This window comes from Syngnathoides biaculeatus, chromosome 13 (assembly GCF_019802595.1).
Source record: "Syngnathoides biaculeatus isolate LvHL_M chromosome 13, ASM1980259v1, whole genome shotgun sequence".
In the NCBI taxonomy this organism is placed as follows: domain Eukaryota; kingdom Metazoa; phylum Chordata; class Actinopteri; order Syngnathiformes; family Syngnathidae; genus Syngnathoides; species Syngnathoides biaculeatus.
In genome coordinates this window covers 16,782,178-17,358,893 of record NC_084652.1, presented here as the reverse complement: position 1 = coordinate 17,358,893, position 576,716 = coordinate 16,782,178, and the positions used below count along the sequence as shown (strand labels likewise).

General features: G+C 41.3%; 12 protein-coding genes, 2 long non-coding RNA genes and 1 pseudogene across 36 annotated transcripts; 8 read left to right on the top strand and 7 right to left on the bottom strand.

Moving 5' to 3' along the window:
* The first annotated feature begins 55,287 nt into the window (after nt 1-55,287).
* LOC133511615 (5S ribosomal RNA) lies at nt 55,288-55,406 on the top strand (annotated as a pseudogene).
* Nucleotides 55,407-80,911: 25,505 nt separating this feature from the next.
* Nucleotides 80,912-91,379, top strand: LOC133511255 (Krueppel-like factor 6). Its single transcript, XM_061840018.1, has 4 exons — nt 80,912-81,163; nt 83,922-84,498; nt 88,653-88,776; nt 89,569-91,379. Exons 1-4 carry the CDS (start codon nt 81,011-81,013, stop codon nt 89,618-89,620), a joined length of 906 nt encoding a protein of 301 aa, XP_061696002.1. The 5' UTR covers nt 80,912-81,010; the 3' UTR covers nt 89,621-91,379.
* A 65,202-nt stretch (nt 91,380-156,581) lies between these two features.
* LOC133511237 (uncharacterized) lies at nt 156,582-163,748 on the bottom strand. The gene is made up of 4 exons (XM_061839975.1): nt 163,343-163,748; nt 160,788-161,366; nt 160,318-160,505; nt 156,582-159,687 (listed from the first exon to the last, which is right to left on the bottom strand). Exons 1-4 carry the CDS (start codon nt 163,688-163,690, stop codon nt 158,988-158,990), a joined length of 1,815 nt encoding a protein of 604 aa, XP_061695959.1. The 5' UTR covers nt 163,691-163,748; the 3' UTR covers nt 156,582-158,987.
* A 367-nt stretch (nt 163,749-164,115) lies between these two features.
* Nucleotides 164,116-186,591, top strand: pitrm1 (pitrilysin metallopeptidase 1). Its single transcript, XM_061839944.1, has 26 exons — nt 164,116-164,438; nt 164,961-165,069; nt 167,660-167,766; nt 167,847-167,998; nt 169,211-169,325; nt 169,384-169,480; nt 169,550-169,710; nt 171,899-172,025; nt 172,099-172,187; nt 172,870-172,998; nt 173,085-173,198; nt 173,320-173,416; nt 173,506-173,640; nt 173,825-173,963; nt 174,065-174,181; nt 174,451-174,580; nt 179,253-179,373; nt 179,448-179,690; nt 180,248-180,348; nt 180,471-180,591; nt 181,594-181,644; nt 182,126-182,238; nt 182,320-182,445; nt 183,211-183,356; nt 183,725-183,827; nt 186,400-186,591. The coding sequence occupies exons 1-26, from the start codon at nt 164,392-164,394 to the stop codon at nt 186,491-186,493; spliced, it is 3,084 nt and encodes a 1,027-aa protein (XP_061695928.1). The 5' UTR covers nt 164,116-164,391; the 3' UTR covers nt 186,494-186,591.
* Nucleotides 186,592-187,340: 749 nt separating this feature from the next.
* Nucleotides 187,341-188,638, top strand: LOC133511260 (52 kDa repressor of the inhibitor of the protein kinase-like). Its single transcript, XM_061840033.1, has 3 exons — nt 187,341-187,675; nt 187,917-188,150; nt 188,263-188,638. Exons 1-3 carry the CDS (start codon nt 187,444-187,446, stop codon nt 188,379-188,381), a joined length of 585 nt encoding a protein of 194 aa, XP_061696017.1. The 5' UTR covers nt 187,341-187,443; the 3' UTR covers nt 188,382-188,638.
* Nucleotides 188,639-194,462: 5,824 nt separating this feature from the next.
* On the top strand, nt 194,463-203,936 carry LOC133511269 (uncharacterized). 2 transcript variants are annotated; one of them, XR_009797847.1, is made up of 4 exons: nt 194,463-195,080; nt 200,523-200,657; nt 200,895-201,093; nt 203,759-203,936. It is a non-coding gene; the product is annotated as an uncharacterized LOC133511269 (long non-coding RNA). The 2 variants fall into 2 exon arrangements; XR_009797848.1 differs by lacking the exon at nt 203,759-203,936 and adding an exon at nt 203,487-203,756.
* Nucleotides 197,628-206,841, bottom strand: LOC133511250 (cyclin-Y-like). 7 transcript variants are annotated; one of them, XM_061840004.1, is made up of 11 exons: nt 206,679-206,817; nt 203,920-203,969; nt 203,772-203,846; nt 201,918-201,952; nt 201,721-201,818; nt 201,252-201,287; nt 201,128-201,185; nt 200,940-201,062; nt 200,497-200,663; nt 200,071-200,233; nt 197,878-198,410 (listed from the first exon to the last, which is right to left on the bottom strand). In XM_061840004.1, exons 3-11 carry the CDS (start codon nt 203,833-203,835, stop codon nt 198,276-198,278), a joined length of 879 nt encoding a protein of 292 aa, XP_061695988.1. In that variant the 5' UTR covers nt 203,836-203,846; nt 203,920-203,969; nt 206,679-206,817; the 3' UTR covers nt 197,878-198,275. The 7 variants fall into 7 exon arrangements, with proteins under 7 accessions (XP_061695986.1, XP_061695988.1, XP_061695991.1 ...); XM_061840007.1 differs by having other exon boundaries at nt 206,674-206,795; XM_061840002.1 differs by lacking the exons at nt 197,878-198,410; nt 203,920-203,969 and adding an exon at nt 197,628-197,848 and having other exon boundaries at nt 206,679-206,841.
* A 1,771-nt stretch (nt 206,842-208,612) lies between these two features.
* On the top strand, nt 208,613-225,080 carry LOC133511039 (zinc finger protein 605-like). Its single transcript, XM_061839625.1, has 4 exons — nt 208,613-209,087; nt 209,692-210,782; nt 212,703-212,841; nt 220,363-225,080. The coding sequence occupies exons 1-4, from the start codon at nt 208,970-208,972 to the stop codon at nt 221,481-221,483; spliced, it is 2,469 nt and encodes an 822-aa protein (XP_061695609.1). The 5' UTR covers nt 208,613-208,969; the 3' UTR covers nt 221,484-225,080.
* A 1,606-nt stretch (nt 225,081-226,686) lies between these two features.
* LOC133511241 (gastrula zinc finger protein XlCGF57.1-like) lies at nt 226,687-232,902 on the top strand. The gene is made up of 2 exons (XM_061839980.1): nt 226,687-227,258; nt 230,286-232,902. Exons 1-2 carry the CDS (start codon nt 227,132-227,134, stop codon nt 231,767-231,769), a joined length of 1,611 nt encoding a protein of 536 aa, XP_061695964.1. The 5' UTR covers nt 226,687-227,131; the 3' UTR covers nt 231,770-232,902.
* A 4,547-nt stretch (nt 232,903-237,449) lies between these two features.
* Nucleotides 237,450-240,753, bottom strand: LOC133511259 (oocyte zinc finger protein XlCOF6-like). 6 transcript variants are annotated; one of them, XM_061840028.1, is made up of 3 exons: nt 240,412-240,752; nt 239,884-240,096; nt 237,450-239,201 (listed from the first exon to the last, which is right to left on the bottom strand). In XM_061840028.1, the coding sequence occupies exon 3, from the start codon at nt 238,762-238,764 to the stop codon at nt 238,126-238,128; it is 639 nt and encodes a 212-aa protein (XP_061696012.1). In that variant the 5' UTR covers nt 238,765-239,201; nt 239,884-240,096; nt 240,412-240,752; the 3' UTR covers nt 237,450-238,125. The 6 variants fall into 6 exon arrangements, with proteins under 6 accessions (XP_061696012.1, XP_061696013.1, XP_061696011.1 ...); XM_061840029.1 differs by having other exon boundaries at nt 240,568-240,752; XM_061840031.1 differs by having other exon boundaries at nt 238,777-239,201; nt 240,412-240,753.
* A 1,993-nt stretch (nt 240,754-242,746) lies between these two features.
* Nucleotides 242,747-266,032, bottom strand: LOC133511038 (zinc finger protein 271-like). Its single transcript, XM_061839624.1, is given in 5 exon segments — nt 242,747-244,120; nt 248,592-248,698; nt 249,057-249,245; nt 258,254-259,604; nt 265,585-266,032. Coding segments are annotated over 5 exon segments (2,928 nt in total). The 5' UTR covers nt 265,685-266,032; the 3' UTR covers nt 242,747-242,939.
* A 4,597-nt stretch (nt 266,033-270,629) lies between these two features.
* LOC133511037 (uncharacterized) lies at nt 270,630-301,148 on the bottom strand. Its single transcript, XM_061839623.1, is given in 10 exon segments — nt 270,630-271,936; nt 277,577-277,719; nt 287,238-287,323; nt 287,418-287,726; nt 287,943-288,061; nt 288,427-288,592; nt 288,983-289,317; nt 289,397-289,924; nt 297,378-298,652; nt 300,675-301,148. Coding segments are annotated over 10 exon segments (4,386 nt in total). The 5' UTR covers nt 300,793-301,148.
* Nucleotides 301,149-305,234: 4,086 nt separating this feature from the next.
* Nucleotides 305,235-318,271, bottom strand: LOC133511258 (cAMP-responsive element modulator-like). Of its 3 annotated transcripts, none has more exons than XM_061840024.1 (8): nt 318,146-318,271; nt 316,481-316,561; nt 316,302-316,370; nt 314,799-314,869; nt 314,606-314,733; nt 312,305-312,388; nt 307,000-307,162; nt 305,235-306,918 (listed from the first exon to the last, which is right to left on the bottom strand). In XM_061840024.1, exons 2-8 carry the CDS (start codon nt 316,547-316,549, stop codon nt 306,774-306,776), a joined length of 729 nt encoding a protein of 242 aa, XP_061696008.1. In that variant the 5' UTR covers nt 316,550-316,561; nt 318,146-318,271; the 3' UTR covers nt 305,235-306,773. The 3 variants fall into 3 exon arrangements, with proteins under 3 accessions (XP_061696008.1, XP_061696009.1, XP_061696010.1); XM_061840025.1 differs by having other exon boundaries at nt 316,481-316,558; nt 318,146-318,206; XM_061840026.1 differs by lacking the exons at nt 312,305-312,388; nt 314,606-314,733; nt 314,799-314,869; ... (1 more) ...; nt 316,481-316,561; nt 318,146-318,271 and adding an exon at nt 309,517-309,810.
* Nucleotides 318,272-322,999: 4,728 nt separating this feature from the next.
* Nucleotides 323,000-520,822, top strand: LOC133511217 (partitioning defective 3 homolog). 8 transcript variants are annotated; one of them, XM_061839936.1, is made up of 25 exons: nt 323,000-323,456; nt 363,317-363,418; nt 391,925-392,111; nt 396,297-396,490; nt 396,564-396,707; nt 412,419-412,516; nt 416,311-416,394; nt 420,401-420,526; nt 426,432-426,820; nt 429,440-429,579; nt 429,998-430,126; nt 431,749-431,790; nt 438,145-438,330; nt 439,433-439,603; nt 450,443-450,596; nt 457,078-457,306; nt 458,197-458,351; nt 459,205-459,249; nt 468,344-468,574; nt 470,839-471,100; nt 471,192-471,308; nt 473,194-473,502; nt 506,286-506,409; nt 510,711-510,844; nt 515,627-520,822. In XM_061839936.1, exons 1-25 carry the CDS (start codon nt 323,337-323,339, stop codon nt 515,991-515,993), a joined length of 4,239 nt encoding a protein of 1,412 aa, XP_061695920.1. In that variant the 5' UTR covers nt 323,000-323,336; the 3' UTR covers nt 515,994-520,822. The 8 variants fall into 8 exon arrangements, with proteins under 8 accessions (XP_061695920.1, XP_061695918.1, XP_061695919.1 ...); XM_061839934.1 differs by having other exon boundaries at nt 438,142-438,330; XM_061839935.1 differs by having other exon boundaries at nt 431,746-431,790.
* On the bottom strand, nt 396,339-412,917 carry LOC133511267 (uncharacterized). Of its 2 annotated transcripts, none has more exons than XR_009797845.1 (4): nt 412,729-412,917; nt 400,570-400,661; nt 396,585-396,721; nt 396,339-396,478 (listed from the first exon to the last, which is right to left on the bottom strand). It is a non-coding gene; the product is annotated as an uncharacterized LOC133511267 (long non-coding RNA). The 2 variants fall into 2 exon arrangements; XR_009797844.1 differs by lacking the exon at nt 412,729-412,917 and adding an exon at nt 405,064-405,229.
* Nucleotides 520,823-576,716: the final 55,894 nt, after the last annotated feature.

Below are 576,716 nucleotides of genomic sequence, written 5' to 3'. Positions count from 1 at the left end.
GGTGACGAAACGCCTCCCCTCTGTTATATGATGCTTATGGCGTAGAAAACGTATAGACGTCATTATGCCGGCCATCAAATCAGCACCGACATGCTGATTTTTCACGAGGAAAAGTTTTATGCCAACTTTGTGGGTGTTTACCTCCCCGACGGAAGGAAAAAATGCTGTTAAATCACATGGGATGTTTGACGATGCTTTCAGTGTAGACAAGATGGATGGACACTGTGGCGATGATGGATGTCCATTGTAAAAATGTGTGATGTTCACTGTAGCTAACTTGAGGATCTGGATGAGGATGAAGATAACCCTAACCCTTGAGGATCTATTACAGGTGGACAGCCACTATATAAGCGTGGAAGAGAAGGGTGGAAGGGAGGGAGACGAGATAGCGAGGGTGGATTACTTCAAATACTTGGGGTCAACAATCCAGAGCAATGGTGAGTGTGGTAAGGAAGTGAAGAAACGGGTACAAGCAGGCTGGAACAGCTGGTAGAAGATGTCTGGAGAGTTACATGACAGAAGACTCTCTGCTAGGATTAATGACAAAGTTTATAAAACAGTGGTGAGGCCAGCCATGATGTACGGATTAGAGACGGTGGCACTGAAGAAACAACAGGAAGCAGAACTGTAGGTGGCAGAAATGGAGATGTTGAGGGTCTCGTTCAGAGTGAGCAGGTTGGATGGGATTAGAAATGAGCTCATTAGAGGGACAGCCAAAGTTAGATGTTTGGGAGACAAGATTCGACAGAGCAGACTTCGATGGGTTGGACATGTTCAGAGACAAAAGAGTGAGTGTATTGGTAGAAGTGTGCTTTCGATGGAGCTGCCAGGCAAAAGAGCAAGAGGAAGTCCAAAGAGAAGGATGATGGATGTTGTGAGGGAAGACATAAGGGAAGTTGGTGTTCGAGAGAAATATGCACGAGATAGGCTTACATGGAAAAAGATGACAGGCCATGGGGACCCCTAACGGGACAAGCCGAAAGGAAAAGAAAAACAAGATTAATCTGAACGACATGCTTTTTCTTGAAACATTTCTGCACTTCACTTAAAAATCCCCAAAATTTGTTAGACCACTATATTTAAAACCACTGCTGCCCGAAAATAACATAAAAAAAAAAAACTTCTGAATCGTTCTCAAGACATATCTCGACTGATGAGGTGAAAGGTGTGTCCCCCAATACATCTAGTGTAAATCTAGCATAGCATTTCAGGTAAAGAACATCATCCCAACAATTAAACAGGTTGGTGCCAGTGTGTTGGTTTGGGCCTACTTGGCATCTTATGGACTTGGAAGACTTGCTGTGGTGAAGGGACCCATGAATTCTGTTCCGTAACAGAAAATCTTGAAGGAGAATATGTTCAGCCATCAGTTTGTGACCTCAAGATTGAGCACACTTGGGTTCTGCAGGAGGATAACAAGCCGTAACACTCAAGCAAATCAACCTTTGAAGAGCTTGAAAAAATTAAGGTTATGAAGTGGCCTAGTTAAAGTCCAGACTTGAATCTGAAATAAATGCACTGGCATGACCTTAGAAAATACATTTATTCTAAAAAAAATCCTCAATTTTTGCTGAAGTCAAACAATTCTGCAAGAAACAGTGGCGCAAAATATCTCCACAGAGATGTGAAAGATTCATTGACAGTTATAGAAAATGCTTAATTTCAGTTGTTGCCGGTGAAAAGAGCCAAAGTAGTTATTAGGTTTAGGAGACCATTACTTTTCACACAGGGTCAGATAACTGAAATGTTTTTTTCCCCTGAATAAATGAAAATACCATTTAAAAACAGCATTTTAAGTTTACTAAGGTTACAATAGTCTGTTATTCAGATTTGCTCAATAGTCTTCAACTTTAAAGTGGGGAAGTTATCCCAAAAAATAAGAATTTGAGGAGGTTACCCTGTAACAAAAATGAGATGTCCACCTTCTGCCCTTTTGCTGTGACCTCCTGTGTGTTGTCTATATATTGAGCGTACATAACAATGTCTGTAACAATATGAAGTTAATAACCTTTACAATAAGAGAAAGTCAATGGGGAATACAAAGCAGTGTTTTTAATAATAACACTGGATTGTCTTCGATTACTTAATCCGACATGTCTGTCCTTTCACTGTTTGTACAGCCAGGCAGGGAAAATGTTGTCATAGCAATACACACACACGTGCACACACATACGCACACGCGCACGCACACACACACATTTTCACACACACTTGGCCTGACACTGACTGACAAATTTGCTTATAGGAATCTCCTGAATGTGGGAGTGGGCCAACTTGCAGATGTTGGAAGAATGTTCCCTCCCATCAGCTCCCAACACACACACAAACACACAGACACACACACACGCATACACACGCGCACACAAACAACTCCTGACCCGCACCTCACCCAGTCCCAGGTGAGTCCACCCTCCCTGAGTCCCTCCCAGAACCCTAGCTTGAGCGTCAACTGTTCAAAGACACACAAAAACTATTGTGGGAGTTGATGTTGTTGTGAGAATGTTTAACTGTAAGACACACACACACACACACAAATACACACACGCATAAATGCACGTGATTTTTCACACACACACCTAAGCACGTACAGACACAAACACGGAAACACAAGTACACACACATGCACCCACACATCACTATGTGGCTACATACACATACACACAGGCACCCAGACACAGTATGCACCACAAGCATACAAAAAAACACACATTTACACATACACACTAAAAACCATGCGCACAACTGTGGTGTTTTATAGTCGCATTTGTATGTACGTTTGCTTGTAACACACACACACACCTGCACAGACACAAAGAGCAACGAGAGCAATGACCTGTTGACAGTACTGATGCAAAACAAATGAAAAGGGGGTGGGGGGTGGCGGCATCCAATTGCAACCCAAATGAAATGCAAATGAGACTGACTTTTGGGCTAAAACATGAGGAGGAGAGCCTGCGAGACAGAAGTAATCAAAATTCGAGCATCTCTCATCATCAAGCTTGGATGCTAAAATGAAAACTGAACTTCACACAAGTCATAATTCACCACTGAGGAAGATTTACAAAAACAAAAATGTAATTAAAAGGAGCATTTTTGACAAGTAACTCCTTTTAGACAATTTACACAGAGACTCTGGATGTCTGTTTACATTACAGTGGAGAGCTATATTTTCTCCGGTGGTATGTTTCACTTCCCTGTATATCAGAATCAGAATCACCTTTATTTGCCAAGTATGTCAAAAAACAGACAAGGAATTTGTCTCTGGTAGTTGGAGCCAATGCAATAAAAAGGTTACCAGTAATGTGGTAATGTTGGAAGAACATCGGACTGTTTCGATAACCACTGTGTTGAACTGCCTCAACAGCTCCTGTGGCAGGCTGTTCTTCCTCAGAAGTTGCAGGAAGTACATCCTCTACTGGGCTTCTTTGAGAATGGAGTTGATGTTGAGAGTGCAATTTCCAGGATCTTGAGGGTATCAATGGTTGACACGGGGAAGGTGGACAGCGTGAGGCACAGCTTTGGCAAAAAATGCCTCCTGAAGTCCACAATTATCTCTACAGTCTTGAGCGTGTTTAGCTTCAGGTTGTGTTGGCTGCTCAACAGCTCCAGCCTCTCCGCTTCCTGTTGGTGTCATGAGCCAGGCTGGACCATGGCCAAGAGGGGCTTGGCCACTGCTCTGGGTGGTGAAACCTGTCACCGCTCACAGCTGTTTCACATTGGGACTGTAATTAGACTGTGTATTTGAGTTGGAGTTTTGGTCACTTTGGCCAGTTCATTGTGCGTTGTGCCCTGAGTTAATGAGTTGCACTGTGTTACCGTGTGCGGAAACTCCTCCTGCAATAAAACCCACTGGACATAATGCCGTTGTCTCGGAGTCATGCATTTGGGTCCTCCCCTGCACCTATGTCACATGACAGAACGAACTGGCCAATGCAGGAGACAAAAACTCAAACTCAAATACGCAGTCTAATTACAGTCCCAATGTGAAACAGCCGTGAGCGGTGACAGGTGCCACCGCCCAGAGCCGTGGCCACGCCCGTCTTGGTCGTGGTCCAGCCTGGCTCGTGACAGATGGTAGGCAGACTCTTCACCAACATTGATGAGGCCAATGACTGTGGTCTCATCTGCAAGCTTCAGATGTTTGACAGCCAAATGTGTTCAAGTGCAGTCACTCATGTAGAGAGAGAAGAGCAGTGGAGGGAGGACACAAACTTGGAGCTCCCCGGTGCCAGTGCTGCATGTGGATGAGGTGATCTCCTCCAGCAGCACCTGCTGTCTCCTGCCCATCAGGAAGCCATAAATCCACTGGTAGACGGCAGTTGAGACACTGAGCTGGCCAAGCTCGAAGGAGATGGGATGGATTCAGGGATGCTGGTGTTGAACACAGAGTCCCCGAACCAGATCCTCCTGGCACTGTCGAAGTATTTGTACTATGTGGTCTACGTCATTTGCAGACCTGTTTGCTCATTAGTCAAAGTGCAGGTCAAGAGGAGGACCTGTGATGCTCTTGAGGTGGTCCAGCACAAGGTGTTCAAGTTTAAATATGTAGTAGAAGGTGTATACATTGTTGCCTAGTCTTTTATTGTTCTAAATTTGGAATGTTGGTCGCTTATAATTGGTAAGCACCAGAATCATTAGCAGTGGACTGTTTTTCTATCTTTACCGCATAATTCTGAGTCCTAATGTTAATTTCTTTGGCCCCGTAGCTCAGTGGTTAGAGCACTGGTTTGGTTAACCAGGGATTGTGGGTTCGTATCCCACTGGGGCCTCCACTCCCTGGGAAGGGTTGCGTCAGGAAGGGCATCCGGCGTAAAAATTGTGCCAAACATATATATGCGTTCATTTGAGATGATACGCTGTGGCGACCCCGAAAGGGACAAGCCGAAAAAGAAGAAAAGAATGTTAATTTCTTTGGTCAGCTGGTCTCTAGCGCAATTATACAGAGGTCTATTCCCACTTAAATATGCATTGTCTTGAGCATAGCGATGTTGCTTAAGTTTGGTTGTGAACCACAACTTGTTGTTATTGAATGTGCAAATTGACTTTGTTGGTACACCCAGTTCTTCATAGAAACTGATATAGAATGTAACATAGTCCATATATTCATCCAGACTTCCTCCTGAATTTGAAAAGATGCTCCAGTCTGTGCAGTCTAAACAGCTCTGAAGTTCTATCTTTGCTTTGTTGGTCAACCTTCTCACTGTTTTCACCATAGTCTTTGGACATTTAAGTTCTTGCCTCTATGGGGGTATTAAGTGAATTCAGCAGTAGTCAGAGGAGCCCAGAGGTACAGTACATGACATAGGTACGGTATACGATATTAATGTCGTGTAGCAGTGGTCTAAAACGTTACTTCCCCTGGTGCAACAGTCCATGTGCTGCTTGTATTAAGGGAGTTTGTGGTTGACTTTAGCTTCATTAAAGTCCCGAAGAATAATGAGGACTGTCACGTCCCATCGGAAACGAGAGTAGGACCCAAATGCAGGAACTCGGAAGACGCAAGGTAGTTCAAGAAGAGACACGTCTATTGTATGCCGAGGTCGGGGATCGAGCAGGCTGTCCGGTGCAGCAGCGGTAGTTCGAATGTCGGGCGAAGAGAGCAGATGAGCGGACAGGCAGGAGTCGGTACACGGGAGAACAATCAACGCAGGCAGAAGTATCGAAGGAGTCAGGCTTACGGGGTTGGTCGGAGAACGGACGAAGGTCGGTACACACAGGTTCAGTCAGGGATACGAGAGTGCTGGAACGGGACATGAAGCTCAACGATCTGGCGGAGGACCAGTCGTCACCGGGTCCTATATATACGGGGGATGATCAGCCCGCATGAGGCGCAGGTCTGTGCCTCCCAATTAGCGCAGCCGCGCGGCACCTGCGCAGCTCGTGCTGAAGCGGCAGGATCATGACAAGGACTGAGTCTGGGTGTTTTTTTTTTCAATTGTGTTTACATTTTCAGCAAGGGTTAGCAGTGCCGCATTAGTGCTAGCTTGAGGAGGAAGGAAAGTGACGAATAAAGATGCAAACTCACGCAGCGATAGGCTTGTTTGCCTTGGACTCTGCGCTCCACTCTTTGACCTGAGTCAGTCAATCTCAGATCTCTACTGGGTTTGTATTCCATTAGCATGTTTTCATGTATTCGGGACATAAACCATTTAGTGATTTATAAACCAGTAGCAGAATTTTAAAATATATTCTAAAACTGACTGGAAGTCAATCCAAGGACTTTAGAATTGGAGTTATAGGCTCTGACCTCTTTGTTCTGGTCAGAGCACGAGCTGCAGCATTCTGAATGAGCTGCAGTTGGTTCATGCTCTTTTTGGGAAGTCCAGTCAGAAGACCATTACAGTAGTCAAGTCTACTTGCTATGAAAGCATGGATGAGCTTTTCCTGGTCTGTTTTAGACATCAGGCATGTAACTGAGGAGACCACATGGTTAGGTGCCATCTTGACTAGCTATCTATTGTAAAATCCATTAAAAGAATAAATCACTGACAAAAAGGTGAAAAAAGACATTTCTACCCCACTCTTCATTTACATTAGGGTTAGACAAATTCATCAAAGTGAGAATATGACAGAGTTTGTGGAACATCTTTGATTCATTACATCATCATAAATCATCCACTGGCTGTACATGGATTTATTTATTTATTTTTAAATTCATTTTGTTATTTCTCAGTCTTGGCACAGTTTTATCATTTATCAAGCAAAATGTTTTATATGCGCACCATGATATTGTCAACTCATAGACACCAGCGTGACTCCTTTTGCGACACATGCAAACACTCGCACGTACACAGTAATGAATACCCAGCTTGAGGCAAATATTGGAACTCGATGCTTGTACAACATGACAGCTATGCACAACTTACATGAAATTAAAGACATATGGAATTTTCTTCATCGCTATAATGGCTCATTAATAAATGTGTCCATACAATCTCTGCGTCTGGATATGCGAGCGCCACAGCACCTGCGATATTCACTGTCGTCATGGCGATGGGGTCATGAGGTGCGGTTGTGGGGGGGTTGTTGGGCTTGGGCGTAACGAGGTCGCGTCACATACTGCAATTAGTGGCTAGCTCATTAGTAAATATTTATAAAGCAGTAGCAGCGCGTTCCGGCCAACGGCACAAAGTCGGGTCCAACTAAATCGCGTATGTGCGTGTGTGTGTCGTCTGTGTATGTGTGTGTATTGGGATGCACTATGGAGGAAATGTGATCCCCTCTGGTGGTGTCAGGGGATGAAGTGGAGGTTGATGTTAGTCATATTGGGATGGATTTCATTTAGCTTCCCTTATGAGTCCGGGAGGAGCTGGCGTGCGTGCGGGTCAGAGGGGAAGAGAGAGGAAGACGAGGGAGTTCACCCATCGGCTGATGTATGACAAATGTCCGTCGCAATCGCAGCCGGACGGGAATTGGATTGTTCCCGGGAATTACTCGGGATCGCCTTCCTCCCTTTGGGCCGTGCACTTGCACGCATGTGTGTGAAGAATCACGCTGGCCGTGATGACACCTGCGCTCAGATCACATGACAGCATCAGCAGATTGTCGTGATCGCATCTTGTTGTCATACTTGAGGAGAACATGGTCGTACACGACTACAAATTATCCATTATGTCAAAAATCCACAACACATTTGGTCACGCATCGGCAGATAATCAACGGCGAGTGTTTTAATTAATGCTATCGCCGGTCCATGTCAACCACCCTTCCACAAAACAACACACCAAATGGAAATAAGTCCAAAAAATATATAACAATTCTGTTCAAGGGCACGTGTGCGCGTTTGTCAGGCAAAAGGAGTACGACAGAGTAAACGGGCCAGAAAGGACCTTCTAAAACCAATCCATCATGTTATTTACGAGCCTGCTGCCCAAATTCGATTAGCACACCTCCATCGCGGCCGCCCTAATTCAAAGTGCACAAGGTCGATGAGGGCGCGGTCCGGTCCCGCCCCGGCCCCCGCAGTCAGCCCGTGCCCTTTGACCTCCCGACAAAACATCTGGTCGCAGTCCGCCCCCCCGTCGAGACAGCTGGAAGGCCAGAGGGAGGTGGCGCGGCGTATAACTCATGCCACCACGCAGCAATGTGCGCATTAAAGATTCAATGAAGCACTCACTACCTTCAATGCAAGTGGATATAAAAAGTTCAAATGCAAATTTTTGTGCAATCGAAAAAATGACAAGAAGAATCATTTCAACTCTTTCCACCATGAATGTGACATAAAAGTCATATAACTCAATGCAAATAAGTAAATACTGGGTTGTACTGAGCTGTCTTCAGATTTTATCAATCACATTCCAGGTTACAAAAAATGCATATGTACCTGGCATTGGATGGGTGTGCAGACTTTTTATTGCCATTAAATAAATAAGTAATTTAATCACTTATTTATTTGCACGGTTGACGACTGTTCAGCACATCTGCCTCACAATTCTGAGGACTGGGGTTCAAATCCCAACCTTGCCTGTGTGGTGTCTGCATGTTCTCCCCATGCCTGCGAGGGTTTTCTCTGGGCACTCCAGTTTTCTCCCACATCCCAAAAACGTGCATGGTAGGTTAATCAAAGACTAATTTTCCAATAGGTGTGAATGGTTGTTGTTGTTGATTGGCTGGCAACCAGTTTAGGGTGTACCCCGCCCAGATAGCTCGGATGGGCTCTAACACACCCACAATTCTAGTGAGGAGAAGCAGTGCTGAAAATGCAAGGATGGATGTACAGTATTGGCAATTTGTATTTTATTGGTATTTTGAAATTATTTAATGACATTTTGATTTTATTGGATTTCTAATGACTAATAGTATATTTGCCTTAATTATGGGCTACTTGTTTATGTTATTTCTACTTTGTTTTTAATTTCTTTTCCAATTTCATTCCTATTTTTATTACTCTACCTTATATACACTGTTGTGTGTCATCCATCCATTTTCTTCATCGCTTATCCTCACAAGTGTCGCAGGGAGTGCTGGAGCCTACCCCAGGTGTCAACGGGCAGGAGGCGGGGTACACCCTCAACTAGTTGCCAGCCAATCGCTGAGCACATTGAGACAAACAGGCGCACTCACAATCACACCTAGGGGCAATTTAGAGTGTCCAATTCATGTTGCATGTTTGTGGAATGTGGGAGGAAACCGAGTGCCCAGAGGAAACCCACACAGGGACGGAGAGAACATGCAAACTCCACACAGGTCGGTCTGGAATTGAACCAGGGACCTCAGAACAGTGAGGCCAATGCTTACCAGCTGAGCCACCGTGCCGTGCTGCGTGTGTGTCATTTTAATGGTATTTTACATGATTATTTCATGACATGCTAATTTATTTCTAATCATTGACTAGGGTTTTGGGAATACTGGATTTTTGAAACATTATTTGATGGTACTTTTAAACAATATTTAATAACTTAATTCTTTCATCCATCCATCCTTTTTCCGATACAACTTTCCTGATTAGCATCGCGGGGCTGCTAATCCTGGTTGAGAGGTCGGATACACCCTGAACTAGTCACAAGTTAGAATATGGAAGGATTATGGAAGGAAAGTGGGGTACCCTGGAGAAAATCCACACAAGTACAGTGAGAACATGCCAACTCCTTTGAACCCAGGACGTCAGAACGCTGAAACACATGTGCTTACCAGTAGCCCACCGTTCAACTAGTCCAGGAATACCATCCAATTTATTTTTAATCACACTTTTCATACATTAAAATTAAGCACAAAGTGCTTCACAGAATATAAGCAAGGAAAACAAACAAACCGTTACAGGAACTTCCCTAAGAATCCTTTTATCTTCAATTCTTCCGGTGTCCCCACCGAAAAACACTACCAGGGTACAGAAGGTTCCCCGTGGATTATTTTGTTTTTTCCTGACAGGTCTTCTGAGAGCAACCAGGACATCTTTTAGGAGGCAGGGTGCGCTGATAAATGCTCATTGGTTGACAGACCTCTGTAGATGTTTACTTTTTCATTCACAGAGGCAGCATTATGCGCTCAATAATGTAAAAGGTCAATAAAAAACATGTGAGCAAAGCTGGAGAACTGACATGAAGAAAAATGTCTTTGCCTGAATGCCAAGACATTGAAAAAAACATTTTTAAATAAATAAAAATATAAATAAATTTAGACGCCTGCAGAGGACTATCAAGTGATTTACTGTTTTCAAATTTGTTGCTGAACCGTGTAAGTCATGTCCCTGGACCATTTTCCAACTGATAAGTCTCATCTATAATCATCTGCAAGCTATTTAGCGATGTCATCTCAATTAAAATGGAATAAATGTACTCTAGCCGCATGTTGGAGACTGGTTAGCACTTGAGTCTCACAGTTCTGAGGATCTGGGTTCAAATCTGGCCTGCCCTGTGTGGAGTTTGCATGGTCTGCCGGTGTCTGTGTCGGTTTTCTCTGGATACTCCGGTTTCCTCCCACACCCCAAAAACATGCATGATAGATTCATTGAATATGGTAAATTGTGTATGGATATGAATGTGAGGTAGTCGATTGTTTCTATGTCCCCTACGATTGGGTGGCAGTCACTTCAGGGTGTACCCCCCCTCCTGCCTGAAGATCACTGGGATTGGCTCCAGCACTTTTCTGACCCTTGTGAGGAGAAGGATGGATGGATGGATGGATGGATGGCTGGATCAACTGTACCTGAATGTAATAAAACTCCCTGTCTGCATCCAGGTTGGCATTACAAATGTGAAGCAGTTCTCAATTTGCCTCACCTGGATAAAGACTCACGTTTTAAAGCCATAGGTAACATTTCAAATTAAGCTATGTCATTAATGTTATACATTGGAAAATATTTAAAAGTGAGATATAACATCCATCCATTTTCTTTTGCCACATATCCTCATGAGGGTCGCAAGGAGTGCTGGAGCCTATCCCAGCTGTCAATGGGTAGGCCGCGGGGTACATCCTGAACCGGTTGCCAGCCAGTCGCAGGGCACATAGAGACAAACAGCCGCACTCACAACCACACTTAGGGGCAATTTAGAGTGTCCAATTAATCCTGCATTATTTTGGGATGAGGGAGGAAACCGGAGTGCCCGGAGGAAACCCACACAGGCACAGGGAAAAAAAATGCAAACTCCACACAGGTGGGGCTAGGATCGAACCAGGGACCTCAGAACTGTGAGGCCTACAGTTAACCAGAAAAACCAGCATGCCGCCAGATATAAAATTGAAAGCTTGAAATAATGGACCAGCATTTGTTTGGATCCAGTGGGTGTCAGTAATGAGCAACATCACCCTCATTTTATTAAGAGACACCCTGAACTAATATGTACAATGGAAACAAACCACATGAGCCACTGAAACCTTTTGCGACCAGGAACTCGAAGTTCCTGGGGTGGTTAGTGGAAAAGCCGCTTTACATACAGGAATTCCCCTCACATAGTCTTCTCTCTCATATAATACAGGATGTAAGAGCACTGACAGAACTGTTATTAAAGAAAAAAATAAATAAATAATTGTATATATCCAGTAAGAATGAGTTTTATTAATTGATTGCAATTTTATTTTGATTGTAATTTTATTTACTCATTGTTATTTACATTTTTTCATGATTACAAAAATAATTTGTAAATACATATTTTTATTAATATAATTTGTGATTTTTAATTACATTATTTAATGTCTTTGTGAATATTTAAATAAGATTTATTTACTGGTATTCTGTGACTCATTAATTTTGTTGTCCTTTTTATTCATTGATAACTTATATTATTCAATAGTATTTGTTTTATCATTTAATGACTCATGTCAGAGGTTTTAGTCATTTAATAGAGATTTTATTTCACATTTACTTTGACATTTGTTGTGAATGTAATTGTTATTCATTTATTCTGATAGAGGTTAAGTTTAATAATTTGTTTTAAGTTAAATTATATATTGTTTGGTTGCATTTGATGGTGAGGATAAGCAGCTTGGAAAATGGATCACGGATATTTACAAAACATTTAACGTTATTGTTCTGTTCTCATTTTATTGATTTTATATTAAAAATTTTAAATAGATATTGGTATGTTTTATTTTATGTCCTACTTACAGTATTTATTCAATAGCATATTCAGGGAGGATTCTGCACATGGAGCATTTGCATAAATGACATAAAACATCATAAAATACAATCTTACCACACTAGGAAAAAGTTGTGATTCATTAAGTTCATGTGTTTGTAAACTAAATAAAGCTAAATTAGTAAGAGATAGCATTTTGGCTAACTCCTTTAATGTCTTTTTCAACATTCAAAAATAATTTTCGAATGACCTGTGATGGATTACTTTTTTTTTTTAATTAAGTAATCCAGTATTTAATTTTTTTACTGAACTGGTGCTGCAGTTGAAAGCAATTGCAGTTTTCCGGCATGATTGAAACAAATAAAAATGTGGATTTTCCACAACCGTTTAATTATTTTTTTTTGTCAATCAATATGGGGCAGCATAGCTTCAAGAAGGTGATGTATGCTCTCCGATAGGAGCGGAATAATGAGGAAATGCTAACTTCATTAGGATTATCCTGTGTCATCTAGACTGTCCGGAATCGCAGCTTGTTGGCTAGCGAGTGTGTCATCTTTTCTACTATTATATTATGCCGTATGAGGAGGTATTTGTTTGATGCCTATTTGGGTCCTGAGGCCAGGAAGCGCGATCATCGTCATGATGGACGTCTGATGGTCTCTCCTCCGACTGAGTGCCACATCGTTAGCGTGCGCTAAGATTGCTCGTTTGTTGTGCGATAAAAGCGTCGTGAGCGTACTAAAACCAGATTGATGGCCCACAGAGCAACTGCAGACATAAGATAATATCTTACAGTGGAAATGTTTTGAAAGAAATGAATGGACCACTTGCTAAAGGTCTTTTAAACATACTTTTTTTTTTTTTAGTACAAATTAAATCAGCAAAAATAAAAAAAAATCAAGGAGAGATCATGACTCAAACTTGGGTTTCAAAACAAGATAGGGGTTCAAGGCAAGCTTTTCAGAGAGGTTAGAGGGTCAAAAATTGGATTTTAAGACAGGAGTGGGGATCAAATTTGGGTTACAAGACAGTTTAGGGCACAGGTGTCAAACTCCAGGCCCGTGGACCAGATCCGGCCCGCCCCACGATTTTATGTGGCCCGCAAAGGCAAATCATTGTCCAGCAACATGATTTTTGTGATAATCTGTAACATCCATCCATTCATCCGTTTTCTGCTGCGGGACGCAGGGGAAGTAGATTCAGCAGCAATACCCAGACTTCCTTTTCCCCAGCCACTTCTTCCAGCTCTTCTGGAGGGATCCCGAGGCGTTCCCAAGCCAGCCAAGAGACATATACTCTCCAGTGTGTCCTGGGTCGTCCACGGGGTCTCTTTCTGGTGGGACAAGCCCGGAACACCTCTCCAGGGACACGTCCGGGAGGCATCTGAATCAGATGCCCCAGCCACCTCACCTGCCTGCTCTCAACGTGGAGGAGCAGAAGCTCGACACTGAGCCCCTCCCGGATGACTGAGCTTCTCACCTTATCTCTACGGGAGAGCCCAGACACCCTGCAGAGCAAATTCATAGAGGGGGCACTCTCCAGCACTCCCTCTAAGGACTCCAAAAAGGGTGGATACTCTGAGCTGCTGTTTGGTGCATAATCACCAACAACAGTCAGGAAACCATCCCCATACCTGCAGGTGGAGGGAGGCTACCCTCTCATCCACCGGGGTAAACCCCAACATACAGGCCCCTACCTGGGGTGCAAAAAGTATACCCACACCTGCTCGGCGTCTATCCCCATAGGCAACTCCAGAGTGGAACAGAGTCCAACTCATCTCAAGAGGAGTGGTACCAGAGCCCAAGCGGTGCGTAAAGGCGAGTCCAATTATCTAATCGGAACTTCTTGACCTCACGCAGCAACTCGGGCTCCATCCCTGCCAAAGAGGTGATGTTCCATGTCCCGAGAGGAATCTGTAAAAAATGTTTTGAAATGTCCTATCATAAATTATAAAATTAAGATATCGCGTGCATTTTTGTATTACCAAAAATATACAATAGTTGAAAAAAAAACATTACGCTTGATTTTTGATTCCCATTAAAGGTCATGTGTAAATATGATGAGGTGAAAGATTTTCACGACTTCACAATCATAACGGCCCTCTGAGGGAAACCATAACTACAATGTGGTCTGTGACAAAAATGAGTTTGACACCCCAGTTTTGAGACGGACTAGGGATTCAAATCAGGGCTTCAATAGTCGTCGGATGTTTGCATTAGTTTTAAATTAGGTTAGGAGTTGAAAATGGGGTTTTAAGACGGGTTATGGTTTAAAGTTGACTTTCAAAACACAATTATGGTTCAAAGTAGGGTTTCAAAACAGGTGAGGTGTTCAAACCTGAGTTTGAAGACAAGACAGGGTTGCGCTTTCAAAATAGGATTAAAGTTTCAAGATTTGGCATTTGGGTTTCAAATTAGGACCAAGTTTTCAAGCCTTTGCTTGAAAGATCAGTGTGAGTGCTACACTTTCAGTCAGTTTTTTTCCAAGTAGGGTTTCGTGGTATGTCTTTGTATAAAACGCTGATGGTGTAATTGATTGTAAATTGTGTTTTATCTCTGAATTTATTTGTTTTCTGTGTTGTGTGTGAGCATTGCAGTCCTAAGGAACGTCGACGTATGTGAAAATTGGCATTGCTCCATGCTCAGATGATGTGCTTGTAATCCAAAGACAACACATGCTTTTCATTGAGGTCCATGCTGGGGACGTGACCCTTGCCTCCCGGGTCCCTTCTTCACCTCACCTTGGGAACGGACTCCCGTTCATGCACTGTGACGGCTTTCATAGATTCTGGGTAGGAAGCAAACCTGATAAATCCCCGCGTGGTCGAAGAGCTGGGGGCAGCAACCTTCCCCACGCAACGGTTTCGTCACGCCTATGCCGCCAACGGCAAGTTCCTTTGTCGGGTTACACATCGCACTCAGACGCTACGTATGAGCTTTCCGGATGCTCACTCGGAGCGTACTAGCTTCCATGTCTTCAACGCACGTAGTAGCGACATCATCTTGGGCAGCCCATGGCTCAAAGAACATAATCCGCACATAGATTGGACCACGGGTCAGATCAAGACTTGGGGAGAGGACTGTCTCAGTCGCTGTTTCGCTGTCCGGAGAGACAGGGGTATTCAAGTCGCGCCGGTTCGGCTAACAGAACCTAGTACCGCCCCGGACCTGACCGCGGTGCCCTCCTGCTACCATGACCTACGGGAGGTCTTTTCTGAATCTAAGGCAAAGTCTTTGCCGCCACATCGGTCATACGACTGCGCGATTGAACTCCTGCCAGGCACCTCTCCTCCCAGAGGGAAACTGTTCTCGTTAACAGGACCAGAGCATCAAGCCATGAGGGACTACATCGAGGACTCGCTGGCAGTCGGACTCATTCGCCCCTCATCCTCACCAGCCGGTGCGGGGTTTTTTTTTGTCAAGAAGAAGGACTCCACGCTGCGACCCTGCGTCGACTACCGAGGACTGAACGACATCACAGTCAAGAACTTGTACCCTTTGCCGCTGATCGCTACAGCATTCGAACTCCTTCAGAGAGCCCGGATCTTCACCAAGCTCGACTTGCGCAGCGCTTACCATCTGGTGCGGATTCAGGAAGGGGATGAGTGGAAGACGGCGTTCAACACCCCCACAGGGCACTATGAGTATCTTGCGATGCCTTTTGGACTGACAAACGCCCCGGCCGTCTTTCAAAACTTCATTAACGACGTGCTTCGGGAGTTTCTGAATAGATCTGTCTTCGTATACCTGGATGACATTCTCATTTTTTCAGCAGACCTAACCTCTCACATTCAACAAGTCAGAGAGGTGCTCCGGCGTCTGCAGCAGCACCAATTGTACGTGAATATGGATAAGTGTGAGTTCCATCGGGCATCCGTGTCCTTCCCGGGCTTCGTCCTGGCTGAGGGAGAGATACGGATGGACCCCGGGAAGGTCGACGCAGTGCTGCGGTGGCCTACCCCCACCAACAGGAGGGACGTGCAGAGGTTTTTGGGATTTGCCAATTTCTATAGGAAATTCATAAGGAACTTCAGTTCCGCGGCCGCTCCTCTGCATTCGCTCACCTCGCCACATACCACCTTCGAGTGGTCCGGGACCTGCCAGGAGGCCTTCAGCAGGCTAAAGGCAAGTTTCACTACTGCGCCCGTTCTCATTGTTCCGGACCCAGATAACCAGTTTGTGGTGGAGGTGGATGCATCGAATTCAGGAATCGGAGCAGTCTTGTCGCAGAGGAGTCCCAGGGATGGGAGGATCCACCTGTGCGCCTTCCTGTCTAGGAAGTTGACCCCGGCAGAGAGGAACTACGACGTGGGAGATCGGGAACTGCTGGCGGTCAAGAGCGCGTTGGAGGAGTGGCGGCACTGGCTGGAGGGCTCGCAAGTACCGTTCGTTGTCTTCACGGACCATAAGAACCTTGAATACCTGAAGTCTGAGAAGAGGTTGAACGCCCGTCAGGCCAGGTGGGCCCTATTTTTCACCCGCTTCCGCTTTAAGGTGTCCTTCCGCCCAGGCTCCTAAAATAGTATCACCCGGAGTCGAATGGCCAGACTGAGAGGATAAATCAGGAGCTGGAGACCGATCTTCGATGCCTGGCCTCCAGGGACCAGAGCACGTGGAGCCAGCATATCAAGTGGGTGGAGTATGCCCACAATTCTCTACCCTCCGCCTCAACAGGTATGGCTCCACTCCATGTTGTGCACGGTTATCCTCCGTCCCTGTTTCCTCGACTGGCCACAGACTCCGGGGTCCCGTCGGCCCTGGCCGTGGTGCGACGCTGCAAACGGACCTGGGAAGCAGCGCGGAGGACATTGCTGCGCACGAGCAGCGCTTACAAGGCCGCAGCGGACCGCAAGAGGAGGCCAGCACCAAAGTTCAGAGTGGGACAGCGAGTGTGGCTCTCCACCAAGGATCTCCCGCTGCGGACGGAATCCCGCAAACTGGCTCCCAGGTTCGTTGGCCCGTTTCCGATTTCCAAGGTTATTAACCCGGTTGCCGTCTCACTGAAACTGCCCAGGTCGATGAGGGTGCACCCGACGTTCCACGTCAGCAGACTTCGCCCGAATCGCACGTCGTCGCTGGCTCCCCCGCTCAAGTCCCCCCCCCCCCCCCCCCGCATGGTCGACAGTGGGTTGGTGTATACGGTGCGCCGGTTGCTGTCTTCCCGCCGCAGAGGAAGGGGGGTCCAGTACCTGGTGGACTGGGAGCGATATGGCCCGGAGGAGCGCTCCTTGATCCCCTCCTGCTTCGTCGTGGACCGCTCCCTCATCAGGGACTTTCACGCGGCTCACCCTGATGCTCCTGGGCCATCCAGAGCCAGCCATTGAGGGGGGGGTACTGTCATGCTCCTGGATTCCAGCCCGGGCGTGGCCAGCTAATCAGAAGGCGCACACCTGCGCCTCATGACCACTGATTAGACCCAGTACATATAGGACCCGGGGGACAACAAATACTCCGCTAGATCGTTGTTCTTAATGCCTCGTTCCCGCACTCCTGTTTTCCTGACTTCTGCTCTCCGTGCACCGACCCACGCCTGTCCACTGACCACCATCCGTACTGGTACTTCGGATTGTTTGGACTGTCTACCTGATCTCAGACCTCGGACCGAATAAAGGTTTCCTCTGTACTGTCTGCTGTCTCTGGAGTCGTGCATTTGGGTCCACCCTTGAGCCCCGTATCGTGACAGAAGTAGCATTTCAAGTCAGAGTTAGAAGTTTGTAAGCAGATTTTCCATTCAGGGTTTGGGTTTACAAATATGGTTTCGGTTAAAGTTTTATAGAAGGGTTTCATGCCAGGGTTAAAGTTCAAAGTTGGGTTTTATACTGTATTGTGGTTTCAAGCCTTGGTTGTGGAGTCGGAGAATTCTACAATCAGGTTTTAAGTCAGGTCTGGGGTTTCAGGGCCGCGTTTCAGTTTAGAAGTAGAAATTCATAGTACTACTTCAAGATGAGATGTCTCTCGGGAGAGTTTCCATTCAAAGTTAAAGTGGGCGTGACATCCCTATAAACATTCTAAAATAGAAATTGTAATGAAAAATACATATAACAGTATTCACTTCAATGTCTATATGAAAAAAAAAAGTGAGTGGAGAGCGCGTCATCCATGCACAAAGTTGTGCAATTGAGTGTCCCTCAACATCCAAGTGGTCGCCATATTAGTCGCGTCATCTGTCCTTGATGTCATCGTCACTTCCGCCGTTGAAAACGCGCAGTGCCTGCTACTATGGAAGCCGAACAACAGAGATATTCGGATTTTTCCAACGCCCCTTCTGACACGGAAGCTCTTTTCGAAAAGGACAACAGCACACAACCGAGTGAAGTTACCGGGGCAATATTACACTATTGTTTCGTGCCCTCAGGGCAATATTACACTATTGTTTCGAGCCATATTCAGATGATATGCCATCACGGCCAAACCGCATTCCGTCCGATCCACTTACTCAGCGGAGATGAGCCATCGCGGCTCATCGCAGCCGGCCAGTGTGGCTTATGACGGAGCCGAATGGTGCTGCTTTGTGTTCACAGTTGAGCCGGCGCGCTTCATACTCGCACGTGACTGAGTAACGCATTCTCGGCTGGGTTCTTCAGAGCCGCCCCGGTCGCAAAGCCTGACGCGCAGCCTTTGCGGAAGATTGTGACCGCCGAAAGCGGCGCCTCAGCCAGTGTGGCTGAGTTTCGGCCCGTTGTGCTATATAAGGAGGGGGTGGAGCGAAGCTATGTTGCAGGCTGAGTGAGACATTGTTGGCTGGGCGACACACACATCGACACATTTCATACGCGGATCTTTTGTTACATTATGAGAGAGACCGATTACGTGGTCCGCTCCAAACTATTATTTTTTTTGGTAGCTGTATGCGCACATCAACACATTTCATACGCGGATCTTTTGCTACGTTATGAGAGAGACCGATTACGTGGTCCGCCCCAAACTATTTTTTTTTTTAGTAGCTTTATACACACATACCTGTTATTTGGAACCCACGAAGCTCTCATCCTCTGCACCCGTGCAATGCATTTTTCACAACGAACTGGGTCTCTTTCAAACTTATGAAGGGTAATTCCATTCTCCCGAGTGTTCAAGCAATGTCCAGCAATGCAATGAGCCGGCATTTTGGCTAACACGAAGGAACAACGAGCTACCTTCGCTGAGGTAAAACCAATGGAAACAAACGAGTCCTGTCCTTTACGTCACTTCCTGCTTCTTCTCGACAACAAATTCCTGAGAGTATTTTCATGGCGGGAGTTACAAAAAGCTGTATACGTCAAAATCTTTTTGTGGTGAAAAAACACATGGGACCATATTGGCTGTGGGTTTTTCATTAATAATATACCAAAAGTCATCCGTTTGACGACACTTGAGCTTTAAGTTTCTAAGAAGTTATACTTAGAGTTTATAATCTATGATCTTAAACTATGGTTTGCGTTTTAAGCCAGCGTTAAGGTTTTGAGGACGGTTCCAAGCACAGCCTGCCATGCGAACTGTTGAGACAGTTCGACACAGCGGCCATCGAATCAGTACTGTGCACCTCAATAACAGGCTGGTTTGGTGCTGCCACAAAAAAGGACAAACTTTCAAGACTGGTATTTGATTTAAAAAAGGTTTAAAGATGAATTTCGGGTTTGATATAGGGTTTTAGGACAGGGTTAGTGTTTCAAGCCAATGTTAGTGTTTTAAATTACACTTTGAAGATAGTGTTAACATTCTGAAAATGGATTTCATGCCAGCATTAAGGTTCTTAATAGGGTTTGAAGCCTTGGTTAGAGTTTCAAGTTATGGTCTCAAGCCTCAATTGGGGAGTCAAAATAGGGTTTTAAGCCGGAATTAGGGTTTTAGAATTGGGTTTCAGAATAGGGTTTGGGTATCAAGCCTGGGCTGGTGTATTTAAGATATGTTCAAGGTTTAAAATGTGGTTTCTTGGAAAGTTTAGGGTTTCTAGCACAAGCTAGAGTTTCAAAGTAGGGTTTTAAGGCGCAATTAGGGTTTTAGAATTGGGTTTCAGAATAGGGTTTGGGTATCAAGCCTGGGCTGGTGTATTTAAGATATGTTCAAGGTTTAAAATCTGGTTTCTTGGAAAGTTTAGGGTTTCTAGCACAAGCTAGAGTTTCAAAGTAGGGTTTTGAGACAGAGTTAGAGGTTTCGAAGCAGATTCCCAAGTTGTCCCAAGATGTTTACAATGTTTATCTTTAAAACACAGCAAGATGGGAAACCCATTCGTGTTTCCCCTTCACGGCTGCCCTGATTCCACTCCACCATATAGGTCATATTTCTATATACATACATGTATGCAGTGAGGTTCTATGAGTGAAACCTCGAGGTGAAATGTCTGAATGGGGGTCGGGTGATGCCTCTGCCCTGGGGGGCATGTCACCAGCGCTCCACCAGCAAAGTGGCATTTCTCCACTCACCAGGCCTAATTTGCATCTGGACATGTTTTACATCATTAATGTTACACAGACATATATTACATATCCAGTATTACAACAACAATAATAATGTCTTTATGGCATCTTGCCCGATTCCACCGGAAGAAATGACAGAAACACATTGAACACTTACTTCAGTTGTGCCCACTGGAAAGTAAAAAAAAATAAAAAAAATCTGCCCTAAAAACCAGCTTCAGCAACCAACACCATATTTGGTGGGGATATGTAATGTAACAGGACGCACAAAAAAGTCCAAACGACTCACGGCTGAAACGGAACTGAAAGTTAGCCATTTTGATTTGACACAGCCATTTTAGGTTGAATTTCAAAGGTCCAAAGTTAGAAAAAAATGTTAGCTTTGACACAAAATTGGCTGGATGAGTCAATCACAATAGGACCCATAAAAAAACCATTAAGGAACCACGCCCACAATTGAACAGGAAGTCCACAATTTTAATCTAAAGCTTCGCTCTCAGTCATGCCCCCGAGACCAATTTCACTGATCAACATGAACTTGGGTGGACATGCTCATCAGTGTAAGATGCATGAAAAAGTCAAAGACCAACGAATGACATGGAACAGGAAGTGATGGATTTTTGGTTTGAGTAATCCAAACAAAGATAGCCTTTCTACTAATACTAGTATACACAAAATGAAGCTGAATATCAGTTTATTTGGACTAATGTGATAAGTCTGGATTGTTAGCAACGTGAACCCTTGATAAATGCTACCATACATTGTAATGTATGACATGAGTTTTTTTCCAATAATCAAAGGTGTTGTCATGACTATTGACAAAGCGTGACGCGATCATCAAAAGCTGCTATTACAGACCATCATTAGCGTGTCGTGTTTCGGCAGTCCAGCAATGAGACAAATGACAACCACAGAAGAAGAAAATCCATGCGGCCATTAAGTCTGCGGGGAGGAGCGGGGGCGGCTACGGAGGAGTTGGCCAGATGCAGCGGTCGGTCGTCTGCATGAAGATGCCGTACCTTGACAAAAGTCAATGCCTTGGCTGTTTCGCGTGCGATTAAATTAAAAACCTCATGAGAATGATCCACATAAACCACAAAATCTCACCCCTGTATGCTTTTTTCCTCTTTGTTTTAAATGTTTTATTTCTTACGACCAGTTCAGGGTGCAGTCAGCCTTTCGCCTGAAGTTCCAACACTCCCTCGACCCTTGTAAGGATAAGTGGCTTGTAAAGTTAATGGATGGATAATCATGTAAAGCACAAAGTATGAAATGCGCCATAAAAACTTTGCTTTGCTTTGCTCAATTGACATTGGGAAAAGACTAACTTGTATACATTGAAAAAGTACATTTTAGGCATTTCTAAAAAAAATTTCATCCAAGCCCGATAACAGAACAATATCAAAATGAAATGCAAAAGATTAATGCAAGCGGACCTTAGTGTGAGTTTACGCTACCAGGAGATTATTGGCTATGAAAAGCAGCTCTGTGCTGTGGAAGGGAAGACTTCACCCGCAATTACTGTTCCCTCAGAGGATGCGTTAACCGGCCAGCTTTTCGCATTTTTGGTGTCCTGTCAGCAGGTCACAAAAAGAAGAAAGAATACGAGGTGGGTCTGGATCACCTGTGGTGAAAGTAGCTCATCGTGAGGCCACTCAATCAATAGACAGAACAAATTTACCAAGAACCTTCAACGCCTCATCCTACCCAATGTGTGACCTGACGTTTTTGTGTGTGTGTGTGTGTGTGTGTGTGTGTGCATCTGTGTGTGAGAGGTGGGCTCCAAACTCCTCTTTTCTTCTTAACACCTTCAGCAAAGTGGTTCTATTCTATTCTTATATTCTGTTCTATGTTCTATTTTTATAAATCAGAGCCTGATATCAGGGAATAAATTGAATTTTATTAGAAAAATGTGATTGCATGAAAAAATTAATAATTGCGGCACGGCGGGGCAACTGGTCGAAGTGTTGGTGTCACAGTTTTGAGGTCCCGGGTTCAATCCCGGACCCGCCTGAGTGGTTTTTTTCCGGGCACTCAGGTTTCCTCCCACATCCCAAAAACATGCATCATTAATTGGCCACTCGAAATTGCCCCTTGGTGTGTTTGTGAGTGCGGCTGTTTGTCTCGATGTGCCCTGCGATTGGCTGGCAACCAGTTCAGGGTGTACCCTGAGCTCCTGCCCATTGACAACTGGGATAGGCTCCAGCACTCCCCGCGACCCCTGTGAGGATGAGATGTTTTGAGAAAATGTGTAATTTGAGGGAGGGAATCAAGTTTGTGAGTAAAAGAACTCATTGCAATTTAATTTTTTTTTACAATTTTATGAGAAGAAAATCAGAATTGGTAGTGAAGAAAATACATTTTGTGAGGAAAAAGGGCAATTTAATGCAAAAGCAAGATTTTTTTGCAATTTTAAAAGGGAAACTAATAAATAAAGTTTGTATACTATATGTACTTTTAAATCAATTTAGGAGGAAAAAAAGATGAAGAAAAAAAGAAATTTAATAAGATTACCATAATACTGTAAGTGAAGAAAATACATTTTGTGAGGACAAAAACAAAAATGATTATGATGTGTTGTAGTAGTATGCGTGAAAAAATATTTTCAGGAACAAAAATGAGAAAATATGTCATTCCTATTAAGGAGCAAAACATGAGGAGAACATGTAGTTAAATGACAAAAAAAAAATCACCAAAAAATATGAAATACGATATTTATTTTTGGGTGTGTGTGGTTCTTTTCCTCTCTTTACAAATTAGAAATCATGCTGAGGAAACCAAAGAAAATAAAAACTCTTGACAAAAAAAAGAAATGTAGCAATAACAATGTGGATAATACAAACTACTGGGTGAAACTAAAACATAAGGGCATACAGTACCTATGTATTATGAATTGTTTAGTCAGTACAACATACGTTCAATAGTGTGCAAAAATAAACGCGTTCTCTTTAAAGCATGCAGACGTCGTGGGGTGTGAGCTTTTGAATGAAAGACTTGATCGCTAAACTTGGCTAAGTTGTGACCTCAGAGGTCCTTTGTGATGTTTATGACAAGGACCCTCTACGAGTCCCCTGACAGTGGCTTTGGAAGTGGCCAAACAGCTCAGCACAGGGGAAAAAAAGTGTTAGAAATGAGAAAAAAACTCATTGATTCAGCCATCCATTTTTTGAGCCGCTTATCCTCACAAGGGTCACAGAACCCCAGTCTTCAGAACTGTGGGGCAGATGTGCTAACCAATTGTTCACCATGCCGCCAAGACTTAATACTGTATGCCATCCATCGATCCATCTAACCATTTTCTTAGCTGCTTATCCTCACAAGGATCTTAGGGAGTGCTGGAGCCTATCTCAGCAGTCAACGGGCAGGAGGCAAAATACAAAAAACTGGTTGCCAGCTAGTCACAGGGCACATGGTGATGGCCAACACTCGCACTCACAATCACACTTAGGGGCAATTGAGAGTGTCCAATTATTGCTACATGTTTTTGGGATGTGTGAGGAACCGGAGTGCCCGGAGAAAACCCACGCAGGCACGGGAAGAACATGCAAACTCCACACAGGCGGGGCCGGGATCGAACCCTTGACCTCAGAACTGTGAGGCTAACGCTTTATAGCTGATCCACCATGCCGCCCAATAATTTCAGGGGGAATTTAGATATATTAAACATATTTAGTTGAATAAAGTAAAGTTTTGTGAAGAAAAAACTCCAAATAATCTGGGAAAAAACTATTAATGAAATATATAAGGAAATAAAATGATAATTTTAGGAGCAAATGCGCAGAATGAATTTTAATTTTGTTCGGAATCTGTGAGGAGACACAGGTCTGCCACTAACTGTTGTTCGACTACATGAAGTGTAGTGTACTAATGAAGTGTCCAGTTAGCGTACTGCACGTTCCCTAACAAATACGTATCAAATAGTGCAGACATTTTGTTCTAAACGTGCACAAGCTGTGGTCTGAAATCAAAGGGGAGATTACTAAACTAAGATGCGCCCTCAGAGGCCGCCGCCGCCGCCACGATGTATATTGCTCGACCGTATACGAGTCCCCCGACGGCCGCCGTGAAAGTGGAAAGGCCGAGGTGAGCAAACGCCTCAAACGTCGCCTCGTATATTACGCACATAAAAAGTCATTAGCCTCAGCGGAAATCGATAGCCGACGCGGTGGAGATGAAGAGACCCCTGCGCGCTTTTCTGGGTCAGTTTACAAAAGGGGCGCGAGCCGCAAATGATATCATTTTTTTTCAACGCCGAGGCCGCCGGGTCGATGGCCCACCATGTTTAAAGCTGAGCTATGGCGTTACTTGTAATGTCTCGGCGTGGACCTCGCCGATGTTGATTGAATGGGACTGCCCAGCCCCCCCGGCTCCATGGGTGGGGTGGGGGAGGGGGGAGCTATTTCAACTGGAAGAATGAAACTGAAAACTATATTTTTAATGCAATTTTATTAAAATACTAATGACATTAAAAAAAATCATCTCATTAGTTTTGCTTTTAACTCATTCTAAATATATATATATATATATATATATTTATATATATCCATTAGGGGGTAAAATGGACATATTATCAGATTATTTTCTTACTTTTGTGAAAAAAGAATAAAGACTAAGTGATATGAACTATCTGAGAAAAAACTCAGTTGAGTTTAGTAAAACAAAAAGGACAAAGACATTTTTAAAATGAACAATGAAAAAGTAATGGGAAGATTATAGTATGAGAAAAAAATGGTTATTTTACAAGAGGAGAAAAAAAATCTTGTTGTATAATGAAGTAGGGCGGCATGGTAGAGCAACTGGTTTGGGTGTTGGCTTCACAGTTCTGAGGACTGGGGTTCAAATCCCAGCCCTGCCTGTGTGGAGTTTGCATGTTCTACCCGTGCCTGTGTGGGTTTTCTCCGGGCACTCCGGTTTCCTCTCACATCCTCAAAATATGGAACATTAATTGGACACTCTAAATTGCCCCTAAGTGCGATTGTGAGTCCGACTGTTGTCTATCATGTGCCCTGCGACTGGCTAGCAACCAGTTCAGGCTGCTCACCCCATTCCTCCTGCTCGGTGATAGCTGGCATAGGTTCCAGCACTTCTGCGACCCTTGTCAGGATAAGCGGCTCAAAACTTTTATTATGAGGGAAAACATTCCCTGTATGAGAAATATGGTTATTTTGTGAGGAAAAAAATGCAACCGTGTGAAATAAATTTCATTGCACACTTCACATTCTTCACTCATTACCACGTAGCAGTATGGCTAACATTGTGTACTTTGCCTGGTTAGACTGTATTGGGGAACCTAATGAGGTGTCCAGTGAATAGATATTCAAATACATGTGCACATATTGTCCTGAAACATGCGTACAATGCGGATCTCACGGTCTCAAATGAAGGTCGAGATGGCTAATGAGAATTGATGTGGCCGGCCGGCCACGCTACCGTTTCCATGGCACCGCTGCAATACCGTCCGCTGTTTGTGGAGCTTATGAGAAGATTGTGTTGCTGATTCCTCGCCATCTGGACGCAACCAGGATCCGATTTGTTGCATCTTCATTGAGATGCGTGGGGATCTGGGCCTCGTTCCCCGAGGAAATTTGCCCATTAAGCCGAGCGCAAACAATTGCTTACACTTTTACTGGTTGCTGTTGTTGGGTATTCTACTTTAACAGCCTGAGCAAGTGGTGAAATCACCTCCTCAGCCATGTTGAGGGTTTTACAGGTGGTTTCATTCTGGTGAAAATTTTGGTAGCATCTACTGGGACTCTAGCAGCCCCTACATTTTGGGAAGACTCAGTCCCTTATTTTCGCAACCCAAAGTTTATTTGGCATGACTATGATGAGTAGACCCTCAAAAAGTACAAGTTACAAGGTTGCTGCTATTTCTGGTTGAATGAACAGTTTGATCATGAGTGGCATGTCTGAGATTTGAATCTAAAAAATAATTAAATCAACTCTTGAAACCAATTTCAGTGAGAAACTTGAAATTTGATAGACATGCATGCCATGGGTAGACCCACAAAAAAAAAAAAATCTCAGGAAACCATGTCCCAAAACACAGGAAGTCTGGTGTTTTAATTTGAAGCATGGTAGCAAAGTCACCTGCAAATCTGATTAACTTTTGGGGGAGAATGGACCTTTCTGACCTGTCAATCACTCGTACAATAATAGCCAATTAGTTAGCCGCATTGTCTTAACCCCTGGCTTGACCCGACCCTCTTGTCGTCATGTCCCACAAGCAATGCTGGTTGTCAGTAGTGTGCGCTTGGAAAAGTTAATGTTACGAAGAAAATGGTCCTCAGGTGCCATTGGGCAACATCCAATTCTTATGAAAGATATCCGGCTAGGTTACAAGGGACCCGGTTGATTCATTTTCTAAAGCCTAAAACACAGTTGACGAAGTGCCTACAATGGATTAAGGCTCGCGGAAGAGCGCGAATACAACTAAATGTGAACAATATCAACAAACACAAGGCTGTATGTTCAAAGGTAAGTGAGGGAGAAGTATCTTCTCTGCGTTTGATTTCATTATTATCAGTGCTTCATACATTGCAGGAGAACAACTTTCACTTTGTTAGTGTATCACTGACCTACTGAATGAAGTGTGTAATGTTTTATGCCGAAGAGTCGGGTTAGTGATACGTAAATGCGCCATGTCATGCAAGAGAAATGTCTATTTGCCCATTTGTTTCACATCAGACTTTTAAGACAGAGCACTGGGTTCCATTACAAGCCAAGTCAAATGAATACACCCACTCACTTATAAAGACTACAAAGATATTACTTGCGATCTTTCCAAGTAATAAGTACTCACCCTAAATTACATGCGCAGTATGATTCCACAATTTTATCCTGTTGGATTTCAATATGAAGTTTGTGAGGCGTCAAACTTTTTTGTACCGATCGCCAACATTTCGTTGTAACTCTGACATTGCGTCCTGCTCCGTCCAAAATCTTAATTCCGTGTACACATCCTTGTGTGAAATATCTGAGACCTCTCTATAGAACTCTCTTGGACAAGTGTGATGCATTTGACAAAAAAACATACCCCAATATTATCTGGAATTTGCGATAGAGGATCCAGTTCAAACCTGCTATGTTCAGTCGCCATTTCAGAAGATCGTGGGGCATAGCAACTGTAGCTAAGGGGGGCGTAACTGAAGATCCCCAGTCGGAAAGGTCCATTGAGGCCTCCCAGTGATTTTCACTTACCAATAGGAAATTTGCTCGATACTGTGGAAAAAAATGACCATTTTGGTTTGCAAGCGAATTTCAATCCTTCTTTGCACAATTTCCAGAATTCAAAAAACAAAAATGCATCCACTGAAGCTGGTTTTATTTTGCAATATGTAATTTGGAAGGCATCTATCATGGCTAGACCCAGAAAAAAGTCTTACGAAGACATACAAAAAAGACAGGAAATCTGCCATTTTTCAAAACATGATGGCAAACTTTAAATGCGCCATTGAAACCTTTTTTTTTTTTTTTTTTTTTTCAAATTCAGCCCCGGAAGACTGAGAAACTCGACCTTTGATAGACATGTCTATCATGGGTAGACCCACAAAAAATGTCTCCAAAAGCCACATGGCAATTAACAGAGGAACACTGCCATTTTGGTTCAAAGCGATTTTCTGGTTGACAGTTTATGACTAAAACAGTCCGTTTGGGAATTTCAGGGAGAAAACAACAAGAGGCACTCACTCCCCTCCCAAACACACACACACACACACACACACACACACACACACGGACAAGCCTGTGGCTGGTGCATGAGCTGACAGTAGAGGCCACATATCCGGCCTGATTCCCAACACAATGCCTGCATTGCTCTGGTGAAGTCATTCAGAAGAGCCTCGGAGGGTGACTGGGGGGGGGGGGGGGATTTGGGGCATGTAGTACCCCGACATTATGCACCCATCATCACACAGTTCCTGCTGAGTGCGTAGAAAGCATCCAATCAGGAGAGCTTGTGGTGGGTGACAGGAAGTGAGGCTCACTGGAGGTCTTCGAGACTTTTTAATGCTTTTTGGGCCTTGAGTATGATGTCATCAAGAATCTAAGTTTGATAAAAGTTGTGGCTTGGCCAACTCAACAACTTGGGGGGCGGGGGGACTTGGAGCTTTTGGAGACCTGGGGAGTATCTTCTGAATTTCGTTGTCGGCGCATTTGTCAGGGCCAAAAGAAGACCCTGCTAGTTTTGAGAGGTGTCGGAATATTTGGGTTGAGTTGTAGAGTTTCAGGGAATCCAATCACCAAGGAGGAGGGAAAAGTTATTGAAACTTTGTGCCAGAAATGTAACAAATAACTTCAGCAATAAGTAAAAAGTTGCAGGAGCTTCCCTGAATTGCTCAGTGATTCACAAGCAAGGATGGGGCAAGGTTTGCCTCTTTGTGAACGAATGCATGAGAAAATAATCAAATAGTTTATGGGCAATGTTCCTCAAGGTACAACTGCAGGGAACTTAGATCCATAAAGAATTTTGGTCCATATTATCATCAAAAGATTCAGAGAATCTGGAGATCTCACTGCATGTAAGCGGCAAGGTGGAAAACCAACAATGAATGCATGTAACCTTTGATCCCTCAGGTGGCACTCCTTCAAAAACTGACATCAGTTTGGAAAGTATATCGTCACATCGGCTCAGGAACATTTCTAAAAAACAATGTCAATTAATAAAGTTTGGCCCTTCATCCATAAGTACAATTTAAAACTCCAATATGCAAAGAAAACGTCATTTGTCAAAAACCACCAGCTTCTCTGAGCCCAAGCTCATCTAAGGTGAACTGATGCAATGTGGAAAAGTGTTCTATGATCTGAAGAGTCCACATTTCAAATAGTTTTTGGAAATTGTGGACGTTGTGTCCTCCGATCAAAATTGGAAGAGAACCATCCTGACTGTTATGAACGCATATTTCAAAAGCTAGATCTGAGATGGTATGGGGCTGTATTATTGCCCATTGGATAAGTAACTTATCACACATCTGTGAAGGCACCATTAATGTTGAAAGTTACATACAGTCCAGACTTGTCTCCCATTGAAAGTGTGTGGCACATCATGAAGTATAAAATACAACAATGGAGACCCCAGACTGTTGAACGGCTTAAGCTGTACATGGAGCAAGAATGGGAACGAATCCCTCATGCAAAGCTTCAATAAGTAGTGTCCTCAGTTCCCAAACGTTTAGTGAATGTTAAAAGAAGTGATGTAACACAGCAGTAAACACGACCCGGTCCCAGCTCTTTTGGAACGTGTTGGAGGTACAATGTTCTAAGTTGATGATTATTTACTGAATAAATAAAGTTTATCAGTTTGAACAGGAAATATTTTGTCTTTGTTGTGTATTCTGTCAAATATAGGTGTTGAACATAATTTGCAATTCACTGAATTCTGTTTTTGTTTAACACATCTGAACTTCATTGGAATTGGGTTTGTATATTATTTGATTTCTTCCACTTCCTCTCCTTTATTGCACATCACATCCTTTATTTTACAATGCATATTATATCCCCCATTGCATCATTTTGTATACTTAGCATCCTCACACCCTATATTCTACATTACACCCTTTTCACCATGGAAAATGTAATTTATTCCACATTTCTTTATTATACATTGCATTATTTTGTTCACATAGCTCAATTTATTTAACTTTTCATCATTTATTCTGCATCGGCTATTTTATTCATTATTGCATCAACATTACATATTTTTCATTCCATTTTCTCCTATATTTGACATTACACTTTTCCCCACATTCCAGTCTTTATTCCGCATTACATCCCTTAATACTTTCTTATTTTGCAACATTGCATTATTTCACATTTCACACACACACACACACACGCAGACACACACATTCGCACACACATTTCGTATTTTATTCTCTATTGTAACTTTAATTTCAAATTGCATATTTTATTTCTCATTGCATCTTCTAAATGCATTTTCTCCTATACTGTTTATGACACTATTTTCGCCTCATGGAATCCATCTATCCATCCATTTTCTGACTCGCTTATCCTCACAAGCATCGTGGGAGTGCCGGAGTCCATTTCAGCTATCTTCGGGCATTGAACTGGCCAATTGCTGGGCCCACCCTTATATCATATTTCCATATTCCACGTTACCAACCTTTGATGTATAATACTTTACATCATTCCATCATATATTCCATATTACATCACGTTGTCCACAAACACTAAATTACCAAAAATATTAACTCACCAACAAAGGCATGCTGATTTGATTCAAGAGATTTTAGACAGTCAGACAGTTTGGGGAATACATCTTCCTGTTCCAACATGTCTGTGCACCAGTGCACAAAGCAAGACCCATAAATGTATGGAGCAGAGAATTTGGTAAGGCTTACACAGAGTCGTGCCCTCAAACCAATTGAACACCTTTGGGTGGATTTCAAATGGACGTTCTTTTATATGATGTCCTTATTCCACACTGAATCTTTTAGTCCACATTACATTCAATACTAGAAATTACACTTACTGTCTTCTTCTTCTTCTTTTCCTTTCGGCTTGTTCCGTTAGAGGTCGCCACTCCGTGTCATTTCCCCATATTGTGTGATTTTGTCCACATACTTTGTTTCAACATTGTGTTATCTTTTATTCCGTATTCTATTCTTCAACACCCTTCAGTGCATAGTTTTCTAGAAAATTGTAACATAATTCCATATTTTACAACCTCACAAATGACTTGAGAGGTACTTCATATACTAAGGCGTGCTCACATACACGCATGCACACACAAAAACACACAGCATCGTTGCACTACAAAGCCTCCATTTAATCACTCACTGCGTGAGTCTGTGTGTGTGTGTGTCTCTATCACACACACACACAGACAGTGTTGTGTGTGTGTGTGTGTGTGTGTGTGTGTGTGTGTGTGTGTGTGTGTGTCATGTAGTTCAGAGGCAGCATTCTTGCAAGACGACACAGGGAGGCTTCTTCTGAGGGGGTGCCCCCTTTTCCTCCTCTTGACTTTTCTCACACCATCACAGAGCATCGGACCCTGCAACCCGAAACTCTTTTGCGCCCATACAGCAGCAACTCACCACTGCACAGAAGAAGAGGAATAAAAAAGTGCTTTATGCCCACGCGGGGAACACAACTGGTACAGTGCGGTGGGTCCTTAGAGGATGGAGTTGAACCGAGACCGACCTGATGCCTTTCAACCACTGAGGCGCCGTGTCACTGTGCGCTCAGGTCCAAACTTTTAGACCACTTGTAGAGGCTTTCCAGCCTTTATTCCGTTTTAAATAATTCTCCAAACAGTGCACTGCGTCCTTTATTCCACAGTGCATCATTTTGTCTCATTTACATTCTTTATTCCATCTGCCAATCTTTGGATTACATTTTTATTCCATATTACAGAAACTTTTACATGTATTATTTAACATTAGCGCCTTTTACATATTACATTCCACTTCAAATGCCATCTCTCATTTTACATCCTTTATCCCACATTACAACCTTCTTCAGACTGTGCATTATTTGGAATAGTTTTATTCCCGATCACTTCCTTTTTGCATCCTGTATGTTACTGCCTTCATTCCCAATCCCATTCTTTTGTATGCTGTGCATCGCATTCTTTATTACACATTATCTATTTTATTCCACACCAGGTCTTTTTGTACTTTCTATCTTTATTCCTCAAATATATTGTTCACTGCATCCAACCTTTTTAATGCTTTAGTAACATCACATCCCTGTGTGTGCTTTGCATTGCATCATTTATTCCATATTATATTTTTTGTATCCTGTACATGACATTGTTTATTCTGTATTGTATATTTCACTGTGTCAGTTATTTTACAATATTTATTCCAAGTCACATGATTTTGTATACTGTACATTACATCTTAACTTCGCATTAAAATCTTTATTTACATCACATCTTTTTGTATATTTCATCCTTCAGCCTTGTTTGGATTTAACATACAACGTTTGGTCATTTTGTCACTTTTTACATTGTATGCATCATTTTTTCAACATCGCATTCTTTTACATGCTGTTAACTACATACTATGTACATTCTTTTGACAACAGTACTTTACATCCTTTGTTCCCCATGACAACTTGTATTCCACAATACAGCCTTATTATTACACTGTATTCTTTTTCCATCTTTCCTTTCCTTTTTAAAGTCTTTTTTTCACCATTTGTCTTTTATGAATGCTACATGACACAAGACCCATTTTCCCACAATGTACTCTGTACATCCTTGAAGAAACATGACCTGTTTTTGTGTGCATGGCACTGTTTCTGTAGATTCCATCCTTTGAACCACATTGTGTACTTTATTCCACATTTGAGTCTTGGTCCTGCCCGAGCATCCTTTAATTGAACTTCATATCCTTTATTTTCCATGACAGCTTTTGTCACTTTTTAATTATCACACATGATGGATTTGTGTCCATATTGCATTTTATATTCCATGTTATTCCCAACGCCACAGTGGACCACTGGTTAGCACATCTGCCTCACAGTTCTTAGGACTGGGGTCCAAATCCCAGCCTCGCCCATGTAAAGTTTGCATGTTCTCTCCGTGCCTACGTGGGTTTTCTCCAGGCACTCCCTTATCCTCCCACATCCCAAAATCATGTGGCAGGTTGATAGAAGACTCTAAAATGCCTGTAGGTGTAAATGTGATTGTCAATAGTTGTTTGTTTGTATGTGCCCTGCGATTGGATGGTGACCATTTCAGGGTGTACCCCGCTTCTCGTCCAAAGATAGCTGGGATAGGATCCAGCATGCCTATGATCCTTGTGAGGATAAACAGTACAAAAAATGGATGGATGGACATTCCACTCTTTACTCAAAATTACGTCCTTTAAAACTGATGGGTTTTTTGTACATCAGTCCACATCAACAATTCTTTCTTCCACTAATCTCATTGCATCCTTTATTCCATCATTCCATCATTTTGTCTGCATTACATCCTGTACACCACCTTACATCCTTCAATCCACATTCCATAATTTTCTCTGCATTGCATCTTTTATTTTGCCTTGTATCAAAATAATTTTTTCCCATGTTTTGTCCACATAAAATGCCTCGTTGCACATTCCTCCTTGAATGTGCATCCTTTATTCCACAGTTGAAGGAACATTTTATTCCACATCCCCGTACATTCTTGTGTCATGGCTCATGTTCCACTCTATGAGACAAGCCAGGAGTTTCACAATGGCCCTGAATGAAAGCATTCTTAACTTTTTGCTGGATGACTACACGGGGGCAAGAGATAAAGAAAGAGCTCCAGATGCCCCCCACATAAAACCCCAAAGACCCCCCCCCTCTCCAGCTCTGTTGTGAGCGCTAACAATCCGAACATTGAAAAAGCAAAGAGACTGGTTTCCACTCAGTGTCAAAACGTTCCATTTCTTCCGCTCATCTTTGACATTTTACACTCTCGTGCGGGACATTTAATAGAGGCAGTCTAAAAATATAGCGTATAAAAGTACAGATACTATATATTGCTGCCATGAAGCTCATTTTGTGTGTGTGTTTGTCTCATCTTGTTGAATTGGACCGCTGTGGAAGTCACAAGATGATGTTTGCAAAGCCCGCAGCTGACTGTGCAAAAGAAAGAAAGATTCATTTTCTTGTATATGAATTAAAGACCCGGTAAAAGATGTTCAGGAGCAGCACAATATCCATTGAATATAAGACAAGAAAATGTGTCAAAATGTGTTAATATTTTATTGAGCTATGTTATTACTCTATGTTTTATGAAGTGAAATAATATAATTGTTGTATATGTTATTTTTGCAGCACCGTGCCACATATTCTTTACGTGGTATTACTTTTTTGCTTTCATTACATGCTCGTGTTCCACATCAAATCCATTTGCTCATTTTACCTGTTATTCCAAATGAAATCCTTTCCTCCAAATCACATATTATTGCCTACTCTAGCGCTTGTTATCCACGTGACTTAATTTTCTTCATTCTAATCCATTCAGTGTTATATCCTTGATCTGCTTATTTACATACCTTTGTCCATTCAATATCTGTTATTCCACAAAATTCTTCTGTATCACTTTCCTTAAACACTTGAGGCTCCTTTTATCGAAACTAAGTCTTTTTGTCTATGTAGCGTCCAATATGCCAGATGATGTCATCCTTTATTAGTAATGGAACGGTCCTTAAATGGTTTAGGTCCTACCTGGAGAAAAGGAGCTACTTTGTTACCATTGGAGGTGCTCGGTCTCAGCGAATGGCAATGACTTATAGGGTCCCTCAAGGGTCAGTTGTTGGACCTCTCCTGTTCAGCCGCTATATTCTACCCTTGGGTCAAGTTCTTCAAAACTCTAATTTTGACTACTATAGCTAAGAAGATGACACACAGTTATATTTAGCAGTGTCTCCAGATGACTACACTTCAATTGAGGTATTGTGTCACTGTCTAAATCAGATAAATAACTGGATGACCCAAACCTTTCTTCAACTAAATCACAACAAAACCGAGACAATTGTTTTTGGCAATAAAGAAAAGAGAATTGCTGTTAGTAAACACCTGGGCTCTCTGTCTTTATAAACCAAAGACCAAGTCCGAAACTTTGGCGTTCTGATTGATTTCGACCTGACTTCAATCACAAAACCTGCCTTCTACCATCTGAAAAATATATCTAGAGTGAAGTCTTGTATGTGTCAAGCAGACCAGGTGTCATGGTCCTGCCGTTCCAGCTCTGGCTGGGCGTGTCCCAGCAGACCGACGATGATTAGGAGGTGCACACCTGCGCCTCATGTCCGCTGATTAACCCTGGTACTTATAGGACCCAGGGGACAACTGGTCTTCGCCAGATCGTCGCCTTGCATGCCTCGTTCCCACACTTCCAAACTCCTGACTCCAACCTCCCGTATACCAACCAACGCTTGTCTCCCGACCTACCCTGTAAGCCTGTTGCTACTGATCCTGCTGCTTGTGTGGACTGACTCCCCAGTTACCGACTCTGGAACAAATAAAGACTTTCTCCTTACTGCTTGCCTGTCATCAGAGTCGTGCATTTGGGTCCGCCCTCGAGCCTCGTTCGTGACACCAGGAAAAACTCATCCATGCGTTTATCTCAAGTAGACTTGACTACTGTAGTGGTCTTCTAACTGGACTCCCCAAAAAGAGGATTAAACAGCTGCAGCTCGTTCAGAATGCTGCAGCTCGCGTTCTGACCAAAGCAACATGGTCAGAGCATATAACGCCAATCCTAAAGTCCTTGCACTGACATCCAGTCAGCTTTAGAATAGATTTTAAAGTTCTGATACTGGTCTATAAATCACTAAATGATTTAGTTCCTGAATACATAAAAGAAATGCTTACGGAATAAAAACCAAGTAGAGCTCTGAGATCAACTGACTCGGGTCAAATAGTGGAGCGCAGAGTCAAAGCAAACACAGTGAAGCAGCATTTAATGAAATGCTCTATACAAATACATTTGCCTTGCTTTGCTAATGTCTACATCCTTTTGTCGACATGAAATTCTTTATCGTATCACATTTACATTCCATTCATCCACCCATCCATTTTTAACACGGCTTATCCTGGTTAGTATCCTATGAGCTCATCCAAGCTGACATCGGACGAAAGGCGGACTACAACCTGAACTGGTCGCCAGTCTGTCGCAGGGCACATATAGACACGGACAACCATTCCCACTCAAATTCAATCCGACTCTGAGTGGGAAGGGAACCCACGAAAATCAGGTGAGTGTTCCACTATATCATTTTACATATTATTCACATATATGCCATCCGTATTCTGCATTAAATCCTTTTGCCCTTTTCCAACCGTATAATAATCTATTTTTAACTACATTGCACTTTTTGGTCCACCGTACTTTCTTTGTTCAGTTAAATACTGTATAACACATTTTCACTGTACAGTATACAGTAGATATGTCTACGTTGCTAACACATAATCACTGGGGGCTTTTTGTGTTCGCAAGAGCGGCTGATAATATAACATTGCCGGGATGTTGTTATAGTGAGTGTGGTAGCGCTGGTGCGGCTCTCCACTGCAATTTGACAGAGCCACTTAGGCGCTTTGTCGTTTTCACACTCGTTTTCACTCGTCTCCCCCGGAGTGGATTTAGAGTGTGACATCATCCCCTCTACTTCAGCGTGTGTGTGTGTGTGTGTGTGTGTGTGTGTGTGTGTGTGTGTGTGTTCATGCTCGTGGGTGTATGCGTGTGTGTGTGTTAAAATATGATTTTTATAGAGCTGCGCGTGTGTAAATTCTGCGGGCTACTTCATGACATCATGGCAGCCGAGTTAATCATATCAAAATTTCATAGGATGAGTCACTTAAGTGCAGGATTCCCACTCGGAACATGTCAGATTCCAAAAATGATCGTCTGACTGCTATACGCATTACAAACAAAGTAGAATATTCCTTTGAACACAATAACTGGAATATTTGGCGTGTTGTGAATGTAAGGAGGAAGAATTTAGTGATCAAGTAGAAAATATTTATTACTCTTATTGAGTCTTTTTTTGTGTTGAGGAGCTACCGTATATTGATGAATTTATTTGACAACAAAATAAGTAATGCTAAAACTTTTATTATTATACAAAACATTGTTTTGCATGCTATACTTTAGATCTTATATTTTATGTTAGATACTTTTATTCAGGTGACACGGTGGATCAGCTGGTAAATGTGTTGGCCTCACACTTCTGAGGTCCCGGGTTTGATCCCAGACCCGCCTGTGTGGAGTTTACATGTTCTCCCCGTGCCTGCGTGGGTTTCCTCCAGGCACTCCAGGCAACCAGTTCAGGGTGTACCCCGCCTCCTGCCCATTGACAGCTAAGATACTACTTTATTACACATTCATATTGATCAATATTAATTAATTCATATTAAATCATTTATCTTACATTACTTTTTCCATTCTACATTGGGCTTTCTTTTGACTATAATGTTTTGTTCACAAATATTTTGTCTACTTTCCAAGCCTTATTTCACTTGTACAATTCTGTAAACTGTGCGTCCATCCATCCATCCATCCATCCATCCATCCATTTTCTGAGCCGCTTCTACTCACGAGGGTTGCGGGATTGCTGGAGCCAATCCCAGTTGTCATCAAGTAGGAGGCGGGGCTCGGAACCTGAACTGATTTCCAGCCAATTGCAGGTCACACGGAGACAGACAACAGTCTCACTCACTTTTTCCATTTTCCATCCTTTATTCCAGTTTACCTCTTTTATTGTACTTTATAACATTTTGTAAACTTTACACAGTTTTATAAAATGTTGCACTTTTTATCTGTTATGCCACATTCGAGACTTCATTCCACATTTTGTCAGTTTTACATCTTGTAGTCCACTTTACCCCCACTTTTTTTTAACATTGAGTCCATATTACAGAAGTTTGTTGAAATGACATTTTTTTTCTACATTACATTGTATGTATTACACAATACAATATATGTCTTCACGTTATCCTCCATTACACATTGCACTGTTACATCATTTATTCATCCGGAGTTTTCACTAAGCATCGGCTACTTGGGCCTCGCTAACTACAGCTAGCTTTAGTGAAGGACTGCTAACCAATTCGACCCACTGAGACATCTCATTTCAAATTGTATTTTACAGCTATTGTCTCTCGATGTACAAATGTATAAGACCCCCAAAAAGTATTTTTTTTTCACACGACGTGTAACGTTGCTGTCAGAGGGGCCGTTGGTCTCCAAACATATTAGTTTATGCGAGCGCCTGGAGACCAATTGGGCCTTTAATTGGAAAGTGGACTTATTGCGCTGCATTACATCATATAACCACGCTGGGGTTATATTGCTCAAGTGTGCAAACATAATTGCACCGGGCTGCGGTCTATACGTACGCCGTGTTTGGTGTAAAGAAGATGTACGTTGTTCATTTCCAGCACGGCGGATTTTACAGGACTCCGCTGCATGATTCGGGGATTTAAAGTAAAATACTTACTTACCTCGTCGTCAGCCTTTTACGGCACCTCTTAAATGTTTTCCTTTGAGAACAACAGCGTCGACATTTTAACTTTGATCCAAAAATATGTGTTCAATTTTGTGTAATTAGGATATATGCATTGTCAGTGTGGTGCTGAAGATGTCGCATCAGTACCCCATCATCAAATATCAATATTGTCACTTTCCAATGTCCAAGTAAATTTATATATTTTTTGAGAACTGCAATAATAGAAGTCCTGTATGCATTTTTACTAAATTGCATTAATTCAAAAAGAAAACACCACAAAGCGTCCATTATTGATATGTATGACTATATTGCAGATGTTTGTTTTTAATCAATTGATTTGCGTATTGTTCTTTTATTGTGATATGATTGTTTTCATTGGGAAAACATCATAATATAGTTGCACAAGTTACTTTTGATTTCAAACTCTTAGTTATTCTCATAACTTCGGTTACAATATTGTCAATTTTCACTGGCATGTTCAACACTAATGTATTAATGATCACATAAAGCTTCAATTGAGATATTATAGCGACATCATCACACTCTACTGTAGTTTTCATACCTTGGATTAAAATTGAAAATAAGTACTTGTTCCGATATGCATTTTCTGCATTTCTATCATAAAAGGCCACATTTTGGGCATTCGTAACATTAATATTGTAATACATTGTCAATCTTTATCTTAATATTGGGTCATTATTGTTGCCAAATTATAGCAATAATATTGCAATGCACGTTACTCTATCCTGCATAATTATTAGCATAAATGTGTCAATCTGATTTAGTACGCATTTTTCTGTTTGTAGCGACTAAAAATCTATTTCCCTAAACCGTCCCACTTTTCAGAACCTTTTTCAGAGCGCTATCTAAAATCAATTGTTGATTAATGAATTGGAATTTTTCATTTACGACTGAAGTTGAGCCAGTGTATTGGTTGGTTGGGTTAAAATTGTTCAGGCACCTGTTCTTATCCATTATCCATTTTTTCTGTAGTTCCATTGTAAAGGGGCCCAAAATATCCGTCCAAGCAATCAATACAATCCCGTACTTATTTTTGGATTACGAATTTTCAAGCATTTCCATATATGAATAAAATATATTTTAAACATGCAAGCAAAACAAAACCATTTAGAAAGGTCCTCAGGCCTTTATTCCGAAGGTTCTTTTTGCTGTCAAGTTTGACAAAGTCACAGAGGGACATCTCTGAGTTACTGGAAACAATAGCAGCGTGACATCAGCACTTCCTGATCCGCTAAAGGCTGAGTAGCGGCAGCCGGTAGGTGGGAGGGGGATCGAAACGGAGAAGCGGGCTGAGAGTGTTTCCTGGATGCCGGATGACGGATACGCTGAGTGACTCAGCGATGCCGGCTGTAAAAAAATTGAGAGACGATGCTTTTGACCTGCCGCTCTGTCAAACATCATCGCAAATGATAGCTCACTTTAACAGGGAGACAGTAAGTGAGGACAGGCAATAGATTCACAGAAATTTGTCAACCTTGCGTATCATTGTCGCCACTAAATTAACTCGACTTTTATACGCAGTATGTACTACTTGGTGTGCTTGTGGTAATTATTGATCTTGCGACAGATGATTCGACTTGTTGGGGATCTATACTTGAAAACCCACAGATGTTTAAAAACGGATGTGTACATCCTGGTCAGAATGTATGCATGTTAGGGATCACAAACACAACACTCCAAAGCTCACTAAGTACCGCCCCCTGGAATGTTCGAAAAAAATATGCGCCTGACGGCAGTCTCCCGGATGAATATGAAACTGGCTGGGCACGTCCATTATATCAGAACGTACAAAAGAATGACCCCCACCCCCAACCCCAGTCTGGTGGCCATCCAGGCCACCAAACGCAAGGCATCCGGGTGGACAGGTCAGGAGGACGACCCGGACGCCAAGTACTAGGATCCCCACGGGACGATTCAGGTGGACGGCCTCGGTGAAGAACCCAATGGCGAAGCAGGAACCATAACAAGGCATGCAAAGCTCAGAACGAAGGCCTCCCCAGACGCGGCCGCGGGCCAGTCGCCGACGAAGCAGGAGGGTGGGGCGACCGCAGACCGGTCGCTGACGAAGCAGCAGTGTGGGGCGACCGTCGGCTGGACAGGAACGTGAGGATGTCGATGAGCCGTCGCCATCCTCTGTTGCCGTCGAGACAGGGGCGTGGAACGACCACGTGTCACTCTGTGTCGAAGCAGGAACGGGGGGCGACCGTGTGCCAGTCGCCGACAAAGCAGGAACGGGGGGGCAGCTGTGGACCCATCGAAGCAGGGGCGTGAGGCAACCTCGAACTGGTCACCGTCAAAGCAGGAGCGTGAGGTGGCCTCGGGCCGGTCACCGACGAAGCAGCAGCGTTGAACAGCCTCGGACCGGTCGCCACCGGTGCTCCTGGACACGGACGAGAGGCGGCTGGGGAACCCTCGCCACCATCTGCTGGACGGGAATGTGAGGCGGTTGGGGGACCCTCGCCGCCGTCTGCTGGACAGGAACGTTAGGCGGCTGGGGACCCTTGAAACCGTCTGCTGGACGGGAACGTGAGGCGGCTCCTGAACCCGGTGCGTTGTTGCTCCCTTGGTGTTCGCCTTGGCACTACTGCATCATTGGGAACAGCCTGGAGCAACGGAGATGATAAGGTCCTCCCCCTCTTACTTGGAGGAAAATAGCTCGCTTCATCTTTATCTGAATTCCCTCCATCCTCGGAACTCAAGCCCTCTACACTACGTTTCTGAATTCTGTTCTTTGGGAAAACACACGTTGCGGACGCTCTGGGAGGACCATCTTCGATAGCAAATTCCATCCTTCTCCTTCGACCCGTGTGTGTGACGCGGTAGTGAATCTGCTGCCAGCCGCGACTTGGGCTCGGCTGGGGAAGGAGTCGATGGATGCCGTGACATGAGAATCGGTCAGCAGCGCGTCTGTCAAAACCGCGACATGAGCATGGCAAGGTGGCGGATCTGTTTGAGCTTGCAGTGAATTTGTTGATACAGAAACGTGGGAATGGCGCGGCGGTGGATCTGTTGCCACAGCAACGTGGGAATGGCGAGGTGGCGGATCTGTTCCCACTGCAACGTACACTTGGCTTGGTAGCGGATCAGTTTCCACTGCCGTGTGAGCATAAGTCAGTAACGAGTCCTTCAAAACTGCAATGTGGGCGTGTCTCGGCAGCAGATCTGTTGCGGCAGTGACATGAGCCTTGCCTGGTAGCGGATCCGTAGCCACTGCAGCTTGAACCTGAGTCAGCAGCGAGTCAGTAGCAGTCAGCGTAGTTCAGCTGGTTCTCTAATCCTTGCCAGACCTGGGCCCTGAGGACCGCCAGTTCGGCGCTCTGCTGCTCTATCTCCACCCGCATTTCCCTGTAGAACACCTTGTGATTTGGTGGCCCCTCCTCCCTCTGGGCTGGAAGCTTCGCCACCAGCTGCGGGTCTGCCGGTTTAACCGTTGCCGGTGAGGAGTGGGTGGACGAGGACGGCGTCTTTGTTGCCGCGCAACGGGAGGCACAAGAGAGCGCCCGGCCTAGGCGTCTCCTCTGGCCGCCAGGCTGAGGTCCCGGGTAGATGGCTAAGTGGGTTCCCACAAACGGATTGGTGAACTTGGACTGACTGGGATTAATGATCGGGCGAAGAGATTCATAGTTGAAATAATCTGAGTCTTAGTCGGGCATATAAACCATGGTCCTCCTCGTAGTCCGAAAAATCAGAGTCCAAAAGAATGTGAGGTGCTGGACGGGTTGTGGTCGGGACGTATTCATAGCTTGCCGGCGGAGCTTGTGACACGGAAGCGGAGAACGTCGTGGAGCGTACCCGGATCTGACAGGCTTGGTCCTCCGGCAGTCGGTGTACCTTGCGTCAGTCCGGGCGACGCTGGGTCTTTCCTGCTGGGTCCTGTTTCGGCCAGATCGTTCTGTCACGACCATACCATTGAGACGGAGGTAGGACCCAAATGCAGGAGTCGGAAGACACAGATGTAATTCGGGAAAAACGTTTATTATTCCAAGGTCGGGGATAGGGCAGGCAGTCAGGTGCAGCAGCGGTAGTCAGGACGTCGGGCGTAGAGAGCAGGTTAGCGGACAGGCAGGAGTCGGTACACGGGAGAACGATCAAAGCAGGCAGGAGTATCAAGGGGGTCAGGCTTACGGGGTCGGTCGGAGAACAGGCGGAGGTCGGTACACACGGGAATACGATCAGAGATACGGGAGTGCTGGAACGGGGGATGATTTGCCACGATCTGGCGCCGGACCAGTCGTCCCCATGGTCCTATATACACCGGGGCCAATCAGCCAGCATGAGGCGCAGGTGTGCGCCTCCCAATCAGCGCGACCGCGCGGGCACCCACGCAGCCAGGGCTGGACCAGCAGGACCATGACAGTGACGTTCTGAAAGCATTACATCCTCCCCTCAACTATTGTTTTTTAGTAGCTCTTTCGACACCTACCCATTTTTAACCCACGAAGCTCTCATCCTTTGCACCTGTGCTATCCATTTTTCACAATGAACCAGGTCTGTTGGAAATTTATGAAGGGTAAATCCATCCTACTGACTGTTCGAGCAATATCCAACAGCGCAACGAGCCAGCATTTTGGCTAACATGAAGGAACAACGAGTTATCTTCCAGCAGGTAAAACTAGTTTAAACATACGAGAACGCTTGAGTGCGCTACTGCCCTTAATGTCACTTCCTACTTCTTGTCGAAAACAAATCCCTCGATAGGGTTTTCATGGCATGAGTTACAAAAAGCCATATACGTCAAAATCATGTTTTGTGGTTAAAAAAAACCGATGGGTCCATACCGGCTGCCATTTTTTAATTATTAACATACTAAAAATCATCCATTGCATTACAGTGGCACTTTAAAGTACCAGTGCTCCACACGGAAACATAAGTCAGTAATGTGGGTTTGAAGTTGCCATTTTGGACAAAGTCAGACCCCTCGGAAAAAAGAAAAGAAAAGAAAAAAAATCAGCCGCCAACATAATTTTCAATAATTGACATGAAATTGGGTGAACATGTTGGTCATAACAGGACACAAAATAAATGGCTCTAGGACCTTTGCCTGTTTCTGAACGGGAAGGCAGCCATTTTGGTGTGAAACTGCTATTTCAGACTCATTTACACTCCTGGAAATTTAGAGTAATTAGATATTGAAAACTTGCCCATGAGACCAGTTTCACCAGTGAACACACAATCGGGTTTTCATAACAGGATGGAAAAAAAACAAGGACAAGGACTCATGGCAAAAGCGGACTTGCATTCACAACTCAGGACTTCATCCAAAGGAGCCTCAACCAGAAGCAGATAAGTCAAAATCATCTTTGGGTAAAGATCAAAATTTTTATTTTTATCTTTTCAGTTCTGCCAAAAATGGGAATACTTTTCCGAAAACTGACGTTTCTCTCTTTTCATTGGTTGTTTGGCTCCACTCAGTTTCATAGACCATTCATTTCTCATCTCAATCACCTCATCATCATATCATATTCATCATAAACATCCTGCCGACAAACAAATAGATGATCTCTATTGTGTGAAAGTGAATTGAAAGAGAATCGGGAAAATCTCATTTCGGTACAGCGGGAAGCGCCATGGATGCGTGATGGAACTTCTCATTCATCCTATGATTGGTCACCTGCAAGGCAAAGTCGACGTGACTCTCCTGCGGTGAGCATTTTGCACAGTAATGCGCCCCCACGCCCTCGCCACTTGCCACCCCCACCAGTTTGATTTCTACTTGTCTCAACGTGAACGTCTTACTCAAAAAGATATGGAAACTCTGCTACTGATGCCGTCAGCGGGGGTTGAGTTTTGGGTAATAAGGGTGTCAGATTGTGACGAGAAGCAGCTTGTAGTAAATCGATACTGGTCCCACCCCAAATTACTTTAAACACAGTGAGCAAAGCCCAGATGAGAAAGACCCAACAATACAGCAAACTTTGCAACGTTCTTTTGTCATGTAAGGCTATGCACCGGTAATTAAAAAGAAATTCCTGTTGTGATGAAAATTTTAGCACTTCCATGCCAAAAGTTTCAATGAAATTTTGAAAAGTTTGAAAATTACACACATAAAATGGCCCTCAGTTTCAATTAAAAAGTGAAAATTCAAAGATTCATAAAATGACTTGAGAATTTACAAAATACAAATTTGCATATAAAAAAATTGAGAGAATGATTACAGATTCAAAACATAACTTAAAAACTACAAGCGGACACAAAAATTATTTTTATATTTCATTTGGAGTAAAATTCAAATTACAGATGTTAACAAATTCTTATGAAATAGTATATAATGTAGATACGCAAAATATCTTTTTTTATGGAAAATGTAATATTAATTTAGGTTAAAGGAGAACTAAACCCTTTTTTGAGCAAGAATACATTGTACGTGTCAGCACAAATCAAAATTTTTTCAGAATTAAACAGGATATTTCATAAACATAATGTTTGGTGAAATCACCATCAGCTTCAGACCAGTAGTGACAATGAAGTACCAGTAAATGTTTTTTACCTGGTAGCGCAGAGCTCAAATGGACCGTAGCAGGCAGTGTCTCACACAATTGAAAGTTGAGATTTTTTTTAAACAGCAATGGGTGAAAGTGGCTATGTTAGATATATTTGAGTTAATCTGGCTTATTAAAAATAGATCGCTGCAACATTTTGGTGTGTCAGGCGGTCAGCATCATTGACATGTCCTGACTCATTTTCACCTATTTAGCTGTTTTACAAGTTGTCCACCGGATGTTACTGCACTCACCAAATGGCCATTGCAAAGGTGAGAGGCCGGCTAACAAGCAGCTAGTCGCTATCCACTAAACACTAATGCCAGCGATTGATGCCATATTGTGCAGTTTTCATCATTGACAGTACAGTTAATTAAAATCATTTCAGGATGCTGTTGTTTTGATGTTGATGGTAACACTATACGATGGCAATATAAATTGTGAAATCAACTTCAACGATGTGAGAACAGCTAATAAACATTACAAGTCAGCCTGGATTCCACGTGACAACAATGATGTGTAGCTTGTCATTGCAGCATATTTGCTAACTAGGTGTGGTTCTTCATGGTAGACGATATGCACATTTAAAATATATCAGAAAGTTCCAACATTTTGGTTTAGTTCTCCTTTAAAATCCATTACTGCATCTTGAAACCCAAAAGAGTGGATTACTGGTGGTTCCACTGCAACCATAAACCAAACTGAACTTCATCACGAGCATTGTACCTCATCGGTTGTCATGTCACACGACTCCAGAGTCAAGATGGCTGCGACCATTCCCCGAAGCGTTGCGGTGGTCCCCGAGGGCGGTAGACGCGTGTAATTAGCTATAAAATACCACTGTGCGAGTGTCTCTGGGGGACGAAGGGAATGCCCGGGCCGGCCGGCATACACACACAATTAAGTCCAAATGAAAAATTGATTTCCACTCATCCTGAATGGATGTTAAAACAAAGCAGGCTGTAAACAGAGTGGACGCCGACAGGCATGAGCACCGCTCCTGCCGCTGTGTACCTCGGGCGCTTGTTAGCCCAGTTCGCCGGCATATCGATCGGTCACCGCTGTCACTGCCGTCGCCAACGTGGCTCACAAGAAATATAATTCAATAAACACGTCAGGAGGGAACAAGGGGGTAGAATGGGTCGTGGATTGCACGCCAGTATGTTCCTGGTGTTTAGCTTGTCGCTAGCTATTGTAAGATTAATAGCGATGACATCTGGCTGCCAACTGAATAGTTGAAAGCATAACCCGGGCTGGAAACCCTACCTTGAAACCCAAATCCAGACTTGAACACCTACGGTACTTTGACACCCTAGCGTGGCCTTGAAATTTCAGCACAACTTTGAAAACCCATTTTTAAACCTTCATTTGAGATGCTAACCCTGGTTAAAACAACCTTTAAACTCTAACACTGCCTTGACGCCATAATTAACGAACTAATCCTCAACATTCTGACCCTCTTAAAACCAACTTCCAATCGCCAAACTTGCCTGTAAACAATTTCCTACCCTTTGAATATATTACCAGGCTTGAGGTTTGAAACTCTAACTTGAAACCCGAGCTTGAAACTTGAAGCAAGCTTAACACCCTACGATGAAATTAAAACCCTACTTTAAAACACTAACCTTGCCTTTAAACCCTAAGAAAGGGGTTCAAAACATTGTTTCAAACATAACACTGGGTTCAAACATTACTTGGAAAACATAATACCATCTTGAAATCATTATTTGAAACTGCGACTCCTTTCTTCACCCTAAATCTGTCTTGAAACCCTACTTTGAAAGCCTTACCCAGGCTTTGAAACACTCATTTAAAATCTTACCCCTTGTATGAAACCATAACTTGAAAGTCTAACACTAATGTAAACTCTAAAGACAAACACATTATTGTATAATTAAATACAATTCCAATTACCCAAAGAAGTTAATTGATTTTCCGATGCTCTGTAAATTCCCATCATGCTGATGAATGGTACACTCCACTCAAAGTTAGCCTGCCAGCTCACAAACCGAAGCCGCAAAACGCAGCAGTCCAGCCGGCCTCGGCGGAGGTCAGCGCTGCGACCGTGATGTTTTCTGGCATTTGTGATCCAGGGCGACAAGATGGCACCGCGGGGGCCCGACGGGAGAAATGTGTCCTGTCAGCCCGCTGAGGGAAAAGCCAATTAGCTGAGCTGCTCTTATTAACCTGTTTTGTCAGTTTTGACACTTCATTAAGCCGCCGTTAATAATTAAAGCGCTGTACATTTGGGCTTATTGAAGTCCCACCGTCACTGTCACCGCTGCTGCTGGCGACCAAGGCGATCGGTGTCATTGCGAGCTCGGGGCGCTAATGTGCAGACCAGGAGGACTTCAACTCTGACCCAACTGACCAATTGGAGTACTATCTTGAAAAAATATTTTTATTACACTACTACACTAGATTATGGCCTTATATGTTGGGATACTTGTATTCAAATTAAGGCAGGTATCGGAGATGGACTTCCTATTGCCAGATGTAGAAAATGAAGTGATTTTGACTCCGATCTGAAAAAAAAATGTGATTTTGCCATGCCTAGTAATTATACAAGATTGTAGACCGTGACTGTTCTCCATATTTTACCCCTTGTCAGGTGGATGGTCCCTGAATCGAAACAAGTCATAAGATAGTCATCAGACACAATAAAATCGTAACAAATGGGAAGAATTAAAGTGGATTGTGAGATGCCTTAAAATGTAATGTGAGATGACAGCAGATGAAGATGAAAGCAGTTTATTCAGGGTTCTGGCAATAGTTTCGATTATTCACTAACCAGTTCTTCAGGTGTTTCAAAAGGGAGCTGAGGATTGGGAGTTGAGAAAAGCAGCGGGTATTACATTCCATGAACGCACTGGTCGACAGAGGAAACAGTCTGTCCAAAGGTAATCTCTCTTTTATGATCCAGAATGAAAAGCAAGCATCACCGAGGGGGAGGGCCAAGAATACGGCAATACACGAGTTTGGAGTTCAAAGATAAGACACAACAACTACAACATCTAACTTCATCCTTCACAATAAAGGCCACAAAAACAGGTAAGCTAACTAAGGAGCAGCTTGATCAGAAATATACTAGGGTTCATGTCAATATTGTTTTATTGATAATGCGATAAAATATGATAAAATAGGGGGACAAAAACAATGAAACAACTAAAGCAAAAGTCAACAAAAATGCAGATTACAAATTTGACTTACTAAGAAATGATTGTGATTGTGAACATATTAGAACAGCAAGCACACATGTAAATAATGACACTATAGCCTAATCAAGGATAGGATGAGCAAAAATATTCTGGTTGTCCAGTAAAACAGTATGGCAAGTACACCTACAGAGAAAATAGTTTTTTTTTTCTAAATAAAAATGAGATAGAATAAAACAGTACAAGTACTTGTTTCTTATTGGCTACTTCTCTGTTCTCCTTCGCTTTGTGAACTGATGTCAAGAGTGGAAACAAACTGATGTTAGCCATGCTAGTTAGCTCATTATGTGCCTCAAGTAGTGAATCTGTAGTATTCAGTTCACTAATTGTTGACATGCTAACTATTGTAGCAGGTGCCAAACGTGCATTGTAAATCAGCGTTTTTGCAATACATTCAAGCCTTATGTTGAATTTATTAAAGTGTGATGAGTGGCGCTCCCGTAAATGTGATATCGTACTGGAAGTAGCAAGCAAATCTTTGTTTGCATGTTTTGCATATACCTCCTCTACCAAGCTCCAGTAGCCCAAAAATTCACAAAAGAAACAACTTTTTCGATGAGGGGAAAATAACAACCACCTGCAATTTGCTTGCAAAGAAAAAGCACACATATGGATGGAACGTTTTATCAGCTTTGCGTGACTCTTCAAAACTGCTGTATTCATTGAAAGTAATTGACCAAGGCCTAACGCTAATACTAAGTGCAATGTGGATAAGTGCAAATATCTGTTGTGACAGAGCAAGAATGTATAACTTATGACTTGTGTCACCAAGTAATAAAATGACTCGACTTGCTTTATTTTTACCACTATAAATTTTGTAAACGACTTGTTTGAAAGTTTACACTAATGAATCGAGACTGATTCTAACATGCAGATGTGACTCACCTTGCACCTGTGCTAATGAGAGCAGGGTTGCTTGTAACATGGAGCTTTTCCCGCTCGTCACAACGGCGGGGAAATGCCGGGCGGGAGCGATGGGGTGGTGGAAAACATCAAAGCCGAGAGAGTCACTCGGTGATTGCTGCATGTGCGTATGCAGCGACGTGGGAAAATGTCCCTGCTGTTTGCCAGGATAATGGTGGCACGTTAGGGGCGGAGATGAGGTGTGTTACAACTTGTCATCATCTCATTTGGGACTTGCATTATCTCATGTTAAATTCCCGCACGTTGTAATTTTTCTTTGGTAACTTTCAAGGACAAACAACAATGGCCATTTAGAAATGGGATTAATGGACATTTGAAGTGAAGCTGATGAAATATTGGCACATATTTTTCTGCGGCACAATGAAGCTCCATTACAATTCATCAAGTTAAAATAAACAAAAAGCCTAAAACTATAATTATCATTGTTATGATAAGATTTATCTGTTATGTTAAAAATTAAGTATATGATGCTAAAATTAAATTTGGAAATGTTGGATTACATAATTTAATGATATGTAAGCCAATTTATAGTCTCTAATTACATCAAAAATGTAGATGTATGCATGTTTTAATTAATTAATGAGAAGTAATTATCATCTCGGGCAAACCTTTACCTCCATGCTTGTCATTGATTTTGCCGCTTTTGTATCATATTCAATACTTATTTCCTCATGTAAATCTTTTGTGCTAATGTGAAAACAAACGCGAGCATGGGATTGACCCCAACGCCTCACGGAGAAGTTGCAACTCGGGAAATCAATTCAACTTCTAAAGATGTAGATACATCTAAATAATGTATTCTGTTAATGTGCATAAGATGATATGGTGCAGTATGCGTTTGTGGTTGCATCACCATTTCCAGCGGTTGCATCGGAGTCATGAAAGTGTTCATTTTTGTCATCAGACTCACTAATGTGCCACACTCTATCTTTTGCTCTCTCGCTGTGGTTTAAATCGCAGTCAGGCATCACGTCTCAGGTATTATTAGGAGCCTGAGCATTTACCCCTCATGCATCACGCCACATCTCAATCCCGTCGTGAAGCTTTTGTCAGGGAATTATAATGCGGGAATCTTTGATCTCATCTCATGTTTTTTAATATTATTCCATATGGAATGCCGGATCTATTTGGATTTTTTGGTGTGGAACACTGAGTGCAATCCAGATGTATGTATCAAGTCCCACATGAACATAATCGGAAAGTGGCAGGAAGTGGAATTGCCTCTGTAAACAAGCACAGTGCAGCTCAGTCTGTGGTGAGTTGACCTTGTGGTAATTGTGATGTGCTTCGGGTAGGCCATCAGTCCGCATTTGAATCGACATTGGTGCAGCACGAAGATGTATGTAAGTGGTTTTGACAGCATTTTCAAACTATTGTGGTTGCACTTGTCTGTGTCCTTCATTTTTTCCAAAATAAGAAAAGCTTAAATCTTAAATCAGTCATCAGATGGACAGATGGACTAATAGACAGGCATATTAATCCTGTGAAGCAGGGGTGCCCAGACTTTTTTACCCCAAGATCTACTTTTCAGGCAGCCAGCCTCTCGCGAGCTTATAAAGATATATGTATATTTAAAATACAGAATTAGCTTTTTGTGCACTGTATTTTCTGTGCTTTCATCCTGGATCAGGCTGTGCCAAGGTGGAATTTTAAAATTACACACCATCTCATCCTGCACTTTCTACTTTGGCTTCAGACCAGACCTTTCCTACTTGAAAAGAGAAACTCTCGTCCAATTTAACCACTTTTTCTTCGATTACTCACATACTCCAAAAGTCATTGCATCTTAAAACAACAGCATTTCTTTTTTAACTTTCTCCAATTATATCGACAGTAAACATGAGCAGCATGTCTGGCTCTTCATTGCTCAACATTGACCAGACTGTGTTGCGAACTAAAGCAGCAATGGTGGACGCTGTCATTATGAAAAACATTGATGGGCTGCATAAGTACTGTAACATTTGTAATTATGAGTGTACATCTTTAAGAGCGGGGACTGGGGGCGGGTGTAAGGTACACTAGGAAAAAGAAAGTGTGGCGGAGCAGCTGTCTTTGTTAGACAAAGTTCCGTGTGCTGCCTAAAAGAAACTAGTGGCTTCTCTTCTTTTCATTTTTTACAGTACATATCTGAATTGTGCCATTGGATGAAACAACCAGTCCTCCCTCACTCATTGAATCACTTTGCAAAATGCCACAAACTGAATAGCTGTATGTTATACTTTTAATTTGCATTGGATTTTTTTTTTTTTTTTGCGTGCAATGCAGAATATCTGATTGCGCACACGCGCAGTTTTGAGGGATCATAGGCTGACGTTTTTTCGCGATCGACGCATTGAGCACCCCTACTGTGAAGGAATTTAAATTACTCTGCTGACCATTTGTGTATATTCCTTAACAAAACCACTCTGTTATTCTACTATTTTTCGGGGGTTTCGACTGCTCTGTTTAAATGGAGTGTGGAAGTTCAGCTACTCTGGATAGAAGATGAAGGAGACGTGGAGAGAAGGTTCTTAGCCAGAAGTAGAATATGAAAGCACAGAGCCTAGAAGTGAATGTGGGAACTTTGAATGTTGCAGCTATGAAATTAAAAGATGGGAAGATGTTTTCCCCGAAGAAAGCAGGTGGAAAACCATTAACACAAGAATCTTATGGGCAAGGTTGAAATTATTTTAACAAGGTGTAGATGCAAGAGAAGTTGAGGGTGTTATTTTAAAGGAATAGTTAACTAAGAATGTTTTGGAGTTGTCAGATTGAGTGATGAGGCTGAAAGTTGAACTTGAGTGTAGGCAATGTAATTAATGGTAAGTTATGAACAACAGGTAAGTGAGACATTCTGCAAGGAGAGGAAACAAGCATACATCCAGGTGGGACTTAAGACAAAGGTAGAGTTGGCAAAGGACAAATGAGAGGAATTTGATCATATGTATGCCAGGTTGGACATGAAAGAGGGAGAAAAGGATCTCTACAGGCTGGGCTGACAGAGGGAAAGAGATGAGAAGGATGTGCAGCAGGTTAGAGTGATTAAGGATGGAGATGGAAATTTATTGACTCGTCCCAGAAGTGTGTTTGATAGACGGAAAGAATAATTTGAGGAGTTGATGAATGAGGGAAATTAGACAGAAAGAAGAGTAGAAGAGGCACATGTGGTAGACCAGAAGATAGCGGAGATTAGCAATGGGGATTAGCAAATTACAAAGGCACTTAAAGGGGATGCAAAATGGAAAGGAAACTCGTTCTGATGTTGTTCCTGTGGAGGTTATGTACGCATCTAAGAGAGGGGGCGGTGGAGTTTTTGACCAGCTTGTTCAAGGGAATTCTGGCAGGTGAGAAGATGCCTGAGGAATGGAGGAAAAATGTCCTGGTGCCCATTTTTAAGAACAAAGGTGGTATGCAGAGCTGTGGGAACTATAGAGGAATAAAGTTGATGAGACACACAATTAAGTTATGGGAAAAAGTAGTGGAGGCTGGACTCAGGACAGGAGTATTTACAAGCAACAGTATGGCTTAATGCCTAGGAAGAATACCGCAGATGCATTGTTTCTCATAAGAGTGTTGATGCCTTGTTATCAGCTCCTTGGTCATAAAGTAAATGGAATGGAAAACCTGAAACCTTTTATATTGTGCAATAATCAATGCTGACTAAAAAAATTCACATTGCAAAGAGAAACTATGCAGCAAAGCAAGAAAAACAATTTAGTTGCTAATGATTATAAATCATTCTGGCATACATTGCAATCGCTAACCGACTTCAAGCGACGATCCCCCGAAGTTCAGAAAAATCGTAGACTACCCAACAACCTAAACAGCTTCTACTACTGATTTGAAAAGGGTACTTTCACACAATACACCCTCCCAGCCATACCACCGACCATAATCTCATCTCTGACTTCTGCGTTGACCATCCACGAACAGAATGTGAGATGCATCTTCAAACAACAAAAGCAGGCCCAGAGCTTGTGTCCTCACCCATCCTTCCTGAAAATCTGCGCAAAGCAACTCACAACAGTCTTCACACAGATGTTCAATAGATAAACTGTGCGAAGAACCATGCTGTTTCAAGCACTCCACCATCATCCCAGTCTCCAATGCCATGCAATCTCAGATCTGAATGGCTACAGGCCTGTCCCCTTGACATCCGTGGTCATGAAGTCCTTTGAAGACCTCATGTGGGTTAGGGTTAGAATGGCAGATGGATGATGCAGTCAACATGGGACTGCACTTCATCCGAGAACACCTCAACAACACGGGGTCCTACGCGAGGATCCTGTTTGTGGACTTCGGATCTGCATTCAAAACCAACTCCTCTTCTCCAAGTTTCTCCAGCTCAACGTTTCCCCACCCACCTGTTAGTGGATTCACAGCTTCCTGATGGGCAGAATAGAGCAGGTGAGGCTGGGGGGGAACTACCTCATCTCCATGCACCATCAGCACCAAGGTCCTCCAAGGTGCTCCAAGGTTGCATGCTCTCTCCGCTGCTGTCAAACACATTAGTTTGCAGGCAACACCAATCAAGATTGAATGACACAGTTGTAAAATAAGGCATGTCATGCTCAACTTTTGAATGAAAATAAATTTTTCAATCCAAAGGTTATTAGTAAGTAATAAGGAAAATTTAAGAAAAAAAAATTGATTTGTTTCCTATTGTCATATACACTATATCGATATTGACCCAAATGACCCAACTGTTATGATAGCACTTTTGTTGAGGATTGTACACAGTCATACCGATAAATGCAATTTTACTAAAAAAAAAATATTATCTATTTCTTTCTTTTTTACAGTTTTTGGCCTCATGTAGTATCCCATTAGCTGGTGCACCTAATGAAGTGTCCAGCGAGGTGCATGGTGAAACCTGCACTCCAATACAGTAGCAGCGCTGAGAGAAAGTCAATACGCTGAACCAAACCAAACAGAACATTATCACCTCGTAAAGCAGAGCTTGGGAAAGCAGCACACCCTCACACACACTCGCCCGTGCACGCATGCGAATGTGCGCGCGATGCCGAGACGCGATGAGCGCGCCATCTGAATGGCCTGCGGCATTTTGAGCGAGAATTAACGTGTGTACGCTTGTTCGCTCCACACGCCCGAGGAGACAATGTGATCTTTTTTTACCATCCAAATGACCTGTTTTATTTTTACACACACACTCTAGCTCACACAAACATTTGGAGGTCATAAAGCGACAAGTGCGGACACGCTTTGGCTCGTTAGAGAAAGCTTTACATCAACCATGACGATGACTTAATGACCTCATTTGGGTTATTATGTTCACATCAGAAAAAAATGCCATCCACAATAGAAATTATTGCTACATTAAACTACATTTAGAGCAACAGGTAGCACAAAACCCAAACTGATTTAGGAGCCAATCAGAACATTGAAGAAAGGTCACCATTGGAAAAGACACTGGTGTTTCTGCCTTGAAGTCCTGCATTTGGGTCCGCCTCCGCACCGTTGGTTCGTGACAGAGTGAAAGTGTGACTCAAATATGGGATTATGTGTGAAATTGAAATGACTAGAAAATGAAATTTCAGGTAAAAGTATGATGGTACATTTTGAGAAAATCTGCACAAAAAAAATCTACGTTGCGATTATTTAAAAAACAAACGTACAATGGATATAATCTGAAATGCAATAGCGATGCATTGCAATCAAATTGGAATTTGTGAAAATTTGTATCGTATCTAGGATGAGTTGTACTGGAATTGCAGTGAATTCTATTGTAATTGGAGCTGATCATATCCCATTTCATCGCCATTAGAGTTAACTTTCTTGTAATTGGAGTTAACTACATCATAATGGGACTATCGTAATAAAAGTGAATCATATCAAACCGGATTGAATTATGCATTTATGTGAAAAAAGCATTGTAATTTCCATGAATAGTGTTTATTTGTAAAGTTCCAGCCATCCATCTAGTTTTTAGCCGCTTATCCTCACAAGGGTCGCGTGGAATGCTGGAGCCAATCCCAGGTGGCACCGGGCAGGAGGCCGGGTCCACCCTGAACTGGTTGCCAGCCAATCGCAGGTGACACCAAGACAAACAGCCCCACTCACAATCACACCTAGCGGCAATTTAGAGTGTCAAATTAATGTTGCATGTTTTGGGGATGTGGGAGGAAAATTGAGTGCCCAGACAAAACCCACACAGGCACCTGGATGACATGCAGACGCCACACAGGCGGCTCCGGGATTGAACCCAGGACCTCAGAACTGTGAGGCCAACGATTTCCAGCTGAGTCAACGTTCTGCCCTGTAAATTTGCTAATTAGAACAAATTTGTAAATGGCTTACAGCCATGCTACCCTGAGAACGCCTGATCTCGTTAGCTCTCGGAAGCTAAGCGGGTTTGTCTCTGGGTAGTATTTGGATGGGAGATCGCCTGGGAATACCAGGTGCTGTAAACTTCTCTCCCCGGCTAAAATCCACAGGGGTTGCATCAGGAGGGGCATCCAGTGTAAAACTGTGCCAACAAATATGAGCGTTCATCCGAGATGACATGCTGTGGCGACCCCTAACAGGACAAGGCGAAAGGAGAAGAAGAAGAAGGAAAGTAAATTTGTAAATGGATTGAATCTTATTGTAATTTCGATTGACAGATAGGATAGAGTGAAATATTGCTGGTTTCTTATGAATACCAATTACATATATAGTACTTCAACAGCAAAATCTCATTGTTAGATCATAACAGAACTGACTTTTTTTTTCATTATTTAACCTAAACTACAACACCTGAAACAATGATCATGTTCGGATCTTACTAAATTCAAATGGGCCAAAAGGATAATGTCTTCAGCAAGACCAAGCATCTGATTGGCCAAGACAAATTTTAAGTTGCCGAAGCTGCAACGGCTTTCCCCACACTGATTTTTTTTCTTTTGATTTGAGCCTGAAGGATGATGTTCCTGGCGGCAATAGCTGGGCTCGTTATATCAGTTGGAAGCCCTCCATGGAAAAAAAATAAAAAGTGCAACATTTTGTCTTGTAACATCACCTCTGCCACACCCACCAGGTGACTGGGGAATGTTGCCATAAAGACATGCTGTCTGGATTATTCCAGGATTTACCTGCAATACTGCAAAAGTATGACGGGCTCATGGAAATCTTCGTCTCGCAAACAAGAGGAAGAAAAAAAATATTTAAGTAAAGCAATGTCATTCAAGGTTTTCAAAACACACACTAAACAATGTTTATACATTGAACATATTATTAGTATTAAAAGTAGATTTGATCAATTTGTGTTTTAGTGTTTGGCATGCATCAAAAAAGTAATGTTGAAAAATTACTGCAAAATGATATGAAACCAATATCACTGTGCCAACTGGTCATATTTAATGGCTGGGGGGTCTTAAAAGTTGATTGAAGCAGCTTTAAAAAAAAAGTCTTAAAAAAATTTCATTCCTTCACCTATTAGGGTGTGCTTTCATACTTTCATGGAACATTAGATTGCATTCATACTTTTTATTGCATAATTTTAATACCTTTTTAGCATTTTATTTTATTTACTTTAATTCAGTAACTAAAATTATATTGGTCTTATTATGGTTTCATTATCACCATGACAACTGTTCATATTTAATGGATAGGAGGTTTTAAAATTTGAATGAGGTGGCTTTAAAAATTTTGGATTCCTTCAATCTGGAGATTTCATGCAAGAATTATGAAAATGCATTTCTTTAAATATTTCTATATTTTTTATTTTATATAGTTTTTTATTTAATTTCTCACTTAAATTCAAGAATTAAAAGTGAGAGAAAATTTGTTGAACTGACTTGCAAATTGTTTTTCCTTGCTTGGTTAAACATCAAGAATGTTTTCTTGATGCTGGTTCATCAAATAACTTTTCATATTCTAACACTTGTATTGCCTGACTTGTAAACAACAGTGTGCTGCAAACGTTTTTTGTTTTTTTTTAATTTATCTGTGGAAAACCAAACTGCATCCGTACTTCAGATTGAAGCTTCTCGGGACATTCCTCTAGTTTAAATTTTGCACTCTGTTCTGGTTCCATCCTCTTTTCCTGTACTCCACATTTGCTTCTCAGTCCGGCCCAGTCAATAGTATCCCAAAAATACTGCACTGTTGAATATGCCCATGATCCCCTGTGACCTCACAAACAGGAAAATGTAATGAGTAATTGAATGTCTATAATATTGATTGAATGTCTATATCATTGAAAAAAAGGTTTAAAAAAACATGCACATGCATCCATATAAAGTCAGCTTTGCTTAAATCCAATGCCTGATTTCCTAGTTTTGATACAATGGATTGAAACAATTTTACATCAATTTATGGTATCGAATTCCAGGGCAATTTCCTGAGTACAGATCGATGCATTTAGAGCCTAATGATATAAATCGATACATTGATGCCACACAATACGCAGTCAAAAGTGGATATTTACTGGTTTATTTACCCATGTCCATTTTCCGAGCCATTTATCCTCACAAGGGTCATGGGAGTGGCGTAGGCTATACCAGCTAACATTGGGTGAAAGGTGGAGTACAGCCTGAACAGGTCGCCAGTCAGTCGCAGCGCACAGGTTAATTTTGCATTTTCTGAAATTGTAGATGTACAATACGAAAAATATTTTTTCCATAATTTGTCATCATTTACATTTAGTTAATTGCTTTGATTTATTTCTCCGTCCATTTCTTTTTTATTGCATGGTCCATCTATATGCGCTTTGAATGTAGTTTGAAAAAAGACACAAAGAATAAAGTATGTCCCAAAGTTGAGCCCAAAATGAGACGCAAAGCAGGAGTTAACTTTATGCTCTTTGATGTGTCATAAATAGCAAAACTAAAGTCCTTTTGTCTGTGAAAGCAGAATTCCCGGTGCAAGGTACTAAACCTTATCCACAATGCGCCACATGTAGGTTCGCTTCCAGACAGGATTTCCCGCTGAAAGACGCAATTTGCTGAGCGTCTCTGCAGCCACTGACTGAGTGACTGATGTGCCATCGGGTGCCCGACCTGAGAGTTGTCAATCAAAGTGACGAGCTGTCTCGCCGACGGGTGCGACACTTGATTAGATTGAAATGACGAAAGCTGCTTTGTGCTAACGTTTCGACCGTGTCATCATTCCTCTGCAATGCCATCAGGGAAGCTATGTGACTGCAGAGAACCAGGAAGTAGTGTCGTGTTGCTTACTAGCTAGCATGCTAATTGTATATAGATTAATGGAATGTCAATGTCATATTACACTTCATGGCTTATGGCATGTTTGCAGATTTTGTCTTTTTTTTTACTGTGAGTTTACGAAACACAGTGAAGCCCCCGTTTGTTACAGGGTTTATTACATTATAGCCCCACTGTAATTGAGAGATCAGGTTTTTAAAAACAACAAACATAATGGAAAAAAATGACACAAAGAATTAAACATTATACATTTAAACAGAAATGTTCACCCAAATAATATATTAACAAGCGTCTGCCAGTTTAATGCTAACATAATATGAAATCCTACAGACAGGAATTGAGCAATAAATCTTCAAAAGTACATACTTCAACACACATGGAGTAATATCACATACAATAGCAAAAAAGATATTAAACATTGCATATATAAAACTCCAAACTGTTCAAACAATTCATATGTTACTGGAACTTTGCTAGCTAAATGCTAACATACGATCTGAAATGCCATAGATGGCCTAACTGAATTTAGTCTATGTTTCAATACTTAAAAACCTTTGAATAGTTACTACTCTAACACACATGGAGAAGGATCACATAAAATACAAAAATAATTTAGATTTAAACACCAAATATTAAAGCTACACCATACATTAACAACCTGCTCGCTTAATGCTAACATACGGAAAAATGCACCGAAGTTCAACGTTGGTAATACAGTAATTGTAATTCATCCGATGATAAACGTGTAAGTGTTCCTGTCATCCAATCAGGTATGTTTCTGCTCCACAGGTGTCGCCTCTCACCGTTATGATCCGGACCTCGCAGATGGAGCAACTTCCATGCCAGAATCCAGACGGAGTCAAAAAAAAAAAACGAAAAAAACCACTAAGATGACATTTACGAGGTGGGAGGAAGCAAAATCGGGAGATTTGGTCTTATTTGGTCACTGCTGAAGGATCTTGGTGATTCCCCCCCCTCAATTTTATTTTTCTGAGTAACAGCTGAAACCGAGTGTGACGGCTACTGGTTCCAAGCCCGTGTGGTCGTCTGTATTTTATTTAGGAATCTACGTCATTTTATTATTTCTGCTGAATTAAGCATGTTGTTGTCCAATTGGAAATCTTTATGAGCCAATAATCATAGCCCTGCTCGAATGCGAAGATTTATTGGTGATCCTTTCGCTTATGATAGGAAAACTGCAGTCAATAGCTGTCTTGTTAAAAAAATAAATTAATAAATAAATAAAAAGGTCAACATAATCTTATTAAACAGTCATAGTCTTATTGATTTGGGGGTGATGGCACTTTCTCAAAATATGTAAATACTTCTCCGCCCAAAAAATTCTTTTTCTTCCAATTTTCACCACACAGAAGTGTCCCAATACTTTTGTCTCAATTGTGATTGGACAATAATTGGAGTCAACCAGTTCATTTAATAGCACAAAAAAAAATATCAGCGATGAAGCAACCACACAGAGTTAACCCTTTGAACAAACTCTTCCTAAATTTGAAAAAAAAAAAACTTTGTGACATCATGTGTGACATTTTGTGCTAATTTTATCAAAAAATGTCAAAATAATTGGCTTTGAAGTGTGAAACTGAGGCTGAAAAAAACCCCTCCCCCTGCCTTGTTAGGTAGACCAACTTGGTGTTTTGACGTCATGCATGAAAGCTGCTTGATGTTTTGTGCGAATTAGCCTCATGACACCACACACACACACAAAAATGTTCTCACTTCATTGCGCAGTACTGAATTAAAAGTAGCAAATGGTTCTTGTGAGTCCCGACCAAGTTATGTAACACGAGTGCATGTCGGAGATTTAGCAGGATGGAACAAGGAAAGCGGCAGCACAATTTGCAACAACAAGAAAGAAGAAGAAGAAAAAAAGAAGCACAAAGTCAAGCCAGAGCGAGCGCAAACATGTTGCCAAAGTTGTTACGTAACTTTTCCGTCCTCTGCCAAAATCTCAACTCGAGCCCGCTTGCAGACGTTTTCTCAGGCGGGAGTGCAGAACATCCAAGAACAAGCGCTTGAGCGTACATGAACATCAAATGAACTTTTTTATTTTATATAACTACTCATTGCCGCTTCTAAGATCAATACTTGCTAGACAACAACAATGTGCAACAATGTTGGACATATAACACTATATGATGCATATAAACAGAACCTGTGCAAACGCTGGTTTCTAATGATCCATAGTTATACGTCACTTACATGTCATTATTTGATCTAGATTCCTTTCCTTCTGTCCTGCCTTCTTCTTCCCTATCTCCATTCTGTTTTCCCATTTTCTTTTCTTCCTTCCTTCCTACTTATTTCCCTTCATTCCCTCGTTCCTTCTTACTGGCCTACAGTACCTTTCCTGCTGCTTTCCTCCTCTATTCTTCCAACCCATGCATTGTAATTTCCTTCCTTCCTTCCTTCCTTCCTTACTTACTTACTTCCTTCCTTCTCACCTGCTTTTACTCTTTTCCTTCCTTCCCTATTTTCCTCCCTCCTTTCCTTACCACCCTACCTGCCTTCCCCACCCTCTCTCACTCAGTTCCTCCCTTCTGTCCTCCCTCGCTTCCTCCCTTGTGTCCTACCATGTACCTTCCTTCCTTCCTTCCTTCCTTCCTTCCTTCCTTCCTTACTTCCTTCCCTCTCCCTCTCTTGTCCATTTTCCTTCCTTCTCACCTACTTTTACTTCTTTCCTTCCTTCCCTATTTTCCTCCCTCCTTTCCTTACCACCCTACCTGCCTTCCCCCACCCTCTCTCACTCAGTTCCTCCCTTCTGTCCTCCCTCGCTTCCTCCCTTGTGTCCTACCATGTACTCCTTCCTTCCTTCCTTCCTTCCTTCCTTCCTTCCTTCCTTCCTTACTTCCTTCCCTCTCCCTCTCTTGTCCATTTTCCTTCCTTCTCACCTACTTTTACTTCTTTCCTTCCTTCCCTATTTTCCTCCCTCCTTTCCTTACCACCCTACCTGCTTTCCCCCACCCTCTCTCACTCAGTTCCTCCCTTCTGTCCTCCCTCGCTTCCTCCCCTGTGTCCTACCATGTACCTTCCTTCCTTCCTTCCTTCCTTCCTTCCTTCCTTACTTCCTTCCCTCTCCCTCTCTTGTCCATTTTCCTTCCTTCTCACCTACTTTTACTTCTTTCCTTCCTTCCCTATTTTCCTCCCTCCTTTCCTTACCACCCTACCTGCCTTCCCCCACCCTCTCTCACTCAGTTCCTCCCTTCTGTCCTCCCTCGCTTCCTCCCTTGTGTCCTACCATGTACCTTCCTTCCTTCCTTCCTTCCTTCCTTCCTTCCTTACTTCCTTCCCCTCCCTCTCTTGTCCATTTTTCTTCCTTCTCACCTACTTTTACTTCTTTCCTTCCTTCCCTATTTTCCTCCCTCCTTTCCTTACCACCCTACCTGCCTTCCCCCACCCTCTCTCACTCAGTTCCTCCCTTCTGTCCTCCCTCGCTTCCTCCCTTGTGTCCTACCATGTACCTTCCTTCCTTCCTTCTTCCTTCCTTCCTTCCTTACTTCCTTCCCTCTCCCTCTCTTGTCCATTTTCCTTCCTTCTCACCTACTTTTACTTCTTTCCTTCCTTCCCTATTTTCCTCCCTCCTTTCCTTACCACCCTACCTGCCTTCCCCCACCCTCTCTCACTCAGTTCCTCCTTCTGTCCTCCCTCGCTCCCTCCCTTGTGTCCTTCTTTCCAACCTACCGTGCTTCCCTAATACCTTCTTTCCCTTGCATCTCTCCCACATTCCATTTCTTCCTTTTTTTCTTCCCTCCTTCACTCCTTACTTTCCTCCCTCGTTTCCATATTCCTTCCTTAATACCTCCCTGCCGAACCACCGACCCTTCTTCCTTTCTTTGTACCTTCTCTTCTTTCCTTCCTACATTCATTCCCTCTTAACATTCTTCCTATCTTCCTTCGTTCCTTCCTTCCTTCCCATTCACGCTTGGTTGAATGTGTTCAGCCTAGAGGTGATAGCGCCGAAGTTCTTCTGAGATCTTTGGTGCTGGTACGCAATTGGCTGTTGGCCACGCTGGACGCTGGAATGTTCTTTCTTGTTGCTTCTGATTTACAATCTCAGCTTCAGTTGTGAGAGTCTCACTGAAACAACATTTCAATCCAAGCCATTCAGCACATGCATCCAATAAAAAGTGACTTATTTTTCTTCTTTTTACATAGATCTCATCTGGCTGCATTGTTTGTTTGTGTGTGTGTGTGTGTGTGTGTGTGTGTGTGTGTGTGTGTGTGGTGTGGGGTGTGTGTGTGTGTGTGTGGTGTGTGTGTGTGTGTGTGTGTGTGTGTGTGTGTGTGTGTGTACGAACGTGCGTTTGTGCGTACTTGGCCAAGTGTCAGGCCGTGACTTCATGAGAACCAGGCGTGCACAACAAACCCTCAGACGTGCTTCAGCTGGCCCAACAGAGGAGCTCGTCGTGTCCTGTTTTGACCTGCCTGATGAACGGGCAGACAGCGTAGCTTAAAACTCCACTGAGCCGTCATCGTCGTTCTTGATCGTATCCAGACATGTTGGATGTGTGACTGCAGTTTTATGGGAGGACTTAGATCAATGCCATCATCTTGCACAAAGTCTTCCCAGAAGAGTGGAAGCATGTGCACTGAAAAAAAAGTACTTAGTTTGTACATAAAGTACATCTGTTGCACATGATTAAAATGTCGCAAACTAATGTAATTTTCTCCTCTCCTTTCCAAAAATATAATAAAATCATGTTAGTTTGACACTTTTGGATGTGCAACCAATGTGAATGTTCTAATTACTTAAAGTCAAGATTCCATATTTTCTTTTTCACTTTTTCCTTTGTGGAGGCATCTCAATACTTTTGTCCATATTCTTCATTTTCCCTACTTCTGTAACTGCATCCAATTACATTTGTCTTGTAGGTGCGCCAATATAGTTGAAGAACATATCCTGAGTGAAGTCTTGCATGTGTCAAGCAAACCAGCAGAAGCTCATCTTTGCTTTTATCTCAGGTAGACTTGACTACTGTAATGGTCTTCTGACTGGACTTCCCCAGAAGAGATTTAAACAGCTGCACCTCATTTAAACATCTGCAGCTCAGCTTCTGACAAAAACACGGAGGGCGCAACACTCCATTCAAAACTCTCTACCCGGTCAGCTTCAGAATAGATTTTGAAGTTCTGATACTGGGTTAAGGTGAAGGCACATTGAATTGACATTTGTAGGAAATGCACTATATAAATACATTTGGTTTGCCTTGTACATGCGGAATACTGAAGTCCAAATTCTGCATCTTTGTCACTTTTTAATTCATGCAGGTGTCTCAAATTCCCCAAACTCCACATACATTTCTTATCGAAGCTTTCATTAGCCTCGCTCACTGTATTGAGAAAGGGTGTTTTGCCTTTTACCTTTCCCGCATCCATTTAACAGAGAATTGGGCTCACGAGGATCTTTTAATTTTATGAGTGAGTGAGTGAGTGCTTTTGAGCTCAAGTGTGTGTGCGTGTGTGTGTCATCGTCAAGCAGGTGTGAGGACAGTTTGTCTTTCACACATTTTGATTGGATGCTGGCCCGTTTTGTAATTGTAAATCATGAGTTTTATTGGAATCTTTGGTTTTCAGCGGCCGTCACACGACAGACGAACACGGTGGTACTGAGCAGTCGCTCTTTTGAAGCGCGCCACCTCGTGCGAGTGACAGACGGGGACCCAGTCAGCCCCTGGCACCATCCTCCCACCGCATTGCAAGGAAGCAAAACGGTGGGAGTCGGAAAATGAATTTTCCGTCATGGGCGTGTGGTTGGGATGCTAAATAATGCTCAGTAAGGCTGGTGAGGTACAAATGTTTGATTGGATCTTGACTAAAGCTGGGTAAAATGACTTTAAACATTTTTTTTTAATATAAATGTGATTTTCAAATGTCAATTGATTTTTTAAACCGTTTTCGTAAATGAAAGCAACTGTTTTCTTTAGATGTCAAGTTTTGAAAGAAGGTATTTTTGCAGCATTAACTTTTAAGAGTTTATATAAGCTTTCCTTCTCACCACCCACAATGTCATCTTTCCCTTTTAAAATGAATGGAAATGCCATTTACGCATTCCTTTCTCCCAACCGTCAAGGACGTGATCAAACAGGGTGTTGAAACTTAAATGTTTTTGTTGCACTATTTGTGTTAAGGTAACTGCACATTTTCCTACTCTTTCTGATCTGAATGCCTTGGCAGCCTGGTGCCACAATAATACAAACATACAAATCTAGAGTACAGAGGGACTCCTCACTCCTCAATGAGCCTTGCCTATAATTAGTCCCTCTTTGCAGAGGATAAAGAAAATATGCCTGTGAATGTTGTTAGAATATCTGTTAACTACTGCAACATCGATGCCAGTTTCATTAACCCGTCACTGCCGTTTTGGAGTGTTTGATAGCATTAAGCCGTAGAGGGCAAAGTTATAGTAATTGATTATTTTAATTTTAGTGTGTAATATTCTTTCTTTCTTGGTTAGACCCTAAACTTTAACTTAGAGAGTCAATAAATAGCTTGAAGAATATTTATCTGCCAAATTTGCCATATCTGCCAAATTGCTGTCAGTTGTGAAGTGAGCTGAGTTCACTGCTACTATACAATATGCGCATCTCGAGTTTTTGCTCAGAATTCAAAGCATTAAAATGGCGATGCAACAGCTCATATCTCAAGGCACCACGATATTTCCATTGTTGAATTTATGCAAGTTAATGTTGTGGGAAATAGTGTTTTGTATCATGAGAAATAAAGCAAATCGCAGAAGGGGAAAAAGACTGTTAGTGACTGAAGTTATTTTGAATAATGTAATTGCACAGCGGTTGCTTTTTCTATAATGGAAGGGGTAAAAGTTGTTAAAACTGGTATTTTTGTGTGGTCAAACCTGCATGTAACAGTTTTTTAATCACTCTCGTGATTTTGAAAACTATCCTGGGCCAAAACGTTTTTTACTGAAATGAATTGCTTCACGTGTAGCCACGAAAGAAAACCAATAACCCCACATAAGGATAAAGTCGATTGTCTCCTGTACATTTGCATCAAACAATGACACAAACACGTGCGAGCAAAATGTACAATCACAGACATTTGCGAATTTAGAACTCTTGGAACGCTACAGTAAACGCCCCAGTTGTGATTCATAAAGGACACAAAACAAGATGACCAAAAGTTTGCGGTGTGGCGTGGCTAATGCTACGTTGACGACGACCGTGACTCATAAACGCCAAAGCACGTGTGCTTTGCTACTGTTGTCGGCCTGCTAACGCACGCCACACCAGGTTGTCGCCAGGCGAAGGTCATCCTGTAATTTGTGCTTGGTGATTGATGACAGTGGCAGGGACGTTGCTCACTCTTGATGCTGTTTCTTAATACAATGTCAGCCACATATCAGAAAGTTGACATGGCATTGTAGCATTTAGCCTGAAAGGTCCAAGCAAGTATACATATTGTGCGATGTCTTGTTCATCTTTGAAAGACACCTGGAAATGACCAAAATGAGACTAAAATACCTGCTTCAAACCATGAGATGTTACCATGATAGGCTTCCTTTGTCTTTATGGGCAAAGCTACTTGACACATTTTTGTAGGTCTATCCATAATAGACATTTCTTCCAGGTTTCATTGAAATTTCAGTGAAACTGGCCTCGGAGGCTAAATTTGCAAAAAGAAAATCCAGGTGGCAAGGATCCTTGGAAATTACCCATACAGTGTCAAACCAAACCAAACCAAAACGGCTGAAGTTCTGGGTCCTTTCGAGAAAAAAATCTTGAAATATTTTATGTCGGTCTACACATGATGGAGCTGGGAAATTTACTGTTGCTAACTAAAACTGGTTTTGGGGCTGGATTTTCAAAACGAACATACAGGAGGAAAGGATCCCTGCAAAGTACTGTACATCTAAAAAGCCCACTATGAACTAAAATGGCTGATGTCCTGTGTTCTTTCCTGGATGGCCTCTTTTTTGTGGGTCTGCTCTTGATTTCAAATTGTTCAAAGTAGCTTCAGAGTCTGAATTTTCAAAAATAAAATCCAGAGAGCAAGCATCCTTGGAGATTAACACAAACATTTCTGAACAAAATGGCTGTTGTTCTGTCCATTGTGGCAGAGCTTGTTGAGAATTTTTCATTGGTCTATTCATGACAGAAGTATACCAGATTTTATGTTGCTAAGTGAAACTGGCTTCAGAAGCTTGACTTTTCAAAAACAAAATCCAGGAGGAAAACATCCTTGGAAATGACCCCAAAAATGTCCACTTCAAACCAAAATCGCTAACAAGCAGCATCCTTCCCGACAGAGCTTCTCGAGACTTTTTTGTTGGTCAATTAATTAAAGACTTAAATACCAGTGTCAAACCAAACCAAACCAAAACGGCTGAAGTTCTGGGTCCTTTCGAGAAAAAAATCTTGAAATGTTTTATGTTGGTCTACACATGATGTAGCTGGTAAATTTACTGTCGCTAAATGAAACTGGCTTTGTTAGCTGAATGTTCAAAAAGATAATCCAGTTGGCAATGATCACTCCTAAAATGTCCACTTGTAAAAAACATCAAGGACTTCTTATTTCTTTCCCAGTATGGCTTCCTACAACCTTTTTCGTCTCATCATGAAAAACATCCATCTATCTATTTCCAAGCTTCTTATCCTCACAAGGATCAGAGTAGTGCCCGGAGCCGATCCCAGCTAATTTGGGCAGAAGGCAGACAACAACTTGAACTGGTTACAAGTCAGTCACAGGGCACATATCAACACCATCACTGAGCGGGAATCGAATACACGTTTCCCGTACCAAAGTCAGACGTGTGTACCAGTACACAATTTGTGACCCATCATGACAGATATTTACAGTACACCAAATGTTATGTTTCTGTGTGAGGCTGTGTTTTCAAGGCTAAGGATCCCTGGGAATTATCCCTAAAATCTCCACTTTAAACAAAAATTTCCAATTGTGGGTTCTTGGAGGGTTTCTTGAGACCTTCTTGTGCATCTACAGTACTTATGATAGCCCTTTCCACTAAATTTCATGTTGCTAAGTGAAAATGGCTGCAGGGAATGAATAGTAATAATTACAAAAAAAAGAAGCCATTCGCATTATGATTGATGACTTAATGCTTGATTTTGAACGTTGATTCATTTAGAATCTTCTCCTGTGCAACTGAGATTTCCTCAGCAGGCAGTCACGAGTCATTAGTGTCAAAGACAAAGATGACACAGCTAAATAGGGCTCCTTGCTTTCACTTCCTGTTGTCCTCGTAACCACATCTACCAAGCCACAGTGTGTTTTCCCTTCCGAACCGTGTTCTGCATGTGTTACCCTCCAGCTCTGGACGTTCTTTGAGCTTGTCCTGTTTTTTAGTGTTGATGATGAACAGTCACATTGACTGCATGAGTTTGCCACTGGCCTCTGTATTAATCAGCTACTTTGTTGGTTGGGGGTTGTCTTGAGTTGTTGGTTTAATGTTTGGCTTAGTTTATTGGTTGCTATGTTGAGTGAGCACAGTGGTTGCTAAGTTAGTTTAGTTTCTAAGTTGCTTGGTTTAGCTTCTTGCTTGGTTGGTTTTGTGTGCTTGTTTGTTTGCTTTTGTTGATTGGTTGGTTTCCTGATTTGGTTAGTTGGTTAGTTTGTTTATTGGTTGGTTGGTTGTTTTGAATTGTATTTTTTTTGTCTGTTTTTTTCTTTGTTTAGTTTATTTTTTTTGGTGGCTGGGTTGGTGGTGTTTGGTTAGTTTAGTTCGTTGAATGGTTTAGCTTGTTGATTTGATCTAGTTGCTGGGACGGTGTACTCCCATTTCCCAGAAACATGCGTTTTACATTAATTAAGACACTACAATGCTCATAGGTGTGAATGTGAGTGTGAAAGGTTGTTGTGCCCTGCAACTAGGTGGTGACCAGTTCAGGGTGTACCCCACGTATTATGTGCAGAAAGCTGTGATAGACTCCAGCCTGCGACCCCAGTAAAGATAAACAGTTTCAGTAAAAGGATGGCGGGAATTGAGGCCATTTGGTTGGTTTAGTGTTGGTGGGTTGATTCGATTAGTTTGTTGATTAGATGTTTGCTTTTCAGTGGTTGATAGGTGTCTTTATTTTGGGGAGGATTGATTTACTTTGTTGTATTATAGATTGGTTTGTTTAGTCGTTTGATGTTTTGGCTCAGTTTTTCCCATCTTAGTTTAGTCACTAGTTATGTTTGATGGGTTCTAGGTTGGTGTATATTGTTGGTTGGTTGATTATGTTTAGTTTCTTGGTTGCTTTAACTTTACCTTTGAGCTTATTACATTTTGTTCCTTTGGATGTAGAAATAGATTTTGATGCTAATGAAAATGAAATAGACCTTGGCAGAGGTCTTTAGTAATACTGGAGTTTCTCAAAATAACCTTTCTGCATTGTAACTATGAGACCTCTTGAGAAAGCTGCTAATGTTTTGCATACGAGTCGGCCTAACAGGATGTGGAATGCCGCTGGTGGGGTGGAGGATTCCCCTCGGAATGAGACGAAAGAAGGAAAAAGAGGCGGTATATCGGGGGCCCCATTGTGGGTGGGGCAGTTTACAGTGGGAAGGAAGGGGTCACGTTCCTGTTTGTTGGCGTTATGGCAGTGAAGCCAGGGTGGGGATTTGGTCGAGGGTTCTCTGGGGTCTTTGGCTCCTCTCATCGCATTCACAGCTGCTGCCGGGATTGGGCTGCGTGGGAGCGCAGGAGAACTCCCATGATGCCCTTCTCCAGGCATGCATGCACTTGGCTGGACCTCCTTCATAAAACTTGACCACACAAAAAAAAAAAGTCAAAGTTACTTAACAAAACATGAGATGATCCACTGAGCACATAAAGTAAACATCACAGGCACACACCGAACGGTTGACATTAACAAGTTAAAAAATAAATTTGGGTAACAAGTGAGGGGGCAAATGGTGACTGATTCAAATGTGAATCACTTCCTGTGTACATTCTTGTTCTGAACTTTTTTTTACTGGGCCTTTGAGAAAAGGTGTTGTTGAACTAAGCTATTGTGAGGTGGGCTTATGCAAAATTGGTCAATATTTCATTGAAACCTTCTCAAAGGTGGCTTATTAGTGAGTTGGCTCATTTGTCGGACAGTTGGTTGATCATTGTCAATAATCTGATCATTAATTTCTCTGAAATGTCATTTCATTCAAGTTTTTTGCTAATTCTCTTTTTCAGGTTGGGTGGCTTGGTTGTTGCTTGTTCCCTTGTTGGTTGGTCACTTTGGTTCAGTTTAATTTATTGATTGGTCGTTTCCTTGGTTGGTTTAGTTGGTTTGTTGATTTAGGTTGTCTCAGTTTGTTGGTTGGCCACTCCTTTTTTGGTTGGTTGTTTATTTTGGTGTTTAATTTGTTGGTCTTCTGTGCGCCAGACAATAGCAAGTAAATATTATTTTCCGTGTATTGTTTATCAAGAGAGAGAATTTAATTCCTTTGTCAAGTTGAAGCACAGGTAGATGACAATGGGTGCAGCACATGAGACACTAGACTTGACATTTAATATGGGTACAACAACACGTGGCCAGTTAATGCTCCCAAGTAGTTTTGACATGCTCCTGCCTCTCGTTGCTATTAATAAGCCGGTTGCATTTCCCATTGGAGGGGATGCGGACGCTTCCTGTCCTCACGTCAACAACAGGATGTGGGCTACTCCGCTAGGATGTTATTTGCTACACCTACAAATGCTCTCCAGAGCGCTCCAGAGACGCAGACTCAACATTTTTACAGTCTTGTAGTGAAAAACTATTCAAAGAACAGACATTACGCCAAAATTACATCACAGATTTACACGAATATGAGGTCAACTTGAATGTTCGATGGTCTGTCATTTAGAAAGTTAGGAAGCTGGATTACACAAAAATTAGTTAAGTGAAGCCTGGTCAAATGCAGTTTATCGGTTGGTGAATCGACCGGTCAACTGGTAGGGATTACATTAAAAAATTAGGGCATCTGTTGGGTCTGTCACTTCGTCAGGCACTCATTTACAATACAGGTTCACACAAACATTCTATTTCCGTGACTCCTTTTGGAAGACAAATTGATCTTTACATATTAAGATAGTTTGTGGGCTAGTTGGTTGAGATAGTCAGTTTAAAAAGTAAACAATTTAAATTTGCTCAGTTTGTCAACTACAGGAGATGAAAGCAACCTTATATTTATTTCGTTGATTGGTTGGTTGGTCATAACGATCACACAACAAATTTGATTTTCTATTTCCACAAACTCTTGCTGAAAGTTAGGCGGTTGGATGGATTAATTTGTTTGTTGGTTGGTTGGTCGGACTCTCAATCAGTTGGTCGCGTGGTTTGGTAAACGAAAATTCTCAAAAATGGAAACAATTTCGATACATTTCCATCAAAGCTAGTTGAAGGCAAATTAGTCTTCGTGAATCGATATCTCTCCAACAAGATATTTGGTGCATACAAAACATTTCTAAGTCGTTCATTTTATTTTCTTAAAACTTGTTGGAAATCGTTGTGTTCGTTACATCACACCACCACAGTCATTGGCCTCACCCACAATCATCAGTGACAAGTTTGCTTATCGACAGAAAGTAGAGTGGCTGGAGCTGTGGTGGAGCTGACAGAACATGGAGCTGAACACGCTCAAGGCAGTAGAGATGGTCGTGGACTTCAGGAGCCCTCCTTCACCACAGCTGCCCCCCACACTGTCCAATTGCCTCATTTCAGCCGTCAAGACCTTCAAGTTACTGAGAATTGGTATCTTAGTGCCTGAAGTGGGAGATCAACATCAATTCCATCCTCAAAAAGCTCAGCAGAGGATGTACTTACTGCTGCTTCTGAGGAAGCACTGCCTGGCACAGGAGCTGTTGAGGCAGGTCTACACAGCAGTCATCGAATCAGTCCTGTGTTAATCCATCTCGGTCTGGTTCGGGGCTCCCACAAAAAAGAACAAACACCAAGCGAGACGTCAAAAAAACATAATGTGAAAGTCATGCCGCTTAATTACTTCTATTTACGTTGGAATTACTCCAATACCAAATATGATTTAAAAATGTAAAAATCAATACATCATATTTTTTAACAATGACTTGCTCATGATAACTGAATAGTTATCTGTTATCTGATGTCTTATCAATGTTTCCTATGTGGTTTTGGAATGAAGGAGGAAGTCAGTGAAACGATAAGAAGAAGAAGACGAAGAATAATGGGACAGCATGGTGGTTCAGCTGGAAAGCGTTGGCCTCAAGATTCTGAGGTCCCGGGTTTAATCCCAGCCCCGCATATGTGGAGTTTGCATGTTCTCCCCGTGCCTGTGTGGGTTTTCTCTGGGCACACTGGTTTCCTCCCACATCCCAAAAACATCCAACATTAATTGGACACTCTAAATTACCCCTAGGTGTGATTGTGAGTCCGGCTGTCTGTCTCCATGTACCCTGCGATCGGGTGGCAACCAGTTCAAGGTGTACCTGCCTTCTGCCCCTTGACAGCTGGGATAGGCTCCAGCACTCCCGTGACCCTCGTGATGATAAGCAGCTTAGAAAATGGATGGATGGATAATAATAATACAAACTACACAAGACAAATGATTTCTTGAGAGAGATGTATACCGAACCATTACCATAAAGTCGAGATATGAACCAAATCCCCAAATTTTGTGAACCGTTCTTCCGCTAGTACACATGCATGCATCTTATCTGGGCCTCCCATTCATTTCCTCTCGGCCTACGTTGTCACTCTCCCGGGACGCTAGGTCCCACAATGCAATGCTGCACAGCGTGCAGGGCGCACGAAGGCGTCCGTGATCTCTGCACCGCACTGATGATCAGTGATGTCTCCTCTGCGTTGAGAGTTTACTTGACAGAAGCTGGTGATGAATGATATCATGTATGTGACTGTGATGGTGACTCATCTGATGTAAACGTGTATATGTGTTGTATATATGACATACTGCATGTGTACTATGTCCTCTGGATGACCGAACAAGATGACGCTGCACTTTGAATCGAATCATCTGATCAAATAACTAACCATGTTAGGGTGGCTTTGTTATTTTTAGTCCATTACAGTACATTTTTTTCAGTGGAGTTGAGTTCTATTTCATACCTTCTCTGCCATGTACATAAATATTCAACAACTGGAATCCAACCATTTACTGCCACTGACGATTGTATTCGTCAAGTACGTGTGTGTGTGTGTGTGTGTGTGTTGGGGGGGGGGGTTATGGGTATGGATTTGGTCAGGAACCAGTATTTTTGTTTAAGCCAAATCCTGTTCTACTGGTCATTACTGAAGGATGGAAAAAGTTAGAAAAAAATTTTCTCGTGAAAAAAAAAATTGAACAAATTTTCTAGTTAGGTTCGTTTTGTATGATCACAGAACATAACATTCTGTAAGGCTTAAAGGTGCCATATTTTGCAAAACCAACTTTACCTTGTATTTGGGATGTAATATTTTCTCGATGGTAACTCAGTCAACACGTGAAATACAAAATAAAATCGCCCATTCATTCTTGATTTCAAGACGCTATTCCGCAGAGAGACTTGAAATCAGGTCAGTTCATCTCAAGATATACGCTATCACCATAACAAATACGTGTGCCGTCACAAGCCGGTCTGTTGCGCGGAGCCAACCAATCAGAGGAGAAGGGTTGCTTTGAGTCAAATAGGGGCAAAGTAGATTCAAAAGATGGGTCAAACAGAAATAGCTATCGGGTGTTTTCTCTGCACTTGTATGACAAAACCATGTTGTTGTTGTTTTATTAATGAAATTGACACTTTTATGATAGATCCAGGCGGCATGGTGGTGCTGCTGGAAAGCGTTGTACTCACAGTTCTGAGGACCCGGGTTGAATCCCGGCCCTCCCTGTGTGCCGTTTGCATGTTCTCCCCTTGCCTGCATGGGTTTTTCCAGGCACTCCGGTTTCCTCTCACATCCCCAAAACATGCAACATTAATTGGAGACTCTAAATTGCCCCTAGGTGTGATTGTGACTGCGACTGTTGTCTGTCTCCATGTGCCCTGCGATTGGCTGGCAGCCAGGTCAGTGTGTAGCCTGCCTCCTGCCCGTTGACTGCTGGGATAGGCTCCAGCACTCCCCGAAACCCCTGTGAGTATAAGCGGCAAAGATAATGGATGGACGGATAATAAATCCATGTTAGCGAATCACTCTATGGAGGTCTAAATAGCCCAAACACAGGACCTTTAAAGTATCTGTCAAAATGCTTTAAAATCACGGGCAATATGGGCAACGGCTTTAAAACTAGCTGGCATTCAGTAAGTTAACTTTTAAGTCATAAAATATTTTCAATTTATTTCTGTACTATTTTAGTTTCACAAAAATAATTTGTGTAATTTTTGCCTTATCGTGCTGAGTTGGTAAAATAAAATTAATATGATTCTGGGAAAGAAAATGGCTGTTCTATTTATTATTATTAATCTGCTATTAATAGAATATTTCAACATATTTATGATTTTTTTTTTACTAGTCTGGGTTAACAATCTGCTGTTGTACAGTCTTCTTCTTGGACAGTGAATATGTGATGGTTACTGTGGCAACCGCAGGCTGCAACAATTGAATGAATGTCAAAGACAATCACTTTGAACGTGGACGCAGCTTATTTCATGTCGTCTGAAATCACTTTATTCCTTCATGTGTGTGTGTGCGTGTGTGTTTGTGTGTGTGTGTGAGATGATGAGTCATCTTGATCTCATGATGCACAAACAGCGGCCGCCTGTTACCTTGACCGAAACACTGTGAAGCGTATCAATGCGCAAATGTCCTCGGCGCAACATGAACACACAAATACAAAGGCATGAATATGAGAAGACAAATATGAAAGAGAGCGAGCCCTGTTATGTTGTCCCGTCACACATAAACGTGCTGGACACATCATTAGAAACACCTGCATGAAACGGGCTGAGATAATCATGCTCAGTTTGAACAATATGTTTAATATAATTGGAGTGCACAGCCCAAGTATCATCTCTATAAACATTTTAAAATAGATATTGTAATAAAAAATACATACAACATTATTCACTCCAACGTCTATACGAAAAAATAAATAAGACCGGAGAGCGCATCATCCATGTGCAAAGTTGCGGAAGTGTCGACATCCAAGTGGTCGCCATATTGGCTGCATCTACTGCTCGTGACGTCACCCCAGACATTCGCCATTGAAAACACGCTGTGGACCCTACTTTGGGAGTCGAACATGCCCCTACTGACACGGAAGCTCTTTTCAAAAAAGAGATCGCCTCACAACTGAGTGAGGTGAATATTACCCTATCGTTTCGAGCCATATTTAAATGATATGCGAATCACGGCCAAACCACCTCCCCATCCAATTCACCTCCGCGCGGCGGTGATAAAGACAACGCCGTCCGCCTATGAGCGACAACGACGCCGCGGGCAAACCGTCTCCCCGTCCGATCCCCTTCTGCGGCGGAGATGAGCCACCCCGGCCGAAGCCGTGTCGACAAGGCTGGCAGCCGGCTCGGCCTTGTCGACAAGACCAGCGGCGATTGGTAAGACCAGCAGAGGCCCTCCTTCAGTGGTTGCTACACGGAAGCCTTCCGATGCGCACATCGACACATTTAGCACCCCTACTTACGGATTACGCCCCCCCGCCCCAACTATTATTTTTTTTTTGGTAGCTGTATACACACCTACCTATCATTTGAAACCCACGAAGCTCTTGTCCTTTGCAACTGTGCAATCCATTTTTCACGACGAACCGGATATTTTGAAAAAGTATGAAAAGCGAATGCATCCTCCCGAGTGTTCGAGCAGTATCCAGCAGTACAACGAGCCGGTATTGTGGCTAACACGAAGGAACAATGAGCTACCTTCGCGTAGGTGAAACTAGTATAAACATACGAGACCGCTTGAGTGTGCTACTGCCGCGTACGTTACTTCCTGCTTCTTCTTGAAAACAAATCCCTCGAGAGGATTTTCATGGCGGGAGTTACAAAAAGCCTTATACTGTACGTCAAAATCATGTTTTGTGGTAAAAAGAAATGGCTGGGCTACCGTTTTTTTTCATCAATGACATACAAAAAATGCATTTCATGACAGTGGTCCTTAAGTACAGCTGTTTGTATTACTGGTTGCCTCATTTTCACATCACAGGTATGATTTTTACAACTTTAACATATTAAAGTGTCATTTAGTACCTTAAAATTGTGCTGTCTTTGTAGAAGTTATGGTAGTAGTAGTAGTAGTATGGTCCTTAGTCTACTGCAACCAGTCAATACTTTTTAACAAGTTTCATTTCCCCAAAAGTGATTACAACTGATTAATTACATTAATGTTTTCCCCTCTGGTTCTTCATAATACAATTAACAGTTGAAAACTATGAACTTTAAATCTGAAAGCAAATATGATTTATTGGGGAATTCCCTCGTTTGAGTCCATTCAAGTATGAGCCTGGAAATTTTACAGCAAAATGTCTGCTTCAAACCAAACTGGCTGACTTCTTGTTCAAGTTCAGTCACGGGTCCTTAAGTCTTTATTGTGCATCCTGTTATGATAAATATGTCCGCCCAATTTCATGTCGATTGGTGAAGCTGGTGTTCGGGGCTGAATCTCAAACCATTATGGGTGACTCCCTTTTCAATTTCAGTCACAGGTCCTTGAGACTTTTCGTGTACACTTTTGTGATATAAAGCACCGTTAAACTTTGTGCTAATCAATGAGCAAACTGGTATGAAAGGCATTTTCTTTTTCAAACTTTTCATAGGAACTGGCGAAGCCTGAAATCCTGCTTCAAACCAAAAGAGTCAATTTCAGTCCCTGGCACTTTTCTGTGTATTCTGTTTTTATAGCGATAGCCACCCAATTCATGTGACTCGATGAGACTGGTGTTGGGTCCAATTTTTTTTTTTTTTTTTTGTATTTCAATTCCATTGTTTTGAGTTTCTAATGCTGTCCTGTAACAAAATGAAAATGTGAAAATAGTGATTGTAATAGATTTGAGTAGGCTTATTTTGGTCAAATCAATCACTGAAATGCTTCGTCACAGATAGCCGTGAGGTAAGTGCTTACAGATTTATTTCTGCCTCAAATGCAGTTCCATCAGCTCAATCTTGTAACAACTGCATCACTCCTGATTCTGGACCATTGAAAAATCTTTTGGATGCATGATGTGACTCAGTTGTTTGCTTTTAAAGGCTTTTTGTACAATGATGGCATCGTTTGAGTTCAGCAGACTGACGGCCACAACTGGCTGCCACCATGTTTGTATCACTTTCATCAGTGAGATCGTAATAAATTACCAATTGAAGATCATTTTGGGGTTCTGTTGTCTTCATGTGAGATGGTAACAGTATATGAAAGATGTACTCTACAGGGTTTAATAACAACTTCCTAAGAACAAAACACTTGGAACAACAAAGCCGTGTTTAGAAAGTGAAGCGAAGTGTCATTTTTTTCTCCCGCTTTAGTGAAAAGTTGTCATTTTAGAGAGGAGCGAGATAAACACAAAGAATCTTGAATATCTGAGCACTTTTATCCTTGAACGAAAATGACATCTTTCCATAACATCCTTGTGGAAACTGCTCTGCGCCCAATTGTCCAGGGGCATGTAATCGAATTGTTTGTCCCGAAAGAGGTCTTGTGATGACTTGGACTCAATGTCCACAATAACAAGAACTCGGCGTCATGTGATGTTGTGAAGAAACAGCATTAACTGTGCGCTTATTGTCGGACATAATTGTGCTTTTGCATGGCGATTACTATCAAGTGACAGTGAATAAGTCACTGAAAAGTTTTACTTTGAGGACGTTTTATTAACAGGAACCCTTTTGGCATTGCATGTAAATGCAAGATTTCATTGTAAAATATTATCGCATTGAATCTTATCGTCATTTGTTGTGATGCAATAGCAAATGTTAATTTTATTTTCTCTAACGAAAATACTGTTTTTCCACATTTTGATTTACTTTTATATTTAAAATCTATTTTCTTTGTTTCAGATTCTTTTAATCGCCATATTTTGTCAGATGAAAATCCAATATGACAAATTCTCTTTTGTTTCGTTTTTTTGTTGTTTTTTTGCTTTGTTTTTTACGAGCAAGGAAAAAAAGATGCTGACAAAACAATATGCAAATACAATATTTTGTTACTATAACCTTATGTCCTTACCAACATGGATTAAAATAAAAAACATTTTTTGGGGGGTGTTGTTGTTTCTGTGACTATGCGAAGAATGTGGTGAGTAACAAGCAAGAGGCGGCAAACTTTGACAGCTGAAAGAAAACGCACATATAAACATGCATGCACACAATTTATTTCCACTAATGTTTCTTGGGGTGGGTGGTGAAGAAAAATGTATATAGTTGCAAAAAACACAAATGAAAAAGTTGTGCTTTTCCAATGTGCGTTAGCTTGTGCCACCGTGTGACAGTGCTAGTGTGAATTGGTGACTGTCAAGTGTCCAAGGGATTAAAAAACCATTGTGGATAAAGATTGATGTCCCTACTGGCAAAATGCTATGGTGATAGCCAATGGGAGAGCAGCTCTATCACGCCACACAAGCTAAAATACAGGAAATGCATCATGGGTAAAGATTGACGCCCCTCCTAGCCAATGGGATGCCAGGAAAATGCCCCGGTGATAGCCAGTGGGAGAGCAGCTGTATCGCGCCACACAAACTAAGATCCTGGATGTTAATCTTCGGTGAAATGTGGCGAGGCGGAACAGTGACGCAGCTGTAAAGCGTTGGCCTCACTGCTCTGTGCCCCGGGTTCAATCCCGGCCCCGCCTGTGTGGAGTTTGCATGTTCTCCCCGTGCCTGTGTGGGTTTCGTCCGGGCACTCCAGTTTCCTCCCACATCCCAAAAACACGCAACATTAATCGGACACTCCAAATTGCCCCTAGGTGTGATTGTGAATCCGGCTGTTTGTCTTCACGTGCCCTGCGATTGGCTGGCAACCAGTTCAGGGTGTACCCCGCCTCCTGCCCGTTTACAGCTGGGATAGGCTTCAGATTTCCCACGACCCTAGTGAAGAAAAGCGGCTAAGAAAATGAATTGATGGATGGAATTTGGAGAACCCAGCGCCTATTTTTTCTTTTCATATCCTGAATTTCCTTTGTAACTAGAGTCAATATTTTTCCGAGGAGGGGTTTCGTAACCTGAATTTTTCATTACTAAAGACGATCGTAAGTAGCAGTACCACTGTGCTTGTTTATTGTTGAGGTTATTGTGGAATTTATTTGTTTTTTAAGAAAAATATCAAAATGCAAACAAAGTATTTTTTAAATGAAAGAAGAAATTTGGGTCTTTTTTGTGAGGAAAATAACCCAACTAAAATTTGGAGCCATGTGCCTTTTTTGACAGCACTTATATTGAAACGTAAACATGTTTTATGACCATTTATTTTGCTACGTGTTTGTGTGTAATTCTGAGCTGTGCAATGCGCACTAAACTTAATGTGCTCTTAATTACTTCGAGACAATAAAGTGTCGTAAACTTTACAGTGGAAAAACTCACACATTTTACTACTTTTGTCATAAAATGTACATCTGCATCAATATTGCAACTGGTCTGCTGCAAAGTGAGGTTATAAATCACCGGTGTGTGTATGAGAGTGTGTGGCACATGCACACCAGCATGTTTGCCAACTGGCGATAACACGGTCACCATGGTGACGTTTCGTCACACATGCGTCGCCCGCTACAAATGAAATCGCTGCTCTTTTTCCCAAATGTGACCATCCAATATGGATAGAACTCCTGTTTTGGTCGCTTTACCAAGGTTTGCGAGGCCTGGAAAAGCATTTCAAATTGAGTCAATGTCACAGACAGTTAATACAAGCAAGGATTATGCAACCAAATATTAAATTTAATTCACTTTAAGTTAAGTTGATCCTGTCTGTTCTGATACTTTTGCTCACTTGAAAAATGGGTGGCTTCCAGCAGAAGGTGCTCAGAGTTGTGCAATCCATCCAGCGGTAACTACCATGAAATGAAAGCTGGAATTCTGAACTTTTGTCTCACATTCATCTTTTGGTCTGAAACACAAATGTCTTCAGTTAACAAAAACAAAAGAATTCACTTTGTCATAATACTTTTGGAGGGGACTGTATGAGTGAGAAAGAGAGAGGGCTGAGGAGAATTTGTTTATAAGAATGTATGGAGATGAAATAAAATATATTTTGGAATGTTTTTCAAATAAATGTTTTGGAATATTTGTGAAGTTGTAATTTCATATATCAGTCACATTTTTAAAGATATTATTTTTTCACAAAAAAATGTTTAATGTTTTTTTTTATTAACCTTTTTAGCTCCATTAAAATCTCATATTTTCCAAGATAAATTGTTGTAATGCGACTACAAAGTTAAAAAAAAAAAAAGGAACATTTTGGAGCAGGAAACTTTGATTTTTAAGTTAAAAAGTACAAACAATCCTTTAATATTATTTGGATTTTTCTTTTAATTCATTCTTCAAATATCTGAGGGCATCAAACACCTTTCAATAGGGTTTCAGGTTGCTGTAAGGTTAATTCTCTTGGTTGTTTTTTTTTTTGTTTTTTTTTTGTTACTTAGTTGGCTTGGTTGGATGGTATAAAATAGAAAATGGGGAGGAAAAGTAAGCATGTCACCCTCAAATGGAATGTGACATTTCCCCAAAAGTACCTTTGACGTTCACATCCTAATGAGACACAAATCAAGAACATAAATATTCACAATAAGGAACCGTGACACCTCTGATTATTATTCATGAGGGGATGTTAGCTGGTGGACTAGGAAAGGGAGGTGGGGTTGCCTGATCTTTTTGATCTGGAATCTTTGATTTTAAAGTCAGCTGGAAACAAGCATGAGAGTAAAAACACAGCTGATTGGAAATCCATCCATCCAAAAAATCTGGGAAATCTGGAGCCTATCCCACCTGTCAACGGGCAGGAGGCGGGGTACACCCTGAACTGGTTGTCAGCCAATCACAGGCCACACAGAGACAGACAACAGTCACACTCACAATCACACGTAGAGGCAGTTTAGATTGTCCAATTAGTGTTGCATCTTTTGGAATGTGGATGGAAACCCACGCAGGCACGGGGAGAACATGTAAACTCCACACAGGCGGGTCCAGGATTGAACCCAGGACCTCAGAACTGTGAGGCCAAAGCATTACCAGCTGACACACTGTACCGCCCACACATTTTTTATTCAAAAAAAAATATATACTATTTAATTTGGAATGGTTTTATTTTGCAAACTAAAACGTTCCTCAAAAAACTACATTTTGAATTTTTTTCCTGACCAAAATTTTTTCTTAATTTTCTTTCTTTCTGAGATTACGATGATTTCCCCCGCCAAAAAAAAGAACAATACTGTATAATCATAAGATAAAACTTTTTCTTGCGAAACTTTTTTTCTGGTAAGATTACTACATTATTATTTATTCTTATTATTGGAGTTAAAAGTAAATTAATTGATCAGATGTCACATTTGTGGTGGTCGTTTTTGTGACCCCCAACCTCTGAGGGACTCAGCGGTACGTCCCCGTCCTACAAAGGCGGAGAGGAGCGTCCGTCCCCGGCTGCGCTCGTTGTGCTTGCGCCGCTGCTTCTCCTAAGAATCGCCAGCGCCAAGCCACACGCTCTCTGCGCGCTCCACTCCGGCTTCACTTCCTACTTCTGTGCGATTATATAGCGGTCTAAAAATAGTTCCTGCCCGGCCCAATGAGCAAGGGGAGGCACTCGGGCTCGGGAGCCAACCAGGCCGGCGGAGAGGCACCGGGAGGCGGGTCGAACGGTCCTCGGAGTTCATTGGCTGGGATGCTTTGAAGCGTCACGGCGTCACGTGACGCATGTTCGTGTGTAAGTTGTAACCGCGACTGGAGGAGGAGGAAGAGAGTTTCGAGGGAGTTGGCAGTCGAGTGCAGACTTCAGTCAGTGTGCGCTGCTCTCCGGAACCAGCGCGACGTACATGCGCACGCTCGGACGGACGCACGTACCACGACCAAGGCAGCCGGCTGAGATGGACGTCATCCCCATGTGCAGCATCTTCCAGGAGCTTCAGATTGTGCACGACACCGGATACTTTTCCGCCTTACCGTCCCTGGAGGAGTACTGGCAGCAGGTAAGCAAGCGCACAAGAGAGAAAGAAAAGGCGCCACTTAATAAACAAAACATAAAAATAATAACAATAAGAGCAAATTGATGCGTACATTTGTGGCCACCTTGTTGATCTCACTTTTCGTCTAGCTTGCAACAGCCGTGCGTGCGTGCGTGCGTGTGCAAACTTTGCAACCTCAACCGTCGCGAGTGCGCGAAGCTGTCATACGTGCATGCGCGCCGACTGACAGCTACCCAGCTGGCTTTTTATGATTATTGATTTTCTTTTTAAATTATTATTATTATTTTCATCAAATATACTTGAGTGTATTGGAATTCCTCTGGCGCTCCTCCAAGGCAGGCAGTCGGGCTCCAGGGGAACCAAATTCCCGAGGTCGACATGCGCGTGCGGGGAACTGTCAGGCGTGCACGCGCATAGACTGACAATTCAAGTGAGTACAAGCAAGAGAGGGGAAACTGCCAACCTCCAAAGCCCAGGCAGTACTCCAATGCAGACAAATTTCAGCGAGGCCCTCACATTTTCGACGGCAGTGCGGAATTTCAACCATGACAATGTTTCTTGCCTTCAGAAAAGTCAATAAGCGATATGAAATAATTATGTGCCGTGTGAAGCCCTTTAACGTGAAGTATTTCTATTATCTCTTAAGTTGTTCTTTTTTTTACATGAAAGAGAAGTTACAATCACGAAAAACTAATTTTGCTTTTCGGGAATGCATTTTGACATCCATGTCAAGAATTACTAACATGCTGCCGTGAAGTGCTTTAAAGCGGACGCTCTCAATTTTAGTGACCTCTGCAAATTTCTCCATTTTTAAAACGAAGAAGAACAATTAGACCACAAAACTGTATTTCCTTTCAGAAATGTCTGTTTTGAACAGAGATTAGCAAATTCAATTGTTGCTGTCCGGGATTGCAAATTTGACATCGAATCCAGAAATACTAAAGTGGCATCGTGATATGCTTTGATTCGGACTCTATCGATTTCAGTCAGCTCCTTACACCTGATTGTTTTGACAGGAACAAATTGAATTTTGACCTCTAAAACAAATAGCAACAAATAGGCAACTGAAATTTCACATCTTCAAGAAAAAATAAAGTTCTTTGACACGAACTCTTTCTACTCCAGTGAGCGTCGGTGAACCTTTTTTTTATTCCCACTTTGTTGTTAAAAGTAAAAAAAAAAAAAAAAAAATCCTTGGCTTGTAGTGGAATGGCTTCAGTCAGACCTCCCCCAAAGCAGACCCAGAGCTGCATTCCGTGAGTTGCATGCTCTGGTTTCCACAATTTCAACTCAGTAGTGGGATGTGCCTCCGACCCCCGGGTCCACATTCCCCTCCTCGACACATTTTGTCTGGCAATGCCGCTGCAGATTCCCTTAATGAGTCATCTTCCAGTTATCTGCTAGCGTTGGAATTTGGCCCACGCCGGACCCACAACAGCGGCTCGCTTCCACCACCACCCCCCCACCATACATTCCCAAAGTGGATCTTGCAGTATTCATGGTGGAGCTTTTTATGGACCCCCCCAACTCACTTACACACATACAAATACACACACCACCATTCCGTGACACCGACCCCCCCAACCAACATCCTCCTCTCAGGTCCCTGGCGTGCGGTGTTATTTCTAGCGTTCCTCCAAATGCATTATTAAATCCACATTATGCTGAATAATTGATGGTGCTAAAAGATCTACAAGCACTTGGACCACAGACACCGCTTGGGAATGTTACATCGGGAATGTTAGTCTTATGTAGATTACATAAAAGACTTGGGCTTCCTGGTTCTGGGTATTCCACCAGCTAGTCTTTGTAAAACTGCATTCTGAGGCCAAGGTCACAATAAAGTGCATTACGATACTTGTTACAGTGTAAAAGAAATCGATAAGGTAATAAAGAGAGTGGCCAGCATTATGCGTTGCTTTAATGCAGACTTTGTGATTGACTATTTACCAATAGAATGTGAATTAATGGAATTCGACATCAAGAAATAATATGTAATCCTGAAATGCTTTAATGCTGACTGTTTTAATTTCAGTGAGTGCTTCACATTGGAATTTTTTGAACAAGAACCAGCATTTTCAAGCATTCAGTAATAATTTCAGCAATTATTTTATATTCCGAAATCCTTTTGGATTTTGATATCTTTCGGTTTTTAGTGATTTCTTCACGTTCGAGCAACTGCAACCCGTTAAACCGTTTTGTTTGAGTGCCATTTGACATCTTCATCAGGACTTCGTGCTGTGCCAACTCAAAATCTTTTAATCCAGACTCTTCCAACTTCGAGGGCTCCACATAATGTACAAGCATTTGCAACAGGAACAAAGTGAACTTCAAAATATTAAAACTCAATAGTACGTTTGGGAACATAAATATAAAATTACATCATCTGGGAATAATCACTTTTTTGTGGAAGGTGCGGGGGGACACACACAAAAATTCATGGATAAGAATTAGTTCATTATCCATTTTAAGAAGTGTGTCTTTCACTTCTATGAATAAATGGCCAAAAAAAAGCAAAGCAAATATATTTGTATAGCGCATTTCATATACAAGGTAACTCAATGAGGTTTGCGTGACTATAAGCATTTGAAGACAAAGAAATAAAACATTTAAAATAGAAAAAATTAAAGTAACAGACGTAGAATGTTTTTTTTAAACGTGTGGTACAGTTTCATGGCAAATGCAAGGATGCTATGTATCTCTTTCAGCATGTACTTCTCTTTCCTGATATTGATGTTTGTCTCTTTTTGTTCTTGTTCAGACATGCTTGGAGCTGGAGCGCTACCTCCAGGCCGAGCCGTACGTGTCGGCATCCGAGCTGAAGTTTGAAGGCCAAGAGGACCTTTGGAGCAAACTGATGCTGGCGTGCGGCGACAAGGCGGCCGACCCCAAGCTGGCCAAGGAGGATGAGGACCCTCCGGAGACCCGGGACAGTGCCAACTGCTGCTTCCACTCGGACGCCAGCAGCGAGGCGTCGGACAGCTCCGAGGAACTGTCGCCGGCCCTCGACTTCCCCGCCGGCTCGCTGGCGGATCTACTTGGGGATGGCCCCGAGGACCTGAGCGCCGCCTGCGCCGCCGCCGTCATCATCGGGACACCGCCCTCTTCACCCGAGCTGGGCAAGGAGAGCCCAGCGGGGGCGCAGGCGTGGGGAGGCGGACACCCGGTGGGGAAAGGCAGGACGGGCGGCAACATCGGAGCGGAGAGGGTGGCGGGTCTCGCCAGCGGGGAAGCATCCCCCGACAGCAGGAGGCGAGTGCACAGGTGTCTCTTCAATGGCTGCAGGAAGGTGTACACAAAGAGCTCGCATCTCAAGGCGCACCAGCGCACCCACACAGGTACGCGCCCCGGGGGACACTTGGGTGGGACTCTTAAAACCAATAAACTCACAATCCCGAAATCAATACTGTAGTGTCTTGAGATACGAGCAACCTGTATAATGAGTTTTCCGAGATACATTCAGATGTTTTGGTTTTTTTTTGCCTGGATTTGCAAGTGAAAACACGAGGTACGCGCGCTGTATTGCGGCAGCGAATGCATCTCACTTCTCGGCAAGCAGCGGTTTACCAGATCATGAACAAGCTTAAAGCTCTCATTGCCGCTCCCAGTTGAAGGTTACTGTCAAAGTAATCATAACAAATAAAACATGTGTCAATGCTAATACATAGTGGGAAAATGTCATAGACAGGCTAACAAATCGTATCTATGTGACAAGGTTAAAATCTTTAAGCAACAGATATTTGAACACAAATGTGCAAAAACACAAGTAGACTGACTATACAATAATATTCACAGGCACACCTTCTTTATCTTCTGCAAAAATGACTCATTTTACTGCGGCCCATGAGAGGTTGTGACTGTATACAATCACAAGTGTCGAAGTCAAGGGCCAAATTGTAGTTGTGGTTTCCCTCATTGGGCTGTTATGAGTGAAACAATATAAATGTTAAGTGGCTCATGTTATTACATATACAACAGAATGATGGATAACTGGCTTTGAAATCAGAAGTCAAGGAAGTTGTTCAAATAAAATGTCAAATCTTGACTAAAAGCTTTATAATATTTATTCCGAATTTTGGTGTAGATTTTAGAAACAAACAAACAAAAAATGTAATTGGGTTTTTGAAGACCGCATTTACTCATGCGTGCCCCCCCCTCACAAAAAAAGCAGTCATAACAAAGTCCTTGGTTAGTTATTTTTACATGATAGTTATTCATTTCGTGTAAGAATGTGTAATTATTGTAGCAGATGGCATTACACAACTCACGCACCCCTTGAAGTGCACGGACGGGCGCATCCCCATTTGTGTCAAACCACATTTCAGCGCAGCCCCGTTTGTGTAATACTGTCCTCTTGCCAGTGCAAATCTTTGCAAAGATGGCACCGCATTGCTGGAATTGTTTGCTATTGTGACCTACTTCACACCCGGAATGTGACATCATGCCAGAGGGAGCGGTCGGAGACGGGCTGCGCCCAGAACGTGCAATGTGGGAATCCTGACCAACAACATACATTTACATACCTTAAACCACTTTTCCCACACTTAGATACTATTAACATCACAACAGCCCCCAGCAACCCCCGTCCCCTCCCTCCTCCCTCACACATGCACACACATAAACCTACTCATACGTTCCCCAAAAATAGCAAAAGAGAAAAAAATTAGTGCGGGTCATGAAACATTCCTGGAAGATGCTGGCGCACCTCCAAGGGGGCCTTTGTGTTCATCTCCACAGGGGGGCGGAGGGGGCCCTGGCCCTGGGGATCCACGCCTTTCAATATCCTGACGAGAGCTGGCCAATTGCCTTTCCTGCAAAAAAAACAAAAAAAACTGACAGGCCTGCAGGTCCACTTAAGTTTATGTGACTTTTGAGTTTGTATACCAGACCCTGTTACACATCTCTTGCCATCACCACCACAACCGCCCACCTCCCCCTTTAGGGCATATGCGCCCACCAGAGTTTAATACATCTGTGATCACGCTTGTGACTCAAACACTCATATCTCAAATTATCTCTCCCCATTGACTGTCATGAATCCATTCCATCCCACCCCCTTGCCCCACCCATTACCAAAAAACAAAAGAACTACTAGTACTGACATAATTGAATAGAATGTAAAGAATCAATTTCTGTCACATCACTGATGGTGGAGTGGTACACACGTCTGACTTTGGTGCAGCCAGTGTGGGTTCAATTCCCATTTAATGGTGGCATTGACATGTGCCCTGCGGCTGATTGGCGACCAGTTCAGGGTGTAGTCTGCATTTTCCCCAAAATTAGCTGGGATTAGGCTCCAGCATTCATGTTACCCTTGTGAGGATAAGTGGCTTGGAAACACTTTTTGCCATAATTCAATGTACAAAGTGCTGCTCCTTCTGGTGTGCACGCCTTGGCCACTTGTCGGCAAGATAATGCAGTTATACATCGAGTAATACATCGAGACGTTCAGTCCTCAGTCAGCTGCACTACTATTAGTTATTTTTCAGGGAGAATAAATTGTAAACTGTGTACCTTTTGAGTATTGCTATAGTAACTGTTTACATGTTGCTTCACTGTTTGTGTTCAAATATTCTTTCTTCAAATTTCCTTTATATTTAATTTGACAGTAAACTTCAAACTGAGTTGAAATTCAAATAATTGCGAGTTTCATATGTTCCAAGATGATGCGCTGAACATTTGTACCACAAATCATCTTTATCTACTAAAATGAATGGAAGTGCAATTATTGTAATCTATTCAGGATCCTCCAAAACACATGAACAAAACAATGAACAAGAAAAATTACGCTCGACAGTTATTGGAGTGTATTATAACACAGTCACAACATTTACTGTCCAAATAACGTGCAAACAAAAAAAAGGCAATAAGAAAACACAGTCGTACCTATTGGAGCATCTGTTCTCATCATTCTGTGGAGTTAATTGGCGGTTGCCAAACCGTTGGCGCTACCAACTAATTTTGTCCTTTCACTGCAAGGAAACCGATGGAAATTTATGGTGGTTGGATGCTGTGAAGATTGCTGCCACTATTTCATTGGCAGCATAAACCTTACTTGTATCTAAAACATTTGCTCATATCTCAAGACAAAAAGATCAGCCAAGCGACGGCTCATATTTTGGAAAACTACTGTGTTTTAATCCTAAAAAAAAAAGAAGTTTGGGCTAAGAGAAAGTGAGGAGACCAAATGGATGTCCAAAATAAGAGAAAGAAAGGGGAAATGCTGCTAATGCTAAATGCTAACCTCACGTGTCATGTTGAATGACATCAGGGTTTATTTTGGGCTAAACGGTCTGTTTTTGCATTCAACATTTTGAAAGAGGAAAATGTCCTTTGATGTTGTCAAACAGGGTATGTTTATCATGTCAACATGTCTCACATTTCGCCCTGGGGAACAAAACCAAGATGGGTTTTCTGCCAGTTGCCTTCTCTTTGGCGAGTGTGGCACTGCTCTGCCGTCATATGTGAGCCTCGTCAACTTTGACCCGCGAGCAAGCTGTTTACAGCTGGAGTGCCGCCCATTAGCGGAGGAAGTCGCATTCCTCGCATCCTTGCCCGACCATGTGTGCGCCTCCCGCCCCTCTCCGTCCAACATTAATGCCACCATTACACACACACACACACACACACACATTATATAAGACACAAACCACAGCACGCCAACTTGTTTCTCTGCTCAACTCGTGCTCGGCGGCGCAGTGTTGTCTGCAGCCAAGAAAACTACAGTATTATATTAAGAAATCATCTATTATAAATGAGCAATTGATGTAACATAGATACCAGAGGTGGAACCAAGTCATTGCTTTGCAAGTCACATTTAAGTCTCAAGTCTTTGCCCTCAAGTCCCGAGTGAAGTCAAGGCCTCCATTTAAGTTTTGAGTCCTTTCGAGTCGTTTTTCCACATCTGTTTTAGTGTATATATATATATATATATATATATATTCTTATGTATGTATTTTTTTTTTTTATTGAATTCATATTACATACTGGCAGCATGGTGGATCAGCTTGAAAGAATTGGCCTCACAGTTTTGAGGTCCCAGGTTCAATCCCGGACCTGCCTGCGTGGAGTTTGCATGTTCTCCTCGTGCCTGCGTGGGTTTCCTCCGGAACACTCCAGTTTCCTCCCACATCCCAAAAACATGCAACATTAATTGGACACTCTAAATTTCCCCTATGTGTGATTGTGAGTGTGACTGTTGTCTGTCTCTATGTGGCCTGTGATTGGCTGGCAATCAGTTCACGGTGTACCCCGCCTCCTGGCCGTTGACAGCGAGGATAGGCTCCAGCACTCCCCGCAACTCTTGTGAGGATAAGCGGCTAAGAAAATGGATGGATGGATGGATGGATGGGTGGAAGAAAACTGTCATACATTAGGGTTAGGGTTAGTTTAGGGTTAGGGTTACATATTTTTCGCGGCTTCAAAGCCGTTGTCGTGTTGTTTTGTGCACTGGCTGACGGGGTTTGTGTGTCGCCATGGTTTTGTGTGGCAGGCGAGAAGCCGTACAGATGCTCTTGGGAAGGCTGCGAGTGGCGATTCGCGCGGAGCGACGAGCTGACGCGTCACTTCAGGAAGCACACGGGGGCCAAGCCATTCAAGTGCAGTCACTGTGACAGGTACAAAATGCATTTAATCCATTTGAAGAAGAAAAAAAAGTCTTAACGAGAAGTTATTCATTTTAAGCTTGCCAGAAGAAATTTTATTTTAAAAAATGTAAAACAAAATGTAGCTTTTATCTCATAAAGTTCCACTTTTTTCCTCTTTGTCATAGTTTTCTGATTTTTTTTTCCTTAGAAAAAAAATACTTTACTCTTGTAAAAGCTTGATATTTATCTCAAGAAAATATGTCCTTTGTCTTGAAAAGAAAATGTTATTCTAAAAGTCCAATTTTAATCTTGTAGCATCACAAGTTCTTATTTTTGGAGAAATGTCACTAAAGTTTTGCAATATTTCAAGTTCTTGTAAAAAGAACTTGGAAAAAAAATTATAATATAATTTAAAGAAATTATGATATAATTTTGATAAAGTAATAGTGTAATATTTAAAGTTTAATATTGTAGTTTGTCTAAAACAAATCTAACTTATTATTTTACTAAAAAGAGAAAATTATTACTTTCGTCGTAAAACCAAGGCTATTCTTGGGAAAACACGACATTTGTCTTGGAAAAATGCATCAAACGTCAATCTCGAAATATAAATATATTTTCTCAAACAACTCTTGCTTCAATCTTGCATTACTCTATTACTTTTTATTTCTCAACATTGATTCAATCTCATAATTTGCTCTGATGATATTGCCTAATTTTTCTTTCATTTGGTAAATTTACGACTCCTAACTTTGTGCTCCGTGCTAAAGGCAGATGCTAAATGCTAACTGACGTCAAACCTCAAATCAAATCCCCCCCTAGGTGTTTCTCTCGCTCGGACCACCTGGCTCTGCACATGAAGCGGCACATGTAAGGCGGGGCAGGCGTCTGCGGCGCCAAAGGCCCCGCGGGATGAATCCGGCGGACGTTTCCTGACCCGTGTGGCATCAGCAAGGCCGGTTCAGCGTATCGACAGCGGACCGCGCTGGCAGGCGGCAGTCGGGTCAGCGGAAAAAAAGCAGGAAGTAAACGCAGAGCTCTCATTTTGCACCGTACTCAGTGCCTCCGATACCTTGCTGTGAGGAAGCAGGAACATTCCGGAAAGGACGGGAACTCGTGTATGGTGTTTGATGGTTTTTGTTTTTTTGTTAACGGCCCTGCCTGGAGAATCTTGGGACTTCGCAGGTGGCGGCGGTGTGTCCGGACTGCGGACGCCCCGCCCGCACCGGTTAGCTGAAGTCGTACGGCGTGCATGGTGGACAAATTCCGTCTTTTGGTCTCTGAGTGAATGAAAAGAAAATGGAAAGCAGAGGAGGGCTTCTTTGTTTGTTTGTGCGCCCTCCAGAGGCCTGGAGGGAAATTTACAGCTCCTTGCTTATTTTTAGAAAACAGAAAAAAGGATAGGGGAGGGGTGACGTTTTTTTTTTTTTTTTTTGGTGCAGCTAATAAATGTGCAATGTATGACGTAACCTGTCTAAAAACATACACATGAGAGTTTGGTCATTTTGTTGTCTGGTAAGCAAGAGAGATGGGGGACACTTGGAGGTGGCGAAGAGAGTGGAAGGGACACGCTGGAAAGAAAAAAAAGATACATATTTCATCTCCTAAATTCAATGCGGCAATTTTCTCCTTCGCTTTTTCGACAAAATCCGACATTTGCCTTGAACAAAAAAATATGACTTTATGGTCCCTAAAAAAATATCTGACTTTAATTGTGTAACATAGAACTTTTTGTCTCCCAAAAAATTGATATAATCTTGTGAGAACTGAACTTCTTTCTCATCGTCTTTTGACCTGAATGAATGAAAAAAAATCATTCTTGTAATATTACCACTTTATTCTAAAAGAAATCAAGGACATAAATCTTCTCAGATGACAATTTTTTCAAGAAATCTAACTTTAATGTATTTTTATGACATTTCTTGAAAAAAATAACTTTAGACTTATCTTGACTTTTATCTTTATTCTTATAATTGAATGCACTTTTCTCGACTTGTTTTTATTTTTGTTTGGAAAAAATACTTTACGTTAAAAAAATATTTACAATAATCTTGAAAATGACTTACTCCAAAAGTTTGACTTCAAGCTTCCAATATGCCGACTTTTTTTCCAGAAAAAACTATTCTTAACTTTAATTGTATAGTTTCTGACTTTTTGATCGACTTTATACTTATTTTATGTTTTTTTTTTTTTCACAAAAATATGACTTAAATCTCAGAATATTAATTTTGGAGAAACAAAGAAGAAGAAAACTTTATAGCTTGACAAATTTGATAACTATTTCCAGATTGGTTTTTCTCTGGCATGACTTTTTCTTAAAAAAAAAAAAAAAAGAAAATAGTACTAAAATGTTTGGTTCAAATTGTAGTTTTTTTCCTTTCCAGGGTTTCCATGGGCCCATTTTTCGCAACATGTTCTTTGAAGCGAATACATTTGTCACGGTTTGGTCCGTTTTGTTTACGTGAAAACACATACTCCTGCTTAATGCTCCTCATAAAATACACATCGCCAACTAGTGTCATGGAGTGCACATTGCAGTGTGTTCACTGGTTTTTGCTCACGCATATCCAAAATGCGAATGTGGAGGTCATATAAAAAAATGTGTGTATGGTGGGGGGGGTGCATGAGTGTAGGAGCGAGGGTGGGGTGGGGGGGTTTGCATTTGTCGTGTTTGAAAGGATGAAGTCGTTTGAGAGCAGCTACCTTCGTATTGCTATTGTAGAAAAACATCAAACATCGGCTTTCTTGTTTTTATTTTTCCTTGGGAATACCATTAATAATTGTGCTTTGAAGGCAAATCGCCTTCACTTTTTCTTCGACTCGTATGTGTAAAAACAAGAGAGGGAGATAAAAGTGCACTGTTGACCTTCCTGATGCCTTATGTAAGTGGCCTTGTCCTCCTCAATACACACACGCACACACACACACGCATATGAATGCAGTTATTGAAAAAGCTTTACAGACGCTCATTTCCTCTCCACAATAAAACAACTGTGTCCACTCTGGAAAGACAAGACAAGACAGGAGATTTTCATATTTTAGTTTTTTTTTTTTTTTTTACGTTTTTATCAACCTTGGTCAACGGGAATGTCTCGCACTTGTGCTTTACTACTGTGTAGTAAACCTTCTGCTTAAAAAATGGAGTACTTTCTAAATGCCAAGGTTCAAATTACAAATGAGCAATTTTCTGTTGTTTTAACTTCCAGCTCGTAATGTTGCAAATGTTTTTTCTCAAAAAAAAAACAAAACAAAACAGGACTTTCATCTTGGAATTTTACAATGTCATCTCTATATCATATTTTAGAACGTGTTTTTCTTGAAGAGAAAAAAAAGACTGACCCGTAATATTACAACCTTTTCATCATCAAATTCCGTTTTAATGTTATAGTTTATGACCTTTTTCCTCCCAAAAAAGAAAAAAAAATCCATTTGATTTTAGATCATTAATTATTGATTCAATAATAATAATAATGTAATATTACATAATAATAATGTGTTTTCCTCCCAAAACATTTTGATCATTTATTACTTTTAAAGAAACAATATGACCTATACACCAACACAACATCAATCTAGTTATATTATTTAAAAAAAATGATGGTTTAATTACTGTTGTACAACTTTATTTCCTGAAAAATTACATTTTACTTCATTCAATATTTACAGTAAGATTATTTTCTACCCAAAAACTATCCACTTAATCTCACGAAAGCGCAATGTTTCTCTGCTATGAAAAAATAATGACGATTTTTTTTTTACTAATTACAACTTGATTCGTGCAATATTTAAATTTTTGTGTCTCCCCCAAAATACAAATTTAATCTCATCAAATTGCAACTTTTCTCTGCTATGAAAACATCTGACATTCATCTCATTTATTTGTTGCTCAGCATATAAAAAAAACAATCTGACTTTTTTTTGTTAGTGGGGGACTCGACCGAAACCTGCTCAACGGGTTTGTTCGAATGATGACTGACGACGCCGTTTAACTCTTGAGTGAATTTTAGACTACACAAACTTTCATTTTGTCATTTTCAGACTTTGCTTCTTGAAAAGAAAAACAATTTTAATTTTATAACCACAATTTTTTATAGAAAACTGACAACTTCAATGTAGTGACATATTACATTTTGTAATGTAATTTTGAAATTGACATTTAAAAAAAAACAACTATAATCTCCTAACTCAACTTTTATGATTTTCCACTTTTTTTATATTACAACCTTGTTCAGCGGGAAAACTCTACCTTTGATCTTGTAACGTTCCATTTTTTTCTCTAAAAATAAATACATAAATCTCATAATATTGTGACTATTTCTTTCCATAAAGATCCAACTTAAATCCTCTGACTTTTTTCTAGAAAAAAACATAACTCAAATCTTGCAGTATTATGGCTTTAAAAAAAAAAAAAGAAATTCAACTTCATAACTTCTGCAATTTTCTGTATTCTTGAAAAATATTGCTTTTTCGGGGAACACACTTATCTAATAATTTAAATTTTTTTCTTGAGGATAAAAATAACTTGACTCTTGCAGCTACTTTTCCTCCTCGACCAATATTACATTCATCCTGTAAGCTTCTGCTTTTTTGGGTCAAAAAGTACAGCTTCAAATATTCCAATTTCTTCCTGGAAAAAAATAATATGGCTTGCATCTTGCCATGTAACCCCCTGCAAAAAAATTAAAAATAAAAAATCCATCTTGAATGAGGAGTTGACTGCAGATTGGCGAAGACATTTAGCTCATACAGTGACAAAGACGTGACTTGTTGCAAGCCAACAAGCGTATGCCTCATCCTTAACAACACGAGGGCGGCCATTGTTCTTTGTTTTCTTGTTTTTTCACACTCGGGAGAGGTTGACAAAGCAAAAAATATATATTTTTTTTGTTGCAGGCCCTTATTTCAACTGGGGACCAAATAAAACCATGTGAGTGTTGTTTTGAAAAAAGAAAAAAAAAACTAAAAATGGTGACATAAATTGTTCAAATGTTTTTTGTTTTTTTTTGCAAATAAGTATTATCTGAGTTTATTTTTTTATTTGCCACGTGACTTGTTTGGATGCTCAAATGTGATGCTTTGTTTTTATTTTGTTTTGTAAAATGCTCAACGTGTATGAATGTATTTTTTATGGGAAAGTGGATAAAAATGAACTTTTATTGGAACTGTGTCTTGTTTTATTTTTGTTGTGTGGTCGTGGCGGAGGCGGAAGATGCTAACTTGAAGTTAATATTTAGCTCTAAAATGCAATTGCCATTAAGTGGCTGTCAACACATTTATTTATTTTTGCAAAAAAAAATGCAACTTTAATACCATGCAAAAATGTAAGACTTTTATCTTAAAATATGTGGAAAGCCAAACAACAGTATTATTTTTTAAGTCTGAATATTATGAGAGTAAGGTTGTTTTATAACAACATTTAAGCCCATGTTACTCTAAAAAATAGGGGAGGCAAAAATATGAGATTAAAGTAATTTTTATTTCCATGTTCTTGAGTTTTATGAAGTTAAAGTTTGATGCCTTTCTTAAACAGAAACAATGGATATTATTATATTAAGGTCACGTTTTTGTTTAGAAAAAGCTGGACAACTTTGATATCAAAGTTTCATTGTTCTTTAAGATTGAATTTTTGTCTTAATACTTACTATGAGATCTAAATTTTATATATTCATATAAGAACTGTAAATAATGAGATTAAAAGTTGTTGATTTGATTGATTACAAAAAATGTAAATAGTATAAAGTACATTTTATTGTAGTTTGAATTAGTTAAAATCCTATTTCAAGAGGAGAAAAGTCACAAATAAAAAGACTTTTTTTCTTGAAGTTTGTTCTTCAAAAAAATGAATAATATATTTAGAAAACAGTTCACCCCTAACACACACAGTCAGACAATTAAAAGTGAAATAAAAGAAAAGCATCTTCAGCAGACTAGTGTATGATGACAACAAACACACACACGCATGCATGCACTGTTTGTTGTTGTTCTGCTGGTTGTTCCACTCAGGGATCCATCTACATCTTGGCCACCTGCGGGGTGCTAAACACTGAATGGAGCAAACACACGCATCCGCTGTGAAGAGATTTGCGGGAAAGTACTGGAACAGGTACTGGAAATGAAAAGGGCAACAAAACGGGTATCTTGGGCAAATGAGTTGGCCGAAAGTATTGAGACACCTCCATGAACTACAAAGTAACTACAGTTTAGGACAAAAGTATTTGGACATGTGCAGAAAATTAAGGTGAAAAACAAATCCTCATACATGGCAGCTGGTGGCGTAGAGTCAGGACCTTCAAGGCTTTCCAGCATTTCAACTGATATGAAATTCTTTTCATTTGTTCTCAACAGTCCATCCATCCATCCATTTTCTTTGCCGCTTAACCTCACAAGGGAGCCAATCCCAGCTGTCAACGGGCAGGAGGCGGGGTACACCCTGAACTGGTTGCCAGCCAATCGCAGGGCACCGAGATACAAACAGCCACACTCACAATCACACCTAGGGCCAATTTAGAGTGTCCAATTAATGTTGCATGTTTTTGGGATGTGGGAGGAAACCGGAGTGCCCGGAGAAAACCCACGTAGGCACAGGGAGAACATGCAGACTCCACACAGGGGGGGCTGGGATCGAACCCGGGTCCTCAGAACTGTGAGGCCAACACTTTACAAGCTGAGTCACTGTACCGCCCTTCCCAACAGTCTATGAGATTTTGTTTTTCTTCGTCCAATCGGATTTCAGCTTCTACCTGTTGCCATGTTATTGTAATCTACCCAGGGCCTCCGGTGTCTTAAGTGCAATAATATTAATAATGACTGTTTGTTTCTTATTTCACTCATCAACTTTCTGTTTGTAGTTTCAGTGACTTCTGCATTTTTCCATCCTCTGATTGGTTAAGCTGGCCTACAGAGGAGGCCCATTGTCCCAACATTATTTAAAAACAAATTCTTCAAAGTGAACTTTTCAAGAAAAAGTTGACATTTTGAAGTCAACCAACAACAGCGTTACAGGAGTTATTCGTCACTTTGCGAGCGGCACGTAAAATAAACATATCTGGTGAGAAGGATGTTCAAGTTTGAATGTGTTTTTCATGCTATTACATTAATACTGATTGGAAGCTGCTCCAAATGATATTGTAGTGCAGAGCTTATGAGGTTATATTTTACATTTTTGTATATTATTTTGTAAAAACGCGACATGATAGCAGAAGTGTGAAGGGGTGAACTAGGTCACTTCCCTCCCCACTGTAGGCCCAAATCGCAAATGCACGACTTGCCACTGACGGCAGCCATTAATTTTTATCTGTGCTGTACTGTTACGAAACATGGGCGAGGTGCAGCTGCACACCTGAACTCTGGAATCTTCCGGCTCTCTCTCAGAATGCTTTTGAAAGACGACATTCATTAGCACAGAGACTGTCAACAGTCTACAATGGTAAATAACAGTGACGCTATTGTTCAAAAACAGTCACGTTGTCGCAGACAGTAGTTAACTAAAAAAATCATATTTCCACTAAACATGATGCAAAAAAAACAATTATATAATTATTGTACATTTAGTAAAGGGCCTGCTGTTGCTCATGCTAACATACTACAATGTTAGTACTCACCATGTTAAAGTCAGGGGCTCCTCAAGGTCAAACAAAATGTTGCGTGGGGGATGGAGGGGTCCCGGACCCTACAATGGTTGAAAGCCACTGATGTACACTATTACCGTCAACCTTGTTGACACTAAGAGCTACTTCTTGTTCAGTGATGAATGTGCAAGCCTACGCCCACGCTCACACACACGTACTGTACAAACACACGCGTACACAAATGCCACTGTATCTTTATCATGTGTTCTACGTATCGGGTGGTCATGTGTTGCATTTATTAACAATTTTAGTGTTTTGTTTAGAAGAAGAAGAACAAAAAGAAGAAAAATGTAGTCGTGTGTGTTGCACAAAACAAAAGAACATAAAGTCAGCCACCTCTGCCTGCTATTTAGTCAATCAAACACACACACGCACACGCACGCACGCACACACACACACACACACACACACACACACGCAATCAACTGACAGTGGCCACCAGCTTGTGTGTGTGCTGCTGCTGCGCTAATAACATGCTATCATGGGCTTGTAGCACAAATGCTGCGCTCAGGGCTGTCATCGTGTTGGCACTTGTCACGCACACACACACACACAGACACACACTCAGAGAGTGTCATTGTTGGTCTGAGATCCATCAGTTAAGACTTAATTGCATTTGGTGTGTGTGTCTGTGTGTGTGTGCGTGAGTGAGTGAAACGTGTGTGCTTGCACAAAACATCAAAATGCAATTTAGCCCATTGTTACCATTTTATGATGGGTGTGAACACCCAAAATAATTGGCTCGACATCACTCGTCTGGCTCTTCTGAAAATTCATCCCCTTGAAGACAGATCCCTACCACTATTATCTGCTGACCCACAAAAAAAAAGGTGTCTCAAGAATCCATGCCTCATAAGAATCAGCAACTCTGCCATTTGTGTAATTTTGTACATTTTTGAGGGTGGTTTTCCAAGATGAACTTGTATGACTGATATCTTTTTTTTTTTTTGTCAAATTGACCCCACTAAGCTCGTCTATCATTGGCACACCCGCAAACACTCTCAAGAGCACGTGCTTAAAAAATTCCTCCATTTTAGTATTTTGGTGTGAAGTGGAATAATATGTGATTTTTTTTTTTTTTTTTTACCCGCAAGAGTGGAGATGTTTTGACTTTGTGGTTCCACACGTGCGAGCGCTCAGTGCGCCGTGTAAAACGAGAAGGTGCGTGCGTGAGATAACGGACGCGGGCGCTCGGCATGACGCTGCCGTCTGATTCCCCGAAGCGAGGCCCCACCGGAATTCTCCGCTCCCTGTCCTTCCGAGCGAAGGTGCGCGAAGGCGAGCGCTCTGATTGTGCACGTCGAAATGAAAAGAAGAGAGAATGTCTTATCAAAAAGCGGCGAGGAGCCAGCGTGCGTCGCTTTAAGGGAAGAGCGTTCATTTCGAGGCCGAGGAGAAATAGTTCAAGATGGTGGGAAAAGTGGAACAAAAATGTCAGCCTACTTTTGTCTTCCACGTGGAAAAGTTTCACTCTTTTTCCGAGAAGAGAAAAAAATATTTGAAAAATTCAATTTTCAAGCAGGATGCTTCTGACAAGGGTGAAGTGTAGGGTTTCAAACCAGGGTTAGGTTTTCAAGAGGTTTGGGATTTCAATTGAGAGTTTCAAACAGGGATTTGGACTCCAAACCGACCTTGGGGTTAACCTTTCAAGGAAGGGTTATTGGTGTCAAGTTAAGGTTTTAATCAAGCATTTGTGGGTCGGGGTATCTAGGTAGGGTTTTAAATCTGAGTAGGGCTTCAAATCAGGGTTATGTATTCAGATGAAGATTGGGTGTTCATATTAGGATTTTAAAACATTATTAAGGTTGTGAACAAGGGTTACGTACTCAAGTTAGTTTTTGAAAGTCAACCATTAGGTTTAAAACAATCTCTGGAATTCCAATCGGGGGTTTTGTCTTATTTAAGGTTAAAAATGGAAGTTAGGGTTTCAAGAATGAGATTCAAGTCAGCGTTGGGGATTCAAACAAGGCTACTTCTCTTCCCCACAGTCAAAAGTACCACCGGGGCTCGCCAATGCTCGACGATCCCGCAGCTCACGTATGCGGCGGACGCTCGGATCGCTCCCGTAATGACGGGCAGACGCTGACAGCAAAATCTCCCGCCACAGCTGCTTCAGTAAAAATGGCCGTCAGCTGATGCGTTCGGGTGTCGCGCCCGTCGCATCGTCTGTGGCATAAATCGAGAAGATGATGACAGAAGTGACGCTCATCCAGAGCTGCTTCAAACCGTTTTGTCTTTGTACTGCTGCATTACTGCATTTCTGCATACTTTACCATCCTACGAGTGCCGTGATCAATCGGTCAATCAATCAATGTCAAGAACAGAATGCAACAACACTGTTTCGATGGTGTGAGTGTTCCAGTGAATGAAAAGGTTTTCTTTAATTCATTTATTTTTGTTCCTATTTTTACATTTATTATATTGTTTATTTAGTTATTAGTAGTTGGTAGTATAGGTAATGTGATTGTAGGAATTATTATCAAATTATGTATTTACCTATACTGTCGCTGTTGGGCAGAATCCTCGCATCTTCAACATGACAACTTTTCAGGAGATTTAATAATTTGGTTGCTTTCCTAAACACATCATCATCATCATCATTATCATCATCATCAACAGCATTATTTTTCTTCACGTGTTGTTGCGCGTGTACTTTATTTGTGTGTGGCCGATCAATAATGAATGATGCTCTAATTATCAGCACATCGCCTTGACGAACAATTTGAGTCGAGCGAGCACGTTCGTCTCCGCCAGCGTTTAGCCGGCGTCGTTCATCTTCATCGTCCTCTTCCTCTTCCCGCTGTTGCTAATGCACTTTTGTCATTGCTCAATGGTCGGCCTTCCATCACCGACATCCTGTTTCTTCTTCATATGAAAGCGCGTCGTGCATTAGACTAATGACCGCTTTTAATGTGTGTGTGTGTGTATGTGTTTGTGTGTGAGTTGTCAAGTGACATCCTGATGAGCAATTAAACTGATTGGCTTGCAGAGCCAAAAAGGCCTTGGTCCAGTCGAGCAACACAAGTTTGTCAACTTGAAATCCTAATTTGAAACACTAACCCAGGTTGGAAACCCATATTTGAAACCTAAACCTAATTCTGACTTGAAATCCTAATTTGAAACTGCCCGGGGTTTGAAAACTCAATTTTAAACACTAACCCAAGTTTGCAACCTTAACCTGTCTTTAAATCTCAACTGAATACCCAACCATGACTTAAAACCCTATAATGTGCATACGGTACATGAAACACCCATAAACTTGATGACCCAACATCCAAATGAAGACATGAAACCTGTTCTGTCCTCAGGTTTCCATCTCGCCATATTGCCGGTCAAAAAGAGCTGCTCGACAATGTGGAGGACATTGAACCGGAGCAGAATATTCATAATGGCCGAGACTTGTTGTGCTGTTAGTTGTTACAACAGACGAGACAGGTATTCAAAGAGATCATTCTATGGACTACCACCTGAAAAGACCAGAAAAGATCGATGGATTTTGGCAATTAAACGTGATGGATGATGCCCAACCAAATACACACGACAGTGTAGCAATTCATTTCAGGTAGGAATTACTCTACTCAAACTCAAATTCCCAAGAAGTATTTAAAATGCCAAGTTGGCTCATTTGAGAACAATGCTTTAAAAAAAAAAAAAAAAAAAAAAAAAACAGGGAGTTGACTCCAACATACACGGAAGTATGTTGCAGCCACATGTTAAACTTTGGTAAACCTCTCCCTGACAGATTTTTTTTTTTTAAATATGCATTGTTCTCAAATGTTTCCAATGTGTATTTAAGAAAAGAAAAGAAATCGTCGGTAACAGTGATGTTTCCGTGTACGAGTGCTGAAGCCTATCCCAGGGGTTTATTTTCTTTTTGTAAAAACGGATTGGACTCATTTGAGAACAATGCATATTTAAAAAAAACATCTGTCATGGAGAGATTTACCGAAGTTTAACGTGTGGCCGCAACACGCTTCTATGTATGTTGGAGACGACTCCCTGTCCTTTTTTTCCCTTATCATAGTTAATTAATGCGACTTGGTGTAAAACCAGGGGTCATTTTTTTAAATATTGGTATTTGTATTGAAAAATTCTGAGTGGCTCAATCACTATATGGGATTTATTCTTGATTGAGAGCAGATCCTGCAAGGAAGTATTTGTATGCGTCCAGACTTTTATACGCTTTCAAACTCTTCTGTGGAAATCTCAACGACTTACTCAACATATCCATGTGTAGATCCAGTTGTCCAAGACAAGCGGAAGCAGGTTAACAGTCCACTGTCGGAAACATCGACTTTGGCATTAAGTAAGGGTCCTCTTTGCCAAGTGACTCTCGTTTTTCCACGTACCTTAATTTATTATCACCTTCTAAATGGTTAACGTATCGGACAAAACTCTGGGGGTCGTGCTTTAACACATATTTTCGTGCCGTCTCCAACCGACTTAGCATTGAACAATGCTTTACAAGACCATTAATATGGCCAGTCATGTGACTTGGGTGACGTAGGCGCATGAGCTCTATATGCTAGCCTACCAAATGTTAGCATGTTCGCACAAAGTTAGCAGCTGACTCAGAGGCATGAAGTAAAGTTTTTCTATCTGTACCTTTGAAAGGTTCTAAATCAAAGGAAGAAAGGAGATCTGGTTTGCGGTCTTATGCAAAACAATTAAGCGTGTTCTCATCCTCTCTCCATCTTCTTCTCCGTCCTGCTGCTGTCCATCGTCCTGCAAGGAAGATCAATCTGTCCCTCTTAAATGACTTCATAAATCAGCATCCGGTCAGCTACCGAAAGCTCCACAAAGACGTTGATTACCTTACATTAGTTTTTATCTTCACATCTTTGTACAGTTACATTTGTTTCATTTGTCGTCATTTTCATTCTTATTGTTTATTATTAATATTGTTATGATTAGTTCATCAACTTTTGGGGGAGATAGATAGATAGATAGATAGATAGATAGATAGATAGATAGATAGATAGATAGATAGATAGATAGATAGATAGATAGATAGATAGATAGATAGATAGATAGATAGATAGATAGATAGATAGATAGATAGATAGATAGATAGATAGATAGATAGATAGATAGATAGATAGATAGATAGATAGATAGATAGATAGATAGATAGATAGATAGGATAGTGTGATTGCATTACACAGGAACAATTTTTATGAGGCCCAACCTCAAATGTTTTTTCTAAAGTATTTTTTTCCCTCTCCATTTGGGCGTGTACCACAATTTGGACCGCTGAAGCTTACTAACCTGTTCAAACACTGCTGTACGTGTAAATGTGCACACACTGTCTTACACCTGCACACACACACACACACACACACACACACACCCCGCAGTGTGTTTCGACATGTCAGAAAAATAACTTCAAATATCTTTTTTCACTGAACCTTTACGAAAAAAAATGTTCTTCTGAGTAGACTTCAACACCTCTCCTGTGAAGATAAGCAGCTCAGATCATGAAGGGATGGATAAACTATTTTCTTGAATGTAACTGTATTCAAAGCTAAATATTTATTTATTTATTTATTTATTTATTTATTTACGGGGTTTCTTTTTTTCTCCGTGGAAAAATGTGAATTTATTGTGGGGAAAAAAATTGACTGTATTCACAGGAAGTTACTCCTTCAATGACCAAAATATAAAATTTTACTCTCAAAATGTATTATATTTTATTACAAATAGTACTCTTACTGTTGGAAAAACAAAATAAAAAACATGACATAAAAAACTCATTTTAATTAAATTTTATTTTCAGTTTTTTTCTTGAAAGAAATACCTCCTTTTCTCAGGAAAACTATATGTTCTATACATTATAAAACCTATTCCAATACATTTGTTTATTGTCACATAATTTAATAAAACTAAAAAAAAAGTAGAACTCTTCTCATATACTGTAACTCTAATCTGACTGAATTGTGGCACACTAGAGAAGCTTACATTAAATACTCATAGATAGTACAGACGTCTGGAGATAGATCACAATTGTACTAAACATTTTTTTCTACTCACAATTTGTCTGCTTTTCTTTTTTTTCAATGCGAGAGAATATCGACCGGAAATCCAAACAAAGAAACTGACGATGATGACTCATCAACAACAAAATCAATATCCATCCATTTTCTAAACTGCTTATCCTCACGAGGGTCGCAGGAGTGCTGGAGCCAATCCCAGCTGTCATCGAGCAGGGGGCAGCGTACACCCTGAACTGGTTGCCAGCCAATTGCAGGGTAAATGGAGACAAACAACAGTCACACTCACAAACACACCTTGGATTCAATTGAGAGTCTCGAATGAATGCATATTTCAAACATATTTTACTTTACTATTTCTGTCAAAAGAAGTATCCAGAAGAAGTCATCACTTCCATATGAATCACCAAGTTGTGCATTCCCCAAACTTTAATAAATCAATCTCAAACAAAATGACAAAAACGAAGATAGGCCACTCTTGCTCTCAGTGTCTCAATTGTACCTTTGGAATGTTGCGTCATGGCGAGCTGCTCGAGTGTTGGATTGCTGCTCACGAGCTGGGTATAAATCAGCATTTTAATAACGCGCCGCTACCGGGCTACGAAGTGACGAGCGTCAAAGCGAAGGAGCTGCTGATTGCGTGGACGGGAGCCAACAAACTCAAGCCTTTCGCTCTCAGTGACGGACGCCATGGTGCTGGCGGTTCATCGCAATTAAATGGATTGGCACAACTTCACAGTCTCTCTTCAAGTCTGCTTGCCAATGATTTCTCTTTTTTTTTTTCTTAATTGAGGGCTGAAATGCTTCTAACGGGCGGCACAGTGGAGCAATTGGTCAGAGTATTGGCCTCACAGTTCTGAGGACTGGGGTGCAGATCCCGGCATTGCCTGTGTTGAGCTTGCATGTTCTCCCCGTGCCTGAGTGCATTTTCTCCGAGCACTCCAGTTTCCTCCCACATCCCAAAAACATGCAGCATTAATTGGACACTCTAAATTGCACCTAGGTGTGATTGTGAGTGTGAATGTTGTCTGTTTCTATGTACTCTGCATTTGGCTGGCAACCAGTTCAGGGTGGAGCCTGCCCCACTTCAGTGACTCTCGTGAGGTTCAGGGGCTCAGAAAATGGATGGATGGATGGATGGATGGATGGATGGATGGATGGATGGATGGATGGATGGATGGATGGATGGATGGATGGATGGATGGATGCTTCCAACATCATTCTTCTCAGGCATTGTGGAAATGTGCTCAACATAAACTTCAACACTAACATGAATCCCATCCTGGTCTTGGCAATGCATATAAATACATACTCTTGAGATTATTTTTTTCTCCATCCATCCATCCATCCATCCATCCATCCAACCTAACCCTAACCACTCCAGGCCTCGGCTGCGCCTTGAGATTCTGTTCATAAAAGTTGTGAACAAAATTGGTGACAATGGGCAGCCTTGGCAGAGTCCAACTCTCACCAGAAATGAGTCCAACTTACTGCTGGCAATGCGGATCAAACTTTGACACAGGTCATAAGAGAACCAAAGAGCCTGTATCAGGTGGTTTGGTATCCCATACTCCTGAAGATCCCCCAACAGAACACATGTAGATTGGTTGGGCGAACTTCCATACACCCTTGAGGATCCTGCCAAGGGTGTACAGCTGGTCCACTATTCCACCGCCAGGACGAAAACGACATTCTCCTCTTGAATCTGAGATTCAACTTACTGACGCACCCTCCTCTCCAGCACACCTGAATAGACTGAAGAGTGTGGTCCCACTTCTTAAAAAGGGGGAGTGTCACCGATGTCAACACAATGTTGCAGAGGCATGCCAGCCACCAGTGTCATCCACCCCAGGGCCCTGCCACCTCAGCGACATCAACACCAGAGGGGTTTCTCCACACACCAAAAAAATCCCAACTGAATTTTCATCAGAAAATTTGAGTATTTATCTCCCTTGAAAAAAAAGATTTTAAAAAGGTTGTCTTTATAGTTATTTTTTTAACGTACTTTGTATTAAATTGCATTTGTATTTTTATTTTTTTTTGTTATATTAAAAATGTGAGTTTTGTTTCAACAACTTATTTGTCATTGTAATGGATTTTTATTTTTCCCTTTATTTCTAGAAAACATTTTTTTTAATTCTCCTTTTTAAAAAAAACCAAATGTTTTTTCTTCCAAAAATAATGACTTGATTTAATTCAACTTCATTCATATTTCATTTGTTTTTGTTTCTGATTTACATTTTACCCCAAACTGACTATATTTCTGGGAAAATAACAACTTTGTTTTCAAAACATAATTAATAAAGAATTTTTTTGTCCTTTTATCTTTTTAAACTATAGATTTCAACTTTTTTTTCAAAGAAAAAACAGGACTTTATTCTCACAAGATTTTTTCTCTTTATTCTACCAAAACGGACAACTGTTCTTTAAGATTCAGAATTTTTTTGTAAATTTTTGGAAAAAAAATATTAGCTATATCTCAAACTAGTGCAAATTTTTTCCCTTGAAATATTTTTTTTCTACAAACGAACTGAACTTTATTCCTGTAAGAGTTGTTAGTTATCTGAGTTTCGACTTCTTTAATTCAGTAAGATTCTGACTTTGGGTTTTGTTTTGACTGTGTTTGTAGGCGAGGTCTTGTCGTCCTCGTGATGACGACTGCTGTACATAAATCAATATTTGTGCCACTGATGCAAAAATCTGTTGACATTTGGAGAGCACATGAAAGACTGCCAATGCAAATGTAGAAGTGCGCCAAGCGTCCCTTTGAGGCCTGCAGCGTCAACGTCACTTGACATCTTTTGTCTCCTGTTGACATGTTATGGAAAAAATGAGCCTCCAGCCTTTTTCAACCACGTAAATATGTAACTTGATTTTATATGTTCATCACTTAATTCTACAAAAAAAAACAAAAATGTATCCTTGGAAAAAAATATTTTCTTCTGAATTTGTAAGTTTTCATAACCTTTTTCAGAAATCCAAATTTATTCTCTTACGATTGATACTATTTTCTTAAAAGAAAAAACAAAGACTTTACTTTCAAAACAAACTGTTTCTTGTCTGGAAGTAAAAGAAATATTTAATGAAGATTCTGACTTTTTCATTTAAAAAAATACATTAAAGTACTTTCGTCAAAATATGATTGGGAAACAAGGTCATTCCAGACTCATGAGCTCATTAATTTTTTGTGTTTTTTGGGGGGGAAAACTTTATTTTTTAAAGATTTTTTTATTAAATCTATTCCAAAAACAAAATGACTTCCAGGGAAATATAATAATATTCCATACAATATTTTTTTTGTCAAAAAATATTTTTTCCTCTATGTGATTTGTTGGGGTGGGAACTAACTTTTGTCCAAAGAAATGAATTGTTTTCTTGATTTAAAAAAATGGCTAGGATTACTCATTTTTAACGTCAACATTTATCATCACTCTTTTTTTTTCTCAGAACATAAATACTTTTTTATTAAAAAAAAAATTCTTTCATTTTTTTTAAATCAAACTTTTGAAATGACGATGACGACATTCTTTTTTTCTTGAAAAAAAATCTGACTGGTCTAAAAATTACGACAATTTCCTACTGAAAGGCATCTTTTTCCCTCACTAAAATTTATCTTAGTTATTATTTGATTGATTGATTGATTGATTCATTCATTCATTCATTCATTGTGACATTTTCTCCCTCCAAATTAAAAAAAATCTTATAATGTGGTAAGATTCTGACTTGCTTTTGTTTTGTGGTGAACTAAATGAGGGCGTGTCATCATAAGAATGGCGACTACTGAACATAAATCAATATTTTTGTTACTGATGCAAAATCTATTGATAGTAGGAGAGCACATCAAAGACTGCTGATTTAGATTGTTTTTTTTTTTAAGTGTATGGGCGGCACAGTGGAGCAGCTGGAAACCTTGGCCTCACAGTTCTGAGGACCCGGGTTCAATCCCGGCCCCGCCTGTGTGGAATTTGCATGTTCTCCCCGTGCCTGCGTGGGTTTTCTCTGGGCACTCCGATTTCCTCCCACATCCCAAAAACATGCAACATTAATTGGACACTCTAAATTACCCCTAGGTGTGATCATTCGTGTGGCTGTTTGTCCCTATGTGCCCTGCAATTGACTAGCAACCAATTCAGGGTGTACCCTGCCTCCTGCCCGATGACAGCTGGGATAGGCTCCAGCACTCCCGTGACCCTTGTGAGGATAAGCAGCTCAAAAAATGGATGAACAGGTGGATAAAAGTGTGTGTTCCTTTCCTCATTCCTCTCTGGCTGTCTTACGTGAAAGCTGAGCATCCTCAAGCCTTCAATCATGAGGTGAGGACAGGGTGCGTTTGTCTCCTCGAAGCCTGTCGCAAAAGGGCTCTTATCAGTCCGTCGGCCTCTGCTGACAAATCCATCTTTTTGTTTCTTGTTATCTCCTAGAAGAATTCTACCAATAAGCCATAAATCAGCGCTAACGCTTGGCGACTTGTATCAGGCGGTGGCGGTGGTGGCGGCGACGATGAGAACGAGCCTCTGCGTTTAGTTTAGACACGTGTGTGCATCCGGGCCCGTGTTCAGCTAATGACGCGTGAAAAAGCTCGGACGGAGCCCGATGTGGGAAAAACACAGGAGTTTGGCTAAGAACCTCATTTGGCTTTCTGCAAATGACTAGAGCCCCAATATTGACCTGTCCCATTCAACTTCTTAATTAGTTCGATTTTGTTCTCATAACATTGACTTCTTACAACAAATTAAGTAAAGGTAATTTTTTTCCACAATAAATTCATTTCTACGAGAGACTTTAATCTAGATATTTTTGGGGGAAGAAGAAGAAATGTTTTAAAAATCTTGTCAGATTTTGATCAAAAGTGACTTTTTTTCATGAATAAATAAAATATTTTTTTTCTTTTAGAAATGGAATTTTATTCTTGAAAACAAATTGTCTGTTTTGCATAATTAAAATGTCTTTCTTGTGTTTAAAAATGAAAAATAAAATGAAAAATGATCTTAAAAATGTGATTTTATTCTTGACAAAATCTGACCTTATTCTTAAGGGCAGTTTTTGCTTGTTTTTTTTTCTTTTGTAAATCATCACGTTTTCATGAAATATGATATTTTCTTAAATAAAGATTTTGTCTGCTGATTGTCCAAAAATGTCCAATCAACGTGCTCACATTTTGTTTGTTACGTAAACGTAAGCAGTGCGGCTCGTGCACCTGACGGCTCCAACAGAACCACATCATCTGCAATCCTTCTGGCTGAGGTGTGACCGTAACACGTCCGTCATGTCTGGCAGAGCCGTAAGTGGGAGCGAGCGTCCGTCCATCACTCTGCTTGACGGTGCAAATGCGAGCGATGGCGAGCAGCCAGTGCCGATCGTTACGTAAACGTTTGGCCGCATGTCTTCTACAATTAGTCACACGGAGCTCGTACGTCATGTCGACATTTGGACAAAAGTACCGAGACGCTCATAGGAAGTGCCAAAAAGAGAAGAGAGTGTGAACAGAAGTATTGGCACAGCTAGAGGAAGGGAAAAAGTGACAAAAATGCCGAAAAAAGCAGAGGGACACCTACGCAAAGAGAAAATGTGGATTGTAGACCAAAATATTGGAAAAGTTCCCTTGGTTAACACATTAGCATTGTGTGGCTAGTTTGTTACTGAGTGACATACAGTTATGAGCATCCATTTATTTCAAATAACAATAAATCAAATGAGAGAATAAAAGAAAACAAATTACTGCATACCGGTAGTACAGTGTGTGTACAAATGTGTGTGTGTTGATGGATGGGTGTGTGTGCGTGTGTGCTTGTGTGCTATAAGGAGGTCAGTAAACTCAATGAAGTCGAACAAAACTCTCTATCAATGTCTGTTTCCGAGACTTGATAACCTGAAGCATGACCACACATGACGGCGGTCTATGCATGCATGTGTGTGTGTGTGTGGGGGGGGAGGGGGTGCTGATCCAATTGTGCTTACAGTTGATTTGACTTCCTTTACTCTCTTGGAGAAAGACTGCTGGAGGGATTTTATTTACACTGAGGGGATGAAGAGACAAACAGATTATGTTATTAGTCATAGAGGGGAAGACAATATGGGGGGGTGGGAGCATTGGGTAACTTACAAGGTGTAAGAAAGTGGACTTTTGTTCACAACAGGCAAAAAAAAAAGTGAAGAAAATGTGTTTGGACAAATGGAGTGGAAGATGTGAAAAGTTAAAAAAAATGTTGGCCTTTTGGATACGGTGGCTGTTCTAGACCAATTTTATGGGGGGGGGGTTGGATGAAAGTTGAGGACAAGACAGGAAAGGAAGTACAAAAATCAGAGAAAAGAAATTAAAAGAGAAGGACAAACGTTTTGGGACAGTTGTGGTTGTTTTTAAAAGGATAGCCAGCAAAAGATGAGATGACCTTTGTTGTGACATTTTTGCACCTCATGCCAACAGCAACTTTCCAATATTGTGCTCATTTTCTTTATCTTCTCAAGTGGCTTGAAACATTATAAACAAGCGACATTGTCTTTTGCCTAGTCAATGAATTGCTCAGACCAACACTTGCAGTGACCACTAACATAGGTTAGTAGCCTCATATATTTCCAAAACGTCTCGTGTATATGAACATAACAGCAGGGGCATCAATTTTCCTTCGAACTTGTGACAACCACGCGAGCAAGATGGCACCAGCAACCCCCAACCTCCGATAGTGCCACATTGTTATATTCTGACCCACTGAGCCTGACTGCCATCAGGACTTTCAACTAATAAACAAGTCCCCAAGAAACCTGGGCTTCCAGTCATCAAAGACCCCCTCAGTGCGCAGAACCAAGATACCGACTAAAAGTTGGGAAAACCCGTCTTTCAAAGTCAGTCCAAATCACGTTCACGGAACCATTTGCTCCTTTGAAATGGATGCGAGGCCCTCTGGGAGATTTGATGGAAAACAAGCGGCACCAGCTGGCGGTGGAGAATTACTGCCGCACATTTTAGTGAATTTGAATGACTGCTTTTTTACGAACTCTGCATGAATGCTCACAAGTGTAACTGAAGACTGTTTCCACAGGTCTGATGTCGAATCTGTTGGTCAACCGAGTCAGATGAGCCTTTTCCCTTCACGCAACCCAAACGTCACATCATAAATACTGAGCGCTCTCAGTCACAGTCATTTTTGTATTTGAACCAGGGTGTGAATGATGATGCAGGTTCTGGGAATGAAATAATTCACCTTTTATTTCCAGCTGTTTGAAACGAGAAATAATCTTAGGATAAAATTTAATACAAAGAAAGGCACAATCTGTCTCTATTTTGTTCTCTGGGCCAGCCCCTCCCTCTCTGCTGTGCATAAAAAGCCGAAGCGCCTCTCTTCTGAACTTTTGTTTTTTTCCAGGCTCGCTCTTGCTTTTCCAACCTGTCACAGAACCTGGTGCACAACCAGGGAACTCTGCCTCGACCGCATCGCCGCTCGACCTTCGCGGAGAGCAGAAAAACTCTGCCGTGCCCTGAAAGCAGGCTATGGTGCCTGTGGGGGAGCTTGCAGATCAAAGACCCGTCCAGAAGGGAGAGTGACACAAGTCTTCTTCGATTCTATGACAAACACTGTGAGCCATTTTTTCTGCTTTTGCCTTCCTTTATTGTCAAATACACCTTTTCGGCAACGCGGCCAAGCCGACTGGAAGACCAACAAGCCTGTCTAAATTCTGTTCAAATTCAACCTGCTTTAAAAATGTTTATTTGCATTGTTTCCCTGTAGTTTTCCCTTCCAGATTTTGTGAATTGTCCAAAAAAATTCCACTTCCAGTTGTGTCTTTGTGTCTTTAGGAGTTAGGAGTTTAAGAAAAAAATCGTTGAAATCGAGGACTCATATTTCATTCCTGTTGCAAAATTCAGACGATGACACAAAGTGGTTTTCCGTAACTTCATCGAAAATTCACAAATTCAAAGAGACATGAGTCCCCTTTGTGAGGCAAAGAGTTGGAAACCGGAAGTAATGGAGTAACTTAAATTCCGGCCGTATTTTTGTCCAAAACAACATATGTGTGTCTTGTACATTGACCAACGTTTTTATGCCGTGATCTTGTTGGGCCTTGACCCAACACCCCCCAATTCCCTCCCCCCATGCACTATATCTCCTGTGACACTAACCCTCCTCCCCCTCACCGCCTCAGCCGCCCTCTCCCCCCTGCCTCCAACCCTTCTTAAGCCAAGTAACCATATATGGGAACTTGAGGCGAAATGGATGCCAAACACTGAACAGTATATTCAAATTACAATAAAGATAGATACAAAAACAATTGTCTATGTTTGTAAGAATTGAACGCATGTGTGTCATTTTGTAGAGTAAGGTTAGGTAGATTCTTCATTGATGAAGAAAATACCTTTTGACTTTTCTTTTGATTACTGTTATGTGGACAATTTTAATGACCAAGATTTAAATATTTGTTTGTAAATCATTTGGGGATTTTTTTTTTTTTTTGTAGATTTTGAAAAACATTTGGGGTGTTTTTGTTTTTAGATCATTTGGACATATTTTTTTTTTGTTTTATTTTAGTATCGTATTTAGATGTTTAAGGGAAAAGAAGAAGAATATTTAGAACTTTAAGTCTAACCCAGTTGTCTTTGTTTTTTGAATATTCTAAAATAAACTTGGAGATTGTTTTTGTTCATGTAGAAATGTTGTAAAATGTAAATATTTGAATACTACACATTTTAGAAATTTAATTGTACATTTTTCATTATTTGACCTAGATTTCTTTAAAAAAAATATTCTAGCTCTGATAATTTTAGGATATTTCTAAACATTAAATTGTAGATTAAAAAATATTTTCTCTGAATTATTTTTCGCAATTTTACGGTGAATATATTGAAGGTAAGGTTAGGTAATTTGTATGTATTTTTAGTTTTGATTGTGTTAAACGTGAAATATGTTTTGGACATTTTGTAGTTAATAATATTTAATTTTCTTTTATAATTTTTAGATGTTTAAAAATACAGTATTTATTTGGGGGAATTTTTAAAAATAGTTTTTACTTTATTTTTAATTACTTTTAAATATTTTTGAGCAGTAATTTGTAGCTTTTTAAAAACAAATATTTAGTTTTTAATGATTGTAGCAGAGTTTTAGAGTCAATATTTCGGGATAATTAATTTTGTTGATACTTCAGTAATTGCATTTTCTGATATACATTGACTCATAATGTTTAAACTATTTTTAAAAAATAATTTCAATAACTTAGTAGCAAACATTTTTGAAAAACAAGAAAAAAACAAGTTCAACTAAGCCAAAAAAAAAAACAAAAACAAGAAGCACTACATTTAGCTAGGAAATTGCAACTGTTTTGCTGATATTGTGACAATGATTGTGAAAATAATTTCAAAATACCTATATTGTTTTTTTTTCCTTTGGTTGCAAAATGTTATCTAACATTTTTATATGTATTTAGCCCCCACGGACTTCATTCCCTCCCACATAGACTCATAAGCCCCTAGGGCAGCCAGTTGCGCTATTTTGGGCCGCCAATGTTTGACATACTAATTATATAATGACAGCGACGCTAGCTGACTTTTGCTGCTCCATTTCTTTTCTGTGCCATACAGTTTACACTACACACAAAGTAATGCACGCAAACACATTTGCGCACGTACATAGTCTAGATGTAAATATTAAAATTTGAGACATCATTAATGTGTGTAAACATGCAGGAGAGAGTGTAAACTGTTTAGTACAACGCAACACTTTGTGTAATAGAATTGATGCAATGTACCCTGAAGCAGAAAAAAAAGTATCCATTTACTGTATGGGACAAGAAACCAACCATATTTGGTCATTTCAGACAAACACCTGATCTGGCAGCAGAATCATGTGATGTTTCTCTGCCAATTAGTGAAGACAAGTAATGTACAATGAACAAGATACAATAAAATGCAAAAAAATAAAAAGTACAGGTATAGTATGTCATAAAGTAGTATGTTTTAAAAATAGATCAATTTTTGTTCCATTTTCTGAGCTGCTTAGCCTCCCGAGGGTTGCGGGAGTGCTGGAGCATATCCCACCTATCTAATCACGGGAGGCCAGCCAATCACAGAGCACATTTAAACGTTTTTTCAACATTTTTTTTTTGGTCGTTTATTCACTTTGTTTGCAGATTAACTAAAACCTGATTTGTGTTTGCTTAATAACTAAGAGGATTTTTTTTCTCTGATAGGATAAAGGTAAAATTTTATGACACAGCTGAAGCCAACCAAAAATTAAAAATAAAAATGGATGTAAAAACTATATACATATGTACAAAGAAAAAAAACTTATTTCAGCACCAGTGATCCATGTTCGCCTACAGGCACTGAGCACAAAACATTTCCAATAGTCTATCCAGATTATTGGTAACTGTATCAAAAGCATCCTCCATCCTTAAATTGGCTGCCACCAACCCTCCCAGACAGCAAAGCAGATCAGTCCATCCAGCCCAACCGTCTTATTATTCCTACATGTCCATGTGGCTGGCCCATTTTGCACTAGCAGACGTAAAATTCATTAACACCACAGTGTTCTTCCTTTTTCTGGGATAAGATGGTCCAAAGATAAATAGCGGAAAAGAGAAAACCCCTTCTACACCCCCCATGCATTCCTTTAGTAATTTAAAAAGACTAGTCAAACGGGGACATAAACGCACTAAGTGTCTCCCTGTAAACAAAATGGACAACCTTCCCAAGTACCAGGGTCGTAGTGACCTCCATATCGGTTCATAGTTATTATTTCATGTATTATCCTTCGTTGGGTGTCACCCGTGTTTCTCGACAAGAGGCTTAAACAGGGCCCACCAGCTGCCTTTTGGGGGAAATTCTGTACACTTCTGTCCACCTCGACTCTCTGACTCCACACTCAATGTTCAGCACATTTACACAACTCCCATACAACTGCCTTCCACTCCAGGAGCGTAAGTTCCCAATTTGTGGAGTTTATGGCACAGTAAGATTCCACTCTGTGCTTTCCATTCACCACAACAGGACTCACGCTTAGAAGAGGAAAAATGTGCTCAGTCCCCTCATTCCACTGGTCAGCAAAATCACTGTTCCATATAAAGTCCTGGTCTTTTGCTGACAGCAACTGCCACACCTCCTTGACCAAACAATGTAGAACTCGGTTGGAGTGGATACCAGTCTGCTCTGGCAGTGTCTCTGGGGATGTCCTCATTAGATGTCTCAACTCCACAATCCCTGTCTCCCTGGAAGCGCTTCTTATATTGTCAGACAAAAAAAGCTCTCTCAGGTAGAAAAGCATTATTGAATAGTGGCTCTTCAAACAACCCTCTCCAGAAGCTTGAGGAAAGTTCAAAGTCTGCCAAGCATCAAAAACAGGACTGTAAAAAGGTGACAGACTGTAGGCAGAGGACAAGAGGAACAGATGTTCGTCATAATCCAGCCATCGGGCCCTCCAAAGTAGAAAATGAGTGACTGCCAACCAGCAGAGAAAGTCTTTGTACGTACAATAGTCACTCTGCTGCTTGTAAATGAAAATCGTCCATCCTGGAGGCAATGTCTGTATGGACCTGCCACACCCCCCTTTCCCACCCCTTCTTCAATCATCAACCCACTATTTCCCCAAGTAAGGCCACCAGGAAGACCATACACGGTCCTCTGTTTATATTACCAACCTGTCTCACTTTTTTTCCAGATTTACCTTACCTGAAGAGGCGTTTGACTTTCTCTCAGTGCCTCTTTGTACCCTTGTCCCTGGACCTTTGCATTAATGTCATCAGCATAAGTGACTTGGGGGAGGGGGATGCGGGGCTATAAGTCATCTCTGGTAAAAACAGACTTTTCAGTTATTTTCCCAAATCTAGAAAGAAGAGGATCAATAGCAAAACTGTACACTGGACCAGAGATAGAGCAACCTTGCCCAATTCCTCTTCTGTCCATTACTGGTCTGCTCACTCCTCTGTCATAATAATAATCATACCTACACAATGTGCATTCTTGTACAGCAATTTCACCCATGATAGAAAAAGATCTCCAACTTCAAATGCTCACATTGTGGAAAATAAACAATTATCCGCACAATGAAAAGATTCTTCTTGATCAATGGAAATGATACCTACTTCAACAGTCAAAAATGTCTCTCGATAAGAATAAATTGTCCAACAAGGATTTTGGTGCCGCAGCTGTAGCGCGTTGGCCTCACAGTTGTGAGGACCAGGGTTCAAATCCTCGCCACCCCCTGTGTGGAGTTTGCATGTTCTCCCCGTGCCTGCGTGGATTTTCTCTGGCCACTCCTGTTTCCTCCCACATCCCAAAAACATGCATTAATTGGAGACACCTAAATTTCCCCTAGGTGTGATTGTGAGTGTGACTATTATCTGTCTATATGTGCCCTGCAATTGGCTGGCAACCTAGCCAGGGTGTTCCCTCCCACCTGCCCAATGGCAGCTGGAATTGGCTCCAAGTCTCTCGCGACCCTCGTGAGGAAAATCAACTCTGAAAATGGATGGATTTCCAAGAGAGAGGCACAGTGGAGAACTGGTTAGAGCAGGGGTGTCAAACATTTTTTGGCACATCCCATGTTGTAGTTATGAGAGAATCTTTCATCACCTTATCATATTTACACATCAAATCATTAACTAGTTTGGAATTAGAAATTATTATAAAATATTGTTGATGTTTGGGAACACAAAAAGGCTTGCAATATCTCAATGTTGTCATTTATGATATATGATCATTTGAAATTTTTGTCCAGATTTTATCATGAAAGCTGACACACATGATTTGCCTTCGCGGGCCACATAAATCGCATTCAGCCCCTTGGCCATGAGTTTGATGCCTGTGGGGTAGAGCACCCAGTTCACAGTTCTGAGAACCAAGATTAGAATCCCAACCCTGCCTATGTGGAGTTTGCTTTAGTGGGGTGAGGAGCTCTCGTCCTATTTCAAATCTGAGATCTAATTTTGTAATAACCTGGAACAGTGACAATTGTGCAATTAGTCCAGATAGTTCTCAAGTACGAGCTGTCAGTATTGGTCAACACCAGATGTGCAAATAGCGCAGTGTGACAAATCGACAGTGAGTGTATGAATAATGCAGAAGTCTCCCGACAGAGATGTGACAACAATCTGAAGACAAAATTTGCAGCATATTACATTGGAATCATAAGTGAACTGTTTAAGACATTAATGGCAAGAGGGAATAAGCTGTTGTAATGTCTGCTTGTTTTTGTTTACATTGATCGATATCACCCACCTGAAGGAAGCAGCTGGAAGATGGATGTGGAGGGTCCAAAAGGACTTTGCATGATCTTGTTTTAGTTCTGGAAGCATGCAAGTCCTGTAGGGTAGGTAGATGTGTACAGACAATATGTTTTCTGCAGTCTTGACTGTCTGTTCCAGTATGAGTTTGCCCTTTTTTGGAACTGTACCAAACCACAATGTGCTGAATGAACACAGGACTGATTTAAATGACTGCTGTGTGGAAGTGTCTCAACAACTAATGTGGGAGACTGTGCTTCCTTAGAGGTACACCCTCTGCTCGGTCTTTAAGGATGGAGTTAATGTAGGTGTCCCACTTCAGGTCCTGAGGGATTGTAATTCCCAGCAAATTGAAGGTCTTGACGGTTGACACAGGATGGGTGGATAGCATGCGGGGCAGTTGGGGTGAAGGAAGCCTCCTGAAGCCCATGACCATCTCTGCAGTCCTAAATGTGTTGAGCTCCTGATTATGTTGGCCAGACCAGAACTCCAAACGCTTCATCTCCAGTTGATACGCAGGCTCATCACTATTTTAGAAGAGGCCGATGACCGATGTCGTGTCGTCTGCAAACCTCAAGAGTTTGACAGTTGGGTGTGCAGAGATGCAGTCATTTATGTAGAGAGAGAAGGGCAGGGGAGAGAAGACAGATCCTTGGGATTTGTGGATTGAGTTGCTGTCCCCAGCCTCATCCTGGTGTCTCCTGCCCGTCAGAAGCTGGAAATCCACTTGCAGATGGCAGGCCAGACGCTGAGCTGCAGATAGATAGATAGATAGATAGATAGATAGATAGATAGATAGATAGATAGATAGATAGATAGATAGATAGATAGATAGATAGATAGATAGATAGATAGATAGATAGATAGATAGATAGATAGATAGATAGATAGATAGATAGATAGATAGATAGATAGATAGATAGATAGATAGATAGATAGATAGATAGATAGATAGATAGATAGGTTTCAAATCAAACCAATTTTAAGATCACTCAGAGACAACCCAAGAAAATACAAAATGCAGTTTGCAAATGATAATTCAATTTATTCAGGCACAAAAAATTCCAAACTTTTCTGACCCTCTGTGATAAAGTAAATGCCCCACCTCCCCTCATGTCCAAATTCCCTGTGACTAACTACAAATTTGGAAAACGTGAGTTCAAATTTACAAGCCACACCCAAACCTGATTACCATCATATTTGTTGAATCAAGAAATCACTTCAGTAGAATCAGTCAGAGAAGTGAAGTAGGCTACAGGTTCTCAAGAACCAAAGCATCATGCCACAATCTAAAGAAATGACAAAAAAAAAAGATTGAAATCCATCAGTCTGGAAAAGGTTACAAAGGCATCTTCAAGGCTTTGGGACTCAGCGAACTACTGTCAGAGCCGTTATCCACAAATGGAGAAAACTGGGAACAGTGGCAAATCTTCCCAGGAGTGGATGACCAACTAAAATCACTCCAAGAGTGCGACGACGACTCATCCAGGTCACACAAGAACCTCGAGCAACATCTAAAGACCTGCAGACCTTGCTGGGCTCAGTTTAGGTCAGTGTTCATGACTGTAACATAAAAAAGACAGTGGCTCAAAATTGCATCCATGGGAGAGTTCCCAGACAAAAACCTCTGCTGTCAGCAAAGAATACCAAGGCTCATTTCAGTCTCCCCCCCCCCCCCCAAAAAAAAAAACAAAACAAAACATGATTATCCTCAAGACTTTTTGAGAAACATTCTGTGGACTAAAGAGTCAAAAATTTAACTTTTTGGAAGGTGTGCCAGCAGTTACATGTAGTGTAAAAATGGCACAGCATTTGATAAAAGGAACATTTTACCAAGAGTGAAGCACGTTGGTGGCAGTCTGATGATCCGGGGGTGCTTTGTTTCCTTGGCTCAAAAGAGAACAAAATTAAGGTTTTGGAGTGGCAAAGTCAAAGTTCAGACTTAAATCCATTTGAGACGCTTTGGTGTGACCTTAAATATACAGTTCATACTAGGAAACCCTCCAATATGACTGAGTTGAAGAAATTCTGCAAAGAAGTGTAGGATAAACTTCCTCTACAACATTGTAAAACACCCATCACCAAATATGGCAATTGCTTGATTTCAGTTATTGTTACCAACAAACAGTTATTAGGTTCGGTGGCAATTGCTTTTTCACAGTGGGTCAGAAAGGTTTGGATTTTTGTTTTTTTGTGCCTTAATAAATTGAATTGTCATATGAAAACAGCATTTTGTAATTCTTTGGGTTGTCTCTGAGTGATATTGAAATTGGTTAGAATATTTGAAACCTTTGTGTGGGATAGATATGAAACTGATAAAAAACAGAACTCAAGGAAGGGGCGAATACTTTTTCACAGCACTGTATTACATGCATACATAGATACATAGATGCAATTGTTTGGCCTTCTTTAAAGATGAGAGCCTCTTTTTGTCTTTGGGGGGGCCGTCTTTATTAACTACTCTAAAAATATTTAATTCGACACACTGATTAATGGGTAAATTTTGCAGCATTTAGTCCACTGACTCCCAAGTTCTATAAAACAGATTTCACACATTTTGCTGCACATTTCTAATCACGTTCCCTTTCTTTTTCTTCTTTTTTTTGTTCCTTTTTGGCGTTTTAATCCCTGCAAAACTCCATAATCCTTTCTTGGGGAGGGAAGCGTCTCCACCAGAAGGATTAATGGGTTTTGTATTTAAGCACCACCTCTGTTCATGACACCTCTTTTTCTTTTCTTCACTGCTTGTGTGTGCAGCACAGATAATTTACATTTGTGTCTTTTACGCCGCTCTCGAATGCCTGTCACGCTACATACTACGCTCACATGTATTTTATCATTAATTTGTGTGTGCAGGAGTCTGTGGGTGTGTGTTCATAGCAATAACAACAAAAAAAAGCACCATTTGTAAGGTAAGTAACCATTTTTCTGGTAAAGTATAAAATAAACTGCTATGTTAAAAATATAATAAGAAAAAGTCAAGCAAAGCAAAGGTTTTTATATAGCATAATTCATTAATTCATACACAAGATAAAGTGTTTTGCATGATTAAAAGCATTTAAACAAAGGGAAAAAAAGCTTTATATAAATAAATGCACCAGCATTACCAGATTACCAGCAACCTTTTACTGCTCAGAGATGTATTTATGTCTTAAAAGTATTCTCTGCCAATTGACTGTTGTTGATTAAAGCGGGTCCAACTACAGGACACAGAGTTGTTGTGTATTTTTTAAATACTTGGCGAAATGAAAATTATTCTGTTTCTGATTCTGGTACTGAGTCAAGACAGCTCTCTGATGGTTACAGCTGCTGAATCCTTTCCTCTTTTTTTATTTCGCCAACTGTATCAAATTCTGACATGGAAATTTTTCCTGGGTGGCTTCAGATATTGTATCACTTTATGTTTTTGCTGTTCCCAGAACTCTGAGGCAGACGCTCTGACCTGTCATCCACCATGCTGTGATATTGTAAGTACAAGCAATTGAAGCCTATAGCGTATGTATTTATGACTTAATTAACACCATATCACATGCATGTTAGTTAACTGGTCAATGAGGTTACTGTGCCAGCAGAATGAGCAAGGGCAGGTCCACCCCCCTCTACCCACAAGAGGTGCCCCAGCCAGCACCCCCATCCTGTGAGGGAACAAGTCAGGGAGACGCCACCCACTCCCAAGGGCCCAGGGATGTCCCCTAGGGATGGGCATGGAGACAGGACAACCACCCCACATGCTCATTCCCCCACCCCTCACCCAGTTTGCCCCACTGCTGCCACCTCTGCCACTACCCCTAAAGAGCATGGGGGCCCCAACAACCAACAGGGCCCAACGCAGGAATCAGTTATCACCCATAAGGCCACAGCCCGCAGGAACATGGTGGATGATGCATAAAAACAGGAGGACTGGCCGAGCAGAGAAGGGGAGCAACCGGACCGGAAGCTGACACAGATGCAACAGGACCATCTCAGCGCCGCATCGTCATGCCTCGTACCTGCGATATTTTGAAAATAAGCACTTTCAGGTTTATATCATTTGTCAATTTTCTTTAGTTCAGTAGATTTTTTTTAACATGGTCTTATTAGTGTGTGCTTGTGTGTGTGTGTGTGTGTGTGTGGTGTGTGTGTGTGTGTGTGGTGTGTGTGTGTGTGTGTGTGTGTGTGTGTGTGTGTGTGTTGTGTGTGTGTGTGCATGCACCCATGTTTGTGTATGTCAGCTCAAAGGAAAGCTATTTTAAATCATCTATTTTTATTGCAAACTTGACATTTAGCTGCAGGATTTATCTGCGTCCTTTCTTCCAAAAAGATTACCAGTGGGAAGGATTGGACCTTTGCAGGTGTTTTTATTGTCGCTCTTGCTATTAATCAAACGTTTAAGGTGGATTGATGCCAGCCGCTCAGCCCTCCTTCCTCCTCCGCCCATCTCATATGCTCAAACGGAACCTGGTTGATGAGCTAAAATGCCTCCAATCGACATTGGGATGTTTCCAAAGAAAAATACTCTTAAAAGTCATGGGAAAGCTTTTAAAATACTGCAAGTCCACTTCGATGACTACACCAACTGCTCGAAAATCAAAAATATTGTTTGCTCAAAAATAATGCTATGCAGTTCATAATCCCATCACCAAAAGCTTCCAATTAGTAGAAAACACTGCAGCAAGACTGTTGATGAGGAGGAGAAACTTAGGTAATTATTACTACGACACTAGTCGGGTGACTTTGGCTTCTGGTCCACTATCTCGTTGATTTATTGTTACCTATGTTCTGATCCAAAACCTACCCTCACAAAATGTTCATCTTTTGGTAACTCAGAGAATTTAAAAGAAGTCAACATAGCGTTTCCTATTCATGCTCCATTACGATGGAATGCCGTACCTGCGGACATTAGAGCTCCTATCTCAGTATAAATGTTTAAATTCTGACTCAAGGCTTATTTTTACACTTTGATATTTAGATAACTTGCACGTATCACTATAAATATCCATCCATCAATTTTTTGCCGCTTATCCTCACAAGGGTCGCGGGGAGTGGTGGACCTATCCCAGCTGTCAACGGGCAGGAGGCGGGGTACACCCTGAACTGGTTGGCAGCCAATCGCAGGGCACATTGAGACAAACAGCCGCATTCACAATCATGCCTAGGGGCAATTTAGAGTGTCCAATTATGTTGCATGTTTTTGGGATGTCGGAGGAAACCAGAGTGCCCGCAGGAATCTCACGCAGGCACAAGGAGAACATGCAAACTCCGGGATTGAATCCGGGACCTCAGAACTGTGAGGACAATTCTTTACCATCTGATCCACCGTGCCGCCCACGATAAATATAAAAATATTATTTTGGCTTTTTCATTATTTTTGAGGGGAGGAGGGGTTACAATCAATACACATAAAAGTTATTTTTTTTCTAACAAAATTTACCATGCTTTTAAAAAAAAATTCTTTCAACACATTTTCCTTTGGGGAAAAAAAAAGCAATTGTGTGTGTGTGTGTGTGTGTGTGTGTGTGTGTGTGTTGTGTGTGTGTGTGCGATGGAAATAATGGAGGCGTTGAGGTGCCTCGTCAAGGTTGAGGGGGAATCATCTTCCTCCTCTGCCGTGTGTTTGTGTGTGTGTGTGGGTGGGTGCGTGCGTGTGTGTGGGGGGGCGGGGGGTGCGTGTGTGTGTGTGTGTGTGTGTGTGTGTGTGTGTGTGTGTGTGTGTGTGTGTGTGTGTGTGTGTGTGTGTGTGTATGTGTGAATGAAAGCATGCGAGGAAACCTGTTTCTTTTGTGAATAAGTGAAAATTGATGGATTGTTACCTCTGCCAAACAAGGACACATCACATGTGAGTGTGTGCGTAACCATGTTTTCATCAATATGTCACATACAAATGCCGTTCTTTCTCTGAAATACCTGAATAATCTCTGAAAATAATCAATGGAGCAACAAGGAAGAAAAACCCTGCATTAAATACTGTACTCTTTTTTTTTTTTTTTTTTGGTAAAAAAAAAAGGCAACAGATAAACTATTTTACTGAAGTTGCAATTTTACCAGAAAAAAAACGAGGTAACTCATAATGGCATCTCTTTTTACAAGAATATGGGGAAAATAAAGAAAATAATGGAAGAATTGGGGAACAGCTGTTAAGCGTTGGCCCCATAATTCTGAGGACCGGGGTTCAAATCCTGCATCCACCTGTGTGGAGTTTGTTGTACGTGTGCCTGCATGACTTATGACTGTTTTCTTTATCCATTCATTTTCTGAGCCACTTATCCTCACAAAGGTCGTAGGAGTGCTGGAGCCTATCCCAGCTATCTTCAGGCATGAGGCAGGTTACACCCTGAACTGGTTGCTAGCCAATCGCAGGGCACCTAGAGACAAACAGCCGCACTCACAATCACACCTCGGGGCAATTTAGAGTATCCAATTAATGTTGCATGTTTTGGGGATGTGGGAGGAAACCAGAGTGCCGGGAGAGCAGGTTCTCCTCACTAGGGTCGCCGGAGTACTGGAGCAAATCCCAGTCAATGGGCAGGAGGCAGGGTACACCCTGCACTGTTTGCCAGCCATTCACACGGCAATTATTGTACAAAAGTGTTTTTTTAATACATCTTTTTTATGAACAAAGTATAAGTGAGTATAGGTGAGATGGGAAGAAAAAAATCCATTGTTTTTAAACATTGTCACATTTATTTGTAAATTGGGGGGAGAAATGTCACATACTGTATTTTACATTTTATTTTAGAATAAATTTGTATTTTTTAAGTAATTCCCAATAAAGTGATCAATTCCCAAGAGCATTAACTTGAACTCGAGATTAAAATTGTATTCTTTCACGCACACTTTTCAAGACTAGTTGTAATCTATAAAGAATAAAGTCTAAAGGTTGACAAAAAATTCAAGTAAAAATTTTATAAGATTAGTCATATTTAGGTTGAACAGTGGATCAGTTGGTAAAGCGTAAAGCTGAGGTCCCGGGTTCAAATCCTCCCCACCCCCTGTGTGGAGTTTGCATGTTCTCCCCATGCCTGTGTGGGTTTCATCCGGGCACTCCGGTTTCCTCCCACATTCCAAAAACATGTAACATTAATTGGACACTCTAAAATGCCCCAAGGCATGATTGTGAATGCGGCTGTTTGTCTCAATGTGCCCCGCAATTGGCTGCCAACCAGTTCTGGGAGTACCCCGCCTCCTGCCTGTTGAGAGCTGGGATAGGTCCACCACTCCCCGCGACCCTTGTGAGGATAAGCGATGAAGAAAATCGATGGATGGATATTCGTATTTACTGATATTTGGCCAAAAAAAAAAAATTTTAACAAAAAGCCATACAAATAAAAGCCATTTCTCAGCACACAAGTATTTTTTTTTTATCAGTCAGTTTTCAAGGGGGGGAGTGGCTGGGGTTCTACTGGTTGGGTCCCCCACTGGACAGCTTTGCAAGTTTGCATACCCCCAGGACCTCCACCCAGGTTGTGAAGGGGATTGTGGTCACCCTTCCTCAATATGCCGGCTCAGCAACACTAGTTGACTAACATGCATGTGCTATGGTGTTAATTCACTCATAACCTCAACAGATGCCAGAGGCTTTAATTATTTTTGTTGAGACCACTAATAACAACACAAGTTAGACTAACACATCAACTCATGAGTTCTTACATGAGTTCGACAGTGTAAACCAAAATCACATTCCAGTTGAACTGTTCCAGCACAAAGGCATCCAAATCCACCACCGTTCTCCAAAAAAAATAATTGTTATATTTTTGTATCTATTTATGTAAATATATTTATATAAAATATGTCAATTCATGAATTGTCATATTTTTACACAGAAAGGCTTTTTTCAAAAGTCATTCTTTCACCTAAAATGAAAAATGTCTTTTTTTACAATTTATATTTTTGCATGTTTTTGTTTACAAAATCAATAGGGTTCTTGTTCTGCTCCCATTTTTCAGTGTGACCTGTAGAGAACTGATGAGAAGAAGCTCCCTATATGTTTTGACAACTGCTGCCGCAAGTGTCACATAGTTTTTGAAATCAGTAGTGCCCTGACTTAAATATGCCTATAAGTTAGGGGAGAGGAAATATTTGGAAAATCAAAAAAAATCACTTTTTACACGAACTAATGTTAACCTTTGCTCACATGCAGCTTTAAATCAATAGGATTCTTGCCCTTGCATGCAGCATAAATAGACCCTAGTAAGTGCATGCACAACACATATTGATTTTTTTATTCTCTCTCTGCTGCCATCTTGTGTCAGACAATGCTTAAAAAAAACTGGATTCTTCTGACCATGCTGCCAGAAATACTTTTAGAGAAATTACAGATGGATTTATTTGTTTATAAATAAAGCACTAAGGGAAGGTTGATTGCAGAAGGTTACTGCTATGTTAAAAGCTAATAATAGCATCAAAACAAACAGATTGCTTTCAAGATAACAGGTACATGACATTTATTGGACTTGGGGGGTTTATACTTACTTCAAATTGAAACAGACATGGTCTGATTTCTTGAGGCAATGCTGACAAAATGTAAAAATACAATTTTTATTTTATTTTCATGATGTAGCATTTTTTTTGAACAATTAATCCTTGCAATATTGTTACCACGACCTTTGGCATTATTTTTACCAACAATGTAAGGATAATTATTGGTAACATAGCGAGCACCGCTGGTAGTATCATTGTTGACAATGATGTTAGTGTTTTTTTAACATTGTTATAACAATCATTAGTAATTTCATAAGCATCATTTTGGCAGCATTGCCACCACTGTTGGCATCACATGAGCACCACAATTTTTTTTAGAAACATTGTTAGCATCATTGTTGGATATTTTTTTAGCATAATTTTAGCAATGCAAGCACTTTTGCTGGAATAATTGTTAGCAAGGTAGCGAACACTGAAACATCTAGCATAATTGTGGTTAGCACTGTTGTTGGCATAATTTTCAACATTATGAGCAAATTTCAACAGTATAATGGTTATTACCATTGTTAATATTCTCAGCAATCATGTCAGCCCAAATTAGTCCCACTTTTGGTATTTTTTAAAGCAATATTGTTGGTATATTGCAACGAGTTAAGTGAGCATTACTTATAGCAATGCTGTTCACACCAATGGCGGCATCATTTTGAAATTGATGTTGTTAGTTGTTAGTGTAAATGGCAGCAATTTTGTTAATTTCTAGCAACTGTAGTACCACCGTTAGCAATATAGACAGCTCCACTATGAGCATTGTTTTTGGCTATTTTGTTAGCACTGCTGTTGGCAGAATTTTTATCAATACTTTTAGCAATTTTGGGTACCTTCAGAAATTCACTCTAAGCACACTCGGTACACTCTACCGGCCGCTCTGTCTCCTTGGTCAGAGCAGCAGGAGTCCGCTCTGGTTCTCTCAGAGTATGGCGCTCTGGTCTGAACAACTGAACGGCAAACGCCAACAACACTCGGAGTTTCCAAACATTGCTTAGTGTAGAGACCACGCTTGGAGTAAATTTAATTCATTATGCTTTGAGAGCATAGCATAATTCTTAACAATTTTGTAAGCATAGCTCTGTTAGTATAACTGTTAGCATTGATTCTACCAATGGGGCTACCACAGCTGTTACAAAGTATTCAACATTATTACTTGTAAAGCTGGCTGGCTTTTTATGGACTAAAGACTGAGTAAGTATCGTCTTGGGAGCTAGGAATAGAGGGGAGAACAGGGATCGTGTCAGGGGTTTCCGAGTGAGCCAGTGGATGAATGACTGAGTATGTTGGGGGGGGCTCAAGATGATGTTTGCACTGACCTGAGGCCTTGTTGCAATATATACGACGAGGCCTTTATATCTCCATCCCATGTCCACGCCAAGCGACCTTGCATTTACGAGGCCATCGCCGCTGCCGCCGCACAATTGGCTTGATTCATGTGACATGTGGGCCAAACAGAGGCTTGTAACCCCCCACACCTGTCCCCCCACTCCTACCCAACTCTCGTCGTGGGCCATATATCTGCCTGCCGCATCGGATCGTCTTCCAGGGCGTTTGACAGGTGGATTTAGTTACCTGCAAGGATCAATACGCTGATGCTAGCTGACATTCTGCAAAATGACGTTATGGATTTTGCCATTTGGGTTTTTCCATATGTTTAACGGCTATCATATGAACAACATCCATCAACGTTCATTTTCTATTGCCCTTCCACTCATTAGGTTGGCAGGTTGTCGGTAGGGTTAGTTGAAGTCTTTCCAAACTGACTTTGGGTGGGAGAAATGAGGCATAGCCTGGACTGGTCGCCAGCCAATGTCAAGGCATACAGGTAAAAAAAAAAAAAATTTAAACAGTGACTGGCCGCAAGCCATTTGCAAAACAAATGAAGATAAGCAACGAATTTCATTTATATGTTGCCTCACATTGAGTGGTGACTACATTAAATGAAATGAAAATGAAAATTAATTTATAAAACATTGCATGGTCACAAGTGTACTGCATGTTCCTAGGTTTTCTTTAATGGTCAGAGTTCAAGAGTTTCTCATCTATTTCATTTCATCTTTGAACAGTCTCAAACACACACACACACACACAAACATATTTCTCATTCCATCATGTTCCACTAGCATCCTCTTCATTATCTTCATTCTTATAGATTTTCCTCTCCCACTGCCCGATCGCAGCCTGATGATCTTTCTCAACGTCAACACAGACAAACACTCAGCAAACACACAATCAAGACAAAACTGCACAATTAATCCCCCCTGCTTTGTACACAACACCCCTCGGTGTTTTGTAACCCCCCCCCACACACACACACACATATACTCACACACACCACTCAGATGACGCACAGCACAGGTCACAGCTGCATCGATGAAGCCTGAGTGCCTCCCCGCTGTCACCATGGCAACCCCATGAAGCCAATGTATGTGGGATATATATATATATTCTATATATATGTGTGTGTCGGTGTGTGGCAATTTCATATACACAAAGAAAATGACAGCATCGCAAAGACGTATCATCGAGCATGAATAATTCTCTTTATTTGATGAGGAACCTCCATATCAAGAACTTTGATCAAAAAGCCGTCACGGCGCCGCACCTGCGCCGGCGTGTGAAAAGGCGGGTGAAAAAAAAGAGGTTGAAGTAACTCTTAGGAGAATGGAAGTTATTCCTTCGCTAAATGCGGAGGAGGAAAATAAAACACTCAAGTTAAAAGTTTCATTGCCAACATTACACAAATAATGAAAAATCTCAACTCAACCAGATAAAAGGACCCAGGGATAAACCTATGCAGCCTTCAAAATTAATCCGGATCAACATAGGATCAGCCTAAACCTATGCATGTCATGGAAATGTAGAAATTAAAAATAAAAATCCCACCAATAAAAATTAAACTGCATAAATATATAAAAATAATAAATGCAGGTTGTGGATGAAGCCAGCCTTCAAAATTAATCCAGATAAAAATAGGTTTTGGATGAAGCTATGTGGTCGTCAAAATGAACCCAGACAAATTCATAAAGCTATACAGTTAACAAAATAAATCCAAATCAAATTCACGTTCTGGATAAAAGATGTGCAACAATCAAAATAAAAATTCAGGCTTTGTAAAAAACCATGCCAGCCATCAAAACTAATTTAGATAAATAGTGGCTCTGGAGGCAACACCGTACCGGCATGGCACACCCAAAACTGGTCTCCAGCCACTCGCAGGGTACGTGCGGTATAAACAACAAACCACTCACACCTACAGGCAATTTCGAGTCTTCAATTAACCTACCATCTATGTTATTGAGATGGGGGAGGATACCGGAGTGCCCGGAGAAAACCCACGCAGCCACGGGAAGAAAATGCAGAGTCCACACAGGCGGCGCTGGGATTTGAACCCCGGTCCTCAGAACTGTGAGGCTGATGTAATAACCAGCTGTGCACCATGCAAGCAATGCAATCATCAAACTTCAAACAAAATTACATTATTGGTGTGTGAAATAATGTGAAATAATCTACAAGCAACTCATTTTGTCCTTAACGAGTGCACCGAGCGCATTAGCGATGAGCTCCTTAGCAATGTGCACCCGCTAATAAGAATTTATTGGAGGCTAACAGGCGCTAGCGGGGCTCGTCAAAGACTGCCGTTAGCACATAATTGCTCATTAATTAGCTTTGCAGGCTGCCTCAATTAGGGAAGAAGAAACGAGATATGAGGAGGCCATTCAAGCTTGTTAGCATCAACTATGCAAATGGGTCAAGTGTCATCTTGTGGCGAGTACATCTAGACTCCAAATTCCAGTGGTTTTGGTCCAAAACCTATTCTGTGAGGGGGGTTTGTTCATTGTAAATGCAAAAATCCTGGTGATTTTAGAGGGTACCGGGGACAGTTATTAACTATAGAACAAGTAAATGGGAATGGATCATTTTGGTTTTCTTTCAATTCAAAAGAAGACATTTGTACACTGACACAAGAACTGTTTTGATTTTAAATCCTAGACAGCTGAAGATGGCTGAGAACAATTAATGACTGTCAATGGATGGCATTGATTGACTTCTAATTCTGAGCAACATTCAATTCAAAGTGATGCTCAAAAATGCTTGCGGTATTTGTCATCAGAACTCAGCAGTCAAAACTGCTCATTCCCACTTTTATGACTTAAGCAATAAGTCTATTGATTTTGTGTTAAACGGCAAACAGGGAAGTTTTGTTTAGTGTGGCGAAATAAGCTATAAAGTCGTCCACAGCTCTCAAACGCCACCTGGCCAAGGTTGCTGCTGTTCATCCGCCACGCTCGTCACTCGTTTTTTTCCCAATTCCGGAACTTTCAATCAAAGTGATCCGCAGGTCCGTATTGAGGTGTTAAAAAAAACAGAAGGTCAGCGGAATGGAGTATAAAAGCTAAAAATGTCTCAAGGCTAACCAACGCTTTGTGTTTATGTATTTATTTTACGACAGCCATTCCCATTTACTTGTTCTTTCTGGCAACGTTTTGAGCTGTTTGACACAGAGTGACAGGAAAAAGCCACACGGGTGCTAAAAGTGAAACACTACATGTTGTAACCCTAACCCTAAGCTTTAGACAACATTATCACTCAAAAGAAATCATCTTTTTTGTTACTAAGTCATTCTATGATTGTATATAGACAGGTTTTGAAAGCCATCATTAAGACCTGTATTTTAAATATTTGATGCATGTTTGTGGCAATTTCAATTTTGAGTGACAGAGGTTTATTTTGCAATGTGGATTATTTCTAGTTGGTTTGTTTGGAGTATTTTAGTACGCACTGCTGGTTATCATTTATAAGTGCCACGGAATGAGTGCATGACAAATTTTAACACACACTTACACTGCACAAAAAAGTACGAGAGGGCCGTGGATTATTTTATTTTACTTTGTGTATTATATATACGGCGACGAGTCTGCATATCGACAGGAAGTGGTGAGACTGGAGCTTTGGTGTTGTCAACACAACCTGCCATTGAACACTCTAAAGACTGGAGAGATCATTGTGTACTTCAGGAGGCATCCTTCACCACAGCTGCCCCTGACGCGAGACCTTCAAGTTCTTGGGAATTACAGTGTCAAAGGATCTGAGGTGGGAGACGAACATCAACTCCATTCTCAAAAAAGCTCAGCTAAGAATGTACTTCTTGCGGCTTCTGAGGAAGCAGGGTCTCTCACGCGAGCTGCTGAGTCAGTTCTACACAGCGGTCATCCAATCAGTGCTGTGTACCTCCAGCAGAGTCTGGTTTGAGGCTGCCCCCAAAAAAAGGACAAACTCCGACTGCAGCGGACATTCAAAACAGATGAACGGATTATCGGCACCACGCTACCCACTATACAGTACTTACACGCAACGCGAACTAGGTCCAGAGCAGGCAGGATTCTTTCGGGTCATCCGCATCCTGGCCACCAGCTCTTCCAGCTCCTTCCATTGGGAAAGCGCTACAGATCAAAGCGAATCAAAACTAGCAGGCATTCGAACAGTTTTTTCCCTCTGGAAAATAAGTCATTACATTCTTAATCAGCAAATTTACTATTTTCTGCATTGTGCCATTGTTGGGACACTCACATTCTGCTGGTCCAATCAATAACAGTATCGACTATCGCACGATTAGTCACTTTAACCTTCTCCCTTTACACAACTGTCATTGTACTGGTCTATTACAAGAACCACGAACAGGTAAAGGGACTGTTTAAGCTTTACACAATGTGGGACGTTGACATATTATCGTATATATCTCGTACGAAATGAAAATTTTACATCTTGCACAACTTTTATAAGGAATAGTTACTATAAATATAAATGTCTCTTGTTCTTTGTTCTTGCTGCTTTGTTGTTCTTTGTTCTGTATGTCGTACCAGGGCAGAACCGTCTGCCGGAGAAAAATTCCCTGGGTATTTTTTTTACACACATGGCCAAACAAAGCTGATTCTGATTCTGATTTTGAGTCGTTCCTTTCCAGTCTTTATTTCTATTGTGCAAAGTCGCAGTTATCTTACATAACAAGTAACAGTTGTATGATGCGTCAAGATTATGCACAAACTTGTGACCCAGTGTGTGGTGTACATCATTTAACTTTGGGGATTATTTCTTGTAGTTGTGTTTATTTCTATTCTACAGTGAACTGTAGCACAGTATCAATTGAAGCAGATGCATTGAATTGTTTACATGTGTGCCTGTGTGGGACAAGAGTGACAAAAACTTTCTTTACTTTGCGGTTTATTTGGAGTCGTTCATTTGGCAGTTATTTCTAATCCGTTATCATGAAGAACTGGCAAGGAACAGTCGCATGAGCGTAAGTGTTTCAATTGTCTACATTATTCACAAGCTTGTGACAGAACGTGCAGAGGACATTATTTTACTTTGTGGATTATTTCTATGTAGTCATTTTGTTTATTTTAATTTTGCAAATTTATTTCTTTTATTGTATAAAATAATAAATAAAAATAAAACAGTCACGCAGTATTAGTTAAAGTCGTTCCTTGTTTACATACGTGGCCAAGTCTGCCGAGTACTCTTTTCATTTGCATCTTCCCAATGGGCCATGATTGACCGAACATAGACTTTCTGAATTATTTTAAGTGGTTGAATCTTATTTGTTTAATGTGCGAATTGAAGTTTAACATGTAACTGGAAGTTAAAGTGCATTGTCCCTTCAAAGCATTACAAGAACAACAAGGCTCTGCGGGAAAATCTTCCAGGGAGGGCATTGGAGTGTTTTCCCTTTATTTCCCTTTTTTTCGCTGCTTTTTTTTATCTTCCTGTCGTTGTCTTTGCAGAGGAGGCAGGCAAAAGAATTTATGCGTTTAATTAGGAAGGGAGCTCGGCCTTGGAGGGACGTTACTCCTTTTACTCGGCCCGTTGCTGCGAGTCAGCGGGGTCGTCTGGGCAGCGGTCGGGGACATACTTGCTGCTTTAGTGCTTTATTAGAAAAGAGGAGAGGAGAGGGCCACGCGTCGTAAAAATGCATCAGGAGCTTGATGATCATCATCACGTCATCAAGACGACCAATGTCCTCCTCGTGCATTACCCTATCATTTCTTTCAATAATTTTTTGGAGGAAAAAAAATTGTGTACACTGCCTCCTTCGCGAAGGTAGCTGGGTTGGCTCTAGCACTCCCGCGACCCTTGTGAGCATAAGCGGAACAGCAGATGAATGATGAATGAAAATTCCCAACACTTTCGATTTGGAACTGGTGTCTAACGTCGCTGTTTTTCATCAGAGTTCTTTTAAGCATGTTATTGTTTGTCCCCACAGTTCTGTTGTTGCAGCTTGGGTAATGCTTTGTGTCTCTTTCTCTCAATCTCTCTCTCCTCATCACCACCTTAGCCGAGGACCTGTTGCCAATCAGCACTCTACACCGCCTGCATTTAAACCTGCCAGATCTTTGAAATCAGCACCAGAGTATTAACATTCACCCGTGGTACACCAACTCTCTCTCTGCAAGTAAGGTACGAAACTCCCCAAAATTGCGCTTATCTATGCATTCCTCTTCGTCCTAAGTACTGCTTCCGTGCTCTCTGCCTCACTGTCCTCTCCAACCATGCCGCCAAGCTCTTCCACCTTCTCACACCACTGCTTCCTGTACGTTCCTTGTCCCGACATTCCAGTCCACCCTTATACAATTATATTGTGTCAAAGCAAGCAAAAAGGATTAACACCTAATTGAACACAACTAGAGATAATCCATGACGAAAACAACAACAACAAAAAATCCACGGAGGCTTGAGCTCATTTGCGCACAAGATTGACGTGCTCTGCAAATACTGCAATGTGACGTTCCTTCCCAGTTAGTCATGGTAACTGCCACCTTGCACAATAGAAATCCACAAAATAACTCTGCACAAATAATCCATAAAAATTGGGAAAAAAACAGTCCTTGGTACATATATAAACAAGTCATACAACTATTGCAATACTGTGTTTCTGAAATGGTAATAGGTATTACAAAATTAATAAATAAATCTTCAAGAAATAATTCACATTGTTAAATAAAATCCACTTCACACTCAGGTGCATGCTTGCAAAGTATAGAGGTGTCATAAAATTACGATAATAAGAGCATTTGTTGACCGTTATTCATGATAATCGCCAACTTCCGCAAACGAAATCTACAGAATGAGTCGAAGCAATCCATTCAGTTGCGTCAGAGAAATAAACACAACTACAAGAAATAATCCACAAAGTCAAATAATGTCCAGTGCATGCTCCATCACATACTTGGGCATTGTGTAGACATGTCATCCAAATACTGTAAAGTGGCACTTCCTTGACAATTTTTCATTTTGACTGTTACGTTGCAAAAAAAAAAAAAAAAGAAAGAAACAATAATGACAAACAATCGAAATAAATGCTGAACAACAACTAAATAATTCCCAAAGAAAATAAAATTAATAATAATCCACTGATGAAATCAAAGCCAAACACATGGAATTCACTCAATACCAGTTATTCACATTTGAAAAATGTACGGGTGTGGTCAGTTATGCTTGCAGATATAAAGTTGGGGTGTGATTAGGGATGGAATCTCAAGACCTTAAAATATCTTACTGAATTATTACACCCAAGTATGTTGTTGTTACCTAATACCATAACCATAATTTATTTACACTGCAATGACTGAGACAGACATTTTTAAAGAGGTCAATAGACATTCAATTCCAAAACTAAATATTCATCTAATCAAATCATTTTATTTCATCATGATGTATTTTTATAATCTCACATAATTTACAACGCTATCTATAGTCAATCCATTGATGAAAGATAGCAGTAGATGATCTATATCTTCCTAAAGCATGGAGAGGGGAAAAGTTTCAGCTTCAAAGAGAACGCGTACCACGAGGAAAATGACCATTCGGATTTAGATATATGGACAGACTAGTCTAGTCTAATGTTAGAATTTAGATCAAGTCAAAGTAAATCACAATCTCATACTTATTAGACTTAGATACTGAAACATTGCCTGTGTTATATCCCATAAATGTTTTCAATGTAACTCAGGGGTGCCCAGATTGCCCCTAAAATCTACTTTTCAAGCAGCCAGCCTCTCGCGATTGACTGGCGGGGTGGGGCGGGGTGGTGTGCACGTGCACATCGCCGGCTAGGCTAATAGGTTTGCTAGAACGCGCCTTTATGTGCGTGTGCTCGACGTATTGGCTACACCTGAATCAAGCGCCGAGGTGGATGATGGTCTAACGTATTTTTTTTTTTTTTGGGCACGCCGTCACATATCAACCAAAACTGCCTCACGGTCGACGTATTGACCACCCCTGGAGTAACTGAATTTCCTTTGACATTGCTCATTAAGTTTATTACTTTCGATCTGAATGCGCCCGCAGTACGTGAAGCAGCTCGGAACATGTGCTTTGGGATAACTTCCGAACATGCTCAGTACGGTTAACTTGCATTTCTTGTTTCCGGGTGAATACTGATTGTTTAGGAGCAGGCTTGTTTTGTTAAGAAGGTTTATGAAATAAACACGTAAAATAATGTCAAAACTACACATCATAAATAAAAAGTAATAACTTTCAACATCTATTTTTTCTTCTTGTAACGAATTTTACGTACATGATTTTTCATGCTCAACTGTGCAGATTTGTGAGTGCGATGGCGGGGAACACACTCGTCAAATGTGAGTGCTACTGATACTGTGAGTGGTACAATACTGTACGTTGTTTTTGCTTTGGCCTTGGTCCTTGTCCAAGTACAAAGATCAAACTCCAAGGTCAAATGTCTCAAACACAAAATCCCTCCATTCTTCAACAATTTTCATCGAATTTTCTCCTAACTCGGTGCTGCCATAGTAGGTAATCAGCGTCATAGCTGATTTGTTTTGAATGGTGATTGACTTTGACCCGAAGGAGATTACCAAGGCCAAAGTTCACCAGTGACAAGGTCTAAAATGTAATTGTAACAAACTATATTGAGTCATATGTCAAGTTAAAGCCCTTGGTGGCATATTTCTAGATCTGTAAGTATTTTGTCCATGGGACTTCATGTGATGATGTAGTAGACATTTGAATGATCAGTATAGTATCAGCAAAGGAAGAAGCTGTTGGTTTCTTTTCCTTTCGCTTGAACAAACTGAGCTCGTTGATCTGATTTGCTATTAGATTTGCGCACGTTCAATGGAGTGAAAAGACGGCAGACACATGACAGCGCTCACGACTTCCATTTAAGAAACAACAGCAACATTAAGTCACTCTAGTGGAAGTTTCATTTGTTTAAGAGGCTGACAGCTCAGAAGCAAGCTGTTACTTTAATTTCTGTGCCCTCGTTCGTTTGACATTTGAAGACAAAGAAAAAGTTTCCAAGCTTCATTTATCATTGATAATGATGACATCAGATGTGTTGGTGTTTGAGAAGAAATGTGTTATGAAATAACTACAGAAAAAATGTAAATATTTATAAATATATATTAAATATTAATATAAAATCTGTTCAACAATGGCAATGGACGTGGTGATGATCTCATCCGCAATGTCATTGTTTTGTCTGTGTGTGGGGGGGGGTGTCCCGAGGGAGTGGGGTGCTTTCTGTACACCCCCTTCCCCCAACATTTCCAGGGATGATGCTCCGCTTCAAAAGAAATACTATGACTGTGCTTGTATGCGTGCGTGTGTGTGTGTGTGTGTGTGTGTGTGTGTGTGTGTGGTGTGTGTGTGTGTGTGTGTGTGTGTGGTGTGTGTGTGTGTGTGTGTGTGTGTGTGTGTGTGTGTGTGTGTGTGTGTGTGTGTGAGACGGGGGAGTACACTGATGTTTGTTTAAGAAGAACGATGAAAAACATTGCGGAACAATTCAAACAGTTTTTTTGTGTGTTTTTATGTTTTTTCAGGTAGTACAGTCCTAAAGTGGTTTGCATGTTTGTCTTCCAGTGCCGTGGTTCTGTGTTCAAATCTTGCGAGCTGGTTATATATTTTCCGCTTAGCATCACTGAAGACACTAAATTGTTCATATGTGTGATGTGTGAGTGTGAATGTTATTTGTCTATTACCTACCCTGGCTTTGATTGCCGTCCAGTCCATTTTAATTTAAATACACCCTAAGCATGTTTTTATTATATCTTTTATGGCACTTGTGCTTTTTAAAGGTCATTAAACACACATTTAAAACAATTCAAATGCATTTTTAACACAACATATTGATAGAAGAAAAAAATTGCACAAAGTAAAAAAAAATAGATAAGCAACTGTAATAACACTTACAAAATCTAAATGTAATATGGAGAGACAGCTGGGGATTGCTGTATGTGCCCTTACATTGACTTGCAACCAGCCCATTGTTTGTTCATACCAGTCCATACTGTGCATGCCCCCACGATGACTGCCTGACTGTTTGTAATCCATCCATCCATTTTCTTTGCCGCTTATCCTCATGAGGGTCACGGGGAGTGCTGGACACAGCAGGGCACATAGAGACAAACAACAGTCACACTCACAATCACACCTAGGGGCCATTTAGAGTGTCCAATTAATGTTGCATGTTTTTGGGATGTGGGAGGAAACCGGAGTGCCTGGAGAAAACCCACGCAGTCACGAGGAGAACATGCAAACTCCACACAGGCGGGGCCGGGATCGAACCCGGGTCCTCAGAACTGTGAGCCCAACGCTTCACCATTTGTCTCTTATTTGTCTCGCAAATGTAAAGACAACATTTTTCCATTGGATGCCACGACAAGCCGTACCTAATGAAGTGAACAGTGTCCACGATGTGTTGTTACGCGTAATTGATATCCTATATGTTGATGATAAGCTGTACAGAAAATGGATGGATTGGATGGATGGACGCTGATTAGCCTATTTATCTGTAGACTTATTGGTAGTAACTAAATGAAAGATTCGCTGGTGTGCCTAATGTTACGGTATCTATTTGCTATTCCGACTGAAGTAGGTATCAGAGACGTGAGGCAGCTTTCATCCCGAGGAGTTTCTCCGCAATGTTTGACAGGCCAAAGTCAAATAAATGTCAGACTTAAAACTCGCTGGTTTAAAGTATGCATGTGTGTGTGTGGGTGGTGTGCGTGTGTGGGTGTGTGCATACTCTTAAAGGGACCCCTCATTTCCCTGGTTAAGGTGTACTGGCAGCTAATGTGTTGACGTAAGGGATGCGATCAAAGCAAAGATATTTGCACTTTGAACGAAAGTTTCATACTTACCGCCAAGCATGTGGTCTGTATGAGATTTTTACTTTTTTTACACTTGAGCTTTTCTATACACATTATCTTTATTACTATTTTGTGCACTTTGTCCACAATTCTCAATGGATTGTAACCGTTCGAACTTCAATATATTCCAATTTCCCACCACCCACGGTGAAGTATTTTTCTCATTCCAAACATTCCCACACACATAGAAATTCCCCATTCATTCCCGATAACAAATTCAAGAAATTATTCCCTTTCTAAGTTCAAAATGTTCAGCTCAATCAGTAATTTTTAAAAACGCATTCCACAAAAAAAGTCCTGCATTACTCATCTTCCAGTTTTCATTACACAATTCTACATTTTTCCACATCAAGATGTATTCTACATTATTCCCACCTCCTTCAACATTGCTTGATTGATTCAAACCATTCCAAACATTTCCAAATTCCAAACATTTTCAAACGAGCATGGGTCATTTATAGCTTCATGTTTAATGGTTTTATTGGGTTTTGTATTGTTGTTTTTTTTTTTTGGGGTGACAGTAGACTCTTAGAAATGTAATTCCAGCCTCATGTTTCATATAGATTGAGGACTGAACAAAACTATTCCATTTTCAACATGATCAGATCATTCCCATTCCCCCAGAAAACAATTTTTCAGAATAAAAGCCCATATTCTGACATTATTTATTGACCCCCACTTTCCAGTTTTTGACTGATTCAAACCATCCAACCTCAACCTCTTTTGCTCATTCCTATTCCAAAAAAAAAAAGAAAACATAATTAAAAATCACTATATCTAACCCTATAAATTTCATTGGCCATGTTTTTTTTAGATCATAAAAAGGTTTTGCAATGTTGTTCTTATATTAACTTTGAAAACATCACAACCGAGTCGAAGCAAAACCATAAATTTCTCTGGTAGGACCTTTGAAAATATCGCCGAGCCGAACAGGCTTCATCTCTTATCTGATGAAGCGATGCTAACATGAAAGCAATCTTACTTTTGATCAATGCTAAGTGTTACTTATAAAACAGTTCTGTCTTATTACATCAAGCCCGTAGCCAATCTTCTGCTCATATATGGTCATTCGGGGCAGATGTTTGCAGTCAAATGAGTCATAAATATGTCACCATTATCTTCCTTCTTTGATCTAACATGTTTCTGAGTCACATATCATTCAAAATGAATACGCTTCTTGTTTAGATGTGCTCACGTCAACATTGAAAGAAGAAAAAGGCAACAAAGACAATGCTATGAATAGAACTGGATGGACATTTTTAAGGGGGAGTGATCTGAAAGTCTTACAAATGCAATAATGCGGAACGGCAGAATGTCTGCCTCACAGTTCCGAGGACCGGGTTTAAAATCAGGCCTCGCCTTTGTGGAGTTAGCATGTTCTCACCCTGTCTGCGTGGGTTTTCTCCGGGCACACCGGTTTCCTCCCGCATCCCAAAAGCATGCATGATAGGTTAATAGAAGACTTTAATTGCCCGTAAGTGTGAATGTGAATGGGGATGGCAGTTTATTAATATGCGCCCTGAGATTGGCTGGCAACAAATTCAGGTTGTACCCCGCCTGTCACCCAGAGTCAGCTGAGATGTGCTCCAGCACACTTGCAACCCTAGTGAGGATAAGCGGTATGGGAAATGAATGAATGAATGATGCTGACTGTGAATTATTGAAATACAATACAGAGTAACCTCATTGGAAGGCGTGAGTAAACTTGTGCTCATTCATAAATGTGGGAAAGAATAAATTAAGATGTGTATTTAATATTTTATTAGTTATTTATGATAATTTATTATAAATAGTTTCTTTTATTTATTATTAATACTATTTTCATTATAATAAATATGCCAAATAATAAACATAAATACAAAATCATAAAATGAATTTATAAAATGTTTCCATTTATGAATATTTGTGTTATGCTCTATGAATTGGTTCGCGTTTTGTTTCATGTTTTCTTGTTCCGTGTTTTTCATGTCTTCCGTTCTGTGGGTTGTGTCCACCTGTTGTCGTTAACCCCCTACCTTGTGTCGTTCCCTCCAACCACTCACGTCTTGCCTAGGTGTTCCTCATTGTCGCATCAGCTTAGCTCTCTGGTTGCATTCAGTTCTTGTCAGTCCATTGTTGCTACAGTATCTGTCTCTCAGTGTTTGTGCCACTGTCCTTTTCCAACACCTAGGGGTCCAAGCTCTTCTTCGAGTCTTCTTCTTCTTCTTCTTTTTCTTCCGGCTTGTCCCATTAGGGGTTGCCACAGTGTGTCGTCTTTTTCCATTTAAGCCTTTCTTGTGCATCTTCCTCTCTAACACCCACTGTCCTCATGTCTTCCCTCACAATATCCATCAACCTTTTCTTTGGTCAACTTGGGCACCCATTTGGCCATCTATCCATGACCACCATGCAGTGGAGGCACCCAAGTAAAGGTCGAATTTCCTCCTCCTGTTTATCCCCCCCCCCATTCTCAAGTCCCTTAGTTTTTCTCCAGTTCCCGGACTGTTTTTGATGCTTAAATCATGTCAAAACATACCAGTCCCAAGTCACCTTGTTCCATGCTATTTTTATCTCCTCATTCTGTAACCACCAGTTTTACCTAGTTCGCCTTCCCAAGTCCCTGTGCACTCTGCCCCTCTCTGTCCCACTTTTCCGACCCCCATTTCCACCTCCCTGCTCCTTGGCAGCTGCGCCAGACTTCCTTTCCAGCACCGCAGCAGCTGCAGCAAGCTCCCATTCAGCCACCCCAGCAGCTGCAGCAGGCTCCAGTTCAGGCACCCCTCCAGATGTGACACGTTCAGGTACCCTGGCAGCTCTGGTAGACTCTTGTTACGGCTCACCGGGATCTGTATCCTGCTCCGGCAGCACCCGTCCAGCGGCCATTACCTGACCCTGGTCTGGTAGCGCCAGACCAGGGTCAGGGTTAGGGCTTGTTGTTAAGGGTGGTTGCCACCACCCATACTTGGTGTGGCAACGCCCAACCAGCAGCAGCCACCCGACCCTATTGCCTAGCCCCTGCTTTGTCATTGGGTTACGTATCATGGACGTCCACCTCAATGGCCTTGTTGTGACTCTGGTGCTTGGAATCGTGAACTGCCCAACTGAGCACCTCAGCTTGGGTTTCCTGGAGGACTACCAGACTCACCCTGATGGGCGACTCTGACATTGTGATCTGCATTGAAAGCAGGAACCAAGTGGAAAAATAGAGGTAGAGGCACGCACTGGAAAGAAGAGGAATGAAGATTACCCTGTAGCCAAATTAAGAGAGAATATGTGCATAAATGAGAGGGTTGGAGGGGTGAGAGTGAGGCTCCAGGGAGAAGAGAGAGTGCATGTGCAGGACTTTAAATCCTTGGGAAGGATACTAAGGAAGGGAAAAAAAATAATTCAAGCATGTTGGAACAAATGGAGGAAACTGTTAGGTGTATGTATGTAACAGAGGAGTCCTTGCTAGGATAAAAATAAAGTAAATAAAACAGTGACGAGGTCACATCCGATATACAGATTAGAAACAGTGGCACTGAAGATACTCATACAGCAGGAAGCAGAGCTGGAGGTGGCAGAAATGGAAATGTTGAGGTTATCGCTAGGAGAAAACAGGTTGGATAGGAAGAAATACATTAGCTCATCAAAGGAATAGCCAATCAGAATCAGCTTTATTGGCTAAGTATGTCAACAACACACAAGACCAAGGGCATCTGGTGTAAAAACTGTGCCAAACAAATGTGTGCTCATTTGAGATGACACGGTGGCGACCCCTAACGGAAAAAAATGAAAGGAAAAGAAGAAGAAGAAGAAGTTGGAGCTAGTGGCACAGTGCATTGGCCTCACGTTCTGAGAACTGGGTTTCAGATCCCGGCCCTTCCAGCATGGAGTTTAGTCTGTGCCTCTGTGATTTTTCTCTGGGCACTCCAGTTCCTCCCACACCCAAAGCATGCTTTAATTGAAGACTCCAAATTTTCTCTACGTGTGATTGTGAGTGCGACTGTTCCCTGTCCACAGGTGCCCTGCGATTGGCTGGCAAAATGTGCCAGTTTTTATGGTGAAGTGCAGCTGCCGATCGAAAAAGACAGAGCCCTACCTGTCTACTAATTGTTCCAGCAGGATGTGACAACAAACTTAAGGCAAAAACTTGGCACCATGTCCCAGCGGAATTCTAAGCTAACTGTTCTATAATTGAATTGCAAGAGGAAAGATGCTGTTGGAATGCCTGATAGTTTTGATTTGCATTGTTAGTTAGTAGCTATTCGAGGGAAGGAGCTGGAAGAGCTGGTGGCCAGGATGTGGAGAGTCCAATAGGATCCTGCCCCCTCTTCTCCTAGTTTGGGTGATCTGCAAGTCCTCAAGGGTGTGTGAAGAGACAAAGGCAAACACATTATCATGCAATAATATATTTTTTAACACTCTCTCACCTGTACCTGGCTGACGTCTTAAAAAAAAATGCATACATTTGCAAACAGTGTGAAGTAACTAACAAACTAGCATTTAAAAAGAAGTAGCACATCTAGTTACAGCAAGGAAGTGGCCTGATACTGGCAGGTTTTTTTGTTTTATTTTGTGTTTTATACTGAAAATAAACACCCATACTCCAAAATCAGACTCATCAGCTTATTATTCAATTTTCATTTCTTTCATGTTTTACTTGAAATAAGTTGAAAAAAAATTTGGCAGGGGATTACATTTTTTGTTCAACTACCCTACTATTACACTGACCTTATTTTAAGTGATGCATCTAATTTTATTTAGATTTGACGAGATAAAAATATTCTTGTCAAGATTTTGAGTTATTGCAGGGGATGTCAAATTCTCTCACAATAATGAAAAAAAAACATGAATGCCCTATCTTGCCATAAGATACTGATACCGATACTGTATAGTGTATCAGATACACTGAGCAAAACCTCTGCTATTTATTTAGCAAGGGACAGCGTCAACTTCATAATTATATTATTGGCTAATAGCTACACAGTACGGACTACTACAACCAATACAGCGCCGGCAGATAACACTGAGGAATTATTATTTATTTTTTTTTTTTCCTGTCTGGCTCTTCGGTCAAGCACAATGTAGGATGTGTATCTTTTTTATGGTGGAACAGTTTTACTGTGCTTTGAAATTTCATAGTATTAAAATTGAAATTTATTGAGAAACAGAATCAATCAGTCGTGTAGAACAAAGTTTCAAGAGGGGGGGAGAATTCGATCAAGCAGAATGGAGAATCAAACAACGAGAACAAAGACAAAGCGCTAATTGACCCCTCCGTGTATATTGCGCAATCCGCGTCACTGACCAATCAGAGGCCAGAGATCTGCATAGACCACGCCCCTTTTTGCTCCCGCCATTTTCTCAGACAACATTGCATGGTCCAGTATAGGTTTTGTTACCGTTTTATCGCATATTTGGGTTATTTAACAAAAAATATGGTTAAGAGGTGTAGTCACGGACTTTGTAATAGTGACAACAGGTATCCTTATAGGCTAGTTGGTGGAGTTCGATTCGTACCCTTTCCAAAACTGAAGAATGCCTTCGATGGATCAAACTTTGTGGAAGACCGCATCATCAACTAAATCCATCTAATACCAAGCGGAACAGATATGTTTACACGAAAGTATGCCTTATATTTGTTTTTCAATACATGTCTCGTATAAATGAATTCGAAGTTCTTCGCTAGCATAACATTGCTACGTGTGAACGATTGACACAGTTATTCTTTGTTGAGAGATATTTAGCGATGATCCGACTGCACAAACGTGTCGCTTTGTTGCCGGCTCGCGGCCGAAGCTTAACCAGACTGTGTTTGCACGAAGATATGCCCTATATTTGATTTTCAATACACGTCTCATATAAATGAATGAGACGTTCTTCGCTAGCATAACATTGCTACGTGTGAACGATTGACACACTTACTCTTTGTTGAGCGATATTTAGCGATGATCGGACTGCACAAACGTGTCACTTTCTTGCCGGCTCGCGGCCGAAGCTTAACCAGACTGTGTTTGCACGAAGATATGCCCTATATTTGATTTTTCATACACGTCTCGTATAAATGAATGAGATGTTCTTCGCTAGCATAACATTGCTACGTGTGAATGATTGAATGAAATCAGAAGCATGGCGTCTCTCTCAGTTAAGAATGTATTGTATTTAGAATCTATAATATATCTTTGATTTGAATGAAATCAGAAGCATGGCGTCTGTCTCAGTTAAGAATGTATTGTATTGTATTTGCCATTTTTACTAATTGCTTGTCTTACGTTAGCGTATGTGGCGTGACGTCACTTCAGGAGGCGTGGTTAAGTGCCCTGTACGGAGGGGTCAATTGTAAACAAGGTGAGAAAAATAAACCGTTACATATCTACAGCAAGAAAACAAATATGGATATTGCAGGACGTGACAGGACAGAAGAAGGACAAGGGTCATGAACTAGGCTGTACAACTGAAGTGTTTTGTGACTGACTAAGTGAATTATAAAAGTCGAGAGAACAAGAGTCTAAGTGGGGCATACACAAGCAATTTACGTATACTTGAGCAATAAGTGAGTGATCCCACACCCAATGTAAGAATCCCAGGGGTGTGTGCCTCCGGACACATGCCAGTCAATGGGTACAGTTTTACATGCACATAGACTAACAGAAATGTCCTATAATTGCTGTGCCTGCACCGTGGAGGATAAAGACACCACCCAATCGATCGAGGACAAGACCCGCCAGCCCAGGGTTCCACCCGAGACCAACCTGGTGGATAGAGGGTTCTGTCCTGGCAACTGGCCACATGACTGGAGCCACATGGACCCAATACCAAAAAAAAAAAAAATGGGGAATGAGTGCGTATGGTGCATATGGTGTATGGCAGAGCCGAGGCGCAACAGCAAATGGCCACACGGCAGGGACCGCGGGGACCCAATACCACCCCCCCACCCCCACCAGCCAAACACCTCACTGTCCCACGTGCCCTGCCACCCACCACCACATAGAGTAATTTAAGAGGAGGCATTGAAGCTTCACCATATGCTTAACTATCATTTTATAGATTGTGTCAGAGTTGTAAATTAAGCATTACCTGGTCATTATTGTTATCACAGCTAGAAATGTGTTTAAGGGTTGTGACAATAGATATGAATAGTATACCGTACACATCACAGCCTGGGTAACCAACATGCCTTTGCGGCAATCATGTTGGGAATGTTGAGGCATTGCATCATCATAATGTGTTCATTTCTAAAACCGTCAAACATATTTACAGTATGTTTTTAAATTAAACTGAGGATGAATTTATAGAGTGGGCTAAGAGAAGTTTTGAGTTGGGTTAATTCCACCAAAATAGGGCTGGCCTCGCCACCAGTGTCAAGTGGACTCAAGCACTGAAATGTCATCCGTATGAACATTTGACATCGACTTGACATGGCATAGTATTTTTCGATATCAAATTCATATTACACATTTCCTATCTACTGTCGCTCTGTCTCTTCTCTTTTTTAATGTTCTTCATCTTCGTGCTCCCATCATATTCACCCCCACCACATCTTGCTGCTTTCATTCCAGCTTGTCTCCCTGTTCCCGGATCTTCTCATCTCCACATCACGGCCATTGTCACTTCCTGCGTGTCGGTCCACAATCAAACCATATATGGACACAAAGCCTCTCTGTCTTTCTTTTTGTCTATCTTTTTTTTTTTCCACGCACACACGCAGACCCACAGAATTGGACAAGCGTACATGTCTGAATTAGCCTACAATAGCCGGCTGCGACTTTCATCTTAATAAGTGGATTGCTTATGCACCTATAAGCCAAATGCTGCTGGATTGCTCATTATTGCTGAGTAGGGAGGGAAGAGTCCCCCGGGACTATACACACACTTGCATGCATGTATCCACATACACACACACGATTATGTCCACCATGGTAACATCTGTCTAGGTTTTTAGAGTTCATGGGGAAGCAACGGGAATATGTTGCGTGATTTCCAGAGGTGGGTAGTAACGCGTTGCATTTACTCCATTACATTTATTCAAATAGCATTTTGGAAAAAAATTTTTGTTTCACTCATTTTAATACTGCATAATTTTTACTGGCGGCCCAGTGATGCAACTGGTTAGAGCGTGGCTTCACAGTTCTGAGGTCCCAGGTTCAATCCCAGACCCACCTATATGAGTTTGCATGATCTCTCCATGCCTGCGTGGGTTTTCTCTGGGCACTCGGGTTTCCTCCCACATCCCAAAGACATGCAATATTAATTGGACACTCTAAATTGCTCCGGGGTGTGATTGTGAGTGCAACTGTTGTTAGCCTCTATGTGCCTTGTGATTGCCTGGCAAACAGTTTAGGGTGTACCCTGCCTTCAGGCCATGACAGCCGGGATTGGCTCCAGCACTCTCACAATCCTCATGAGGATAAGCAGCTCAGAAAATGGATGGATTGTGTGTACTTGTAATGGATACTGAAGTTCGGTACACATCTGCATCTACGCACCTATGTCTTGTGCTACATGTCACTATTGTCCAAATATCCTTGAGCTTTTTCTAAGGTGCTTTAAAAAGTTATTATAATTATTCAATATGATGTTATATGATTTTGGTGATTGTGCCTCTCGCCATTAAGCACATAAGAAATAAACAGAACGACTAGAAATAATCCACAGCCAATGTCCCTGACAGTTAGTACAATTTGTCTTGAAGCATTGCCTGCACAGCTAATAAAGGCTTTATGATGGCCACAGTTTGAACTGTCAACAGATTAGTTCTATTTACATGGATCCCTATAAGGATTTATTTATTTTTTTTGTCAATCTGAATCATTGGGCCGATTGTGTTAGACTTGACAACTTTTATCCTCATACGTACGTGTGTGTGTGTGTGTGTGTGTGTGTCTGTGTCTGTGTCTGTGTCTGTGTGTGCGTGCATTTGTGCGTTTGTGTGTGTGGGTGGGTAAGATGGGTGTGTGACAGTCAGAATAGAGGGAAAAGCTGAAAGAAGAAGGATGCGTGTACTGTATGTAGAAATATTCCACAAACATGCCTCCGGTTAATATTAGCTCCCCTTGTTTTTTTTTTTGCATTCCCCTGAGGCAGAATTTGACTGGGGTTAATTGAGTGTGTGGGTGTGTGTGGGTGTGCGTGTTTATGTGTGCGTGTTTGCGTGTGTGTGTGTGTGTGTGTGTGTGTGTGTGGGTGTGTGTGTGTGTGGTGTGTGTGTGTGTCTTAGTTCTGGTTTTACTGGTCAAATAAAATCTCTTTCTAAGTGCTGAAATGTCACCCGAGTCAGTTGCATCTGCTGGATGGGATGGGGTGTGTGTGAGTGTTTGTATGTGTTTGTGTGTTTGTGTGGCAGGGGTTGATCAAATACATCTTTGTTCATTTGTTCCATCAAAAGCTCATCAATTTCCTTTTTTTATTCTTGGCAAGTGTCACCTTCACACTCACACACAAACATGCAAATACACACACGTAAGCACGCACGCTCACACAAACACACACACAAACAGACATCGTTCAGTCTCATGATATGAGCACATATGTTCAAACAAGTGCAGACAATCAGATAAATACAAATATGCCAGGAGATATTTGTGCACACACACTCACATACACGCACATATACATCATGTGATTCACACACATAAATAAAATACGTATACGCAAATACATACCCACAGAGTGAATATGAATACACATCATGTGCATGCCTAGCGACACAGATTCACATACTGAACATAAATACACACATGTGCAAGTGTGGGTGTGTGTGTGTGTGTGTGTGTGTGTGTGTGTGTGTGTGTGTGTGTGTGTGTGTGTGTGTGTGTGTGTGTGTGTGTGTTTTGAGGGCTGCCAGCTTGTTTCCATGGTGATGTGAGGTGAGAAAAAGGTATGAATGAAAACTTTTTACTGACTACTTCTAAGCACATCAACTTTTTAATGTAAAAAAGATTTAAGGATCAACTGTTAAAAAAATAATAAAATTAGAATTAAATTTCTGCCTTTAAAAAAAATTGTGGAAAATAATTGTGAAATTATGATCTCAAAAAATAAACACATAATATCTGAAATAAGAGTTTTTTAAATATTTTTACAAAATCTGCATTTACAGACAATCTGCACTATTGATTGACACTATCAGTTATGTATTAATGTTTATTATTGTTGTAAGCAGTGTTGCCACGGCTACCTTGAAAAAGTAACAGTTACTTTCCTGATTACTCATTTTCAGAAGTAACTAAGTTAGAGTTCTAGTAACATTTTATTTACTTGCACCAGGAGCAAAGTGGCAGGAATAACACATATCCAGAGTACAAAAAAAAGCAAGATATTGCCCTTACAAATTACTTGGTAATGTGCCCCAACAAGTTACAGAATGTGTCATCAACATGAGTACTGTGACTGAAATATTAGTGTATTTGAAGCCACATTAAATGAGCTGCTTATTGCAGACTTGACATGTCGAATATAACCTCCACACCATTCTCCGTACACTTCTCTAAAGACTCTTAGATAGATACGCTTTCACAACGCTTTCAATTGTGTGGTGGTCCAGGTAGACAACTGTGTGCGCATGTGCATGGATAGTAATTGCTTGTTAAGAATTATTGTTGACTCTATAGTATAATAACTATTTTTTTCCATCTGACTACTTCTCTGGGAAATGTAATGTGTGATATTGCTTGTTACTTAAAGAGACATTAATTTTGCTTACTTTGTAATACATTACCAGCATCTAGTTCTAATTTTATGAGCATGGTAAGGAAGTGAAATAACGGGTCCAAGGGGGTGGAACAGTTGGCGGAAGGTGTCTGGTGTTCTATGTGACAGAAGAGTCTCCCCAGAGCAAAGTCTATAAAACAGTGGTGAGGCCGCCAATGATGTACGGATTATAGACGATGGTCCTGAAGAAACCACAGGAAGCAGAACTCGAGGTAGCAGAAATGTTGAGGTTCTCGCTTGGTGTGAGCAGGTTGAATAGGATTAGAAACGAGCTCATTAGAGGGACAGCCAAAGTTGGATGCTTTGGAGACAAGGTGAGAGAGAGCAGACTTTGATGGTTTGGACATGTTCAGAGGCAAGAGAGTGAGTGTATTGGTAGAAGGGTGCTGAGAATGGAGCTGATGGGCAAAAGAACAACAGGAAGACCAAAGAAAAGTTTGATGGATGTTGTAAGGGAGGACACGAGGACAGTGGGTGTTGGAGAGGAGGATGCACGAGAGAGGGTTAGTTGGAAAAAGATGACACGCTGTGCCGACCCCTAATCTAGACAATCCGGAAGGAAAAGAAGAAGAAAAAGAAGAATTTAATGAGCACCAATATGAAGTGGTCCAATAGGGGAAAAACAGATGGAATACTCTGAGTGAACCATAAACAAGAAAGCTCTGAATCCTGTATCCATTCATTACATACACACACGCACACACACGCACGAAGACACACACACACATCTCATACACATTCACAGTTCCATGGGGTCTCCTCAACGTTCTGTGTTAATTATGCGTGCTGCACATTACATGGTAGACCCGCTCAGAGCTGACATGCTTAATTTCCCAGACCGGCCAGCAGCCCACGGTTGGAGTGGGTATGAGTGTGTGTGCGTTCGTGTAAGTGTGTGCTTTTCTGGGGGCGGGGAATAAGATCATGTGCTAAGCGCCTAACAAAACTCAATCGGCCAATTGGTCGGTCAGTCTGTCAATCAGTCACTAAGTTAGTTAGTTAGTTAGTTAGTTAGTTAGTTAGTTAGTTAGTTAGTTAGTTAGTTAGTTAGTTAGTTAGTTAGTTAGTTAGTTAGTTAGTTAGTTAGTTACATTTTGTCACTGGTTTATAAAATAAAATGTTTACAGAGTGTTGACATTAAGTGTCCTTTTGGAGCAAGGTCCGTCCTTGGTTGCACAAATGAGGCCAAAGTGTGCTCATATACTGCCAGCTTCACTTGATTCAGTGTGACATAAATATGCTGTATGTGCTGTACTGTATAAATACATAGAAATATGCAACCTGTTGACTGAAGCGGGGCCCTGAATCATGTATGAGCCTCTGTATACACACACACACCGCCTGTTTCTGCACTATTATAGAGTATTTGTCCATCCATCCATCCATCCATCCATTTTCTGAGTCACTTATCCTCACAAGGGTCACGGGAGTGCTGGATCCTATCCCAGCTGTCAACAGGCAGGAGGCAGGGTACACCCTGAACCGGTTGCCAGACAATCACAGTCACAATCACACCTAGGGGCAATTTAGAGTATCTAATTAATGTTTCATGGTTTGGGGATGCGGGAGGATACAGGAGTACCCATAGAAATCCCATTCAGGCAGCGGGAGAACATGCAAAATAGACACAGGCGGGGCTGGGATTTGAACCCCTGGTCCACAGAACTTTGAAGCCAACGCTCTCACCAGTTGCTCCCCGTGACGCAATTTTTTTAGTCAATTTGTCCATAATTTTGTGAGTCAGTCAGTCAGTCATCAATCATTTAGTCAGTGAGTTGCGTCGTCATTGAATTAGTCAGTGATATAATTAGTTACTCAGCCTGCCACGCGGTTATGTTCTTAGTTGGTCAGTCAATTAGTTGCTTCGTTAGTCAATTAGTTACTTAGTGACTGATGATTAATATTGGAGCGAGAAAAAGAAGTGGCAAACACGATAGTGAGAAACTCAAAGAAAAATAAGAAAAAAAATATCAAATTCTTCATATGACATTAAAACAAATGAAAGTAGGATCTTGTGAACACGACACAATCATGCGTGATAACTCGTGCAATTGTTACTGTGGTACCTCCCTCCTCCTCATCCTCCTCCTCATCGTCATCATCATCATCATTGTCAAAGCATACAATCATCTTCTTGTCTATTAAAACCACAGTGAATAATTGAACGGGAGCGAGACGAAGCTGCCAGACACACTGACGTCGCCGCTGCCGCGGCCGCTTTGATGAGCCGTGCATCCTTAATTGACTTGGTTGTGCACCCGTGTTGATGCAAAAACAATAAAAGAAAAAAGAAGGCGCCGGAGCATTCCCTCCTCTTCCCCTTCCTCCTCCACCTCCTCCGCCTCATCCTCGGCTTTGTGGAAGTCGACGTAGAAACATGTGGGTCGTATGAAATATGCAACAAGGTTACGTTCAGGATGCAGCAGGTGCGAAGGCGTCGCGGCAAATGCACAATTTAGCCGGGGGAGGGAGGAAGCTTCAGTTCAGGCACACAAGAACACCACTGAGCATTCAGAACCACTTCTTCCTCAGGACGCTGTTGTTTTGCAAACAATTTTTTAATAGGTTTTTTTTTTAACCCATTCAGGAGCAGGGTGGAAATATTTTATTTATTTATTGAGATAAAAGTCTCCTAACAGACGACAATCTAGGAAATAACACTTCTTTTTCATTTAACGCATTAAACAAAGGGCAAAAAAAGATGTACCCTCTCACGGGCGGTGTCCCAAAACTGGGACGGGTATGTTCTCAGTTCTGTGAAGTGGTACATACTAGAGATATGTTTATTAAATATTTCTTATTCTAGGACAACACGTACGCATTAATAATAGTGATGGATTAGCATTTTGAAGAAAAACGTGGTTGCATACTGACCTTCCTCTCTTTCTTTTCTTGGAAAACGCTCCATGTGTACTTGAGGCAGACATGTTGGGTCAGGAAGGAAAGTAGAAATAACTCCGTGCGAACTTGGACCGATGAGTTATCCTTTCCTAATACCAAATTATGTCTTCAGATTAAAACACTTAAATGTTTTGATATATTGAAGGATGTAATGCGTGAAAATCATGATGTCCCAAAAAATTAATTATGGGTTAATAATGGGTTAATTCCATCCTCCATTTAAGCAATTTGAGGTATTCCATGTTTTGTTTATCAGGTTTTGTGCTGACTTTTTCTTGGGTCCTGTCTGTGGGTAAAATTATTGATTCATCAATCCAATGCGATTCAATTTCGATTCAAAAAATGCTCTGAATCGATTCACCTCCTGGCCAGTGAGGCACGCTTCACATATGATTCACAAACACACTCGACCGAACCTTGACAAAATGGTGATTGAGGCAAGCAGCAGCGGCTGTAGCACGAAGCCAACAACCACTTTTAAATCAGATTTTGTCCTCATTTTGGTTTCTTCTGTAAATCCGGAGCACAAGAATTGAATGGAAGACACTCAAACACACGTCGGAACTCAGAAGTCTCCGTCCCAAAGCTGTACACGAAGCTAAGACAACAGTTTTGGAGTTGAAAAGTCTGGAAAGAGAACAACTGGCCTTTACATACGCAACTGTCTTCTCTTTTCAATTCTAACGAGAGGGAATTAATGTCAAATGTTCTACAGACTGCAGCCCCCAACACAGAAGCCACACAGGGAGCAATAAAGCAAACTGGTTGAAAGGAAATGAATGAAGAGGGTTTGATGAAGAAAGCACCGCCGGCAATTGTCACAAACAGGCTACTTAATTAGGTAACCCTGACCCTAATAAATCAAGCAATATTGTTTATGTATACAATACTTTACCTTTTGCAATATAGAGCCATCATCGTGTGTTTACTTTTGCACTCCATATGCAAACTATATATATATTTTCTCCTTTCTTTTTTTTTACTTTTGTACTCTATAAGCACAAATAAATGACATGTACATTTTCATTTTCAAATGTTCTATTAGTACTTTAACGACATGATGTGACATACAACATATTTTTACATAGCAATCAAAACAACTTTCTTTTTTTGCCAAATAAAAAATTCTGAATTGTCAGAATTTACACTTATTTGTCTGTTTCTACTCCTGACTGAATGGCTATCGGAGCATTTTAATCAATATTACATTTGAATTGAATCGCAACCTAAAGATTTGGCATCAAACCTCATTGTAAGGTTGGTTAATGTTAAGGTCTTTTTACGCTGGGATTCTTCATTGTTAGTTAGTTAGTTAGTTAGTTAGTTAGTTAGTTAGTTAGTTAGTTAGTTAGTTAGTTAGTTAGTTAGTTAGTTAGTTAGTTAGTTAGTTAACAGATTTAATGATCATCCAGTCAATTATTGGTCATTTGTTCATTAACATTTTGAAGGAAACCAACAATGCATATGTACATCCTTGCAAAAAGGAAAAAAAAAAGGAAAGAGGAAAACACTCAGAGTGAATCATTAGATGTTTGATGAAATTTGAAATTGAGGTTGAACAAGTAGCTGTACATGCACGGAGTACGTGCGTTTACATGTATTTATGTGAACCAGCCGTTTAACAACAACAACAGAAAACAACAAAACCTGTGGGATCAAGATGAAAAACTCCAAGTTCCAAATCCAGACGCCCTTCCGATACAAACCGGCTCTCCAAATTAACGGCCAGCTTGTGAAGTAAACACACTTTGCCACCACGCTTCGTTTAGCTCCTACGCCCTAATTGGCCCCACGGGTGTGGGGGGGAGGGTGAAGGCAGATGGGATGCCGCTGGCCCAAATTTCCATGCAGAATGTGTTCTAATGAAAAGAATGCAGAGAAAAGAAATTCCAAATGAGCTAATAGCCGTGCTAATAGGCGATATAAGGGCCTACTGGGACTTGAGCCCTCCAAGCAAATGAATATTTCATATCATCATAAGGTATTAATTGGACTCTTAATTACACATTTTAGCATGAAATGTATCCAAACAGCACTTTCACATTCATCATCATGATTATTATTATTGTCCCTAGTAATATAATATTATGCCACCATAACTGTGTCGATCTCATGGAGTCACGTTATAACGCAAGGGCCTCCCTTAAGCCCCAAGTCCCTGAATCAATCCCCCGCCACGCACTAAAATGTTGAGATTTCACATTCACAAATATTTACGTTCACTCAATGAGGAGTAGGAGGAGGGAGGGAAAATGCCATCATGGGCCGCCAAACGGCAAGAGTACGTTGATTCCCTTTTATCGCATTCCCAAACTTTGTTTGCCAATTGTGTGCATGTTGATTAAAAAAGTGCACACTTGATAAACCTCAGCAATGCCTCATGTGACATTTGCATATATACCGTGTTTCATGTATGCACCATATGGGATTTTCATATACCTTGTGTCGTGTATACAGCATGTGACATTTGCAGACACTTTGACAACTGCATATCCCATGTGGCCTTGTGCATATACCATATGACAGTTACAGTACATGCAGTATACCATGTGACATGGGTATATACCATGTGATATGTATACACCATGTGACCTGCCACATAACATATTTCCACCAAATGACAACCCCATACACCTTGTGAGCTGTGTATGAACCGTGTTGTATGTGTATACACTAACTGCAATGTGTGTCTATCATGTGATAAGTCAAGCTATATGTGTAATCACCTGTGAGGATATCGTGTGATGTACATATACCATGAGAACTGTAAGAGATTATGTGACATGGGAACTCCATGTCAACTGCCATCTAAAATGTGTATACGCCACCTGCCAAGTAAAATGTGAATACACCATGTAACGGGTTTGTACATCAAGTACATACACCATGTGACATGTGTATATACCATGTGATGTTTGTATACCATTTGACCTCCCATATTAGATTTTGTACATCATATGATGTGTTTGAACCATTTTACATGGCCATCCACTAATTGATGTGTGTGTACCATGGGATGGGATAGAATGAGCCTTGTGATATGAATATATGTGACATGGATATATACATGCAATTGGCCAAAAAGCACAAACGCCAATTCCAATGAAGTTGGGATGTTGTATAAAACCTAAATAAGAGCACAACGCATCCATCCATCTCTCCCACTTATCCTCACAAGGGGCACGTGGGTGCTGGAGCCTATCCCAGCTATCTTCGGGCAAGAGGGTAGCTATACCCGGAGCTGGTTGCCAGCCAATCACAGAGCACATACAACTATAAAACAAACAATCATTCACACCTGCGAGCAATTTAGACAATTCAATTAATGCATGTTTTGGATAAATGGGAGGAAACCAGAGTACTAGAACAAAACCCACAGAGGGGCGGGGAGAACATGCAAACTTCACACAGGAGGGTACAGGATCCAAACGCAAGTCCTCAGAACTGTAAGGCAGATGTCCTATCCAGTCGTCCACCGTTGTCATGCTCCTGGCATCCTGCCCAGGCTGGGTGTGGCCAGCCAATTAGTCGGCACACACCTCCACCTTGTTTCGGCTGATTACGCCCGGTACTTATAGGACCCGGTGACGACTGGTCCTCCGCCAGATCGTTGAGGTTCATGCCCCGTTCCAGCACTCTCGTATCCCTGATCGTCATCCCGTGTGTACCGACCAACCATTGAATAGTAAACGTTTTTTCCTGAATTACCTCTGCGTCTCCTGTGTCCTCATGCATTTGGGTCCTACCTCCGTTCCGATGGGTCGTGACAACCGTCCCACCAAGCACAATCTAATGATTTGCAAATCCTTTCCAACCGATCAACTACAAAGACAATGATATGTGAAACTTCAAACTGATGACCTCTACGGTATTTGTTTTGCAATTATGCACTCATTTTTAACTTGTTGCCTGAAACATGTTCCAAAAAACCTGGCACAGGGATATGTTTCCCGCTGTGTTACGTCACCATTACTTTTAACAATACTCAATCATCATTGGCAAACCAAGGTTAATAATTGTCACAGCTTTTCTGAAAGGTATTGCAGGCCTCATGTTCAAAATTACAGAATATTTGCAAAAAAAATCATAACAATGTTTACCAGTTTGAACAATAAATATATTGTCTTTGTAGTGTAGTCAAGTGAATAGAGTTGCAAAAGATTTTTCCACAAGGTCCCAACTTCATTGGAATTGGGTGTTGTGGGTCTATGTATGAGATGTGCATATACCATATGACACACAGACACTATTATAACCCTTGTATACACCATGTGATGTGACATGGATAGTATACAATGTGACTTGTACATACACCATCTGACATACTGTATGCATAAATCACGTGATCTGCCATGTGACCTTCGATTGGCTATGCCTTCTTCCCCCTCATGCCTCGAGCAAATCATTGTACTGTACTTGCCTTCCCTTATCTTGGCTCGTCTGTGTCTTATCTCATTAACTCTGCTTGTATTCCTCTCTGTGCTTTCATTGATTTTTCCCTAAAATCTTTTGTTCAGATGGCATTTTAAGTGCCTCCAGCCTCCGGAAACTGTGTTTTCCAAAGCTTTTTTCCACCAGGTCGGCTGCTATCATCCATAGTATCTCAGCATGAAATAGGCGAGTGGTGGTTTCAGTGGTGGGGGAGGGCGGCGGGGAAGGAGGGGGAACGTCAGAGCCCAGCCAACTGTCACTCACCACCTAAAAAAAAATAAAAAATAACAGTAGCAAAGAAAATGTGGGCTTTTGTACTTTCTAGCTTTCCATCTGACACTGACTGATGGCCTAAGCCTGCGTCTGGACAGACCAGACCTTTATAAAATCTGGTGGATTTACCTGGAGGAAATAGCACTAAAAGCACAACAATGCTTGACCCACAGTGTGGCCTTTACATCTGGAGGCTGTCACATACTCCACAAAATTAAAAAAAAAAAAACTATGATGTTAAGAGGAGGATTTACTTTCAATGTTTGGATCCAAATACACTGTATATATAGAAGTCCTTCTTTCCAGAGATAGAAATCTATAAAGCAGTGATCATGTGGGGTTTTTTTCTAAAAATATTTTAAAGTTTAGCAGCATGGTGTCGCAGTTGTAGAGCATTGGCCTCACAGTTCTGAGGACCGGGGTTCAAAGCCCGGACCCGGCAGTGTGGAGTTTGCATGATCTCCCCATGCCTGCATGGGCTTTCTCCGGGGACACCGGTTTCCTCCCCCATCCCAAAAACATGCATTGATTGGAGATGCTAAAATAGCCCCGAGGTGTGCTTGTGAGTGGGATTGTTGTCTGTCTCCATGTGGCCTGGCTTGACTGGCAACCAGTTCAGGGTGTACCCTGCCTCCTGCCCAATGACAGCTGGGATTGGTTCCAGCACTCCCATGACCATTGTGAGGATAAGCGGATCAGAGAATGGATGGACGGATATTTTAAACTTTTGAACAGAATACTGATACAAAATTTGCAAGTGAGGTGCAGGGTTTTTTTTTTTGGGGGGGGGGGTTTAGTTGTCCACTAATGGTCACAATCTGCACATTCCACACTCCAGTCTCTGCAGAAGGCAGGATCTGGACCTTCACTGTTTTTCACACACTCTTTTCCCCCGCCTCACACTTTTTGCTATACCAATGTGCAGTAACAATAGTCTGTGTGGGGAAATTAATGTCGCAAATTCCACAATATAGCAACAACAACAAAAATCTGGGCATAAAATTATATATATATGCAATTTAAAAATCCGCAATGCAGTAAGACTGAAAATATTAACCCCACCGAAATATTGAGGGTCAGCAAGTTTACAATACATTAGCCCACCACCACAACAAATGTGTCCACAAGTGACATGATTTGCTCAGCTGTACAAACAACTGTCATGTCCGAAACCGAAAGGTAAGCACAGCTACAGTGTTAACATAGATTAGCATTCTGCTTTCACTCGTAGATGCAAATGTAGAGATTCCCCTTGGAAACTCTTTTCACTTGTGGAAAATACCAAACTATGTCTCTTTTAAAACCAAGAAAAATGCCATTTAGACGGACTTTGAAATCCTCGCAAGTAAGATTATGTGTAGTGTAATGATGCTATCAGTTTGGAATAGAAATGCCTGAGAAGAGTGACATTTTTTGCCTGAATTCCACCCCCCACCCCCCATATTATGTGGAGTGCCATGCAGACATTTGGCTGATAATGACCCAACAGACTGGAGGCAGCTAAGAGGCAACATTTCCAGCTTCCTATTCATGCCGCCGGGAAGAACTCTCCCACTCACTGTCAGCGAGAACACAAGGAAGACATCCAAAGAGAGCAAAAGAGAGAGAGAGAGAGAGAAGAGAGAGAGAGAGAGAGAGAGAGAGAGAAGAGAGAGAGAGAGAGAGAGAGAGAGAGAGAGATAGAGAGAGAGAGAGAGAGAGAGAGAGAGAGAGAGAGAGAGAGAGAGAGAGAAGAGAGAGAGAGAGAGAGAGAGAGAGAAGAGAGAGAGAGAGATGAGAGAGAGAGATGAGAGAGAGAGAGAGAGAGAGAGAGAGAGATAGAGAGAGTATTTTCTTGTCAGCACTCAATGACTGGAGGTTCCATATACACTGAGTACACTGAAAACTCACTTCTTGTGAGTGTGCAGTCACAGCATATAATGCTCTAATATCATCTCCAAGGTGAGCAGGTTGGCAATTAGCGCGCTACTAATAATTAATAACTGCAATACCGACACATACGTATGTACACTGCGATTGAAATGTAACTCCCTATTTTTATGTCGAGATGGAATTTATTCCAGAACAATAATCCTGATAAGCAATGAATATGAGACGAAAGTGGATTGCGTGGAGTTTTATTTAAAATACGATACCGGTGCCAGCATTAGCCAGCAGTTTCTCAAGTCACCTGGGAACCGCATTAACTGATTTCACCAAGTACTGTTGTGAGCTGGAAGACATAACTTCTCGTATTCCACTTCTAGTACTTCCAGAATCGTTGGTTTGGTATAATAGCGTTCCCATACATCACGGAACATTGACCAAAAAAACAAAAGACAAAAATCTTACAACATATGCATAAATTAGTGTTTTATCCATCCATCCATTTTCTGAGCTATTTACCCTCACAAGGGTCACGAGAGTGCTGGAGCCTATTCCAGCTGTCAATCTCAGAGCACATTGAACACGCTCATTCACGCTCACGTGCAATTTAGAGTCTTCAATTAACCTACTATGCATGTTTCGGGGATGTGAAAGGAAACTGGAGTGCCCGGGGAAAACCAACGCACGCGCAGGGAGAACATGTAAACTCCACACAGGTCGGCCGGGGTTTGAACCCCAGTCGTCAGAACTGGGATGCGGATGTGCTGCCAGACAACATTATTGTACTTGTAATACTTTCAGAAAACCCCCTTTAAAACATCCACGCAGATCTATGAATGGCCTTGTCTTTGTTGCCACTTCACTTCACATTTATACACATAACGCAATAGATGTTTTTGTGTACCTACAATGATGCAATACGGTGTAAAATATGTGTTAAATGGTAAAATATGCATGTTTTCTTCACTGTTATTTTTTTTTTTATTACATGCATGAATAGATGACAGAAACAAGAAACAGGCCGCTACCACGGAAATAAATGATTATGCAGTGACATCTGATGGAATAATTTTGAAACTACATTTGCGTACACTGTAATTGTTATTCCCCCCCTTAATCTACTCTCGAGATGAATGATGATGAATGAATAATAATTTAAAATAATTTATTGGTACCATAATAGTACAATTTGATTTTGGGGTAAAATATATATACTGTGGCGGCACGGTGGATCAGCTGGTGAAGTGTTCTGTTCACAGTTCTGAGGTCCCGGGTTCAATCCTGGACCTGGCTGCGTGGAGTTTGAATGGTCTCCCGTGCCTGTGTGGGTTTCCTCCCACATTCCAAAAACATGCAGCATTAATTGGACACTCTAAATTGCCCCTAGGTGTGACTGTCTCTATGTGCCCTGGATTGGCTGGCACCCAATTCAGGGTGTACCCTGCGTCTCGCCCGTTGACAACTGGGATAGGCTCCAGCACTCCCCACAACCCTTGTGAGGATAATCAGCAACGAAAATAAATGGATGGATGCATATATACTGTATAGACCTTGTGTGCATTCCATTCTGGAATCTACCATACCCATAGCATATTTGAAAAAATATGGATTTTACACAACACTGGATAGGACAGTTAGAGTAGCGAGTGCTCTTTGTAATGTTTCAGCCCCAATGGACCATCCGATTGGGATTTTACAGTAAGCAGGTGTCAAGAAAGTGCAATGAATGTAATCACCAGCAACATTTTGTCACATATCTGACTGCATTATTTGTCGAAGTGTGAATTATGATAAAACAATAATACAGATACTAGTTATGGCATTCGGGGTCAGGAATACCTGCAGTATGAGAATTCATTTTTCCACAAAATCACAGATAGGTGAACTAATACAAAAAAGAACTCAATCTTAGTAATACAGCAGGAACCGATACATTGTCAAATGTTTGCATCACTTACAAGGATTTATAGATACTCAAAAACCAAATAAATGATAAATCACTTACAAAAACATTTGCTCTAACATGACACGAAACTTCTTAATTATAAACCAGGAGCAAACAGTCTGGTGGAAGGAGACCCCATAGCTCAGCGGTTAGAGCATTGGTTAGGTGAATCAGGGGTTGTGAGTTTGTATCTCACTGGGGCCTCTACTCAAGAGCAGTTGCGTCAGGAAGGGCATCTGGTGTGAAAACTGTGCCAAACAAATATGAGCATTCATCTGAGATTTCACGCTGTGGCTACCCCCAACGGGACAAGCCAAAAGAAACTTAGTTTTTTAGCAGATAGCCTGTTGAAAGTATGGCTCCAAAGTTTACAAGACAACCTGTCACCAAAAACACAAAAGTTCCCACAACCCACCTTGGCAGATATACCGGGTGTGAATAACAGAGTAACAGAAATTTTAAAAATAAATGGGTGTATTTCTTTCGGCTTATCCGTTTCAGGGTTACCACAGCGTATCATCTCAGATGAACGCATATTTATGTTTGGCACAATTTTTATACCAGATGCCCTTCCTGACGCAACCCTTCTCAGGGAGTAAAGGCCCCAGTGGGATACGAACCCACAACCCCTGGTTTACCAAACCAGTGCTCTAACCACTGAGCTACGGGGCCTCAGAAATTTTAAAAATAAATAATTAAAAAAAAAAAGATAACACTAGTCGTCATATTTGCTTAATTGGTCTTTTTGGAATCTCTCCAATTTTTTGCATCCTGAGCACTTCCAATTTTTGGAACCTGATGTCAATCCCAGACATTCTTGATGAAAATATTTGACAGTACATGTGTCAGAAGAACAAATTATCAAAGTCTTTTTCTCATCTGCTTCTTTACAGTAGCAGACATCATCAGTAATACTTGGCAAAGCCCTCTCTTGAGTAAAGTATTTAGCCACAAGTTCTGGAAGAATGCATGATTTGAAAAATGTTTCTGCACTCTTTACAATTTCACTGAACAAATTGGTGTCCGGTTCAATTCTTTCAATAAAAATTGTACTGTTTGTACAGACAACAAAGTCACAATACTGCTTCTGAGTGGCATGAAGCTGACATTGTATCTGAAAATAATATGCATGATCTTGTTTCAGTGTCAATTTCCCACTTTCATTTCGGATATAAAAATCGCTGTTCTCAGTTGCTGTCTCAATCGTCGGATCTATATGGCAGTAGGGGCATTTGATCTCCAAAATCCATGACTCACAACAATCACAAGTCACCAACGCATATGGGGAAGCACCAATGAATGGGAATGTGGCATCGATGAAGAGTCCACACTCTCGAATTGTGAAACCAGTGTGCTTTGATTCCATTAGATTCTCATATTCCGTTCGAGCCGTTTCCTCGTGTTTACAACCCCATCTGAAAGGAAGAGTGAAATTTATAAAGTGGCTTTTAAAATCATGTCATTGTTTCTTTTTGACATTGTTTTATGAGCAACAATAGAAAACAAGTTCAATCCATCAATTTTCTGAGCCACTTATCATCACAAGGGTCACGGAAGTACTGGAGCCTATCCCAGCTGTCAACGGGCAGCGCTCCGAACTGGTTGCCAGCCAATCGAGGGCACATCGAGACAAACAGCCATACTCACGATCACACCTAGGTGGAATTTAGAGTGTCCAATTAATGTTGCATGTTTTGGGGACTTGGGAGGAAACCGGAGTGCCCAGGCGAAAACCCACGCAAGCACGGGGAAAACGTGCAGACTCCACACCGGGGGGGCCGAGATCGAACTGTGAGGCCAACACTTTCTCGTTGATCCACCATGCCGTCATAAATAAAGTATTGAGAAAAACATTTTACATTGTTTTCTTCCCCCTAAAAACAAGTATAATGTTAAAAAATTACGACCCAAATCAATTTTTATCATGGTGTTCTCATCACATTTAGCCCTCTGAAAACTTGAAGAGGTCACCTGCCTGGTAGATATACTTAGGCAGTGTACAGATTGTACTCAAACTACACTGTCTGATTTTATATTAAAAATACCTTGTCGCTTTGGTTGAAAAGGAGTGACTTTTTGGGTAACAGATCTTAGCAATCAATGAAACAGATGGTTTGTCGGGTCTGGTGCGAGTTACTGCCCTCAACACAGATGCAGTAATTCTCCCAGCACTGAAAGAAAACCAGGCATCAGACTGGCTCTGTCTCCTTGTGTGGAATTCAACACCATTAATCTGAAAAAGAAAACAGGATAATATGTAAATTAGTGTCGGCCATATAGGAATATTTTCAGTGGTTATAGTCATTCAAGTCTTGGTTGATATCTAGATGAATATGAAAAGAATTAGAAAATATGAGTATGAGTGTAGACATCATCCATCAGGACAACCTCTTGCAGTTTTGAAATCAGGATCAAATATGCGTGACTAGTACATGTATTTTTCAAGAGAGTGATGAATTTATTTACATTCATAGGATATATAATACCAGGACAGCAAACATGAATTCTATATTACCTCATCTTGTGACATGGATATACTGTTATATACGTCCATGCAGTGGACAGATAGATCCTCAAATGAGGCGTGGAGCCACGATTCATCAAAAAGGTCAGTCAACGGTCTGGAGAGAGGAACCGACACAACCTCCGGGATGTAATTCTTCGAAAACTCGGGCAGTACTGAGAGAACAGGGAGTTTAGCACCAGTGCCATTCAGTCGTTGATAAAATGAAGTGGTGTCATCAGCTGTGAGTGGTCCAAGTTCTCTGTATACCACAGACTGAGGCACCTCCATATAATCCACACCTTTGCTCTGCCTACACTGGGAACTTGTGAAGTTTATTTTAATGGTCTCAGCATATTCAAATGGCATACTAACTGATGGTTCAAGCCAAGAAGGTGCAACTGAAGCACAAGAAGTGGAATTTGCAATTCTAATCTCTGCTTCAACAGCAAAACAGGTAGCCGCCACATGTGAACAAACTTCATCCAATCCTGCCATGCATGTACAATGGGCAAACAAAATACTGCCGTCCTCATCTATTGCCATCCATGGATGCAGAGGTGGTTCAGATTGTTCCTGAGAATGGAGCACCTAGAAATTAAAAAAAAAAGGACCATGTAATTTTCTCCAATTCATTTTCTCATGATAATGACAATACAGACAGCAGAACTCTACAAATTGAAAATATGCTTCCTTTTTCTTCGTCATTATCAGATTTGCATATATGGCCTAATGGGAATTTCCTGGAAAATCATTGTATAAATGGTATGTCCTGTAACATTATGCTAGAGTCAAGTTTTAACCCAAAACGGGATATGGATGGTTGTATTTCAAAAACAGCAACATCAATCTATGAATATGCCTTGGTTCATTACAGATGTAATAAAGTCTGAGCTTCAAACACTTCAGTTAGATATATTTTTGTCAGTTTTAAAAAAATTGTAAGATATAGACTGTTTTCGACTGACGTCACACACCTTCCGGTTTAAAATGCTGTCGCCATTTTTGGTTTGGTGAATTTGAGTAAACGAACCATAACTAAGCAGGAATCATTTCAGAAATGCGTATGAATGGGGGCGCACTGCTATGTTATCGGTTGCTCAAACGAAAGTGGGCGTTGTAAAGCGTCTTTTTTTCGACTGCCAGCTGTGATCAAGAACCAGTGTGAGAAAATTGAGGAGTTATCAACCAAACGGCGACAACTGTGGCAGCCATTGATGAATTGGTTGTCGGCCTCCAGACCTTTGAAATTATTTAGTTGGTCCATGGTATAAGCGCTTGTTGAGAAGAGGAGATGGTTGACTATGTCTGGATAGGTTACCAATGCCCACAGTTTGAAATTCTTGCTCCGTTTGTGTTACTCCAAGGCATATGGGTTGATATTGTCGATAAAAGCACACTTGTCGTAACGGTTTCTTGAAACAACTTCTAATGAGCCCCGATAACTTTCCAAACTCTTTTTAGCCATCACGCGTCACTTTTAACAGTCGTATGAACATTTGTGTAACTCCGGCCTTTAGGCAAAAGCGATGGAGTGAATGGCACGTCAGTAGAGTGAACCCAGAGTGAACGGCGGTTGAAGACGCGGTGGCCAGCTACAAACCGGTAGTCATCCTTGGTGGCTAACCTACCCCTGAGGTGAACAAAACCAAAATCGACCTTTCGCAGGCCACAAGATCCAAACTATTGCAACTCCGACTAAATGACTGTATGGCTCGTGTCAACAATGTGTTCTTTTCATTGATGTCACATTTTTTTGTGAATTACCCATACACCACTGCACGCCGCCATTTAACCTCTCTACCTAACACCTTCCAGTGTGGAAGTCTCAGGAATGCTCTCCGTTACTGTTTGTGTTTTTCTGTTTTCACGCCCGTGAAACACAAAAACACAAACAGTAACCGAGAATATTCCTTAGACTTCCACATTGGGTACGCGTTAGTTAGATAGGTTAAATGGCAGCGCGCAGTGTTTCAGCAAAAAATGTGATGTCAGTGAAAACAACCTATACTGCGCATTTGTGATGCAGTCCTGAGTCCCATGATGTGTGTATGCCAGATAGCCCAGTAGTCAATCTGGGCTTGATTTGCCGTTGGCCGGGTCTTCAATAAATGTAGTTAGAAACATAATGTTGTCCACCTTGCGTATGTATGAGTAACGGAGCTCAGGGATCAAAAATAGCCGCCGTTCAAGGCAGCACAACGGGTGACGTCACATGAAAACAACCCACACTATCGTCAACCTCTCCCCGAAATGGGGAAAGGGCCCTCACGACGGGCAGCACATCAACTGCGCAGCGGCTCCCACTACGCTGACTGTAACGGACCTGTGGAAACGCTCGAAGGAAGTGGCTGCTTTCCTGGAACTAGAAGTCGACTGAACAATGTGATTGCCTGGCTACAAGAACAACAGGACCCATTCAACATGGCCACGGGCCCCGGATGTAGTCACATGGTCGAAAACAGTCTGTATCAGCAATAACTTGGTCCAAAATCATAGCTAGATCTAATGCCCTGGTTTATTCAAGTTATGGATAACAAGAATTAGTATTGCGTGTTGCAACTTACCTTTGCCATCACAAGGTGAGACTTGTTTCGTTCTGTTCTACAGGATACAACATCTCTTACCAATCCAGCATCAAAGTATTTGTATGCATCCAGAGTTTTATACGCTTTCAAACTCTTTTGTGTAAATATCGACGACTTATTCAGCAGAAACATGAGTATATCCAGTTGTCCAAGACTGGGACGCGAATTAACAGTCAAATCTCTTATTGGTGAAAACATCGAAGTCGGCATTAAAAACGGATCCTCTATGCCAAGTGTCTCTAATTTTTCGACGTATCTTCGTTTATCATCACCTTCTAAATGTTTAACTCTATCGGAAAAAACTCTGGCTGTCGCGCTCACAGACATATTTTCGCTTTTGTCTCAACAGAACTAGCGTGCAACAATGCTTTGTTTGACCGGTAATGTGGCGGTGTAAAGAAAAATCACGTGATTTTATGACGCAGACGCATTCCTTTTGAGCCTATCATCGTTGGCCATTGTTCTACACTGGCCAATTACAAGAGAGGTTGCGGCAACGTCAACTGACGAATATCAAATACTGTACTGTAGATGACCCCCCAAAAATTGAAGACGTGTCAAAACCATAACTAAATAAATGACACCTACTTTATGTAAAATTCACAACATACAGTTGAACTCTACCTTAAAAAAATAATTAAGGGGTGTTTTTTTTAAGCGCCACCAGGCGATGTGGCCAATCATGTGTTGGTTTCTTCAGAATTGACCAATCACAATTGGGTATGTTTATAGGTTCAGAATCACTAACGTTAAGTCATGGAACCATAGACTTCTAGTAGTCATGGATGCAAGACCGACCTAGAAATATTATGATGGTATTGGTGGACACATGTTGTGAGATCCGCTTTTGAATGTTTGCCTTTTGTTAAGCGTGGTCCCACCGTTTCCTGTGTCCGATGGTACGAGAAGACACAAGATCCGTGATGCAACTTGGCCCATAATATTGTATTCGATCGTAACAGTTATCTATGTTGAACCCACCCCGGAGAACGTGGTCGTATATGAGCGTAAAATAATTCAGCTTCGCCATGTTTCGCCAGACGAAAGCGGTGCTCGAGAAACTTCGACATGTCCGGTAAGTTAGCTAACATTTGCCTACCTAGCCTGGTCGTGTCCTCATGTGTATGACAAAACAACAAAAACATGGAGAGGGACAGTCACACTATTTTAACTTGGTGGTAACATTACTAAGGTTTTTTGCTGTGGCCCGGGTTGAGCTGATGTGAGATTTCAGACTCTGAAGGAGACACTTCATATCTACAGTTATTAAATATATTTGAGTAAACAGGGAAATTTGGAACAATTAATCGGTTGTTTAGTGGGAATCGTGTGTTTTGTGATCGTCCCTGAAGGCAACACAAGATTGATTGATTGATTGATTGATTGATTGATTGATTGATTGATTTAGAGGACAGTTAACACAATCCCTTAGTTGTGGAAGGAAAAACTGATTTCAGACTGTCACCCAAGGCATCACCAGGCTTGATTAAATAAGCATACCCAGTTCAGTATATTTTAGTTGGACTATATGTCATATTCTGATTATTCTTTGTTTGTGAATATACTAAAAAGTAGAATGACTTTTCCTTGAATCTAGTTTAAAGGGGCAGAATCTGTCTTGGCGACAAAGAAGCACTGCAGCACCAGGAGAGAAGGCTCTTCAGTACACAGCAGGTCAACAAATCCATGGATTTACAGTTAAAGAGGTAAAAAGTGTCATGTTTCCCCCCCCTCCTCACGCACTTGTGACAAGGAGCAAGCACACAAGACTAAACTAAATCAATTGATAGATGAAATAAACATTTAAGGACATTCCAGTATAATCGGTGTTGTGGGGGGCAAAACTCTCACAGCGAGAGTGATTGAGAAACATGACATATACAGGGTTCGCACGCGGCCCTAAAAGTCCTTAAAAACCCCTAAATTTTTGAAGGTGCATTTAGGGGCTCCTAAAAGTCCTTAAAAATCCGCAAAAACCGGTCAAGCCCCTTAAAAGGCCTTAAATTTAAAAAAAAATCAAAGGGAGGACCTCTACCAACAAAATTCAACCTAAAAAAAAAAAAAATCTTTTATTTAAAAAAAAAAAAAATAGCGATCCGTCTGGCGTCCAAAGCAGACGGAAATTGTCAACGGAAGTCACCGTGTTGACAACTAGTCGCCATCTTGTCAATATTCCATTGTTTGTTTCCGTGAGTAGGCATTTCACTTCGTCTTCGTTACGACGTAGCGTAGTTCTTTCATCGATCCAACTTGTATCACGGGGAAGTGCATTTTTCAAGAAGCTTGGGTTGAAAGTAAGGAGTTTGGGAGCTGGGTTCGTCGAGATCCAAAAGATCGGCACATGTTTTACTGCCATCTGTGCAAGCAGAGGTACCAGTTGAAGTCGCACCGGAAAAACAAGAGACGCGCTGATTTGGCGAAGACTCTCTCATCTTCCGTTGGTATGAATCTGTTTCTAAAATATCAAGATAGTGAAGCATCAACTTCAGGGAGTGGTACTAGCAGTGCATGCGCACCTACAGTTGTCCAGCCATCGACTTCAACCAGCCAGAAGTCAGGCTTTATGAATGTAGTTCAATACACGAAGACGGACTCATTAAAGGCAGAGATCGTGTGGACTTTAAAAGTGATCTGCAGCCCTTACAGTTACAAATCTTGTGAAAATAATTCGAAAGTGTTTGCAGTCAGGTTCCCAGACAGTGACACTGCTAAAAACTACCACTGTGGGGAAAGGAAGACTTCGTACCTGCCCACTTTTCATCTCTACTGCCTCAAAGCCAAAAAACCCAGAATAGAGACTGACATATCAACGCTTATTGAGAAGGCTGACAGGCTGTGTGAGCTGGCAGAAGAAAAGAGGAAGCTGAGGTTTATCACCGAGCCCAATGCACTCAGAGGCAGAGCAAAGGACAAGAGAGCCTCTTTGTCACCTCTGCAGCAGCAAATAGAGGAGGCACTGGGTAGGCTCAAGGAGCTAGAGTAGGGGTGCTGAGACAGACATCAGTAGAAGACATTTGTGTATATAGTTGCAATGGTAGTTAGAATATTTTTTTCTGTAGACTGTTATGTGAAGACATTGACAATGGTCATATCAATGAGAACTACCACAAGGGGCGACAGGTGATCACTGTCACAGGTACTGAGGTACTGGAACATTTGATGAACCAAGAACGGTTGATGGCACCATTGCGTGAGTCTTTTTGCCTTACTCTTGATTTCCCACGATGGCCCTAAATTTTTCGTGTCGGCCCTAAATTTTTTCCGTGTCAGCCCCTATGAATGTCCCTAAAAAGCCCTTTATTTTTTTTGGTCAGACTGAGTATGAACCCTGCAAATAGACAGCAGTTGAAATAAGTATTTAACATGTGACCATTTTTCTCAATATATTTCCAAAGGTGCTATTGACGTGAAAATTTCACAAGATGTTGGGAACAACTCAAGTAAACAGTACAACAAAATAGTTGAACAAATAAATTAATTTTTGTTATAATGTGAGATTACACGAGGAAGAAAATATTGAACACACCAACTTATACTTATTTGATACTTTGTACAAAAGTTTTCTTTTGCAATGTCAGCTTTAAGATGACTCCTTTACGGAGAAATTAGTCGCATGCATTGCTCCAGGGCAATTTTGGCCTAATCTTCCACATGTGCAGTTTTTTAATCTTGAAGGTTCTTTGAGCTTCTTTTAGGGAACCCGAGTTTCAGTTCTTTTCATAGATTTTCGATTGGATTCAAGACAGATGATTGGCTGGGCCATTATAGAAAATTTTAATTTTTTTCTTTGAGTCCATTTGAGAGCTTCCACGGTGGTATGTTTTGATTAATTATCCTGCTGAAATATACACTCATTTTCATCATCCTAGTAGGTGGCAGCAGATTTTTCGCAAGAATGTCTCAGTACATTTGCCCATTTATCTTTCCTCCAACATTGTGAAGTTTAGCAGTTCCATTTGCCTTAATGCAGCCCCACACCTTTGTGTTCCCACGTCCAAGCTTCACTGCCGATTCTGTGTTTTTAGGGTAATGTGCTGTGCCATTTCTCATCCAAAGGTGGTGTGCATAATAATGGAATATAAACAGTTCAGTTTTCCTCTAATTGAACCAGACTATATTCTTGTAGTTTTAAACTGGCTTGTCCAATTTTTGTTCAGCAAACTTTATATAAGCTTACACATCCTTTTCAGCAATGAGTTCTTGTGTGGAGAGCGTGTAGGCCATGACGGCGGGATACGTTACTCACTATTTTCCTTGTGACTACATGATTAAATGTCATTGTTATTTTTCTTGCAGGTTGTAGCAGTCCCTGACTTGTTCCTCACTGCCATCAAGTTGACTCATGACAAAACAGGAGCTCAGTACCTGCACGCAGCCAGGGATGATCCCAACAACCTCTTCAGGTTGCTAAAAACATGTATTGTGTGCACTCTGCTAGCTGTTTCTACGCTAACATGGCACGCTGGTCCTCTTTCATTTTTAGCGTCCAATTCCGGACCACCCCCATGGACAGCACAGGGGTCCCCCACATCCTGGAGCACACGGTGCTGTGCGGCTCACGGAAGTATCCGTGCAGAGATCCTTTCTTCAAGATGCTCAACAGGTCGCTGTCCACCTTCATGAATGCCTTCACAGGTATACATTGAAGCCTAGATGATCAATTATATTGATCAATTTGTTCAGGATAAATTTTCTGATGGTATCTTAAAAAAGTGTAAAAAGTGTAATCAAAATCATTTTTTTAATTTTAATTTGAATCACCATGACGTCCATCCCCTTTACAGTACGAAATGAGATAATGACACAACACAAGGTGATCTCACTACTTATGTATAACACATCATGGCAACATTTGCCTTTTTTTGCAAGTGACAGTGGACACACAAAAAAAGTGTCCCTGAAGTGTAGTACTAGACGTGATCAGATCGGACGACAATTGGCATTTTTTTGCTGATTGGTTTCGACGTCATAATTCACCCAGCCAATCAATGACTTCATTGATCAGCAGAAGAAAAAGACATTTACTTTCCCTCACCATCATGTATTATGTAGCCGAGCAAAAAATTTGTGTCCGCTCGTGGTTGTTTGAAAACATGTTGGCGTTCTGTTGAACACACGATATTGACCAGAGCAGCAAATTCAAAACTTTTTGGAGCAAAGCTACAGACTTTACTGTTGAAAAATCTCACAGCACACCAACAAACAAAAATGTCACAAAAAGTAGATGCATTAATGGCTGTATGGACGACTGTCATCTAATAGAAGACCATCCACTTGTTCTGTCTGTCACGGCCTCACTGGCATAAATACATGAACAAAGATACATTATTTATTGAAAATATATTTTAGTGCCCTGCAATTGTCTGGCAACCAGTTAAGGGTGTACCCCGCCTCCTGCCCGTTGACAGCTGGGATAGGCTCGAGCACTCCTCGCGACCATTGTGAGAATAAGCAGCAAAGAAAATGGATGGATGGATCGATATTTTAGCAGTTAATTACACAAGTATAAACTCGTTTAAATATTATCATTGATCCATCCTGTGATCAGATCGGTGATAAGTTTTTGGTTTTTTTTAACTCTGTGATCAGCCCCAAAAATCCTAATCATGTAAAGCCTATGTAATACTGAACAAATTGAAACTTGGAGTTTTTAAACTACGAGCAAGATTCGAATTTAGCCTCACTTCACTACTTAAGTAATCCAGGTCAGTGAAGCTATGGAGGTGTCCGTAAATGCGTGGCAAATGAGAATATAATGTACTGTATGAAATGGGACAAAAAAATAATATCGTGCCACTTTTCTGAACACATTTGAATTGATCAAGTGTTTCGTCCCCATTCCAACAGCCAACGACTACACGATGTATCCATTCTCCACGCAGAATGCAAAAGACTTCCAGAATCTTCTGTCGGTCTACCTGGATGCCGTGTTCTTCCCATGCTTACGGGAGCAGGACTTTTGGTGAGTGTTTGGAGCTTTGTGGTGGTGTACTGTGACGTCACAAGCCTAAACTTTCCAGGCAGGAGGGCTGGAGGCTGGAGAACGAAGACCCCACTGACGCCAGCTCGCCTCTGGTCTTCAAAGGAGTGGTTTTCAATGAGATGAAAGGAGCTTTCGTGAGGCCCACTCCCGTTTTTTCTAAAGTTCAACGAGTCAAAACTCTTGACGTCTTTGTTTCCTTGCAGTCGGACAATGAGCGCGTGTACGCTCAGCACCTCCAGAACAAACTTTATCCTGACCACACATACTCGGTGGTGTCCGGTGGAGAGCCGCTGGCCATACCCGACCTCACCTGGGAGCAGCTCAAGCAGTTCCACGCCATGCATTACCACCCCAGCAACGCCAGGTAACCAACACACACAACCATGAGCTCCATTAACACTGCATTTCTAAGATGGATTTTCGTCATATTGACATGGGGATGCCAAGTTATCTTCAAAATTCGTATCAGAATCGAAAATAATCGCTTTGTAAAAGGGAATATCAAAAGGGATGTAAAATTTAATGCTTAACACTTACATCTCCTGCCCTGTTGTTTCTGAAGCAATTGTCGCTGTTCATGTCGAAGCTGTTGTGTGCAAGCGCACACAGTTCTGACCGTATCCCTGCTTTTCTGAGTTCTGTGTAAAAGTCTTGCTATAGGTATGACTCCTCAATATTGTGGGATGTCTGTGTGAAAGTGGCTTATGTGCCATTTTTCATTTTTTCGTGGATAAAAGGCACAGATAGGGAAATGCCACATCTTCCATAGAGCTTGTGCTTCGATGTCACCGAAATCACGTTACTGGCCATATTGACGGTCTTCAATGCTAAATTGGTTGGAGACAACACGAAAATACGTCTTATAGCACGACGCCCAGAGTTTTGTCCGAAACCGTTAAACATTTAGAACGTGATAATAAACGAAGGAAAATGAGAGACACTTGACATTGAGGACCCAAATTTAATGCCAAAGTCGATATTTTTGCCAATAAGAAAGTGGACTGTTAACCCGCTTCCGCTTGTCTTAGACAACTGGATATCCACATGAGTAAGTCGTCGAGATTTACACGGAAGAGTTTGAAAGCGTAGAAAAGTCTGGATGCATACAAATACTTCGTTGCTGGATCTGTTCTCAATCAGGAAAAAATCCCACATAGTGATGGAGCCACTCAGTTTTTTTCAATACAAATACCAATATTTAAATAAATGACCCCTGGTTTTACACAAACTCGCATTCATTAACTACGATTGGGAAAAATAAAAAAACAGCGAGTCGGCTCCTCCATACCCGAAGAGCGTTGCGGCCACACGTTAAACTTTGGTAAACCTCTCCGTGACAGAGCTCTTTTTTTAAATATGGATTGTGTCAAGATGACACGCTGTGGCGACCCCTTATGGGACAAGCCGAAAGGAAAAGAAGAAGAGAAGTTCTCAAATGAGTCCAATGCGTATTTAAAAAAAGAAAATAAACCCCTGGGATAGGCTTCAGCCCCCGTACACGGAAGCGTGTTGTGGCAACACGTTATCCTACGGTACCTCTGTGTGACCAACATTTTCTTTTCTTTTTTTTAAAATATGCATTGGACTCATTTGAGAACAATGCATATTTAAAAAAATGGAGAAAAAAATGTCTGTCGGGGAGAGGCTTACCGAAGTTTAACGTGTGGCCACAACGTGCTTCCGTGTATATTGGAGACTGGTCCCTGCCTTATTTTTTTTTTTTTTTAAGTATTGTTCTCAAATGAGCCAACTTGGCATTGTAAATGCTTCTTGGGAATTTGAAATTTAGAAGAATAATTCCTACCTGAAATTAAGCGATCGCTACACTGTCGTGTGTATTTGGTTGGTCAACATCCATCACATTTAATTGCCGAAATCCATCGATCTTTTCTGGTCTTTTCAGCTGGTATTCCATAAAATGATATCTTTGAATATCTGTCTCGTCTGTTGTAACAACCAACAGCACAACGAGTCTCGGGCATTGTGTATATTCTGCTCCGGTTCAATGTCCCCTACACTGTCGAGCATCTCTTTTTGACCGGCAATATGGCGCCGTGAAAATGGTGACGTCACGTGCACGAGCTCTATTGCAGCTATGAATCCAAATTCATACAGAAACCTTCAGCTGCATTTTCACAGGTAGAGAAATGTCAAATTCTCTGGTTTTGCTGTGGTTCACCAATTTGCCAGCGATAGTGCATGGGGGTGTGGGTGGAATTTTTCCATATTTTTCCATGTCAGCGGTGGAGAATTCCTGTCTTCTTTTGTAGGAACTCTGCATGAAAAGGCTTTATGCTTTCAATAAACAGCATTTTTTTTCCACCTTCTGTGTCAGCTGAGGACTTTTTTTCGCCACATTCAAAGTTTGTTTATATCATCACTGATACGTAAAACTGTCACTAACAGCTCATACACGGGACAGCCACCTTGCAAAATGTAACAAGGTGTGTGAAAGGTGCTTAGAAAGGTGTCAAATTTTTTACCTAAGTCTCCAAATGTTTGTCAGTTTTACTGTTTGCCCTGAGTCTCATGTTTCTAAGTGTGTTCCTCAGGTTCTTTACGTATGGGGACCTTCCCCTGGAGCAACACCTGAAGCAGATCGACCAGGAGGCGCTGTCCAAGTTTCAACGAATCCACCCTAACACCCAAGTCCCATCTCAGCCGCACTGGAAAAGCCCGGTAAGATCCATAGATATTCTGTATGATGCTAAAGGTAAATAATGAGCTTTAACCTAATTATTGTGATGTTCAGAGGGAAGACCATGTGACCTGCAGTCCTGATGCTATGGCCCCTGACGCATCTCGACAGAATACGCTGTGTGTCAGCTACCTGCTGGGAGAGTAAGACCACACTTATTCTGGTGCTTCATGCGAACTTTTATGTGTTCACTTTGAGTCATCAGCTACTGTATATAAAAAAAAAGGTGCGTTTAATTCCAGTTGTACCATCTCTTGTCGTGCCAACTTTATTTTTGTTCAGCGTTGACACTTCATTCATACAAAAGCTGCTCCAACCTCACTCTTTCACTTGACCTTTAAATGGCCACACACGCACGACTAAAGGTACTGTTTGTTTTCACCATATTGATGGTAGAAATATCACTATTTATCTGTTGATCTAAGATTTGGTTGAGGATGTGTGAGGGTTTCCATTGTTTTGGGTTGTGCTTGAAAGTAAAACAAGTACATTCAAAGTTCTAGCGTTGACAAAAAATTACTTTGAAAGGCATGGATGATTCTTTATTCTTAAATTGATGAACTAGAATGTGTCCATTAGAGTGGGCCGAGTGAAATTGATAGCTGAAGGCCCAAACTTCAGTTTTTAAACAAGCAGATGGGCCGGGTCAATGGGTCATTCATTAACGTAAGAAAAAAAACTTATACATATTTGTGTTAACTGATCAATTAATGCAACAAATAGAGTACTGTATTTCTGTTTTTTTTTTTTAATTTTTATTTATTGTAATGAATTGCAAAGCCCTGAATTACAATGTGAAACTTAGCCTGGCATGTTCCTCCGCAGCATCACCGACACCTTCGAAGCCTTCACCCTCAGCCTGCTGTCTTCTCTAATGACATCCGGTCCCAACGCTCCCTTCTACAAAGCTCTCATCGAACCCAAAATTGGGACCGACTTCTCCTCGGTGGTCGGGTGAGATGAGGAAGAGGAGGAGGAGAAAGTTTTGATGAGTTCAACTTTCAGGGTGATGACTGTGTTGTTGTTGTTGCATTCCACAGATACGATGGCAGCACCAAGGAGGCATCTTTCAGCATCGGCCTGCAGGGGATGGCCGAGGAGGACACGGAGAAGGTCAAGAGCATCATACATCAAACCATCGACGACATCATCAAGTATGTTAGAAATGGGATGGACGGGTTAAATCCCTTCTGTGACACATTTTTTGTGTGTGTAAAATGCAAAGGTAGCTTTGTTACTGCTTTACTTTGTCAAGCTATTTTGCCTCTGCATCAGGACTGGTTTCGAAGACGAGAGGATCGAGGCGCTTCTGCACAAGATCGAGATTCAAATGAAGCACCAGTCCACCAACTTTGGCCTCTCTTTGGCATCGGTGAGCACATGCTGCTGCACATTTGTTTTATATTATTATTTTAGACTTGAGTACGTTTGTTTTTGTCAACCTGAATTCTTGTTGTGTAGTACATCGCGTCCTCGTGGAACCATGATGGGGATCCGGTGGAACTTTTACAGATAAATGACAGTGTTCTCAAATTCAGACGGGCCCTGGAGGAAAACCCGCGCTTCCTCCAGGACAAAGTCCAGCACTACTTTAAGGTATGTGTGGAGGTACTGTGTGTTACTGTTCCAGTAAACAAACATGGCCATTTATGGTATTTGGTTTATTTCCCGCCCTGAGCAATAAACTTGAAAATTATCAAAAAAGTCAAGTAATTCCCAACTCCAATAACAGGATAAAATCCGACGCTTTCAGTTCATGAAACTTCTTTCCCTGATCCAGGAGAACACCCATCGACTAACTCTCTCCATGAGTCCCGACGACTCCTACTGTGACAAACAGGCCTCGGCCGAGGAGAAGAAACTCCAGGAAAAGATTGGCAGTCTTTCTGACAAGGACAAGAAGAATATTTATGAGAAAGGTTACTCAGAAATATGATTTATGAGAGACCCAAAGTACCACAGAGTCAGTCTGATGTCCAGTGGATCATGAGATATTGACTTGTCATCCGTCTTCTTTAAGGTCTTCAGCTGCTGGACGCTCAAAGTAAATCACAGGATGCCTCGTGCCTGCCTGCGCTTAAAGTGTCTGACATTGCGGCCACCATACCCGTCACTCCAATACACATGACCAAAGCAGGTAACTTGCTACATGGAATGCATTACTGAGCCTGCGTCTCTGTGTGCAGATGTTTGTATGTGGCACATCCAGTGAAGAGTGACTTGGTTGTTTATTGTCACATTTCATGTTTAGGCAAACTCTCCACAAAAAACAAGTATTGGTATACAAGTTATATTAAAAGTTGTCATTTTTCACAATGTGTCCCCTTCATTTTTCCTTAAAAATGACCATTCTTCAATTAGGCCGTCAATGCGTATGCTCTGTTTTTGTTTGTTTTAAATTCACAGGGAATGTTCCACTGCAGCTGTGCGAGCAGCCCACCAACGGCTTAGTGTACTTCCGGGCCATGTGCAGCCTTAACACGCTTCCCGAGGACCTGAAGCTCTATGTGCCGCTTTTCTGCAGCATCATCACCAAGTGAGTCTTGTTTCACACTAGTGATGGGCACAATAAATCCAACTGGATATCTGTTTATAAAGACAAGAAATATAACTGTATTGTAGCACACTTCATAACAATATAAAGTCTGCTAAGAATTGTTACATACGTCGGTTGTATAGGGCTGTAGACCGGATATTGTGAAGCTATGAATTGGTTCATCTCTTGAGGTAAGTACGAGAGCTCTTGCACAGTGCACCGTGGCCAAAACAATATGGTGACAACCCAAAGCAGCAGTGGTGATCAGTAGCGGTATTACTAGTGGGTAGATCCGTGCAGGGGTCCTAAGCCATGCCTACTTAGATACTGTTGTTGTCCACCCCAAGCTACCGAACAAAATGGCGGACGCAGTGCGGCCGAAACATGTTATGAGCGATTCATTAGAACAAATTCCCGAGAGTATTTCTATTAACCTTTCTGGCCATGGTATCAGAAATATTGACAAAGCGTGTTCATAAAGGCCTGAATTACTTTCAACAGGGATATTTTCATAATGTCAAGGTTTCCCAAACGGGAACGCCAGTTAAAGTTTCTGCAATGTGTTAGCCGTCCATGCGAAAAAATCAACCACCTCATGAACTAATATTGGACATCGAATGCGATAAGATTTCACATGACTATTGTTCATGCAAAACAGGGTAAGTTTGCATTTTTACGCTACATAAACATGTCGATTTGAAGTATCGACGTTCATATTGAATAATTAATTTCCCGACATTATGGCAGTAAGCGTGTCCTCTAACGGTCTGAACGTACATACTGTACGCGTAAATGTAGGCTCAAAATATTTGTATTCACGTGACGTGTTTAATCATGGATAAGAACGCTTGAGAGCAGAGCCGAGGTGCGGCTGGAAGCTTTGAGTTTCGCCCGGCTCAGGTAGAGCTTCCTCCTTCCTCTATAGATGTTTCACCAACTAATTGAATATCTTACCTTGGAACAGACGGCTTTGTGCTGATTTATCTTTGATACGTTCGGATGGTCGTGAGGTCGGCCACAAGCCTAAATCCACCGTTTGCATTTATCTAAATTACGGTTTGAGGTGGGAAAGCGTATCAGATATCCTCCCAGTAATCTCTCTGGATAGCGCTCGTTTCCATTGCATGTTCCCCAGCCACATCGAAGCACCATATTTCCGAATCGGATATAAGCAGGACTATACACTCACAACTCGGAGGCTGAAGTAACCACGTTTTGTTTTTGTTTGTCGGTAAAGGATCATGGCTGTAGGCATCATGGGTGGAGTTCAGAATTTGACGCTCACTGATTGGTCAAAAGGGAGCTGTCAATCATTCTCATGGATCTATCCGTTTAACTACAGTGGTGTGAAAAAGTAATTGGTTGGGCCATCATCAACAGCAACAACTGAAATTGTTATGCACACACACACACACAGTGCCTTGTGAAAGTACTCGGCCCCCTTGAACTTTTCAACCTTTCACCACATTTCAGGCTTTAAACTTTTTTTTTTTTTTTTTCCAAGAATCAACAAGTGGGACACAATCGTGAAGTGGAATGAAATTTATTGGAAATTTTATACTTTTTTTTTTTTTAACAAATAAAAACCTTGAAAGGTGGGGCGTGCAATATTATTTGGCTCCTTTGCATTAATACTTTGTAGCGCCACCTTTTGCTGGAATTACAGCTCCAAGTCGCTTGGAGTATGTCTCTATCATTTTTCCACATCGAGAGACGGAAATTCTTGCCCATTCTTCTCTGCAAAACAGCTCCAGCTCAGTGAGGTTGGATGGAGAGTGTTTGTGAACACCAGATGTTCAGCGAGGATCTCTGAATGATCAAATGTTAACTGATGATGATAAATAGAATCCACCTGTGTATAATCAAGTCTCTGTATAAATGCACCTGCTCTGTGATAGTCTCAGGATTCTGTTTAAAGTGCAGAGAGCATCATGAAGACCAAGGAACACACCAGGCAGATCTGAGATACTGTTGTGGAGAAGTTTCAACCCAGATTTGGATACAAAAAAGATTTCCCAAGCTTTAAACATTTCAAGGAGCCCTGTGCAAGTGTTTAACTTAATTTAAGGTGGAGATGGGACTGCGTCAGGGATCTGCGCTGAGCCACTTCCTGTTTGCAGTGGTAATGGGTAGGCTGACAGATGAGGTTAGACTGGAATCCCCTTGGACTATGATGTTTGCACATGATATTGTGTTCAGCAGTGAAAGCAAGGAGCAGGCGGAGGAACAATTAGAAAGATGGCAGCACGCACTGGAAAGAAGAGGAATGAAGATTAGCCCAAGTAAAACAGAATATATGTGCATGAATGTGAGGGGCAGTGGAAGAGGAGTGAAGCTCCAGGGAGAAGAGATAGCGATGGTGGATAACTTCAAATACTTGGGGTCCACAGTACAGAGCAATGGTGAGTGTGGTAAGAAAGTGAAGAAACGGGTACAAACGGGATGGAACAGTTGGCGGAAGGTGTCTGGTGTTCTATGCGACTGAAGAGTGTCTGCTAGGATGAAGGCCAAAGTTTATAAAACATTGGTGAGGCCGGCCATAATGTACGGATTAGAGACAGTGGCACTAAAGAAACAACACGAAGCAGAACTGGAGGTAGCAGAAATGAAGATGCTGAGGTTCTCGCTTGGACTGAACAGGTTGGATATCATTAGAAACGAGCTCATTAGAGGGACAGCCAAAGTTTGGATGTTTTGGAGACAAGGTTAGAGAGAGCAGACTTTGGTTTGGACATGTTCAGAGGGGAGAGAGTGAGTGTATTGGTAGAGGGTGCTGAGGATGGACCTGCCAGGCAAAAGAGTGAGAGGAAGACGAAAAGGTTGATGGATGTTGTGGGGGGGGACATGAGGACAGTGGGTGTTAGAGAAGAAGATGCATGAGATAGGCTTCCATGGAAAAAGATGACACGCTGTGGGGACCCCTAACGAGACAAGCCGAAAGGAAAATAAGGCTGTGCAAGCGATCATATTGAAATGGAAGGAGTATCAGATCACTGCAATGCTTCCAAGACGTGGCCGTCCCTCTAAACTTTCACCTCGAACTAGGAGAAGACTGATCAGAGATGCAGCCAAGAGGCCCATAAATCACTCTGGATGAACTGCAGAGATCTACATCTGAGGTGGGAAAGTTTGTCCATCGGACAACAATCAGTCATACACTGCACAAATCTGGCCTTTATGGAAGAGTGGCAAGTCGAAAGCCATTTCTCAAAGATATCCATAAAAAGTCTCGTTTAAAGTTTGACACAAGCCACCTTGGAGACACAGCAAACGTGGAAGAAGGTGCTCTAGTTAGATGAAACCAAAATTGAACTTTTTGGCCACAATGCAAAACTTTATGGTTGGTGTAAAAACAACACAGCTCATCACCCTTAAAACACCATCCCCACTGGCAAACATGGTGGTGGCAGCCCCATGGTTTTGGCCTGATTTTCTTCAGCAGTGACAGGGAAGATGGTTAAAATTGATGGGAAGATGAATGGAGTCAAATACAGGACCATTCTGGAAGAAAACCTGTTGGAGTCTGCAAAAGACCTGAGACTGGGACAGAGATTTATTTCATGACTTCAGGACAATGATCCAAAACATAAAGCCAAATCTACAATGGAATGGTTCACAAATCAACGTTAGTGATTACGTGCTAGAATGGCCAAGTCAGAGTCCAGATCTGAATCCAATCAAGAATCTGTGGGCAGAGCTGAAGACTGTTGTTCACAAAAACTCTTCATCCAACCTCACTGAGCAAGAGCCGTTTTGCAAGGAAGAATGGGCAAGAATTTCAGTCTCTCTATGTACAAAACTGACAGAGACATACCCAAAGCGACTTGCAGCTGTAATTGCAGCAAAAGGTGACGTCACAAAGTATTAATGCAAGGGGGCCGAATAATATTGCACGACCCACTTTTCAGGTTTTTCTTTAAGTTTAAAATATCCAATAAATTTCGTTCCACTTCATGATTGTGTCCCACTTGTTGTTTATTCTTGATTTAAAAAAAATAATATTTTATGTAGTAGACGGCACAATTTGTCACTTTAAACTGCTCCCTTTGCACAATTGACATTGCACTGGTCTATAACAAGAACCGGAAACGGGTATAGGCACTCTGTACAAATTTAGCACAATGTGGGACGTTAACACAGTTATCTATATAGATTTTACATCTTGCATGTCTTATAAGGAATGGCTCCTTTCAACAGAAATGTCTCTTGTTTTTTGTTCTTGTTCCTATGTTGTTCGTTGTTCTGAATGTCGTACTAGGGAAGAACTGAGTGCCGGAGAAAAATTCCTTGTGTATTTTTACACACTTGGCCATTGAAGCTGATTCTGATCCTGACTTGCTATTTTCTTTTGGGTCATTTTCCTGCTCCAGAACCCAAGTGCACGTCATCTTGAGGTCACAAATTCATGGCTGAACATTCTCCTTCAGGATTTTGTGTTAAAGAGCACAGGACAATCAAAGCAGCACAGAAGATCATTGGCTGCTCAAAACATTACATTGAAAAAATAGATTTTTGTCACAATCATTTTTAAACATGATTACTTTTTTAAGTAAAGAACTAAATAGTCTTTTTATTTAGTTTTATTTTTGAAAAAGTGAATTCAATCTGATTTTTATAACAAAAAGCAGTTTTTATTTTTTGTTTTATTTTATTTTTATTGTTCATTTTTCAGGATGGGCTGTGGCTCGATGGACTACCGCCAGCAGTCCCAGCAGATGGAGCTGAGGACCGGGGACATGTCTGTCTCCCCACAAGTCATCCCTGACTCCACACACCTGGACATGTTTGAGCAGGTGAGCGGAATTCTGTAGCCCTACCTGAAATCATTTTTATTTTTTAAATGTTGCATTGTGATTTTATCTCTCAGGGCATCCTCCTCTCCTCTTCCTGCTTGGAGAGGAACCTCCCAGACATGTTCCGACTGTGGGGGGAGATCTTCAACAGCCCCCGTTTTGATGATCAAGAGCGTTTGCGGGTGCTGGTGATGATGTCTGCGCAGGAGCTGGCCAATGGAATCTCCTACTCCGGCCACATGTATGCCATGACCCGGGCCGGACAGCACCTGACGCCGGCCGGAGAACTCCTTGAAACGTTTGACGGGATGGACCAGGTAGAGGAGGAAAAATGGAATTCATCCATCATTATTTCTGCTCTTTATTTCACCAGAGCTGCCAAATACTATATAATGTTTTTTTTTTGTTTCCAAAAGAGAGTTCTGTGGTTTGATTTTTTTTTTTTTTTTTTTTTTTTTTTTTTTCCATTTGAGAGCTGATTATTTGGCTTTATTAAATTTAAGTTGAACTGACAGAATTTGCGAATGAATCCATAGAGGCAGATATTTTTGATGGTTGCCCTTCGATTTCTCAAATACTCGTACTTTGATTCTGGCTGTAACTACGTACGCCAACACAAAGTTGATGTAATTAAAAACATAAAATGAAAAATACGAAAGCCATAATTAATGATTGAGTTTCCCACTGTAATATTCTTGACAAAACTTTGAAAATAAGGAAATGAAATATGAATGATTTGAAAATGAAAAATGAATAAGGAAATGAATTTTTATAACTTGGCAGCTCTGTTTCACTGTCTTGTGAGGTTCTTCCTCCCCATTTTTTGTGTCGACGGGTGAATGCAAATGGAAGAATTTGATGTTTTGATTTTCAGGTAAAGTTCATGAAAAGGATAGCAGAGATGTCGGACCTGACCCCAGTCATCCGCATGCTGCCCCGGATCAAGAAGCACCTCCTGAACCCCAATAACATGAGGTGACTCTCGACATTTGCATTCATTGTCTACATATGGAACTGTATGTTGTGGTACCTTGACTTGACTTGAATTTTTAGGGTTCCGAGCCATGATCTGGTCACATATTTGGCTGTTTCTACAGGTGTGCCATCAACGCCACGCCTCAGCAGGCATCCGAATCTGTGGCCTACCTGGAGAGTTTCATGAAGGATGTGTCCGCCAACAGCAAGCATTTCAAAGCCGTCCGACCAAATATTATCGAGGTATGAGAGTAATGGACCCACTGACCTAAAAAAAGACTGGATAGCGCATACATATCTGGCCGTGTGTCGATTGGTTGAAGCCAGTTGGCCACCATCTTGGTGCTCCCCAAACGTGTGGAGGACATGGTTTACAGGTTGGATTATGGCAGTTTTTTTTCCTCAATGTTTGGCATGTAGAATTAAAACTGGTCGTGTGATCTTGACATTTTGTTCAGTTCTGGTAACTTGAAGGATTTTTAATTTGACTTGGTCAGCCAAAAAATGCTAAGTGCAAAAGAAAGACATATAACACCATGACTACCAAGAAACCTTGCATATGACCTAGGACCTGATTTCCGTGACATGTTAACTTTTCCCAAAATACGCTGTGAAGCCATATGTGAAATAAACATGGAACTGAAAATACAGTAAACCCTGCATAACTCGACACTATATACGCTGAAATATGCCAGAAATCAACGTTAAAAGTGAGGTCCCAGTCTCCAATACTACTACTGAAAAGGTTACGTGTAAGTCAACATTTCTCTAAGTAGACACAAAAGTTAGGGTCCTAAACAATGTCAAGTTATGCAGAGTTTACTGCATGTTTCCTGACCCGATGTCACGATTTTTCAGAAGTGAACAGGAAAAGAAAAAAAAGTTACCTTAAAAAGGGAAATCTGGATGCTTCCTGCCACTCAGCCCAACATACTCCATCATGATCTGGAATTTAACTTCAAAACATACCAGTAAGATCGACTTTAAGGGACATCATGTATGTTTTATTTAGAAATCTATTTCGACAGACATTTACAACACTGAATATGTAAATACATATTCACAGCCGCGAAACTGGCGATTAACGCAGGTTGGCACGGTTGTTTTGGGAGTATCAAGATGGCGAATATTTGCTTCCTGCGACTTCAGCTACGATGGGCAATGGGCTATCCAGGCTTTTTTTTTTTTTTTTTTTTTGCTCAGTGGATGGACGGATAGGAACTCACTGTCATGTTTCCCCCCTAGAGGCCGCTAGATGTCCTCAACGTCTCTGGAGCCAGCAGGAAGATCGTGGCTGTAGGTTTTTGTTTTTTTTTTAAACTTTGAAAAATAAATAAGCCCATGCAGCCAGTGTCTTATATCAACATGAAATTTGGCAGGCATGTCTATCATGAGTAGACATTCAAGTCTCAAGGAGCAATGTCCCAAAACAAACTGGACCATTGAAGCTACATAGAGCCACATAAAAGTCTCTAGAAGCCATGCCTGGAAAGACACAGGAAGTCAACCACTTTGTTTTGAAGGGGCTATTTCAGACTCATTTCCAGGAGTCCTTCAAACACACATGCCTTAGACATTAACAATTTATTGGTTTATTTTTTAATTCAGCCCCTAAAGCCAGATTCACATAGGAGCTCAAAACTTGGTCAGCATGTTTATTATGAGAGCCTGTTGTGTTTTGATTATTCAAATGCAGCACAACTTCAAATCTGGGAGGTAGCCGCAATGACTTCCTGTTCCAAATCCTTAACTAGCCACCCTTTTTTTTTTACTCCAGGAGTCAAATTTCCAGCCTTGTCACATGAAGACATTCTTCCAGTTACCATTCCCTGTCAACTTTGTCAGCGAGTCGATCCGCACCGTCCCTTACAGCCACCAAGACTACGCCAGGTTTCGAATTACTTTATCATTCATTATCGTGGCACGAAACATGAACATGTCTTGGAAGCAACTTCTTTTCTCTGTCGCCAGTCTTTGCGTGTTGGGAAGGATGATGACGGCCAAGTTCCTCCACGGAGAGATCCGAGAGAAGGGCGGGGCCTATGGTGGTGGAGCCAAGATGGGTGGAGGGGGCCTGTTCTCTTTTTATTCTTACAGGTGCCGAAATACTTCCATTTAATTTTTACTGTCAAGTTTAGACACACATCAAGAAGTACACTTTAAAATTTGCACACATTTTTCAAAAATTGACACAGGGTATTAGAAAAATGTCTTAAGTATTAAAAAAAATAAGAGTAGGTAAAACCAAGATTATTTGAAAAAAAACATTACAAAATATACATATGTATTTTTGGGCTGAAAATACAAGATAAAAATTAAACAAATATAACACCAAAAAATGGAAAAATTCAGGAAAATAATACAAAAATATTACAGAAAAAATATTCCAAGTATTTTACAAAATAACATAAAAAGGTAAATATTCAAGAAAATAATGCAAAAATATTACAGAACAAAGTATTATGCACAATTCAAAAACAGTGCAAAACGTCCACCTGTCCATTTTCTTGCTGCTTATCCTCACAAGGGTTATGTGAGTGCAGAAGCCTATCCCAGATGTCAATGAGCAGGAGGCGAGGTAAATCCTGAACTGGTTGCCAGCCAATCGCAGGGCACATGAAGACAGACAACAGCCACTCACACAATAACACTTAGCGGCGATTTAAAGTCTCCAATTATTGTTGCATGTTTTTGGGATGTGGGAGGAAACCGGAGTGCCCGGAGAAAACCCACACAGGCTCTGGGAGAACATGCAAACTCCACACTTTTTAAATTATGGAACAAAAAAAAAAATGTTCAATTAAAAAAATGCAAAAATGTTATGGTCTTATTTATTTATTTATTTTTCGCCGTATTTTAAAGGGATCCCAACTCCGTCCAGACACTTTCCGCATTCAGCAAAGGTGTTGACTGGGCCAAGTCGGGCAAGTTCAACCAGCAGGACATAGATGAAGCCAAGCTGTCCATCTTCTCCGCCGTCGACTCGCCTGTTGCGCCCTCCAGCAAAGGTAAAACCATTTATAGAGTTTTGCCATTGTTTCGCCCTGTCATGGAAAAGTGGTAGGATACCTTAAAGGGTGGCACTTACCACAGTTTACATTTTGGCTCCCTTCTGTCAGAATACCAAGAAGATTGGTGGGGTGGAAAAAATAAAATTAAATGGAAAAAAAAGAGAGAAGAGCTAAATATAACTCTCTTTTTGGCACCCCTCTGTAGGGAATCACTACCTGAGGGTACCTAAAGCGTCTGATGTTGTTACAATGCACTTTTTTCACCCCTCTATTTGCAGTGTTTTGGTGCTCATTGAGTGTGGACTGTTTGGCTCCCTACATCCTGGGCCCAAGCACTATACGTCGTGTTTTTGTTGTTTATGCAGGAATGTCCGTGTTCCTGGGTGGAATTACTGACGAAATGAAGCAGCAACACCGAGAACGACTCTTTGGCGTCACCCGGGAAAACCTGCTGGACGTGGCTGAGAGGTTTGACCTCTATTATACATGCTTCTTCTAAGTACCACGTCAAAAAAACACTTTGCTGTCTTAGTACCTCCGTTAGTTGGTTTTAAACAATGGGTTTTTTTTTTTGGTTTATCAAAATGTAGTTTAATGGTAAACTTCAAGTCGGACAGAGTGGCAATAAAAATTATTTTAAGAATTTTCCGTTTTCTATCACACTTCTCCCTTTTGGTGAAGTGAGTTACGTTCACTGCCGCAATACAATGCTCCATCTCAAATTTTGCTCTTCAGTCGAAGCAAAAATCAGCCAAACGACAGCTCGTGTCTTGAAAAAAAAAAAAAAAAAAAAAAAAAACTGATCACTTGTATCTCAAGGTACCACCATCGTATTGTAAGCCACTGTAACATCCAGTTTGAAGAGTAAAGCATGACATAAAGTACTTGTTCATAAATCAATATGTATTGAACATAAAAGTATATTTTTCTACCTAAGTAAATCTTTGAAGATTAATTGTATTGTACAGTTGAGCTGCACTTAAAGGAAGGCTTTCCCCCTAAATTCATATATACAATAAACCCTCTGATGTGAAGTAATATTATTATTACATATATTTTGGAACATTAATTGAAAAAAAAATTGAAAATAAAGAAAAACATTTTAAATCCAAGAAAAATCCAGATATGTGACAGCTTTCACAGCAAGACCCAGAAGAAACGTCCTCGAACCCGCCCCATAACATTGTCGGTGCTTAGCATTACTGACCATTCATTCTAGCTAGGCCAAGGCATGTTGTGCACCAAACTGCAACAAAACTGAGAAAACGCACCCAAATTTGTCCTTCTTTAACCTCCCGTGGGGTCAACCTGACTGGATACAGCTGTGGCTGTCACAGTTGAGGCTCGTTCTTCAGCTGGTGAAATTTGCACGGATCAAACCATTACTGATTATTAGCCACTTAGCTATAGCCTCTTGTGCCAGTACTGTAAAGCGTTGGTATCAGAGTTATGAGGACCCGTGTTAAATCCCAGACATCCTTGTTTGGAGTTTGCATGTTCTCCCCGTGTCTGCGTGTGTAACCTGCCTCCTGCCCGTTGACAGTTGGGATAGGTTCCAGGACTCCGCGACCCTCTTGCGGCTAAGCAGCTAAGACGATGGATGAATGGATATATACGTGTAATCACTTGAGGGACATCCCAATTTTTTTTTTCATTTTATATTCCAGATATAAATAAACCATTAGATAGTCCTACGCCGTACTCAGAAAATAAGATCGCATTTTTGATGAACTTTGGACATAGCCCAAAGCATTCATATAGCTCACATAGCATTCACATAGTATTCCAAGACCATTAAAATTGTGTACTCAATGATTTTCCACTGGATGTGCAGGTGGTCCTTTCATCAAATTGTAATGGATAATAAGTAAATTTATATGTAATACGTCTTCGTCCAAACAAACAACTTTGTATCTATTATGTAGTATCTATGTTATGCAGACATGTTGATCATGATCCAAGTTCATTCCGATATGCTCCATTTTTTGTTCAACATTTTCAAACTCACGACAACAGTGGCATTCCGCCACAGTTGGCATTGGGTCAAAAGAGAACACGAGCACTAGTCTTTCGAAACAAGCCTGTCTGGAACATCTCCGAGGTCCATGTTATGCTCCTCCCTCAGCGTCATGCCCCTTCTCCACAACACGTCAAGTTCCACCTGTGTGTATTCTGGCTCAAACGCTTGAACATTGTACATTATTTTTGTTTTGTTTGCTCAATGGTGGGAGTAGTCATAACATGGAGCATTGACTCGCTGTGATACTCTCTTTATTGGCTCTTAGCACATAACACTTCCCAGCTCCTATTTACGCCGCCGATCGATCACTAGAGGCTGACTGCTTGAAAAGTAGATCTTAGGGTAAAAAAGTCTGACCACCCCTGCTGTATATTCTCTACATCTAAGCTAACTCCTCAGAAAAGCATCAAACAAATCTCCGCGGTCCATATAATGGGATTATTGTTGGTTGTCAGCGCCACGCCTCCTCTCCAACACGTCATGTTGTGCCTGTGTGTATTCTGGCTCTAATGCACAGGCTTGAACATTGTATATTATGCAATTTTTGTTTTGTTTGTAATTATTTTTCACAAAAATCAGCCACAAAATTCCAGATAGTGGACATTCTCTGTTCGGTGAAACGTATCCACGAGCAATGGGGGGGCCAGAACAGGAAGCACTGCAGACGTGGCAAACGCTGATTGGCTTTCAATTTTCCAGCCGGGCTTATTGGAATGTCTGAGCGAGAGAGGAATTTGGATAATACTTTTCCAATTTAGAGATGTTTCTTGGTGAAATCTGTGGAAAACTCTGGCATTAAAAGAAACACTGAACCCTCATCTACTAACTTTTAATGTGTGCTCCCATTCTTATTACTTTTGACAAAGTCTTCCTTTGACAAATATGCTGTATTGGCTCTATTTTAAAAGTGATTAAACCGTTGTAACGTTAAGCAGGGTTAAAACATTTAATTACTACACTGTGCAATAAATTATTATTCAAATAGCTTTAGCACTCATGATGACTTTTGTTTGGGTGCAGGTACCTAAGCGTCGGAAACAAGTTGTGCGGCGTTTCCATCCTGGGCCCGGAAAGTGACGCCATCAAGAAAGATCCATCGTGGGTGGTGAAATAAATCATATGTGATGTGTATGGAAAACATTATGTACATATTTTTTGCAACAAGACTAATAAATTATCATGTTGGAATGAAATACCACCAATTTTGGAATCAGAAATCAAACTATTCTTGTTTGGTAACACAAAAATGCTTGCAGGATATCATAGTTGTCATTTATGATATGGCAATTTGAAATTCTGGTACAGATTTTAACAAGAGTCATGGGGACGGTGGGTGTTAGAGAGGAGGATGCACAAGATTAAATGGAAAAACATGACACGCTGTGGTGACCCCTAACGAAACAAGCCGAAAGAAGAAGAAGATGGAATGCAGCCGTGGAAGTGGAGAAAAAGGTGCGGCCTCCACTTGGGACTCATCCCGGTCGAATCTTTATCTCTCTCCCTCTCGGCAACAAAAACAAAGCAACCTCAGCAGTGTGCTTACAATGGATACCACCGCATGACGAACCCAGCCATTGATGAATTGGTTGTAGGCTTCCAGACCTTTGTAATTCTTTAGTTGGTCCACGATATAAGTGCTTGTCAAGATGAGGAGATAGTGGACGATGTCTGGATAGCCCACAGTTGTGTGCTCCATTTGTGTTTCTCCAAGGCATATGGGTCGATATTGTCAATCAAAGCAGACTTCTTGTCATAACGGTTTCATGAAACAACATCTGATGAGCACCGATAACTTTCCAAAGTCTTTTTAGCCATCATGCGTCACTTTTAACAAACATTTGTGTAACTCCGGTCTGTATGCAAAAGCACTAGAGTAAACAGCGCATCAGTATAGTGAACCCATCCAATACGGCCAGGTGCCCCGGATGTAGTCACCTGGTCGAAAACAATTCAGTACAGTTGAACGTGACGTCACGCTTGTTCATCCGGGTACTTGACCGCCATTGTTGCAGACAAGCAGTCAGCTGTCCATTGTGATCGTTGTTCCGACTCGAGTAAATCATCATGCCAGATTTTTGTTGCGTCAACGGATGTGGAAATCGCGGAAACAGAGACATTGGGAAGCGATTTTTCCGTGTTCCAAAGATTAGATTGCATGAAGGGGAAGGTACAATGGAGTTATCGAAAAAACGGCAACAAAAGTGGCTTGCAAATATACAACGTGCAGATCTGAACGAAGCTCGAGTACACAAGGCAAATGGTTATTTGAAAGTCTGTTCTGATCATTTTGTAAGCGGTAAGCATGTGTATTTCTAGTGTCATATGTTAAAGCGTGTTGACAGGGAGTTGTGACAAAAGAACACCAAACGTTTCGATCAAATATCAGCGGCCTGCTGATACTACTACTCATCATACCCTTTCATAGTTACAACAATGGCTTCACGTTCTGTAGTTTTTGCTGTGATTTTTCTTCAATGGTCGTGCCATTAACAACAGCCGTGCGTGTAATAGTCTTGTGTACTTGATTAATTTTGCAGGGGAACCAAGTAAACTGTACGATAAGGATTCTGTAGATTGGGCTCCAACAGTAAAATTGGGGCATAACAATGTGAATTGTCCGAGAGAGGCTGACCTACAACGCACCGAACGAATGAATCAGCGGGTTGAAAAAAGGAAATATTCAGAAGCTGCCGAAATTCTATTGAAACTGAATAAAAGGCCTGACATCTTAAGGACCTCAGATGAATCGTGTGAAACATCAAATCACCATGGTAAGGTTTTAATATATATCTATACATTTATCTGTCATCTCACCTAGTATTCCTGTTTATCAATGCACAATATCACTGTCCCTTATTTTTCTTTATTTCTTTTTTGTTCAAGCTGTGGATAACAATTCAAACCATGTCAGTTGCCAGACAAATATTACAATGGATAATATTGATGAAATGGAGAGAGAACTTGGATTACTAAAAAGAATATTCAAGAAGAACAAATGCTGAGCTCTAGGACCTTTGTGCAAAGATACTGGATTCAGAATTGAGTCATGAACTGTTTCAGTCTGATGAAGAGAAGAGAAGACAAGACAAGATTCTACACAGGTGTACCTAGCTTTGCTATACTGATGGCTGTGTTTGAACTCTGTGTACCATTCATTAATTCAACACACAGGAATGCCATTTTCACGAGTTACATTACCTAGGTGCGCGGATGTGACGTGTACTGTGCCGCAACAAAGGCTCAATCACATGGGACACCATTTATGCACAGCGCTGATTTCTCGGATTTATCCTCATCTGACGAAGAAATAGCAGTATCAGTTGATCGGGAAGACGGAGGAGTACCTCCACACAGATTTGAACCTGTGGCTGTAATTAATGTAGAATATTCAGATGGTTCTTCAGGCGGAATGACGCGTAGTCCGACTATTCAGAGGCCTACGTGCGACATAAGTGCATAAACAAAGGCTCCCCGGAGCTCCGGGCCGGCAGCCGCGGATGGTTCTTCGGACGGGAATGCCGTAGAGTCTGACAAGCGAGTTCCGGTGGCGGGCCACAAACCGAGCTTCCAGGCGGCGGAGGCCGTTAGCCCCGGACGGCAAAGCTAGGCTAATGGCCTACTCGCAACATAAGTGCATAAGCAAAGGTCCCCGGGAGCTCCAGGCCGGCAGCCACGGATGGTTCTTAGAACGGGAATGACGCGGAGTCTGACGAGCGAGTTCCGAAGGCGGTCCGCGAGCCTAGCTTCGACGTCCAGGGAGGCTGTTAGCCAACCTTGGTGCCGGCGAAGGCTTTTAGCCTAGCTTCGGCATCCGGGGCTAACGGCCTCCGCCGCCTGGAAGCTCGGCTGAAGGCCCACCACCAGAGCTTGCTCGTCAGACTCCACATCATTCCCGTTTGAAGAACCATCAGCAGCTGTCGGCCCAAGCTCCGAGGGCCTCTGTTTACGGACTTATGTCCCCCGCGTAAGCCTCTGAGTAGTCAGACTCAGCTTATTCCGCCCGACCCATCCGAATAGTCAACATTTACAGCCACAGGTTTAAATTTGTATGGAAGAATTCCTCCGTCTTCCCAATCAACGGATACTGCTATTTCTTCATTAGATGAGGATAAATCTGAGAAATCAGTGCTGGGCATAAACGGTGTCCCATGTAATCGAGCCTTTGTTGCTGCACACTACACGTCACATCCGTGCATTTAGGTCATGTGACTCGCGAAAATGGCAGCGCCCCTAAAAATTCACAATTGTCGATTTAAAAAAATCTTGTCAAAACACTATTAAATGAGAGAGGATTTAACATCACTTTGTCAAAATAGGGTACATATTACATGACCTATTGAATACACTGTTCATGCAAAGCACTGGATTTCCCCTTTAAAGGCACTTTACCTACAGAGTATAATACTAAGAGACCTGGTGAAACAGAGATTCCACTCGATAAAATTATCCAAGTTTGCTGTGCATTAACTAATATTTGTGATTCATTTGTACCAATGGAATAACTGCACCAGAAATTATGGCAGTATGCAGTTATATTGTAACTGTGAGTGAAAAATGTAGATACATACTGAATGGAAACTGGAAATATGTTGCTATTCTAATAATTGTTTGTTTATTTTTATCTGCAGTGGAGATATCTGTGAAATTTGGCATTAGCGCCTTAATATTGCACTGAACACAATGTAAATTTTATTCTTTGTAGTCACAAAAAAGTACATACAAATGTAAAACTGTTTGCGCATACATTGCAGATGAGAAATTGTGAATTTTTACTGTTTTCACATTTGTTCAAATGACAAACGTTCTATAAATTTACAGCTTGTCAAAAAAATTAATGCATTCAGTACACTTTGTAGGATGTTACATTATTAAATTGTAGTGAGTTTTTTTACGTGTTTACGTCAGATTTCTCAGAAGAATTGAAATGCAAAGGATACAACTCTAAATCCAGAAGCAAAGCCATATCTACTGTTTACTATATAGATTTCACTGGAATGCAAATTATATTCACAATTGTTAAGAAAAATTGAAAAATTTTATTTGTAAATCTTTGAAATATGGAATGTAAATAAAATTTAAAAATAGAATTTAAGATGGTGATTCTTTAATAACTTATTTCAGAATGTAACCATTGAGTCATTTCTTAAAGGGCCGCGGTCATGAAATGCATGACTTTTAGTATGTTATAAATGAAAAAACAGCAGCCGACATGAACCCATGCGTTTTTTCCACCACAAAACACGATTTTGACATACAGTATATGGCTTTTTGTAACTCCTGCCATGAAAATCCTCTCGAGGGATTTGTTTTCGAGAAGAAGCAGGAAGTGATGTACATGGCAGGGCCGCTGTCAAGTGGACTCGTTTGTTTCTTTTAGTTTTACCTCCGGGAAGGCAGCGCCTTGTTCTTTCATGTTCTTGAGGGCAGCCTTTCCATCTCCAGTGGATGTGGCTCCTACAATATTTAATTACGGAAAGGATGTGACTCCGGAGCAACATTATGCTCAAGCGATGGAGCTGTGGATTGAAACCACAGGCAAACATCCAGCCAGCTATCCGGAGGCCGAGATTATGTTTAGGACGGCGATGTTGAATGGGCTCCCAAACGAGGTGCAGACGATTTTGAGGACAGATCCAGATATTCTGCGGTTTAAGAGGCATTTGATACATCACTACCGGATTTATGCGGAAAAAGCAAACAGAGACCAGAAGGAGACTGATGCTCTGGCGACGAGTTTGGTTAAATTACAGCTTGCAAAGTTGCATGGTGAAGCAAAGCAGGAGAAGGCAAAACAAAACCAAATGTATCAGACTACAGTGGGGGCTGGACAGGGCCGAGGACAAGGATTCCGTGGTGCATACAGAGGGCGTGGTCGTGGTACCTTCCCAGGTCGAGGACTGAATGGATTTGCCCCGGGTACCTGTTTCAATTGTGGATCCCCAGATCATTGGGCTCGGAACTGTCATGGCAACCCACCACCGCCGGGGCCAGAGCAAAGAAATCAGCAAGCGGGGACACAGAACCAGGGAGGGCCACAACAGCCCCGCCCTTGGCTGCAGCCAAATCCACAGGGTCAGTATTACCAGGCTGACCCATGGTACAGCCCGGACGAATAGGGGGGCCTGGGAAGCTCGGGAAGCACTGGCCGGGCAGAGCCAATGCTTCAGTTGACGGTGGCGGGTACTCCAGGCCAGATGTTGGTGGACACTGGAGCAACACACTCTTCGATCAACATGCCACTGTCAAGCACAGCGTTGTCGAAACAAGTTACAACGTTGGTCGGCTTCTCAGGACGTCCTCAGACTCTGCCTTTCACCCGGCCTTTGAAAACGGAAATCACAAATACTGGACAGAAATTGTATCATTCCTATGTCCATGCAATGGATATTCCCATTAATTTGATGGGTTGAGACATGTTAACAGCACTGAGAGCCCAAATTCTTTGTGGCAAACAGGGACTCACAGTGACATTTCCTGACGGACAGGTCTTGGAATGTACCCAACCAGTGACGACAAGAGGCCAGTGGTTGATGGCCCCACTCTCCACAGTACTAGAGACTGCACGAATATACTGGGCTCGGCTGAGTCCAGAGACCCCATTAGGAGGAGGTGTCTACTCTACGTATCTACTGTGGAAACCATGGATCCAGGCTTTGGCACCGTACCACCCCCCAGTGGACCCATTGCATTGCACTCTTTATTACGATAGGGATTCGGATGAAGTATATAGAGATGCGTTTGAAGAAATTGAGGGAGATGATTGGACACTACAGTCACCATGCATCTTTGTAGGCCCAGAAGGAGTGGCAGCGAATGTGCAGTTGTCGCCAGAGCAAGAACAATGGTTCAAAATGAGTGAGAAGGTGGTCGGGAAGAGGGAGGTTGCCCCACTCGGACGGGACCCATGCGAACAGGAACGAGACGTGGTTACAAACCAATTGTATTTTTGTTATGGGCCAGGTGTAAACGAGACAGTGATCATGTTAGACTTGAGTACTTTATCAATTGGGGGGTGGGCAGCAACCAAGTGGCTGCCCTATGTATGGTATTTGAATTTGAGAGGATCTCAGAGATCGCCGACATGGAGGACGGTCTCTCATATCATCGGTCAGACGTGGAACAGAGCAAGTTATAGGGGCAGTGAAAAAGCACGAATCTGGCAGGATAGTCTTAGGAATGTAAGAGTGACTGGACAGGGAAACACCAAGTTTTTATCCATGACTCAGAATCAAACAAATTACCCCCTTCCAGGGAACGTGCCAAGGGGGGGAACTGAGTGGGCACCGGGATGTACGACGATAAGTGTTTGTGTTTCCAAGGTGAGATGGGATCCCTGTACACGTGTTTATTTGTGCCCCAACAAGATGGCATTTGAGGAGTACGGTAGGAAGAATCAAACAGAGAGCAAAACCATCCTGACAAGAGGAGGAAAGTCGGTAAGTAGCGTTCAGGTTAAGGTGTTCCCCGGACTCAGGAGGGTAGATGATTGGTTCCTAATTCACACGGGCATTTCAATGGTAACGAACAATTGGTTACTAATGGCTGAACAGGCAGCCAACACGACCAATGGTAATTGTTTAGTGTGCCTTGAGGCACGCCCTATTCTCCGCATAATTACAGCGGGAGTAATTGGCCCCAACTGCATTGTGCAGTTTTTGTATAAGAAAATTTTAACTGGTAACTGCACTGAATTGGATAAAGTTTTCCCACTGACCGGGATGGAAAAGAAAAAGCCCATGTTTAACACCCAGGTCGCAAAACAAAATTTTACGTGTCTGAAATTACATGGAACTGGCGCAGGGATCGGTCGAATCCCAGAGCCATGGTGTATTGAGAATATGTCTCTGCCAGCAGGTACACCCCTTGCACGTGTGGATGTATGGCTGTGGTGTGGAGGAAAAGTGTTATATGATAGATTGCCACCCAATGCCTCAGGTAAGTGCGCCCCGGTTACTCTGATCATGCCAGTTAGCGTGACGGCAGTGGATCTGGAACATACCCAGTGGGACCAGATTAATAGATTAGGGAAAGCCCCATTTTTAAATAGAAGGAAAAGAAATATGGCCGAATGTCTTAAACAAGGGGATCTGACATATATTGATCCAATTGGGGTGCCCAGAGTGGTACCTGATAAATATAAATTGGTAAATCAAGTGTCAGCAGGATTTGAGAGTATCTTCATATGGGTAACAATTAATAAAAATGTGGACAGGATTAATTACGTCCATTACAATGTTCACAGATTGGCAAATTTCACCACTGAGGCACTGACAGCAGTGCACGAACAGCTGGCAGCCTCATCATTAATGACATTCCAAAACAGGATAGCTATTGACATGCTATTGGCAGAGAAAGGGGGTGTGTGCAGCATTTTCGAGGACCAGTGTTGTACATTGATCCCCAATGTGGTATGAGGCACGGCAATGGGCATTCACCAGGGCATTGGATGGACTTCGGACACTGAGTAAGAAAATGAAGGAACACTCAGGAGTGGATACCAATTGGTACACTGAATGGCTGAGTATGTTTGGAAGCTACAAAGGTTTGATCGGCTCTGTGCTAGTTTCTATTGCTGTGTTTGCGGCTATCATGGTGCTATGCGGATGTTGTTGTATACCATGTATTAGGTCTCTCACAGTCCGGACAATCGAGCGGAGCCTGGGACCGCTCCCACCAGGTGGACAGTACATCATGCTTCCACAGAAGGACCCCCGGGAGGAGCAGACGGCTCTCGCCCTCCGGAGTTTGGAGTGTGAATTGTCGGCGGTATGGCCTCAGTGGGCTGAGGCCATGAGAGGGAATAAAGGAAATGAAATGTATAAAAGTTAATCAACAAGGCGATGTATTTGCAATACTGCTTAATGTGTGAAAGTCTGTGGATGAAAAGTTGCAGTGTGAGAATGTGGCAAGAAAATGATTACAGCAGATAGCATGCTAGAACGGAATGTTCTCGACGGTTGGTTGTGACCACAATCAGGTGTGGGCCGACGCTTGACCTAGAGGGAGACGGGAGAAACAAAACGTCAACAACCGCAGGCGGGAGGAGTCGGCCCACCATCCTGCCGACCAAGAAACACCAAAGAGAGCGCTAAGGATAACTGCAGGAGACACATAACCAATAGTGAATTAGTAGATTGTACTTTTAAATTGTCCTGGGCAACTCGGATGTGGAGTACGTCGGCTGGAGGGAACGGAGACGTACAGGGTTGTATTGAGAGGGACCCAAGACCCAGGTGTTTGTACTAGTTTTGAAGGAATAAATCCACTCGCGTGTGAAAATGCCGGCTTCCTGGTCCCTTCTCTTGCAGAACGAGCGCGCAAATTGTTCGATGAGTGGTGGTCGGGTAAGGTCACAATTTGGAGTCAGATGATTAACGGACTTTTGTATTGATCTAAAATAATATCCAACACGCCATGAAAATCCTCTCGAGGGATTTGTTTTCGAGAAGAAGCAGGAAGTGACGTACATGGCAGGGCCGCTCTCAAGTGGACTCGTTTGTTTCTTTTAGTTTTACCTCCGGGAAGGTAGCTCCTTGTTCCTTCGTGTTAGTTAAAATGCCAGCTCGTTGCATTGCTGGACATGGCTTGAACACTTGGGAGGATGGATTTACCCTTCATAACTTTGCAAGAGACCCGGTTCGTCGTGAAAAATGGATTGCATGGGTGCAAAGGACGAGAGCTTCGTGGGTTCCAAATGAGAGGTAGGTGTGTATACAGCTACTAAAAAAAAAATAGTTTGGGGCGGACCACGTAATCGGTCTCTCATAACATAACAAAAGATCCGCGTACGTATGACAGGTGTGCTAAATGTGTCGATGTGCGCATTGGACGGCGTCGGGCTTGTGCCGAAGGCTGCTGCTTCGGCTCACGCAGCCTTTGGGCTCGTGGACGGCGGCGGCTCTGATGAACACTGCCAACAATGCCCCACTCAGCGGTGTGCGGCGGGAAAGCACCCCAGCTCTAAGGTGTAAGGTGAACAACCCAGTAAAGCAGCCCAGCTCAGCTGAGTGATAAGCCACCTCGGCGCCGCGTACGCCGTTCATGGCCTCGGCGAATACTGCTCGTTGCGCTCGCAGACAGCTGAACAATGCTGCCGACAATGCCGCCCTCAGCAGCATGCGACCACAACGTCGTAAATCTCCCCGGCTCAACGGTGTTGTTCATCGCGGACGGCGGCGGCTATAAACAACGCTATAAAGCGGCCCGGCTCATCACCACCGTGGAAGGGAATCGGACGGGGAGGCGGTTTGGCCATGATCGCATATCATCTGAATATGGCTTGAAACCATAGGGTAATATTGCCCTGGTAACTTCACTCGGTTGTGTGAGGTTCTCTTCTTCGAAAAGAGCTTCCTTCTCAGAAGGGGCGTGTTCATGTCGCATACAAGGGTCCACCGCGTGTTTTCAATGGCGAATGTCCGGATGACGTCACGGACAGGGGATGCAGCAAATACGGCGACCACTTGGATGTCGTCGAGTGACACTTCCACAACTTTGCGCATGGATGATGCGCTCTCCGCTCATATTTATTTTTTCATATAGACATTGAAGTGAATAACATGTATTTTTCATTACAATATCTATTTTAGTATGTTTAGAGGGATAACACTTGACCTTTAAGTTACCTTGTATGTAGGGCAGTGCCAGGTTCCTTTGGGTGCTCTCCCAAGTTTAACACATTTTAAAGGAAACCATTGAAAGGGACAAGTACCGTTGTCACATCTGATCATTTTATGTCAGCCTTAGGATAACAATACTGAAACTCAACATTTTCAGGAAGAATGGTTGCTTCGACAGCTGGCTTTGAGTAGTGGTGCCCGAGTAGCTCTGGCAGGATGCACAGTCTGAAGAAGCGTTCTGCTTTCACCACAGTCATCTCCCAAAACTCTGCGTTGGGTGTGATCCTTTCAAAAAATAAATCTTCTTCCATTTAAGCTGTGCTTGTAGATGGTAATAATATGCATGGTCATGCTTCAGTTGGATATTTCCATAAATGCTTTCCAGACAGAAATATTTGTCCCCAATGGCATCCTGGAGTCTCTTGTAACGTTGATTTTATGGACACTGGGTGAAAAAGTGTAGAAAGCACAATATTTAACAAAATGAAATTCTGTTTCTGATGCAGACATATGAAAAGTCTAGAGGATATTAAAAAATGTTTTTTCATTGCACCATTATAAACCCAACAAATATATAGCCCCCCTGTATGTTTGTATATTTATTCTTAAACTTATTGTATGAAAGGCCGATTGCCCAAGATAGTGAATAATTAATAATTATAAAAAAAATGAAAATTGCACATACCTTTAATTCATTGCAACCTGTTCCACAGCAATTACACCGGGGAATTCCATCAGTTGAGACACCCAAATAGGGCCACTTTCTGTTGCTATCAAATATATGCCGACAAATTAAACTCACCCTGCCAAGGATCTAGATTTTGTCACCTGATAATGTCTTGCAGGAAAGTGGTTGCACCCATCCGGAAATGAAAAAAATTGTACGCGTCTATGCTTTTCCGGTTTTTTGCCTGGTCTCCGGTGCAAAATAATGTTTGTAATACTAGGTAGTTTATTATGTCTGGATATTCTACTACAGGGAAGTCTTTCAGATCCTTTGAAAGTACGTCGTTGTGGAGAGTATACAGATCGATATCTTCACAGAGTTTGATCTTCTGTACATATCTAGCTTTGGCGACATCATCGAATGAATCAAAGTAGGCAGAAAACACCCGCCGCTCGCTGCTTACACTTGGGTCTGTGGACGTTGCCATGTTGTCGTCTGCAACGCCTACCTTGTCTGTAGAAATGGCAGCGATGCAATTGACGGCGTATTTTTATCACGTGATTGCAACCCCAGAATTGGGATGTCTCCTTAAAGTAAAAAGTGAAGAAAATTTAAAATTTGGATAAAAATATGAGGGCATGCGAGAACTGAAAAAAAACACGCATTTGTACAAAGCACTGGGACAAAAAGTGAGGAAAACGTGGAGTTTAGTCTAAAGAACTTGGAAGAAAGTGAGAATTTCGTACTAAATTTGGGCACATCTTTGAAGGGAATAGTCAGGAAATGGGGAGGTTGGACCAAAGTATTGGAGAACGCATTCAGGTTACAAAAATCCAGTAACAAAGGGGAAAACCTACTTCCCTATTGGAAGTAAAAGAGCAGAAGACACTAGAACTGATCACTCTTCTCAAGTGCTTTTATTCAACTCGTGAGAAAGAAGCAAGTTGAAATAGGAGTTTTCAAAGTTCTACAATCTACTGTAGTATGAAAATAGAAATATATAAATCAAAGCTGAGTGGCATTGCTGAGGTAGCTTGACAAATTGGAGTTCAACAACATGGTGGTTTTAGGAGAGAATGGCGGGAACCCACGCATCTCCATCCACGTGGTCCACGCTGGCCGAGCGCTTTCTGGAGGCTCGCCGCGCGTCCTTGAACGTGTCGTCACTCAGTCTAGAAATAGCCTGAAGACATAAAGCTTCCTCTTGTTAAACTTGTCGTCTTTCGAGGTCACCTTCCTTGTCAGCGTTATCACTGTTTAAATTTAAACCAGTTATCTTAACAAAAAAATGAAAAACACCAGGACGGTAGAAATCTTCAAAAATCCTGAACAGAAGCATCAACACTAGTTTCTAATGTTAGCTTCCAATGTTCGAAATGTACCTCTAATGTTGGAGAAAGGAAGATTAAGACTAAGGAAGACTAACATTATATTCCAAATGTTAGCTCAAATGTTACCTATAAGATTAAGAGTAAAGTTAGCTTCTAATGCTAGCCTTTGAAGTTAGCCTTCAATGTTAGCATCCAAAGTTAGCATTAAATGTTAACTTCTGTAGTTGGCAAGTTACCGGTGATGTGAGAGCTAAGGAAGACCAACGTTAGATTCCTATGTCAACTTCTAATATTAATACTAATGTTAGCACTATGAAATCCATCCATCCATTTTCTGAGTCGCTCGTCCTCATGAGGGTCACGGGAGTGCTGGGGCCTATCCCAGCTGTCAACGGGCAGGAGGTGGGGTACACCCTGAATTGGTTGGGAGCCATTCGCAAGGCACAAAGAGACAGACAACAGTCACAATCACACCTAGTGGCAATTTAGAGCCTCCAATGAATGCATGTTTTTGGGATGTGGGAGGAATTCGACTAACGCCAAAATAAAATCTTAAAATGATATCGGTCCAATGTAGTAATGCATGAAGCTTTTATTTTGACGGTGACCCTTTCAGCGCGTTGGCGGAGTGTCACCAACCGTGAAATGGTAAAACACTCGCAGCAGTCGTTGTAGTGGCTACCTAGACTTTAACTTTTCGGCTGGCCTGACCGGAATAAAAAAATAGCCAGAGTAAATAAAGAAGGGAATCAAAACTGTCGAGTTCTTTGCAGTTTGTGAACAGAGACATACCCTTCCTTGACAGTTCAATACATTGATGAGGATTTTTAAATGAGAATATGCTGTTAAAAGCCCATTGTTATTGCGTTTTATGTATTAACCGTATTTGCTAACTTGCGATTCGTGATTGCACTTTGTCATAGCATACTTATTCCGTTGAGCCTTAAGCTTCAATGATATCTTCCAAGGTTAGCCTCCAACATTAGTTGTCAATATTAGCATCTGTCATTAGCTTCTAAAGTTACCTTCCAAGATTATCTGACGTTAAAACTAAGGAAGATGAGCGTTGGATTCTGAACTTTAGCTCCGATGTTAGCTTCAGGAAAAACACCAATTTTATCAACTGTCAATGTTCACCTGAAGTTTTATTTTACCGCAGTTTCCACATTACATCTCTGTAAGAGCTAAGGATAACCAATGTTAGCTTTTGATGTGAACCTCGAGATGTTAACCTCCAAGGTTACGTTCAAAATTAGCATCCAATGTTGGCTTCCAATATTAGATTCTTAAAGGGGAAATCTATGGCTTTGCATGAACAGTGTATCCAATAGGTCATGTAATACGTACCCTATTTTGACAAGGCGGCGGAGGCCATTAGCTCCGGGCGCCGAAGGTAGTCTAAAGACCTGCGCCGCCGCCGAAGATCGGCTCACGGCCTCCCCGGACGCCGAAGCTTGCCTCACGGCCCGCCTTCTGTATGGAAGTATTCCTCCGTCTTCCCGATCGACCGAAACTGCTATTTCTTCATCAGATGAGGATAAATACGAGAAATCGGCGCTGGGCATAAATGGTGTCCCATGTAATCAAGCCTTTGTTGCGGCACGGTCTAAGTCACATCTGCGCACGTAGGTCATGTGACTCGCAAAAAATGGTAGCCCCCCTGAAAATTTTTAATTGTCGATAAAAAATCTTCTCGAAACACTATAAAATGAGTGAGGATTTAACATAACAATGTCAAAATAGGGTACATATTACATGACCTATTGGATGCACTGTTCATGCAAAACACTGGATTTCCCCTTTAAGTCAGCTTCCAAAGTTACAGCTAATGTTAGCACTATGGATGACCAACATCAGCGTCTAACATCTTCAATGTTAATATGAAGATTATAGCTTGACGTAAGCTTCCAATTGACACCTTAACATCTTATTAGTCATCATTTTTTTAGTAATGCATTATTAATATGTTGTTTATGCGTTGTTACCGTATGAATAATGTGTTTTCATGTTAATATCACTTCTTTTTTTTTTAACATGAATGCTAAGCATGTTAGAGGTAGTGCTGAGGAGGTACCTCGAGCTTTTGGGCCTTGTGGTGGCTGAGGGCCTCCAGAGGGATGCTAAGACTGTTGGCCTCTGAGAGCGAACGCAGGTCGAAGTAATACTTGACGTAAACGCTAGAGGGCACATTGATGTTAAACTGCACGAGCTCCAGGAAGTGACGCTCCAGATTGTTCCTGTCAGACAAGAGAGCAATCACGATATAGATGTGTCACTCCACTTGTACTAAAGGTGTTACCCAAGCCAGAGCCCAGGAATTTGTCTCATGAAGAAACAAATTGTAGGCTACATTAAGGGCACTATATAATATATTAATTAACTTGCACTCGCTACATGTTCCAACAGCACTATAAAATGGCCAACTCAGTGTGTGACACTATAAAGTGGCTACGGCATGATGAACGCAGTCCAGACACTCAAACAGTTGGTGCACACGTACATGTCAGCCACGGCCATGTCTTTCAGAATGTGACAGTAGTCCACGTTCCACACAGCCTGGTCATCCCACACTTTGGATGCCAACAGGACAGCTCCCAGCACCATACGCCTCCACGTACCAGGACTCATGGAAATCTCTGCGTATGTCAGCAGCCTCTCCAGGTACACCTGACACACAAAACCTCCATAATTAGTCACAATTGTACTCGTACAGTCTTGTAAAATGATGTTGGGTTACATTTCTTTATAGTCGAGTGCTTTATGATAATGAAATGTTACATTGCATTAAGAAATGTTACCTTGTGTTATGTGTCGTGTGGTACATCAGTATATCTTATAATATCTTGCAGCCCCGGAATATGTTATTTGTATTTTTGTTGTTGTAAAATAAAATCTAAGGTGGGACAGCGAGCTACGCTATAACGACACAGAATGGCTCCTCACCAGCATGACGATGGCGCACTCGGACCTGAGCTGCGCGGCACAGAAGAGCGTGCGGACAAAGCAGTAAACCTGCCTCTGCTCCGGGTCTCGACGATCATAGTCGGCGGGCACCTGCCTTGATCTCTGCGGCCCAAAAGGAGAATTGAAGCTAAATGTAAGGAAACAAAACAAATGGTAAAACATCTCACCGAGAGAGGGTGAAGCCGCTCGTCAAAAATGTCGAGGAGAGGCATTCCGTTGTCATCTCTGAAAGGAAACATTCAAGTAATTAATCAATCGGTAAATAACATCGAAGACAACATTTGACCTCACCTGTTTTTGATGTGGTAGTAAATCGCCAGTGCAACACTGCAAATTGGAAAAATATTATCTGGACACATTATTCGCGGTGCACAGTGGTGGAGCTGTAAAGTGTTGGCCTCACAATTCTGAGGGTAGGGTACACCCTGAACTGGTTGCTAGCCAATCGCAGGGCACCTAGAGACAAACAGCCGCACTCACAATCACACCTCGGGGCAATTTAGAGTATCCAATTAGTGTTGCATGTTTTTGGGATGTGGGAGGAAACCGGAGTGCCCGGAGAAAACCCACACAAGCGGGGCCGGGATCAAACCCTGGACCTCAGAACTGTGAGGCCAACACTTTACAGCTGCTTCCCCGTGCTGGCCTATTTGAATTAATGTACCAGTATTTCAATTCTGTGTCAGCTTTTTAGCACTCACAAGCATTTTGTACACAAATTGCACATTCTCCTTCTAAAGATTTAATATTATCATCGTACCATTTGATGGTGTATTTGAGGTGAGGCCTGGTGACTGTGTTCTCATCAAGAAAGATGGTGGAGCAGGAGCTGTACTTGCACCTGCTAGTCGGACCACGCTACCACACAGGTGGACATGAACGTGCACAAATAGGGACTCTCATTAAAGGGCTAAAAGAAGCGATTGACTGCTGCTGGAGACGATGGTGATAACTCACGTAGCGGATAAAATGGATCCTCTTGTTTTCTCGCACTGCAAAAATGAAAGAAAAAGAGTTTATAATTTAAGATATTTGCTGATAACGACCAAACTTTCAGCACAATATTGTGCTTATTTATGGAGGTAAACCATTAAACACTTTTTCACCGTTCCCATTTACCTGATTTTTGGGGTGAGGCACTTTGGTGTCCAGCACGAGTCGAATTTGCCTGCGTTCATTTGGCCTAATTGCAAAGTGCACTGAGCTAGGCTAGCCTCCTAAAATGATGGTCCGCTGGCATGACCGCTTTAGAGTGCCTCGTTGTCCATTGTGAGTGTGTACACCATACATTGCTGTACGATATATTGCAGTACAATGGGCTACAGTATGATACATTGTGGTATGATACGTTAAGGCACAATACATTTTGATACAGTACAGTATGGTGCAGTGCATTAAGGTAAGTTGTGTTTTGTTGCAGTGTATCACGTTGTTGGCGGTTATGTTGCATGATGAGATATTATATTGCAGTATGTTACATGACAAAATTTGACATTTTATTACATTCCAGTACTCCCCATGCTCTGGCGAATCTCCTTACATCATGGTAATTTACCAGCATATTCCCATACAGTGCGGTAACTTTCATTGGAGTTAGCATGTTCTCCCCATGCCCGAGTGAGTTTTCTCCGGGTATTCTGGTTTCCTCCCACATCCCCAAAACATTATTGCAGGTTAACTGAACACTTTGAATTGCCTATTAGCGTGAATAAAGCTGTGAATAATTGTTTGTTTACACAGAATGTGCGTTGCGATTGGGTGGCAACCGTTATAAGATTTGCCCGCCCTCTTGCCCAAAGTCATCTGTGATAGGCTCAAGCACACTTTTGACCCCTAGTGAGGAATCTGAGCATAGTTGGTATGGAAAATGGATGGATGGATGTTTTGTAATGGGTAATGGTAAAGTGTAAGTTTTGTATTTCAGCATTGAAGCATTTTTTGGGGGGTTGGGGGGGTAGATGGACCTATATCAGTCTAAAATGATTTTGTAGGGTTTTTTTCATGCCCTAAAATAACTAGCACAGTTCGAGGTTACTGTAAATATTTTTAAATCTTGAAAAAAGTTTCACATTTTATTTAAACTTTCCACACCGGTGTGCCTGGTCATGGTGACATTGTTGAAATGCAGTACTCATCATAGTTAAGTCGTCTTTATGAGCCGTGAGGAATTTGTGTGCTTTCTAGTTCCAAATTTATTGTCAAAGGTGAGTGTAACTGACTGTAACAAAAATAGCATGTTCCAGACTACAAAGACTTGTTTTTTGTCCTCCTCAGAGTTAATGCCCCCATGTTTCTCTAATCCGGGGGGGGAAAAAGAGAGAGAGAAGAGAGAGAGAGAGAGAGAGAGAGAGAGAGAGAGAGAGCGAGAGAGAGAAGAGAGAGAGAGAGAGAGAGAAGAGAGAGAGAGAGAGATCTCTCTCTCTCTATCTCTCTCTATCTCTCTCTCTCTCTCTCTCTCTCTCTAGCTCTCTCTCTCTCTCTCTCTCTCTCTCTCTCTCTCTCTCTCTCTCTCTCTCTCTCTCTCAGGTAAACGCCAGCCGATTCTGGATCAACAGACTTTGTCAACACAGCATTTTAAGTGACACATGGACACTATTTGTAGGCACATTGTTCAATCTGGAATTTCCTTTTTAACCAATATCGGTTATATCAAGGTCTGTTTTGTCGAGGCTCCACTGTATTTTTAGATGGGTTATGTTGTGTTAGATTTTACATGTTGCAGTCCATTTAAATAATGGACTGTGTTGCAGAGTTAATAGTTATATGTATATGCTTTTTTTGTCTTTTATTTTTTTAAGTAAATGACCTCACCGTCATTCATGGATTTGCTGAGGAAGATTGTGCCACTCTGTGGATGATCTGCCGGACTCAACATCGTGTCCAACTCTGTTGATGCACACAATGAGGGTTTCAAGATGGAATATCAAACCACAACAAATGGAAATGTGACTTCTCTCACATGTTATCCTGTTTTTATACCCATGGATCCAGCTGAGAGGTCTTAACATCCTTGAAAATGGGTTAAAAAAAAAAAAGGGGTTATTATTGTGGCATTATGTATTGTGCAATCTGTTGGCCGGTCCCAAGCCCGGATAAATGCAGAGGGTTGCGTCAGTAAGGGCATCCAGCGTAAAACTGTGCCAAACACATACGAGCGTTTATCAAACAAATCCCATACTGGATCGGTCGTGGCCCGCGTTAACAACGCCCGGCGCTGTTAACCTGCAGAGCGTCGGTGGAAATTCGGCAACTGTGGATCGAAGACAAAGAAGAGGAGGAAGCAGCTTAGTCGGCAGAAGAAGAGGAAGGCCCAGAGCCTACAAACGAATGTAGGGACTTTGAATGTTGGGACTATGACGGGAAAAGATTAGGAGTTGGTTGACATGATGATTAGGAGAAAGGTTGCTATATTGTGCATCCAAGAGAGCAGGTGGAAAGGTAATATGGCAAGGAGCTTAAGAGCAGGGTTTAAATCATTTTACCATGGAGTAGATGGAAAGAGAAATGATGAATTAACAAATTTCACAACATACTTTTTAAATGTTAAATCCATATGTAAAATTAATTGTGTACTTATTTTTGTCAATAAATCAATTAACCTATTGTTTTAGTTCAAATGTGCATGTAAAATAGTTGTATTAATAAAATAATGATTCTCGTTTTCGTTTTGTATTACTTATTTTAAATAAAATTAAAATTAACAAACCTGGTTTTAATTACAAATTTATATTTTAATATATATATATGTAAATGTTTTTACAGTTACTTTAATAATTTAAAATCTGATTATTTTGTGTTTTAAATAATGAAATGGAAAAAAATGAATTTTGTTTTGTTAAAAATGGGTAGAGAAAAAAAACATCAAATAGTGTAACAAAAATGTTCAGCGGGCCAGATTCAAGAACAGAGCAGGCTGTATTTGGCCCACCATCGTTGACCATGCTTGACGCTATAGATTTGGCAGGTTGAACCAGAAGCGCAAGCCGTGTCGGCGGTGCTGTGCTTGGATATGTGCCTCCACCAGTAAGCTTTAAAGAAGACTGTCGGTGGTCGCTGAAAGAGGAGACGCTGTGTGGTGAATAATTCATGACCAACACAACACCTTGCCTGCTAGCTGATAAATCAACTATTATATCCCCGCCTGGGCTTCTTGTTTATTCCGCTCAACACTGCTTGGTTTTTCTATTCACTGATCCAAAATGGTGGTGAGGACCAGTTTATACTCACACAGGAAGTTTTTATGAAAATGATGGCAATAACATGACACTGTTGCCCTAACCCAAAGCATCTTTTTACACATTCAGGGAACAGGAAGTAATTTTCTTTAAAGTCATTTTTTGTTATTGCATCTCGTGACATCAACAAATCCAGCAACTGAGCTGGATCTCCCTGTCTTGGAGTACCAACAGAAGTGCATCCAATTATTTTCAAATACATTTCAGATGTTCTAGAAGGCTTTCCTTGACATTTTGTTTTGCTTTCTACCAGAAGCTGAAAGGCTTTGGGCTAAACAAACTGCTGTTTGCAACTATTTATAATTTCCTCCACCTTGAGTTTGATCCATCTGAAGGAAAACAGATTCAAAACATGATGTTACACCTAATGTACCGGTTTCTTTCGGTGATGACCAGTGTTGTGTTTGTGCCAAACATACTTTTTGGAAATATGGCTTAAAAAGTTCAACATTGGGCCATAACACATTTTGTTACATGCATCTGTGAATATTCAAACCTTATTTTTGTTTCTTTAAGTCTTCCATCTTCGCCAATTCCCTTCTCCTGGCTGATATTTCTGAACAATGACATCGGCCTTTGTTGTATTTATTGGGGTTAAATAGAATCATATTGACTTGTATCAAGTGTATTCTGGCTCCCATTTAACATAGGTTTGAATGTGTAGCAGTCAGGGTTTCATGCAAACAAAAGGCAACATAAATGTAAGTCTGCAGTTCATTAAGAAAACCACTGAACAAACTGCAAGTAATAGAAACAAGAAAGGAGCGGCTGACAAGAAATTATTGCCCCATCCATCATTTAGGTTGTCCATCCCCTCTCTACGCTATATACATATTGCAGCACATACACTCTCTACATATACCTCATTCTATATATATAATATTTAGACTGAATGTATACTTTAAATCATTGATTCGCAAAGATGTGTATGGTTAACACTAAGGGTGCATGGTCTCCATCTAGTGGTTTGCAAAAGAATCACTGCCCAACCATAGATTAGTTATATTTCACTTTTTAGTACAATATATCTGCATCTAATCTGTTTGTTTTCATCTTTTTTAGATAAGTGCCATTGTTTCGGTTTAACTTTTATATGGAATATGTACATTTTAACAGAATCATTTTGAAATAGTGCTCGGCTCGGTGGACAACTGGTGAGCACATCCACCTCACACTTGTGGGGTCAAATGCCAAAATTCCCATGTGGAATTTGTACGTTTTCCATGCGCCTGTATGTGTTTTCTCCACGTACTTCAGTTTCTTCCTACATTCTAAAAACATGCATGGCAGGTTGATTGAAGACCTTAAATTGTCAATAGGTGTGAGTATGAATGTGGCACGGGTAGAACGTTGTATTAAACTGTATGCAGGCAATAAATACATGGTACATTTTCCATGTAATTGACTGCATAGATTATATACTGTTTACGGGGAATTCACCATAAATATAGGAGTTGGATAAGAAATGTTGCGCTCACATTACCGTCCATGTTCTCGATGTCACTGATGTGTTGCAGGTTGTTTATGAGGAGAGTCTGCTCCTGCCGCAGGTTCGGTTCCGGTTCGGGACGGTCCTCTTCCAGTCTGGAGTGAACTTTCGGGGTGGCGGGGACGCAGCAAGAGGTTTTGCTGCCCATTCTGGACTCCTCCGGATCGCCGAAACCTCCCACATGAACGCAACATGGAGTCGCTAGATTGGCAGGGGAAATTGTGACACCTGCTGGTGAGCTGAATGGACTCCCTATTACTTTATGATCATGAAGTTGTTTGGTTAAACACATTCAAGAATGTTATTTTATTTTATTTTTGCCTTTTGCTAGTGGCTGGTCTGCCCAGCATTTGGTCATGCCAATTTAAATTAGTCCAGGAAATCAAATTAATAAATTGCTCACATTTAACAAGGAGATATGTCACACTAGCTTGGACAGGCACCAGCACTCCAGCCAACCGAGTAATGTTCTTAGAGGGGGGAAACATTTTCAAAAATCTATTTGAAAATTGACATGGAAATACACACTGGAGAGAACCCTTTAGCATGCTCATTTTGCGGTCAAAGATTCACAGTTCAAACAAGTTTAAACTAAACGAAGAAAAAGAAAATACACTAGAGGAAAAAAATGTCCCTGTTCAATTTGTGGGAAAGGCTTTACTTATATATATAATATATATATATATATATATATATATATATATATATATATATATATATATATATATATATTCCTTTCACTTGAAGTGATCAAAAAACAGGTCCTAGTATAAGTAAATCAACTACAATGCTTTTTTGTTGTTTATTTTTCATATATGAGCATGTGCTTGTGACTTGCCTCTTCTGTCAAAGTTTGCCCAACCCCGCTTTCAACTGTAAGCCAATGCAGTACTTATTTACAGATCGTTTGGTGCCGATCGTGAACTCGCACAGTTTACAACAAAGAAACTTCTTCTTTCCTAATACGTGACACGCTGCAACAGTGTGCACCTTCTGGGGTTGTATCCACTGACCTAAAAAAAACACAAACAAACACACACACACACACACACACTCACACACACTCACACACACACAAAATGAGACTGGAAGCAAATACATATCTAGCGGTGTGTCGATTGGTTGAAACCAGTTGGCCGCCATTTTGGTACTCCCAAAACGCGTGGGGGACATGGTTTCCGGGTTGGATTATGGCAGGTTTTTTTTTCTCAAAGTTTGGCATGTAGAATTAAAAGTGGTCGAGTGAGCTTGACTTTTTTTTTCACTTCTGGTTACATGAAGGATTTTTAATTAATCTTGATAAGACAAAACAGGCTAAGTGCAAAAGAAAGACATGTAACACCGTGACTACCAAGAAAGCGTGCATATTACTTAGGGCCCAATTTCCGTGACATGCTAACCCAAAATACGCTGTGAAGCACTATTTGACATAAAAACATTCCATCCAAGAGTGCGGACAAAATTTCTGACAGCTATATATTGATTAAGCAGGGAGGCCCCAGGAACGGAATAAGGTAGCCCAACATACTCCAGCATGATCCGAATTTAAATTCAAAACATACCAGTAAGATCGTCTTAAGGGGACATCCATGTATGTTTTATTTAGAAATATATTTCCACAGACATTTACAACACTGAATATGTAAATACATATTCAGAGCCACGAAACTGGCGATTAACGTAGGTCGACACGGTTGTTTTGGGAGTATAAAGATGGCGGATATCTGCTTCCGGCGATTTCAGCTACCATGCCAATGTGCTATCCAGTCTTTTTTTTTTTTTTAGATCAGTATAAATCTCACGTAGATGGGGAAAAAATAAATTTATTGAACTGCAAGCATCCTCGTTTTTTATTTATTTAAGTTTGACACTTGATTAAAAAAAAAACTCCATGCTCCATGAGTGGCGTGTGAGTATCTATATATAAATACCAGAGTCTCGATGTGCCCGGTCCCAAATGCAACAACTTCCGCTGCAGCTTTTGGTTTGTGCACCATTTTTCCCCATAACCACAAGCGCTCCTCGCTAACTAGTCTTGAATTAGCAATTGACAGACTGAATCGTTGTCGTCACTACTTCAAATAACTAAAACATCCCTCTTTAAATCTTCGTGCCCGGTTAAAGTCGTCACGGTGGGCGTTGAAGCTTCTTTTCTTCCTCGTTAGCGTAGCTTAGCTTACTTGGGCTTGGTTTAGCTCCCGCACCGCTTGGAAAGAGACGTGTGTGTTCGAACCCCGTCGCTAAGAAGAGGTCAAACGTGAACGTGATTGCGCTATCATGTGAAAATGTGTGCAAGACTGACAGCAGAGTATGCGAAGGAACTTTCTGGATTAAAAGAGGAAAACGAACGTCAACATCGTCTGCTGCGTGGCACTCTTTTCAAGCAGCCGCGACAAAGAACAGGTTTGTAGACTTCATCTTCTGAGATATATATATATATATATATATATATATATATATATATATATATATATAATGGGTCATTTATAGGGTTGTAGCTCCAGCCATAACCTTTTCAGCCAGCCATATAAAATATTATCTCTGTATTTACAAAATTTTGCATATAGTCGTAATATCTGAAATCAGATGAATGAAGTAATTCTTTCAAAAGAATGAGACAATGGCTTGAGTTGCATGAAGCGACATTTTTCTCTTAACACCGTAATTCCAGTTCAGAAGATGAAACCATACATGTGACTGTCTAACGTATAGTTGATATTTTCAAGCTCCCATTATATCTTATAATTGATACAATGTTGAGAGCTAACAATTGTGGTTCATGGCTGTTTGAAAATGTTGGAGGAAATCGCATCCTATCGTGCACTGAATTATTGTACTGCGTAATTGTATATCTTAGTTTTTCACCAACGGCAGACGAATGGAGAATAGTTTTTTGGAGATTGGTTGACTCAAGTCTTTCTTAACTCCAAGAGAACCTTTGAAAACAGTTTCAACAGCATGAGATGTAAATTTCCCAAATGAAACGTTTTGTCTTCTTGTCCTGCAGAAAGTGAAAAACGGCATCCTGACCAACAGGAGACAGAGTCACTTCACATTAAAGAAGAGAATGAGGAGGAAGAGGAGCACTCTCACATTAAAGAAGAAGAACCAATGTTCTCTCACAATATAGAGGAGGAGAAATGTAAGTGGCGTGCTTACTTGAAGGAGGAAGACCCTCCTCATATTAAAAAGGAAGACAAGTCAGAAAGCTCCCACATCAAAGATGAAGAGGATGAAAATATCAAGGCACCATTGACCTATGTCCTTTTTAAAAAGGAAGTTGATGACAATGTAGGTCAATGTGAGCAGGACAGAAGGGCGGAGCCTCCAAGCAGCAGCTCAAGTCAACACATGACACCGGAAGGTGATGGAGACCACTGTGGTGGATCCCAAGTTGACGGCCTCATCGCTCCACTATCAGATAGTGACGAGATAACGTCACACTCTCCTGAAACCGATGATGATAATGAACACTCGAAAGGTGATATAACATGTCACACTGACAGCGATTGCAGGAAATGTTCTCAGTGTGGGAAGACATTTAGTTCAAAGGGAAATTTGAACGTTCACATGAGAATACACACCGGAGAGAAACCTTTTGTCTGCTCAGTTTGCGGTAAAAGATTCTCTTATAAGGACTCTTTAACGATACATACAAGAACTCACACTGGAGAAAAACCTTTTGCCTGCTCAGTTTGTGGTAAAAAATTATCCGATAGCGGAACTTTGAGAACGCACACAAGAACACACACTGGAGAAAAACATTTTGCCTGCTCAGTTTGTGATAAAAGCTTCTCTGCAAAGTCCAGTTTAACAATTCACACAAGAACACACACGGGTGAGAAACCTTTCCACTGTTCAGTGTGCGGTGAAAGATTTGCTGAAAAGGGCACATTGACAATACACACAAGAACACACACTGGAGAGAAACCTTTTGCCTGCTCATTTTGTGGTAAAAGCTTCATTGCAAAATCATCTTTAACTACGCACACAAGAACACACACAGGAGAAAAACCTTATGCCTGTTCAATTTGTGGTCGAAGATTCTCCTTAAGCGGAACCCTAAAAAAACACAAAAGAACGCACTGGGGAGAAACTGTTTAGTTGCAATGTTTCTGATTCAAGAGTTCTTGTAATTATTTTTTTGTAAATGTGGTGGTGAGATATCATTAAAGTATTTTAAAAAACAACAGTGGTAAGGTGTAAATTTGGGTACTGCTGCGTGTTGGGACAAAACCAGTGTTGGAAATTCTTCTTGAAGAATAATTAAGAAAACAATCTTGTATTGATTTTGTGTTGTGTATACTGTATCGATGCATATATGTTTTTTATTTGTTGACTAGGAAATATTTACAGAACAGCAGCACGGTGACACAGCTGGAAAGCGTCGGCCTCACAGTTCTGAGGACCGGGGTTCAAATCCTGGTGCCACCTGTGTGGAGTTTGCATGTTCTCCCTGTCCCTGCGTGGGTTTTCTCTGGAAAATATGACCATAGATATCATGATGATGATGTAAAGATGCTCAGCCAATAATTTAATCTGGCAGAAAAAACATTGTGTGCTCATTTCCCAGGCCTTAGTGGTTCAGTCGTTTATTTCAGGAGTAAATGAAATAAGATGTAAATTATTGTATCACTTTGGCTATAATAATATTTGTAAACATTAAATATACATAATCCCTGGGTCAGGATCAGAACTTTATCTAAGAACATCTATTGGATAAGCTTGCAACAGAAACTCAGCGTAGTTTCATTGGAACATTTCAATCTTTCTTAACCCTAACTTGGAAAAACTTGAACCCCAACATAAGAACTAGCGAGATCTCAAAGTTAAACTATAAATGTCATGCAAAAGAACTCAAATTGAACAAATGGAAAAGGAATTCAGAAAAAAATAATATACAGTACAGTACCGAATCAATTATTATGAAGGTGGTGGCACATTTATATATTACACAAACAGCAGGTGGGTAGCACTATATACAAGATAAAGCGATACTGTATTGAAGGAAATTTGCAACGAAATGGAGGACAGAAAAAGAGTGTGTTGGGAATTACTGGGGGCGGGACGGTAGACCACCTGTAGACTTTTTGCCTCACATTTCTGCGGACCCGGGGCGCCTGTGTGGCGTTTGCATGTTGTCCCCATCCCTGCGTGGGTTTTCTGCCGGGCACTCGTTTCCTCCCACAACCTAACAACATGCATTCATTGGAGACTCTAAATTGCCCCTAAGTGCGATTGTGAGTGTGACTGTTGTCTGTCTCCATGTGCCCGACTCATCCATCCATTTTCTGAACTGCTTATCCTCACAAGGGGTTAGGGGACTGCTGGAGCCAATCCCAGATGTCCTCGAGCAGGAGGCAGGGTACACCCTGAACTGGTTGCCAGCCAATCGCAGGGCACATGGAGACAGACAACAGTCACACACAATTGCACCTAGGGGCAATTTAGATTATCCCATAAATGAATATTTTTGTGGATGTGGAAGGAAACCAGAGTGCCCAGAGAAAACCCATGCAGGCACGCATGCAAACTCCACAGGTGGGGGCATGATTTTAACCCCGGTCCTCCGAACTGTCAAGCCAACGCCCCAATAATAATTTATTATTCTAAAATGTGTAAGACTGTATACGCCCTAACGACACTGTTCCCAAATTAGAACAGCAGGAGGCAGTAGTGTAACAATAAGCTATTTGTGAACCGCCGTAAAAAGGGAAAAGAAGAGACTAGTCTAGATTTGCGAGCTGTTTCTCTCGTTTTGTTTGTGTAACGTCACGCGCTCCCGCCAATAGATCTTCTTCAAGTAGTACCGAACATAAGTCTCGACCGAGTACGGAAATCACTGCTTCAGTTTTCTTGAAACATCATTCCTTCAGTCTTGTTGTCTCGGTGCACGTCGAAGGCTTTTAGGCCTTCGCTAGCCTGGTTTAGCTTAGCTCGCTAGCCACTAAGAAAGAGACACGCTTTGTGCAGTCAGGTCTTCGCAAATTATCGCTCAACACAGATCAAGTGTGAACCCGTCGGGTTTCTCGTGCCAAAATGTGTGCAAGACCAACAGCAAGGTACGTGAAGGAGTTTAGTGGAATCAAAGAGGAGAAGGAACGTCAACCGCTGGACACTGTTTGCAAGCAGCCTCGTGTTGTGTTACACGTAGCAGGTTTGTACTATTTTTACTCTCGTTTTTTATGTATATATAATCCTTAACAATGTTCCTGTGTTCATATTTTAATGAATGTTTGGTGGTGATGGCCAGAGGTTTGGGAAAGCAACGTTCAAGATTTTTACCTTTTGGTTCCCCCTTAAAGGGGTGGTGGGGGTTGGCTGCTCTTGAGCACATTTTGTCATGCCAAATGAAATAAGTCAATAAAATATGAGGATATAGATTATTGACATTGTTATCCACCAAACGATCAGAATTGTTTATATGTTAAAATGTTGGGTTATTTCACAGTCAGCCCTTCATTTTCGCTCCAGTTGTCTTTTCTGTAAAATCCAGATGAAACTCATCTTGGTTGTTGCAATACACCAGAGGGATCTCTAAGATAAAGTGCCAGAATAAGGCATTCACTTTCTCCTCAGACATTAGACTGTTTTCGACCACATGACTACATCCGGGGCACCTGGTCGTGTCGGATGGGTTCACTCAACTGACGCGCCATTCACTCTATTGCTTTTGCATACAGACCGGAGTTACAGTACAACTGGTAAATGACGCATGATGGCTAAAAAGAAAAAAAATTATCAGGGCTCATTAGATGTTGTTTCAAGAAACCATTACGACGAGAAGTGTTCTTTGATCGACAATATCGACCCGTATGACTTGGAGAAACACAAATGGAGCAAACAAGCGTTTATACCATGGACCAACTAAAGAATTACAAAGGTCTGGAGGCCTACAAACAATTCATCAATGGCTGGCTTCGTGATGCGGCGGTATCCATTGTAAACACACTGCTAAAGTTAGTTTTATATATATATATATAATATATATATATATATATAGATAGAGAGAGAGAGAGAGGAGAGAGAGAGAGAGAAGAGAGAGAGAGAGAGAGAGAGAGAGAGAGAGAGAGAGAGGAGAGAGGAGAGAGAGAGAGAGGAGAGAGAGAGAGAGGAGAGAGAGAGAGAGAGAGAGGAGGAGAGAGAGAGAGAGAGAGAGAGCGAGAGAGAGAGAGAGGAGAGAGAGAGAGAGGAGAGAGAGAGAGAGTGAGAGTGAGAGAGTGAGAGAGTGAGAGAGTGAGAGTGTGTTCAACCGGGATTAGTCCCAAGTGGAGCCCGCACCGCTTTCTCCACTTCCACGGCTATATTTTTAACACAATTCACGAAACGGCTAGCGGTGCGGTAACTCGTTTTTGCAAACCTATTTTAATAAAACAAAAAATACAGATTTTGGAGACATGCATTGCATTCACACATGAGTATTATGTACCCTTGGACCTAAAGAATACTTCTTCTTCACAGAACTTAGTTATTGCTAAGTAGGTGTGAAATTTTAAAAGGTATCCAATACTTACCAAGAACAAAATCCTCCATGCAAACTCTGACATAATGGAACGACTTGGCTGCTAGATCGGCTCTGCTGATACGAGACAGCCACAGTTGTCACCGTTTGGTTGCTAACTGCTCCGTTTTCTCGCACTGGTTCTTGATCACAGCTGGCAATCGAAAGAAAGACACTTCACATCGCCCGCTTTCGTTTGAGCAACCGATAACATAGCAGTGCCCCCCCCCCCCCCCATTCATACGTTTTCTGAATTGATTCCTGCTAAGTTACGGTTTGTTTACTCGAATTCACCAAACCAAAATGGTGACCGCATTCTAAACCTGAAGGTATGTGACGTTGGTCGAAAACAGTCAGTAACATAAATTGCTTTTTTTTCTTCTGAGATACGAGTTTGTGAATGTCTGAAATGTTGCATTGTCTTTAACATTTTTATGATTGTTGTTTTGGCAAATCCTTGTTTTTTTGTTTAAAACGGTAACATTTTTGCAAAGGTAGGAAAAGGGTTAACTATTACAGGTTGTCAACTCTTACTGAACTGCAGACTCGAATCCACTTATTATATTGAAGTAAGAGAGGAAAAACTAAGCAATTATTTGCAACAAGTATGATGCACACTTAATTGGAGACTCTAAATTGCCCCTAGGTGTGATTGTGAGTGCGAATGGTTGTTCATCTGTATGTGCCCTGTGATTGGCTGGCAACTAGTTCTGGGTGTACCCTGCCTCCTGCCCGTTGATAGTTGGGATAGGCTCCAGCACTCCCCATAACGCTCGTGAGGATAAGTGGCAAAGAAAATGGATGGATGATGCTCACAGCTAAAAGTCATAACATGACACCATATCGGTAAAGCATGTGCAGGTTGTCTAAAAGTTGTGAAGGTTGTGTAAAAGAATATATGAAGAGTTCAGACGCAACCATTTTTGTTGTTTCTGTAGATTCTTTGATTTAAATCATTTACATGCATATCGACGGAGAAACCATTGATATTAGCGCGAGATCTTTCCAGAGTCAGAGGAAGACTGAGAAGCCACATATATTATAACCCAAAGACGAATTCGTCATTGACGGTTTCCTATTTTCGTGTTACATATCACACTTGTGTGCAGAATCTGTATATGTATCTGTATAGCCGTTTGTGAACCGCCGTATGAAGGAAAAGAAGAAGGCGAGGCTTGATTTACGAGTTGTTTCTCTCGTTTTCTTTGTGTAACGTCACACGCTCCCCTCAATAATTATTCTTGAATTAGTGCCGAACCAACGTAAGTCCCGACCGAGTACGACAATCACTACTTTAGTGTTCTCAAACATCCTTCCTTCAGTCTTGGTGTCTCGGTGCACGTCGAAGGCTTTTAGGACTGCTAGTCCGGTTTAGCCTAGCTCACCGCCGAACAGAGACACGTTTGTGCAATCAGATCATCGCAAAATATCGCTCAACACAGATCAAGTGTGACAATCATTCACACGTAGCTATATTATGCAAGTGAAGAACTGGTAATTCATTTATATGAGACATGTATTGAAAATCAAATATAGGGCTTACCTTCATGCAAACATAGTCCGGTTTAGCTTAGCTCGCTAGCCGCCAACAAAGAGACACGTTTGTGCAGTCAGGTCCTCGCAAAATATCGCTCAACACAGATAAAGTGTGTCAATCATTCACACGTAGCTATATTATGCAAGCGAAGAACTGCTAATTCATTTATATGAGACATGTATTGAAAATCAAATATAGGACTTACCTTCGTGCAAACATATCTGTTCCGGTTGATGGATTCAGTTGATGATGCGGTCTTCCTCAAAGTTTTATCCATCAAAGACATTTTTCGGACTGGGTCTTCGGTTTTGGAAAGGGTACAAATTGAACTCCACCAACTAGCCTTTCAGAATACCTGTCGTCACTATTATAAAGTTCGTGACTACACCTCTTAACCATATCTATTGTTAAAGAACCCAAATACGCGATAAAACGCCAACAGAAACTATACTGGACCATGCAGCGTTGTCTGGGATTTGAGTCTAAGATTATGCAGATCTCTGGCCTCTGATTGGTCAGTGACGCGGATTGCGCAATTTCTACGGAGGGGTCAATTTAGCAGCGGGCGAATGGTAGCCATGCACCTCAAAGGAATGCATGGATTTGTTTTTTTGGAACATCAAGATTCTAAGTTAATGATTATTTTCTAAAAACAAAGAAGTTTGTCAGTTTTAAAATTAAATATCTTTGGAGCGTGATCAATTGCATATAGGTTGAACACTATTTGTAAATCTGTTTTTAACACAACTTCATTGGAATTGTTTTTTTGCATTATGGCCTCATGTTGCCCTATAAATAACACCAAAAGCAAGCAAAACAAAACATTTGTAAGATAATCATGAGAAAATATCGCCAACAGAATTTGAATTATTTTGTTTTTCACTGTCACAAGAAAATTCAAAGTTTCATATTTCAGAAGTGCAGTTATTGAAAACCAAGCATGCATGCATTAAAATATTTTTTTGATGGGGTCATTCCCATATTATAGTAGGGTAGTGCGTGATTTACATTTAGGTATTGACTTTTTTTGTTGTTGTTGTTTTTGAGGTTAGGCGCATGCACCCACGTAGGTCATGTGACTTGGGAAAATGGCAGCGCCCCTGAAAATTTGTAATTGTTGATAAAAATATTCTCAAAACACTATTAAATGAGAGAGGATTTAACATCACTTTGTCAAGATAGAGTACATATTACATGACCTATTGGATACATTGTTAATGCAAACCACCGGAAAAAAAGACAATATCAATATTAGCTATATCTGTATATCTGACCGGGCAGCACTGTGGATCAGCTGGTAAAACGGTCTCACAGTTCTGAGGTCCCGGGTTCAATCCTGGACCCGCCTATGTAAAGTTTGCATGTTCTCCCTGTGCCTGCATGGGTTTTCTCCAGGCACTCCGGTTTCCTCCCACATCCCCAAAACATGCAACATTAATTGAACCCTCTAAATTGACCCCTCCGTGGATATTGCGCAATCCGCGTCACTGACCAATCAGAGGCCAGAGATCTGCATAAACCAAAGCCCGTTTTTGCTCCCGCCATTTTCTCAGACAACATTGCATGGTCCAGTATAGGTTTAGTTAGCGTTTTATCGCGTATTTTGGTTATTTAACAAAAAATATGGTTAAGAGGTGTAGTCACGGACTTTGTAATAGTGACGATAGGTATCCTGAAAGCCTAGTTGGTGGAGTTCGATTCGTACCCTTTCCAAAACCGAACACCCAGTACGAAAAATGCCTTCGATGGATCAAACTTTGTGGAAGACCGCATCATCAACTAAATCCATCTAATATCAACCGGAACACATATTTGTACGAAGGTATGCCCTATATTTGCTTTTCAATACATGTCTCGTATAAATGAATTCGAAGATCTTTGCTAGCATAACACTGCTGCCTGTGAACGATTGACACGCTTATTCTTTGTTGAGCGATATTTAGCGATGATCGGACTGCACAAACGTATCGATTTCTTGCTGGCTCGCGGCCGAAGCTTAACCAGACTGTGTTTGCACGAAGATATGCCCTAAATTTGATTTTTAATACACGTCTCGTATAAATGAACGAGAAGTTCTCCGCTAGTATAACACCGCTACGTGTGAACGATTGACACACTTATTCTTTGTTGAGCGATATTTAGCGAAGATCGGACTGCACAAACGTATTGATTTCTTGCTGGCTCGCGGACGAAGCTAAACCAGACTGTGTTTGCACGAAGATATGCCCTAAATTTGATTTTTAATACACGTCTTGTATAAATGAATGAGACGTTCTCCGCTAGCATAACATTGCTACGTGTGAATGATTGAATGAAATCAGAAGCATGGCGTCTCTCTCAGTTAAGAATGTATTGTATTTAGAATCTATAATATTTCGTTGATTTGAATGAAATCAGAAGCATAGAGTCTGTCTCAGTTCAGAATGTATTGTATTGTATTTTCCATTTTTACAGTTTGTCTTACGTCAGCGCACGTGGCGTGACGTCACTTCAGGAGGCGTGGTTAAGTGCCCTGTACGGAGGGGTCAATTGCCCGTAGGTTTGATTGTGAGTGCAACTGTTGTCTGTCTCCATGTGCCCTGTGATTGGCTGGCAACCAGTTCAGGGTGTACCCCACCTCCTGCCCGTTGACAGCTGGGATAGGCTCCAGCACTCCCCGTGACTCTTGTGAGGATAAGCGCCTAAGAAAATGGATGGATGGATGTTATGGACTAAAAGATCCACAGTAAGTGCAAGAGAATAGAAACTTCATTTAGCTACTTATTTAAAAGTCACCCAGCGCATTCCCCTAAATGGCTGAAAACAGAAACAATATGGATCTATATGAGGATAATGTTAGTCCGCACAAATAATTAGCAACCCCCATCCAACACGATATTAGGATTCCCACATGGTTTCCAGGCCAGAGATGTCTTACTCAAATATTACTGGCTCCAGAACATGTGATGCTGCTGTCTGATTGTCTGCTCTATCCCAGTAGAACTCACCCTGCTGATTCCAGATGGGAAAAGAAGTGTGGCAGCATTAACGTTTCCCACTAACCTATCCTAATCCTTAACTGAGCCCTAACTAACTTCTTGGTTTTTATTTCATACAAACGTGATCCGTTTGGCATAGTCATTTTGCAAAACGATGGAAACTATGTGGGAATAGTAATCACGCCTCTCCAACTTACTGATCTTTGTTTTTTTTTTTTTTTTTTTTTTTTTCCTCAGCTTCAGGCATCTAACATGCAACGCAAAACGCTTCAGGTTCTACGGTGCTTGTGTCTGAATGAAAGTATTCATTTCATATGTATAAATTAACTCAAATTTGCCTGACAGGCAGAACAATGCTCGCGAGGCCAGACTGGAGCCCTTGATGGCCCAGTTCTCTCTTGCGGGCATTACTTTCTGGCCAAGACTACTCATTGGCTGCATTTTGTTTTATCAGAAAAAAAATGCTGTTTGGACCAAAACAAAACTGAAAATGGACATTTTGCACATTTTCTGCCGCAACATTTCGGTGGCCAAATTTTCCGGGCATCACTTATGAAATTTAATTTGATTAGGGTAAACCATAGAAAATGGTCAGATGCCAGCTCTTCATCTCTATTTCCTTTGTCGTCTTATATATATGTACCTTTCATTGTAGCAGCCTTAAAAAGTTCAAAAGAAATTGTTTTTTTTCCCATATGTATATATATTTATACATAATTTACTTCTATAATCATGATTTCTTGTATTTGCATGCATTTATCTCATATTGTAAACAATACGTTTCGACCAACTCAGTGGTCGTCACTTGTTGTGGCGGTTGTTGTTGTTGTTGTTGTTGTTGAGCTACAAGTGAAATAGCGGGTAGTCTTGGGAATGATGCCGCGTTCCCTCATTGTTGCCAGGAATTCTTCGATGTTTCCAACAGCACATAGAGGCGATTCATGAAATTGGGAGTGGTGATTCTCTTGTTTTTCCTTGTGTACAGACCCACAAGTCCCCAACGGCTGACATTTTAACTCCACTTGGAGATTGAATGGTTCTCCTTTTGCATGTGGGTTCAGTTTGTTTTTTCTCTAACTACCCCATTTCTAGAGGGGTTCAATTAAATAAATCCATCCATCCATCCATCCTGTACACGGGTTTAAGGGCTTCAAGGTTGGTTTCCAGGAAGCACTCATCCTTTGTCTCATGCCATCGATGTCATCGCTCTCCTGGTGGTAACTGTGTGAATCTTTTGTGCATTGAATGCAATTTCCCTTCGAGCTAACTGCTTAGTACACCACCAAGAATGAATAGTACTCAATAGTTCCAAATGATGCTTTGTGCATCTTTCTGTGTGAGGAATGGAGTGTCAGCTCATCAGTTTGTAGCCATTTTACCTTCCCGTCCCATGCACAGTCCCGCACACACCGAAGCCTTCACACTTATTGGCATCTCTGACTTGTAGCCAGACAGGCGGTCATCAACAAATTGGCCTTTGAGACAGAGTAAGAATAAGACGCTTGATTTCATATAAAAGTAATTTGACTTACGCGTTTGGTTCTGGAACGAATTGAGCTCATTACTCAAGTTCCAGCGTAGAGACAACAATTCACAACATCGTTCATAGCTTGAAATTTTACTTTACCAAATCAAGTGCGTTTCTCTTCTTCTCTCCTGCAGGCGTCAGTGAAAAATACCTTCGTCCTCGGCAGGAGGAGCCAGATTCCCTCCACATAAAAACGGAGAAGGAAGAGCACTTGATTGTTAAAGAGGAAGAAAAGGAGCCCTATCAGATTAAAAAGGAGCCAGAAACCCATCTTCTGAAGGAGGATGTAGAGGATGATCTCACCAAGTCACCATCATACTTTGTCCCTCTGAAGAGTGAAGATGAAGACAAGGGTCAGTGTGAGGAGAAGGGAGGGGCAGAGCCTCCTATCAGCAGCTCAGGTCAACCCAGAGCAACAGAAGGTGATGGAGAGCAAGATGGAGGATCCCAGGGAGATGGTGACAATAGAACCTCACAATCTCCTGACGTAGATGATGGCCATGGTGAGGATGATTGTGATGACGATGAGGACTATAACTATAAAGATGATGGTGATGAACAATCTGAAGATGATATTGCACGTGAGAACAAAGGCTGGAAATGTCTTCAGTGTGGGAAAACAGGTAGATTAAAAGGGCATTTGAGTGTTCATATGAGACGACATACCGGAGAGAAACATTATATCTGCTCAGTATGTGGCAAAAGCTTCTATGACAAGTCCAGTTTAACAACACATACAAGAATACACACCGGAGAGAAACCTTTTGTCTGTTCAATTTGTGGCAAAAGCTACTCTGCAAAGGCAAGTTTTATAATGCACACAAGGACACACACTGGTGAGAAACCATATATCTGCTCAATTTGTGGCAAAAGTTTCTATGACAAGTCCTCTTTAACATCACACACAAGAACACACACAGGAGAGAAACCTTTTGCTTGCTCACTGTGCGGTATAAGATTCTCTCATAAGGCACATTTTAGAAGACACAAAAAATTACACACTGGAGAAAAACCTTATCCTTGTTCAGTTTGTGGTAAAAGATTCACTCAGAAGGGTAACTTAAAAATACACACAAGAATACACACTGGTGAGAAACCTTTTACATGCTCACTTTGCGGTGAAAGTTTCACTGTAAAGTCAAGTTTAATATCTCACACAAGAACACATACTAAAGAGAAACCTTTTGTCTGCTCAGTTTGTGGTCTAAGATTCTCTCAAAAAAGTCAGTTAGGAAAACATGAAAACACACACTGAAGAAAAAACTGTCGACATGCCTGTGCTAAAAATTTTAACAGGGTGGTTTTAAGAGGGACGTTAGTGAGAACAGTAATTGTTGATTATTTTATTAAATGCTAAAGAAAATGACTTAATATGTAAAAATGAGGTGGAACGGTGGATCAACTGGAAAGCTTTGGCCTCACAGTTCTGAGGTCCCGGGTTCCATCCCGGGCCCGCCCGTGTGGAGTTCGCATGCCCTCCCTGTGCCTGCGTCGGTTTCCTCCCACATCCCCAAAACATGCATTAATTGGACACTCTAAATTGCCCCCAGGGGTGATTGGAAGTGCGTCTGTTTGTCTCTATGTGCCTTGCGATTGGCTGGCAACCAGTAGAGGGTGTACCCCACCAACTGCCTGTTGACAGCTGTGATAGTCTCCGGCACTCCCACGATCCTCGTGAGGATAAGCTGCTAAGTAGGGACGGATAAAAAAAAAAAGAATGATTTGGAATAAAACGTGCAAGGGAATTTTATAACAGTGATGGAAAGATGTGAAGTCAACAATGCTTTTCAGTGATGTCACGCCCAACACGTTTTTTTGTTTACGACGCCATCTTGAACAGAAGATTGTCTACAAATCATGGCGGACTCGTCATCGTCGGACCTAAACTCGACACTTTTATCAGATATTGCACAACAGTTGGACAGTTATCACAAACAACGATGTACAGAAAAGATAAAAGCAATCCTCTCACCACCACCACCACTACCATATATATGTACAGAACATGTACCTACCAGAAATGAAATGCTTGCTGCACAGTCGAGACAACATGGTGGGCGCCCACTTGTCCCTCTTCATGGCAGATACCCATCTGTCGCACCATTCTTTGTTGGTCTCGGAAGCAATAAAAGTGTATAGTGTAATGTTTTGGGTACGGTTATCGTTTGATCTTTTATCTTGAAAGTCCTTTGACAAACGAACACTTTAACCAGAGGTGTTTGAGGCACTTTTGTTGGAGTGAGGAATAAAGAAAGAAGCCACATGTGAAACTCGAGAGCAAGTATCATATCATTATTAGATTGAGCTATAGTACTTCTTGTATATATATCAAGTGTGGTGTGATTGTGATTGTGTTGACGTCAGCGGAGCGCGACGAGACAGGACGATAACGAAGTGAGCTAGAAAGGTTGGTGGGTGGAAAAAGGGAAATAAATATCACCTACATTAAAAAAAGTTCAGTTGGAAACGTCTGTTATTCAATAACACGACAGCAAGATCATAACGTGGTGTCACAGTGACGGTCGTACAACTACGGATTCACAGGGGAAAAAAATGAACAAAGACAACAAGGAATTGACCACGATGTGTTCAGTGTTCCAATCCCGATGATGGACTGGGACTCATCCAATTTACCAGATCCGTGGCGGAGATTCAAGCCACACGCCGAACTCATGTTCAGAGGACTGCTTAAAAACAGAGCTGAAGAGGAAAAGTGTAGTTCCTCCTGCTGTGGATTGGCAATAAAGGAAGGGATGTCAGCAATGGATAGGTTTCCGATGATGTCACCACAGTTGCAGGAGTCCCTTGCCTGCCATTTTGAGTGGCTGAAGCAAGTTCGCATCCATGTCAAAGCAAGCAAGCAACCGCCTTTCGTCCGATAATATGGGCCACACAGCGTACATGCGTAGTTCGGGGCTGTACTAACCGCGCTGAATCTGGGCAAACAAAGAGGTAGTATTTTGATATTCCAAAGGTTGTTGTCAACCAGGGAAGTAAAACAAAGCGACTGTCGACAGAAAGACGGAATCTATAGTTGTCGAGGATCAACCGAGCAGGATTCCTTCCGGATCCAACAAAGAGACACTATAAAGTTTGCTCGGATAATTTTGGAACACGTAACGCTTTCAATTAAATACTTGAGGCAACAAGGAATTAATAAATTGTGTTCTACACAAAGGGAGAAGGGAGAATTCTTTAAGAAAAAAAACAATAAACTTACATTTTTAACTGCAGAGGGCGGTAACTAGTAAGACCTCTCTTCTATAACTGTCTTGCTATCCCGTAATTTTACTGAAGCTGCGACTGCAAAAAGAAGGGCAGCCACGTGTGAACACATGTCCAAGACCGGCCATACAGGTACATTGGCCGGAGAGAACGCAGCCATCTTTTTGGGATATGATCCAGGGAGGTAGTAGTGGCTCGGTAGACCTCTGAGAATGTCTTACTCGAGCCGCCATTACACACTGATTACCGATCACCGTTGCCATACATCTTGAACCCACTCACTTACAAAGTAATTGTAGGCTTGTAGAGACTTGTAAGCCTTTAGTTCATCAAGGGTATATGCGCTCACAGAATTCACAAGATAATTAACGATATCTGATATCTAACGTCAGGGTAGCCTTCCACATCGTCACTCCAGTCGCTTACTTGAAATTCATGTGGATCTTTCCCGCCAATGTCCTTCAATTTCTCCAAGTATCTGGCTCTGCTGAAAGTCTCAAACGTGTTTTTGTCCACTACGTTTGCTTTAAACGATGTCATAACTTTTACACCAAATGGAAAAATTAACAATGAAAAAACTTCACGCTTCACTATTCACCAATGTTCTCTGAACTCTAAGACACACAGTATGGCATCCGGTCCAGGTCATGATGGGTAATCAGAAACTTATCCATACATGGACACAGACCGGAGACGAAAAATTCTCTGATTACCTCACTCTGAAAGCAAAGCCCATATTTGCTAGATATAAGTTTCACGAGTAGGTGCAAGGTAACTGTGAGTCATGTAAGCACTTTGTGACAGAACTCCATCTTTTGGTCAGACTCTAACTTCACAAACAACGATGAGATGGTCAGAGACCGCATATTTTTCGCTACCTACTCACCGAGTGTGTGCAAAGAATTACTCAGCCAGGGGCCGAAGTGATCGGCATGGCCAGCTCCCACGAGTTAGCAAAAGTGCAGCTAAAGGCTATGGCTAACGACAGCCACGAGGTTCAGGTGCTGGTAGGCATCTTGACAGCCCAAAGACCTCCATAAGGATATATAGCAAGTGTGGAGGATACCACAGTAAATTAGCTGAATGCCCAGCAAAAGGTAAACAATGCCCTAAGTTTCGGACCCGGACCCCTCATTCTGTCTGTTTTCACATCCATAAGCCACGCAATGAAATACCATCACGAAAAGGCCGTAAGACGCTTATAAGAAAGCCAATATTAAAAAAAAGATCACTAAAAAATGTGAGTTGCATTATAGTTTTGCCGTCCATTATGGCGTCGTAAACAAAAGTCGTGACTCATGACGTCACGTGAAAAGCATCTATTGCTTCTGTGACAAAACTGCTGTTTTCAAGTACTATCCTTGTTAGTGTTTATCTCAAAGATGTAAATCAAACAAGGTAAATATGAAGAGGGATAAAAGATGTGCTTGTTAAATGACCTGAAATAAAATCACTTACTGCAGTTGTATAACTGCCTTTCATTACAGCAAAAATAAGTAAATGGTAATAACATAAAAGAAAAAAAGCAAGCACTCCCAGGACCTCTCAAGATTTTAACCTGCTTCATGTTTGAAGCATATTTTCTTCAGCATTTTTGCTTCACTTTTGATTTTTACTGTACCAAGTCAATAAATACGCCTAAAGTGATGTTTTTTCTCCCTTTGACATTGACAATTGGTGTGTTTTCATTCAAACATGATTTGTGTTGCTTGATACTGTAGTTGAACAAAGAGATTTATTATCCTATGGCAAACTATTGCTTGACCTGGTAGGGTTTTTCCCCCTGTAAAATACGTCATTTTTATTGAATTTGTTGTTGGCCCATATCTCTTATTTGCAAAAGGGAATGTGAAGTTATGTTATACAGAGATCTGTTATGCTTGAGTTATTACACTTTCAGTCAAAAGTTACACTCAATATGGGCAGTAATTTCAGATTTATGTTGTTTTTTATGGGATTTATTTGGACCGCTCTTTTTTATTGTCTGCGATAGTCCAACAAGGTCTGTGACAAAAGGACAGGTATGAGAAGTAATCAGGAATTCCACTGCATGTCCCTGTCAAAACATTGACTAGGGAGATGGAGGCGCTGAGATAGTACAAAAAAAAAAAAACCACACTCCTCGCCGTCAGATCCACTTCCACGGCGGTGATGAGCCACCGCGACTCACCGCACCCAGCCGGTGTGGCTCATTTTCGGCCCCGAGGTGGCTTATCATGGAGCTAAGCTGTGCTGGTTTAGGGGGTTGTTCATAGCCACCGCAGTACGCGATGAACAACACCGTCGAGCCGGGACGCTTTACAGCATTGTCGTCGCACGCGGCTGAGTGAGGCATTGTCGGCTGAGTTTTTCAGAGCTGCCGCCATCTGCAAGCCCGAAGAGCAGCCTTCGCTGGCGAAGCGACGCAGCAGGCCGACGCCGTCCGAAGGGCACATCGACACATTTCGTACGCAGATCTTTTGTTACATTATGAGAGACTGACTACGTGGTTCGCCCCAAACAATTTTTTTTTTTTTTTTGGAGCCGTATACACACCTATCTGTCATTTGGAACCCACGAAGCTCTCGTCCTCTGCACCCGTGCAATCCATTTTTCACGACGAACCGGGTCGCTTGCAAATATATGGAGGGTAAATCCATCCTCCCGAGTGTTCAAGCAATGTCCAGCAATTCAACGAGCCGGCATTTTAACTAACACGAAGGAACAAGGAGCTACCTTCCCGGAGGTAAAACTAAAAGAAACAAACGAGTCCACTTGAGGACTGTCCTGTCCTCTACGTCACTTCCTGCTTCTTCTTGAAAACAAATCCCTCGAGAGGATTTCCATGGCAGGAGTTTCAAAAAGCTATATACGTCAAAATCATGTTTTGTGGTTTAAAAAAACCCGCATGGGTCCGTTTTTTCATTATTAGCATACTAAAAATCATACATTTCATGACAGTGGCCCTTTAATGGGGCGGTGTGACAACAACTTCCGGGTCACATTCAATGTTTTCAGCGGCGAGAAAATCTTCGATGCCAGCAGAGTCTGTTAATGTCGTCTTGTCGATGGTTGTGAATAAAGGTGTTGCGTTAAGTGCCTCATTTTTTTTTTTTTTTTGTTAACTAATGACGGGGGCGCGTCTGGTGTCCAGTGGTGTACACCAACTTCACTTAGACAACCCTCATGCCTCCACACGCAAATCGATATACAACGCATAAACAAAACAATAACAAACAATACAACATGGAGTGTTACGCGTTAATGTGATGTGTTTGCGTAGTCACTTTTAATGTGTTGTCTCCAACATCATGTGGTAATTCGTAAGTACAGTACGTCTCGGGCGATTCGCGCGTCTGTGAATTAGTTTGACCAAGTGGAGCTCCCGTACTTTTCTTTTTTTTTTTTGCAGCCATACTTGTTTGATCATCAAACACGGTTTCGCACGTTGCACTGCATTTTTCAGGGTTAGTACCCAGTTCAAGTAGTGAAGCCTTAACAGTAGGTTCACCGTGACTATACTAACAGAACAAAAGAAAACATTGTTTACTCTTCAAGTCTCGGTGATCTATCCCGTTTCGAGGCCGAGTTAGCTTAGCCTAGTTATCGTATTTAGCTGACAAAGACGCGTTTGTGATTTGACACGGCGCAAAACTGGGCTCAAGTGTGATCGTAAAATGTTATGAGTGTCGTGTGAAAATGTGTGCAAGAAGGACAGCAGAGACCAAAAAGGACCTTGGTGGAAGTTCTACAGAGGAGAACGAGCAACAACGGCAACTACTGGACGCTGTTTTCAACAACCCTCGAGTTGAGTTAAGCACGGCAGGTTCGTTCACTTCATATTTGTTATCCATCCATTTTCTTCACCGCTTATCCTCACGAGGGTCGGGGGGAGTGCTGGAGCATATCCCAACTGTCAACGAGCAGGAGGCAGGGTACATCCTGAGATGGTTGCCAGTCAATCGCAGGGCACAAAGAGACAGACAACAGCCGCACTCACAATCACACCTATGGGTAATTTAGAGTCTGTTGCATGTTTTTTGGGATGTTGGAGCAAACCGGGGTGCCCGGAGAAAACCCACTCAGGCACGGGGAGAACATGCAAACTCTACACAGCCGGGCCGGGATTGAACTGTGGACCTCAGAACTGTGAGGCCAACGCAGAGCACATATTTGTTATTCAAAACAATATTCCAAATTTGTGATGTGGTTGTACTATAGAGAGATTTCACGTGACGCCACGAACCCGGATGTTGACCGTGACGGGGGAACATCTTTTGCAAACAATCAGCCATTTTAGGTTATTCTTCACGAAAATTTTGCCTTTGTTAATATTTCATCATATTACGACAATTTTCCGTCCAGAAAATTTTGAAATCTTGTCAAGTGATAAAATGTACCAATAAGGAGGGTGTTAATTGGGATCTGCAGTGCTACAGACTACCGAAAATCAAGGACATGAAAAGAAAAAGCTGTCTGAAGAACGACGGAGACTTTGGCTTGCCAACCTAAGCCAAGATCTCACGAGGAATATTCAGGACAACATACGGATTTGCTCTACACATTTCATATTAGGTGAGCACCGACTCGGCTACTACTGTAGAGAACTCCTGAAGTGAGGAAAAAAATGATAAATATCACATATTTATTCTCAAGACAGCAACTTGTTAACTTTAACTTGAGCTTAAGTTAACTTAACTTTAACCTAAGCTTTAAGTCCTTCTGTTCTCAAGTCGAACTTTGACTTCTCTCACCCAGTCGTAAACCATCTGATTTTATGCCTCCAGGCCTTTACATAACATTTCAACTCCTCTGCAGTGTAGGCACTTGATGTAAACACCAAATAATTAACTATATCCTGATATTGAATGGCTGGGAGAAGGTTAGTATCATCGATCCAGCCACTGACAATGTGCACCTTGAGACCACCAATTAAATCCAATTTTTCACGATAGTGGTGTCTCTCAACATCATCCAAGCCTTCTAAATATTCACTGTAAGTATCCCAGTGCTTCTTGACTCCATTGGCAGGGCCTTTCTTCATTGTTTAGAGGGTAAAAAATCCCAACTTTAAAGAGAAAATCACGAAATTCTTCAGGTAAACAAAGGCACTGTTCCCCCCTCATGCCCGACTTCTGCATTCCGATGACGTTCGTGAAATCCCTCTATAGATCGTTAACATCCGATAATGTGTACTACGTGGATCTGATGCTGTCCCCTTATGTTTAAAGGGTTGCCAGCAATGCTTCATATTATCAAAGGGTAACAGTTGGATCATTTGAGATAATGTGTATATTTTTAGTCACTTTGGCCACACAAGGAGTCCTCGGTCTGTATGCGGTATACATGAAAGCCCGCATACAGTTTGCTAAAGAAAAAACAAAAAAAACACCTGAAGGACTCCAAGATGGTAAAGAATAAGATTGTTGTCTGGTCTATGAGACCAAGATTAAAATTTTCGGCTTTCATTATCAGTGATGTGAAATTCTGAGTGAGTGAAAACCCAGGCACAATGAAGCATGGTACTGACACCATACATACTGACACTGTTTTTCACCTGAAGTACCAAGTACAGTACAGGGATATCCTGGAGGGAAAAAAAAACTTCTCCATAGTGCTCAGGACGTAGGTCTGAGCCGAAGGTTGACCTTACAACAAGACAATGACCTTAAGCACATGGGTATAATAACAAGAGTGGGTTCAGAGCCATTCAGTGACTATTTTTAAATAGCCTGGTCAGAGCCCTGACTTAAACCCAATTGAGAATCTCTGGAGAGACTTAAAAAATGCTGTTCATCATCCAACCTGACAGAATTGGGCAAGATCTGCAATGAGGAATCTCGAAAATTCAGTCTGAAAAACCTGTTGCATTATTTCCAAAGATGTGCGATATTTTTGTCTTTTTTAATTAATTGTGCAAAATGTCAACAATTCAGTTTTTTTTCAGTCAATCTGCAGTGCTGTGGGTACATTAATGAGGAATAAAAATGAACAATGATTTTAGTAAATAGTTACAATATAACAGAGGGAAAAAAATGAAGGGGGTCTGAATACTTCCCATCCTCATTCTATGGCATATTTATTTTCTAAAAGCCTAACCTTATGTTGTATGATGAACAGTGACCTTACGGGTGTGATGGGTGTATTTCTTGGAGTCATCTTTCTGAATAACATTCATTCATCATCCACGCTTATCCGAGGTCAGGTCGCTAGGGCAGTAGCTTTTACAGTGACGCCCAGACTTCCCTTTCCCCAGCCACTTCGTCTTGGGGCATCCCTGGGGTCTCCTTCCGCTGGGGCATACCTGGAACACCTCACCAGGGAGGCGTCCAGAAGGGATCAGAATCAAATGCCCCAGCCACTTCATCTGGCTCCTCTTAATGTGGAGGAGCAGTTGCTCGACTCTGAGCTCCTCCCAGATGACGGCGCTTCTCACCCCTATCCCGAAGGGTGAGCCCAGACACCCTGTGGAGGAAACTCATTTCGGGCGCTGGTATCCGGGATTTTGTTCCCTTTGTGTGTTTTCCCTTCTTATTGGTCAATAAAGCTTCTTATGCAAGCCAAAGCAGGCTCCATGTACCTAGTGCAACTCACCAATGACACCCTATTAATACATGTTACTATCATGTCATCACTCTTAGAGGGATAACAATGATTTTGGAAATTCACTTAGAGCAGCTTGGGTCTCTCCCTCGCCTGCAAGTGGATATTCACTGTATGAGTTATTTGATTGATAAGCTTGAATTAAACTTGTAAATCAGGCAGCGCTGCAGAAACAATACACAACATCAAAGACACACTGTTAGATTTTAATTTTACCATTTACCTGTCTTTGCTGTCTTGTGCCCTGCAGACTTGAGGACAAAATATCTTTGTCCTGGGCAACTGGAGAAAGACTGCTCTGACTTTAAAAAGGAGGAGGAGGAGGCCCTTCACATCAAAGAGGAAGAGGAGCTGGAGCCTCCCTACATTAAAGAGGACAATGAGCCACAAACACCACACATCAAAGTGGAAGAAGAGGAGGATATCACCAAGTTGCCACCGTACTTTGTCCCTTTGAAGAACCAAGATGACTTCAAGACTGAAAGTGACGAGAACAGACGGGCGGAGTTTCCAAGCAGCAGTTGCTCAAGTCAACACATGGCAACAGAAGTTGACGGAGACCACTGTGGTGCATCTCAAGCAAACGGCCTCTTAGCTCCACTATCAGAGAGTGACGATGTAACGTCACAATCTACTGACACTGATGAGGATGACATGACATTTTACACCAACAACAAATGCTGGGAATGTCCTCATTGTCAGAAAACATTTAGTTTAAAGGGGAATCTCAACGTTCACATGAGAATACACACTGGAGAGAAACCCTTTGGCTGCTCAGTTTGCAGTAAAAGATTTACTGAAAAAGCCACATTGACAAAACACACAAGGACACACACGGGAGAGAAACCATTTGCTTGCGCATTTTGCGGGAAAAGATTCTCCCATAAGATAAGTTTAACAAGCCACACCAGAAAACACACTGGTGAGACCCCTTTTGCATGCTCTGTTTGTGGTAAATGTTTCTCTGAAAAGTTAATTTTAATAAGGCACACAACAGAACACACTGGTGAGAAACCTTTTGCGTGTTCAATTTGCGGTAAGAGATTTATTCAAAAATGCGCTTTGACAGTACACACAAGAACACACACTGGTGAGAAGCCGTTTGCTTGCTCAGTTTGTGGGAAGAGATTCACAGAGAAATGTGCTTTGACAGTACACACAAGAACACACACTGGAGAAAAACCTTTTGCCTGCTTAATTTGTGATAAACGATTTACTGTAAAGACACATTTAACAGCACACATAAAAACGCACACCGGAGAGAAACATTTTGCTTGCTTGGTTTGTAGTAAAAGATTTACTCAAAAAAGTGCATTGACAGTACACATGAGAAAACACACAGGGGAGAAACCTTTTACCTGTTCAGAATGTGGTGAACGCTTCTCAGGAAAGAAAAGTTTGACCGATCACACAAGAAAACACACTGGCGAGAAACCTTTTGTCTGCTCAATTTGTGACAAAAGGTTCTCTGTAAAATCAAGTTTAACAAGGCACACAAAGACACACACTGGGGTAAAACTTTTTGCCTGCTTAGTTTGTGGTAAAAAATTCTCTCAAAAGATGTGTTTATTGAGACATGCTCGAATACACACTGGAGAGAAACCTTTTGCCTGCTCAGTTTGTGGCAAAAGATTCACTGAAAAAAGCACAATGACAAAACACACAAGAACACACAGACAGGAGAGAAACCTTTTACCTGCCCAGTTTGTGGAAAAAGATTCTTTTATAAGTTGAACAAGTGACAATTGAGCAAACAGGCGACAACCTTTTTGCGTGCGTAGTTTGCGGGTAATATTAAGTCAGTAATAAGTGAAACGGGGCACATGAGAACCACAGCCTTCGGCCTCCTTCACTCAAAAGAATTGTTCAAGTCTTGAAAAAAAAAACAATTGTATATTGTGTCGTGTTCTCAAGTTAGAATTTTGGTCAGAAATATTAAACATTCAATATTAGAAGTCCCAGGTCTCTGAGCTGTTTTGGACCCCATTATCGCAACAAGTTCAACACAGGGTAATCTTATAGGATAGTCCGATAAAATATAGTCTGGCATTTGTCTTCCTTGGTCAGGAAGGGAGAAATCAGCCCGATTATCTTTGTGTGTGGCTTGCTCAGTTTATGGTGAAAAAAAAAAATATCTCAAAAGGCAGATTGAACGAGTGACAAAATAATGGTCTTGTCTGCTGAGACTGCGATCAAAGGATTTCTCTAAAATCACATTGAACAGAAAACAAAGATACACATTGGGGAGAAACTTTTGCCTGCCCACCTTGTGTGCAATCATTCTCCAAAAAGGCTATTAACAAGACAAATTATGCTAATGAGAACCTTTTTACTTTATCAGTTTGGATTACAAGAAATCTTTTAACTTGCGAGAAACCATTCATTTCTAATCAGTGTCAATGTGAAGGGAGCTACGGTGTATTTGAAGAAGAGTATTAATGCATCCATTTTCTGAGCCGTTGATAATATCCCAGCTGTCATTGGGCAGGAGGTAGAGTACACAATTAACTGGTCGCCAGGCAACGGCAGGGCACATAGAGACAGACAACAGTCGCACTCACAATCACATCTTGGGGCAATTAAGAGTTGGAGTATCCCGGAGAAAACCCACACGGGCACACGGGGAGAACATGCAAACTCCACACAGGCGGCGCCGGGATTCAAACCCCGGTCCTCAGAACTGTGAGGCAAACACTCTAACCAGTTGTCCCCTGGGGAAGAGCATGTCTGATTATCTTGGATTGTGTTATATGTTTTCTGTTTTTATCTTTTGTGTAAATTTTTTTGTACATCTGTTTGTTTTATTTGTAGATTTTTGCACTTGCTTTTATTTTACATTGTTGTAAATAAACTTCTCAGTTGCCTTACCTGGATGAGTAAAGATTTTTAAAAAGTAAATTAAATATTGCACATTTGTGTGCCATGTAGAGATCTTTTTTTTTTTTTTTTGCGTGTGTTGCTACTATGGTAAGAATAGAAGTACTTTGTGAACAATTTGAGTGTGTGTCTGTTACTCGTGCGTCCCAAAACAGTGTGGGTGCGCATGTCCACTGGAGTAGCCCAGCGCAATGAAACAGGCAGACTCTGCATGTCTGTACAATATGAATCTTCTTTTCCTTTCGGCTTGTCCTGTTAGCGTGTCATCTTTTTCCATCTATGGCTATCACGTGCATCCTCCTCTCTAACACTCACTGTCCTTATGTCCTCCCTCACCACATCCATCAACCTTTTCTTTGGTCTTCCTCTCACTCTTTTGCCTGGCAGCTCCATCCTCAGCACCCTTCTACCAATATACTCACTCTCTCGCCTCTAGAGATGTCCAAACCATCGAAGTCTACTCTCTCTAAACTTGTCTCCAAAACATCCAACTTTGGCTGTCCCTCTAATGAGCTCATTTCTAATTCTATCCAACCTGCTCACTCCGAGTGAGAATCTCAACATCTTCATTTTTGCTACATCCAGTTCTGCTTCCTGTTCTTTCTTCAGTGCCACCGTCTCTCATCCGTACATTATGGCCGGCCTCACCACTGTTTTGTAAACTTTGCCCTTCATCCTAGCAGAGACTCTTCTGTCACATAACACACCAGACACCTTCCGCCAACTGTTCCACCCCGGTTGGACCCGTTTCTTCACTTCTTTACCACACTCTGCATTGCTCTGTATTGTTGACCGCAAGTATTTGAAGTCATCCACCCTTGCTATCTCTTCTCCCTTGAAGCTTCACTTCTCCTCCCCTCACATTCATGCACATATATTCTGTTTTTCTTTGGCTAATCTTCATTCCGCTCCACTCAGTGCGTGCTTCCATCTTTCTAATTGTTCCTCCGCCTGTTCCCTGCTTTCACTGCAGATCACAATATCATCTGCGACCATCATAGTCCAAGGGGATTCCAGTCTAACCTCATATGTCAGCCTATCCATTACTACACAAACAGGAAGGGGCTCAGCGGGGATCCCTGATGCAGTCCCACCTCCACCTTAAATTCTTCTGACACACCAACGGCACACCTTACCGCTGTTCTGCTGCCCTCATACATGTCCTGTACTATTCTAACATATTTCTCCGCCACACCAGACTTGCGCATGCAGTACCACAGTTCCTCTCTTGCTACTCTGTCATGGGCTTTCTCAAGGTCCACAAAGACACAATGTAGCTCCTTCGACCTTCTCTGAACCTTTCCACAAAGATCCTCAAGGCAAATAATGCATCTGTGGCACTCTATCTCGGGATGCAACCATATTGTTGCTTGCAGATCCTTACTTTGTCCTGAGTCTCGCCTCCACTACTCTTTCCCATAACTTCATTTCGTGGCTCATCATCTTTATTCCTCTATAATTTCCACAGCTCTGAAGATCGCCTTTGTTCATAAAAATGGGGACTAGCACACTTTTTCCACCATTCTTCTGGCATCTTCACTCCTGCTAGTATTCTGTTGAATAAGTTGGTCAAAAACGCTGCAGCCACCACTCCAAATTGCTTCCATAGCTCCACTGGTATGTCATCAAGACCAAATGTCTTTCCATTTTTAATTTGGTTCAGTGCTTTTCTAACTTCCCCCTTACTAATCATTGCCACGTCCTGGTCATTCACACTTGCGACTTCGACTCTACCTTCTCTCCCATTCATTAACTTCTCAAAGTACTCTTTCCATCTACTTAGCACACTACTGGCACCAGTCAACATATTTCCATCGGTATCCTTAATCACCTTTACTTGCTGCACATCCTTCCCGTCGCAATTCCTCTGTCTGGCCAACCTGTAGAGATCATTTTCTCCCTCTTCGATATCCATACTGGTGTACATGTCGTCATATGCCTCTTGTTTACCCTTCGCCACCTCTACTTTTGCTCTACGTCGCATCTCAATGTATTCCTTCTGCTTCTCCTCAGTCCTCTCCATGTCCCACTTCTTCTTCGCTAATCTCTTTCCTTGGATGATTTCCTAAATTTTGGGGTTCCACCACCAAGTCTCCTTCTCCTTGTTCGAGGTGAAAGTGTAGAGGGATGGCCACGTCTTGGTAGATTTGCAGTGATCTGATACTCCTTCCATTTCAATACGATCGCTTGCACAGTGCTCCTTAAGATGTTTAAAGCTTGGGAAATCTTTTTGTATCCAAATCCGGCTTGAAACTTCTCCACAACAACATGTCGGACCTGTCGGGTGTGTTCCTTGGTCTTCATGATCCTCTCTGCACTTTGAACAGAACCCTGAGACTATCACAGAGCAGGTGCTTTTATACGAACACTGGATTATACACAGGTGGATTTTATTTATCATCATCAGTCAACATTGGATTATTCAGAAATCCTAACTGAACTTCTGGAGTGAGTTAGCTACACAGAAAGTAAAGGGGCCGAACAATATTGCACGCCCCACTTTTCAGTTTTTCATCTAGTATAAAAGCATCAAGTATAAAATATCCAATGAATTTCAGGCCACTTCACGATTGTATCTCACTTGTTGATTCTTGACAAAAAATGAAAATTCCATATCTCTATGTTTGAAGCCTGAAATATGGCAAAAGTTTGAAAAATTCAAGGGGGCCGAATACTTTCACAAGTCACTGTACTTTTTGTGTCACCACTCAAGAGTACCGAGACATTCTTGACAAAAATCTGCTGCCATCTACGAGGATGATGAAATTGAAATAAGGGTGGACATTTCAACAGGATAATGATCTAAAACATACTGCCAGGGAGATGCTCAATTGACCCCTCCATAGAAATTGCGCAATCTGCGTCACTGACCAATCAGAGGACAGAGATCTGCATAAACCACGCCCCTTTTTTGGACCCGCAGTTTTCTCAGACAACGCTGGATGGTCCAGTATAGCTTCTGTTGGCGTTTTAGCGCGTATTTGGGTTCTTTAACGATAGATATGGTTAAGAGGTGGAGTCACAGACTTTATAATAGTGACGACAGGTATCCTGAAAGGCTACTTGGTGGAGTTCAATTCGTACCCTTTCCAAAACAGAAGACCCAGTACGAAAAATGTCTTTGATGGATCAAACTTTTTGGCAGACCGGATCATCAACTGAATCCATCTAAAATCAACCGGAACAGAAGACCGAGTACGAAAAATGTCTTCGATGGATAAAACTTCGAGGAAGACCGCATGATCAACTGAATCCATCAACCGGAACAGATATGTTTGCATGAAGGTAAGTCCTATATTTGATTTTCAATACATGTCTTATATAAATGAATTAGCAGTCCTTCGCTTGCATAATATTGCTATGTGTGAATGATTGACACACTTGATCTGTGTTGAGCGATATTTTGCGATGATCTGACTGCTCAAACATGTCCCTTTGTTCGCGGCTAATTAGCTAAGCTAAACCGGACTTGCAGTCCTAAAAGCCTTCGACGTGCACCGAGACACCAAGACTGAAGGAAGGATGTTTGAGGACACTAAAGTAGTGATTGTCGTACTCGGTCGGGACTTGCGTAGGTTCGGCACTAATTCGAGAATAATTATTGAGGGGAGCGCGTGACGTTACACAAAGAAAATGAGAGAAACAACTCGTAAATCAAGCCTTGCCTTCTTCTTTTCCTTCATACGGCGGTTCACAAACGGCTATACAGATACACATACAGATTCTGCACACAAGTGTGATAGGTAACACAAAAATAGGAAACTGTCAATGACGAATTCGTCTTTGGGTTATAATATATTATATTATGTGGCTTCTCGGTCTTCCTCTGACTCTGGAAAGATCTCGAGCTAATATCAATGGTTTCTCCGTCGATATGCATGTAAATACAATTGAAATACCGCTCGCTGAAATACTTGAAGCCCTGCTGTCTGCTCTTCAACGATATTTCCCTATTTGCTAAGAATCCGAGTGAGAAATCAGCCGGTAAATCGGACAGTTTCGCTCTATTCTTTTCTTGCTGCACCACCATTTTTGCTAATTGTTTGTCTGACGTAGGCGCACGTGGCGTGACGTCACTTCAGGAGGCGTGGTTAAGTGCCCTGTACGGAGGGGTCAATTGGTTTCAATAATAGTAATAATAATAATAATAATAAAGCTGCTAGAATGGCCCAGCCAATCACCTGACTTGAAGCCAATCAAAAATCTACAAAAAGAACTGAAACATAAGGTCCATAGTAAAAGAAGCCACGGAGCCTTCAAGATTTGAAGACTGCTTGTGTGGAGGAAGGAGCCAATAATTACACCAGATAATACACATCTTAAATTCTGAGCACATTTGTTGTACGTTTCTTTGTTTGTGTGGACTACTGAGGTTGTTTCAATTGCATCTTTGGAAATATATTTAATGCAAAAAATGGTGATGTCTTAAATAGTTATTTAAGCCGCAGTATACAAAAACAATCCATCCATTAGGCGAGCCGCTTATCCTAAAGAGGTTCGTGGGAGTGCTTGAGGCTATTCCAGCTATCATCAGGTATTCCACAGATCATAAAGTAAATATTAGATAATTTATTCACAGAAATTTTATTCATAACATGAAGAAAAAAATTACAGAAGATAAAGATCTACTGTATCTTGTTCATGGTCAATGACAACAAAAAAGCTTTTCTCCTTTTGGGCATGTTTGTTGGTAATACCTCAAGAATGACAACACAGGCTAAACACTGAACATAATCTTTCAGAGGTTTCCATATCCTACTTATATAAAGGAAAACAGTAAAAGGAGATGCACGCATTCACTTCTGGGCCTCAAGTAAATAAGTACAGACTCTGAAATGTACTACGTGTAAAAGTTAAAAAAAAATGTCTCAATTTTGATTGGCACATCAACAACAAAAGCTTAACAGTGTACTATTTTTTTCCCTCTTTTCCTCAACTTTGAGAGGGCCCATTAAGGAAAAAAATAAAATAAAATGAAAATCACTGGAAAAGCTGCCGTGCTCCAATTTTTTAATTGACGAATAAGCCAACAATATATTCCACTATTGTTCATAAAAAACAATTCCTTAAGGAAATGAATTAATGATTTCTTCCATTTGTGCCACAGCTTAAATGACCTCCGCTCGTCTCCCCAGCACACTTTTCTCTCAACCTTCTTTTAACAAGCGAATCATTTAGCATCCACTGCAACAAAAACTCTATTCCGAGAACATTTATCCCCACACTAAGCAAGCAAAATGTTTGTCCTGTGTGTGTATTTTCTTATGTGCTGTTAAATTTGGCTTTTGGGCGAATGTTTTAGCACAAACTGCGCACGCAAAAGGCTTCTCTCCAGTGTGTACTCTGGTGTGCCTCGCCAAACAAGACTTTGCAGGGAAGCTTTTGCCACAAACTAAGCAGGGAAAAGGTTTCTCTCCAGTGTGTGTTCTTGTGTGCCTTGTTAAACTGGTCTTGATAGAGAAGCTTTTTCCACAAGTGGAGCAAGCATAGCCTTTCTCTCCAGAGTGTGTTCTTGTGTGTTTCCTCAAAGTGCCTTTTTCAGATAAACATTTGCCGCAAACTGAGCAGACAAAGCCTTTCTCCCCAGTGTGAGTTCTTGTATGTTTTATCAAAGTACCTTTTTCAATGAATCGTTTACCGCAAACTGAGCACGCAAACGGTTTCTCGCCGGTGTGCGTTCTTAGGTGTCTCGTTAAACTTGCCTTTACAGAGAAGCTTTCGCTACAAACAGAGCATATAAAAGGTTTCTCACTGGTGTGTGTTCTTGAGTACACAGTCAAAGTCCCTCTTTCAGTGAAGTTTTGACCACAAACTGAACACGTAAAAGGTTTGTCTCCGGTGTGTTTTCTCATATGAATGTTCAAATTACCCTTAGAACTAAATGTTTTCCCACAATGAGTACATTTCTTGTGAGTGTGATATGTTACACGACCTTCCTACTGTTTACTAACACAGTCAACAGGAGAGTTTGATGTTATGGCGCCACGATCCGCTTGGGATCCACCACAGTGGCCTCAATCACCTCCGGTTGTCGTGTGTTGACTTGAGCTGCTGCTCGGAGCCTCCGCCTGTCTGCTCTCCTCACTTTTAACTTTGTCATTTTCTTCTTCACTCTTCAATGAAACAAGGTACATTGGCAACTTGCTGATATTATTGTGCTCCTCCTCTTTATCGTAGGGGGTGTGTGGCTCCTCTTTCTCTTTTATGTGGACATGTTCTTCCTCCTCCTCTTTAATCTGAACGGACTCTGACTCCTGTTGCTCAGGACAAAGAGATTTTTCACTGCCGTCTGCAGGGCACAGGGTGACAAAACCATTTGGTTTGTTAGTCAAGTTTACTGTTGGGACTTTGATGTTGTGTATTATTGTTTTTACACAGGTACCTTCATTTTTGAGTTTAACTTGTCGATGAGTTTCATTTTAATGTGGAAGGGGTCATCGCTTAAAACTGTCACATGTGGTATTGTAAAAGGACTATGGTTATGTTACAACTGTCTGTATGACATGGCAGTAGAATATTATTAAAATAATCAGTGAAAAAGCATCATCCTCTGGCCCCATCTAATGCCTCTAATTTAATCTTAGTTACTACTTTAGAACTGGGCAAAGTCAGACAAGAAAAGAAAGTGTGTAGTGAGACCAACCAAACCAACCAAAGACTCAAGGTTTTGGCTCAAAAATCTTGGCATCTTGATTTCATGGCAAGAAAATTTGATCCAATTTGTGACGTAGTGGAACAAAATAATTAAGCATTATTAGATTCTTATAAACAAGGCTCATTTGATTTATTTATGACTCTATCCAATGATGCAATCTATTTTGATAAGGTATTTTCAAAATGTTGGTAACATTCCAAATAATTCCCCTGCTTTTCATGATGTTTTAAGTCATCACTAGGGTAAGGGTAGGAATACGTCTAATAGTCTCGTCTAGCTAGCTAATAAACAAAATGAGATGAAGACGTGTACAAACCTGCTGTGTAAAGCACAACTCGAGGCTGCTTGCTGACAGCGTCGAACAGTTGACGTTCGTTCTCTTTGTTTTCACAAAAATCATCCGCGTACTCTGTTATCGGTCTCCCACACATTTTCACTCGATAATCACAACACTTTAAGACTTGACCTCTTGTTATTATGATTGGTGAAGTGTCGTTCACAAACACGTCGATCTCTATGTTGTACTTTGCTAAAATAAAGGGAGATTGAGTTAATGATGTTTTAGTCTACTTAAACAGTGATACACATTCTGGGTCAACGATCGCATCCGTTCAGGGAAGAATAATTCATGGAGCTCAATGACGTAGAATGATTCTGAAGAATTATTGCTCGACGTCATTGATGGACCCCGTCTGGTTTCGTACGGAAGCCGGAAGGAATTTCCCGTTTTCCCTTTTGTAGCAAATAAGGCTCACTACCGCCATCTACTGGTGTGGAGTGTGAGTCACAGCCACAGGGGATTCCATTCGTTCACCGTTCCTGGCAACGAGCTGCTGCTACTCACCCAACTGGCCTGTGCATAATCAAAAAGAGTCTTTTCAATGTACTTAATTTGAAAGTACTTTGGTTACACATGAGGCGTGTGATCCTGGCCTTGAAGCCCAGGAAGGCTGCTGGCCCGGAGGGAGGAGCAGGCAAGGTGCCGAGCGGATGTGCCCACCAGCTGCGCAGCGTCTTCTGCGAGATCTTCAACCTCTCACTGGCCCAAGCAGTCATCCCCACCTGTTTGAAATCGACAAAAATCATTCCCATCCCCAAAAAGAAATCCTGAACTGGCCTCAATGACTATCGCCGTGTTGCCCTCACAGCCGTCATTATGACGTCTTTCCGGAGGCAGACTTTCAAATTCATCAAAGACTGCATAAATAAATGAATAAAAACTTGGGATGGGAGCTGAACAAACCAGCTGTGCTGTTTCACGATGTTGTCGTTGAATTCTCAACAGCAGTCCTTTCTCTAAATTATCAAAATATTTAATGTGGTTAAAATGTTTTATGTTTTGCTCCTGAGTTTGAATTTGTTAATTTTATTTTTCAGGATCAAATGGGGTGCACCCCACTGTTTGAGGACTGAATTGTAATACAGTAGTCGGTGAAAAAAAAACATGATTTTTTTTTTAAATATTGGAGATTACAAGCCCTTTTGATGCACTTCAAATATTGTATTAAATTCCTTGTAAACTGATCTATAAAATACGAAATTCAGGCATATGTGAGGGATAAACCTAAGGAAAAGGACAAAAAAAGCAAGTTTCTGACTAATATTTATTCAGAAGACACCAACACAATCACCAGATATTGACATATGCAATCAGTGTCCAAAATGATGATTATTGTATGATAAAAATACAAAGATTTCAATGGGTTTCACTAATTGTCCTAATATATTGTTTGACTTCATTTTAGTATCTTTTTTTTTTTTTTTTAGTCATAGGAACATTTCACAGTAGTACAAATTATGAATGATTTGTAAAGGATGTGTTTAGTTTTTGGGAGCAAGAATTTAGCAAAGTCTGCAAGATACATCAGCAATACTCACCATCACGAGTTGCCAGTTGGCAGAATTGGTATCAAATTCATTAGAAACTGTGGTGTCCTTTCTTTGTGTTCCAAAGGAGGCACCTTTTCACCTCTCCTTGACACCATGACTTGTTCCAAAAATAGGTCGTGTAAAGGTCAGGACTTTGAACTTTGCAAAGAGGCCACCAGGTGGACTGATGCATTTCACATGACAAGAAAACTTGGGACGTGATATCACACATATGACTCGTCAAGCTCGGGAGAAAAGCCATTGATTTGGAGCCTTCTTGGTCCTCTGTTTCCATGCTAGCATGCAGTCTCATTTAGGGCACAAGCTCCTCTATTTCAATTGATGAGAACAACAGAGGAGCCACGATGGAGGAGGGACAAATGTTTTCTTTCTCTGTAGCATGACTATTTCAACATCATTTGCAATTTCTTTGGGTTGTACGTAATTCAACAAATGTCACATGTCAAATCTCGACTCCCCGCAGTCCAGTTATATTTTCCAGTTGGTATTGTTTGACACGAAAAAGAAACTACCGAGAGGACACAAAGCCAGGTGTGTCCCGCAACTCAGACAACTATTTTCAGGTGAACTCGGCAAGTATGTCGGACTTAAAAGTGGGGATTAAAATAAAAATAAAAAAAAAAAAAATCAGTCAAGACTTGGAGGGGAGGAGAAGCAGTGCACGTGCAGTGATGGCACACTGTACGACACCGCCCATGGGCTTTAAATATTTTTATGCAGATTTTTTTATGCAATAATAAACAAATACTTAAAAATGCTAATCTCTTCAAGTTTGTTTGAGGAATTGACTTGATATTTAAGGAAATCCCTTTTGATTAAAAAAAATATATAGTTACACTAAATTAATATACGTTAATTGTATTTCCCTGTATTTTATTTATGAGACTGGAGTCCAGTATGTATTTAATAACTTGGACCACAACAAAAATGAGTTTGCCCCACCCAACTGGCTGAGATCCAAATCTGATCCCTTCTTTTTTGTTTCTTGTAGAAAATAAATTTTACATTGGACTGCAGTTGTAACAACTCGAGGAAAACAGGTTCTCAGCTTCATCGGGATGACATTTAGTTAAAACCGTTTAAAAATCAGGAGGAGGCACTCATTGCCAGTTTGCTTGCCTGGAAGGAGAACGGAAAATAACTGCACTGGAAATGAGTAGTGTGGCAAAAGTCATTTCAGAATTATCTTCAGGTGCCTTCCATCAGACTCTGCTCTGTCTGGCTTTCCACAGCCGGCCACTTCCTCTTTCGAGTGTAGATCTGTTTCCTGTTGAATTGCTAAATAAAGCTCGATAACAAAGCATTTCTTTATTGCAGCAAATGTATGATAACTATATTTACAATGCTTCCAACAAAGGTCTTTGGCTAACACGTAACTTCACGTACCCTTTGACAAGGGTACAAACAATTACTAATCTCCCCGGCATCCCAAATAAAACCAATTCTGTTAAAATATTTAGCACGGACACAACAGCTTTTTCCTCAGTGTGTCTTTTCATGTTTTCCTAGCTGACCCTTTTGAGAGAATCTTAGACCACAAACTGAGCAGACAAAAGGTTTCTCTTTGGTGTGTGTTCTTGTGTGAGATATTAAACTTGACTTTACAGTAAAACTTTCGCCACAAAGTGAGCATGTAAAAGGTTTCTCACCAGTGTGTATTCTCGTGTGTATTTTTAAGTTTCCTTTCTGAGAGAATCTTTTACCACAAACTGAACAAGGATAAGGTTTTTCTCCAGTGTGTGATTTTTTGTGTCTTCCCAAAACTGTCTTTCGAGAGAAACTTATACCGCAAAGAGAGCAAGCAAAAGGTTTCTGTCCAGTGTGTGTTCTTGTGTGCAATGTTAAATATGACTTGCTAGCGAAGCTTTTGCTACAAATTGAGCAGTTATACGGCTTCTCTCCAGTGTGTGTCCTTGTGTGCATTATAAAACTTGGCCTTGTAGAGTAGCTTTTGCCACAAATTGAACAGAAAAAAGGTTTCTCTCCAGTATGTCGTCTTGTATGTGTTGTTAAAATTGACTTCCGATAGAAGCTTTTGCCACAAATTGAGCAGATGTAAGGTTTCTCTCCAGTATGTCGTCTCATATGAACTTTCAAATGCGCCTTGAATCTACCCGTTTTTCCACATTGACAACATTTCCAGCCTTCGTTCTCACGTGCCATATCATCTTCAGACTGTTCATCACTATCATCTTCAGAGTTATAGTCCTCATCATTATCATCTTCATAGTTATAGTCCTCATCACCATCATCTTTAAAGTTATAGTCCTCATCACCATCATCTTTAAAGTTATAGTCCTCAACATCTTCGTCAGGAGATTGTGAGGTTCTATTGTAACCATCTGCCTGGGAGCCGCCATCTTGTTCTCCATCACCTTCTGTTACTGTGGGCTGACCTGAGCTGCTGCTTGGAGGCTCCGCTCCTCCCTTCTCCTCACACTGATCCTTATCTTCGTCTTCACTCTTCAGAGGGACAAAGTATGACGGTGACTTGGTGAGATCATCCTCTCCTTCCTGTTTCAGAAGATGAGTTTCTGGCTCCTTTTTAATCTGCTGGGGCTCCTTTGCTTCCTCTTTAACGATCGAGTGCTCTTCCTTCTCCGTTTTTATGTGGAGGGTATCTAGCTCCTTCTGCCAAGGATGAAGGTATTTTTCACTGATGTCTGGAGGACAGAAGAAGAAAAACACACTTGATTTGGTAAAGACAAATCTCAAGCTATGACCAACGTTGTACATTGTTGTCTCTATGCTGGAACTTGAGTAATCAGCTCAATTTGTTCCAGAACCAAATGCGTAAGTCAAATTACTTGTTTATGAAATCAAGCGTCACTATTGAAATGAATTGAAATGCTAATGAGTTGGAGCTAGTGCTTTTAATTCTGTAAAAGAAAATAGCCCTGTTGTAAAATTTAAATATTAAAACAAAAGAAATAAAAGAAAGTAAGTTTCTTTCGGCTTGTCCCACTAGGGGTCGCCACAGTGTGACATCTCAGATGAACACTCATATTTGTTTGGCACAGTTTTTACATCGGATGCCAAATAAATAAACTGTGTAATTAAGATGAAAGTCATACACATGCACATAGACATTGTTTATATTTTACTATATTTTAATGCATCTTTGTTAATCCATTTTTCAGGCCATTGTTTCTCACCAGGGTTGCGAGTGTGTTGGCACCTCTCGCAGCTGACTGTGATAGCAGGATGTGCTCACCAGTGGTAGACTGTGACACCTATTTTGATAAATTTTTCCAAAAACATGCCCATGTCCATTTTCCAAGCTGCTTATCCTCACAAGGATCGCAGGAGTGCTGGAGCCTATCCCAGCTAACTTCGGGCGAAAGGTGTACTACAACCCTGAACTGGTTGCAAATCACATTGACCAACATTTTCCAACTCTTTTTTTTTTTTACTCGTTTTTTTAAACGTGCTTGTGCTTTACGATTGCTCACATCTTGTGTATCTTCTGGAGGCTAAGTCCCCCTGTAGTATTACATCAAATACTGATACCAGAGTATTTGGATGTTAAATGCAGCACGATACCACCACACTGTTATTTAAAAATAATAATAAAATGAAAAAAAAAAACAAAAAAAAAAAACAAAACGGACGTACATGACAGCAGCACTCTGTTTTAAAGGCCAGTTTATTGATGACCGCCTGTCTGGCTACAAGTCAGGGAAGCCAATAAGTGTTAAGGCTTCAGTGTGTGCATAGGGAGTCAAGGGCTCCAATCTAGCTCCGTGGGCATTGTTCTGCTTTTAGGCAAATTTGAGTTAAATTTATAGATATAATTTCATGAAAATATTGAGAGCCACAATGCTTTGTGAAGGTACTCAGCCCCCTTGAACTTGTCAACCTTTCACCACATTTAAGGATTCAAACATAAAGATAAAATTTGCATTTTTTTTTTGTCAAGAATCAACAACAAGTGGGACATAATCATGAAGTGGAACAAAATTTATTGAATATTTTATACTTCTTTAACAAATAAAGAAAATGAAAAGTGGGGCGTACAATAATATTCAGCCCCTTTACTTTCAGTGTAGCAAACTCACTCCAGAAGTTCAGTGATGATCTCTGAATGATTCAATGTTGACGGATGATGATAAATAGAACCCACCTGTGTGTAATCAAGTCTCCTGCTCATTGATAGTCTCAGGGTTCTGTTTAAAGTGCAGAGAGCATCATGAAGACTAAGGAACACACCACGCAGGGCCGGGATACTGTTGTGGAGAAGTTTAATGTCGGATTTGGATACAAAAACATTTCCCAAGCTTTAAACATCTCAAGGAGCACTGTGCAAGCAATCATATTGAAATGGAAGGAGTATCAGACCACTGCAAATCTACTAACACCCGGATGTCCCTCTAAACTTTCACCTCAAACAAGGAGAAGAATGATCAGAGATGCAGCTAAGAGGCCCGTGATCACTCTGGATGAACTCCAGAGATCTACAACTGAGGTTGGAGAGTCAACAATCGGTCGTACACAGCACAAATCTGGCCTTTATGGAAGAGTGGCAAGAAGAAAGCCATTTCTCAAAGATATCCATACAAAGTCCCATTTAAAGTTTGCCACAAGCCAACTGGGTGACACACCAAACATATGGAAGAAGGTGGTCTGGTCAGATGAAACCAAAATTGAACTTTTTAGCCACAATGCAAAACAATATGTTTGGTGTAAAAACAACACAGCTCATCACCCTTAAAACACCATCCCCACTGGCAAACATGGTGGTGGGAGCCCCATGGTTTGGGTCTGATTTTCTTCAGCAAGGACAGGACAGATGGTTCAAATTGATGAGAATATGAAGGGAGCCAAATACAGGACCATTCCGGAAGAAAACCTGTTGGAGTCTAACGCAGTGATCCAAAACTTAAAGCCAAATCTACAATGGAATGGTTCACAAATAAACGTATCCAGGTGTTAGAAGGCCCAAATCAAAGTCCAGACCTGAATCCAATCGAAAATCTGTGGGCAGAGCTGAAGACTGCTGTTCACAAACGCTCTCCATCCAACCTCACTGAGCTGGAACTGTTTTGCAAGGACGAATGGGCAAGAATTTGAGTCTCTTAGTGGGCAAAACTGATGGAGACATACCCCAAGCGACTTGCAGCTGTAATTGCAGAAAAAGGTGGCACTACAAAGTGTTAATGCAAGGGGACCGAATAATATAGCATACCCCATTTTTCATTTTTTAATTTGCTAAAAAAGTTTAAAATATTCAATAAATTTTGTTCCAGTTCACGACTGTGTCCCACTTGTTGATTCTTGGCAAAAAAAAAAAAAAAAAACATTTTATATCTTTATGTTTGAAGCCTGGAATGTGGCGAAAGGTTGAAAAATTCAAGGGGGCCAAATACTTTCACAAGGCACTCTATGTCAACGCCACACCGACCATTCTCGAAGCTTCACATGTGGAGATTAATGTAATTTGTGAACTAACCCTCAAATATCCCGTGACAGCGGATCTTCTATCGCAGGGTTCTCAAACTCTATTTACCCTGGGGCCGCTGGAGGCGGAGTCTGGTCGAGGCTGGGCTGCAGCCTCAGCGCACATGGATTTATGTGGACTTAAAATTAGAAATTAAAAACAATCCCATCTTCTCAAACAACTTTTTTTAAAACACAAAATAAGATGAAGGACGCTGCTGTTTACAACTTGTGTGTAAAACGTCTTTAAAGAAAAACCTCTCCTTGGCAACGCTGCTGTAACTTTCTCTCATTGAAAATTACTTCTCTGCTTGCATCATGGCCGGTCGATGTCACACGCCCGATAGCCATCTACCCCACCATGATTGGTCGACTCGTCATCTCCACACACAACAATGTAAAAGTGCCATCCATATAAAACTCGAGGGCCGCACTACCATGGAACTTATTTTTTATCACACTGCTTGTTCTCTTTTTCATGTCTTACATCTAATTTCTTGCATGAGTGACACAGAATATGAAGGATTTACTTAAACCAAAGGAGTAAAATTCTGAATGGCTGTAGGGCGGTTTTATTGCGTATTATTTTTTTACTGTTTAAATAGCAATTTTTTTAACTTTAATAATTAGCATTTTGAAATATGTACTGACTTTTAGTTTGATTACTTTTACAATTTAATTTTTTTCATTTAGGTTTGGATCACAAGTGTTTAGTATTTAATTAATAATACAGTCATTAATATGATCAAAGGGGAGTGTCATATTGAAAAAGTTATGTAAAATATGTATTATATTACTTTGAGACAACCTTCACATGCTTTACCGATATGTTGTCATGTTATGACTATGGATAGGTTTCCAATTATGCCATCTTGTGGGTCATAGAGGTCAAAGAACACAGGTGATAGGTATTTTTAATTAAACAGATTGGTCTAAGGGTGGTGGTGACACACAAGATGGTGTAATTGGAAACCTATCCATTAGCTGTGCACATCATACTAATAATAACTGATTAGTTTTTCCTCTCTTACTCCAATATAATACGGGGATTATTCTCTGCAGTTCAGTAAGGGGTGACAACTTGTAAGACGTGTACTTGTTTCTTCCTATGCAAAAACTTTACTTTTTATGAATAAAAAAAAGAGGATTTTCCAAAACAACAATCATAATAATGTTGTAGACAATGCAACATTTCAGATATTCACAAGCTCGTATCTCAGAAATAACGCAATTTATGTTCCCGTCTGTTATTGTTTGAGGAGAAAACGACTGCTTTATTCTGGCACTTAATTTTACAGATCCCTCTGGTGTATTGCAACAACCAAAATGAGTTTCTATCTTCTGGATTTTACAGAAAAGACAACTGGAGTGACAAAGAAGGGCCGACTGTAAAATAACCCAAAATGTTATCATATAAACAATTCAGATCGTTTGGTAGATAACGACGCCAATAATCTATTTCCTCATATTTGATTGACTTGTTTCATTATAGAAATATGCTTTAGAGTAGCCAGCAAAAAAAAAAAAAAAAAAAAAAAAAAAAAACAGGGGGGTGGGAAAGGGGAAACCTAAAGGTAAAAATATTGAACGTTGTTTTCCCAAACCTCTGGCCATCACCACCAAACATTCATTAAAATATGAACACAGGAACATTGTTAAGGATTAAAAAAAATAAGCGAGAGTAAGAATAGTACAAACCTGCTGCGTGCAACTCACCACGAGGCTGGTTGCAAACAGCGTCCAGCGGTTGATGTTCCGTCTCCTCTTTGATTCCACTCAACTCCTCCGCGTACCTGGCTGTTGGTCTTGCACACATTTTCGTACGCGTTCACACTTGATCTGTGTTGAGCGATACTTTAAGAAGACCTGACTGCACAAACGTGTCTCTTTGTTGGTGGCTAGAGAGCTAAGCTAAACCAGGCTAGCGAGTCCTAAAAGCCTTCGACGTGCACCGAGACACCAAGACTGAAGGAAGGATGTTTGAGGACACTAAAGTAGTGATTGCCGGACTCGGTCGAGATTTACGTAAATTCGGTACTAATTCGAGAATAATTATTGAGGGAAGCGCGTGACGTTACACAAAGAAAACGAGAGCAACAACTCGTAAATCAAGCCTCGCCTCCTTCTTCTTTTCCTTCATACGGCGGTTCACAAACGGCTTACTGGTACACGACTGTCTCCTGCTGTTCCAATTTTATTCTTGGGGTGGCACGGTGCCTCAGCTGGAAAGCGTTGGCCTCACAGTTCTGAGGACTGGGGTTCAAATCCCGACCCCGCCTGTGTGGCGTTTGCACGTGTGCTTGCGTGGGTTTTCTCCAGGCACTCTGGTTTCCTCCCACATCCACGAAAACATTCATTTATTCGAGAATCTAAACTGCCCGTAGGTGTGATTGTGACTGTCTGTCTCTGTGGCAACAAGCTCAGGGTGTGTACCCCCCCACACCCCAATTCTCCCTGATGACAGTAGGGATCGGCTCCAGTACTCCCTCGACCCTTGTGAGGAAAAGCGGCTCAGAAAATGGATGGATCAGGCACATGGAGACAGATGACAGTCACACTCACAATCACATCGAGGGGTAAGTTGTGTAATTTGTAGAATAGTAATTTTGTTTATATGCCACCACTCCTGCGACACTTGTGAGGATATGCGGCAAAGATAATGGATGGATACAATTATTGACTTAGCGTTTTTACGTCATCATCATTATATCCGCTGTCATATTTTACACAAAATCACCTATAACGGGTGGAAACCATCATTTTTTAAATCAGAAACATTGCAACTAAACAGTTTCTCCCCAGTGCGTTCTTTTGTGTTTTTTTTTAAGGTTCCACTGAAAGGGTATGGAAGGTCCTCAATGCACCTTTTTGCTAATATCATATAGTTTTTTTACGCAGAATTCGAATCTGACGACTATCAGCAAAAAATGATGGCACGTTGCTGGATTTGCCCAAAAAAGACGAAAACAAAGCGGAAAACCCGAGAAGGAACGTGACGCACGCTAGACGCGGTGACAACATGGCAAGCATTGCGCACTTGTTGTCACTGACGTCACATTTTTTGCTGAATTACCCAAACACCACTGCACGCCGCCATTTAACTTCCCTACCTAACGCTTACCAGCGTGGCAGCCTCCGGAATGCACTCCCTGTTGCTGTTTGTGTTTTTGTGTTTCACGGGCGTCTCGGGACTCAAGTAGACAAGAGAGGACTTGCTAACCATCAGAGAGTCTTCTTCTGACTTTTTTTCGACAACTCTCGCCAATTTGCTGAAGCTTTTTCCAGAGTTCCTAGTTAGCACGTTCTTCAAAGCCTCGCAACGAAGAGGCTTGCGATCCGGGATGCAAGTCCGCCTTCCAAAGCGAAGACATCGTCTAACGCTTCCGACGATCCATCTTGCGAACCTAAGCTCCCTAGCCAATAAAAAGGTTGAACTTAAGCTTCTGATTAAAACCCGCAAAGACTTTGGACGTTCTGCGGCTCTGTGCTTCACGGAGACTTGGCTTTGTGGACGAGTGTCCGACACTGCTATCACGCTCCCCAGCTTCAACCTCCATCGTGCTGATCGTGTCAACGAGCTAACAAACTTAATTGATACAATTTTCAGAAGGCCAAAATTACAGTTAAGATCCTTTTTTGTTAGTCACTTGAAAGATTCGAGAATTTTGTGAAATACTGGATTTGTTTATTATTTTGTCTTTCTGCCATTGTCATCAAATTTTAAACAAATAATAAACATTTCGCTTTGCTTGTGGTGAACATTGGCAGGCAGTCAGAGATCCCTCCAAGGCAGTGGAAAGGGCCAGTCAGTGGCTGTGGATAAAGAGGAAAGACCTCAATTGGGCCTTCAGGAGAATTGACCCCTCCGTACAGGGCACTTAACCACCCCTCCTGAAGTGACGTCACGCCACGTGCGATGACGTCAGACAATTAGGAAAATATCGGCGCAGCAAGAAAGGAATAGAGCGAAACTGTCCGATTTACCGGCTGATTTCTCACTCGGATTCTTAGCTAACAGTGAAATATCGTTGAAAAGCAGAAAGCAGGGTTCACGTATTTCAGCGAGGGGTATTTCAATGGTATTTACATGCATATCGACGGAGAAACCATTGATATTAGCGCGAGATCTTTCCAGAGTCAGAGGAAGACTGAGAAGCCACATATATTATAACCCAAAGACGAATTCGTCATTGACGGTTTCCTATTTTCGTGTTACATATCACACTTGTGTGCAGAATCTGTATGTGTATCTGTATAGCCGTTTGTGAACCGCCGTATGAAGGAAAAGAAGAAGGCGAGGCTTGATTTACGAGTTGTTTCTCTCGTTTTCTTTGTGTAACGTCACGCGCTCCCCTCAATAATTATTCTCGAATTAGTGCCGAACCTACGTAAGTCCCGACCGAGTACGACAATCACTACTTTAGTGTCCTCAAACATCCTTCCTTCAGTCTTGGTGTCTCGGTGCACGTCGAAGGCTTTTAGGACTGCTAGTCCGGTTTAGCTTAGCTAATTAGCCGCGAACAAAGGGACACGTTTGAGCAGTCAGATCATCGCAAAATATCGCTCAACACAGATCAAGTGTGTCAATCATTCACACGTAGCTATGTTATGCAAGCGAAGAACTGCTAATTCATTTATATGAGACATGTATTTAAAATCAAATATAGGGCATACCTTCGTGCTAACAAACAAAGTCCAGAGACACGTTTGTGCAGTCCGATCATCGCTTAATATCGCTCAACAAAGAATAAGTGTGTCAATCGTTCACACGCAGCAGTGTTATGCTAGCGAAGAACTGCTAATTCATTTATATGAGACATGTATTGAAAATCAAATTTAGGGTTGACCTTCGTACAAACATATCTGTTCCGGTTGATGGATTCAGTTGATCATGCGGTCTTCCTCAAAGTTTGATTCATCAAAGACATTTTTCATACTCGGTCTTCTGTTCCGGTTGATTTTAGATGGATTTAGTTGATGATGCGGTCTTACACAAAGTTTGATCTATCAAAGACATTTTTCGTACTGGGTCTTCGGTTTTGGAACGGGTACGAATTGAAATCCACCAACTAGCCTTTCAGGATACCTGTCGTCACTATTATAAAGTCCGTGACTACACCTCTTAACCATATCTATTGGAAAAGAACCCAAATACGCAATAAAACGCCAACAGAAGCTATACTGGACCATCCAGCCAGCGTTGTCTGAGATTTGAGTCCGAGATTATGCAGATCTCTGGCCTCTGATTGGTCAGTGACGCAGATTGCGCAACATCCACGGAGGGCACCTAGGGGGTGAACTTGGGAGGCTGAGATTCACTGCTGAACCCTCTCGAGAGTGTCGTTTGTGTTTCTGTCACCAACATGGCCATTACAATCTGAATCTCTGTTATGTTCTGCTAAAATTAAAACGGTTCAGGAATATTACATTGAGATTAACCAGACACGGAGATCGATTTCATGAAGTTTTAGTCCAGTAAAGCAGTAAAGGACCTTCGGCGTCAACGCTTGCGTCCGTTCAGGGAAGAATAATTGACCCCTCCGTGGATATTGCGCAATCCGTGTCACTGACCAATCAGAGGCCAGAGATCTGCATAAACCAAAGCCCGTTTTTGCTTCCGCCATTTTCTCAGACAACATTGCATGGTCCAGGATAGGGTTAGTTAGTGTTTTATCGCGTATTTGGGTTATTTAACAAAAAAATATGGTTAAGAGGTGTAGTCACGGACTTTGTAATAGTGACGACAGGTATCCTGAAAAGCTAGTTGGTGGAATTTCGATTCGTACCCTTTCCAAATCCGAAGACCCAGTACGAAAAATGCCTTCGATGGATCAAACTTTGTGGAAGACCGCATCATCAACTAAATCCATCTAATATCAACCGGAACACATGTTTGCACGAAGGTATGCCCTATATTTGATTTTCAATACATGTCTCGTATAAATGAATTCGAAGTTCTTCGCTAGCATAACACTGCTGCGTGTGAACGATTGACACACTTATGCTTTGTTGAGCGATATTTAGCGATGATCGGACTGCACAAACATATTGATTTCTTGCTGGCTCGCAGCCGAAGCTTAACCAGACTGTGTTTGCACGAAGATATGCCCTAAATTTGATTTTAAATACACGTCTCGTATAAATGAACGAGAAGTTCTCCGCTAGTATAACACCCCTACGTGTGAACGATTGACACACTTATTCTTTGTTGAGCGATATTTAGCGATGATCGGACTGCACAAACGTATCGATTTCTTGCTGGCTCGCGGCCGAAGCTTAACCAGACTGTGTTTGCACGAAGATATGCCCTAAATTTGATTTTTAATACACGTCTCGTATAAATGAACGAGAAGTTCTCCGCTAGTATAACACCCCTACGTGTGAACGATTGACACACTTATTCTTTGTTGAGCGATATTTAGCGATGATCGGACTGCATAAACGTATTGATTTCTTGCTGGCTCGCGGCCGAACGTTAACCAGACTGTGTTTGCACGAAGATATGCCCTAAATTTGATTTTTAATACACGTCTCATATAAATGAATGAGACATTCTCCGCTAGCATAACATTGCTGCGTGTGAATTATTGAATGAAATCAGAAGCATGGCGTCTCTCTCAGTTAAGAATGTATTGTATTTAGAGTCTATAATATATCGTTGATTTGAATGAAATCAGAAGCATGGAGTCTGTCTCAGTTCAGAATGTATTGTATTGTATTTTCCATTTTTACAGTTTGTCTTACGTCAGCGCACGTGGCGTGACGTCACTTCAGGAGGCGTGGTTAAGTGCCCTGTACGGAGGGGTCAATTAAATGGAGCCCAATGACGTAGAATAAAAATTGGACTGTGCACAGGCCCGTTTCACATGGTCAACTCCTGGTCATGGCAAAATATTGCTATGGTTACTATTTGACGTGAAATTTGACGTCCTTTGACATCCTTACAATTGTATATTGTGAAACCTAATAACATTGAATTTAATTGGAATATGTTAGGTGTAGCTTTTTTGTTGCGCTGTTGGCTGTCAAAACCGTGCAGGTGTCGCAAAGAAGTTACTTTTCACTGATAAGTGTGTTTCAGCTTAACATTCATAATTAATTATTATATATTTATCGCATCATTTTCAATAACAATGTGAATGTGTGTATGTTTACGATACTTTTTGCCCTGAGCAGAAGTCAGAGCCTGTTGTCCATGGCGGAACAAATGATGGATGCAGAGTGCGCAGTCCAGTTTTTATTCATGTCATTGATGGAGCACATCTGATTTCGTACAGAACCCGGAAGGAATTTTTCGTTTTCCCTTGTGTTGCAAATAACATGCACTACCGCCATCTACTGGTGTGGAGTGTGAGTTACAGACACAGGGGGTTCCATTCGTCGTCTAGCGTTCCCGGCATTTCTCCAGCATCTCCAGCATCTCGAACAACTGGCTGCCGCTGCCCTGGTCCTGTCCTCATCTATGCACAATCATAAAGAGTCCTTTCGATTGACTTGTTTTGATAGTACATTGGTTGCACGTAAGGCGTGTGCTCCTGGCTGTGAGCCCCAGGAAGGCTGCTGGCCTGGAGGGAGCACCAGGCAAGGTGCAGAGAGCATGTGCCCACCAGCTGTCCAGCGTCTTCTGCAAGATCTTCAACCGCGCACTGGCCCAAGCAGTCAAAGAAATCCTTAAACTAGCCTCAGACTATCGCTGTGTTTCCCTCACACCCGTCATTATGAAGTGTTTCAGCAGGCTGACGTTCAAATACATCAAAGACCGCACTTTTTGAGGCCCCGGGCAATAAAAACCCGTCTTCTTTGCTATAGAGCTAGGGCACCTCCGTGATAAAATCACGTGACTCAACATATTGCCACTCAACCAGAGCATTGTTCCAAGTTAATTCAATACAGAGACCAAACGAAAATACGTCTTATAGCACGACACCCAGAATTTTGTCCGATACCATTTAACATTGAGAAGGTGATAATAAATGAAGCTAGATGGAAAAATGAGAGACACTTGGCGTAGAGGACCCATATTTAATGCCGAAGTTGATTGTTTCACCGATAAGAAAGTGGACTGTTAATTCGCTTCCGCTTCTCTTGGACAACTGGATATACACATGTATCTTGTGAGTAAGTCGTCGAGATTTACACAGAAAACTTCGAAAGCGTATAAAAGTCTGGACGCATGCAAATACTCCGTTGCTGTATCTGTTCTCAATCAGGAATAAATCCCACATAGTGATAGGCCCATTCAAATTTTTTCAACACAGATACCAATATTTAAACAAATGACCCATGGTTTTCCACAAACTCGCATTCATTAACTACGATTGGGGGAAAAAACTTAGATTTCTCCATACACGGAAGCATATTGCGGCCACATGTGAACCTCCGTAAACCTCTCCAACTGTTTTTTTTTTTTTTTGTTGTTGTTTTTAATACGCAGGTAGGGGGTAGGTTGGGAGACGTAATCTTTCTTTCAGTAAGCGACCGGCGGCCGGCGCAAGTGACCGGTGGCTAGCCGCAAGCAACCATCAGCCTGTCATACATACTGTTGGGGAGTCTGTTGTTAGTTAGAAGTGATCTGCATAGCATGTAAATATGCCTCGAAACGATAGGGTAATATTGACCCGGACACTTCACTCGACTCCGTGTCCCATGAGGCGTCAAACTTTTTTGGATCGATCACCAACGTTTCACTGTAACTCTAACATTCCGTCCTGCTCCGTCCAAAATCTTCATTCCGTGTACATATGCTTGCATGAAATAGTTGAGACCTCTCTGAAGAAACCCTTTTGGACAAGTCTGGAGCAATTGGCAAAAAACATACCATATTGTTACTGAGAATACACAATAGAGAATCCACTTCAAACCTGTTCTGTTCAGTCGCCATTTTGGAAGATTGTGGGAGATGGCAACTGTAACTAAAGGGGGCGGGGCTGAAGATCGCCAGTCGGAAAGGTCCATTGGTCGGTGGCCAGTCCGGGGTGTGAGGTGGTGCCCTAACACTTGACACAAATTAGCTGGGACAGCCTCCATCACATCTGCAACCATGGTAAGGATATAGTATATGGATGGATGTTCAACAGTATGGCAAAACCCCTTGACTCCGTGTGGATTACTACATTTTCTTAATCACAAATTGTTATTTATATAATGTAATTATAATACCGAGTTCACTCATTTGAGAACAATGTGTATTTACATAAAAATAATAAACTGCCTGTCACAGAAAGGGTTTTCTCAAGAGCCGCCGGCACAAGGTCACACCCAAATGCAGGACTTCCAGGCAATGGCATTATGTTCAGAGTGGCTTTATTCCAAAAACAGGTAGATACCAAAAGGCAGTCCAAAACAAGGCAGAGGAAAGAAAACGAAGGCTACAACCAAGGTCCAAAAACATGAAAGGAGGTCTGATGACTATGAGAAAAACTAAGAAAATTGACAAGACGTGGTCAAACTTAAAGGGCACAGAACCATTGGGAGAAGGATAGCTCTACACTAGATTTACGCACAATAGTGGAGAATCCAACATGCAGTATATGCAATCGAACGAACTGGCAAATGCTGATGACAAAACTCCAACTTAAATGTCTCGTAAAATTACAGTCAAATGAACAACAGCTGTGTGACAGCTGTCAGAGGTGGTCCTCTTCATGACAGATTTATGCAGGAGACGACTCCCTGTCTTATTCCCCCCCACAAATGGGATATGGATGATTATAACATTTAAAAAACAGCAACATCAATCTATGAATACTTTTTGGTTTGTTACAGACACTCCAGTTAGATTTGTTGTCAGTTTTTAAAAAATCATGAGGCCTTCTGTATCAGCAATAACTTATTCCAAAATCCTAACTAGATTTAATTGCCCTGGCTGATGCAAGTTATGGATTACAATTACTTACTTTTAGTATTACAAGTTGCAACTTACCTTTGCCATCACAAGATGAGACTTATTTCATTCCATTCTACAGGGTACGCCATCTCTGACCCATACAGCAATGAAGTATTTGGATGTGTCCAGAATTTTATATGCTTTCAAACTCTTCTGTGTATATAAATCTCGACGACTTACTCACCAGAAACACGTATATATCCAGATCTCCAAGACATAGAAGTGAATTATCAGTCAAATTTGTTATCGGCGAAAACGTCGACTTTGGCATTAAAAATTGATCCTCTATGCCAAGTGTCTCTAATTTTTCCACATACCTTTGTTTATCATCACCTTCTAAATGTTTAGTGGTTAAATTTCCAGTATTTATTTAGGAACTTGGGTCACAACATAAAACAAGTTTGACCCACCCAGCTGGTTGAGACCAAAAATATGCCTTCTTTTTTATTTCTTGTAGAAAATAATTTTTACTTTGTACTGCAAGTGTAATAACTCAAGCAAAACGGGTTGTCAGGTTCACTATGGTGACATTTAGTTAAAAAAAAAAAAATTAACTTTTAAAGATAAGGAGGAGGCACTCATGAACAGTTTGCCTGCCTGGAAGGAGAACGGAAAAGAACTGCACTGGAAATGAGTAGTGTGGCAAAAGTCACTTCAAAGTTATCGTCAAGTGCCTTCCATCAGACTGGTTCTGTCTGGTCTTCCACAGCCGGCCATTTCCTCTTTTGAGCGCAGATCTCTTTCCTGTTGAATTGCTAAATAAAGCTCAATACCAAAGCATTTCTTCATTGCAGCAAATGTATGATAACTACATTTACAACGATTCTAACACAGGTCTTTGGATAACATGTAACTTCACATAACCTTTTTGCTAATAAGAGATACGGGCCAACAACTACAAGACTTCAATCAAAACTACATACTGTATTTTACAGGAAAGAAAAAATCTACCAGGATATGCAATAGTTTGCGTTACAATAATAAACCTCTCAAATACAGTAACACACCAATTGCCAGGTAATAGCTTGAGTCAATGGGAGAAAAAAATATCAATGTAAGCATATTGACTGTCTTATGACAGTAAATGGCGAAAGTTAGGCAAACATTGAAGAAAATGTACTTCAAACATGAAGCAGGTCAAGATCTTGAGAGGTCCTGGGTGTCCTTGCTTTTTTTCTTTTATGTTCTTCTTGTCATTGACTTATTTTTCTTGTTTGTTTCAAAAAAAAATTGACAGTGTAATGAAGGGATGTTACACAACTGCAGCAAGTGATTTTATTTCAGGTCATTAAACAAACAGCTTATTCTACCTCTTCAAATTTACCTAATTTCATTTACGCTTCGAGATAAACACTAACAAGGACAGTACTTGACACAGCAGTATTGTTACAGAAGCAATCACTGACTTTACATCACTGTTAGAAAATTCACTTGCATATTTTGTTCAATATTGAAAAAAAAATTACTATTCTACCCATCTCTTCTTCTATCTCTTAAAACCATTCCGTTAAAATTTTCAGCACGGACACGACAGCTTTTTCCTCAATGTGTCTTTTCATGTTTTCTTAACTGACCCTTTTGAGAGAATCTTAGACCACAAATTGAGCACACAAAAGGTTTCTCTTTAGTGTGTGTTCTTGTGTGAGATATTAAACTTGACTTTACAGTGAAACTTTCGCCACAAAGTGAGCATGTAAAAGGTTTCTCACCAGTGTGTATTCTTGTGTGTATTTTTAAGTTTCCCTTCTGAGTGAATCTTTTACCACAAACTAAACAAGGATAGGGTTTTTCTCCTGTGTGTGATTTTTTGTGTCTTAGAAAATGTGTTTTATGAGAGAATCTTATGCCGCAAAGTGAGCAAGCAAAAGGTTTCTCTCCTGTGTGTGTTCTTCTGTGTGATGTTAAATGTGTCTTGTTAGAGAAGCTTTTGCTACAAATTGAGCAGTTATACGGCTTCTCTCCGGTGTGTGACCTTGTGTGCATTATCAAACTTGACTTTGCAGAGTAGCTTTTGCCACAAATTGAACACACAAAAGGTTTCTCTCCAGTGTGTATTCTTGCATGTGATCTTAAACTGGACTTATCATAGAAGCTTTTGCCACAAATTAAACAGACAAAAGGTTTCTCTCCAGTATGTTTTCTTGTGTGTGTTGTAAAACCTGACTTGAGAAAGAAGCTTTTGCCACAAACTGAGCACATGTAAGGTTTCTCTCCAGTATGTCGTCTCATATGAACTTTCAAACCCCACTTGAACCGACCTGTTAACCCACATTGACTACATTTCCAGCCTTCATTCTCACGTGCCATATCATCTTCAGACTGTTCATCACTATCATCTTCAGAGTTATAGTCCTCATCATTATCATCTTCATAGTTATAGTCCTCATCACCATCATCTTCATAGTTATAGTCCTCCTCATCATCATCATCATCATCATCATAATAATCATCCTCACCATGGCCATCATCTACGTCAGGAGATTGTGAGGTTCTATTGTCACCATCTGCCTGGGATCTTCCATCTTGCTCCCCATCACCTTCTGTTGCTGTGGGTTGACTTGAGCTGCTGCTTGGAGGCGCCACCCCTCCCTTCTCCTCACACTGACTCTTGGCTTCGTCTTCACTCTTCAGAGGGACAAAGTATGACGCTGAGTTGGTGAGATCATCCTCTACTTCCTGTTTCAGAAGATGGGTTTCTGGCTCCTTTTTAATCTGATGGGGCTCCTTTGCTTCCTCTTTAACGATCGAGTGCTCTTCCTTCTCTGTTTTTATGTGGAGGGAATCTGGCTCCTTCTGCCATGAACGAAGGTATTTTTCACTGACGTCTGCAGGACAGAAGAAGAGAAACGCACTTGATTTGGTAAAGTCAAATCTCAAGCTATGACCGATGTTGTTCATTGTTGTCTCCACGCTGGAACTTGAGTAATGAGCTCAATTTGTTCCAGAACCAAATGCATAACTTAACTTACTTGTATATGAAATCAAGCTTCACTATTCAAATGAATTGAAATGCCAATGAGTTGAAGCAAGTGCTTTTCATAAATGAAAATAGCACTGAAAAATGTAAGTATTAAAACAAAAGAAAAACTGTAATTAAAGGAGGACTTTGTCAAAAAATTTCTATGTACAATAAACCCTCCAATCACAAGTATTATTATTACAGATATTTTGGACATTGATTAATAAAAAAAAAAAGAATTGAAAATAAAGAACATTTTTGAAATTTAAGCAAAATTTGGATATGTGCCAGCTTTCACAGCCATATCCGGAAGGAACGTCCTTGACTCCACCCAGTGACGTCACCGGTGCTTAGCATCCGTCCGTAAAAATACACACAAGAATACACACTGGTGAGAAACCTTTTACATGCTCAGTTTGTGGCGAAAGTTTCACTGTAAAGTCGAGTTTAATATCTCACACAAGAACACACACTAAAGAGAAACCTTTTGTCTGCTCAGTTTGTGGCCAAAGATTCTCTCAAAAGGGTCAGTTAGGAAAACATGAAAAGACACACTGAGGGAAAAAGCTGTCGTCTCTGTGCTAAATGAAAATTTTAACGGAATGGTTTTAAGAGACATGCTGGGTAGAATACTAATTGTTTTCTGTTTTTTTCAATGTTAAACAAAATATGCAAGTTAATTTTCTAACAGTGAAGGAAAGACGTGAAGTCAGTGATTGCTTCTGTGACAGTACTACTGTGTCAAGTACTGTCCGTGTTAGTGTTTATCTCAAAGATGTAAATTTGAAGATGGAGAAAGGGGTTGTTCCAACAGACCTAACTGCGCTTTTTTCTTTCATTCATGTACAATCTAAAATTTTGAGATGAAAAATCCAAGTCCAGATAATGTATCAAATTATTTCCAAAGTAGTAAAGGGGTTAAAGAAGTGTTGAATGTTGCCTGTCTACTTGTTTTGCACCAAACCAGCAAAGTAGTCATCTGCACCCAGCGCATTCCCATAAATGGCTGAAAACAGAAACAATATGGATCTATATGAGGTTAACGTTAGTCAGCACAAATAATTAGCAACCCCCGTCCAACACAATATTAGGATTCCCACATAGTTTCCAGGCCAGACATGCCTTACTCCAATATTACTGGCTCCAGAACATGCGATGCTGCTGTCTGTCTGCTCTATGCCAGTCAAACCCACCCTGCTGCTTCCAGACGAGAAAAGAACTGTGGCAGCGTTAACGATTCCCGCTAACACTAACCCAGACTAATCCTAACCTTAACCCATCCGAAACTGAGCCATAACAAACTTCTTGGTTTTTATTTCATAAAAACATGATCAGTTTGAGGTAGTAATTTTGTAAAACTATGGAAAGTATGTGAAACTCAATTTACCTTGGGGTTAGGGTTAGTCTGGTTGAGGTTGGCCCGCAGCCTTGGCGCATAAGGACCTATGTGGAATTTAAATTAGAAATGAAAAACAATCCTATCTTCCCAAACATATTTTTTTACACAAAATAGGATGAAGAAAGATGCTGGTGTTTACAATTTGTGTGCAAAACATCTTTAAAAAAAAAAAAAAAACCTCCTTGCCAACACTGCTGTAAGTTTCTCTCAGTCATCGGTCGGCTCGTCACTTCCGCACACAACACTGTAAAAGTGGCATCCATTAAACACTCGAGGGCCGTACAACCATTATACTTTCATATTAAGGTGGGAGCCACAAAATCTCGTCTCACGGGCCGCAAATGGCCCGAGGGCTGCCAGTTTGAGACCCCTTTCAGCTTCTCAAGGTGGGGTTTGTACTCCCTTGCACCAAACTTGTTTTACATTCAGTCCTGACAACGCTGGCGATCCATGGATCATAGACAGTGGAATAGATACTTTTCATTTTTTGTTTACAACGCCATTTTGGACGGTAAGATGATGTCTAAATATCATGGCCTGGAAACTTGAATCGCAGACCGCCGCCTGGAAACTCGGCTCGCCGCCGGAGCTCGCTCGTCAGACTCCGCCTCATTCCCGTCCGAAGAACTATCCGCGGCTGCCGGCCCGCAGCTCCCCGGGACCTTTGTCGCGCATTGGCCTCCAAGTTGTCAGACTCCATGTCATTCCGCCTGAAGAACGATCCGAATATGCAACATTAATTACACCCACAGGTTCAAATGTGTATGAAGTATTCCTCCGTCTTTCCTACGTCATCAGATGGGGATAAATACGAGAAATCGGCGCTGGCCAATAAATGGTATCCCATGTAATCGAGCCTTTGTTGCGGCACAGTACACGCCACATCCGCGTACGTAGGTCATGTGACTCGCGAAAATGGCAGTTCCTCTGAAAATTTGTAATTGTCAATAAAAATCTTTTCAAAACACTATTAAATGAGAGGATTTAACATCACTTTGTCAAAATAGGGTACATATTACATGACCAACTGGATACACTGTTCATGCAAAGCACTGGATTTCCCCTTTAAAAAGAGAGCTGAAGTGGAAAAGTGCAGTTCCTGCTGCTGTGGATCGGCGATAAAGGACGGGACCGGAGACAAAGATAAGTTGCTAAAAACTTCTTACGAAAAATTCTCTGACTACATCACTCCAAAAGCAAAGCCCATATTTGCTAGATATAAGTTTCACGAGAAGACGCAAAGTAACTTTGAGTCATTTGAGCACGTTGTGACATAACGCCAGCTGTTGGTTAAAGACTGTAACTACACAAACAGCAATGAGATGGTTAGAGACCGCATACTTTTTCTAACCAACTCAACGAGTGTGCGCGAAAAGTTACTCGGCCAGTGGCTGGCACGCACGCTCGAAAAAAGCAATTGGCATAGCCCGCTCCCACGAGTTAGCAAAAGTGCAGCTAAAGGCTATGGCTAGTGACAGCCACAAGGTTCGTGTTATCCACCACAAACCTGGAAAGCAAAGTTTCACTGCGGGTGCTGGTAGGCACATTGACAGCCCAAAGACCTCCGTAAAGATGTGCAACAAGTGTGGAGGATACCACAGTAAATTAGCTGAATGGACAGCAAAAGGGAAACAATGCCCTAAGTTTCGGACCCCTTTTTCTGTCTGTTCTTACAACCATAAGCCACACAATGAAATACCATGATGAAAAGGCCGTAAGACGCTTATAAGCAAGCAAATATTCACAAAAAGATCACTAAGAAATGAGTTGTATTGTAGTTTTGCCGTCCATTATGGTGTCGTAAACAAAAGTCGTGACTCATGACGTCACGTGAAAAGTAAAAGTAAAAGCCCTCACTACACATCGCGATGTTATTGCCCAAGAAGGACTGCTCCATTTGATTGGTCCATGGGAGGTGGATGTATCGAATTACTTAGGAACGTATTGTTTTTATCACATTGCTTGTTCTCTTTTTCATGTCTTACATCTAATTTCTTGCATGAGTGACATGAGTGAGCAGTTTTAGTGCATATTAATTTTTACTCTTTAATTGGCAATTTTTTTTTAAACTTTAATAATTAGCATTTTGAAATATGTCCTGACTTTTAGTTTGATTAGTTTTAACTATTTCATTTTTTCATCTGGGTTTGGATCATGTGTTTAACAATATCTAGTATGTGATTGATACATGGCGGCACGGTGGGTTTTTTCCGGGCACTCCAGTTTCCTCCCACATCCCAAAAACATGCACCATTAATTGGAGACTCTCAATTGGTGTGATTGTGACTGCCTCCTGCCCGTTGACTGCTGGAATAGGCTCCAGCACTCCACGTGACCCTCATGAGGATAAGCGACAAAGAAAATGGATGGATGATTAATACACTGATAAAAATGATGAAAAGGAAGTGTTGTATTGAAAAAAATTATGTAAAATATATATTCTATTAGTTTTAGACAAACTTGACATGCTTTACCGATATGTTGTCGTCATGTTCGGACAATTAGCTGTGTGCATGATACTTGTTGCAAATAATAAAGTTTTCCTCTCTTACTTCAATATACAGCAACAAGGGGATTATTCTCTGCAGTTGAGTAAGGGGTGACAACTTGTAAGACTTGTACTTGTTTCTCCCTATTAAAAAAAAAAAAACATTGCCTTCTTTTTTAAATGAAAAAACAAAGATTTGCCAAAACAACAAACTCGCATCTCAGAAATAAAGCAATTTATGTTACTGTCTGAGGAGAAAATTATCTCATTGAACAGTCGTACGAACATTTCTGTAACTCCGGTCTGTATGCAAAAGCAATAGAGTGAACGGCGCGTCAGTAGAGTGAACCCATCCGACACGACCAGGTGCCCCGGATGTAGTCATGTGCTCGAAAACAGTCTATTGTCTGAGGAGAAAATGACTGTCTTATCCTGGCACTTAATTTTGCAGATCCCTCTGGTGTATTGCAACAACCAAAATGAGTTTCATCAGGATTTTACAGAAAAAAAACAACTCGAGTGACAAAAAAGGGCTGACTATAAAATAACCCAAAATTTTAACATATAAACAATTCTGATCGTTTGGTGGATAACAATTTCAATAATCTATATCCTCATATTTTATTGACTTATTTCATTTGGCATGACCAAATGTGCTGAAGAGTAGCCAGGGAAAAAAAGGGGGGAGGGGGCAGGTAAAAATCTTGAACGTTGTTTTCACAATTGAGCTCGTGCACGTGACGTCACCATTTTCACGGCGCCATATTGCCGGTCAAAAAGAGCTGCTCGACAGTGTGGGCGGCATTGAACCGGAGCAGAATATTCACAATGCCCGAGACCTGTTGTGCTGTTGGTTGTCACGACAGACAAGACAGATATTCAAAGAGATCATTCTGTGGAATGCCAGCTAAAAACACCAGAAAAGACCGATGAGGCAAACTCCATTTATTAATTTTTTTTTCAAAAAATAAAACCTGTATATTAGTTCACCACGAGCTAAGCGAAAAGTTTATTATTTGTTTAAAATGTGATGACAATGACAGAAAGACAAAAGAATAACCAAATCCAGTATTTCACAAAATTCTCAAATCTTTCATGTGACAAACAAAAAACGATCTTAACTGTCATGTTGGCCTTCTGAAAAGAGTATCGATTAAGCTTGTTAGCTCGGCGACACATCAGCACGATGGAGGTTGAGACCAGGCAGCGTCGGGAAAGCGTCCACAAAGACAAGTCTCCGTGAAGCACAGAGCCGCAGAACGTCCAAAGTCTTCTGTCGGAAGTGTTAGACGATGTCCCCGCTTACGCAGCCGGACTTGTGTACCGAATCGCGAGGCTTTTAAGAGCGCGCCGATGATTAACTCTGGAAAAAGCTTCAGCGAATTGGCGAGAGTTGTTGAAGAAAAGTAAGATGAAGGCTCTCTGATGGTTAACAAGTCCTCTCTCGTGTACTTGAGTTCCAAGACACCCGTGAAACGCAGAAACGCATAACAGTAACCAAGAGTATTCCGTAGACTTCCACAGTGGGTGTGCGTTAGGTAGAGAGGTTAAATGGCAGAGCGCAGTGGTGTGTGGGTAATTGAGAAAAAATTGTGACGTCAGTGAAAACACATTGGGGATGTTTATGTATGCTTTTTGTTCCCAGTTTGGTTTTGGACATGTTGAATGCTGTTGGATCAGTATGCTGAGAGTGTTTATGGTGCAAGTACTGCTAAAGATTCACTGCAAGAGATCAAGAATGTGTTACTGTAGCAGCTAAAGTTCCATGCTTAGTTTTTTTATGTTTTCTTTTCTTTTTTACCTCGTTTTGTGAATTTCACTACCATATCATCACCACCATACATTCATGGCCATCATCACCATACATTCAGTGAAATATGAACACAGGAACATTGGAACATAAGGTTTAAAAAAAAAAGCGAGAGTAAGAGTAGCATAAACCTGCGACGTGCAACTCACCACGAGGCTGCTTGCAAACAGCGTCCAGCGGTTGAGGTTTCTTCTCCTCTTTTATTCCACTCAACTCCTCCGCGTACCTTGCTGTTGGTTTTGCACACATTTTCGTACGCGTTCACACTTGTTCTGTGTTGGGCGATACTTTGCGAGGACCTGACTGCACGAACGTGTCTCTTTGTTGGCGGCTAGCGAGCTAAGCTAAACCGGACTAGCGAGTCCTAAAAGCCTTCGACGTGAACCGAGACACCAAGACTGAAGGTATGATGTTTGAGGACACTAAAGCAGTGACTGACGTACTCGGTCGAGACTTACGTAGGTTCGATAAGAAGAATTATTGAGGGGAACGCGTGACGTTACACACAAAACAAAAAAAACGAGAGAAACAGCTCGTATATCAAGCCTCGCCTCCTTCTTCTTTTTCTTTTTACAGCGGTTCACAAACGGCTTACTGGTACACGACTGCCTCCTGCTGTTCCAATTTTGGAACAGTATCTTTACGCCGTATCGTAAGTTTCTTTCGGCTTGTCCCGTTAGGGGTCGCCACAGCGTCACATCTCAGATGAACGCTCATATTATATTACACCTTTTTAAAAATAAATTATTATTGGGGTGTCAGGGTGGGGCAGCTGGAGAGCATTGGCCTCACACTTCTGAGGACCTGGGTTTAAATCCCGGCCCCGCCTGTTCCAACTGTACTTCCAGGCTCTTGCATAGTTAGAGGGAAAATACTTGACACCGTCTCTTTCTTTATACATGTTTATTTATGGCAATGACTCATCAGCAAACAGAGTAACATTTTGATATGTAATGTTTAAAAAATGCATTTTTTAAAATATGTACCATATCTTGTGCTGACCCAGCCCGTCTGTTAAATTTTAAGTCGATGCGGCCCCCAGAGCTGGCATGGACGCATCAGCGAACAGAGGAACATCAGTCTTCTTGGTATCACAATACATTCCATAATAGAACAAACAGAAACTTGTCCTTACAGCTTATTGGTGGTCGTGAGTCACGTGACCCCCACTAGATCACTAGTTTCAAAATAAAATCCATAAAATAAAACAAAATATGAGAACATAACTCAACACCTCCACTTGTTCTCATCCCCATAAAACCATGTGCTCAGTTTCCAAAGAACCATGCTTTGAACTTCAGTATTTTTGGTTTTGCAACAGATTTTGTCAACATATCTGCAGCCATTTCTTCTAATGAACAAGAAACAACATTTATTTTCCCTGCATTGGGCATGTCTCTTATAAAGTGATATTTCACATCAACGTGTTTAGACGTCTGTCTGTTCGCTGGGTTTTTGCACTGTGCAATAGCGCCCTGGTTGTCTCCATGAATCGTAGTACAACTGTACTTTTGTTATCCAGGCCATTTATCAACTGAGAAAGAAAAATGCTTTCTTGAGTAGTAGAGGCCAATGCAAGAGTTTGTGACAGTTTGCTTACTACCCTGCTGATGTCTGGCCTCGTACAGGTCATGGCATAAATCAAACTCCCAACAATTTCACGATATTCTTTGGGATTCACAACCTCATTTGTTTGTCAAGTGTCGTGTGATTTACAATTTGACATTCCAAACCTTTCAAACATTTTTAAGATGTACTTTTTCTGACTCATTTTGATTTGTGGCTGCACGGTGGCTCAGCTGGTAAAGCATTGGCCTCACAGTTCTGAGGTCCTGGGTTCAATCTCAGACCTGCCTGTGGGGAGTTTGCATGTTCTCCCCATGCCTGTGTGGGTTTCCTCCCACATTCCAAAAACATGTAACATTAATTGGATACTCTAAATTGCCCCTGGGTGTGATTGTGAGTGCGGCAGCTTGTCTCTATCTGCCGTGCGATTGGCTGGCAACCAGTTCAGGGTGTACCCCGCCTCCTGCCCGATGACACCTGGGATAGGCTCCAGCACTACCCGCGACAGTCGTAAGGATAAGCAGTGAAGAAAATGGAGGGATGGAAGGATTTTGATTTGTTCACCATCTTAATTTCTGTAAAGGAGAAGTATTCTTTAGAGCCAAGGGCCTATATAATACTCGTGTGTGAATGCAATGCATGTCTACAAAATCGGTATTTTCTGTCAGCCCCATGAAAGCAACTAAAACTGAAGCCCCCCCCCGTACTCTATAATGAATCCGTCTTAATCTTTATTTTGTTGTTTCACATATTTGATAGCCACTTACTTTTCTCATTCCCCCAAAATGATCGTTATGTGGACATGTTGCAATGAAAATAATAACAATATACACCTCTTTCGTTGGTATAATCAACATAATTTAACACAACGCGGACTATAATCACATGAATGAATACTTTGGACACCATTCATTCAGAAATGAAGTAGCCTCAGCCTACATATTTAAATTGCATTGTGCGGTACATTAACCGTAGCAGTGTGGAGACAAATCACGAACGCAGCCAGTGATGAATTGGTTGTAGGCCTCCAGACCTTTGTAATTCTTTAGTTGGTCCACGGTATAAGCACTTGTTGAGAACAGGAGATAGTTTACGATGTCTGGATAGGTTACTGACGCCCACAGTTCGAAATTCTTGCTCCATTTGTGTTTCTCAAAGGCATATGGGTCGATATTGTCGATCAAAGCACACTTCTTGTCGTAACGGTTTCTTGAAACAACATCTAATGATCCCCGATAACTTTCCAAACTCTTTTTAGCCACCATGCTTCACTTTTCACAGTCGTATGAACATTTGTGTAACTCAGGTCTGTGTGCAAAAGTGATAGAGTGAACGGGGCGTCAGTAGTGAACCCATCCAACATGGCCACGTGCCGCGGATGAGGTCACATGGTCGAAAACTATCTATTGATGAGAACAACAGAGGAACCACAAGGGAGGAGGGACAGATGTTTTCTTTCTCTGTAGTATGACTATTTCAACATTGTCTGGAATTTCATTGGGTAATTCAACAAACTAATGCTTCTTCTCTAGTCCTCGCAGTCCAGTTTTATTTTCAAATTGGTACTGTGTGACACTAAAAAGAAACTACAGTGAGGACACAAAGCCAGGATTGTCCCGGAACCCAGACAACAATTCTCAGGTGAACTAAGCAAGTACGTCTGACTTAAAAGTGGAAAAAAAAATCTGTCAGGACTGAAGGGGGAAAAAAGAGCAGTGCATGTGCAGTGATGGTCCTAGCTTGAATGGCACACTGTACGAGACTGCCCATGGCGCTTTTTTTTTTTTGTGCAGATTTTGCAGAGGGGAAAAAAGCATCTTTAAAATGAATTGCATGGTTGTGGTCTACTTCAATAATTTGATGTTTAAGTAAGGAATATATGATTTCTATGGTGCTATAAAGCAGCAAGGCTCATAAATGGTCCTGAATAAATAGTGAGTGCGAATGTCATTAACAATTAAACATTCAGAATGTTTGTCCTCGTGTCCCCTCTATAGATGCTTTTCACGTGACGTCATGAGTCACGTGACTTTTGTTTATGCTGCCTACTGGACGGCAAAACTACAATACAACTCGCGTTCTTTCGTGATCTTTTTGTGACTATTGGCTTGCTTATAAGCCTATTATGGCCTTTTCATCATGGTATTTCATTGTGTGACTTATGGTTGTAAGAACAGACAGTTCAGGCATTTTTTACCTTTTGCTGGGCATTCAACTAATTTATTGTGGTATCCTCCACACTTGTTACATATCTTTACGGAGGTCTCTGGGCTGTCAATATGCCTACCAGCACCCGCAGTGAAACTTTGCTTTCCAGGTTTGCGGTGGAGAACGTGAACCTCGTGGCTGTCGATAGCCATAGCCTTCAGCTGCACTTTTGCAAACTCGTGGGAGCGGACAATGCTGATCACTTTTTTTCGAGCATGCGCTCTGGCCCCTGGCTGAGTACCTTTTCGTGCACACTTGCCGAGCTGGTAGCGGAATGTATACGGTCTCTGACCAACTCATTGCTGTTTGTGTAGTTACAGGCTTTAACCAACAGCTTGAGTTCTGTCACAACGTACTCAAGTGACTTACAGTTACCTTGCGCCTTCTCGTGAAACTTATATCTAGCAAATATGGGCTTTGCTTTCGGAGTGAGGTAAATCAGAGAATTTTTCATAAGTTTTTAGTGTCCACGTATTGCTGACATCCCATCCTTTATCACCGAGCCACAGCAGAAGGAAACTGCACTTTTCCTCTTCAGCTGTTTTTAAAGGTCATCTGTCATGAAATGCATGATTTTTTCATATCTTATGAATGAAAAAACAGCAGCCGGTATGGACCCATCTGTTTTTTTTTTCACCACAAAATGTGATTTTGACATTTATCTCTTTTTGTAACTCTTCCCATGAAAATTCTCTTGAGGTATTAGTTTTTGAGAAGAAGCAGGAAGTGACTTACAGGGCAGTAGCGCACTCAAGGAGTCTCAAATGTTTTACCTGCCGGAAGGTAGCTCGTTGTTCCTTCGTGTTAGCCAAAATGTCGGATTGTTGTATTGCTCGAACACTCGGGAGGATGGATTCACTCTTCGTACTTTTCCCAAAAACCTAGTTCGTCGTGAAAAATGGATTGCACAGGTGTAAAGGACAAGGGCTCCGCGGGTTCCAAATGACAAGTAGGTGTGTATACAGCTACTAAAAAATATAATAGTTGGGGAGGGATGTAATCCGTAAGTCAGGGGTGCTAAATGTGTCGATGTGCCACACCAGTCGAAGATCTTGAGAGGTCCTGGGTGTGCTTGCTTTTTTTCTTTTGGTTTTTTTTTTTCTTTCATTGACTTATTTTTTTGGTTCGTTTCAATTGTTTTGGACAGTGTAATGACGGGAACTGCAGCAAGTGATTTTATTTCAGGTCATTTAACAAGCACAGCTTTTTCTCCATCTTCAAATTTACATCTTTGAGATAAACACTAACATGGACAGTACTTGACACAGTAGTACTGTCACAGAAGCAATCACTGACTTCACGTCTTTCCTTCACTGTTAGAAAATTAACTTGCATATTTTGTTTAACATTGAAAAAAAACAGAAAACAATTAGTATTCTACCCAGCATGTCTCTTAAAACCATTCCGTTAAAATTTTCATTTAGCACAGAGACGACAGCTTTTTCCCTCAGTGTGTCTTTTCATGTTTTCCTAACTGACCCTTTTGAGAGAATCTTTGGCCACAAACTGAGCAGACAAAAGGTTTCTCTTTAGTGTGTGTTCTTGTGTGAGATATTAAACTCGACTTTACAGTGAAACTTTCGCCACAAACTGAGCATGTAAAAGGTTTCTCACCCGTGTGTATTCTTGTGTGTATTTTTAAGTTTCCCTTCTGAGTGAATCTTTTACCACAAACTAAACAAGGAAAAGGTTTTTCTCCTGTGTGTGATACTTTGTGTCTTGCAAAATGTTCTTTCTTAGAGAATCTTATACCACAAATTGAGCAAGCAAAAGGTTTCTCTCCAGTGTGTGTTTTTCTGTGTGAGCTTAAACCGGTGTTGTTAGAGAAGCTTTTGCCACAAATTGAGCAGTTATACGGCTTCTCTCCTGTGTGTGACCTTGTGTGCGTTATCAAACTTGACTTTGCAGAGTAGCTTTTGCCACAAATTGAACAGACAAAAGGTTTCTCTCCAGTGTGTGTCTTTGTATGTGATGTTAAACTGGACTTGTCAAAGAAGCTTTTGCCACAAATTGAACAGACAAAATGTTTCTTTCCAGTATGTTGTCGTTTTGTATGTGTTGTTAAATCTGACTTGAGATAGAAGCTTTTACCACAAACTGAGCACATGTGAGGTTTCTCTCCAGTATGTCGTCTCATATGAACTTTTAAACCCCACTTGAACCGACCTGTTAACCCACATTGACTACATTTCCAGCCTTCGTTCTCACGTGCCATATCATCTTCAGACTGTTCATCACTATCATCTTCAGAGTTATAGTCCTCATCATTATCATCTTCATAGTTATAGTCCTCATCACCATCATCTTCATAGTTATAGTCCTCCTCCTCCTCATCATCATCATCATAATCATCCTCACCATGGCCATCATCTACGTCAGGAGATTGTGAGGTTCTATTGTCACCATCTGCCTGGGATCTTCCATCTTGTTCTCCATCACCTTCTGTTAATGTGGGTTGACCTGAGCTGCTGCTTGGAGGCTCCGCCCCTCCCTTCTCCTCACACTGACTCTTGGCTTCGTCTTCACTCTTCAGAGGGACAAAGTATGACGGTGAGTTGGTGAGATCATCCGCTACTTCCTCTTTCAGAAGGTGGGTTTCTGGCTCCTTTTTAATTTGATGGGGCTCCTTTGCTTCCTCTTTAACGATCGAGTGCTCTTCCTTCTCTGTTTTTATGTGGAGGGAATCTGGCTCCTCCTGCCGAGGACGAAGGTATTTTTCACTGACGTCTGCAGGACAGAAGAAGACAAACACACTAGATTTGGTAAAGTCAAATCTCAAGATATGACTGATGTTGTGCATTGTTCTCTACACTGGAACTTGAGTAACGAGCTCAATTTGTTCTAGAACCAAATGCGTAACTCAAATTACTTGTGTATGAAATCAAGCTTCACTATTGAAATGAGTTGCAGCCAGTGCTTTTCATGAATGAAAATAGCGGTGTTGTAAAATGTAAACATTAAAATGAAAACTGTGTTAAGATGAAAGTCATACAGATGCACATAGACATTGTTTATATTTTACCAAGTATTGTATTTTTGTTAATCCATTTTTCAGGCCATTGTTTCTCACCAGGGTTGGGGGTGTGTTGGCACCTCTCGCAGCTGACTGTGATAGCAGATGTGCTAACCAGTTGTAGACCGTGCCACCTATATTTTTTATAGCTTTCCAAAAACAAGACCATGTCCATTTTCCAAGCTGCTTATCCTCACAAGTATCGCGGGAGTGCTGGCGTCTATCCCAGCTAACTTGGGCAAAAGGCAGACTACAACCGTGAACTGGTCGCAAGTCACATTGACCAACATTTTCCAAGTCTTTTTTTAGCCATTTTGTAAATGGGCTTCTGCTCTACAGTCGCTCACATCTTGTGGATCTTCTGGAGGCTCAGTCTCCCCATAGTGTTACATCAAGTTCTGATACCAGAGTATTTGGACGCTAAACGTAGCACGATACCACTGTACTTTATTTTTTTTGAATAACAGAGACATCCACGACAGCAGCACTCTTGTCTCAAAGAAAAACAGTGTGTTGGTGACTGCCTGCAAAGTTAGTCAGATACATGTATGCAGTGGAGTGTCTGGTAATGAGAGGGAAACCGTGTACGATGCATAAAAGAGTCAAGGTTACCACCAGGACAGCGATGGCATGAGAAACTGGCATGAGACAAACGTGTAAGGATAAGTGCTGACCGGAAACCAACTTTGGAGCCCTCAAACCCATGGACAGGCCTTAGTTTAGTTTTTTTTGTCAGGGACCCCTCCAGAAATTGGGGAGTTTGTTTAAAAAAAAAAAAAAGAAACAAAGAAAAAAAAACTGAAAAAAAGAGAACCATTCAACATCCAAGTGGAGCTAAAAGGTCAGCCATTGGGGACTTGTGGGTCTGTAGACAAGGGAAAAACAACAGCAGTAGCAAGTGACGACCACTGAGTTAGTTGAAATGTATTGTTTACAATCAGAGATAAATACACTCATACAGGAATACTGCATACGAAATCTTAATATGTAAAAGTAAATTATGTATATATATATATATATATATATATATATATCTTATTTTTCTTTCAGCTCTGGTACAACTAAAGATACATTTGTTGGAAATATATGATGACAAAGGAAATAATTTAATTTAAGAGCTGACATCTGGCCATTTTCCATCGTTTATCTAACCTAACCCAAATTAAATTTAATACAGTGAAGAAAATAAACATTTGAACACGCTGCTATATTGCGAGTTCTCCCACTTAGAAATCATGGAGTGGTCTGAAATTTTATTCGTAGGTGCAGGTCCACTGTTAGAAAGGTAATCTAAAAAGAAAAATCCACAAAGCACAATGTATGATTTTTTAACGATTTATTTGTGTGATACAGCAGCAAATAAGTTTTTGAACACCTGAGAAAACCAATGTTAATATTTGGTACAGTAGCCTTTGTTTCCAATTACAGAGGTAAAAAATTTCCTGTAGTTGTCCACCAGGTTTGCACACACTGCAGGACGGACTTCGGCCCACTCCTCCACACAGATCTCCTCTAGATCAGACAGGTTTCTGGGCTGTCGCTGAGAAACACAGAGTTTCAGCTCCCTCCAAAGATTTTTTTGTATTGGGTTTAGGTCTGGAGACTGGCTATACCACGCCAGAACCTTGATATGCTTCTTACGGAGCCACTCTATGGTTTTCCTGGCTCTGTGCTTCGGGTCACTGTGATGTTGAAAGACCCAGGCACGACCCATCTTCAATGCTCTGACTGAGGAAAAGAGGTTCTTCCCCAAAATCTCACAATACATGGCCGCGGTCATCCTCTCCTTAAGACAGGGCAGTCGTCCTGTCCCATGTGCAGAAAAACACCCCAAAGCATGATGCTTCCACCCACATGCTTCACAATAGGGATGGTGTTCTTGGGATGGAACTCATCATTCGTCTTCCTCCAAACACGGTTAGTGGAATTATGACCAAAAAGTTCCATTTTGGTCTCATCTGACCACAAAACTTTCTCCCATGACTCCTTTGTAACATCCAAATGGTCATTGGCAATCTTAAGACGGGGCTTGACATGTGCTGGTTTAACCAGGGGAACCTTTCGTGCCATGCATGATTCCAAACCATGACGTGTATTCCCAACAGTCACCTTGGAAATGGTCCCAGCTCTTTTCAGGTCATTGACTAAGTCCTGTTATGTAGTCCTGGGCTGATTCCTCACCTTTCTAAGGATCATTGAGACCCCACGAGGTGATATCTTGCATGGGGCTTCATTCAGGAGGGAGCTGAAACTGCGTGTTTCTCAGCGACATCCCAGAAACCTGTCCGATCTACAGAAGATCTGTGTGGAGGAGTTGCCCAAAATCCCTCCTGGAGTGTGTGCAAACCTGTTGGACAACTACAGGAAACGTTTGACCCCTGTAATTGCAAACTAAGGCTACTGTACCAAATATTAACATTGGTTTTCTCCGGTGTTCAAATACTTATTTTCAGCTGTATCACACAAATAGTTGAAAAAAAAAAAATCATACAATCATTCTTTGTAGATTCTCTCACAGTGGACATGCACCTACGATGAAAATTTCAGACTCCATGATTTCTCAGTGGGAGAAATTGCAATATAGCACGGTGCTCAAATACTTATTTTCTTCACTGTAACTAATTATCTTAGTAATCTGTTACACTTTGGGATCATATGAGGTTAATAAATAATACCCTGCACGCAGTGCCACCGGTGGCGAAAAGGAACATGGCTGCTCGAGGTGATCCTGAACAAAGAAGAGCGATAAAAAGGAAATGTTATAAACTGCATCCAAGCTTTTTACTGGTTCATTCTACTTAAAATTTATGCACATGGCCCAAAAAACACGTACATTATATTGATTTCTGCATTAATTGTGATAGAGTGATCTCTATTAACCTGTCACTGGACTTGATTAAAATGCGATACCGTTGGGCAATAATTGACCCCTCCGTAGAAATTGCGTCATCCGCGTCGCTGACCAATCAGAGGCCAGACATCTCCATAAACCACGCCCCTTCCCTCAGACAACGTTGCATGGTCCACTATAGCTTTTGTTAGCGTTTTATCGCGTATTTGGGTTCTTTAACAATAGATATGGTTAAGAGGTGTAGTCACAGACTTTATAATAGTGACGACAGGTATCCTGAAAGGCTACTTGGTGGAGTTCAATTCGTACCCTTTCCAAAACAGAAGAACCAGTACGAAAAATCTCTTCGATGGATCAAACTTTGTGGAAGACCGCATCATCAACTGAATCCATCTAAAATCAACTGGAACAGAAGACCGAGTACGAAAAATGTCTTCGATGGATCAAACTTTGTGGAAGACCGCATGATCAACTGAATCCATCAACCGGAACAGATACGTTTGCACGAAGGTAAGCCCTATATTTGATTTTCAATACATGTCTCATATAAATGAATTAGCAGTTCTTCGCTTGCATAACATAGCTAAGTGTGAATGATTGACACACTTGATCTGTGTTGAGCGATATTTTGCGATGATCTGACTGCACAAACGTGTCCCTTTGTTCGTGGCTAATTAGCTAAGCTAAACCGGACTCGCCGTCCTAAAAGCCTTCGACGTGCACCGAGACACCAAGACTATAGGAAGGATGTTTGAGGACACTAAAATAGTGATAGTCGTACTCGGTCGGGACTTACGTAGGTTCGGCACTAATTCAAGAATAATTATTGAGGGGAGCGCGTGACGTTACACAAAGAAAACGAGAGAAACAACTCGTAAATCAAGCCTCGCCTTCTTTTCCTTCATATGGCGGTTCACAAACGGCTATACAGATACACATACAGATTCTGCACACAAGTGTGATCGGTAACACGAAAATAGGAAACCGTCAATGACGAATTCGTCTTTGGGTTATAATATATGTGGCTTCTCGGTCTTCCTCTGACTCTGGAAAGATCTTGCGCTAATATCAATGGTTTCTCCGTCAATATGCATGTAAATACCATTGAAATACCCCTCGCTGAAATACTTGAAGCGCTGCTGTCTGCTTTTCAACGATATTTCACTGTTAGCTAAGAATGCGAGTGAGAAATCAGCCAGTAAATCGGACAGTTTCGCTCTATTCTTTTCTTGCTGAGCTGCCATTTTTGCTAATTGTTTGTCTGACGTTAGCGCACGTGACGTGACGTCACTTCAGGAGGCGTGGTTAAGTGCCCTGTACGGAGGGGTCAATTAGGGATGTTTATGTATGCTTCTCATTAACAGGTTGGTTTCATATAGGTTATATGCTGTTGGGTCAGTATGTTGTGAGTGTTTAAGGTGCAAGTACTGCGAGAGATCCACTACAAGTGATCAAGAAGTTGTTACTGTGGCAACTAAAGTTCCATGCTTAGTTTTTTTTTAATCCGTTTTCTTTTTTCCCAACATCGTGCACTCACCCAAGTAATTGTCATTGCGTTTTGTGCATTTGATTGTGCATATTTTTTATACATTGCACAGAATACTTTATTAATTGAGGCTTTTTTCCTAAAATTATGTTTAGTAAAATCTAGGTTAATGTAAATCCCATTAATTATTCAATGAACAAATTCATTCAATGAAGTTCTATGCCTACATGCTAAATCAATTTTAAATACACATTTTTGTACCACAGTAGATGCTGCAATGCCAGTTATCTCACTGTATTTAGTTCTTTTGCAGTATCAAAGTAGTAACAGTATTGACATTTGGACAAATGGTGACTTTGATCTAGTCCTAACAGTTAGCTTTGGACTTCCCTTGAAATTAAGGAATAAAGGAAGTTGTGAACTTTCCCATGAAGTTGTGGACTTTCCCTATGTTTAAGACACCTTTGGTGTCAATCTTTGTAGTCACAGGAAAGTTCAGATCTTAAGGGAGTCTACTTTTTGCTTAATTTTCATAGGCGAACCTAAGGGAAATTACACATCATCCACTTCTCGTTGGGTTTTGAATAATATTTCGTAAAAGGATGGAATAATTTGTCATCTGATGTATTAGGGTATGACCTGAATAAAAAGTTAAAACACAAACTGACAGAATACTCATTTTTTGCATCAAACAAGTTTGGACCAAATTTTCACGTTTTTAAAAAAACAAAACTTTCGCATGTGGTTTTCTTGTTCTTTTGAGCATGTAGACCAAAAATATTAATAGGTAATTAAAAAAAAAGTGTAATTTTCTCATTACACACAGTCCGCGGAATGATTTGGTACCTAAAATACATTTAAACCATTAAAAAAAAAAAAAAAAAAAAAACCTCGGCGATCCCTATTCCAAACCTCTGGCTATCACCACCATACATTCAGTGAAATATTAACACAGGAACATGATTAAGGATTTTTAAAAAAAAAAAAGAAAAAAGCGAGAGTAAGAATAGTACAAACCTGCAACGTGCAACGCATCACGAGGCTGGTTGCAAACAGCGTCCAGCGGTTGAGGTTCCTTCTCCTCTTTTATTCCACTCAACTCCTTCACGTACCTTACTGTTGGTCTTGCACACATTTTCGCACGGGAATCCCGACGCGTTCACACTAGATCTGTGTTGAGCGATACTTTGTGAAGACCTGACTGCACAAAAGTGTCTCTTTGTTTGCGGCTAGCAAGCTAAGCTAAAACGGGCTAGCGAGTCCTAAAAGCCTTCGACGTACACCGAGACACCAAGACAGAAGGAATTATTTTTGAGGACACTAAAGCAGTGATTGCCGGACTCGGTCGAGACTTACGTAAGTTCGTACTAATTCAAGAAGAATTATTGAAGAGACCGCGTGACGTTACACAAAAAAAAAAAAAAAAGAGAGAAACCGTTCGTAAAACAAACCAAACCTAGTCTTGTTCTTCTTTTCCTTTTTCTGGCGGTTCACAAATAGCTTACTGGTAAAAGACTGCCCCCTGCTGTTCCAATTTTTGAAAAGTCACTTTACTCACGGTGGGGCAGCTGTAGCGCATTGGCCTCACAGTTCTGAGGACCTGGGTTTAAATCCCGGCCGCGCCTGTTGCAACTTTGCTTCCAGGCTTTTCCATAATTAGAGGAAAAATAGTTGACTCCGTCTTTTTCTTTTTATATATTTATTTATGGAATAGACACATCAGCGAACAGAGTAACATCAGTCTTTTGATATGTACTGTTAAAAAAATACAGTTTTACATACCGTATCTTGCCCTGACCCGGCGCGTCTGTCAAATGTTAAAAGTCGTTGTGGCCCCCGAGCCAAAAAGTTTGCCGACCCCTGGTATAGACTCATCAGCAAACAGTTATATCAGTTTTTTTTTTTTAAATCACAATACGTCCCATAATACAACACAACAAACAGAAACTTGCCCTTACAGCTAATTGGTGTCAAAACCATATGCTCAGTTTCCAAAGAACCATGCTTTGAACTTCAGTATTTTTGGTTTTGCAACACACTTTGTCAACATATCTGCAGCCATTTCTTCTGATGAAGAAGAAACATTTTTTTTCCCTGCATTGGGCATGTCTATTATAAAGTGATATTTCACATCAATGTGTTTAGACCTCTGTCTGTTCACTGGGTTTTTGCACAGTGCTATAGCGCCCTGGTTGTCTCCATGAATCGTAGTACAACTGTACTTTTGTTATCCAGGCCATTTATCAACTGAGTAAAATACTGTAAATGCTTTCTTGAGTAGTACAGGCCAAAGCAAGAGTTTGTGACAGTTTGATTACTATCCAGCTGATGTCTGGCCTATTACGGGTCATGACATAAATCAAACTCCCAACAATTTCCCGATACTCTTTGGTATTCACAGCTTCATTTGTATCTTTCATCAGTTTCTGGTTCTGGTTCACATGAAGTGTCGTATGATTTACAATTTGACATTCCAAACCTTTCAAACATTTTTAAGATGTACTTTTTCTGACTCATTTTGATTTGTTCACCATCTCATTTAAACTCAATTCCCAAGAAGTGTGATATTTCTCCCAAATCCTTCATATTGAATCTGGTGTCTTTAAATTTATTTAAGATGTAATTGTTGCTTGCTGCAATTATGAGATTATCTACCCAAATGATGAGCAAGATCACATCATCTTCAAACTGTTGTCTATACACACAGTGGTCAGATAGATTTACTTACAAAGTTATCTTTTAACAAGTGATCATGTAGAAGCTTATATCAATGTCTACCGGATTGTTTCAAACCATAAAGGTGTCTTTTTCATTTGTAGACCAGCCTCTCCTGTCTCGGATGTCATTTCAAAACCTTCTGATTTCTCTAAGAAAATCTCTTCCTCTATCGCTGCATGTAAATATGTTGGTTTAACATCCATTTGGTGGACGATGAGCTCATTTTGTACAACTATCTGCATCAATGCTCGTACTGATGTAATATTTGCTGTCAGGGCAAATGTTTTGTGATTATCAATACCTTCTGTTTGACTATAACCTCCATCCATCCATCCATCCATCTTGTATCACTTCTCCGGGTTGTGTCGCGGGGGAAGTAGCTTCAGTAGGGATACCCAGACTTCCCTTTCCCCGGCCACTTCTTCCAGCACTTCAGGAGGGATCCCGAGGCGTTCCCAGGCCATCCAAGAGACATAGTCTTTCCAGCGTGTATTGGACCGTCCCCAGGGTCTCTTTCAGATGGGACATGCTCAGAACACCTCACCGGGGAGGCGTCCGGGAGGCAGAAGAGCAGCGGCTCAATACTGAGCCCCTCCCGGTTGACCAAGCTTCTCACCCTGTCTCGGAGGGAGAGCCCGGACACTCTGTGGCGGAAACCCATTTTGACCGCTTGTATCCGGGATCTTGTTCTTTCAGTCACGACCCACAGCTCATGCCCATAGGTGAGGGCAGAAACATATATCGACTGGTAAATTGAGAGCTTCGCTTTTGACTTAGCTCCCTCTTCAGCACAACGTACCGATACAAAGTCCGCATCACTGCAGACGCTGCAGCGATCCATCTGTCGATCTCCCGCTCCATTCTTCCCTCCCTCGTGAACAAGACCCCAACATACTTGAACTCCTCCACTTGGGGCAGGATCTCATCCCTGACCCAGAGAGGGTACCCCACCCTTTTCGGATTGAGGACCACAGTCTCTGATTTGGAGGTGCTGATTTTCATCCCAGCCACTTCACACTCGGCTGCGAACTGCTCCAGTGAGCATTGGAGATCACAGCTTGATGAAGCCAACAGAACCACATCATCTGCAAAGAGCAGAGATGCAATGCTGAGGCCACAAAACCGGACACCCTCTACGCCTAGGCTGTGCCTAGAATTTCTGTCCATAAAAGTTGTGAACAAAATTGGTGACAAAGGGCAGCCTTGGCGGAGTCCAACTCTCACTGGAAACAGGTTTGACATATTGCCGGAAATGCGGACCAAACTTTAACAGCAGTCGTACAGGGACCCAACAGCCCGTATCAGAGGGTTCGGTACCCCATACTCCCGAAGAACCCCCCCAGAAGACTCTCCGAGGGACACGATCGAATGCCTTCTCCAAGTCCACAAAACAAATCTGGACTGGTTGGGGAAACTTCCATGCACCCTCGTGGATACTGCCAAGGGTGTAGAGCTGGTCCACTGTTCCACAGTCAGGACGAAAACCACATTGCTCCTCCTGGATCTGAGATTCGATTTCCTGACGGACCCTCCTCTCCAGCACCCCTGAATAGACCTTACCAGGGAGGCTGAGGAGTGTGATCCCCCTGTAGTTCGAACAGAACTTTCGGTCCCCCATCTTAAAAAGGGGGACCACCACCCCAGTCTGCCAATCCAGAGGCACTGTCCCCAATGTCCACGCGCAATGTTGCAGAGGCGTGTCAACCAGGACAGCCCCACAACATCCAGAGCCTTTAGGAACTCGGGGTGAATCTCATCCACCCCCGGGGTCCTGCCATCAAGGAGCTTTTTAACCACCTCATTGATCTCAATCCCAGAGATAGAAGATCCTCCCTCAGAGAACCCAGACTCAGCTTCCTCATGGGAAGGTGTGTTGGTGGAAATGAGGAGATCTTCGAAGTATTCTCCCCACCGACTCACAACATCCCAAGTTGAGGTCAGCAGTGCCCCCTCCCCACTATACACAGTGTTAACGGTGCACCGCTTACCCCTCCTTAGACCCTGGATGATGGACCAGAATTTCCTTGAAGCCGTCTTGAAGTCATTCTTCAAGGCCTCACTGAACCCCCTCCCACACCTGGGTTTTTGCCTCAGTGACCACCGAAGCTGTATTCCGCTTACGTATCAGCTGCTTCGGGAGTCCCGCAGGCTAAAAATGCCCAATAGGACTCCTTCTTCAGCTTGACAGCATCCCTCACTGTTGGTATCCACCAACGTGTCCCAGAGGGAGCGCTCTCTAGCACTCCCTCTAAGGACTCCAAAAAGGGTGGGTACTCTGAACTCCTGTTTGGTGCATAGGCACGTCCCCCGACCTGAAGGCGAAGGGAGGCTACCCTCTCATCCACCGGGGCAAACCCCAACGTACAGGCCCCAAGCTGGGGGGCAATTAGTATACCCACACCTGCTCGGCGTCTCTCACCGTAGGCAACTCCAGAGTGGAACAGAGCCCAACCCCTCTCAAGAGGAGTGGTACCAGAGCCCAAGCGGTGCATAGAGGTGAGTCCAACTATATCTAGTCGGAACTTCTTGACCTCATGCACCAAGTCGGGCTCCTTCCCTGCCAAAGAGTTGACATTCTATGTCCCTCGATCTAGTTTTTGTAGCAGGGGATCAGATCGCCAAAGTCCTCGCCTTTGGCCACCGCCCAGCTCACATCGCACCCGACCCCTATGGCCCCTCTCACAAGTGGTGAGCCCAGGGGAAGGAGGACCCATGTTACATTTTCGGGCTGTTCCCGGCCAAGCCCCATGGGTGCAGGCCCGACCACCAGGCGCTTGCCTTCAACCCCCACCTCCATGCCTGGCTCCAGAGGGGGGCCCCGGTGACCCACGTCCGGGCAAGGGAAACCAAGATCCAACATTTCCACTCGTCATAGGGGTTTTCGAGTCGTACTTTGTCTGGCCCCTCACCTAGAACCTTTTTGCCATGGGTGACCCTACCAGGGGCATGAAGCCCCAGACAACGTAGCTCTGAGGATCATTGAGACAAACAAACCCCTCCACCACGACAAGGTGACCACTCGAGGAGGGGTGACTATAACCTTGAGCAACATATCTAGCTTTAAGCTCCAAGCTTTAGATTTTACCCCCTTTAGTGCAATCTTTGATGGCATATCCCCATTTTCCTCCTACTGCCTTGCGACCTTCAGGTAAAGGAGTCAAATCAAGTGTTTTATTTTCTTTTAGTGAGTGGTGTTCTTCCCACATCGCGTTTTCCCATCTGGACACCTCAGGTAATGACCAGGCTTCACAGTAAGTTTGGGGGACTCCACACACAGATCTGATGAAATAATCAATATTTGTGTGAGTTACATCATTGTCTTTAAGGTCTGTTGGATATTCATCTTTGACACTTTCCCTGTTTATGGATTATACACCAGGTAAGTGGAGCTGTTTCTACAATACCCGATTAATTTTCCTTTGTCACATCTGGTGTCTAATTTCCTTTGGTCATGTTTGTATGCATAGCACTCCGACTCAAACACCCACATTTTGGAGAAGTCTGGCTTTCTTCCTGTCATCAGAAAATATGTGGTGTTTTTGGTTATTATAACATCTGTTCCAAATACAAGCTGCATTTTGAATGGGATAAAGCCATAGTACCTTTGGTAATCCCTTTTCGAGTAGCAAGCACCTTCCAATCTCAAAAAGCATTCTCCACTGTCTTTCAGCAGTTCCATTTTGATGGGGAGAATGTCGAGACTGATGTCTCATGTCTTGTGCCCTTTTCTCTCAATGGTGACTGCAAGGTATTGCCTGCATATTCCGTACTGTTATCAGACCTAATGCATTTCACATTGTCAAATGCCGAACTGTCTGCAATATTTTTTTCCTGTTGCTATTGTAGCATTCATTCTTATTTTTAAGTAAATAAACAGATAATGCCCCTGAAAAATCATCTGTGAATGAAATGGTGTAGTGAAATTAGTGTTTTTTTTGTCTTAAAAGTTTTTTTTCTTTTACTTTGTTCTGTAAAACTTAAGTATTGCAAAGTACCTTTTCTTTTTCTTGATATTTATTATTTTCTGTTTTGCCAAAGAAGTGGTATGGAATGTTTCTCTTTGAAAGGGAATCGGATGTCGATTGGTGTGACTGAGTACTCGATGATCGATTGTTGCTGTCTCAGCCCTTGACAGAGCGCGCGAGTGCCTTCTTGACAGTACACGTTGTGTCGGGAAGACGAAGGCATCGCACAGTGAATTCATGTCTCTTCACTTTGCTCCTTCCGCAGAGGAGCGCTACAATGGCATATTTATAACCATATTGAATTCGATGCGGCCAGACAAACCCTTATGTATCAATTCAAGAGGTGCAATAGCTTTTTGATCAGCTTTCCTATATTTGTTGTTAGTAAAAAGAAAAGAAAATCCCGTGTGCAACAGTTACAATCTATTTTAGGGTTACCTGTAATTTTTGTGGTATGATTGTGTTAACGTCAGCAGGGCGCCACAGAACGTCAAGGAAGTGAGTTAGAGAGGTTGGTGGTTGAAAGGCAAAATAAATATCACCCACGTTGAAAGACACAGTAGGACTCACGTCTATGTTATTCGATAACACGGTGTGGCGTCAGAAGTCCTGTAGTTAGCGTGGAATGGACCTAACGGAGCTTTGTTTGGACAGTGGTGGAGAAAGGATGAGTTTAGAAGGAGGAAACAAGACCAGGGGAGCCATATCTCCCGCCCCGGGTGACAACGCGCCACAGCTGCGGATACTGGACCTTTCCGACTGGGGATCTTAAGCTGCGCCCCCTAAGCTACATTTGCCATGTCCCACAAGCTTCCAAAATGGCGACTGAACAAAACACATCCATCCATTCATCCATTTTCTTCACCGCTCATCTTCACGAGGGTCGTGGGGACTGCTGGAGCCTATACCAGCTGTCAACGGGCAGGAAGCAGGGTACACCCTGAACTGGTTGCCAGCCAATCGCAGAGCACATCGAGACAAACAGCCGCACTCACAATCACACCGAGGGGCAATTTAGTGTCCAATTAATGTTGCATGCTTTTGGAACGTGGGAGGAAACAGGAGTGCCCGGAGGAAAACCACGCAGGCACGGGTTCGGGATTGAACCTGGCACCTCGGAAGTGTGAGGCCAACGCTTTACCAGCTGACCCACCGTGCTGCCTCCGAACAGAACCACTGATCTAAAAAAACCAAAAAGACTGGATGATGGTTCATTGGCCACCAAAACTGAAGTCTCCATCCACCATCTTGATACTCCCAAAACAACCATGCTGATCTGTATGTGGCTCTGTGCCCGGTGCCTAAGCCACGCCTACTTAGATACTGTTGTCAGGCACCCCAATGCCCTACCATCAAAATGCTGGACGCATTGCGGTCGAAGCATGTTATGAGCGATTCATGACAGCGAATTCCCATGGTATCAGAAATATCGACAGAGTGTACAGAAAGGCCTGAATTACTTTCAACTGGGATATATTCATAATGTCAAGGTTTCTCCAATGACGTCACCACAGTCCCAGGAGTCCTTTGTCTGCCATTTTGTGTGTCTGAAGCAAGGGAAGCGTCTATGTCAACAAAGCAAGCAAGCCCCTTTCGTCTGATAATATGGGCCACATATGCGTAGTTTGGGGCTGTACTAACCACGCTGAATCTGGGCAAACAAAGAGGTAGTATTTTGATATTACAAACGTTGTCGACCAGGGAAGTAAAACTAAGCAACTGTCAACAGAAAGACGGAACCTATGGCTGTCGAAGATCAACCGAGCAGGTTTTCTTCATGATCCAACAAAGTAACGCTACAAAGTTTACTCGGATAATTTTGTAACATGTAACGTTTTCAATTAAATACTTGAGGCAACAAGGAATGAATAAATTCTGTGTTCTACACAAAGGGAGAAGGGAGAATTCTGAAGCAAGTTCGCATCTATGTCAAAGCAAGCAAGCGCCTTTCGTCGATAATATGGGCCACACAGCGTACACGCGGAGTTCGGGGCTGTACTCACCGCGCTGAATCTGGGCAAACAAAGAGGTAGTATTTCGATATTCCAAAGGTTGTTGTCAACCAGGGAAGTAAAACTAAGCGACTGTCGACAGAAAGACGGAATCTATAGTTGTCGAGGATCAACCGAGCAGGATTCCTTCCGGATCCAACAAAGAGACACTATAAAGTTTGCTCGGATAATTTCGTAACACGTAACGCTTTCAATTAAATACTTGAGGCAACAAGGAAATAATAAATTATGTGTTCTACACAAAGGGAGAAGTGAGAATTCTTTAAGAAAAAAACAATAAACTTACATTTTTAACTGCAGAGGGCGGTAACTAGTAAGACCTCTCTTCTATAACTGTCTTGCTATCCCGTAATTTTACTGAAGCTGCGACTGCAAAAAGAAGGTGAACACATGTCCAAGACCGGCCATACAGGTACATTGGCCGGAGAGAACGCAGCCATCTTTTTGGGATATGATCCAGGGAGGTAGTAGTGGCTCGGTAGACCTCTGAGAATGTCTTACTCGAGCCGCCATTACACACTGATTACCGATCACCGTTGCCATACATCTTGAACCCACTCACTTACAAAGTAATTGTAGGCTTGTAGAGACTTGTAAGCCTTTAGTTCATCAAGGGTATATGCGCTCACAGAATTCACGAGATAATTAACGATATCGGATATCTAACGTCAGGGTAGCCTTCCACATTCCAGTTGCTTGCTTAAAATTCATGTGGATCTTTGCCGCCGGATGTTCTTCAATTTCTCTAAGTATCTTGTTCTGCTAAAAGCATCAAACATGTTTTTGTCCACTACGTTTACATTTGATTTGAACGACATCATGACTTTTACACCAAACAGAAAAAATAACGATAGAAAAAACTTTGCGCTTCAGGATTCACCTATGTTCTCTGAACTCTAAGACACACAGTATGGCATCTGTCGCAATGTATGATGGGTAATTGGAAACCTATCCATTGGTTTGATTAAAACTGTACAAGGGCTCAATTCCATAACTTTTTTCATGTACCGTGTGAGCAAAGCTGCAGGTCTCTGCCACAGCAGTGGAGTAAACCCAGAGGGTCCAAAATCAAATCAGTGCGGATGAGTGAAGTAGTTGCAGCCCAACCAACAGAAAGGAGGAAAAGAAAACCGATTCTTAATCAGACAGACATGAACTATATTGAATATACTGAATTGATTAATCATACTCAATTACTTGTGACTTGGGGTTTATCTTATCAATAACACTGAACATTTTTTATGAAATTAGTGTGTTACTTTGGTCTAGACCAAGTTATTTACATCACTCTTGGGAAAAATAGTGTCTGTATTGCTGTGGTGTATGTTTTCAGTTTGATGGCTGATTAGAACATTCTTGACCACCCTCTGAAAATTACTGGAAAAAAACTGGGATTAGTTCCTGATGCCTAGTTTTTTGGATTGTCACAAAGTGTCGAAATTTTTTTTACTTGAATGGTGTAACTGTTTCGGGCTCAGAGAACTTGGCAGCTTCACCTATGGTCAGATTGCAGTGACGAATTTACAAATAACGTGAATGACTACTTCACTCATCCTCGCCTGGACCAGTTGTGTGCTGACTCAGATATGGACAAAATCACATTATTACATAGTCTTTTGAATCAAGACTCTCTTGAAGTAATGGAGGGATCTTCATTCACTACTCCCGCTCTTGATGGTATGATGGAATCAGAGGCTCCTTGAGATCTGTGCCCGGCTGGAGCCATGGCTAGCCTCCCAACCTAGCGCTGCTATGACGCCGACGGCGGCCATTCTGGCTGCTGCCCCAGTTTAGCTCGCTCCGTCTGTTCCGCCCGCTGCGGAGATCCAGCGTACCGGTATAACATCTCTCTCCCGACCAGAACGTTTCTCAGGCGGCTCGGGGAACGTCAGGCGCTTTCTTGCCCAGTGTGACCTCCATTTCGAACTACAGTCGTCCGCCTTCCCTACGGACCGCTCCCGGATCATCTTCATCATATCTCACATGACGGGAAGGGCGGAAGTGTGGGCCACGGCGGAATGGAGCCGCAACTCGGAGACGTGTCGTTCCTGGATGGCCTTCATCTGTGCCTTGACACAGGTGTTCCAGTACGAGGCACCGGAACGCAAAGCAGCGGCTTCGCTTATAACGCTACACCAGGGTCGGCGTCGCGTTTCCGAATACGCCATCGAGTTTCAGATCCGGGCAGCCGAGACCCGATGGAACGAGGATGCCCTCCATGACGCCTTCTTCCAGGTGCTCTCCCCACAGATCCGCGGTCTCCTCATCGCCTTGGATCTCCCTTCCTCGTTGGACGCTTTCATCGTGTTGGCACTCAAGGTCGACCAAAGACATGTCGTCCAGGGACAAATGGACGCGCAGGCAGAAGGAGGGACGGGGGCATCCGTTCCGGCTGCTTCCCTGCCGCCTACTCTTCCTTCCGTGGTGGAGCCCATGCAGGTGGAGGGCCTCGACGGGCCGGCAGAGAAGCACCTGCGTCGTCGACGGGAGGGGCGCTGTTTTTACTGTGGACGCTTGGGACACTTAATCGCTCATTGCCCGTCAGACCGAAGCGTCCCGGCTTGAGGATCTCCACTCCGGTGAGTGTCTGGTATACGTGGCGGAGTCAAGTCGGTCGCTTCTCCAACTCACCCTGAGCACAGTTCGTGTACCGTGTCAGCGTTCATCGACTCAGGTTCTGACGCTAACTTGATCAATCCCCGTGTGGTCAAGGCGTTGGGCGCAGCGACCTTTCTGACGCAGCGGTTCCGCAACGCTTACGCTGCCAACGGCAAGTTCCTCTGTTGGGTCACGCTCCGCACGCAGACCTTAGGAATGGGTTTCTAACACATCCACACGGAACGTATTAGTTTCCACGTCTTCAATTTCCGAAGTAGTGATATCATCCTGGGGAGCCCGTGGCTCAAGGAACACAATCCGTATATTGATTGGACCACGGGCCAGATTAAGGCGTGGGGCAAAGATTGCCACAAGCGGTGCTTCGCTGCCCGAGAGGACGGGAGGATCCAAGTCGCGCCCATACAGTTGGAAGAGCTGGGTACCGCTCCAGAGTTAACCGCGGTGCCCTCCTGTTATCATGACCTGAAGGAGGTGTTTTCAGAAACGAAAGCGAGATCCCTGCCACCGCATTGTCCATATGATTGTGCCATCGAGCTCCTGCCCAGCACCTCACCCCCTTGAGGGAAGTTGTTTTCTCTAAAAGGACCAGAGCACCAGGCCGTGAGGAAATACGTTGAGGAGTTGCTGGCAGCCGGCCTCATAAGCCCGTCGTCCTCACCAGCCGGTGCAGGGTTCTTCTTTGTTAAGAAAAAGGACGCTTCGCTACAGCCCTGCATCGACTACCGAGGACTCAATGACATCACCGTGAAGAACAAGTATCCTCTTCCCCTGAATGAGACGGCATTCGAACAACTTCAGGGGAGCCAGATCTTCATCAAGTTGGACCTGCGGAGTGCATACCATCTGGTGCGGATCCGGGAGGGGGACGAATGGAAGACGGCATTCAACACCCCCACAGGACATTACGAATACTTGGTGATGCCGTTTGGATTGACGAACACACTGGTCGTTTTCCAAAGTTTCATCAACGACGTGCTTTGGGAGCAACTGAATAAAATGTGTTTGTGTACCTCGATGACATTTTAATTTTTTCTTCGGACCTGACCTCCCACATCAGACAAGTCAGAGAGGTGCTTCTGTTTGTGAATATGGAAAAGTGCGAATTCCACCGAGCCTCTGTGTCCTTCCTGGGGTTCATCCTGGTAGAAGGGGAGGTTCGAATGGATCCCGGGAAGGTCAACGCCGTCCTTCAGTGGCCCACTCCCACTTGCAGGAAGGACGTGCAGCGGTTCATTGGCTTCGTGAACTTCTACAGGAAATTCATACGGAACTTCAGTTCCGTTGCCGCCCCCCTGCATGCTCTCACATCCCCACATAACACATTCGAGTAGACCAGGACCTGTCAGGAGGCCTTCGACAAGCTCAAGGCAAGTTTTACCACCGTGCCGATTCTCATAGTGCCGGACCCGGATCGGCAGTTCGTGGTCGAGGTGGACACGTCGGACTCGGGAATTGGAGCTATCACAGAGGAGCACCAAGGACGGGAAGGTCCACCCGTGCACTTTCCTGTCGAAGAGACTGACCCTGGCGGAGTGGAACTACGACGTGGGAGACCGCGAGCTGGTGGCGGTCAAGACGGCGATGGAGGAGTGGCGGCATTGGCTGGAGACGTCGCAAGTTCCGTTTGTGGTCCTCACCGGTCATAACAACCTGGAATATCTGAGGACCGTGAAGCGGCTGAACGCTCGTTAGGCCAGGTGGGCTCTGTTCTTCATCTGTTTTCACTTCACCTTGTCTTTCCGTCCAGGCTCTAAGAATGGCAAACCGGACGCACTCTCGCGGATCCACGAGGGGGATCGCGCGGAGCCTGCAAGTGTTCCGATCCTGCCGCAGCCCTGCTTCGTGTCCGGTTTCACCTGGGCAGTCGAGACACGGGTGAAGGAGGCCCTGAGGGACACGCCGGGTCCCGTTGGTTCTCCTCCTGGTCACCTGTTTGTGGTACCATCGCTGCAGGGTGATGTCATTGACTGGGTCCACACCAATAAGACGGTCTGCCACCCGGGCATGGCGAAGACGTGCTTGGTCGTCGAACAACGGTTCTGGTGGCCCAACTTGGGTAGGGACGTGAGAGAGTACATCAAAGCCTGCCCGGTGTGTGTGGCCAACAAGACATCCCGCCTGCGTCCTTTGGGAGAGCTGCAGCCTCTGCCTATTCCCTCTCGCCCGTGGTCGTATATCCCGGTGGACTTCTTCACTGGATTACCTCCCTCCCAGGGGAACACGGTGGTACTTTCCATAGTCGACCGGTTCTTCAAGATGGTCCATTTGGTGCCGGCCCCGAAGATCCCATCTGTTTGGCGGTGCCGGTCATCTTCACCTGCGCCTCATTCTGACTGATTAACCTCGGTATTTATAGGACCCTGGGGACGACTGGTCTTCGCCAGATCATTGCCTCACATGCCTCGTTCCCACACTTCCGTACTCCTGACGCCAACCTCCCGTGTACCGAACAACGCCTGTCTCCCGACCAACCACGTACGCCTGCCGTTACTGATCCTGCTGCTTGTTTGGACTGACTCCCTGGTAATTGACGCTGTAACGAATAAAGGGTTATTACTCACTGCTTACCTGTCACCTGAGTCGTGCATTTGGGTCCACCTTCGAGTCTCGTTCTTGACAACCTCGACTTACCTTAGTGTCTGAGGAGGCTGAGACTGCAATAAATACCCCTGATTGTCACGAACCAACGGTGCGGGGGCGGACCCAAATGCAAGACTCCAAGACAAAGACATGATGTTCAATGGGTTTTATTATAAACTAAGTTGTGCCCGACAACACAGTCCAAGAAGGCGGGATCCACAAAACAAGAACCCGGGATGCAGTAAAGCATACTCAACAAATTGGCAAATGGCAGTGACAAAACTCCAACTTAAATACATGGTCTAATCACAATGCCTCATGTGAAACAGCTGTGACCGAAGACAAGTGTCATAGATGAAACCGCTCAGAGCGGTGGCCAGGCCACGCCCCTCTTGGCTGTGGTCCAGCTTTGCACATGACAGAACCCTGCCAATAAGGTACGGATCCCAGATGCGAAAATACCAAAAAAACAGAACAAAAAACATGACCAGGGCAGGGTGGAAGGGAGACTGGGGGAGGGCACAACCCCCCCAAACCCAATCAGTCTGGTGGCCGTCCAGGCGAGCAGGTCAGGAGGTCAGCCAGGACACCAAGCACCAGGGTCCCTACAGGATGATTTGGGTGGACGTCCTCGAAGAGGAACCCAAAGGCGAAGCAGGAACCAGACGGGAGCAGGCAACGGCTCCGGACAAAGACCTCCCAGGATGGGGTCCTGAGGTGGCCAGGGATCAGTCGCCACCGAGGGTTGGTCGTGAGGCAGCCGTGGATCGGTCGCCGCCAAGGTCAGCTCACAAGGCGGCCGGGGATCATTCGCCACTGAGTTTCAGTCATGAGACGGTCGGGGATCAGTCGCTGCCCAGACTTGGTCGGGGTGCGGTCGAGGATCGTTCGCCGCCGTGGCATGGTCATCAGACAGCCGGGAATCAGTTGTCACTGAGGCTTGGTCGTGAAGCAGCCGTGGATCAGTACCCCTTGAGGCATGATCATCAGGCGGCTGATGATCGATCGCCATCGAAGCAGGAGAGGGAGGTGGCCGCCATCGACACAGGGGCGTGAGGAGGAATGCGTGCCGGTCGTCTTCAAGACATGGGCTGTCGAAGATCGGTCAAGGCGTGGACATGGATCGGCAGCAGCTCAGTCTCCATCGAGACACGAGTGGAAGAGAGCCGCGGGCCGGTCGAGACAAGAGAGTGAGGCAGCCGCGGACATAACGCCATTGAGACAGGAGCGGGAGGCAGTTGTATACCTGCCACCATCAAGACAGGAACATGAGACGGTATACGACAGGAACGAAGGTGGTCGTGGATGGGTCGCCGCCGAGACAGGAACATGAGATGACCGTGGACCAGTCGCCGTCAAGACAAAAACGTGGGATGGCTAAGGAGTCGCCACTGCCGGGACAGTTACGTGACGCAGCGAAGGATGGATCGTCGTTGCTGCCGGGACAGGGACATTAAGCGGCCGTGGACCGGTTGCCATCAATACAGGAACGTGGGGTGGCTGTGATCCGTTCGCCGTCGAGACAGTAACGTGCGGCGGTTGCATACTTGTCACCGCCGCCTGGACAGCAACGTGCGGCAGCCGACAAGCCTTCGCTGCCACCTGGACAGGAAAATTTCTGGTGTTCCTTCAAGTTTTGCCCATCACATCCTGTGAAATAATTGATTACTATTTTAGTTATTGTTTGAATTGTTTTATCATGCAATTGTTTGTTAGTCTTGCACTGAATTGCTCTCCCTGTGAGATGCGTGTGACCCAGCGACACCTGGGAGGTGATGCCCCCCTGCCGACCTCAAGCAGATACTCCCGTACACTGGGAAGCGATGTCTCCTTTGTGACCTCAGCGTGTTTCCCTGGTGACTCCATTCCCCTCCCCTGCTGGGGAGGCAATGTTCCGCTTCCACCACATGCGGATACTCGCAAACGCCATAAACATGTCTTTAAACAATGCCCTGTTTTTTCTCGTGGGTTTATCAGGACACTGTCTAACTTTGAAGAAACATGTACCTTAGTGTTTATGTTGGGGTGGGTGTAGCCATCCGTACTGTGTAACCATGTAACCTGAGAAAGCAATAAAAAGAGGAACAACAGTTTGGCTGACTCAGAACGTGGTTTGGTGGTGCAGCTGGTCAGCCAAACCCGTTTTCCTCATGAGCCGATTAAAGACCTCTTCATTGTCATTTCTATTGTGCTATAATTTTCAAGAAATCAGCTACGATAGCTAATTATACCAATATCAAGGCTAAAATCCTCTCGTATAAAGCAAATATTAATAATCTGACATGGATTAAGTCCTTCACATCACTACATGATAATACACTATGGTGGTTTCACACTTTTGGTAAATCCTCACGTGCATCAGAAAGAAAAAAAATAACTTATTCACCATTAGTTACCATTGTTGTTACATTCTATTTTATCAAAATTAACTTTGGTATTGCCACTTTGTATCAGGGAGCACTCAAGACTGAACACTTGTTCTGGTATGGGACTAAAAAGTGGTATCAAATAAATGGCCCTTAATAATAGTTGAGTGTGAATGTCATTCTAACCATTCAGAATGTTTGTCCTCATCTCCCCTCAATTGGTCGGTGACCAGTCCGGGTGTGAGGTGGTGCCCTAACGCCACAAATCAGCTGGAACAACCTCCATAACACCCCCAACCATGGTGAGGACATAGAATATGGATGGATGGATGTTCAACGGTATAGTGAAACCCCTTGACTCCGTGTGGATTACTACATTTTATCAATCGCAAATTGTTAAAGGGTCACTGTCATGAAATGCATGATTTTTAGTATGTTATTAATGAAAAAATAGCAGCTGAAATGGATCCATGCATTTTTTTTCACCACAAACCATGATTTTGACATATACACCGTTTTGTAACTCCCGCTTGTTTTCGAGAAGAAGCAGGAAGTGACGTACATGGCAGGACTGCCCTCAAGTGGACTTCTTTGTTTCTATTAGTTTTATCTCCGGGAAGGTCGCTCGTTGTTCCTTCGTGTTAGCCAAAATGCCGGGTCGTTGCATTGCTGGACATTGGTTGAACACCCAGGAGCATGGATTTAGCTTTCATAAGTTTGCAACAGACCCGGTTCGTCATGAAAAATGGATTGCATGGGCGCAAAGGGCGAGAGCTTCGTGGGTTCCAAATGACAGCTAGGTGTGTATACAGCTACTAAGAAAAATAATAGTTTGGGGCAGAACATGTAATCGGTCTCTCATAACGTAACAAAAGATCCGCGTACATATGACAGGCGTGCTAAATGTGTCGATGTGCGCTTCGGACGGCGTCAGGGTCACCAGCAAAGGCTGCTGCGTCGCCTCGCCAGCGAAGGCTGCTGCGTCGGCTCGTGGACGGCAGCAGCTATGAACGACACTCCCAACAATGGCGGAATCAGCCGTGTGCGATGACAACGTCGTAAAGCAGCCCGGCTCAGCTCTGTGATAAGCCACCTCGGCGCCGAAAATGAGCCACCCAGGCCGAGGCGCCACGTCCGCCAGACACAGCTTCGCGAAGGCTGCACGTTCAGCTCGCGGACGGCGACGGCTCTGAACAACGCTGCCGACAATGGCGCACTCAGACACGTGCGACGACAATGCCATAAAGCGCCCCGGGTCAGCGGTGTTGTTCATTGCGGACAGCGGTGGCTATGAACAACACCATAAAGCTCCGCACCGAAAATGAGCCACCTTGGCTGACAAGGCCGGGAAGGCCGAGCCAGCACTGTCGGCCGGGGTGGCTCGTCGCGGCACCGGGCCGCGATGGCTCATCTCCTCCGCGGAAGTGGATCGGACGGGGAGGCGGTTTGGACGTGATCGCATATCATCTGAATATGGCACAAAACAATAGAGTAATAAGTGTGTGATATTCTCTTCTTCGAAAAGAGTTTCTGTGTCAGAAGGGGCGTGTTCGTCTCCCATAGTAGGGTCCACCACGTCTTTTCAATGGTGAATATTTGGGGTGACATCACGGACAGGAGATGCAGCAAATATGGCGACCACTTGGATGTCGTCAAATGACACTTCCGCAACTTTGCGCATGGATGACGTGCTCTCCACTCATATCTATTTTTTCGTATAAATATTGAAGTGAATAATGTTGTATGTATTTTTCATTACAATATCTGTTTTAGAATGTTTATTGTGATGACACTTGACCTTTAAGTATTTAGTATCCCAAGTTGACTCATTATCGAACAATTCGTATTTAAAAAAATAATAATAAACTGTCTGTCACAGAGAGGTTTATGCAGGAGACGACTCCCTGTCCTATTTTTTTTCCCAAAAAGGGGATATGGATGATTATGTTTAAAAAAACAACAACATCAATCTATGAATACTTTTTGGTTTGTGACAAACATCATAAAGTGTGAGCTTCATACACTCCAGTTAGATTTGTTGCTGTCAGTTTTAAAAAATCGTGAGTCCTTCTTTATCGGCCATAACTTAGTCCAAAATCATATCTTGATGTAATTCCCTGGTTTATGCAAGTTATGAATTCCAAGATTTAGTATTACAAGTTGCAACTTACCTTTACCATCACAAAGTGAGACTTATTTCGTTCAAGTCTACAGGATATGCCATCTCTGACCCATCCAGCAACAAAGTATTTGGATGTGTCCAGAAATTGATACGCTTTCAAAATCTTCTGTGTATGTAAATCTCGGAATCTCCTAGATACACGTGTATATCCATATATCCAAGACAGAGAAGCGAATTAACAAGTTTGTTATCGGCGAAAACATCGACTTCCATTAAAAATAGAATAGAGGATAGAAAAATCCTCTATGCCAAGTGTCTCTAATTTTTCTATGTACCTTCGTTTATTATCACCTTCTAAATGTTTAACAGTATCGGACAAAACTATAAGACATATTTTCGTTTTCGTCTCAACGGAATTAACTTTCAATAATGCTGTTTGACTGTCAGTATGGCGGCATAAATGCCAAACATGCGATTTTATGTAGGCGCACGTTACCAGACCTCTATTTTTCAGAAATTTGTCAGCACAATCTCTCAAAAAATTTTGAGGTATAGTTTGCTGTAGAATTTGAAAAATTCAGATTTTGTTTTTCACATCAGTGACTTGAATATTATCAATACCTAGCACACAGTTTCTTCCCTGTCTTCTTTTTTCAAGGCCACAAAAATCGGCAGAGCATCCATCAGTCTCTGTAGGCTCCAATTCATTACAAAATACCGTTTGACAAGAATAAACAAATAATATTACTAATCTTGACAAGAGGGCTTTTAATTTGTTTGAGAAATTGAATTGACGGTTAATATTTAAGGAAATCTTTTTTTTATTTAAAACAATGTTGATTAATAATCTCTTTATGTTCACAATTTTATTTACCTGCATTTTATTCCAACAGACTGGAGTTAAACTGCCAGGATGTATTTAGTAACATGGACCACAACAAAAATTAGTTAGACCCAACCACCTGGGTGAGACCCAAAAAATTATTTTCTGTTTCATGGAAAAAATTCTTACTTTGGACTGCAAGTGGCAGCACCGTGACGAAGCTTGTAAAGTGTTTCCCTCACAGTTGAGGTCCCGGGTTCAATCCCGGACCCGCCTGTGTGAAGTTTGCATGTTCTCCCCGTACCTGCGTTGGTTTCCTCTGGGCACTCTCGTTAACTCCCACATTCCAAAAACATGCAACATTAATTGGACACTAATTTGCCCCAAGGTGTGATTGTGAGTGCGACTGTTTGGCTGACAACCAGTTCAGGGTGTACCCTCCTCCTGCCCGTTGACAGCTGGGATAGAATCCAGCACTCCCCGTGACCCTCGTGAGGATAAGCGGCAAAGAAAATGGATGGACTGCAAGTGCAATAAATCAAGCAAAACAGGTTGTCAGCTTCATCATGGTGACATTTAGTTAAAACGGTTTAAAAATTAGGAGGAGGCATTCATCGGCAGTTTGCTTTCCTGCAAGAAGAACGGAAAATAACTGCACTGGAAGTGAGTAGTGGGGCAATAGTCATTTCAGAATTATCTTCAGGTGCCTTCCATCAGACTGGCTCTGTCTGGTCTTCTACAGCCGGCTATTTCCTCTTTTGAGCGCAGATCTGTTTCCTGTACAATTGCTGAATAAAGCTCTGTAGCAAAGCATTTCTTCATTGCAGCAAATGTATGATAACTTTATTTACAATGATTCCAATACAGGTCTTTGGATAACACGTAACTTCACATAACCTTTTTGCTAATAAGACATAGGGGCCACCTTTCAATAAAAACTACATATTGCATTTTACAGGAAAAAAAAAAATCTACCAGGATATGCAATAGTTTGCGATACAATAATAAATCTCTTTGCTCAAATACAGTAACACACCAATTGGCAGGTAATAGCTTGAGTCAATGGGAGAAAAAAATATCAATGTAAGCATATTGACTGTCTTATGACAGTAAATGGCGAAAGTTAGGCAAACATTGACGAAAATGTACTTTAAACATGAAGCAGGTCAAGATCTTGAGAGGTCCTGGGTGTCCTTGCTTTTTTTCTGTTATGTTCTTCTTGTCATTGACTTATTTTTCTTGTTTGTTTCAAAAAAAATTGACAGTGTAATGAAGGGATGCTACACAACTGCAGCAAGTGATTTTGTTTCAGGTCATTAAACAAGCACAGCTTTTTCTCCATCTTCAAATTTATTTCATTTTATTTACATCTTTGAGATAAACACCAACAAGGACAGTACTTGACAAAGCAGTAGTTACAGAAGCAATTACTGACTTCACGGTTTTCAATCACTGTTGGAAAATTCACTTGCATATTTTATTCCAAATCATTCATTTTTACATAACTCATTTTCTTTAACATTGAAAAAAAAAACAATTACTATCCTACCCATCTCTTCTTCTATCTCTTAAAACCATTCCGTCAGCACGGACACGACAGCTTTTTACTTAATGTGTCTTTTCATGTTTTCCTAACTGACCCTTTTGAGAGAATCTTAGACCACAAACTGAGCAGACAAAAGGTTTCTCTTTAGTGTGTGTTCTTGTGTGAGATATTAAACTTGACTTTACAGTGAAACTTTCGCCACAAATTAAGCATTTAAAAGGTTTTTCACCAGTGTGTATTCTTGTGTGAATTTTTAAGTTTCCATTCTGAGTGAATCTTTTGCCACAAACTGAACAAGGATAAGGTTTTTCTCCAGTGTGTGTTTTTTTGTGTCTTGCCAAAGCGTTCTTTTGAGAGAATCTTATACCACAAAGAGAGCAAGCAAAAGGTTTCTGTCCAGTGTGTGTTTTTGTGTGTGATGTTAAAGTTGACCTATCAAAGAAACTTTTGCCACAAATTGAGCACATGTAAGGTTTCTCTCCAGTATGCTTTCTTGTGTGTGTTGTTAAACCTGACATGAGATAGAAGCTTTCGCCACAAATTGAACAGACAAAAGGTTTCTCTCCAGTATGGTGTCTTGTATGTCTTATTAAACCTTCCTTGAAATTAAAGCCTTTGCCACAAACTGAGCAGACGTAAGCTTTCTCTCCAGTATGTTGTCTTGTATGTGATGTTAAAGTTGACTTGCGATTGAAGCTTTTGCCACAAACTGAGCACATGTAAGGTTTCTCTCCAGTATGTAGCTTCATATGAACTTTCAAACCCCCCTTTAATCTACCTGTTTTCCCACAATGAATACATTTCCAGGCTTTGTACTCACGTGCCATATCATCTTCAGACGGTTCATCACGATCATCTTCAGAGTTATAGTCCTCATCACCATCTTCTTCATAGTTATAGTCCTCATCACCATCATCTTCATAGTTATAGTCCTCCTCCTCCTCATCATCATCATCATCATAATCATCCTCACCATGGCCATCATCTACGTCAGGAGATTGTGAGGTTCTATTGTCACCATCTGCCTGGGATCTTCCATCTTGCTCTCCATCACCTTCTGTTGCTGTGGGTTGACTTGAGCTGCTGCTTGGAGGCGCCACCCCTCCCTTCTCCTCACACTGACTCTTGGCTTCATCTTCACTCTTCAGAGGGACAAAGTATGACGCTGAGTTGGTGAGATCATCCTCTACTTCCTGTTTCAGAAGATGGGTTTCTGGCTCCTTTTTAATCTGATGGGGCTCCTTTGCTTCCTCTTTAACAATCGAGTGCTCTTCCTTCTCTGTTTTTATGTGGAGGGAATCTGCCTCCTTTTGCCAAGGATGAAGGTATTTTTCACTGACGTCTGCAGGAGAGAAGAAAACAAACACACTTGTTTGGTAGTCAAATCTCAAGCTATGATTGATTTTGTTTCAATTCCGGACCCACCTGTGCGGAGTTTGCATGTTCTCCCCTGTGCCTCTGTAGGTTTTCTCCCACACCACAAAAACAGGCAACATTAATTGGACACTCTGAATTGCCCCTAGGTGTGATTGTGAGTGCGGCTGTTTGTCCCGATGCTCCCTGCGATTGGCTGGCAACCAGTTCTGGGTGTATCCTGCTTCCTGCCCGTAGACAGCTGGGATAGGCTACAGCACTCTCCACGACCCTTGAGGATAAGCGGCTTTGAAAATGGATGGATGGATGTACCTTTGTACATCCATTTTTCAAGCCTCTGTTCCTTACCAGAGTTGCGGGTGTGCTTGCACCTCTCCCAGCTGACTGTGATAGCAAATGTGCTAACCAGTCATAGACTGTGCCACCTATCTTTGTTATATTTTTCCAAAAACATGCCCATGTACATTTTACATGCTTATCCTCACACGGATCACGGGAGTGCTGGAGCTTAACCCAAGTAACCGAGGGAAAACGGCGAACTACAACCCTGAACTGGTCACAAGTCACATTGACCAACATTTCCCAAGTTTTTTTTGCCATTTTTGAAATGGGCTTGTGCTCTCCAGTCGCTTACATCATGTGGATCTTCTGGGGGCTAAGCCCCCCTGTAGTGTTACATCAAGTACCGATACCAGAGTATTTGGACGCTAAACGTAGCACGATACCACTGTACTTTATTTTTTTTGAATAACAGAGACATCCACGACAGCAGCACTCTTGTCTCAAAAGCCAGTTTGTTGATGACCGCCTGTCTGGCTACAAGTCAGAGATGCCAATAAGTGTGAAGGCTCCGGTGTGTGCGACTGTCCATGGGCCAGGAAGATAAAATGGCTACAAACTGATGAGCTGACGCTCCACTTCTTACATGGAAAGATGCACAAAGCATTATTTGGAACTTTTCTGATACAAGAAAAAAAAACACATTCAACCTTTTATCACTTTTGTCAGAATTGCACGTTCCCCAAGCGCATCTGAGGACCATTTTCTTCGTAAAACTAACTTTTCCGACCGATAACCAGCATTGCTTGTGGGACATGACGACAAGCGGGGTGGGTCAACCCAGGGGTTTAGACAATGCGGCTATCTTGATTGGCTATTATTGTATGAGTGAGTGACAGATCGGAAAGGTCCATTAGTATTCCCACATATAGTGAAGAAAATAAGTATTTAAACACCCTGCTATGTTGCAAGTTCTCCCACTTAGGAAATCATGGAAGGGTTGAGACCTGGCAGCATGACAGCAACGTCAGACAATCGTCCACAAAGACAAGTCTCCGTGAAGCACAGAGCCGCAGAACGTCCAAAGTCTTTTGTTGGAAGTGTTAGACGATGTCCCTGCTAACGCAGACAGACTTGTGTACCGGATCACGAGGCTTTGAAGAGCGCGCCGACTCGTAACTCTGGAAAAAGCTTCAGCAAATTGGAGAGAGTTGTCGAAAAAAAAAAGTCAAAAGAAAACTAAGAAGAAAGCTCTCTGATGGTTAGCAAGTCTTCTCTTGTGTACTTGAGTCCCAAAACGCCCATGAAACCGAAACACAAACAGTAACGGAGAGCATTCCGGAAACTTCCACACTGGTAGGCGTTAGGTAGAGAGGTTAAATGGTGGCAGCAGTGGTGCGTGGGTAGTTAAGCAACAACAAAAAAGTGACGTCAGTGAAAACAACCCCTTCTGATCGTTTGGTGGATAACAACGCTAACAATCTATATCCTCGGATTTAAATTGACTATTTCATTTGGCATGACCAAATGTGCTGAAGAGTAGCCACCAAAAAAAAAAGAGGGGGGAGGGGGTAAGGAGGAACCTAAGGGTAAAAATCTTGAACGTTCTTTTCCCCAAACCTCTGGACCTTCACCACCATACATTCATTGAAATATGAACATGGGAACATTGTTGGGAATTTTATTAAACGCGAGTAAAAATAGTACAAACCTGTTACGTGAAACACACCACGTGGTTGTTTACAAACAGCGTCCAGCGGTTGAGGTTCCTTCTCCTCTTTGATTCCACTAAACTCCTTTGCGTACCTCGCTGTTGGTCTTGCACACATTTTCGCACGAGAATCCCGACGCGTTCACACTTGATCTGTGTTGACCGATACTTTGCGAGGACCTGACTGCACGAACGTGTCTCTTTGTTGGCGGCTAGCAAGCTAAGCTAAACCGGACTAGCGAGTCCTAAAAGCCTTCGACGTGAACCAAAACTGAAGGTATGATGTTTGAGGACACTAAAGCACTAACTGACGTACTCGGTCGAGACTTACGTAGGTTCGGTACTAATTCAAGAAGGGGAACGTGTGATGTTACATAAAGAAAGCGAGAGAAACAGGTCGTACATCAAGGTTCGTCTCCTTCTTCTTTTCGTTTTTACGGCGGCTCACAGACGGCTTACTGGTACACTACTGCCCCCTGCTGTTTTAATTTTATTATTGGGGTGGCACGGTGGCGCAGGTGTGTGCGTGTTTCCTCCATTGAAGACTAAATTGTTCATCGATGTGAGTGGGAACGCTTGATTGTGAATATATGCCCAGATATCAACTGGCGAACAGTCCAAGCATTGGCCTCACAGGTCTGAGGACGAGGGTTAAAATCTCAGAATTTTCATGCGTGCCTGTGTGGGGTTTCTCCGGGAACTCTGGTTTCCTCCTACATCCACAAAAATATTAATTTATTGGAGAGTCTAAATTGCCCTTAAGTGTGATTGTGACTGTTGTCTTTTTCTATGTTCTCTGCAATTGACTGGTAACCAGCTCATGGCTTACCTCTTTACCTCTCTTACCTCTTAACCTTAATTCTAACCTTCAAACACAGAAATTGAAAGATAAGAGCATAACTTTTGATCGTGGATATGAGTGCACCACTAATCCTGGGTCTCAGTGCTTGCATAAAGGTCAATCTTGTCAAAAGAGTGTTTGTAGTGACATCATCAAACAATGCAACTGTTCAGGATTTGCTCATGGAGGAATATAAAGACTGTTTCGAAGGACTTGGATGTCTACCTGGTCTACATAAAATACACGTTGATAAAAGTGGGCCTCCTGTTGTGAATCCTTGCGGAAAAATTCCATTTGCACTGCGAGAAAAACTGAAATACGAACCGGGGCGCATGGAAAAATTAAAAGTCGTCAAGAAAGTCGATGAGCCAATGGAATGGGTCAGCTCACTCGTTGTTCTGCAGGAGAGAACAGGTGGCCTGAGAACATGCCTAGATCCAGGGGATCTAAATAAAGCAATTAAAGGAGAACATTTTAAGTTGCCAACCAAAGAAGAAGTCGTGGCACAATTTCCTTGAGCTAAAAGGTTCAGTCAATTCGATGCTTCGTCAGGCTTCTGGCAAATGGTGCTTGATGAAGAGAGTTCCCGACTGTGCACATTCAACACTCCAGAGGGAAGGTATAGATTTCTTCATCTGCCGTACGGGATTGTGTCAGCACCTGAGGTTTACCACAAAACCATACACATGATTTTTGAACAGATTCCTGGAGTAGAGACGATGATATACGACATCATTGTTTGGGGCTCCACTCGAGAAGAGCACGACGCCAGATTGAGACAAGTGTTGGACAAGACAAGGGAGGTCAATCTGTAGCTCAACAAACACAAATGTGAGTTTGCAGTGAAATCTTTGTGGGAGATGTTGTGAGTGAAGAGGGGGTGAAACCCAACCCTAGAAAAACCTCAGCTATCAACAACATGGAGAGACCAAATAGCAAAGACGAGGTCAGACCATTTCTGGGGATGGTCACCTCCCTGGCAAAGTTAGTCCTATAACTCTCAACACAGTCAGCAACTCTCAGGAGTCTTTCTTGAGCAAAAGAACAAGTGGATCTGGTCTCATCAGCAACAAAAGTCCTTCCTAAAACTGAAAGAGACACTGACAGGTAGAAGAGATAGCGAGGGTGGAGGACTTCAAATATTTAGGGTCAACAATCCAGAGCAATGGTGAGTGTGGTAAACAAGTGAAGAAACAGGTCCAAGCAGGTTGGAACAGCTAATATTATTATTATTATTATTATTATAGGGTGACACGCTTCATTCCCGGCCCCGCCTGCATGGGCTTTCTCCGGGCACTCAACTTTCCTCCCACATCCCAAACATGCACTATGGGACACTCTAAATTGCCCCAAGGTGTGATTGTGATTGCGATTGTTTGTCTTGATGTGCCCTGTGATTGGCTGGCAAACAGTTCAGGGTGTAGCCAGCTCCAGCACTCCCTGTGACCCTTGTGAAGATAAGCGGGTAAGAAAATGGATGGATAATATTATTCTTATTTTAACAGTGTACTGGAAGCATTTATGGACAGAAAGACGTTCACATTTTAAAATAAATATATATTATCGTGCGCTTTTTTGATCAATTATTTTGTATTACATTTTTTGGTCGTACATAGGCCTCATTCCCTCCGAGGGCCTTTACGAGTCAGAATTTAATGCGTCACACATGAAGGTCCAGCTGCCTGTCATTACACACACGGCCAGCAGGTGGTATTGTGTGCACATGAAGCACCAAAAAATGAACCCTTTCTCAAACAATCCATGATTCAAGCAGCTTATCCTCACAAGGTCACGGGAGAGCTGGAGAATATCAGAGCTGCCTTTCTCGAAGCAATTGCTGAAATGAAATGTTCCATGAGGCTTCATTTTGCCATCACTCCTAAAAACAATAAAGTTTATCACTTTGAACATTACATTTCTTGCCTTTGTAGCGTATTCAATTAACCCATTCGTGGGTAGCGTCCCACTTTTGGGACATCATGATTTCGACGCATTATATCCTTCAGTATATCAAAATATCTAAGTTTTTTAATCTGATTCTGATTCTGGTTTTTGGGACGATCTACTAAGAAAACCCAAGTACCCTCTCGTGGGCAGCGTCCCATTTTTGGGATGAGATTAGAAATTAGTAAAGTTATCATCTAACTTAAACATAACCAAAAAAGAAGTGTCATTTCCTTGATTGTGGCCTGTTAGGAGACTTTTATCTCAATAAGGCAAAAAATTGCCACCCTGCCCATGAATGGGTGAAATATATTTTGAGGACAATTTCCAAATCACTGTGTTCTGTTTTTATGTGGTGAACACATAATGTTGAAACTTCATTGGAATTGGGTTTGTATAATAATTTTGAAAATACAATAATAAAATGTATTTATAACATACTTTATTTTACTAATTTTTATTTTGCTATTTCCACTAAATTCTGTAACATTTTTTTATTTATACAAATGAGTGACAACTCAATATAATGAATAAATACCTTTTTAATCAATGCATTTGAAGAATAAAAAAAAAATACTGCAACAAATATTTCAAGACTCTTGACATAATAAATTACCACTGGGCTGGATCAAAGCATCATGGCTGGAGGGCCCAAGATTTTTGCCTCCTTGCCTTGACAGAAGTGCTACACTTGGATTTCGGGCTCCTCCGGTAAGTTTTAAAGGTGGTGGGTGCTGAAAGGAGGAGACGTTGGTAAATATTGAATAACACAACACGCTGCCTGCTAGGTAATATGTCAACAATTGTGTTACTACCCGGGCGTTCAGCATATTCACCACTGCTTGTTTTTTTCTACTCACTGATCAAAAATTTTCATGAGAAGCGGCTGATGCTTACATTCACACAGAAGCTCCTGCAAAATAAGACACATATGACCCAAACACAAATGCCTCAAATGTCACAGAGCTGCAAAAAAAGTGTCACTTGACAATGCAACCTAAAGCTTACATAATACACAGATAATACAAATAATTGTTGTTTGACATTTTCCAGCTTTCAGTGTGTGTGTGTGTGTGCATTTGTGTGCTTCTGTTTGACCCTGTGCGGAATATTCCACTCCATTCAGGCTGCCAGCGAATGGTTGAATTGGTTGCGGAAACAACATAACAAATATGTCCTTTTACATGCAAAACGGCAAAGACAAATCAAATAAAAAGTGGCCACAAATGACATTTTGATGTAATGGTGACCTTGAAGAATGTTTTGAATACCCATTAAATTGAGTGTGTGTGTTAGCCGGCGTTTAATATTTGCAGTGATTTAAACTTGAAAAAAGAAACTGCAGGCTTCATTAAAAAGATTTCCTGCGTCATCTGTTCTGACCCTGGTTGCCGTGGAAACTAGTAAAGAACATCTTTTGTGGGTCACCAACACATTTACACAGGTGGATACACGTTTAATGACATTGAGCAGCTGTGAAATGATGCTTTAAACACAAATATTTTAAGGACAGAACATTAGGAAGCAGGAGAGACCTACTGGAGTTAGTGCTGAAGTTCCTGCTTTGACGATTGGCTTCCTGTGGGCACTTTGCATGGCCCCCCTGCTTGTTTTTTTTTCCCCTCCCACACTCTCAATACATGCATGTTTCTTTCGTTGAAGACTAAATTGTTAATCGGTGTGAACGTGAGTGGGAGTGCTTGATTGTGAATATGTGCCCAGATATCAACTGGCGACCAGTCTAAACTGTAGAAAACGGATGGAGGCACATTGGGAACAGCTCTCAACGACTTTATTTACACAACAAAGAAAAAAATGTACAAAAAGGGCAGTTGGGGCTGTTGTGTTGGTTAAAAAGTGTCAAATTTTTGTAAAAACAAAACAATGACTGGTAATCAACTGACTGGTTTTAATTGATTGTGCTTTAATAGACAATAACCTTTGATATCAATTAAAGCAACAATATGAAACAATTTAACTTTTAACAACAATCAGTTACCTTTATTTATGTTGGTGGACCAGCCAGGACACTGTGGTTTTATTAGTTATATAATCACTGGGAACAACACTATTGTAGATTTGTGTCTATAGTGCCTGAACACAAACACCACAATAATCAAACACTGATGGTACAAAACATATAAGCTTTGTTAGCATTTAGCATTATTAGTTGAGCTTAGCATCCGATCATGTCGGTCAATGACTGACTGGTGAGTGATTGTGCTTTGATTGACGAGCAGCTGCAGCCCTCTGACCTCAATTTGGAAAAAAAAAAAAAAAAAAAAAAAAAAAAAACACCTCAGTATTTGTCATTAATGTTAACAATTGAACCAAAAAGAAAGTGTGGAAATTTTTAGTTTGCAATTCCAGCCTTTAGAATACTTTTGGATCTATGTTGTTGGTGGACCAGCCAGGACACACGTGGTTTTATTAATACTCGCAACAATGCTTGTGTTATTGTAGGAAGTTGTGTTGTTGTAGGCTCTTGTACACGCAAACTACAGTAATGTTACAAAACAAACAAAACTTTGTTAGCATTTAGCAAAACTAGCTTTGCAGCTTTAGCTTCTGATAACTTTCTGGTCATCATGTCATCTTCCTTCATGGCTCTTGAATTACAATCACTTTTGTTTCAGATTTTTTGTCGACTTGTGTAAGAATTTAGCTCTCTATCGTAACATTTGTAGCATCCGATCATTTCTGTCAGTCATTGGAGAGTGTGCTTTATTTGAACGCGCAACTGATATTTAAAAACAGATGAGTTTGTTCAACTTTAGGACTTTTAGGTCAGCATCTGTCACTTGCAAATTATTATTTCAATGACAAACCCTTCATCTTTAATCTTTGTTAGGACTAGCATCAGTGCCAAAATTACAAATTTGTGTATGGTGGATCTCCATGAGCATGACCAGTTATAATTTAATGTGTATCTTAGCTTCTAATGTCTTCGTTATACAACATTTTATTTACACCTGCGGGGAACTTGGCCACAAAAATAAAAGCCATGTTTTTCCTAACCGCTAAGTAAAATGGCTGGAAATGAATTGATGCAAGTTAGCGCTCGCTACTTTGACTCACAAAAACTGTCAGAAATGAAAGCAAAAAAGACAAAAACGGTGCATTCAGGTGACATTCCCAGGAGGTGTGTTATATACTAATCCTTCAAGTAGAGTGCTTCCCAGAGTTCAGAACAGAACGGTGTTCCCGGAACTCGAGGAGGGAGGTTGCGGCATGGTAGAGGCCTGAGCTAGCGGGCGTGGTCACAGCAGTTTGGCGGGTTGCAGGATACGACAGGTAGCAGTTAGCGAGCTCTCTTACTCCCCCTTGTGGCAGTAAATGTCCTTGAGCGCCTTCAGTTCCTCAATCAGCGTCTTGTTTTGGTTCTCCAACACAGCAACACGATTCTCCAGACACTTGACGTACTCCTTCTTTTTCCGCCGGCATTCTCGTGCAGCCTCCCTACCACAACACAACAAAGGGGATCATTTAAACAAAGAAAATCCTGGACATCCCGGACTGGTCGCCAGTCTACATGCCTACCTGTTCTTCATAAGCCGGACCTCTCGCTTGCGTGTGACTTCCTCGGCGTGGTGCGACACCGGACTGTGCGTAGCGCCCGGTGACGCCGCGGCCATCACGATGCTGTGGGCCAGGCCGGAGGTGGGTGAGCGCAATTGACAGGCGGGGATGTCTCCGGTGGCCGCTGCGCAGGGGAGGCATGAACCGTTGTTACCTCCACTTAGTATCAGTCACATGACACGTGAGATGCTGTTTTCAAACATCTCATCTCGTCACTGTTTATGTGCTCACGTTAAAGCAATAATAGTATTACTCTGGCACCATCTTGTAGAATCTTGGTGCTGTTGTTGGGTTTAATTCAAAGTGTAAAGTAGGAGCTAGTACGGATATTTGCTTTTCCGTGTGTGATTTCATCAGTTTGTGCCTGAGGCTGACACAGGAGTGGATTTTGACTCCTGGTCCCCCTCCCTCCTAATCCCAAGTGAGCATTTTTTCTTTACTTTGCTTAAACAAAAATATCCCACTGAGATTAATAAGAACCACTTTTTCGAACACAAATAACGGCTACACAGTTAAATTGCACTCCCTCCTGTTACCACAGAGATTGATCCCATTCCTGAGCCAACATTTTTTCTGAACGGCACAAAGTCCTCAGAACTGTAAGGCACATGTGCTCACCCGGTACACGTCAATAGTTTTGTTTCCAAAGTCAAAGCAAATGTTTGCAAGTGTTATTTTGATTCAACAATACGATAATTCATGAAGCACTAACGCAATCTGAGAATATTTCATGTTGAGAAGATTTGATTTGAGAAGATCAGATTTGGACAATTTTAACAAAATGTCTTCCAACAATTAATCGATTCCCAAAATAGTTAATTAATTTGATAATCAAGTTGTCAATTAATTGTTAAAGCTCTACTCATGTTTTTCGTCTGTGTCGTTTTAGATCAAAGGAAAATAAATAACTCAAAGAGTGCTTTGTCACCATTTTGTGGCATCTATGGTCATTTATACAACCACCTTTTCAGGGGGGTGTGAATCCACTCTAAGCGAAATGTCCCGTGCCCAAACTCGGAAAACAGGATAGTTGGCTTCCTGTGCATGCTATGCTAATGAGCAGGACTATAGTTTGATCACATGTTTGAACGTGATGGCTGCCACCTTCAAACAAAAGTTAACTACATATTATTATACACAGATTATCTGATATATGTAAACAAAGAAATCCTAAAAATTAAAACAATGTAATTTTGGTGGATCCATGGTGACATGTTAAAAAAGAGACAGTAGAAGTTTCAAGTTCTTATGGTTGCTTTGCCACAGCCCCCACTTTTCATCATTCATCACAACGAGGAGGTAGTCCTAAAATAAATTTTGTCAGTCAGTTTTGCATATACAGTACTGAATTATACACACAATTTGTGAAAGGGCGTTGTCCCTATCCTGTGTGATAATGTGGGTTCACTGTAATGGACTAAGTATCATGTACCTACCAGTGAATTAAAAAAATAGTTTTCAAGCACTTCCAGGGTACCGTTAATTATGTCATTGCTCTCACATCATTAGAAGTACTAAATCAATCATATCAACAGGTGGACCTTCTATAATAAACAATAAATAAGGTAATTAAAACAACATTATACTGGCACTGAAGAAAAATGTTTTAATATGGCAATATTATATCACATTAATAAAAACTAAGCTCTACTTGAGATTCAAGTGAGCATCAGTTGGTCACTACTTTTCAATATGTATTGCAGATACAATGATTGCACAATAATGGGGGCTTCCCAAGAGTCACTATACAGTCCTGTCAAATAGCCAGTTTACGTTGTACGAGCAATATACATTATAGTTGATAGGGAGTGATTACAACCAACGTCTGTGTGAACCAACAGTTGTGTGCATTTGATACATTAGATCAAAATAAAAACGTGTTGATCATTTGACCCTTCATTTCCTTCATAGGATCATGAAAAATGTCAGCTTTGGAACGATGAGTCAGCGTAACCAAGGCCGCCCCTCACTCACATGCGCACACATAAAGTCATAAGAGAGGGCTGTGTTGACGTCACTGCGCGCAGTCTTCCCCCCTCCTCCTCCGTCCTCCACCCCCTTCTACCATTCCAGGAAGCATCAATGACGTAAAGGGTGCGCATTCACCCAACCCCCTCCCCGTCCACCCCCCATATCTGCCTGACAACATGTTGGTCCCTACCAGATGGGGAAACAACTTTTTAGGCACAGAACTCGAGCGAAGTGTGCTCATCTAAGTGTGTGTATCCGTCTCAGCTCTCATTTAGCCTAAAAGTCGTTTCAATCATTTATTTGATAAACTTGAACAATTATATTACGGTGGGGCACGCTGTGCAAAGTGGCACAAGTGCGCATGCGCGAGTTAGGACCGGAAGACAAGTACGAAAGAGAAATAAAAAAAAAAAAACGACGATGAAGAAAGCAACAAAAAAAAAAAGGTGAAGTGTTTGAAGAAGAGACGAATGAGTGATACTCGTAAAAAAAAGAAAAAAAGTTTACCTGACTCGGTCTCATCACCAGTGACGGCCATACTTGTTCCCCAGAGAGCCAGACCCGAACGCAAAGAGATGAAAGCAAACTACCAAACAGCCTTCGTGGTCTCGCTGGCTGGCTAAACTCCGAATAGCGCTCCTCTCTCGCTCACTTCCTTGACCGACTTGTGCCGTCTCTCTCTGGCCGCTCGTCAACTTTGCGGCCGGATTACAATTACCGGCATTGGCGTCACCGTGACGTCACCGGCGGCCGTTGAAGTCAGCGCAGACGCGCTGGGTTGGACCCCCCTCCTCCTCCCCCAAGTAACATAATGTCAAAGGGGGGAGGCGGAGCGAGGTTATTTTTAGAACGAGTGACGCAATTGGAGAGGCGCGAAAAAACAACAGGGCGCGTTGATTGGTTGCTTCCGCACGCGGAGGCGGGGCAAGCGCCAAGAGGAGATGACTTGTGTAAAGTTAGGAAGACGTGCGAGTTTTACCTAACTTTGAGCTCATAAAGACTAATCTATCAGTGTGGTGAAGTGTTTGAACCGCAATGCACACTAAAAGATAGGTAATAATTTTGTACATTAGATAAAAAAACATGTTTATAATACATTCTAATTCATTATTAGTCGTAGTATGTTTTTTCATAGTGGTTGGGGTCACGTTCAAGACAACCCAATCGAACCGACTGCTGCAGAACTAAGAGGAAGACTGAACTCATACATACAATTTGATCAAATTAGTCTTGACTGTGAAAGCCCCAAACCTGTCTTGAAACCATAATCAAACTTTTGTTTGAAACACTGACTTTAAAAATCACTGCTCCCTTGAAACCCTAACTGTGCCTTGAAACCCTACTTTGAAAACTTGGCCCATGTTTAAAAGTGACATCCCTTCCATGAAACCTTAATCCAGGTTGAAAACTATCATTTGAAACCCGAAATCCTAAAGCCCTACTTTGAAACCTGGACTTGAAACCCCAATTCTGTCTTGAAATCCTAATTTGAAACATTGACCCAGGCTTCAAACCATATTCCTTGTTTGAAACGCTACTTTGATGGTGATATAACCTTTGTTTGAAATAGTAATTTGTCACAGTAACCCTCTCGTAAAACGTACATTTGACACCCAAACTTTGTCTTAAAACCCTACTTTGAAACCTTGACTCATGTTTAGACCTTACCCCCCGTTTGAAACCTTAACCCTGTTGGAAAACTCTAATTTGAAACAATAACATTGGCATGAAACCCGAACTTGAAACTTTGACCCAGGCTTGAAACTCTATTCCTTGCTGGAAACCCGAACCAAGATTTCAGATCCTAATTCAAATACACTTGGGATTTATTGCTTTACCATCATTTTGAACCTTAATCACCAAGGAAACTCTCACCATTGTTTGATACCATAACTCGGACTTTAAACCTACCATATTTTACGAGACAGTGATGCAACTGAAGAAAGTCAACAAACAAGAGTATGCTCTGATTGGATGATCCTCAACAGGGGGCGGGGCTAGTAGCCAAAGGCAATTACACTGTACTGTACTCGGTTCAGGCGGCATGGTGGGTCAGCTGGTAAAGCGTTGGCCTCACAGTTTTGATGACCCGGGTTCAATCCCGGACCCACCTGTGTGGAGTTTGCATGTTCTCCCCGTGCCTGCGTGGGTTTTCTCCGGGCACTGCGGTTTCCTCCCACCTCCTAAAGACATCCAACATTAATTGGACACTCTAAATTGCCCCTTGGTGTGATTGTGAGTGCGGCTCTTTGTCTCTATGTGCCCTACAATTGGCTAACAACCAGTTCAGGGTGTACCCCGCCTTCTTCCCGTTGACAGCTGGGATAGGCTCCAGCACTCCCCATGACCCTCGTGAGGATAAGCGGCAAAGAAAATGGATGGATGGATGTACTCGGTTCAAGTTGGAAAGTTGTGAGTTTTAACAAATGTTATAACCAACAAACTCTTTTTAAAAAGCAGTCATTGTACTTTGCATTGCATACTGTAAGTACGGTAATAAAAGTTTCGTTTCTTCATATTATTATGATTTTCTCCATTGAATATGATTAGATTGTGTAACCGACAGGTCAAATAGGGGGAAAAGGACTCTTATTGTTTGTTGACGATATCCATCCATTTTCTTTGCCACTTATCCTCACGAGGGTCACGGAGAGTGGCGGAGCCTATCCCACCTGTCAACGGGCAGCAGGCAGGGTACACCCTGCACTGGTCGCCAGCCAATCGCAGGGCACATGGAGACAAAGAGCCGCACTCACAATCACACCTAGGGGCAATTTAGAGTGTCCAATTAATGTTCGATGTTTTTGGAATGTGGGAAGAAACCGGAGTGCCCAGAGAAAACCCGCGCAGGCACAGGGAGAACATGCAAACTCCACACAGGCAGCTCCGGGACTGAACCCGGGACCTCAGAACTGTGAGGCCAGTGCTTTACCAGCTGATCCACCATGCCGCCTTGTTGAAGATATTTCACCTTTAATTCAAAAGGATTTTTCAAGACTACATTAACATTACCGCCTTTGCTTCTTATCAGTTTGTCCTTGGGGTGTCCAAACATCAGATACCGGTACATTTCAACACCACCAAAACCCTCAGTTAAAAACTGGTTAACCTCAAAGGCAAAAAACCCCAAGAAGCAAACTCAGCAGTGCTGTTTTTGTAGTGAGGAAAGTAATGAGCTCTAAACGGAGAGTCCAAGCAACCCCTACACTGATACAACACAGGAGAGATGTTTCTCGACATTGAAACTCTACATTGAAATCCTCCACTGACTGGGAATTCGACTTTGAAACCATACCTTGTATGATCATCTGTCCTGCATGGATGTAGAACTGGTGGGCGCTCCCTGGTGACGCAGCAGCGGCACTCTGCGAGATGGCAGCTGTGGAGCAGGAACCTCAACATTGTGAGTGTTATCAGAGGACATCTACGGCATCATTACCTGATGTGTGTGTTTGTGTGTGTGAGCGAGAGCAACTTTCAGTAGTAATGCAAGAGCGAAAAAATGTTTGTAGTGCGTTTGTGAGCATTTCGGTAGTGTTTGTGAGTGTTTCAGCAGCATGCGTGGGAGCAACATTTTTTGGTTTGAGTGAGAGGATTTTCGTCTAGTGTGTGCAAGAGAATTTCAGAAGTGTATGTGGGAGCAATTTAATAGCGTGTGTGTGAGGAAAACAAATCTGTACTTTGTGTGGGAGTGTTTTCATAATGTGCGCGTGAGCATTTCACCTGTGTATGTGAGAGTGTTACAGAATGATAAATGGACTGCACTAATACAGACCTTTATCTAAACCATCGCGGTGCCCAAAGCACTTTACAAAGCCTCACTTTCACCCACTCAGACACACATTCGTAAACAACTGGGCGGCTGTTGCCATGCAAGGTGCCGGCAGGGCAAGAGCAAATTAAGGTTCAGTCTCTTACCCAAAACTTCAACATGTGGAAAGTCGTAGGTGGGATTCGAACAAAGCGATTCTTAGGTCACTGTACGACCCACTCTAATACTGTGTTGCAGTCGGCCAAAATTCAATTCAATTGCAATTCATTCTAAGCGCATTGAATTGACGCAACTGGACTGTTCTGTTTGTCTTGAGAAAATGTTTCGTGTATCGCTCAAAAAGTCTTCATCAGTACTGTAGCATGTGTGTGGGAAGAAATATTTAGTAGTGAGAGTATTTCAGTTGTATGCTTACGTGTTTAAGTAATGCGTGTGGACAGAAAATACAATCTGTAATGTGGATGCGAGCGTTTTAGTATTCTGTATTAGTGTTTCACCTCTGTGTGTGAGAATTTTTCAAGAGTCGATGTGAGTGAAAACATGTAACCTGTGTATGTGGGAGTGTTACAATAGGGTGTGTGTGTATAACACCGGTTTGTGCGAGACCATTTTAGCATTCCGAGTGAGAGCGTTTCACCCGTTTGTGTCACATCGCCTCAGGAGTGGATGTGTTTAAAGGAATACTCCGCTGAACAATGAAAAGCCTCAATCTGATAGGTCATGTCATATGCACAGTGGCTTGAAAATTTGAGGTTAATCCGATATAATTTAATAGTGTTTTGAGAAGATTTTTTATCGGCAATTACGAATTTTCATGGGCGCCGCCATTTTGGTGAGTCACAAGACCTACTTGCACAGATGTGATGTATTCTGTGTGCAAACAACGAAATCACGGCCGATTTGTACTGTAATCACATGCAGTTCTACCACCAGCGCACGTGAAAATGCCCTGCTGTATCGTGAAATTTTTCCATAATTCGTATAGAAATAATCCGAGGAAGCCTCGGTGGCATATTCTGCCCAGTAAGAAAAAGAAACATTTCAGGACCCAGTGGCTAGTGAAGTGTGGTCGCCCTGAGCAGAACGACATATCTACAAGTGTATTTGTGCGTTGAGACTTCCATCCTTTCATCGTGACCGTAATTCAAATTGATTTGGCAACATGATGCTATGATGGTGAACAGTTCTTGCCGACAAAGGCATGTCTTTTGTTCGTTTGATTATCTTGTCTTTATGCAAAATTGGAAAAATGTTGATTGGCAACGTCGAGTACGAATCCTTTGGCGGACTCCCCATCTGTGAATTTAAACCGACGCGATCAGCGTTCAACCGTTCTGCGCCTGTGGTTAGTTAGCTAGTCAGACTCCACGTCATTCCCATCAAAATAATCACCATTGTTTACAACCACAGGTTGAAATCTGTGCGAATGTATTCCTCCGTCTTCCCAATCAACAGTTACTGCTATTTCTTCATCAGATGAGGATACATCCAATAATTCAGCGCTGTCTGTGATTGTGTATCCCTTTGTTTGCGCACAGGAGACATCACTTCCTCTTTTTAAGTCATGTGACTCGCCAAAATGGCAGCGCCCGTGAAAATTCATAATTGCCAATAAAAATCTTTCAAAACACCATTAAATGATATCGAACTAACTTCACATTTTCAAGGTAGAGTACATATGACATGACCTGTCGGATTAAGGTGTTTCATTGTTCAGTGGAGTATTCGTTTAAAAAAAAAAATAATTGACATGTGTGTGTTTCAAAAGGTTATGTTGCAAATTATGATTGTATTGTTCCACTATGGAAAGTGGTTTGCGCTTACCATATTGTCCGGAAGTCATGTGGTGGCTGATCGGCACCAATGAGGTCGAGTCGTGGTCCTCCTCAGTCATGTCCTCCTCCGTTTTGAAAATGTTCTGCGAGTCCGAGGAAAGCTTGTTGAGGATTGTTCTGCAGATAAAACATGGTTAGGTTTCATGCGAACTTGTGCTAGCCGTGTTCGCATGTTATATTACCGGTATGACGAAGGCTGCGTGGAAAGCGTCTGCTGTTTCTTGTGAGAGTCTCCGTCTGACTCGCTCACCACCTCAACATGACGATGACACAACAACAAGACACTTAAAACCCCAACTCTGGCCTGAACTCAAAATTAAAGGTCCCATATTTTGACCATTTCGACATTGACAGAGTCATTCTCTAACATGGACGTAGTATAAAAAGTGTCAATTTAATTCCAAAAACCACATTAGTTTGTTTTGTGATACGAGTCTCCAGAAAAGGCCCCTGTGATAGCTACTGTGCTTCTCTTTGACCTATTTCTGTGTCCTCCTTTGGGTGGCACGGTGGAGCGACTGGTTAGAGCGTTAGCCTCACAGTTCTGATGACCGGGGTTTGAATTCCGGCCCCACCTGTGTGGAGCTTGCATGTTCTCCCTGTACCTGCGTGGGTTTTCTCCAGGCACTCTAGTTTCCTCAAACATCCCCAAAAAAAAAAAATGCATTAATTGGGAGACTCGATAATTGTTTGAGGTATAATTGTGAATGTGACTGGTTGTGTGTTTCTATGTGCCTTACAATTGGCTGGCAACCAGTTCAGGGTGTACCCTGCCTACTGGCCGATGATAGCTGGGATAGGCCCCAGTACATGGAAGACGTTTGAAGCTCAGACATGCGTCGACAATTTTAATTCATATTATTGATGTTTACTGAGGCACCAGAGAGACAATTTTAAAAACAAATACTACAAAAACTTGCTTTAGCAAAATACAGGACCTTTAAAAAGCTAACCTCACTTGAAACCCTGACCCTAAAGAATAAGATTTGTTTGACACCCTGACCCTGGCCTTGCTTTGAAAACTTAAACCTCGAACAAAACACGAATCCAGACTTAAAATTGGAAACATAACCCTGCCCAGAAAACATTTTTGAAACCCTATCTCTTGCTTCAAAACCCCTCCTTAAAACCATAATTTAATACAAATCCTGATTTATAAACCCTAATTTGAAATCTTTGCCCTTGTTTGAGCCCCTACCCTTTATCTTGAAACACTACTTTAATTTTACCTTGAAACACTACTTTAATGCCCCAACTAGAAAACCCAACCCTGGCTTGAACCTCTACATTGGAACACGAAGGCTAAAAAGCCTTCTTTGAAACTATATCTCGAACTTCAAAATACAATTTACTGGAATACCAAAACCTGAAAACCAAATCCTGTCTTGAAAACCTCTTTTGAAAGTCTAATCCTGATTTGAAACTCCAATTTGAAATTTATCACCCTTATTTGAAAACTGAACTCTACCTTGAAAACCCAATTTAACGTCCCAATTTAAAACCCTAACGTTTATTTCCAAACATAACTCAGGCTTGAAACCCTGTACAGTAATTGAAATCCTAATCAAAGTCTGAAACCCAAGCCTTTATTTGAAAACCAAAACTTTTACCGTAACTCTGCCTTAAACTCTAATTTAAATAAAATTTGAAACCCAAACTGTTGGACCCTTGTGTAGTATTCTTACTTGGATGATTTGTGGAGACTGGATGACTGAAGACTTATGGAGGAACCGGACCGTCCCACCAGGAGAAAGCTACCAGCACACAAAAGAACACAACATTATTGCCAGTAATATTTCAGATTCACACCATATTGGACGAAAAGTATGTGTTCCGAACTGGACCAAATTGGTATGGCATTTACTTGTGAAGTAGGCATGCCATCGGGATGCTCTTCCTCATCTGCCGTTGAGTCATTGGTGCTATCGTCCATCGCTGCTCACTTCTAACCACAAACAACACCATAATGACCCCCCCAAAAAAAACATTTTATTGTGTTTTCAACTGAAAATGGATAAAAATGCTCATTGTTCTTTTAGATTGGAGCTAAAAAAAAAATGTGTAGTTTTGTTTGTACCATGGTGTAATAGTGGCTTGCACGTGTCTTTCACTTCTGAAGTTCTAAGAATCAGTTTGTTTCTTCCAGTATTCCAAAACATCATAGGTTCACCGAGGATTACATTTGTGTGAATGGTTGCTGGTCTATATGATGGCTGACTGGTGACAAGTCCACTGTTTGTCTATATCAGTGGTTCCCAAAGTCAACCTGGGCCCGGACTCCCAGTGAGTCATTCAAAAAGCTCCCGGACCCCCAACCTCAGCTTTCGCAAATAATGTAATGTAAGTACCGGCACTGTAGGGCTGGGGCGTGGCGCTACCTGAATAACTCATCTGGGCTGGGCTCAAAATAGGATAGATAGGATGTGAAACATAGCGAGACAGAAGAAAAAACATTTTTTTTGTTCTTTTCTTCAGCAAAATATTAAATTGTTACTCTGTCTCTAACATCGTATCGCGGACTCCCTGGAAAGACGTTTTTCACCCCCTGGGGGTCCGTGGACAACTGGTTAGCACATTAGCACATCTGCCTCACAGTTCTCAAGACCTGGCTTCTCAGTCTGCCTCAGCTGTGTGAAGTTTGTATGTTCTTTTCCTGCCTGGGAGGTGTACTCCGGTTTCCTCCCAAATCCTAAAAACATGCATAGCAGGAGAATTGAAGACTGAATTGTCTGTAGGTATGAATGTGAGTGCAAATGCTAGTTTTTTGTTTTTAAAGATAGGCTCCAACACGCCTGCGACCCAAGTTTGAGTTGTACCGTATAGAAAATTACTGAGGGAATGAACGAATTAACGGCATGTGAGAAAGATGGTGGTACAAATCTTTCACAAAGTAATTAAACATCTTGCTATGGATAGGTTCCCTATTACGCCGTCTTGTGTGTCATAAAGGTCAGAGAATGCAGGTGATAGGTGAACGTGAAGTTTTTTTTCTATCCGATTGGTCTCAGGGTGTTGGTGACATGATTGGAAACCTATCCATAATTGAAGTGATGTGGGAATTGATTTGTTAAAACCACTATATACCCATAAAACTATACTCCTTATAGCAAATAAATAAATAATAAACTGTATTTAAAATGTCAACCTTGACTTGAAACCCTAAATCTAACTTCTAACCCTACTTTGAAACACTAACCAAACATAAATTAACATAATTTAACTACAAACTGTATTAATAATATAGATGTTGTATAAAGGCGTCTATATTCAATGTATTTATACAGTAGTTCCATTAAGGCAATGGGTTTGCAATTTGATCCAAAAGGTTGGGGTTCCTGTTTTAGTTTGAAAATCCAACTTCCGGCCTGGTTGAATTGACGTCACCGCGTTTAGCTTGACGTGAAAAAAAAGTGGTTCCTGCTGACTCATCTCCGACGTTTTCCAGCTGCAACTCGTGTGGCATTTTCATGTGAAATCCGTGCCTCGATGATCAATCGATTGATTGGCTGATGGATTGATTTGAACTTACCCGAACTTTGACGCCGTGCTCGTCGTCACTGGTGACGAAGTGTGACTGCGCTCGCGTCGAATCACGTCAGCGACGACGAGCCGGATGACGACGACCAAAAGAGAGGCGCTGTTAAGACAAAGAGTGCGTGTTGATCAGAAACAGGCGAGAGCACTTCACACATACTTCCGGGTTCGCCAATAAAGACAAATCGCGACTTTGAAGTTCACAATTTTATTTTTTATTTGTTTCAGGGAAAATTGATGGATTATTCAACAATACCGAGAGAATCAAATAACCATTATTACATTTGAAAGACACCCCTAACCTTGGTTAGAACCCCACTAAGACTGTAACTTGTTAATTTGAAACCCTGACACTGCCTTAAAGCCCCCTTTGAAACCGATACCCTGTCTTGAAACCCCAATTCTGAGCCTACACCTTGTCTTAAAACCCAAAACTTGGCTCAAAACCCTATTTCGACCAGCTAACTAGGCTTGAAACCCTCAATCTGTCTTGAAACCTTAATTTGAAACCCTAAACTTGGTCAGCCTCATTTGAACCCAAAACCTGGTTTGAAACTGTAACCATGGCTTGAAAACTTACTATGGAATCCAAAATCCGGTGTGATATCCTACATTGATTCCCTAACCCTTGTGTAAAATCCTCAACCTGTCTTGAAAGCCTACTTTAACTCCATAACCATGGCTTGCACGCCTACTTTGAAACCCTAACCTGAAACCCTACCTTGTAACCTGAACCTTGGCTTGAACCCCTACTTTAAAGCTCTAACCCAAGAAAATGAATTATTAGTCAAAACATGCCTCACAGCTGCATGGAAAAGTGAGGGCAATTTGCTTTATCAGGAAAATGATCAATACCATTAGGTAAAAAAAACAAAAAAAAACATGTTTGGTAGGGATGGATTTTTTTGTGGTCTACTGTATATAAGAACAGCTCACACACGTGACCATAGCAACAAGGCCTAACAACGAGAGCTTATCGTTGTTATTCAGTGGTTTATCTCAAGAGGGCGTTACTAACTCGTACAGAATTTGGAAGCAGCATACAGGTACAGTACAGTACCTGATTTGCTATTCTGATGGCCACAATGTTGTGACTATTCTCGGCCACCGGAGTCTCCAGTACTTTGTAGTTTATGTCCACTGCTGTGCTTACAAAGTCATACGTCTTAAAACTATCTTTGTTCATCATGATGAGTTTTTGGGGTCTGAATAAAGGAATTTCAATTATACAATTATATTAGGAAATGGTAAATTAAGGTCGTGGTCTGCAAAATTCCATTCCCCTTTTCAAGGTGCTTATCCTCACAAGGGTCGCAGGAGTGCCGGACCCTATCCTAGCTAACATCAGGCGAAAGGCTGACTACACCCGCAGCTGGTCACCCGTTAGTCATAGGGCACATATTGACAGCATCACTGAGCGGGAATCGATCCCATGGTGCACGCACCAAAATCAGGCGTGTGACACTATCAGTGACTCCTGGTCTACAACATAGTTTAAAAATCATTTTGGATATTAGATAGATAGATTCAGAAGATTTGATTTAACTTAATGGAGACTATCCATCCATCCATCCATTTTTTTTTTCCACTTATCCTCACAAGGGTCGCAGGAGTGCTGGAGCCTATTCCAGCGGTCAATGGTCAGGAGGCAGGGTACGCCCTGAACTGGTTGCCAGCCAATCGCAGGGCACATCGAGACAAACAGCTGGACTCACAATCACACCTCCGCGCAATTTAGAGTGTCCAAACCCACACAGGCACAAGGAAAACATGCAAACAGTTTATGCGATTTGGACCCCCGTCCTCAGAACTGTGAAGCAGACGCTCTAACAAGTCACGCTGTTGTTCCACCCAGGGGAAATTTGAATGTGGAATAATTTCAAGGGTCATAAAATATAACATTTATTTTTCTCTCAGCCACTTTCGTTTGAGTTTTTGTTGTTGTTGTTTTCATGAGAACATGGCAGCATTTTTATTTTATGTAATACATGCAATTAAATATAAATATAAACCTAGATTTTTCTTCAGGAAATGGCTTTGAAATAAAGGATTCCATGACCACCAAATGTGCAGGGTCTGCATAATACTTTGTTACTATGATTTAAAGGCAAGTATTTTCAACATTTGTGAAGTCATAACCTCTCTTCTTTTTTGGATTTCTTTTCAGGAAATGTCAAGTCAGTCATTACAGAACGTTTTCTGAGTCCCATGTTACCGTAGTTCATTTTGTACGGAACAATGTCAAGGTACTTTGGATTTAGTAGTTACCAATGACTTGATGGATATAGACTTTGTAGATATATGCATCAGAATTAGAGTCATCTTTATTTGCCAAGTATGTCAAAGACACACGAGGAAATTGTTTGTTGTAGTTGGAGCTGCTCTAGTATAAGAATTGACAAGGAATATTTTGGGACATGAAAACGTGAAAATTGAGTCAGAAAAAGTTACCAGTAATGAAGTAAGGATTTTTTTTTTTTTTTTGACAAATGCAAATGATGTGTCGAGCAGTTTAGGGCAATTTGAAATTACTAATACACTGATGGTGTAGTGGTACACAGGCCTGTCGATTCCCGCTCAGTGATGGTGTTGATATCTGCCCTGTGACTGAGTGGCAGCCTGTTCAGGGTGTAGTCCTCCCTTCGCCCAAAGTTAGCTGGGATAGGCTCGAGCTTTCCCACAACCCTTGTGAAGATAAGCGGCTTGGATAATGACATGACATGACAAATGACTAATAGAACAATATTCTAGTGACTATTATGCATGTGACCTAGAAACTCCAAGAAATTAAATTCAGGGCGTTCAAAGTTACTCGAAATGTGATTATCTGGGACCATATCAATTCTGCAAATGGTGGAGGTACTTCTTATACTGGGCACCTAAAGATGATTCAGAATCTTGATACTGTTTTGAAAATCGTATTTCAAGCATACGTTGGTGAATAATCCAAATTACCCCCATTATTATTCCTATGGGTGGCATGGTGGGTCAGCTGGTAAAGCGTTGGCCTCACAGTTCTGAGGTCCCGGGTTTGATCCCGGTCCCGCCTGCGGGGAGTTTGAATGTTCTCCCCGTGTCTGCGTGGGTTTCCTCCGGGTACTCTGGTTTCCTCCCACATCCCAAAAACATGCAACCTTAATTGGACACTCTCAATTGCCCCTGGGTGTGATTGCGAGTGCGGTTGTTTGTCTCGATGTGCCCTGTGATTGGCTGGCAACCAGTTCAGGGTGTCCCCCACCTCCTGCCCGTTGACAGCTGGGATAGGCTCCAGCACTCCCCGTGGCCCTTGTGAGGATAAGCGGCAAAGAAAATGGATGGATGGATGGGTTATTCCTATGATGATGTATTACAGTTGAAGGCAGAAGTTTACATACACTGTGCAAAAACACACATTTCATTTTTTGTTTCACTGTCTGAAATCAAACGAGACTGCACTGCTTCGTTATCAGATCAGTCAGGATCACCAAAATTATTACATTTTGTTAAATGCCACAATAATGTGAGACAGAATTTCTGAGTGAGTTTTATATTATTTATTCCGAGGTCAAAAGTGAATTGCATGACTCAAACGTGTTAGGTCTCCTTCCACAAGCTTCTGACAGTACTCTGCTTGAATCCTGGCCCATTCCTCCTGACAGAACTGGTGTCACCGAGTCAGGTTTGTCGGTTGCCTTGCCCGCACACCCCTTTTCAGATCTGCCCACAAATTTTCAATGGGATTCAGATCAGGGCTATGTGATGGCACCTCCAAGCTCTCAAGCCACTATTTTGGGAATACTGTATGCTTGGGGTCGTTGTCCATTTGCACCCAAGTTTTAGCTTCCTGTATGATGTCTTGAGATGTTGCCTTAATAGTTTCATGTGATATTCTTTCTTCATGATGCCGTCTATTTTATGAAGAGCTCCAATTTCTGCTGCAGCAAAACAGCCTCACAACGTGATGCTGCCACCACCATTCTTCACAGTTGGTATGGTGTACTCAGGTCTACAAGATTCCCTCTTTTTCTTCCAGATGTAATGTTGGTCCTTACAGCCAAACAACACTATTTTAATTTTATCAGACCACAGGACATGTCTCCAGAAGTTACGATCTTTGTCTTGGTGTCTTTTGGCAAACTGTAATCTGTCTTTTTTTTTTTTTTTTGGCTTGTTTCTTTGGGTGTAAGGGCTTCATTCTCGGCGAGTGGCCTTTCAGCCCAGGACTCATTTCACTGTGGATCACGACATATTTAGGGCCATAACACATTCAAATCTGGGACACGGAGCCTGTCTCCTTCCTGAGTGGTGTGATGGCTAGACATTTCCATGTTGTTTATCCTTGCATATGATTGTTTGACCAGATGAACGTGGCACCTTCAAGGATCTGGATATTGCACTCAAGGATGATCCAAACTTGTGGACCTCTACAATTATTTATCTGATTTCCTGGCCAATTTCTTTCCATTTTCCCATGATTTCAAACAAGAAAAATGAGTGTTTTAAGTGCAGTCTATGGAATTTTTTTGACATAGAAGAAAATAATATAAAATCCTCAAAGAAATTCTCTTATAATTGTGGTATTTAACAAAAGTAAATAATTTTGGTGATATTGAATGACCTGAAACAAGAGTAGTTTAGTCTGATTTGACTTCAGACAGTGAGATAATAAAATGAAATGTGTTTTTGCACATCGTATGGAATCTTCTGGTTTCAGTTGAATGTAACTGTCACATTAATCACTTTGCCTTATCTGTACAAATCAAGAAAAACATAGTTTGTCCCAATCAATGATACGAATGATTTGTGCAGCAATCGATCACATTTTATGTAATTTATGGATTGGGACGGAATCGAGGAGATTTCCCGAGTTTACATGAATGCACCAGCAGGCGCTCGGGCACGCGCAGGGTGCGAGGCGTCGCGAGCGACCGCGGGAAGGAAGGAGACGCAGAAAAGGAGATCGATAGATCGAGCTCCGCTAAACAGGTGGTCGGTAAGAGAGGCACAGAGGGAGAGGGAGACTCCCACATACATCAGATTACAATGTCGTACTGGGGGGAGAGAGGCAGAAAGACGGCGCTTTAGCGGATCAACCAGCGAAAGACCCTAAACCAAACAGAGAGCCCCCAGCGCCTCATGCCGCTTCTGGACTTCTTCCGACTCTTTTCGCCGGGCTTGGGAGCATCGAGCGGGCGCGGAAGGACACCATGAAAGTGACGGTGTGCTTCGGAAGGACGCGCGTGGTCGTGCCGTGCGGGGACGGTAACATCCACGTGCACGCGCTCGTCCAACAAGCCGTCATGAGGTACAAAAAGGCCATCGCCAAGGTAACCGAAGTAGTAGTCGTCGTCGTCTTCTTCTTGGTGTTGTTTTTAGCATGTTAGCATGACCGGCTAGCCACTCTACTTGTTGCTGCTAGCCAGAGGGAGGGCGTGCGCGTGCACGTCTGCACACAACATGGCGCAAACTTGGAACAATCTGTGTCGAAGTTTCCACGGCGCGTGTGCACGCGCAGCGTGATTCCTCTGTTGCAAAAGTTCCCAATCACTACATCACAAAAAAAAAACAAAACAAAAAAAAAAAAAACAGCTAAAGGGAGTTCGTCTGCAGCGTAGATGTTGTTAGCCGCCGCTTTGCATGCTCGCATCAGTAAGACCATCCACGGGCATTTTGGTTGCTGGTATTGTTTCCATGGACATTTTGGGGAGTCATTTGGATGACTTGGGAAGAATGGGAGTAATTCAAGGGGGTGTTATCCGTTAGGATCATCATCAGCGTGTACTCAAATTAGCTGTTGTGGTTTCATGGAATCTTTGGGATATATTAAGGACTGCTGTATCATTTGGTAATTGTAGTCTCCAGTTTTGACCTGTGACAAACATGGGATTGCAGACCACAGATATATGATCAAAAAATACAGAATTTCACAGGTTTCACTTATACTGTGTGTCTAATCTCAATAAAGAACTCCAGACACAGAAAGTTCCTTTCCATCACCCATTCAGAATCCAGTCTTGCAAGACAGAAATCTCACATGATCAAATGTGATCAAACAAAAGAAAAGATGAAGAAAAAAAAACACAGCTATGTCACGCAAATGTTTCGCAAATGTTTACATGGGTACCCGAGTTGGGAGATTTGTAAAATCGTGTTGTCAAAAACAAGCAAGCAAACAAAAAACCTTTCTTTTGAAAATACTTATTGGTGTTTGGTGAACTCACTCCTGTGAAATATGACATTTTGGTGTTGGCCTTTTATTTATTTTTTTGCTGGCTTTGTCTAGTTCTTCAGATCGCTTCTTTAAACTGGCTATATTCAGTCTCATGTCATGACTCAAGGAGTTGGCGATGCCCACAGGCCTCATACGTGGAAAATTTTGCTCATAAATATTTAATATTTAAGATGTCATCCCTGACCCTTTTTGGAGCCTATTCTGGGCATAAAGTCACCATGAAAACACCTCAGACCTAAGGATAATCTCATAGAATAGTCTCATAAGACAAAAAAATTGTCTGGCAAAGTCCGGACAAAAATATACCGACTATCTTTGTGTATCCTGGGCAATACTTGCCATTAGGCATGTGGCACAATCATAATATTAATTATTCATAATAATGATAAGAGAACTGGCAAATGCTACGGAATATCCATATTTTCTTACAGAAATCACTGAATGTTGACTTGTTACAAATGTAACATTGATTGTTCCAAATATTGGGGAAAAAAACGTAAGCATCTGACATTACCAGGACATCTACTTTAAACAGTAGCTTGGTGCATGTCATTTTTTTTTAACCCTTCTCTCCCCTCCATGCACTCTAAGTCACTGCTCATCTCTTCCATGGTAACAAATAAGCTATAATCCTTATTATGCTTTTTACAAGTGTCACAAAAGGGAAGACAAGAAGTGGATAGGCGAAGACGATGACAAAGCCATGCTAATTTTTAAACTAGATTTACAATCATAAAGCATCCAATTCAGTTTATCAGCAATCATCTGAGATTACGAGCTGGTGACCTTCCATTTGCTGTGCTTACCCTTATCCACATGTTAGCATCAGCATTCTTTAGCTTGTATTGCTCCAATTGAGAATGTGTTATGAAAGGAGAAGCTTCCAGGAGATCTTTTAGCATGGTAGGACCAAGAAGGTATTGAAATTGGTAGTTGTTGTTTCCTCCATGGAATTTTTAAATCTAGCAGGAGGGATTTTGCTTACTTGGGAAGGATTTGAGAAGCTTCCAGGAGCTATTAACTGGTTAGCATCAGCAAGAGCAGGCGGACTCATTTATGCTTGTAGTGTGAATACAGGAGGAAAGGTTGGGCTCACTTGGGAAGTACCAGAGACGTTTCCAGGAGAGGTTAGCAGGTTAGGAGTGAAAACAACATTCTTTTTGCTGGTCATCATTTGCTTTAAATGCAATGAAATCATCTCTAAATATTGACTCACTTGCTCCAAATTACAGCATTCGTCTCGTGACCTCCTAAATAATTATTATAGTCTTCATCTTGATGATTGAAATTGTTAAATCATGACTTAATGACGTGAAATATCTTTTAGTCCCAACATAATCATTTTGGTATCTTCAAGTAATGAAAAAATTTATTAAATGATGGCTTATCCTCGCATAAGGATTTTATCTTCAACAGTATTTTGGGGTCTCACAATACCTCATAAAGATTCCCAATATTGATATAGAGTATAATTAAATTAGGTTATCGTCTTAAAATAGTTTTGCGTCGCAAACATATGACTGAGACAATTACAGAATAACCCATTTAAGGGTAGGGTTTTACGCCTGGAACATATTACAATTTATGACAGTATATACAGTATTGCCTCCCACTACAGTGGATTTTAGACTCTTAATACTCACTTTTCATTGTGACATTACATAGTAGAGGAGGCAATAGTTGATTACAAGGGTGTGTGGGTGTCATAAAATTGTACTTGTGTGGGAGAAAAGTGAGTCTTTTTGCTCCAGGCCATGCTTTCATCGCATGCCGCCACAGACTCGCTCTGTGCCTGGCAGCAAGACTGGTTGACTAGGAGTGAGGAAGGCTACTGTACAGTTATTTGTATTTACAGTTGTGCGTTCGCTAAACGGCCAACTATTTAATTGACACAACACCCATTTCATGACTCATTTATCAGCACTTTTATCATGATGCTGCTAAAAAGGCTGTGAACAAAATGTCGCCATGCCAACCGCGTAGCTAGCAGACCCTGTGAAATCCATCCATCCATTCATCTATTTTCCATACCCCTTATCTTCACTAGGGCTGTGAGCGTGCTGGATCTTATGCCAGCTGTCTTTGGGCAAGAGATGGGGTACACCCTGAACTGATAGCTAGCCAAATGCTGGGCACTTGGAAAAAAAAAAAACACTTGGACACTCCGATGCATACCTATGGGCTTTTTAGAGCCTTGCATTAACCTAGCATGCATGTCTTTGATATGTGGGAGGAAACCGGCGAACTCACGCAGGCATGAGGAAAACATGCAAACTCCACAGAGGGAAGGCTGGATTTGAACCCAGGTCCCGAGAACTGTGTTGAAAATAATTTTCTAGCTTGCGAACAACTCCAGAGTACCCACATCTTGCCTAAAAGTAAGATGGAATAAACTCCAGGTCACCTGAATAACCTTAACGAGGATCACAGCTGTCGAAAATGGATGCGCGACTAAAAAAACTTGCCATCAAGTTGAGTTTTAGTTATGTCCTCAAATACCATGGAACTTGTTCAGACACTTTGTATCTATCTGTCACATCTTATCAGATTATGTTTTCTTCTCTTTGATCTAGAGCAAAGTTTCACTTATGAATGTTGCAAGGGACAATCGTTTATTTTTCACTATATATAAAAGCTGATAGCTTTAATGGTCATACATTTTTCTGTTTTACAGGGTAAGTTGACTAATCAATTTTTATGGACTTTTGACACAAAATCTTCCATCCTGTTAAAGAGTGGCTTGTTCTTTTCTGGTTTTGAAAAATTTCACTTTTCTTCGGGGTGCCTTTTAATGGAAAAAATAGTAATCATTATTCTTATTGCTAATGAAATCACTTAATGAATACGAGGATTCATGAATTTATGAAATTGAGTATTTATCCAGCTACCAAATCTCAACTGTAAATAAAAGAACTACAACATAAATTAAAGGTACCATGTGCTTAAATTGTTTTGTGTCAGTATGCTAGCATTTAGTTCATTTAACTTATTTTTGTAATCATAACTGACACACATATATATATATATATTATATATATATATATATATATATATATATATATATATATATATATATATATAGACATATATAGTTTGATTTCAAGTCAGTCAGAAGAAAAAAAAAAGCATTTCCCTTTTTTTTTTTAATACCAAAACCATGAATCTGCTGTTCCTGCTGACCTCTTAGGGGCAGTGTGGTGTGATGTGTGTATGGCTCTACGTACAGTTGAAGCCAAAGGTTTACATAGAAAAACAAAAACACATATTTAATTTTTCATCTCCCTGTATGAAGCCAGACTAAACTTCCCCGGTTTCTGGTCAGTCAGGATCATAAAAATTATTTAATTTTGTTAAATGCCACAATAATGAGAGAAAAAAAATTCTTACAGAAGTTTACATTATTTTTCTTCAAGGTCAAACGTTGACACACGCAAAAAGTACCATGGCTTAAAAAATACATAGGGAAGCTCAGATGATGAGGTCATGGCTTTCCCAGCTACTAATAGGTTAACTGAGAACATGTGAATTAATTGAAAGCACACCTTTGGATATGTTCAAACCCAGACCTCAAAAACACTCTTTCCTTGTTTGAAATCATGGCAAAATCAAACAAAATCGGCCAGGAAATCAGAGAGAGAATCATAGAGCTCCACAAGTCTAAGTCATCCTTGGGTGCAATTTCCAGATGCTTTAAGGCGCTACGTTCATCTGTTCAAACCATATGCAAGTGTAAACATCATAACCAAAAAAAAAAAAAAAAAAAGAAAGCTTATTTGGTATCAAGAGTGAGAAGGAGAATTCCAGAAGGATTTAAAAAAAAAAAAAAAGAGCAAAAAATGTTTTAAATAATGTAATTACTAACTTTGAAAGGATTATCAGGGGGAAAATCGATTTCAAATCGGAAATTGGAATTGTGGGGGGAAAAAAACATTACCTTTTCATTTTGTTATACCTTAGATCCACTTAAAAAGCCTTTCAATTCAATAAATAACTAAAGAAAAACAAAAGGCTGTCCCGGGTGTTTTTTCGCCGTGTGATGTTTATGCGTAGCAACTTGTACTGTAACTTCCCCTGTCATTATAAAGGAATGCTTCCTGAAGAAAAAAAAAAAGAAAAAAGTACATGCTTGCTTTGACATCCAGAGAAGTCCTCTCATACCTGAGCAATGAGACTGATGGAGGGTTGGGGGGTAGGGAGGTGCAGCGTTTGAAGCTAGTGTAATATATGACTCTGATGGAAAACGGCTTCCAAACCTCAATGCAGTCGTTACTTTTTTAATGTTGCTCAGGAGAGCTGAAGCCTGCAAGGCCGCCATGGGATATCAGATGTTGGGATAGTTAATTTGGGTTTTCCCTCTCTGGTCTGTTGTGGACTGGACATTTTGAGATAGATGATGACAAATGATTTATATACAGGAAGGTATTGATTACTGGATTTTTTTTTTAAACTTATGCATCACGCATCTGCTTTGTTGAAGTTTATTCTCTGAACATTGTAGTGATAACACTTAAAAGCAGTTGCTTTCAACCCTCCCATTTAACGTAGGAATTGGGGGAGAGTGGCCCTTGGTCTTTTGGAAAAAACTCACTGTAGCAGAAAACAATCAATTAGTAATGAAAACAATAATAATACAGTGGTACCGCTACTTACGAAGGTCTCTAGTAATGAAAAATTCAGGTTATTAAACGTCTCTTTGGAAAAATATTGTCTCTTGATATGAAGGAGAATTCAGGATACGAAAGGCAAAAAAGGCGCTGGATTCGCAGCCCTCAAATTCCACCAAACGTAAACATCCTGCATCTTGGTTTGTGTGGTGCAATAGAGTTCCTCTCCCATTGGCTATCGCTGTAGCATATTCCTGGCATACCATTGGCTATGAGGGACGTCAAGTCTTTACCCATGATGCACATCCTGTATCTTGGTTTGTGTGGCGCGATAGAGCTGCTCTCCCATTGGCTATCGCTGTAGCATCGTCCTGGCATACCATTGGCTATGAGGGACTCCAATGTTTACCCATGATACTTTTTTGTTTCCCTTTAACACTCGAGCGTCACCAAATCACATTGTAGAGCTTTCACATGGTGTCCCACGCTAGTGCACATTGGTAAAGTGCGTCCCCTTCGATGTCTTTCTTGTTACTCACCCTTTTCTTTGCATAGTCGCGTAATGCAAAAGGTAAATGAACATAATTTTCATTCTTCTTTACATTATGCATTTTTAATGCTTTTTTGGGGGGGGGTTGGAAGGCTTGGAACAGATTAGGCTGTTTACATGTAAAAACTGCCTTTACTTACGAAAAATTCATATTATGAAACAACTTCTAAAACAAATTCAATTCATAAGTAGAGGTGCAACTGTATTAATAATTGCTGCAGACAAACAAAACATCTTTCGAAAGACCAAGTAGCTGCCCAACATGGTATCTAATGTAAAATGTACGCACTGAACAATACATGTACAAATGCAGCAATAATAGTAAATGACTCACTTTGTCTACATCATATTGCCTGGGATATATCTGTCAGATATCTTAATGATAAATATAGACATGCTTCAATGATAAAAGAAAATATCAGCCATCTGGCATGAATAAAATTCACACATCTTCCCGAGGACCCATTAGCTGCCCAACAAGGTGGCTGATGTCAAATAAATTTTCAGCAATGTCTGAGAAATGCAGGCACAAAATATGACAATAATAGTGATGATAATAATAAATAGTAGTAATAGTAAATTTACAACAATTATTCTTCTTCTTTTCCATTCAGCTTGTCCCGATGAGGGGTCACCACAGCGTGTCATCTTTTTCCATCTAAGCCTATCTTGTGGATCTTCCTCTCTAACACCCACAGTCTTCATGTCCTCCCTCACAACATCCATCAACCTTTTCTTTGGTCTTCCTCTCGCTCTTTTGCCTGGCACCTCCATTCTCGGCACCCTTCTCCCAATATACTGACTCCCTCGGCTCTGGACATGTCCAAACCATCAAAGTCTGCTCTCTCTAACCTTGTCTCCAAGACATCCAACTTTGGCTGTCTCTCTAATGAGCTCATTTCTAATCCTATCCAACCTGTTCACACCAAGCGAGAACCTCAGCATCTTCATTTCTGCTACCTCAAGTTCTGCTTCCTGTTGTTTCTTCAGTTCCACCATCTCTAATTTGTACATCTTGGCCAGGCTCACCACTGTTTTTATAGACTTTGCCCTTCATCCTGGCGGAGACTCCTCTGTCACATAGAACACCAGACACCTTCCGCCATCTGTTCCATCTCGCTTGCACCCATTCTTCACTTCCTTACCACACTCACCATTGCTCTAAATTGTTGACCCCAAGTATTTGAAGTCATCCATCCTTGCTATCTCTTCTCCCTGGAGCCCCCCCACCCCAAAACATCACATATACACACACACATATATTCTATTTTACTTCACCTAATCGTCATTCCTCTCCTGTCCATTGCATGCCTCAATCTTTCTAAATGTTCCTCCACCTGCTACCTCCTTTCACTGCAGATCACAATATAATCTGCGAACATCATGGTCCAAGGGGAATCCAGTCTAACTTCATTTGTCAGCCTATCCATTACTACCGCAAACAGGAAGGGGCTCAGAGTTGATCCCTGATGCAGTCCCACCTCCCTCTTAAATTCTTTTGACACACTTGCGGCACATCTCACTGCTGTTCTGCTGTCCTCATACATGTCATGTACTATTCTAACATATTTCTCCGCCACACTGGACTTGCGCATACAGTGCCACAGTTCCTCTCTAGGTACTCTGCCATAGGCTTTCTCTAGGTCTACAATGACACAATATGGCTCCTTCTGGCCATCTCTGTACTTTTCCACGAGTATCCTCAAGGCAATTAATGCATCTGTGGTACTCTTTCTCGGCATGAAACCATACTGTTGCTCGCATATACTTACTTCTGACCTGAGTCTAGCCATCACTACTCTTTCCCATAACTTCATTGTGTTGCTCATCATCTTTATTCCTCTGTAGTTTCCACAGTTCTGAACATCGTCTTTGTTCTCAAAAACACTTTTCCTCCATTCTTCTGGCATCTTCTCTCCCGCTAGTATTCTATTGAATCAGTTGGTCAAAAACTCCACAGCTACCTCTCCAAATTGCTTCCATACCTTCACAGGTATGTCATCAGGACCAACTGTCTTTCCATTTTTTTCATCTTGTTCACTGCCTTTCCAACTTCCCCCATACTAATCATTGCCACTTCATGGTCATTCACGCTTGCCTCTTCTACTCTTCCTTCTGTCCATTTTTCTTCATTAACTTCTCAAAGTACTCTTTCCATCTACTTAGCACACGACTGGCATTTGTTAACCTATTTCCATCGCTATCCTGAATCACCTTTAGTTGCTGTGAATCCTTCCAATCTCTATCCCTCTGTCTGGCCAACCTTTAGAGAGCCTTTTGTCCTTCTTTCGTATCCAACCTGGTGTAGATGTCATTATATGACGCTTGTTTAGCCTTCGCCACCTCTACCTTTGCCCTACGTCGCATCTCAATATACTTCTTTTACCTCTCCTCAGTCCTCTCCATGTCCCACTTCTTTTTCGCTAATCTCTTTTCTTGAATGACTTCTTGTATTTTGGGTTCCCACCACCAAGTTTCCTTCTCCCCTTTCCCACCAGAAGACACCCCAAGTACTCGCCTGCCTCCCTCTCTGACAACCTTGGCAGCAGTATTCCAGTCTGCTGGGAGCTCTTCCTGTCCGTCTAAAGTCTGTCTCACCTGTCTCAAAATATAATCCACCTTCGTGCTTCTACCTCTGCTCTTACAGTAAACGTTCAACAATTGTCACCTGAAATATCCATATTTTCCTCTCCACGACCTGTCCTATAAAACATTTTGTAGAACGTTGTTGAAGTATCTCATAAAAGGCCCCCCCCAAGTGATATTGTAGCAATGGTTTTCTGTTGTAAAAATGAATTCCATTCTATTGGGTGACAGAACTTTCATCTTATAGTTTTAAAGGGGACATATTTTGCCAAATGAAATTTTTGTAGTACTTGAGATGTAATATTGTCCTTATGGTGCCTCAGTAAATGTGAAATATTAATTAAAATCATCCATGCATCCCTGATTTCCAAACGTTTTGTGGTGTGAAGCCTGAAATCCGGTCATTTGAATTTTGCAAGCTGATCAATATCACTGGTGAAAAATCTATGTGTTCCCTTTCTGCTCCTCACAGGTGGGTCTTATGTACAGTGTCAACCAATCGAAGAAAAGGGGGTGTGCATAGACAAATGTGAAAAAAGTGGATACAAAACTGTGTCAAACAGAAGTTGCTCGGGTCTTTTCTGGACACTAGTATAACAGAACCAAAGTGTTTTTTGTTGTTGTTTTTTTTAAATGAAAGTGACACTTTCCATGTGATGGAACCGTTTAACTGCAATGCTAACCAAAATACTGTAATACCACAAAAATTTCTAAGGATGTCCAAAAATGTAATAAATAAAGGCAGTTACTTACAGTGAATCTTGGCAATTAATGGTGGTGAATGACCAGACCTAAACATGAATAATAATAATAATAATTTCTAAATAAAAATGTTTAGAATTGCTTAAATTAATCAACACACCCCTAACGCTGATCCCGAAACATTCATTTAAAACTTGCAAGACATTTATCGCCTTCACAAGGTCTTCTTTTTCCCTTTTACATTGTGCCCCTTGAGTGTGCAGATGAGATACCACATAAATGAAATACCTTGTTAGCTACTGAACTTTATTTATAGAGCAGGCTTCTACATTTAATTGAATTGTGTGGCAAAGCTGTCATATTAACATGCAGTTGGATGTTGGAATGTCAGTAACGCTAAGTTGTAATTCTAAAAGACAATCATTTTCAGACTGTAATTAAACATCTCTTTATCGTTATCATCTTGAATTCCATAAGATGATCCAAGTTGTCATATGATCCAACTTGGAATGGTGCTGTCGTTGTGCGGGTTACATACTGTAGGTAAGCGCCTGCTCCTCATGTTGAGTCGTGCACTCTGATGACGTTCCGGTTCATTTGGTTGTTGCAGCCAGGGGTTGCCGCTTCCATAACCGGCACAATGCAGGATTAAGAGCTTCCCCGATGATCCCGTCGACGCTGATGCTGTTCAGGAGTAAAAATTGCACCTTTTGAAAACAATGACCAGGGCTAGTGGAGCTATTGCTTGAAGAACTCAGAACATAAACAGTATTTCAGTCAAAGTTGAACGGAGTATGGAAGTAAATACTGTATGTGCCACCAGGATTTGAATTTGAAATGCCACAGAAAACAGGATTTGAATTTGAAATTTAAAGTGATCACATTTTCAATACTTGTATTTCAGTGTAACTTTTCAATGTTAACAATTCAACTGGCTACAATTCAGTGTGTGAAATTCCCCAGCCAATCCAGTTACGCTTTCTTAGTATGTGACGTCATGTGACTAAGAAAGCGTAACTGTGATTGGCTGGGTGTTCGGTTGTGACCTGAAGTAACCCTGCCTGGTGGCACAGACAGTGAATTTTAGACAGCCAATTGTAGTCAGTTGAATTGTTAATATTGAAAAGTTACATTGAAATACAACTATTGAAAATGTGATCACTTTACATTTCAAATTCAAATCCTGTTTTCTGTGGCATTTCAAATTCAAATCCTGGTGGCAGGTATTTACTTCCATAATGAAGGCAACTAAGGAGTCTTCTTAGTTGTTGTAGAAGTGAGCAGTTTATTTTTCATTATTATTATAAAGGAAATGAAGATGCAAGATACACAAACAATATATCCAGTGATCAATGTCATACTGAATGCATATGAACCTAAAAGTCACTGTAAAAAATGTATTTTCCACATTTTATGAGGATAAACGACGTGGAAAATGGAATGGAGTGAAAGTCTTAATAGAAATGAACGGCCGCTTGTCCTCACGTGGGTCATTGGCGTGCTGGAGCCTATTGCAGCTATCTGCTGGCAAGAGGCGGGGTACACCCTGAACTGGCCACTAGACAATCACAAGGCACTTTATAAACAGCTATGGGGCTACAGGCAATTTAGAGTCTTCAATTAACAGTTAATTAAAGTGTTGTGTAAAGTGTTGTTCATTAATGTAAATTTTAACACTTCTCTCAGCCTCTATGGAAGTCATCACCAGAAACTGGAACAACCTTCGAGTTCCAACTCGGAAACATTAGCTGGACATTATTTAGGCCATATGGACAGTGGAAAAATTGGCTCATATACTACAATTGAAGGAACCTGTTCAAAATGTTTGCAAAAGTTATTTAGATAAGGTATCAGAGTACTGTTATATTCTATGGATACACCTTTTTTTATTCTGATGAAGGCAATTGCTGGAAAGACTTTGAGGAGTAGATTCTACACGGACACTAACCAGTGTTTTTGGACTTGATGTTAATAAGCAATTATGAATGAATGTCTCCTGGTCATTGCATCATCAAATGAGGGCATATTGCCAAAACGATGGCAGATCTAGAGCGCTTTCTTCACAAAATTTTGTTTGACATGTGACCCCAGGTGGATTATTGGCAATCAATTTTTCACTTTGTCCCTGATAAACTTACTCTGGGTGTTGTCCTGAAAGTAGAACTTGATCATGACCAAAAAGAGTCTCGTATCTACTGTAGTTGTTTGGAGACGATAAGGCAATTGTGGAAATATTCAGGAATTTGAGTTTGGCATATATGAATCTGTTGTGGCCTTGTCGATTGACCTAGGCCTTTATGCTTTAGGGTTAGATTTGCTTGTGAGAAGCTCTGAGAGTGTGTGTCAAGTATTTGGTTGCTGACACAAAGTACAGTATCTTGCCTTTGAAGCTTGTGAAACGTCTAAACTACAGAACTGGGTCGCTGTCAAATTCCAGACGTGCTCCCTTGTCCTGTTGTGTTAACAAATGAGACGTACTGTCCACTCTAATGAATCCCGCTGCCTGACTCGTGGTTTATCTATCACTGCCAGAGGCCAGATTGCTGTACAGTGTGTGGGAGGCTTGACCTGAGTTGTACTGCAATGTAAAACGGCTGAATTGTATTTAAAGGACACTCTGAGTAGCTGTTCAAAAGGGCAAATATGTATGATGAGATATCGACCTCAGGTTAGCCTGTGGGTGTGCAATGCTGTAAAAGTCCATCACTGTTTTGGAAATAGGCTCACACATAATAAAATGTGTTGTGTAATGCTCAATATGACAACAAAACTCAGCTACACGCATTGCTTTGACCTAAATTGTCATGTATGCCCTTATTTTTAAAGTCCAGGCACTATGAACGTCTTTTAGGGACTAAATGTCATCCAACACATCAGAAGTTGTGAGTTTGTTTGGTTACGGTTTTGGTTTCAAACCCAGATGGAGGACTTTTTTGATCGATGCCATCTATGAGTCGTTAAGACTTTTTTTATGGGTCCTGTTATGATAGACATGCTGTCCGAATTTTGTGCTGATTGGTAAACAGTTTTCAAGGACTAATTTCTTTTAACGCTCCACTGGGCTCGATCAGAGCAAAAAAGCTCCCTCACACCAAAATTGATGACTTCTCGATCAGTTTCACAAATGAGTCTTTAAGATTTATTTTTTTTGTTTATGGCCGCCCCATCATGATGTACGTCCTTCACATTTTGTGGGAATAAGAGGAACTGGTGTGAGGAGCTCATTTATTCCAACTTTCCATGGATTGTCTGAGTGCAAAATGGGTGCTTAAACCAAAATGGCTGACTTCCCGTTTGATTTTCTGGCCAAGTCCTTCAGACTTTTTTTTTTTTTTTTAAGTGTTTCCTGTTATTATATCCATCTACTCCGCATTTTGTGTCAGTAGGAGATATTGGTGTGAGGGGCTCATTTTTCTAACTTTGCAGTTTGTGCTAGTGTGAAATGACTGTTTGAACCTACAATGAATCACTTTTTGATCATTTCATGCTTGGTTACTTGAGACTTTTGTGCGTCCTGTTATGATAGACATGTCCTTTGAATTTCATGCTCGTTTGGTAAAACAGCTGTCGGGTCTAATTTTGTCTAACTTTGCAGTGGGAGTAACAGTGCAAAATGGCAACTTCAAACCAAAATTTAAGAGTTTTGATTAATTTCATGGATGTTATAATAGATATGTCCACCCAAGTTTGTGTTGACGGGGAGAACTGGCATTCAAGATGAATTTAAAAAAAAAAAAAAAGAAGAATATTGACATTTTTTGTGCACCCTGTAATGACCGACTGATGCTAACCAAATATCCTGTTGGATTTCATGCTTGTGTTTTTTTAGTTTTAGCGTGCGTCCTGTTCATGAAAGAATTGTCCACCTAATGTCTCATTCCGGTGAAACTGGCGAGTGCTGATTTTCTTTTTTCTAACTTTCCAAAAGGTACAACTATGGAATTTACACAAAGTGGGGCACTTCATGCTCAATTTTACACATGCGTTATTGAGACCTTTTCTGACAGTAATAGTGATGAGGATTTTTGGACTCCCTGGGCTACCCTATATGTAGGTTCTTGTTTGTATCTGTAGTCTTGACAGGACGAAGAAGAGGAGGGTAAAGGAACTGTGAGGCAGATGAGTAATGAAGTTGAGGTCTGCTGTGCCTGCGGGCCAATCATCACCCGACTGTCAAAGGAAGCGCTGTGCTCTATATTTAGCCCACAAAGCCTCATCATCCCGAGTAGAGACAATCATTATTATTTTACGCTCATAAATCACCCTCCACCACATTTGATGTTTTTTAAAAATTGATACTCGAGGTTACCATGATGATTGGTCGTTGTGCATTTGGATTCTTTGTGTCACTGAACCCACACATTTGACACATGGCTGCAAGCGAATAGCAGCCTGATCCTGACAAGATGGAGTCTTGCACGTAACAGCTAAACACTGAACAACATTTTGTAGACAAAAGACTCTGGATTTTGGTCCAATGTGACTGGTATTGTCCATCACTTAGTGACGTTTCACAGGAAGAAACACTAAGTGAAAATGCAGACTGCTATATCAGCTAGCAATGGCGCAACAATAATCGAGCAAAACGTTATTTGATTAAAGGAGATGACTATGACTGCTGTCGTCCATCTGTTTGTGATTTTTGACAGCGCCACTAAATGAAGTTGTGAACTGCTATGTCAGCTAAGCCAGCTAGTTAGCTGTCATAATATTGTGCAACTCTCTGTGGTCAAGGAATCTTAATTCGGACCTCCTGGGACCTGTGTTGCCAATCTGTTTGTGACGTTTGCTTAGAAGGAGCACAGAGTAAAGCTCTAGACTGCTGTTATCTGAGCCAGATAGCTGGAAAATGGTATTGAGCAACATAAATATGAATGAGGAATTGTCTGTAGGGTCAATCAAGCTTTTTTTTTTTTTTTATCACTGGGTCAGTTTGGATGTTTTTGTTTTGATGCTTTATTGCCATAGAGGTATGTCACAATTCTGTGACAGTGAGAGATAAAAATGACACAAGTAGTGTTTTGAAAAATAATTATTTTATATTTTTGGAACAAGAGGATTATTTGTGAGTGGCTGGGAACATTTGGTGAATGGACGGGATTATTTCGTGGAAAAGACTCTGAGCTCTGTCGTTTGTTGTCATGCGACCGCTCACTATCAGATTACAACAACCAATGCAGGGGTGGGGGAGTGAGACTCTAGAGGGTCAAAATATTAGAAACAGCTCTCAGTATGATGTAGTATAAACATTGTATGACTGTGTTATTATCAGACATTTTGTTTTGGAAGTTATGGCATGGTGTACTTAAGTGGCTACTGCAGGTTTATCTTTACATCTGAGGTGCTGGCCTATGCAGACAAACATGGACAAATACGTCTATGCAAGTGTACAGCAGTAATGTTGGGATTTCATGCTGGTATAGAAGTACATGCCGTGAGATACGAGTTTAATTTGTTCTGTGACCATGCTATGATTTTAAAACACTCGTATCACAAAACCCGTTTCCCCATTAAAACGAATAGAATGCCGTCAATATGTTCCAATCCACCCAGAAAACTATTAATTTAATCGTTTAAAAGAAAAACAACAAACGAGCAATATATTGAAAATATTCATTTACAGTTGAAGCCAGAGGTTTTACATACACTGCACAAAAACACTTTTTTTTTATCTCACTGTTTAAAGTAAAATCCGACTAAACTCCTGTTTCAGGTCAGTCAGGATTAGAAAAATAATTAATTTTGTTAAAAGAGAGAGAGAGAGAGAGAGAGAGAGAGAGAGAGAGAGAGAGAGGAGAGAGAGAGAGAGAGAGAGAGAGAGAGAGAGAGAGAGAGAGAGAATTTTATATATATTTTTTTGGTGTAGTTTACATACATGTTTTGAGATGTTACTTTAATACCCCCATGTAATGTTCTTTCTTCATGACGCTGTCGATTTTATGAAGACCGCCATTTCCTGCTGCAGCACAATAGCTGCACAACATGATGCTGCCACCTCCATGCTTCACAGTCAGTATGGTGTTCTCAGGTCTACAAGGTTTCTCCATTTTCCTTCAGATATAATGTTGTTCATTAGGGCCAAACAGCTCTGACTGAAGTTTCATCATACCACAGGTCATGTCTTCAGAAAACAAGATCTTTGTCTTGATGTCTTTTGGCAAACTGCAATATGTTGTTTTTTGTTTCTTTAGGAGTAATGCTTTCTTTTCGGTGCAGGACTTGTTTAACCATGGATAATGACACTTTCCAGGTTCATCCAGCATCTACACAAGGTCTTTTACTTTTATTCACCGATTGATTCGCACATTTGGGAGACAGAGCCAGTGTGATGACTGGACATTCCCACGATATTTATAAAGTAAGTTTCTTTCGGCTTGTCCCTTTCGGGGTCGCCACAGCGTGTCATCTCAGATGAACGCACATATGTTTGGCACAATTTTTACGCCGGATGCCCTTCCTGACGCAACCCTTCTCAGGGAGTGGAGGCCCCAGTGGGATACGAACCCACAACCCCTGGTTTATCAAACCAGTGCTCTAACCACTGAGCTACAGGGCCTCCCGTCATTCCCACGATATTTATACTTTCGTATAATTGAGCAGATGAATGTGGTCCCTTCAATAATCTGGAAATTGCACCCAAGAATGAGCCAGACTTGTGGAGCACCACGATTCGCTCTCCGATTTCTTTAGCGATTTTCTTTTGATTTTCACATGATTTTAAACAACTAAGCAGAGTGTTTGAGCTGTGATTTTGAATATATCCACAGGTGTGCCGTCCATTAAATCACATGTCAGTTAACTTATAAGGCAGGGGGTGACCAACGTGGTGGCTGGTGCATGGTTTCCCACAAGGATCATTTAAGTCGCCCACGAGGCATTTTCTAAAAATAGCACCGGTCACAAATTTTTATCATGATTTGTGCGTTAAATTTGAAATCTGACTTGCTTACATTAATGAAACTTTTAAAATAATGTCATAAATTATCTCTATATTTGTAAACCAGAAGGATGTCGGAAGTTTGCCACAAACAGGTCATTTAACACTTCATACCATCAGTGCTCACGGAGTAGCCCTGAGCCTCAAAAAGGTTGGTGACCCCTGCTACAATAAGTTTCCAGAGCCACGACCTTTTCATCATGTTCTTTAAAGATATAGAGCTCGTGCACCTATGTCATAAAATTATGTGACCTTGGTTTACCTCGCCATATTGCCGGTCCAGCAAACCACTGTTCACTGCTAAGTCAGTTGGAGACGACACGAAAATGTCTTATAGCACAACACCCAGAGTCTTGTCTGATACCGTTAGACATCTAGAAGGTGAAAATAAATGAAGGTACGTGGAAAAATTAGATAAACTCGACATAGAGGACCCGTCTTTAATGCTAAAGTTGATGTTTTCGCCGATAAGAAATTGGACTGTTAATTCGCTTCCGCTTGTCTTGGACAACTGGATCGACACATGGATCTAATGAGTAAGTCGTTGAGATTTACACGAAAAAGTTTGAAAACATATACAAGTCTGGACGCATACAAATACTTTGTTGATGGATCTGTTCTCATCAGGAATAAATTCCAAATAGTGACGGTTTTGATGGCTCATGAATGCAGAAGTATGTTCGTCGACACGTTAACCTTTGCCGGAATCCATCGATCTTTTCAGCTAGTATTCAATACAAATACCAATATTTAAATAAATGATCCCTGGTTTCACACAAATTTGCATTCATTAACTATGATTTGAAAAAAAGACGACGGTTGACGGCTCATGAAAGCGGAAGTGTGTTCGGCAACACATTGACCTTTACCGGAATCCATCGATCTTTTCCGCGATTATTCAATACAAATAGCAATATTTAAAGAAATGAGCCCTGGTTTTACACAAACTCGCATTAACTATGATTGGAGGAAAAAAAAGAGGTCTCAGTCGTTTCCATGGAACGTACATGGAAGCGATTGCGGCCACACTTAACCTCCGTAAACCTCTGTAGCAGACTTTTTTTTGTTTGTTTAAATACGCATTGTTGTCAAATAAAACAACTTGGCATTATAAATACTTTTTGGCAATTTGAGATTGAGAAGAATAATTCTGACCTGAAATGAAACACTCGCTACACAGGGGTTTGTGTATTTTGGTTGGGCAGTATTCATCATATTTGATTGCCGAAATCCATTGATATTTTCTGGTCTTTTCAGCTGGTATTCCATAGAATGATCTCTTTGATTCTCTGTCTCGTCTGTTATGACAACCAACACGTCTCGAGTATTATAAATATTCTCCTCCAGTTCAATGTCTCCCACAATGTCGAGCTGCTCTGTATGACCTGCAAAATGGCGCGGTAAAATTGGTCACGTGCACGAGCTGTATAGTACTTTTTGGGATGTAAACTTTTGAGTTAAAAAAAAAAAAATGTAAAAAAAAAATATATATATATATATATATATATATATTATATATATATATATATATAATATAATCCTTTTAGAAATTCTACCTCTCATTCTTGCATTTAATGAAATTAATTTCTGTTATCCCACTGAAACAAGAGGTTTTCTATGATTTGACTTCAGACAGTGAGACAAAAAATAGAATGTTCTTGCACAGTGTATGTAAACGTCTGGCTTCAACTGTATATCATCCATCCATCCATCCATCCATTTTCTACCACTTCTCCGGTTCGGGTCGGGGGGAAGTTGCTTCAGCAGAGCTACCCAGACTCCCCTTTCCCCAGCCACTTCCGGAGAGATCCTGAGGCGTTCCCTTGCCAGCCAACTGTATGTGTGTGTGTTTTATTAACAACACACAGTCCATTTAATGCACAAGCTGCGTGTGTGCGTGCGTGTGTGTGTGTGTGCATGCGTACACGCGGCAGCAACAGACATGCCTGCTGGTGTTAATTGTGTGAATTTGCTTTTAGTAAATGTGCTTCCAGTCATGTAAATGCTTGTGTCAGTGATAAAAGAAAGAAGTGTGTGGGGTGAGAGTAAAATTAAGGTCCTTTTATTGCAGGGGAGCGCGAAGGTTGAGGGGATGGCTTGAAATTGTGTGTGCGTGTGACAACTTGGTTTGTCACGATAATTACAATATTGAGTTATCGTTTGCTAAATGATGGCTCAGCCAAAATACAAATCTGTGAGCCAACAGAGTTGGCTGCTACTGGAAACGCCAGCAGACGGTAGATTTTTTGTGGCGTTGCCTCCGTCCAATACTCCACGGCCATCCTCCACACTACAGAGACACTTGAAAGAAAGTTACCAGTTGTGTTCGCTAGGCTGGGACCGGGTTGCGAGTTAAGGAGCTCAAGAGCTCGCTTGATAGTTTTGAGGAAAATATGTTTTAGAAATGTTTCCATCATGGCAGGCCTAGCTACAACAAAGAATTCATGTCTAAAATTGTGGACAAATAAGGACTGTTTACTATAGAATTTGTGATGCCACAGGAGGAGCAGGCAGCTGCATATGAAAACATAAGAATGAAAGGGAGACCCCCAAAAGGCGAGAGAGCACGATCTTTCTGTAACCGTTTTGAGCTCCCTGCTGGCACTGGTGCTGGGCAGTAGCTGCATTGAAGATGAGATGCATCTTTACCTCAAGTAGCCGGTCATTGACAGATTGAGAGGGGAACCACTCTAATGGTGGATGTGACAACAATAACTCTTATTTTTTTTTTTTTTTTTTGGATTGTTAGTTTCTAAAACTTTAGGGAACTATTTCTTTAAATATCCAGTCCACTGTAAAAGAGATGCTGCTGATCCTGGGACGTTTCTGTACATTTTGTTTTTGAACTGTAAACATTATTATTATTCATTGACCTTTCAATTATATTGAAAAACTTTATTTCATTTCGAAAACTTTAGGGAGCATTTTATGTTAGTTTAATGAAAAACTTTGAAGGACATGGTGGTGAGCCTGGTGGCTCACTACACTTTTGGTTCGTCTTTTAAAACAAAGATGCCCGTTTTGTAAGATTAAGGGGAAAAAAAGTTGGAAATCTGAAAAGCTGTACAATAAAGATGCTTAAAGCATTTAAAAAGTCAATTGTTGGAAAACATACACTTTATAATTTTCTTTTTTACTGCAAAACAAAATAAATGGTACACTAACTTTAGCAGTGTGGAGACACTGGTTGCTTACAATGCATACCACTGCATCACGAACCCAGCCATTGATGAATTGGTTCTAGACCTCCAGACCTTTGTAACTCTTTAGTTGGTCCATGGTGTGAGCGCTTGTCGAGAAGAGGAGATAGTTGACGATGTCTGGATAGGTTACGGACACCCACAGTTCGAAATTCTTGCTCCATTTGTGTTTCTCCAAGGCATATGAGTCGATATTGTCGATCAAAACACACTTCTTGTTGTAACTGTTTCTTGAAACAACATCTACTGAGCCCCGGTAACTTTCCAAAGTCTTTTTAGCCATAATGCGTCACTTGACAGTCATGCGAACCTTTGTAGAGTAAGTCAGTAGAGTGAACCCATCCAACATGGCCAGGTGCCCCGGATGTAGTCACGTGATTGAAAAGTCAATTCCGGTGGGCACCATCCATCCCGTTTAGTCGAAATGCATCTGTCTTTTCAGCTGGTATTCTATAGGCTGGTATCTTTGAAGAACTGTTTATTGTGACAACCAACAGTACAACAGGTGTCACAACATTGTGAAAAATCTGTTACGGTCTAGTGACTCACTCCCGGACAACCGAGCAGATTTGTTTGACTAGCAAAATGGAGTCGTCAACAAAAGGGGATGTCATGCGCACGATCTCTATACTTCTTTAGTATTTTCAAAAATGCCTCTTTTCTGTCTGTGGTAGCATGTGCAACAGCAGTAACACTGCTTGTTGGGTTGACCCTTAAAATTTAAATACACTAACCTGCCACTGAAGTTTTCAGCCGACTAGGAACGGTTGCAGTAGCACCGGTCGCCATGGCAAATTCATTTTTACCGGAGTCAGCTCTCCCACGGAAGAAGTTGGAAATTGTCAAATTCCCACTCTTATCCTTCAGTTTCCTTGCCATTGTTGTCATGTGTTTGGCCAACTACATATAACTTCGCAACGCACCTTCTCCCATATTAGATAGGTTAATAAGTTTACCGCATGGAGAACATTCCGCTGTATGAATCTCGCAAGGTGCCTCCGGTACAACTCATTTTCTAACAATGTGTTGTTAAATCTGTGCTTTCCCGGCATATCCGTAACTGGAAGCATTTGTTTCACCGAGCTCAGGTGTGCAGTACCTCCACGCTTGGATAAAGTGAACAAAATGGCGTCACTTCGAGAAATTTCAAGATACCGGAAATGCACTAAAGTTATCAGTCTTCGCTTGACAGGTTTGTTTTAATTAAAACACATGATAAACAATATTTTGAGCTGCAACAACAAAATCCCATGACAACCCTGACCAAAGCCAAATATTATTAACTGGACTTTCCAAGAGGTGGAAAATGCAATGTTTTGTCCAATGATAATCCCGAAATTGCCTGACCCGTATGAACCCACCACACCTGAATCAAACGACGGGTTGGATGATAGTCTGTCTATTTTTTATTTTATTTTTTTGGCACACCGTCACACAATCAACCAAAACTGCCTTGTGATCGGCGCATTGAGCACCCCTGGTGTAACTAAATTTCGTTTGACATGGCCCATGATGTTGATGACTTTTGACGTAAATGCGCTCGCAGTACGTGAAGAAGCTCCGAACATGTGCTTTTGGCATCACTTCCGTCTATGCTCATTACGGTTAACTCGCATTTCCTGTTTCCGGGTGAATACTGATTGTTTAGGAGCAGGCTTGTTTTGTTAACGTTTATGAAATAAACATGTAAATTAATGTCAAGACTAAACAAAATAAGCGACGTTTTTCAATATCTGTTTTCTACTCGTAACAAATTTTACGCGCGTGATTTTTCGTGCTCGACTGTGCAGATTTGCAAGTGCGATGGTGCACGAGCGGAAACGGGCTCGTCAAATGTGAGCGACTTGTATTTCCGTATGTAATTGTTAAAAAAAGAAATTTACAATAAATGTTCATTTGTACATTTATTTATGCTATTGAACCATAATGATAGACAGAACAAATAATGGTCTTCTATTAGATGGCATTAAGTACATAGAGCAATTAATGTATCTACTTTTTGTGACTTTATTTGTTGGTGTGCCATGAGATTTTTCATTTGTAAAGTACTGTAAAGTATGTGCCTTGGCTCCATAAAGCTTAGAAATCACTGCTCTGGTCAGATCATGAAACGGCAAGCATGTTTGCACACAACCACGAGATTGCGAGGGTTCATAAGGTTTTCTTGCCTGCTTGCGAGCCGTATCGTATTAAAAGAACGTGAACATACCTCAAACATGCCTTACATGAAGGTCCTCTCCTGTCCTTAACATAGGTGACCAACCCCCTCATTTTCTTTTTATAATACAGTTTGGGTGATCCACTCGGGTTGTCGTCGCCACAGTAATGACTCTGATTTGAGTTGACAAAATAAAGCCCAGTGATTAAAAAAAAAAAATGGGATGGGGTGGTATAGAAATACAAGATTTTATTGCAGTAGTCTTACATTGTGCCATTGTGAAAGAGGAAACATGTCTTGGAGTCTGAGCTGCCCAGTACGTGTCGTATGTCTCAGCAGTCTCCTCTCTGCCATGTCGCTGACATTTTTTTTTAAATAACTTTATTAGCCGCCAGTTATTTACACTACCATGTCAAAAGACAAAAAATACATTAATACTACAATATAAAAATAGCTTTTGGATTCAGATATACTTTGCACGACAGCGACTCAGAGTAAATGTCTTTTGCCGAGTTGATCAAAGATGTCATCGATCGGATCGTTGAATTATGACATCAAAACTGATCACCATAAAATTCCAACTATTGGCCGACCAGGGTGATAAGATCATCTTAAACTCTACATTTAAATTTATTTCATTATGTACAACTGTGCAATTTTTCTCATACTGTGTTTTCATGTTGAAATAGTATAGAAATGAGTTGGAATCCCCCCACCCCCTTTCTTTGTTTTAGACTCAATCAAGCAGTAAACGACACATTTCCTTTTTCCTGTATTAAGTACATTTGAACAATCTAATGGTGTGTTTTCACTTTGGTCTCGTATTACAGAAATAAAGCCTGAGCAATTTCACTTGTTCTAGGTGCGCTCAGTACCCAAGTACTGTAGTTTAAATCTCTTGCATTAGATACGCACACAAACATCCCATATGGCGTGCTGTCACATGGGGATAGAGCTATAGAAACGACTGTAAACCTGAATCTACCCACATGATCAACACATTGGCCACATTGGAATCAAGCGACGAGATAATCGACTATATACAGTAACTGCCCCTGAGATCGACTCGTAAATCGCGATCGATGCATTGGAACGCCCGGTCAAGAAATATAAAATGCGGTTAAAACCTGATAAGAGTTGAGACTGAGATTGAGTTGTCCCTGTTTACTTGGTCAAGGCACGGTTGAGCACTAAAAATGTCATTTGAATTTGAAGTACTGGGGACAGATTCACTATGAAATGGTGTGTTTTCATGTTAGGATACAAAGTTATAAATTAGTTAAAACTGGGGAGAGTTGACTTCTTCCCATTCACTAAAAGAGTAAACATATTCATCGAAATCTTCAACATTAGGCACACACAAACTGCCTATAAATTGTATTTTCAGTTAGGATGGAAATGTAGGGATAAGGTACGTTTTCCAATTTATTACTTTTATGCATCCTCACAGTAAAGATCAAATTCAAATCTGTGGCATTGTTATACTGATATGTTTTTATGTTGGGATAGAAATGGAAATATAATGTATAAGTCTTGGTAAGTTTTTATGTTAATAGTAATTTTGTTGCAAAACTTAAGCCATTTTGTAATTGACGTTAATCACAAAATGTGGAATACGTGACTGTATGTGAATACTTTGCGCACGTTCTGTCTGTAATGTATTTGCTATTTAATGACTGCTCATGCACTTCTGGTTACGTGTGATCTGCATTTCGTTGCCTTGATTGACAGCTGCTTTAACAGAGCGCATTTACACCCTCTACTTCTACACCGGTTAGCAGCATTCTTCTGTGGAAAATAAGCAGGACAAAGCAGGTCAGTGAAAGAAAGACGTTTGTTTGAGCAAACTGCAGGTTTTTCCTGACACGACAGGACCAAAGGCCTGGAGTTGGGAAACAAATAAGTAGGACACTTTAGTCATGGGAGAAACATTTAGAGTTTGGAGGAAGGCCGGCGGGGGCGTTGGCGTCCTCAGCCGCGACATGTGCCGACCGGTCGGAATGTTGGGAAGGACCTGAGAGGCACTTGACAAAAATCAATAAGACTTGAGTCACTTTTTGGATGCACGCAGTAAACAACTCTTCTGCAAGCCTGGAAAGATAATCTTGAATATGACCACTAAGTCATAATATGACACGCATGACCTTTTTATGGCAGCGCATGAACCCCTAGTGATTTTTCAATGCTCGTTCCTGCAGGCTCTGTTTCTATGATGGTGGAACTTTAAAGACCCTCTAAGTGATTCATGAATTACTTTCTTAACCCATTATGTTTCAAGACAATTATTGAAAATGCAAAGATTGAGAGTTCAGAATTGTGGCGCTATAACAAATACTTTTTCACCGGTTTTCTTACACTTTGACAATGTATTGTATGTATGACAATGTAGTTCAAATAGTCCACTGGCATGGTTGCTTTTGGGCACATCGTTGTCGGGCAGAAGTGGGAGGCGGGGCTGACGTCACCTGACAGTTTCCTATAGACTTAAATTTAAACACCCGACATCACAGCCACCCTGTGGAACTGGGATTTGAGCTTGCATGGCCACTTTAGAAAGCCTCAATGTTGTGGTGTGAGGCTCCAAACAGGTATGTTTTCGTGGCTCTAAACTAGTAGTTATGTATAGGCATTAGAGTTTACCATCCATTTTGTTAGGTCATGGAAGTGGTGGTGTTTTTGGTTGAGTGGAAAGATTTTTTTCATGGCATTTAGGGACACGCCCATCGTGTTTGAGCTGATTCACTATTTTAGAGAATCAATTTTGATTTTTTTTTTTTTTTTGGTAATTCAAATTGATTTTCTCTGCAATAAGTTACATTTATTTCATTTTACAGGGCCATAGCGATTTTGTTGGTTTTAGGAACTTATTAATTCCTCTTATGAGTCAAAATCCTCAAAACATTATTTTAGGAAGTTTTGTTCCATGACACAGGAAGAACCTCATTTTAATATTATGCTATTTCGCATTGGGTGGGTTTCAAAGTATAACAATGTTTTCAAGTCATAGTTGCAAAACCTCTTAAGTGTTCCATCAGAAATGTGTAAGCAGTTATCTATTTTGTCAGTGCAAGCAAAGTCACACAAATTCTCAAAATGATCCTTCATCAGAGCTCTATTTAGTGTATCCTCTGGAACAGTCAAAATGTTAAACTCCCCTACAAAAATTTGAGGAGGAGAGTCAATATCACTGCAAAAAACCTCTGCCAAGCTTTGAGATAGATTTTAATTATCTATAAAAAAAAACCTCAATTTTCTCTGTCAGTCATAATAAAAATGATACTCTGTTTTTAAGGAGGTTTTCTTCTCGGTCAGCACAAAAATCACATTGATTTTGAATGAGTAGCATCAGACGGAAAAAAAATCAACTGATTTAGACATATGAGATGGTCATTCTAGCTCATCTACACGAGTTTCTAAATGAGCGATCGTGAAGTTCTGTTTTAGCTCACAAGTGAAATGTCAAATGAGTCCAGAAGAATTATTTTACAAAATTTGCAGCAATTAATGCTAGATGACTGATTATGTGGTAGAATATAGCCATGGTCTTGTTCATTGTCTATCAACTCTACACTTTTTTTTTTTCCAGCCCATTAATCTCATTATTTTTTAGGACGGTAATTTCCTCATTCTATAAATACATATATATAAAATCAGTTTTATGGGAACAGTTTCCTGAATGAAGTAGTTCTCTGAAACGAATCTGGAGCTTTTTGTCTCAATGACTTCCACCTCCTGACAGAAGGACGGGAAATCCTGTTGTCATGTCCTGCGAACTGCAACAAGATAAACATCTCTAAGCAAAGCCCTTCTGCTAGCCTCAGGGTCTGCTGGCTCCTCTCGCTCATGTCAGGTTTACTATGCATATTGCCAGGTCCTGTGAATCCCTCATTGATGAATGGTTTGATTGCTTTGTTCTGGCTTTTGATGCAGATGTAGAGTAGTCACATCCTTGCCTTTAGGGCATCCTCAAAAGTCAAAATTTTGTGCTAATGTAATCTAAGCAGGGGATTGGGTTACACTGAAATGTGTCCTCTTTCATAGTGAACTCAATGCACAAAAAGTTAAATAAACACTTCATATTCTTATACATTCAAAAGAGATCCAAGGATAATCATCCATCCATCCATCCATCCATTTTCTGAGCCGCTTATCCTCATGAGGGTCGTGGGAGTGCTGGAGCCAATCCCAACTGTCATCGGGTTGAAGGCAGCCAATCGCAGGGCACATGGAGACAGACAACAGTCGCACTCACAATTGCACCTCGGGGCAATTTAGAGTCTCCAAATAATGCATGTTTATGAGATGTAGGAGGAAACCGGAGTGCCCAGAAAAAAACAAAACAAAACATGCAAACTCCACACAGGCGGGGTCGAGATCTGAACCTCGGTCCTCAGAACTGTGAGACCAACGCTCTACAGTTGCTCCACCTTGCCGGCTAAAGATAATCTATGAATACGATATTTGCTATAATACAATAGTAAATACAAAATTCTAATATATATTTTAAATCGTATGTAGTACACAGATCCAGAAGATATCAGAAGGATTCAAAGTCCTCAACTGCATTCTATTAAACTATTGTGGTGACCTTTAATTTAAGAAAGTACAGTTTCCCAAGACCTGTACTGACATTGCATCCCAAATCATGACTGACTGACTGGATATTTCACTCTGGACCTCAAGCAGCCTGGATTCTGTTCTTCACTCGTTTTCCTCCATACCTTGATGCGATAATGAAAGGCACATTTTACTTTCATTGGAAAAGAAGACCTTGGACCACTGGCCAACAGTCCACTCCTTATCATTGGTCCAGTTCAGACGCTTCCCAAGTTGTTTCCTATGTTTTATCCCGTTACAAATGTTTTCTCTTTGTTTTCAAATACTTTTAATCATGTAAAGCACATTACGTTACCTTGTGCATGAAATGCGGTATACAAATAAATTTGCTTTGCTTTGCTCTAAATGAAATCGCTGCGTGTGATATATAATAATGAGGAAATGTGTTCCTATAGGAAATACTGATAATGATGATTGATGAATGATGACCAGAAATGCACATAATTAAAAATATAAAAAACACTTTTCATGCCGGATAACAGTGATTTAGAGACTAAATCTGGAATCCCAAAGTGGGACATCACGTGGCGAAAGTGTCAGCACGGAATGTTGTCTCCTGCTGAATTATGTACGTAGTGTTTTGTTCGCGGCTCATGCAAAAAAAACGTCCTCGCATCTCCCTAGTCATCATTTGTGTCGGGAACCTACCGCACACACACTTATTTATTTTTTTTAAATGCAGGATAAATAAAAGTATAAATACGGACTAATCCTTTGTGCCTGCTTGTCACGCGGACTATTTTTAGATGTCAGACTGTCAAGTGTCCGCGTGTTCTGGTGCGATACAAACGTTTCTCTCAATGGAACCATTGTTTCACACCGGTGAGTCGTTCTCAGGTTTCACTCTCCTCTTGCACCCCCCCGACCCCAATGCCCCCCCCCCCCAACCCAACTCATACTCTGCTCTTTTTCTTTTGAAATGTTAAAATATTGAATTTCAATTTTGGGACAAGAAAAACTCATTAACAGAATCAAGGATTCAGGAACAAAGTTTTCACTTTTCACCTAATGGAGAGTTTTCATGTACAAAATAGACTCAAGGACAGCTTTTTTTAACATAACAAATTGATATTCTGTGGAGTTAGACCTCTGCCAGGACTGAAATAACAATGAAATGAGATAAAAACCTAAAATCATGATTTTGGCTGGTCCGATTGGGTGACAACAATAACTGCATGTCTTTGTTTTTGGGCTCATTTTCATTCAGATTTCAACTAAGTTGGTTTCAATTTTAGCTCTAAACTTTTGAAGTGTTTGGGCAAAAAGAAACGTTTTCAGTTGAAAAACCTTGGTAGAAACTTACTGTGGGTATGGAATGTGTACAGATCCCTTTAAAATTTTGACTGCTGTATTGCAGCCATTTGCTGAAATAATTTTGTATTTTTTCCCTCGATCTACACATCGCAATCAATGCTGACAGAAAAAAAGAATAAATTTTTTTGCAGATTTATGCAGAGAAACTGATATATCATTGCCATAAGTATTCAGACTCTGCTGTGACACTCATATTTAACTTGGGTACTGTTTCTTCTGATCATCCATCAGATGGTTCTACACCTTCATTGGAGTCCGTCTCTTATTCTGATTAGGATAACCACACACAGATCTATATAGTCTTGAAGCTCACAATGCATGTCAGACCAAATTAGACTCATGAGGTCACAGGCACTACCTTGGAGAGCTCAGAGACAGAATTATGCTGAAGCACACATTTGACCAAGGTTATCAAAAAAAATCTCCTGTACTTAAGGTGTACTTTAGTGGCCTCCATAATCCTTAAATGTAAAACTTTTGAGACAACCAGAACCCTTCCTAGAGGTGGCCATCCACCCAATGAGCAATCGGGAAAGAAGAGCCTTGGTGAGAGAGGTACAGAAGTACAAAAAATTCACTGTGGCTGAGATGTAAAGATGCAGTCAGGAGATGGGAGAAAATTCTATAAAGTCATCAATCAGTGAAACCCTCCACCAGTTAGGGCTTGATAGCAGAGTGGCTTAATGGAAGACTCTCCTCAGTGCAAGACTCATGAAAGCATGCACTAAATTTGCTAAAAACACCTGAAGGACTCCAAGATGTTGAGAAATAAAATTTGGTCTAATGAAACCGAGGTAGAACTTTTTGGCCGTAATTCTAAGCGGTGTGTGTGGAGAAAAACAGGAATTGTTCATCACCAGTACAGTGCAATCCAAGCAATAAAGCATGTTGGTGGCAGCATCATGCTGTGGCAGTGTTTTTTTTTAGCTGCAGGGACAGGAGGACTGGTTGGACTTTTTTTCTTTTTTAGGCATATGCTTCTAGTCAAAGGTTTCTGTGGATTTTGCAGCATGTACTGTATTTGGCCACCATGGCGTCATTACTCTGCGATTGACTTCCACCGGGCACATTTTAGTCATACACAAAACAAAATAAATGTTTCCTAGGATGAATTAAAGTTGTTATATGCTTGCGTGGGGGGTCAGAAAAGTGGCTAAAATGTCAAGACCGACTGCTTTTGTGAACTAGGTACTCTTTCGGAGCTCTGCTATTAGTGAGAGGTGTGCATGCCAGTTTGGACATACATTTTCACAATAAGACTCAAATTTATCAATAAAATTGATTTAATTGCCAATCCAAATGTTTTAAATTTGATCACAGTTTATACAAGAAACATTTTAGCAGGTTTGTGTTACCTGCTGACTGTTTAGTGGGCTCATAAACATTTACTAGGCGAGAGTTAAGCCACCAACAAGGTCTTTAGACTTGTTCAGTTCAGTACAGCTTATTATTGCTGTCAATAACATGGGGAGCTAGTAATTGGAACTTCAGGCTGTCAGAGTTGGGCCACTCATGAACTGAGGGCCCACTGTAAAAGTCTATAATGTGAGCACTGTGACTCCTCCTGTGGGGACGTCCTTGTCCTTCGTCATGTTTATTTTAACTCGCAATTTGCTAAACCTCTTGGAGACGACAAGAAGCTGGCAATTGAGAGTTTGTTTGGAAAATATTCGCTGGACCACTATATCAAGGAATCATACCTTTTCTCACAACTGCACTAAGGCAAGTGTGAGCACCTCCTTCTAGCCAGAAGGTTTATCAGTCATCATGAGCCCATGGAGCCTTATAACGCCGAAAGAATATCGTGGTCTGTGACAATATGCATTGCTACCAGAAAGCATTCACACCCCTTCACGTTTTCCACAATTTGCCCTTGTAGTTATTGTTGGGCTTATTTGATTATTTTTCGTTTAAAAAAAAATGTAAGCATTAAGAAATAATAGGTACATCAGGAATCACACCCTTTGTTATGACCCTCACACAATCACAGGATGCAAAATGATTTCAGGAAAGTTGAAGCTCTCAAAAGTACTATGGTCTCAATTGGTTGGAAATGGAAGAAGTTTGGAAGCACCAGGACCCTTTCTCTATCTTGCCGTATGAAAAAGTGAGTAATCGGGGAAGAAGAACCCTATGGTCACTAAGGCAGAGGTCCAGTGTTCCCTTAGGGAGCTAGAACATTCCAGAAGGTTAAGCATTGCTTACACATTCTCCATCAATCAGGCTTTTGGAAGTCGCTTCTCAATAAAAAAGCACATGGCAGCCTACTTGGAGTTTGCCAAAAGGCACCTTAACAATTCTCAGTCCTGGAGAAACAGTGTTTAGCCTGAATTGCAAGTATCATAACTGGAAAAGAGGTACTGCTCATCATGTGACTTGAAGCATTGTGGTGGCAACATCATGCTGTGAGACATTTTTTCTGCTGCAGTAACTGGTTGACTAGTCCACACAGCTGCAAAGTATAGAGAAATTCTTCAAGAGAACTTGCTCCAGAGTGCTCTGGAAGTCAGAGTAGCGTATTAATTCACCTTCCAACATGACAATATCCCAAAGGATGCAGCCAAGATAACAGGAGGTTTCAAGTTGTAGATTGTGACATGGAAATGTTTGTAACCCGAGGTTCCAGAAACAAAGTGAAATTTAGTGATCGCTCACAGGACAGCAGTCTTCATCTGCACCCTGCTTGGGAATCAGTGGTTATTGTTGGTAAATTGTTGAATGTTTTTCAAATTCATCATCATTCAATCATTTAGTACAAAAAGTAAAAGGACTTAATTTCAAATCTGTAAAGAACACTTTCTAAATCGCCATTATAGAAATGCCATTTATTACAACTCCTGTAAATGACTCTAAACTGAATACCAGTGTTTTTTTTTTGTTTTTTTTTTTTTTTGCACAGAGGATAAAAAATGTATGCCTGTAAGTTATCGTCTGCCTACATGCATTTCTGTTTTTATATATCCGTTGCTTAAAGTGGTACAACTAACACACAGATGCTATTCGTTAGCCCGTCTTTTGTGTTTCCCATTATGTATTAAGATTAAGATAGCGGAAACTATGCAGTGGTTTTTAGTACACCGTGTAATTCTGTTTGTTTAGTTTGACAGCTACATTAAACTGTGAGTGCATTAAACAGCATGAAGTCTTTTTTTGTATAATCATTTACTATCTGCAAAATTCTGCTTGTTGTGAAATGAGTTAATTTGCCACCATCAGAGATGAAAGTGGACTTTCGTCAAAATTCCTGAAAATACAAATGTGACCACTGAAGGTATGAAGTCCTGCTAGGGGGGAACGGGGTCATGCACCCCCGGGAAATGTTTGAAAAAATGGATGGCTGTGGTGCATTCTGGCAATATCTGTGAACAAATTTCAGACAAAAATTCAAAGTAAAATTTCTAAGTCCTGACCCAAAAAAAAAAAAAAATTGGGCAGAAGTTCCCCAAGGGCCAAGCCCAGATTTTTTTTACCCCCCATCTCCTTATCACTGGATAGCACAAAATCCCATTTGTCATGAAAATATGCTTAAAATATGCCACCTTATCTCAAGACAAATGAATTAAATGAATTATTCAGTAAAAAGACATTTAAAATTGTCCTTTTCCCCACATTATACATATTATAGTATATAGAATATACACAAAAATATATCCTAGAATTTCTACACCGTACAGCAAAACATCTTAATGTTGATCTGTAGTAATTATTATTAATGTTTGAGTCTCAAACTCGTTACGTCGCATTGTACTGATACACTCCACTTCATTGCTCACTATCTTAGATATAGATCTAGTAATACTAATAGTATAATCAGTTCCCTTGTGTGCGTGTGTGTGTGTGTGTGTGTGTGTGTGTGTATATGTATATATATATATTATATATATATATATATATATATATACACACACACACACACGCACACACACACACACAGTCACTCAGATTTGAAAAATGTACTGGTGTGGTCATGCTCGCAGATAAAGTTGCGGGTGTTATCAGGGATGGCCTTAAAATAACTTACTCGATTAATATAACAACTGTAAAACTAAAACTTCAAACCCAGAAATGATCATTTCCAATTTCAACTGATATTAATAGAAAATGATATAAAATGGTATTTAAAAATTTTCATCAATAAAAATTCTTGATCTGACAAACTTTATCTGAATCAAAGTTCAATGCACTGGCCTGTCAAGGAATAAACACGAACGGTCTGTACTCTTAATTTTTTTGAAAATGCTTAGTTTAGTTCAACATTATTGGCGTTCGTGGCAACAAGCTAGCGATACATTGAAACAAACATTCCTGTTGGCAATCGTGTATTGTTGTGGGGGGGGCACGCACCACGGGACAGCCGTAAATAGAGGCCGGCTTGCGAGAACGCGCTTTTATGTGCATGCGCCAATGTATTGGCCACACTTGAATCAGACGACGAGGTGGATGATAGTCTGTTTGTTTCTTTTAGGTTTTTTTTTTACGCCGTCACACTGCCTCTCGATCGACGCAATAAGCATCCCTGGTGTAACTGAATTTCCTTTGATATGGCTCATAATTTTGATGACTTTCGACGTAAAACCACTCTCATTACGTGAAGCAGTTCTCAACATGCGCTTTTGTACATGCTCCATACATGCTCAGTACGGTTAACTTGCATTTCCTGTTTCCGGGTGAATACGGTTGTTTTGGAGCAGGCTTGTTTAGTTAACATTTATGAAATAAACACGTAAATTAATGTCAAGACCACACAAAATAAGCGACGTCTTAAGAGAATGCGAGGGGAGGGGAGTTACTCTTACTAGTGTTAGTGCCTCAACATGGCTACACTCGTGAAAGCAAAACAACAAACTCACACGCATGTTCGCTCAATGTTTCAATGTTCAAATAAAAAATCCGGAGGACTTTCGTCACTGCACCATACAGTGCTTACTATAATTTCTCGAGTATAATCCGTCCTGACGTATAATGCGCACCCCCAAAGTTGACCTAAAAAAAATAATCAGGAAAACCCTTCTACCAATGTACAATGCGCACCAACAATTTGCTGCTACCCATATGCTCAAAATATTGGGAATTATCCATTTATAGTTTGTTAGGTTTGTACTTGTATTGTTTTTCAAAAAAACTGTCTGTGCAATAATCATTAATAATAATCATTGTGCATGTGCTGATGTAGCCGTAATATATATCTCGGGACAGGCCAAAGGATACACTTCTCTTGGTCCCTGTAATTGTCAGAACAGAATCCCTCAACCAACAATAATAAATGCTCAATGATGGCATAACATTTTATTAATACTGTTGATGACACATATTAGGTGACTGTAGACATTTTAGTATAAATCATATGGAAATGGTACATTAATACTTAATGAGCACAAAATTTCAAAAATGGACACATGAAGTGCCAGTAAGGCTCTTTTGTTCAATCTGTTAAGGCTTTCTTTTGTTCAATTTGTTGCTTCCTCACCTCACCTGCTGTGAGGATCAGTGCGCTTGTTGCAAATTGAATTAGTTTTAACTTTTAATCACAATATAAAGGAAGCCACTTGTCTGCATTTGTTTAGAATCCTCCATCTGGCCCCCTAATCCTCAAACCTTAATCTCAATCTCAAGAACCCCCTCCGCCCCCGAAAAATGGATAAAATCACATAAAAACTCCAGCCAAGATGAAAAATGTACAACTGTTTTACTTGTTTTGCATTAAATTTTATTTTCTATTCAAATGGTATTTTTATGGAGTAACACCACTTAATGTTTGAGTCTTTTCCTCCATTCATCCGTGCTGCTGTTTTTTTTTCCTCCACTAAAGTGGTGTCATAGTTAAATGGCTATAACGCCACCTGTTAATTTGAAGGCCCTCCTGGAAAAAAAAAACAAAAAGAAAACTCCCAAATAATCTTCCTCTCTCAATTTCACCAAGCAATTTAAAATTGGGTGGACATGTCAATCGTAAAAGGTTTCACAAAAAGAGTCTCAAAAGTTAAACAGGAAGTAAGCCATTCTTGTTTTAAGCAGCCATTTGGGACCAGTCGCTCCTCGTAGAAGTTTGGAAAACAAAAAATATCCACTGACATCAATCTCAATGGTGCGTCTAACGGATGCATGCAAAAACAGAGTTGAGGTACGGTTGCTTTAATTAAAAAAAGTGTGGTTAAAAAAAACAAAACTATCCAATGTGTAATCAGAATATGATTTGATCTCACATTTTCAACAACTTCAATAAGTTGATAAGATCCTGAGAGCTCATAAAAAAGTGCATTGCGACCAAACCTTGATTGGAAAGTCTTTGGATTTTTAGGAACAAATTTGACTTTCACATTAGCTAGTCGCCAAAACTGTCCGGCTCGTCTATGCCACTGCTCAGGATGGAGTTGTCGCTGCTGGACTCGCTGCTGTCCAAGTCGTAGTATTCGGGTTGGCTCGTGTTGTTGACCTCCATGAAGTCCATCATGAACTCAAGCATTGAGATGTCGGTCTCCGTGATGCTCTGTGACGCTTTGAACTGTGAAAAGAGAGAAGGAAATCTCCATGTTACTTCCCATGTAGCAGTTCGCAGCAGTATAGTTATAAAGCATGACATGTAGCATGTAATGGTACTGCTCTAACAAATCGGCCATTGATCATGATCGGTCAATTTCAGTTATGTGACTTTTTTTTTTTTTTAATAGTATTTTCCCACCTCTATTTTAACAAAAGCTGCGCTGAATTGGGTGGCAAATTCGGCGTTTATCCCCCAACCATTGAAGACTTCTGTGTGTATACATGTTTCTTTCTGGAAGTCCCTAACGAAACATGGCATGCTTGAAAGGAAATTAAATTTTGTGTGTTAGCCAGTCACAGACGGTAGAATGAGCACATTTTCAATAACGTTTATCAGTCATAAATGAAGTAAGTTCAGTTCAAGTTCATCCAAAATTTGTAGTCGTTCGTTAATTAAACCCGCTAAAGGTACAATAATGGCTTGAGATTTCATAATTTTGAAGTCATATCTTTTCCTATCAGCTTGTTCCTTTATCCTTTTCCATGTAAGCACATCTGCCGCATCTCTAACACCAGCTGCCTTCCCTCACAACATCCATCAACCTTCTCTTTGGTCTTCCTCTCATTCTCTTGCCTAGCTGCCAGCTCCATCCTCACCATGGTTCTTCCAATACACTCATTATCTCTCCTCTGGATCTGTCCAAACAATCGAACTCTGCTCTCTCTAATTTTGTCTCCAAAATATCCAACCTTTGCTGCCCCTCTGAGCTCATTTCTAATCCTGTCCAACCTGTTCACTCTTAGAGGGAACCTCAACATCTCCATTTCTGCCACCTAAAGCTGTGCTTCCTGTTCTCTCCCCAGGCGTTTAGTTTCATCACAGAGACTTAAAAAAAGAGAACTTAAATGACTCTGTCAAAATGATGCCAACAAGCTACAGAGGTACAAATTGGTTATTTCTTTCTTTTACAACTTATCACAATTGGAGCGTTGACCTTGTTGGACCCAAAAGGTGTCGTGGTGTCTTGGTTGGCAGCAAGTTAATAAAGTCAACAGCCATCAATGCGTTATCCTGTTATTCATGCTGATTTCAGTTTAGTAATAAATGTTAAAGTGTTGTATTGCATTATGGGCTGTACATATAGATTAACGACAGATTCTTTGAGCTTTTACAACATCCCCAGTACACATGAAACTCCGTGAAAGCTTAGGTAAAGCCATTACGTGACAAGTGGAACACCATGTTTCCTTTACTGAACCTCACATTAATAACTTGCATCTCACTCTGAAATAGTTAATGCATCTTTTACCTTTGGTGATATTTTACCTAAGTAGGCCCACCTTTGCGTCCTAATTACAAATGGATCTGAGCCTTGTATGTAAATACATGTCACGTATTGAGACATTTCATCATCTGAGCATTTTTCAGTCAACAACTGAAAAATTAAGACTTCTGTGCACCAAAAGACTTTGTAGACTTTAATTAATAAGCCTTTTGTGTAGGCTGACATTAAAAGTTGTCAATCAAAAACAGTTAGGCGAGTGGACAGATTTGGGACACATGTGTACATAACTTCCTATTTAAGGTAAAATCCCTGGTGGTGCTGTTGTAAAGATGCTTTACTGCATAGCTTTGCATACTGTTATTTAAAAGCCACAAATATGAGTTTTCTAAATTACATTGAAGTTAATGGGAAATCTACCAAACAAAGTTAAAGTACATGTGCTGGAATTACACAATGACGTTACTCGAAGGCTACCTACCACACGAACGGCAAAAAAAAAAAAAAAAGTTAGATTAAGTGATCTCATCTTTATTGGGACACACTTTACGCAACGAAATGAGTAACACTTGTCCCCTTACCTCCATGTCAATTAGCACGTTGTTCAAGTAGATGCTGTCAAAACACTTGAGATTGTTGAACAGGTGCACGAGCTCCACACATTCCGCCCCCTCGTCCGCATCGTGTTTGCATGATGTCACTTCCATTTGTTTCTTTCTCCTAATTCGACAATTCTTCGCAGTCCTAACGTGGCTGTCCCACCGGGTACTGATTTCTGGCGGCTTGTGGTCGCGTGAGTCTCTATAGTCGCGCTTAAAAAACAGCGCAGTGGCCGTTCGTGTCTATTTCGTCACGTCTTTACTCTTTGAAGCCGATTCATTAAAGCAACGTTATTTTTTTTTTTCCTATTTCGGGGCGTTATCAACGAAGGAGCAACTGCGTCATCTCTTCAGTCAACGCTCCAACCCCTTCAACCCCGGGGCGGTTATTTAAAAAAAAAAAAAAAAGTATTTGCTGATTTATTGTTTTATTGTAAATAAGCATGTCGAGAAAGGCAGTCCGCCACAAAACAGCAACAGAAGAAAAAGATCGTCATACCGTTAGCATCCTTGTTAGCCGCATGCTGTACTGCAACACTGCGCGGTGGATTAAAACAGGATGTGTAATATTTATTTCACTTACGATACTGTTTCGGTGTGATACAATAGCGTTGGCGTACCCGCCTTTTTTTTCTTCTAACGCGTCTGATGACAAAACGTAGCTCACAAGGTGACGATAAAGTTGTCACGTAGCTTCGGTATTTACAATTGATCCTTTATTTTGCATCCTTTATCATATTGTTCATTATATTTGGCCACAATTCCTCATTTTAACGTGATTATGTCAGTGTTATTTGAATGTAGCTTTGTAAAGCATTTATAATAATACTGGTGAAAAGAGTTGTTGGTTCATTAAAAATGCGATTGTTTTTGTATTGAAACAACTTAAAAAGAAACCATGGCCACATATATGTATTGTTCTATGGCGTTTAAAAAATAGTTTCCCCCACAAAAGGGAAAATATACATATCTCCACATGACATTTGACGTGTTCAATGCGCCTGGGAATCAAAACATTCCCGACAAAAACATAGCGAAATGTCACGAGCTATTTGTTTGTGAAATCCGTTATTTTTACTATTTTATTGAGCACCAACAGTGAAAAACAAACAAGACATAAACTGCTAACATTTTTCAGCTCCAAACCAAGGTCCCGTTCCAACTGTATGTGGGTGATGGACACAATAGTAAATAACATTGTTTAAAACGTGAACAAACATTGCTTAGTAGTTGAGTTAAAATCATAATGCAGCCAGGAAACCTAAGGGCTGTAAGTCATCTTGTATAATATTTTAGTAAATCTTTGATAGTAGGGGTGGAAAAAAAACAAAACAAAAAAAAAAAACAGAAGCATCTCCAACTTTAAATTATATCCCACTCATTGAACCATTAACCTATATAGGATGGGTGCAAAGCCCACTTCCAGTTGAGAAGAATTAAACAGCACAGTGCTAAAATAATATAATATACAATCTCTCACAGCATTATAAGCCATTTGACGAGAATTGCATAGTTTGGACAAAAAATAATCTTCGTACTTGTGCCTTTTGTTCGCGTGCATTTTTTTTCAGCTGTTGACCATGCTTTTAATAATGCATTGTTAGTGTAGGCGTTTCTTTGTGAAAACACAATTTGACTTGTCAGCAGCCCTGACAACAACCTTTTTTTTTTTTTTTTTTAAAAAAAAAAAAAGTTTTTACATACAATTATCCAAAATACATTGAACCACTATTTCTTGCAGGGCATACATAATAGACCCACCTGTTATACGTGAACATCTGCTCTATAGGGAGACCGTCTTAAATTTTGGGGTGTTCTACCTCTCCCACATACTTCAAACACATTTAAACTGATAAAAACACACATTGTAAATGAATTTTAATGCATTTGAACACCCCAATTTTAATTTCAAGCATAAATCATATAAAGAAAATTCTATGTGACGTCGGCGGGTGTGCGTGTTTTTAGATTTTAAGCTTTTTGCTATTCCCAGTTGAAGTTTACTGTAAATCATTCACACAAAACAAAAGAGAAACTAACAGTGTATTTAAATACCAAAAATGTTCAAACATCATCTTAATGCTGATATATAATACAAAATACCATTTAATTTAATTAATTTAATTTAAATTAGGATAGCTGTTACACTAATGTAGTTGTAATTCTTCAAAAAACTTCTCCGTTAACGCACATGGACCAGCAACACATACAACAGAGCATACAACAAAACTTCCAGACACATTTTGTCTTGACTCTGTGTGTACGATTACTGTTGGGGACCCGGTCTGCTTCTTCTTGTACTTAATTTCATTGCATGCCCTTCAGTAGCTCAACATATTGTGTTCAATCTTGACGCGTATCTCGAATCCACTTGTGCCGCATTTGTTACAAGGCATTTGCTTCATGTGTCTCTGTCAGGTTTGGGTTGATATCGTCCCAAATGTTTTTGCCAGCTATATTCTGCCATTTGCGCGCAGGTGATATTAAGTAGCATCTTGGGCCTGTTCGCCAGCATTCATATTTGAGACAAAGACTACATGATGAACTTTGATGTGACCATTAATGCATCGGTTCTAAAAGTTGACTTGAGAAGCTGTATTGTGTAGGTTTTTAACAAAAAAAAAAAAAAAAATCTTGTGGTTCCGATTTCCCGACCAGCCCTAAAAATTCCCGCTGACTCCAACATTTTTACACCATATAATAAATATGTCAGGGGTGTGGTTCAACATGGCTCATGCAAAGCGAGCGAGAGGCCCGTTGCTTTCGAAGCAGAGTTAAGTTGGGTGTTTGACAGCAGCCGCGGCGGGTGGTGGTGTGGCCGTGCCACTTCCCCCTGCATGCTGCTGCTACTTGGCACCTCGTTGCGCCCTGATTACATTGTATATTTAAGCCTCGTTTTTCATGCCACTTGTTGCCAGATCGTTGTGTGTGTATTGGTACGTTTGTTCACGAGCAACAGCTAGCGTAACCCATGTCATAGCGTTACTCAGCCATATCAATTCAAGTTACGTTTTCATGTTTTGCCATGTTTGATTTTTGACATGGTTTCACATTTTTTGGACCAAGCCTTTTGTCTTGTAGTTTTTGTACCATACCCCTGTTGGACTGCCTTCCCGTGTATGACCTCTGCATGGCAATAAACCTTCCTAAAATCCACACCTATGTCTCGGCTTCCTGCATCTGGTTTCCACCCTCCGCCTCGTTTGTGACAAAATCAAGTTTATTTATCATCTCTGCTAATATTCATGTGTTTTGCAATGCAAGACTCCGTCATGAATTCGTTATGCGTGAGAGACCGTGTATTAACCAGAACTGACAAGAAAATGGTGGCACTATGTGCTGGAGATGGAGTAAAAGTATTTTGTTTAAAAAAAAAAAGAAAATTCTACCGACCCTTGTTCTGAAATGTAGGAAATCGGAACCACAAAATTTTTTGGGGCCTTATCTGATGATTATGTACATGCTTTGTTGTATGACTTTTCCACCACTTGCAGGACTGGAGTGAAACGACACATTTATCGCGGTCAAATTCAGGATTGTGTAGTTTGTTTCTTTTGTAAGATGTTTCTGTTATAGTAAAAGAACACAAGCATGTTTTTCTAACTGAAAAAAAATTACATGTCCATTTACCTCATGTCGCCCCTTACCACCACCTCCAAGATTGGAGAGGACATGCCAATACCAAATGTTATGATTATCTAGTTTTTCTTCTTCCAAAATGTTAGTTTATTTAATGGAACAGTACTGTTTGTTTCTTTATCGAAAAGTAATGCTGAGCGCCTATTTTGTTAGGTGCTTCCCCGCGATCACAGTATTGGATTGGAGAAACCACATGTCAGTGGGCAATTGTTTACGATAGTGTAGATCACTATTCATCAAATATTTCTGTTTCTTTTAATTCAAGGCTACTGTACTTTCTTTCTAGGACACCAGCTACTGGCTGCAGGTGCACCGCCTGGAACACGGAGATGGTGGCATCTTGGACCTGGATGACGTTCTGTGCGATGTGGCAGATGACAAAGACCGGGTAAGACCTGTAAGAATTTGTTTGTAGCAAGAGCAGAAAGAACTGGCAGCCTCCTGTACCAGCTTAGACTGACAGAGAGAAACCGCACAAAATGCTAATTTATGTGCAGTTTCCCTTATCCAGAACAATGCTTGGAGTTGTGTTCCTTATGTTTGTGTGCTCCAAGTTGAAATCCCAGCAGCAGTTGATTGTGTTGGCACGGATTGTGGATGTTGTAAAGTACTCTGGAGACAGAACCCGTGTGTTTGCGGTCGCATGCCGCAAAACAGCTACACACTTACCAGGATTGTGACGCAAAGACTGTGTGTGTGTGTGTGTGTGTGTGTGTGTGTGTGCGTGTGTGTGTCTGTGTGCGCACGCATGTGTGTGTGTATGTTGTGCTTTGTTTTGTTTATCTTGTTTACTGCCAGATGTTTTCAAAGCAGAGTTCCCCATATTGCCAGTAGTTTTATCATTTTGACTGATATTTCAAGACCGAGACAGCATATTGTTTTGTCAAAATGGAAGCACTGAACCTACCAAATGAAGGAAGGAATAGAATTTTTTTTTTTTAAAGAAAATGGTAATTATAACTTTGCCTATGATGCGAATATTTGCTTCTGTGTAACCTTATATTAGGAAAATACACCGCTAAGAGGGGTTTTGATGATATAATAACTATCAGATATACAATTATGAAACCTGCAGTGAGATAGTGAGACATTGCATGGCTTGAGTTGAATGCCAGTGGCTTTTTATATGGCATTGGCTATCCTTGAACTGCTCTCTCTTATTTCATGATCACAACACACACTTTCTACGACCTGCCGCAACACATTCTCCGTTTATATAAAACAATGATATAACATACTCAGAGCTGCCAAATGTTACGGAAGTCACTGAACGTTGACTTGTTAGTGCCATAACAGATTGTTCTGTATATTGGGGGGGAAAAAAATACAGCGTCTGACATTACTGGCACGGTCACATGGAACAGCTGCTTGGTGCACCCTGTTTTATCACACACCCCAGCTGCTAAGCCGTGGAGGTGAATGAGAATGAGATTTAATGGCCAAGTATGTAACAACACACAAGGAATTTGTCTCCGGCTGTCGGTGTCGCCCTGGTACGACATTTCTGTGGAGTACTGAGAAGAACAAACAAATTGACAAGAATGAAGAACAATCGACATTAATAGGGAACTATTTCTTATAAGAGTCACAGTTCTGCAAAGATGCAGAGTCTTCTACCATTTAGAACAGGTTAGAGTGCATCAACGCCCCAGATTTTAAGATTATACAGAGTGCCCTAACCAATTTGTGGTTCACTGTTATAGACCAGTGCAATGACAATTGTCCAAAGAGAGCAGTTTAATGTGATGAATCGTGCGGTAGTCTACACTATAGATTACTAATACTAATACTGATTTGACCAGCAGGATGTGAGGGTGTGTGCCAACAAGGGCGCAATGCAGAAAATAGCAGGTTTGCTGATCAAGAATTTAACGACTTAATTATAAGAGGGAAATAACAGTTTGAATGCTAGCCTCCACCCGAAGGAAGGAGCTGTAAGAGCTAGTGCTGGGATTTAGAGGGTCCAAAAGGATCATGCCTGCCCTGGTCCTAGTTTGAGTGGCGTGCAAGTTTTCAAGGGCGGGTAGGGTGGTGCTGACAATCCATTTACTGCTTTTAATTTCTGTTCATGTTGGAGTTTGTCCTTTTTTTTGTGGCAGCCTCAAACCAGACTGGGATAGAGGTGCACAGCACTGATTCGATGACCGCTGTGTAGAACTATCACAGCAGCTCTTGTGACAGGCCGTGCTTCCTCAGAAGCCACAAGAAGTAAAGCCTTTGATGGGCTTTTTTGAGGATGGAGTTGATTTTCATCTCCCACTTCAGGTCCTATGAGACTGTAATTCCCAAGAACTTGAAGGTCTCGACGGTTGACACAAGACAGTTGAACAACATGAGGGGCAGCTGTGGGGAAAGGTGTCTCCTAAAGTCCACAATCATTTCTACAGTCTTTTGAGTGTTCAATGCCAGGTTGTGTTGGAGGCACCAAAGCTCCAGTCTCGCCAAGTCCTGTCGATATACAGACTTCAGGAGTTTGACAGCCAGGTGCCTTGAAGTGCAGCCGTTTGTGTTGATTGAGAAGAGCAGAGGGGAGAAGACACAACCTTGGGGTGCCCCGGTGCTGATAGTGTGCATGGATGAGATGGTGTCCCCCTGTCAGGAAGTTGTAGATCCACTGGCAGATAGCAGGTGAGATAGTGAACTGGAGAAGCTTTGATGAGAGGAGTTCAGGGATGATAGTGTTGAACACACAGTTGAAGTCCACGAACAGGATCTTTGCATAGGTTCTCTCACTATCGAGATTTTCAAGGTTGAAGTGCAGACCCTCTTTGCATCCGGTGTAACTCATTGTATGTCACTGATCATCGCTTGTATGTTAGTGAATAATCTCCAGTCCTTATCATGCTTCTTAAATAATGTCACAAAGGGAAGACGCGGTTCTAATTGCTAAGTTATTGTTACAAGCAGTCACAAAATTATCAAAATAATACACTTGTCACATAGGTCTGGCTGAAACCAGGTTTGCACGGAGAGTAACCAGCTTTATTACAAAATAACAGGCCAATTAAAGTGTTTAGAGATAGAAATATAAAATTATTCAGGTCCACACATACCGCGTCTTAACCAGAGATGAATTAGGACATTATAGCACACGAGACTTTAGAATCTGGACAGGTTTAAAGTATTTTATTTTTACTCATAAATGTTTACAGTATAAGCAACGTAATCTTTCTTAGTCCCCCAAGGGAAAAATTTGCAACATTTCAATAGCGATTGTGGATTTGGGAAACATAAAAATGTAATGTAAATAACATGCAAACGAAGACATGTTTAAGAAGTAAATTATACAAAATAAAATCCAAAGCTGTTGTCCATACATAAACTATTCAATTGAGTCTATCAGCAGTTTATTTGCAAAGCAGATTACTGAGTTTTAATTTTGATGTTTGAGACCAAATTAATCTGCTTTATTCACGCACACACACACATTTTGCCAGGGTTGAAAACAGAATTGTCAGAGGTGAATTCGTCCACAGCCATATATTTTGGATGATGGAATGTCAAAATCTCAAAATTTCCAAGACTAATACTTTGATTCAGGCTGCCACGGTGTCCGCCATGACAAGGTTGAGGTAATAAAAACAATGACAAATATTGATGGAATAATTCAACTGTTATGATAATTACTTTCATAATTAGATGTTAAAAAAATTTTAAAAAATGGAAATCTAAACATATTTGGACTAATGATTTTGGAAGTGAGATTTTATTAGGCGGCACGGTGGCTAAGGTGGTAAAACATTGCCCTCATAGTTCTGAGGTCCCGGGTTCAATTCCGGACATAATCTGCTGCCGTATGAAGTGCCTAAATGTGTCTGACATTCAATGTGACAGCATTCCTCTCCCTCATGATTGATGTTACAGTTTCACCCCGAATCTTTATCTCCAACTCAAAACCTGTGCCATTCTCAAATGCAAAGCATGCAAAGTTGCTATCTACAAGGATCTGTTAGCTGTTACAGTGGTTTACAAACCTGAATTTCACAAACAATTTAAGTGAGACCCTTCTCAATATCCGCATAACATACTTTACTCGGCCATCATCAGGCCATGAGGTAAATATGATAGTAGATATCTCAGGTACTGATTATACCATTTGAACTGGCGACCAGTTCAGGGTCTAGTTGGCCTTTCTCCAGAAGTTTGCCAGGATAGGCTCTGGCACTCCCACGACCCTTGTTTGGATAAGCGGCTTGGAAAATGGATGGATTGATGGATGGATGGACTCAGCTACCTCAAACAATCTCTTTCCAAAATCAGTATAATTGTTGCTTTTGGATAACTTTGAATGTGAGACAATAAACTGTCAATGTCTGAAACTTTATTTACATCAGTGACTCTTAACAAGGGTAATTTGACTGCAGCTCGGGTTAATTTGAAATATGTGACTGATTAGAGTCCCAACAACCTCCGCTGCCTCAAACGTCTTGAGTTAGGATGGCGTCCAAAAGCAATAAGGTTCTAGGATTATGGGACGTCCCTCGGTAGTGAAAACCGCGAAGCTCCTGGCAGCTCCTGTAACTCATATTCAGAGTCTATTCTGACAGGCAGAGCTTTTTAAAGTCTGGAAGGAATGCCACTGCCTCTTATTAGCTCACACACATACACACCCCCACCCCCACCCCACACACACACACACAAACTGGATGCTCAGAAAGAATGTGTGTGTGTTTGTGTGTAGACTGTGCCAGGAAAAGTGGAGTGAATCCTTTTTTCCAGATCTTTCCTTCATCCTTCCTTCCTTCCTCGGCCTCATCGGTGAGGGATTTGTAAGAGACGTTTTTCTGTATGAAAAGTCCCTCGCTAGTTGTCATCTCATTCCAGAGCTGGATAGATGACCACATGCTGAGTGTCATATGACACTCCACCAACCATGCCAGGACTTTAAAAGATGACGTCTGTATGCGTGTGTGTGTGTGTGTGTGTGTTTGTGGGGGTGTGTTGCACAGCTGTGTACACCATCACAAGGGTCACCATCCATTTGTGATCCCCTGTCAGCATTTGAATGTTTTATACGTCTGTAGCTTGTCGTCATCATAAAATTCCACAATGAGTTATTATTTTGCCGCCCTTATTTATTTTCAACGGCAGCAACCAAAAGTGAGCACACACTATTCCTTCAAATGGGAGTGAACTTAGTTGCTAAGCATAACGGTATCACCTGGATAGACACCCATCACGTCACTTTCGACTTAAATCTCGTACTATTTCAACTTTTCTCCTCCCAAAGCCCGGATTTTTTTTCTTGCTATATTTTTCCTTAAATTTTTCTCTTCCTCATCACAATATGGCTTTTAAGCTCTTTTCCTTTTGACTTAAATCTTGTAATATTTAAGCATCCCCGCCTCAAGTGTATCTATTAAAAAAAGGGCATTTGGAAAAAAAAAAGATTTTTAAAAATATCTAAAAATGCAGTTTCTTAAAAACAATCTTTTCAATTTATTCTAGATTACAAGCGAATTCTTGTGGTGTATTTTTAGAAGTATGATTTTCCATGTTATCAACGTGCACAATCTTTTTCTTCTGTTATGTGGAGAAATTGTCAATGATTGACAAATGGCGTTGATTTATGAACAATGATCTCAGAAAACTCTCATTGTGTTCTCACAATGATGCACACCATTATTAAATTAGAGCATATTAGTTCTAAGTGCCACTTTGTCATGACACATTTACAGTAAAACAATACATATTTAGAACATGACTTCCTCCTGCCTCCCCCATTTATTTTGGATGAATCTGATTAATGTACGGCTTTACCATGTGCGTTGTAGACTTTTTTTTTTTTTTTTTAATGTTTACGAGTGTGTGTCACGTTTGTGTAAGCGTGTGTGTGTGAGCTGAATATCGGGTTCAGCGTCTTGTTCTCTCATCGTGGGAGACGAGCAGACAGACAGGAAGGCTACAAGGTTAAAACAACCCTTAGGTGATTCTCATGATGACTCCTTCGGCCCGTCTTGTGTCTGTGTTTACATTCCTGTGTTCCATAAAAGTGGCCTACCGTGTAACCTCTGTAGCATTCTGATGAAGCTTTTTCTGTTTGAAGCTACCGCGACAACTGTGTGATGGGCAGTAAACGCTCACAGTTTCGAGGGTCGCCTTTCACAAATGTGCCTTCTTGGAATTTTTTTCTTTAGAAAAGAAAACCGCTACTTGAATAGATTACACAACACTAATTTGGACCACCATTTACCAGGATAGAAAATTGCTTCTATCCGCTATTAAAGAAAGTCAAGAGATAATTTCTTTTTCATATTAATGTATTGGCAAGGTATCAGATAGGGACTTTATATCAGCAGATTCTCAGAATCCAGTGAGTGAGACAGTGAGGAAAAAAAAGTGATTGACCAAAAAGTTCCCTTATAAAAAAGTATTAATTGGTATTTTTACAAGTTTCTGTACGAGTAGGCATCCAGAGAGTGATGTAAATGCAATCCAGAATTAAATACAAATCACTAGATGTTTTTTGTCTGTAAAATAATATTTCTGTACAAGCAATTGCTGATCTGAAAGCCATTTTTTTTTTTATTAAGGGTAGGATTGTGATGAGTTTTAAACAACGGTAAAGGGTTTTTGGATCATAGTATGGGCTATATTTAAGCACTAAACTATTAATATTGGGAATTAAAATTTTAAAACGCATGGGACATCAATTATTCACAAATTCTTGCTATTCTTGATTCCTAACCCCCATGAAAAGGGAGGGTTCATCTCATATAGAGATTATTGTTAGAGATCTCTGCCTGTGCTTGTTTGTCAACCTCTGCCAGGGACATGTCCTGGCAAGAAGGCGATTAATAGACCACAACAAGGCGACGCGGTTTAATGAAGTGGGAAAGTGAGTTCCTTGAACATGTTCTCGCATTAGAACATGTTCAACTCCCCCTCCTTATTGCTGTGCAAACCACACCCTCTCTCGGCCCTCAGATCCTCGCGGGCGACCATTTGGGATGACCTCATTCCTTCCACGCTTGCCTTTCCCCCCCAAAGCCCCACCTTCCTCCCCAATTTCCCCCTCGGCAGCCCCCGAACAAGAACAAGATGACAACCGGTTGCCAAATTCAACCACAGCAGCACCATTATTGACATATCTGTTATGATTGATTGTTTGTCTTAAATATCATGCTAAATGCTGCATCTGTTTTTGATAAATTATTATTATTTTTTTTTGCTCTGACTTTCCACATTAGCTACTTTTTGGAGTGGCAAGTTTGGCCCGCAGAGCATAATTATCTGTGGTTTTTATTCCAGCTCAGCACTCCAAAGCAACAAAAAACAGTGGTATGCAAAATGTGGGTTTCATAACTTAAAATGAGATGGATCTGGCGTCACCAAAAGTTTCAGGATGATACATTTGGATCGGTGGAGGTATTATCCATTGGTCATTTATCAAGAGTCTTAAAGCATGTAATAACTTTCGCAAAATTAGCATCAAAAGCCCATTTTACTGAGAAATATGAAGTTTGATAGGGATGTTTTTCACAGAGCTACAAAAAAGTCTCAAGATGCCATTCTTAAAAAGATACTGCAAACTTGCCATTTTGGTTCGAAGGATCCATTTTTGGTTAATTTGGCCATATCCAGGTTTCCTTTTATTTGATGGCTTCCTAATTTGAACCATGTTAAAAAAAAAAAACATGCTTGGACGGTATGCTAATATTTTATTGTCAGTCCCCACTATTTGTGGAATATACGGATGACCCAAATGACTTTTCGCCACTGTCACAAATTACCCCCCCCTTCAAACCAAAGCAAACCGTATATCATAAAAACTAGAGCTGTGACTATTGAATCTTTCTAGAATTGATTATTCTGTAGATATATTGTGAAGTAATTGCCCCCCCCACCAAAAAAAGGAAAAATTACTCCTATTTAGCCTTTCATTCTAGGGCCAGGCTTCTTTGTTCCTTGTGACAGACATTTTTGCGACAACCAATTTTTGCGGTGTAGTTAGCGGACCCCCCCTATAACCTCAATAAAGACATAAAACAGACATTCATACACGTTTTTATCTGTGAAGCGGTTACAGATGAAAGGAGGTATGGAGGATTCCTTCACCAGTTAATCATGTTGCAATCATCATGTTCATGAAGTCATTCAGTTCACCACAAGCCAAGTTCAAAGTAAACAAGCAACTGTAGTGTTCGTTGTTGAGTAGCACATACAGAAAAAAATTCTGTTCTCCAGTCCCACAGCTGACATTTTAGTATGTGACAACATAATACAGTGGGTTTCTAGCTCTGTGTTTAAAAACTCAGACGAGACTAACTAAAGTGAAAATGAAGACTCGTTAATAGGAAACACAACTTAATAACGTCAGTATTCGGCATTTAGGGGATTGTCTGACATTAGTTTATGTGTGCTATTTCGTCCCGAAACCTTTGCCCTTTGGCACTTGTAGTTCCTGGAACTAAAAGGTTTGCGCTGCCAGACCCTGTCACAAAGGTTCCTTCACTTCTTGAAAGTACTTTTGGCCGTAGTAGATAACCTCAAAACACAATTTAGTCAGTAGATTCCACCAACCTCAGATACTTTGGTCCTGTGGGGGACTTCATACAAATTTCCGAAGAGGCTTCCAAAGTTCCATGTATTGAATGCTAATACATGTAGTTGTTCTTGTCACTATTTAATGGGTTATTGCCAACATTTTTTTGTGTTTTTGTTTTTTCTGATGCTGTCATACAGATGTAAATTAGCCCTGTGACAAGTCTGCCAATTTTACACTTCAACCATATACAGTGCTGTGAAAAAGTTTTATTGGCCCCCTTCTCAAATTCTTACATTTTTGCATAGTTTACCCACTTTGTTTTCAGATAATGAAAAAAGTAACCCAAATAAAAAAAGGAAATTTTTTTAAATTGTGATTTTATTATTAAGGGAAATAAGCTATTCGAAGCTACTTGGCCCTATGTAAAAATATAATGGGCTCCCTAAAGGTAATAATTTGTTGGGCCACCATCAGCAGCAACAACTAAAATCAAGCGTTTTCTATTGCTGCCAATAAGTTTTCACATTTTCACATTGAAGAGTATGGCTTTTTGAATACGACTGACCTTTTTTAAAAATTCTAATTCGAGTGCGAATTTTGACTTGGCCACTCAAAAACCTTCATTTTAACTTGCTGGTGTGTTATGGATAGTTGTCCTGTTTTAAAAAATGTGCTTCAGCTTGAGGCCATGAACTGATGGCTGAACATTTTCCATCAGGATTTTCTGGTACTGAGCATAATTCATGAATCCAAATTGTCTCTGTCCTGAATATGCAAAACAGCCCAAGACCTTCAGGCTACCACTACCAGGTTTGACTGTTGATATGATGTTCTTTTCTAAAATGCCGTTACTTTGACGCCAGATGTAACGAGACACATACCGGCCCAAAAGTTTTATTTTAGTTTCATCGGTCCCCTAACAGGACAAGCGGAAATGAAAAGAAGAAGATCAGTCCATATAATATATTCTCTCACAGGTTTTGGGACTCATCTAGATGTTTTTTTTTTTTTTTTGGTGTGTTCATGTCCAAAAGATGAGGCATTGTTCTTTTTTGGTCAGCAGTGGATTTTGCCTGGGAACTTTCCCACACGATTGGCACGGCCTCTCAGTTCAAATCTGAGCTCACCTGTGTGGAGTTTCCATGTTCTCTCCATGCCTATATGAGATTTCACTGGGCACTCCGGTTTCCTTCCGCATCCCAAAAACATGCATTGTAGGTTAACTAAGACTAAAATTCTTGTACGTGTGAATGTGAGTGCGAATGGTTGTTTATACGTGCCCTGCAATTGCCTGACGATCAGTGTTGAGTGTATCCCACCACTGCCCCGAAGATAGCCATGATAGGCTCCAGCACGCTTGTGACCCTAGTAAGGATAAGCGATGTAGAAAACGGATGGATACTTTGCCATGGGTGTGTGTGGATATTTTCAACTACCCAGGTCATTTTATTCTCAAGGCAATGAATTGATCCCAACTGGAATTTTCTGTCTTAAAAGCTGTTCTGCCTTTCATCCGTATGGGCTTAGTTAATTAATGTAATAAGACTTATTTAGGACAGCCTGAATATCCATGGGATCAATATTTGTGTTTACTTTTTCCCTTTTATTTAGTCACAAACACTGACCTTAACTGAAGCAAGGGAAGCCAGACTGATCGATGTCAGTTACTGCATTTCTTGTGCATTCCTGAATTTCTTAGGTTGCTGGCATTTGTTGCAGCTTTTGGAGGTCTTTTGGCTGAGTTCATTTTGTCACAGTTTCTACTTAAGTGATTTCTTGACTAAACAGCTGTAGAGGTCAGGCAGTGAAAATGAACCAAATAATTTGATTCATTCATGATTATACATGATTTTGTTTTTTTCCCCTTCATACCTTAACTATAATCAGAATGTAAAAATAGCATTTAATGTTTACTTTATCTTTGTCTATTTACATCTGTTTGATGATCTTAAACATTAAAGTAGGGAAACTATCCAAAAATATAAGCATTTGCGATGGGGGGGCCAAAACCTTTTCCATTGCACTGTTATTATGTTTGTTTTGTGGATTATCTTACCCTATACTGTAAACCAGTAAAGTAAAACAATCTATTTGTGGTTCATCATTGCTGCTCTCAGCCTGTTCGTGTTTAACATTTTTTGAAGGCAACACATTTCCTTCTGTGGTCACCCCTGTCCTTCCTCATCTTTTTGCTCACGGGGTCCAGCCTCAGTGATCCAGAGGACACACACCACAGCGCTAAACCCAGCACCACCGTACATGGACACGAAAGAAGACAGGATGTCAGATTGCAGCAGCTCTAACAGGGCGAAATACTCAAATGTTGGGAACATGGTGTTTGATTGTAGAATGAGACTAGAATTCAGGCTTCCAAACTGTCACCGTCCTAAAATAATGATCGAAAGGTCATTTTCTGACAACCTTTTTTTTTTTGTTTTTGGCCCCCTAAATCATCAGCTCTGGTCATCTCTTCTAAATTGCTTAAATCCCCACCTGGGTGGTTCATTTTTCAGAGTTTCAGGAAAATGAAGTTGTTGTGGAACGCTTTTTCATGGTTTTGGGCTTTTGTCTGTGACTCCCGGTATTCATGTGACATCTAAATAAGGATGACACCAAACTAACAGAGCATCCTTTTGTACTCAGATGGGTGAGCCTCTAAAGTGAATGTGAGATGCTCTGAAATTCCCTCTACTTGCAATTTTCACTTGATCATTTATTTATGTTGTCACACATCTTGGCAACAGTTCTCAAAGGTTGCATGGTGGAAACCGTTGATTTTAAGAACTTTCTGCTGTGGTAAAATGGCTTAAATATGGCAACCGTTTTCTCTTCCAACTAAAGCTGGTCCTGCAGTTGAGGCAGAATGAACTTTTGTGGTCCAGGCCTACCCCCTTGTGGTCAGTTGTGAGTCCTGCTCTTAAACCTCCGTTACTTCTACCCTTACCAAGGAAGTGCTCATTTTCATGACTGTCTGTACTGTTTTTCATTTATTTATTTATTTTTTGATAATTTGAAGGATTGAGTTGAAATAAACTGTTCCCCGGACTGTTATGCAAGGCTGGTGCATTGGCCGATAAAAGGTAAATTTTGTTTTACAAAGTTGTAAAATTCAAGATATTTCTAACCTTTTTATTGATTTGGCTTTCATTTGATTATATTTCTACAACAGGGGTCACCAGCACCAAATACCACACAAGGTCCACATGCGTAGCGTGTGGGCTGAAAAACTGCGCAGCAGTGAAGGGACTTTGTAATCTACTTGAATGTTGTAAAATGGTCCTTTGGAAATGTAAACATTTGCAGAGTTTATAGAAAAACATAGCATATTATATTCCGGGTTCTCACTAAATCACTGTTGATAAACATTGTGAGCTGTCATTAACATGCTTTGAGTAGTCTCAGAGATGAATATCATTAATTGTGTAATGACACAATTAAAGGTAATTATCATTTATTTAAGTAATTACATAATTAAAGGTACTTTAAGCAAATTTGTTGTTTCAGAAGTGTATAACAAATTGCTGGCTGTTAGCATTACTCATTATCCAAGAAATAGCTCTCACGTTCAAGATGGTTGTCTAGCACATATGAATTATTGTGAAGTATCCTAATCTTGTTAATTACATGTGTAAAATTAAAACTTGTATGCATGCATGCTTCTTTTTTTTCACAAAGCATTTCTTTTAAAGGTTTTCTATTCATCGAGACATTTACAGGATATGATTTTCCTAAATGAACGGCTTAATTATCCTCGGAAAATGATACAGAATTCTCATTCACAATTCTTTTTGTGTGTAGAGTTCATCATGTGTTAGGTCATTTCAACATGTTGCTTTTAATTAGTATGTATGTATGAGTGTTTATGTCCATCCATCCATTTTCTAAGCCGTTTAACCTCACAAGGTTCGTGGGAGTGCTGGAGTCTTGGATCATAATTTGCTCGTTTATTTATTTATTTATTTTTAACCTGCATGGAGGCAGTATGATGCACGTGTCTGTGTCCTTGTGAACAAGTTTTGGATAGTTTATTTCAGTTCAGTTAAAGTACTTTGGATTGAATTGTATGTGTGGCTGATATAGTATTGATTCCATATCAGCCATGGTTATACAGTCCTGCTCTCTAAAAGTTCTATTCTTGTTTCATCTGTCCATAAAATTAACTGTTTGCTCATCTGTATCAATCACAAGTTCACAATGAAAAAATGCTGTTTCGCCGGATTCATTTTCATCAGAAGATATTCCAAATTTAGTACTTAAACATAATGGGTTCCACTAGTGATGAGCAGGACTGTATTTAGTCAATGCGATGTCTGACACAAAATCGAAATAACCTTTAAAAACTACATAAGAACTAAACGGCCTTTAAAATCTGAAAGTCTTGCGTTTGTCTTCCTTTAAACCTCCTGATACCCTATCACTGGAAGTCGGTCATTGCAGCCGTTCACCACAACGTGTCAGTGTATGATCATATTGAGTGAAACTGAAATGCTGGTGGAGTTCCTCTGTCAACGCTGCTTTTCAACCACCAACTGTATGATTCCTAGTTTTGTGACTTATGATATAAATAGTTACGGCAATGATGAGGCACTCAGCTTTTCCTAGGGGATCATTTGAGGAAGGGATTTAGGGTATGATTCCACAATTAGGTTGAAATCCGGATGTAGTGCCTCAGTCATCACATTATTCGTTCAACCACTCACTGGATGTTTTACTTGTGGGACTTGTGATTGGAATCGCAAACAAAGTGTTCCGTCTCCTCTAGTAGACAAGGGGTTCAGACCTCCCCGGGCTGCCAGTCGAGTGTTTTAACAGGAAGAAGCTGCTCTCACAATCAACTCCTCGACCTCATTGAACTAATATTGTGTTTAACAAACTCAACCGGCACTTTGTCATTCCTTTTCCATCCTCCGATTGTGTTCCAGCCATGCTAACCCAAACAATTCGTCTGGCTGTTCCCACGTAGGTGTGTTTTGATTAGCATGTCTTGGGGGTATTTGTGGCGCTCTCAAGACAAGCTGACTAGATTTTCCCCCACGTCGGGTCCAGTTTATTTTTTTGTTGCGTATAGACCGTATTTTTTGGACTGTCGCACTTTTTTTTCCCATAGTTTGGCCGGGGGTGGGACTTATTCTTCAGAGTGACTTATATGTGAAAGTATTAACACATTATTACGTCAACCATCTTTTTTACGAGTCGCTTATTGATTATTTTCACACTGACAACCGTAAGAGGGCGCTCTAGGCCTGTATATCTGTAACTTATAACAACTGAGACAGACTGAACAAAAGTGCCATTGAAGAGAAAATAATATTCTGCAGATTTTAAATAACATTATGATGTTGCTAACCAAGAATGACAAAAGTACTTTTTACCATGAATGCGACTTGCCACACATTGTTAGATTAAGCTTCATGCAGGTGTTGAGACTTGTGTTCGTTTATTGTGAAAGTACTTCAATTTGATTTGCTATCATGATGGTGCGATGGTGAATGGTTCTTGCCGACAAAGGCATGTCTTTTATTTGTTTGATTCTTGTTTTTATGCGAAGTTGGCAAAATGTTTATTGGCAACATCGAGGACGAATGCTTTGGCATACTGCCCATCTGTGAATGTAGACGCACAGCAGAACCCTCCCTCTCCACAAAGGCTGTCCATTCTTGTTGAAAACTTCGGTGGTACTCATATATTTGTTTTCTTGGAGCGAACTTTGTCAAAACAGTTTCCATAATTATGTAGTTGTTCCAACACGATCGGTGTTTGACCCAAAGCCTGTGGTCTATGGCAACCTCACTGGGACAAACTTGTCTCTGCATCATTGCGAGAGCACAGCTTCCGGGTGATCCACCATGCAACTTTCCGAGAAGTCATTGGATGGCTCGACAAAGTATGGGCTTCTGTGACAACCAAAGCCATCCTGTCGCGATTCAAAAAGCCTGGATGGGCTTGTTGTAATTGCAACCGACGATGAGTCTGATGTAAGCGAGTTACTGTAGAAGAGGAAGCGGCGCGTTGTCTACCTCTGGAGTTGGCGGACTTGTTTAGAAGTGACACCGAGGATGAAGATTTCATTGGATTTTAGTTACCGGATATTTGGAGTGACACGGATGGTTTTGGTAAACTTCTTAGTTTATTTATGCTATAGCTATCGGAATAACTCTTATATTAACATACCAGGCACGTTCTCAGTTGTGTCATGTAATGTAAGCATGCCGTTCAGTGTGTTGTTGTCTCTGTTCATTTAAATTTTAAATGACATGTCTGTTCTTGGTGTTGGGTTTTATCAAATAAATTTTCCCCCAAAAATTAGACTTATACTCGAGTGCGACTTATATGTTTGTTTTTATGGATTTTATGGGTGTTGCGACGTGTAGTCCGGAAAATATGGTAATAGGAATATAATAGTTTGACCAGCCGACTATTACCAAGGTATATGTTTACGGTGATGTTCTGGTGTAAACAGGGCTAAATGCTTTCGCGCCCACACGCACGCACGCACGCACACCTCAAAGACAATGTTCCTCACAAAGCCCACGAGAGCTGTGACAAGTTGACAGTGTTGGCCGTTTACTTCATTTTCTTTCAAGCCTCTTATCTGTCTCCACAAAGTCGTTACCGTCGCGTTACATTCGCACTGCCATCGGGAAAGAAGCTATTGTGCATTGGAAAAGGAGTTGACATCTTCATTTACACTGAAATATCGAAATTCTGGTACAACATTGGCTCTTAAAAAGGAAACGTCTTGAATCGCAATATATTTTTATGATTCCAGCTCACACTGGACAAATAAATCATCAAGGCCAAAGCTAACAATTTTGAGTTCCTTCCTTCAGTAATGTAAAGTACCATTTTCTGGACCTTTGGACTTCACTTGGGATGGTGATTTTAAGGTGATGTGCAGTGCCATTTCTCCTCCAGAGGTGCCGTGCACACTGGCATCCAAACAGTTCAATTTTGCTGTAATCTGACCAGACTATATTCTCCCAGTATTGAACGATGTCTTCTTCCACATTTGCTCCTCTTAAATCCCTCTTGGCTCACATGATGAATTGCCCGGAAAAGTGACATGTCATATGTTATCCTTTTTGTATATTCCCCCCTTCTCTTTATGGAGACCTTTACCCATCTTCTCCGTCATATTGTTTAGTTTGCTGGGAAACCACTGAACTTTAGTGCAGTTTATCAGACCAATGGAGAGCAAATGCCTGGTGTGCTGTGTGCGTCAAAAAGGCTTTTTTTTAAGCAGGGTGATGGAACCGCTGCAATGGTTTCATAATCTTTGTAACTGGAGGCTTTAATGAGCTTCACTGTGATGGAAACATTGACTCTTTTCTTAAATAGTTTATACAGACAGAATCCGATAGTTATGGTGGTGTGACCCCAGAATGGCAGCCGATTTTTTTTTTTTTTTTTTTTTTTTTTAAGTACACTCAATTAAATAAACTCTTGAGATTTTTCTAAAGACATTGTTTGAAAGTAATTCCTGAAAATGTGCAAAGACTGAGAAGCATGTAGAAGATGTAACTAGAAACATTTTTTCACCATTACAGTTTTCCCGATTCATCAATTATTTTATTTATATCAATTTGGGGCTAAAATGCAAACGCGACATGTATCCACCAACCATAAAGGGTTGAAATCTGAAGTTTGCATACACTGTGCAAAAACACACATTTCGTTTTATGTCTCATTGTCTGAAGTCAAATCAGACTAAACCTCTCCTGTTTCAGCTCTATCAAAATCACCCAAAATATTTTTTCTAATGTCACAATAATGAGAGAGCATTTCTTATAGAATTTTATGATTTTCTTCTAGCTCAAAAGTTTACATTCACAAAAAGTACTATGTCTTTAAAGGTCTCGTGTCATCCCTATAAACATTCTAAAATAGATATTGAAATGAAAAATACATATAACATACACTTCAATGTCTACACGAAAAAATAAATATGAGCGGAGAGTGCCTCCTCCATGCAGAAAGTTGCAGAAGTCTCATTCGACATCCAAGTGGTCGCCGTATTGCCTGGATCTACTGTCCGTGACGTCACCACGGACAGTCGCCATTGGAAAACACACTGTGGCCCCTACTGTAGGACAGGGCCCTTCAGACACTGAAGCTCTTTTCACAGAAAACATCTAAAAACCAAGTGAAGTGCCCGGGGCAATATTACCCTATTGTTTCGAGCCATATTTAGATGACATGCGGATAACAGCCAAACCACCTCCCCGCCCTATCCACCTCAGCGTGGCGGGGATAAACGCCCACTTCATGTCCACCGCGACGACGAGCCACCCCAGCTGACAAGGCCAAGCCAGCCGCTTCCTTGTCGACAAGGCCGGGAAGGCCGAGCCAGCCGGTATTGACAAGGCCTGCGGAGGTCGTCCTTCAGTGGGTGCTGCATGTAAGCCTTCCGATGCGCACATTAACACATTTAACAACCCTGATTCATGGATTACGCCCCCCTCCCAACTATTTTCATTTATTTATTTATTTATTTATTTTTTAAGTAGCTGTATACACACCTACCTATCAGTTGGTACCCATGAAGCTCTCGTCCTTTGCACCGTGCAATCCATTTTTCACGACGAACCGGGTCTCTTGCGAATTTGTGACTGGTAAATCCATCCTCCCGAGTGTTGAAGCAATGTCCAGCAATGCAACAAGCCGGCATTTTGGCTAACATGAAGGAACAACGAGGTACCTTCCTGGAGGTAAAACTAATAGAAACAAACGAGTCCACTTGAGGGCGGTCCTGCCATGTACATCACGTCCTGCTTCTTCTCGAAAACAAATCCCTCGAGAGGATTTTCATGGCGGGAGTTACAAAAAGTCATATACGTCAAAATCACGTTTTGTGGTGGGGAAAAAACGCATGGTTCCAGTTGGGTGCCGTTTTTTCATTAATAACATACTAAAAATCATGACAGTGGCACTTTAAAGAAAATGGGAAACTCAGATAATGTGGTAATGGCTTTGGAAGCTCCTGTGATTGGTTCACTTTATGGGGTGTCAAATTTACAAGACATTTATTCCCACTTTTGAGTGACTTTGATTCGTTCTGAGGCCAAGCTAGGAACTCAATATACTTGTGTATCGAATTCCCCATTTACTGTTTCCCCCATTCGATAAACTACACAGGTGACTGTGGCTCTCCTGTTTTTTCACTTCACTCAAGGGGCAGTGAATTTATTCACGCTAGAAATTCGAAAAAGTTGCAAATGTGTGGACTGTTAAGTCCAGATACTACTGTCAAAGGATTATAAAATAGCAGTTTGCAGATGTTTCAATTCTGGGACACGTCTAAACTGTCCTCCCGTCAGTTTTTGTAACTGGCCCCAAAACATTTTAATTCCGCAAATGAGCATCAATCTGACCCAAACTGAAACCAAATGTTCACGTAGTTTTCTAGCCTACATCCCTTGTCAAAATACCGGATGTTCCTCAATGTCAATTCCAGAAGGACTGCAAGCTTCAAGTCAGACTGTGAAGTATTTGCTTTCCCCCTGCCAAGACCGAATCAAGAGTCGACATTTGGGGGATTGTGATGATTGGTGCACGCTTAGTTGCCATGTTGGACTTGAGCCTTCTGGAAAGCCGACCAGATCCGCAAAGACTAGGTTGCGAGAAAACTGTACATGCTTGCAAGTCATTACCAGTATCCTTTTCAGAATGTTTCCCCCCACTTCACATCCTCTTTAAAGGTTTGTCCATCTGTAGTTAAAAATTCAGCCCGCAAAGCCATTTTTCCTTTCCCTTTTCAAATTTGGTAAACACAACAATCACGAGAAGACCCACAAAAATGTTTCAAGAAGCCATTCCCCCAAGATACAGGAAATCTGCAATTCTAATTTGAACCACCAATTTTTGTGTCATTTTTCCAGTGGTCCTTCAAAGATGAACCTGTCACAAGTATACATTTTCAAAATTTAGCACCAAAACAAATTTCCCATGGGAAGGTGAAACTTGCTCGGAATGTCTGTGATGAGTAGACCCAGAAAAAAAAAGGCAAACCATGTTTGAAACAACACAGGAAGCCTGCCATTTTGAATCATCAATTTTATGATTATTTTGGGAGATTTTGTCCAATTGTGACCAAAACTCAACAGTTGGATGCCACTCAGTTGAGACTCTTGAGATTTCTTTGTCATTGCGTGTGGCAGCCAAGTTTTTACTTGCAATAATGGAAACAAGTCAGTCACTTTTTTTTCCCCGTTACTTATAGTGAGATGAAATTTGGAAGCTGTTTATCATGTAGACCGGCAGATAGTCTCAGCTGGCCATAGCTGAGAAGGAGCAGGAAAGCTGCCGTTTTTTGAATTTGCTCGTTTATAAGTGTCCTTTAAAGACTAACTTAATCCGGTAGTGTCTGTCTGATTGCTACCAAATTTGAGAACATATTCTAGGACTTTTTTTCTGTGTAGCATATGGAGGTTGTGCGATTGTAGCCTCAGCCTTATTGCCACATGTTGAAAGTCATTGTCTTTTTTTTTTGTGTGTTCTTCTATCCCGGTGTTGACCTTGTGACAGTTGGAGTTCTTATAACGAGATTTGAGTGAGAGTGTAAACTGATGTGTTCTAAGCTTCTTCTAAAGTTACAGCTCATGTTTGGACAGTACAGGGAAGAAGGAGAGATAACTCTCAACCCCTGAAACCAAGTATTAATCCACCATCCCTTAACCCAAACTCTCCAGAACATCGGCTAATCACAAGTATTTAATTATGAGGAATTCTCCCTCTGAAGTCACCCCCGCTCGAAATATCATCCCTTTATCTTCAATGTCAGCAAGATGTCAGAGTCTGCAATGAGTTATCAGACCATTTTGAAGGAAACTACTCCCGAGTGAAATCAGCACTGTCTGAAATGTAAAATGTAGCGCAAGGAAAACACATGGCTTGTGTTTGAGGGCAGACATCACAATTCCAACAGTATGGCGTATCACGAGGAAATCCATCAAATAAATGGCACTCAGCCCATTAAATGTTATAAATAAAAAGCGATTTTTCTCAATATATTCAAACTTGTTTTTAAAATGGAGGGATGGCTGGGAGACACAAGTAGTTCCTGCTGTAACCACATGTAGTTCCTACTGCCACTAATTTATGCACAAAAATATAAAGGGACTCTGAAATGACTATTTTAGACTCCATTTGGCCCTTTCTAGGGGTCCTTCAAAGACTTTTTTTGGGGTCTAGAGTTTCTGTATAATTGCAACCAAATTGGACCCATGTATATGAGATGGGTGGGCAACACTAAACTATTTTTTTCCATTTTTTTTCTTGGCAGTACCTTTGCTTTTAGAAATGTCTGTTGAGCCTTGATTTTACATGAAAAAATGAAGGTCTCAGTGATCCCAATAAATGCCGCGTATTCTTTAAATCAAGGGTTGGAAAATGATCCAAATAGACAACATTGCTGTCTTACTTGGATTTGGGCTTCTTTGTAATGTTTTCATGAAAAGTTTTAACTGCAAGAGTTCTTAAAATATTGTGACATTATACCCAGACAACAGACTGAATAAAAGGATCTTCAATTTAAAAATATGCTCTTAAGAAGTCTGTTTGGCTTCTTTAAGATGGGGAATGCTCTAATTGGTGATTACAAGGACATTGTGAACTTTTCGGTGGTGGATTTTCATGTTTCTTTAATTGTTTGATTTATATTTAAAAAGTTTATTTGAAGTGCATGCTTTATAGCGGAGATAAACTTCACAAGCAGTTCAATTAATAAAGTTGCTTTTTGTTCATTAACAGTTACAATATTGAGCCAAGTACAAGTCATTGTATTTATCTTGTCTGTGAGCAAGTTTCCCCTCCAACTGGTATTAAGCATTGGCCTGCAGCTCGGCCTTAATTAAACAAATCCATCAACACTTTCACCACCATCTGTTTTATTTATTTATTTATTTATTTTTTAAAGTCGTAGCCACGCCACCTGCAACGTGTTGATTAGTCCTGTGCATAAAACAGGTATTTGAAGCACAGAAGCTAAATAAAGCCACACAGCGTGATTTAGCCTTGATGGCGCATGATGTATGGCACTTGTTAGTGATGCCACCTCGAGCTTTCCCACCCACTTAGCATCACTGATATGCTGTACATACAAAAACAGACACATAAAAGATCGAGTGATGGTAACGATAACTATTACTGATATCTTGTGACAAGGTTGTACTTCAAGTCAATAAAAAACACAAAGATAAAATATTTTTTCTTTTGTATCCTCTTTGGCTTAGTATAACGATAACACTTATGAAAGGTGACACTCAATAAAAAAAGCCTAAAATACAAAAAAGATCCACAGAAATCTCAATCAGCCAAACCTTTATGTTTTAGTTATTGCCATAAGCACTTTCTCCACGAGTTTAGCATCATTGATATGCTGTAAATTCAATAAAAATGGCCCAAAATACACAAGACATGTATAGGGCGACGAAGTAGACCAGCTGGGGCCAAGCCACTGTATCGTTTTTATTCTGTTCTGACTTTATGAATTTTCCTTCTTTTATTTTTGGACCACAGTGGCACTGCCGTTATTATTATTTCAACAAATTACATTAACTAATGTTGGATGATTGATAGCCCATTCTCTCCATTTTCTGCAATCCAAGCTGACTTTCTGTAGTGGAAGACAAAAAACATCTGTTTTCTTGACCTTGTCTTTAAGTGGAGTTACACCACAATTTAACAATGAACCTATAGTAGTAGCTTACATAAGCAATGGCCCAAATGTCATGGTTTCTGGCATCAGTAGGTGGTCCAGTTGGGAAATTATTTGGGAACGGAAGACATTTCTTGTTTACCCCTCACTCATGTTCGGACAACAGTGTTTAGATTACACAGCCGTACTTGTCTAAGTGATTTTCATATTGTTTTCCCCTGAGCCTGTTATACATAAGAGATACTTGAGAAGTGGCAAATCTGAGCCAAAAGAGCATTTTCTGACCTTTGCCTGCTACACCGACCCCAGTGAAGGCAGGATACTGTTATGACTCCAATTTCATTTATTTTGTATTATCTTTTTCACACTAGAAAAAAAAATAAATAAAAAGGGCTTGTTAGACTTGTCTGTATGAGTCTTTGGCCTGCCGCTCAGTTGAAGTGAATTATAGAAGCGAGAAAAAAATTGGTCGATGATGTCATTGTACACTAAGTGATGGAGCAAACCCACATAGACTGATGCACTGCTACTGAAATATAAGTTTTGAAGCTCCACAGAATGCAATATACTGTACTGTATTATAGTTTTATTGAATCACAAAAACATGGTACGATGGATTCTAAGAATGGGAAAATAATCTATAGTATTATAGATACATGCAGTATATAATGTGTATGCTATATTAGTAGGGCTTGGTGGTTTGGATCTAGCTTGAGGTTGACTGTTAGCGACTTGATATTCAGTGGCAACCCCCCACATACTGCCTGACCGTCGTGCGGAGGGGCTTAAAATATGCAGAGGCCCCAAAAAAGAGACTTAATAGATCCAGGATTTATCCAGCAAAGGTGGAATATTGATAAAACTGTCTGCACCTTCACAAACACTTCATCCTGCTATCATTTAATTTAGATGTTTTCAACACAAAATAGTTGTCTGATGGCCACTATTGTTTTCAACAGAATAGGGCAGGGGAAGTTACTAGTGAGTGACAGGCGTTTAACTTTACACCCTTGTCCCCAATGTTGCGGAAACCAAACACAGTCTGTGGTGTGGTTACCTTTCATCTCTGATTATGGATGGGAATTGAGAATTTTTTCCAGTAATCTGATTTCTATTCTATTCTATTCTATTCTATTCTATTCTATTCTATTCTATTCTATTCTATTCTATTCCCATTCCTCTTTAATTGTTTGCGAGCCTGACAATTCCATTTATCAATTGTTCTTGGAAAAAGCCACGAGGAAGGCTGCGCTGATGCCCACTCACTCTGTCCAGAGGTGTGGACTGAAGTTACATGACTTAGACTTGAGTCATGAATTTGCTGACTTTAGACTTGACTCAACCATGTTACAAGACTTACAACTTGACTTGGATTCAAACAGTAATGACTCATTACTGCACTTGGGCTGGATCCCCATTGTCTAGAAAAGACATGCTACTCTGACCAAAGCACTGATTAACCAAAATTTCAAACATTTCTTACTACGGCCATATGTTTCACCTATTGTTATACAACAAGAAATTATGAAAGTGACAACATAATGATGTGGATGTACTGATTATTTATTAGGTCACCCTATTAGTGGTATAATGTAGTTCTTATTAGCTTTATTGTCATGATATATTTAACATTTACTGAAAGTACATTTCCACAACATTTTTTACATTTTTGCATGACATTTGTTTTTGTCCATCTATTCATCCATCCATTTTCTGACCCGCATATGTCCACAAGGGTCGTGGGACTGCTGGAGCCTATCCCAGCTATCATCAGGCAGGAGGCGGGGTACACCCTGAAGCTGTTGCCAGCCAATCACAGGCACAGGGCACATGGAGACAGACAACAGTTGGACTCTCACTCATGCCTCGGGGCAATTTTAGAGTCTCCAATTAGTCCATGTTTTTGGGATGTGGGAGGAAACAAGAGGGCCTGGAGAAAAGCCACGCAATCACGGGGAGAACATGCAAACGCCACACAGGCGGGTATTTGAACCCCGGTCCTAAGAACTGTGAGGGAAATGCTCCACCATGTTTGTTTTTAGTAATCTAAAATTTGCTGTTCTACCATTTCATAATATGGTGCAGCAGTGAGCATTATAAGCTAACTCCGCTAATTGAGGTCAAGGTGGCGACATGTATGGTTGCGGCAGCACAGAAAAAGGTGTGTTCGGAAATTCAATCCTGTACGCCAATGCTGGTCTGAGTATATTCCATTACCGCTCTTGAATTTCTGGACTGTATGGAATGGAGCAGAGCATGTTTGATCTGAAACCCAAATGTCTTCAGTGTACAACTAAAACAAAGGAATTGAGCTCGCTGTTCCAATAGTTTTGGCGGGGTCTGTAACTCATGCAATATTTGAAACAAAACAATGCCTTTTTATTGTCACATATTGGTATAACTTTTTTCTCAAAGTTGTGTAATACACAGGTTCACTTCCATTTCTAGATCTTATTTACTATCCAATAATCTTAACTTGTAATGGATGATGCATAGGAGCGACATTTGCTGGGGTTGGCTGTTAGTACCATAGCTGTGAGCCCACTGTGACAATAGTGCTTTTGGATGTGTCTGAATCGCCACCGCTGCTGCTCTGTCGACTTGAGATGCTAAACTAGCCTGTTGTTTCATAGGCACCTGGCTCTTGCCACAAGCGTTCTAGCATTCAGTAAGTGTTAATAAGCTAGTTTACTGCGTGTAATGACTCTTTTTGCTGTCGTAGGCAAAGAATTTTGGCCATAAAAACCATGACTGTTAGGAGGCAATGCAAAAGTCTGGCAAGTGGCCAGGACTGCACAGCTAGATGATAATGGAATCACAGCTAGATGATATTGGAATGAAATATAGCTCTTGTCATTGGTCTTTTTTTTTTGTTCTTTTAATGAGACCAATGAGCGTGACACCCCCCAGTATTGTGTTAGTTATCGTGGATCCTAAGTTAGGGAGCTAGTGTGCTGGTCCATGCAAGTCTGATTATACACACGGGTCATCCAAAATGTAAATGAACAAATAAGACCTGAAACTGTTTCTGAATTTATCTGCCTATTCTTTTTCACACAAACACCAGAAAAGCATTGTAAGCAGCAACAGGGCATCCCGCAATCAAATAATAATTTGTGTGGTGCGTTGTCACCGGGCAGTGGAACTTGAGTTGCATGAGTGAGTTAGGCTTTCCTCTATCCACTGTTCTACCACTTCTTTTGATATGACCGCGGAAGCCATTGATGTAACTCCCAAAATCAAGAAATTACTGTGCTTGCATCAGTATATCCAGAACAACATGGGGGGAGGGAGAAAAATGCCTTTTTTTAAGGGAGGTCACGAAACACTTTGCTGGTTAATTGTGCTGCCTGACACGTCTGCATGTCACACAAACCTCACTTATTAGGCCACTCACTAATAGCAAGCCCACGCGGTGTCTGTGCTTGCATGTGTGTCTGGTGGCCTTTACTCAGCTGCTTAATGAAGTAAGAGTGGGGAGTTCTCATCTGGTGACGGCCACAGTTTGCATACTGCAGACATGTACACACCTTGCGGCTTTTATTAGCCTCATTACATCCAGCTCCAGCTGACTTCAGCGCTAATGTAAAGAGTGTGCGTGTTTAAGGTTCTAATCTAATGGGTAGACCAGGTCTTGACGTTTGTGTGTGTGTATGTGTTCATGGACCTATTTAAGTGTGTGTATGTTGTTTTTTTTTTTTTTTTAACAAGAGCTTGTCTAGCATGCTGTAAAAGTGGTCATGTGAAATGAAGCTTTAATGTGCTGGACACGACAAGTACTGCAGTCGTTAAGGGCGTACGTATGTGCGTAAATGTGTGTTCTATTTATGTGTGATGTTCACACAACTAGCTAAAAATGGGAATGTTTGTTTGGATTTTGGTAAAACAGATACTCGCAGAAACCTTCACTGCATCGCCAATGCTTGCTTTAATCCCCATGCAATGGATTTTAGGTAGTTGCAAGACTAACGCCAAGTACTAAACCAACACAGGAAAGGTTTGGATTGGATTTTGCCTACTGGCAGGTGCATTTCGCCACCAATCCATCAATTTACATTAGATAAACTAGGGTTGATTTTGATATTTAAAACAAACAGATGGGCCTGGTTAAAAAAATAAAATAAACTGTTAAAATTTGTGTATAAAAATGTGAAAATATTCAACTGAATAATGATCATATCAAAAGTGTTAACTTACTTATTTTAAACCAATTATTTACTGAACTGTATGGAGGAAAAGTGTGTTGATGCCCATTTTTAAGAACATAGGGGATGTGCAGAGCTGTGGGAAGTATAGAGGAATAAAGTTGATGAGCGATGCAATGAAGTTATGGGAAAGAGAAGTGGAGTCTAGACTCAGGTCAGAGGTAAGTAAGTATTTGCGAGCTACTGTACGGTTTCATGCCTTGAAAGTTTACCAGAGATCCACGAGTTACTTTAAGGACGTTGTGGTGAGGTGAGAGTGAGGTGTCCTGTCGGTGTGACAGACGAGTTTAAGCTTGAGTTGGAACTGCATTAGAGATCATCCTTTAGCCCCTTCCCGTTTGCAGTGGTGACGGATAGGCTGACAGATGAGGTTAGACTCGACCATGATGTTTGCAGATGACATTATCTGCAATGAATGCAGGGAGCAGTTGCAGGAATTGTTAGAGCTATAACGGCATGCCCTGGAAAGGAGGGGAATGAAGATTAGCCAAGTAAAACAAAATAAATGTTGATGAATGACAGAAGTGGAGGGGGAAGAGTGAGGCTAAAGGGAGAAGAGATAGCATAGGTGGAGGACTTTAAATACTTGGGGTCAACAGTACAGAGCAATTGTAAATGTGGTAAGAAAGGGAAGAAAGGGTCCAAGCTCGTTGGAATGGGTGGAGGAAAGTGTCTGTGTGTTATATGACAGAAGAGTCTGCTAGGATGAAGGGCAAAGGGCAGCCATGATGTATGGATTAGAGACGGTGGCACTCAAGAGACGTCAGGAAGCAGAGCTGAACGTGGTAGAAATGAAGATGTTGAAGTTCTGGTCGGATAGGATTAGAAATGAGCTCATCAGAGGGCACGGCCAAGGTGAAGTGTTATGGAGAAAATGCGAGAGAGAGCAGATTTCAATGTTTTGGACATTGAAGAGTGAGTGATAAAACAGGGAGAAGGGTGATGAGGATGGAGCTTGAGGGAGACCAAAGAGGAGGCTGATAGATGTAGTGAGCGAAAGCATGAGGCCAGTTGGTGTAAGAGAGCAGGATGCAGGAGCTAGACTTACATGGAAAAGAAAGACACACTTTGGGGATCCCCTTTTAGGACTAAATAATGTGTGCTCTTTAATGTATTCTGTATGATTAATTTCACTATAATGAAGTTAAATCAAAGCATTTTACCAATATTTTTGTCATCTACCCATCCATCCAATTTCTGAGCTGCTTATCCTCACAAGGGTCACGGGAGTGCTTGAGCCTATCCCAGGTGCCAACGGGCAGGAGGCAGGGTACAGTCTGAACTGGTCGGCAGCCAAATGCAGGTCACATGAAGACAGACAAGTCGCACTCACAATCACAGCTAGGGGCAATTTAGAATCTCCAACGAATGCATGTTTTTGGGATGTGGAAGGAAACTGGAGGTCCCAGATAAAACCCACCCAGGCACGGGGATAACATGCAAACTCCACGCAGGTGGGTCTGGGATTCGAACCCTGTGTGAGGCCAACACTCTACAGCTGTTCAAACATGCTGTCCATTTTTTTCATTATTTAATCATTTTCATTGTTAACAGTAAATACATTGACAATTTAATTAAATAAATCAATACAAAAGAGGAAAAAACATGCTGAGCTGCCTGATTGAAGACCAGAGTGGGCTGTATGTTCTGGAGTTGAAAATGGCAGCTCTTCACTGAGCCAAGCTTCGAGTCACGGGTGGACTCTCAATTAGCTAAAATTGAAAAGTGCTCGCTCTGACCCATTTGGGAAATATAGAGAGACTTTTACAAGTGAAGCGAGAAACGTTTTTATCAATCACAGATTTTTCGTTGATTATCTCGCCACATATACTAGGCTTTCCTCAAGGTGAACATCATTAGGTAGTTTAAAGTGGGGGTGACATTCCTACAAACATTCTAAAATAGATATTGTAATGAAAAATACATATAACAGTATTTAGAGCGCGTCATCCATCTACAAAGTTGCGCAATTGAGTGTCCCTCGACATCCAAGTGGTTGCCATATTAGTCGCGTCATCTGTCCTTGAGGTCATCGTCACTTCCGCCGTTGAAAACGCGCAGTGCCTGCTACTATGGAAGCCGAACAACAGAGATATTCGGATTTTTCCAACGCCCCTTCTGACACCGAACCTCTTTTCGAAAAGGAGAACAGCACACAGCCGAGTGAAGTTACCGCGGCAATATTGCACTATTGTTTCGAGCCCTCAGGGCAATATTACACTTTTGTTTCGAGCCATATTCAGATGATATGCCATCACGGCCAAACCGCATCCCGTCCGATCCACATCCGCGGCGGAGATGAGCCAGGTGTGGCTTATGACGAAGCCGAGCGGTGCTGCTTTGTGTTCAGTCGAGCCGGCTCGATTCATGCTCGCACGTGACGCATTCTCGGCTGGGTTAATCAGAGCCGCCCCCGTCGCAAAGCCCGACGTGCATTCTTCACGGAAGATGGGACCGCCGAACACAGCGCCTCAGCCGGTGTGGCTGAGTTTTGGCCCGTGTTGGCATATAAGGAGGGGGTGGAGCCGAGCTATGTTGCAGGCTGAGTGAGACATTGTTGGCTGGGCGACGCAGACATCGACACATTTCATACGCGTATCTTTTGTTACGTTATGAGAGAGACCATTTATGTGGTCCGCCCCAAACTATTATTTATTTTGGTAGCTATATGCGTACATCGACACATTTCATTTGCGAATCTTTTGTTACGTTATGAGAGAGACTGATTACGTGGTCCGCTCCAATTTATTATTTTTTTTAGTAGCTGTATACACACTTACCTGTTATTTCGAACCCACAAAGCTCTCGTCCTCTGCACCCGTGCTATCCATTTTTCACAACAAACAGGGTCTCTTTCAAACTTATGAAGGGTAATTCCATTCTCCCGAGTGTTCAAGCAATGTCCAGCAAAGCAATGAGCCGGCATTTTGGCTAACACGAAGGAAAGACGAGCTACCTTCCCAGAGGTAAAACTAATGAACTAATGAAACACTGCGTCACTGTTCTTTATGTCACTTCCTGCTTCTTCTCGACAACAAATCCCTGAGAAGATTTTCATGGCAGGAGTTACAAAAAGCTGTATACGTCAAAATCATGTTTTGTGGTGAAAAAACACATGGCACCATATTGGCTGTGGGTTTTTCATTAATAATATACCAAAAATCATCCATTTTATGACAGTTGAGCTTTAATATACATATATACATACATGCAAATCAGTTGCCTTTTGGTGAAATTCCCAATTTTGAACAAATGGTAGCTGGGATAGGCTTCAGTGCACCCGAGACCCTTGTGGGGATAAGCGTCTTTAAAAATGAAAAAAAAAAAAAAATTAACAAAATAAACTGCACGCCCACATTTGAACCCAAATCACTGCACAAAAGATTTGTTATCACGTGGGTGTGTGTGTGTGTGTGTGGGGGGGGGAATATATATATATATTGTGAACATTAGCTATGGGAAGGATTTTGGTCCATTCAATTCCATTTTCCTTCTTGGAAGCTATTTAAACAGTTTTTTATAACTCAACTATGTTTTCCCGCACAGCTGATCGCCATCTATGACGAGCAGGAACCACACCATGGCGGTGACGGCACCAGTGCCAGTTCCACTGGCACCCAGAGCCCAGACCTCTTCACCACCGTGGACCTCAGCACGGGCGGTGGTGCCTCTGCCTTTCAGCCCTACCAGGCGGCTAGCGAAATCGAAGTCACACCGTCAGCCCTGCGCACCAGTAAGTCTCAATTTGGGTCAAATGTGTTGTTATACATACATGAAAACTAGTCGCCTTTCGGTGAGATTCAACATTTTGAACTCAAAATAAGCCATTTAACTGAATCGTATAGACCCGATGAGGTTTTCCATGGGGAAGGGTTGGGGGGTCGCTATCGCTGTTGTCATAGGTGCTTGGGACCCACTTTGGAAAACTCATTGCTGTTGAAGACCAGAAAAAAACTCTTCGCTACTTCTGCTGCTCTGAAGTAACTGTAGTTTTACTCTATTACAATGATCTAAATGTCACTTTCAACTTTTATTTTTCAGTTATTGCTCATTCAGCAACTATTTCTTGTGGGAGACCAAGACTTGGTTTCGCTGTGTCCCCCCATCTAATTTAAGCACTAGTGACGTTTAAGTCTAGTTCACCAGTCCAAATGGCTACGGAAAGTGTTCAGAACCCTTTTCTTGTGTTTTGCACTGAGGAGAGGCTTTTGTCGGTCCCCTCTACCAGAAAGCCCCGACTGGTGGAAAGGCTGCGGGGAGGACTTTCTAGAACTTTCTACCATCTCTCGACTGCATTCTAGAGCTCAGCCACAGTGATCTTTGGGTTCTTCTTTACCTCTTTTATTAAGGTCCTTCTCCCCTGATTGCTCATTTTCCCCGACAAATTTAAATTCAAAACACTGAAAACGGAACTTTGTCCATGGCACTAAATTATAGGGTTTTTGCAGATGTAATTCTCCATACGTGGCAATAAATGAGTGTAATTATTTTAGCAAATGACTCGAATACAAAAATGAAAAATTTAAGGGCGTCTGAATAATTTCCATACCCACTGTATGTGCTCAAACTAGATAACCCCCCCCCCCAAAAAAAAAAAAAAAAAAAAAACTTAGGGCTGCCATTAATTGGCAGGTTTGTTGTTAGGACCTCAAACTCCCACACGGAGTAAGTTTTAAACAGCATGATTAGTTTTAATAAAAGTCACTTCTCTCCCTCACACTGTTGTTCCCACACTGCTGAGCTGACTCCAGTCGCACCACCTTATTAGCCACCAGTCCCCCACGGTGGCATGCTGCTGATTAATAGACTTCATCAGGCACTTGAGTTGCAGCCTCAGAGTTTAGCGTTGCATGCACTTCTGGGATTTGTTTCACTTTCTTATGGTATTTGTGGGAATCAGAGATTTATGATAACTAATTCACTGCCAGACATTTACACAGACAGTCGAATCCCTGACATTTTTGTTAACAATTGCCCTCGTTTTTCAAACCCCACACAATATTGTGTACTATGACTATGTAAACACCAATACTTTTACGAGTATAACTATGTTCAGAACTTACATTAGCCAAAAATGCTCGAACAAACGGGGCTACCACACTCATACTTTCTTCCACCTAATTCTCGCCCTGCACAATTTGCTCAATAGTCCAGGTTTTTACCTTGCGCATAAAATCGAGCGACGTTTTATCCACCTCTATTTTATTCTTTGGCGGTGAATGGGCTCTTGTGTGGTTATCAATGTCCTTGAAACCAGTCTCTACTTCTGCTCAAAACACAACTGGTGAAATATAGAAATATAACTATTACAGTAAAATTACATTTTTATGACATTGTAATGAATATTGTATATTGTGGGGAAAAAGCTTTCAATTTCCTTTTTTATTTGCACTGTGTACTGGAATAGGAGTTGAAGGTCTTCTGGATCCATACATAACCTAAGTTTTAAAAAGTACATACGATTAGAGAATACCTTTTGTTTTTTGCAAGGGTAAAAAAACACATTAGTTTTCTCCATCTCAATCCGAAAAGAGGTTTGACTCATGGGTGTTGCATTACACGAAGATGGACGAGTTAGAAATGGAAAGTTAAAAAAATGTACTAGCAAAAGAGGTTACATTGAAATGTGAACCAGTGGTTCTAAATATTTATGTAACAAGGATTGAAGGAGCGCGTTTGTTTGCTAAATGTAGCTAATCTGAGCTGCAAACGAGTTATCTTTGTCTCTGTTATCATCCGTTGGAAGCTCCCAATGAAGCTCTGGTGCTTAGAGTTCACTAATCATGATTCCGGAACCCATTTACTCGAATTCTGGTCGGCATACAGTGAGCTGGCAAGCGGCTGAGAGCATCTCACCATATTTATGGCTTGGCATTTTCTGATAGCTTTTTGACAAAGTGAGCGTTTGGAGCACCGTCCTTTATTTTATCGGAGTTTTAAAATCTCGGAACAAAGCATCAGCTGCTTCAACCATCTCTGCTTCTTGGAAGGACTTCTTGTTCTTAACGACGACGTGACTCACCCGGAACGATGCTTCGGTGGCGACTTTCGCTTTTGATGTGTGAGAAATAACTGCTGTCCAGACAACTGGGATTTTAGTTTCTTTACCTTTCTCTTTCTCAGCTCACCTTTAGTGGGAAACAAGTGTTGTATTTTCCATGTACAGTCCTAAAATGCCGCTCCAAATTTTTATTCTTTGATAATGCGATAGCAGACTGGCAGATGAGGCATCCACATTTGAAATGATGTCAACCTGAAAAATTACTTCTCCTTCCAGTTCGTATGAAAGTGGTAAGGGTTCCTATTCTTACTTGGTCCAGCTCCCCCACTCAATTTTATACCCTTTGTCAAGTTTAGCAGAAAACACCAAGAATAAAAATGGGAGGTAACTCGCTGACTAGCTTGTTAGTTCTGACATAGTTAGCATTGGTCTTTGCGCATGTGCATGACCTAAGTATAAAAATTCAGATGTAATCAATTGATATACTGTATGTATATCAATAAAGCGGTGGGATGGATGACGTCTTTTTTTTAAATGATAAACAATGTCATGCAATCTACCACCACTATCTTCGTGATTGGTCGATAGCGAGCGACACATTGAGCACCCAGATCTAAGGCATCTTTTCTCTTGGTCACAGGAATATTTTTCTTGCCTTGGCGCAGTAAATTTCTAGTACCGAAAGTTTTTCTTTTTTGCTTTTTTTTCCCCCATTATGTCTATCTTGTCCACCATTATGCTAGCCTTTTCTCATTGTCTCCTCCCCACCACTTCTTCCCTTTGTTCAATCTGAGCAAGGGACATACAGCTCAAAGCATTGTAGCCCTTTACAGTGTGCCATTCCTCACTGCAGTTATCCTGAGTCTTGATTATCACAGAAACTGCACTAGACACCCATTCCTGTTAAAAAAAAAAAACAAAAAAAAAAACAAAACAAAAAAAAAAAACTCCTCCATTGACGTCTGTAGACGGCATTGGCAGGATGTAGCTCAATTCTGAATGACATCTTTGGACAATATTTGCAAGAAATGAGTTAATTCCAACATCCTTTAATTATATTTGGAGTTATTACAGCGTATCATGCACTGTCTCAGCATAATGACATAGATTGTGATCTGGCAAAGCGCCTGAATTTCTAAGCAGATTTGTGCAAATTTTTGGTTGAATGTTGTGTTTTTTTCCACCTTGTTTCATTAGATTAAATGAAACCTAAATCATGAACTATAAATTAAACATATACATTGTACTGTGCAAAACAATTTCAGTTCAATTCATTTTTATTCTCAGTATGTGGTGGGAACAGCAACTTCCTCCACATGTGCACGAGTATAATTTTGAATTGATTAAAGCATGTGCCGTTTAGATGTGACAGTCGTGGCGGAGAGGAAACGTAGTCAGACTTGAGTTGTTGGGAATATGGTTCATTCTGTGCACATCTTTCTGACGGGCGATGTGGTGCACCCAATGGCATACTCACTTGTAGTAGCAAAGAAAGTAGAAGTCGCAGTTGAATATTGTTAATATGACTAATTTTACACAGACTTTGAAGAAAGGAGTATTGTAACATTGCCTAATTATATGAGGATATCCACTGTTTGTGTGCCAATATTCATTATTTTGACAAAGAGAAGTGCCGCAAATTCAATTCTAATTCATGTTACATAAATAGTATAAAAAACTACTTTCCAAAGTAAAAGCACATGTTTGAAAATATCATTTTTTGATTGAGAACAAAGCCCATGAGTTTGCATGGAGGACTACACAAATATAAATTGAGTCTTAAAATCAAAGGATTTGGACAATTTTAAGTTAAGCTAGGTCTCCAAATGATTAATTGACCATGAAAATAGTCATGGATGAATTTGATGTTGACCATTAATTGGTGTACTTCAATTAAAAAAAACTTTTTTTCATCAGACATGCCCCTGCACGTCCGCCGCAGTAGCGACCCTGCTTTGCTGTGTCTCAATGGGCCATTCAGTGGTGGTGGCGTTGATTCGCGGGCCCAAGGGGAAGAACCTCCGTCGCGAAAGAACCCAACCCGATGGTCCACCACGGCCGGCTTCTTAAAAGCGCGCCATGCCTCGGCCACCAATAGCCTGGAGAGAAAGGTAAGCATTAGTGCTCATCATCCAAATAAGCAGAAATTAGCGCTGTTTTTTTTTTTCCTTCTCTCTGCTGCAGGGTAAAGGCTTGGACACGTACCGCAGCCTGCCCAGGGACGCTGGAACATGGGCCAATCAGAGAGAGTTTCAGAGGGAGACTGCACGCTCATCCCTCAGTGCCAATCACCCAATGGTAGACCGATGGTTGGAGAGGCAGGAACAGGTACAGTATGTTTGCTGTTGAGCATTGGCACTGAATGTTACCAACATATAAATGGGTACCAAACATGGTGAATACAAAAACGAACTAGTTATTAGGTTCCTCCCCTCATATCGTATGTTGCTAGTGGTAGTAGTAGTACCCTCAAAATACTGGCAATGACCATGTCAACACAAGGTAAAATATTTATGTTATGTTTATGTTAAATTTTTATTCCACTAACACCATGTTAATCACAATATACTTTGTGTAGACTAGTGGGGGCACAAACAACATATTTTTGCCCCCAAATTTCTTCCCTTTCTTTCCCCCGTCAACAATTGTTGTTTTGCATAAAATCACAAACTTCGTTACAAAACCAAGAAATATATTGTGGTCATCTTTCATTGTGCTTTTGTGTGATTTAACACGTCAAGGTCAGCTAAACAGAGCAGCAGAAGTCTTGTGCTCTTGTATAATTAGCAGTGAAAGATGTTGAACAGGTAGGTTGGGTCGCCATGGCAACAGCGAGCCTTCACAGCCACTGTGGAATAATGTATTATATATAATTTATATACACATGCATATAAAAGTGTGTGTGTTTTAGTGCTTAAAACCTCACTGTGGTTTTCATATTTTGCTTTATTCAAGAGGACTCACACTCCACACACACGCGCATGAAGTGCCTCGTTTGTGTGTGTGTGTGTGCGCGCGCGTGTGTATGCGTTTTCAGGACTGGTAGGGAGCGACGCGGTTATCTGTCATAGTGGGCTGGCGAGGGGAGGTGGCGTTCAGCTCACCAGGGATGTTGTTAAAATGACATGTTGAAGGCTTCCTGCACATTTCCACACATACATGCACACGCGCACATACTTGTGCAGGACTTAGAAGGCCAGAGAGTGCTACACTGTCTTCACACACACATTGATCACAAATGGGCATGCTCTCATATTGTCTAAGGCAGGAGTCACCAACTTTTTTGAGGGTGAGGACTACTTGGTAGTACTACATGACCCGTTTGCAGCGAACTTCCAAAATAACAAAGCTCCTTATACCTTACAAATATATAAATATGTTGTTATAGGAGATGATTTTAAATATTTCATTAATGTAAGCAAATCAGATTTAAAATGTAAAGAGGTTAAAGAGATTCCATTGATGTTACTCAGGTGTGGTCTGCAAGCATTTGTGTATTGAGCCTACAAGTGTGCATGTGCCCGAGTGTGCATGTGTATTATTAGTCCGATTAAGTACAGTATATTTGCACACATCGATCTGTGGGTATATGTGTGAATTGATTGAATTTATGTGTGCGTGTGTTAGTACTCTTGTGTGTGTTTGTGGTAGTAGTAGTCCGATAAAGTACAGAATGTGTGTCTGGTTCCATCTGTGTGCGCATGCGTGAATGAATTTTATTTCTGTCCATCAATAGTTTTGATTAGGTGAGTGTATCCGTCCATGTGTGTGTTGATTTTATTAAAGTATGACTGTGTATCCATAAGTAGCATTATTGTGCATATATGCTCACGCATATGTTAGGACTATTGATGTTTGTAAAAGGAGTTTTGAGTTAGGTTTAAGTTTTAATGGTTTCATATTTAGAGATGTATTTCTTCTTAATTTATCTGTTCAATACTACTGTTCGAACTACTTGTTTTTATTTTTTTTTGGTCATCTCCTATTGTCTTTTTGCCTTTTCAACTCCCATTTTCTCCTCATGGGCGTCTCCGTGTTGGGAGATGTGTTCGGTCTGCGTGGAGCGGTGTCGTCCTGCAGTTCTCTGAGCCCGGGTAGGAGGGCTCTTCACAATGTTGAGAGTCAATCCATTCAGGTTCACTTGGGTCATTAGAGTGATCTATATCTATACCGGCATCCTTTGTGGCTATGGGCTGTGACACCTCTTGTTGTGGAGAGCTCCCACAAGTTGTCTTTGCTCACTTGGATCGTCAGGGTCTTGCCGTGTCTCTATAGTATCAATCAATATGTCCTTCTGTCCTGTATGTATGTGTGTGTGTGTGTGTGTGTGTGCGCGCGCATAAAAATCAATTATATTAAAAATATGAGCGTGTACATGCAACAGCGTGTGTTAGTGGCGTGAATAAGTGTGTATTTGGCCAGTAGGGGCTCCTTTGGATCTTTGATGTGACTCACGTGTGCATGCATGTGTGCGTGTGTACTTGTGTGTCGATTTTATAAATGTATAATTGTGTATGTCAGTGCGGCACGGAGGTATAGCTGTAATGCATTGGCCTCACAGTGCTGAGGACTGGGGTTCAAATCGCAGGCCTGCCTGTGTAAAGTTTGCATGATTTCACCGTGCCTGTGCGGGTTTTTTCCGGGCACTCCGGTTTCCTCTCTAGTCCCAAAAACATGCATTGATTGGACCCTTTAAATTGCCCCTAGGTGTGATTTTTGACCGTGAGCTTTGTCTGTCTCTTTATGCCCTGCGAATGGCTGGCAACCAGTTCAGGGTGTACCCCGCCTTCTGACCAATGACAACTGAGATTGGCCACAGCACTACCGCGACCCTCAGTCTTGAGGATAAGCATCTCAGAAAATGGGTGGGTGGTGTCAGATTCCACGTTAATGGGTGTGTGGGATGGGTGTGTATCTCAGCCCCAGCTGTCAGGGTTTGTGTGTGTTTGCAAGTTCATTTTTTAACTGGTAAGATAAATGGTTTGGAAAAGGAATGAATGATAATCAAAGAATGAAGGATTAATCCACGCATGCATGTGTAACAGACAAACATCTGGATGCATGAATGACCAGCAGGTGCTGCTGTGGAGCTTTGTCTCTTAATTTTGGTGCATGTGTGGATGTGAGTTGTGCACATGGTGAACTTAAATCTTCAGGGGAGTTGTGTGTGTTGTATGCGCAGATTTATGAAAGTGGTGCAAGTGTGTGGCAGCCATGTTGCGTTTAACACTGCATGCATGACTCCTGCTGGCTTGTGCGTCTCTCACCGCCAGACGACCCCCATTGCTCTTTATTTGTTTTTGCTTTTGCAATTCTTCACGTTGTCGGGAAGCCATGAGCCAATTGGAGATTGCATCATTTAAACAAATAAGCTTCAGTGGAAGTGGAGTATAACCATATTTGTTTCATTTCACATTCATTTTCCTCTGTAGGATAATGGAATTAATCCGATGCAGAGGGCAAACTTATAAAGGGCACATTATATATTTTTTTTTCCCCACTATGAGTGTTCTTCTTTCACTTACACTTCTTTTGGATACAACCCAGTGTTTATGAGCATAAGTGAGGGTAGGAATAAACAGTAATTCTGGAAAGATTTGGTTTGGGAAGCAAATTGATCAATTTAATTGGAGGAAAAAAAAGATACTTAGCAACCTAGCAAACCTGTTTAAAAATAATTAACTAATATATTGAAAAAAATATAAGAAAAGGTTTAGCCAGATGACAGAATCAATGTGATCAAAATCAATATCTAGCCACAATTTTTATTTTTGATGTCACTCCCTGTGGTCAATACAAATTTACAATTCATTAATTAGGATACATTAAGATAAAAATTTATCTGGGCGGGGGGGCAAGAAGCTAAGAATAAGCTATTCCACCCTTTCATTATCTCAAGGAAAAGGAGGACGTACTCTCCTGAACTTGAAGGAATACTTCAATGCAGCACAGATTCTCTGTCCCGGTTATCCTCACTGAGGTCGCTCGTGTACTGACACCTTTCTCATCTAACTACAGCCGAGAGGCAGGGTAGATCCTGAACTGGTGGCCTCCTAATTGCAGGGCACATTTGGACAAACAATCATTCACACTCACATTCACACTTTTGGGTAATTCAGAGTCTTCATCTAACCTACCACACATGTTTTTGGAATGTGGGAGGAAACCAGAGTACATGGAGAAAACTCACCGAGGTACAGGAACAGCATGTAAACTTCACATTGGTGAGGCTGGATTTGAACCCAGGTGGTCTGGACTGTGATGTCACTGTGCTGCCCATCCCTGCAATAAAGAAAAAATTCTGTTCAGCCCAACTACAGAATTCACGATAGAAACATGGCTAATAATTAATAGACAACAATTGCGATGGATAGGATGACAAATTTGAGTCTGGGAAAATTGATAGCATGATCAAACAGTGGACTGAAAAAGGTATGACCGCAATCTGTAAATTCATTAAGAAAGGTGTTAGTATTTGATCACAAGAATTAAAAGATGAATATCAAATGTGGAAATACCATAAGATTTATCCGTATCGTCAACTAAGAGTTACAGACAAATTCAGAAAAGAGAAGTGGAAATTCATCCAATCATTAAGCTGTTTGTGTATACAGAAAAATCCCAACTAGAGAAATGTCGACCTTGTATAAATGCCTACTGGACTCAAGAAAAGCTTCTACTCGCTATGTGAAGGACGCTCAAAAAGGACCTGCTTGAGGGGAACAGATAGAATGATGTCCGGGGCGGCTCATCTCAACATTACTCACTCTCAAGGATGGAGGGAGTTTGTGTGGAAGAAGCACCTTCAATGTTTTACAAGACATCAAATAATGAGTAAGCTCATAAAGATGAAACAATCATGTTGGAGGTCATGTAACTCTACGGAACCAAATCATACTCATATTTTTTTGGAGTTGTCTGAAACTCTTGTCTTTCTGGGATGTGGTAGATTCCCTCCACTAAAAAGTGTTGGATCCAAAATACCACCGATGGATCAAGTGATATATCTGGGTTATATACAGGAGACCAAAGTTAAAGAGACCAATATTGAACCAAAATTCTGCTTGCATACTGGAAAAAAAGCTATTACAAAAAGATGGATGAAGACACACACCAACTATAAAACAATGTATGACAATTACAAATGATATACAAGACATGGGGAGTCTAATGTATAAAATCAAACTGAAAAAGGGGCAATTTGAAAGGGACTGGGCTAAATGGTAAACATACACATCACAAATGCAATAAAGACTCCTAAGTAATGGAATATTCGCTCTTGTAGGCTCTGCGTTTTTCTCTGTTTTATATAATTTGGTTTACTTTTTTTTTTTTAAACTCACAATTTATGTCTGCATTGTCCACTCACTTTAAAATATATTCATTCATCCATCCTCCATTTAGTTTATCGTCCCTAGGGTCACGGGCGTGCTGGAGCCTATCCCAGCTATGTATCTTGGGGTGAGAGGCGGGGTTAACTCTGAATTTGTTCCCAGCCAATCAGACAGTACGTAGAAACAAATAACAATAGACCTTTCCAACTGGTGATCTTAAGCTCCGCCCCTTAACTACAGTTGCCATGTCCCACAAGCTTCCAAAATGGTGACTGAACAGAAAAGGTTTGACGTCGATTCTCTATCGCGTATTCCAGATAATATTGGGGTATGTTTTTTGCCAAATGCGTCAGACTTGTCCAAGAGAGTTCTACAGAGAGCTCTCAACTATTTTACGCAAGGATATGTACCCGGAATTAAGACTTTGGACGGAGCAGGACGCAATGTCAGAGTTACAACAAAATGTTGGCGATCGATGCAAGAAAAGTTTGATGCCTCACAAACTTCGTATTGAAATCCAACACGATAAAATAGTGTAATCGTACTGCGGATGTAAAGCAGGGTGAGTACTTTTTAGTTTGAAAGATTGAGTTATATCATTGTACTCTTAAAAAGTGAGTTAGGTTCAATTTTCTACAAGTGCATTTAGACAATGGTGATTAACTCAGTACCGTAGTCACCAGATGAAAAAAATTGACTTGGTTCGTAATCGCACCCAGTGCTCTGTCTTTAAAGTTTGATGTGATACAAATAGGCAAATAGACATTTCTCTTGCATGACATCATGCATTTACGTATCACTAACCTGACTCTTTGGCATAAAACATTACACACTTCATTCAGCAGGTAAGTGATACGCTAACAAAGTGAAAATTGTTCTCCTGCAATGTATAAAGCACTGATAGTAATCCAATCAAAGTCAGAGAAGATACTTCTTCCTCACTTACCTTCGAACATACAGCCTTGTGTTTGTTGATATTGTTCACATTTAGTTGTTCGTGTGGTTTTCCGCAAGCCTTAATCCATCGTAGACACTTCGTCAACTGTGTTTTAGGCTTTGTAAAATGAATCAACCGGGCCCCTTGTCACCAAGTAGGATATCTTTCATCATAACTTTCATCATAACTTTTCCAAGCGCACGCTACTGACAACCAGTATTGCGTGTGGGACAACATGGCGGCAGGGGGGTCTAAAGCCAGGGGTTAAGGCAATGTGGCTGTCTGACTGGCTATTATTGTATGAGTGATTGGCAGGTCGGAAAGGTCCATTCGCTGTCATATTCACAACTATGGGCAATTTAGAGTCTCTAATTAATGCATGTTTCAGTGGAAACCAGAACACCCAGAGAAAACCCATGAAGTCTCATGGAGAACATGCAAACTCCAGACAGGCAGGGCTGGGATTTGAACCTCAACCTCAGAACTGAGGCAGACGTGCTAACTAGTCCTCCATAATACTGGCTTCAAAGCATATTTATGAATATTAAAACAAGCCAAATTATATAACAAATTCTATCAAAATGGAAAAGGGTGAAATATATTTTCTTACATCAAGGTTATATTAGGTTATATCAATATAATATATCAAGGTTATATCAAGTTATAGTTGACAGTGTTGATTGTGGTTGTTCAGAGCGGCGAAAACAACCCAACAACCTGACATTGATTGTTTAAAATACATGAAGGATAAGTAAATAAGAATTGGAGTGCATTTAATGCCCATATTTATGTTATCACACAGTTTTTAGGGGACGTTTTTTACCCTCTACTGTGCGGCCATTAAGGATTTTGTTGCACTGACAAATTGAGGCAGAGCTTCTTTTCCAGCCCAGTTTAAAAAAAGTGAGTGTAGATTGCGTTGCACATGCATGTTGTCATAAAGACACTGAACATGTGTGTTGTATTCAATTTGGTGGAGGCAGCATTTCTTCAGCAGTCTGCTGAATTACACTTTCACTTATTTTAGCTGATTAGAGCATGCGGCGTTCTTAGGTAAATTGAACTCATCGCTTCATTAAAGGGCAATTTTATTTGGAGCAGACAAATTCTGATAACATAAGACATACGAGATGTGAGCAGTAAAAGTACAATAATAAAGTGCATAACTTGTGACACTGAATAGTTCCGAGTGCCAAGTATAAAATAGTTAACTTGATACTCAACAATAAAATTTATACACAACCATAAAATGATGGTAAAAACCGAACTGTTCCAATTGCAAATGGCAGAAATGGAGGCAAAGTAGTCATCACCTTCTCTCTGCGACATTAAAAACCCGGATGCTGAGAGGTACAAAGGAGTACTTAAGTCTGTTTTAGTAGCTGGGGGGACGACTAGACGGACACAAGAAGGAAACAATTTGTATTCTGAGTCCAGAAGTTGAGCAGCATCCATAGAGCCAGATGCTCTTTTAAGCACCTGGATGATAATAATCTCACTGACAGATCTAAAATTCTCCCAAGCTACCTTAAATCCCACTTGCAAAATACTCCTGAAGGAGTGTAATTATGACATTGCAGCATAATTCAGAACGACTGGCGGACACATTCAGAAAACATGTCATCTTTTTCCAAGTGATTCCGCTGTAGCCTCATTCTTTCCCTCCACATCGCTTATTCACGCTCGTATATTCTGTTTTACTTAGTGTAAACTTCATTCTACTCCTTTCCAATGCATGTCTCCACCTTTCAACTGTACCTGTTCCTCCACCTGATCTCTGGTTTTACTGAAGATCACAATGACATTTGCGAACATCACGGTCCACAGGGTTTTCAGTCTGACTTCATCTGTCAGCCTAGCTATCACTACTGCAAACAGGAAGGGACTCTGGGCTGATCCCTGATGCAGTCCCATGTCCACCTTAATTCCTCTGCCACGGCTGCAGCACATCTTCACCGCTGTCCTGATGCCAAAATACATGTCCTGTACTATTGTAACGTACTTCTCTTACACTTCAGACTTCTGCAGTATCACAGTTCCTCTGTGGGTACCTGCTCAAATGCTTTCTCTAGCTCTATAAAGACACAATGTAGTTTCCTCTGACCGCTGTACTCTTCTCCATCAACACTCTCAAGAAAAATAATGTCTCTGGGGTTCTCTTTCTAGGTGTGAAACCAAACTTGCTTTCACATACTTCTGTCCTGAATCGAGACTCCACTACTTTTTCCCATAACTTCATTGTGTGACTCATCAACTTTTTGTACTCTATAGTTCCTACAGCTATGCACACAACGCTTGTTCTTAAAAAGCACCAGCAAAGACAAGTAAGATGTGTGTGTAGTTTTATCCACTGATCTCATAAAAGCTAATAATCATGCTTTAATATTCACTCTGTTTTCACGAGGAAAATCACCTCTGCACCGCTCTGTTCCTCATCTTTGATCTTGTGGGTTTGAAGTGATGCTGCGCCGGGAGACGCGCCTCTTTCCAGCTGTGAGATCTACCACAGAGACGCAAGGAGAAGATCAAGGTCTTTTTCATTTTGAGGGTGCACATTTTCAACTCCCTCAGGTCACCACCGCCACCTTGGGGGTGGGGGTGGGGGGGGGGGGGGCGTAAAGCACACACACACAATGACTGTAATTCATATCTAGTTGCACCCAGAACATCTGATCCACTCCACAGCAGATAGCATCCATTAAAAAAAGTCATAATCCAAGTTCAAAAAGGTACTAAAAGTAAAACTCCTCATCATGGCTTTTATTTCCAGACATGCAAATGATTTGAGAACTCTACATAGTTCTTTCCAAATTGAAGATCATTCATCCACCCCTCAATCAATTTTCATAACCCCTTATCCTCATTAGGGTTTTGAGCTTGCTGGAGCCTGTCCCTGCTATCTTCGGGCGGTAGGAGGGATACACCCTGAACTGGTCGCCAGACAATCACCGGATACATTGAAACAAACAACCATTCACACTCATACCATGCAGGTTTTTGGGAATTAGTAGGAGACTGGAGTGCCCGGAGAAAACCCACGCAGGCACAGGGAAAACTTGCAAACTCCACACAGTCGGGGCTGTGATTTGAATTCTGATCCTCACAACTGTGAGCCAGATGTGCTGACCAATCGTCCACTTCTACCCCTTAAGATCAATGAGGGGGGAAACAAAAGTAAATTTATTGATTTAGAAGAGTGTTGAGAAACAAATCAGCCATTCAAAACAATAGCTGTACCTTGAATTTTGCACTCCCTTAACTTATATTTCGTCATCAGTTATTGTTACTGACAGCTGTCTCACACCTGTGTTGCACTTGGTCAAGATTGCTATTCTGGTCAGACATTTTGAACTATATGCCAAAATTCTCTATCAGTGATCAGTGACTTAATTTTTTACCATCACCCATATACCATATGGTTAACATAACTTAACATAAAATACCATGACTCTAATCAATGTTATTTTGGCCCCCTTTCAGAGATTCTGTTGTTACATTGAGTCCACCATTTGCTATTTCAGCATAAGAACACTTGATGTACATTTCAAAGTTCCCAAGATTTCAAACTTTGAGGAATAATTTGTTCTATGTGATAGCATGAACTGTTCCCCCCCAACGTAAATAGATCATCAATTCCCATCAAATAACGTCAGTCTGAAGAAAAATGTGTTCTTCTGTTGATTTAACATCTACTGGGTTGATTCACTCAAGTCACCATCCATAGTTTTATGTCCATATGGACCACATATGGAAACCAAAATTTCCACATTTGCCCTTTTTCCTGGACGGTTTTCCTTGTCACGCCACCTGTGTCATGTCTGACAATGTGTGAGGAGTAGAATTCGTTCTCTTTGCGTTTTGGCTGCGAGCCGAATACGAGTCTTGGCCCCCACCCCGCCTGATTTTGACAGCCCATTGAGGTCCACACAAATGGGGATCCACTCACCCATATGGTAGTCCCTGCGTTTCCAAGTTATTGTGTTAACAAGTCTAACTACATAAGTGGGGGAAACCAGCCAGATTGATGACGTTCTCTTGGAATGATGTTGCAACGTTGTGCAACATGCTCCTCTTGCAGAACCGCCATCTCAGGCATTGGCTTCTAGCTACATCTCTCTCTCTCTCTCTCTCTCTCTCTCTCTCTCTCTCTCTCTCTCTCTCTCTCTCTCTCTCTCTATCTCTCTATCTATCTATCTCTATCTCTATCTCTATCTCTATATATATATATATATATATATATATATAAGTGATTACTTACCATTGTTGTCAAAATGAAAACAAAGAGTGAAACCTTTGACCTGTCCCAGTTTAAAAACATTTTCTCATACGGAATAACCGTGTCTGTTTCAGTGTTCAGCCTTTAACTGTACAGGCAATGTGAGTCACATTCCAATGCTTCTTACCATCATCATAAACATTTGAAGAAAAATAAGTTCACTGCTGTAAATATTAAAACAGAAAACAAAACTCACAGAAAAGAGCGTATTGAGTGTACAAAGAAGCTAACGTCTCATTCACCGCCACCTGTTTACAAATGATTTTCCCATCTTTTCAGCCATTTTGGAGCTGTTTGACTGGTCTTTCAAGACTCACAGAATACTGTTTTGTGACATTAAGCACTAAGCCTAGAAAAGAGAGTAGACTTCTTTCACCTGGGAAAAAAAGTATTTCTAAATGCATCCATTCTGTGGTGACAGTAGAATATTGGTTTGTTTCAACTAAAACATGCTTGACTGAAAATCTAAAAGCAAGATTTTTATGTTGCCATGTCAAGCAGAGTAGGGACTGTGATGCTAATATTATTAGCTTTTATGGCTCAACATACAAAACAAAAGACTGAGAGAGGCCTTTTGATGACAGAATTGTCCATCTGTCTGTCGATCTAGCTGTCTATCTCTGTGCGTCTATCTATGTCGATCTGTCACCTTTTACCCTATTGGCGGTTATCATAGCAGGGCGACACATAGATGTTGTCACAAAGTTCAGGTAGTCTTGAAGTAATCTTTTGAAACGTTAACACGTGACAAACTGTCGATGTGACATATTGATCGTAAACGTCAGCGCGTCTGCCTCTCATTACGTCTTCAAGGCAATAGGAATTGTGTCTGTGCATACGTACGTGCATGCTTGTGTGAGTGTGTAATTGAAAACACTTAAGCAAAAGCATCTTCCAGTGCCAAAGCTTCTTGTTCCAGAAGTTCTAAATACATTTAATTAGGATTCCAAACTGATTAATTCTTCAGCTACATCAAGAAGTCATGCAATTCCAAATCTGATTAAACTATTAGTGAAAGTGAGAGCTCATTTCATTGAGCTTCGCTGAATAAACAGTTCTTTTTCTTCAATGTTTTATGTCTTGGGTGTGACGTTCGTTCAGAGAACGAGACAAGACTCCCTAAATAAATTCTTATGCTTTCAAGGAAAAGTTAATTGGTGGATTTATTTTGTTGTTTCACAAATAGCAGTTAAATAACCCACTAATGTAATGCTTGAGCCACAGTAATCGTGAAACTAACTGGAACTTCTGAAGTTAAAATTCCCCTGAAGTTTTACAATTAACTAACTGGGAAGTTACTTGGCTAGTTCACCAACTTACAAGGTGACTGACTCTTGACTCAAACTTGCAAAGTAATTGTCAAGCTACATTATTTGTCAAGCATAGTGGAACCTGTGATATCACAACACTCCAGAAGTTGTCTAATTAACTTGAATACCCCAGATGTAATACATTGGACTAACCCACCAACAAACTAACCAGCTACCGTCTTCAATGTACTACGTGTTTGTAGGTATGTGTGCGTGCGTGTGTGCATTTGTGTTAAGCAGAAAGCTTAAAGTTGATGGCAGTGCATGCCACTGCATACATCCACATCCATTTATATGTGTCAGTGCGGTCAAAGTGCCAGGAACTGCACCGGGTCTGCACTTCATTAAAGTGCAGCATCACTCTCACACACACATGCACACGCACACAGTGGGTGCACTTTATTTAGTGCAAGAGATAGGGAGGACACACCTCAATGGATTCTGGTATTAATCTTTAATGAGCCTCGGGGCCACAGTGCACGCCCGCCTCTCCTCCACACAGGAAACAAACAATGACTTATGTGGGGGAAAAAAATAGACAATACTTTTCCTACCTGCTTGCTCCCTCCAGACACCTCCATGAATTATTCACGTCTGCCCAGCCGGAGCCCACTTCCCAGCGCTGGGAAACCGAGAAGTCTGAAGGCTGTAATAGGTCATATGCGGCCTTCTCCTGCCCATCTGTCTCCGGATCGGCTCTCAATCAAACCACCATCGTTTACACTCATTGCTCATGATTTAAACCCGCAACCGTGCCACAAAAAATTAGTACAGTACTAATTTGTCTTAATAGTGATAGAAGTAACTTCACCCTAGAACTAGGAAACTTGGGAGGTCATTTGTGTTTGAATCATAGAACTTTTAATTTTAGAGGTCGAAAAAGTTGTAGTTAGTACTTTCAAGAGGACTGTAAACCTTTTTTTTGGGTCAATAGCACCCAACTTTTAGTTCCAGGCAGGGTTTATAATAGTTTGAATTTACTATAATAACCTATGTTCCAGGAACTACAAAAACTGAAATTTGAAGGTTCCCAGAACTCAAGGTGGAAATAAGAGACGGTCAGTTATGTGAGGCAGTTCACAAACTGTTGTATTGCTCTCTCGCATTGTCCTTGCTTTTGTCTTTTGCGTTCGTCTTTGTAGATATTACAAGACTTGCACTAGAACCTTGCTAAACATTAGGTGCTTCAAACCTTCTTTCAACAGCTTTCACAAATGCACAAAGTTTTTTCACAAAGCTACTTAGCAGTAAAGTGGCTACATTCTATGGTGCATGGAGGAGTGCAAGTTATACTCCTACAGCAAGGTTTTGAAACACTACTTCACTCAAGTCACCTTGCAAATCTACGCCCTCAACCCAACAAAATGAAGTATCTTCATCTCCTCGCAAAGATCAGAAAAGACTTTTTATGTTCTGCTGCCCTCTACTTCATGACACTTTGCTTTGTGACCAATTCTCCACGGTGCCATACTGCCATGAAGCTTTTACATCAATGAAAAATGCTGTGCTGATGTGATGGAGCTGAGCACACATTGCAACACAAACTTCAGTGAGTGTTTGCTTCATTCATACTCCCTAAATACAAACAGCACATTGACTGTCCCACCAGGGAAGACAACATCCTAATGTACTGCTGTTCCATGCTGAAGGACGCGTAACCTATTCCCTGTACAGCTTTGGGTTCATCTGATCACTGTTGAATTCACAATATACAAACGTACAGGAAAAAAACTTAAATGTGCAAAGGCTACAGTGAAGAAGTAGACAAATGAATCAAAAGTTGTATCTTAAAGACTGTTTAGGCTGCAAAGATTAGGGTGTCTTTGAAACGTCATCTCGCAAGGAATATAATTATGGACACTATTACATCCTACTTCTGCTACTTGTGTGTCCCAACAAAGACATTTTGCACATTTAATAAGTCGTGGTTGGAGGCTAGTTGCAGGCTAAGAGAAATTATGCTGCTGACAACACTATCTTAGTTTGGCTTAGTTTATCTGACAAAATACAAGCGATCATCCCCCTCATCAGACCTCAGTCTCCCCTTTAACATTGACCAATGACAAACAGGACGTGAAACACATCTTTAAAGGTCAAGTGTCATCCCTATAAACATTCTAAAATATATATTGTAATGAAAAATACATATAACATTTTTCACTTCAATGTCTATACGAAAAAATAAATATGAGCGGAGAGCGGGTCATCCCTGCGCAAAGTTGCGGAAGTGTCATTTGACGACATCCAACTGGTTGCCATATTGGTTGCATCTCCTGTCCGTGACGTCACCCCGGACATTCGCCATTGAAAACACGCGGTGGACCCTACTATGGGAGACAAACACACCCCTTCTGACACGGAAGCTCTTTTTGAAGAACAGAACAACATACAACTGAGTGACGTTACCGGGGGAATATTACCCTATTGTTTCGAGCCATATGCAGATGATATGCGATCACTGCCAAACCACCCCGGCAGACAAGGCCGGCCCCCGCCTGTCGACAAGACCGGGAATGCCGAGCCAGCCGCCTGGCTCATTTTTGGCGCCAAAGTGGCTTGTCATGGCGCCGAGCCGGGCTGCTTTACGGTGGTGTAGTTCAAGGGTAAATCCATCCTCCCGAGTGTTCACGCAATGTCCAGCAATGCAACGAGCCGACATTTTGGCTAACACTAAGGAACAACGAGCTACCTTCCCAGAGCTAAAACTAATAGAAACAAACGAGTCCACTTGAGTCCACCTGTCAGGTATATCACTTCCTCCTTCTCAAAAACAAATCCCTCGAGAGGATTTTCATGGCGGGAGTTACAAAGAGCTGTATACGTCAATATCATGTTTTGTGGTGAAAAAACACATGGGTCCATGTCGGCTGCTGTTTCTTCATTTATAACATACTAAAATCATGCATTTCATGTCAGTGGCCCTTTAAACAACTAAAGATAAACAAAGTGGCGGAATAGGACAGGGTGTTCACCTTCTGCTTGAAAGTCTGCTCAGACCAGCTCACTCTGGTTTTCACAGAGATCTTCAATTGATCTTTGTAACTTTGTAAAGTGCCATCTTGCCTCAGATGCTCCGTCTTCATCACAGTCCCCAAGAAACCTGTACTTTCAGGACTGAATTACACCTGACGTATGTGCTCATGAAGTCCTTTGAATGCCTCATGGTGGATCACCTGTAAAGCGTCTTGGGGCTCCCTGTGAGGTTGCACTTGTTGGAAAAGTGCCATCAACTGCAATCTGAACAGCCGAGAGATGACTTTTAAGGCGAAAGATGATGCTGGGTCACAACGATTGATTCCTGCGAGCCACTCTGAAGTGTCATGGAAACTGTGCTAGTGCAAGACTAACTTTCATACTGACTAATCCTTTGCTCTCAAGTGTAGTCCTTTAATTTGAATGACTACTATATCTTACCCCTCGGCTACTGTTGCTGACGTGTGTGTCTGTGCGTGTGCGTGCGTGTGTGTGTGAGTACGTGCGCTTGCGCACTTGTACATGTGCCCATGGATGTGTGGCTACAGGTAAATGTGTGTCACATCTTGCACAGAGCAAAAGCAATGTAATATTGTCATCCATGAATTTTTATTACTTTTGAAGCCCACCTCCCGTTTGTCCCTGCTGGTGCTGTCAGCTTAACTATGACTTGATGTATTAGAAATATTATAGTAGGTAACAGTTTGTATTGAATTGTATCATTTCTAAATATAAGTATAGATAAATTATAAATATACCTATCAAAAGCTGCACTGAGATCCAACAAGACCACAATTAACGCCTCTCCTCAGTCACTATTCAATATTATCATTTTGCAATTTGATAAAGAGCTGATTCAGTACTGTGAAGAGTTAATTCGGATTTGTCAGGAAGTCTTATTTTAATTCAAGAAATTGCCGAGTTGATTAAAAATAACAACATTAATAAAGAGAGTCTAGTGAGTGAGTGTGAATAAAATGAATTGAAGAAAATGGAACATTTGGAAAAGTTGTCCTGCAACATAAAAAAGGAAAACATGCGTTTAGGACAAAAGTATTGGGAACATCTATCTAAATTGAACAAAATGTGCACAAAAGTATGTGGGCACCTGCAGGAAGTGAAAAGGGAAGAATATTTGGAGTTTAACCCTAACCCTAAATGTATTGTATTCCATTTTGTCTCATATGCCAACTTTGTGTTTGGTTGCAGGAGGACGAGGCAAGAGAGCAAGAAAATGGTCGCATTGAGCCAGTGGGCAGAGCTGAATCGTGCTTGGACCACACCGCCTCCACCCCTAGGTCTCTCGAGTAAGTCTTCAACTCCCCCCGACCGCTGCTCAGGAAAATTCCTACTCAATACCACAATGAGGAAATACACCCTTCGCCCAAAAAGGTAGAGGTATTGGCCTTTTGGGTGAAATTTCAGAATGAACCTAAAATCCAAGTTGTGCAAAAAGTAATGGCACATTGAACAGTGTGACATGCATTTAAAAGTTTAGAAAAGGTCAAATTGAGTTCACCTTGTAGAGGATACACTGCGTTTAGGTCCATCCTGAAATGTCATCCCGAAGCCCAATATTCCAAAGTTTTTCTGCATCATGTAATAGCCTTATTTGGAGCACAATACCAAAGCAACTGATGCAATATTGCAAAAGTCATTTTCAATACTGCCACTCTTGAGTAGGAGCAAAGAACCACGGTAGCTCCCACACACTCATCCTCTCTGCCAATGTTATTAGCAAGTGTGTCTGGTTGTGGTCCTCTTTCTGCCGCCTTGATATGCAGGTATGCTACTGCTGTTATTATTACTCTTCCCACGCCGCCTCCTTGTCAACAATACGCCTAATTCCCCGCACCCCAAACTAATCAGTTATTCTTTCAAAACAGCGAGGCAGCCGGATGATGTTTTGAAGCGCTCGGCTTCAAATATGAGTGCTTGTTTTTCATCATTTTGGCAGTTTTATATGTACATCACAGCCGGATGGATTAAATGCATTTTGAACAAAAGTATTGGGACACCTACAGACAATGAAAAGTGGGAAAAAATTTGAATTTGGATAAAAGCATTGGGACACTACCAGGTAATGAAAAGTGAATGAAAATGTGCAGTTTTTGTAAAAGTATTGTGACAGTCACAGGAAGTGTAAAGAAAAGTATTGCGATGCTTGAGAATTGAAGACAATGTGGCAAAACTGTTAAGATAAAAGTAGCGTACGAAAAGTGAAGGAAATTTCATGCCAGTGAGGCAGTGACAGACAGATGGCAATAAGTACTTTCATCCAGCATCTCGTGTATCTACTGTTTGTGACTTTTTTTTTTTTTTTTTTGGTGGTGTTCCAAGAGGTTTTTCAATTCTAAACTGTGCCTTGGCTCCAAAAGGGTTGGAATTCGCTGCTCTGGTCATCTGTTCAACACAACAGCAGCATATTTACACACAACCACTAGGACTCGTTTTCAAGGTTACGTAACATTTTGTTTTGTTGTTTGTTGCAAGCAAGCCATATCGTATTAAAATTATGTGAACATACCTCAAGTAAGCTTTACATGAACGTGCTCTGCTCTCCTGAGCACCGGTGACCACCAACACATTTTTATCTGCCCCCATTTTCTTCTTATAATACAGTGCGATCCACTCTTGTTGTCATCCCCACAGTAACGAGCGTATCCAGTTGCATTCGAGTTGACAAGACAAAAGGCCAATGATGATAAAATGCAGGAATACAAGATTTTATTGCCGTAGTCTGACATTGTGCAAACGGGAAAGAGCAAATGTTTCTTGTCGTGGGATCATTGCATTACGTGTCCTCTTGTCTCAGCCACCTTGTCTGTCCCTTTGCACCATTTAAAAAAAAAAAAAAAAAAAAAATACTTTCTTGCCCATCAGATTTTTACAATACTATGTCAAAAGATATGTATAAACAATATGAATACTACTATATCAAAATAAGGTGCCTTTTGTGTTTGAATATATTGTGCACGACGGCGACGTAACATAAATGTCTTTCTCTGGGGCGATCAATAATGTCATAGATCGGATCTGCGATTTATGACATCAAAACTGATCAGCAAAAAAGGCCAATTTATGGGCCTATCCGATCAGGCTGATCAAATCAATGTGAAGTCTAGAAATTTGACTTTATTGAGACAGATACAGGAACTGAAAAAGAGAAGAAGATATGAGCAGGAACTGGACATTTTTGCACTTAGGTATGAGGAAATGTACAGAGAAATGATCCATGAAGAAAATTATATGGAATGTGGACAAAGGTATTTGGACAGAAACTTTAAAAAATATTTTGTATAACATATTCACATTCATATATCATATTTTTTCAATGTATAGGAACCTGCAGGAAGTTGAGTTTTTTTGGGCACCAAATGTGGGCAAATATATATTGGGACATTGCAACAGCTGAGATCAAGGATTTTTTTATAACTAGCAATGAGTCTTTCACATGTCTCTGGAGATATTTTGACCGACTCCTCCTTGTAGAATTGTTTTAATTCAGCGTGGATGGAAGTTTTTCAAGCATCAACAGCCTTTTTAAGATCATGCCACTGTATTTCAGTGAGAATGACTAGGCCACTCCAAACCCATCGTTATCTTTTTTTTATACCAAAAGTTGAATTGCTGGTGTGTTTTGGATCGTTATCCCGCTGCAGATCCCAAGTGTGCCTCAGCTTGAGGTCATGAACTGATGGCTGTCATCCTTCTTCATGCTTTTCTGTTAAAGTGCAGAATTCATGGTTTCATTAATCCCAGAGAAATTTCTCAGTCCTGAAGGAACAAAGCAGCCACATCCATGTTTGACTGTTGTAGAGATGTTCTTTTGCTGAAGTTCTGTAATATTTACGCCAGTTCTAACGAGACACACATCTGCTCAACTTTTACCTTATCTATCCAAAAGCTATTCTGCCAAATGTCTTGGGAATCATTCTGATAATGTAGGGATTTTTTTCTGAAAAAGTTAGATGAGCCTTTATGTTTATTTAATTTTTGCCCAGTCCCTTCCTTATTGTTGGCATGCACTGACTTCAAGTGAGGCATGGGATGCCTTTCTGTCCTCCTGACTGAGTCCTTATTGTTCTCTTGGGGTAGGTAATCTTTTTAGGACGGCCATACCTGGGAAGGTCCGCCACTGTGGCATGTTTTCTCTGTGTGAGGATAATGGCTCTCCAAATTGTTCGCTGGAAACTAAAGCTTTAAAAAATTGCGTTTGTAACACTTTTCAGGCTGACTGATGTCACTTTGCTTATTTCATCACTTTGGAATTTCTTTAGATTGTGCCATTTTGTTACCACTTTTTTTTTTTTTTTGTCTGACTTGATTTTTTTCAGATTCTAAGTGATTTATTCTTTCAAGTCCGGAAGTAATCAGACTTGGTGTGATGAGTGAAAATTTATCACAAAGTGATTATTTATTGTTTTGCTAATTGTGCTACAATTAATTCATGATGAATGACTTATTCACTCGTGGAGTATGATAATTACTTTTTCACACAGGGCCAGGTAATTTTTCTTCTTTTTTCCTTAATAATTGAAATCAAATTTTAAAAACAGCATTTGAAATTCACTTGAGTTATGTCTATTTACATTTTTTAAATCTTCAACATAAAATAGAAGAAACTATGCAAAAGTGTTAAAGAATGAGAGAAGGGGTCCAATACTTTATTCATGGCATTCTATATAGTAGTGTTCATCACATCATTGACAGGCAGGGCATTGAAGTGTTGCCTAAAACAAGATTAATTTTAAATCTTGTGTTTTGTAATTAACACTTGCTCTGGCAGAGGCCTCACAAAAGCTAAAAGCTTGAAGCCTTTCCAGACTTCAGTTACAAAGAAAACCTTGAAACGCTTCCAGAGCTCCACTCAACATCATTATTGTCTCACATAGTGGGTTTTTTTGGTTTTAGAGACTTGTGTTTGTCACATTTTCAACACCTTTTTACATTGATTCAATTCACTTTTGTCTTCTGTTTTAATTCATGTGTGCCTTCATCATATTTCCTCCTCCTTTTTCTGTTTGCCCACATGGTGTCACCCCTCTCCCACTCACCCCACAACCCTCCTCACCCCAACCTTGTCCCCGGCCGATTGCAGAGACATAATCAAAGTAGTGGAGGTGACAAATGACGGCGGGCCCCTGGGAATCCACGTGGTGCCTTTCAGTGGCAGAGACCGCAGGTAAAAATAATCCTCAGGAAGATTGCTGTTTACAACATTCATCATTAGCTTGAAGACGTCATTGCCCTGAAACAATCAAAACCTTTGTGGTTGGGGACGAGCAGTATACGAAAATATTCCAGAATTTTGTCTTACTATTCAAATACAGTTGTTGAGTTCAACTTTTAAGTACAGTACTATACATTTGCATTCAGTGTTTAAAAAATGTTTGTTATTGAACATTAATTGGCGTACAACTTAACTTGACAAGTTATGAATTTGATTATATTTCGTTAGCAATCATATGCGTGAAAAGGTGCGTACAGAATTGTCGTATTTGATTTCTGTATGGACATTTCTGCAGATTGTTAGCACCCGGCCACTGCTGGGAGCCAGCGGGCACGGACATGTGCACAGGCTTAAAATAGGTTTTCCTTTCTGAACTTCAGCTATGAATGAAATGAGCGCACAGGGGTGATGGCGGACTGGAGAAATTCACTACTTAGTAAATTGGCACTTCGCCAGCATGGCGATAGAGACACGTGTTCGCCTTGCCACACCCAGTTTCAATGCACCATTGAAGATAGGGCAAATGAGGAGCATGTACGCTGGGCTAATTTGGGAGACAGAACTTTTGTTGAGAACGTCTTTCAAAGAGATCTTTGTCATTTACTCACAAAACCAGACATCTCCAAGAAAATAATTTACTTAAGAAACAGACAAGTCCAAAATGCTCACATTACTTAAAAATAATGTTTTTTTTACTCTCTTTAAATGAAAATTTGAAGCAAAACTCCTATGGGTATTTTTATTCTTCAACAGAATATATTTCTCTATGTTTTTCGGTGGGTAATCATGGAACAGATCTCACCCAGCTTGTCTTGTGATATTCAGATTTGTGAACTGTGACTACTAACAGATCCCTGTTGATGCAGGTGCTGCATCACTTTGGATTTGCGATCAGCACATTTTTTGAGTAGAAGATCAAGATTAAGTACCAAATCCTGGCTTGTCATGTTGATTATGAGGTAGAGAAATGCCAGCATGCCGTGTAAAAATGCCATTGATCTTCAACGCTGGCAATAAGAGCAACTTTGCTTTCAACACAGCTGACAGTCAATTATTTAAATTTGTTCCCGTGTACACAAAAAGAAAAGTCCTAAATGCTAAGCATGATGACTGTTCTCTTAATTTGAATCCGACTCTCATTTTAGCCATCAAGTAACAAACTATCAATTTTGCACATACGGTAGTATTGTACAGTAAAATTTTACTAGTCAGTTACCTGCTTGCATGACAAATTAGTTGGTATTCCTGTGTGGAAAATAGCTTTTAAATGCTAAACCAAAAAAAAAAAAGCTCTTATTGTATAATTGAATGAATTCATGTGATTGCATAACAAATGAGTTGCTATTTCTTGAAAAATAAAATTATGCAGCCTCTGAAAATGCCATTTTATTGTCCATGACACCACTCGATGTTTCAACAACTGTCCGCATTGGGAAGCTATTTGCCAGTTCACCCCCATCCATCATGACGCTTTGACGCGAGCAGGTGACTGTCATATTTCCCCGGCCCTCCCGTTACTTCTGATCCACGGGATTCAAAGCCTATACTGGGCACAGCTGAAACAAGGCATAACGAGGAATTTCACATCTGGTATGAATATTTCCAAAGAAGGGGAGGAGCTGAAATAAGATCCGTAACTGCAAACTTTGTCAGACTGTAGATGCTATTGCATTCTTCATGGGCTGACACAATCACGCTAAAAGCACACTTGTCACAGACTTTTCCCTTTATTGGGAAAATGTGTGGGCAGGCGTTATTCCAAGATTATGCTTTCATCAAGCGAAGTAGAGGCCCTTCTCCTGGCAAATCACATTGTGTTCCCACTCAAATCCAATCAGTGGGAATGTTTCTGAACTCTTTTGCCCCCCCCCGAACTCTGCTACCCTAGCCATAATCACATTCTCATTGCTATTGAGTTAGAAGCTAGGGCCGAGTGTTAAACTATACAATCTACTCAATTTACAGAGGTGGCACGTGGTCAGATGAAGGGGAAAAAAAAGGGAGGCTAGGTTGCTGAGAAAACTGAGTTGGGTTTTCAGCATCTTTTTTGAGTTTGGTTTTTGGCTCTGTAATCCGCCAGCACCTCTTTCAGGTGAAGGTACCCTTTCGCACTAAACCAGTTTGCCACAGCAGATTATGACCATGGTGGCTCAGGTGCTTCATGTCACGGCGTAAATGGCAACAAGGTTGTCAGCCAAAAAATACATTTTAGCGTAGAAATATTCTAATTGTAAGGATTTTTCTAAATCAGAAATATTCCTTGATGCGAGGCGCTGGAGAGAGAAAACCACCAAGCAGTCCAGTTTTAGTATGATCTCTTAACCATATGAACAATTGGCTTTGAAGCTTCTCGCCATTGTGGTTTGTGGTAATATTTTTTTTAAAAAACATTTTCTGAACTTCCCATTTTGTTCACATTGTCAAGTGAAAAGGCAATGAAATGGTGACAGAGTTTCGAAAGAATCATTGGTTTTCCTCAATAAAGCCCTTATTTTTCATCAACTGGCTCTACCTACAAAGTCCTATAGTTAGTGTGGAAAAAAACACATTCATTCATCTTCTACCGCTTATCTGGATCGGGTCGTGTGGCCAGTAGCTTTAGCAGGGACACTCAGACTTCCGTTTCCCCACCCATTTCATCCAATGCTCATCAAGCACGTAGTGTTATCTACATGTCGTGGGTCATCCCTGGGGTCTCTTTCTGGTGGTCACCAGAGAGGTGCCCGGGAGGCATCCGTATCTGGCTCCTCTCAATGTAGAGGAGCAGCGGCTCGACTCTAAGCTCCTCACAGATGACCAAACTTCTCACCCTATCTCTAAGAAAAAGGCCAAACACCCTGTGGAGGAAACTCATTTTTCCCATTTGTATCCCGGATCTTATTCTTTTGGTTATGACTCTCAACTCGTGGGTAGGATGATCCAGTACAGTACAGTACAGTCCCCCCGTGGATGCAGCCCCTGTCACCAGGCGCTCGGCTTCAAGCCCCAGTGACCCACAGCAAGGGAAACCTAGATCCAAAATTTGTGTTCGTCATAGGGTTTTATGGAGCCGTACTTTGTCAGGTCTCTCACCTAGGAACTTTTTGCCATGGATGACCCTGCCAGGGGCGTGAACCCTAGACAACTTAGCTCCTAGGATCATAATGACACACAAACCCCTCCACCACGATCAAGGAGAGGCTAAAAAAAACAAAACATGATTAAGCCATTCACTAGCAACTGTTTTCAAATCAGTTTCATTTCTCTCCCTCACGATCGATCGTACAAGTGAAAATTCTGCCCTTTATCTTTATCACCTTCTCAAAAGCTGTGTATATCTCAATTCAAGTTATGCAATGCATCTATCTAGAGTGATCTGTGAGTTAATACGATGCTTTAAAAATGTGAATTGCACAGACGAGATGGGCGAGCCCCTCTTCCACTTCTACCTGTTAGAAAATGTACTATGGTTGTGGCAGTAAATTGATTCTATTTTAAGAAGGTAAATGTCCATGGCAGTGCATGATTTAAAAAGAAAACCAACAAATAGGAAGGTTTTATTTTTTTTCATTTGCATAAAATATTTGTATCGATAGAATGGGTCAGTTGGAAAAGCAACATAACACTAGGTACCAACTATGTAACTCACGATAATATGTATATGTAATTATTTTTGATCCTTGAATCTGTCATTTAATGCCCTCGGAAATGCTACAAATGTCATCACGTTAAGAAAATGATGATATTAAGTTGCTGTTTCATTTAACGAATTTAGGTAGTTTGCCTTAACAAATGTGATGCGGAGATTTTGAGCATTTCTTTCTATCAATCACCCCAGTTCTGTTATTACCCATAATCCAACTGGTTTGAACCCTGGTAATTTTTCTGACCAATGACGCCGACCCAACGTCTCTGAGCCCACAACCGCACTATTTTGTCACTTCTGTTGGGTTGACTTGAGCGTGTTGGACCTTTTCAGGACTCTTGGCTTGTTGGTCAAGCGTCTGGAGCGAGGTGGCAAAGCCCAGCAGCAGTCCCTCTTCCAGGAGAATGACTGTATCGTCAGAATCAATAACGGAGACCTCCGGAACATTCGCTTTGAACAGTAAGACCACTTAAGGAGGCCAACTGCAGGTCTTTTTAATGGCTTTCATTCATTCCACTTTTTGGCTTTTTTTCCTCTACTTTTCCTTACTCTTGTCGGAGCCGCAGGCTTGTCCTAAACTAACCATACCCACTAATATGATTTCTGTGATCCTTTCACCTTGGGTACCTTTTTGGAAAAAAATTTGAATAGGAGGAAAACGGTTCTTTTTAACCACTGATCCTGCATCTTGCATCATTCCACCGTCTACCTAAATCTACCTCCCCCCTTCGACATGCTGCTTGGATGGATGATAGTGTAGCGTATGTGTTTGTTGTTTCTGTGTTTTCATATACACAGCTTTCATTTTTGGGGGTTTAGTACAAACACATTTGCCCCGCGGTTGCTAATGGGTTTATGGAAGCTCCACCGCCCAAAACATGAGATTTATACACTGTTCTGCTTATAGTGTTCACGCCACGTCGGGAGCATTATCTGAGAATCCTTGTGAATATGCAGGGACGGTGTTTTACTTTTGAAGTTAATCTTCATACAGTTAAGTAAGAATGAAAACATGATAGCAAAAGCTGGGGAGAAAAGCCAAAAAAAGATATTGACTGATGCTATTGGTCATGAGAAAACAGTTAAAAATTACAAAAGAAAAAAAAAAAAAATCAGGATTTTTCACATGGAGAGTACAAAATGTCCAAATCAGAGCTGCTCATGTTCATCCACTGTTGCATTTTTACACAGAACTCAGGGAGAGATTTTATTGTGACTGCGTCCAGTGTGACTTGAAGGTTTTTGTAATGTTCCTTTCAAGATATTGTTAAATACCATTACACAGAGATGTGATTTGGATACTTCAATGGTGCCGTCAGAGAAATGAATGACCCAACTTACAAATTTATCAAGAAATATGCTATCGTTCTGCAAATCTTTTTGTAATTTGGTAGATCAGGGGTGCCCAGACTTTTTTACCCCCAGGTCTACTTTTCAAGCAGCCAGGCTCTCGCGATCTACCGACGACGGGCGAGGTAGGGGTGGGGGGAATGATGATGATGCTCCCAAACCGTTTTAAGGTGAATGTTATGTTGCCTCCTATATTTAAAATACAGAATTAGCTTTTTGTGCACTGTATTGTCTGTGCTTTCATCCTGGATCAGGCTGTGGCAAGGTGGAATTTTAAAATTACACACCATCTCATCCTGCACGTTCTACTTTGGCTTCAGACCAGACCTTTCCTCTCGGAAAGAGAGTGTGGCGGAGCAGGGGTTGTTGTTAGAGAGAGTTCCGTGTGCTGCCTAAAACAAACCATGGCTTCTTCTTTTCATTTGTGACTGTACGTATGTGAATCGTGCCATTGGATGTAAAAACCAGTCACCCCTCACTCATTGAATCACATTGCAAAACGCCACAAATTGAATAGCTGTGTGTTATACTTTCAATTGGAATCAAATTGAATAGCTGTGTGTTATACTTTCAATTGGAATCAAATTGAATAGCTGTGTGTTATACTTTCAATTGGAATCAAATTGAATGGCTGTGTGTGTTATACTCTCAATTGGAATTGTTTTTTTTTTTTATTTGCGCGCAATCCAGAATATCTGCGAAGTGACTGCATCAGTGGTGCACAATTGAGCACGCGCACATTTTAGAGGGAATATTGGCAGTTTTTTTTTTTCTTGTTGTCACGCCGTCCTGCGACCAAGACTGCCTCCCACAATCGACACATTGAGCACCCCTGTGTGTAGATGGTGAAAAAATTCTTCAAAAACATTTAAAAATAAAAAGTTGTCAGCCTGACAATTGCTTTCAACGCTATAGAGTAGGTGAAGTGACTGTTAAGTGAGAAATAGTTAGCTCCAATATGTTTACGACAATCAGTTGAAATTTTGTGTTAAATTGGTTACTGTTAGTTAAAGGCGTTTCATTTTGGTCCCAAAAGTGCATCCAGATCATCTTCCATCTGCTACCTCATCAATAAGTTCATCCTCCCCATGGGAATGTATTGACAAAGGGGTTGTGGAATTCACAACACATTTTCTACCACTTTCCTCAATGTCCTCTCTGGCCAAGTCATAGCAATGTGTGATGGTGTGTAGCAAATGGTGCCAGTGATGATTTGCTCCTGTCAACATGAGCTTCCTTTAAGGGGCCTCTACTTCATGAGCTCACACAGGGTATGGGGCCAGGAAGCCCGGTTTAGGGGAGGATTTTCTGTAATGGATCCAGCCCATGGGGGCATTAAAGTGAGAGGATTACGAGATGGAGCCTTAAGTGTAATAATTAACATATCAACATGTTCAGGTGGCCTAAGACGAATATCAGAGTGTAGAAAATAGTTGACAGGGATAATTGCTTTCAACAGAAAAGAAATGAGTGTCAGGTGTTAAACATTATGCATCAGTCTGGGTTTCAGCTATTCCCTTTCACAAAGCTAGGAAATTTGTGACATCCTACCATTTATGCCTTGATTACCCACCTACTTGCCATCAATTAACGGACATCCCAAACTGCGACCTGCATGGCTGCATTCAAGATACTTACCAGCCTAGACATCTGCAAACCCACCAACTTCTTATTACATGGCTACTTTCAAACATCTTGTCTAACTACTCGCCAACAATATACAGTGTAGACCTACCTACAGTACACGTTTACTTTCAAGATACCAAAACACTCACCACCAATCTCCTGACCTACTTCCTACCCACCCGCCTCCATGGCACTTACCTTCCTACATGCATTGTACAGTATCTATTAACCTACCGACTGACTACTTACTTGCTTACGTTGAAGCTACTTACCAGTTCGTCACCAATCTACTGAACTCCCAACCTACTACCCATGTACCTACTTAACTACTATTCTCCAATCTGCTGACCAACTCTCCATACAACCTAGCTTCACACCATCAATCTGCTGACATACCAACCTACTGCCGACACACCTACAGTTATCCTGAGTTTCTTTCCGCCAATCTACTGACCTACAAATCTACGACCTTCATGGTACTTGCACACATTAAATATTTTGGAAGCCCTCTGTTAATGAAAGTAAAAATCCACAATGGTCGCAGAAATCACTTAACCGATGAAAATCAGATATTGCTTGTTTAAAGCTCAAGTGTCATCAAATGAATGATTTTTGGTATATTATAATGAAAAACCCACAGCCAATATGGTCCCATGTGTTTTTTTTCACCACAAAACATGATTTTGACATATACAGCTCTTTGTAACTCCCGCCATGGAAATCCTCTCGAGGGATTTGTTTTCGAGAAGAAGTAGGAAGTGACGTACAGGACAGAGGCGCCCCCTATTGGACTCGTTTGTTTCCATTAGTTTTACCTGCGGGAAGGTAGCTCGTTGTTCCTTCGTGTTAGCCAAAATGCCGGCTCATTGCATTGCTGGACATTGCTTGAACACTCGGGAGAATGGAATTACCCTTCATAAATTTGAAAGAGACCCTGTTCGTTGTGAAAAATGGATTGCACGGGTGGAGAGGACGAGAGCTTCATGGGTTCCAAATAACAGGTAGGTGTGTATACAGCTCCAAAAAAAAAATAGTTTGGGGCGGACCATGTAATCGGTCTCTCTCATAACGTAGCAAAAGATCCGCGTATGAAATGTGTTGATGTGCGCATACAGCTACTAAAAAAAATAATAGTGTGGGGCGGGCCACGTAATCGGTCTCTCTCATAACGTAACAAAAGATCCGCGTATGAAATCTGTCGATGTGCGCGTCGCCCAGCCAACAATGTCTCGATAGTGTTCATCGAGTACTGCGGCGACTTTGAACGTACCCCTAAAAGCAACATAGCCAGGCTCCACCTCCTCCTTATATGCCAACACGGGCGCCGAAACTCACCCACACCGGCTGAGGCGCCGCGTTCGGCGGTCACGTCTTCTGCGAAGGCTGCGCGTCGGGCTTTGCGACGGGTGCGGCTCTGAAGAACCCAGCCGAGAATGCGTTACTCAGTTGCGTGCGCGCATAAAGCGCCCGGCTCGACTGACTAAAGCAGCACCGCTTGGCTCTGTCATAAGCCTCACCGGCCAGATGCCGACTCCGCAGGAGTGGATCGGACGGGATGTGGTTTGGCCGTGATCAGATATCATCTGAATATGGCTCGAAACAATAGTGTAATATTGCCCTGAGGGCTCGAAACAATAGTGTAATATTGCCCCGGTAACTTAACTCGGTTGTGTGGTGTTGTCCTTTTTGAAAAGAACTTCGATGTCAGAAGGGGCGTTGGAAAAATGCGAATATCTCTGTTGTTCGGCTTCCATAGTAGCAGGGACTGCGCATTTTCAACGGCGGAAGTGATGATGACGTCAAGGACAGATGAAACGACTTATATGGCGACCACTTGGATGTCGAGGGACACTCAGTTCCGCAACTTTGTGCATGGATGATGCGCTCTCCACTCCTTTTTTTTCCGTAGACATTGAAGTGAATACTGTTATGTATTTTTCATGACAATATCTATTTTAGAATGTTTATAGGGATGACACCCGGGCGTTAATTATCCTCCTATGGCCACACCCAGGGAAGTTAGTTACAGTCCAGAGGATCTTAAACTTTTGAATAAAATGTGCAGCTCTAGTCACAGGAATATCAATTTTCTTGACAATGGTCTTCTATATAGCCTTTACCACTAATGTGATTTTCTATCATTTTCTTTCTAATCTCATCACACACTGCACTGGCTGCCTATTGAAACATTGCATGTGCTGGGTGATTGTTTTTTCCACATGATATGCAACTTATAATTAACTAGCTTGATTCCCATAGCTAATAGCAAAGTGATCGTAACCCTAACTATGGTAAAATTTACTTTAGAATCATTTCAGACTGGCTGTGGGGCAAATCATCTTCTTTTCCTAATAAATATGGATTTCAACTCTGTGGTAAATAATATGGTAAATATACAGGAAGGGCTTAGCAGTCAAAAGGCGTCCTTGATTTCAATATAAAAAAAAGGCTCCCTTTGTTAAGATGCGTGGTGCCATCTGAGGCAGCACCTGTGCTGGTCCAGTCGCATTTCAGGGTGGTCCAGAGCTATCCCAGCTTTCCCTCTTGCGCGCCCCTGAGTAAATGGTGTATGATTTAAAACAATGTTTCTGCTTCTAACTTTTTAAAGGATAGCTTTCTACAAGCTAGTATCACATATCCTCGTTTCAGCACAATTTTCCTGAATTAAAAAGTATTCACAAACACTACAGCGATATCACTTTGGTGATACATATTGGAAAGAACCCTTCGCCTGAAGAAGAGCCTACTGCAGGAGCTTGTTGAGCGGCCAGCACGCTTCTGTCAACTGGGCAACCAAGCAAGCTATGGAGCGGCCAAGCTGACAAACCACAAACCAGACATCTTGCGGTTTTAGAGCTAAAGATGTGGATTTATCATAAGCTTATGGCTTCTCCCTGGTGTGTATCTGTTCGCTTTAACACACGATCTCTGGTGATGCGCCTCTCAGCAACTGCTGCATTGCTGGAGGGCATAACACAGATGATGTGTCCACTCCACCGTCTTGGCTAATTTGCTACTGTGTTGTGGCATGATGCTATTTCCTTATTAATAAATGGAGGGGGGGGGTATCACACACTTTATCAATCGAACTGAACACATGCGTACCAAACTGAAACAATCGAACTGAACCGTTTTGACAGTTTTCAAAAAGTGTTCCGTCACTGGTATTTACCCAGTTTTGTGCCTCCAATCTACAGACTTACATTCATTCAAACCTTCAAGGTACCTAACTACCTAAAAACTACTGACCTACTCAACGTACGACATACTGTATGAATACATGGTTATTTCAAGCCATTTACCCAACTACTCACAAACACTTTTTCCTTACTTTCTGTGAAAGATTGAGGATGAAAGATAGTTTTAATCAAATTTTTCTTCCGTCCAGAGCCCAGAACATGTTCCGCCAGGCCATGCGTTCTTCCGTCATTCTGTTCCACGTGGTGCCGTCTTCGTTGAAAGCCCACTACGAGCACCTATCCCAGGCCGAGAGGAATCCAGCATACTCGTCAGGCCGCTTCAGCGCCGACTCTGCATCCGACGGCACGGATCCCGCGCCTCATAGGATGTCCCGGCACGGCTCGCAGAAGCACCCGAATACTCACCCGCATCAGGATCAACCAGACGGCTACCCGCCCAGCGTTCACGCACCTGTTGTCTCCGCCGCCAAACCTCCCACTGGTCAAATCCAATCGCCACAAAAGGGGCAGACTTCCACTCTGACTCCTGGATACAACAAGAAGGTTGGGAGGAGGCTCAATATTCTGCTCAAGAAAGGTATGGGGGAAAAACCACCAGACAGCTTTTAGACTAATCACTGATTCCGTCGATGCTAATAGCTATCATGCTAGTTTTTTTTTCAAAATTGTCTGCAGGTAATGAATCACGTAAGTTCTTTTGGAAACCCCGTTTGATCAAGTCTGGCTCCTTGGTAGTAAATCACATTTCAGCACATTTACCTGTATTTGCCCACAGCCAAAACAAACAGCCATAATTTGCTAATTTTGGAAAAAACTGTTTATTTAACTACATTTACAAATGTGTACTTTTGTACTTTTACACAAGCAAAGAACTTCGCGTTAGTGAGTACTTTTACCAGAGTAGTGTTTTGCATAAATCAGTGCTTTTACTCAAGCACTAAATACCAGTACTTTTGACATATCTGCCGGTCATTGACTGGATCACAAGATGTTGCAATTTATTTGGTAATGTAGCTTATTAATTGTACCGTAACATTTCAAATGATTAAATTAATTCGTTTCTTGACCGTTTGTAACCCAAAACACTTTTAGTCCAATGTTTTCCCAGTTCCATACAAATTAATGCATTCTAACTTTTTTTTTTTTTTAAACAAAGCACTGCCCTGATGTTTCTGCTTGTCTACGACAATCTTTGGCAGATTACTTTGTCCTACTAGGCATTTTCAAAAGTTTTTGTGCACTTACCGTGTTATTTCATAAACATTGTGCCTACCTCCTGCGCACATCTGATTGGCTGAATGTTTTTTCATCTTGCAACATTTTTGTTTTGCACTTGTTTCATGTGCTTATTCATTTTTCTGTAATATTTATTCCTACTATGCAGAATATATCAGTTTTCAGCACATTTGGCCCTAATGGCCACCGTGTCTTACTGCAGAGGTCACAAAAAGCAACAGATGGATGTCGGAACAAGATTTTGCGCAGATATTTGCTGTTGAATTTCCATGGATGCCTTTTCAGGGGGTGCACGCGTTAGTTGGGGGGTGCGAGCAGAGGGCTTGTTGCTAAGCAGCCAGCTGTGCTACAACAAAGACGGGACTGCAAACCTCCCAAAATCTTTTTTTTTTTTTCCTTCTTCCTCTCTCGTCAGTGACAAAAACAAAAACAGCTGCCTCATGTTGTTTAGTCTTCGCCCCAAAGTCTCCTCAACGTGTCCCCACACTTGCTCTGGTGCTGTCTACAGCAGACGTTTGCAGGAAGATTAGCGATGTCTCTCAAGAGGACTGTTGGCCTCATCTTGTTTTGTTTCCGCTTAATCCCGCTGCTCCCGGCATAGATTAAACACCCGCATTGTTTATACCTTTGAATCCTACTTTAGCAATTGGGAAATTTCAAGTGTGTTTTGTCAAAATGTAGCTTGGCATGCATGTTCTTCTTTGTATGATAAGGCTCCATCTTGCCACCCTACCCCATAGTGCAGACATATGAAGAATGGGCATATATGTTTTTTTTTGTTTTGTTTTGTTTTTGCTTTATTTATTTTTGTTACATGTACCAAATAGCCAGAAATACGTTAATCTTGGTCAATGTTATTGTTAGCCTCTTGGCAGCCTCCCAGACCAGTTTTCTTTATCTCTTTTCATCAATTTTTGAGGGATTTCCAATTCTTGGTAATGCCACTGTTGTAGCAATTTTTTCCCCTGAATCATTATTGCTTTTCCTGTGTTTCATGGTCTATTTAATGGAAATTCATCGGTACCCTTCTCTTGACTGCTGATTGAAGTCTGTAATTGTCTTCCACTAGGGTCCTTTCTTGTCTTAGCACAACAATGTGAAAATGATTCCGCTCAGGTTGTCTGTTATATTGTGGGAATTTAAGTCACTAGTCACTTGTAAAATAGTCTCCAAAAAATAGTCTAGAAGGGATGGAAAAGTACCTCGTATGGCAACACTGGAAGCTTTTGGCTGACCTTTGCATAATTAACATCCACTTAGTTTCAATTTGCTGCTTCCCAGAATTCTTTTCCCATTCAAATACAAGAGCTGTCTGGACAGGATGGAGACTAAGTCATCATTTCCTCTCACTAACTGTCCTCATAATAGGATGTTGATTCACTTCTTTACATAAAAACATGCCTCGGGGGAAATCTTTTAAAATTCTGCACCCAAAGCCACTTTAACGTTGCGACAAGAAATTTGGGACATTTGTATCATGAGTAGACCCATGAAGAACTTTCATGCAATAAAATAAAACAGGAAGCCTGTAATATATTGCATATTCGACAGATGGACAGTGCTAAGTTGCACTTTTTTTTTCCTCAATCTGTGTGGCTGGAGTATGGTGGAAACATTTGTTGAGTAGACTCAGAAAAAAGTCTCAAGAAAGCATACACAAAAGACAGGAAATCTGAAATTTTGATTTGAAGTGGCCCTTATAGGCTCATTTTGTACATTTCTAAGAGCCCTCCACAGACTCATAGACTTAATATTTTTGTTCCCATATTTAGCTGCACTAGAGAACAAAAATGTTTGGCTTGATTCTCTCCTCAGAGCCACACAGGAAATTCTAATAAAGCAACCTTGCTGTGATTGTCTTAATTACGTAAATACTCCCTCAACCTTTTGTTCAGTCTCAAGATGGTGTTCTATAAATTGACTTCGCTCTGACATGCTCATACTGTCGTCGCCCCCGCAGGGCCGGAAGGATTGGGCTTCAGCATCACGTCGCGAGACGTCCCCATCGGGGGCTCGGCGCCCATCTATGTCAAGAACATTCTACCGCGGGGAGCCGCCATTCAGGATGGACGCCTCAAGGCTGGCGACAGATTACTGGAAGTGAGGCGCATGTGTGAATGACAAAAATAAGTCACCATTAAAAAAAAAAAAAAAAAAAAAAAAACAATTGCAACAATAACATGAGAAGTATTATAATGGTGTTCCAAAAAAATCCAAGTAAAATGTGATTTATGATGATGGCTTGTCAAAAGTAATGCCTCTTTTTTCCTGGAGAACATAAATGATTTTATTTTTTTTAAGATAAGTTTTTTCCTCACACATGCCCTTTTCCTTTAATAATATATAAAAATCTTATATAACTTTTCTGGAAAAGTATTACATTTTACCTAAAAAAAAAAAAAAAAGTCTCAAAATAAATATGATACATTGCCCCCCTAAAAAGATAGTCTAGAAGTCAAATATAATAACAGATAACAAAGGTCAAATATGAGTACTAACAATTAGCACTTCTGTTCAGGTCAACAGCATCGACTTGAATGGTCGCAGGCAGGAGGAGGTGGTGTCCATCCTCAGGGCCACGCCCATGGGGGGCACAGTGGGGCTGCTGATCCTCCGCCAGGAAGACACCGTACTCCCTCAAGAAGCAGTACGTAGTTTACATTTTATCTCTTGTGGCTGGGAGAGGAATTTTAATTTAGCACTGGGGAATTGGTTGAACTAACAACATGGCTGTGAACAGGTGCTAGTATCTAAAATTGTGAATCCGTTTTTATGAAAATATTGTGTGGATTATGTTTCACCTTGCAAGCGTTACTTCTCGTCTCCTTGAGGCAGGTCGCAAGTAATGTATGAAGTGGACTCTTGATAAAGTTTTAACACATCCAGATGTTGGTGGTAATTGCCCCGTGCGGCAAATGAGACGTGATGTCTTGCACATCTGTCGGCATCAAAAGCCGTCTTAATTTGTGCACTCGTAATTACATCAAAGATTGAGGAGTGCTGTTCGTCAGTCTATATAGAAATACTCCTCTCCCTTGGCCTAAAAGCTCATTAGGTAGTGTTGGAGCTTCGCATTTTTTCCAACGTCTGTCAAGGTCTTTTTCAGTGCAGGCAGAAAGGGTGTCAAACAAGTGCCTTATTGGTAACAATGCTGTCACAGAAATGAAAGTTGCTCGTAGACATGAGTAGCAGGCAGAAAAGAGGTCAATTTTGGAAAAGAGCAGACTAACTCAAAGCTCTGAGGGTTATATGTCATTTTTCGAGTAGAGCACTTTGATGATATTACTCATACTTTAATTCAACTCGACATTTGCAATAATAAGTATTGAACTAGCTGCTTTGTCTAGTCATTTCTACAAAGGATTTACATCATAGCACCTTTCACGGGACCTGAGGATGCTTATAGAAAAATAGCATAAAAGGAAAAAAACAAATCATAAAAATCCCCAAAATGAATGTTTCCTTTTTTGGGAAAACGTTTTTCTGTTATCTCAGCTTCTTAAAGGAACTCAATTATTTCCCTCAATAACTCAGTTCATATTAGTATGATTGTGAGATTTTCTTTCCAAAAAAAAAATTAATTTCTTGAAAGGAATAAATGCCTGCTTTCTTTTGGAAATATGACTTTTACCACCCCCAAAAATTTAAATCTTTTCCATGACAAAAAGTTTTTCCTTAAATATTTTTTTTCCTTTAGGAAATTTTTTTTTTTTATTTTGCAAATTTTGTTCCTTAAAAATGTTTATCCTTAAGAATTTTCTTTCCATAAATGAATTTGTTTCTGTAAAATAACTTTTTTCCTTGAAAAATGATTTTTTTAAATAAAATGTCTTTTTTTTCCTCCAAACTTAAATTTTTCCTTAAAAATGACTTTTCTCCTTTGTAATCCATTTTTGTGACCAAAAAAAATGACACTTCCTGAAATGTGCCTTTTTTTTCTCCCAAAAATGCCCAAGAAATCTAACTTTTATTCTTAGAAACGCGATCTTTTGCCCCATAAAAATGATTCAAATGTTCATTGTAAAAAAAATTCCTTCAGAAAACACTTTCACATAACATCTTTAAAACTATGACTTTAATATTTATTCAGTGATGCATGTCATTTTTCCATCGCTGGGTCCCATCTTGTAGTCTCTCACACACACACACACCACACACACACACACACACACGCACACACAAAAATCACATCGCCTTGATGTAAGTTAAGACGTGTTTTGTGCCATTTTCACGTTGACTTGTGCTTGTTGTTTGTGTGACCTCCAGCAGAGCAGCGAGGTCCAGATGCAGATGCAAAGCCTCAGAGATTTGGTAAGACCCCCACCCTACCCTTGCTTCTCTTGCTCCTTTATTTAATCCCCTTTGCGTTGACATTTGTAATCTGTGGGAAGTGGATTTAAAAAAAAAAAAAAGAAAAACTTCTCAGTTTTATAGTCACACAAAGTGAAAGTGAAGCTAATTTGAATCCTTCATCTCACATGGCAGTAACGCGTCAGTAAATGGAGGCAGAAGAAAAAAACTGTCTTCATTTGTAGGCCGAGGATGAGTCGGGTCGTCTGGATGGCGATACATGAGGTGAATTGTAAAAATGTTTTTTTTTTTTTGGGTTTCTTGGTCGGAGGCGGAGGGAAAAAGTCAGTGCAAGTCCTTGAACGTAAAGTTTGTGCACGCATCTGCTTCGGAGGCGCTCAGCACACGCTTTGGTAATTATCCCGCTCATAAACACCCGGGAGCCCTGCGTAAACATCGGGCATCTGTGGAGCTTTCCCTCGTCGATCAACTTGGAAACTGTTGCAGCAATCTTAGGGAAAGTTCTGACAAGTTTATTCTTTTGTTTTTGTTTTTTTTAAGACGCATTTCCAATCAGCTCTCCGGGTTGGGTTTGGTCATTCTCGGTCAAGCTTCCTTTTTCAATACTGGCATTAATGGTGAAACAAAAAATTGACTTATACTCTCACACACGCACAAACACGCATGCGCACGCACACACACACACACACACACACACCTTCTCGGCAGCACCTGGCCTCAACAGCCGCAAAATACGGTGATGATTATCTGTCTGTCAAGTCTCGATGATGACGCCGTAATGGTGCCATCACGCGAGATGTTGGTACGCAATGTTGTGGAGGCTATTAGTCACAGAGGCTTATGGGAAGTGGCTGCTTATGTTATCTTGCATATCAACAATAATGTGCAGGCGGCACTGTGCCAGGAAGCTATCTACAGTATCATACGCACAGCCATCTGTTATTACTTCATGTTAGCGTATATGGCGTAAATAGGAGCATTTAATGAGATCGTTGACATTGCTGTAGCCAATTAGGAAGCCCTGTGTTACTTGTTGGGTGTGTTTGTGTGAGTTACTGAGGGTATGCGTGAATGTGTGTGTGTGTGTGTAGGGGGGGTGTTTTTGTGTGTGTGTGAGACACTCAGTCTGTGTCTGTGTGTGTTCGGTGCCATATTGAGCCGGCATCCAACAGTCTCCCACCTGCTGCCTCCACCGCATCATCCTTGGTGCTGTCAAGCAATTGACTAGTCAGGTCACCACGGGGACGACATAGCCGTGGGGCCAGTGTCACAACCACACACAAAGAAAGAAGAGAGAATGATCCATCCCCTCTTCTCTCTTCCTGCTCTTTCTTCCTTAATTTCACCCCTCCTAACTCCCTCCTTTTATGCTTCACTCCCTCTCCTCATGACTATCCATAGATCATGCCTCTTCTCAACTTCATTTTCTTTCCTTCACTTACTTTTCTTCCCTTCTACAAACCTCGGTTCCAATGAAGTTGGGGCATTCTGTAAAATGTCAATAAAAACAGAATATGATCATTTGCCAGTCCTTTTCAACCTCTATTCAATTGAATAGGCAAGAAAGGCAACATAGTCAGTTAAAAAAACTTATTCACTTAGTGATGAACTAGTCAACCATCCAGCCATCTATCCATCCATGCATTTAAACTAGGGTTACAAGTGTCCTGGCCTCTCAAATTACTTTAGCCCAGAGGCGGGTACACCCTCCACTGGTTGCCAACCAATGGACCTTTCTGACCTGTCAATCACTCGGACAATAATAGCCACTCGGATAGCCGCATTGTCTTAACCTCTGGCTTGACACGCAGCTCTTGTCGTCATATCCCACAACCAGTGCTGGTTATCAGTCGCATGCACTTTGCAAAGTTAATGTTACGAACAAAATGGTCCTCAGATGCACTTGGGGAACGTGCAATTCTGATGAAAGATATCCTGCTAGGTTACATGGGCCCTGGTTGATTCATTTTCCAAAGCCAAAAACACAGTTGACGAAATGTCTACGATTGATTAAGGCTCGCGGAAGAGCGCACGTACAACTAAGTGTGGACAATATCAACAAACACGAGCCTGTATGTTCGAAGGTAAGTGAGGGAGAAGTATCTTGTCTGAGTTTGATTTAATTATTATCAGTGCTTTATACATTGCAGGAGAACAACTTTCACTTTGTTAGTGTATCACTGACCTGCTGAATGAAGTGTGTAATGTTTTATGCCGAAGAGTCGGGTTAGTGATACGTAAATGCGCCACGTCATGCAAGCAAAATGTCTATTTGCCTTTTTGTATCACATCAGACTTTCAAGATAGAGCACGAGGTTCCATTACGAGGCAAGTCAAATGAATATACCCACTCACTTATAAAGAGTACAGTGATATTACTCGTGATCTTTCCAAGGAAAAAGTACTCACCCTGCTTTACATGCCCAGTACGATTCCACTAGTTTATCCTGTTGGATTTCTAAATGAAGTTTTTGAGGCGTCAAACTTTTTTGCATCGATCCCTAACGTTTCGCTGTAACTCTGACATTGTGTCCTGCTCTGTCTAAAATCTTAATTCCGGGTACATATCCTTGTGTGAAATAGTTGAGACCTCTCTGTAGTACCCACTTGGACAAGTCTGGTGCATTTGGCAAAAAACATACCGCAATGTTACCGGGAATACTCGATAGAGAATCCACTTCAAACCTGTTATGTTCAGTTGCCATTTTGAAAGATTGTAGGGCATGGCAACTGTTCCTAAGGGGGCGGAGCTGAAGATTGGCAGTCAGAAAGGTCCATTGCATGGTACAAATAGACAGGCAACCATTCGCGAGCGTACATATCCTCTCCTTTTGAATTTGATGCTTCCAACGTTTTCCAAAAAAGCTGTGACAGGGGCATGTTGCATCACTTTTTCTTTTAACAACAATCAAGCGTTTGATAACTGTGGACAATAAGTGTTGAACCTTTGTCGACGGAATGTACGGTATTCCCAGTTTTGCTTGTTTAACAACAATGCTGTTTTGTTATGAAGTGCCTCCTAAGAGATTGTAGGTCACAGGCATTCAATTTTGGTTTTCGGCCTTGCCAATTCAGAGCTCTTGTGTATAACCAACTGGGTCGCACGTGCACCCTAATATCTCAACGGTGCGCCAGAAAAAAAACAAGCTGTTGCACTCCTGCAGGTAACCATTTGAGGGGTGAAAAAAGCAAAAATTAAAACACAGCTATGAAACCAGAAGCACATTAAATCCCTGTGGTCCAAACCAGTCTGAAAGAGGGACCCCATTCTGATTGGCCGTGGTCATGGAGGTGGGTGGTTGTATGAGCGTTTGAAATGCAGGCGCTGCAGTCAGACAGCGAGAGCTGCTTGTGTAGTCGAAGCAAATTTTTCCAAAGGCTGCCATTTACTGTAGCTATAAAGTTGACTGGCACAAATTTAATTAGTTCCAAAGTCTTTAATGCCACCATGATGATGTTGGAGCACTATGGATGCAAGCCAGTTGAATGCGGCCATCCCATGAACACCCAACGAGCTGGTGTGTTGAATTTGTATGAATTCACAACAGAAACTACACAACATAAACCTCACAGTAACAAATCCATTTCAGACACAACCATCCCACCCAATTACCTTTGCTGGGAACAAAAAAAAACAACAAAAGTGCAACATTTCGGGTTCCCCATCAGCTTGTAAGGAAGGTAGCTTGTGGCCAACAATGCAAATAGAAATCTGACAGTGTATATGGTGCGTGCTGACCAGAGGTAGATTGAGCAGCCACATACTGTACTCAAGTAAAGTACTGTTACTTTAGAATAATATGACTCAACTAAAAGTAAAAAGTAGTCCTCCATATTATTACTTGAGTAAGAAATTGGGGGGAAAAAAACAAACCAAAAACAAAACTGTTACGAGTAACAATTGAGTAATCACTGATTTATTTTTTTAAAAATCTGGATGAACGTTAAATAAAAAGAAATAAAATGTGAATGTGCTAATGCAGATGTTCCTGAACAAAGCTTGACACGTTCTACAGCTGTAGCCCGTGCCATGCAGAGTTCTGCATGTGATGGTTCTGAATGCACTGATACCATTTATTGTAACATAACAAAAGAAAGTCTCAAAGACCCCGGGCTTAAAATGGAATAGGAAGTCAGCCATTATTTGTTTGTTTCACACTTTGTCACACCCCTCAGAAAGTAAAAAATAATCAGCCCTGGAAACCAGTGTCTCTAATTGACTTGAAATTTGTGGATGGGTCAGTCATTGCAGGATGCACAAAAAAGTCTCAAGCACCCATCCCCAGAATTAAACAGGAACCCTGCTATTTTGGTTTAAGTTAGCCATTGTAAACTCAGTTGCACCCAATGGACAGTTTGAAAGAATAAAGAAAAAAAAGAGTTGAGACATGAAATTCCATGTATTTGTATTCTATGTATATTGATGACAACAAGACGCATGAAAATCTTTCAAGGACTCGTGCTTGTCATGAAACCGAAAGCCTGCCATTTTGGTTGAAAGCATTTTGCATCAATTCCAGGGCTATGAGTTGAACCAACTCCAATTCTAATTCACCTTGTTTGATACAAATGGCCCATTTTGTTTTATTTCCCCTCTCTACAGATCATTTCCCGGCTCCTTATTGTGATCATTTGCAGTGTAACATGATTAATTTATCTGCATAATTGAATTCCGGATTCAGAAGTAATGACGTTCCTGTTGTCTTATTATTTATTTCTCCACACTCAGTGATGATCACAGGCAACATGGTTATTTTCTTTCCTTCTCTCCCCATCTAAATTCCCTGATGCATTTGTTTCTCCTCATCCTTCCTTCCTCCACATCTTCCATTCTCCTCCCTCCTCCCTTTTCTGGAAAAACAAAGGCAGCTAATGGCGCGCTGATAGCGAGCCCGGTGATTGAATTCATTAAGCATGTGCGATAATTGGCAGACGGCGACGTGCATCCAGCCCGTCTATTCAGAGGACAGCTGTCAAATAACGAGCTGCAGAGAATGCTGTTTACTGTCAGGAGAGAGCGAGAAAGAGACACAAGCACCTGTTGTGGCAGGAGAGAAAAAGGGACAGCCCGTTTTCGTGCCGGGTTGCCACAACGATGGCTCTGACACGCAATGTTCCCAAATTGCAAATCTTTCATGCTCTTGAGAGGACATTTTAATGTTCACAAATGAGAAAAATAGCAGTCCCTCCCCCTTTTCTTTAAGGCATGTTTGTTAGTTTGCCACCTTCTTTATTTCTATAACATTTTTTTAAACAATGTACAAAGTGCAGTACAATTTACAGTAATATATGAACAATATACCAACAGTGGAGTAAAATCGGACAAACGGAAGGGCAGGTGTTTCAAAAGAAGCCAGCGATGTCACCTTTCTACAAAAGTAACAAATCGTAGGATCAAAGGAAATAAAATCCAAATAAAAATCATTTGGATGTTGCTGATTGGAACTTTTGCAAAGAAGTTTTGGATGACCTCTTGGTGTGGGTTTTTTTTTTTTTTTTTTTGCACATCACGGTTCAGTCCAAAATTTGTTGTGCCAAAAAAAACATCAAAAAGCAAAACACAATTAATAATTAGTGAGCCACATTGATTTTGCACATGGGAATTTCGAAACCCTGTTCAGTTTGCTGTTTATTTTGTTCATCTTTGTAAAAATTGTGGTTAAATTCCGAATAGTCATTTAGCGCCGTACATCAGGAGTTTTGCCGTTTTAGAAGCATACTATATTCCTGCACAATGTTATGGTTGAACTAACCCTACCCAAAAACCAAAGACAAAGCCAAAAGAGCTAATCATTTGTATCCCACTTAGGGTAAGATGACATCTTGTTAAAATTACCAATTTTTCTTCACCTTAAGATGTAAATTTAATCAAAATAATGGGCTGAATGCTAAATTGTTTCTTTCCAGAAACCTGCTTAAATAAAAATAAACACAAAGTTAATCCTTAGGAGTTCTTTTGAACTGAAGTCTCGTGAGTTATGTATCTCGTTTTGTGTTATAGTTTAGAAGTTTTTTTTTTTTCTGACTTTTAGAGGTCAATTTTTAGAATTGTAGTCAAATTCAAAATTGCGGCTAGGCTCCGGCACTTCCATGACCCTTGCAAGGATAAGCAGCTCAGAAAATGGATGGATGGGATGCCTTAAAAGACAAATATTGTAGTAGTGCAAAGGTGATAATTTGGAACTGTCACAACTGAGTACCCGCAAGGTGTACTTGTTGGAATTCCCATTTGCCCAAAAATACTTTGAATGCTAAATTGTTTCCTCACCGATTGGAATTCCGAGGCCTTGTACACCATTTTCATGGCCTTTTTTTCTACTTTGTGTATTTTTTTTTTCCCCTGCTTGGCAGAAGCCTGAGGAAGACGAACTCGTGCTGACGCCGGATGGCACTCGTGAGTTCCTGACCTTTGAGATTCCGCTCAGCGACTCGGGCTCTGCGGGATTAGGTGTCAGTGTCAAGGGGAACCGCTCCAAGGAGAACCATGCTGACCTTGGCATCTTCGTCAAGTCCATCATCAACGGAGGCGCTGCGTGCAAGGTGAAATTTTTTCCAGATACCCAATAACAGTTAGAGCATGATTTCAATTAATCGTCAATCACTCTTATTTGGAATTTCCATTAACAAAAAATAGACGCCTGGAAGGAAGTCTGTGGGGAGGGACAAAGGGTGATACCAGCAAATAATCAGTACGGCCTCCATTTTGTGTTAATATTTTCCCCCCCAAAAAATGAGACTGGTGGGTGCAGTGTTGATCATTACTAGAACAAGCTCTCCCAAGAGGCAACCGCTAATGTTGGCTGGCTGACTTGCTGAATCCTGGAGAGGCTCCACAAGTGCATTTTAGGTAAAATGCGACAGCTGAGTTTTTGTTCTAATTAGGCGTGTCCCAGTCTGATCTTTGAGGTTGTAAATCAGTCGAATGTCAGCAAAAAAGAAAAGAAAAATAAATCAGATCAAACTAGATCGAGCATCCTCCCTTTCACTGCTCTCATTCAAAGAGTCCATTCCATACTCGCTCCAGGACTTCTATCCAGCAGCACCTGAACAGCATGCAGAGCGGCATGTTGCCAAGATGCTAACATAGTATAGCAAGGAGTAAGAGGGAGTGTTGCTCTGTTAGTCATTTATTGACAGCTCCGGTTGACATCCACTATAAGACTAAATGCACAAAATAATTACATTTTCAAAAACATCACAGACTTCGTTTTTCTTCGATTTTGTTTCCAAAAATCATTACCTCAAAGCTAACACAATGAATGAAAATATCATTGACAAGCTAATAAAAATTTGCATCTAGTGACATAGCTCTCAAAATAATAGTAATAATAATGAATTTTGGTACAGAGACATGATATAAACTTACAAACAGGCATTATTAAAATACTCTCTTGGCATGCCTCTTATTTTAAACTGTAAAAAATGATTTATAATCCAGATATTCATCCATCCATTTTCTGATCCACATATCCTCACAAGGGCCGTTTGTAGTAAAACTCCCTACCTCAAAGACTGTCCGCAGCAATTTTGGCATTTCAAATGTGGGCCAGTTCTCAATTGCCTCACCTGAATATAGGTTAGGACTACCTAGTCACCTATCATGCTCGTAAAGCAGCACACTTGTTCTTGACCTGTTGTCCAGGATGGGCGCCTGCACGTGAACGACCAGCTGATAGCTGTCAACAGCGAGTCGTTGCTGGGCAAGACCAACCAGGACGCAATGGAGACGCTGCGCAAGTCCATGTCTACTGAGGGGAACAAACGCGGCATGATCCAGCTCATCGTGGCCAGACGGGTCAACAAGAGGAGCCAGGTGGGTCATTGACAAGAAAACAGCCAAAGAAAAGGGTAAAAACAGATGGCTTTTAACCTCTTGTAACACTGGAGTCATACAGTTTTAAGTGTCAGCATTGGGGGTGGGGGGGGGAGACAAACCAAAATCTTAAGTACAGCTCAATAATGGTCCTCTTAGGTACATCGATTTCTTACCTTGGAATTCAGAATTTGTCTATATTGGTTGAAATCACTGAAAAAGCTTGTGAGCTGATGCTCATAACAGTGATTGGAATTTAGAGCTGTGTTTGACCTGAGATGTTCATTTTCACCAAATTTGTGGTTGAGTTTCAAATGGTGTCTCGAAAAAGGCAAAGCAAACGTTATTGGCATTTCTTATGACTGAAGGTTTCGAGAGGGTGAACTTATTGAGAACCTCAGAGTGGGAGGAAAAAGTATGAACCCTTTGCAGTGGTTTCAGTTTCTTCATGAATTTGTTATGAAATGTGATCTGTCCATCCATCTACGGCTTATCCGCGTCAGGTTGTGGGGGCAGTAGGTTTAGCATGGATGCCCAGACTCTCCTTTAACCAGCCACTTCATCCAGCAGTTCCACAGGGATCCAGAGGCCTTCCCAAGCCAGCCGAGAGATGTTTGGGTTTTTTTTTTTTTTTTTCTCTCCAAACACTGACTTACAGTTCTTCAGAAGTTAGTTCCTTTATGGCCTCTTGCTGTTCTATTGGGGTAATCTTTGTGGGCTGATCACTCCTGGTAATGTTCACCACTGTTCCATTTTTTTCCTCTATGTGAGGATATTTTCTCTCCCTGTGGCTCCCTGGAATCCTAAAGCTCGAGAAATGCCTTTGTAGACTGATAGATGTCAATTGACCCCTCCGTAGAAATTGCGTGTGCCCCGTCGCTGACCAATCAGAGGCCAGAGATGTGCCTAAACCACGCCCCTTGTTGTCGTCCACCATAACCTCAGAGAAAGTCGCATGGTTCAGTAGAGCTTTTGTTTGCGTTTTATCAGGTCTTAGGGATCCTTAACAATAGATATGGTTAAAAGGTGTAGTCACGGCCTTTGTAATAGTGACGACAGGTATCCTGATGGGCTAGTTGGTGGAGTTCAATTTGTACCCTTTCCAAAACTGAAGACCGAGTACGAAAAATGTCTTCGATGGATCAAACTTTGTGGAAGACCGCATCATCAACTGAATCCATCTAAAATCAACCGGAACAGAAGACAGAGTACGAAAAATGTCTTCGATGGATCAAACTTTGTGGAAGACCGAATGATCAACTGATTCCATCTAAAATCAACCGGAACAGATATGTTTGCACAAAGGTAAGCCCTATTTTTGATTTTCAATACATGTCTCATATAAATGAATGAGCAGTTCTTCGCTTGCATAACATAGCTACGTGTGAATGATTGACACACTTGATCTGTGTTGAGCGATACTTTGTGAGGACCTGACTGCACAAACGTGTCTCTTTGTTGGCGGCTAGCGAGCTAAGCTAAACCGGACTAGTGAGTCCTAAAAACCTTCGACGTGCACCAAGACTGAAGGAAGGATGTTTGAGGACACTAAAGTAGTGATTGTCATACTCGCTCGGGACTTACATAGGTTCGGCACTAATTCAAGAATAATTATTGAGGGGAGCGTGTGACGTTACACAAAGAAAATGAGAGAAACAACTCTTAAATCAAGCCTCGCCTTCTTCTTTTCCTTCATACGGCGGTTCACAAACGGCTATACAGATACACATACAGACACAAACGTGTCTCTTTGTTGGCGGCTACCGAGCTAAGCTAAACCGGACTAGCAAGTCCGAAAAGCCTTCGACGTGCACCAAGACTGAAGGAAGGATGTTTGAGGACACTAAAGTAGTGATAGTCGTACTCAGTCGGGACTTACGTAGGTTCGGCACTAATTCAAGAATAATTATTGAGGGGAGCGCGTGACGTTACACGAAGAAAACAAGAGAAATAACTCGTAAATCAAGCCTCGCCTTCTTCTTTTCCTTCATACGGTGGTTCACAAACGGCTATACAGATACACATGCAGATTCTACACACAAGTGTGATAGGTAACACGAAAATAGGAAACTGTCAATGACGAATTCGTCTTTGGGTTATAATATATTATATTATGTGGCTTCTTGGTCTTCCTCTGACTCCGGAAAGATCTCGCGCTAATATCGATGGTTTCTCCGTCGATATGCATGTAAATACCATTGAAATACCCCTCGCTGAAATACTTGAAGCCCTGCTGTTTGCTCTTCAACGATATTTCACTATTCGGTAAGAATGCGAGTGAAAAATCAGCTGGTAAATCGGACAATTTCGCTCTCGACTTTTCTTCCTGCGACGCCATTTTGTCTAATGTTTGTCTGAGGTTAGCAACAGTGGGGTGACGTGACTTCAGGAGGCGTGGTTAAGTGCCCTGTACAGAGGGGTCAATTTCCTTTATTTCTCAACTGTTCTGGAATTTCTCTGGATTTTGTTATTTTGTTGCAGGTTTTTCAGATCTTGCGTCCCACTTCCCTTTTCATCAGGACTGATTCTGTCTCAGTGATTTCTTGATTAAACAGCTCTGTAGTGTATCAGGTTTGGGTTTGATCAGAGAAAATTAACCAATATTTGTGATCAGCCAAATTAATTCATTATTTAGCATGGGGGGCATTACTTTTTCACACAGGGCCAGAGTAACTTTAAATATATATATATATATATTTTTTTTTTCTTTTCCTTTCGGCTTTTCCCGTTAGGGGTCGCCACAGCGTGTCATCTTTTGCCATCTTGGCCTATCTCCTGCATCTTCCTCTCTAACCCCAACTGCCCTCATGTCTTCCCTCACCACATCCATAAACCTTCTCTTTGATCTTCCTCTCGCTCTTTTGCCTGGGAGCTTCATCCTCAGCATCTTTCTACCAATATATTCACTCTCTCGCCTCTGAACATGTCCAAACCATCCAAGTCTGCTCTCTCGAACTTTGTCTCCAAAACATCCAACTTTGGCTGTCCCTCTAATGAGCTCATTTCTAATTCTATCCAACCTGCTCACTCCAAGCGAGAACCTCAACATCTTAATTTCTGCCACCTCCAGTTCTGCTTCCTGTTGTTTCTTCACTGCCACCGTCTCTAATCCGTACATCATGGCCGGCCTCACTACTGTTTTGTAAACTTTGCCCTTCATCCGAGCAGACACTCTTCTGTCACATAACACACCAGACACCTTTCGCCAGCTGTTCCAACCTGCTTGGACCCGTTTCTTCACTTCCTTACCACACTCACCATTGCTCTGGATTGTTGACCCTAAATATTTGAAGTCGTCCACCCTCGCTATCTCTTCTCCCTGAAGCTTCACTCCTCCTCCTCTTCCCCTCACATTCATACACATATATTCTGTTTTACTTCGGCTAATCTTCATTCCTCTCCTTTCCAGTGCATGTCTCCATCTTTCTAATTGTTCCTCTGCATGCTCCCTGCTTTCACTGCATATCACAATATCATCTGTGAACATCATGGTCCAAGGGGATTCCAGTCTAACCTCATCTGTCAGCCTATCCATTACCACTGCAAACAGGAAAGGTTCTCAGAGCTGATCCCTGATGCAATCCCACCTCCACCTTAAATTCTTCGGTCACGCCGAAGGCACACCTCACCATTGTTCTGCTGCCATCATACATGTCCTGTACTATTTTAACATACTTCTCTGCCACACCAGACTTACGCATGCAGTACCACAGTTCCTCTCTTGGTACTCTGTCATAGGCTTTCTCTAGATCCACAAAGACACAATGTAGGTCCTTCTGACCTTCTCTGTACTTTTCCACTCGCATCCTCAAGGCAAATAATGCATCAGTGGTACTCTTTCTAGGCATGAAACCATACTGTTGCTCGCAGATACTTCTGTCCTGAGTCTAGTCTCCACTACTCTTTCCCATAACTTCATTGTGTGGCTCATCAACTTTATTCCTCTATAGTTCCCACAGCTATGTACATCCCCTTTGTTCTTAAAAATGGGAACTAGAACACTTTTCCTCCATTCTTCAGGCATCCTTTCGCCCGCTAGTATTCTGTTGTATAAGTTGGTCAAAAACTCCACAGCCATCTCTCCAACTTGCTTCCATACCTCTACCGGTATGTCATCAGGACCAACTGCCTTTCCATTTTTCATCCTTTGTAGTGCCTTTCTGACTTCCCCCTTAGTAATCATTGCCACTTCCTGGTCCTTCACACTTGCCTCTTCAACTCTTCCTTCTCTCTCATTTTCTTCATTCATCAACTTCTCAAAGTATTCTTTCCATCTATTTTGCACACTACTGGCACCAGTCAACACATTTCCATCTGTATCCTTAATCACCCTTACCTGCTGCACATCCTTGCCATCTCTATCCCTCTGTCTGGCCAACCTGTAGAGATCCTTTTCTCCTTCTTTCGTGTCCAACCTGGTGTACATGTCTTCATATGCCTCTTGTTTAGCCTTTGCCACCTCTACCTTTGCCCTACGTCACATCTCGATGTACTCCTTTTGCCTCTCCTCAGTCCTCTCAGTGTCCCACTTCTTCTTCGCTAATCTCTTTCCTTGTATGACTCCCTGTATTTTGGGGTTCCACCACCAAGTCTCCTTCTCCCCTTTCCTACCAAAAGACACACAGCACCATCCTATGCTGTCGAGCACCACCAGAATCATCCTACACAGCACCATCCTATGCTGTCGAGCTACACTCTCCCCTACCACTACTTTACAGTCAGTAACCTCCTTCAGATTACATCGTCTGCACAAAATATAATCCACCTGCGTGTTTCTACCTCCGCTCTTGTAGGTCACTATATGTTCCTTCCTCTTCTGGAAATAAGTGTTCACTACAGCCATCTCCATCCAGTAGCTGAATTTCCACCGACGCCCTGCAGGTTAGCAGTACCGGGGGCGGGCGTTGTTAACCCGGGCCACGACCGATCCGATATGGGATTCTTTAGATGAACGCTCATATTTGTTTGGCAGTTTTTACGCCGGATGCCCTTCCTGACGCAACCCTCTGCATTTATCCGGGCTAGGGACCGGCCTACAGATTGCACTGGTTTGTGCCCCCATAGGGCTGCATTTTATATATATATATATATATATATATATATATATATATATATATATATATATATATATATTAAAATCAAAGAAAAATAACTTGTAAACATTCACAGGACTGGAAGGAAATAGTACGTGAACAGTCTACAGACTGTCCAAGAGCCAAAGATTCAAGTATAAGGCAAACAGAGCAGCTTTCAGAATTGTCTCCTGTCAAGAAGCATTGCCTGATCTGTACCATGCCCGTCTCAAAAGAGTTCTAAGACGATCTACAATTAGGAATTGTTAACCTGTATAAAGCCGAAAGATTACAAAAGTATCTCTGAAGTCTTGATGTTTGTCGATCGTTAGACAAATTATCAATGTTGAATATTTACATTACGCTCTCTAAAAATATGAAAACATAATTGTTCATGGGGTATTGGTTTAAGCAGACAGCTTTCATGCTTGTGATTTTGATAAAGGTCGGACTACATTTTATGACCAATTTCTGCTCATATGTAAGAAATTATAGCGCATTCACATACTTTTTCCTCACACTAAGAATTTAATGTTGGTATTTTGAAGTGATTCTTTGTCAACTTAAGTTAACTTAACTTTAACGTGTGGGCATCAGAGCACCTTCAACTGAACATGTTTTTCCGGAAAATTCTCATGTTCCACCATGTGACTTCCATGCAGAAGTCCTTGAAAAATTTCTCACAACTTGCATCATATGTCAACTTATTGTGCGAAATGCAAGCAGGGTGAGTGTTGATATGATTTCTAAAAGCAGTCAGGCTGTTCGAGGCACACCTCCTCACATTCCCCCTCACAACAGCCTCTTTCATCTGCACACCGCACCCCCCTCAGGGAAGCTTGCATTGGAAAAAGCCGACTGTGATGTGAGAGCAACTGTACACGTTCTCCATACCTACAGTGTCATGTTTGGACACGGTGTCAACACCTGAGCCCCTTTAGCTGGCTGTGTGAGTGTGTGTCCATGCTTGTGTGCGTCCACGTACGTGTGAGCGTGCACGTGAGCGCCTCTGGCACACTCCTCTACTGCATCGCTCTTGTCTCCCCACAACCAAACTTTAGATTTCCCCCCGGCCTCTCAGCTAATTGAAAGCCCGCTACAAGCCTTGAGCGCTGTTTTGTTTTTCATTGTGTGTGCGTGCGTGTTCACGCACACAATTCAAGGTGTGTGTCGCCTGTGTGTACATCATATTGTGTTTTATGTGTCTCTGGTAGCTGCTTGTGCATGCATGTATTCAGGTTCAAGACACTATGGTGGCTTGTCCGGGCTTCAACTATCAGACCGGAGGTGATGCCGCGGGCTATTCCAATGTCTGCCCAACCCACAAAGAAATAAATCTGAATTCCTCTTTCACAACATCAAATTCACACACCCACCTACGCCCTCCTACCACACCTGAGACACCCTCATATCACAAATTACACTGCGTGGGAGAAAAAAAAAATCTCATCTTTGTTTTTGTCAACTGATTTAAGACAATTTTGCATTGCTGAATCAAAAAAAAAATGACAGTTTCTTTGGTTCAGCTTGGATTTATGACAGTTTATTAATCATGTTCTAAATTATGCTTACTGTAAATTGATTAGTAGACATTGATTAAAGTAAGTACCTGTAAATTGAATGTTATATCATAATTATTCAAAATTCAGGGAATGATCTTCTGTTTATTTGAAGCCCTGCATGTTGGCAGTGAATTAAACTCTTCACAGCAAGTAGCAGTTTGCTCCATAGTGAACAATGTAATTAGGAGTTTATGGCCACTCCCAGTTAAAGTTTACTGTCAAACTAAGCGCAAAACAAAGAGAATAGCATGTCATGTCATTTAAAGCAACCACATACTGTAGCTTGACTTGAGAATAGCTTGTTACATTTACTCTGGACGATAACAAATAATGTCAGCATGGCAGTGTCATAACACTTCAGGCAATAGATAGTTAAACCTAAAAGACATACAATATAATCTAAAAGATAGAGAATATATTCTCTATGGCCTGTATTTTCTTCTATCCTCTATGGCCAATATATTATCTTTGATGAAGAACAAACAATACTCCAGATGAAAGAAAAGCTGGGACCATCGCAATGCATGTCCCCATGTTTTTATCATTCTCATGGAGTGAATTAAATGCATATCTCATGGCAGTACCATATATCGTTTGATTTCCCTCATACGATTTTATACGATAAAAAAATAACCGTGCCCACAGGCAAGGTTTAGAATATTTTTAAAAAGTGCCTGTGGAGGATTGAGGGTGTGTAATTTGATGTGCAAAGGCTGGTGCACACATGACACGCACTTGACATGTAGAATAAAATCACGTGTTATTTACTTTGCTGGCCAAGTCTAGCCTCCCGAGGAGCCAATTTACAATCGCCAATGTTTGCATAAATCACATGTGTGACCGCGCACCCCCCCCCCCATCCCGCCTTCCCCATCCTCATTCCATCTTCAATCCCAGCCAAATTGGAGCGGTCGCCTGACGGGATCCAGACCTTCCCGCCGCTTAATTATCTGTCTGAATATGCAACATGCTGCACTGCGGCTTGTCCGTGCTCCCTCGCCATACTAAATCGCACCTCCGGCACACCACCGACTCAAATCCTCCACCTCGCATGGCTATTACCTCAGCTGGCCAAATTCATTAACTACCTCATTTCAAGTCAAGAGCAACACACAGCGGGCGACGCCTTGCAAAATCCTCAAACCTGACTTTTGGACCGTAGTATTCAGAACACTGTATGATGCGGCACACTACTTTAAAAATACGGGGCATTCAATAGTATATGTACAGATGACAGTGTCAATGGAAAAACTATGAAAACTCTTTTTAATTTTTTTAAGTTAACAGGCTGGAGGTCTTCTCTCCCTGTGATTGTCCCTCCGGATGGACCAGACCTGCAAGATTCATGCCTCTTAATGACTCACTTAGCACCCACTCACACCATTCACTATTAACATTTTTTCAGCAGTCACATCCAGGCACAAACACACACATACACAAATTCTCAGGGTTTCTTCGGAGGCTAGCATGGGGTCAGGACAGTGCAGGGGAGTTCAGACCAGATGTTTCCCCGTCAAGACGTCTAGACTGTCCCCCGAGATTTTAATGCATTACACACAGTCATCCCTTTTTTTTTTTTCTATGGACTACATACACATTTTTCAGGAGTCCAACCTTTTCTGGGTTCAGGGGAGTTTTGCGTCGGGGCCGTCTTCGCTGGTCAGTCTAGATTTTAATGTACTACACTACACTACATGATGGAGGCCCCATAGCTCAGTGGTCAGAGGATTGGTTTGGTAAACCAGGGGTCGTGAGTTCGTATCCCACTGGGGCCTCCACCCCCTGAGAGGGCTTGCGTCAGGAAGGGCATCCGGCGTAAAAACTGTGGCAAACAAATATGAGCGTTCATCTGGGATGTCACGCTGTGGCGACCCCTAACGGGACAAGCCGAAAGAAACTTACTTACACTACACAGGGGCCACTCATACACCGACGGCTTCATCTGGGTGGCTGGTTTACCACATGTTGATTTGTTTTGTGATTCACCATGGGTGTTTTTTTTTTTTTTTTTTTATGTTTGTGTGGAGACTTTTTTTGATCTGTGATTTTTCATGCTCCCATTAACAAGGCATATCCAATATGCTGCAATTTTTACCAGAAGTGTTTTTTTTTTCATACAGTAGATATTATCTAATATATGCGTAATTCAATGGCGTCACACTTGCATTGAAGAGGTATATCTGATCTCCAGTTGGATTTGCAGGCATCTGATTTACCACCAGTGTCTTTTTCTGATTTCCCGTGGGTGTGTTGTTTGTGCGCTGGTGTGTAAACAACACAAGAATAGCAAGTCACGGAGACTCTTATCGCTTGTGACATGGTGCAGACAACGATGCTAATCCTCATAGCTCCACCTGTTGTCGTCTAGACGGTAAATGCGGCAAACTGCAGCCAATCAATATTGCCAATGATCCATTGGACTCTCTCTCTCTCTCTCTCTCACTCACTCACTCACTCACTCACTCACTCACACTCACTCACTCACTCACTCACTCACTCACTCACTCACTCTCTCACACACACACACACACATACCTACGCACGTACGTTCCCAAAAATGTGTGTTTATGGCAAAGAGGAGTACAAAAGGATCCTTTTGTCAGTCTAAAGTGGAGCCTCATCACAAGTCCCAAAGGTACTTTCTGCATGCTAGCAGGCTAATAAGAAACCAGAACACTTGCTGGCCTATTGGAAATCCATCTTCATTCATCCCGGTTATTACACCGCTAGTGTTAACATAAATAGCACTGTCCGTTCATTAGTTTATTTTCCAACTTTTACTGCATGATATGAGTAACTCCAAGCAATGATTCATCCCATTTCTGGTACAAGTCCCTCAATTTACGGCTTCACAAGATTACTCCAGTTATGACAATTACACTTGCACTTTAATTCAGACCAGTTATGATGCTGTATGATTCGCTTGATTTACAATACAAAATGATTAATTCCATTTACCAATCAGAATCATCTTTGTTTTGCCAAGTATGTCAAAAACACACGAGGAATTAGTCTCAAGTAGTTGGAGTCACTGTGGTACGTATGACAACAGATAGTCAATTGACAGAATATTTTTGAGAAATACAGACATTTTCAGTCAGGGAGCAATAAAGGTTGCTAGTAATCTGGCAATGACACTGTACTTTTTTTTGTGAGAATTGTGCAAAAGGATTCAGAGTCCTCAGGCAATTAGAGCAGTTAGAATCCCAAATAGTCATACTATAGTTCAGCGGGATGACTATTTACTTGGAGGAACAATTAAAGTGACTAGTAGTGCGATAATCTGGGGGAATATCGATTCTAAATTGTCCTTTGGTGTGGTTTGTGAGTGCGAAGGAGTGTTTATTTCTATGTGCCCTGCAATTGGCTGGCAACCAGTTCAGGGTGTACCCCTCCTCCAGCCTGATGATTGCTGGGATAGGCTTCAGCACTCCCGCGACTCTTGTGAGGACAAGCGGCTCAGAAAATGGACGGAATAATATGATAATATAAAATAATTATATTGCATTTCTGTTTTTCCTTCGCCCATTCAGTCCACAATAGTAGTCACCTGCAGCTTTTATCATACAATTTCAAAACCCCGAGGGGAAAAATGTATTGCTTAAATGATTTTTTTTAAAATGAGGATTTAAAGCAAAAATAGGAGTGTTGTCCATAATGTTCAAGCAAAACATGTTACACAGTATGACAGTAACAAAGGTGAAAGGACATTGATCACTTTGCATGACCACCAGCTCTGGTTGACTTTAGTAACAAAATACAAGTATTGTATCTATGTAGTTTTATGTTACAAAATTAAATAGATTTTATATTATCACATTGTAGTTATGGTGTTTAAAGTATACTGACAGAAATACAGTAACTTTCTAGTAGTCCATTTTTACAATTATGTATCATTTTAGAATCAAGGAACATATTTGCTCCCATTTACGTAGTGTGTCTGAATGCATCTTGCTCACCCACGCAGCTCTGGTGTGCCTGCCTACACTGGTTTTATTCTGAATAGCAAAATAGCAAATGCCGCAGGTGTACTTTATTGCATCCTCTTTCATAGTTCTCATACAAGGAGATACAGTCCTCTCCAAAAGTATTGGAATGGCAAGGAATGAAGGCATTTGGGTTTCAGATCAAAAGATAATATGAGAAATAGTTCAGAATTCCAGTTCACAGTATGATGAAATTGATGTGTGTGTTTTGTTTGATAGGAGGCACCAGGGGGGCCTCTGGGACCTCAGCAAAGCACGAACACTTTGTCTCTAGACGAGCACGAACGTCGTATCTCCCACTCCCTGTATGGCGCTCTGGAGGATCTGGATGACAACTTGATGCCTCGACAAGGCATGATGCCACGCACAGTTGGTAAGACCTTATTGTCTTATCTCACCATTTCGACCAAGTAAAGACCAGGTGGCATTTGGTAGCATTTTGACATTTTATCATATTGACTAAACCGATGTGGAAAGCCCATAAAATATCACCCAATGGGGATCTGTTTTACATTCTTTTCTCAGGTGGCAGTGGCTCAGTAGGTCACTGAACCCTAGCCGGTCACATCATTTTATCATTCCCAACCCAAATAGCTTGCCCACTTTAAGATCATCAAACAAATGTATACGTACCCCAATGAAAGGGTACTAGAGAGTGCAGTCTAGTTCTGCCCTTTAAAATAGTTCCATATTTTGCTGAGTAACCCAAAAGAAGGGTGCCAGAAAGTGCACTGTCTCAATGTCCACTCTTTATTATCCCATCAGAAAGTTTAATACCCCAACACAAGAGTGCTCAAAAGTCCTCTTTGTATAGCTTAGCCATTGAAGTACCCCACAATTGAAGCTTCACAATCTTAAGGGTACCAAAAAGAGCACTTTGTCTCACTCTAACACAAGGTGCTTTGTCTATCTTTGACCTTTTGGTAACTCACCATTGTGCCTGGTACCAAAAGAGCACTTTTGTCTTATTTTTCCCTTTAGAGTATTCTGACACAAGAGTACCAAAAACTGTACTTTGTGTATCTCAGCCTTGTACCCCACCTTTTTGCTTGATTTACCACCAACCCCTTAGCTACACTGGGAAACTTTGTACTCTGTCAGAAGGGTGCCATAAAATTAGTATCTGAAAAACATCAACAAGGCAAACTGTCATTAAAAACCGGCATGGGCCTAACGTTTTCTGTAGCACTCCCTTCTGCCGACCGCTCATCCGCACAACACAATATGTCAGCTCTGTTTTCATCCAAATTGCTTGTCGTCTGGCTCACGTTGAAGGTAAGCAACAGAAAATCTTCCAAGGGTTGATGACAGAAAGTGTTAAGTGGTGTTCGCTCATGCTTGACAAACGAGCGAGAGGACAGGCTGGGGACCGCTCAGTTCACTGTTTCCACGGCAACAAGAGTAGACCAAATAGAAAGGTAGTGCGAGATGTCTACCTTTACAAGAAAATCACCTGTAGGTTGCTTTGGACAGTCAAAGTAAAAGTCCCGACATCTTAGGGTGGAGCCTTCTGGCCGCTGTCTTCACACTTCACAGTGCCAAGGACCTTTTTATTTCCCATTTTCACACTTCAGACTGCAAGTTGCTCCAAAAAAAAAAAGGCTCCATAGCAGGCATGTAAAGCTTGGACGCCAGATAAGGCCACAAAGACATTTATATAATTCCAAGAGGAGAAGCTCAAAAATAGAGGCAGGATTTCTTTTTTTCCTCAAGACTGGAGTTTTTTTTTTTTTTTTTTTTTAAAGCAAAGACAGTGCTACAAACAAGTTTAAAAGGAATATTAATGTCAGTTTTATATTCTTGTTTGAGGTGAAAATTGGATGTTGCTTCTTGAATTTCAAAGATGAAAAGCAAAGCAGCTTTAAAGGGACTTTTCTTGCGTGTAAAAAAACAACAGCAAAGCTTTACACTTTACAATGCTGTGTACTGCTGTCAAAAGCGAAAAATGGCTATTAAGTGCTGTCAGTTTAGATGATGCATTTGTTCTGCTTTGCTAAATTTCCTCTTCACTTTGCATGGCAAGTTTCTGAATCGCATTGTAAATGGAGTAGAATTAGAATTAATAATTAATATGTTGTATATGTGGGTACGTGGCGGCATGGTGGATGAGCTGGAAAGCCTTGCCCTCACAGTTCTGAGGTCCCAGGTTCAATCCTGGCTCCGCCTGTGTTGCGCTTGCATGAACTCCCCGTGCCTGCGTGGGTTTTTTCCGGGCACTCCGATTTCCTCCCACATTCCCAAAACATGCAACATTAATTGGACGCTCTAAATTGCTCCGAGGTGTGATTGTGAGTGCGACTGGTTGTCTCTGTGTCTTCCGATTGGTTGGCAACCAGTTCAGGATGTACCCTGCCTAATGCCTGATGACAACTGGGATAGGCTCCAGCACTCCCGTGACCCATGTGAGGATAAGCAATGAAGAAAATGAATGGATGGATGTGTGTATGTATTGTCATTCATATGTAATATGAATTAATAAGTGGAATTAATCAGATCTTAATTGGAGTGACTCATCTATTTTCACGCATTTGGAGTAAATCGCATCGTGATTGAAATCTAACGTAAACCAATTGGAGGAATTGCATCATAATTGGAGTTTATTGGATCTTAATCGGAGTGACTCACATCCAAATTGAAGTGTTGTCGTATTGTAATTGCCGTGAATCATACTGCATCTTAAAAGGTCTCACGTTTTGGCTATTTAGACCTTCATTGTGACTCTGTGAACTATAAAAGTGTCAATTCCATTTAAAGAAACATCTTGGTTTTGCCATGAGTGTCCAAACGAATGTCACCACAGATCCGCCAAAGATGACAAGACAGTGTTTTGGCTTTGCTAGTATTTATATGTATGATATATTTGTATAAAAAGAATTAACTTTTTTATTTAGCTATTGTCCGACGACATTGGTTATTCGTGGCAGTGATTATTAGTGACTTAGGCTGCAATGACAACGGATTTAAAGCGCAATTCTGCTCCGCGCCTTGGCATCGTATTTGGCCGTGTTAGCTGTAGCTCGTTGGTAGTAGGGAAAGAGCTAAATAGGATTCAAACAAACATTCCATTCCCTAACATTGGAAAGCATCCAGGTTGGGGCACAATAGGGACACTCCGTTTGAGTTAGTACGATGACAGATAAAGTCACACGGAACCGTGAGTGTGTAACAAAATGACCTTGCAGTCCGTAAATGATCTTCCATTCAATCCAACAGGATAGTCAGCAAATCTCCACAGGGCATTGCTTGCTAATAACAAAAGATTCATACTCTGATGTTTATACATTTGTGAGCTGGCTAGCAATGATCAAGATTTGATGTTTTGCATGAAATGTTTTATTTTGGTGAAAAAAGGTCAACTGCTATTTTCAGCCCAAAGGTCTGTGCATCACTCGAGAAAATCATATCACATGTTGCCGTGAATGATATTGTATTTGGGGGAAATTATATCGCATCATTTAATCATCATTGGATTTGTGTTTTGTGTCACAAACGTCGTGTTTTCATAGTGGTGGTTCTTAAAATTAATGGCCGACAAGTGAGAGCGCCTGCCTCACAGTTCTGAAGACCGGGGTTCAGATCCTGACCCTGCCTGTATGGAGTCTGAATCTTCTTCCTGTCCCTGGGTGGGTTTTCTCCACGCGCTCAGGTTTACTCCCACATCCCAAAAACATGTCAATTGGACACTCGAAATTGCCCCTCGGTGTGAATGTGTGTGCAACTGTGTTTTGTTGATTTTTGCCCTGTCATTGGCTGGCAACCAGTTCAGGGTGTACCCCGCCTGATATCTGAAGATAGCTGGGATAGGCTCCAGCACTCACAAGACCCTTGTGAGGATAAGCAGCTCGGAAAATGGATGGTGGGTTTTTAAAATTATGTTTTGTTCATTCACAAGCATGAATGCATTAAAAACAATCACACATAAAAATATCAAAGTATAAAATATGTCATACCTGATGGCTGTGAAAAGATGATTAAGGGATGCTGTTTCTTTACATCGTCAACTCGTGGCCTGGCATGCATTTTACAACATTTTCACTCATTTTGCAGGTCTGTGATGCAGCAATTTCACTACATGAAACGTAACAACGTTTTTACTTGGTCATGGTCCTCCCTTTCAGTCCACATCTCTGCTTGCCTGGTCTTTTAAAATCAATGCAATAATAAGAAATATATGGCTGCTCCTTCTTAAAAATGCTAACAAAAGCAACACCTGAGTCCTGATGAATAATACCTTTCGAGAAAGAATAGTTGACATTTCACTGGAAGAAGAGGAGGTGTTGGGGCGGGGAGGACAGGATGCTCTGAATCGAGACATAAAAAGGTGTGAGTGACATCTCTTCATTGTGCTTCCTCTCTTTGCATAATTAGGAAGCAGATTGTTGAATACATTTTGTAGCGAGTTTTAACCGAGCAGCACCCTTTACTTGATGTATGAAATATGTACAGCGGTGCTTTACTTTGCTCCCTGATCACGCCTATAACTCAAAATGTGTATCTCACATCATCTCTCATTGCAGTGAATGGTGTAGCAGTTTTAATTGTAAATGAATGCTAATAACATAATTGAATGGAATATCATGTATTAATGTGTGTCCTGATTTAATGTTCTCATTCAATATGTCTCCTGGTGTGTGCTCATTGGCCACCAGTGGGGAATATAAATACTGCATAGATTTGAGAAAACGCAGTCAAAAACTAAGCTCCAGTAACATTTGTTTTTTTGCAGAGGATAAAGAATATATAACTGAATATTGTGCCCCATGCATTATGTCCAAATATATACTATTTATGTTCAATTGTAATATGTAATTGCCACAACAATGCTAGCCTTCAGTTTTCTTAGCCTGTCTGTCGTTTTGTATTGTGTGTTAGGATCCAGCTAGCCAATAAACTTGAGTTTAGTACTTCACCTACCAGGAGTGGCAATTAATAACTTGAAGCCTCTTTTTTTTATTTTTAAAGAACTTTCAAATCGGCCAAGCAGCAACTTGTATCTTGAAAACCATTGCATTCAACTTTGCTTTGAAGACATGATGAAATATTTACCATTCTAGACTATGTAGCGTGCACCAGAAACATTTGATTAAAACGGTCTTTCACACGGCTTTAAATGAAAAATGTACTTGCGGACTACGAGATGTTCCATTCCTAATCTAAAAGATGGCGTGAATTTGAGAAGTAGCGAGGGGAATTGGATGGAAGTTGAAAATGAAACCAAAGTGCGTTTGACAGCCGAGCTTCTTTATTGAGTTCCGTGGGTCAAGTCTTGCAGAACGCGTATAGAAAATTTCATGTAAATTGGACGCACTGGTGGTGGATGCTCTTTCTCAAGTACCTGGTACCTTTATCTGTTCTTCTGTGATATTTCTGAAAAACCAGGCCATGCTGCTGACACGTGACATTTATGTTATCAAACCAAAACAGAGCACATGTGATGGGGGATCAAAGGGAGGTCTTTAAATACGTTAATCCGCAGTGAGGGCACTCAAGGTGAGAAAGTGTTCGCACTTATGGTTCAGTTCACGGTGGGCAATCTGAAGTCCATTCCCTACAATTATGAAACGATTTACTGCAATTACGATGTAATACATTACCAACCGCTCGGATCATATGACAGTACGACTGCTGAAGATAATGATTCTCTCCATTGTAATGTGATAAAATACTATGCAATAGAGTTTCTCATCAATGTTTGAATTTTCAATTTTTACGTAATTTTAGCAACAGCAAAAAAAAAGAAAAAACAACAAACAAGAGCCACACACGCGCACAAACACACGCACCCAATATGAAAGTGGAGATTAACCACAGAGTCTTGCACTGTGTATCAGTGAGAGGTTTTAAGGCCGGCTTTTCGGCGGGAGAGAGCATCGACTTATTTTCTTTTCCTGCCTCAGTCGGCAGGGAAGTTTTTATCTTCATTTGTGGCGGTGGCGCAGCTTGAATTAATCATGCTGTTGTGACACCGGCACGCCGCTGTGCCCGATGACAAACTCTCTAAGCTGATTAGCCCCTTGCATCGCTTTGCCTCTACCCGGCGTCCCCCAATATGTTATTTGCTTTAAAAAAGTCACCCTCTGCTTTTTTGTTTTGTTTTTAATTCCTGGTCTTTTTTTTTTTTTTTTTCCTGGTGTACTTGTTTTGCAGTCTGGTTAGCATCAGCGACCAGTCTTTTCACAGCTTTGGAGTGGATTGCATCATAAGTGGAGTGATTGTATTGTAAATTGAAATGTTGTCTGTATACTATTTGGACTAAATCATATGGTAATCGGAAAGAATTGTACAAAGTCGGGATTCCAATGAATTTGGGACAATGTGTCTAGTACTCAGATGCTTTTACTACAACACAAAAGTCAAAATGAGAAATAACCAGGGCTGTCATGGTCAGTGAAATATAGTCTTTTAGTAATTGGTGTGAATCACTTTATATTGTAATTGGATTGAATCATAATAACTCGTAAGATCGACTCACAGCATTGTTTTGCCTTTACCCGGCAAACCCAAAATATACTTTTAAAAGTCACCCTGTGCTTCTTTGTCTTTTTCCTTATCTTTCACTTGGAATTATTCTTATGTAATCTGAGTTTTGCAGACCAAAAGCCTCGGGCAGGCCTGTCTGCATCAGCAACCAGTCTAGTCAAAGCTTTAGTCGCAGCCCTTTGTTTCACATTGCGAGAATTTTTCTCGTCAGTAATCATGTCGTCTTGCTTCGCCTGTCACGGTGCTTCTCTGAGTGTTTTAGTGGTCTACAACAACTGATGGTGCAAAAATGCAACATTGCTGTATAGATTAAGCATCCACACGTTTATCATCAAAACTGAGTCTGGTAATGGTAAACTTGCCGTCCCCTCCAGGCACCTACCAGCTTTCGCCGACTGTTAACATGCCGCAGGACGACACGGTCATCATTGAGGATGATGGGCCGCCGCTCCTCCCTCCTCACTTGTCGGATCAGTCGTCGTCCAGCTCCCATGATGACGTCGGTGGGAGTGGAGGTGGAGGTGGCAGTGCTGGCAACGGCGGCGTCTTCAGCACTGACGTGACGCCGTCCTGGGCACGAGAGATCCCTGCTCCCAAGGACAGGTGGGAAAGAAAGATGGACGTTCTGCTCCAAAGCATTGACATTATCAGGAGTCTGGTCTCATTCTCCTAAAATTGCTTTATTAAGAAGCATTTATCATTTATAATATATTTATTATCATGTATGAAATTATTTATTACTGCTGTTTATTAAGCAATCAATTGATGTGTTGTTAACTGCATGAAATAGAAATAGTATAAAGTAAGGTATTTTTCATCATTAACTATTCAGTATTATTAAATTAAGTACAGCAAATAAATTAAGGTATTTTTCATCTTTGTTCAATCTTAAATTAAGTACATATGATGGAAAAAAAAAAAAAATTTAATTATTAGTCTTAAAGTAACAAATTTCACGAGATACAAAATGTTGGAAAAATTTATTAAATGTTAGGAACTGATTGTATTTCAATTAAATATTGTCCATACAAATACAAATATTTTTTATATAATAAACATAATGAATTATTTTCAGTATTGTATTAAATTAGTTCTAAAATTAAAATGACTCATCATTTCAATGAAATATCGGCCTTTATTAAGCCTTTATTCTTTACCTTAGATTTACATAAAGTCAAAATTATTTGTAAAATTAAAAGCTTCAATTTTGTATTAAACTGAATTAAGTTGAAAAATAAATGGAATTATTTTAATAATACAGAAAAATATTTAAAATGCGCATAAATTATTCTCAAAAACATTTTCAATAAAATGCATAAAGATTCTGAAAACAATTATACCTAATTGCTTTTGCTGCTGAATAATAATAATGTGATAATAGAAATAAAAGAATGACGACGTTTATTTATAAAATGAGCCATGTGGCCAAAGTGGCCTTTGCTCCAAGGTTTGCGCAGCACTGGTGATCAACTTTTATTTTGTCTGCTGCTCAGCTCGCAGACTCCGAACGAGAGCCACGCCGCCGACGCTGCCTTCCAGCGGGAAGGTTTCGGCCGCCAGAGCATGTCGGAGAAGCGCACCAAGCAGTTTGGAGATGCCTCCCAGTTGGACATCATCAAGACGCGCAAATCCAAGAGCATGGATCTAGGTAGCTCCTTGTTGTGCTTGAACACTTTAGTGCTTAGCCTACTTGTAGAGGTGAAGAAAGCAGGGCTGGGCGATGAATTGATTTTTCACCTACATTAAATAACAACATGACTGCGGATACAAAGGAGTTGAGCGAAGCACAGTCACTGTTGACACTTAAGCCATTTGCTCGCTATAGTTAACAACTTTCAAACAAGCAAGGTTTCTTCTAAGGGACTCCCAAACCTTTGAATGGTAATTGAATTTTAACATCAGTAATCCCAGTTGCCTTTTGCATTTTTTGTAAGTGAGGGTGAAAAATGTCAGAATTCCTGTGATTGATTGTGCTAATTTTAAGAGCATATTGCCCCCAGCCCTACCAAAGCAGGTTAGCGTTGTCTGTAGAGACCTTGAAAGGTGTCCAAGGCTCATTCCAAATGGTGAAACATCAAAGTCAAGCTGACTTTTTTTTTCCCCCAGTCATTTATAACATCTCACATCATCTTCAAACTCTTCCTCTTTGGCCCCCAAACTTGTTTGCGTAACGTTTATTTTTTTTTATCTTTCCCCTTGAAATGACTCCTCCCAAATGGCTCATGCTGCCTCGTCCTCCCGCCCACTCATCATCAGCATCTTCATCATTGATAACGACAATTTCTACTCCATCTATCCTCCAAACCTCACGGCTCCATCCCTCCTTTTTTCCACTCACCCGCTACTCTGGCATGGTGTCCTGTTCTTTACGTTTGCTGACATTAGTGATGTTTGCTGTTGCGGGATGTTGCATGAGGAATGTTAAGAGCACTAACTGAAGCTCCAAATCTTTTGCCCCTGCCCGCCCCTTCTCCCTCCCCGTCTTCCACTTCCTTTAACAGTAGCCGACGAGATTAACCTCAGCCGTCGTCCTGACATCAACACAGGTAAGGCTAGCGGCTAGCACGATCGCTACATACCAGAGTAGCCTCAAAGACCTTCAGAACTCCTGAAAATTTGACACTCCAAATGTCAGCTGTTATTCTGAAAGTTCCTCAGTGACCCCATTGATTACTCCGACCGTGAGCCATTATCTCTGATTGATGGCTTTCTCCTCCAGCTCACAAAGGATAATGAGAGGAGCTAATGGTTTACAGTGTTTTCCTTAATTAATCTTTAAGTCAAAATCAACATGGATGTTCAATGCAATTGTAAAACAGCAGCACATCATGCACTCAACTGCTACTCTTAAAGTGTATGTAATGTGTAATTTCTAACGCAAATTATCTTATCCAGACGAAAGTTCCATAGAATGCACATCCTGTTCGATGTGTTTATGAATTAAAGTCCGCAAACTTTGGCCCAGTTTCTCTTACCTGCAAAACGACTCATTTAGTGGGCAGACCTCTGACGTCATAAAATCTAGGATGGGCTGTTTTAGAACGACGATAAGCTGGGAGTCTTTTGTATTCACGCTGATGGCAAACCCATTCGTTTCAAGAATTACTCAGTGATTGTAAGGTGAAACCAATTGTAAAAATGGTGAAGACGTGTGTGGTTCAGTTTTGTAGCAATTCGAAGTATACTGGTCACGTTTACATTATTTTCCCAAAGACCCGAGCCTCAGAAGACAGTGGGTAAGGTTTGTGCAAATGAAGAGAGCTAATTTTTCCAAACCCACTCAGCAGTCTGCCATATGCAAGGAACATTTTACCCTGGACTCTTTTACTGTCGGACTCATATCTGAGATAGGTTGTAAATGTAAAAATCTGCCTACGATACAGCCAGTTCAGACACCAGAACAGATCGCTGTTGCTCAACAAAACGCAAACTTGGATCGGGAGCTGAACCTGGACATGCTTTGAGAAGCTCTTCATAACTGATTTAAGATTTGTATTCAGCATAAAAACTGTATAATATTAGCAAAAAGGTGCATAGGGGTCTTGACATACACTTTAACTACTATGTGACAACTTCATTTGTGAGACAGTAAGATCCTAGTTACAAGTAACGAGTACTATTACCAGTCTGTTTTTTCATCTTTCTGAATTGATGTAGAAACCGCAGCAGTGAGGCATAACAACCAGCACCATATCAGGTGCTGTCTTATCTAAAGAAGCCTATTTTAATGAGAACAGAATCAATTCAAAATGATCCATATATCGAACTGTATGTAATCTACCTGGGTTCACTGAGTTCAAGCAGAATATCATGCACTTGACTAAGTAATTATATTTCCATGGTGACGTCAAAATAAGATTAGCAATGTCGACCAGGCCAAAGTTGTGTTTTTTTTTTTTTATTTATTTTTTTTTTTTTGGTTTCCCGAATTCAATAAAGTATTTTCTTGAGAACATTTAGGACAATCTAGAATTCAAACAGTCCCGTGTCAGTTTGTTGTTTTTTTTTTTTAGTCTCAATGAGTTAAATTAGGCATATCAGCATGCAGAAATATAATCAAATCATCGACAAAATAATGTTAATAAATTTTCAATAATGGCAAATTACCTATATCAAAAGGTTTGCAAATCAATGTTTTGTTTCCAATTGAAATGAATGAAAATCCAATTAACTCATTACAGCCACAGAATGACATATTTTCCTTATTTTATGTGGTTAAAAATAAATGTGATGCAATATAGAAATAGCTGGAAACACCATTTCTGATGCTGGGATAATGTTAGGTTTACGGGCAAATCACTGTGTCGTGTCTTAGCCTTTTCGGGTAGCTTAATATTTATATTCTTGCCTTAAATGGCTGCCACCTCCCATAGTACAGTGCAAATTTTGTATTGCTTTGGAAGATGTAGCAGCCCCTTCCTTGAGGCAAAAAACACACAAGATCACAGAGCCAGTGGTCAAAAACAAAAAAATAAATTCTGAGCCTTCCTCAGCCATGTGAAGTGTTCGGAAACGGAAAATAGTAATTAACCAGAGGTCATTTTTGTTTGAAATGAATTATTCGTAAACCAAATTGTTTTTAAACCAACCGAATTGTAATAATGCTGAGACCAGTCTGAGGTTTTGTATTTTTTTTTTCTCCGTGACTACAATTAGACATAGCAACAAGCATCATCTCTTACACTGTCTTGACTGAAGACATTTGACATTATCAAAGTAGCTATCACCCCCCCCCCCCCCGCCAACCCCATCTGTGTTCAGTGAGGGATTCCAGCAAGCAGCATATCATGCATTGTGCAATAAATTGTGATCCACAATGATCAACCAATATAGTCTGAACATTCATCAATTAGCATTGTAGCAGAGAGATTCTTATTGATTGTCTTCTATTACCCCCCCAGCACCCCCCCCCCCGTTTGTTGAGCAGACACAATATTTCATATTGTGTTTTGAGGTCACTCTTAAAGATAAAAGATTTTATCTTCTTTCTCGCTCTTGCCATCGCTCGGTCTCTCTCTCGCTCTCTGGCAGCAGATGAGCTTGGCATGGCTAATTACGGTCTGCATGTGCTCCGTCCTCGTTTCAGGCGGCATTTTGACAGCGAGTCATCCGTCTTTGTCGAGTCCAGACTCTTTTCGGTGACCTAACAGTAGTGGAGTCATTCGCTAATTATTGTCACTGCGCAACAGGAGCCATGATAATATCCGCAAGTGAAATGTAAAACGATGTAAGACGTGAAATACACCTCACCTGACAAAATCTTTGCATTTGTTTGCACCCAAAGCGGAGTCGGTGTCACTTGATATATCTGCTGATAAGTGCGTGAAGAAAAAGAAAAGAGCGCATTCAAGGTGTCTCAACATGGTGTATGTGCATCCAATTTAAACATTCTGAAAAACAAGACAAATCACTCCCTTCCGGCACAGGTGAATAATGGAACCTTACCACAGGAGATTGTTGATGAAGCACCTCCAGGATCTTTAAACGTCTATTCAAGGATCTATCTATCTTTTGCTTTACATATCGTCAAGAGCTACCAAAGGAGGCAATGCTCCATGTGTAGGCTTTGTTTGTATTGATATATATCATACCTCATTTGTTTAAATAGAGAATATAAATGTGCAGTGGAAGCTCAAAAAAAAGGATGTCAATATAACATATAACAGATAAAAGAGTGAAAGAAAACGAAGAATTGTTTCCATTTGTCATTTTTAAACAGCCATTGAGTGAGTCTGTTGTTCCGGAGTCGGCCGTTGGCTTTATTGGCGCTGTGGCGCACACCAGGCAGAGAATGGGACTGACGTATTTCTGCGTGACAAATATTCAATATGACTAAATCCAATTCCAAAACACCCCCGCCCACCCCTACTGCCTTTGTGGCAGCCATATTGAATGTGGGCCATTGGTGTGGTTGCCATGTCATGATGGTTTCTATCTATTGTGCCATTGAGAGAGCAGCATGCCGACATTGTTCACTCTGAGGAACACAAAAGCCTCTGGAGTCTGAAACTACTACTTTTGGTACAGTAACAATTTATGGCTTTGGCAATGGATTTGGACCTGGTAAGCACACTAATTCCTCTCAGCTCATAAAAAGCGACTGGCCTACGATGATTACTGCATGTTAATAATGTCACCATGACCAAGCACACCAGTGTGATAAGTTTGCATGAAATGTGAAATTTTCAAACTTTTTTTTTTTTTTTGGCATTCATTTGCAATAACTTTGTACTGGACTGGGTGCTTCAGGCAAAAAAAAAAAAAAAAAAAACGCAAAAAATGTTGGACTGTACAGTAATATATGACCTAAAGAAAAGTGCTTCAATGTAATGGACCCCATTGATCCATTCGATTGACTTTCCAAGGCATTTAACTTTTGTTTTAAGACATCAACAATAAAGAAAACAACATTTTAGCAAGTTCAGGTTCAAACCATCAAGTATCAACCTGTTGTTATGCTTGTCAATGCACCATACACAGAGGACCTGCTGAACTCTCTTACACCTCTGGCCACATGAAGTTCAACATGTAGTTGATTTATTAAAGATGAACCCAAGTCATTTACTTGTTTTATTTCAAAATACATTAAATATTCTTGAATGTAACTGCTCAAAACATGCAAAGACTGACAACAATTTGAACCTTTGAAATATCTTGTACTTTAAAATGTATATAAACTCCAAGCGCCCTTATTTAATGCAGTGGCCATTCAGTGGAGTTTACACTTCCTTAAGACAGTTCTACAAGTATAGTGGCCGACAAAAGGGGAAAAAAAAATCTCATCTTCCCTGAAGTGAAATGTATTTTGCAAACAGTTCAGGGTATACCCCACCTTTCGCCCATAATCAGCTGGGATAAACTACAGCACGGCCGTGAGCCTATGGAGGATGAACGGTGTGGAGATTGGATGGATGGGCTACGCTGTTTCTGCCGTCTACCCCGATGTGTATGGCTTTGCAAGGCAGTGGCGAACTGGATGGGATTCACCGCCCAGAAGCCACTTGCCAGCTCAACAGTAGTTAGCGTAACTCCCAGAGGTTTGACCTAACGTTGTTAGGGGTGTCATCCAGACAGTTGTCGGCTCCACATCATGGGTGAGGAGGGTTAGGAGGTTGATCCTGGGTGATCAGGATGATCATCCAGGGGAACCGGTGCATGTCGCATGGCTGCGGCCACTTATAGTGCACAGTGGCCATAGTAGCATAATTAATGACTTGTTAAATGTCAACGCAGGCAAAGGAGGGAAAATTGTTAGTATAGTCACTAAACTATAGTGAGTGTGCACTGAGACAAGGCTTGTATTTGGCAGGTCAAAGTCTCAGGCAGGCGCCATTTCAGAGCATTCAGCAACACACCCACAGCATCTGCTTTCTGAAGGGATGATTATTGTGACAAATCTTTTCAAATTTTCCCAGTGTTGCTGAAGTAGTGCTGTAAAGCTCTCCTGTTGTTGTCCTCGTTCAATCCTTTTTTGCGTCGAGACAAACTCCTCCTCGTTTTCACATTTTACTTTCGTGGTGGGGGACTGCAACATCATGAGACTCTGGTTGTGGTCCGTTTCTGGTTTTCCCCAAATGACCAATAAACGACATGCAGGTTTTGTGAAGGCAGTAGATGTCTTAGCCATTTCCGTTACCAAACTTAGCAACGAAAACAGCTTGAACATTCACGGCAAAACAGTGCTTGGTCTGGCGAGCCGTCATTATGACGCCGCTGCCTGATAACTTCACTTTTATACGGACTACAGTAAGTGAACAACAATTCCCAACAGACTGTTCAATCTATCTTCCGCAGCCGTTCTGTGTTAATCCAGATTAAATGCATTGAAAATCAAAGCCTGAAGTTACATGTATAAAATTGACAAAATGAAAATGAAATATATTTTAGTTTTGCGAAAGTACAATGGTTTTTTTTTTTAAACATTTTTTTCCATTTACAAAATATTTTCAGTTTTACATTTAATTTGGTTCATTTTCATAGCATACTATAATGAGTTTGCTTTGGGGGACATGATACCTTATTTATAGCTATATGTCAGCAGTGAAGAAAAGAAAGAAAAACAAATGCAATATTTTATTCTTACTTAGAAATCTAGAAAAATCCCTTTTTCAGCCGATACCAATCAATTAAAAATTAGCTTCCTACAGAATCCCATGAGGATCAACAATTAGAGACATTTTCACCCCATATTTCTTGCCGTGGTGGAAAAGGCTTCTCTTCACGGGCAGATCTGTTTGTTGCAAGGCATACCGCTGGGCCAATGGCGAGCTCGGCTTTCGTTAGCTTGACTAGCAGTGGGCTGATGGCTTTTGGCAGATTTCATTGCATTGTTGAATGCAGCATTTCAGAACTAAGCCTCTGAATTACACTCGTCAATGACAGTAGCAGTTGTCTCAAAGCTAATGCTAATCAATGCTAATACCGCACTGCAATGAAAGTGCTTCGGCCGGCATGTCAAAGTGGTTCTTTGGCTTTGGAAAATTTTGTCCAGATTAACTGCCAAGTCGTTGCTGGAAGTACTTGGTACACGGGCAGATAAAGATTGGCTCGGTTGTTTCATTTCACACTTGATCGGTGGGCAGGCACTCCAGACACAACTATTTGTATCCAAACATTGAAAATCAAACTCAATTTTCCATCACATTTCCACTTTAAATCCATTACAGCTACAGTGTAGCCAATAAAAGTTCTCGTGTGTATTTATTGAAACCAGCTGAGTTTCCTGTACGGGGTGCAACACAAACTGGCTTTATGAAATTTTAGACCTCCTCTGGGGTGAATTTAAAACAATCACATGCTCGTAAATAATGCACGCTCTGTTTGACAGAGACCAAACAAGACGTGATGCATCGCATGGACGACCTTCAGCTGGCTTCTTGTTTGTCATGCGTATCAAAGTATAAAGTACCTCAAAGGTGAAGTTCGGTGTTAGACGGAAACAGACAAGAAATCAGAGCTGTTAGTAGTTCTCATTGTTGAATAGGAAGTGGAAGAAGGAGTTGTCATTCTAGATGTTATGCTTGAAGAAGTGCTTGAAGTAGCCATTGAAATAGTACCAATAGTAGTAGAAGTAAAATTAGTGAGTAGTAGCTGCAGCAGCAGCAGTATTAGTTGTAGTGTTGGTAGTAGTTGTTGTTGTTGTTGTTATTGAACGGTTAGTGAAAGTTGGAGTGGATGTAGAAGGCACAGAAGTAATAGTAGATGCTTATACTCAGAGAAACAGTAGTAGAACTTATACGAGTAATAAGAGCATTATTATACGTATTAGCACACATATCGGTAGTCTTAGTAGTATTTGTAAAAGTATCAGTAGTAGTATTTGCAGTTGTAGTACAAGTTATGGAAGTAGAAGTAGTAGTAATAGAAATAGTATTACTACCATGTAATACGTATTACTACCATGTACTACTGTAGTTGTAAAAAAGTAAAAATAGTGGTCGGATTTGTATTTATTGTAGTATCAATACAAGTAGTAGCGCAAATAATATCGATATCATAGCAGTAGATTTTGTACAAGTAATAGAAATAGTTGTCATTACCCTTAAAGAAATAGTGGAAGTCATAGTAGAACTAGTAGAAGTTATCCTAAGGGACACGGTGGTAGAACCGGTATAAGTAGTAAATGTATTAGTACAAATAGTAACAGTAGTAGAAGTTGGAAAAGTAAAGGTAATAGTACTAGTAGTAGTAATTGTTGCTGAATAAGTAGTAGTGGAAGTAATCGGCCTAAAGGTAGTAGTAGAAGTTATGCTTGTAATTAGATATTGTAGTGGTATTCGTAAAAAACAACAACAAAAAAATGAATTCGTACCAGTAGTAGTAAGAGCAGCTGTATAAATAGTAGTTGTAGTATTGGTAAAAATAATGGTGTTAGTTGTTGAAAAAGTAGTAGTATTTGTAGGAGAGCTTATGCTTGTAAAAGTAGTAGTATAAATACATCAATAGTCGTATTAGCGGTAGTTAAACGGGGTCAAAAGTAGGAGTTGAAGTAGAACGTATTGTGGAAGTTGTAGCACTGCAGGTGAGAGTAATTGTAGTAGTATTAGTAGAAGTCGTAGAAGAAATTCGGATGAGTTGTAGTAGTAGGCCCATTGTGACACAAAGCAAAATGGAGCGTGTACAGTGGCCCTTGAGGGGCAAAAGAGGAAAGCTGTGCTGAGTTAGTATTGCCATGAATGGAAGTGCTCAGTACACTTCAGTGAGTTGAATACAAATGACATTTGGTGCATTTTGCAGATATGCCGTGGAAAAAAAGAGTTGTTAGCTTGACCTCCACGCAGGTTTGACGAGACCAGCGTTTGGTGGTGGTCCTGCATCATCACTAAAGGATTGTTTTATGTTTTGGTCTGCTGGATTTGCAAACACAACCTAGCCGTCCAGTGATTATTGACCGCTCAAGTCCTTAAATACTCACAAATTGTCACAAATGACTTGGAGGTTTAGTCTGATAAATATAATCGCACTATGTTGATAACGACTGAACATATTCATTGTCTCCAATGAACCATTTCACGGAGGTAACATAAGTTCAATTTCTGTGTTGTTGGCAAGCTTGTAAGGTCGATTGAAAAGCGATTAAAATTATTTTTTTTAAGCACCTTGAACATAAAGCAGACAAGCAATTAAATCCATTAAATGTTGTAATTGCTTAACAGCTTTTGACTGTTTCGCTCGGCACAGTGGAATGCATTCAAGTCACCTGTCAGGACTTTCAACAAAAGCTGGTTTCGTTTTAGACAAGCACACAATCGGCTTGTCTGGAGGGGAAAAAAATAAAACACCAAATACATTTATAGAGACGTTTCAGCTGCAGTTTTAGGTCCGTGTTTTATAGATATTTGTTGACTCATTGTGCACAAAAGAAAACTGGAAAAAGTATAGTGGGTGAAAAAGTTAAAGAAAAAAGATTAGGTAAAAATTAAAACGGTTTTAAAGTCAACCTTTTGAGAATAAAGTGGCACTTTTAATGTAAGTTATCTTACCAGGGTCCTTTTTTTTTTTAATCGATACCTGTCATTATGTGAAAAAAGTTCCAGTTCCATATTTTTTATTTAAGAAAAAAATTAAAATAAATTTGTAGCCTTACGAGAGTTTTAATTTAATTTACAAGAATAGTGTCACCAAAATCTCATCTTTTTAGTCATTTTATATTGGTTATATTTTCTTCAACAAAGAAGTTGATTCTTACTAGTCTTATTTCTTAAGAGTTATAATGTTATGAGAATAAATGCATATTATTTACATATTTGCATCTTTTCCAAAAAAATACTCATCCTTACAATAATGATTTATAAAGAAAATGCATTTTTTCCCCTGAAACTATGATCTGTATTCTCAAAAAAGAAAAAAAAAACCCTACTATTCTCACAAGATTACTTTTTTTTCCCCTCAACACTTAAGTCAACGTTCTTTATTTTCTAATCTACGTTTTTAACAACTGCAACAACAAAGCGCTCTACATAAAATAAAGCAGGTAACAATTATGACTAATAATAACAATCCTCACAAACTACAAATTTCTCTCACATTAAAATTTGCTACCCTCTTCTCCTAAAGCAGACTTCAAAAATTTAAAACAATTTTAATGCATCGAAGTGAAGCGTTTTATTAATTGTGTCGCTATGTGTTTGTTCCGATCAGGTTCCTCCACGAGGGACGTGGGCCCGTCATTGGGCCTGAAAAAGTCCAGCTCCCTGGAGAGTCTCCAGACAGCCGTGGCCGAGGCGACGCTAAACGGCGACCTTCCTTTTCATCGTCCTCGTCCTCGCATCATCCGGGGCCGTGGCTGCAACGAGAGTTTCCGCGCCGCCATCGATAAGTCGTATGATCGTCCGGCTGCCACGGAAGACTACGACGAGGGCATGGAGACGCGTAAGACATCCGCCGTGAAATCACCTGTGTCTGTGCTGGAGATCACACGTTCGATGGCCTCCGCAGAGGGAAGTGGGCAGGTTGGCGTTCCCCAGCGAGGACCTCGCTCACCACGTAACTTCCTGCCTTCTGCCTGTAACGTTGCATTGATGCATGGAGGTGATAGCATCTTGGCGAGCTGCTGGCCGCTAACCGTTTGAGTTGATTTGGTGACTAAACTTGGGCCAGTGTGGAGGAAGCAAGTTGGAAAGAACACCTTTAGCTCTGAACCTCATTTGGATCGACATGTGTTTCCCAGCTTTTATTGAACACTTCTTGGTTACTTTCTAAACATAAGTTACAACCAGGTGACTCACTTGAGATCAATTGTTTTAATTGATAAATTACAACTTGGTTCAAGTAACTTCCTGGCACAAATAACCTACGTTACCATTTGCTAAAAAATAGTTTTTGCTACAGTTTAATTTATGATTACTTTCCAACACAGCTTAACATTAAGTTCAGCAGTGTTGGTTAACACCGCCAATCCGACTTGGTACTTTGGTGGGTTGAATTTTACAGCACAATAATGTGAAAAACTCTTTTCCCCTTTCCTTATTTATATTTTTTTTTGCAAAATAGTCACACTTAACTTTCTCATCATCAAACAAATGAAAATATTAGCCAAAGACATGACAATGGAGGTTTTTATTATGAAGGGAGCGGAAAAAATGGCGTTGTGTGAAATAGTGATTACCCGGAAAACCTAATGACTGGTTGGGTCACCCTTAGCTGCAACAACCACAATCAAGTGATAACTTGCAATGAGTCGCCTACAACAGTGTGAAGGAATTTTATCATCTTTCCAGAATTGTTGTAATTCAGCTGCATTGAAGAGGTTTCGAGCATGATGTGTCTTTTTAAGATCATACTACAGCATCTCAAAAGGATTTAGGTCCGGACTTTGACCAGGCCACTTAATTACGTTTTTCTTCAGCCATTCCGAGATGGACTTGCTGGTGTGTTGTGGATCATTGTCCTGCTGCAGAACCCAAGTTCCCTTCATCTTGAGGTCACTGACAGATGGCCGGACATTCTTCTCTAGGACTTTTCAGGAGACAACAAAACTCATAGTTCCATTTGTCAAACTCTACCAGGTCCTGAAGTAGCAAAACAGCCCCAGACATCTCACTTCCACTGCTGTGTCTGACTGTTGGTATGATGCTTTTGTTCTGAAACACTGCGCTACATTTACACAAAGTATAATAGGACACACACCTTTCAACAAGTTCAGCTTTTGTCTCATGAGACTACAGAGTATTTTCCCCAAAGTCCTGAATGTTTGTTTTTATCTTGGATCACTGCCATACAGTCCATTTTTGCCCAGTCTCTTTCTTGTGGCCAATTCAACAATATTTACTGACATTATCTGAGGCAAATGATACCTGCAGTTCTTAGGATGGTCTATTTGGGGTCTTTTTGACCTCTTGGATGAGTTGTTGCTCCGCTCTTCGGGTAATTTTTGTCAGCTGGCGACTCGTGGGTATGTTCACCGCTGTTCTGTTTTCGCCATTTATGGATAATGGCCATCACTGTGGTTTGCTGGAGTCCCAAAGCCTTAGAAATGGCTTCATAGCCTTTTCCACACTGATAGCGCCTATTTACTTTTTTTCTCATTTGTTCCTTAATTTCTTTAGATCTGGGCATGATGTCTGGCTTTTGAGGATCTTTTGGTTTCTTTCACTACTCATGCAGGTCCTAATTAACGGACTTCTTGATTGATAACAGGTGTGGCAGTATTGAGCTTGGGTGTGGCTAGAGAAACGTAACTTGGGTATGATAAACAGTTAAGTTTTAATGGACTAAACCAGAAGTAATTAAATGACGAAAAAGGCACACGAATGGTTGCAAAAGTATTTTAGAAAAAGGCAAACTTTAAAAATGGTAAAATGAACAATTATCGCTAACTCTAATTTGGTAAAGATCTACTTTGAAAATCTCCCTTCCAGAACAAAACAGGTCAATAACAACCTTAGCTATATAAGCTAAGGATTTATTTAGTGCGCCTTTTTTGTAACGCAACACAACCCGATGGAAGACACCAGTTGGGTAGCCTATATACCATAAGATATGTTCAGCCCTGTAGACCTCAACTTGAAAAGTTCCTGGACCTCAAAAGTATTACAGCACTAGGAAGGACTTGTTTTACCCTCATTAACTACACATGGAGCACAGTTCACAAACAATGGTTCCTGGATAAAAACATGCACTTGTGTCTGTTGCAGTGGAGGAGGACACCGAGGAGAGTTCTCGCTCTGGTAGAGAGTCCGTGTCCACGGTGGCCGAATTGGCGCCACTGTCGCCGGGCGGAGAAAAGACAATGTCGACGACGTTGATCAACGGCAGCTCGAGAGGCAAAGATGACAAAAAGAAAGACAAAGGCGGCAAAGACAAGAAGAAGGGTGATGCGCAGAAAGACAAAGAAAAAGACAAGGAGAAGGGAAAAGCGAAGAAAGGAATGCTCAAAGGACTCGGAGACATGTTCAGGTACAATGGAAGCTTTTAATTTGGTTTTGATGCCTTAAAGCACTCAGGTTGTATTTTTTTAAAAAGCTGTTTTGCCTTTTGACGTTTTCAGGTTCGGGAAGCACCGCAAAGATGACAGGATGGAACGAAAAGGTTCCAGCAAATGGCGGCCAGAGGAGACGCACGTTTCGGACGAGGAGACGATGAAAATGAAGATGGAGCAGGAAAGGTGACTTTATACATAATTATAATGCATAAAATTGCAATCGTGTGTAAATGCTGAAGAGCAATATCCAAAATATATGTGTATTTTATTCTGTCCACTGTTCTGTCCAATTTCCACGTTCCTCAACCGATTTTAAACGATCCAAATTTCGAAAGAATCACAAAATTCACGATGTGACAAATTGGAGCTGCATTGGGCACTATTGCCCTCTGCTGTTGACTAAAATTAACGGCACACCTCCCCGCACACCAAACGAGCGTCACACCGAACCCGCAAATCCGGATAGTGGGCTCGTCGTGTTTTGTGTGATAACCAACAGAACTATGAGTTGATTACATGATGGATGGTATGAACCCCACTGCTACTACTTCTTTTGCTGCTACTGTGATTTTGTATTTGTTGTTTGTTGAACATTTCCAATAAATAGTTTCCCATTTGAGATTGCCCAGCTGTCCACTCTCCAATCATTATACCATGATTGTTGTTTGTGATGGAATCAGAATTGGCCTGCTTGCTAATTAAGGTTGCTAGTGTGGTAGCGCGGGCGTTAGCCCTCGTGTTTCTGGCTGGAGGAGGGCAAGTGGCCAGAATAACAGAGACGAACACCAGATACAGAGGAGAGTATGTGCTTTCATGCTATTATGCTTCATTATGACGCTATCATGCTTTGTTTATTCCACTAGTGTTGGAGAAAAAAATGTAAATCATTTGTCCCAATAGTCATACACATTGGGACAAAAAAATTATGAAGTCAGCCAGCAATTATGCATGTTCTCCCACATAAAAAGATCAGAGAGGCCTGCAATTTTATCATAGGTATACCTCACCTATGAGAGACAATTTGGTTACCTATAAACGAGCTCATAGAACTGTAACTTCTTTTTTTAAGAGCCTCCTCTGTCCTCCACTCATTACCTGTATTAATCAATTAAATTTAGGAAAAACACGATGGCTGATAAGCTGCCTCGAACTAGGGATCTACACTAGATCTCACTCGGTGGGGTCAAAAGATCACAAGAACGGTGAGCAAGAATCTCGGATCCACACAGGACCTAATGAGTGACCTACAATTCCTTTGTTTTTCTTCTATCCTGAAGACATTTGGGTTTCAGATTAAAAAAAATCCAATGAGACAAAAATTCTGAATTTCTTCTTTAATTTTATATTATCTCTAGATGTGTAAAACAACTCAGAAGACAGCACCTTTTGTCTTAAGCCGCATACTTTTCGATTGAGCAAAAGAATAGAACAGCCATTATGATACCTCTGGCCTGTGTGACCCCATAGCTCAGTGGTTAGAACATTGGTTTGGTAAACCAGGGGTCGTGAGTTCGTTTCTCACTAGGGCTCCCACTCCCCAAGAGGGCTTGCATCAGGAAGGGCATCTGGTGTAAAAAAAAAAAAAAAAAAAAAAAAACTGTACCAAACAAATATGAGTGTTCATCTGAGCTGACACACTGTGGCGACCCCAAACTGGACAAGCCGAAAGAAAGTTGTAATAATACTCATGGAGGGGACTCTGTACATGTATAGAGTATAAAAGTGTCCACTCACATGTCTACTCACATTTTTGTTAATATTTTATATCTTTTTGTTTCATTTTCCCTTTAAAACTGTAGATAGTTTGTAAAAATTACACTCACGTGAAAACCAGTAGGGTTTGTATATTTGTGAAAAAATATGAAATGGCAGGACCAAATTTGGACATGCGAGGAGGATGTGGAAACCACTGGCAACAAAAATAAGTACACCCTTCAGTGAAAATGTCCACATTGTGTCCAAAGTGGAAAGATTGTGCGGCCACACTAGTGTTTGTTTGGGTTTAAGTGTTTTTTTTGTAGTACAATAGGCCTGCAGAGGTGACGAATAAATATTTCTGGGGTCCCAGGATCCAGGCCAAGACGCGCGAACTTCGTGAGCGTCAGGCGCGAGAACGAGACTACGCCGAGATCCTGGACGTGAGCCGCTCACCAGAGAGGTCCTCGGAGGAGGAGCACGCGTACGTCGGGGTCACCCTCCTCAACAACAGCGGGCACAACAGCCCCCGCAGTGACCACCACCACCACGGTCCACACAGCCCCCGCAATGACCACGACCAGTTCCCCCGCTTACATCATCACCATGCGCACCAGCACTCGGACTCCCTCTACACACAAGTCAGCAAGGTGCTCCCAGAGAGACCTCCTTCTGCAGACAGGTACACCTCCATTTGGTGTCTTACATATAATGACCGCCAATTTGTGTCTTTTAATTATGAACACTCCTTCTGTGCTTGTTTTATGTCTGAAAATGACCACTTGTTGGTTCCATTTTTTTTTTCATTGACATTTGTGGGTGTTGTTTCATGTGGGTAATGTGTGCCCTTGCCCCATTTGTGGTTCACCATTAGCATTTTCACGATTGTCAGTCTTGAATTGTGTTCCCAAATACACAAGGTGCCACATTAGGCATGGCACCTTACATTGTGGTTCACTTTATGTGCACACTGAGTTCCAACATTTACAAATAGTGTGACTTGTCCAACAAACTACACTTATACACACTGGTTAGCATCTATGCTAGCATGTGATTTAGCATTTACAGAAGCTACCTTATGATGGTGCTCACGAAGCAGTGAGGAACAATTGCATTTTACATCTACAAGCCCCACACACTTTCTGTGTAGGCATGTCATTAGAGACGATGTTGTACACACTCACGGTGTCACATTGAAACTAAAATTATCACACCACAACAAACAGAATAGCATAACTGGCAAATAATCAAACAAAATAATGAATGAAGAAATAATTGACACAAAACATTGTTTCTTCAGTCATTCTCTTATGTTTGAAAATGTAAAAAAATAGAATAAAACTATTTTCTCACCCCCAAAAATCTACATGAAACACCTCTTCATGAAAATGTAAAAAAAAAAACAGTTCGTTAGCAAAAATCAGATCAATACAATACTCAATTCAATGTTCTCAAATTCGTAAAAGGCCTTACCAGGGTTGTTCTTGTGAGTCCGGAGAACAAATAGTAGTATTGGCCATCACATCCCACCTGCTGTGCAGATAACAAGATGGCCCCTAAATGTCAGCATAAATTGCAGCTGTCCCCACGGAATGAAACCTTTTCAAATTTTGACCCTTTTTTTTTTTTTTTACTTTTTCAGTGGAAGCTGTCACCAACTATTTGAAGAAAAACTCACCTATTTGCTCCTTATTTGTTTGTCTTTCTGAATTGCCAAAATGTGGCCCCACATCCCTCCTCAGAAGGATAGTATTACATTGTGTCAAGGAAGTACCCTAATTTCTGACCTATTAGCCACTACTTTTTTCACATGCTTTCAACCCTGCGGTTTATGCAGTGATGGGGCTAATTTGTGCATATTTTCTAACGGCTGCAAGGGGGAACTCAAGTGGAAAAGGTGAGAGTGAGATCAGTGGAATATATGTGCCAAGGAAGTGACTTTTATCAGTCTGACCCTGTTAGCGCTACGCTAGCGTGTTACTGCCATGTCTCAGTGATTTTTACCAGTATGTGTTTTTTAACCCCCCTGTTAGTGTGGCGGCGCTAGCGTTAAACTCTGTGTATGGTCTTTCTCGTGTTTCATTGTCTGTTTCAATGTAGGCACTTGCAGCTTTTACATGACTGCGGCCTATGTATGCACCAAATGGTATTTCCTTTACAAATGTACTGGGTGAGGCTTATAGCCAGGTGCGCTCTGTAGGCCAGGAATTACGGTATATTGAAGTGAGACATCTCGACTGAGTGAAGAGCTTTCTATGTCTGGAAGGAGGTAAAAAGTGCAAGTCTTTGCTGCATTTGCATGCACATAGGCATCAATTGTTGGTGTATTGTGGCCATATCTGGCAGCGCTCAGTGCCAATACAGTATATGTTATTTTTATTTATTTTTGTTTTTATTTTTTTCAAACATTTTTTATATTGTCATGATGGGGTGTTAAAATTATTTATGGTCAGCTTTGGAAAAAGGCTGTAACATAACCTAACACAGCGCTTTTCAAACTGGGGAGGCGCGCCGGCATTATAAACACTTTTCATGATTGAATTACACCCAGCAGATGGAGCTAATTTTACTGCCGAGCATTTTACAAACACCCCCGAACGCCTTCATCAGTGCCAACAAGCTGCAAAATGCCAGTGACCACATGCATCAAAAATAATATTCCTGCTCTGCAAAAACATTTCCGCTGGGTAGGGTCCTGCAAAATATTACTGCACCCGAGACCCCTTCAATGCCAGGCTGGCTGCTTCAGAAGAGGAACAGTTTATCGATGTCACTTCGGATTCAGCTTTGAGGCTGCATTTTCAGTCCAAGACACTGTCTGCCTTTTGGACTGCCGTGCATAAGGACTGCTCACTGCTCGGCAGGAGAGCGAATGGCCACACTGCTGCCTTTCGCCACATCCTACTTGTGCGAGATAAGGTTTGCTACAGTTGCCCCATTTAAGGCCAAATACAGGTCAAATCTGGACATTGAAAAGCAACTTTGAGTGGCTTTCTCGCAGTTGTCCACGGTTAGAAAAAAATATGCAGCTTAAAGCATGCCCACACCATCCCACTGAAATGAATTCAAGACATTATCTTCAGCAGGAAAATAATTTTTTTGGTTTTTGTGTATTCTTGGTAGCTTGGTTAACCTGCCAGTGTCATTTTGCAACTGTAGAAGTGGCCACTGCAGTGATTATTGCGGTGAAGTTAGTTGTTCATGAATTTGTTGATTTCCAGGCAATAATGGAAGTATGTATATTTATTGAAAAACTGTTTCTATGTCTGAGGTGGGGTGCGCTAAAATAATTTCATGCAAAAAAACGTATACTCTATGTCTACCGACGAGCATTTTGCGTCTGTTTTGATTTACTAAATGTTAGGTCAGGTGACCACGATTTTGAGGCCCCTCCATCCGCCCGTCACCATTTTTTGGCGTGTCTATGTGTGACGGAATAGCCAGTCTGCGACCTTTCCTCCAGTTCATGTTGGTATTTTCATAAAAGGTCTTAGTGGGATCGTTCTCACGAGCCCGCGGCACAAACAACAGCGTTGGCCATCACACCTGCTGTAGAAAGTAATAACAAGATGTCCGCTAAATGTCAGCATACAATGCAGCCGTCTCCACGGAATGAAACCTTTTCAAAGTCTGACCTTTTTTTTTTTTTTTTTTTTTTTTAAACTTTATTTGCTCTCTCGCTTGCTGACTGGCTGTCATATTTCCACATCGCAGTTCTGTACTCGACTCGGCTGCACTTTCATACAGAATGTAATCAACATTGATGCATGAGAGGCGTAACAGGTCAGCCATTTTATTCCTCTCAGTCTGCGGCAGGGACGAGACATTCGGATAGTTAGTTTTAACCTGCGGCAAATGTTAAAAATGAAATATAAATAAGTAATGAGGTGTCAAACAATGTGCATCACTTCAAATACAGGTTTGCGCCAAAAAGTTTGAAAATTGAGGTGAAGTCCATGTATTTCAAAACTTGTATATTTTGTTCACCACGCAAGATGTGAGCAAGCATTTAGTTGTTGCAGTTTGGATAATTATGGCAGATAGACAGACAAAAATAAATTAATCCAGCGTTCCGGAAAATTAGAATATTTCATGTTGGCCTTCTGAAACGTGTATTAAATGAATATGCCCTCAGTACATTGTTGGTCCTCCTTTTGCATTGATTACAGCATCAAGGCATGGAGGTTATCATCCTTTGGCACAGTTCAGGTGTTATTGTGGCCAAAGTTTCTGTGAGATTTATTCTTTTTGAGACCTTTTCTCCTTACGGAGGGTGTCACTGATGGTTTTCTGGACATCCGTCAAGTCAGCAGTCTTCCTCATGATTCCCCAGCCCACTTAGCCAAACTGAGACCATTCAAAGGCTGAGGTAAAACCTCTACAGCTGTTTTGCGTGAATTAGCTGACAAGAGTGGGACGCAAGGAGCCTACAATGTCGAACTTTGTCATGATGTTCTAATTTTGTGACATACTAGATACCGGTGTGTGTATATATATCTTTTTACCCTTGTGCCATAATCGTCAAAATTCAAACAACGGCTTGAAATATGTCACTTTGTGTGGTGAACTAATATGATATACCATTTTCACTTTTCAGACGTGATTTTTCCATTTATAGGCATAATTCGGTCTTTTTAAATTGCATGGATAAAAAATATATATATTTTCCGTTTTTCTGCAATATTCCGACCGTAACTTGTGCCAAAATCCACATTTGTTAATTTTCTGATCCGACTTTTGCAAGTGATGCGGAAAATCTGATACGTTCTGTTAATTGTGTTCCACATTCGACCAATGAAAACGCTTGTTGTATACAAGGCCATTTGCAGTCACTGTGATTTGACGGGCCCATCGCACTCGCAAATCTGCACAGTTGCGCATAAAAAGTCACGAGTAGAAATACATAGGTATTGAAAGACGTCTCATTTTGTGTAGTCTTGAGGAATGCAATTGCGCACTTGTCGCATATTCTCAGCGCACAAGAAAACCGATCTAGCGCAGTGAAACACAGCCTGACGTCTTTTTTTTTTTTTTTTTTAAACATGGAAGAACATGGTCTGCTGCTCAGCTTACTTCTACTTCCTCGTTTACCTGACTCCGCCCCCCTCTGGCTCTTAAAGGGGTAGACTCATAATTACAAACACTGTCCACCACCAGTGCTTTAGTTCGCAACACAGTCTGGGCAATGTAGAGCAAAGAGAGTTACAAAAACAAGAATTAAAACATTTTTGAATGGATAACGATATACACTCTATGAAAGCACTGTTGTATGCCATGACGCAAATCTGAATTCAATTTAATTTCACTTCTAGTAGTTTACTTAGTTGAATTTGTATTTGAATTTGTCATTTTTTGGGGTAAATGTATGCACCTAAATATTGAACGATCATATTGTGTACATTTTGAAAACAGAACAGCATTTATTTATAGATGAACTCGATATATTTCATTCATAATACATAATAATAATACATAATACATAATTTATAAAACTTGCACACTGAAATTGGTAATCATCCTTTGATCATGCTTTCTTTTTTCATTCAGTCAAATCACATGCCTGCTTTTTTAAACAAATTATTGAAATATATGGACTTTCCCTCTCTACTCTAATTTTGTGGCACATAGCTTCAATGTGAAATCAAATAATGTAAACAAAGTATAAAATAATTTGCACCACGTTTCACCGGGTTCCTCTTGTTGTTGCCATGGTGATGACACAATAAGTGGTTTGTTCCCCACTGCACCAGCATACAGTATTGTGAACTGTGTCCATTCCCACCACTCCAATCCCAAGATAAATAGCCCCCCCCCCCCAAGATAGAGAAACAGAAAGTGGATATCCTGTGCACCCCCTCGGATGACAGGAAGTGAGTACGGTACGGGGTGAGGGTTGTGTTTGTTATGTTAGGGGTTCAATGGCATTAACGTGACAAGTACATCTTACTGTACACAGTGTTGTGTTTCATGGGAAGGAATGTGGGATTGTTTTTTTTCCAAAGATCAGGAAGGTTTTGATTGTTTAGCGCTTTTTAAGTTTGATGGCATCACGCTGACGTCAAAGTCTTCTTTTTTTCCAGGAACGAGTCAAGAGTGTTTGTTTGTCAAGGGCCAAAGAAAAACGTTGGAAAGTTTGCTGGCTTGGGACACGGGTGGTGGGGGGCAGGCCCAGATACGAGGAAATACGCCATTAACCCCGCCAGTCACACAAGTGATTTTGACGAAAATGACAGCATAACATAATTCTTTTGTCTTCTTTTATAGAAATGGCAGCCAATAATGCAGAGGTCTTCCTTGCCTGCGTTGTCATGTATGATGATGATTTGGTTTCTTTTTGTTCTAGTTGATCTAAAATTCCACATACATTTTTAAGAGGTCATTTGCACACCTTCAGGGACCCTAAAGGGCCTGACCAGCTTTCTCGCTCACTTTTAACACGCCTTTGCCCACCACCTTGCTGACATCGCCATCTTGTTGGGACATCGTGGCCATCCATTACGCCAACAATCAGGACCCTCCAGGGTTACACAAACCCTCATCAGTGAGGAAAGTCATGCCACAAGGAATCCGCCTGCATAATTGCCTGATTTGGGCATTAAAAGAAAGAAATTCATGGTGTAGCCCCATCTTTCCCTTCGCTGACCTTGACTCTGTTGAGAACCTTTGGAGGATCCTCAAGCAAGGATACATGAGGGTGGGAGGCAATAAACATCCAAATAGAAGCTTTTAGAGGCTATTCTGACATCCTGCAAAGATGTTCGAGCAGAAATGCTCCAAAAACCCACGTTCCATCGATTTGAGAATTGCGGAGGATTAAATTAGGCGTGAAAAATTTTAACTTGACCTGCCAAGATTTTTTTGACTGAATATGCTTTTGATTTCACGTAAATATGACCTCCTAATGCTTTAGATTGGGGGAAAAAAAGAAAATATTTTGAAACTCTTTTCCATAATTTGGAACAGTGGATTAAGTTTAAAAAGGGGGGAGAAGGGGCTGTCATCATTCGAGGTTTTCTTCAACAGCATTTGAATTATACTCTTTATGGTTGATGACTTGAAAATGATGATTGTCATTTGGATTGACTATGAAAGTCAGAGAGAGATAAAACAGGTAAATACAATCATTCTGATAAACAGTATTTTATTGTCAATACTACAGATAAGCTGTAGTACAGTACGAAGTTGTTATTCAATTGGTCAAATAAAACCATAAAATGAGAATGACCAGCAGTCTTTGTTGGACCAAATCCCCTAAAGTATCCATGTCACTCAGACACATTCGTGCCAGATGCAAATATTTTCTCCCTTTGTGAAAATAACTGAAATCGCCTTCAAATACAAGCAAGGCTGTTTTTCCGTGCCGCTATTTGGTCCCGCCCTTTAGCCCGATGCCGCTGTCGAACATGTGTCTGGGAAACCTTCCCTGGCTGCTCGACTTTTCTTCCTCTCTCATCTTCATCCCGCCAAGCTAAACATTATGCAAAGCTCAGCACAAATGTTTTCCCGGGAAGAATGTTGAGAGGATGATCGACATCTGGTACGGCGTCATAATCCTGCTGAGTAAAAGAGGAACGCAATCCTCTTTTTTCTTTTTTTTTTTTTTTTCAAGTGCTGAACTCACAGCAGAAAAGTTATTGTTTTAAAGCTTTATTTGCAACAAAAACAACAAAAGCACTTCTCACTCGTCCTTGAAGGATCATGAGAATTGACCGCCGTTTTTTTTTTTTTTTTTCCTCCCCCCATTCTCCACTCGGAACGCTGAGGGAAAAGCTCCCGGGGATTTGCAGTGATTTGATTCCCGGCTCTTTATTGAACAGCCTCCATTACGCTTCATCTCTGTTGGGGGAATAAAATAAAAAGACGACCATGCCTGCAAACAAACGGGCAGCCTTGCCATGCATTACCTTGCCTGCCTTTTTTGCAGCCTTGATATGACATTTTGGGTGCTGGTTGCATCTTTTAACATGATTTTTTTGGGTGTAAACAAGGAGGCTTTAGCACAGCTAGCTCATCCATTTTACATCATGTTGCTGCTAGGCAAAAAAGAAACCTCATATGTCCAAATATCGACAGTTTCATTTTTTTTCACAATTTCCTTCCACAGTTTTTAACCCTAACCCTAAAATACATTTTAACCTATTTAAAATGGTAAAAATAATTTTGAGGGAAAAAAAAAACCCTTAATTCTCTTGAACACGTGAACTGTCTGACAAGTGTTATGAAACACTTTTTTTAAGTGAATAATGAGTGAAAATTGTTAGGTTAGATGCATTTGAGTAAGCTTGTTTTGTAATAAAAGGATTAGTGTAATGTTTCAATGCAGAAGAAGGTGGTCGGCCGCAAAGGTAGCAGCTTACTGAGTAAATAAATATTTGCTGACCAAATAAGTGAAGTTGTAGATAGTACCACCACCCCCACCTCAATCATGAGAGTTACCTTCCAGACTAGACTCCCCCACACCACAAGAAGTGAAAATCTGCGAAATAAAAATACCTGTAAAAATTGTTTCTTGTTTTTTTAGGGTTTTCAAACACACTTTTAAAACGAAATACAGGGGGATTGAAAAGTAGTTGTAATATTTTCCGTAATTTTTTGAGACCTTTTTTTTCTGCGGGGTTTGTGAAAGGATCAAGTCTATTCTGACAAACCAACAACTTGAGAAGAACATCAAGAGCGAATACAAGAAGTTAGGATTTCCTCCCCACAAGAAATCAGTCCACGCGGTTTGAGAAACTGGTGGCTAATTTACATTTGTTCGATCATCTAAAAATAGGGAATCTAAAAATATATAAGAATTTAAGAGGGGGGGTGTCATTGCTTTTCATGGCACTGTATGTGGTCAATCTCAACACTCAAAAAGACGATTTCGTTGCCACAATAATTGGGGGGAAAAAAGTTCTGAATGACATCTGAGAAGAATCCACATGGTCCTTCCAAATCTGAGGTGATGCTGCATGGAGTTCACGCAACGCTTTGGTGAAACCGATCCTTTTACCACACTTTGTGCTCTCATTTCCTGAGGACTCATCAAGTACATCAAGTGAAGTACTCCGCAAGGAAAAGTTAGCTCACTGTATTTGTGCCAAAGTCATCAAGTTGTACTCAACGACCACTCAACACCTGAGAGGAGGGGAGATCGTCTTTCGCGTTGGCTTCGTCATGTGCGAACTTTGCCGGCGTAGCGGGAACAGAACGTCTGACAGCTTCGCTGGAGGGGTCGCCGTCGCTCCCGTTTTAGAAAAGCTGATGACGCAAACGGGAACGTTGATAGGCGGCCGCTGCCTCCGGTGTGCGAGGCGCCTTCGCTACTCTTAACTTTGGTGGAAAAGTGTCCACCTCAGCAAGAAAACAAGGAAGGAATTGCTCGCCTCGGCTTTTCTTTTTTTCCACTTTGCTTTTAGGTGCTTTTGTTGCTCAGCTTCGCTTGATCTCGTTGCGTTTGTTCTTCAGCGACTGCTTCGGGCTGTGCTCTACCCATAATGTGATGCTCTCGTACTGCAAATGATCCGAGAGCCATGTGAAACTACAGTTTTTGCCCCAAATAATTCTACGAATGTGGCATCATCTCATCTCTTGATATGGCGATCACAAATCATCTACATTGCCCAGCTATAACGGACCACCCAATGACAGCAATTGTTCCTTAGTACACCAAAAATATAAATAATCATTTTGTGAATGTAAGGTCTTGATTTGGGTACAAGGGATCATAAAATACATTTTTGTTAAAATTAACCCTTTAATTATTCCTAAAAAATGTAATGTTGAAATGGTTATGGCTAATGTTTTGGCATCATGGAAATTGCATCAGAACCACCAATAATAATTTGGTTGGACAAATATTTGTGTAACATTTCTTAAAAATATATTGCGATACATAATTTTGAGAAAATAACAGAGTTCGGACTGATAACTAATAAATGTGAAGTCCTACGTTTTGTAGCGGTTGCTATAAAGGGTCTTCAATTTTGCCTCCTTAAACCCGCGATTATTTGGTACACAGTTGAATTTTAAAGATAGCTTTGTTGAAAAAAATGTGTAATACGACATAATTGAGCCTTTGTCACCCACTCTTGGTGGTCATACATACAGCAACAGTTCTCAGTGTGTTTATAATGTTACATTGAGTTAATTTAAGTACGAGTGGAACATGGATCATATTAAAAAGATTGCATTCTAATATTGAGTCTAGATAGCACACTTCTCGTGGTGTTCAAATAGGCTAACTTCCAAAGTATAGTAACGTATAATCTTAAATTGAAATATTTGTATTTCTTACCTACACATCTTCTAATGGTCACGTTTAATTTAATGAACGAGCGGTCTTCATTTTGATGTAACTGGCCATAAAAAGCATGGTAAATCCTGAATTTGGCTTCTCTCCACTTTGGTCAGGTGTTTGTTTCAAGTCCTCTAATCATGTACCCGTTACACCACCTTACCGATTTTTATTAGTTTCAAAAATGACTTTTGTTACGTTGCATTCATGCTATGTACAACGCGTGGGAGTAGTACTGCTGAAGGGCGCCAGCAGCTGTTGTAACCGCCATACATTGTACATGAGCTTCTGGACGCGAGCCAAAAACTCCTCAGCAGAGAATTCTATGCCCACAGGAATAACTTTAATGGACGTGGGAGTTGATGCCTCGCTAGGTTTCAGAGGTCTCGATACTGGGTGAGGAGATCGCTGACAGGTGATGTCTCTCCCCCCCCCCCCCCCCACATTACTTTGTGCTATATGACATCATTATCATTAGTTCCAATTAGACTGGATGGAGATAAAAAAAAAATCACTTGTTGTCCTCCTCTTGGGATTAAAACAGATGTTGATGATGCTTTAGATGATTCATTTAATGGACAGTTAAACTCGGCAGTCATTTATGATGTCATTGAATGAAAGTGCCAATTCCAGATGATGGAGTAAAAATTGACTAACACTAATCCTGTGGTCCTAAAAGTAACCCTGTGGGGTCTAAACTAAAATCTGTGATCTAAAACTGGCGGTGGGCAATATGGGCAAATGTATCTCTTTATCCCTCTCACAATAATTTGAAATATCCTTTAAGAAATGCTACATACCTGCTTTCCAGGACATTTATTGACCGACAGCAACACAACACAACAACAGCGCTTGTTTATTTTTTAAAGTGTGCATTCTGCATAACATTGCATCATTGAATCATGTTGTATGTTAATATTAAAAAATGAACAATTTTGTTATGTTGAGACTGCAAATAAATTATTGGAAAATATACCCCAAAAATTATCCACAATAGTAATTTCCAAACGTAAACCTAATGAATCATTATAAATCGAATATTTTCTTTGCTACACAACACCGGCATACAAATGTGGCTGGAACTTTGCACAAAGTAATGCCGTTGATGGCGCTTGTTGATGCCTTGCAATTTTTACTTTCTTTCACATAGTACGTATTTGCTGAATGAATTATTTCTGTGCCATGGACTTTTCCTTATCGGTAGTTGTTCTCGTGAAGTCACAAAATTTTATGTATTCCTTATACTTGTCCTTATGTCTTTTTGTTTGTTTTTTTGCAAATGCTGGGACAGATGTATTGATGAACTGGTCTTCATGACGACCATTTTTCAGCACATCTTGGATACGTTATTTCAACAGACGTCAGTCTTGTCAAACTCGAACCATTTGCAGGCTCAGGGTGGTGACCCTCATCTTGCTTCCGCTTAAACACGAGCTTTTTGCATATTCCCTCTCCGTGAACTCAGGCTCTTTTGCCACAGGTTCATGTAACTAAACCACGTCCCTTGATTGGGCCAATGAGGACTTTCATGCACTTTCTCCTTTCTCTCTTCCTTTGTCGTCCACGCACCCATTCAGCTTTCTGTTCGAGACCATATGAATACTCAATATTGTAAAATTGCAAATTGTTAAAGCATCGTTCACAGTAATACCAAAGGTGATATACTGTATATGGCTCACCTGATTGAAAACTAAACCTTTGTCTTCATCAACTTCATTTATCCTGCTTTAACCAATAGTCTAAAAGGGTTGAAAAGACTGAAACAAAAAAATCAAGGACATTCTTTGTTCTGGATCCCCATCCAGCCAAAGAAAACTGAGAAAACCATTTTAATAGGGGGGAGGGGGAGAAAAAAAACCTTGACGGGGTCACAGATGGAGGAAAGGTGTCTGGAGAGGTGGTGGGAAGTGAGATGAAAAGCGACAGTAAAACTGGCCAAAATCCAGATGTTAGGTGGTGAGGCAGGGGAAGAGACCAGGTGTGGTTGAACCAAAAACAAGGGTGTAAAAACATTTGTACTCGAGATTTCCTTTCTTGCTTTTCATTCCTACTTAGGTGGCCGTTCTAATTTCCACAGGTAGGGCATGCCCCGGTACTGGAGCCAAAGAAAAATGCTCTAGAAACTGAAGACTTCTTTGTCATCTAAAAATTTAATTTTATGGTCCAAAACCCATCTAAATCAAAACATTTGTGGTCTAAAACTACAAAACCCTGTGTGGCTGAAAATATTTCCAAAGCTAAGTCTCTGTGGTGCATCATCAATATGTTTACAACCTAAACCATTTGTTGTCAAAATCTAAATATTTATGATCGAAAACCAAACCAGTATGGTTGAAAATAAAACATTTGAGTTCTGAAACTTCACAAGTGTGGTCTGGGGGAAACAAAAAACTTAGTGGTCTAAAACTCAACCAAAGAGCCAAGACTAAACATTTGCGATGTAAAATTAAACCCGTTCAAGCCAAGACCAATCATTAGTTGTCTAAAACCCACCTTCGTGGTCTATCCAAAACTAAGCTGATCTAATGGTTTATATGAAATAATTCCTTTCGATATTGTGCTCGACATTGAGCTATTAATGCATCAGGTGCATAACAGTATGAAATCATGGCCATTGTATAATTTATATTTTGGTTTCCTTCAAAGTAGACATGTTCTCGTCAATTTCAGTGAAGAGTTGTGCCTCGCCAGCTTTTCATATACTTTTTCCATCCAGACAAAACACTGTGTGAGTACTTTTAGCTAGCCATTAATGTCAGCGTGGAATACACTTAAGGTGTTTAATATGCAGCGCAGCACTAATAGCGCAGCAGGAAGTTTTTTTTTTTTTTTTTTTTTTTTTTTTAATCTGCTGTCGGACAAGCCCTGACAATATGTCACGCGTCAGGACAGCGCTGCTAATGGCGGCGGCGTGTGGATTTTGCTCCGGCGCAGCGGGGGAGGATGGGATTGCGGTCTTTATGGTCTTTTTAGTGTGACATTGGTGTACTCCTAAACGGGTGCTGACCCATATTTCACATCAGTGTGCGTGCTTAATATATTTAACAGCATATAACATTTTCTCGCCGGGGTGTGATGGTTTATTACTCTTTTATAAATGGTATTCATTCACATCTGTACACAATATACCTGTTTGTCCAATCACATAAACGCAACACACATCTATTCACATACACGTACAATTGAAATAATTTTGTGCATTCACATACAGAACATAATGTAAATGTATATATTTTAGATACATATGTCCATTCACAGGCAACATGGTGGATCAACTGAAAAGCGTTGGCCTCACAGTTCTCAGGTCCGGGGTTCAATGCCAGACCCACCTGTGTGGAGTTTGCATGTTCTTCCTCTGCGTGGATTTACTCCGGGCGCTCCGGTTTCCTCCCACATCCCAAAAACATGCAACATTAATTGGACCCTCTCAATTGCCCCTAGGTGTGATTGTGAGTGCGACTGTTAGTCTCCATGTGCCCTGCGATTGGCTGGCAACCAGTTCAGGGTGTACCCTGCCTCCTGCCCCTTGACACCTGGAATAGGCTCCAGCACTCCCCGCGACCCTTATGAGGATAAGCGGCAGATAAAATGGATTGATGTCCGTTCACACACAAAGTAAGCATCTGGCTGTACATTCACAAAGATAACGTAAGCGTATTTATCTTATTTACACACAGTAAATTAAATACCAGCCTTTTCTCTCACTTGTACAGTCCCCTCCCAGATGATTGGAACAGCAAGTTGAATTCCTTTGTTTTTGTTGTACACTGAAAACATCTGGGGTTTCAGATCAAAAGATGAATATCAGGCAACAGTTCAGAATTCCAGCTTTTATTTCATGGAATTTACATCTCGATGTGTCGAACAACTCAAGACAGAGCACCTTTTGTTTGACGCCACCCACTTTTCAACTGAGCATATGTATTGGAACAGACATTACTAAATGAAAGTAAAGTGACTAACACATTTGGTTGCATAACCCTTACCTGGAGTAACTGCATCGAGTCTGCGACCCCTTGACCTCACCAGACTGTTGCATTCTTCATTTCAAATGCTTCTCCGGGTCTTTACTGCACCCTCTTTCAGTTGTTTCTGAGGGGTTCTCCCAATTTCCCCTTAAAGGAGGACTTTGTCCAAAATTCATATGTGCAATAAACCCTTCAATGTTAAGTAATATTATTATTACATATATTTTGGACATTAATTGAAAATAAAGAGCATTTTTAAATCAACGCATTATCTGGATATATGCCAACTTTCACAGCTAGACCCGGAAGAAACGTTCTTGACCCCGCCCCTTGACGTCGCCGGTGCTGAGCATTACAGACCATTCAATCTAGCTAGGCCAAGATGCCGGCGTGTTGTACCAAACTGCAACAAAACTGAGAAAACGCACCCAAATTTGTTATTCTTTAACCTCCGATGGGGTCAACCTGACAGGATAAAGTTGTGGCTGTCACAGTTGAGGCTCATTCATCAGCCGGGGAAATTTGCACACATCTAACCATTAATGGTTATTAGCCGCTTAGCTATAGCTGCTCATGCCGCTACTGTATAAGCAACAACATACTTTATGAGGCGGCACAGTGGCACAGCTGTAGGTTAACGTATGGTGATCATCATGAAAAAATACTAGCGAGTCAATTCCAGAAGCAACCATGCAAACCCAAGTCATAACCTGACCTCCACCTTGCTTTATGTGTGAGATTTTCTGTTTTGGATCATAAGCAGATCCCTTCTTTTGCCACACTTGTGCCTTTCTATCACTTTAGTAGAGGTTAATCTTGGTCTTATAAGTCCCTAAAACCTTGTTCCAAAACTTTTGGATCTCATCTCCGCACTACTTTGCAGAATCAAATCTCGCCTTCTAATTATTCTTGCTGATTAGTCGTCGCATATTGTGAGCACTATATTTTTTTCTGTCTTCTTCAAACAGTGGATTGTGAATAAGAATGAACACAGATTTCATAGTCTTGATCGATATCGGCTTTACATCATACAATAAGTCAGTGATCCAAAACACACTGCCAACACAACAAAGGACTTCATTGAGGGAGGAGGAGGGGGGAGTGTGAGGTTATAAGACTGGCCAAGTCAAACATCGGACCTTGACCCAGTGGAGCATACATTTTACCTCCTGAAGAAAAAAACAGAAATAAGAGAGGCTGCAGTAAAAGTCTGAAAAAAACATTTCAAATGAAGAATGCAACAGTCTGATGAAGTCAGCGGGTTATAGACTTGGTGCAGTTATTGCAAGTAAGGGTTAGGCTACTAAATATTAAATGTCATTCACTTTAACTTTATTTAACATCTGTTGTAATACGTCTGCTCACTTGAAAACTGGGTGGCTTCAAACAAAAGGTGCTCAGTCCTGAGTTGTTTTTCCACATCTAGGTATAGATACCATGAATTAAAACCCTGAATTTTCTTGAATTGATTTTTTTTTTCTTCTGAAACCCAGATTTCTTCGGTATATTCAGTGTGCATTCAGATACTGTACATACATATGCATGCATTATCTGTCCATTTACACATACACACGTGATTTTCACGTTTAGTGGCCAAAGACATTAAACATGTCCTCTTCTTGTTTATATTTTTAATGATTGTGCCTGTGCATCTGTTGTCTTCCATTCTCTCAGGCAGCAGCGCCACCATAGCGAGATTATTTCTAATCCAGCCTGTTCTTTTTATACTTTTTTATGGCATGACAACACATGAATGTAAATGTGAATGTGTATTCTGGTTCTGATCAAAAACGCGACAAGGAGGGATGGCATTTCCTTGTGACAGGCTTACATTCTTTCTTGAATCTTTTCTTTTGTGCGCCTGACCCGTAGGGGTAATGATTAGCGGTAGCAAAAGTTCTCCAGACAACAAGCTCTGCTTTATTTATCTATTTATTTATTTTTAGGTTAGCAGCCTTTAGCGCTTCGTGATGGCATTATGGCGTGAACCCCCACAGTGCATCTGGAGCAGTTTCAATGTCCCATAGCCTAATGGCCGCCTGGAGGTGAAGCTGGAGAGCCGGCTGTCTCTTCTGATAGGATAGCTGCGTTGAACCCGCTAGGTGGAAGTCTGCTTTTGTCAATGATTGTTTTTGGACCGGAAGCGTTCAGAGGTACTGAAGCATGAAGTCAAGCTTCGCAGTGTGATTGGATACACGATACCAAACCAGATGAAGTCTCATAGGAATATGATTGGGCATTGAGAACTGATTGGAAACAGGACTGGCGTTCCGGTTCTCCCGAAACCGTTAAAAATTGAAAATTTAGGTTTCCAGTTTCAATGCCTAGTACTAGTCATGATGAAGTGCCAAAAACAATGAAGAAGCAGTGTACTGTAAATCAACAAGAAAGAACATGAATGATGACATTCTTGTGCCAAACGCATCTTAATGATCTTTAGTGTCTCGAAACAGGCCAAAGTATGAAAAAATGTCAAAATGGATCAATGTCAACACGTCATACATGCTGCTTGTGCAAATCGAAGTTGACATTTGTGCCCTCCTGTGAGTAAGCAATCTGTCCCGAGGGGGGGGGGGGGTCTCTACTCACTTCCTCGCTCTTCTTGTTGTTCTGGGCATTCCCTAAACAGCCTTCAACAGTACCTCCCCCAAGGGTCTGATTTCAACAAGACTTCAGGAAGCAGTGATGACAAAGGTTTCTAATACAAGACAATCATCTTGCCATGTTCCACCTCCATTTCTTCTCATTCTCCATCTTCACCATTTTCTTACTATCCCCTGGCTTATTATCATTCATCACCTCATATGGGTCATTTTCATATCCATCCATTATCTGAGCCGCTTATCCTCACAAGGGTCACGGGATTGTTGGAGGCAATCCCAGCTATCAATAAACAGAAGACAGGGTAGACCCTGAACTGGTTGCCAGCCAATCGCAGGGCACAGAGACAAACATTCACAATCACACCTATGGACAATTAGGTCTCCAATTAATGCATGTTTTTGTGGATATCAGAGGAAACCGGAGTTTTGGGAGAAAACCCACGCAGGCACGGGGGCAGAACATGCAAACTCCACACAGGTAGGGCCGGGATTTGTGAGGCAGACACTCTAACCAGTTGTGTCACCGTGTCATATATTTTGACCAGTGACAGTAAAGACATAACCCACTGAATATCCTTTTGAGATTCAATTAATCTTACTAGAATGAGTATTTTTATTTAGTGGCAGATGCCATCTATGAAAATGTCAGAATTGTTCCAAACAAAACAAAATTCTGAAGTAATTTTTTTCAAACTTTGAATCCTAATGTTCATTTCATGATTTGCAACATTGTTTTTGATGATCCTAATTATATTTTGGACTATACAGTGGTGCCTTGAGATGTGAGATTTGTTCGATGAACCTGCTCTCCTCTCAAAACACTTAAAACACATTTGTCCATTAAATAGTACCACCAAAATAATGTAATTTTTAACATTCTTAAAGTAATTGTATATTGTAAAAAGAAGCATGAAGGAACACTCATATTCACATTACTTCAGTAAGATTTTGAACTAATTTTACTTGACAGTCGTGTTAATGACGCATACCTTTACTGAAGTATAAGTTGAGAAAAGTACTTTTACTACATGACATTAATTTGCACGCCGCTCACGACTTTCATTTATCAATAATTGAATGCGTGATTTAATTTTAGACTTTCCTTTTGAACTTGAACATCTGGCACTGTTGCTCCAATCCAGCGTGATAACCACAGCTTTGTGTGCCTCAAGTTCACCAATCAAACGACACAAGAAAGTCACTTTGCCACACAAAATTTTCTAGTCAGTGCCGTGAGTCGTGACAGCCTCACATGAATCGTGTTTACAGACTACAAAAAATAGCAGCTTTGACATACGCTGTACAGTTTTTCACAGGCCAAACTCTGATATTAAAGCCCACTTTTAACTTGAGGAAACTCCTCACGGTAAGTTGCAGATGTTTTCTGTTGTGTTGGCTGTGCATATGACAACATCAGCCCTATTTTAAGGTCAGAAGGAAACGTGCGTTTTCTGGGGTACTTTCTTCTCTCTCTCTCCTCTGTCCTCTCTCCTCAGCTTCCATCCCCTCCTCAACAAGAACCACAGGAGATTTGGCCTAGCTCAGATACCTTCCTTGTTCGACCTTTCAACTCTGCCTTTGCCCAACTGCGTTGTTTTCTTCTTCTTCTTCTTCCAAATTCTCCTTTTCTATATTCTAGTTTTCTCTGGGCGGCACGGAGGATCAGCTGGTAAAGCAGGGTTCGATCCCGGCTCCGCCTGTGTGGAGTTTGCATGTTCTCCCCATACCTGTGTGGGTTTTCTCCGGCCACTCCGGTTTCCTCCCACATTCCGAAAACAATTAACATTAATTGGACACTCTAAATTGCCCTGAGGTGTGATTGCGAGTGCGGCTGTTTGTCTCAACCAGTTCAGGGTGTACCCTGACTCCTGCCCGTTGACAGCTGGGATAGGCTCCAACACTCCCCACGGCCCTCGTGAGGATAAGCGGCAAAGAAAATTGATGGGTGGATAGTTTTCCTTTCTTCTTTCTCCTCCGTCGTCTTTGAGACCTGTTCCAACTTCACCCCTTTCTTCTCTTTCATCTCCTAATTCTCCTCACCATCCTCTTTTTCGTTCTCCCTTCAACTACTTCTCCTGGTTCTTCATACCCTTCTTTATCTGCTACTCATTGATCTCCCTCTCTCATCTTTTCTTCCTCCTTTTCCGTCTTTTCCTTTTTTTCTTCTCCGTCTTTTTCAGTTGTCCATCTTCTGTTTGTTGTACATTCAAACATTCCAGTGTATACTGCAGGTCTTAATCATCTGAATTGATTGGCCGTTAATGTCGTGGCTCTGCGGCATCAATCAACTCTAAAGAGGACTTCCACAGGAAGTACGACATGTATCGATTTGTCGTTATTTTCACTAATGAGCCCAGGGACAGTTTGTGGTCACGCTGGCCATTGGGGGAGGGAAAAAACTGTCACAGATCAATAGTTCGTAAGGGTCAGCCGCCCAACTCATCTTCCATGTTTTCCAAGGGGGGGATCAATAGTTAAGCTACGTACACATAACACATCGATGAGACTTGGGAAGAGTGATCAATGATGTTAATGTCATAATAGTAAGAATTAAAGCTGGGAGCAATCATGAATGGGGGCGCACGATGTCCATTGGTACCAAATTGGAAGACTTCAGTTCTTTGCGTTATGATAGACATGCCAAACAGACTTCATGTTGCCAAGTAAAGTTTGTTTTTGCAGGGCTCCTGGTAATGGACCAACGTTGGAGCTTTTAACCAAAGTAGAAAAATTCCAGTGTCATTTTGGCCGTTGCTTCCCCCGACTTCAGTTTGAGCGTCTACTCATGATAGACATGCTGATCAAACTTTGTATTGTGAATTTATAAAAAAAAAAAAAAGCATTTAAAGTTTTCTAGGAGGTCATCAAATTTTGTTGCCACGCTTTGCCCCTACATAATGAGAAAAACAATTAAAGAATCCCAATTTAGTGTTGCTCATAACTTGGAAGCATTGAACAATATATCTCAGACAACTTTGCTTTCGTAATAACTAAAAATGGACAAAATGAGTGGCAGACTTCCCATTTGTTTTCCTGACTAGTTCCTGACTCATGATCAACATGCTAAGTAAAATTGGCTTCCAACGCAGAATTTAAAAAATGAAAAGTTTTGAGAGTAACTGAAACTTTGAGCTGTTTCAATGTTGTTTAAATGTTTGTTCATGCTCCGTGGACCATCGCAGCGATCGCACGCTCACAGAAGAAGGTACGGCTAGCTCATAGCTCCTTAGAAACTTTTGCCAATGCTGGTTTGTTTGCAACTTTTTGGGCACCCCAAAGGGGCTGCTTGGGTAAAAGCATTTTTTTGTGCTGCATGACAAAGCTGCCCAGTCTTTTACAACAAGTAAAATGTAACAAACCTCCAATTTGCATATGGCGTCACAATTTGCATGTAAATCACATCAAATATCGAAAAATATTTAATGTGATTTCTCGTTGTGTTCTTAGTGTGTTAGTGATGGTGATTTGAGATGATGTTGGCAATGCTTTTGCTCAAAAACATTCTTCTTATCGTCAGAATCATAATTGTCGTTATTTGCCAAGGTTGTCTAAAAGACACAAGGAATTTGTACTTGTAGCCACTGTAGTACGACAGTAGACAGCCATTTTGACAAATAATGCCTTGGAGACATCAAAACATTTTTTTCTGTGCTATTTAACCTCAGATGTTTGCTGAGAAACTCACACAGCTAATCAAAAGCTTTCTGTATCGCTTTCAGATGGTGCCAAACTACTCACTCACTCAAAAGTAATCACTGGTGTTTTAACCGTTTGCGAAGAAGATCCTTGAACTTGCAAATCAAATTATCTGGAAGTCATTTACAGTGGTACCTCTACTTAAGAAGTTAATTTGTTCCTGAAGTCATTTCGTAACGTGAATTTTTCCTTAAGTAAAGCACATTTTACATGTAGGTAGCCTAATCTGTTCCAAGTCCCACCCAGACAAAAAATAAGCTTAATACCATACAAAGCCGTTTTTCTTGGTGACATGGTGGAAAAACTGTTGGCATTTTGCGGGCTAGCTGGAACAGATTAATTGCATTCTAGATTCTGAAAACTTTATAGATCCAGGTTAAGGTTTATAAATCCGGTGATGAGTGTATCGGGGGACATCGCAGCTACGACCATGGAGAAACCAAGGGACAGCAAGTAAATGGGAAGCCAGCTTGCTAGAACCCGCCTTTATGTGCACATGCGCAGTGCATTGTCAGAAGAGGCCAGGATTGGTCAAACTAAATCTCAGTTAAATCGATAAGCGCGGTCAACGTAGTGGCCACCCCTCAATATCTTGTTTCGCCACTTTCTTCTCCTGGTTTTGGTGGTGGTTAGCAAACAAGTGCAAAGGCACATTAGCGCCACCAACTGATATTGCCCTTCCACTACAAGAAAAGCAATATGAATTAGCAGTGGGTTAATGTTGTGAAGTGTGCTGCCGTCATCTAGTGGTGAGGGTTGATGCGTAGCCATAGCGCAAATTTTTGCTTTTATTTCAAGACAATAAAATAAAGCAGGTTACAGTTCATATCTGGCGCAAATTGATTTACACAGTTGGTGACAGAATCAATTGAACTTGTAATTCACAGTTATTTTGCATTGAAGGTTTAATTTATTATAATTATTATTAGGCAATTCTAAATATCTTTGGGTCTGGGGAAGTCTACTATTCACAGTACCTTTTTGTTCCTGAACATGTGGCATTAGTGAGCGTTTGATAGTGAATTCTAACAACAGATTTACGAGCCCAGCAATGCGGGGTGATTTCACGCCATGATACGGGACTTCGTCACCCGATGCCGGCCGGCCGAGCGGCGGGGATGTAGTACAATGCAGTAAATCATCAGTTACATGTGAAGAGCTTTCCAGCCATTAGACGCCATCACCATGAAATACGGCGGGTTTGCACAACTAACAATGCAAGTGGCACACTTAAGTCCAGCCACGCCTCCCACCCCCAACCATCCCACGGCCTCTCAATCTCCTTAATGTCTTATTTATGACCCCCCTGGTTGGCCATCAAACAATCGCCGTGTTCTCCAGGGATTGGTTTCACATGATGCCAGAACGTAGTCTGCACCCTGACCTCCTCTCCTCCTCCCTGCTTTAATCACTTAACCATGGTGACGTAGCATGTTGCCCCCGCCCCCCACTCCCCTCACTCCATCCTTTCCAATCTGTTTGAGGGCTTTTCCAGAAGCCCTTGCCAGCCGACTCCTCTAGTGGCGTCTATCTAATCTATAAAATATTCCCTTGCAGCGTTTCATGCATCCTTGCATCGCGTTGGCCTGCCGGCGAGCCGTGTGCTTCTCGCCGTCATTTCAGCACAGAAAAACGAAAGAACCGCAAACATTTTTTTGGCTTTGATGATATTTCCACATCAATCTTTCCGTGTCTTCAGAGCGTTCAATGGGAGCATGGTAGTTTTAGAAGACTCCGAGCATTATTTAAAGTCCTGTTTTCTCCCAAAAGCCATCATAGCACAAGCTCTTGATTCATCTTTAATTCTAAGTAGAAAATGTAGGTTATCATTTTCTAATTTAAAATGAAGTGATTTTTATTATAAAGTGATAATTAAATACCGGATGAGTTAAGAAGGTCAGTTTTCCAAAATTAAACACAACACTGAAATCAACAGTTTAACGGACTTTAAAAAGCCACACATTCAATCACCGGCGATCAAAACAGAAGTTGGAGTGAGAAACTAGTTTCACTTAGCCACACAAACAAACGTCAATAGTAGTATTGATTGAGCTTTATATTGTTTTCATAATTTGGGATGTGGGGAACTGTCAAAGAGGTCTTTTTTTGTAGGGTAATATTTTTTTCCAACAAGATACTTGGTGCTTTAAAACAACTAATTTCAATAAAAAATATCTATAAAAGTTACTGTGCAGATAATTCTCAAATCCAAGTATTTAAAGGTCACAGGCCAAATTTGCATTTTAGCATAATGGAGAGCTCAACTCATTTGGTGGTTGAATGAGCACGTTTTGGTTGTTTGTGCGCACACAGAAAAACATTGGCTCTTGGATTGCCGAAGTATGTTTTAACTCTTCTGTTCAAATATCTTAAAAGACCCCAGACACAATAAATGGTTGTTATATTTTTCACTGACCTACATGTATTTGTAAAGAATTTGGGCATCAGGGAGATTAGAATGAGCACCAGAATTTGTAGAAGATGATGTTTCTTATTTGTGCATTTGGCTTGTTTTCTTTGACCACTTCCTTCATGTTGCACCTCCAGTATGTTCCTCCTACCTTGCTTCCTTGGACTCTTCCTTCCTTCCTTTATCTTGTGCCGCCATTCACTGTTCATCCTCCCCCCCTCCGCCCCAGCCTTCAAACACGCTTTCCATCTTTGAATATCTTCACCAGACAGCAGCAGACGTCCTCTGGAGGGATTGCATGAAGCGTGAAGGCTTCAGTGCGCTGACACCCTTTGACTTTTCTTTTCCATCCATGGCGCTCTTTGATGGTGTGCCCCCGTGTATTTCCCTTGACGGGAGGGGGGGGGTATTTTTTTTAGGGCAGATAGTCTGCCACCTAAAATATGTCAGCTTTCTTGAAAAATATTATTTGGTAATATATGATTAGTTGTTGGTTTCCGAAGAGTCCATTGTTATTGTTGTGCAACATCTTCTTGCTCTTAGTAGAAAAATATCTTTGAAACTGATTTAAAAAAAAAAAAAATTTAGAATAATTTGGTGTGCTGCCATCGTTTGCCAATATGTGACTGGTTGTTTGATGTCATAAAAGGGGGGCAGCTCAATGGGTCAGTTCACCCCACAGTACGCCACATGTATTTCTTTGCAGTACAAAGCCTGGCTCCTAAAATACATTGATTCTTTCTAGAATTATAATTGATTTTTTTTACAAATAATTTGGTTTGCTGCTATCATTTTATCATCTGGCTGTTTGGGGGCAGAAAAAGAGGAAAATAAATTACATAGTGTCTCCCAATGTACTGCATCGTAAGATTTATGCGGCACGAAGTCTGGTTTCTGCCTGTTGTCCCTTCGAAAATATAGACTGATTGGGTTCATTGGATATGCTGTCGGGGTTTGGGACTGTTGGGTTTTGGTAGTGTTGGTCTTGACCACATATTGAAGGTCTTGGTCTTGTCTCAGACACTACTCCCAGAAGTCTTGGTCTTGTCTCGGCCTTGGGTTAGTGTTAGTCTTGCTTGGTGGGGCATTTTCCATCAAGACCAGCACTGATCTGATATTCTTCAAGTTCGGCATTTGGAAGGAGAAGCACTTGGTAGAACAGCAAATACTTTCAACGTATGTTTACTAACATGTATCAAACACAGGTAGCTGATATTAAACAGCGTATTCAATTTTGCCTTCTAAGATTGTCTGAGTTCTGAATTATATCATAAAATGTCTTAATATCACTATTATACTTTGGTTGTAGCTTATGCAAACTCTGTACCATTAGCATCCCAAACTAGCCTTTTTCTTCCATTTCATTTGAAATTCATAAAAACATGGAGGGGTTGGCAAGAATTTTGTTTAAAAAAAAAAATATTACGATTAGAGATTTTTGCAATTTACATGCTGCTTTTGTGTCATTGGTTTTAAAAATACTAAAACCGAAGAAAGAATGCACTTAAACTGTTCAACCTTGTAATGGTTTATAAAATTAGTTTTAATGGGCTTGGTCTTTTCTCGGTCTTGGTGAGTTCTGGTCTTGCAAGTTTTGGTCTCGTATAGCCAACACGATATTTCGGTGTCAAAAAACTGAGAAAAGGAATTGAAGAGTAACTCCGAAAGTATGGCCAATATCAAGATGTTTGTATTCCATTATCTGAGCTGCTTATCCACACGAGGGTCATGTGGGAGTGCTGAAGCCTATCGCAGCTATCATCGGGCAGGGGGGTGGGGGGGGGACACCCTGAAGTGCTTTCCAGCCAGTGCAAGGCATATAGAAACAAACAACCATTCATACTCTCAATCGCACCTACATGCAATTTAGAGCCTTCAGTTAATGTATTCAAAAATTAGAATTTGGAAACTCTAAGATGATTGACAAACCAGAAATTGAACAAAAACAATGTCCCTTTTGTCTTTCCTTCAAATTCAAAATGTAGCTTTCCCTTGATATTGAAGCAATTCCCATTTTTATTGCAACCAATAAAGCTGTTTTTAAAATGTTTGAAGCTGTCAGAAGCAATAGAGACGTCCACACTTGAGTAGGCAAGACACCGAGGTCCTCACGTAGCGCTTCAGTTCCCCCCCACAAACCCAACAGCCCGGAACTGTCTGGAACACGAGCGCGTCCATCGGTCACCCCCCATCTGAACTAATAATGTCGGCTTCTTAGGACACGCGTCGACAGGAAGTCACTGGAAAGCTCTATAAAGAAACGTCAAAGTTTTTTAATAACCCCGAATGCATTTGAAAAATTAACAACCTTAAAATATTGTGAAAAACTTGAAAGAACCTTTAGAGAACCTCAGAGCATTCCGAAGAACCTTAACAAATCTAAATAATTTTTAAGAACCTTAACAATCTTGAGGACGTTACATCAAAACGAAAAACTGTAAGTTAAAGAACATTAAAATAAATTTAAGGAACTTCAGATATTGTTAAGAATTTACAAGAACCCATCCATTTTCCAAACCACTTATCCTCACAAGGGTAGGGGGAGTCCTGGAGCCTGTCCCCTACTTAGCAAACCCTTAAACTACTTGAAGAACTTTAAAGAACCAGAGAGAACATTGATGAAGTTTAATAGACCAGTTGAAGAAAAAAAATGCACAAATATAAGTTCCATGTAATGTTTAATTTGAACCAAATAACCTGCAAGAATCGTATTAGTAATGTAATACGATTGGACTGTGCGGCAGTGTGACGTCTACTTGCAGCTCGACAACAGCGTAACGGGTCTGAAGCGCAGCATTTTGACACGATGGCCAATCGTCAGGGAGCAGTCGACCAGCTGAGTGCTCGGGCTAAAACGTACCCGCCAAGTGACATCCCAGTCTTGTTGCCCTAGTAACAGTCTCCCCAGGTGACCGGCAAGCTGCCTGGGTCATGTGACGCCTCATGATAATAGAAATGCCTTATCTCACAAGCCGTCACACTCTGTGTGCACGCGTTACATGCGTGTGTGCGCGTGATGCTGGCGCAAATAGACAATTCAGATACATATTAAAAAATATATATCCTAACAAGGGGAAGAAATGGTCTTTTCGGAGCAAAAAAATAGATTGCTACAGAAGAAAAACTAGATACCAGTATCAGTAAAAACAAAAGTAGTATTGGGGGGAAAAAAATGTGATGAAAGAATTCTAAATGTGGAGGCACAGTGGATGAGCTGTAAAGTGTTGGCCTCACTGAGGACCCGGGTTCAATCCCGGACCCGCCTGTGTGGAGTTTGCATGTTCTCCCCGTGCCTACGTCAGTTTTCTCCGGGCACTCCGGTTTCCTCCCACATCCCAAAAAACATTCACCATTAATTAGAGACTCTAAATTGCCCCTAGGTGTGATTGCGAGTGTGGCTGTTTGTCTCGATGTGCCCTGCGATTGGCTGACAACCAGTTCAGGGTGTACCCCGCCTCCTGCCCGTTGACAGCTGAGATAGACTCCAACACTCCCTACGACCCTTGTGAGGATAAGCGACAAAGAAAATGGATAGATGGATGGAATTCTAAATGTTGAACCAAATATCAAAATAATTCAAAATATCTGACAAATATTTTTTTTTCACTGTTTGGAAAAGATGAATCATTTTAACAAAAACTACAAAGCATTCAATCGAGAAATGCAAAATATTAGCATACACACAAAATATTTTTATAGAATATTTTTGCCAAATTTATAGATAATTATATTAACTCTTTACAAACTAACCATATAATAAATAAAACTGACAAGTGATGACAAAGATCCCCAAAAAGTCCTTACAAAATAAAATCAAAACATACATACATACATACTGTACAATATAATGCCTAAATATTGTTCAAAATACAAAAACATGGGGGACAAAACACAAATATTAAAAAAGAAATATGACAAGAATGTGAGACCTGGTCCGCCTTGTGGCATCATTCTTCCGTCCGTGTTTCCAGGGAAATGTTTAGCTTCCAAATGGGAATGAGCGCCACTGGATGCTAAACCTTAGCTGAGGATTAGCATGCTCAACAAGCTGTGTTTGTGTTGACACCGCAGAGAGATTACGCTCGCGTCAACAAGATGCCAAATCCAGGGTCATCCAGATTCTCCTCATCTCTCGCTGCAGATTAAGCGGCTTTGGCCTTGCAGATAGCGGATATATTTTGCCACAATTAAACGGCCAGCCAATCCAAGGGTGGACTTCAGGATTTGAATTAGGGGACCAGAAGAAAAAAGTCTACATTTTAGAAGAAAAATGTGAGGCAATAAATCAAATTACTAGGTGTGAGAAAATAATAAAATATTGTCAAAAATATGAATTAGACCACAAACAAATACTACAAACAATTTGCACATTTGGGACAAAAATAGACAAATATTGGACCAGAAATGTACAAATATTGGAAAAATAATAAATATTAATAGATGTAAAATACACTAAATGTATGCATTTGTTTAATTTATTTTGCAAAAATGTTTGAAAAACTGACCTTAAAGGAAAATACTAAATTATTTGAAACAAAATCAATGAATATTTTAAAAAGAATTTGTGAACACAATTTATAATATTTGGCAAAAGAAAAGGAAAATTATACATATCTGGATACATGTGAAGGTTAGACAAAAAGAAATCCCACAAATATTATGACTAAACCATGGGGGAAAATCCACAGATTATGGCAAAAGATATGTGGAGAATAATTCAAAATGTTGAGCCTTCTGCAGCCATGCCAAGACTTCCTAACGCTAAAATAATCTGTAACCTAAGGTAATGTTAAAAAATTGTCCATGAACCCGTTGATTGAGATGGTTCTACACCAGGGGTGCCCAGACTTTTTTATCCCAAGATCTACATTTCAAGCAGCCAACCTTTGGCGAGCTACCGCCAAAGGGGGGGATTGATGATGATGCTCCCAATGTTATGGTATTAATATTATGTGATATATTATACTATATATAAATATATATATTTAAAACACAGTATTAGCTTTTTGTGCACTGTATTGTCTGTGCTTTCATCCCCGATCAGGCTGTGCCAAGGTGGAATTTTAAAATTACACACCATCTCCTCCTGCACTTTTCACTTTAGCTTCAGACCAGAACTTTCCCTTTCGTAAAAGAGAAAATCTCATCCAGTTTAACCACTTTTTCTTTGTTTATTCACATACTCGGACAGTCATTGCATCTTAAAACAACAGCATTTCTTTTTTAACTTTCTCCATTAATATCGAAACTAAATATAAGCAGTATGTCTAGCTCGTCTTTGCTCTACTTTGCTCTAAACTAGGAAAAAAAGAAAAAAAGAGGCTTCTTCTTTTCATATTTTACAGAACGTATGTGAATTGTGCCATTGGATGTAACAAGTGGTCATCTGTCACTCATTGAATCACATTGCAAAATGCCACAAACTGAATAGTATGTTATATTTTCAATTTGCATTGGATTTTTTTTTTTGCGCGCAACGCAGAATATCTGCAAAGAGACTGCATTAGCAGTGCACAATTGCGCAGGCGCACAGTTTAGAGGGAACATTGGCTGACGTTTATTTATTTATTTATTTTTGGGCACGCCGTCCCGCGATCAACCAAGACTGTCTTGCGATCGACGCATTGAGCACCCCTGTTCTACACCTTCATTGGAGTCCAGCCTTGTGATTTATACTGGTTGTAATTGAGAAGGAAAGCCAGGTCCAGGTCTATATCAGAACCTACAGCTCATATTGCATGTCAGAACAAATGAGAATCATGAGGTCAAACAAACTGCCTGAGGTACTCAGAGAGAATTGACCCCTCCGTGGATATTGCGCAATCCGCGTCACTGACCAATCAGAGGCCAGAGATCTGCATAAACCAAAGCCCGTTTTTGCTCCCGCCATTTTCTCAGACAACATTGCATGGTCCAGTATAGGTTTAGTTAGCGTTTTATCGCGTATTTGGGTTTTTTAACAAAAAATATGGTTAAGAGGTGTAGTCACGGACTTTGTAATAGTGACAACAGGTATTCTTATAGGCTAGTTGGTGGAGTTCGATTCGTACCCTTTCCAAAACTGAAGAATGCCTTCGATGGATCAAACTTTGTGGAAGACCGCATCATCAACTAAATCCATCTAATATCAACCGGAACAGATATGTTTGCACGAAGGTATGCCCTATATTTGATTTTCAATACATGTCTCGTATAAATGAATGAGACGTTCTCCGCTAGCATAACACCGCTACATGTGAACGATTGACACACTTATTCTTTGTTGAGCGATATTTAGCAATGATCGGACTGCACAAACGTGTCGGTTTCTTGCTGGCTCGCGGCCGAAGCTTAACCAGACTGTGTTTGCACGAAGATATGCCCTAAATTTGATTTTTAATACACGTCTCGTACAAATGAATGAGACGTTCTCCGCTAGCATAACACCGCTACGTGTGAATGATTGAATGAAATCAGAAGCATGGCGTCTCTTCAATTAAGAATGTATTGTATTGAGAATCTATAATATATCGTTGATTTGAATGAAATCAGAAGCATGGAGTCTGTCTCAGTTCAGAATGTATTGTATTGTATTTGCCATTTTTACTATTTGTCTTCCGTCAGCGCACGTGGCGTGACGTCACTTCAGGAGGCATGGTTAAGTGCCCTGTACGGAGGGGTCAATTGTTGCAAGCCAGAAATCTGGCCAAGGTTACAAAAAATAATTCTGCTGCACTTAAGTTTCCTAAAAGCACAGTGGCCTCCATAATCCTTAAATGGAAGATGTTATGGACAACCAGAACTCTTCCCATAGCTGCAGTCTGGCCAAACTGTGCAGTCGTCGGAGAAGAGCTTTGTAGAGAGAAGTATAGAAAAACCAAGGATCACTGACTGAGCTCCAGAGATGGATTTGGGAGAAAGTTATAAAACGTTAACCTTCACTGCAGCCCTCCACTAGTCGAGACTTTATGGCACAGGAGATCAACAGAAGCCTCTCCTCAATGCAAGACACATGAATCTATGTGTGGGACACCAGGCACTTCTCATCTGTCTTATACAGTCCCAACAGTGAATCATGGTGGTGCCGCCAAGCTGTGGGGATGTTTTTCAGCTGTAGGGGAGGATGACTCCTAATTAACGAGAAAGAGATATGCAGGCAAGTAGAGGGATATCCTGAACGAAAACCTCTAGAGTTCTCAAGACCTCAGACTGGGTCGAAGGTTCACCACCCAAAAAGACAGTGACCCTAAGCACACAGCTAAAAGAACAAAAGAATGGCTTCAGAACAACTCTGACTGTTCTTGAATGGCCAGAGCCCTGAATTCAATTGAGCTTTTCTGGAGAGACCTGAAAATGTGTCCACAAACGTTCACCATCCAACGTGACAGAACTAGAGAAGGATTCCCAAACTCATCACTTCTTTCTCAAAAGACTAATGGCTGCATTAACTCAAAAGGGTGGTTCTACAAAATACTGAGGGAAAAGGTCTGAATATTTATGATTGTTCGATATTTCAGTTTTCCTTTTTAAATTGCAAAAATTCAATTTCGTTTTTCCGGATTTTCTGAAATAGATCAGTAGCAACACTTTATGGTAATCTGAAGATGACTGAGAGACTTTAGAATTGGAGTCATATGTTCTGATCTTTTTGTTCTGGTCAGAACCTGAGTTGCGATATTCTGGATGAGCTGCAGTTGTTTAATGCTCTTGTTAGGGATTCCAGTCAGAAGACCATTACAATAATCAAGTCTACTTAAGATAAAAGCATGAATGAGCTTCTGCTGATCTGCTTGGGACATGCAAGTTTCACTCTGGATATGTTCTTCAGATGGTAGGAGGTTGTTTTTGTGAAAGTGTGGTTGGAATCTATCAGAGCACAAAGGTTTCAGACCTGATCTTTGGTTTTTACTAACAGCAATCGTCTTTTTTTCAAATACAGTAATCCCTCTCTATTTCGCTAATCACCGATTGCGGATTAAGTGCATCATGGGTTTTTTTCCACCCAAACCCAGAAAAAAGACAGCTCAGCTTACGTTTGATACTATATTTACATGAAGCATATTGATACGGGGCATGTCCCCATTGCAAAATGTGGAACAATAAACCCCCCCCCCCAAAAAAAAAAAAAAATCAAACAAAAAAATTGATTGGTTGCTAGCGCAACATCGACCAATGAAAGTATGAGTGGCAACTTCCCTTGTCCCGCCATTTCATTATTGAAGTCTCGTCCACGCGGTTGACCGCCTGCATACCTACTGTATTTTAATCTTGTTTGTGCTAAAAAAAATTTAAGCGATCGCATTTTTTTATTATGTAGTTGCAATACTGTACCCCCTCAGCGTTATAGCCCAGCTACGCTTGTTCCGCGATGCCCGAGAGGTGGTAATGCCGCGGGCACTCCTTTTTGGGACACATTGTGCAGCAAATGGCGCCTACTTGGATGCCCTCCTGGGCTTCGGACAGGGCACTTTTCATCTTGTTGGACCCTGCATTGGGTTTCTCAATTATACTTCTGAAGAATTTGACTGAGTGAGGCTACGGGGATAAGATATAGCGAGGGTAGATGACTTCAAATACTTGGGGTCAACAATCCAGAGCAATGGAGAGTGTGGCAAGGAAGTGAAGAAACGGGTCCAACCAGGGTGGAACAGTTGGCAGAAGGTGTCCGGTGTGTTATGTGACAGAAGAGTCTCTGCTAGGATGAAGGGCAATGTTTATAAAACAGTGGTGAGGCCGGCACGATGTACGGATTACAGACGGTGGCACTGAAGAGAGAACAGGAAGCACAACTGGAGTTGGCAGAAACGAAGATATTGAGGTTCTCGCTCGGAGTGAGCAGGTTGGATAGGATTAGAAATGAGGTCATTAGAGGGACAGCCAAAGTTGGATGTTTTGGAGACAAGGTTCGAGAGAGCAGACTTAGATGGTTTGGACATGTTCAGAGGCGATAGAGTGAGTATATTGATAGAAGGATGCTGAGGATGGCGCTCCCAGGCAAAAGAGCGAGAGGAAGACCAAAGTAAAGGTTGATGGATGTTGTGAGGGAACACATGAGGATAGTGGGTGTTAAAGAGGAAGATGCACCAGGCTTAGATGGAAAAAATGACACGCTGTGGCGACCCCTAACGGAACAAGCCCAAAGGAAAAGAAGACTTCTGAAGAATATGACTCATATACAGCATATACAGGCTGAACAGCTGGGGTCCAAGAACTGACCCTTGACCCTCATTCGATGAGATTGAACACTTCCAATGGTTACAAAATAAGCCCTTTCCTCCAGGTAGGACCTGAACCATTTATGGAGTGATCCATTTAGTCCTACCCACCTATCCAGCAGTATATTGTGATCTACCATATTAAAAACCGCACTGAGGTCCAACAAGACCAGAATTTACACCTTTCCCAAGTCAGTACTAAACAAAATACACCAATATTGGGGAAAAAACAACACATTAGATGTATTAAGACAAAAAAGTTTAGAAAAAAATACAACAAAAAAACATATGAGACAGCGAATGGATACGGGCAATCCTGGTGACTCAGACTTCGCATGTTGGCTGTGTGAAGGAGAAGCGGCAGAAAGGCTAAGCACGAGCAAGCACGTATGGCGCGCCATCTGAGCCAAGTCGGCAGGCTGCGCTCTCGGCAAACCCCCATGAGAGAGCAACACTAGCGAGAAGCCTTCTGAAAGGAACATGGCGCCCCGGTCGCGGAATGTAGGCGGCGTGGGCGCACGACTTTAGCGGACGCCATCGAGTCAAGCGCCGTGAGTCAACGCTTCAAAGTAAACAGCCGACCAAATGCCTTCAGTTGAAAAGCAGCTGCATAATAGTCAGAATCACCGTAACATTCTGGGTCATATTTATTACCAATGATTTTTACTTTAAAAGGAAAAAATATTTTTTTAAAAATCTCTCCTCAATTAGAACAAAAAAAAAATGTATAACAGACTTTGGCTTACAGGTAGATATTAAAATGCATACAAATTCATATCCAATTTTAAATTAGTAGCATGTTTGATTTGGATAGAAATCCCAGTCCCGGAAAGGACTTAAAATGTATCATGTAATTTCCATCACAGACCAAAGTGATTAGAAAAAAAAAATCAAATAAAAATAAAAACATTCACATCCTGGACATGAAAGTTTGTGTGTGTGTGTCTGTGGGGAGGGGTTAATATGGAGGGTGAGATTTCAAAGCACACATGACTTAATATCAAAGTATTGTGTAAATAATAATGCAGCATAAGGAAGCATTTGTGTTGCCTTTTAAACATGAGCATAATGATGATGTCATTCATGTTCACTGGCCAGACACTTGCAGTTAAAATGGTCTGTTACAGGGTTAAACCATCACACCACCTAATCTTTTGTTTACTGTGCAATTTGTGTGTGTATTAAGAAGTTGATGACTGTTCATATATCCACAAGTAAAAATCATTGAGCGACACTCCCACACAATCTCAGTAACTCGCGTTCAGTGAAGCTCACTCACAAATGTTCTGACTGATGTGCGCGTTTGTGTGTTCAGCAACCGCGTGGCTCCAAGCAACCACGACCGGATACAGAGGCTGAGGCAAGAGTTCCAGCAGGCGCAGAACCTTCCGGACGACGGCGACGATCGCCGATGCGCTTTCGGCTTCGAGCAGCCCTGGGTGAGTGTGTGACGCCCGGGCCGGCCGTTAGACACCAACGTTAACCACCACTAACTGGCAACCAGACTTGACCGGACGCCCCCCCCGACCCAAACAAAGCTAGCACCCCGCCGGACTGTCTGCATGCTTGCATTACCACTAATCTCATCGGTCCTTTGTGTCTGTCAATCATCTGCATGGACCCGCCCAGCAAGTTGTCAGCTGTTGTCAAAATAGAAGGACTGAGTCAAGGTCCTGTGTGTGTGTGTGTGTGTGTGTGTGTGTGTGTGTGTGTGTGTGTGTGTGTGTGTGTGTGTGTGTGTGTGTGTGTGTGTGTGTGTGTGTGTGTGTGTGTGTAAGTGAGAATGCCTACGTGTCTTTTTTATAGTCAGTGTGCATGTGTGGTAGTTTGCGCGTTTGTGAAAGTGTCTTTGTGAGTTTGAAAATTAATTTTTAATGCTAGTGTGTGTGTGCGTGCAGGTTTTTGTTGTGACTTGGGGAGTTTGCATTTGTTTGAGAGACGTGTGTGTGTGTGTGGTGTGTGTGTGTGTGTGTGTGTGCGTGTGTGTGTGTGTGTGTGTGTGTGTGTGTGTGTGTGTGTGTGTCTGCGTGAGTGGTCTATCAATTTTTGTCAAAGGAAGTTTTAGCCGTTTTCTTTTCGGGTGCCTTTTCATCCCTAACGAGCAAAATGATCAATTATTTGTAATATTTATTTTTATGAGGCAGTTTTAATTTGTATTTTAAGGAGGCTTGATGTACTATTTGAACTGCAGCAACATTAACCTAGGAACTTTTTTAAAAATATAATATTCAACAGCTAGCGGGATTGTACGTTTGTGCTGTATAACTAATGTTGAAATGAAGACTTTTTACTGATATTTTTAGCGATCACCCATTTTCAATATCTATTTTTATTGTATGTTTGTTGTCAATGTGCTGCTGTGGTTTCTTTTCGATATCGATCAAATGGCTGTGAGCCCAAGTCATCTTCTTTTGTTTGTCTGCATAATAAAACCTTTTTTTCAGACACTTTTGTCTCCTTAAGAACGGGGGCAACAACAACAAGAAAGCTTGGGAGCACATTCCGCTCTTCATTGTTTGGGAGAACATTGTGAGGAAAAAGAAACGACAACAATAGCATGTTGACAATAAAGAATTCTTTTAATTTTTTTTTTTCACTGTTATTCCAGGAGTGGGCAAATTATTATGATACAATTAGATTACTTTGAATTTACCAATTAAATAATCTGAATATTTTTTTTATATTTTTTAATTTGCTAACATTTTATTTACAATAAATTAACATATTTACTGAGATAGATAAATATAATACATTTTAAAGATATGCTGTTCCTTTTAATTAACTTTTTTGGGGGGGGTAATACCAAATCAGTGCAACAAAGTAATTGCAAATTTTGGCTTTTCATGTGAGCCCTCATTTTACCACACTAATATTTTTTCCCATGTATTCATTATTAAAATGAATAAAAATGTCTACTTCCAATTGTTTTACTTTTATTTTCCAAAGAATTCAGCAATTTTTTGTGGGGCGGGGATGCAACATGATGGCCCCAAATGGCTTCCCCGTACAGTAATTCCTCAATATATTGATAATCATTTTACCATATGACGCAATATTCCTTTTGTCGTGCGTGCAGCCAAATGGCGAGAAGCTGCGAGGAAGCTACGGCTCACATTGTGAACCTCACACTGTCATAGAATACTGGCGTAACTGTTTTTTTGTTATCCATCCATTATCCAAGCCTCTTATCCTCACAACGGTCACAAGAAAGCTGGAGCCTTACCCAGCTGGCATCGAGCAAAAGGTGGACTACACCCTGAACTTGTCCCCAGTCAGTCGCAGGGGAGATATCGACACCATCACTGGACTGCTGTTTTTTGTTACCTTATCAGAAATAGTCAGTAAAAAGATTTTGTCTCCTTGTGTATGATTGGAAGATGTTGTGATTCCTTTTTTCACTGCTGCAGTCGTTAGGTGTGCAGTTAGAGCAGAACAGATGCAACTTCCGGATCTGTTGAAGAATGGGAGAATGTTTGTGTTGGCAGCCAAGATGGCATCCGTAAATCGTAAACGTAAGTAAGTTTCTCTCGGCTTGTCCCGTTAGGGGTCGCCACAGCGTGCCATCTCGGATGAACGCTCAAATTTGTTTGGCACAGTTTTTACGCCGGGTGGCCTTTCTGACGCAACCCCTCTTGGGGAGTGGAGGTCCCAGTGAGATCCGAACTCATGACCCCTGGTTTACCAAACCAATGCGCTAACCACTGCGCTTTGGGGCCTTAAGTCTGGTACAGACTGTATATTCAAAATCAGCGTCAACGTCAATGTTGAGTGCGCTCATAGAATATTGTCATGATGTATGTTGATGAGTATAAAGTATTTAAGACCATGGGAAATGTTTAGAACAGTGCGTGGAACTTGGGAAATTCAATACAGCTTTAATGTAACATGGCTGCCACTTAGCAGAGTTCACCTATTGCAGAGGGCGGTTCGTACCGTAATCCCCCTAATAAACGAGGGATTATGGTACCGTATTGTTATTGATCTAAAATGTCTTCCGACTGCGATTGGCTGGCGACCAGTCCAAGGTCTAACCCTTTTTACACACAAAAGAGCTCGTAAATTGTCTCGTAAAAGCGGCAAAGGCCGTAACGGTTATAGCCAAGTGAGCCGGTCCCGTGTCATCATGTATCCAGAACAGAAAGCCTCGGAATGGTCAAACATGCGCATGTTTCTTTCTGATATGTAGGCAGGATTCAAGTGCACATGCCAAAATGTGCGAGACTTCACCTCGAAGCCTTTCCTCTTGTATAGAACTGGAGCAGCATCCATCATGTCCTTATATGGATGTGATGTTGTGTTCATAGTCCTTGATTTAACCTTGACTAACATGCATCATCGTCATCAGTAACTTGTGTCCGAGTGTCCAGCATGCTTCTTCTCCCTTCACTCCGCCCCCTCCTGTCTTGTTTTTATGTCGCCGGGCCACCATTTTTGACATCACCATGACACCATCTTGGTCAGGTAAGTGACTGCGTTATGTACTTCATCAAGTGGCTAATTGTCATCCTCACTTGTAGAGCTGGGCGATACGGTTGTTAAATTAAAATAATAATAATCATCATAATACATGTAAAACACAGGTGTCAAACTCAAGGTCTGGGGGCCAGATCCGCCCCGCCACATGATTTTTTTGTGGCCCGCGAAGGCAAATCTAGAGTGTGAATGTCCATGATTTTTGTAAAAATCTGGACAAAAATTTCAAATAGTCATATATCATGAATGATAAAGTTGAGATATTACAAGCATTTTTGTGTTACCAAACGTGAATAGTTGAAAAACGCATTACCCTTGATTTCTGATTCCAAAACTACTTCATAAATTGACGAGGTAAATATGATGAGATGATTAAATATTTTTGTTACACAGTCATAACGGCTCTCTGAGGGAAACCAGAACAACAATGTGGCCTGCGAAAAAAATGAGTTTGGCACCCCTGATGTCAAACCTCACTCTACAAGCCATTTTTGGTTGCATCCTGAAGTGTTGTTAAGATTATATGGCATTAAAAATCGAATCACCTATTTTATGTATTAGTATTGTGATATCCCACCCCCCCAACGCCAAAAAAGTTTCCAAACTTTTTAAAAAAAAGGTATTAATGTGAAATCAGCATTTAACTAGTCCAGAAAATGGAGGAATAAATTATATTTTTCCATACAGGTACCCTTGGGGGGGAAAAAATGTACAAAGTTATATAAACTTTACAGGCCATGTTTTCACTCACATTCTGAACTGTTACACTGTTATTGTTTTTTTATCAAAAATTCAACTTCCAATTTTGAATTTTTTTCTCCTCATAGAAAAAGCTAATCAAAATGGCTTAAACCCCCTTATTGTATTAACTTTATTTTTCCTGATTGCAAACATGCTCTAAACCTTTTTTTTCCACCATTACCTTTCTATCAAGCACCTATTCCCATACAAATAATAGAAATATATTTATCACACATATTGGGAAGTGCTTCCCCTTTGATAAAAAAAAAAAAAACAAAAACAAACTAAAACCTCTAACTGATCATGCAATTTTTTAAAAGTCATATTCTGGCAGGGCTTGGCAATAAAGTCTCAATATTATTAATTAATTATGACATCAGATTTGTAATTTTAATCGATATCAAAGGCTTTGTTTTATACACTTGACTTCATGAATAGCGAACAAATGGATTACTCGCCCAGCCCTACTAGTAGCTCGTTATTTTCCATGTGGCTTGATGATGTCAAATGACGATGTCGTTTCCAGTCCAATGGTCCCGGCGCGGCGGCAGCGGGACAGCAGCCGGGTCGTCACTCGGTGTCGGTGGAGGTTCAGATGCAGCGTCAGAGGCAGGAAGATTCCTTCAGTCAAGCTCAGCGGCAGTACAGCTCACTGCCACGGTAACCAAATATTATCAATTATTTTGAACACATGATCGGTTCTTTACTTCTTTGGGCTTGAAACAGGAAGAAAGTTTTATTTCTCGTTTACTGGTGTATGTTTACATATGTTCATGCGCATGTTTGGTTATGTCCAGTTTGTATGTCTGCTTGTGTTTGCCTATTTTCATATAGCTTCATATACGTTCCAAGTATATTCACATACAGTATGTTTGCGCATGTTTGCGTATTTATGGTGATTGTGTATGTTCACGTATATCCACACAGGGACATATACGTTTGTGCATGTTGGTGTATGTGCAATATGTTTGTGTAAGGCCGTCCATGATTATGTAGCTCTACGTTTGTGTATGTTCACATTTTGTGTGTACAGTGCCTTGCGAAAGTATTCGGCCCCTGTTGGACTTTACAACCTTTCGCCACATTTCAGACTTCAAACATAAAGATATAATTTTTTTTTTTTTTTGGTCAAGAATCAACAAGTGGGACACAATCGTGAAGTGGAATGAAATTTTCGGGATATTTTAAACTTTGTTAATAAATAAAAACCTGAAAAATGGGCATGCAATATTATTCGGCCCCCTTGCATTAATACTTTGTAGCGCCACCTTTTGCTGCAATTACTGCTGCAAGTCGCTTGGGGTATGTTGATCAGTTTTGCACATCAAGAGACTGAAATTCTTGCCCATTCTTCCTTACAAAACGTTTGTGAACAGCAGTACTTCAGCTCTGCCTACAAATTTTCGATTGGTCTTCAGGTCTGGACTTTGACTTGGCCATTGTAACACCTGGATACGTTTATTTGTGAACCATTCCATTGTAGATTTGGCATTATGTTTTGGATCATTGTCCTGTTGGAAGATAAATCTCCGTCACAGTCTCAGGTCTTTTGCCGACTCCAGCAGGTTTTCTTCCAGACTGGTCCTTTATTTTGGCTCAATTCATCTTCCCATCAATTTGAACCATCTTTCCAGTCCCTGCTGAAGAAAAGCAGCCCCAAACCATGACGCTGCCACCATCATGTTTGACAGTGGGGATAGTGTGTTCAGGGTGATGAGCTGTGTTTCCTTTACGCCAAACATATCGTTTTGTATTGTGGCCAAAAAAGTTGAATTTTGGTTTCATCTGACCAGACCACCTTCTTCCACATGTTTGATGTGTCTCCCAGGTGGCTTGTGGCAAACTTTAAACAAGACTTTTTATTAAATGGCTTTCTTCTTGCCACTCTTCCATAAAGGCCAGATTTGTGCTGTGTACGACCGATTGTTGACTCTCCAACCTCAGTTGTAGATCTCTGGAGTTCATCCAGAGTGATCACGGGCCTCTTGGCTGCATCTCTGATCAGTCTTCTCCTTGTTCGAGGTGAAGGCTTAGAGGGACGGCAAGGTCTTGGTAGATTTGCAGTGGTCTGATACTCCTTCCATTTCAATATGATTGCTTGCACAGTTCTCCTTGAGATGTTTAAAGCTTGGGAAATGTTTTTGTATCCAAATCCGGCTTTAAACTTCTCCACAACAGTATCTCAGACCTACCTGGTATGTTCCTTGCTCTTCATAATGCCCTCTGCACTTTAAATAGAACCCTGAGACTATCACAGGGCAGGTGTATTTATACTGCAACTTGATTACACACAGGTGGATACTATTTATCATCATCAGTCAACATTGGATCATTCAGAGATCCTCACTGAACTTCTGGAGTGAGTTTGCTGCACTGCAACTAAAGGGGCCGAAAAATACTGCAGGCCCCACTTTTCAGTTTTTTATTTGTTAAAAAAGTACAAAATATCCAATAAATTTTGTTCCACTTCACAATTGTGTCCCACTTGTTGATTATTGACAAAAACTAAAAATTTTATATCTTTGTGTTTGAAGCCTGAAATGTGGCGAAAGGTTGAAAAGTTCAAGGGGGCCGAATACTTTCACAAGGGACTGTATGTATATATTTGTGTGTTCATTTTTATCTGCATAATGTTCATGTGGGTTAATGGATGTTTGTGTCTCTTTGTGCATGTTGACGTATTTTTGGACATGTATGTTCATGTATTTCCAAATATACTTGTCTTGCTGGTTTATACAACTGCCTCACAGTTCTGAGGACCAGGGTCCAAATTCTGGCCCTGCCTGTGTGGAGTTTGCACATTCTGCCCGTGTGGGTTTTCTCTGGGTACTCCAGTTTACTCCTGCAAAATAAAGTGAAAATTTTAAGGGGTGTTGAATACTTTCTATAACTGCTGTATTTTTGTATGTTTTGGCGACCCCAAAAGGGACAAGCTGAAAGAAACTTACTATGTACAGTCCCTTTCCAAAATAATGGAATGGCAAGGTTAATTTCTTTGTTTTTGTTGTATATTAAAGACATTTGGGTTTCAGATCAAAAGATAAATATGAGTCCTCAGTTCAGAATTCCAGCTTTTATTTTATGGTATTTACATTAATGTGTTAAATAACTCAAGACAGAGAACATTTAGTTTGAAGCCACCCACTTTTCAAAAAGCATTGGAGCATATGACTGATGGGGTCTTTCTCGCTGGTTAGGCATTGCCTTTCAGATTAAAATTCGGTAAACCTCTCCCCGACAGACATTTTTTTTTAAATATGCATTGTTCTCAAATGAGTCTAATGTATATTTAAAAAGAGAAAATAAGCTGTCGGTCACGCAGAGGTCTACGTAGGTTAATGTGTGGCCGCAAAACGCTTCCGTGTACGGGGGCTGAAGCCTATACCAGCGGTTTATTTTCTTTTTTTAGATACGCATTGGACTCATTTGAGAACAGTGCATATTTAATTAAAAAAAAAAAAAAGGTCTGTCACCGAGCGGTTTACCGAAGTTTAACGTGTGGCCGCAACACGCTTTGTGTACGGAGGAGCCAACTCACTCTTTTTTTTTTTTTCCCCAATCATTGTTAATAAATGCGAGTTTGTGTAAAACTAGGGCTAATTTATTTAAATATTGGTATTTGTATTGAAAAAAATCAGAGTGGCTTCATCACTATGTGGGATTTATTCTTGATGGAGAACGGATCCAGCAACAAAGAATTTGTTTGCATCCAGACTTTTCTACGCTTTCGAACTCTTCTGTGTACAGTAAATCTCAACGACCAACTCACCAGATACATGTGTAGATACGGTTGTCCAAGACAAGCGCAAGTGGGTTAACATTTCTTATCGGTGTAAACATCAACTTTGGCATTAAATATGGGTCCTCTTTGCCAAGTGTCATTTTTCCGCGTACCTTCGTTTAATGTTTAACAGTATCGGTCAAAACTCTGGGCGTTGTGCTATAAGACATACTTTCGTGCCGTCTCCAACTGACTTAGCGATGAACAATGCTTTGTTAGACCGGCAGTATGGCCAGTCACGTGACTTCGGTGACGTAGGTGCAGGAGCTCTATAGAGCATGTACTTTACCTCCTGAAGAGGAGAGTGGATGGATAAACCCCCGTAAACAAAACAAGACCTGAAAAGGGTTCCAGTAAAGCCTTGGAAAATCATTTCAAGCAAAGAATGCAACAGTGTGGTGAAGTCAATGGGTTGCGGGCTTAATGAACTTATTGCAGGTAAGATATTAAATTTTATTCTCTTTAAGTTCATTTAATGTCTGTTAGAATAATTTTGCGCAGTTAAAAAAGGGGTGACTTTAAACATAAGTCGCTCTGTCCTGAGTTGTTTTTTTTTTTTTTTTTTTTAAACACATCTGCATTTAAATACAATGAACTAAAAGCTGGGATTCTGAACTTTTGTCTCATATTCATCTTTTGATCTGAAGCTAAAATGTCTTTGGGATAGATGAAAAACAAATGAATGGACTTTGCTGTTCCAATGTTTTTGCAGGGAACACTATGTGCATATCCGTGTATTTTTATATATGTTCGCATTTGTTGATTGTGTTCTTGCATGTTCATTTTTATTAGTACAAGTTGATGGAACTGTATGTTTGCTACATGCATCTTTGTTTTGATATTTATTATGTATGCTGTCGTTATCGTTCCGTATATCAGTATATTGTTGCGTTTATCAAGTACGCTCACGGCCTTGATGCTCATGCACGGCCGCTTTTGTCCAAATGCAACGCGAACGTGAGGACTGAGAAGATTGTAAATCGTCAGAGCGTGCGGCAGAAGCCTTATTTTCTGACTCGACTCGGTGAACAGCGATAGAGAGCCGTGTTCCTCGAAAAAAGAAAATAAAGACGCTCTGCGCTTGATGCTCACTTGAAACAAGTATGAGAAGGAGGGCAATTGTGTGTTTTCTTCCCGCTGGCTGATAGAATGCTCATTATTCATAGAATCTGTGGTGTCAGGAAATGAAACAGGTGGCGCTGTCTGCATTTGGACGCTTGTACCTCGTCAGGCGGAGACGGATCTGCCGTTAGAACTGTAGAATAATTTTTTTTTTCCTCACCAGCCATGTCAGCTCAGCTACGAGTGGCTTGGGATTTGATATTTTTACTGTAAGTCTCACTTATATTCAATGAGATGTATTTTCTGTATTTATTTTTTTTCAAGATGTGCATGGATTCCCCAAGCCTCACAACAGTTCAGTGTTAATCTTGAACATTTCCTTCATAAAATTGTAAAGTTCCTGCCATTGTTGGGCTGTACCCCACTTCTCTCCCAGAGTAAGCTAGGAAAGGCTCCAAGCTTGCCTTGTGACCCTAGTGAGCATAAGTGGTGTGTAAAATGGATGAATGGACGAATGGCTTGAGTATATTTGTGGGTTGTTGTTGTCATTTTTGTATATTTGGATTAATGTTTGATTTTGGATTTATTTTGGTCTTCAGCCAACCGCGAAAGAATCCCAGCTCCATCTCTCAGGACTCTTGGGAAAAGTCGTACCCAGCCAACGAGGTCTTCCAGACAGCCAAAGACAATCCTCGTTACTCTAGCTACCACCAGGGATCCCGCAACGGCTTCCCCAGCACGGCCAACGTCAATGCCAGGGTCCTTCTGGAAGCCCAGGAGCTTCTCAGGCAGGAGCAGAGACGGCGAGAGCTGGAAGCCAAGGACCGAGCCTCCCCCAGGGATGCCCTGACCTCCCCAATGGCGTCCCCCAAAGGCCCGTACCGCCACGATGTGCCGCCTTCACCCTCTCAGCTCGCCAGACTCAACCGTATTGGCTCAGAGAAAGGACGGCTCTTTTATTCCTGAGGATGAGAGCCCGTTCTAGCCCAGCGGCCGAGACCTCCATTTTGTGACACGCATGTTGATGGCATCTATTTTGCCAACCGAACTGTGTGGCCCGCTTTTTGAAACGTCCCTCCAGGGGTGGTTCGACATGTACGCCCCATGCCTTGACTTCATCTTTTTTCCTGCCGACAAGTGTCGTATTCGTTGTTTTTCCACCTCAATGCAAGGCTAACATACTCACCACATGAGATTATCACATTCGATCTACTTGTTACTCTTCCTACCAAAATGAGTTTTCCCAAGGTGGAAAAAACACGCAGAGTGGATTTTTTTCATTTTATTTTGCGCCTTATTGCTAAGCTATCATGGTAACCAACACAGCCCCTATCTCTACATTGTCAACTTCCAGTTTCACCGTTTAGTTTATTTTTTTCTCTCTGTGCTATGCTAACATGCTAACAACATATCCTGCATACCCTTGCTGTTTTGTCAAAAGACTTCTCCATTGAGAAAAGTGTACAGCGGCGGTTTTATGAAGGTGTTTTTTTTTTCTCTGCAGTGTTATGCTAATATTCTACCCAAAACCAAAATATCTACTTTCGATCTATTTCCTTTTTTACCTTCTGAAATAAGACTCCCCTCCAGAGAAGTAGAAAGAAAATAGAACAGTGTTTGTAGGAATGTCCCAATCACAGTTTTTGTACTGGAGTCTAAGTCACTTGAAATGACTACAACCTCAAGTCCTGATCCAGTCCAAGACATACCAAAATAAGTTCTTTTTTTTTTTTTAACTAGGCAATAACAGCTCTTAATGTTTGTATTGACTTTTGTGTCTGAATAGACTGTTTTCGACTGATGTCACACTCTTTCACGTTGAGAACGCAGTAGCCATTTTGGTTTGGTGAATACTCGTAAACTAAGCAGGAATCATTTCAGAAAAGTGTACGAATGGGGGCGCACTGCGACTGTATGTTATCGGTTGCTCAAACGAAAGCGGGCGTCTTTCTTTCGACTGCCAGCTGTGATTAAGAACTAGTGCGAGAAAACGGAGCAGTTAGCAACAAAGCGGCGACAACTTGTGGCTGTTCCGTATTAGCAGAGCCGATCTAGTAGCTAAGTCATTCCCTTATGTCAGCATTTGCTTGGAGGATTTTGTTCTTGGTAAGTATTGGATACCTTTTAGAATTTCACACCTACTAGCAATGACTAAGTTCTGTGAAGGAGAAGTATTCTTTAGGGCCAAGGGCCTACATAATACTCGTGTGTGAATGCAATGCATGTCTCCAAAATCTGTATTTTCCGTTATATTCAAATAAGTTTGCAAAAACAAGTTACCGCACCGCTAGCTGTTACGTGAGTAGAGTTAAAAATGTAGCTGTGGAAGTGGAGAATGAGGTGCGGACTCCACTTGGGACTGGTCCCGGTTGAACCTCTCTCTCCCCCTCTTGGTAACAAAAACGAAAATAATAATCTACACCTCTTTCGTTGGTATAATCAACACAATTGAACAACGCGGACCTTAATCATGCGGTACATATTTAAATTGCATTGTGCGGTACACTAACCTTAGCAGTGTGGAGACAGGTTGCTCACAAAGGGTACCGCGGCTAGCCATTGATGAATTGGTTGTAGGCCTCCAGACCTTTGTAATTCTTTAGTTGGTCCATGGTATAAGTGATTGTCGAGAAAAGGAGATAGTTGACGATGTCTGGATAGGTTACCGATACCCACAGTTCGAAATTCTTGCTCCATTTTTCCTAGGCGTATGGGTCAATGTTGTCAATAAAAGCACATTTCTTGCCGTAATGGTTTCTTGAAACAACATCCAATGAGCACCGATACCTTTCCAAAGTCTTTTTAGCCATCATGCGTCACTTTTAACAAACATTTGTGTAACTCCGGTCTGTATGCAAAAGCAATAGAGTGAACGGCGCGTCAGTAGAGTGAACCCATCCGACATGGCCAGGTGCCCCGGATGTAGTCACATGGTCGAAAACAGTCTATACATTAAGTCCGTGCTTATGCTAATGTGTTAATAGCCAGCATAGTTATGAAAAGTGAGATATGACACAATTTTTGGTGAGAGAAACATCTGTAACTTACCGCAAGGTGTTTTCCTAAATTAGAATTTGGCTTAAATAACCAAGTTTTGGCAAAGCTGTTCTTTTTATGTAAACACTCATAGTTGCTCTTTGATTGGCCTGCAAATGGTTCGTGTGCGCTCATGTGACTTGGTTGTGCTGTTTGTTTGGTGAGTTGGAGTCAAATGACACTAGTGATCACGCTTGGAAAGCGCAACGGCTCCGTATTTGGAAGTAGGTGAGGAAGTCTAAAAGTGCACGCAATAATGAATAAAAGTAGCTAGCAGGATGTTGAACATTGTAATGGAGTAAAAGTACTGACTTTTCACATGAATACTCGGGTAAAAGTTGAATGTTCATTCACACCACACTCGCAAGTGAAATTTACCCAAAATGTTACTTGAATAAATGTAGTGCGGTATACAAAGGGGGACAATATGTTCGTTAAAAAAAAAAAAAGGTACAAAGCCCCTCCCACTTCTTGAATGAATAATTATGTGGTGTCTCCATGGTGGAGAATCAGCCAGAAAGTGTTGACAGTTCTTATCTGCTGCCGAATAACCCCCCACCCACCCATCACTGACTCCCCCTCAACCACTCTGGGCTCAACTCTCTGGCCTGCCTGCCGCTCTGGGCCATCCTCCTCGTCGTTATACATTATCCTAACTACATGCCTTCAACATCCTTCCTCTACTGCCGCTTCACTGTCACCCCACCCGCCTGTCACCCAACCCACCTCCTCTGTTATCCCCCCACCCCCCCACCCCCGCTTCCTCTCATGAGCTGCTCTCAAACGGTGAATTTTTCATCACCAGCCACCTGCTGCCCGCGCGCACCACAAGAAAGAAAACCAGATGCAAAGACTACTGCAAATGAGCTCATTTTGACACACAAGCACATTTTTGTCAGGGAGCAGTCGGTTGAAGAGCAATTTAAGTGAGATAGTCAGACTCCAGTGGCCAACCTCCCCCAGGGTAGTTGTCATAACTCAAAATTCTTCCCACCTGACCCACTTTTGAGGGGGCATTCACTGAAAATTTTGCCTTACAACTCCAGTCATAATCAGTCCTTCCTCCATTATAAGCATTCCAACTATTTTATCAATTCGCTGCCACATCAAATTCCAAAGCAAACACTGATATCAGGTATCTGTATCACCCTCATACCGGCCCTTTTCAAAATACTGGGTAGTCATGAAGGCTGCCAATACCCTCTGGTATGACCTTGAGGTAGAACTCCTCACAAGTAGTTGGCGGTACACTGCAATCATTATTACCGTCAGAAAGAAAGAAATTAATTGAAATGAGATGTATCAAAAGCACTAATGTTATCAGTACTCTGTATTGGTGAGCACTCGAATGGATAATCCTACTGGTATTGGTCCGAAATGAGGTATTAATTAAACATTGCTATTGTCAGGATGCTGTTTGTATCATTGGTAGTAGGAACACTCCCACTGCAGCTCAGTTAGCAACATTGATAGTACCTTATTAGTATCTTAGCGAGATCAACATCTCACCATCTTTCCAACTTTTCCAGTTATATGGTTCGGCCCTATTAGGATCTTATTAGCACACTGCTAACATTTGTTAGTAAAATTGTTGACTGGTGCGTGTGGTGTCAGCTAACTTGGTCAATGAAAGCAATGGTTCTAGCACAGCTATTAACATTTTTACCACCAACACACATAGCACATTAATATTTACTTGCGTCGCCCCATGTTTGATCAATCTTCGGACCTCTAATAGGATATTGTCAGCAATGTTGCTGTTGTATGTTTTTTTACCATAATGGCTAGCACCTGGTTAGAAAACTTATTGGTGTCACGTTACCATCATAGTGACAAATTAAAAACATTGTTTTCCTAAATATTTCCACTGCATACGTTTTCAGGGCCATGTTAGCATTACTGTTAGCAATATTTCTGGCACCGCTGTTGCCATCCCTGTTACAACAGAACTAGCACTTTGTTAGCAATATTGCTAGAGCCATCTTAGCAACTATGCTAGCGCCTTGTTAACATAATTTTGACCTGGTTGCCACTTCCGATTATATTAGCATACATGTTAATTTCATTCCATGTTTTTTTCCACAAAAGATTCCTTGTACTCCTGCTAAAATCTTACCAAGGCCAAGCTAAACTAGATATCTGAAATGAATAACCAACAGGCTGTTTTACGTAAATTATGTTCATTACTCCAACAAAACCCACAATCATTGTTAAAATTGAACTTTGCCATCATGCTTTGCGTTCCAAACAGTATGCTAAAGAACAAGGTCGTTAGGTAGCATTTGCAAGTTACACTTTAACTGCATGAAACTTTTTTTTTCTAATATTTTTTGTTCCTTTTTGTGTGTGTAATGAGTTGAAAAAAATTGAAGTTTGTGTATGTGGTGTCCTCATTTACATGATGTGACAGAAGACAAGTTATCTGTGAATGTCATGGTAACAGGACGCAACATTAATAAGTGCCTGATGATGATGATAATGATGTCATATTTTACACGAAGAAGGATGCAACTTCTGCTCATAGTGTTTTTAAAACTACAGTATTTCACGAAGTTCCGGTACTCCTTTCTCTGCTTTGTTCGGATTATTATTGCGGTATTTTGAAGCGAGTGATGTTGGTATTTTGTTACACTATTTTTATTTGTTTGTTTGTTTGTTTTTTTAGTAAGATGAAAAGTGGAACCTGATGTGCAATTGTTTATTTTTCCTTGCCACATTATCATAAGACACTTGTTGTGTACATATCAATATGTAGAATAAAAATAGTTTCTTATTAATAATGCTTTCAGCACCCCAATTACCATCATTTTGGAAACATGGCAAGAACCACTGTTACCATTTTGCTTTTGTACATAATGTCTTTGTTAGCAACATTCCTTTCACTCGTTAGGAACACGTTAGGAACATGGCAAGGAACACCGTTTGCATTTTTGTGTTCAACATTAGCATGTTGTGACCAACATTGCCAGCTTCTTGTAAGCAACTTTGCTATCAACACTCTTAGTACGTATATTCGTAAGCAACATTGGTAAGTGTCATGTATCACAGTTTTGCATCTGTCATATATATTTCTAGATGATGAGAAATTGCCCTGTTCTGCTATTCTGCCTCTGTCAGAGACCAAAATTTCATCATCATTTTATCATCATCATTGATATCGCGGCATTGTTAGCATTGTGGTTAGCAGTATGTAGAACCACAAACATGTTATGATTGTTAGGGTATTTTAACAAAAGCGTACTACAGACCTGTTCCCTTTTTTTTTTTTTTTTTTTTAAAAAGTAGCAACGGGTTCTGTGCAACGGGGGAGTTTAAAATGTCTTTTTTTTTTTTAAAGTCTGATTTGAAATGCAGCTGGACAGAAAAGTTTTTTAGGGGGGAGACAGGGATGGCGTAGACATGGAGACTTGCAATGTGAACCACAGCAGAACAACAGTCTAGTTATTTGAGCACAAGCAGCGTGACAAGAGTGAAATAGTGTTCTTTTTTGTGGTTGGGGGGGACACACACACACCAGATGAGGATATGTAATAATTAACTAACCCTAACCAAAAGAACAAAATAAGAGAAGACAGAAAAAGGCAGGATAGGATATGGGAAATGTGTGAGGCAGTGTTAATGACGAGTGCGTTTCTATTTAGTGTCTAAACACCTATAAGAATCGTGAGCTGATGTTAGTGTAACCTGTGTTGTTTTCCCAGCACAAGCAAACGGTCTATCGAACTTGGTGAATGAACACCATATCACATGGATGTTACTCAGCTGTTGTATGGAGTTGCTCAGCTGTTAAGGAAGGGTGGGCACCACCATTTCCACCCACAAGGGTGGCCCGAGCCAGTGAACCATTCCAGCATGGGACCCCAATGCCCAAGTGAAGCACCCTAATGAATCCCAAAGAGAGGGACACAGTCACTGGACCACTGGCCCCCCAAGCCCTATCCCACCTAATGCGCCCCATCAGTGTCACTGCTCCTGCCACTCCGGGGCGCATCGGGGCCCCAACCAGCAACAGGGCCCAATGCAGGAGCCAGCCACTACCCGAAAACAGTCACATAAGTGAGCCCATGTTAAGCGCCTGTCATGAATAAGGACGGACAGCCAAGGGCACCAAAATAGGGGAGAAGAAGGAAGGGCCCCGTGGCAGACCTACATCTCTCTGCGGCCTGACAACTGAGGGGGGCAGGGGGTGCACAGCCCCCAGGAGTCAAGTGAAGATAAATATGAATACCCACCACCAAACCTAGAACTTTAGTTACCAAATCCCCAACAAGAAACCGTGATCGTGTGTGGTCCTGTGTAGTGCATTAAAATTGGGGACACTAATAATCCATAGCCATTACCTCTCCCCAGGCCAACCACCGCTCCAAAGGATGCACAATTGTATTTGGCTCATTAAATATCTGCAAGAGAAAGAGATGGCGGCGCAGAGTGCAGGCCGGAGTGGAGGAACACCTGGCTGACACTGCCCTCCCGACACAGATAGATTTATAATGCATTAAAACTGGAGGACCGGCAGGACAGAGCAGGGGATTGACCAGGCCACGGAAACCAGCACAGTTGTGCCGGTACCCAGCCTGGGGCCCACCATGCCTTGTGCATGTCCCCAGAGGGCCCTGAATGAGATGTGAATGTGCCCAATATGTGAAGTTTGTATAATAGGAGTAATAAAAATGTGTGTGTAATAAAAGACAAGACTCCTGCAGGTCCGGCCTAGCCTACCACGCTGGAAGAAGAAAGTGGAGCACCCCCTCCCCACCCAAGACCCAAAAACCAACCATCGCCCAGTGACCAGAACAGGACCCAAAAGTGTTCCTGTCCAAGACAGCAGGCGCTGACACTCGACCATAAGCCCTCAGTCAGCTGTGGACCCCACACATCCAAAGGGGGAGGGGGATGAGAACCACAGTGGAGCACCCCGGGTACAGGCAGCAGCACGGCCTTAGCCCATGATGAAATACCAGGATTAGGGCAAGCGGGCACCTCCCCAGTATTCCATCCCTTTGTCCAAGCAGCAGGTACTCATGAAGGCGACCAAGACCAATCACTAATGCTGAAGGCAAAAAAAATTCTGTCTTTGAGGAAGTGTCCTCCCCTCCCTGCCCCTCCCCAGTCCCTGCCACCACTCCGAAATAGTTTGGAATATCGAGAAGTGCAATCTTAAATCAGAAAGAAAGGTCTTCGTTAACAATTATATGTCATTGTGTTAATTGAAGTTTTGTGTATCAAGTACTATTGGTATCAGCATAGGTGAGTACTGGAGTGAATACCTTTACTGGTTTTGTTCTAAAAAACGCAAAAAAAGTTTTATCAAACACTCCCCCCCCCAAAAAAAAAAATTAATGTCCTGTTTTAAGCGTAGGCGATCAAACATGCTTTGTAGCAGGAGTTGAGGTTCAAGTGTTTCCATCCGGAGAAGTACACCAAGTGAGGAAGGAATATCCACGGATGACCTCCAGGTGAAGGTCATGTGTCAACAGCTTGGGAGCAGATGTGAGGAGGACATGATGTCACCTGGGAAGATGATAACACCGTCTGCCTCATCAACTTCCTGGAAAGATCATCACGTAATGTTTCATTATAGTTATCATTAGCATGCAGTCGTTGAGATGCAATTTTCTCATGCATTTTAATAGTCTTTTAAAGGTCAAATGTTATCCCTATAAACATTCTAAAATAGATATTGTAATGAAAAATACATATAGCATTATTCACTTCAATGTCTATACGAAAAAATTAAAATGAGTGGAGAGCGCGTCATCCATGTACAGAGTTGCGGAAGTGTCATTCGACATCCAAGTGGTCGCCATATTGGCTGCATCCCCTGTCCGTGACGTCACCCTGGACATTCGCCATTGAAAACACGCGGTGGACCCGATTATAGGAGACGAACACACCCCTTCTAACACGGAAGCTCTTTTTGAAGAAGAGAACAACACACAACCGAGTGACGTTACCCGGGCAATATTACTATTATTATAATAATATTAATATTATTATAATATTATTATTTTTGATTCGAGCCATATTCAGATGATATGCGATGATTGCCAAACCGCCTCCCCGTCCAATCCATTTCCGCGGCGGAGATGACCCATCGCCGCCTGGCACCGCGACGAGCCACCCCGGCAGACAAGGCCGGTGGCCAGCTGAGACGAGCCACCCCTATCATGGCACCAAGCCGGGCCGCTTTACGGCGTTGTCGTCGCATGCGGCTGAGTGCACCATTGTCGGCAACATTGTCAGAGCCACCGCCGTCCACGAGCCCGACGCGCAGCTTTCGCCAGAGCCGTGACCGGCGGACACGGCGCCTCAGCTGGGGTGGCTCATTTTCGCCGCCGAGGTGGCTTATCACAGAGCCGACCCGACATAACGGCATTGTCGTCGCAAGTGGCTAAGTGCGCCATTGTCGGAAGTGTTCATAGCCGCTGCCGTCCGCGAGCCGATGTGACAGTCTTCGCTGGCGAGGCGACACAGCAGCCTTCACCAGCGAGCCCGACGCCACCCGATGCACACATTGACACATTTAGCACGCATGTTTTTCCAGACTTTATAAGAAAAAAAATCAAGTAACGTGTGACATTTGAGTACTGTACTGTATATCATTCTGATTCTTTGGATACCATTATGTGGCCAAATATTGAAGTAACGCACAATCCATTAATGCCCGATAATTGTACACCCCTAAGGGCTTGACCTCACTTGTACCAATGGTCGCAGAATTGCCGCAGCCTATATCAAAGGTGTTGTACTCCCCAAACTAAAGTTAATGATTAAATCACTTATTATTGTTTTAAATTTGCTAATTTATCTCCTCAAAAGGCTTCATATATACTCATATCTGAAAATGTGATAGTGTAAAGTTCCTGTTTATGCGTATAAACTTATGGCGAAAGGTGCTGCGCATTAATTTGGAACAACTGTTTTGACAGGAACAGCTTGAGACATTTAAAGAGTTTTCATATTATGAGCTGATCATCATAAGTTCAAGTTTAACTTTAGTGCGTTGTCGTCGGACGGGGCTGAGTGACGCAGAGCCGAGCCGTGCTGCTTTAGGGGGTTGTTCAGTACGCGATGAGCAACACCGTCGAGCCGGGGTGCTTTATTGCGTTGTCGCCGAGCACGCCTGATTGAGGCAGAGCCGAGCGGTGCTGCCTTAGGGAGTTACCGGGTTTCAATCCAAGCCCCGCCTGTGTGGAGTTTGCATGTTCTCCCGGTCCCTGCGTGGGTTTTCCCTGGGCACTCCGCTTTCCTCCCACATCCCAAAAACATGCAACATTAATCAGACACTCTAAATTGCCCCTAGGAGTGATTATGAGTGTGAACGGTTGTTTGCTTCAATGTGCCCTGCAATTTGCTAGCAACCAGTTCAGGGTGTACCCTGCCTCCTGTCCAATGAGAGCTGGATGTAGGCTCCAGGACTCCCTTGAATCGTCTGAGGATAAGCAGCCCAGAAAATAGATGGATATAAAAGTACACTCAGATGGACAAAATAGAGAATGGATGGAGGTTCCATTACTTGGGTTTGTTCACACGTGTTTCCTCTGACCTCTCAGAACGCTGAGCGATGATTGATGGCGAGCTCACCACCTGCTGAGCAGGACTCATCTTCCCCAAGTGACATCCCGTGCACTGCTTTGACCTTTGAACCTCGCTTGCATCTGCTACGTTCAGCCACATGTTCAGATACCTTACAAATTGTACTTTTTCCTCATCACTTCAATACCCGCCACCTGGACATAAAAATTTGACTGATTGATGAGCACACATTCCCTACCAAGAGAAATTCTAACTACTCAATTTATCTACTTTATGTACTAATCAAGCAATCAATTATTCAATTCTTACTTCTCGTGAATATATTATCAACGTACTTACCGGGACACTTGGCTTACTGTTAGATTGTTGAGAATTGAGAATCGATTGGAACCCGGACCACTATTCCAGTTCCCCTGGAATTGTTCAAATTTTAACAAATTCACTTTCCAATTTTGATACCGTTAGTATGCTGAACCCTGAATAAAATGGCAAAAACCAACGGACACACAAATACGTGTTTGTGCCCAACAGTGTCAGCGAACAAGTGTGTCTTAACCAGTGTTGCAACAGTTGCCTTGAAAAAGTAACTTACCTACTTTACTGATTACGCGAGTTTAAAAGTAATTTATTTGCTGATTACTTGATTTCAAAAGTAACTAAGTTAGAAAAAAGAAAATAATTTCAGCAGCTGCCAAGTGGCAGGAATATCACTCAGTTTCTTTCAGCTTGTCCCATTCGGGGTCACCACAGCATGTCATCTCAGATGTACGCACATATATGTTTGGCACAATTTTTTTTTTTTTTACACCAGATGCCCTTCCTGACGCCTTGCCTTCCAGGGAGTGGAGGCCTGCAGTGGGATATGAACCCACGACCACTGGTTTACCGAACCAGCGCTCTAACCACAGAGCTACGAGGCCTCACAAGTAACAGGAATATCACTGATCCACATGAAAAAAAAAGCATTGCCTTAACCATACTCATTACCTGCTAATGTAACATACACCACAGGTTACAGAATGATATCAATGTGAAAAACCTGACATGCCAACACAATACAGTAAATACACAAATGTAAATAAACACACACTGCTGGTTGTGGTCCATAAAGGCAAGCTCGTGTGGGGAATTTTAAAAACGAAAGTCAACCATGAAGGCAAGAAAAAGAATAATGAATGGAACCATTAATTCATTCATTCACCATCTTTTCCACTTATCCTCACAAGGGTTGTATGAGTGCCGTTATCGTGTACCAAAAGATTGTTAGGATACACTTCGTGCGCGTCTGCCACGAAGGTGCGTAATGAAAGACTTAACTCAACTGGGCAACCCGGACAGCCGGAAATACTTGGAGATGCCTTCCTTTCCCACCGATCGTATGAAGGGCTATATGACCTGTGTGTGGCAAATTTCAGACTCAGTTCATTACACGTGCGTCAAATGTTTTCGTGTTAATTTATTGTAGTAAATGACATTACAGGTATTTTAAAATTGTAAGTCACGTAAGCAAGTCAGATACAGAATTTAAAGCACAAATAACAGCAACAATTTGTGGCCGATGGTATTTTTAGAACATACCTCGCGGACGCCTTATATGGTCCTCGCGGGCTACCATTTGCCCACGCGCACCGCGTTGGTCCAGTTTGTTGGCCTCAGTGTTGCATCTCTGCTCTTTGCAGATGATGTGGTTCTGTTGGCTTCATCAAGCCTTAATCTCCAATTCTTGCTGGAGCGGTTCACAGCCGTGTGCGAAGCGGCTGGCATGAGAATGAGCACCTCCAAATTTGAGACCATGGTCCTCAGTCGGAAAAGGGTTGTGTACCCTCTCCGGGTGGGGGATGAGATCCTGCCCCAAAAGGAGGAGTTCAAGTATCTTGGGGTCTTGTTCACGAGTGAGGGAAGAATGGAGCAGGAGATCGATAGACAGATCGGTGCAGCTTCTGCAGTGATGCAGACTTCGTATCAGTCCGTTGTGGTAAAGAGGGAGCTAAGTCCAAAGGTGAAGCTCTCAATTTACCAGTCGATCTACGTTCCTACCCTCACCTTTAGGCACGAGCTGTGGTTCGTGTCCAAAAGAACAAGATCCCGGGCACAAGCGGCCGAAATGAGTTTCCTCCGCAGGGTGTCCGGGCCCTGCCTTCGAGATAGGGTGACAAGCTTGGTCAGCCGGGAGGGGCTCAGCTGGAAAGAAACCCAGGGGACGACACAGAACACGCTGCAGAGACTATGTCTCTCAGCTGGTTTGGGAACGCCTCGGGATCCCTCCAAAAGAGCTGGAAGAAGTGGCTGGGGAAAAGGAAGTCTGGGTGTCCCTGCTGAAGCTACTTCCCCCGTGACCCAACCTAGAGAAGTGGGAGAAAATAGATGGATGGTCCACTGGGTCGTAAGTGACCCATTATCTAAACCGGAAGTACATTTTTCCAAATGTGATGTTTTTGTGTTCCTTTGATGCTTATTGATTAGTTGGCACATGAAATTTTAAAAGAGGATTTGCATGTCTTGGGTTCTCTAGGGTTAAATTAATGGGTAACTGCATCCTCCATGTGAGAATATTTTGACACATTTTTTGTGTTGCATTTTTTTGTTCACTGCAGGTAGATAATTAGAGTTGAGTTTTAATTTCACGAATAGAGGACTCAAATAGACATTGATGCTTCTATTTGAAAGTAAGCCCCAACTCAAGCATCAGAGTTCAATTTTTTTTTGTCACATCCGGAAATCAAACTTTGTGTTCATTGGTTTATTAAATGCAAAATAGTAAAGTTTTTGCAGATACAGAGTTAAAAGAAACACAACATATGCAATCCTCACTTTAGTTTTATGGTTCAGGGCAGGGTTTTTTTCTCTCTGTGGAAGATGGTCCAAAAGTCTGAGTATTTAAGAGTGACGACCCCCGAGCTACTTGCATACAGTATATGTTCTGTCCATTGTTTGTCCATTCCACGTTTCTTGTGCTTGGTTGGTGACCAGTCCAGGGTATCTTGCCTGGATAGGCTCCTCCTCAGGACAAGATCTACAGAAAAAGAATGTTGGTTATCATCATCTGATGCCTTTATGACATATCCGTCTCATACATTTCACTAACTGATGTTTCCAAACTTCACCAGGGTATGATTCCGGCATGTTCGAGATGCCCCTCCTGCCGCGTCGTCCCACAGAAGCTCAAAGGTGCCTAGTCTTTCCATAAAAATCCTCCGCAAGAATTATGAGGCACTCCATCACCGGCATCCTCTTTGATGGCCGACAAATGAAAGGGCCCTCACCCAGGGACGTCGGGGTGAAAGGGGTTCACCGACACTCTGATATTACGGCCCCTTTGTATGGGAGGTGCGTATCAGCACATAGCCCGCTCCCCCATGCCACTTTGATGTGCGCCTCCCCCGGGTCACAAGTCATAACTTATAAGATTAAAGCTGCTGCTATTGGATGACCTTTCAACTTGTACCCAAGCGACGTAGCATTCTCACTCGCATTGATTTTAGTTAACTGACAATTGAATACCGTTTCTAAAGTATCTTGGAACGATAACTTTCAAATTAAATGTGATTTCAAATAAAATGCATCTGAAGAAGGAGACACAACCAAAATCACCAATTACGACTTCTCCACTAGCCAGTTTATAGTTTTTGACTTATTGACTGTGTGGAGTTGAGCCCTCCAACATTAATGATTTAATTCACCCCCCAAAAAAAAGTTTATAATTGCCTATAAATGCCACAAAATGGCAGCAAAGCACTTTTTTCTTTTAGACAATGATATGGCCTGACTGAACGACGCTTGAAAGTCCGAGTGATAATGAGGCTTCTCAAACTGGCACAAACAGGCTTCCATCATCAACTATCAAGTCTACTCGATAAAAACCCCGCAGTGTTTCAGGAGAACGGAATGATGTAACATGCCAACATAATCATACGATACCCCGTAATCGCTATATCCAGATTTTCAGTTTTCAGTTAACTGTGTAACTATGATAATTAGCAAATGATAGTTAGGCCAGCCCAAGTTTCACTTTTCATCAGGAGTCAATGTTGTTGTGCTGGTTGTTGCCAGGTAACTGCAAATGACAAGGTGAAGGCGGGCATGCAGGCGGGAAACTGCAAATTCTCCCTGACCTTACCACGCCTCCTTCTCGACGTTCGCTCTCTGCCACCATTTTGGAGGGTGTTGGTGGAGTGAGTGTGTGTGTATATATGTATGATTCAATCCAATTCCATGGATTCTTGATCCCATTATCCTTATCAAGCTTCTTTACAAGCGTTGGTCACGCCGTCCTCCCTCTGTGCCACGTGCCTCCAGAACATTGACATTCCGCAAACTTATTAACGCAAAAACTTACTAGTATACAATGAATTTAAATGTGGTGAAAGATTGTACTGATAAAATATACCTCACGGAAGATTTGCACCTTGCCTACCGCAATACAGTCTCGAGTCTTCATGATTACAGATAGTCAATGTCGACAGAATACTTTGTTAAACCCCCACCCTGATGCCAACCCCCACCTCCAGATTTTTTTTTTTTTTTTGCAAATTTGTACGATTTACGGAAATTATTTCTCCAAAAAAAATCTACAGAATTATTCAGATCAGGAAAGGTCATGAAATAATGTTTGGATTTAAGATTGAATATTTTAGATAACATTTTATTACCGTATTTAATTGGCTGTGTTACTGCCCACAGTTGAACGTTTGCTCAATACTTCTAAACTGGACGTCATTATCTGGTGTACCTAATAAATTGTAACCCTACATGGGCTGTGAAGGTGTACAAATGGTTGTGTTTTACTGATTAACAAGTGTTAAAAGGCTCCAGACCGGCTCTCTTTTCCAACATTTTCATTTGTCTCTCAACACTTTTGACTTCACGTTCATGAAAGAAGGAGTCAATTAAAGCCGCCCCAGTGCCGACTTCATCTTGCTTTCATCGGACCATGAGGTACTCTATTACATTAAATTGTATTGCATTGCAATGGTTTGTATTCTGTGTGCCAAAAAGACACAAGCCTGCAGGCATGATTGGATGCAAATTGAACTCAACGTGCAATATCACAATTCCATTTTTGAAACAAGCTTTTCTTTAAAGACACCTTCAAAAAAATGAGCAATATATGTTGAATGTGAATTGTTTTTTCGACAACTATGCAATGTCATTGTCAATGTCAGAATGTAAGGATTTGTTTTAGCATCATTGTTGGCAATGTTGTTAACATCACTTTTTGCGATATTAGTACCTTTCTTAGAGATCTTTTTGCTCAGTTTATCATCTTATTCCTGTTGGCAATTTTATCAGCACTGGTAGCATGATAATTGGCAAAATTATGACTATTGCTGTTACCATGAAGCTAGTAGGCTGGACGTTTAGTTCAACGCCCAGCGTACTCGCCTGCTAATCAATGATCTGGTGGAGGTGTGGATGTTCTTATCTTTATCAACAGCACTTTAAGTACAATTATTAGTTAATAATTAGCTAGAAACCTTAAGCCGGCATTGTCCACAACTGGTTAGAACATCTCCCTCAGAGTCCTGAGGTCCTGGGTTCAAATTAGGCCTCCACCATGTGGAGTTTGCCTGTTCTCCCCATGCCTGTTTGGGTTTTTGTCTCATACTCCGGTTTCCTCCCATCCTTCCATCCACCCATCCATTACCTGAGCCGCTTATCCTCACAGGGGTTATGGGAGTGCTGAACTGGTTGCCAGCCAATCGCAGGTCACATGGAGACGGATAACAGCCACACTCACAATCACATCGAGGGGAAATTTAGAGTCTCCAATGAATGGATGATTTGGGGATAAGGGAGGAAAAGGGAGTGCCTGGAGAAAACCCATGCAGGCACGGGGAGAACATGCAAACTCCACACAGGCAGGGCCAGGATTTGAACCCTGGTCCTCAGAACTGTGAGGTAGACTCTAACCAGTTGCCCCATCATGCCGCTCGGTTTCCTCCCACATCTCCAAAACATTCATGGCCGATCAATTGAAGACTAAATTACCCGTTGGTGCAATTTAGAGTATACATGAAAGGCCACTTGAACAAGCAATTTAATTCCACCTATGGAAGCCATGAATCCTTTTCCAGAAGTGAAAGAAATCTATTTCCCATCCCAGCATGATACATTCCAGCTCACATGGTGGATCAGATAAAACCAGGGCAACGCGCAGGCCACAATCTATCAAGAGCATCCCGTCTTGTTCAACGTGGAATTCAAAACGAATGTATTACAAGCAGTGATGGCGTCCTTCCTCACGTCAAGATCTTGTGATGATGAAATTCACTGATGCAAACCTCAAATGATGGTGACGTACGCCGCTACGCAACCTGTACGACACTTCCACCCTTGCACTAAAAACATCCAGGCTGCGCTATAAATTCCTGCCGATAGAACCCCTGCTTGCAACCTGATGGATAACAGAGCAGCAGATGTTTCCAGAAGAGCTCTATTGATAACCTTCCCAGTGGAGACCCGTGATTGGGGCTCATCAAACTCCCTGAGTCCCCCATGAATTTCCTTCACCCCCCTCATTCATCAGGTCCTTGAATCAGGAATTTGTCTTTGAGTGATACTGACCTCGTCAAACCATTACTGGGCCTGATAGCTTAAGCATTTAGCATTCCTCACTTTATTCTATCACGAGAGCAAAATATCAGGGCAAATAACGCGTGGCTGACCAAAAAGATGCAAATTATTAACAATATAGCAGGCCTTTCTAGCCTAAGGAACCATATTTGACAGAAGTCAAGATGGACGGAAGACATCAATAGTACCATGTGGCTATGAGTTCCCTATCCTAGCCACCAATAATAAGAAGAAGCATATTCAGAATTGCTAACAATGTGCCAAAACATGATACCTACAGTGGTACTAACAAATAAAATAACAGTGGTGTTGGTAACAATTATGTTCACAGCAATGCTAAAGACAAAAAATGCAAACACTGATGCAGTGGTGTGAAAAATTATGCTAACAGCAATGCAAATAACCTTGCTAAAAATTATCCTACCACGTTGCTAAAAATGTTGGTAACAGTTAATAATGTTAAAACGTGATGCCAACAATGTTACTGCACATCGAGCGGGGCTGGCAATGATGCTACGAATGGTGCCAGAAAGGAAAATTTGAAAATGATGCTATCAGTGAAAGTGGTGCTTACAATTTTACAAAGAAATTGTGCTTACAGCAGTGCTAAGTTTGCCGACAATTATACTGATAGTGATGCAATAAATTCTTCAACATTGGTGAAATGCTGAAAGCAACGTTAATAATGTCGCTAAGAGGTTACACACAAGAACGTTATCAATGACGCAAAACATCATGCCAGCAGGAATACTACTCATGATGCTAACAGTTGTCATAACAACACATCATGTCCACCCCACCCCCCACATAACAACAATGATGCTAACAGTGTTGGAAGAAATTATCTTGCTCAGAACTACGCATACGAGCAGTGCTGCTAACGATTATGGTTACGGGAATGCAAATTATGTGGGTAGCAATTTAACTGGGACGAGGAGATTCGTATCAGAAAATGAATTGAAAGTATTCTTTGTCAAAATCAACATTATGTAAGGTCCTTCATGCATTTTGCATCAAAACGGTCTTGCCACTTCATTTACAATTATATTCCGACATAACTTGATTTTTAATAATTGGCTTAAATCTCTAGTGTCGGATCATTTGAATAATGAACATTGTCCTCTCATCGAAATGAAAAGCACCTTTAAATTCATCGTGCCTGTTTGAATGAATTTCGTTTCACCCCAGAGTCATACTGCTTGGATTAATTATGGACTCTTGAATTAGCTATGCCTCAATTATCCTTACAAAATAGAAAAGAAACATCCATCCAGTTTTTGAGACACTTATCCTCACAAGGGTTGCGGGAGTGGTGGAGTTTATCCCCAGATGTCATCGGGCAGGAGGCGAGGTACACCCTGAACTGGTTGCCAGCCAATTGGAGGGCAGATAGAGAGATCGCACTCACAATCACACCTTGGGGCAATTTTAGAGTGTCCAATTAATGTTGCATGTTTTTGGGATATGGGAAAAAAACAGAGTGCACGGAGAAAACCCACGCAGGCACAGGGGGAACATGCAAAGACCACACAGATTTGAATCCCGGTCCTCAGAACTGTAAAACAGATGCCCTAAACAGTCAACCATTTTCTTTTGCAAAAATGATGCTGACAGTCAAGCTAACATTGCTTATGGTGCTGGATTTGGTGTTAACAACAGTATAACAACTTGACTAAAAATGATCAGTTCCAGTCATTTGTGGCACTACGTTATCTTTGTTGCTCATAACTTCCAAAATGTTGTGTTTTTGATTTGAAAACACACTCCTATTCGGGTGAATTTGTTTTTTTTTTTATCTTCGACCCGTCAACGTGATAAAACAGCCAACTGTCAGTGTTGTTTTTGGTGTTTGTTTTCCGGCGTCTGGCGCTTCTCACGCTGCCACCAAAATGGTTTGATCCCAGTTTGTAAAGTGTAGAGCTTCCCCGGGATCAAACCGCGTGTTAATTGAGTCTCTTCTTCCTGATCTTGGCATATGGCGACGTGATGCTCCGCTTCACGTGGATTCCCGGGGTGAACAAATACCTGTTGTGTTATCTCACACAGGCACGCACACACACACACAGGGGCTAATGAACTCGTCCAATGACAGATTAGTGAGTCTCCAGGGACTCCAGGCAATTGCACGCTAGAAGAAATACGACCGTTTGATCACGCCAGACTTCATCAAATGATTTAAAAAAATAAAAAGACGATCCCATCCTGAGCATACGAAGAACTAACACGCCAGACGCGCCGCTGTTGTCTTCACGGTTCAGAATAAACTCTTTGATGAAATATTCCAAGCAACACGTGTTTGTACGTGCGTGATGGAATCTTGTTGCTTTTCTGTGTGTACGAGCTCCACTAGTTTCGCTTTCGTACATCGGGGTGGCCTACAACCAAGGATTATTCACAGAAATTAAATGAGAATGCTGAGAGAGCATGACAACCGGCTAATAAAAACATCAACATCGAGTAGAATTCAGCATGATTGGAGTAAATGTTCGGTGGCTCAGTTGGAAAGCGCTGGCCTCACAGTTCTGAGGTCCCTGGTTCGATCCCGGCCCCGCCTGTGTGGAGTTTGCACATACAACATTAATTGGACACTCTAAATTGCCCCTATGTTTGATTATGAGAGTGGCTGTTTGTCTTCATGTGCCCTGCGATTGGCTGGCAACCAGTTCAGGGTGTACCCCATCTCCTGCCTGTTTACAGTTGGGATAGGCTCCCGTGACCCTTGTGAGGATAAGCGGCAAAGAAAATGGATGGATGGAATAAATGTTGTATTTTTGTCTTAGTGTAAATGTTAGCATTTATAAATGAACATGGAAGGAGTGTCATTGTGCTAAGTAAGCTTGAGGTAATTAACATATTGTAGCTGTACAGTGAAAAATATTTATTCAATTTTTAAAAAAGATTCAAACACATAGTTGTTTAAGGCTTGTTGTTCGATGTACATTTGTTACCATTACTGTAAATGTTAGCATTTCTCCAACTTGCTGCAGAAATATCGTCGCGTGAGAACTCTACGTGTTATCTTTTTAACTGCGCTGATTTCATATTTGTGTAAACACACGCAAACGCATTAAAGTGTAATGCAAATGAGCTCCCACTCAAAAGCGACGAGTTAAGGGAGCATCTGTTGTTGTTTGGAGATCACAGAGAAAATGTTTCGATGAGCAACATTCGTGTCCGTGTAAAACAGAAAATTATTACTGTCAATATATGACGTGAATAATAAAATGATGGACTTCACATGCGACTTGAAGCTTGCTGTTTGTAACTAATCCTAATTCCTAATCTTATTAACACTTAAATACATTTGTACTCCTGTTTCAACCTTCTTAAAAAAACATGTAACATTTTACGGTACAGCTTAGTGATCTAGTAAAGCAGTTTAGAATAGCCTTCAAATTCCAGCCAGTTGCGTTATGTTATGCCTTGTTATCCATTCGGACGCCAGCCTGAGGATCTCATTTTTTTCTCTCCCAATCCGCCCCTCCCCACCAGATGTACATGTTAAACTGCGTCATGAATTTGATAAACTGGCTTATCTGCCAGGCTCCAGGCAACGGGTAGCAGATGCCAAGAAGCTTTATGAGATGCCCGAAACCTGCCAGAAGATCAACACCCTCCTGCAAGCTCGTTAAACTGCGACACTAACGGGAGAAATTAGCGTGGCAAATGGGGGCTATGAGCATTAAAATTAATTGTCATATATTCGAGATTTATTGCCATGTGCCATTTATTATTAGAAACTATATAAAGGACATGAAAATTGTATTCTTTTGTAGTAATTTGAATCCCTTTGTCACGAGCAAGCGGCTCGGGGGCGGACCCAGATGCAGGACTCCGAGGGGAGGGCATGATCTTAAGAGTGGTTTTATTCCAGAAGGAGGTCGAACACAAATAGACAGTCCAAAACAGGTGGAAGCACAAAAACGCGAGGAAACACGCAAGATCCAAAAACGTACACAAGGTCCGATGACTACGAGGCAAACTTAGAAACATGGACAAGACGTAATGAAACTAAAAAGACACAGGCTCGCTTGACAAAGGAATGCTCTACACTAAACTTGCGATCTTAAGCACAGTAGCGGAGTATCCCAAGATGCAGTAATGCAAACGCAATGAACTGGCCAATGCCAATGACACGTTCACAACTTAAATGCCTGGTCAATTACTGTCCAAAATGTAACGCAGCTGTGTAACAGCTGTCAGAGGTGGTTTGGCCATCCCCCTCACAGGAAGCACTGCCCACGGCAGTGGCTTGGCCATGCTCAAATAAATAACAAACAAATACACTATCTATCTATCTATCTATCTATCTATCTATCTATCTATATATCTATCTATCTATCTATATATATCTATCTATCTATATCTATCTATCTATCTATCTATCTATATATCTATATATATATATATATATATGGGAGTGTGCATGGTTGGTTGTTTCTATGCGCCCTGCAATTGGCTCGTGACCATATAACTTACCCTTGTGAGGATAATCACCATAGAAAATAGATGAATGGATGGATATTTTAAAAATAGGTCAATGAGAAAAATGATGAATGATAAAAAGGAGCAAGAAGAAAAAACAAAAATAAATCAGAATGTAATTTCACAAAATATTTCAGGAGTTTAAAACAAATACAATATGATTCAGCAAAATTAATAAATAATACAAGCAAACAATAATTATGAGCAAGTCACAAAACACAAAAAACCTAGACAGATGTACACAATGATGACAAAAATTTAAAGACTCAAAGTGAGGAAAAAAAATAAAAAACAAATTATCCCCAAACAAGCACAATAATTTAAAATTATTGAATAATAAAAACAAAATAAAATAACTAAAATACACACATTTATAAATGTGCAAAAACATAAAGGTTAATTACAACAATAATGACATTCATTTAAAAATGGCAAAAAAAACTCAAACAATCTATCACATAAAATAAAATGAACACAATTTTCAAACCAATCTACAAAATTAAATGGAAAAAAATTAAGTGGTAATAATAGATACATGAATCGCTATAAAAAAAAACTAAAAAACAATCCCCAAAATAAATGTTAAATGTTTTAACTCCCCAAAAATGTGAATCAATAAAATAATTTAAAAATATTTGACAAAGGTGCACCACCATAAATATAATTTTTCAGTTCTACAGTTTTTAAAATGCACATTCGACTTGTTAGTGAAGTACTTTGTTGTGTGTGTGTGTGTGTTTTTTTTTTTTTTACCCCCTAGGGAGAATCATTCCGTTACCTCGGCGACAGCGGGGAATCGAATTAGCCTAGCGTGACCTTAGCATGTGGGCTAGTGTGAAGCTGTTAGCAGGGTGTGAGCGCAGCCTCCTTCGCTATCTGTGAATGTGCGCATGCATGCGTGTCTGTTGTGTACCCACCAAAATGAGGCTGTGGCGATGGTGCAGATGGAGCGAAAATATATTCACTATTTATTTTATTTTATTTTTTTTACAGCCTGCTGTGGGGACCTTGTTAAAATTTCTGCTACTTTTACATGCCCATATCGAGGCTAACATGGAAAGTCCACACAGGCGAGGCCAGAATTGAAGCCGAGTCTGTCATGATCCTGCCGCTCCAGCTCGAGCTGTGCGGGTGCCCGCGTGGGTGCCCGCGTGGGTGCCCGCGCGGGTGCGCTGATTGAGGCGCACACCTGCGTCTCATGCGGGCTGATTAGTCTGTGTATTTATATCACCCCGATGACCACTGGTGCCTGCCAGTTTGGTGAGCTTCATGTCCCGTTCGAGTGCTCCGGTATCCCTGATCGACAACCCGTGTGTACCGACCGTCGCCTGTTCTCCGACCAACCTTGTAAGCCCGACTCCTTGGATACTTCTGCCTCCTTTGATCGTTCTCCTGCTCTCTTCGCCCGACGTCCCAACTACTGCTGCTGCACCGGACTGCCTGCTCGATCCCCGACCTCGGCATATAATAAACGTTTCTCCTTGAACTACCTTGCATCTTCCGAGTCCTGCATTTGGGTCCCACTCTCGTTCCGATGGGACGTGACAGAACGAACTGGCCCGCACAGGACCCAGCAGGAAAGACCCGGCGTCGCCGGGACCGACGGAAGGTAGACCGTCTGCCGGAGGACCAAGCATGTCCAATCCGGGTAGGCTCCCTGACGTCCTCCGCTTCTGCGTCTTACGCTCCGCCAGCGAGGTATGAATACGTCCCGAACACGACCCGTCCGGCTCCTCATATTCTTCTGGACTCTGACTTTTCGGAATATGAGGAGGACCGTGATTTGTATGAGCGGCTGCCAGAGTACGACTCCGATTATTCTGATTATGAATCTGCTCGTCCGATCTTTCATCCCAGTCAGTTTGTTTCACCTCCCCGCGTTTCCAGCACCCGAGCGTCTTTGCCCGGTAGATACAAATACACCAATCCATTTGAGGGAACCCGCTTGGCCATCTACCCGGGACCTCCGCGTGGCGGCCAGAGGAGACGCCCCGGCCGGGCACTCCCTGGTGCCTCCCGCTGCGCAGCAACGAAGACCCCGTCCTCCCACTCCTCGCCGGCAACAGTGAGACCGGCAGACCCGCAGCTGGTGGCGAAGCTTCCAGCCCAGAGGGAGGAGGAGCCGCCAAATCGCGATGCGTTCTACCGTGAAATGCGGGCGGAGATAGAGCGACAGAGCGCCGAATTGGCGGCTCTCACGTCCCAGGTCCGGCATGGATTGGCGAACCAGCCGAGCTATGCTGACGTTGCAACGGCGATGGACTCGCTGCTGACGCAGGTTCACGTGGCAGTTGGAACTGACCCGCTCCCGAGACACGCCCATGTGTCAGTTTCGACTGACTCTCTGCCTAATCTCGTTCACGTCACCGTGGAAATGGACCCACCACCGCGCCACGCCCACGTTGCTGTCTCAACGAATGCACTGCAAGCTCACGTGGCAGTGGGACCGAGTCGATGCCGCCTCAGGTTGCTGTCCAGGAGGTGGCAACCTCTCCTCAGCTGCTTCCCGTCCGTGGTCTGGAGTACCAGTGGCGACCGGCCCGCAGTCGCTCCACGTTCCTGCTTCGTCGGCGACCGGCCCGCGGTCGCTCCACGTTCCTGCTTCGTCGGCGACGGGCACGCCCATACGTTCCCGTCCAGGTGGTGGCGATGGTGACAGTGATGCTGCCTTCTCACGATCCTGTCCAGAAGGTGGAGACGGTTCCCCAGCCGCCTCACGTTGCCGTCCAGGAGGGGGCGATGGCACCACGGCCTCCTCACGTTCCCGTCCAGGAGGAGGTGGAGTTGGTGATGCTGCCTCCGCCTTCTCACGTTCCTGTCCAGGAGGTGGCAACGGTTCCCCAGCCGCCTCACGTTGCCGTCCAGGAGGGGGGCAATGGCACCACGGCCTCCTCATGTTCCCGTCCAGGAGGAGGTGGAGTTGGTGATGCTGCCTCCCCCTTCTCACGTTCCTGTCCAGGAGGTGGCGACTGTTCCCCAGCCGCCTCACGTTCCTGTCCAGGAGTACCAGCGGTGACCGGTCCGCGGCCCTCCCACGCCCTTGTCTCGACTGCGACAAGAGCTGGCGAGTTCTGATGAGCCACCCCGGACCTGGAGAGACTTCGTGATGGTAATGGTGGCGGTCATGGCTCTGGTCCTTCTCTCCATCATCCTATTCGCTCCGGATGGCTCCCAGCCGCTTCATGACCTGGCCTCGTTGGTGACCAATCCACGGCTGCCTACTGACCAAGCCTCGGTGGCGAACAATCCCTGGTCGTCTTGCAACCACGGCGTGGGAGGTTCTCGTCCAGAGCAGTGGCCTGCCTCATTCTGGTTCCTGCTTTGCCGTTTGGTTCCTCACAGAGGTCGTCCACCCGAATCGCCCCGTGGGGACCCTGGTGCTTGGCGTCTGGGTCGTCCTCCTGACCTGTCCACCCGGACGCCTCGCGTTTGGTGGCTTGGATGGCCACCAGACTGGGGTCCAGGGGGGGGCGTCCCCTCCTCCAGATCCCCTTCCGCCCACCCCTGCCTGTGTTAATTATTGTCTGTGTTTTTTCGTTTAGGCACGTCTGGGACCCGTGCCTTTGAGAGGGAGGGGGGGTACTGTTATGATCCTGTTGCTCCAGCACGAGCTGTGCGGGTGCCCGCGTGGGTGCGCTGATTGAGGCGCACACCTGCGTCTCATGCGGGCTGATTAGTCTGTATTTAAATCACCCGATGACGACTGGTGCCTGCCAGTTCGGTGAGCTTCATGTCCCGTTCGAGTGCTCCGGTATCCCTGATCGACAACCCGTGTGTACCGACCGTCGCCTGTTCTCCGACCAACCTTGTAAGCCCGACTCCTTGGATACTTCTGCCTGCTTTGATCGTTCTCCTGTGTACCGACTCCTGCCTGCCCGCTCACCTGCTCTCTTCACCCGACGTCCCAACCACCGCTGCTGCAACGGACTGCCTGCTCGATCCCCGACCTCGGCATATAATAAACGTTTCTCCTTGAACTACCTTGCATCGTCGGAGTCCTGCATTTGGGTCCTACTCTCGTTCCGATGGGACGTGAGAGAGTCCTGATGAACTGTGTGGCAGATGGGCCACAATGGAACCTCATCGTTTGTAGTTTAAAAAAAAAAAAGTAAGAAAATTAACATGTGAATTTACCTTCCCCTCGTAAATCTGCAGGGGTCTACACCATTTGGGCTAACAAGCATTACCATGCTAATTTGTGGTTTCCTTTGAAGTGATGCGGACGGGAAACTGCCAAGTTAGCGTTTGGATGTCACTTCCTGTCTGAGTCTGAGACTTCTCAGAGGACACCTTGAGTGAGTCTTGGCCTCCATTTTGTCAGTTGCAAAGCTGCAACTCAAAAGAAACTTGCCGTGTGTTTCCTCTGCTAAAATTAGCCGCAAGTTTGGCGACGTAGGAAGTGTTCACGCAGCAGGACGACAATGTTATCACCCCGTAGGGTGCAGTACCTCCTCTTTTCATTTCTCTTTTGGCCCGTCATCAACAATCATGCAACTATCTTGTCCTTCCCACAGTGTGTTACCACACAGAAATGTAATTATGTAGCAGTAGCGAACAGTAACTAATCATTACCCAACATCAGACATTTGTGTTTCTTTAGCTAACCCAACGACCATATTCTTAAACATCAGAGAAAATGTAGAGCATTCCAATACTTCCATCTGTGTCTTCGTGAAGGCTTTTGTGAAGCCTTTAAATATTCATACTAAAGTAAATATCAAAGACCATTTAGTTTTCAACAATCCTAAAAATAAATTTATGTAAACATAAGATAATGTCATTTACATTAACAATCTGTCAACGTTGTGAAGCACTTAAAGTTAATAACTACATTAAACAATGGAATTTATTTTATTCATAAATGTTATGTTAAAACGGTGGGCAATGCCAAATGACGTTGATTGTGCGTGGAAGGTTCGAAAAGGAAACAGCATGAACGCGTCTATCCTGTTTCCTGCTGTTGTACGTCTACAATGCGACTTTTAAACAAACGTTTGACTTCACCAAGCGGCACAACTGGACTAAATATCAAGCTTTGGTGTGCACTGCGAGGCTCATTGTGGGAGTCCAGGCTGCTTCCTGTCGAAACAGGAAATGGTTTCTGTGCGAACCACAAAAATGTCATAAATCAGCTTTAAGTGACAGCAGCCTCCTTAAAAGAAAGGAAACATTTCAATCACTATTGTTACGTGACTTCTTATCCCCCTTACAGACCCTTCAACAAACCTAAAGTACATTTTCATAATTACAATTGATGTTACTCAATTACCCTAATATGTTTTTTTGAAAACATCAAAAACTGTGTGAAGTTAATCTTAATATGCTTGATTTATTTGTGTAAACATTTATAGTACAATACTTTATGCTTTATGGTTGTATTTTTTAAGCAATGACCTTTTATCATTTACAGCACATATATAACAGACATTTTGTATACATCAAAGGCAATATTTAATATTCAATTAACCTAAGGTCAGTAATCCTGAGCCAATCCAAACTACATTTTTCTAAAGGTACTTTATAGTATTCATTTTCATCGTGTTTTGCCAATATCAAAGATACTTGTTTTGGGAAATGTCAAAGAGAAATTTGAGTATTCTGTTAATAAATAAAATGAATATTGTGCTTTTGTCAAGTCTCCAATGAACCCGAGGTGTTTGTTTGTAAACATCAAAGCAAATTTAGTCCATGGTAAACGTAATTTTTTTATGAACATCAAAGACACTGTAGGCTATTAAATGTTGTAACACATTTTTTACAGAGATTCAAGTCTTCAAAAGGAAGCTCACATGTTGAAAATGGTGAAAACTTTTCATTTTCATGAGCATCAAAAATAATTATTGGAACCATTATTTCCGCAATCATCAATGACAATTTAAAGACTTTACTGAAGTTCGTGTATTCGAGTTTGTAAACACTGACTTTCGGCTGATATAATGTTTATTTTCATGACCATGAAATCAAACTTTATTTATAAAGCACTATTCATGCAATTCAAAGTGTTTTCCTATGAAGTTCCTCCTGACACCCGACATTTTACAATATTTAGCTTATATGGTTTCATTTTTTCGTAAACCATTAATGAACATTTTGGATGTGATGTCCTTGTTGTCGTGACGTTCAAACATTCATTCGTTCATTTCCAATGAATGTTTTTACAAACACCAAAGACAATGCTTTATTCTTGAAAGTTAATTTTTCCACTATTTTATTTGTAAACACATTTTGACCAAATTGACTGATTTCATAAAACATGAATGACAATTTAGTCTTGTGTTATTTGACAAAAAATGTTTCCTAGCCGCTGAATATGCTATCTGACCACTTCATTAGGTACGGCATCTAATAAAAATGTGCCTTTCCAAAGATGATGATAATAACACTTGATTGACAGGGTCCAAGGGGTATTCATTTCACTATAGATGATAATAAAGCTGGCTGTGTGTTATTGCGCGACAATACTAATAATTGTGAGGTGACGCAAAGGTGGCGCCGCTGACATTTGCGGCGTGACGTGAGGCTGAGGAGAAGGATGACATTTCACCGCAAAGATTGAACATCCATTTTATTCCTTCATTCAAGCTGTAATTAACTTTTTTTTTTTACCTGAGGATTATTCACCACACACACATTGCGATTTTTTTGGGCAGCAACTTTTTGTCCCTCTGCCCGCACTCTACTTTGACGGATGTGCTGATGTCTGCCACGCACAATATCGCACTTTTCCCCCACTGTTAAGTTGTTGTAACCTAAAATTGCATTTGGATGAATGGACAGTGGAGAATAAGATTCTTGCATTTTTAACGTGGGGCCACGGCGTGTTTGGGTACGAGCTGCGCCTGGGTTCAAATTAGTCTCAGCCAACAACTATCAAAGAAGTGCCACACAATGTTACACAAAGAAGAAAGTGAACATAAAAAGATGTGCGTCCTAGTGCATTTTTGCGGCTACAAGCATAAAATGTCAGTAAACTTAGAACAGGAACAGTTGAAAAAAACACCACGTCAACTGAGGACATTGATAGTGTCTCTCAACATCCACATTTTATTATCCATCCATCCATTCATTTTCTTAGCCGCTTATCCTCACAATTGTCATGGGGAGTGCTGGAGCCTATCCCAGCTGTGACCAGGCAGGAGGCGGGGTTCGCCCTGAACTGGTTGCCAGCCAATCGCAAGGCACATTGAGACAAACAGCCGTACTCACAATCACACCTAGTGGCAGTTTAGAAGTTCCAATTAATGCATGTTTTTTGAATGTGGGAGGAAACCGGAGTGCCTGGAGCCCAGGGAGAACATGCAAACTCCACACAAGCGGGTCCGGGATTTAACCGGGGACCTCAAAACTGTGAGGCCAACGGTTTACCAGCTGAGCCACATTTTGTCATGTTCAGTATTTAGCCCGGAACTGATATGAAATCTCATCGACTAAAGTATTCGTACCAGCGATAGCTTGATTTACGGGTTTTTCGAGTTTAGTCACATTTATTTAGCTCTGTGTTGCGAGACAAAGTTTGGGTAGTTTTTGGTTTGGTGAGAAAAAATAACGAAGCAACTACGTTTTTGGTACAGTAATTTTCTAAGTGTGGTTGGGGTGCCACATAGTGGTAGACAAAACAATCACTGAATTAAATATTCAAACCAGACAAAGTCTTAAGGCTCCGTCACACTGTGACGTTCTGGTCAACGTCCTCTGAACATTTCAATCGTTCTATTTTTCAGCGTTCTCAAACGCGGATGACAAATGTGGCGTGTGATTAACGTGTGTCTAACGCATGACTTAACATGTGTCTAACGCACGAAAAGCGTGTCCAACACACGAAAAGCGTGTAACAGCGACCAAATAAGATACCCCTAAAAACCATTAGCGTGTGCAAACGCGTCATTGGGGTGCGATGAGCGATTTGTCAACGTAAGACGAGCGTGTTGAGCGTGTGACCAATGGGAGAATAACGACAGAAAAGTGTTTTGGGGGAATTTTTCCGTGAAAACAAACTGCTGCTTTCTGGATCTTCCATAGTAGGTGCTCTCTACTGTAGCTTAATATCAAATGGACCTTGCTTTTACAAAGCATCGGTTTATATCCCGGAGACCGTGGGCGACTACCAACGTTTCCTCAAACGCTATAGGACGCTTGTCAGAATGTCATCGTGTGACGGGGCCATTAGTCTTTTTACTTTTTTTTGTAATCCAGTCCAGCACATTTGTTAGCTAGAGTTCAGTTGTATTTAACTTTTAAATGCAATATGATGCACCGACTGCTGGAGATTGTGTGTTGTTACATAATAGGCCATTAAATCTGATTCTGATTCTGATGGCCACACCAGCGCACACACGGCACTTTTAAATCGGCTTGGCTATGCCGCTTCACGTACTTCGAACTACAACATAAATACGCTTGAAAAAGAAAAATCACGACAAATGAACTCAAATTAATCAGTAAAATGAACGTGTGTCCCAGTCTTACGTGTATATGCTATGGGTAATGTATGGACAGAAAGTATCTTAGTAAACGTGACGGGCATTTTCTAGTAAAAACTGCCCCCGAGGGATGTCATTACTTTAAGGTATGTGCAATTCATCAATTCCTAATCAACATTTGCATTTCTCGGCATCATGGGAAAAAGGAGGGAGAGGGAGGAAAGGGGGGTTATTGTAGGGTTGCAGAGCAGCCAGGCAACGTGAACATTTCTTTCATGAAAATTAATTGAAATAAAATTAGCCTGGAGCAGAACACGGGGGTGGGGCAAAAAGTATCGGGACGCCTACATGAAGTGGAAAAATTAAAGTGGGGCAGAAGTATTGGATGTACACATTAGGCATGAGGCGAGAAGAAGATGCGGGCTGGACAAAACTAATTGGACACATTCAGAAATGGGGGAAAAGAAGAAATTTGACACAAAAGTATTGGGGCACCAACAGTGACTGAAGCAAATGTTACTTTTGGAATTAATTTATTACAGGACAAGAAAATGAAAAGCTAAGAAAGGTGGGCAAATGTATTGGGACACCCACGGTAAGGGAAAAAGTGGATCTTTAACGGTCTTTAAACTTTGCTCTATGGATGGAAGTTTAAACATGCCCATGGAAGGGAAAGGCACATGTTGAAGGAGTAAGGAAAATGTTTTGGGACTTGAAAATTGTGGACTGCGGAAGCGTTGGGACACCTACAGAAAGTAAAAAGTGTAGAAAATGTGAAGTCTTTACAAAAGAATCGGGATGTGTGCAGGAAGCAGAAAAAAGGGGGAAAATATGGCATTTTGAAAAAAAAAAGTATTACCATATTGCCTCACTGAGCCTCTCATGGTAAACAAAAGTCATACTCAAAAATGTATCAAGCACTTTCCATGGCCCATCCATACATTTTCTATCCTCACGTGGTTTGCGGGCATGCTGGCATCTGACTCTGGGTGAGAGGGGGGTTACGCCCTGAACCGGTCAAAAGCCATTCACAGGGCACATAGACAAAAAAACAACAATTCACACTCACGAACAATGTAGAGTCTTCAATTAAGCGACTGTGCATGTTTATGGAATGTGTGAAGAAACCGGAGTACCTGCCACAGTACGACAGGTGAAAAAATGAACATACAAACTCCACACATGGAAGGCTGAGTTTGAACCAGAGTCCTCAGAACTGTGAGGCGGATGTGCAAGGCAGTCGGCCACCAGCATCAGGCACTTTTTGTTTTACACATAATATTAACTTAGTCCTTGATGCATAACAAAGAAAATGGCGCCGTTGAGGACTTTAATAAAGAGGATTTGGCTCTGCACCCATTGTGAATAAATGATTCGGTGCATCATTCCTCACGTTCTCATTAAAATCCAATCAGCTGCATTCAGATGATAAAAACACACACACGCACACACACACAGATTCATCATGCTAGTAATAACTGTTGTTGGAGATCATTTGACAGATATAATCTTCAAATAAACACTTTATGATGCTTGCATTGCATCACTTTACATTTGGCACTGAGTGTTGTGTGTGTGTGTGTGTGTGCGTGTGTGAGTGTGTGTGCATGTGTGTGTGTGTGTGTGTGTGTGTGTGTGTGTAGCTGGATGACTTTGCTCCAAGCCAGAGGTCTGTTGAAACAGATGTGCAATATCTTGTCAAATCATCAAACGTGCGTACGTGTGTGTGTGGAGGGGGGCAGGGGGGTGCACATGCACTCACACACACAAGCTCAGAAAAGAGAGTGTTAATCGAAGGAATAAAGACGCATCAATGAAGCTCAAAGGTGACAAAATTAAAACTTGAGCCCAATGCAACAGAATTTACTTCTATGTAAGATTTGGGAAAATAAAACTTTCGTAAAATTGAAAAATTTGGCTTTTTTTTTTAATTTGAAAGATTATTGTTTTCAATCGCAATAAAATACTTCTCCTTTGGGGGGTAAAATGCTTGAAAAATACTGCATTTAAAAAAAAGTACATGCAATCGATACAGAATACTGCTTTTCTCAGTAAAACAAAATTTAACTAGTAATTTTTTTTTCTTGTATTATCCTCCTTTTTCAAAAAGTAATATTCTCTAAAAAAAATTGCATACATCTTTTTAAATCCATCCACCCATTCTCTGTTTTGCTAACCCTCACAAGGTTTGTGGGTCTGTTGGGGCCTAACCCATCTGACTTTGAGCTTCAGGCAGGTTACACCCCGAAATGGTCGCCAGCCAATCGCAGGGTACACATAGACGAGTGTTAACCTGCACATTCACACATTTAAAATAAAAGAAAAAAAATCAGAACACATTTCTTTTCTGATAGACTTTCATGACAAATTTGGGGATGATTTTTCTCCAAACATACACATTTTTCTTAAAAAAAAGAAAATCTCTCAAAACAGTCCTTTCGAACAGAAAAGCTGAATTTTATACAGTATACGATATGGCATTATAGAAAGAAATATATTTTTTCTCCTTAGATAGGAAGTGACTATGCAAAGATGAATAATGCCGCTTTTGACCAAATTGGAGAAAAAGGTCTACAAGACCATCAAAAGTTCTGTTTGTATCGGCAATGTCGGTCAATTAAAAGACTCTCTTGTCCACATGAAGGACATGACAACCTTTGTCCTAATCACCATCAGTTCTTCCTCTTGTGACTTGATTAAGAATCTTGTTTCCTTTTGGGATGGAATGACATGGTGTGGAATCACACACAGTGATTATCAAGAAACACACACCGAATACCTCCCACGAATGCTAACGACTCCGCTATTGGATTGATCTCTCTTTTTTTTTTTTTTTTTTTGTCGCTGACACCTGCCATTAATCCTCAGCGTGCACTTGGTCTTCTTCCGGCGGCGGCGATGAAAGCACAGGCGACGACCGTCTTTGGGACGTAATTAACTGCCACCACGGCCTGAGAAACAGCAGTGGGCGACTATTTATTGGAGCCACAATTTCTGCAAGGTGAAAGAGTCTCTCCATTTGGGACTGTTTTGACGCCGAAGTTCACCTACTTTGCAATTTTTTTCAATTCATTCATTCATTGTCAGGCTTCTTCTCGATGATGTGTCAAATTTTTTCCTCCTTTTTGTTACCTTCAACTCATGTCCCCAAGTTAAAAATCCTGCTCAAAATGCTTCTTTCGTGAGTCGCATGACTCACAACGCTCTGAAGAATTCTTGTAGCTGCCCAGATGTGTAAATGTATTTCGATTCGTTTACACATATTGAATAATGTTCGACTGTGATCTAAAAAAATCAAATGCACTGATAAGACCTTTCTTTGGTTTCCAAAGTATAAATAATACACACTTTTTTCTTTTAAATGTCAAATTCTTCTGACTGGGCGGCACGGAGCGACTGGTTAGAGCGTTGGCCTCACATCCCAATCCCAAATCCCAGCCTGTGTGGATTTTCTCCGGTTTCCTCCCACATCCTCAAAACATGCAACATTAATTGGACACTTTAAATTGCCCCTAGATGTGATTGTGAGTGTGAGTGTGACTGTTGTCCGTCTCCATGTGCCCTGCGATTGTCTGTCAACCAGTTCAGGGTGTACCCCACCTCTTGCCCTATTATAGCCATTATAGGCCCCAGCAATTCCGCGACCCTTTTGAGGATAAGTGGCTCACAAAATGGCTGGATGGATGGACTTCGAATTCCACTTGCAAGTATTTTTAATCTTCCCTCTTCTTATCTTGTAGTGTTTGAACTCGTGTCGAGGTGACACCCCCAAACATGGCGGAAGGACACTTTTGTCCTTTTCCTCTTTGGAGGGGCGCGTTTGCGACAGCGACGGCTGGTAATGATGCTCTTGGCATCCCCCGACATGGCTGGGAAAAAAAGCAGAAGGGATCTGAAGCGGCTCTTAAGAAAGAATTTAATTAGCACTTTCACCTCCGAGCAGACCCGCCGGCCGCCCACATGGGCGTTTTTAGCCCGATCAACATGGCCGCCAAGACTGTTAGTTGTGGTGCGAATGGTTTTATCTAGGAAAAAATGTGTTAGATGAGCGGCAAGGAACAGCTTTTTCCATGTTCTAAATGCTAGAGTACTGCCTGGATAACACACACTGATGGAACCATTCCCATAAATATTTTTTATGTTTTGTAAACATCATTCATTTTCTAATTGGTGATTTGAATGCATTATGCACATTTTTGTAAACATATACAAGGTTAGGGGTTTTAATGACGCTCTAATGACATATTCAAACATCACAGACAATTCCGAAAATATCGTACTCAACAATTTTCTTTTCTTGTTTTTTTTTTTGTCGGGTGTGATGATGTCTTGAAGCCTCCAAACAAAGGCCTGCAGCGTTTAATTAAAGTAACAGCTGGACCCATTTGATTTTCATGAATGAGTGTGTTGGCGGCGGTCCAGATGCATTCTGGGAGACGGGAGAGGACAGCAAGTGGCAAGCGCTCAAACACCAACTGGTAAAATATTCAGGCGTCCGAGGGCGGCGGCGGCGGTGGCCATCTTGTTAGTTAGCGATGCGCTGCTAATGACTCTGTAATGAATTCGCAATTAATGTTCTATGATGATGTGAAATGCTGGGGGAGGTTACTGAGAAGCCCCCACAGCCCGGCGCCACCCCTGTAACATTCTGGTACATTCTAGCCTGGATCAGAAGAAAAAAAACAACTTCTCACTCCCTGTTTGTATATGTCATTCAACATGGATGTTCAATATAAGTTAAAATATGGACATAATATTTGCTAAAAATGCAAGTGCATAATTTTACAAAGGTAATTTAGACAAATATTAAAAAAAAGAAATTTAGCTAGGAAAATGATTATTTCTATGAGAATTAGGTCATATTTCGGGTATTATTTCTATGAGGAAAAAAACTTAAGTATATTTTTAATTGCAAAGTTGGATATTTTTTAGCAAAGGGATATTTTTAAAAAATTGAAAATTACTGTGATAACTGAGAAAAAAATATATATTCCATTGAGATGAAGATAGAATATTTCAAGAATGGTTGTATTTTTTTAAATCATTTATTTAATAGTACTGTATAATTTATTTATATTTAAAGGAAAGGCCAGATTATAGTTAGATTTATTAAAAAATGGGTATTTTTTAGATTAAAACACACAGACGCACACACACCTATATATCCATCCATCATCTGAGCCGCTTATCCTCACAAGGTCCACAGGAGTGCTAGAGCCTGTAGCTGGATCTTCGAGGTTCCAGTGTACCAAACTGTGTTTACCCTAAACTGCTGTTTGGAGACATGCTGTCACTGAGTGACATGTTGAAAAATGAGATTATCCTGCGTGTAAGTGGATTACAACGCGAAATGCTGTCAGCGGGAACTATGAAGATGATGTGGATGAGGAAGAAGAAGAGGTTACTCAGATTAGCAGCACAGCATAAACTCAAATGACTATTTTTGTGGAATTTGGACCCAAATACTGAGAGAACTACAAGAAGCAAAAAATTTGGATGTTTGGACAAAGGTATTGGGACATAAAGATGGCAAAATTTAAAAGAATAACAATAAGAAGAATATAAAAAGGAATATTAGATCTTTGAGAAGTGAAAATGGGAAAAAAAGTGTAATTTCAATTAGAGTCAAGACATCATGAAGTGAAACTATAATTTGTACAAAAGTATCTAAAAACATGAAGAAAATGTGGACAAAAAGCATGGGAGCATGTAAGTAGCTCATAACATAGTAATGGCTCATTATATCATAGTTCTACCACCTGTAAAACATAATTCTCTCATAACATAATTTAACACTACATTATGGGCTAAGTTATTGCAACATTTTTTTTTTATCAGGCCATTAAAGTAGTAATTATTCCGTTCAAGACCTTTCTTACTTTAATGGCCAGTGATGGGTCTATTAATTTTTTTTAATAATAAAAAGGACAGGACAGGATGTGGGAAATGAGCAAGGCAGTGCAGTGGATGGTTTTATAGTGTCTAAACACCAGTTGATATGTTAATATAACCTGTGTGTGTACAGAGCTGCCGAGCTGGCACATTGAGGAATGGTGCCTGCGTCCACCCACCAGTGGGGCTGAGCCAGTGAGCCAGTCCAGGAGGGGACCCAATCAGGGAGACCCACACCCCCCCTCCCCAAAGACTCAGGGAGGTCCCCTATATACTGTAATCCAAAGCACCCTGACCAGTCCCAAAGGGAGGGCTATGGGCATCACCCCCCCCCCCCCCGGTAAAAGTTTCTAGAACTGCCACTGTGTTTGGATCGTTACCAAAACAGCTCAACAGTCAAGAAAAGTTTGAGTTGGAACAAAATTATTCAGATACTAGAAAGGTAAAGTGAAGGAAGGTTTTTTTTTTTTTAAAAAAAGGTATTGGGACACCTCCAGGACTAACTGATGAATAGCTGTCCCGATATCCTTGTCCATGTACGCCACATCCGAAGTCACGTGCTGCTGTGTATAAACAAAAATTAACCTCATCATCATCATTCTTTTGTGCTGAAGCTTTTCACTTGCTCCATTATGTTTTTCTTTCCATTTAATGTGTCTAATCCTGGTTGAAAGACGTAATTACATGCTGAAAAGATCTTCAGCCTCGCCGGGGAAATCAAAGAAATCTCAGAAGGCTTTTTGTTTAATTTATGAGATTTGATTTTAATTCCGCCACATAATCAAATCTAATGAAAACTTCCGTGGAGATTTCTCGCAGTCGACCGGCATTTAAATAACGTGGGCGGCATTTTAATGGCGCTGTTTTAATAAAGGATTGGTTTATTCACAAGGTGACACCATGTTGTGTCATTGATATAGTTTGAGTATACAGATGGCAATCAGAAATGACAACTGCTATAAAACATTAACGATTGCCATTCTGAAAGCTATTAGGCCAGAATTCTAAGAAGCAGTGCGAAAAGTACACAAAGAAACATTACATCATCAATAACTACATCACTTTAATTATTGGACATAACACACAGATACGAGAACACTAAGACTTAAAGACTGCAAAAGTACAAACTAGACAACGGTACTAGAACATGAAGAAATTGACAACAATACAAACGTTCGAGTGATACAAGACCACAAAGAGCTACACAGTAACCATGAATAAAACACCAAGAACTAGAGAACTAAAAGTAGAACACTCTAAAGACTTGAACATTGAGAACTAGAGCATGATTCAAGAGAGCTTATATGCTGGATAAAAGGAGCTAAAACACTAACTAGACACCCGATGCGAGAATACACCAAAGACTTGAACACTAAGAACTAGAGACTGAACACTAAGATAATTCATCCTTGTGAAGTTGTCAAAAACTTAGACAAGGATAATACTGCACTAAGAATGAAACACTAAATACTTCAACACTAATAACTGGATGCTGATCCTAGAACACAAAGAACTAGACACTGATACTTGAACACTCAGGACTAGACTCCAAAGATTTAAACAGTGAGCACTGCACAATAGCAGCAGAACATAAATGCTACCTTTACATCAGAAGACTTTGAAAAGATTTGCTCGTCTCAAATCTGCTCATATTTACAGACGAGTTGTCGACTTTTTACTCACAGCGTGGTCTCAGATTTTACAAATTTGTATGGTCACTATTTACAAGACTACAACTAGATTCTTGAAGCCTTTTTATCCCTCCTCAGAATGCGCTTTTCTTAATTACTATTTATTTAATCAATGGATGGATTAATGATGGACATTAAGAAACAGCATTTGTTGAATACCCTGCCAGAGAATGAATCAATTATATTTTTTAAATCCTGCTCAGCCTTCATGACATTGCCCATGCAGAGCTGTAATATATATTAGAACACTCACATTATGTCTGGTTTGTATTGTCCTGTCAAAAAAATGAAACACTTGCTTTTCAAATCTGCTTTTGTCATTTTAAACTAGGCAAACGACAGAGCTGGATTTGAAGAATTGCTTGGCGTGACATCCGAGGACTTTGAATTTTTATTGTTTGCAAGATCTTGTGATGATACTGCACTGCTTTTGTTTACAACAAACAGGCTCGGCCGTTCTGCTCAAAGCCCGACCATCCATTACTCTTTTTGGACAGTCCATGTTGTTCAGGACGCTCTGCTTTTCTCCTGTTTCCCGTTTGTTCAAGCCGCTCTAGGGATCTCTTGTCAACAGAGTTTCCTTTTTCGGGTTTTGTTAGAGCTCATTTCTTGGTTGTCGGTTGTGTCACATCACTGTAAAGACTGGAAGACGTGATAAAATCAAATACGTTTGATGATGTCGTAAGGAAAAGACTGACCTAAATCTGGTGAGATTACCACCTCGTACTAAAAAAAATCAAGATGACGGGAGTGTGCCCTGCCTCCAGTAAAACTCCTAAAATTTCCTTTTGACTCACTTTTTTAGTCTGTGAAATAAAATCGTTAGGTGGAAGGCCATCATAAGAATGAAAATCGATGAATTAGACATCCAAGATTAGTGCAAACTGTAACTGTAGAGCACTGATAACAGAATTCCAAAAACTATGAATTAAGACCAGAACGCTGACGTAAAACTAAAGAATAAAACCCAAAGACCCAGACTAAAGTACACTAGTACACCAGGAACTAGACACTGAAGAATATAAAACTAAGAACTAGATACTAATACTAGAGAACTCAGTGCTACGCAATAAGACTAAAACACTAAGAACTAGACACACAGCACTGACACACAAAATACTTCAACACTAAAAAACTAGACAGTAAAGACTTCAACACAAAAAAATCAAACATGACATTACAACACTAAGAATGCGACACCAAAGACAAGAGCATGAAATATTACATGCAGATATTAACACCTCGACAACAACACTAAACCACTGAGAACAATACACAGTACACGAGAACACTAAAAATTAAACGATATACACGCCAAAACTAAATACTGGAACATTAATAACATGATGCTGATTCTAGATCCCAAAGTAACAGACTCTGATACTTGAACATTAAGAAGTGGACTCTGAAGACTAAAACAAGAAGAAATGGACACTGGTACAAGAACACAAAGACTGAAAATACCAAAACTAGAACACAATGAACTACACCCTGAAGGTTAGTACACTAACAACACGACCACCAGTAACAGAATTTGTAAAACTAGACACTACATACGAGAACACTGACTTTGACACTAAAGACTCAAAGAACCAGATAATGGTGCACCAAGAATTTGACACGGGTAATATGACACTGGACCATTTCAATCCAGCCATGAATGCTGGTGCAACTTTCACAAAAATATTGGATAATTTAAGTTTGCTATATATTTGAAGCACGCTTTTCAGGATGCTACTCACCTGTTGGGGTGTGTACAAATAATGTGTGTTTGATAACCATCGGCATCACCACGGTAACAGCTGCCATGTCACAGAGCAGGCAATCAGCAGGAGGGTTTTAGGGGGGTGGTGGGTCACGGGGAGGATCACGGATCTTTTTTTTCCCCCCAGAGGTGTCTTGTCGCCGTGGCGACACAGTAGGCAGGTGGGTGACTATCACAAGGATGGGGGATTACAGATTAATAACACAGAAATGCTGGTGATGGCAGTCACGGGATGAGTAGTTGCCGTGGCAACAAGGAGCAGAAAGCAGGACCTCATTTCGTGGCAAACAGATGAGGTTCTCTTTGAAAATGAACATGTAGCATGTAGCTCGTCGCTACATTTCCTCTATGGGGTCATCTTCCAGTGCCAATTGGACACACTTATCGCTGTGGGCATTATTTATCGGCTGCGCTGTATTCTACAGCTCATCCACTCATGCTTTCATTCAATTATTCGCGGTCTCTGAGGAGCTGCTAATGAGGCCAACAGATACAAAGAAGGTCATACACATAGCACCTGTCGCTAACGGCTTTAGTGTACAAATCAGAGGCTATGCGTACCTAAAGGTTGGTTAAAAGTAATGATAAGTATACGGTAGAGTATACATTCCCTTCGGCATGCATTACAAATAAAAACTTACCAGATCAACTCTTTTACATTATGATTTATTTCATTTATTTTATTTTCAGAGTATGTTCTCAAGATGAGGTTAGGGTTTCAAAATAGCGTTTCTATCCAGGGTTTGGGTTTCAAGTTCGATTTTGAGCTAGGGTTCTTCAAAATATGGTTTCTTGGTTGGGTGGATGCAGTCCTCTCAGAACGTAACAAAAGACCCGTGTACCTAAATCAGGGGTGATAAATGTGTCGATGTGCGCGTCGGCACGTAGCGTCTGACGATCACGGCTTCGGAGTGCCATGTCCGGTGATCACAGCTTCAGCCGGGGTGGCTTATCGCGGCGCTGAGCCGGGCCGCTTTACGGCGTTGTCGTCGCTCACAACTCAGTACGCTACACACTGTCATACATACTGTCGGGTAGTCTGTTGTTAGTTAGAAGTGATCCACATATCATCTAAATATGACTCGAAACGATAGCGTAATATTGCCCCAGTCACTTCACTCAATTGTGAGATGTTCTCTTCTTCGAAAAGAGCTTCCGTGTCGGAAGGGGTGTCGGAAAAATCCGAAAATCTCTGTTGTTCCTCTCCCATAGCAGGTGTCACTACTTGTTTTCAATGGCGTCCTAGCGTGACGTCTGCTGATGACGTTTACTGGCAATATGATTTGGATGTCGAGTGAGCCTTCGGAAACTTTGCACATGGATGATACGGTCTCCGCTCATTCTTTTTTCGTGTAGACATTGAAGTGAATAATGTTATATGTATTTTTCATTACAATATCTATTTTAGATACATCACGTTTCAGAACAGAATTAGGCTTTCAAAATAGCGTTTCAAGCTGAATTAGGTTTTCAATGTAGGTTTTTGGTTAGTCCTCTTCTTATGTAGAAATTCAGGCATTTGACTTCACACTAACTTTTGGCTGTTGTTCTTGAGCAGACTGGACTAATTTATGTCTATCCTCATTAAACCAACTGTTGCGAAGCACTATACAATGTAGAAAGACACACAAAAATCATCTGTACAATATGAAATGTGACTTTTTCCATTACACAACAATGCACAAAGGATAGGACAGAAGTATCTAAGCCTTCTCCAAGTCCTTTGGGATCTGGATACAGATACAGAAACAACCTTCAATGACTGTACCAGGGAAAACTTGATGGATACTCCACTAAAACTGTCCATTTATTTCCAATAACAATCGAGAGCTGCTATGTTTTTCCGAAGAAGGTGTTTTATGCCATTCACGTTCAACCTATAAAACGGTGTCAAGCCCCTTTGACACGTCCTGATGCTCTTGGTCACAACCTGATAAGCCCTGTTATCATATGATCATATCACCTGGTACATACTTTAATCCATGGATCACAACTCTTGATAGTTTGAGGGATCATCCGGTCAGTTAAGATAAAAAAAAGAGGATGAAAAACAAATTGACATGGTGGTATGATAACAGGCGGCACGGTGGAGCAACAGGTTTCAACATTGGCCTCACAGTTCTGATGACTGGGGTTCAATCGCAGGCCCGCCTGTGTGGAGTTTGGATGTTCTCCCCGTGCCTGTGTGGGTTTTCTCTGGACACTCCGGTTCCTCCCACATCCCAAAAAGATTGGAAGTATTGTAGAATTCGGTTGCAGAATTTTTTGTTTAATTGTCAAAACAACCATCCATAACATCTCTTTCTTACAATGCTAAGGAAAATTAAAGAAAATACTTTATCCACATGACCAAGATCTTATGACTGGGAAAATAATACATATACAATAACGAAACTGATTGGATTTTTGTTTGAAGTTGTTTAACAGTAAATTTGTAAAAATGTCTTGTTTTGCAATTTTACCTAAATAGAATAAAGATAAATAATTTTTTATATGGTAACAAAAATGTATCAGCTCATGTTTCAAATTTCATCAAATACGGTGAACATAGGTTACATAATTTTTACATTATCTTAACTCCCACAGGGTTCCTTCATTTTTCCAATTTCAAAATTCCATTCTTTTTCCAGACTTTGAAAGAAAAAAAAATCAAGTAGCGGATGACATTTGAGTACTGTATCATTCTGATTCTTTGGATGCCATTATGTGGCCAAATATTGAACTGACGCACTGTCCATTAATGCCTGATAATTGTACACCCCTAAGGGCTTGACCTCACTTATACCAACGGTTGCAGAATTGCCGCAGCCTACTAGTGTTGTACTCCCCAAACTAAAGTTCATGATTAAATCACTTCTTATTCACTTATTATTATTTTAAATTTGCTAATTTATCTCCTCAAAAGGCTTCATATATACTCATATCTGAAAATGTGATAGTGTAAAGTTGCTGTTTGTGCGTATAAACTTATGGCGAAAGGTGCTGCGCATTAATTTGGAACAATTGTTTTGACAGGAACAGCTTGAGACATTTAAAGAGTTTACATATTATGAGCTGATCATCATAAGTCAGTACCTGCAAGCAACAGCATGGTTTCATGCCTAGAAAGAGTACCACAGATGCATTATTTCCCTTGAGGATGCTAATTGAAAAGTACAGCGACGGTCAGAAGGAGCTACATTGTGTCTTTGTGGATCTAGAGGAACCTATGACAGAGTACCAAGCGAGGAACTGTGGTACTTCATGCAGAAGTCTGGTGTGGCAGAGAAATATGTTAGAATAGTAGAGGACACGTATGAGGGCAGCAGAACAGTGGTGAGGTGTCCAATAGGCGTAACAGATGAATTTAAAGCCCAAGTGTCATCCCTATAAACATTCTAAAATAGATATTGTCATGAAAAATACATATAACATTATTCCCTTCAATGTCTATACGAAAAAATAAATCTGAGCGGAGAGCGCGTCAGCAGCCCGACGCCCTCTGACACGCACATCGACACATTTCATACATGGATCTTTTGTTACGTTATGAGAGACCGATTACGTGGTCCGCCACTAACTATTATTTTTTTTATTAGCTGTTTACACACCTACTTGTCATTTGGAACCCACGAAGCTCTCGTCCTCTGCACCCGTGCATCCATTTTTCATGACGAAACGGGTCTCTTGCAAATTTATGAAGGGTAAATCCATCCTCCCGAGTGTTCAAGCAATGTCCAGCAATGCAAAGAGCCGGCATTTTGGCTAACACAAAGAAACAACAAGCTACCTTCCCAGAGGTAAAACTAATGGAAACGAACGAGTCCACTTGAGGGCGGGTCTGTCCTTTATGTCACTTCCTGCTTCTTCTCGAAAACAAATCCCTCGAGAGGATTTTCATGGCAGGAGTTACAAAAAGCTGTACACGTCATGTTTTGTGGTGAAAAAAACGCGTGGGTCCATGACAGCTGCCGTTTTTTCATTAATAACATACTAAAAATCATGCATTTCATGACAGTGGCACTTTAAGATGAAGGTGGGATTGCATCAGGGATCAGCTCTGAGTCCCTTCCTGTTCGTTGTAGTAATGGATAGGCTGACAGATGAGGTTAGACTGGAATCCCCTTTGACCATGGTGTTCGCAGATGATATTGTGATGTGTAGTGAAAGCAGGGAGCAGGTGGAGGAACAATTAGAAAGATGGAGTCATGCATTGAAAAGGAGAGGAATGAAGATTAGCCGAAGTAAAACAGAATATATGTGCGTGAATGAGAAAAGTGGAGGGGGAAGAGTGAGGCTACAGGGAGAAGAGATAGCGAGGGTCGACGACTTCAAATACTTGGGGTCAACAATCCAGACCAATGGTGAGTGTGGTAAGGAAGTGAAGAAACGGGTCCAAGCAGGGTGGAACAGCTAGTGGAAGGTGTTCTATGTGACAGAAGAGTCTGCCAGGATGAAGGGAAAAGTTTACAAAACAGTGGTGAGGCCGGCCATAATGTACGTATTAGAGACAGTGGCACTAAAGAAACAACAGGAAGCAGAACTGGAGGTTGCAGAAATGAAGATGTTGAGGTTCTCGCTCGGAGTGAGCAGGTTGGATAGGATTAGAAATGAGCTCATTAGTGGGACAGCCAAAGTTGGATGTTTTGGAGACCAGATTTGAGAGAGCAGACTTCGATGGTTTGTCCAGAGGCGAGAAAGTGAGTATGTTGGTAGAAGGGTGCTGAGGATGGAGCTGCCAGGGAAAAGATCGAGAGGAAGACCAAAGAAAAGGTTGATGGATGTTGTGATGGAAGACATGCGGACAGTGGGTGTTAGAGAAGAAGATGCACGAGATAGGCTTGGATGGAAAAAGATGACACAGTGTGGCGACCCCTAACATGACAAGCCGAAAGGAAAAGAAGAAGAAGAAACTGATCATCATAATGTGTCAGATGATATTGTCGACCAATGCAATTTTCTGAGCCTTGGTATATATAATTGTCTGGAGAATTTCTATGTAATGCCGATAACGACCATTAATTCGAACCGGTATTTGTAGTTTTAACAAATTTTGTTTCCGTTGAATATATAATTTGTGGATTCTCCCTTGACTCATTCTCCAAAGATTTGGGAGGAAAAAAGTGGCACTTGCGATGCGCACGAAGTCAAAATGGCAGTAGCCGAAGGTGAGCATTGTAGCCCTCCTCAGAATAAAACGAGATTTTTTGATTTTGTTTGTTTGACTAGCTTTGGCTCAGAGTCACTGATGGTGTAGACGTACTTATGCCCGACTTTGGTGCGTGGAGCGTGTGATCGATTCCTGCTTAGTGTTTATGTCGATATATGCCGACCAAATGACTGGTGACCATTCCAGTCCACATTTTTCCCGAAGTCACCTGGGATAGGCTCCAGCACTCCCGCGACCCTCGTGAGGCTAAGCGGCTTGTGAAATGAATGTATGGATATTTTGGGATTCGCAAATGAATCCGATTCACGACTGATTCATTTATAGCACTACTTGGCGCCAGCGATGAATCTTGAACTTTTTGCATAACCCTGAAAACTACCAAACATTGCAGACCATATCTGACATTTTTGGTGGAGGTGAAATCGTCTGTTGCGTCTCATCCTGTTCTGCTCAAAAATGGATGTGCTTTTTTATCCATTAGCATCAGCACCCTGAGCAGAACCACAACGCCGTCATCCTCAGGAAGCGGGGCAGCATTTCCATCCGTTATTGTGTGACGGCCTGATAACAAACGTCTGCGCGAGATCAATAATATCCTTCACTTTCCTATCCTTCACGTCGCTATCCCTCACTTTGCCACCTCAATCTCTCTCGCTCTCTCTGTGTTTCTCTCTCGCTCCCTCTCTTTGGGACGTCACTCAGCCGACAATAAATCGATGGCGTTGAAGGAGATGTCGGCTGCAATGCCAGGAAATAACAGACCTCGGGATGTTGGCGAGACGAGTGTGTTTGTGTTTGTGTAGGTGTGTGTTATCGTTTCCACTATGGGGAATGATACGTTTTCACTTAATTGGTTTGAAAATGTTCCTTGATTCATTGCAAATACTGTAATACGTTTCAGCGGCATCTGCTCAATAGAGGGTGCTACAGCGTTGCCCCCACCATGCATAGTGATTATCACCAGATGACTAATCATAACATAACATTGATAATAGATTAAAAATATGTTGGAATATATGTCTGAAATTGAAAGTTTGCATGTTCTCCCCGTACCTGTGTTGGTTTTCTCTGGGCACTCCATTTTTCTCCCACATCCCAAAAACTAAGTTTGACTATGAGTGCGACTGTTGTCTGTCTCCATGTGCCCTTCGATTGGCTGGCAACCAGTTCAGGGTGTAGCCCGCCTCCTGCCCCTTGACAGCTGGGATAGGCTCCAGCACTCCCGTGAACCTAGTGAGGATAACCAGCTAAAAAAATGGATGGATGGACAGTTCAGGGTGTAAAGATAGCTGGGATTGGCTCCATGACAGGAAATGGATGGACAGATAAAGATATTCTAGTCTATTTTTAGATAAGGACGATGACTAGTACTTAATGATGAGAAAAATTGTTTTTCCTGTGTGTTGCCTGATTAGTGACGCACTTTTGGTTTGCAGAGCACGTACATACCTTTGCACAATGACTCTCGTTAAAAGTTTGACGTGTGCAGTAGCCAAGTTAGGGTTCAATGTTCTAGCTGGCCGAGGTCATATCCTTTGTCTTTGATTACACATCACGAAAAAAAAGTCTTGAAATTCTTTGAGCCCATCACACTGCTCCATCATCGGTTTATTTCATGTCATGAGGTTTATAGATGTAATAGTGTCGGTTGTGGCATTTTTTTTGTAGGTAATCCACGTGTTTTTTTTTTTTTTAATACAGTGAAGAAAAAAAGTATTTCAACACCCCGCTATATTGCAAGTTCTCGCACTTAGAAACCATGGAGGGGTCTGAAATTTTCATCAAAGGTGGATGTCCACTGTGAGAGAGAGAATCTGAAAAGAAAACGCCAGAAATCACAATGTATGAGTTTTTAATGATTTATTTGTGTGATACAGCTGCAAATAAATATTTGAACACCTATCAGCTAGAATAATGACCCTCAAAGACCTGGTTGTCCGCCTTTAAAAGTCCACTCCATGTATTATCCTGAATCGGATGCACCTGTGAGAGGTCATTAGCTGCATAAAGACACCTGTCCACCCCATACAATAACTAAGACTCAAACTTGGAACATGGCCAAGACCAAAGAGCTGTCCAAAGACACCAGAGACGAAATTGTACAACTCCGCACGGTTGGAAAGGGCTACGGAGAAATTGCCAAGCAGCATGGTGAAAAAAAGGTCCACTGTTGGAGCAATCATTAGAAATTGGAAGAAGCTAAACATGACGGTCAATCTCAATCGGAGTGCAGCCCCATGCAAGATATCACCCCGTGGGGTCTCACTGATCCTTAGAAAGGTGAGGAACCAGCCCAGGACTGCAACCATTGTGATTTCTGGATTTTTCTTTTTAGATTATCTCTCTAACAGTGGACATCCACCTACGATGAAAATTTCAGACCCCTCCATGATTTCTAAGTGGGAGCACTTGCAATATAGCAGGGTGTTCAAATACTTATTTTCTTCACTGTATCTGGGTTCTACTCCAGTTTCATCCCACATTCAAAAAGATCAATTGTAGGTTAATTGTGGACTCAAAATTGCCTGTAGGTGTAAATGTGAGTGCCAATGTTTTTTTGTCTATCTGTCCTGCAATAGGCTGGCGACCAGTCCAGGATGTACCCCACCTCTTGCCTGAAGTCAGATGAGACGGGCACCAGTACACCCGCAAGCCTCTTGAATACTGTATCAGCGTGCTAGATAATGGATGCGTGTATGGATGGTTCGTTGTGGGGCTGTCGGCTGTTCCACTCAACCCAGAAAAGTCATCCCAGATGTATCGTTTCCCGAAAAACAATGAAAGATGATGCCTGTGCGAGGTAAACACTTTGTGAGCAGATATGAATTAAACAAAATCTATTATGATCTTTATCTTTATCCTGGTGGATGTTGAACACATTTTGTGTTAGAAATCATATTTTTTGAAAAGCGACGTGAGATTGCCAACACACGTCAGGGTCAAATATTTTTCACTTTTCTATATTAATATAGGCGATTATATACATTTTTAGGGGGTGTCCATTTTCTGCTGATTTTTGCTGTTCGGTCCCAAAGCAGTTTTGTGGGTACAATGTTTTAAAGTGGGTGCAATGAGGACCACCTGACTTCAGATGTGTGTTCCGCTGTGGCACTAAAGCTTTGATGCTTTGACAGCGGGCTTCATTCATAATACATGCCGACGCGACAGGAGTGCGTGTATATAATATTTTCCCATCAAATCCCAGACACTAAACTGTCTTGGCCCCTCCAGCACAACCTGAGGCACACTCCCAAATTTACACATGTTCAAATATTTAGCAGGAAGCTTCCAAGTCACTATACCTTGTGTATTCAATGTCCCTCTAATAGTGACACAATTTATTTAAACACCCTGTAAAGTCAATTCCGAGATTTGATTCCAAATACATTATACATGTTTGAAGATTATAGATGAAAACATGCAAAAACAGACAGCTATGTGGTCTTAAATTGTATTTATCAGGACTGATGAACGTAATCAGGATGGTTGGTTGCATTGACGCTGCAAAAAAAAAAAAAATATATATATATATAATAAATGCCATCATGTCTGTTATACATGAACAAGATGGTGGTCAAATCCGTCTTGTTGAACAACACTCGTGCATGTCCTCGGGCACTCGTTGACGGATGTCTGCGTGGAAACGTTGTACCTTGACACACGTAACCACAGCATGTGGCATTACTACACCGGCGCCTTCCTACCGCAATCATCGCTCAAATGTATTCCGTCACCCGCAACGACACGGCGGCTTTTTTTATGTTGACCCGTAATACTCGTCATGATTTATGACAGGGGAAAAGTGGCTTACGAAGGAGAGGAAAGAGACCATAAATGGAAAAAAGTGCACCGTGCTCTGACTTGAACATTAGAAACATGCATGGAGAAAAGAAATGACGACATCTTTTTCTGATTTTTTGATGTTTTATTGATTGATTGATTGATTGATGGTCATTGCACAAAGTCAGCATTTATTCCTGAAAAATTATGAGAGAGCCCCTCTTGTGTCATGGAAAATAGCTTTAGGTATCCTGAAAGAAAAATAATCTTGAAAAAAAAATTTTGATCCCTGAAAATGTTAAACGTATGTTTGTACGCGACGCAATACATGAAAATTACATTAGGGCCATTTGCAGTCTGCAATTCATCTTTGTGATTGCCCAGATGTACTGCCTGGAAAGTTACATAAAAAGAAACAAAGAAAAACAGATCAGCCTATTACAGTAAGTTCTTCAGTTAACATGACATTTGGCCAACATGTTTATCATAGCGGCACGGTGGATCAGCTGTAAAGTGTTGGCCTCACAGTTCTGAGGTACAGGGTTACACTCTGGCCCTTCCTGGGTGAGGTTGGCATGTTCTCCCCGTGCTTGCATGGGTTTCTTCCGGGCACCCCAGTTTCGTCCCACATCCCAAAAACATGCAACATTAATTGGACACTCTAAATTGCCCCAAGGTGTGATTGTGAGTGCGCCTGTTTTCTGTCTCCGTGTGCCCTGCGAATGGCTGGCAACCAGTTCAGGGTGAACCCTGCCATCTCTCCTAAGGTTTTTCAAAAAATAATCCCCGACACCATCTTCAGAAGTCTCAAAGACACATGTTATAAATTCATTTTAGTGACAAGTAGCAATTTTGGGTAAATTCCAGGAATTCCCTCAAAGGAGCCCCACTAAGAAGCAGGTATCCCTCACAGATGGGGGGAATTTAAAATCTGATTTAATGACAGCATCACTGGTTTGCTGCTCTTATTTGTATATACTTTCATTTTTTTAGGCCATAAAAAAAATCACAGTTTGTACGAACATTAACTTCCCTTAATGAGACATTACCAGTCAAACATGATAAATAGGTCTATCCTTTCTAAAAGTGGGTATTCTGAATATTGGACTGCAGAATGGTAACTGTTTAGCAATCATTTGATGTAATGCATTGATGAGATGAGTCTCAATGAAGGTTGTGAAAACACAAGCAGTTGAGTTTGAGCGTGGTGAAGCGATCGCCTCGCTCACGGGTGACCCATCCATTGTGCAGCCATCGGAGTTGATTAGACACAAGAGACGCTTGGAGCTTCTCACACCTCCAACCCTTCTCCTCTTCTTCATCCTCCTCATCCTCCTGTCGGCTTTTGTCCCGCCTGGGATTGAAAGCGCTGCTCCGTGATACCGAGCGTCAGCCTCGGAATATAAATGAGCAGAGGCGGCTGGAAAATTGAACATGTTGGCCCCAAGTAGCTATTTTATTTTATTTTTAATGATTTAGGACTTGCGAGCTGCTCTTGATTAGCATCGTAGCAACCTTGGCAATATGAACAAGGTGAATGTTCGCCGAAGTTATTGCTGCTGGGAATTTGACAGGTTTTATTTTTACAGTCTTTATATAGAGCAGCATGATTATTACAGCCTTTTGAAATATGATAGGGGAGTTCACATCTTCAGACAGCCCCAACTTGTGGTTTATGTACAGTAAGGAGACGTGGTGGTGCCGCCTCACTGGGCGATACGATAAGTGGAGGAATGTTAGGGGAGGATTAACATGCATCCAGCGGCCATTATGGACAGACATTGAAGTATGCCGATGCTAACACAAAACATCTGCAAGACGGTGTAATAGTACAAATTTTGGAGAAAAAGATGGAAACCCCACAAGAACTTTTATCACACATTGACGACGCAGCAGTACCAGCGCTATATTTCTCCCACACGCACGGATGAAAACTCAAATTCCTTACATTGTTGCATTGCTCATTAGTTGAGTATACGAGATTTAAATTTGGTAGCATTTGGGAAAAATCTCATCTTTGGAGCAACCCTGCAAATGGTTGATGTGACAGATTTTCCAGCATGGCTTGTTGAGATTATTTTTTTGATCCACTCATAATTTAGATGTCGACCCAAATTCGTGTTGCTAAGTGACACTGGCATTGGTGGCTAAATTTTCCCCAATATTCAAGCACTGTTAATGGAGTTTTGTGTTATCTGGTAAACCTTCAACCTTTGCTGCAATACCCCCCCCTCTCCTCCCTCCCCTCCCGCCCCACATACACACACACTTTTTCACAGCCTAATTATGGCCTAATTATGGTCATTATGCTTACCAAATTTCATGTTGCTCAGTGACTACCTCTGAAGGCTGAATTTTTAAAAGATTCTCAGAGATGCTACAAAGCACATTCTTGTGGGTTCAGCCTGCAACTTCTACCAAATGTCAATTTGCATGTGGTTAAATATATCAGCAAAACAACTTTTGTAATAAGGGAAAAACCTCGAAATTTGATTTTCATTGCATTTGTCTTGCATATCAGACAGTCTATACAGTAAATGTGGGGATGTGCCACACAAACAAAGACAACAACACACAAACAGAGTGTTGCTTCTGGCCTCTGCGAGGGTCCACACGTGTCAAATGTTGGCACCGAAGCTGCTCGGTGCCAAGCGGCGAGGGCTCAGAGTGAAGGCGAGGCCTGGCCCAGCTCCAACGGTGAAAGCCCCCAAGAGGAAATTTCAAACAGCTGTCCCTAAAAATATAGCGCGTGAGGAATGCAAGTGACTGAGTTCTTTTACCAGCATTGTGGAGAACATATCAACAGAAATGTGCTGCACCAGGAATCCCAAACTTCGACTTGGACTATGATATATTTAGTATATAAGTACGGCATCATACAATCATTCATGACCTCTGGTATGAATTCAGAATATACAGTGAAGAAAACAAGTATTTAAACACCCTGCTATATTGCAAGTTCTCCCACTTAGAAATCATGGGGGGTTCTGAAATTTTCATCGTAGGGGCATATCTCACTGTGAGAGAGCTCATCAAAAAAAAAAAAAATCCAGAAATCATAATGTATAATTTTTTAACAATTTATTTGTGTGATACAGCTGCAAAAAAGTATTTGAACACTTCTATCGGCTAGAATTCTGACCCTCAAAGACCTTTTACTCCGCCTTTAAAAGTTCACCTCCACTCCATGTATTATCCTGAATCAGATACACCTGTGTGAGGCCGTTAGCTCCATAAAGACAACTGTCCACCCCGTACAATCAGTAAGACTCAAACTTGTAACATGGCCAAGACCAAAGAGCTGTCCAAAGACACCAGAGACAAAATTGGACAACTCCAGCACGACTGGTAAGGGCTATGGAGAAATTGGCAAGCAGCTCGGTGAAAATAAAGTCCACTGTTGGAGCAATCATAAGAAAATGGAAGAAGGTAAACATGACGGTCAATCTCAATTGGAGTGGAGCCCCATGCAAGATATCACCTCGTGAGGTCTGAATGATCCTTAGAAAGGTGAGGAACCAGCCCAGGACTACACAACAGGACTTGGTCAATGACCTGAAAAGAGCTGAGAGCACCGTTTCCAAGGTGACTGCTGGTAATACACGAAGACGTCATGGTTTGAAATCATGCATGGCACGGAAGGTTCCCCTCTTTAAACCACCACATGTCAAGGCCTGTCTTAAGTTTGCCAATGACCATTTGGATGATACAGAGGAGTCATGGGAGAAAGTTTTGTGGTCAGATGAGAACAGAATGGAACTTTTTGGTCATAATTCCACTAACGAGTGATGAGTTCCATCCCAAGAACACCATCCCTACTGTGAAGCATGGGGGTGTTTTTCTGCATATGGGGCAGGACAACTGCACTGTATTAAGGAGAGGATGACCGCGGCCATGTATTGATTTTGAGTAACAACCTGTTTCCCTCAGTCAGAGCAATGACGATGGTTCGTGGCTGGATCTTTCAACATGACAATGACCCAAAGCACACAGGCAGGAAAACCAAGGAGTGGTTCCAGACCGAAACCCACAAGAAAATCTTTGGAGGGAGCTGAAACTCTGTTTCACAGCGACAGCCCAGAAACCTGTCTGATCTAGAAAAGATCTGTGTGGAGCAGTGGGCCAAAATCCCTCCTGCAGTGTGTGCAAACCTGGTGAACAACTACAGGAAATGTTTGACCTCAGTAATTGCAAACCAAAGCTACTGTACCAAATATTAACATTGTTTTTTCAGGTGTTCAAATACTTATTTGGAGCTGTATCACACAAATAAATCATTAAAAAATCATACATTGTGATTTTTTGACTTTTCTTTTTGGATTATCTCCCTCACAGTGGACATGCACCTACGATGAAAATTTCAGATCCCTCCATGATTTTTAAGTGGGAGAACTTGCAATATAGCAGGGTGTTCAAATACTTGTTTTCTTCACTGTATTTAGACTGTTGGCGTCTGTGGGAAAGCAAATCTATACGAAACAATTTTTGGAGGTTCAATTAGCTAAAAAAAAAAAAAAAAAAAAACAGTAGACAAAGTTAAGATAGCACTCATTTTTTAGGCTACTTTAGCCATTAAGTGTAAACAAAGCTATGCTAAATTGTGATAATTAGGCTATGTTACGTTGGGCTATGTCATTGTTTTGGTTACATGAGCCAACAAGTGTAACTCAAGTGATGCTAAACTGTGCTATTTGTTCATGAATGTTGGGTGAAGCTAAGGGGGAGCGCATCGTTCGTGTTTTTATTTGTTCAAACTGATATGGCAAACTTTCTGTTTAAATTCTTGCATGCATCCTTGAGACAATTTTTGTGCATCTAATTATGATGGAAATGGCCACCCAATTCCAAGTTGATGGGTGAAACTGATGTCATGCGGCAACTGGTTGCTCCAAACAAAAATTGCAGGCTAGGTTTTCTGACTTGGGTATTTGAGATTTTTTCCCGCATGATATTATAATTGACATGTCTGCAGGATTTCACGTCTATTGGAGATAGTGGTGGGAGGGGGATTTTTGTTTCGAATTTTGCGGGAGCGCGGCTGAGTGCAAAATGGCTGCTTCTTACCAAAATAGCTCGCTTCCTGTTGAATTTTATATACAGTATGGGTCCTTGAGACTATCTTGCGTCATTATAATTGATGTCTGCTGAATTTTAATGTCGATTGGAGATACTTGTGTGAGAGTTTTATTTTTCCAGGGGGTGTGACTGAATGCGTGCTTGGGTTTGTGTATTGAAAGATTGTCTTATTTTTAAATGTATATATTTACAAATACCCACCCACACACACACACACAGAGACAGAGAGCAGTGTATATGTACGAGAACCCTGTGCGTTGTCATTACTGCTCGCCAACCGCCTCCCGAGGCTAATGGATCACTGTCACTGACTCCTGTAATTACTGCGACGTGACTGTGTCATTACACAAACCCCACCCTCCATACATTCTCTGTGGTTGTGCGGGTGTGTGTGTGTGTGTGTGAAGCCCTACTGCAGGGATACATAAGTGAACATATTGATGTTGATAAACAGCAAATAGACGAGAAAATAACATGTTTTGTCTCTTACTATTTCCGTCATTTTTGGCCGAGTCATGTTTGCCAAACAGTTTTCTCTCCTTGGGGATGTCAAGCAAAGGCCAGTTTATTTTTGATCGCACATGTCAGCCAAACAATAACACTGTAAAATATTGAAAATGTGTATTATCAATAACGGGCCTTGCACAGTATAAAACGTCCGAAACTTTATACAGTGGAAGGCTGAGATGCTTGAAAAGACAAATGTTTTTAATATGGATTAGAAAAACTCCATGTGGATCGAATCTTAGGACAGATCGCAAAACTCTTGTTCAGCAAGTCTTGTTTGGATTCTAGACTCTACTCCCTGGTAGATTTGTGTTTGAAATTTCGATTGGTTTGATTTGGATGGTGGGATTCTAATCTGTTTTGTAAAAATTTTTGACGTGAGTTGAATCCAAGCACAGAACTTGCAACATAACTCACTGTCATTGACTTTCGGTTCTATTGGTTGGCCTGAGTCAGTAGATTCTGTTGGACTGATTGGGTTTCATGTGGATTATATGTTGTCAATGTGCACATGTGAATCAAATCGCAACAAAACGCATCAAATGTGCTTCATCTCAACGGACTTCTCGGATAGACTTACTCACCTGAGTCACTACATTCCATTTTAATGACTGATTTTTAAAATTACATTACGTTAGAATATTAATATCAATTGATATTCCGTGTTTAATAGAACACAAAAAAGAATAACTTTGTCATCACACGCTGTTTGTTCCCACTTTTACAATGTGACGACCCTCCTCTCATGTTTCTGTGGCAAGAACGATGACAACCTAGGCGACAATGCCACAATGCCAGATCCCAGAAAAATTGACTTAAATACAGTCACGAAGGACAATGGTATCTTGAGTTTTATTTGTTCCTTCACTTGTACCTCAATTTACTTAAATATGAACTACATATTGCCAATTGAGATAAATTGAAATGCCATTAAAACATTTTGACCCCCCCAAAACGTCCCAATTAGTTTTGTTTTAAATGAAGAAAAATAACACTGTACTCTATAAAAAAAACTCAAGAGAAAACTAAAGAGATTGCAAATAAATAAAGTAATAAATAAAAGTTTAATAAAATCTATTGACTATTTTACTGCTGTATTTGTGTGTTGGATGCATGGTTTTAAGGGGCGTGGTCTATTTGAAAACTAAACCCTGACCATTGGCTCACCACCTGTGGGAGGGGCCATAGTTGGCATGATCCAGGCTGGACCACGGCCAAGAGGGCGTGGGCACTGACCTGGCCGGTGACACCTGTCACTGTTCTGTAATTGGATGGTGTATTTAAGTTGAAGTTTTTGTCACTGGCATTGGCCAGTTCGTTGTGCGTTGTGCCCTGAGTTAGTGAGTTGCATTCACTGACAATAGGAATCTCCACCACTGAAAATAGTGTAATGTTGAGCTACCCTCATCACAGTGTTTCTGTGCCAACTCAGCTTTGAATAAAACTACGCCTAACATCATGTCCTTGTCTTGGAGTCCTGCATTTGGGTCCAGCCTCGCACCGGAGGTTCGCCGACAATGGGGCTCAAGTGCAGTGTGAGCTGTACGACGGCTGAAGGCAGGGACTTTGACAATCCGATTCTCAGTCAGAAAAATGCGCAGTGCCCGAACTAGGTCGAAGATGAGAGATGCCCTCGGTGAAGGTCAAGTTTTGGAGTCTTCAGTTTTCAGTTGATCTACGCTCTTACCCTCACCTATGGTCATGAGCTTTGGATTTATTTGGGGTCAAACTCCACATAGGCAGGGCCGGGATTTGAACCCCATAGATACAAGCCGCCGAAATTAGGTTCTTCCGCAGGGTGTCCAGGTGATTTGGATGATACAGAGGAGTCATGGGAGAAAGTTTTGTGGTCAGATGAGACCAAAATGGAACTTTTTGGTCATATTTTCACTAACCATCTTTGGAGGAAGACGGATGATGAGTTTCATCCCAAGAACACCATCCCTACTGTGAAGCACGGGGGTGGTAGCATCATGCTTGGGGGGTGTTTTTCTACACATGGGACAGGACGACTGCACTGTATTAAGATTATCTCTCTCACAGTGTACATGCACCTACGATGAAAATTTCAGATCCCTCCATCAGTTCTAAGTGGGAGAACTTGCAATATAGCAGGGTATTCAAATACTTATTTTCTGCACTGTATTTAGTATACAAGTACGGCATCATACTATCAAATCAACTTTATTATTCAAATATTGTATTCATGACGTCTGGTATGAATTCACAATATACTGTTGGCATCTGTGGGAAAGCAAACCTATACTAAAGAATTTTTGGGGGCTCAATTAGCTGAAAAATATTAGACAAAGTTAAGCTAGCACTCATTTTTTAGGCTACTTTGGCCATTATGCTCAATTGTGATAATTAGGCAGAAATTCCGATCCTCAGTCAGAAAAATGTGGAATGCCCTATCTAGATCGAGGATGAGCGATGCCTGAGGTGAAGGTCAAGTCTTGGAGTCTTTTTCAGTTTTCAGTTGATCTACGCTCTTACCCTCACCTATGGTCGTGAGCTTTGGGTTTATTTGGGGTCCAACTCCACACAGGCAGGGCCGGGATTTGAACCCCATAGATACAAGCCGCCGGAATTAGTTTCCTCTTAAATTAGTTTTAGTGTCCAGGTTCTCCCTTAGAGACAGGGTGGGAAGTTTGGTCATTTGTGGGGGGATCAAAGTAGACTCAATGCTCCTCTGCATTGAGAGAAGCCAGATGAGGATGATTACGATGCCTCCTGGACACCTCTGTGGTGGCAGAAGAAAAGAGATGGATGGATGGTCGATTCAAGTTGGTTTGGTAACTCCACATGTGAGCATCTGGATTTGTGTTGTGGTCTACAGCAGCTCCTTGTGAGTTCTCTAATTTTTTATTTGTGTGTATTCAGGGACTGTGGCTCTCCTTTCCCCATACGAGAACATTACAGTACTTCCATTTTTTTTCTACTTCTGTCAGGCGACAGAGTAACTGAAGCTTGCTCGTACCTCAATTTTTGACACTCAACACCAAGTAAGTCGTTGAAGCCACATCTTATAGCTCATAAACCGGTAAATCGAGGTACCACATTATTGTCCTCCATAACTTCCCCTAGTGGTAATTGTGCAAGAAAACGATCAAGGTCACAAGTTCACCTGATAGAGGATTTCTGATTTGGAAACAAACGTGTGATCAAAAGTCAACACGTGAGCTAGCGACACGTTTTAAACGAAGGGCAACGACGACTACACGACAACACTAATGGTTGTGTTTGAGACTTAAAAGAGAGCCGAAAAGACATTCACAAGTTCAAGAACAAATCTGCACTTTGTTTTCCTGCGATTCAAATGCGCTCTTTGTTTGTTCTAAACAAGACTCAAAAACAGTGCTCAGAAACAACATCCAATTCGATCTTCTCGTTTGTCTCTTTATTGTCATTTATGTCAAAAGCATGACCTCATTATGGCAGCCGTAAATTTCTTTTGAAATATATTTTACTGAGATACAGCAATATTTATATGATACTCTGTGCAACTATCCATCCATCCATCTTCAGCGCTGCTTATCCTCACAAAGGTCGCGGGAGTGCTGGGGCCTATCCCAGCTCTCATCGGGCAGGAGGGCTTGATGCAAATAATGTATGTTTATGTATTTATTTGCTTCATAATTGTAAGTTTTTTTTTTTTAGATTTGTAAAAAAAATGTAATCTTTAAAAGAATACATCACTTGTCAAAATGGGGTTTTATATGTAAAATGATGTATTCAATTTTCGTATATGGGTTGCTAAAATATAACACTTGGTGGAAAATGTAAAACCCGTTAGATACTTAAAGAGTTTTTTAAATTATTTAAAATAATTTTGTCCTGTACTTGGTGTTTTGGGGCTATGAAAAAAGTACACACCGAGAATTTTACTCTCTAGTGGTGTTTTTAGGCTGCGAAAAAAGTACTTCAATTTAACGTTAAATCTAACGGATGAACCCTGCATTGGAAGAAGTTCCCCTCTCTAGGTGTTTTTTTTTTTAGTTGTACAGGTTATACAGTGAAGAAAATAAGTATTTGAACACCCTGCTATATTGCAATTTCTGCCACTTAGAAATCATGGAGGGGTCTGAAATTTTCATCTTAGGTGCAGGTCCACTGTTAGAAAGGTAATCTAAAAAGAAAAATCCAGAAATCACAAAGTATGATTTTTTTAATGACTTATTTATGTAATACAGCTGAAAATAAGTATTTGAACATCTGAAAAAACCAATGTTTATATTTGGTACAGTAGCCTTTGTTTGCAATTACAGAAGTCAAAACTTTCCTGTAGTTGTTCACCAGGTTTGCACACACTGCAGGAGGGATTTTGGCCCACTCTTCCACACAGATCTTCTCTAGAACAGACAGGTTTCTGAGCTGTCTTTGAGAAACACGGAGTTTCAGCTCGCTCCAAAAATTTTCCATTGGGTTTAGGTCTGGAGACTGGCTAGGCCACACCGGAACCGTGATATACTTCTAACGGAGCCACTCCTCGGTTTTCTTGGCTGTGCGCTTCGGCTCATTGTCATGTTGAAAGACCCAGCCACGACCCATCTTCCATGCTCTGGCTGAGGGAAAGAGGTTGTTCCTCAAAATCTCACAATACATGGCTGCAGTTATCCTCTCCTTAGTACCGTGCAGTCGTCCTGTCCCATGTGCAGAAAAACACCCCCAAAGCATGATGCTACCACCCCAATGCTTCACAGTGTAGGGATGGTGTTCTTGGGATGGAACTCATCATTCTTCTTCCTCCTCCAAACACGGTTAGTGGAATTATGACCAAAAAGTTCAATTTTGATCTCATCTGACCTCAAATCTCTCTCCCAAATTGTTATTGGCAAACTTAAGACGGGCCTTGACATGTGCTGGTCTAAGCACGGGAACCTTCCGTGCCATGCATAATTTCAAAACATGACGTCTTAGTGTATTATCAACAGTCACCTTGGAAACGGTGGTCCCAGCTCTTTTCAGGTCATTGACCAAGTCCTGTCGTGTAGTCCTGGGCTGATTCCTCACCTTTCTATGGATGATTGAGACCCCACGAGGTGATATCTTGCATGGGGCTCCACTCTGATTGAGATTGACCGTCATGTTTAGCTTCTTCCATTTTCTTATGATTGCTCCAACAGTGGACTTTTTTTTCACCGAGCTGCTTGCCAATTTCTCCGTAGCCCTTTCCAGTTGTGCTGGAGTTGTACAATTTTGTCTCTGGTGTCTTTGGACAGCTCTTGGGTCTTGGCCATGTTACAAGTTTGAGTCTTACTGATTGTACGGGGTGGACAGTTGTCTTTATGGAGCTAACGGCCTCACACAGGTGCATCTGATTCAGGATAATACATGGAGTGGAGGTGAACTTTTAAAGGCGGACTAAAAGGTCTTTGAGGGTCAGAATTCTAGCTGATAGAGGTGTTTAAATACTTATATGCAGCTGTATCACACAAATAAATTGTTAAAAAATCATACATTGTGATTTCTGGATTTTTCTTTTTTGATTATCTCTCTCACAGTGAACATGCACCTACGATGAAAATTTCAGACCACTCCACGATTTCTAAGTGGTAGAAATTCCAATATAAGAGAGTGTTCAAATACTTGTTTTCTTCACTGTAGGTCACATTAAGGATGGAAAACATTCTGAAATGTTTTTTTATTCTTGGTCGATTTTTTTAATGCCACAAAAACATGATACTTATACAGGTGGTGTTTAGGCTTTCTGTATACTGTACACTTCAGGTCAATCTATAAATAGGTTGGTAGATTAATGGATACATAGACGATAGCCGATCAATAAATTCATGTAAACTGGAACACTAATTATCGTTAAGATGTCATCACCACATAGCAACCCAACGCGTTCTGAGAAACACGGGCAGAGCTCACAGATCTCCTCGGCGAGCTGTCCAACATCCTTCTCGTAGATGTTCGGGCTTTTGTCAAGATAACCCGATTTTCTCCCAATCAGCATCCATCAATATGGCAGACAGTGCAATTGATCCCTGATTTCAGTTCAAAACGGCCAAAGGACAAGATCCATTCCGGCTCATCTGCCGCTCTCAATGCGATTAGTCGCTTTTCAGGACATCTCGTATTCATCTTGGGGGAAATTTTGCTTATGCAATTGTCTGGCGCGTCTTATGTCACAATTCTAAATGTATCTTTTTATGTGCCGTGGAGACACACTTGGAAATGGATACCTCAAGAACAAGAAGAAAAATAATGACCTCATTGAGAACAGCATTTTAAAATATTTCATTGCTCTTTAGAATCACAATAAAGTTGTTTCATGGCCTCCAATAATGGCTCACATTCAGATTATAAGTATTTCAATGGGTTGCCTTTCATTCATTCATCTTCGGTACCGCTTCTCCTCACTTGAGTTGCGGACATGCTGGAGCCTGTCCTGGCTGACTCTGGGCAACAAGATGTACCCTGAACTGAACTGAACTGAACCTGAACTGGTCGCTAGCCAATCGCGGGGAAAATAGAAACAAACAACCGTCCGCACCCACATTCAAACCTAGGGGTAATTTCTGGGTAGGATCTCTAGCAGAAGTGTGAACCAGTCGTCCACTGCGCCGTTCTCTATAAATCCATTCATTTATTTTATTCAGTGTTAAGGCATTCATTTGTGTGTTTGTTACTTCCTGTTTATGTGGTTAGGTTACCAATTCAGTAAATGGCACTTTCGCCATTTCTGCACAAGTTTGTAGAGGGGCAGGGCTTTGACCAAAGGAGGACCTATCAGATTTTGGGGGGTAAATGTGCCAGTTGAAATAAACCCTTAAACTCTTAATGTTATGAAAAATGTACTTTTTATCATATGGGGTATTTTGATGAAAGGACACCTCATACATTTTATTCAAATGGATGTTAACATTTATTCTGCCTAAAATGCATCATGGGCTATATATTCTTCATCTTATGTTATGTTATGTTATGTTATGTTATGTTATGTTATGTTATGTTATGTTATGTTATGTTATGTTATGTTAGCATTGGCCTCACAGTTCTGAGGACCTGGGTTCAAGCCCAGCCCTCCATTTGTGGAGTTTGCATGTTTTCACCGTGCCTGCGTGGGTTTTCTCCGGGCTCTCCGGTTTCCTCCAACAAACATGCAACATTAATTGGCCCCTCTAAATTGCCCCAAGTTGTGATTGTGAGTGTGGCTGTTCGTCTCGATGTGCCCTGCCATTGGCCCTTTGACAGCTGGAATAGGCTCCAGCACTCCCCGTGACCCTTGTGAGGATAAGCGGTGAAGAAAATGGATGGAAGTATGGATGGATGATTGTTATATTGTGTTATCTATCACAATGTCATTAATCTTGATCAGATCAATAACTACGTGGGAAATAGAAATAATAATAATAATAATAATGATGATGATGATGATGATGATGATGATGATGATGATGATGATGATGATGATGATGATGATGATGATGATGATGATGATGATGATGATGATGATGATGATGATGATGATGATAATGAGAGGCCCCGTAGCTCAGTGGTTAGCGCACTGGTTTAGTAAACCAGGGTTTGTGGTTTCGTGTCCCACTGGGCTCTCCACTCCCTGAGAAGGGTTGCGTCAGGATGGGCAGCCGGCGTCAAAATTGTGCCAAACATATATGTGTGTTCATCTGAGATGACACGCTGTGGCGACCCAGAAAGGGACAAGCCGAAAGAAGAACAACATTATTTTAATGCCATCTAACGGACGCCACCTGTAGCATCGATCCTCCGAGAACGCGGAAGTCGCAAGTGAGCTGACAAACTAAACAT

What these genes read in the sequence shown, in the direction of transcription:
- LOC133511255 (XM_061840018.1), top strand. Translation starts at nt 81,011, where the DNA reads ATGCGCACGCTCGGACGGACGCACGTACCACGACCAAGGCAGCCGGCT. An exon ending in TGGAGGAGTACTGGCAGCAG is followed by an intron (nt 81,164 to 83,921) that starts GTAAGCAAGCGC and finishes GTTCTTGTTCAG; the next exon opens with ACATGCTTGGAGCTGGAGCG. An exon ending in AAGTGCAGTCACTGTGACAG is followed by an intron (nt 88,777 to 89,568) that starts GTACAAAATGCA and finishes ATCCCCCCCTAG; the next exon opens with GTGTTTCTCTCGCTCGGACC.
- LOC133511237 (XM_061839975.1), bottom strand. Translation starts at nt 163,690, where the DNA reads ATGTCTGTGAGCGCGACAGCCAGAGTTTTTTCCGATAGAGTTAAACAT. An exon ending in CTCACCTTGTGATGGCAAAG is followed by an intron (nt 161,367 to 163,342) that starts GTAAGTTGCAAC and finishes TTTAATTTCTAG; the next exon opens with GTGCTCCATTCTCAGGAACA. An exon ending in TTTTCAACCAAAGCGACAAG is followed by an intron (nt 159,688 to 160,317) that starts GTATTTTTAATA and finishes TCTTCCTTTCAG; the next exon opens with ATGGGGTTGTAAACACGAGG.
- pitrm1 (XM_061839944.1), top strand. Translation starts at nt 164,392, where the DNA reads ATGTTTCGCCAGACGAAAGCGGTGCTCGAGAAACTTCGACATGTCCG. An exon ending in AAGTCCAGCACTACTTTAAG is followed by an intron (nt 173,641 to 173,824) that starts GTATGTGTGGAG and finishes TCCCTGATCCAG; the next exon opens with GAGAACACCCATCGACTAAC. An exon ending in TTCTCTTTTTATTCTTACAG is followed by an intron (nt 182,446 to 183,210) that starts GTGCCGAAATAC and finishes CGTATTTTAAAG; the next exon opens with GGATCCCAACTCCGTCCAGA.
- LOC133511260 (XM_061840033.1), top strand. Translation starts at nt 187,444, where the DNA reads ATGCCAGATTTTTGTTGCGTCAACGGATGTGGAAATCGCGGAAACAGA. An exon ending in TTCTGATCATTTTGTAAGCG is followed by an intron (nt 187,676 to 187,916) that starts GTAAGCATGTGT and finishes TTAATTTTGCAG; the next exon opens with GGGAACCAAGTAAACTGTAC. An exon ending in TGAAACATCAAATCACCATG is followed by an intron (nt 188,151 to 188,262) that starts GTAAGGTTTTAA and finishes TTTTTGTTCAAG; the next exon opens with CTGTGGATAACAATTCAAAC.
- LOC133511250 (XM_061840001.1), bottom strand. Translation starts at nt 206,832, where the DNA reads ATGGGCAGCAAAACCTCTTGCTGCGTCCCCGCCACCCCGAAAGTTCAC. An exon ending in GGATCCATTTTATCCGCTAC is followed by an intron (nt 201,819 to 201,917) that starts GTGAGTTATCAC and finishes CCTGTGTGGTAG; the next exon opens with CGTGGTCCGACTAGCAGGTG. An exon ending in CTCAAATACACCATCAAATG is followed by an intron (nt 201,288 to 201,720) that starts GTACGATGATAA and finishes TCCAATTTGCAG; the next exon opens with TGTTGCACTGGCGATTTACT.
- LOC133511039 (XM_061839625.1), top strand. Translation starts at nt 208,970, where the DNA reads ATGTGTGCAAGACTGACAGCAGAGTATGCGAAGGAACTTTCTGGATTA. An exon ending in GCAGCCGCGACAAAGAACAG is followed by an intron (nt 209,088 to 209,691) that starts GTTTGTAGACTT and finishes CTTGTCCTGCAG; the next exon opens with AAAGTGAAAAACGGCATCCT. An exon ending in GAACGCACTGGGGAGAAACT is followed by an intron (nt 210,783 to 212,702) that starts GTTTAGTTGCAA and finishes CAAGTGTGAACC; the next exon opens with CGTCGGGTTTCTCGTGCCAA.
- LOC133511241 (XM_061839980.1), top strand. Translation starts at nt 227,132, where the DNA reads ATGTGTGCAAGAAGGACAGCAGAGACCAAAAAGGACCTTGGTGGAAGT. An exon ending in AGTTGAGTTAAGCACGGCAG is followed by an intron (nt 227,259 to 230,285) that starts GTTCGTTCACTT and finishes TGTGCCCTGCAG; the next exon opens with ACTTGAGGACAAAATATCTT.
- LOC133511259 (XM_061840028.1), bottom strand. Translation starts at nt 238,764, where the DNA reads ATGAGAAAACACACCGGAGACAAACCTTTTACGTGTTCAGTTTGTGGT.
- LOC133511258 (XM_061840024.1), bottom strand. Translation starts at nt 316,549, where the DNA reads ATGGACGATAGCACCAATGACTCAACGGCAGATGAGGAAGAGCATCCC. An exon ending in ATGGCATGCCTACTTCACAA is followed by an intron (nt 316,371 to 316,480) that starts GTAAATGCCATA and finishes GTGTGCTGGTAG; the next exon opens with CTTTCTCCTGGTGGGACGGT. An exon ending in GTCCGGCTTATGAAGAACAG is followed by an intron (nt 306,919 to 306,999) that starts GTAGGCATGTAG and finishes GTGTTGTGGTAG; the next exon opens with GGAGGCTGCACGAGAATGCC.
- LOC133511217 (XM_061839933.1), top strand. Translation starts at nt 323,337, where the DNA reads ATGAAAGTGACGGTGTGCTTCGGAAGGACGCGCGTGGTCGTGCCGTGC. An exon ending in TCGTCCTGACATCAACACAG is followed by an intron (nt 459,250 to 468,343) that starts GTAAGGCTAGCG and finishes TGTTCCGATCAG; the next exon opens with GTTCCTCCACGAGGGACGTG. An exon ending in CAGTACAGCTCACTGCCACG is followed by an intron (nt 510,845 to 515,626) that starts GTAACCAAATAT and finishes TTTGGTCTTCAG; the next exon opens with CCAACCGCGAAAGAATCCCA.